This window comes from Apiospora kogelbergensis, assembly GCF_038363985.1.
Source record: "Apiospora kogelbergensis strain CBS 113332 chromosome Unknown utg000002l_segment0_segment0, whole genome shotgun sequence".
NCBI classification, from domain to species: domain Eukaryota; kingdom Fungi; phylum Ascomycota; class Sordariomycetes; order Amphisphaeriales; family Apiosporaceae; genus Apiospora; species Apiospora kogelbergensis.
Genome location: NW_027117419.1, coordinates 1,476,187 through 1,928,830, shown reverse-complemented (window position 1 = coordinate 1,928,830; position 452,644 = coordinate 1,476,187). Strand labels below are relative to the sequence as shown.

At 53.9% G+C, this 452,644-nt stretch overlaps 163 protein-coding genes across 163 annotated transcripts; 81 read left to right on the top strand and 82 right to left on the bottom strand.

Annotated features, from left to right (window-relative positions):
• Positions 1-819: 819 nt before the first annotated feature.
• Positions 820-3,452, top strand: PG998_003496 (uncharacterized protein; the record flags this gene model as incomplete). Its single annotated transcript, XM_066870314.1, has 2 exons — positions 820-1,911; positions 2,001-3,452. 2 exons carry the CDS (start codon positions 820-822, stop codon positions 3,450-3,452), a joined length of 2,544 nt encoding a protein of 847 aa, XP_066734064.1.
• Positions 3,453-3,805: 353 nt separating this feature from the next.
• PG998_003495 (uncharacterized protein) lies at positions 3,806-4,291 on the bottom strand (the record flags this gene model as incomplete). The annotated part of the gene is made up of 2 exons (XM_066870313.1): positions 3,806-4,097; positions 4,173-4,291. 2 exons carry the CDS (start codon positions 4,289-4,291, stop codon positions 3,806-3,808), a joined length of 411 nt encoding a protein of 136 aa, XP_066734063.1.
• A 1,122-nt stretch (positions 4,292-5,413) lies between these two features.
• On the top strand, positions 5,414-10,176 carry PG998_003494 (uncharacterized protein; the record flags this gene model as incomplete). The annotated part of the gene is made up of 2 exons (XM_066870312.1): positions 5,414-7,688; positions 7,745-10,176. 2 exons carry the CDS (start codon positions 5,414-5,416, stop codon positions 10,174-10,176), a joined length of 4,707 nt encoding a protein of 1,568 aa, XP_066734062.1.
• Positions 10,177-11,546: 1,370 nt separating this feature from the next.
• On the bottom strand, positions 11,547-13,923 carry PG998_003493 (uncharacterized protein; the record flags this gene model as incomplete). Its single annotated transcript, XM_066870311.1, has 5 exons — positions 11,547-12,833; positions 12,927-13,268; positions 13,324-13,516; positions 13,537-13,733; positions 13,810-13,923. 5 exons carry the CDS (start codon positions 13,921-13,923, stop codon positions 11,547-11,549), a joined length of 2,133 nt encoding a protein of 710 aa, XP_066734061.1.
• A 930-nt stretch (positions 13,924-14,853) lies between these two features.
• On the top strand, positions 14,854-15,765 carry PG998_003492 (uncharacterized protein; the record flags this gene model as incomplete). Its single annotated transcript, XM_066870310.1, has 1 exon — positions 14,854-15,765. The coding sequence occupies one exon, from the start codon at positions 14,854-14,856 to the stop codon at positions 15,763-15,765; it is 912 nt and encodes a 303-aa protein (XP_066734060.1).
• Positions 15,766-16,087: 322 nt separating this feature from the next.
• Positions 16,088-18,957, bottom strand: PG998_003491 (uncharacterized protein; the record flags this gene model as incomplete). The annotated part of the gene is made up of 2 exons (XM_066870309.1): positions 16,088-17,681; positions 17,768-18,957. The coding sequence occupies 2 exons, from the start codon at positions 18,955-18,957 to the stop codon at positions 16,088-16,090; spliced, it is 2,784 nt and encodes a 927-aa protein (XP_066734059.1).
• A 641-nt stretch (positions 18,958-19,598) lies between these two features.
• PG998_003490 (uncharacterized protein) lies at positions 19,599-20,528 on the top strand (the record flags this gene model as incomplete). Its single annotated transcript, XM_066870308.1, has 1 exon — positions 19,599-20,528. The coding sequence occupies one exon, from the start codon at positions 19,599-19,601 to the stop codon at positions 20,526-20,528; it is 930 nt and encodes a 309-aa protein (XP_066734058.1).
• A 311-nt stretch (positions 20,529-20,839) lies between these two features.
• Positions 20,840-21,784, bottom strand: PG998_003489 (mitochondrial fission process protein 1; the record flags this gene model as incomplete). Its single annotated transcript, XM_066870307.1, has 1 exon — positions 20,840-21,784. The coding sequence occupies one exon, from the start codon at positions 21,782-21,784 to the stop codon at positions 20,840-20,842; it is 945 nt and encodes a 314-aa protein (XP_066734057.1).
• Positions 21,785-22,334: 550 nt separating this feature from the next.
• PG998_003488 (uncharacterized protein) lies at positions 22,335-22,771 on the top strand (the record flags this gene model as incomplete). Its single annotated transcript, XM_066870306.1, has 3 exons — positions 22,335-22,382; positions 22,527-22,657; positions 22,726-22,771. The coding sequence occupies 3 exons, from the start codon at positions 22,335-22,337 to the stop codon at positions 22,769-22,771; spliced, it is 225 nt and encodes a 74-aa protein (XP_066734056.1).
• Positions 22,772-23,894: 1,123 nt separating this feature from the next.
• Positions 23,895-25,415, top strand: PG998_003487 (uncharacterized protein; the record flags this gene model as incomplete). The annotated part of the gene is made up of 3 exons (XM_066870305.1): positions 23,895-24,206; positions 24,237-24,427; positions 24,494-25,415. The coding sequence occupies 3 exons, from the start codon at positions 23,895-23,897 to the stop codon at positions 25,413-25,415; spliced, it is 1,425 nt and encodes a 474-aa protein (XP_066734055.1).
• A 281-nt stretch (positions 25,416-25,696) lies between these two features.
• Positions 25,697-26,689, bottom strand: PG998_003486 (Ribokinase; the record flags this gene model as incomplete). The annotated part of the gene is made up of 1 exon (XM_066870304.1): positions 25,697-26,689. The coding sequence occupies one exon, from the start codon at positions 26,687-26,689 to the stop codon at positions 25,697-25,699; it is 993 nt and encodes a 330-aa protein (XP_066734054.1).
• A 781-nt stretch (positions 26,690-27,470) lies between these two features.
• PG998_003485 (uncharacterized protein) lies at positions 27,471-28,769 on the top strand (the record flags this gene model as incomplete). The annotated part of the gene is made up of 1 exon (XM_066870303.1): positions 27,471-28,769. The coding sequence occupies one exon, from the start codon at positions 27,471-27,473 to the stop codon at positions 28,767-28,769; it is 1,299 nt and encodes a 432-aa protein (XP_066734053.1).
• A 452-nt stretch (positions 28,770-29,221) lies between these two features.
• Positions 29,222-29,722, bottom strand: PG998_003484 (uncharacterized protein; the record flags this gene model as incomplete). Its single annotated transcript, XM_066870302.1, has 1 exon — positions 29,222-29,722. The coding sequence occupies one exon, from the start codon at positions 29,720-29,722 to the stop codon at positions 29,222-29,224; it is 501 nt and encodes a 166-aa protein (XP_066734052.1).
• Positions 29,723-31,705: 1,983 nt separating this feature from the next.
• PG998_003483 (bacterial bifunctional deaminase-reductase) lies at positions 31,706-32,579 on the top strand (the record flags this gene model as incomplete). The annotated part of the gene is made up of 2 exons (XM_066870301.1): positions 31,706-31,975; positions 32,043-32,579. The coding sequence occupies 2 exons, from the start codon at positions 31,706-31,708 to the stop codon at positions 32,577-32,579; spliced, it is 807 nt and encodes a 268-aa protein (XP_066734051.1).
• A 224-nt stretch (positions 32,580-32,803) lies between these two features.
• On the bottom strand, positions 32,804-35,805 carry PG998_003482 (purine-cytosine permease fcy22 protein; the record flags this gene model as incomplete). Its single annotated transcript, XM_066870300.1, has 4 exons — positions 32,804-33,500; positions 33,559-34,125; positions 34,199-34,499; positions 35,739-35,805. 4 exons carry the CDS (start codon positions 35,803-35,805, stop codon positions 32,804-32,806), a joined length of 1,632 nt encoding a protein of 543 aa, XP_066734050.1.
• Positions 35,806-37,464: 1,659 nt separating this feature from the next.
• PG998_003481 (uncharacterized protein) lies at positions 37,465-38,504 on the bottom strand (the record flags this gene model as incomplete). The annotated part of the gene is made up of 4 exons (XM_066870299.1): positions 37,465-37,662; positions 37,832-38,168; positions 38,220-38,417; positions 38,488-38,504. The coding sequence occupies 4 exons, from the start codon at positions 38,502-38,504 to the stop codon at positions 37,465-37,467; spliced, it is 750 nt and encodes a 249-aa protein (XP_066734049.1).
• Positions 38,505-47,788: 9,284 nt separating this feature from the next.
• PG998_003480 (uncharacterized protein) lies at positions 47,789-49,755 on the top strand (the record flags this gene model as incomplete). The annotated part of the gene is made up of 6 exons (XM_066870298.1): positions 47,789-48,273; positions 48,329-48,387; positions 48,439-48,478; positions 48,535-49,053; positions 49,104-49,360; positions 49,433-49,755. The coding sequence occupies 6 exons, from the start codon at positions 47,789-47,791 to the stop codon at positions 49,753-49,755; spliced, it is 1,683 nt and encodes a 560-aa protein (XP_066734048.1).
• Positions 49,756-52,963: 3,208 nt separating this feature from the next.
• PG998_003479 (uncharacterized protein) lies at positions 52,964-56,261 on the top strand (the record flags this gene model as incomplete). The annotated part of the gene is made up of 4 exons (XM_066870297.1): positions 52,964-53,280; positions 53,389-54,263; positions 54,334-55,244; positions 55,380-56,261. The coding sequence occupies 4 exons, from the start codon at positions 52,964-52,966 to the stop codon at positions 56,259-56,261; spliced, it is 2,985 nt and encodes a 994-aa protein (XP_066734047.1).
• Positions 56,262-56,750: 489 nt separating this feature from the next.
• On the bottom strand, positions 56,751-57,407 carry PG998_003478 (uncharacterized protein; the record flags this gene model as incomplete). Its single annotated transcript, XM_066870296.1, has 1 exon — positions 56,751-57,407. The coding sequence occupies one exon, from the start codon at positions 57,405-57,407 to the stop codon at positions 56,751-56,753; it is 657 nt and encodes a 218-aa protein (XP_066734046.1).
• Positions 57,408-57,458: 51 nt separating this feature from the next.
• PG998_003477 (uncharacterized protein) lies at positions 57,459-58,033 on the bottom strand (the record flags this gene model as incomplete). The annotated part of the gene is made up of 2 exons (XM_066870295.1): positions 57,459-57,847; positions 57,925-58,033. 2 exons carry the CDS (start codon positions 58,031-58,033, stop codon positions 57,459-57,461), a joined length of 498 nt encoding a protein of 165 aa, XP_066734045.1.
• An 836-nt stretch (positions 58,034-58,869) lies between these two features.
• PG998_003476 (uncharacterized protein) lies at positions 58,870-59,652 on the bottom strand (the record flags this gene model as incomplete). Its single annotated transcript, XM_066870294.1, has 1 exon — positions 58,870-59,652. The coding sequence occupies one exon, from the start codon at positions 59,650-59,652 to the stop codon at positions 58,870-58,872; it is 783 nt and encodes a 260-aa protein (XP_066734044.1).
• Positions 59,653-60,507: 855 nt separating this feature from the next.
• Positions 60,508-61,914, top strand: PG998_003475 (uncharacterized protein; the record flags this gene model as incomplete). Its single annotated transcript, XM_066870293.1, has 1 exon — positions 60,508-61,914. The coding sequence occupies one exon, from the start codon at positions 60,508-60,510 to the stop codon at positions 61,912-61,914; it is 1,407 nt and encodes a 468-aa protein (XP_066734043.1).
• A 265-nt stretch (positions 61,915-62,179) lies between these two features.
• Positions 62,180-63,129, top strand: PG998_003474 (uncharacterized protein; the record flags this gene model as incomplete). The annotated part of the gene is made up of 4 exons (XM_066870292.1): positions 62,180-62,304; positions 62,364-62,468; positions 62,619-62,841; positions 62,911-63,129. The coding sequence occupies 4 exons, from the start codon at positions 62,180-62,182 to the stop codon at positions 63,127-63,129; spliced, it is 672 nt and encodes a 223-aa protein (XP_066734042.1).
• Positions 63,130-63,261: 132 nt separating this feature from the next.
• On the bottom strand, positions 63,262-64,691 carry PG998_003473 (GRF zinc finger domain-containing protein; the record flags this gene model as incomplete). Its single annotated transcript, XM_066870291.1, has 2 exons — positions 63,262-64,008; positions 64,098-64,691. 2 exons carry the CDS (start codon positions 64,689-64,691, stop codon positions 63,262-63,264), a joined length of 1,341 nt encoding a protein of 446 aa, XP_066734041.1.
• Positions 64,692-65,179: 488 nt separating this feature from the next.
• Positions 65,180-66,342, top strand: PG998_003472 (uncharacterized protein; the record flags this gene model as incomplete). The annotated part of the gene is made up of 2 exons (XM_066870290.1): positions 65,180-65,578; positions 65,668-66,342. 2 exons carry the CDS (start codon positions 65,180-65,182, stop codon positions 66,340-66,342), a joined length of 1,074 nt encoding a protein of 357 aa, XP_066734040.1.
• A 744-nt stretch (positions 66,343-67,086) lies between these two features.
• Positions 67,087-69,864, bottom strand: PG998_003471 (uncharacterized protein; the record flags this gene model as incomplete). The annotated part of the gene is made up of 10 exons (XM_066870289.1): positions 67,087-67,145; positions 67,204-67,786; positions 67,901-67,946; positions 68,006-68,265; positions 68,319-68,387; positions 68,661-69,039; positions 69,162-69,351; positions 69,412-69,556; positions 69,638-69,686; positions 69,776-69,864. The coding sequence occupies 10 exons, from the start codon at positions 69,862-69,864 to the stop codon at positions 67,087-67,089; spliced, it is 1,869 nt and encodes a 622-aa protein (XP_066734039.1).
• Positions 69,865-70,903: 1,039 nt separating this feature from the next.
• On the bottom strand, positions 70,904-72,037 carry PG998_003470 (uncharacterized protein; the record flags this gene model as incomplete). The annotated part of the gene is made up of 1 exon (XM_066870288.1): positions 70,904-72,037. One exon carries the CDS (start codon positions 72,035-72,037, stop codon positions 70,904-70,906), a length of 1,134 nt encoding a protein of 377 aa, XP_066734038.1.
• Positions 72,038-73,414: 1,377 nt separating this feature from the next.
• Positions 73,415-75,132, top strand: PG998_003469 (AFG1-like ATPase; the record flags this gene model as incomplete). Its single annotated transcript, XM_066870287.1, is given in 3 exon segments — positions 73,415-73,661; positions 73,720-74,543; positions 74,554-75,132. 3 exon segments carry the CDS (start codon positions 73,415-73,417, stop codon positions 75,130-75,132), a joined length of 1,650 nt encoding a protein of 549 aa, XP_066734037.1.
• A 620-nt stretch (positions 75,133-75,752) lies between these two features.
• Positions 75,753-79,505, top strand: PG998_003468 (condensin subunit; the record flags this gene model as incomplete). Its single annotated transcript, XM_066870286.1, has 4 exons — positions 75,753-75,820; positions 75,892-76,012; positions 76,075-79,163; positions 79,241-79,505. 4 exons carry the CDS (start codon positions 75,753-75,755, stop codon positions 79,503-79,505), a joined length of 3,543 nt encoding a protein of 1,180 aa, XP_066734036.1.
• Positions 79,506-80,143: 638 nt separating this feature from the next.
• PG998_003467 (uncharacterized protein) lies at positions 80,144-82,934 on the bottom strand (the record flags this gene model as incomplete). The annotated part of the gene is given in 8 exon segments (XM_066870285.1): positions 80,144-80,203; positions 80,259-80,400; positions 80,459-80,662; positions 80,724-80,989; positions 81,004-81,080; positions 81,142-81,614; positions 82,601-82,745; positions 82,820-82,934. The coding sequence occupies 8 exon segments, from the start codon at positions 82,902-82,904 to the stop codon at positions 80,144-80,146; spliced, it is 1,452 nt and encodes a 483-aa protein (XP_066734035.1). The 5' UTR covers positions 82,905-82,934.
• A 936-nt stretch (positions 82,935-83,870) lies between these two features.
• PG998_003466 (dopamine-responsive protein) lies at positions 83,871-85,087 on the bottom strand (the record flags this gene model as incomplete). The annotated part of the gene is made up of 4 exons (XM_066870284.1): positions 83,871-84,215; positions 84,274-84,772; positions 84,839-84,935; positions 84,994-85,087. Coding segments are annotated over 4 exons (1,035 nt in total), but the record flags the coding sequence as incomplete, so codon positions are not given.
• Positions 85,088-85,852: 765 nt separating this feature from the next.
• PG998_003465 (Mob1/phocein family protein) lies at positions 85,853-87,779 on the top strand (the record flags this gene model as incomplete). The annotated part of the gene is made up of 3 exons (XM_066870283.1): positions 85,853-86,071; positions 86,137-87,219; positions 87,453-87,779. 3 exons carry the CDS (start codon positions 85,853-85,855, stop codon positions 87,777-87,779), a joined length of 1,629 nt encoding a protein of 542 aa, XP_066734033.1.
• Positions 87,780-89,029: 1,250 nt separating this feature from the next.
• PG998_003464 (uncharacterized protein) lies at positions 89,030-91,403 on the bottom strand (the record flags this gene model as incomplete). The annotated part of the gene is made up of 6 exons (XM_066870282.1): positions 89,030-89,300; positions 89,377-90,176; positions 90,237-90,304; positions 90,361-90,963; positions 91,019-91,046; positions 91,098-91,403. 6 exons carry the CDS (start codon positions 91,401-91,403, stop codon positions 89,030-89,032), a joined length of 2,076 nt encoding a protein of 691 aa, XP_066734032.1.
• A 4,751-nt stretch (positions 91,404-96,154) lies between these two features.
• Positions 96,155-96,472, top strand: PG998_003463 (uncharacterized protein; the record flags this gene model as incomplete). Its single annotated transcript, XM_066870281.1, has 1 exon — positions 96,155-96,472. One exon carries the CDS (start codon positions 96,155-96,157, stop codon positions 96,470-96,472), a length of 318 nt encoding a protein of 105 aa, XP_066734031.1.
• A 3,109-nt stretch (positions 96,473-99,581) lies between these two features.
• Positions 99,582-101,027, top strand: PG998_003462 (MOSC domain-containing protein; the record flags this gene model as incomplete). The annotated part of the gene is made up of 3 exons (XM_066870280.1): positions 99,582-100,433; positions 100,497-100,608; positions 100,681-101,027. The coding sequence occupies 3 exons, from the start codon at positions 99,582-99,584 to the stop codon at positions 101,025-101,027; spliced, it is 1,311 nt and encodes a 436-aa protein (XP_066734030.1).
• A 310-nt stretch (positions 101,028-101,337) lies between these two features.
• On the bottom strand, positions 101,338-104,035 carry PG998_003461 (alpha-L-fucosidase 2 precursor; the record flags this gene model as incomplete). Its single annotated transcript, XM_066870279.1, has 8 exons — positions 101,338-101,706; positions 101,738-102,313; positions 102,373-102,573; positions 102,635-102,644; positions 102,709-103,138; positions 103,208-103,434; positions 103,494-103,650; positions 103,708-104,035. 8 exons carry the CDS (start codon positions 104,033-104,035, stop codon positions 101,338-101,340), a joined length of 2,298 nt encoding a protein of 765 aa, XP_066734029.1.
• An 880-nt stretch (positions 104,036-104,915) lies between these two features.
• Positions 104,916-106,891, bottom strand: PG998_003460 (uncharacterized protein; the record flags this gene model as incomplete). Its single annotated transcript, XM_066870278.1, has 6 exons — positions 104,916-105,369; positions 105,428-105,801; positions 105,884-106,285; positions 106,344-106,503; positions 106,556-106,682; positions 106,822-106,891. 6 exons carry the CDS (start codon positions 106,889-106,891, stop codon positions 104,916-104,918), a joined length of 1,587 nt encoding a protein of 528 aa, XP_066734028.1.
• A 965-nt stretch (positions 106,892-107,856) lies between these two features.
• PG998_003459 (uncharacterized protein) lies at positions 107,857-109,147 on the top strand (the record flags this gene model as incomplete). The annotated part of the gene is given in 3 exon segments (XM_066870277.1): positions 107,857-107,971; positions 108,034-108,349; positions 108,364-109,147. The coding sequence occupies 3 exon segments, from the start codon at positions 107,857-107,859 to the stop codon at positions 109,145-109,147; spliced, it is 1,215 nt and encodes a 404-aa protein (XP_066734027.1).
• A 792-nt stretch (positions 109,148-109,939) lies between these two features.
• Positions 109,940-110,620, top strand: PG998_003458 (uncharacterized protein; the record flags this gene model as incomplete). The annotated part of the gene is made up of 1 exon (XM_066870276.1): positions 109,940-110,620. One exon carries the CDS (start codon positions 109,940-109,942, stop codon positions 110,618-110,620), a length of 681 nt encoding a protein of 226 aa, XP_066734026.1.
• Positions 110,621-110,894: 274 nt separating this feature from the next.
• Positions 110,895-112,078, bottom strand: PG998_003457 (S1/P1 Nuclease; the record flags this gene model as incomplete). The annotated part of the gene is made up of 4 exons (XM_066870275.1): positions 110,895-111,163; positions 111,233-111,431; positions 111,509-111,565; positions 111,710-112,078. The coding sequence occupies 4 exons, from the start codon at positions 112,076-112,078 to the stop codon at positions 110,895-110,897; spliced, it is 894 nt and encodes a 297-aa protein (XP_066734025.1).
• Positions 112,079-113,569: 1,491 nt separating this feature from the next.
• On the bottom strand, positions 113,570-114,715 carry PG998_003456 (ATPase synthesis protein 25; the record flags this gene model as incomplete). The annotated part of the gene is made up of 1 exon (XM_066870274.1): positions 113,570-114,715. The coding sequence occupies one exon, from the start codon at positions 114,713-114,715 to the stop codon at positions 113,570-113,572; it is 1,146 nt and encodes a 381-aa protein (XP_066734024.1).
• Positions 114,716-115,375: 660 nt separating this feature from the next.
• On the top strand, positions 115,376-119,539 carry PG998_003455 (uncharacterized protein; the record flags this gene model as incomplete). The annotated part of the gene is made up of 1 exon (XM_066870273.1): positions 115,376-119,539. The coding sequence occupies one exon, from the start codon at positions 115,376-115,378 to the stop codon at positions 119,537-119,539; it is 4,164 nt and encodes a 1,387-aa protein (XP_066734023.1).
• Positions 119,540-120,293: 754 nt separating this feature from the next.
• PG998_003454 (ATP synthase subunit C-domain-containing protein) lies at positions 120,294-121,116 on the bottom strand (the record flags this gene model as incomplete). The annotated part of the gene is made up of 4 exons (XM_066870272.1): positions 120,294-120,714; positions 120,792-120,882; positions 120,944-120,982; positions 121,050-121,116. 4 exons carry the CDS (start codon positions 121,114-121,116, stop codon positions 120,294-120,296), a joined length of 618 nt encoding a protein of 205 aa, XP_066734022.1.
• A 612-nt stretch (positions 121,117-121,728) lies between these two features.
• PG998_003453 (methionyl-tRNA synthetase) lies at positions 121,729-122,934 on the top strand (the record flags this gene model as incomplete). The annotated part of the gene is made up of 1 exon (XM_066870271.1): positions 121,729-122,934. One exon carries the CDS (start codon positions 121,729-121,731, stop codon positions 122,932-122,934), a length of 1,206 nt encoding a protein of 401 aa, XP_066734021.1.
• Positions 122,935-123,169: 235 nt separating this feature from the next.
• Positions 123,170-123,641, bottom strand: PG998_003452 (uncharacterized protein; the record flags this gene model as incomplete). Its single annotated transcript, XM_066870270.1, has 2 exons — positions 123,170-123,411; positions 123,482-123,641. 2 exons carry the CDS (start codon positions 123,639-123,641, stop codon positions 123,170-123,172), a joined length of 402 nt encoding a protein of 133 aa, XP_066734020.1.
• Positions 123,642-125,730: 2,089 nt separating this feature from the next.
• On the top strand, positions 125,731-126,990 carry PG998_003451 (phosphoribosylaminoimidazole-succinocarboxamide synthase; the record flags this gene model as incomplete). The annotated part of the gene is made up of 4 exons (XM_066870269.1): positions 125,731-126,082; positions 126,228-126,615; positions 126,675-126,722; positions 126,861-126,990. The coding sequence occupies 4 exons, from the start codon at positions 125,731-125,733 to the stop codon at positions 126,988-126,990; spliced, it is 918 nt and encodes a 305-aa protein (XP_066734019.1).
• A 942-nt stretch (positions 126,991-127,932) lies between these two features.
• On the top strand, positions 127,933-129,816 carry PG998_003450 (uncharacterized protein; the record flags this gene model as incomplete). Its single annotated transcript, XM_066870268.1, has 6 exons — positions 127,933-128,447; positions 128,542-128,619; positions 128,705-129,235; positions 129,319-129,416; positions 129,492-129,584; positions 129,653-129,816. 6 exons carry the CDS (start codon positions 127,933-127,935, stop codon positions 129,814-129,816), a joined length of 1,479 nt encoding a protein of 492 aa, XP_066734018.1.
• Positions 129,817-130,414: 598 nt separating this feature from the next.
• PG998_003449 (uncharacterized protein) lies at positions 130,415-134,625 on the top strand (the record flags this gene model as incomplete). Its single annotated transcript, XM_066870267.1, is given in 5 exon segments — positions 130,415-130,634; positions 130,701-130,791; positions 130,849-130,980; positions 131,015-132,052; positions 132,067-134,625. The coding sequence occupies 5 exon segments, from the start codon at positions 130,459-130,461 to the stop codon at positions 134,623-134,625; spliced, it is 3,996 nt and encodes a 1,331-aa protein (XP_066734017.1). The 5' UTR covers positions 130,415-130,458.
• Positions 134,626-137,203: 2,578 nt separating this feature from the next.
• On the top strand, positions 137,204-138,286 carry PG998_003448 (uncharacterized protein; the record flags this gene model as incomplete). Its single annotated transcript, XM_066870266.1, has 2 exons — positions 137,204-137,300; positions 137,532-138,286. The coding sequence occupies 2 exons, from the start codon at positions 137,204-137,206 to the stop codon at positions 138,284-138,286; spliced, it is 852 nt and encodes a 283-aa protein (XP_066734016.1).
• A 70-nt stretch (positions 138,287-138,356) lies between these two features.
• On the top strand, positions 138,357-139,969 carry PG998_003447 (uncharacterized protein; the record flags this gene model as incomplete). The annotated part of the gene is made up of 4 exons (XM_066870265.1): positions 138,357-138,483; positions 138,541-138,574; positions 138,662-139,242; positions 139,425-139,969. The coding sequence occupies 4 exons, from the start codon at positions 138,357-138,359 to the stop codon at positions 139,967-139,969; spliced, it is 1,287 nt and encodes a 428-aa protein (XP_066734015.1).
• Positions 139,970-141,273: 1,304 nt separating this feature from the next.
• On the top strand, positions 141,274-142,236 carry PG998_003446 (uncharacterized protein; the record flags this gene model as incomplete). The annotated part of the gene is made up of 1 exon (XM_066870264.1): positions 141,274-142,236. The coding sequence occupies one exon, from the start codon at positions 141,274-141,276 to the stop codon at positions 142,234-142,236; it is 963 nt and encodes a 320-aa protein (XP_066734014.1).
• Positions 142,237-142,536: 300 nt separating this feature from the next.
• On the bottom strand, positions 142,537-144,950 carry PG998_003445 (uncharacterized protein; the record flags this gene model as incomplete). Its single annotated transcript, XM_066870263.1, has 2 exons — positions 142,537-144,776; positions 144,851-144,950. The coding sequence occupies 2 exons, from the start codon at positions 144,948-144,950 to the stop codon at positions 142,537-142,539; spliced, it is 2,340 nt and encodes a 779-aa protein (XP_066734013.1).
• A 1,388-nt stretch (positions 144,951-146,338) lies between these two features.
• PG998_003444 (uncharacterized protein) lies at positions 146,339-148,888 on the bottom strand (the record flags this gene model as incomplete). The annotated part of the gene is made up of 4 exons (XM_066870262.1): positions 146,339-147,835; positions 147,894-148,030; positions 148,088-148,380; positions 148,614-148,888. 4 exons carry the CDS (start codon positions 148,886-148,888, stop codon positions 146,339-146,341), a joined length of 2,202 nt encoding a protein of 733 aa, XP_066734012.1.
• Positions 148,889-149,660: 772 nt separating this feature from the next.
• PG998_003443 (uncharacterized protein) lies at positions 149,661-151,189 on the bottom strand (the record flags this gene model as incomplete). The annotated part of the gene is made up of 2 exons (XM_066870261.1): positions 149,661-150,824; positions 150,935-151,189. 2 exons carry the CDS (start codon positions 151,187-151,189, stop codon positions 149,661-149,663), a joined length of 1,419 nt encoding a protein of 472 aa, XP_066734011.1.
• A 642-nt stretch (positions 151,190-151,831) lies between these two features.
• Positions 151,832-152,474, top strand: PG998_003442 (V-type proton ATPase subunit F; the record flags this gene model as incomplete). The annotated part of the gene is made up of 4 exons (XM_066870260.1): positions 151,832-151,888; positions 151,979-152,014; positions 152,104-152,241; positions 152,334-152,474. The coding sequence occupies 4 exons, from the start codon at positions 151,832-151,834 to the stop codon at positions 152,472-152,474; spliced, it is 372 nt and encodes a 123-aa protein (XP_066734010.1).
• Positions 152,475-152,950: 476 nt separating this feature from the next.
• PG998_003441 (ML domain-containing protein) lies at positions 152,951-153,677 on the bottom strand (the record flags this gene model as incomplete). The annotated part of the gene is made up of 3 exons (XM_066870259.1): positions 152,951-153,055; positions 153,130-153,349; positions 153,475-153,677. The coding sequence occupies 3 exons, from the start codon at positions 153,675-153,677 to the stop codon at positions 152,951-152,953; spliced, it is 528 nt and encodes a 175-aa protein (XP_066734009.1).
• Positions 153,678-154,661: 984 nt separating this feature from the next.
• On the bottom strand, positions 154,662-157,608 carry PG998_003440 (uncharacterized protein; the record flags this gene model as incomplete). The annotated part of the gene is made up of 7 exons (XM_066870258.1): positions 154,662-154,787; positions 154,844-155,226; positions 155,313-155,546; positions 155,613-155,690; positions 155,760-156,080; positions 156,130-157,364; positions 157,430-157,608. 7 exons carry the CDS (start codon positions 157,606-157,608, stop codon positions 154,662-154,664), a joined length of 2,556 nt encoding a protein of 851 aa, XP_066734008.1.
• A 2,527-nt stretch (positions 157,609-160,135) lies between these two features.
• PG998_003439 (uncharacterized protein) lies at positions 160,136-161,795 on the top strand (the record flags this gene model as incomplete). The annotated part of the gene is made up of 2 exons (XM_066870257.1): positions 160,136-160,831; positions 160,878-161,795. The coding sequence occupies 2 exons, from the start codon at positions 160,136-160,138 to the stop codon at positions 161,793-161,795; spliced, it is 1,614 nt and encodes a 537-aa protein (XP_066734007.1).
• A 1,152-nt stretch (positions 161,796-162,947) lies between these two features.
• On the top strand, positions 162,948-166,295 carry PG998_003438 (uncharacterized protein; the record flags this gene model as incomplete). The annotated part of the gene is made up of 1 exon (XM_066870256.1): positions 162,948-166,295. One exon carries the CDS (start codon positions 162,948-162,950, stop codon positions 166,293-166,295), a length of 3,348 nt encoding a protein of 1,115 aa, XP_066734006.1.
• Positions 166,296-172,908: 6,613 nt separating this feature from the next.
• PG998_003437 (uncharacterized protein) lies at positions 172,909-174,388 on the top strand (the record flags this gene model as incomplete). Its single annotated transcript, XM_066870255.1, has 3 exons — positions 172,909-173,038; positions 173,096-173,364; positions 173,777-174,388. The coding sequence occupies 3 exons, from the start codon at positions 172,909-172,911 to the stop codon at positions 174,386-174,388; spliced, it is 1,011 nt and encodes a 336-aa protein (XP_066734005.1).
• Positions 174,389-178,018: 3,630 nt separating this feature from the next.
• PG998_003436 (Transmembrane protein) lies at positions 178,019-179,978 on the top strand (the record flags this gene model as incomplete). Its single annotated transcript, XM_066870254.1, has 3 exons — positions 178,019-178,058; positions 178,255-178,832; positions 178,896-179,978. The coding sequence occupies 3 exons, from the start codon at positions 178,019-178,021 to the stop codon at positions 179,976-179,978; spliced, it is 1,701 nt and encodes a 566-aa protein (XP_066734004.1).
• A 1,416-nt stretch (positions 179,979-181,394) lies between these two features.
• On the bottom strand, positions 181,395-188,793 carry PG998_003435 (THO complex subunit 2; the record flags this gene model as incomplete). The annotated part of the gene is made up of 5 exons (XM_066870253.1): positions 181,395-183,942; positions 184,001-184,089; positions 184,141-184,290; positions 184,331-186,850; positions 186,994-188,793. 5 exons carry the CDS (start codon positions 188,791-188,793, stop codon positions 181,395-181,397), a joined length of 7,107 nt encoding a protein of 2,368 aa, XP_066734003.1.
• Positions 188,794-189,755: 962 nt separating this feature from the next.
• Positions 189,756-191,415, top strand: PG998_003434 (uncharacterized protein; the record flags this gene model as incomplete). The annotated part of the gene is made up of 3 exons (XM_066870252.1): positions 189,756-189,801; positions 189,903-190,293; positions 190,347-191,415. 3 exons carry the CDS (start codon positions 189,756-189,758, stop codon positions 191,413-191,415), a joined length of 1,506 nt encoding a protein of 501 aa, XP_066734002.1.
• Positions 191,416-193,431: 2,016 nt separating this feature from the next.
• Positions 193,432-195,850, top strand: PG998_003433 (Repressible high-affinity phosphate permease; the record flags this gene model as incomplete). The annotated part of the gene is made up of 6 exons (XM_066870251.1): positions 193,432-193,947; positions 194,015-194,108; positions 194,171-194,640; positions 194,701-195,301; positions 195,379-195,411; positions 195,471-195,850. The coding sequence occupies 6 exons, from the start codon at positions 193,432-193,434 to the stop codon at positions 195,848-195,850; spliced, it is 2,094 nt and encodes a 697-aa protein (XP_066734001.1).
• A 228-nt stretch (positions 195,851-196,078) lies between these two features.
• On the bottom strand, positions 196,079-197,695 carry PG998_003432 (glycosyl hydrolase family 43; the record flags this gene model as incomplete). Its single annotated transcript, XM_066870250.1, has 1 exon — positions 196,079-197,695. The coding sequence occupies one exon, from the start codon at positions 197,693-197,695 to the stop codon at positions 196,079-196,081; it is 1,617 nt and encodes a 538-aa protein (XP_066734000.1).
• A 593-nt stretch (positions 197,696-198,288) lies between these two features.
• PG998_003431 (elongation factor G) lies at positions 198,289-200,855 on the bottom strand (the record flags this gene model as incomplete). Its single annotated transcript, XM_066870249.1, has 4 exons — positions 198,289-200,522; positions 200,607-200,667; positions 200,727-200,810; positions 200,847-200,855. 4 exons carry the CDS (start codon positions 200,853-200,855, stop codon positions 198,289-198,291), a joined length of 2,388 nt encoding a protein of 795 aa, XP_066733999.1.
• An 859-nt stretch (positions 200,856-201,714) lies between these two features.
• On the top strand, positions 201,715-203,678 carry PG998_003430 (Vacuolar protein sorting-associated protein 17; the record flags this gene model as incomplete). The annotated part of the gene is made up of 3 exons (XM_066870248.1): positions 201,715-202,218; positions 202,279-202,732; positions 202,789-203,678. 3 exons carry the CDS (start codon positions 201,715-201,717, stop codon positions 203,676-203,678), a joined length of 1,848 nt encoding a protein of 615 aa, XP_066733998.1.
• A 5,129-nt stretch (positions 203,679-208,807) lies between these two features.
• On the top strand, positions 208,808-210,207 carry PG998_003429 (alcohol dehydrogenase GroES-like domain-containing protein; the record flags this gene model as incomplete). Its single annotated transcript, XM_066870247.1, has 4 exons — positions 208,808-208,845; positions 208,899-209,321; positions 209,374-209,720; positions 209,765-210,207. The coding sequence occupies 4 exons, from the start codon at positions 208,808-208,810 to the stop codon at positions 210,205-210,207; spliced, it is 1,251 nt and encodes a 416-aa protein (XP_066733997.1).
• A 714-nt stretch (positions 210,208-210,921) lies between these two features.
• PG998_003428 (COP9 signalosome complex subunit 6) lies at positions 210,922-212,219 on the bottom strand (the record flags this gene model as incomplete). Its single annotated transcript, XM_066870246.1, has 2 exons — positions 210,922-211,892; positions 211,958-212,219. The coding sequence occupies 2 exons, from the start codon at positions 212,217-212,219 to the stop codon at positions 210,922-210,924; spliced, it is 1,233 nt and encodes a 410-aa protein (XP_066733996.1).
• A 741-nt stretch (positions 212,220-212,960) lies between these two features.
• On the top strand, positions 212,961-213,632 carry PG998_003427 (uncharacterized protein; the record flags this gene model as incomplete). The annotated part of the gene is made up of 1 exon (XM_066870245.1): positions 212,961-213,632. The coding sequence occupies one exon, from the start codon at positions 212,961-212,963 to the stop codon at positions 213,630-213,632; it is 672 nt and encodes a 223-aa protein (XP_066733995.1).
• A 402-nt stretch (positions 213,633-214,034) lies between these two features.
• Positions 214,035-214,724, top strand: PG998_003426 (uncharacterized protein; the record flags this gene model as incomplete). Its single annotated transcript, XM_066870244.1, has 1 exon — positions 214,035-214,724. One exon carries the CDS (start codon positions 214,035-214,037, stop codon positions 214,722-214,724), a length of 690 nt encoding a protein of 229 aa, XP_066733994.1.
• A 336-nt stretch (positions 214,725-215,060) lies between these two features.
• On the bottom strand, positions 215,061-216,176 carry PG998_003425 (uncharacterized protein; the record flags this gene model as incomplete). The annotated part of the gene is made up of 1 exon (XM_066870243.1): positions 215,061-216,176. The coding sequence occupies one exon, from the start codon at positions 216,174-216,176 to the stop codon at positions 215,061-215,063; it is 1,116 nt and encodes a 371-aa protein (XP_066733993.1).
• An 868-nt stretch (positions 216,177-217,044) lies between these two features.
• PG998_003424 (cyclin domain-containing protein) lies at positions 217,045-218,103 on the bottom strand (the record flags this gene model as incomplete). The annotated part of the gene is made up of 2 exons (XM_066870242.1): positions 217,045-217,806; positions 217,876-218,103. 2 exons carry the CDS (start codon positions 218,101-218,103, stop codon positions 217,045-217,047), a joined length of 990 nt encoding a protein of 329 aa, XP_066733992.1.
• A 409-nt stretch (positions 218,104-218,512) lies between these two features.
• PG998_003423 (uncharacterized protein) lies at positions 218,513-220,139 on the bottom strand (the record flags this gene model as incomplete). Its single annotated transcript, XM_066870241.1, has 2 exons — positions 218,513-220,060; positions 220,116-220,139. The coding sequence occupies 2 exons, from the start codon at positions 220,137-220,139 to the stop codon at positions 218,513-218,515; spliced, it is 1,572 nt and encodes a 523-aa protein (XP_066733991.1).
• A 1,033-nt stretch (positions 220,140-221,172) lies between these two features.
• Positions 221,173-225,810, top strand: PG998_003422 (uncharacterized protein; the record flags this gene model as incomplete). The annotated part of the gene is made up of 4 exons (XM_066870240.1): positions 221,173-221,492; positions 222,408-223,631; positions 223,667-224,994; positions 225,053-225,810. 4 exons carry the CDS (start codon positions 221,173-221,175, stop codon positions 225,808-225,810), a joined length of 3,630 nt encoding a protein of 1,209 aa, XP_066733990.1.
• Positions 225,811-226,845: 1,035 nt separating this feature from the next.
• PG998_003421 (uncharacterized protein) lies at positions 226,846-228,525 on the bottom strand (the record flags this gene model as incomplete). Its single annotated transcript, XM_066870239.1, has 7 exons — positions 226,846-227,356; positions 227,447-227,678; positions 227,742-227,929; positions 227,982-228,024; positions 228,082-228,197; positions 228,264-228,336; positions 228,402-228,525. 7 exons carry the CDS (start codon positions 228,523-228,525, stop codon positions 226,846-226,848), a joined length of 1,287 nt encoding a protein of 428 aa, XP_066733989.1.
• Positions 228,526-230,500: 1,975 nt separating this feature from the next.
• Positions 230,501-232,843, top strand: PG998_003420 (pre-mRNA-splicing factor cef-1; the record flags this gene model as incomplete). The annotated part of the gene is made up of 1 exon (XM_066870238.1): positions 230,501-232,843. The coding sequence occupies one exon, from the start codon at positions 230,501-230,503 to the stop codon at positions 232,841-232,843; it is 2,343 nt and encodes a 780-aa protein (XP_066733988.1).
• Positions 232,844-233,425: 582 nt separating this feature from the next.
• PG998_003419 (major facilitator superfamily domain-containing protein) lies at positions 233,426-235,663 on the top strand (the record flags this gene model as incomplete). The annotated part of the gene is made up of 4 exons (XM_066870237.1): positions 233,426-234,231; positions 234,373-234,655; positions 234,726-234,750; positions 234,816-235,663. 4 exons carry the CDS (start codon positions 233,426-233,428, stop codon positions 235,661-235,663), a joined length of 1,962 nt encoding a protein of 653 aa, XP_066733987.1.
• A 430-nt stretch (positions 235,664-236,093) lies between these two features.
• On the bottom strand, positions 236,094-237,890 carry PG998_003418 (uncharacterized protein; the record flags this gene model as incomplete). Its single annotated transcript, XM_066870236.1, has 4 exons — positions 236,094-236,246; positions 236,535-236,783; positions 236,864-237,507; positions 237,887-237,890. 4 exons carry the CDS (start codon positions 237,888-237,890, stop codon positions 236,094-236,096), a joined length of 1,050 nt encoding a protein of 349 aa, XP_066733986.1.
• A 542-nt stretch (positions 237,891-238,432) lies between these two features.
• Positions 238,433-239,575, top strand: PG998_003417 (uncharacterized protein; the record flags this gene model as incomplete). Its single annotated transcript, XM_066870235.1, has 1 exon — positions 238,433-239,575. One exon carries the CDS (start codon positions 238,433-238,435, stop codon positions 239,573-239,575), a length of 1,143 nt encoding a protein of 380 aa, XP_066733985.1.
• Positions 239,576-240,118: 543 nt separating this feature from the next.
• Positions 240,119-241,888, bottom strand: PG998_003416 (uncharacterized protein; the record flags this gene model as incomplete). Its single annotated transcript, XM_066870234.1, has 2 exons — positions 240,119-241,517; positions 241,707-241,888. 2 exons carry the CDS (start codon positions 241,886-241,888, stop codon positions 240,119-240,121), a joined length of 1,581 nt encoding a protein of 526 aa, XP_066733984.1.
• A 946-nt stretch (positions 241,889-242,834) lies between these two features.
• Positions 242,835-243,703, top strand: PG998_003415 (uncharacterized protein; the record flags this gene model as incomplete). Its single annotated transcript, XM_066870233.1, has 2 exons — positions 242,835-243,488; positions 243,560-243,703. 2 exons carry the CDS (start codon positions 242,835-242,837, stop codon positions 243,701-243,703), a joined length of 798 nt encoding a protein of 265 aa, XP_066733983.1.
• Positions 243,669-244,743, bottom strand: PG998_003414 (mrna decapping protein; the record flags this gene model as incomplete). Its single annotated transcript, XM_066870232.1, has 2 exons — positions 243,669-244,594; positions 244,668-244,743. 2 exons carry the CDS (start codon positions 244,741-244,743, stop codon positions 243,669-243,671), a joined length of 1,002 nt encoding a protein of 333 aa, XP_066733982.1.
• Positions 244,744-245,224: 481 nt separating this feature from the next.
• Positions 245,225-246,431, top strand: PG998_003413 (uncharacterized protein; the record flags this gene model as incomplete). The annotated part of the gene is made up of 2 exons (XM_066870231.1): positions 245,225-245,737; positions 245,799-246,431. The coding sequence occupies 2 exons, from the start codon at positions 245,225-245,227 to the stop codon at positions 246,429-246,431; spliced, it is 1,146 nt and encodes a 381-aa protein (XP_066733981.1).
• Positions 246,432-246,583: 152 nt separating this feature from the next.
• Positions 246,584-247,458, bottom strand: PG998_003412 (uncharacterized protein; the record flags this gene model as incomplete). The annotated part of the gene is made up of 2 exons (XM_066870230.1): positions 246,584-246,916; positions 247,018-247,458. The coding sequence occupies 2 exons, from the start codon at positions 247,456-247,458 to the stop codon at positions 246,584-246,586; spliced, it is 774 nt and encodes a 257-aa protein (XP_066733980.1).
• Positions 247,459-248,997: 1,539 nt separating this feature from the next.
• Positions 248,998-252,982, top strand: PG998_003411 (uncharacterized protein; the record flags this gene model as incomplete). Its single annotated transcript, XM_066870229.1, has 3 exons — positions 248,998-249,053; positions 249,142-252,174; positions 252,253-252,982. The coding sequence occupies 3 exons, from the start codon at positions 248,998-249,000 to the stop codon at positions 252,980-252,982; spliced, it is 3,819 nt and encodes a 1,272-aa protein (XP_066733979.1).
• A 1,019-nt stretch (positions 252,983-254,001) lies between these two features.
• PG998_003410 (uncharacterized protein) lies at positions 254,002-255,388 on the top strand (the record flags this gene model as incomplete). The annotated part of the gene is made up of 2 exons (XM_066870228.1): positions 254,002-254,358; positions 254,426-255,388. 2 exons carry the CDS (start codon positions 254,002-254,004, stop codon positions 255,386-255,388), a joined length of 1,320 nt encoding a protein of 439 aa, XP_066733978.1.
• Positions 255,389-256,765: 1,377 nt separating this feature from the next.
• Positions 256,766-257,298, top strand: PG998_003409 (uncharacterized protein; the record flags this gene model as incomplete). The annotated part of the gene is made up of 2 exons (XM_066870227.1): positions 256,766-257,141; positions 257,228-257,298. The coding sequence occupies 2 exons, from the start codon at positions 256,766-256,768 to the stop codon at positions 257,296-257,298; spliced, it is 447 nt and encodes a 148-aa protein (XP_066733977.1).
• A 361-nt stretch (positions 257,299-257,659) lies between these two features.
• PG998_003408 (carbon-nitrogen hydrolase) lies at positions 257,660-258,795 on the bottom strand (the record flags this gene model as incomplete). The annotated part of the gene is made up of 2 exons (XM_066870226.1): positions 257,660-258,537; positions 258,576-258,795. 2 exons carry the CDS (start codon positions 258,793-258,795, stop codon positions 257,660-257,662), a joined length of 1,098 nt encoding a protein of 365 aa, XP_066733976.1.
• A 559-nt stretch (positions 258,796-259,354) lies between these two features.
• Positions 259,355-260,575, bottom strand: PG998_003407 (uncharacterized protein; the record flags this gene model as incomplete). Its single annotated transcript, XM_066870225.1, has 1 exon — positions 259,355-260,575. The coding sequence occupies one exon, from the start codon at positions 260,573-260,575 to the stop codon at positions 259,355-259,357; it is 1,221 nt and encodes a 406-aa protein (XP_066733975.1).
• A 1,653-nt stretch (positions 260,576-262,228) lies between these two features.
• On the bottom strand, positions 262,229-263,374 carry PG998_003406 (uncharacterized protein; the record flags this gene model as incomplete). The annotated part of the gene is made up of 1 exon (XM_066870224.1): positions 262,229-263,374. The coding sequence occupies one exon, from the start codon at positions 263,372-263,374 to the stop codon at positions 262,229-262,231; it is 1,146 nt and encodes a 381-aa protein (XP_066733974.1).
• A 3,163-nt stretch (positions 263,375-266,537) lies between these two features.
• On the top strand, positions 266,538-267,775 carry PG998_003405 (GEgh16 protein; the record flags this gene model as incomplete). Its single annotated transcript, XM_066870223.1, has 3 exons — positions 266,538-266,640; positions 266,710-267,311; positions 267,377-267,775. 3 exons carry the CDS (start codon positions 266,538-266,540, stop codon positions 267,773-267,775), a joined length of 1,104 nt encoding a protein of 367 aa, XP_066733973.1.
• A 1,288-nt stretch (positions 267,776-269,063) lies between these two features.
• Positions 269,064-270,637, bottom strand: PG998_003404 (aldehyde dehydrogenase; the record flags this gene model as incomplete). Its single annotated transcript, XM_066870222.1, has 3 exons — positions 269,064-269,986; positions 270,036-270,439; positions 270,510-270,637. The coding sequence occupies 3 exons, from the start codon at positions 270,635-270,637 to the stop codon at positions 269,064-269,066; spliced, it is 1,455 nt and encodes a 484-aa protein (XP_066733972.1).
• A 1,402-nt stretch (positions 270,638-272,039) lies between these two features.
• On the bottom strand, positions 272,040-273,262 carry PG998_003403 (uncharacterized protein; the record flags this gene model as incomplete). Its single annotated transcript, XM_066870221.1, has 3 exons — positions 272,040-272,114; positions 272,233-272,586; positions 272,669-273,262. The coding sequence occupies 3 exons, from the start codon at positions 273,260-273,262 to the stop codon at positions 272,040-272,042; spliced, it is 1,023 nt and encodes a 340-aa protein (XP_066733971.1).
• An 826-nt stretch (positions 273,263-274,088) lies between these two features.
• Positions 274,089-275,039, top strand: PG998_003402 (uncharacterized protein; the record flags this gene model as incomplete). Its single annotated transcript, XM_066870220.1, has 1 exon — positions 274,089-275,039. The coding sequence occupies one exon, from the start codon at positions 274,089-274,091 to the stop codon at positions 275,037-275,039; it is 951 nt and encodes a 316-aa protein (XP_066733970.1).
• Positions 275,040-275,485: 446 nt separating this feature from the next.
• On the bottom strand, positions 275,486-277,234 carry PG998_003401 (uncharacterized protein; the record flags this gene model as incomplete). Its single annotated transcript, XM_066870219.1, has 1 exon — positions 275,486-277,234. One exon carries the CDS (start codon positions 277,232-277,234, stop codon positions 275,486-275,488), a length of 1,749 nt encoding a protein of 582 aa, XP_066733969.1.
• A 1,280-nt stretch (positions 277,235-278,514) lies between these two features.
• On the bottom strand, positions 278,515-279,734 carry PG998_003400 (malate dehydrogenase; the record flags this gene model as incomplete). The annotated part of the gene is made up of 3 exons (XM_066870218.1): positions 278,515-279,353; positions 279,441-279,558; positions 279,663-279,734. The coding sequence occupies 3 exons, from the start codon at positions 279,732-279,734 to the stop codon at positions 278,515-278,517; spliced, it is 1,029 nt and encodes a 342-aa protein (XP_066733968.1).
• Positions 279,735-280,120: 386 nt separating this feature from the next.
• PG998_003399 (uncharacterized protein) lies at positions 280,121-281,767 on the bottom strand (the record flags this gene model as incomplete). Its single annotated transcript, XM_066870217.1, has 4 exons — positions 280,121-281,063; positions 281,136-281,421; positions 281,504-281,521; positions 281,587-281,767. The coding sequence occupies 4 exons, from the start codon at positions 281,765-281,767 to the stop codon at positions 280,121-280,123; spliced, it is 1,428 nt and encodes a 475-aa protein (XP_066733967.1).
• Positions 281,768-282,413: 646 nt separating this feature from the next.
• Positions 282,414-286,552, bottom strand: PG998_003398 (cation-transporting atpase 4; the record flags this gene model as incomplete). The annotated part of the gene is made up of 3 exons (XM_066870216.1): positions 282,414-282,984; positions 283,039-286,109; positions 286,196-286,552. 3 exons carry the CDS (start codon positions 286,550-286,552, stop codon positions 282,414-282,416), a joined length of 3,999 nt encoding a protein of 1,332 aa, XP_066733966.1.
• A 775-nt stretch (positions 286,553-287,327) lies between these two features.
• Positions 287,328-289,643, bottom strand: PG998_003397 (uncharacterized protein; the record flags this gene model as incomplete). The annotated part of the gene is made up of 3 exons (XM_066870215.1): positions 287,328-287,771; positions 287,804-289,447; positions 289,530-289,643. 3 exons carry the CDS (start codon positions 289,641-289,643, stop codon positions 287,328-287,330), a joined length of 2,202 nt encoding a protein of 733 aa, XP_066733965.1.
• A 942-nt stretch (positions 289,644-290,585) lies between these two features.
• PG998_003396 (uncharacterized protein) lies at positions 290,586-291,830 on the top strand (the record flags this gene model as incomplete). Its single annotated transcript, XM_066870214.1, has 1 exon — positions 290,586-291,830. The coding sequence occupies one exon, from the start codon at positions 290,586-290,588 to the stop codon at positions 291,828-291,830; it is 1,245 nt and encodes a 414-aa protein (XP_066733964.1).
• A 585-nt stretch (positions 291,831-292,415) lies between these two features.
• On the bottom strand, positions 292,416-292,778 carry PG998_003395 (uncharacterized protein; the record flags this gene model as incomplete). Its single annotated transcript, XM_066870213.1, has 1 exon — positions 292,416-292,778. One exon carries the CDS (start codon positions 292,776-292,778, stop codon positions 292,416-292,418), a length of 363 nt encoding a protein of 120 aa, XP_066733963.1.
• Positions 292,779-293,455: 677 nt separating this feature from the next.
• PG998_003394 (uncharacterized protein) lies at positions 293,456-293,635 on the top strand (the record flags this gene model as incomplete). The annotated part of the gene is made up of 1 exon (XM_066870212.1): positions 293,456-293,635. One exon carries the CDS (start codon positions 293,456-293,458, stop codon positions 293,633-293,635), a length of 180 nt encoding a protein of 59 aa, XP_066733962.1.
• Positions 293,636-293,973: 338 nt separating this feature from the next.
• On the top strand, positions 293,974-295,924 carry PG998_003393 (uncharacterized protein; the record flags this gene model as incomplete). The annotated part of the gene is made up of 6 exons (XM_066870211.1): positions 293,974-294,156; positions 294,206-294,820; positions 294,883-294,956; positions 295,016-295,133; positions 295,204-295,868; positions 295,918-295,924. 6 exons carry the CDS (start codon positions 293,974-293,976, stop codon positions 295,922-295,924), a joined length of 1,662 nt encoding a protein of 553 aa, XP_066733961.1.
• A 1,632-nt stretch (positions 295,925-297,556) lies between these two features.
• PG998_003392 (uncharacterized protein) lies at positions 297,557-297,855 on the top strand (the record flags this gene model as incomplete). The annotated part of the gene is made up of 2 exons (XM_066870210.1): positions 297,557-297,652; positions 297,721-297,855. The coding sequence occupies 2 exons, from the start codon at positions 297,557-297,559 to the stop codon at positions 297,853-297,855; spliced, it is 231 nt and encodes a 76-aa protein (XP_066733960.1).
• Positions 297,856-298,273: 418 nt separating this feature from the next.
• PG998_003391 (uncharacterized protein) lies at positions 298,274-299,263 on the bottom strand (the record flags this gene model as incomplete). Its single annotated transcript, XM_066870209.1, has 1 exon — positions 298,274-299,263. One exon carries the CDS (start codon positions 299,261-299,263, stop codon positions 298,274-298,276), a length of 990 nt encoding a protein of 329 aa, XP_066733959.1.
• A 1,386-nt stretch (positions 299,264-300,649) lies between these two features.
• PG998_003390 (uncharacterized protein) lies at positions 300,650-301,061 on the bottom strand (the record flags this gene model as incomplete). Its single annotated transcript, XM_066870208.1, has 2 exons — positions 300,650-300,690; positions 300,758-301,061. 2 exons carry the CDS (start codon positions 301,059-301,061, stop codon positions 300,650-300,652), a joined length of 345 nt encoding a protein of 114 aa, XP_066733958.1.
• A 1,828-nt stretch (positions 301,062-302,889) lies between these two features.
• Positions 302,890-303,592, top strand: PG998_003389 (uncharacterized protein; the record flags this gene model as incomplete). Its single annotated transcript, XM_066870207.1, has 2 exons — positions 302,890-303,430; positions 303,510-303,592. The coding sequence occupies 2 exons, from the start codon at positions 302,890-302,892 to the stop codon at positions 303,590-303,592; spliced, it is 624 nt and encodes a 207-aa protein (XP_066733957.1).
• Positions 303,593-304,041: 449 nt separating this feature from the next.
• PG998_003388 (uncharacterized protein) lies at positions 304,042-304,428 on the top strand (the record flags this gene model as incomplete). The annotated part of the gene is made up of 1 exon (XM_066870206.1): positions 304,042-304,428. The coding sequence occupies one exon, from the start codon at positions 304,042-304,044 to the stop codon at positions 304,426-304,428; it is 387 nt and encodes a 128-aa protein (XP_066733956.1).
• Positions 304,429-304,837: 409 nt separating this feature from the next.
• Positions 304,838-306,026, bottom strand: PG998_003387 (uncharacterized protein; the record flags this gene model as incomplete). Its single annotated transcript, XM_066870205.1, has 3 exons — positions 304,838-305,284; positions 305,370-305,645; positions 305,730-306,026. The coding sequence occupies 3 exons, from the start codon at positions 306,024-306,026 to the stop codon at positions 304,838-304,840; spliced, it is 1,020 nt and encodes a 339-aa protein (XP_066733955.1).
• Positions 306,027-306,739: 713 nt separating this feature from the next.
• PG998_003386 (uncharacterized protein) lies at positions 306,740-307,510 on the top strand (the record flags this gene model as incomplete). Its single annotated transcript, XM_066870204.1, has 1 exon — positions 306,740-307,510. The coding sequence occupies one exon, from the start codon at positions 306,740-306,742 to the stop codon at positions 307,508-307,510; it is 771 nt and encodes a 256-aa protein (XP_066733954.1).
• A 108-nt stretch (positions 307,511-307,618) lies between these two features.
• Positions 307,619-308,366, bottom strand: PG998_003385 (protein fmp52-2- mitochondrial; the record flags this gene model as incomplete). Its single annotated transcript, XM_066870203.1, has 2 exons — positions 307,619-307,755; positions 307,817-308,366. 2 exons carry the CDS (start codon positions 308,364-308,366, stop codon positions 307,619-307,621), a joined length of 687 nt encoding a protein of 228 aa, XP_066733953.1.
• A 324-nt stretch (positions 308,367-308,690) lies between these two features.
• Positions 308,691-309,950, bottom strand: PG998_003384 (Sterol uptake control protein 2; the record flags this gene model as incomplete). Its single annotated transcript, XM_066870202.1, has 4 exons — positions 308,691-308,830; positions 308,923-309,360; positions 309,439-309,796; positions 309,858-309,950. The coding sequence occupies 4 exons, from the start codon at positions 309,948-309,950 to the stop codon at positions 308,691-308,693; spliced, it is 1,029 nt and encodes a 342-aa protein (XP_066733952.1).
• Positions 309,951-310,395: 445 nt separating this feature from the next.
• Positions 310,396-311,394, top strand: PG998_003383 (RTA1 domain-containing protein; the record flags this gene model as incomplete). The annotated part of the gene is made up of 3 exons (XM_066870201.1): positions 310,396-310,597; positions 310,681-311,171; positions 311,227-311,394. The coding sequence occupies 3 exons, from the start codon at positions 310,396-310,398 to the stop codon at positions 311,392-311,394; spliced, it is 861 nt and encodes a 286-aa protein (XP_066733951.1).
• A 1,856-nt stretch (positions 311,395-313,250) lies between these two features.
• PG998_003382 (uncharacterized protein) lies at positions 313,251-313,463 on the top strand (the record flags this gene model as incomplete). The annotated part of the gene is made up of 1 exon (XM_066870200.1): positions 313,251-313,463. The coding sequence occupies one exon, from the start codon at positions 313,251-313,253 to the stop codon at positions 313,461-313,463; it is 213 nt and encodes a 70-aa protein (XP_066733950.1).
• Positions 313,464-315,532: 2,069 nt separating this feature from the next.
• Positions 315,533-317,003, bottom strand: PG998_003381 (phosphatidate cytidylyltransferase; the record flags this gene model as incomplete). Its single annotated transcript, XM_066870199.1, has 2 exons — positions 315,533-315,574; positions 315,630-317,003. The coding sequence occupies 2 exons, from the start codon at positions 317,001-317,003 to the stop codon at positions 315,533-315,535; spliced, it is 1,416 nt and encodes a 471-aa protein (XP_066733949.1).
• Positions 317,004-318,374: 1,371 nt separating this feature from the next.
• Positions 318,375-320,813, bottom strand: PG998_003380 (DNA repair protein Rad26; the record flags this gene model as incomplete). Its single annotated transcript, XM_066870198.1, is given in 4 exon segments — positions 318,375-319,391; positions 319,441-319,662; positions 319,732-319,922; positions 319,937-320,813. 4 exon segments carry the CDS (start codon positions 320,811-320,813, stop codon positions 318,375-318,377), a joined length of 2,307 nt encoding a protein of 768 aa, XP_066733948.1.
• Positions 320,814-321,508: 695 nt separating this feature from the next.
• Positions 321,509-322,453, top strand: PG998_003379 (uncharacterized protein; the record flags this gene model as incomplete). The annotated part of the gene is made up of 4 exons (XM_066870197.1): positions 321,509-321,707; positions 321,803-322,283; positions 322,335-322,350; positions 322,403-322,453. 4 exons carry the CDS (start codon positions 321,509-321,511, stop codon positions 322,451-322,453), a joined length of 747 nt encoding a protein of 248 aa, XP_066733947.1.
• A 650-nt stretch (positions 322,454-323,103) lies between these two features.
• PG998_003378 (uncharacterized protein) lies at positions 323,104-324,406 on the top strand (the record flags this gene model as incomplete). Its single annotated transcript, XM_066870196.1, has 3 exons — positions 323,104-323,330; positions 323,382-323,917; positions 323,991-324,406. 3 exons carry the CDS (start codon positions 323,104-323,106, stop codon positions 324,404-324,406), a joined length of 1,179 nt encoding a protein of 392 aa, XP_066733946.1.
• Positions 324,407-326,315: 1,909 nt separating this feature from the next.
• Positions 326,316-329,126, top strand: PG998_003377 (glycoside hydrolase family 63 protein; the record flags this gene model as incomplete). The annotated part of the gene is made up of 5 exons (XM_066870195.1): positions 326,316-326,538; positions 326,588-327,058; positions 327,115-327,215; positions 327,268-327,307; positions 327,367-329,126. 5 exons carry the CDS (start codon positions 326,316-326,318, stop codon positions 329,124-329,126), a joined length of 2,595 nt encoding a protein of 864 aa, XP_066733945.1.
• A 119-nt stretch (positions 329,127-329,245) lies between these two features.
• Positions 329,246-331,011, bottom strand: PG998_003376 (uncharacterized protein; the record flags this gene model as incomplete). The annotated part of the gene is made up of 5 exons (XM_066870194.1): positions 329,246-329,262; positions 329,336-329,376; positions 329,450-330,358; positions 330,439-330,797; positions 330,871-331,011. The coding sequence occupies 5 exons, from the start codon at positions 331,009-331,011 to the stop codon at positions 329,246-329,248; spliced, it is 1,467 nt and encodes a 488-aa protein (XP_066733944.1).
• Positions 331,012-332,140: 1,129 nt separating this feature from the next.
• On the bottom strand, positions 332,141-332,936 carry PG998_003375 (cell wall protein; the record flags this gene model as incomplete). The annotated part of the gene is made up of 2 exons (XM_066870193.1): positions 332,141-332,421; positions 332,522-332,936. 2 exons carry the CDS (start codon positions 332,934-332,936, stop codon positions 332,141-332,143), a joined length of 696 nt encoding a protein of 231 aa, XP_066733943.1.
• Positions 332,937-335,059: 2,123 nt separating this feature from the next.
• On the top strand, positions 335,060-337,402 carry PG998_003374 (uncharacterized protein; the record flags this gene model as incomplete). The annotated part of the gene is made up of 1 exon (XM_066870192.1): positions 335,060-337,402. One exon carries the CDS (start codon positions 335,060-335,062, stop codon positions 337,400-337,402), a length of 2,343 nt encoding a protein of 780 aa, XP_066733942.1.
• Positions 337,403-339,242: 1,840 nt separating this feature from the next.
• PG998_003373 (uncharacterized protein) lies at positions 339,243-341,905 on the top strand (the record flags this gene model as incomplete). The annotated part of the gene is made up of 3 exons (XM_066870191.1): positions 339,243-339,405; positions 339,472-339,912; positions 339,969-341,905. 3 exons carry the CDS (start codon positions 339,243-339,245, stop codon positions 341,903-341,905), a joined length of 2,541 nt encoding a protein of 846 aa, XP_066733941.1.
• A 665-nt stretch (positions 341,906-342,570) lies between these two features.
• PG998_003372 (uncharacterized protein) lies at positions 342,571-343,498 on the bottom strand (the record flags this gene model as incomplete). The annotated part of the gene is given in 4 exon segments (XM_066870190.1): positions 342,571-342,677; positions 342,813-343,240; positions 343,260-343,329; positions 343,408-343,498. The coding sequence occupies 4 exon segments, from the start codon at positions 343,496-343,498 to the stop codon at positions 342,571-342,573; spliced, it is 696 nt and encodes a 231-aa protein (XP_066733940.1).
• A 651-nt stretch (positions 343,499-344,149) lies between these two features.
• On the bottom strand, positions 344,150-345,064 carry PG998_003371 (demethylrebeccamycin-D-glucose O-methyltransferase; the record flags this gene model as incomplete). The annotated part of the gene is made up of 1 exon (XM_066870189.1): positions 344,150-345,064. One exon carries the CDS (start codon positions 345,062-345,064, stop codon positions 344,150-344,152), a length of 915 nt encoding a protein of 304 aa, XP_066733939.1.
• A 366-nt stretch (positions 345,065-345,430) lies between these two features.
• Positions 345,431-348,317, bottom strand: PG998_003370 (uncharacterized protein; the record flags this gene model as incomplete). Its single annotated transcript, XM_066870188.1, has 2 exons — positions 345,431-346,568; positions 346,696-348,317. 2 exons carry the CDS (start codon positions 348,315-348,317, stop codon positions 345,431-345,433), a joined length of 2,760 nt encoding a protein of 919 aa, XP_066733938.1.
• Positions 348,318-349,141: 824 nt separating this feature from the next.
• Positions 349,142-350,497, bottom strand: PG998_003369 (uncharacterized protein; the record flags this gene model as incomplete). The annotated part of the gene is made up of 4 exons (XM_066870187.1): positions 349,142-349,175; positions 349,241-349,674; positions 349,829-349,878; positions 350,419-350,497. The coding sequence occupies 4 exons, from the start codon at positions 350,495-350,497 to the stop codon at positions 349,142-349,144; spliced, it is 597 nt and encodes a 198-aa protein (XP_066733937.1).
• Positions 350,498-351,319: 822 nt separating this feature from the next.
• On the top strand, positions 351,320-353,076 carry PG998_003368 (uncharacterized protein; the record flags this gene model as incomplete). Its single annotated transcript, XM_066870186.1, has 2 exons — positions 351,320-351,652; positions 351,712-353,076. The coding sequence occupies 2 exons, from the start codon at positions 351,320-351,322 to the stop codon at positions 353,074-353,076; spliced, it is 1,698 nt and encodes a 565-aa protein (XP_066733936.1).
• Positions 353,077-354,203: 1,127 nt separating this feature from the next.
• PG998_003367 (uncharacterized protein) lies at positions 354,204-354,386 on the bottom strand (the record flags this gene model as incomplete). Its single annotated transcript, XM_066870185.1, has 1 exon — positions 354,204-354,386. One exon carries the CDS (start codon positions 354,384-354,386, stop codon positions 354,204-354,206), a length of 183 nt encoding a protein of 60 aa, XP_066733935.1.
• Positions 354,387-355,953: 1,567 nt separating this feature from the next.
• Positions 355,954-357,404, top strand: PG998_003366 (uncharacterized protein; the record flags this gene model as incomplete). Its single annotated transcript, XM_066870184.1, has 2 exons — positions 355,954-356,606; positions 356,642-357,404. 2 exons carry the CDS (start codon positions 355,954-355,956, stop codon positions 357,402-357,404), a joined length of 1,416 nt encoding a protein of 471 aa, XP_066733934.1.
• A 708-nt stretch (positions 357,405-358,112) lies between these two features.
• On the bottom strand, positions 358,113-359,165 carry PG998_003365 (uncharacterized protein; the record flags this gene model as incomplete). Its single annotated transcript, XM_066870183.1, has 1 exon — positions 358,113-359,165. The coding sequence occupies one exon, from the start codon at positions 359,163-359,165 to the stop codon at positions 358,113-358,115; it is 1,053 nt and encodes a 350-aa protein (XP_066733933.1).
• Positions 359,166-359,651: 486 nt separating this feature from the next.
• Positions 359,652-361,214, bottom strand: PG998_003364 (uncharacterized protein; the record flags this gene model as incomplete). The annotated part of the gene is made up of 1 exon (XM_066870182.1): positions 359,652-361,214. The coding sequence occupies one exon, from the start codon at positions 361,212-361,214 to the stop codon at positions 359,652-359,654; it is 1,563 nt and encodes a 520-aa protein (XP_066733932.1).
• Positions 361,215-361,717: 503 nt separating this feature from the next.
• On the bottom strand, positions 361,718-363,584 carry PG998_003363 (F-box domain-containing protein; the record flags this gene model as incomplete). Its single annotated transcript, XM_066870181.1, has 5 exons — positions 361,718-361,778; positions 361,842-362,036; positions 362,141-362,294; positions 362,339-363,251; positions 363,330-363,584. 5 exons carry the CDS (start codon positions 363,582-363,584, stop codon positions 361,718-361,720), a joined length of 1,578 nt encoding a protein of 525 aa, XP_066733931.1.
• A 620-nt stretch (positions 363,585-364,204) lies between these two features.
• Positions 364,205-365,206, top strand: PG998_003362 (uncharacterized protein; the record flags this gene model as incomplete). Its single annotated transcript, XM_066870180.1, has 1 exon — positions 364,205-365,206. One exon carries the CDS (start codon positions 364,205-364,207, stop codon positions 365,204-365,206), a length of 1,002 nt encoding a protein of 333 aa, XP_066733930.1.
• Positions 365,207-366,451: 1,245 nt separating this feature from the next.
• Positions 366,452-369,558, bottom strand: PG998_003361 (Vacuolar protein-sorting protein BRO1; the record flags this gene model as incomplete). The annotated part of the gene is made up of 3 exons (XM_066870179.1): positions 366,452-367,597; positions 367,646-368,797; positions 368,851-369,558. The coding sequence occupies 3 exons, from the start codon at positions 369,556-369,558 to the stop codon at positions 366,452-366,454; spliced, it is 3,006 nt and encodes a 1,001-aa protein (XP_066733929.1).
• A 2,658-nt stretch (positions 369,559-372,216) lies between these two features.
• On the bottom strand, positions 372,217-372,493 carry PG998_003360 (uncharacterized protein; the record flags this gene model as incomplete). The annotated part of the gene is made up of 2 exons (XM_066870178.1): positions 372,217-372,412; positions 372,480-372,493. The coding sequence occupies 2 exons, from the start codon at positions 372,491-372,493 to the stop codon at positions 372,217-372,219; spliced, it is 210 nt and encodes a 69-aa protein (XP_066733928.1).
• Positions 372,494-374,862: 2,369 nt separating this feature from the next.
• Positions 374,863-377,335, bottom strand: PG998_003359 (Sec1 family protein; the record flags this gene model as incomplete). Its single annotated transcript, XM_066870177.1, has 6 exons — positions 374,863-375,177; positions 375,264-376,547; positions 376,604-376,953; positions 377,013-377,100; positions 377,163-377,191; positions 377,302-377,335. 6 exons carry the CDS (start codon positions 377,333-377,335, stop codon positions 374,863-374,865), a joined length of 2,100 nt encoding a protein of 699 aa, XP_066733927.1.
• A 2,643-nt stretch (positions 377,336-379,978) lies between these two features.
• Positions 379,979-380,449, bottom strand: PG998_003358 (uncharacterized protein; the record flags this gene model as incomplete). Its single annotated transcript, XM_066870176.1, has 1 exon — positions 379,979-380,449. The coding sequence occupies one exon, from the start codon at positions 380,447-380,449 to the stop codon at positions 379,979-379,981; it is 471 nt and encodes a 156-aa protein (XP_066733926.1).
• A 1,367-nt stretch (positions 380,450-381,816) lies between these two features.
• On the bottom strand, positions 381,817-382,494 carry PG998_003357 (uncharacterized protein; the record flags this gene model as incomplete). Its single annotated transcript, XM_066870175.1, has 1 exon — positions 381,817-382,494. The coding sequence occupies one exon, from the start codon at positions 382,492-382,494 to the stop codon at positions 381,817-381,819; it is 678 nt and encodes a 225-aa protein (XP_066733925.1).
• A 434-nt stretch (positions 382,495-382,928) lies between these two features.
• PG998_003356 (retinol dehydrogenase 13) lies at positions 382,929-384,182 on the top strand (the record flags this gene model as incomplete). The annotated part of the gene is made up of 1 exon (XM_066870174.1): positions 382,929-384,182. The coding sequence occupies one exon, from the start codon at positions 382,929-382,931 to the stop codon at positions 384,180-384,182; it is 1,254 nt and encodes a 417-aa protein (XP_066733924.1).
• A 574-nt stretch (positions 384,183-384,756) lies between these two features.
• PG998_003355 (uncharacterized protein) lies at positions 384,757-385,095 on the top strand (the record flags this gene model as incomplete). Its single annotated transcript, XM_066870173.1, has 1 exon — positions 384,757-385,095. One exon carries the CDS (start codon positions 384,757-384,759, stop codon positions 385,093-385,095), a length of 339 nt encoding a protein of 112 aa, XP_066733923.1.
• An 809-nt stretch (positions 385,096-385,904) lies between these two features.
• PG998_003354 (uncharacterized protein) lies at positions 385,905-386,701 on the bottom strand (the record flags this gene model as incomplete). The annotated part of the gene is made up of 2 exons (XM_066870172.1): positions 385,905-386,586; positions 386,664-386,701. The coding sequence occupies 2 exons, from the start codon at positions 386,699-386,701 to the stop codon at positions 385,905-385,907; spliced, it is 720 nt and encodes a 239-aa protein (XP_066733922.1).
• An 890-nt stretch (positions 386,702-387,591) lies between these two features.
• On the top strand, positions 387,592-389,700 carry PG998_003353 (mitochondrial ATP-dependent RNA helicase; the record flags this gene model as incomplete). Its single annotated transcript, XM_066870171.1, has 1 exon — positions 387,592-389,700. The coding sequence occupies one exon, from the start codon at positions 387,592-387,594 to the stop codon at positions 389,698-389,700; it is 2,109 nt and encodes a 702-aa protein (XP_066733921.1).
• A 623-nt stretch (positions 389,701-390,323) lies between these two features.
• PG998_003352 (uncharacterized protein) lies at positions 390,324-390,590 on the top strand (the record flags this gene model as incomplete). Its single annotated transcript, XM_066870170.1, has 1 exon — positions 390,324-390,590. One exon carries the CDS (start codon positions 390,324-390,326, stop codon positions 390,588-390,590), a length of 267 nt encoding a protein of 88 aa, XP_066733920.1.
• A 99-nt stretch (positions 390,591-390,689) lies between these two features.
• On the top strand, positions 390,690-392,213 carry PG998_003351 (uncharacterized protein; the record flags this gene model as incomplete). Its single annotated transcript, XM_066870169.1, has 3 exons — positions 390,690-391,172; positions 391,246-391,593; positions 391,674-392,213. The coding sequence occupies 3 exons, from the start codon at positions 390,690-390,692 to the stop codon at positions 392,211-392,213; spliced, it is 1,371 nt and encodes a 456-aa protein (XP_066733919.1).
• Positions 392,214-392,622: 409 nt separating this feature from the next.
• PG998_003350 (uncharacterized protein) lies at positions 392,623-393,344 on the top strand (the record flags this gene model as incomplete). The annotated part of the gene is made up of 3 exons (XM_066870168.1): positions 392,623-392,680; positions 392,828-392,895; positions 392,967-393,344. The coding sequence occupies 3 exons, from the start codon at positions 392,623-392,625 to the stop codon at positions 393,342-393,344; spliced, it is 504 nt and encodes a 167-aa protein (XP_066733918.1).
• A 973-nt stretch (positions 393,345-394,317) lies between these two features.
• On the top strand, positions 394,318-397,849 carry PG998_003349 (pre-mrna-splicing factor atp-dependent rna helicase prp22 protein; the record flags this gene model as incomplete). The annotated part of the gene is made up of 2 exons (XM_066870167.1): positions 394,318-394,654; positions 394,695-397,849. The coding sequence occupies 2 exons, from the start codon at positions 394,318-394,320 to the stop codon at positions 397,847-397,849; spliced, it is 3,492 nt and encodes a 1,163-aa protein (XP_066733917.1).
• Positions 397,850-398,130: 281 nt separating this feature from the next.
• Positions 398,131-399,639, bottom strand: PG998_003348 (uncharacterized protein; the record flags this gene model as incomplete). Its single annotated transcript, XM_066870166.1, has 1 exon — positions 398,131-399,639. One exon carries the CDS (start codon positions 399,637-399,639, stop codon positions 398,131-398,133), a length of 1,509 nt encoding a protein of 502 aa, XP_066733916.1.
• A 902-nt stretch (positions 399,640-400,541) lies between these two features.
• PG998_003347 (uncharacterized protein) lies at positions 400,542-401,654 on the top strand (the record flags this gene model as incomplete). Its single annotated transcript, XM_066870165.1, has 1 exon — positions 400,542-401,654. The coding sequence occupies one exon, from the start codon at positions 400,542-400,544 to the stop codon at positions 401,652-401,654; it is 1,113 nt and encodes a 370-aa protein (XP_066733915.1).
• A 563-nt stretch (positions 401,655-402,217) lies between these two features.
• On the bottom strand, positions 402,218-407,017 carry PG998_003346 (patatin-like phospholipase; the record flags this gene model as incomplete). Its single annotated transcript, XM_066870164.1, has 5 exons — positions 402,218-402,767; positions 402,821-403,586; positions 403,766-406,706; positions 406,755-406,834; positions 406,921-407,017. The coding sequence occupies 5 exons, from the start codon at positions 407,015-407,017 to the stop codon at positions 402,218-402,220; spliced, it is 4,434 nt and encodes a 1,477-aa protein (XP_066733914.1).
• Positions 407,018-408,272: 1,255 nt separating this feature from the next.
• PG998_003345 (uncharacterized protein) lies at positions 408,273-409,270 on the top strand (the record flags this gene model as incomplete). The annotated part of the gene is made up of 2 exons (XM_066870163.1): positions 408,273-408,721; positions 408,787-409,270. 2 exons carry the CDS (start codon positions 408,273-408,275, stop codon positions 409,268-409,270), a joined length of 933 nt encoding a protein of 310 aa, XP_066733913.1.
• Positions 409,271-409,849: 579 nt separating this feature from the next.
• Positions 409,850-410,642, bottom strand: PG998_003344 (uncharacterized protein; the record flags this gene model as incomplete). The annotated part of the gene is made up of 2 exons (XM_066870162.1): positions 409,850-410,092; positions 410,253-410,642. The coding sequence occupies 2 exons, from the start codon at positions 410,640-410,642 to the stop codon at positions 409,850-409,852; spliced, it is 633 nt and encodes a 210-aa protein (XP_066733912.1).
• A 1,375-nt stretch (positions 410,643-412,017) lies between these two features.
• Positions 412,018-412,665, bottom strand: PG998_003343 (uncharacterized protein; the record flags this gene model as incomplete). The annotated part of the gene is made up of 1 exon (XM_066870161.1): positions 412,018-412,665. One exon carries the CDS (start codon positions 412,663-412,665, stop codon positions 412,018-412,020), a length of 648 nt encoding a protein of 215 aa, XP_066733911.1.
• Positions 412,666-413,171: 506 nt separating this feature from the next.
• Positions 413,172-414,614, bottom strand: PG998_003342 (uncharacterized protein; the record flags this gene model as incomplete). The annotated part of the gene is made up of 2 exons (XM_066870160.1): positions 413,172-414,246; positions 414,325-414,614. 2 exons carry the CDS (start codon positions 414,612-414,614, stop codon positions 413,172-413,174), a joined length of 1,365 nt encoding a protein of 454 aa, XP_066733910.1.
• A 725-nt stretch (positions 414,615-415,339) lies between these two features.
• On the bottom strand, positions 415,340-418,522 carry PG998_003341 (uncharacterized protein; the record flags this gene model as incomplete). Its single annotated transcript, XM_066870159.1, has 3 exons — positions 415,340-417,251; positions 417,414-418,028; positions 418,245-418,522. 3 exons carry the CDS (start codon positions 418,520-418,522, stop codon positions 415,340-415,342), a joined length of 2,805 nt encoding a protein of 934 aa, XP_066733909.1.
• Positions 418,523-425,898: 7,376 nt separating this feature from the next.
• PG998_003340 (uncharacterized protein) lies at positions 425,899-426,536 on the top strand (the record flags this gene model as incomplete). Its single annotated transcript, XM_066870158.1, has 2 exons — positions 425,899-426,141; positions 426,210-426,536. The coding sequence occupies 2 exons, from the start codon at positions 425,899-425,901 to the stop codon at positions 426,534-426,536; spliced, it is 570 nt and encodes a 189-aa protein (XP_066733908.1).
• Positions 426,537-427,499: 963 nt separating this feature from the next.
• Positions 427,500-429,275, top strand: PG998_003339 (Chaperone DnaJ; the record flags this gene model as incomplete). Its single annotated transcript, XM_066870157.1, has 3 exons — positions 427,500-427,688; positions 427,762-429,020; positions 429,074-429,275. 3 exons carry the CDS (start codon positions 427,500-427,502, stop codon positions 429,273-429,275), a joined length of 1,650 nt encoding a protein of 549 aa, XP_066733907.1.
• A 627-nt stretch (positions 429,276-429,902) lies between these two features.
• Positions 429,903-431,306, top strand: PG998_003338 (Pex2/Pex12 amino terminal region; the record flags this gene model as incomplete). Its single annotated transcript, XM_066870156.1, has 1 exon — positions 429,903-431,306. One exon carries the CDS (start codon positions 429,903-429,905, stop codon positions 431,304-431,306), a length of 1,404 nt encoding a protein of 467 aa, XP_066733906.1.
• An 832-nt stretch (positions 431,307-432,138) lies between these two features.
• Positions 432,139-433,193, bottom strand: PG998_003337 (uncharacterized protein; the record flags this gene model as incomplete). Its single annotated transcript, XM_066870155.1, has 2 exons — positions 432,139-432,398; positions 432,506-433,193. 2 exons carry the CDS (start codon positions 433,191-433,193, stop codon positions 432,139-432,141), a joined length of 948 nt encoding a protein of 315 aa, XP_066733905.1.
• Positions 433,194-434,339: 1,146 nt separating this feature from the next.
• PG998_003336 (uncharacterized protein) lies at positions 434,340-435,355 on the bottom strand (the record flags this gene model as incomplete). Its single annotated transcript, XM_066870154.1, has 2 exons — positions 434,340-435,058; positions 435,121-435,355. The coding sequence occupies 2 exons, from the start codon at positions 435,353-435,355 to the stop codon at positions 434,340-434,342; spliced, it is 954 nt and encodes a 317-aa protein (XP_066733904.1).
• A 5,838-nt stretch (positions 435,356-441,193) lies between these two features.
• On the top strand, positions 441,194-442,544 carry PG998_003335 (guanine nucleotide-binding protein alpha-3 subunit; the record flags this gene model as incomplete). Its single annotated transcript, XM_066870153.1, has 6 exons — positions 441,194-441,311; positions 441,375-441,720; positions 441,779-441,907; positions 441,967-442,096; positions 442,150-442,388; positions 442,445-442,544. The coding sequence occupies 6 exons, from the start codon at positions 441,194-441,196 to the stop codon at positions 442,542-442,544; spliced, it is 1,062 nt and encodes a 353-aa protein (XP_066733903.1).
• Positions 442,545-444,558: 2,014 nt separating this feature from the next.
• On the top strand, positions 444,559-447,781 carry PG998_003334 (carbohydrate phosphorylase domain-containing protein; the record flags this gene model as incomplete). Its single annotated transcript, XM_066870152.1, has 10 exons — positions 444,559-444,607; positions 444,681-444,840; positions 444,887-444,897; positions 444,981-445,301; positions 445,364-445,629; positions 445,695-446,204; positions 446,266-446,904; positions 446,963-447,183; positions 447,244-447,316; positions 447,377-447,781. 10 exons carry the CDS (start codon positions 444,559-444,561, stop codon positions 447,779-447,781), a joined length of 2,655 nt encoding a protein of 884 aa, XP_066733902.1.
• Between the last annotated feature and the right edge of the window lie 4,863 nt (positions 447,782-452,644).

Here is a 452,644-nt window from a genome sequence, read left to right as displayed (position 1 = left end):
ACCCACGGTTAGCGTTTTCTTTGCATTTACTCCCCTAAAAGCGGCCACAAGCTTAGAGCCTCGACAGCATATACTGTTCTATCAAATATGACTATGAAATAGACAATGAACGTCGAGCACAGGTACACTGACATAGACGAGTCGAGGTCCGACATGGACGGGTGCACATGCGTGGGCTTGGACGTTTCTGCATCTGGAAGAAGCCGATCTGTACCTGAACAGCTTTCACGTCCATCGTCGAAGGGGAAGGTGGAAGGCGGATATATCCCGTCGACCCCGCATATAGTCCTCTCCGCATATAGGCCTCTCCGCATGTTCCATAGCCCCTCCAATCGTCTTCCATCAGCTCCGCTTATAGAAGTCTATTCTGCATATACTGAAGGCAGCATCCGAACAGGTGATGATCGAGAGGTATACCTTCCTTGTTTCCATGATCGTGTTGTCATACATCCGCCCCTCGCTCCCCACACATCACATGCTCGGTCCGCAACGGGCCATTCAGTGTCGCTCTTTAGCATCGATATATGTTCTACAGCCACCGAATCGACTCCTGCGCGTGATTCGCTTGGTTCTTGGCTCACGTCTCTCCCCTCTGTGATGTTGCATCCATTGGTAAGGTAATACTTTGGCCCCTGCATCTCGGTGTAGCGCATTCCGCGAATGATCTTCCGCCTCGGCAAAAGGCTGTAGAATTCAATCGATTATAAAGTAGATAAAATGGACTCCACATCTCCCCCGAGTCCTCGTTGCCGCATACCTGTTTAGACTGCAACAGGCTCGCGGAAGTGAGTGTGTAACACCTGCGCTTTCCATTGCAACATGGCCAGATTCTCCCATTCGACGTCTGGTGGAGGTGTTGCCTACGGGCTTGCCCTGCTGTCGCTGCTATTACTGACGGTCGGCGTGGTTGAGGCAGAGAGGACGCGCCTCAGTCTCAACCAGGGCTGGCGTTTCTCGCGATTCGAAACGGCTCCGGACGGTCTCTCCTACGACACATTAAAACCGTGGATCCTCCCTTCAGCCAACGACTTTCTCGTCAATGGTGGACAGCACAAGCGCCCTGACGGAGAAGCCCCAGGGAAAGATGTCGAGTACACGAACCCCTCTTTCGACGACAGCGCTTGGGAGGCGGTCGACGTTCCTCACGATTGGGCTATCAAGGGGCCCTTCGGTGCGCCCGGCATCAGTGGCGGTATGGGTCGTCTGCCCTCCAACGGCATCGGGTGGTACCGGCGGACGGTGTCACTGGAGGAAGCCGATGTTGGCAAGTCCATCTTCCTGGACATCGACGGCGCCATGTCGCATTCGGCAGTTTGGCTGAATGGCGAGCTCGTCGGAGGGTGGCCATTTGGCTACGCCTCGTTCCGTCTTGACTTGACACCCCATTTGAAAGTCGGAGACGGCAATTCACTAGCGATCCGCTTGGAGAACAAGGTCGATTCGTCCCGTTGGTACCCCGGCGCGGGAATCCACCGCAACGTCTGGCTCGTCAAAGTCGACCCGGTCCACGTGGCTCAGTTTGGCACCTACGCTACGACTCCAGCTGTCTCTGCTGAGGCGGCCACGGTTCACCTTGCCGTCGAGATCGAAAATAAGGGGAACTCTAGCCAAGAGGTGGAAGTCGCTAGCGAAGTTTTCGTCTTTGACGCTGCTAGCGGAAAACCTATGGGAGAAGCCGTGGCCACGTTCCCGAAATCCACCATACAAGTTGCTGCTGGTGCGAGGCAGTCGGTGAATGAAACGACCGAGGTCAAGAATCCTGCGCTGTGGGGACCTCTACCAAACCAGAAGCCCAATCAGTACGTGGCCGTGACGAGCGTATCGAAAGGAAACGGCACCGTGGTCGACAAATACCAGACCCCTTTCGGGATCCGCACCCTGACCTATAGCGCAGACCAAGGGGGCATCCTGGTTAACGGGGAGAAAGCCTACATTCAGGGGTGTGCAACCACCACGATCTCGGCGCCCTCGGGGCTGCATTCAACAACCGCGCGGCGCAGCGACAGCTGGAGATGATGCAAGACATGGGCGTCAACGCGTTGCGCACGTCGCACAACCCTCCCGCGCCCGAGCTCATGGAGATGGCGGATTCCATGGGCATCCTCGTCTTCGACGAGCTGTTCGACGCCTGGGCGCAGGCCAAGGTGAAGAACGACTACAGCACCCTCTTCGCCGACTGGCACGAGCCCGATCTGCGGGCCTTTGTGCGTCGCGACCGCAACCACCCCTCCGTCGTCGTCTGGAGCATTGGCAACGAGATCCCCGAGCAGACCAGCGCCGCGGGCGGCCGCATCGCGGCCGAGCTCATGGCGCTCATGCATGAGGAGGACCCCACGCGGCCCGCCACGTCGGCCATGAACAACGCAGGACCCAACACGGAGTTTGCTAACCTCTTGGATGTTGTCAGTCTGAATTACCAGGGCGAAGGCCATGGCAACTCGTGGTCGAGCACTTTCCCTGGGTTCCACAGCGCGTACCCGAACAAGATGATCTGGACCAGCGAGAGCTCGTCAGTGCTGAGCACGCGGGGCACCTACATTTACCCCGTGGCAGCCAACAGCAGCGCCGTTGTCGGCAAGACCAACGCGGGCGCCGACTACAACACCCTTGAAGTAAGCGCCTACGAGCTTTATGGACCCTCATGGGGTGCGTCGCCCGATAAGGTCTTCGCCATGCAGGACCGCCACCCCTACGTCGCGGGCGAGTTCGTCTGGACCGGCTTCGACTACATCGGCGAGCCGACGCCCTACGACGAGGAAGCCAAGGCCCGCAGCTCTTATTTCGGCATCATCGACCTCGCTGGTTTCCGCAAGGACCGGTTCTACTTGTACCAAGCGCGCTGGCGGCCCGACGTCGCCCAGGCGCACATCCTGCCCCACTGGAGCTGGGGCGCCGAGCGCGAGGGCAAAGTCACGCCCGTCCACGTTTTCTCGTCGGGCGATGAGGCCGAGCTCTTTGTCAACGGCAAGTCGGCGGGCCGCATTTCCCGTAACCCCAAGGAGGAGTACCGTTTCCGCTGGGACGACGTCGTCTACGCGCCCGGCGACCTTCGCGTCGTCGCGTACAAGGACGGCAAGGCCTGGGCCGAGGACACCAAGCGCACAGTGGGCGCCGCGGCGAAGCTGAACGTCACGGTGGACCGCTCGTCTATCGCAGCTACAGGCGAGGACCTGGCTTTCGTCTCGGTGGCCGTCGTGGACGCCAAGGGGGATGTCGTGCCCGAGGCGGCGAACGAGATCACCTTTTCAACGGGCAGCGCGGCGGGGGAGATCGTGGCGACGGATAATGGACAGCCGACGGATCAGACGCCGTTCCCTTCCAAGACGCGGAAGGCGTTCAGTGGACTCGCTTTGGCTATTGTTAAGGGGAAGGCTGGGCAGGCGGGCGAGGTTGTGGTTGAGGCTAAAGCAGAGGGGTTGGAAGGGGGAAGTGTTGTGATCCAGGTTGGTTAGTGGAATCCCGCGAGCACTTTCAATAATCATCGAGTAGAATAGATATGCTTTATTCTATCACGGACAAGGGACCGAAGTCGACCAGCCCAAACAACATCCTATCTCAAAAGATTAACACGAGTTTCGATGCTATCTTTTCAGTGCCCCGGACCATCGTATATGAATGATATCTCACGGCAGCGACATGCTACCTCCCATTGATTAGACGGAGCATCTCGCGAGGCCTTGCTAATCACCTCGGTGAGGATGGCAAACCCCTATGTTTGGTGTCGGGATGAGGGTAGCAGCTTGGGCGCTAACCATCAGCTCTCTCATGCGTTACATGTAGTGAGATGAGACAGCAGCACAGGCACTCATCTCCCACTAGCAAACTTCTCGTGCCACTTTCCTCTCGCAGCTGGCTTTGCTGTCTCTCCCGTAGTGTCGAGCACAAGTTCGACACTCTCGTGGATAGTGGAGATGGCCTTCAGCTCCGTTGCCCCGGGGTAAGCATGCGAGCCCGGGGCGTCCCCCGTTTTTGTTGACGATGATGTTGGAGCGGGCGTCAGGAGAATCAGAGCGTTGGACGTGTTCTTCTGGCGAAGACCCCAGGTTTGGCCGCCGTGCTTGATCACAGCTGACACGGCCGAGGACTCGAGCTTCAAGCTTTGTTTGCACCGAGGTCAATTGAGGGGGACAAGGTAGCGCGAAGACCAGACGCTCCGGGACCGGCTGACTTACACGGGTGGATCGTCTGATTCTAGCAGCGCCAGCAGCTCCGGCGGCAGTTCCAGGAGTTTGTAGCCTACTCCGTCCGGGGCGTGGGTGAGCGGTATACCTGCGTCGTTTTGGCTGGACATGGCTGCCAATAGTTGCTTCCCTTCCGTATGCTTGAGAGGGTTCTTTTCTCGAACAGCTGTCGTGTGGTGTGGACTGGCCTAACTCGGCTTTCATTCCCGCTGCTAAAAAGAGTAGCCCGCCCAGAACGACGACAAGCTCGATGGCTGGGGGAAGACAGGACCCACAAGGTACATGCGCCGATGTACCTCGAGATGAGGGGTGACGGGTGAAGCTGAAGCTCGACGGATCGAGTTCATTCGTTGCTTTTTCTTCTTTGGCACGGTAACAATCGCCCGAGTCAAGTTCGTCGTTGCAAACATTTGTCTTGAATTGGGCTTTCTCTTTCATCTTGTCTCTCTCCATCTCTCTATCGTCCGTGGCCATGCACCTCCTGCCCGGCTCCCGAGCGTGTTTCCGAACCATCTCGAGGCTTGGAAGAAGCTGCTCAAGCCGGCCGGATGCTATGTGAGCACGAACCTAGCCGTACAGGTAGCTCTGCCCGTCTGCCTGTGTATCAATTGATCAATCTACATCCATCTTCTCCCAGCCTGCAGGATTATTTCATGCAGTAAGGCGAAGACGGTCCACAAAAACCATGTAAACAATTCGATGCATCCCACATGCAGCTCTGGGCATGGGCAAGTCAGCGGGCAGACCCCCCGATAGCAGCAACACGAAAAAGCGGGCTTCTGTCCGACGGGCGGGCATGACTGCATGTCTTTTTGTTTATTGGAGGCTGGTACCGCCCAATCGCTAAGGTACATGTACCCAACCAATCCAGGCCCCCCCGTGTGAAATCCAGGCCCGTGCAAATAGAACCAAAGAGCTCATCTTTTTGGCAAACACAATAGGCGCGACGTCAACTGCCGAATCCCTGCAGCTTGAACTGTCTTGTCTCTTCTTGTCCTGCCCTGTCGTCGTCTGTTTCACTGCATCTGCCAGGGCAAGAAGCTGCTGCTTGCTGTTGTTGTTTTTGTTCAGGCCGCTCGCTGCCGCGTGTAAACACCGCCTTTTCTCGGGACCACACCAGCCCACCACCGGCCACGCATCGCATCGTTTACTGCAAAAGGGTTGATTGCTGATCTTCAGCACCTTCCGACATCCCATACCGGCCAGCATGAACGAGGCCTGCTGAAGCGGCCATGGTTCGCGTCACCGAAGAGCTGGCCTTGTCGCCAGAACATGTCACTCTTTATCGTACAACCGACCCTCTGCTTGGCCATCTCCCGATCCTGATCTTCCACGGCCCCTCCACGACCGCCAATTATACCTTCAACAGCTCTCGCGTCCAAGTTCATATATACACTCTAGCAGGCTTCCAGTCCTACCCGAGAGTGACAATATCGCCCAACTCGCCTTTCTACAATGTTGTCAACCATCTCCCGCGCGAATTCCAGGTCGACGAGATCTACCGCGCCCTCGCCTTTGGTCTTTATAAATATTTCCACGAACTGCCCGAGGCGGTTAAGAGCCACATCAGACAACAGTTTCCCACCACCAAAGGCCGCCGCCCAGGTTCGTCGCCGGCGTTGTTTGGAGAGCAGCATGCCGCAGACATCGCCCAGAGCATGGTCAAGTCCGACGCTTCGGTCGACGTCGTCCAAAAACTTCACATGGCACTGCAGACGCAACATATCAGCAATGTCGACATTGACTTGGTCCTGCCGCCAGGCTCCATCATACCAATGCAGCCTGGCGACGAGCTGGAGGAGTATCCCGAGGATGAAGACGAATTCATGGATCCCACTTTGCGCCAGTACGGCATGTACACGCCCTTGATTAAGCTATTCGGGGAACCAATGTTTCTGCCTACTTCGAGGCTAAAACGTGCGCCTTCGAAGCCGACGGCACTCAACAGATCCAAGTCGTTCACGAAAGACCAGAAGTTCGAGCTGCGGAGGAAACTGGCCGAGCTGATGGATACTGAGGAGCGCTATGTCTTCAAGATGAACGAACTGGTCAAGCATATTGCCGACGAGTATAGGCAGAAGGCCAAGACGAAGACCATTGGCAGTTTCAGCCCAACTATCGAGGACGTGGAGAAGCTCTTTCCTAGGTCGTCCGACCGTATCCTCCAGGTCAACACCGCCTTCATGCAGGAGCTGCGCAAGGTGATGGATGACACCGAGGAGGAGGCTGTGAAAGACATAGAGTCTGGGACGACCACCAGAGTAGGCGTTTCGGCCAGTATCTTGGGCAAATCCAAAGATCCTAGCGGCGCCATGGCCATGGCCAAGGTCATGATAGAGTGGTTCCCTCAATTTACAGACTGCTACCAAGACTACATTCGCGCGAGCCAGAATTTCCCACAGCTCATTACGGCGTTCGTCGACAATCAGTCAAGCTTTTCCCAGCGAGTGGCGACTACAGGCGAGCAACACCTCCGCTCGATTCTCATCGAGCCGGTCCAGCGACTTCCACGATACAGCCTTGTTATAGACCAGATTGTCAATTGTCTACCAATGACGCATCCAGCTCTGCAGCCCATGCTGAAAGCCCGAGACATCATCGCAAATATTTGCTCCATGGACGAACCGCTTGCGGACAAGCCTCAAATTACCACTCGGCTGCGGAACATGATAGAGAGCTGGCCAAACGATCTCGAGCCCAAAGGAAGGCTGATACTTGCGGTTGATTTCACTGAATTGCCAGCCCCGTATCAAGCCGATGCACCCATTGACATTGAGACCGGTGAACGAGCCGGGATCTTTCTGCTGTTCTCCGACTGTATCGTTATGGTCAAAAAGCTGTATGGGGGGAACATGCATTCACGAGACTTGCTACGGGAAATCGACAAACCTTCGGCACAGGGATTGCTCATGTCCATGACGAATGCTGCAGGTGGCCAGGCTTCGTACGAGTTGGCATTCGCAGGATGGCACGGCCTTTCGAATGTTCGTTTTACGGAGTCGGCTGACGGCCGGCTTGTCTGGATGACTTCCCACAAAGAGATGAACGGAGCCCATGCCGGAGAACACGTCTCCAACACCTCGATAACGTCGCGCTGTTTCCTCCTCCAGGAGGCATACGAAGGCAGGGCCACCAAATGGCTCGAGGACATCGTCAAAGCCCGCGTAGAGGGCCGTTTCGGCGAAGCGGAAAGGGAAAATCCCAGCTGGACTCTCAGATCTGTACGGATGCCGGACACTGGGCTAGGTATCTTTGCTGCTGTGTTTCAGGAAGGGCTGGATCAACTGATTGAGGGGCGGAAGGAGCCTGCCCCTATCCGGATTGTAGTGGATCACGAGAAGGGGACGAAGCAGTCACCCATTGGACATTATGGCGTGGAGGTTGTCTCCGACGTGAAAACCGGTGATATGCAACGCAAGGTTGTGATCATCACGGTAGGACTAAGCGGCAAAAAGTCTACAGATGATGTTGCTCTCGATGACTTTTTGCCGACTCTTGCGAGGAGAGGTGAGTACTTCCGTTTTCCTCGGGGACCACCATACATGGAAACTGACAATCCTTAGCCATCCAACTGCTGAGTACACAGCACAACGCGTCCAATCCCGGACTTGCACCCGCCCTTGTCAACTTTCACACCAAAGTGCTTCGAGGCTTGAACCTCACTAACCGGGTCGAGAAGACCCGCTCTTTCCTGGCAACTTCACCTGTCAAGATGCTTACCAGTTTCTTGGGCGGTGGCAGCAGTACGGAAAACCTCAACTCTCCCAAATACCCGCCGCGGACGCCTGTAACACCGCTCTATCCTCCGCCTCCTCTTAGCAGATCCAGCAGCTCGGTCAAGGATTCAGGTTCCCTATACGGGTCAGCTAGAAGTCGGGACAACATTAAACTGGGTACAGAGGACGACAGACCTGAGAACCCTCTTGTTCGACTTGAGCAGACATTTACTGGCTATATGGCTAGTCTCCATAGCCGGAAGGGCAACTTCATTGGTCGGTTAATTCTCAACAGAGGTGCCGTTGATGAGCTCTATGTCAACGACCTATACAACAAGCTCATCGAGAGTCCATTTGACATCGATACGAACTCGGACCTCACCACTGACATAGTGTTTGTGGCTTTTGAGAAGTTCGTAAAATTCGCGTGGCGGGAGCAGATGGGGCCGATCATGTCCATGAAGGCCCTCGATGCGCTTCAGGCGCGGGCGGCGAAGAGACTTCCGGGCGATTTCGCCGACTTTGTGCACTTTCTATTCTCCGATATGGCTCCTCAAAACCGGCGGGCTTTCACTGCACTGATCAAGCTCCTGGCGGACCTACTCGATGGATGTGGCAACGATGGCGACCGCGGTGCTCTTACACTCGCGTTTGCGGAGCTTCTTGTGGACGACGGCTCTGCCCACGAGTACATAAATCTACTGGATTTGCTTGTAGATGATTGCGACCGAATTTTCGATACGGGGCCTACAGATTTTGGACCTCTCCTTTTGCAGAGTGCTTCGGCCTATGAGTCAATGAACTCGACTCGTAGTATGAAGTCGCACAGTGGCTCAATCACTTCGAATGCTTCCTCCCTGCGCAGAAAGTTGGGATTCGACACGTTATTACGGCAGAATTCCAAGACGGAAGCAGACTCGCGGTCATCCGTGTGGCGAAGCTTGAGCAAACATGGTGGTAGCAACGGCAGGCATCCTGCCACAGGTGAGAGCTCAAGCCTGAGTAGGGCCTCTGTAGCCCGGGCCAAGTCGATTGATATGGGAATGCCAACTATGCCGAACAAGTTGCGGCGTCCTGGCTCAAGAGACAGGCCGCCCATTGCGGGTGCATTCGATGACGCCTTCTCGCGACCACCCAGCTCCCAGAGACTCGAGACCATCGGGGAGCCGGAGAACGAGGATACGGCTGGGAAGACGCCCAAGAAGAAGCGTCGAAGTTCGTTGTCAGATCTCAAATCTCTGATGGCGGCAACGACACTGGAAGACGATGATGATGACCCCGAACCAGAACTACCGCCAGCTCTGCAACCAGCCTTGCAGCCTTTATCACGTATGAGAGAGACATCTCAGAAGTTCAATTCAGGACCCCGGGTTCCTACACCATCCAAGATCCCTATAAGCCCCTCGACGCCGAAACAAATACCACCTATGAGCCCCTTGCTGTCGCCTACTAAGATGCCCATGAGCCCCGCGACAAACGGTCGCCCGAGCCCAAGGCCACAGAAGGAAAACCTTTCCGAATCGCTTCTACAGACGTCTCTGCAAGCCTCTAGAAGATTCTCGCCACCGGTCTCGGGAAAGAAGGGGCACGGGCGCGGTTTATCTACATCACAAATTCCGATGCTCAAATCATCACGGAGTGCACCACCGAATGTCGACACGCCTCTTTCACCTGCCCGTCCCACTTCGAGTCCGATCAAAGGCAATTCGGGGAAACTGCGGCTTCAGTCGCCACAGAAGCTCCGGGAGCGCCTCCAAACAGAGAAACAAGCTGTGCAGGCGGTGGATGCGAACTTGCAGTCGGAACTGCAGAGGATCACTGCGGATATGGCCCGCATGAACTCGTCAGATCCTCGGTGTGCAAGCCCAGATGCCAAATCCTTGTCGGCCAGCATGGCGGCGCTAGAATGCACGATACCTAGTATGGTGCAAGAACTTACGAAGCAACACGAGAAACTACAGCGGGACATGGACAACACGCTTCGAGCGACGGAAGCCAAAGTAAAAGAGATCGACCAGCTCTACAAGGAGAGCACGGCGGAGAACGAACTTTTGTACGAGAAGTTCAACACGGAGCTCGGCCGAATTGTGCGGGCTCTCAAGGGCAAAAGCGGCGAAAAGGAGGAGATCATGACCAAGATGAGAGACGCGGCGGAAGAGACGGCACGGGTCAAGAAGGAGAACGCCAGGCTAAAGCGTGAGATGGCGAGCCTGCGCAGCATGATCAAGGGGCGACGGCGGACGCCGCCTAGAAGGCCGGGTCACTGTTTAGGAGGTTGATTAAGCGGATGGCGTTCTGGTTGCTTTGGAGAATGGACAGCGCCATCAGGACGGCACAGGAGGCGTTGGGTGGCGAGGCGTATTGATTAGAAGCTGTTCAAAAGGTGGTTGGCCTCGGCCGTGAGCGCGTAATGGAGGGATAGGGGACGGAATGACCAGTATCATGACTAGGAATGAGTATGACCAGCCATGAAGAAATGAACAACTATTGCACATACTTGCCTGTCGGGATTTGAGCAGCAAACGAGAAGGAATAGATGAAACAGGCTGGACTTGCGCTTGTCTACTGCAGATGCTACTGGTTGCTGCTAGGTGGGCAGCACTAGGCGGCGGATGTACTGTAGGCAGGTGACGTACGATAATGATGATGGCTGAACTTACTTCGGAGCCGTCTGGCAGTCTGGCCTTCTGATGGCACCTCACACCAAACACCTCATTCTCATCCCATGTGCCATGCGCCATGCGCCATGCTTTGACCGAGTGATGGCAGTGGGGACGCCTCGCTGACATGGGCACAGCGTCATCGATTCCCCATGTGGTGTTTCATGCGAGGTGCGAGGGGAGGGAAGAAGCTGCCAGATCAGACGGATGGACATGACGTTCCCTATATAAGTCCGTCCCCGAGTCGCACGCCGACGGTTTCTCTTTCCACTCCAACCCAATCAAAACTTGCTCATCATCAACTATAATCTATCCCATCGCCAATCCCAGCACTATTCGCTGCTTAGCTCCTCCATCACACCTTTCACGATTCGACATGGGCTGCTCTTGCACTACTTCCGGCGGCTGCTCCTGCGCCAGCTCCGGACAATGCCAGTGCGGCAAGGAATGCTCGTGCTCCGACTGCCCTGTAAGTCTTGTTGCTATGATTGGAGGAAAGCGTCGTGTTAACCCTGCCGATGTAGAAGCACTAAACCAACGACTCCATCCCATCGACTGAGAGCAACTCGGGGATAAACTTGCTTAGTTCAGTTGTTCGGGAAAGGCTGGGTTTGCCCATGCATGGATGGCAGTCTTGGGAGAATGGAAATTGTCTGTTACCTAGCACGACGTACCTATTTCTGTTATGAAATCCTCACTGAAGATTTGCCTGTCCCAACGGTACCTAGATGTGATCCATGAACAACAGCGCACATGATTGTGTAGAATAAGTTTTTAAACCATGAGCCCTCCCGTGTCAAAAAGTACAAACCTGGCCTATTAGCCAAAGCAACACCAACTAGCCAATTCCAAACGTTTTCCCGCAATGACTCCAGAATAGAATATTTTCATGAACCGCTGACCTGGTATACCTTACTCGTTCCTTTGCCAATGCATAATCGTACAATCAAAATCTCACGGCGAACAGATGGAAGATCGACCGCCCTGATTCAATGGCCCTCGCGTTGTAACACCAAGCTGATGACGCGAGGTTGCGAGTCTCGCGACCCCGGCGAAGGCGAGATCACCGGCCTCGGCACCTGCGGCCCGCTGTTCAGCAGCAACTGATCCCGGGGGCTATGCGTCGCGATGCGGACCGGGAGCCGTCGCCCGCCCGCCGCGAAGTAGTACGACACGGCGGGCGCCTGCTCGATGTTGACGTTGCGCACGACGGGCATGGTCTTGCCACTGCGCCGGTCGCTGACGCGCGAGTCGAGCCCCGTGCGGTCGTCGAAGCCCGCGTTGTGCACCGGCTCCAGCGGCACCACGTCGCTGTAGACGGACGCCGTGTAGAACGAGGACGTGTGGGCGGCGTGGCTGGGGCGTAGACCGCGGGAGGAGGCCGAGTCCCCGTTGGTGTTGAGCTGGCTGACGTCCATGGCGCTCACGCCCCGGCCCCCGCCCCCGAAGTGCTGCGACAGGGCCAGGGTGCTGCGGTGCCGGCTGTAGCGGTCGATGGGCGCCGAGGCGATGGACATGAGGTTCTGGCTGACGCGCTTGGACATGTCGGCCAGCCGCTTCTCCAGGACGTCGAGGTTCTCGCGCAGCTCGGCGCCGTCGCCGCCGTCGAGCACGAAGCGCGACTCGAGGATCCGGTCCATGCTGTGGTGCTGGATGAGCAGGCTAGCGAGGAAGCCGACGCAGGCCATGGCCGTCATGATCCAGAAGACGCCGCGGAAGCCGTGGATGTAGGCCTGGACGGCGCCCAGGCGCGTGGGGCTCGCGGGCGGCATGCCGTCGAGCTCGGCCACGAAGGCCTCGGCGTTCTTGGCGATGCTCTCGGGCAGGCCCAGGTCGTCGAGCTTCGCCGTCATGAAGTTCTGGAAGACGGTGCCGCCCACGGCGACGCCGATGGACATGCCCAGCGTGCGCATGAAGGCGTACATGGCAGCCGCGCGCCCGCAGTCTTCGGGCGTCGAGATGGCCTGGATGGCCACGTTGACGCTCGTCAGCATCATGCCGTTGCCGATGCCGAAGAGAGCGAAGATGGCCGCCCACACCGCCGTGTCCGTGTTCTCGTCCAAGTCCTGCAGCAGCCCGCAGCCGGCGGCCGTCAGGATCAGGCCGGACCAGACAGCCCAGCGGAAGCGCCCCAAGCGCGAGGCGAGGATAGACACCACGATGCTGCCCGGCACGAGGCAGCACGAGACGGGGAGCAGGTTTATACCCGACTGGGTCGGGGTTGTCGCGCGGACCGCCATGAAGTAGAACGGGACATAGTATAAGGCGCAAAATAGCTACAGCAGAAAAAGATGGAGAGTTGTAAAAGTCAGTGGCGGTCTTCCAAGGGCATGTGCACGTGTTTTGCGGTTGTAGGAGAGACGGCATACCAGAAACCCTTGCGAAAAAGCACACGCGTACGCGGCAATAGCAGACCTGGACCCGAAGATCGACGGCCGCAGAAAGGGTTCGCGTGCGCAATGCACCTCCCACATGATGGTCAGGAATATGGCAGCCGTGCCCATGGCCATGGGGACAATGACCTGGTTGCTCGACCAGCCGTACTCGATTCCGGCCCAGGAGAGGCCGATCAGGAAGCTGGTCATGCCACCGATGAACAAGAAGCCGCCGACCCAGTCGACACGCTGCATTTTGGACTTGAAGGTGGTCTTCTCGCCGTTGAGTTTGACGAAGATGGGCACAGTGATAAGGCCGATGAGGCAGAATGGGAACTATAGGCGGTAGGTAAGTCAGGGGACTGGTTGAGTCTCTTTGGCACCCGCTTACATTTACGTAGAAGCACCACTTCCACGTGAGTCTATCGACAAAAACACCGCCGATCAGAGGCCCGATGACGCTCCCGATGGCCCAGGCGGCCAGCACAATGGAAAAGTACTTTGGGCGCTGCCGCAGCGGGACTATATCGGCGTAGATGACCTGGCCCATGGTGATGATGCCGCCGCCCCCGATCCCTTGTAGACTTCGGCCGGCAAAGAAGACAGTAAAGTTCTTGGCGAGGGGGCGCAGAGGGCAGTCCCCGCCGTGAAGAAGACGACCGAGGAGAAGAGCATCTCCTTGCGGCCGAAGATGTCGGACAGCGCGGCTATGAAGGGCTGGAAGACGGCGCAGGCCAACAGATACGAGGTGCCAGCCCAGAATGCATCTATGGTTGAGCCGTCCAGTTCCAGTGCTAGATTCTACATAAGCAACCAGAAGAGGCGTGTCGTCAGTGATAGCCAGTCAGTCAGTCAAGCATCGCTTTCCGTCACATACCGGCAGCACGGGCACGAGAACCGTGGCATCGAGAGCGACCATGACCGAGACCAGAGCAATTGAAATCATGCAACACCACTCCTGCCTCCGGGGCGTCCATTCGGGGGCGGCCATCGCGGCGCCCCGTTCTTGAGATGATAACGACAGCTTCCCCATATTGATCCCTGGAGAAAGGAAGGAAAAGAACAAAACAGAAAGTCGCTACTGGAGTAGAGGAGCAACAAGAGGGAACCACAGGGAAAAGGAAAGAGCAGGTTGAAGAAAGAAAAGGCGGGCAAGACTTGCTTGACACGGCAGCCGAGAGAAGTGGCAGTTTTAGTGACAGATAAGGGCCAGACTTGGCGACATGGTAGCTCTCCTATCACCAGATAGAGCCCAAGCGGCGCCATGTTGGTGGCAGATGGCAGATTCCCACGGCCGTCCGTAAATGCCCTGGGCAGCCTAAGGGAAGGTGGCGTCGATGGTGATGTCTCTAAACCGCCCGCTGCAATCTCTGCCGTATTGCACGGTAGATGACACCTCGCCAAAGGTCCGAGTGTAGGCATTGCTCGGCTTTCCGGCTTCTAGATGTTCCCGCGGGCTGCTTCCCCCTATATTCGATTGAATGAGGAGAGCATCGCGATGGCTTGGCGAAGCTTCAACCGCCGCCGACATAGCCAAGTAAGCCTCCCCTTGAGCGCCGCCTCCGTTTCAGTTCCAAGCCCAAGCCCGGGCAGACAGGATTGGCTGAGCACGTCCAAGTCTCGACTAGGCCATGCCATATACTTCGGGAACGTCTTCCAGGAACCGCACAGGCTAGGAAGCTGCCCCTAGATGGTGTGGAAATAGGCCGTAATAAGCCAGGATGCACCCTATCGTCGGACAAGCTTCACACGGACGTGCCTCCTTTTCTCCTCGCCCATGCGTTCACCACCATATCTTCTCGTGTCTGGCACGGGATCCTCTCTCTGCCCAGATTTCCAGAACCTCTTGGCTTTGCTTTTCGTCCTTCACGACTGCATCTCCCGCCTCTCCCACCTCTCGGCGCATTCACCACTCGTCATAATGGGCCACCCGTCCGAACAGAAATTCATTCCCGGATTCACATGGCTCGCCCCCTCCATCTGGGTCCAGGACCGGCACATGCCCGTCTTTCCCATCAAGGACGCCTTCTCAGGCCCCAACTTCCCCTTCGGCCGACAGGGGACGCCGGCCATGATCCTGATCACGTCGTGGACGGGGGCCCACCCCAAGCACATAGCCAAGTACACCGAGGCCTACAACGACATGTACCCGTACACGCCCATCATGGTGGTGACGACATCGGTCGACGACCTGCTGCTCTGGTCCACCGAAAAAGAAAGTCAGGGCGCTGACGGCGGCCGTGGGTTACATCCAGGGCCGCACCAGCAGCTGTGGCGGTGTGACGCGCCTGGAAGAGGGGGTTTGGGCGGCCCGCAACCCAGTCTGCTGCTGCACGCCTTCTCCGAGGGCGGCTCCAACAAGGCCGTGTGCGTGGCGCGGGCGTACCTGGCGGCGACGCGGCGGCAGCTGCCCGTGGGCGCCTTCGTCTTCGATAGCACCCCCGGCACGGCGCACTTCATGAGCAACGTGAACGCCTTCAAGCGGTCGCTGCCCCAGAACGTGCTGGTGCGGGCCCTGGGGATCCCCATCGGCTTCGTGCTGCTGGTGGTGGCCTGGGCCCTCATCGCCATGTGCGTGGGCTACGAGAACAACACCATCAGCAAGACGCGCCGCGCCCTCAACGACGAGGGGCTCTGGCCCTGCGTCGGCGTGCCCCGGTCTTACGTCTTCTCCGAGGCCGACGACCTCGTCCGCTGGAAGGACGTCGAGGACCACGCCGAGGAGAGCGCCCGCCGCTTCAAGATCCCCAGCCTCGTCGTCCGGTACAAGAAGACGGCCCACTGCAACCACGCCCGCGAGGACCCCACTACTACTGGAGCATCATTAGGATGACCTGGGAATCGAGAGACGTGGAGCGCCTTGGATCCATGTGAAGAGGGGAGGCTCCCGCAGGCAATCCAATGATACCCCTATTACTGAGGCGTTATGGCGAAGGTTGATTTGTTATCTCATGTATGACCGGGCTATACAGCAGAGGGTGCTCAGGCGTTAGTGCTTAATGGCCGCGAGATGTCTCTGAAACATTGTTTTCACTTATACCATCGTATAGATTTCGAAGTAGCAGTAGCCTTTATAATTATTACATCAGATGTCCTCGCTATAGCGAACTAACATACCTGAGAGCACAATACCTATAGCAAGGTATTGGGCTGCATTATTCTATCTCAAACGGGTCGGCCCCATCATCGTCATCGTCGTCCTCATGGCCCATGGGGAAATAACTCGAAGAATGGGTTTGCTTCGGCTCGTAGTCGTCATTGTCATCGTCTTCCTCGTGACCTTCAGGCAAGAACCCGCCACCCATATCCTCGTCTTTCTCCCTCATAGCGCGCAAATCGGCATCATCATCGCCATCTGGACCGGCTCCTTGGCCCTGAAGACCCTTGCCGCTGCGATGAGAGACCTCGATATCCTCGACGTCAGCGTATTCTTGCTTGAGCCGGTCTGCCACGCGCAATCCCATGATGAACTTGCGCCAGCCGCCTAGAGCCGCCTTGCGCCGCTTCTCATCTTCTTTCCGCTTCCTTTCCGCCTCGTCCTTCTCCAACTCCTCGAGCACCCGATGCTGATGCTCCTCGGCGATGACGACACCTTGAATGACGGGCACGGCCATGCGATGGCCAAACTCAAACCCGACGACAGCCTCGGCGTAGTCGATCCCCATGCGCTTGCAGACCTTTACCGTGCCACGATACGGCAAGTGAACCGCGCCCTCTGGACACATGTGCTCGGCAAACATGTCGATGTTGCCGTAATCGTTTTTGGGTATGACGCCGTCTTTGATGGGGTCTGGGATGATCCAGTCGGTCTGGTCGATGCTGTACAGCGGCTGCAGCACCTTCTCGCCCGTCCGCGCCTCCATCTCGGCGATCTCACGCCGCCGGTTGGTGGTGGCAGCACGGTAGGGCGCGTGCTTTAGGGGTTCTGCGTCTGGCAGTGGCGCGCGGCCTTGCTTGTGCCACGTTTCGGCGCTCTTGACTTCAACTACATCTTTGCGTAGGAACACATCCTCTTCATCGACTTTGTTGCCTTTACCTTTGTTTCGAAAGACCTTGACGGGGACGGCTGAGGGGAGCAACGCCTCTTCCCGCTTCAGGTGCCTGGCAAGTGCATATTCTTTCGACTGCTTATAGTATTGCAGAGTTTCCTCACCCTCCTTGACTTCCTTCTTCTCAGGGACGGCCGGTTTCAGGTCTGTTGACTCTTCGAGTTCGTCAATTTCCGTGACAGGCTGCTTCCTACCACCGCGAGCATAGCCGCTCATAATCGTCTTGAACCAATCGAATTGCTCATACCTCCTGACTTTCCCATGCCTGTTATAGATGGGCACTTTCTCCACTGGCATCCGAAAGCCTTTGGTTCGCCCAGGATACAGTTGCTTCTTGAGATACCGCACAGTAACGTCCTTGGCTGTCCCATCTTGCGAAAAGCCAACCACATAAGCCATGATCTGTTTGGCTTTATCTGCTTTGCCTCCTCGAGGCTCGAGCGACTCAACGAGTTCTCGGCTTGTGCCAATGGCGGACTTGACAATTGCATCAACGGGCAGATACTTGTTGGTGACGGGTGAGAGCACTTCAGTCCAGTAGTGCGGAAATTCCAAATCCTTGTCGAACAACTTGATCGGCCCCTTAGGCTTTGTGCGCTCGAAGGTGATTTCCACCACCGATTCGTCATCACTTTCGTCGCTTAGGGGATCGGCAAACTCGTCCGATTCATCCAGATCCATCGTCAAAGCATGTGCGTCGCTTTTGCGAGTACGACGTCGTGTTGGCCGGGCGGCGGGTTTCTTCTTTTGTTTGTCGTGGGGGTTGCCTTGCCGCTTGTATTGGACTCTTCTGCCCGTTCGGTGTTCGTCTCCTTGGCAGGCTTGTCGTCGCCGGCCTCCTCCGCCTTGCTCCAACCGAAACCCAGGCATTGTAGGTTCGCCACCATGCGGGCCTCCAGGCCCAGCCCACGAAGAAGTGCCGTGAACAATTGAGCTCCGACGTCCCGACTGCCGTTGCATTCTTGCGCGCAGATCCGGAATTCCTCTAAGCTTTTTATGCGTTCGCCATACTTCTCTGGATCGTGTTCTTCGTTCTCATGTCCTCCCCGGATCTTGGCCAACCTCCTCATATCCATATATCCGATCTTTCTCAGCCCTGGTTGCGTAATTCGAAACCTTTGCTTCCACCACGCATTCAACGACTTCATAAGCTTGAAGAGTGGATCGCCATGGCTCATATCAGGAACGCCTTTCTCAAGTCTCTCTGCCGCTTTTCCCCAGTCCCTCGCCGGGTTTTGGGCTGGTTGCTTTCCCTTCCCTTTCGACTTTGGTTGGAGCTTTCCCTTGACACTTATCTTGTCCTTAGGGATTTCTTCTTGGGCCACATCAAGCCCGCTACTTCGCCTCCATCGCTCGACGTCTTCCCATAACCGCGGCGGCAACTGTGAAATCATAAAAGCTTGAACTTCCTGATCACACAGCCACGAATTTCTAACGGCATTATGCCAGAGGAGAAACTGTACGTGCATACAATGAGTGAGGACCCGGGCTTGCTTCTCCTGTTTGGTAGGCCCCTTTTTCCCCAAGTTCGTGGACAGGGGTATTTTCTCTTGGTAAAGAGTCAGCTCGAGATCTCCTGAAAGCACCGGCTCTGATTGCTGCCCGTGATCTGGGACATCCTCAAATTCCATATCATCGTCTTCTTCTGCTTCGTCAGCAGCTTCCTCGTCTACCTTTTGTCTCTTGGCAGCCGGGACATCTTCAAATTCGGCGTCTGAATGGGAGCTGAGCGAGCTGCTATCATCGTCTTCATCTTCATGCATCTGCTGCAGAGCGGACTTTGTTTTCTCAGCAGAACGTTGCTTTGCGCCTGCATGCAGATCATCATACAAAGTAGATTTACGCGGTACGGGCTTCTTCTTCGGTGTGACCTGTGCCTTCGCGCTTGCTTTCCCTTTAGCGGACGCCTTTTCGACGCGCGCGCCGTTCACAGGTGACCTGGAGCGCAAACGTTTGCGTGAAACATGAGGTGGCATTTCGACGCTGCATAAGGAGCGAATAGAAGGGGCAAAATGTGTTCAGGTGAGGGAATGTGCATGGAGATATATCAAGTCCGTTCTGGCGACACGATAAAAAGGCAGTGATAGTATAATGTTCAAAACCAGAAACTAAACCGCAGCATCGTCATTGAAATTGCATGCGCGAGAGACATGCGTGAGTGAGTGACCTCATTGAATCTGCCCCGGATTCAGCACTAACACAGGGCCCGATCAGCTGGAATGGAGCCTAAGGGATTGTATCTTTAGCGCCAAACCCCACCATCGGGACAGCCCAGCCTCACCTAACACGCTAAAGGCTAGGGGATTAATGACAAATGAAAGACAGTTCGAGACCCTTCTTCTGACACTATCCCATTCCAGCTTGCGCAATCGCAGTAGCAGCCTTACAATACACATCTTGCCTCTGGCAAGGACGACGTTGCCGAGGCTGCTCTCTTTTTGCCTCGCCATCATTTCCCGTGGACACTGTTACCTCCCAAACCAGTACCTACCGCTGAACAAAGCAGGTCGCACATTGGCTGACACACCTGTTTGGCCACCTGGAATATTCTATACGTCTTGATCTTCTCGCATACTTATATATATCTTATAACCGCGCCTGTGTGCCCAGTCTCAAGATGGCTCCCTCATCCGAGAACCCCGACACGTCCTACGTCGAGATGGACACCGCCGACGCCACCCTGATCGGCAAGCACTGCGAATATGAATACTGTAACCAGCTCGACTTCCTCCCCTTCGCCTGCCAGTCCTGCAAGCACACCTTCTGTCTCGACCACCGGACCGAGACCGCTCACAAATGTGCCAATGAGGGGGCCTGGGCCCGACGACGGCGCGAGGCCCAGCTCGCCAAGCCCAGCGCGGGCGAGGGGAAGCAGATGCGCGACCTCGTGGCGCAGAAGCCGTGCGCCGGCCCCGACTGCAAGACGACGGTGGGCACGTCGCTGACGCCAGGCGTGCACTGTGACCGCTGCAATCGAGACTACTGCCTGAAGCACCGGCTCCAGGAGGACCACGACTGCAAGAACCTAGCCCCCCTGGGCGCGCGCCCCGCCCAACAAAAGATCGACGCCGGCAAGGAGGCGGCGCGCAGCGCCTTCGCCCGCTTCAAGGCCTGGGGCACGCAGAAGCGCGAGCAGGCGACGCGGGCCCTGCCCAAGCCGAAGCCGACCAGCGCAAGCGCCCGGCTCGTCGCCGTCAACAACCTCAAGAAAACGGCCAAGGGCGACGCCAAGCTGCCTGCGGAGAAGCGGGTCTACCTGTACGTGGAAGCCGAGGCTGAAACGACAACCGCCAAGTTCCCCAAGGGCGAGTTTTTCTTCAGCAAGGATTGGGTGGTGGGACGTCTCCTAGACGTAGCGGCCAAGGGGCTGCAAATCGAGAACGTGAACAACTCCTCGGCCGAGGAGAAAGACAAGCTAAGGGTGTTCCACGTGGAGGGAGGCCGCATCCTCGAGTACAACGAGAAGATTGGCGTCTCATTGACGAGCGGGAATACAGTAGTTCTGCTGAGAGGAGTGGGAGCCCCTGAGGACTTGATCCAGTTGTAGCGTGCTCAGCATATTGACGAGTCGATGACTTTGCATTAACGGCGTTCTGGCGGGTATAGATATCTTCGCAGCGGGTAGAATTTGACATTTATTCACCAATGAGCCACACTTGGTCTTCTTCCATTGCGATGTGTTATTTGTTGTTTTGTTTAATCAAAGAACGATGCTTAGGGACCAGAACCTTCGGCATCTTATGTATGTTTTATATGCATGGATGGATTCCCGTCTCATAAAAACACGAGCTGAGATAAACCCCCAAACGCCAAACCTGATATTTACATGCCAGAGCGCCATTCTCGTTCACCCCATCGTTACAATTCCTTTTCCTTAGGTTTTCCAGATACGGGCTTATGGGACAGTGCATCCTCGCGGCCAGTAGAGGGCAAATCTCCCACGTAATGCTCTCCGCCATAGAGTGAAAAGCCCTTATGGAAGAGCCATTCCACTGCTTCCTCGACGGGTTTGTCGAATAGCGAAGGCAGCGCCGGTACAACCGCCAGACCCAGACCGATGGGGCCATATGTGCGCAGCTTCGCGTTCTTCACATTCTTCATGGCTCGTCCCGAGTATCGCACGACGCTGTGGATCGTGAAGGCCGGCAGACCCATACTGGCGAGACTCTGGAAGATACCACGCTGCACCATGACGGTCCGGTAGTCCTCAAGCGGCGCTATTACAGCGGGCGGAGTAACCATGGCTGCAGCCGCTGCGGCCGCCGTCTCAGGGGCCGTGGTCGAGTGGTTGGTCAGGCCCGTAGCCTTCTGGGCACGCTCGCTGAGCTGGACCTGAGGGTCGATCTTGCGCTGGTTCTGCCAGTAGGCCTTGTAGCCCTCGTAGCTGACGTCGCCGAGGATGTAGGCCCAACTGACACCGTAGGCACCGCGGACGATCCAGGGGTGGGCGACGGGGCGGAAGGACTCGCCAATGTCGGAGGTGTAGGCGACATAGCGGTGGGCCGACAGCATGATGGTGCGCAGGCGGGTGGCGTAGGCGGCGTAGCGCACGTTGGACTCGGTGCTGTCGGGCACGTAGCCGTCTACCAGCTCGTCGTAGAAGTTCTCATCGCGGTCCGACTTGTCGACGAGGCGGCGCATGCCCCGCGGGAGCTGCTTACGCTCCGGCAGGCGGTTGGGGTCGAAGTCGGTGGCATCTTTGCGCGGGTCGGTCGTCGTCGACGTGGGTGCGACGTCCCGGGGCGATGGCGATTGCTGCTCTGATTTATCGGGGCCTTTTCCTTTTCCCCACAGCCAAGACATGATGAATGCAGACTTCGTTGGACAGCAGACGAGATATGAGCAACAAATTTGCCAATGCAGAGAGGGCAGTCAAATGCTAACCAGGGGCTCAGGCCTAGAGGGCTATGCAAGACGTATTGAGTGGTTGTGGGAGTTGGGACGAGGCAAGATCGGTCCCTACTCGATGCAAAAGGGACTTCTTCTACATAAGCTACCTCATTCTTCGACCCGGGTGACGTCGCGACCGCATCTTCCAATTGGGTGGCGGGTGGCTCCTTAACTCCAGCTCTACATACTACAGGGTAGGAGCTCTCGGTAAGCTGTATTCCTTTGCTGACGGGTCTCTCGGAGCCTGCTTATTCCGATCAATTGGAGGTACTCGACTTCTTGTATCTCCCACGTACAGGCCGATGGTCCGTGCGTCGGCAGAGGCAGCAAATTGAAGCTCAGTCTACCCAAGATTCAATTGCTGCGCAGTTTTGGCAATTGGAACATATCCGAACTCCCATCAACCTCTCACTATCCACCCACCACCCACCCGCAGCAGGTCAATCGCTCCAATACCGCCAACATGGTTCAGATGTACAGCATTGCCGGCCAGAAAGTTGGCTCCCACTACGTTAGTCGCCCCTGAGGTCCCTGAGGTCCCCGAGATATCCATCGATATCCACGTCGAATCCGAGCCCGGACGTCTACGTCCACGTCTACGACAGCCTCTACCAGCCAATTGCGCTTCTACTGCTGACTCTTGCCCTTACAACAGCTTGCCATGGGTGTCCTCTCCATGCTCTTCGGTGGTACCTACATGGCCGTCAGCGGGCCCAGCCCTGCTAAGAAGGCCGCCCAGATTCCTCCCATCAACGCCTCAAGCCCCGACGAGGAGGATTTCATCAAGTACGAACTCCGAGCCCTCCCAGAGCCCCCTCCACTCCGGACACGATGGCTAATCTTTCTGACTCTAGGAAATTCTTGGACTCGGCGGACAAGGACGAGAAGTCGAAGCACTAGAGCGGTGGCATGTGTATGAGGCAGTCTTCGGTCGACTGGCGCGGCATGCGGGATCCGACCAATTGTACATCTATAGACACGGTAAACACCGGAATGAGATAATTGGACTTACGAGCCGATCGCCCAAAACTCACCAGATGATCCCCATGGGTCTCATGCGATGTGACCTGCAAATGCCACCCGCTTGGGGAAGGGCTTGCTTGTTTCTAGGCGTTGAACTCCAAAAATTAGACGCATATAATGTGGCTTCGGAAAGTCGGAGGTGGTTTGCTCGCAAAGAGCCACTGCAGCTTCCGCTGTGAGTGCGTATACTCGCAAGTGACAAAGTCGGAACTGGTGCTGCCTGTGTTTGGGTCTCTCTCGGCACGGTTACGCTGGTAGATCTATCAGTCATATAATATAGTTGTGGAAGCAGCTAAAACTATTGGACTTTGCAGGGCGTCATAGAGTCATACGTAATCAAGATGCTTCTCCTTGGTAAAGCGCGAGCGCGAATGGAGGAAGTCGCTGTCCACTTGCGAGTGCTGCTCTGTGACTTGGGAGTTTAACCTGACCGCAATTCAATTTCCGATTCAGAAACACCAATGCATTTGAATACGTCCATGATGGCGATCAACAACCTGGAAGCATTACTGACTCCGCCGGCTCTGCGTATTGCCAAGGAAAAGGAGCAGACATCATCGTATCATTATTGCAGTCCCACGAGAAATTCTAGCACCAGTACCACTGCAAGTATGAATAGAAACCGTTGGGGGATGCGGCCTCAGTCTTTGACGGTGATCAAGAAGCGACGGGATGCTAATGGCCAGTCCCGTGACAGTCATAACAGCGAGAGCAGTTCCAGTGAGCCGGCGATGAACCTGGACTCTCCAGAGCAGAGTGAGTTCGAATCGCCTAGTCGCTTATTCGGTGCTCCTCACCCCCTGAACTAATCAAACATATTGTAATGTTCGCAGATTCGATCACCCCCAGACCTAAAGCCTCGATGCTCTCTCGGAGAGCATCAAGTTATCAGATACTACGGAGTACGCCTAAGTTGTTGACCAAGCTCAGGTCGTTTTCGAATGGTCGTGCATTATCCTCGAAGGCCACTTGCCGCCACTATGATTTAAGAGAACGCAATATGAGTGGCTCTTCATACGGCTCACCACTGGCAACCCGGGTTTCTTCGCAGTCTGATCCTCTAGGGTCATATAGTTGCAGCAGCACCGATGCCTCTTACGACCCTGAGCCGTTCATGCCCCTTGGCTATGACGGAGGATTCTATGGACGGAGTAGTAACAACACGCGACAACCCAGCCGCGGCTCTCTCTCGTCCGTACAAGTGTCCAACGGGTCGTCGTCGTCGTCGTCTACTATACAAGACCCCTACCTCCTGGTTCCAAACGTGGCCATCACGCCCGAAGCCAAAACGCTCGAGGACGGCCGCACTATGGTCTAGGCGGCTATCGAGGTCTCCGGCCAGCTCTGCCGCCCGTATTCGGTCGACTGCTCCCGCGGCTTCGCGAATGCGATGCACAGCAACCAGTGCTTTCTCCCCGTGCACCATTGTGAAGAGGGCCTTTCGCGATACGGGCATTTATACGACATTGAGGTCCAGGTCCACCCCACCTCGGAGAGTGTCATCATTGACGTAGTGAACGAGCCCGTTAGCAGGTCAGTTGCAGTCACTTTGGCTGATTCGTCGAGATAGAGATAGGGGTGCTAAACAAAACATTTCAGGGTGCTTGGCCCCGGCTCCAGCTTGCTCACGCTCGTCCAAGTCCACATCAACGCTTCACAGCCTCCCCGTATTAACGACGGGAAGGCGCACGGTAACGATCCGGATAATCTGATGGCGGACCTCGAGTACCACCTCGGCGATGTGCAGACTGAGTACATTGAAGTGCGTCTGTCGTACTCGCACTCCGGCTTCCCGACGTCTTCCAGCGATGGCGACGGCGGCGTGTCACGCTCCCGCACGCGACTCGAGACCCGGGTCACGGGAGTCATCACCCGAAACAACCCTATGTCGGACTGGTCGCCGCGGCCCACGCCCTGCGCGCCCGTGTCCAACACCCTGTTCACCGTCATCGCGGCGCACTGGGGCCCAATCCGCGCCAACGACATCATGCATCGGATCATCACCAGCCGGTCCACGCCACGCAAGGTTGCCGTGACGGCTGCGACAACCACGACAACCCCAACGAGCCCTCGCCATAGACGAACAGGTACAGACGTTCAGAGCAGCGAAGAGACGGTCCGGGCGGCAACGACTGTTCCGGAACGCACGGCTACCGCACCGCCCCTACAAGTGCCGAGGCGACAGACCAGTCTACTACGAATGGAGACCGTAAGCCCCGAATCCAGCGGAGAAGGCGGCGTGTCCCGCAAGATCTGGACGGAGATGCGGCGCACCTCTTCGGGTAGTCAGCCTAGCTACTACGTAAGTAGCGTCAAGCGGGTGCCTTCGACAGACTCTGTGCTACCGATGGGCTTCTCGGAAAACTTGAGGGCAGCGGTAGACGAGAGGGTGAGCAGACAGCGATTGTTACGCGACATGGCTATGCATGATATTGCTGAGTCGCCAATGGTCCTTCGCAGTATCATCCCAACTCCCGAGGAGTATTATCTTGGAGGTAAGAAGACACAACAATCAAAATAAGAAGGCGGCCGACGAGAGGAGAAATAGGGGGCAGTCAATGTACAGCAATAACGGGGGCATTATTATGATGTTAACCATCAAAAAAGCAGTTACCGCCCCCTTGAAGAACTATAGTACATGGCGTCACCGCGTAACGATACAGCATGGGGGAGTGTTGCTTTGATTCCATGAATCTTTTACTGTTTTCTACAATAGTAGAAGTAGCTCGCATTACAACTGAGTACAAGGCATTGAAGTCCCTGCTGGCCACTTCTCCTCTAGCACTTTTAGTAGTCATGTGCCTACAGCTCATCGCGCCAGGGTATCGAGTCCTGCGCCCCTAGCTTCTCGACCGTCTTGGCCGCCGCCTTGTTGGCGCTGCGCACGGCGGCTCCAATGTCGAAGGGCTTGCCCTGCGCCTTGGCAGTAACGAAGGCGAGCGCGTACGAGCCGGCGAAGGTGTCGCCCGCAGCCGTCGTGTCGACGACCTTGGCCTTCTCGGCGGGCACGAGCCCTTGCTGCGCGCCATCGGCACTGCGGTAGAAGACGCCGCGGCCGCCGAGCGTGATGATGACGGTCTGCACGCCGCGGGCCTGGAATTTCTGGGCCAAAGCCGCGAGTCCGGCCTCGTTCTCGATCTCGTCTTCGCGCACGCCGCCCAGGGTCGCAGCCTCGGTCTCGTTGACCAGCAGGTGTGCCAGTCCCTGGTAGGCCTCCTCGGCCAGGTCGGCCACGGCGGGCGCCGGGTTGAAGAGCACATCGACGCCGGCTTCGCGCGCGGCCCGCAGCGCGGCCAGCACCGTCGGGTGCGGAATCTCGAGCTGCATGATCAGCAGGTCCGGCTTGGGCCCCGGGAGCGTGGCGAAGTCGGCGGGCTGCAGCGAGTGATTGGCCTCGGGCGACAGGATGATGCGGTTCTCGCCTGTGGGCTCGTCGACGACAATCAGGGCGATGCCCGTCTTGGCCGGGTCCGGGCGCACAGACACGCCCGAGGCGTCGACGCCGTGCGCGCTCAGGTTCTTCAGCAGGAGGTCGCCGTAAGTGTCGGAGCCCACGGCGCCGAGCATGCGGATGTGCGCTGTCTCGCTCCCATCTTTGACGGATGCCCGGGTCCGGGACAGCTTGGCGCAGGCGACGGCTTGATTGGCCCCCTTGCCGCCGGGAGACACGGAGAAGGATGTCGAGGTTAGTGTCTCGCCGGGGAGGGGGTGGTGTGGCACATAGGAGACTAGGTCGATGTTGAGGGACCCCAGGACCGTGATGAGGGGTACTTGGGCACTGGTGGTTGCAGCCATGGTTGCTTAGTTGACTGCAGATGGATGTCAGGGGTGGTGGTTTCGTTCCCAGTCGTCCCAATTCGCCCTCCCATTGGCCTACTTACAGTTTATCAAATCAAATCTAGATGCAACGGGTGTCTCAATAAACGTCGGGTCTGAATGTGTGGCCGAGTTGTCTGGTTTGGGGAAGCGAGCTGACTCGGGGGCCCAGGCGGGACTGGAAGACGGTAGCATGAAAACGCTTCTCGGCCAAGTGCGCAGGTGTCGGTCGTATTAAATCGCCGGCTTGATGTGTGGTGGTCAAGTTCCCAGTCTACGTGAGAATGATTACCCGGTCAGAGGCAGATGCAACTTCGTGGACATGCCGACAACCCCACGACTTCCACTACCCCACATCGACCCGGGTGCAGAAGTGCCCAGAAAGTGCACGTCGTATTACCCCACACCACTGTTTTTCGTCGGTGCAATCTTATACGATGCGATGCCCTGCATGAACCCGTGATAAGCAAGCAACATGCTGTCAAGCCCAGTCAAGCCCATCCCTGGCCTCGAGGGCCACGTCTACTTAGTTTCCATCGGACCCTTCGAGATATAATATACCCTCCCCGTTCCACACAGCTTCGTAAACCCGCCGACCTTCTGAAGCGTGTTTGTCTCCCAGATCTACGTGTGAGCCATGGCGGACTACAGGGATCTTCGGGTCTCGGTGATAGGCGCAGGTGAGATCATCCTCTATGGCTCCAGGCCTGTCTTTCTCGGAAACACGAGTGGCCACTAACACTCCCTCCCTCCTCAAGGCATGGGCGGCTTGGCCAGCGCGCTTTGCTTCGCGAGAAAGGGTTTCAAGCACATTGACGTCTACGAGACCGCATCCAACCTGGGCTTCGTGGGCGCCGGCATCCAGCTGGCCCCCAACATGCTGCGCATTCTGGACCGTCTGGGTCTCTGGGAAGGCTCGCAGCTTCAGCGTGAAGCCACCACGGTGCTCGAGACCAAGATTGTGGACGGCCCCACTAACACTGAGCTCGTCCAAGTCGACCTCTCCGACGTAAATGACAAGTACGGCTATCCGCACTGCACGGGTCATCGCGCCTCGCTCGCCGGTGGCCTGTACGAGGCGTGCCAGAAGGAGGCGGCCGTGACGTTTCACTTTGCCACGTCGCTCGTGCGGGTCGACTCTTTCGGCCCTGGGAAGCCGAGAATCACGGTAAAGGTCCGCGGCGGTGACGAGAAGACCCTAGAGACCGATGTGTTGATCGGCGCCGACGGTATCAAGTCGGTATCGCGCTACGCCATGCTTCGCGAGCTCAAGATCGATGCCGAGGTTGAGGACACGGGACAGGCGTCCTACCGAATTATGCTGCCCCGCGACAAGATGGAGCCCTTCCCAGAACTCCTGGCGCTTCTGGACGCCAAGTGCGCCATGCGCTGGATCGGCGAAAAGCGCCATATAGTAGCCTACCCCATCAGCGGGCACACCATCTACAACCTCTCTACGTGCCAGCCAGACTCCAACTTTGCGGCCGCCACCAATGCCACGTACACCACCAAAGGGGACAAGAGCGCCATGAAGAAGGTCTACGATGACTTCTGCCCCTTGGTCCAACAGATGCTCGAGATGGTCCCGGATGGCGAGGTCTGCGAATGGCGACTACGCAGCCATAAGCCCCTATCCCAATGGACGCTGGGCTCCGTCGCTCTCCTGGGCGATGCCTGTCACCCCACGCTGCCGCACATGGCTCAGGGCGCCGCCATGGCCATCGAGGATGCCGCCGTGCTGGCCGAGGTGGTGACCCTGACGCCCGGGGCCGGCACCGACCCAGAGGCTCTGGCGAAGTCGCTCCGGGTCTACGAGCTTCTTCGGAAAGAGACGACCTGGTTGCGTGTCGAGATGGCGGCCTATTCTGGCCGGACGCTGCATCTGGGCGAGGGCAAGGCCAAGGAAGAGCGCGACAGGCAGTTCGCTATGGCGAGAGAAAAGGGGGCGCCAGTGCCAGACAAGTGGGCCAGCCCAGAGGTCCAACAGGCCATCTACAGCCACGACTGTATGAAGGAGGCTGTACAGAAATTCCCGGAGTTGTACAACAGCCTCACATGACGTGGATAGATGATCATAAATTATCGGGAGTATATTGCTGTAACCTGCCCCTGAGTTGGCCATACATGTGCGATTGGGTTTCCGGAATCTGATCCTTGACTTGAAAAGAGTGATGTTGGATTAGAAAAGGACTAACTATATATGATAGTAATCGTATAGACGTCGAGGCAATGTTACAGAGCCAGCGTTCCAGACGTTGCAATACGCCCCTTATTCAGAATCCCCCCAATACGCCATGCTCCTGATGCTGAAATGATAAAAACATATGTAGTCGATGGCCTCGACCAAGGCATAGGAAAGACAACTCGCGACAGCCGAGCACGGGCTTCTCCAGGCATACAGATTACACCCGGCCTGTACCACGCCCGTGTAGCGTTCTATAGGATCGTAGAATCGAAGCCGTACTCGTTCCATGGTATCACTCAACCCTCGGCAGCGCGGCCCCAGTGTTTCTAAGTGTCCCGTAGTCCTAATAGCGCTCCATAGCGCATCTCTGATGTGCCCTCGTGCCCTTCATCCGTAAACGTTCCTTCGCTTCTCTCTTTTACTTCCTCGTGTTTTCCTCCAACCCTAGAACAACAGACAGTCCAGGCAGCAGCAACAGGCCAGACTGGCCAGGAGTGCCTCGGCGAAACTGGGACCGCTCGACCGCTGGTTTTGGTACTGGCCCTGGGGGTAGTAGCCAGGCTGGCCGTAATAACCTTGCTGCGGCGGGTAGCCCCCGGGACCGTAGCCCGGTTGCTGTTCGTAGTAGCCCATCTGGGGTCCCGGTTGGTAGTAGCCCCCTTGCGGCGGCATCCCGTATCCATATTGGCCGTCTGGGGGTGGCCCGTAATAGCCACCGGGTTGTTGTTGCTGCTGCGATGGATGGGGAGGTTGTTGTTGGTAGGCGGGCTGGGGTTGTTGAGGGCCGCCAGGGTAGGCAGGGGTTCGTCGCCGTTGATCTTCGACATGTTGTTGGTATTGGTTGTTATACACGGCTATAAGTCTTGTTCGCTAGAGGTTTCGGGCGCACTGGACGTGATCCGAATGGGCCGAGAATGCGGATTTGCACGATGTGTGCGAGTACGACGGTATTGATGGTATTAGATATGTAAGACGACGATGAGTAAGTTGCCAGTTGTAGAGCGAAAAGCTTTAGGTCAGCAGGCCGGCTACTTCGGTTGCGGGAGGGCGAGAGAGACACGGAGTCCGAATGTGGTGGTGGCACTAAAAGGCGGTTGGCGGTTGTGGCGAAGCGAGACAGCTGAACAACGCACGACGCAAGCCCAATAGTCCCCAACGGATAATTGCGCTTTCGGGGGATGGATTATCAAAATGAACGAGGCTTGGCGATGAACAGAATGGAATTGTATATTTCACAATGGCTCTTGGCCAAGAAACAAGGAGAGCTTGGCGAGTAAATGAGGCAACTGAGAGAGACAATCGCAAGAAAGCAAGGGAAAGGGGATCTAGGACATGGGGGAAGACACTTTTCCGTTTCACGATCACGAGAACGAACATGTGATTGATTGAGACCAGCGGCTTGTATCAAGAGATGCACGGGGGTGTTCGCGAGTCGCAAACAACCTCACGGCGCAGGTACGTAACCTTCCTTCTGGGGTGTCCAGAAACCAAAGACGTCTCAGGATTGCGCAGCCAACCGGAAGACCGGATCGCTGGATGCTTCTTGGTCTGGCGTGGTTCTTCAGCTGGAACTTGACGGCTAACGGGGCCCTAAAGCCCCGAACCCAGCTGGAAGCAATGACGGGCCCATTTGCATCGCCACACAAGACAGCCATAACGGGACAGATGCAATCGTCCCGTTCTGGTCCCGTACAGCTAACAGGTGAGTATGATTGCTTCTCTCCGCGTACGATATCCATCGTGTCCAGAATCCATTAGCCATGCCGTCTTTGCCGTCCCAGACCGGATGGGTCTTGCACCCTCACCGGATGCAAGCAATGTGATGTGTCGAGACAAATCTAGAGATAGGCTCGACACGAATACTTGCTTTTTTGGTTGTTTGATCGTGGTAGATGTATGGCGCATCCAGGGCCGCCATAACCGCCTATTTTCTTGGTGGTCGCTTCATGTTGATAATGGACGTTGCTTTCCCACCTGCCACCAACTTAGTCATACCAATACACAATCGGACGTGGTATGCATGCACGTTGGAGGTGCATATGATGTATCGTGCTGGGCCCTAACCTAGGTGCAGATGCCAACGTGGTGCGTGGGTGACGTGAAGGAAGTCGTTGGGATTAGTTAGTATACTTACTATACTGACAGGCCAGCAGACTGGAGATAGCGGGGTACATGTGTCTCTCTACTAGTACGGCTGTATCGTTTCTTTTCCTGCGAACTCTGATTGGGTGGGCGGGCCTACTATTCCAGCAAAAGCATGCACCCTCCATACGCCGACATCTCTCGAACTATACACGTCACATCGCAGCCAGGGTCCGTCAAGGGCTTCTCTTTTCTATTCCCTGCAGCAGGAAGCACACCGGTCGTAAAAAAAAAAACTAAGGAGCGCGTGCCGTTGGTTACTACTCTTTGTGGTTAAATCCTGATCTCCCCACACCAACGTCGTTCGAACAAGACCATCACCCTCAGTCAGCAGCTCTAGTAACATACCGCTGCAAAAGAACGCAGCTGTGACGAACCTGTGGCTGGCGACCGGCGGGTATCGGATGGTTCCTGGTCAATATCTCGGCCCGGGCCTATCGCATGATATTGACGGAGCATCCCCGCCACAGATCAGCATCGGGGTGTGGGAGATTTCGTAGGTCCGGCCAGCCACGGAACATACGTGGCTGTTAAGCTTATACGAGGCGTGGCTTTGGTTTTGGTTTCTCGATACCCGAGTCCTTACGGGACAGTTATTGCCCGAGGCTGTAAGACAGCCACCCGTCCGTTCAGATAAGAAATAGGGGGTTCCGGTTGCCGTCATCGAAATGAGCGAATCAACCCTAACTTTCCCAGAGGCTGACGTCCGCAAGCTCGAGCCTCACCTGCCCCCAAAGCCCGCAGCCCGGACAGCCTCGCCGTCCTCCAGCGCCCAGCGCGTTGACGCAGAACCACTGCCTTTCGTGACCCTGACCTATGCGACCTCCCTGGACTCGGCCCTGGCCCTCGCCCCCGGCACCCGGACCACCCTGTCCGGCCCGCAGTCCAAGGCCATGACACACTACCTGCGCAGCCGGCACGCCGCCATCTGCGTCGGCGTAGGCACGGCCCTGGCCGACGACCCAGGACTGAACTGTCGGATCGCCCCCCGGTGGCGACAACGAGGCGACCCCGCAGCCGCGCCCCATCATCATCGACCCGCGCCAGCGCTGGGCCTTCACGAGCCGGAGCAAGGTCATGCAGCTCGCGCGCGCTGGCCGCGGTCTCGCGCCCTACATCCTCATCGCCGCGGCGGGGCCCGAGCCGCCCGCGGAGCGCCGACGGCTTCTCGAGGAGCTGGGAGGCAAGTACATCCCTCTTGGAGACCCCTCCTCCTCTTCTTTCTTCATGGGGTGGCGTGCCATTCTTCGCGCCGTCAAGGCCGAGGGCCTGGACAGCATCATGGTGGAGGGCGGTGGACAGGTCATCAGCTCGCTGCTGGGCGCGTCCAACGCCGACCTGATCGACTCCGTCATCATCACCATCGCGCCGACGTGGCTTGGGGGCGGTAGCGTCTTTGTCGCACCAGCCCGGAGGTTAGACGGTGAGGGTCAGCCTGCGGCGGCAGGGAGGCTCGTGAATACTGCCTGGATACCGCTGGGGAGGATGTCGTCCTATGCGGCAAGATCGCAAAGGCCGGTGTTTGATTCGGTGGCTAAATAGACATTGCCGAGTCAATGTTCTCTAAAGTTATGGTGCCGATAGGGGCCATGAAAAACAAAATTCTACCAATTCAATGTATTATGGGTACGCATAGGCACAACAGTTGAATGTTGTCTTGTCTATCTCACTCTCGACATACCCATCTAACGTGGTGAACATTATCTCGTAATCAACATCTGCCCATCAAGCTACGCCATTCTCTTTTATCCAACATATGTAAATAACTATAGATGGCCCCTCCACCTGATCTCGAGCCATCGGAACGGCAGGTAGAATATCCCCGTAACGAAGAAGGCCATCTCAAACCCGATATCGCCCGTCTTCTCCGCAATGGGGCCAGTGTACCAAGCCTCGGCCATGCCAGGGATGACCAAGCCCATGGATAGCAGCGACGCCGCCAGGGCCGCGGCGCCGCTCGGGAGCTTGCTCCCGACGTTCCAGATGGCATGGTCGTAGGTCGCGTAGTCTCGGCGGCGGAAGACCAGGAACTCTTCGAGCAGGACGGCGTCGAAGCATCCGGCCCAGTAGCCGATGAGGGCCAGGAAGTTCTCGAGGGACGTCTCCCACTGCTCGGCCACCTTGATGCCGATAGGGATCATGACGACGCTCACGACGATGATGAAGGCGTATCGCGGCACCTTGGTGAAGATGGGTACCAGCATCTGCAGGTTCAGCGCGATCGAGTACATGGAGATGGCTAGCTGGCCTAGCACACTGAGCGCCAACAAGACCAGGACAAACTTGCCGAACCCGTGGGCGGGCTCGAGCATCGCAGCCAGCACACCGCCTGCGCCGTAGGAGCTGTATGCATCGGCCCAGCCTGGAACCACGGGTACGGCGCCGCCCATAGCCGCTCCAAGAACAAGCAACGGGACCGAAGGGGTGAGGAGACCCATGTAGATGTAGCTAAAGATTTTAACTCTGCATCGAAATTAGCAATAGGCTTTGTGTGGGCGATCGAAGCTGGCCAATCACTCACCTGGATGCATTCGGGTTGTAGTAAACGGAATAGTCGGACGCAGTGCCACCGAATGTGATGAAGTATCCCGCGATCAAGCCAGCATAGGAAACGACTTGTGGTGCAGTGACGGGCTCAGTCTCGGCCTGGTTGAAGAGAAACTTGCCACCGCAACCGACCGTGATGACCAAGGCGATCAGGTTGGGGATCCAACTCCATCGCTCCCACGCGTGCAGGGCTCGGAAGCCCAAGAAAGACACGCCGAAGCCGATGAGAATGGTGATGATGATGCCGACGTCGACGCTCACATGACCCGGGTTGATGGCGGCGATGGTCTGGCCTCCGACGATGGCGGAAATGAGGGTAAAGCCGGTCACGGTTGCCGCATTCAGGAGAAGGGGGAGGGTCACGATGTATAGACCCCACGAGTACCTGGCTTGCACCAGCTGTCTCATGCCGGTCTTGTAACCACCACAGCCCATGTAGGCGGGTGGGATCGAGCAAAGCAGTGAGAAGAACAGGATGGTCAAGGACGCATCCCGCAAACTCATGCCGAATGCCGTGGTGCCTAGCATGCCGGTAGGAATACTATTTTCAGGTTAGGTCAGCACTTACGTAGCCAAGATAGAAGGGGGAGGCAAGGGGCGCCGCAGCAACATACGGCAAAACACAGAGTAGAGCCGTCGAGAAGACCGTGAAGAGGTTGTGGTATCTTGTGTCGGTCCGGCTTTCGACAGGCACGGGCTTGACGCCGTTGTCCTCGACCCCAGCATCCAGAAGCCTCTGGTACCAGCGCGGGTTGCTCTCGAGCCCCGGTTTGTACACGACGCCGTCTTCCACGGCGAGGAACGACGCAAAACCGCCATGCTTGCGGCTGCCGGCCCCGGCCTCCACATCATCGTGGAGGCGGGTGCCCTTCTCGGGGGTATTTCGGAAGCCATCGGGCTCACGTGACGCAATTCCTGCGTGAGACGGAGGTCGCGGTATCCTCGGCGGAGCTTTGCGACAGAGCCAGGAGAATCCCGAGGACACGGGCTTCCGTTGACGGCGGGAAGGAATGAAGAGAGCCGCCCCGTAAAGACTAGAATTCTCCACAGCACGCAATCCAAAAAAAAAAGCCCAAAAAGCGCCACTCGAAGCTACAGTACAGTGTCTCCGCCGAATATGCCTCGATACGCTGCTGTCGTTACACAGATTCGTAAGAATGGTTAGGCAAGATGAGCCGAGCGGCGTACATATAATCAATCATTACTACTGGCTCCGGACTCGGCTCAGACCTTTGACTACATGAGGCACGGCAGGCGGGTGGGAAAAAAACTAGATTAAACCAGTCATCGATCCAAATCCAAAGGCCGAGACGGATCGTTCTCGCCACTTAAAAGCGGATCTTGGATTCGCGATTTGCTTAGTTGGGAAAGCGCCCTGGGTCGTCGCGTGGGTTCCCCGGGTATCTAGTTTGTCACGGGGTCCGCCCTGGACACCACGACATGGCCGAATAATGGAAGTGCCTCTGCTCTCTGCTGTTCGACCGGGCATACATGTACAGTCTGGTGTCGCGGCAGGCACGCAGGGAATCATGATAGAAATGATAGAAAACATGACAGAAAACCTGAGCTCGCCCGGTTGATTGTGTGTGGTGTGGACCCTTACAAGGCAGGTGGCAGGTTGGATGCAGCCGCTTTGATGCGGCTCTAGCTCGGCTTAGACTTTGGCGTGGTGAGCGAGCGTCGAAGTGGTAAGATATGTCCAATGTCATTAGGTAAGAGCCGTATGCTACTTTCAACGACATGGAGACAAGACAGGAGGAAGTGACTTGTCAACCCAGGCCGGAATGTAACAGCGAGTTGCACGAGTATATCCATCCGTGCCAACCACCGCAGAGTCCGACGCTGCGGACGCAAGGGAAGATGGGTAGCATGGCTGACGTCAATTGCTGCTGCCCGGAAGCAACGGCCGCAGCGCCGGCGGCTCACCAATATGTCCTCTACACATGGAGGAAAACAAGATGGCATGTCGTTCTGCCGGGACAGTTGAGTAATCCACTGACTCGGCGTGGGGTTTCGCATATGCTCAAGCGGCTGGTGGATCAGGGTTCCAGGGTTTCCTGCCGCATATTAGCTTGACAGCAAGTCGGGTGCCACGACCGGCTCGGAATGTGGCCGTGGTTTCGCTGCTTTGTTTGCCCTGCCTAGCCTGCGTACTGCGCGCGAGCAGGCAGGCTCCTGTAGCCCTATCGCTCTCGCTTCCCACGTCTCGCTCATGCCGCATGTTGACGTCTCGCTAGACAGTACTTGGGCAGTTGTCAGCAAGGGCGCTGCAAGGCAATTGGCAATAGTCCCTCGCGCACATGTCCGCGTCAGACTGACACGTCGATTTGCGATACCAGGTCGGCCCTTGCCGTGGGGGTAGCCTGATATGCGCAGCAATATGCGGGCGCGCCCCCTTTCACGTTTGCAATGTTTGCCTGCCTGCCGTGCTACAGAAGGCAGAAAAGCGGGGAAGCGCCCGAGGCGACCAGCTTGTGCCACCAATCCCATCGGGCGGAACGCCGGCTACGTTCCCAGGTGGTGGTCAGCCAGTATACCGCCTACCAACATGCCGCCGCCCTCCGCTCGTTCGCCCTTGAGACTTCTCAGGCCTTACATCCATCCACCGCAAAGAGGCAACCAAGCCATTGCGCCGGACATGCGAGAAAGCTATCTCAGTGACAGCACATACCTGCTTCTCATCTCGACCAGTCTTCCGTGGCTTGCCCAAGAAGAAACGAGTCTACGAGCTCCCTGGGCGGTACTTCGGTTGGTCCAATCCCAATCAAGTATAATAGCCATGCGGCAATTCTCCCTAGTGGCCCGATATCTTACCGCCACATAATGCAGTGTTTCTGTGCTGTTGGTCACATAAGGTTGATCCCACTCTGTCGGGTCCTTGAACGACGCCAATGTACCTTCTGGAAACGAGTACAAAGGGGATCAGCCCTGGAGAGGCTTTGTTTAGCGCTGTCGATATATAAAAAAATGCATTGAAGAGAATATCTGTAGGTGCCGTCTTGGTGAGAACCGATTCGGGCGTGCGGGGTGAGTCACGTCAATTATTTATCTTTCGTTTCGTGTTGCTTCTGGTGGTGTAGCGAGAGCAACTGTTGTTCGAGGGCGTGCTTACATACCGAAAATATAGCTCATCGCATGGTGACGTCTATCGTTTTAGCAGGAAACCCGTGTGGTTCTGGAGCACCTGAATCCATCTTTCAAACCTCCCGACACAGCACACCAGCCTTTTCGGATGCGCCGGTCAACAAATGAGGGGTTACAGGCGTTGGAATGCTATATGTCTGCGTCGGACGCACGGCTTTTCCACCAAAAGGCAAAGTTGCCCATGTCCTAGTCGTCCAAGCATCATGCTTAGAAACACACGTAGTAGCAGGGCGGAATGGAAGGGCTACGTTTCTCCCGGGGGTGCACTTCGCGAACTGCTGCATGATACTAAAACAGATTCGTCCAGGACTAACATTCAATGCTACATGCTTTCCTCCTCTTCTCATCCCCGACACCACTCGATATTAGCAGGGGGTGGGCGGACAATGAAATTAGGTGATCATATGACTTCTCACACTGCCCTCTCCCTAGAATAGCAAGGCCGTGGGGCAATATTGACGTTGTCAGCGACGTCTGCATGGGATGCTCAGCCTACATGAGGCAGTCACGCCAGCAGACTGGCGGAGGCCGCAGATATCATGAGGGTTGATTGTACACCATCCAGTCCATGATCCAAATGCATGGATCGCCCCTCAAAATCTGCTGTACCAGGACGGCACAGGTACTTCTGCCTGGTGCGCGACTGGTATGAGCCTTCTCCTACCGTCCAATGGCATCTCGGTCCACCGCTTGATAAAAGAGAACAAAAATCGCTCAGCCATACGGGGGTTTCTACCTAGTCTGAGAGCATCCAAAGTGAGGCATGACTGCAGCGGTGTGATGCAGCTTTTCCTCCGGTAGGAATAGGCCATTCGTCAGTGACTTGGCTACAGCCCAGGTCAAGGACGTTGTGGCTGATCTGCTGCTGGGGGCGGAGCCCCCCGAATTTGAGCTCCTGTCCAGTGGTCCCCCCGGGGCAGGCCAATGTGCCTGCCTAGGAAGGACCAAGCCCTCCAGTGAGGGACCATGGCAGGAGGTTGACATTGGCTTGGCGTTATTAGCTTCCAAGAGAAGGATATCCTCCTGGCAGCCCTAGGTGACACACCTAGTTTGGATCGCTAAGCGCAACTAGTTCCAGGGGATCTATCTTCCCGTCCGCATACCTCATAAGGCTTAGGTCCTGGAAGACACCCTCTTCGAGCTAGCTGGCTGCCCGGGGAGGAGGAGCCAGGCCTTGCAAGATCCATATTGCCTGATCGAGTAAGATATGCTCCTGCTGAAAATCGGGTTTCCCTAATCTTAAACAGCGAGCGTGGAACATGGAGGGGGGGCATGGTCTGTGCCATAGCCCAAGTAGCCCTGCGGTGGCCGGGGTCTGGATATGTTAGTAGAGCCTCCGATGCGACGGTACCGCACTCTGCCAAGGCTTGGGAACCGCTAGATCCGGGGCCGACCGGTACGGGCGAATTGTCTCTTTGGGTGCTGGCACCTTCAGGTCGTCTTGTTCGTTAGCAATGAATGACGGCCATCTCACACGCGGGGGGCACATACTTGGTTTGGTCAGCAGGCTGGCCGGGGTTGCATCCCGTGGGCTGGCTGATATGACCACCGCTCTGCGATGCTGCTCTTGTTGTTCTTGCTGTTGTTGTCCAGCCACGGCATGAAGTTCCAAGGTTGGCTGGCGCCTTTCCCTCCACCGTACTCGTCTGTACAGTACTTTCACCATCGACCACAACCTGAGACATGGTACTGCGGTGGTGAGCCGAGCATGACATGACATTCGACCGCTCCTGTGGCGGCCAACACACAAAACACACACGGGGCGATATCTCCCATGGTGCAATGCGCCGGGGTTAGTTGTAATCCCAGGAGTCGGTTGTCAGCGTCGTCTCGGCCGTCACGACTTGATCCACAAGTCCACCCATACAGTGTAAGTGTAAGCTGGAGGGAAAGAGAGGAGCGGGGTCGTTCACCGGATCGTGAAGGCCCCAGCTGGCACTCCCTCTTATCAATAGCCCACGCCTTCTTATAAAGGGCTCCTTACAAGGTCACGATCCAATTAAATCGGCTTCTCAGTCACGGGCTCGGTGAGTCAACTGCAATGTCGTCTCTCTGGTGCAATCCACCCTGGAACAGAACTCATGTATGTGTGAAACGTCAGATTGTCGTCAGAAATCATTAACCCTAGTCAAAGACCCATGCTGATTTCTTGTCTTGTCTATGGCCCAGCTGCCAGCCTCGCCAGCCTCGAAAAGGGTCAGATGACATTTGTTGTATACACACCGTCAGTCGAAGCCATGTCACTTACGTGTCTTTCATTGGCCTTAAAAGTGACCGGTGTCCTCATCTCAAGAGTAAGCCTATCTTGGCCGAATACCTATACGGGGAGCAAAACTTCTGATTTGTGCAAATGTGGGCGTACCTGATCGCCGTTGTTGAAGCTAACCGTGCCGCTTGAGGTGAGATATGTGGCCTACGAGGGCGCTGCTGCGCCTTATCCATCTCGGATATAATCAATATAAATCAATCACTGGCCTTGGAGACCGTAATAGGAAATGTGCCATGCTTGCAGAGTCTATTTGTGACATGTCAGGCCTGGATCCAATTGGTCACCATGCAGTGCAGTGCACGACGTGGTAGCATGAAGTTGTGGTCAAGGAAGTGACGGGCCGACACGTCCCTCCCGTGGCCCGGGGACATGGCGGTGCGAGTGTGGCCTGAGGACATAATGGTAATAATAATCTTGTCTGCGCTAGGTTTGCGCTCGTCTAGTTGGCCAGCACACCACCAAGGAGACCGGTGAAGAACTGTCATGCAAATCTTACGTGTTTTCTGATTCAATGCCCATACTCTGCCGCTAATATACCCTACAGATCCGTCGCCGACGACATGGGTATGCAACCTCTCTGATCCCCAACCCACGAAACTGGCTTACCCTAGGCCCAGATTGGCACGGGTCTTGAATTCACGTCAGGCCATGATAATAGCGCTGCCTTTCTTACACCCGAACAACACAGTAACGCCTACGTGCATGTAGCCAGACTACTTTGGAATAGATTGTCAGTTGACACGGACCACCGGATTGCGACACAGGACCGTTAGAACAATAAAGTGCCCAGCATCACACCATGTCGGGCTTCACCCCTGGCGGAGCGCAGCTTGAAAGCCTCACATCCGAAGGTGGCCGTGAGCTTGACAACCACGCCGGGTTGACGTATCAAGTCCTGGGATTGAGTTTGACTGGATGTTTGGATACCATCATGAATATCACCAATGAAAGAAGGTTTGCCGGCGTTTCTCGAACCCGTTTTGTGACATGTCAAGGCAATCTCAGCCAACAGAAAAGCATGCCCCAAAATACCTCGTTCGGCCGCGTTCAGCCGAGATAGCCCCCTTCCACATCTGAGAGCTGCTCGCCATAGGTATTCATCGTAGACGAGTTGACAACTTTGTCGGATACGAAAAGTCAGAACCCGAAATAAAACCTGCTGGACTGGCAGCTTAAGTTCACCGGTGAGCGGGACTGGACTGTCGGGCATCAACGACGACGAAGCGCCTGTGCCATCAATATAAAGCCGTACTTGTTGGACATGACGAGGGTGCAAGAAAGGTGCCGATGTCGCCGACCTCCAATTTGGGGTGGACGGTTGATTGGCACTGCCCAGTCACTCACATCTTCAACCTCCACCGGCATCCCACCGACTTGAAAGGGGTGGCCCATATCATTGTCGGCCAAGATTTTTGATTGGCGCAGGCAGGACCGGGTGAGTATGCTTGGGTAGAGCGGGTATGCTAGTTAGTATGCCAACTCATAGATGCCAGACGCAGCTGTCTCTTCCACCTGTGACCTGGTGTCGCTCAGATCATCGTGGATGCAACCTGCCTCGCACCAGGAAGCTGTCGCAGTATTCCCCGACGGCATGAGACTGGAGAATGGGCACAGAGATCGTCTCACCAGTGCGCTACAGTCTCTGTCAGGCGGGAAGCTGTGTAACCCAGGCGAGGTTGCCTTAACGGAACTCCAAAGTCAGGCAACCAAGATTAAAGAAAATAGGCTGGCAGTGTAGTGGACACAAGGTTGACCGCCGCTGGGCTCAGTGTGTTTTCCGTTTGTTGCGAGCGCCCAGCTTTTTGCTTTTTGGGGTCCTTCCCCCTTACCTGCATGAGACCCCAAGTCGAGACCCTTTCAAACGTCATCGCAAGCACGCCCTGGTTATCTTCCGAGACTGCATGCAAGGCTTCGACTCGGATGCACGTATGGGCAGGTAGCTTTCGATCGGGTGGTGTGAGAGGCCGCAGCCTTATAGAAGAACCCCGCCATCACACACCACCCATAGCGAGCTGTTTTGGTTTGGACACATCAAGCCCAAGACAGTATCCGAGATATCAAATTGCGGTCCCGATTAGACCAACCCCGTCGGTCATGGATCTTCTCTCGACCATGACGAAACAATCGGCCGTTGGGCATGTATACCTTCCCGGTGGTGGTAGTTTTTGGATCGCACGTATGCGAATTCTCACCGCCTTGACAGGAAACGTGTCTCATCCCTCGCTAAGTGGTGATGTGGTGTGTCTGTGTTAGGATAGATGTGTGCGCGTGAGTGTTGTGTGCGTGAGTGAGTGAGTGCGTGTGCTTGCTTGCTTGAACAGACCGCACACACACACACACACACAGAACCATGCAAACCAAAGCCTGTCTTATTCTGGCAATCCGCTCGAACACGGAGAGAAGGGAGGCCCCAGCCTAGCATGGAAGGTTTTTATGGATCCCCTCATGGCGCTGCAGCAGGGGGAGAAGCAGGACGGCAGGCTTCGAGAAGTTGGGAGGGGCTGGCTTGAAGTGTGTCTGGGCAGGCTAGGCATGTGAGAGCCCCGGGGAGCCGGGTAAGTCTTCCCATGAACCCGAGCGCGGTTTGTGTGACGAGCTAGGTTAGCGGATCGGATGCGAGTCTGCACATTTTTTCCATCCAGAAGAGCGTTGCACAAATCTGGACAGCCACACTCGGGCCCCTTTTTTCATTTGTGCTCGCTCGCGCTAGCAGAAGCTTCTTATTAATCTATGCAGCAGTGACGAGCGCAGCGAAAAGAGACAGATCCAACGGCGGACTGAACCCGTCCATTCGGGACGCTGCCGGCTTCCCAGAACGGAGCCCACGCTATTTCAGACGAAACTTACGCACCAACGCGACAAGTCGATTGTGAAAAGTGATTGGCCAATGACTATTGCTCTCCTTTATTTTCCAGAGTTCCTCGTAGCGTCAGGTACCCGCCCCAGGAGCAGCTCTAGTTCTGTTTCTTCGGGCTTGCCGGTGCCGCGTCTAAGAGTCTCTGAGAACGGCAACCCGCCGGGCGAGCCGCGGATCCAGTCAAGAGGCCAGTCCAGTCGTTGGTAGGTTGGGCAGCCAAAGCCAAAGCCAAGCCAAAATGAGGGCTTCGCTCGTGGACAAGCCAACCCTGGTTGCCATCTTTCTCTTGTCACAGCTAAGCGCCACTCAATCAAATAGACCCAGCAAGAATGGTGCGCTTCTCCTCCGCTTTCGAACACTAAATGTGTACGCAGTGGTGACCTTGTTCGCAATTGAATGGACATCTGTCTCAGATCCCTCGTCCGCACTTCGGCTGCTTCCATTGCTGTTCCCGTGCTGCAAATTGAATATTTCATATCCAGGGAATCAGGGAGAGTAAAAATAGAACGCGATTAAGCTTTGGAGCAATCTGGTCAAAAGCCTCAAATCATGGCTGAATGGTGAGGATGTCATGGCAGTGCGCATTGAATCTCGACAAGTGCGGGGGCCTACGTTGGCTCTCGGCCCCTCTCTGTGTCTTTTTCTCTTTCGATAAAACTTAATTCTCCTCAGTCAGTCAGTCGATACGGAGTAAGGAGTAAGGAGTTGATGGGATTGATTGACCACCTTGGCAGGCAAACAGGGTTCAGGGACAAGGAAAGAAGCGAGTGAGCCTCTCCCCGGATGCTGGTTCGATATAGCTCTCCGAGTGTGCATCTCAAAGCTGCATGACATGCATGCGTGAGGAGGAACAGATGAACGCATGCAGGTGGGTTGGCATTTGCTTGCTCGACTGCAATTGGTGCTGCGCTTTTGGTTAGGCCACCCTGCCTCACCTGACAACACCCGACAGCCAACAGGCACCGTTTCTTCAGCGCGATCGACCAACTGTGACATCTCATGATCTGCATTCTTCTTGCATCTTTTCTTCCTGCCACCTGCCTTGCTGTGGCTTCGTTCCGTCCTGGCTGCCCGCCATGATACGTCTCCAATCCCCAGGGACCCTGGTGGCCAACCTAAGTATCTCATCAAGGCCAGACAAGGCTTCCCTTACCTGGAATCCTCGCCAGTCAGATGATCACTAAGCTATGCGAGGAAAAGACGGGTCCGCAAAAAGGGGCGACTAAGACAAGCAAGCTCAGACAGCCTGCGCTGAAACGGATCTTTTAGATTGTTGGTTGGCCCCAAGTCAGGATCCGGCGATCGTATCGTGTTTAAGAAGGACAATGACAACATGCGTAAAGATGGTCGATATTGGCAATCAACCCGACAACTACTCGCATATGCACGCTATATACATACAGTGGGGAGGATACGAAGACACGTACAGTAGCGAGCAATTGATCGACAGGCACACATACATACATACATACATACATACATACATGCTGCATGGTGGTGTTTTCTATATATTCCCCCATTCCGCCTTCCGACTTAGTAATAACGGTCAATGCTGCAAATATCGCCATACATGATGCAAGAGACCCTGAAGCGCGTTGAACGAACTTGCGACAGCCTGGTCGTTCGGCTTTCCGGGGATGAACCCAGCTGCCCTCAAACGCCAATGGATACGATATTGGAAGAAATGAACATGAGCAGAAAATGGAAATGAGGTGCGCAGGGCTCCAGTCGCTAGCTCCACTGATAGAATCATTCTAGAACGGAGCTATTACCGAGCCCCTTGGAAAATTGAATCATAGTTCTCTCCTCCTGGCCCGCCGTGTTTCGTCACAGTTGCTCCAGTCTGCTGCGGTGCAGTCGGTACAATGCACAGGGACTCCAGCGTGCACAGGGCGCCTTTTGCTTTTCATGCTCTATGCTCGTGCTATCGGCGCATTGCTGTACATCTGTACTGTATGCATGTATGTATGCATGTATGTAGATGTGTACGTACATACCTGCTGTATGTACTCTCTACTCTGTATGGAAGCTGTCGAAGGAAAAGAACGGGAGGCCGAATCTCCACCAAACACGAAACCCCAGTTATTCCAAAGATGGTGGCTTGAACTTGGGTGTGACCCCGTTGAGCTGTTCCTGTCACACAATGAGCAGGGGATAGCTGGCTGCTGGTGTGGCAGTACTGTACGTACCCTCCTGCCTACCTTCCTGCTTCTACCTACATCCTGACTGCCTGCTCGGTGGTCGGTCGGGCTGCCACTGCGTTGATAGCGTTGCATTAAAATAACTCCCTCCTGCACGCAGCAACGTGGCGATCACTGCCGGCACTTCAGCGACGCTTCCCCGGGCTCTCTGGGCATGCTTCGATGCTGATTCGCCGCAGCTCTGTGAGTGTACACTCAGTACAGTACATGCAACCTCACGACCAAGCATTGCACGCTAGGGGCTCTTCTCGAAAGAAGCTTATCAGGTTTTTGTTTTGAAACTCGTTTACCGATGCGAAAATTTGATGAGGCGCCCAAATCATCCGACAATCAAGCGAGGAAATCTGCCAGATCATTTGGCTTTTCGTTTCTTCTGCTTCCCCGGTTCAAAAGACGGCCGGGAGTTGCAGTAGTAGGTCTCCTCCCTCGTAGAAGCGGGCTATCCGTACCGGGATTCGCATACAGAACCCATACTAGTACATACGCAGCCGTAGATTTACCAAGAATGACCTAACCCCGGAGGAAACAACCTTGGCTGGGTTGCTGAGATCCCGCGGGATATGCCTGGCTACCGACAAGACGGCAGTGAATATGGTGGATTGAGTATGCGAAGGGCTGGCAGTGGTGGTCAATGTAGAACCAATACTTCATCTTACCCAGCAAGCCACGGTGGTTATCGGCCATGCCTTTCATATTACAACCCCAACAGGGCCACGCGAGTTCAGCTAATGGGCAAGGGTTTGAGAGCTGAAGACGGCTGTTAGGTACATCAGTATGTACGATGTAGATCAGGTACACCAATACTCTACGCGTCGCGAACCCGTCAAAAGACAAAACATGGTAACGAGCACGAGACCGGACTTTGGATGCAACTCGCCGTTCAAATACTCGGGGTCAAGAGATCAATGGTAGTATCGAATTGCGGCACTGGTTGCACAATACTAAGAATACTGCCTGGCCACCTCAGTGTCTCGGCCCGAGATCAATTGAACACATCCTCTGTGACATCTCAGCTGTTCACAATAGCTATTCATCGGATGCCAGAGGGACAATGCAGGGCTGGCAGAAGAGAGGCGGCAACTGGGTATGGGTTTCTCTACACTCACAAATCCGTCCTAAGTCGTTTGTTAGTGCCAGATAAGACATCAAACCCATGCGGGATGTATGTGGTGGTGCAGCCTGGGGTAAAGTAAGCTCAAATCCCCCGAAAGGGCATACCAAGGGTGGGATTTCTCTACCCGACGATAGCAGTTGGAGGGACGCTCCAGTCGCGAGGCGGAAGCGAAGAAAGAGGTACATATAGTCTGGTATGCAGTTGCTATACACCCTATATCTATCTATATTTACTCATGTATACCTCAAATACAGAATCGCAGGAGCGAAACCTCTCCAGACCTGACTTTTTTTTTCTTTCGTTCTTTCTTTCCGTCTCCTCACACCGAAGTTATATGAGCTAAATTAAGGTTCGTCGATGATCTCCCAATTTGAGGAAGAAATAAAACAAAAACCGGCCGACAGATTATTGCCGGCAGACCGCCATGACAAGACCAGGTGCATCATGAAATCTTGTGCGACATGATACTTCAAACCAGCAACCCAACCACCGAATCGGAGAGCTTGGATATCATGGCATGCTTGCTCGCTCCTCGCTGCTCGCTCGTAATTGCTGGCCAACCCAGATATTCCAGTCCGATGCGTCAGAGTCTGTTGGCAGCTGCGCCACTTCAGGCCACTTCAGGGACTGGAGCTCCCTAAAGTCCCGACGCTACCTGAGGGTACTGGATGGGGGGATGGGGGGAGGCAGAGCGGTCGGTGTCGGTAGCTGCCAGCTCACATCAAATCAGTCCAGTCAGCTTTTATTTTATTTTCAGCCAACCAACAGGCGATGTTCATGGGCTTCTGGTACCAGTACCCAAGAAAGTCCCGTCTGGCAGCGAAAAGAAAACCCTACCTAACATACCGTATTTTCAATGTTACATGCGCGCACATCGAATACCTGTTGTTTCCCTGGCTATGCAAAGCATGGCGGGCCATTTTTCGGCTGGTACGGCAGCCCACGCACCACGGCCTGTTACGTCAATGATCCTTGGGATTGGTGCCGACTCCCTTCCACAAGCCACGACACGACTAACGGAAGCTATTAGTCGGGCATGCTACACGAATTGATGGCAAGATCTCTCGCTCCCTCCCGGGCTCGTACAGCTACGGCAGCAGCACGTGCAGGACAGGCGCGCGCCCTCGGTCACTGATCCGAAGCTGCTCTGATCTGCTAAAGTCCAACTTCCCGATGGACAGGCTGCCACGACATACGGCGTGGTCCCGTGAGGATGACTGCATCCGAGCCCAGCATCGTTGCGATTACTTCCCTCACCGCCTGGACTTCTGGGACAGTAAAGGACAGGTCAGGACAGAAAGACAGAGTTGCTGTACTGTAGGTAGTCCGCTCTCAGATCCTCCACCCCGTATGGTGATCCACCATGGACGCACTGGATGTGCCGGGATGTGACTGACTGGGCTGCCCAATGAGATTCCCTCCTGATCGATGTGATTACCAAGTCCAGGTTGCATGGAAGGGGTGCTGCCCCTTTAGGGAAAGCGCGGGGCTGGCGGGTTTATTCCTCTTGTATTCCTCGTTTCTTTTTTAGCATGCAGGTTAGGGGGAACTCTTAATTTGTGTCTCCATCTTTGTTAATCGTCCGAGGTTTGGCGCATACTTTTTTTTCTTCCTCACCCCGGTGCTGGCAGCGAGCCAACCCCTGGTCAAAAGCAAGTCGAAGCCCATCGGCCACGGTCTACAGGGATCACCCTCAACGTCCTGAGGTCCAACCCACTTATCCAATCCATGTGGTTAAGACGATGTTTCCACCGGCCGCCCTGTCATTCTTGACCGGGGATTCTCATTCTATAGCCGGATCCCAGCATGGCTTGTTAGGAGAAGATGACTCCTACGTCAGCTTGGTGCTAGCACCGGCATACACCCATCCATAATAACTTGTACCTCGCTGTCCACAAGTAATACATGCAAACGAGCTATGGGCTCCACAGCGAAACCAGTGGTACGGAACCAGTTCCAGAGGCTCCTCGCTCCCATGCCACTCTAGAGACTATCGCCTCACTCACCGGGGACACCCAGCAGTACCCGGCACCTCTGTACCTGGGGGAGGATCGTCTATTCAAGTCTCACATTCGCTTGCTTTTCTGGATCCTGTCACCGCCGGTTCAATCTTACAGGAAAACCAATTTATTATCCGCATGGTACCTCACACTCCTTGTTTGACTGACATGTAGCTCTGCCCTACGGACTCCACTCCCCACGACCGACTACTTATACATATTATCCCGTCTTTCTCGATCCGTCGTAGTCTGTTGGCCTTCCTTTCCATCTTTCCAAAGATTCCGATATATTCTCACCTAGTTGTTGCCTTGCATCCTCCACCCCGTTCTTGCTTGGAGGCCGCCATCGCTGCTCACCTATTTCATACTAGCAAGCAGCCAGTCGTCAACTTCAAACCGCCTGTTACTCCCGCCGCCCTCCACTGGACGTCGATGATATCCCAGCCCGGCGCCTACACACCAGAAGAACCGTAGGACAACCACATCAGCCATCCCGTGCACAGCTCCAAGGCCTGTGGCCTAAACAACACCTCCGCGTGGACCTTCAGGCTGTTGTTTTTCTCCAGCTTGAACCTTCTATGCTGCCCGTACACAAACAAAATCAGCCTCCATCGCCATCATGACTACACCTGAAGCTCGGGGTCTCCCGAAAGGGTCCCTTCTTCCCGTACAGACCCTAACGCCTCCTTTCCCGAGGAAACAGATGCTTGTGTTAGGTATGTTGCGCGGTTCAGCACGACTGACCCGACTCATTGCGGATCTCTTCAGCGGGCCCAAAGCTAATATCTTGCCAGCCATCTGCCGTATTTGCGAGCCCATCGCATTCATGGGAATCTTTCCCTATGTGTACTACATGGTCAAGGACTTCCACATTACGGAAGATCACAACAAAATCTCGTTCTATGCAGGCTTGGTGACATCAGCATTCACCTTTGCCGAGTTCTCAACGGGCTTCCTCTGGGGTCGCTTGAGCGACAGAGTTGGCCGCAAACCCGTTTTACTCACTGGCCTCATTGGTACCGCTATCAGCGTCTTGATCTTTGGATTCGCGCAGAACCTTTGGGTAGCACTGGCAGCGCGTGCTGTCGGAGGCCTGCTCAATGGGTCAGTACAAACATTCATTTCAATCTCGAGGAAGGCCATGCTAACACCGGCATAGCAACATGGGAGTCCTCCAGTCTACTGTGACCGAACTAGTAACTGCCAAAGAGCATCGACGTGAGTGTTTCCCCGCAGAAGTGCCGGTTCAAAGTGACTAACAGCCCATAGCGCGTGCCTTCACCATGATGCCAATTGTCTGGTGTATCGGGTTAGTCATTTCCACCCCGAATCCACGATGGACTACTCACTGACTGCTTTCAAAAGATCGATTATCGGCCCTATGATCGGTGGAGCTCTTGCAAAGCCTTGTGAAACTTACCCTAATGTGTTTGCCAAAGGATCGATCTGGGAGGTTTACCCATACCTCCTCCCCAATTTGTTCAGCGCCTTCGTTGTATTGGTCGGAGTGGTCACTGGATTCCTCTTCCTCGAGGAGACTCACTACGAAAAGAAACGACAACAGGATCGTGGAGTGGAACTCGGCAACTGGATCACCGCCAAGGCCTCGGGTCTTTTATCGTGGAAGACTGGTTCTGAACGTGACTCGGAATTCTCCTCAGCGTCCGAGTACCAGCCTCTCCTGGCTCCCGAAGAGCAGCTACCCGGATACCGAACTACCGAGAACTCGCCGGCGAATTCACCGCGCATCAATACCGTCCGACCGATTGCTGAGCAACCCGAGACCCTCAGCCTCGATGAGACGACCTCGGCAGATGCAACAAGCTCGAAGAAATTCACCCGCCCTGTGATACTCAACGTAGCTGCTTTCGGAATCCTTGCATTGTAGGTTTATGAAACCGAGCAAATAGGTTCTCTTGCTAACTATTCTATAGCCACACAATGACATTTGATTCCCTGTTGCCAACTTTCCTTGCCACCGAAGCGCCAAACCCGCCCAAGCCCATGGCGCTGCCCTTCAAATTCGTGGGCGGATTCGGATTCAGCACAGCGGAAACTGGCGTCCTCATGAGCGGCCAGGGCATTTACTCGATGCTGATTAACGCCTTCCCTCGTCCCTTTCGCTATTGGGCGCCTGGGTCACCTCCGTGTATTCCAACTCGTGGCTGTGGCCTACTTCGCGCTTTACCTAGTAACGCCATACCTTGTCTTGTTGCCCGATAACCTACGCATGGTCGGTATCTGCTTCATCATTGTCTGGAAGTCGACTTTCTCGAGCCTCGCGTACCCCAGCAACGCCATGCTCACTGCCGATGCCGCGCCCAGCCAACGAGCTCCGGAACAATCAACGGCGTTGCTGCGTCTACGGCGAGTTTGTGCCGCGCCCTCGCGCCCGCAGTTTCGGGCATGCTTTACGCCTTCGGCCTTGATACGGGCTACTCGGGCCTTGCCTGGTGGTTCAGTGCCCTTGTTACTATTGCAGGAGCATTCCTGGCCCTCCGCATCCCCACACAGAAGACATACGATGAGAAATCGCAAGGTGATCTCGAAGCTGCGACTTCCTCCGAACAAGTACCTCTTAATTAGAGCATACTTGGTGTTGAGTTCATTGAACACACCACGCAGCGACATACTTTTACGTATCAACGATTGAAAGGGGTTATCTCTTAACTGCGAGAGTATAGAGAAACTATCGGTTTCTTGTCGATTCACGAATTACGACCCTTCTCACAAACTGTTTTTATGGCCAAACGGCCTTTTCTTGTCAACACAGCATTAGGACACTTCAGGGAGGAACAGGGCGAAACACAGCAACAACAACACGGATATAGAAGGAACAGGGCCTCGGACGGCACAGGGCCACGGTACGGCATACGGAATCAGGGATTTGGGACTAGGGGGTGTTTTTGTTTTAAGCTCTGCTTTTCTTGACAGCGTGCTACTTGGCGGCATGCACGAATGGGACAATGCATAGACTCGAGATGACCTCGAGGGGCGTTGGCTTTTGATCACTTTTTGGGGGGCTTTTTGGGGGGGAAAAGAAAGACAATGCCCAGTGGAGGTGTCGGGCGCGAGAAGCCTGGCATCGACCAATCCGGGCTAGAGAGGCAACTCTCGATTGTTACTGTTCAAGTCTTTTATTTGGGAACCAACACTTGGTTGGCGGGGATATACCACTGGTCTTGTTTCTGGAGTGCGCGCGCGCACGGTTTCAATTTGGTTTTTCCTATGGGTTTGCTTTTTTTTCGAGGGCCTGATGAGAGAGATAAGGGGCATCATATTTTCGTGCCGGGACTAGTTTACAGCAAGAGATACCTACAGTTTGATTTGGTCATTTGTATCTCATATTGCATAGATGGGTATGGAGTTTGGCCACCTATCTAGCTGCATCAGGGACGCGCTCAGAGACAGCGGAAATGAGAGAGAAGCAACTTCTCACGTCTACTTTTATTTATTCATCCACATACCAAATGCTCTATCCTTTCCCTGCCGTGATGATCTGAGCCCGGGTTTCGTCCCGGCCAGCAGGACGGCAGGTAGTTGACGCTGCTCAACCCAATGTGAAGCACTAATAACCGATCTGTCATTTGGATTCTTAGTACATGTCTGACAGAGGCCCAGTTCTGCGCAGCCTAATATGAACTCAATGCGGGCTGCATCTTGTACTAAAGGTGGTGATGGCCATTAGCGACTTCAATCGTCTCTCTCCACCCCACCCTTCATACTTTGACGATGCGAGACACCGACCGTTGTGAAGTAATTCCTTATTCTTTCTCGTTATATGTCTAGGGAGGGGGATGTCTGGGAGCTAGACCCTCCCCCTGCAGGTCTGCCCATCATATGCAGTCAAAATGGTCGTCCGAGCGCTGTCTCAGCAAGCGAGCGCTTTCTTCTATCCATCTAGGCCATGGCACAAAGGGCGGTAAGAAGGGGAGGAGGGAGCTGGGACATGATTGATGGAGGTCTCGCCGGTGTGCGGTTGTTAGTAGCGTGCCCGGTGCCCGGCCTGGGATTCATAGCTTGGCTTGTTCTCAACACGTAAAACCATTACCTAAAGTAGGGATGTGAGTGGCATTATCCCTCAAGGGGGGATGTATCCAAGCGTAGAGTGAAGAAAAAGCAAATACCGGGCGTATATGTATTATAGAAGGAATTGGATAATAGAGGCTCAACTAGGAGTCGCGCGTTATGGATCCTTATCCGTTTCCCCATGCATCTTTAGCAGGGTAAGCTCGTCTTGATTTGGTAGGCCTGCCGGAAGGAAACAAATAGGCAAAAGAAGGAAAGAAAGAAAGAAAGAAAGAAAGAACGGTGTGCGCGTTTTGATCAGTGTCTACATGTATGCAGTCAAGATCTCGTGCTACCATGGATCTGCAGAATAGGTACGATGGTAAACTCTAATGGCGTTTTCGCGTGGGCCAAGTGTTGGCGGCCACCGACCGCACCGTATGATGCATGTCCCGACTCCGTATTGCACGATGTGTCGTGAAGACCAGCTGCCTCGTATCAGCCATTTCCAATTTGTCATGTTGACTGTCGTCACTGGACGTGGGTGGGCCCGCGTCTTTCCCCTCCCCCGACCGACCACATCCACCTTCATGTGGCCGGCTCGCCGGCTATCATCCAGGCCTTTGGCATTTGTCAAGCGTTTGGCAGTTTGGCATCTGGCATCTGGCATCTGGGAGAGTGGGAGAGTGGGAGAGTGGGCGGTGTCAAGTGTGGGGGTTTCCACGTTCCCAGCAGCCCAGCCCAGCCCAGTCCTCCAAGAAGTTCGGGCAGAGCGGAGCGGAGTGTGGAGAGTCCATGGGGCGTCTAGGGCGTCAAGTGTGTAGATCATTCTCAACCATGGTTTTGTCTCTCTCTGTCCCTCTCTCTCTCTCTCTCCAGACCCTTTGGATATGTACATAAAGCCCAATCGCAGAGGCTTCTCGGCTTTCACTCTTCAGGGCAGATTCTTCCCGGTCTGTGACTCTACTATATTGGGTACATGTGCTGGAGAGGGCCAGAGGGCACTGGATACCTGGGACTGGGGACTGGCTGGAGCAGGATTGTTCATTTGACCCCATGCAGCTTGCTTATCCTTGGTGTTCGGCTCCAATGTGTTATCTCGAAGCTTTCGTATCAATCAATAATCCCGTCTTCACACCTCCCACCACTTCTGATGTTACCTGACTTGACGTGGCAATTGTACAAATCTTGCTGAATGGCCCAATGATGGTTACATGAAGCATCGTCAGTTTGATATCCCCATACATCGTCTATAAACGTAATTGACTTTGCACTTCCCCCATCCTACCCGGCCTGCAGCTCAACCCGTCAATTCGTTTTCACCTTGCGACCACCCAACAGCCACCCGCAGGCCTACTTAGCTACCCTGCGAGCTTCCTCAAGGTCACGGCCGAATCTCACCATTTATAACATCGCATTGATAAGCAAAAGATACTGCTGCTGTTACTAGAGACTTTTATCGCAGCGAAGCCTCTCTTTGCGGTTCGCAACAAGCTCTTTCTTTCTCGTGTCTCTCAAGAGCTTCGTTCCCGCACTATAGAGCTCACTATCCCGGAAACGAACCTCTTACGAGTCCTCGATTCCCCCCCAAACACATAGAGAGAAGGGCGAAAAACGCGAAATGGGGGGTTAAGCGCTGCAAAAATTGGGTTTCGACAGTCGACAAACGCCGCAGCAACTGTTACACCTTGCGCGCCAGCTTCCGCGCCCGAACTCGAGCTCGAATCTCTGCCGTGGGCAGCTACCATTGTCTGTGTGTGCGCCAGCCCGAGCTGCGATTGTGCAAATGTCGACACACTCACCGCCCACTCCGGACACCCATCCGTCCAAACGACCCAGACGGTCCTCGCCCGAGAGAGGCTCCCCGAACTCCGCCGCGCCAGCCGTCCCAACCTCGCCTACCACAGATCAGTCGCCGACCGATGCGGCGACGGGTGCGAAGACTGGACAGAGCAGCAACTTTCGCAATGTCAGCGCCTGCAATCGCTGCCGCCTCCGCAAGAACCGCTGCGACCAAAAGCTTCCGAGCTGTGCTAGTTGCGAGAAAGCTCGAGTGCCCTGCGTAGGCTACGATCCCATCACGAAGCGAGAAATCCCCCGGAGGTTAGTCAATGGCTCCTTTCTTTTTCCTACCCGCCTCCCGCAGCCAAACATTGCGCGAGTTCCGGGCTTCCAGTCGGTGTGAGGCGGTACGCTGACGTAATCATTTAGCTACGTCTACTACCTCGAAACGCGCGTGGAACAGCTAGAGACACTACTTCGCGCCAACAGCATCCAGTTCCCGCCCTCGGAGGACCTCGACCATTGCTCTCGGGTTGGACTGGATGGTGGCGCTGCCACCTCACCGACCGATGGCAATCAACCAGGTCCGCACGACTCCGCAGACCGCCACGCACCACTACGCCAAGACGGCAATGCCAATGGCAACGGCAATGGTAGGCACAGCCATCACGCGAATCGCAATACCGCGCCGTCTAAGAGGCAGCTCGGGTCTGCCAACGGCGTCTCGTTCGCGCGAGTGGTGTTTGCCGCAGTCCAGTCCTCTGTGGGCGACCAGCGCTCGAGTTCCGACAAGGCCGGGGGTGTGCGTCCGTATAAGCCGATAGCTGGCAATGGAGCCGTTGCGTCTGGTACTTCAATGCGAGACTCATTCTTTGGCTTGCATACCAAGCCCACCATCAGCCAGGCTGAGTTCCCTAACAAGGAATTGGCCATGAAATTGGTGAACTTGTACTTTGAACACGCCAACCCTCAGATACCCGTCCTACATCGCATCAATTTTATGGAAATGTTTGAACGGGCCTACGCCGGTGAAAGCCGAATAAGGGGCCCGAGGGAGCTGTATATACTCAACATGGTTTTCGCTATTGGTGGCGGCATTATTATGGACGGGCCGGCTTCCAAACCCACAGAAGGTGACAGTGAAGCCAAGGGGTCAAGGCAGGCTCAGCCTGAAGAGTACCATGCTAGTGCCATTGTACATCTGGAGGCGTGTCTAAGCAACAGCGGAGGCGGCTTGGAGGAGCTGCAAGCCGTGCTGTTGCTTGCCAACTTTGCCTTGCTTCGCCCAGTCCCCCTGGCTTGTGGTGAGTTTTTCTGTATGTCTCCGCGTTCCAGACTGTCACTAACATGCCCGCAGGTATATTGTCGGTGTAGCTGTGCGCCTAGCAGTCGATCTTGGTCTTCATTATGAGGACGGCAAAGGCGTACAAGCCGGTTTACCTAATGGCAACCCTGCACCACCCACAGATACCGAAAACCCTCGTGAGGCGCACTGGAAGGAGAAGGGAAGACGCGAGTATGTGCGAGATATGCGAAGAAGACTCTGGTGGTGCACATATTCTTTGGATCGACTCGTCAGCGCTTGCGTCGGTCGGCCTTTTGGGGTTTCGGACCAAGTCGTCACCACTGAGTTCCCTTCGCTCCTAGACGACAAGTACATAACAATCGCAGGCCTCAGTCCACCATCTGGAACTGAAAGCTCTTACAAGATTGTAGCCTACCACTACTTTCGGCTTCGCTTGCTACAGTCGGAAATCCTCCAAGTGCTTCAGTACCAGCAAGCCCTTATTGCGAGGAAAACGGGCCAGAACAGTGGTAACATATATATGCACACGCACCTGCCTTCTCCGTTCCTTGCCCAGTTTGAATCGTTCCGGTCTTGGAGGAAAGACATCGACAGACGTCTCTTAGAGTGGAAAAACAGCTCCCCGAAAAGGGAAGACTCAGGTGTGGCCTTCTCAACTGAGTTCCTTGATCTCAACTACTGGCAAGCCATCATTATGCTGTACAGACAGAGCCTTAGCGTCCCTGCTATGTTCGAGGGCGAATACAACACTTCGAGAGAGATGGATAGCCCTTCGATCTACCCGGCGGAGCAAGGGGAAGACGTGGAGAGAGTTTACCTCAAAGTTGCGGAGGCGGGCCAGAAGATCATTCGCCTCTACCGACAGCTACACGTCATGGGTCTCGTCAACTACACTTACCTAGCAACGCACCATTTGTTTATGGCGGGCATTTCGTATCTCTATGCTATCTGGCACTCGCGGATAGTACGGAGTCGTCTGGTGAGTTTAAATGACCGTTCTTCGGCCTTCGAACATGACTAACAACAACCAACAGAGCAACGACGAGGTCGACTTCACCATACTTGCAGCTACGTCAGTCTTCACTGATCTCATCGAAAAGTGCCCCCTGCAGAGGCCTGTCGGGATGCATTCGATCGCACGTCAAAAGCCACGATCAAGATGGCTTCCTCTAAAGGTGGTTTTGGGCAGATTATCAGTCGGCCGTCCAAGCACAGCTCGAAAGGGAGTTATGACCGAGACTACATTTCGGCACGGGATGCGACAGCAAACCGCCAAAAGCAACAGCAACAGCAACAGCAGCAACAGCAGCAGCAGTATCGAGCTTCGATGGAGCAAGCCAGCTTCCGACCAACGCCGCAGTCCCAATTTGACATGGCCTCCACCCCTTCGACTGATGGATTTGCCATGAACAGTTACCCCAACCAAGCGCGCCCCATGCAGCCAGCGAGCCAGCAATTCAGCCTCTCGATTCCGACTATCAAGCCAGACCCCGACGCGTTCATGATGATGCGTGGCATGCCGACCACGAACTTGAGCACCAGTGCCAGCCCCGCCGACACGAATACGGGCCTAGATAACTCGGCCATCGACCCGGTTCTGTTGCCGTCCCCGTCGGGCCAGCAGGTGCATTCCCCGCTCTCCGTGGCGAGCCTCACCACACCCGTCTCGGCCGGAGGCGTAGGGAGCTCATCGGCCCCTGGAACCGCCATGGCCAACATGCCGAATACCACGTCGCCGGCGTCGTCAGCTTTTACGCCAGGCGGGCAGCAGCTCAACTACTCGGACCTTCAGGGCATGGACTTCCTGCAGGGCCTGGCCAATATGGGAGGTCCCGGCGGTGACGGCTTCAATGGCGACATGGGCGGCGAGCAGATGGACCTTGGGTTCGGCCTTGGTTGGGAGGGAATACATCACGACTTCAGCGACGGGCAGCAACTCGACTTGTTTGATGGCTTCTTTTTCGGTGGCCAAACCGGCGGTGGGGGAGGCGGATGACAAGGGGGATGCAGAAGACTAGAATTGGTTGAAAGATATTTGGTTTGGGACTCGAAAAAAGGATATGGGATTTATTTGCTTGATTCCTACTCATTTGGGTCGTTCGATTTCTTAGCTTGAATTGGTTTGGCCAGGTCGGATGCGGCTTGTTTCTGGGATATCAATTGATCGAACTGTCACGCATTCTGCAACGATAATACCCTATGATGGTTATTTCATTCCATCTTCTCGTTTCTGCCTATCTTCGGTTATAATAGAGAAGCTGTATACGAGTATTACACGACCGAGCCCACCCCCTAACGCCTGTGTGATATCTCTTATTGACAACAACAGGGTTCGTTCCTCTGTTTGAATATGATGTGTGACAACACAAACCCCCATTAAGCCACCTTCCAATAGCTCCGGCATTTGAGCCAGGACAGAAGTAGATATACTGTTCACTCATCAACTTGGATCCCGTAGTATATGATTCCATTAGCCTATGCACCATCAAAACCCATCGATCCGGTCCAGCAGTTTCGAGTCCAATATCTTTGGGTCCAACTTCTCCGAGTCCACTGCTTTGTTCTCCTTTGAACACCTTATCAAGCCGCAAGCTTCGTAGCCATCTTGATGGCATCCGGCAGTGTCTTTGGGATGGTCTTCATGTCCCGCATCACTATTGTAACCAGATCGAGCGCAATCGCCAGGAGAGCCTTCAACGCCGTTCTTTTTGGTCCCAGGTACAGGTATACTGCGTTTGTGTGCGGAGACCGACTCGACGTCGTGCACAGATGGGACGTTAAAACAGCCCTCGTCCTTGTTCGTCTCCGGATTATACTCTGCCATTCTAGCATCACACCCCGAATCGTCATACTCTTCGCCTGTGTAAGAACACGATCGGCCATTCAGGTTGATGTCGAAACGATCATCTTGGTAGCAACGCTCGTCTAGGCAGCAACGCTCGTTTATGCAGCAACGCTTCTCTAGGTAGTTACGATCGTCTGGGCAGGGACCATACTCCAGGCAGGAACGACCCTTTAGGTCAACGTTGTGCTGCGACGCCTGTGTACATATCGACTGTTCCCATACTCGCAGCAAGGCAGCAAGCAGGAATTTCTCCAGCTTCAATGCTATCAGGATCAGAATAGTCAAGAGTTTGTACATGATGACAGCATGAATGATCCAGAACCGGAACGGCAGGGCAATGAGAAACTTCTAGTGTTTCGACCGCTTCAAGCCGTTCGGCCCAAGGAAGGTCAGCGGCCAGAACAGCATGGCGCAAAAGCTGCAGATGAGAGTTGACACAAGCTGGCCGGCGTACCAGAGGATATGGCCGCCCCAGGGAGCAATAAACTTCAACCATTCGGTCATCTGGTAGTTGTCCTCCTGGCCTCTGATGAAGTAGCGGTAGCGCGTCCTCTTGTCGTCGGGGGGAATGACGGTGCCATCATCAGACAGTTGGCCGTCCTCGTCAACGGGCAGGTAGACGAGCTCAAGAACGGTGACGAGCTTGACTTTGGCTTGCCACAGGCTGAAGGGAACGAACCAGAGCGTAAAGACCTGGTGTATGGTAAGATACAACAAGTTATGTTGTTGGTCGAACACTTGATACGGATGTCTGCGTCAGTAAAAGCTGGCCTAAAGGAAGACTCCAATGCCGAGAAGAGCTGACAAAACCAACCTTTGGAGTTGATGGCAATCTGAATCTTGGGGCTGAGAATACGGTACCACTCGTAGATGAAGCGGACAAAGGTGCGGGACTCGAGTTTGCCGCCGAACGGCAGCGTCATGTTTGAGAAGGACGGCACCCGGCACAGAGGGTGGACGAAGTAGGCATCCGGGACAAAGTATTCATTCAGGACAGCCTGCTGGTCGTCGGCCGAGCCATGGCAGAGCGTGGTGACGACGCCGTCGATTTCGCGAACTGCGAGACAAATTAGAAAACAGCCAGCCAGTTGTGGGAGCTGAGCAACTTGCCTGGGTGTTCCATTGCAGCGACTTCAGCTTGGGGGAGTGGTTTGGAAGAGGAGAGAAATGGAACGGACGAGTTGGTTTGGAGTATGGACGTATTTCTAATGAACAGGGAGCACCTCGCCCGGGCGGATGATGTCATTCCAATAATCGGGTGGTCGCTGCTAGCGCATCTGAAAGATCAGGGGAAATGGAAATCGCGAATCGAACAGGGCCTGGAACCCGCCGGAAGCAGACACCTTCCTGGACCATAGCGGTGCTTTCTTTTCTGTCACCCAGGTGCATTCATTTTGTCACCCAGGTGCATTCATTTTTTCGTTTTCCGCGCGGTACTTCGAACAAGAAAGACGCCGGGTTTGCGTGCATATGAGAAGAATTATCTATGTGCATTTGTCATAAAATCCAGATGGCTGGTGCCCAAATCATATCGCCTGCCCGCATAGCAGAACAATAGAGTGAGTTGGAGAGGGTAGAATACGCATTACAGAACGTCCGGTCCGAAGCAAGTGTGCATTGGCGTGTCCGCCCCCTCCATGCATGTCCTCTGAACTCTTCTCGTAACTCAGCAATCATACATCATAACTCCTGGGGCCTGGTATCCGCTAGTTGCTTCCTGTTACAACGTGATCGACAAAAGTAGCATGCACGCCATTCTCTATCCGTATCGACTGCGCGACTCGCTGCGGCGGCGACTCATACTACGCATCGGTTCGTCGCCGCCCGCATAGCGGTACGGGTCGACGTCCCGGTAGCCGCTGCTGCGCCGCTCCGTGCTGCGTCGCTCGCTGCTCCGCCTCCGGTGGCGCCTGCTTTCGCGCCTCCGGGGTGGCGTGTGCTCCTCGATTACGACAACCTCGTCGTCCTCCGAGTCGCTCATGGGAGGCGGTTGCTGACGCGGCGGCGGAGGGCCCGGCACGGGCATGCGCGGCGGTGGCGGCCCGCGGCTGCGCGTCGCCTCCTCGACGACGATGCGCTCGGGCACGTGGACGCGCTGCTCGCGGATCTCGATGGTCTCGCGCCGGCCCACGGAGCGCGAGCGCGAGTGGTTCCGATGGCTGCGCCTGTGCTTCCGCGACTTGCGGGTCACGACCGAGTCCGACACCATGGAGCCCTCGCGCTCGACGATGATGTTGGTGCGGCGGCCGTTGCCCAGGTTGACGCACGTGTAGACGAGCCAAAGGACCAGCAGGAATCCGGCTATGGAGCCCAACACGATGCCCACCACGACGCCGGGATCGGGACCCGAAGGCGCGTTGCCGTAACCCTGGGGCACGGTCGAGACGTTCGTCGCGAGTCGTGGGATTAATCTCGATATCCTGGATGCGAGGCTTATAGTCCGCGTGGGCGTAGTGCTGGCGGGCGACTCGGTCGGGAGATGGGAGGTCAGGTCGTGCGCGAGACTGCGAACAGCTCTGACTAAAGGCGGCGGCGGCGGCATTGCGACTCAAAGGCTTGGCTTCTTCAGACCGCGGGTTGCAAGATGCGACGGAGGAACGGATGGCATGAGAAAAGTAGAATTTCTAGAGACGACAATAACCAAGCAGAGCGCAGTTCAAGAAAGCACAAATGTCAAAGCAGACAAACACAGCGTTGGCATGGTGGGAGGGGCGCGTCAGTTCGGGCAAGGGACGAAACGAGGACGTCGTCAGGCTGCGAAAGCGAAAGGCGAAAGAACAAAATAACGAATGGCGCTGGTGTGCTGGTGTGCTGGTGCTGACAACAGATGCAGATTGGAGATTGGGGGGCGGCGCCGCAGCAACCGGCAGATCAGTTGGGGCCAGTGGATAGTACGGAGTGGTGGCAGGGTGGTGGCCTACAATAGTGGCCTCCAGTAATGGCCTACAGTAGTGGCCTAGAGTGAGTGGCCTAGAGCCTAGAGTGGCCTAACGTAACGCGGGCCAATCAATCCAGCAGCAAGAAAATGCTGTGCGCTCTCCTGCGTAACGCAATCCACGAGTAACAGTTCTCGTGTTGTAACGTAGCTGTGCCAATCGGAAGGAAAGACCAAAGGGGAAGAGAAAGAAACGCGCTCAGCCCGCTGGCTCAGCTCGATGGGATACTCGACAGGCTGATTTGGAGCACGTTAAGCCTCTGCTGCATCCGGGGAAACAATGCAGCGTTCGCTACGGATCGAGGGTCCTTTGTCAGCAATGGGAACGAGCGTGCCTCGACGGTCGAGATGCTACGGCTCGCGTTTATCTTCCTGATATAATATGTTACTGGACTTCTTGCATTCACAAAAGCATAAAACTTAGCCGTGTGCCGCAATTACCGCTATAGCCCAGAAAACACGATGCAACCCGGGCATATAAGGCCAAAAACCCGGAGTCAGGAAAGAGAGGACAGGAGACGGGCCAAAGAGGCCGTCCGGGGCGGAAAGGGGCGGAAACCGAACGGAAAGCTGGCTTCTGGCCGACCAGCCGATGGTCAATCGTCCGCCGCGCTCCGGACGTCGGTGCCGTGGGGTGGTCCATACTACCAAGGCAAGGATGTGTCCGTCGTCAACCTGGCGCCGCAGTACAAGCGGGCGCGCATCGGCGCCGACCGAGACGCCAGTTGGGTGGACGACCACCACCCGGACCTGCGCAACCGAGGCTGCCCAAGGCCCAACAACTTCATCATACCCATCAACTCGATGAACCGGCTGCAGGAGAACCGCCAGGACCAAATCACGCCGCGCAGCCTGGTGTCGGCCATGTTGTGGGACCAGGCCCAGCTGCCGCAGCCGGACATTGCGACCGTCGTCAACTTCGACGAAGTACCCCTTTTCCAATCCTCCGAACTCTCCCTCGACGACTTCAAGCAGCTCATGGACGATGAATGGCAGCCTAACGAAGGGAAGATCAATTCCACCGTACGGATTCACTACAAGGAGCTCCTGATGTACATGCGACAGGCCGAGTACGTTTTCTGGCCCTACCAGTTCCGTTACCCGCAAGATGCCAACGGAGACGGCGAATCCAAGGGGTCCTGGGTGTTGATCGTGATACGCATCGAGGCCATCGAGCTGCCCAGTGGCCGCCAGGACCGTTACGCCTCCGAGATTGCCATCTTCGACCCGCAGGAAGCGGACCGCGAATTCCGCCGCCGACAGATCAAGTCCCGGCTGATGTATTTTCTATCGAGAGGCGACATTTTTTCGGACCGTGAATCTTGGGTAGCCGACACCGACACGCGGACAGGACCGGCGAGGCTTCAACCTGGCAAGGACTGGGCCACAGGCCATGCGTGCTACCAGATCGCGCACGAGCTGTTCCGCCGGCTGCGGTGCATCCTCGCGGCGGGCCGGCGGGGCCGCTACGACGCGTCCTTCTGGCGGCCCTTAGAGGAGGACTTCAACAGCGACATGGCCCGCAAGCTGATGCTGTCCGCGTGCGCGCAACGCGCCATAGAGAAGTCCGAGTACTACGGGCGGCTCGCCATCGAGTTCCCCGGGTTCGCCAATTCGAAGGACGCGTACAATTACCAGCCCTCAGACCTGGATCCTCGCACCGAGCACCAGAAGCTGGTGGAGCAGACGGACGATGGGGTGACACCCATAACCATGATCCTCAGGAGGCCGGAAGACATCGGGCTGTGGTCTGTGCATCTGGATGCCGACCAGTGGCTTGAGGGCAAGTGGGCATACCTCCAAGCTCCAGGCGAGCCGACTACCACCAGAGACGACCGTCGATACGCTCTTTCTAGGCAAGGAAAGTAGGGTTCATCCTCTGGTTCACCGGGGATTCGGATCCAGTTGTATAAGCGGCGATTGCTGCATCATTTGGGAATAATGGAGGAGGTTTGATTGGATAGGGAAGGCGGGAATTTGTGATTGTCATATATTCCATCCTGGCGAATGGTATGTCAGACGTGGCTTCCTATAAGACAGGACCAGATGCTACTTCAGCAGAGCAATTACATTCGAGAAGCCCATCTTTCCACATCCTGATTGCTGGATGTATCCCTATTCGAGCAACAAGTCAATGGATGCAACTGTAGTATATGCACCAAGAAAGGGGCTCTTTGGGCATTTTCCGCGAAAGACTCCTTTCATTGGATCAAGGGCAACGAAGATGATCTCACCAATTATACATTCGGGAGGGGGCTGGTGAGCTATAAGGTGAAACTGTATTTCATCCTATTCGAAAGAATCGTCTGAGCTGACAGTTTGGTGGAATGGCTCAGTTCTGTCCCACCTGTGGCACGTCGCTCCTCGCCAGCGGTTTCCTGTATGATCCCCAACCGGGCGACGAGCCTCTATTCGCACTCAATGTAAGCAGCCTTTCCTTTTTGGGGGAAAAGAAGACAATCTGCCACTGACAATGCTTTAGGCAAGAGCGATCCAAGATTTGATTATCTATCATCTTGAGCGCCGCCCGTAAGTCGGCAGTAATTTTCTCATATGCTGCACCGCCGGAACAGGATTGAACTGACGCCGACTTCCAGCTTTGACGGCGCCTCATTGCCACCCGCATACGACCCGCCCCCATTTATTGGACCTGAACCTGAAGCCAACATAGGAGGAGGCAAGATCTACCACGGAAGCTGTCATTGCGGGGCCGTCACGTTCGCATTAAAGAGCCAGCCGTTGAACAGTAGCTATTCCTCCGGCATGGCTGAATGCAACTGCAGCATCTGCAGCAGGGTATGACCCACGCCTAGAAAGTTGGAGTTGCACTTGGTAATATACCGGGAAGCTCATGTGCCAGAACAGCTCGGTGTGGCTTGGCTGTATCCCAGGGCGAACCAGACCGTCATGAACGGGCAAGACCACCTAACATACTATATTATGGGCAGCGGGATGCTAGCCAAAGGCTTCTGTGAGATTTGTGGTGTGCCCATCGATAACAAATTTCAAGAGCTCAACAGCAGCGAGACGTCCCGCCTGTCGTCTCGAAACCAGAGCTTCTATGCCACGTCCAAAGATGGCTGATTTCTGAACGCGAAGGTCTTGAACGATATCGACTTCTCTCAGATGAAGGTTCGGTATCTGGATGGGCGGAATGACTTCAAGCCAGCTTATGTGAACCCCTGATTATGAATGGGGGTGCAAATATTGCGAATGTTATGAAGATGAAGCGCCCGAGGCTCTGGTCGGATGCCTCTTTTTATATCGAGTTTTGTCCCAAGTCGGATTCCCATCGTCATCAAACTCGGCCCATTGAAAGAACGAACAGTTCTCCTTTTCGGGAACATAACCTCGGTGACACATCCAGAAATACTTGCCCCAATTTTCCTTTCTTTTCTGCACTACCTTGAGAACGGCGGGAATGTTACACTTGCAACGCGGAGTAAATTTCGGATGGAGACTTGGCTTGTAGTCTCTGTAAGTGATATTAATCCTCCTGCTGCCCGCAATGGGATGGGGATCGATTGCTTGAGCAGGCGCTATCGAGTGCTTCCACTCCTCTTGCATCTCTGCATGCATCACCAGGAGAGAGTTGTGCGGCAAATGAATAGCAATCTGCCCCTCGGCGTCGGCATTCTCTTTTTCTTTATTGTTGCCGTCGGTAGCTTCTTTAGGAACTACCCGCCTCACTCGAAACTCCCGGGCAACTCCAAGGGACAGGGAGCCGATGACAGCCCGAGGCCCCAGGTATGTCAGCTGGTCGCTGTGATAGCCTACGTTCTCCTGAGGCCCGGTGTAGCAGTTGACAAAGGCGGCGTTGGGTTTCCATGGATCCGGTGACTGGAACTTCAGTTTTTGACTGCCAGGATACTTGGTCTCGATGCGATTCTCGATCTCCCTGTTTACTCCTTCTTGAACAAGCGGTTTGACCCGAAGCAACTGAGGGGTGATTTTACGCACATCCTACCCACGTCAGTTTCAAGTGCCGAGGATAAGGTGTTTAAGGCCAATGTCATCGACCCCGAACATGGTATTGGGGTTTAATTACTTACCGTAAGCTTGGCTCCATTGTAGAAGTACTCATATTTCTGGTTGTGCAACTCGAGGTCTGTTTCGACGTAGAATGTCGAGGTATGTGGGCTCGAGACAACGTTGTCAAACAGCTTGAAGGTGATCTTCTCAAAAGACTTGGACTCCTGCAGCATCTCTCTGAGCAGGTCGTTGGCTAGCTCGGAAGGGAGGAAGTTATGAACGATGCTGCATGGCGTGTGCTCAGCAATATCATCGGGATCGTACAGATGTAGCGTAGCCCCTTTCTTGGACAAAAGCTTGGCCTTCTTCGGGGACGTAGTTTGCTCGGTGGCACGCGATGCATATAACTTCAGAGACGTCTGGGAACCAACAACGCCCCCGAACCGATGTTTCTTTGCCGGCGATGGCACTGCGTCCGCCAGGGAGGCTGCCGCTGCATTTACCGAGCCATCATGAGCAAGTAAAGCCTCTAGCAAGGCTTCTTGGCCGAAGTCAGGGTGGAGGGATGATAGCATAGCAAGCTTCATATCAGTTGACTCTTCGTCTCCTTCACCCTGTGCCGGTGCTGAGCTTGTGTCTAGTTTCCGCTTCCTTCCCTTCAGAAAAGCTTCCATGATGGGGGATGAAACACCAAAGAGTTTTCCGTGGTGTCGAGTGCGGAATACTTCATCGTGAAAGGGTGAAGTCGAGTAGTGAAGATAGACCCCGAAAGATCTGTAGACGACTGTAGTGTGCGGGTTTGGGGTTCTCTACCATAGAACGATGCGTCACGGTATGATTGATCTGGAGTGCTTAGGAAACCTCTGATTGCAGGTTGAATCCAGCGGGACGGGCTGGCTTCTGGCTGATGTTAACCACTAACACCACCTAAGTCACTAGCGAAGGCGGGGGCCTCGGCACAATGCCTTTGGTGGGGGTACCAACCATCATCGTCACGAGCTTTGAGCTGTCCAGGGTCTCCAACTGCTCAATCAAGCACCTTTTGTTGCCCGAACTGCCGTCCCTTTATGTAGTTTCTTTATATACTTATATACTCATGAGCCGAATTCCATTCGCTGTTCCGGACGAGTAAAACGAAAGAGAGAGAAGAAGAGGACGAACCATGGCGTCTATGCTGGAGTTCCGGACGCCTGGCTTCAACCCGTACGCCGTCAAATACTCACCCTACTTCGACTCGCGCATCGCCGTCGCATCCGCCGCCAACTACGGGATCGTGGGCAATGGGCGCCTCTTCTGTCTGGGCCTGGGGCCCCAGGGCATCCAGGTCGAAAAGACGTTCGACACCAACGACGCGCAGTACGACCTGGCCTGGTCCGAGATCAACGAGAACCAGCTGCTCGCGGCGTGCGGCGACGGCTCCATCAAGCTCTACGACGTCAACGTCCCGCAGTTCCCCGTCATGAACTTCCACGAACACAAGCGCGAGACCTTCTCCGTAGCTTGGAGCCCGGTCACTAAAGACACCTTCGCCTCAAGTTCGTGGGATGGGACTATCAAGATTGTGCGTTCCTGCCGCCGCGCCTGTGCCGGGCTGACTCCCCGGTCACTCAATACTGATATGAAAGACACTCAGCTGACAGATTTTCGCAGTGGTCGCCAGCGAGGCAAGAGTCGATAAAAACGCTGCCGGTGGGCAACTGTACCTATAGCACCTCGTACTGCCCGTCGAATCCGAACATCATCTCGGCCGTGTCAACCGACTCACACCTGCGCATCTTCGACCTGCGCACACCCGTGAACGCGCAGTACCACCTGACGACCAAGATCCCCGTGCACGCGATGCCGGCCGTTCCCCTGCCCCCGGGAATAACCCCGCCGCCCGCCATGCCCGCGGAGATCCTGACGCACGACTGGAACAAGTACAGCGACACGGTCATTGCCACGGGCGGCGTCGATCGCGTGATTCGCACCTTCGACATCCGGAACCCGTCGGCGGGGCCCGCGTCGCTCATGACGGGCCACGGCTACGCCGTGCGCCGGCTGGCCTGGAGCCCCCACGCCCGCGACATCCTCATCAGTGCCAGCTACGACATGACGGTGCGCCTGTGGACGGACGGCTCGACCATGGCGCCGCCGCCGCAGCCGCAGCAAGTCCCGTCGCCCGTCAAGTCAGGGGTCCAACTCGGCGTCATGAACCGGCATACCGAGTTCGTCACCGGTGTGGACTGGTGTCTCTTTGGCGTAGGGGGCTGGGTCGCTACGGTGGGCTGGGACGAGCGCGTGCTATTATGGGATGCGAATGCGCTCCTCCAGGGTCGTGGATAGCCACGCCCGCACACGAATAACGAAAAGATGATGAAAGAGAGAAGACGGCGCATTTCGATCTAGTTAGCCTGGGACTGCATGTATGGCGTTCAAGGGGGTGATTATACAAGGTCCATCGTATTCACACTATAAGGGGAGTGGCGCACTTTCAACAGCACGGTTGTATTACGATTGCATGCACTTTACGTATGTACAATTAGGTGTTCGAAATTACTCGTTGAGCTGGTAAACAATAATCGGTGCTGCCTTTTACCCAAGAGTCGGTGGCTGTTGTATAACGACCCATAGGCGCCAAGGTATAAGAGGAATGCCCCTTGCCGAGTCAGCAGCAGGCGCGGTAGGTACCGCACGCCAATGCAATTCACACCGCGCAGTTTGTGGCCTTCTTGCATGTGGTATGCTGCTCGGCAAGGGGAATGCCACATGGAATTGGAGTTAGAACCGGTCCATGATCCGACCCGGGCCACTTAACCCAACTTGTCGGATGCTCATATCTGCAACTCGGTATGATACAAAGGGTCAGCTGGGCAACCATAGCCAAAGAACCGGGCCACCCGTTTAAGAGGAAAGCAGGGAATAACGTTGAAGCAAGGAAGGACAAGGGTAAACTTTTGCGTACTTGTGAGTGCGATCCAAAGCAAGGTATACCAACAGGCATATACTATTATTACATAAATCCTCTATGACTCCATACCTAAGAATTGAATACTGCCAGGCCTATAAGTAGCACTATGTTACCTTGCCTCATGCGTCGAAATTCACCGACGAGTATACCTTATCTCGGATTTGGTCTAGACGTATATCTGGTTAACATTGAACAGTCTACAAATGTAACGTGAACCAAATTATATGCTTGCTTACCTCTCATTCCGCCCAAAGCTTCGAAAGCAGTCCCATAATTCTCGAGTGTCGCTAGTATAGACAGCATGCCCTGCTGAAGACGCCCCACGAGATCATTGACAAGTACGTCTTTGCTAGCAGTACCCTGGGGATATGTCGCTTGCGTTTTATCGTAGACCGATAGGAGCACATAGGCGCATTGCATAGCGCAGCATGCGAACGACGGCATGGTCCGGGGCGCGATAACGTTCGATCGAAGCCCCAAGTAGCATGGAGGGTCGCATAGCTGAGAAGATGGGTTGGGGTACGGCAAAGAATCAAACGATTGCGCAATATTCAGGGAGGACTTCAGGCAGATCTTGGCTGACTGGTGACTGCTAAAGGGGAAAATTAAAGCTAAAGATGACTGGTGTGCTCGTCCTGGCTGGGTATGGTTGATGGAGCTGTTCGACCTTGTCGGGGACGAGCTTGCTCCTGTGTGATGGGACGATGCCGGAGAACTGGGCGACCTCTTATCACAGCATGAAGGCCAAAGCATCAGTTCAGGCGTAGCCTTATCTTTGTCCAAAATGGACCTTAGATCGCAATGTTTTCCCGAAAATATCTGTTGAATATGATATTAGCGAACACAAACACTTATAACCGAGCGATAGCAACCCAACGGTCGATATCGACAGTCGAATGTCCAGTATGCAAAGCTAGGGGCAGTAACACTTACCGGAGCATCGAAGAAAGCGCAGTATCGATGGACCTTGATGCGCGCGCTGTGATATACTTAGTCCAAGCTACAAAACTAACAACAATATTGTGAGATGTGACTAACCTGTTCAATTTTATACGAGCCATGCATCGTAGTGAGTGAGCCACTACTGCCTCATCATTGTCCACAGGTTGTGTCATGGGACAGTTTAGCACCCATTGCTCACTCTCGGTGATGAGTGGCTCTAAGAATGTTTCCAGCTCCATCATACGCTGATAAGAGGGGGTCATGTCAGCTTCGGAAGCCACCGCCTTGTTCAAATCAATGACAAACTCCGTCGCAGCCAGGATCGCTTGCTGTGATTTCATGAACCAATACCACGCCTTGAATAGTTTATTAGTAAGCCAAAGGTTTGTAGGTTTGAGAAGAGACGAACCTGAGGATCGGACTTGAGAGTCGGAGCGTGGGCTGTAAAGCTCGGTGTGAATATTGCAAGGCTCGGGTGCTAAAGTGCATTATGTTAGACAATGGATCCAAGCAAGTGATAGTTGGGTTTCCCTTACCGTGTTGCTAACGATGCAACTTTGACAGTAGCAAATATAGGTCATCCACCAGACTCTCCGCCGGCAATCCGAGTATCCGTCCTCAAGATCCCCCTGGAGGTGGAGAGAGAGATCCAAAGCATACATCATGGCCATGCTGGCGCGGTTCTTGGTTTTCTTTAGGTTTCCCCTTTGGGCATACTCATAGACACTTAATATGTCAAGAGCAATTATACTCTCGAGATCCAGGGAACATCGGAGCAAAAGGCGGGTCGACGCGGTACATCATCGGGGTCCTCGAGAGCTTTGCGGGGCTCAACAGATGATTCTGGTCTCTCCGAGTCGAGCTCTATGCTCTCAATAGCTGCCTGTGCAACGAACTGAGCGTACTTGCGGCGGAAGATAACCGAGTCCTCTGCGAGCGAGTTGCGGTCTTGTGGACAAGGAATGAGGGCCAGCAGGGCTGAAATAGCCAGACCAAGGGGCGACGAAGATTCATCTATATCGTTTGGCCGGTTCTGGAAGAACGCTGTTGGCTCATCAGGCCCTGGGGGATAATGAGGCGCGGGTAGAATAGGGAAGAACGGGTGTATCCATATATAATACGCGTTCAGACTGCCGCCCTTGTTAGTCATGGGGGGTATGTCAATAGGCTACAAGCCTGCGCTCTTTTTCTTGGGAAACTTGGAGCCGGCAATGGAGCAGACACGGAAAGGGGGCACATTGCAGTCACTCACACGTCTGCATCAGAGGCATAAACCCTGACCATAGGGTCGTTCATCTCGCCCTCATTAGGCGAAGTGTTGGCTTGTGAAACATCAGAGTGGCTGGTCATGAACAAACTATCGAACAAGGCATCACTGTCATTGAGTGTATCCCCGAGGTTCTTCAACCCAGCCCCAGGGTCAATGTAATGCTCAATCGATACTGCTTTCTCGAATCAGTTTCCAACAGAGGCGAGAATGCGCTGGGGTTCAAGGGTCATACGGGCAATATCATTTCCCTCGCGCTCTCGGGGATGCGGGCTGTCATGCTCCTGGCTGTTCTCCTCTAGCGGCTGCGTCTTCTTGCGAAAACGAGGCCCGCCTCGTCTGCTGGGTTTGTAGATGCATTGACGTTCTTTGGCAACACACTACATGCACACTTCAGCCTCAGTCACGATACTGCATAGGTTCCCGGGGATCTCGGGAGGGGATATATTTCCGACACTTACACTCGCGCACGAAGGCCGCTCCCCGTTACACCTGGTCCGGGACGCACGACTACGACGATAGACATCAGCATCATCGCAGTGAGAGAACGAACAGCAAGAAGCAAAAAGGGTGCAGTAGGTGGTGGGATCTAGGCTTACCAAGCTAAGCAGGCGACCTTGACCGGTGGGACGGCGAATTTTCTCCTCGGCTGCGGCGCCGATTGGGGAGCAGTGTCGATTTCAGCCATTTTCGGCCGTCCCGCAGTTTGCCGGGCCAGACGGACAATTTGCCCGGGAAGTTTTGGGGGTGTGTCTGTTCTAACAGGTCGTGGGCGGCGGGCGGCGGGCAGCGGGTAGCGGGAATCCCGGCAGAGCACAAGTGGGGACAACTGGCAGGGCGTTCACCGATGATGGCAGTTTTGGTAGTTAGCGAATGTGGTGGGAAGGGTTGGGCAGGCCAGTTCGCCGAGGGTATGTATTTGGGGAGTCGATATGAGATTTGGATTAGTAGTAGCAAAATGGGGTGTTTCGAGTGTGGAAAGTGGGGTAGGAGAAGGAAAGAAACCACCTTCCGCCCCTCGCCCCTCGCATCACACATCGCTCTTCTAGTCCTCCAGCTGCACCCGCTTGCTTCTGCCGCGCCCTCGTCAATCATACAGGTGTGCAATGGGCAGCGGTCGGCCCCGGGAATAGTTAGTCGGTGACCTCAGGATTGCGGACGTACGCAGCTGGCTGCTACTAGTTAGTAGCAGCAATTGCGGACATCTCGATAAAACGCATACATACAAGAAGAAGGCATCGCTTCCTTGGAGACGTAAGCTGTGGAGTGTTGCTGGGGCAGACAAACAAACCTTGCCGGTCTCATGGATGATGATAGATGATTGCGATTGGCCAGACCACTGATAACGGCAGGCAAATCCAAATAGATCTATGGAGATCCTCTACTGGGTACAGACCGGTTGCTTCATCCATCCATGGATAATGTCAGTTTAGACCTTTTCAGCTGGCCAGCAACGCCCGTTACACAACGTCAACACATTTCATACAGCAGCTGTAGCAGACTCATTGCATCGATTCAGCTTGCTCTCAAGGTCTGGGCCCAGACCCTGAAACGACAAACCCCAAACACAGAGCAGGATCATATTTGGGTATTGCAAAACAAAATGCATTTACTGATTGTCAAATGAGAGGCTCCATGTGTAGAACCGCAGAAAGCATGCTGCTAATCGTTACTGGAGGGTATAGTATGAATGAATGATAAACATGAAGCCAGTTCACAATAGGTAATTATATAAACCCGTGTGGCCTCCGCGTCTCTCGTCTCGTCATAGCAGCGTCTGGCTTGGACGGCTTTCGTAAATGGCTGGCTCTGCCGGCGAATTCTCTAAATCTGCGGCCGGGGTTCCTCTGTGGTATTGGCGGCTTCGAGTCGGTGTTGCCCATGTTAGCATATGTGCCAATGATCTCGGACAACACCGATATCCCGGTCATCCGGCCCTTCACTGGACGCCTCTGGTTGATGGGTGGTTCGGGCATGAGCAAAGGGCCTTTGGCTTCCCTCATGTTCGTTTCTGCAGGTATGGCGGCAACTTCTTCCGGTATCCTGGCCGTAGTAGGGCGGCTCAGGCCAGCTATCTGAGATCCTGCCCGTGATGAAAGATGCTGGTCTCCTGTCAATTGCCGGTGAAGCTTCGGGGCCGAAAATATCATGCTTTCGGTGGGAAGGCGACCGCCAGAGGGCTGGAAGCTATCGTCGGGATTTGAGACTACGCTGTCTCGGTTGGTCTGTAGTATACTTAGTATGTACTTTACTGGAAGTAGGTCTGGAAGGCTATTACTCACATTGTTCTTTGACGGTAAGCCGTAATAGTGAGGGTAACGTTTCCTCATGTAATAAGGAATGCCGTGAAGTCCCAAGACGATAGCACCGACTAGGGCGCTGGCTGCAGAGGCCCACGAAGCCAGGCTCATGGTGGTACCAAGTTGGTTGTCGAAATCGGCAAACCTTCCAACCAGGTACAGGACCAGCCAGGCCACCACGACGCCGGCATCTACCCCCACGATCCACCATGACCATATGTGTCTTAGAAAGATGGCAACCACTACCCAGATCAAGGAAAGGCCCGAGACGGCAACCACGGATATGTCGAAAGGGCGAAGCGTTTTAATCATGAGTAAAGGTATCGCAACATGCACAGCGCAAGCTAAGCCGACGGGCAGGAACTGGAAGGCCCGGAAGATGGCCACGATGATGTCGCCATTGCTCCCAAGCGATCCCGGCTTGGGAGCAGCAAGGGGTTCCTTAGTCTTGCCGAGTTTGACTGGAAGCTTCAGGTTGCGCTCTGGGTCGCCAAGATCAGAAGATGTGGTGGACCAATGGCTCTGCTCAGATTTAACGAGCGTGATGTGAGTCGACGACATACTCAGGAGCAAGACGTCACGGTTGGAAGAAGAGCAGTATCCTGACCGCTAGCCGTGACCGATCCATAAGGGGATGGCGAGACTGAATGAAGGAAAGTCGTGCATCTCCAAGAAGATGTTGGAAACCCGAAGGGCGGGCTGGACGTGGGCAGTGCTGGTTTTCTAGCTTTTGGACGCCTTACAAGATCGGCCCTGATCCGAGCTGTCAAGCGAGGATTTGGCAAGGGGCTCGCTGTCCAACATCATGCGTGAGTCGCACTATAGTATAGTTTAATATGGCCATCGACTAAATGAGAGGATGCCATATCAAAGGTCATATGCAGTTTCAGGCGTAATATGCAAGCGCGCGCCCCCTAAGGTCGGCAAGGAAGGGGCCCCACCCGCATGAAGCAGCGGACCACGGTCGGTGGCGGTGATGCCGCCGTGCTGGACGCTGGGCCGTTGTGAGTGGCAGCACGCCCTCGCAACCTTGCCAGACAAACCCAGATAAGCTTCGAGGCTATGCCCGATCCTACGAATGAAAGCAGCTGGGCGGGACCTATGGGCTGTGACGGGAGGTGGGTTTGCTGGTTTGCAACTTGTGATATACGAACGAGCTGTTGGCTGGAATATGACGACCGGTGGCTGGACGCGTACGCAGCGCCAGGTACGGAGCAGATCGCTTGCATGCATTTGCATCTGGTTTCCCTCTTCCCACTCCGGCACATCATCTGCACATGGAAAACTCCGAAGCACGTCCCAATCGTGGTTGGTTATTGGGACCCTAAAATCTGCGATGCTACAATATCAGACGAACGGGCACGGCAGGACGGTATGACGGCAGAGAATACCACCTATAATCTCGAGCTTTAAACATTTCACTGTCTCTTCGGAGTTTTTTCCAAGGCACGTTCCGGTTTCAGTCAATTAGGCCAGCCGCTGCCCCCACGGCAAGATCAAATCGACCAAACCATCCCCCACAAACCCGGCACTCTGATAACCTCGATGCCGTCTGTATAACCGTCCGGTTAATGACTCGTTAACGAAACAATTGACTCGTCTAGGCCTATCTCGGTGTATGCTTTATCGCTGCTGGCCTCGGCAAAACACTTGACTGAACTCTCGGCGGTCTTTTGTCGGCATTGGCCCTGGACCGACTTCTTCGGATGATTGGCCTTGTTTCCTATCCTTGGCCTCTGACGCCATTGCTCCCAGTACATTGGCACCGCTAATCACCCTTTGACAGGCCTGAAGTCATCTGATCGGAGAATTGCGACGATAGCTTCACGCTTGAAGTCAAACCCTTCTTGGAATATCTGTCGCATACTTTCATTTCTTTTGCCTGGCTATGTTTCTGCGTGTTTTGTTCACTCCTTATATCACCCTGTAGCAGAAATCATGAAGAAAATGCCCCTCCGACTGTCTTCGGCCCCTCCCTCTCGGCTTGTCTCGACTAAATCTGTCGCGCGGATAGCAACGAAGCGGACGACATGTGCTCAATGTTCACAGAAGGTTGGCCATCGGCCGCTATCTGCTCTGACTTTACCCACTGCCAATTTGCGGGCGCATACGCCACAGTCAACCAGTGTTCGGCCTCTTGGCCTTAGGCGACTTGCGACGGTGGCAGATGTCGCAACAGAAAAGCGTACGTCAAAGCGCGCGGATTTCATCGTACATCACAGAGAAACTAATATCCCCAACAGCTACGGCGGCTGACAGCCACGGCCCTATACAAGAGTACGATCGGCGCGTCGCCGAAGGCCGATTGCGTGAAGACGAGCACCAGCGGGGCATCATCCAGAGCCTGCAGCATTTACACGACGATCTTGTCCACTACCAAGCGCGCCCCGTCGAACATCCTACCCTCGAGTCACTGAAGCCTCAAAAGTCATTGCTCAATTGGTTCGGCGGGAAGCAGAGCAGCAAGAGCCCGATACAAGATATACCGGCAGATTTGCCGCACGGCCTCTATCTATATGGCGACGTTGGAAGTGGGAAGACTATGTTGATGGACCTCTTTTACGACACACTGCCCAGATCTGTCCAGTCCAAGACGAGAATACACTTCCATAACTTCATGCAGGACGTGCACAAGCGATTGCACAAAATGAAGATGGAGCATGGCAACGACATCGACGCCGTACCCTTCATCGCAGCCGATATCGCAGAGCAAGCAAACGTGCTCTGCTTTGATGAGTTCCAATGCACCGACGTCGCCGACGCCATGATTTTGCGCAGGTTGCTTGAGTCGCTCATGTCGCATGGGGTGGTCTTGGTGACAACGTCCAACCGACATCCCGATGAGCTGTACAAGAACGGCATTCAACGCGAATCGTTCGTCCCGGCCATCAACCTGCTCAAAGCCCGCTTGCATGTCATCAATCTTGATTCGCCGACAGACTACCGGAAAATCCCACGGCCAGCGTCTGGTGTTTACCACTGCACCCTCGACAGCCATGCCGCTTCGCATGCCGAAAAGTGGTTCCGCTTTCTCGGCGACCGGGACTCGCCCGAGGCTCACTCGGAAGTGCAGAAAGTATGGGGTCGAGAGATCTATGTCCCACGTGTCAGTGGGCGGTGTGCTTGGTTTTACCTTTGATGAGCTGATTAGAAAGGCAACTGGCGCGGCTGATTACATTGAGCTTATGCGCAGCTACGATGCGTTTGTTGTAACCGAGGTGCCGGGGATGACTTTCCGGGAGCGTGATCTTGCCCGCCGCTTCATTACGTTCATCGATGCAGTTTATGAATCCCATGCCAAGCTCGTGTTGACTACGGCAGTACCGCTGACGGAACTGTTTATTTCAGCGCAAGAGATGAAGGAGTCCATGAAGAAGGACAACAAGGAGCCGGGAGAAGATGATGGCGATGATGCGATGGACGCAATGCATCATATGCTGGAGGACCTGGACAGCAACATCGATCAGCTGAAGAGCTCCAGCCTGTTTTCTGGCGACGAGGAGCGATTCGCTTTTGCGAGAGCTCTGTCTAGGCTGAGCGAGATGGGAAGCAAGGAATGGGTGGAGCGCGGCATGGGCTTAGAGCATCTCGGCGGGAAGAAAGAGAAGGACGACTGGGCAAAGGTTCGCAGCCACCAGATGGAAGACAGTATGTAACAGACGCTTTATGTGGTGTCTTTACTTGCGTTCATTTTTAGGAAGCATCGCCATGGAGTTAGGGATACCAAGCAGCTTTATCGATTATCTGTCACTGCCTCGGGCGTGGCTCTACTTGTAGACTGGTGACTGCCGTCAGCTTACGACAGCCAAGGTCTCACGTTTGAAAGATCGATCGAGTCTAGATCGCATCCGAAGTGCTGTCTGTGGGTTGACAGGGACAAACGGCCGAAGCTTAACCAAGCCGCGCAGTTCGTTCGTTCGTTCTATGGACAAGCCCACAGGTGAAGCAGCCCGCCGTAAGGAGAATTCACAATGAATCAAACATAAAAACAATATGATCCCAGCGCATGGGAGGACATCGATACCTACAAGTAAGGCGGCTTCAATGCTGCACTGGATGATACTACCAGCTGATTACATAATCCCGTAAGGCGGACAGCTGGACAACTACACTAAGCCCGATTCGGGTGTTGAATCAACAAAACAGCCATGTGTTTTTGGAGGGGAAAAGTAAGTCGCGACCCTTGAATGGAAATGGGGAAGGAGGACATGTCCAGAGATCAACAACGAACATCGCAACACAGCCCAGAGTGCCATTACGACGCACATAGACCACGATGAGGGTGACAGAGGTGATCATAGACGGCTTCAAGTCGTACGCCGTGAGGACGGTCATCTCAGGATGGTAAGTGCATCTGCAATTGGTTTGTTCCCATTTGCGACAGCGCAGCACCACTGACTGCCATCGCACCACAGGGACGAGTCCTTCAACTCCATCACCGGTCTGAACGGTAGTGGAAAGTCCAACATTCTAGATGCCATATGCTTTGTCCTGGGTATTACGAACATGACGACAGTGCGAGCGCAGAATTTGCAGGTACGGGGATCGCCAAACCAGAACCAGTTCGTGTTGGATCATGGCGCTGACTTCTGCTCCAGGATCTTATTTACAAGAGAGGTCAAGCCGGTGTTACGAAAGCGAGTGTGACGATAGTCTTCGACAATAGGGACAAGAACAAGTCCCCCATCGGGTTCGAAGAATATGCGACGATCAGTGTGACGAGGCAAATTGTCCTGGGCGGCACCTCCAAATACCTCATCAACGGCCACCGAGCGCAACAACAAACGGTACAGAACCTGTTCCAGTCGGTCCAGTTGAACATCAACAACCCCAATTTCCTAATTATGCAAGGTCGGATCACCAAGGTGTTAAACATGAAGGCGGTGGAAATTCTGGCCATGATTGAAGAAGCAGCCGGCACACGCATGTTCGAAGACCGAAGGGACAAGGCCATAAAGACCATGTCAAAAAAGGAGATGAAACTGCAAGAGATTACCGAGCTTTTACGTGACGAAATCGAACCGAAACTAGAGAAGTTAAGGACAGAGAAGCGCGCCTTTCTGGATTTCCAACAGACACAAAACGACCTCGAGCGGTTGACGAGAGTGGTTGTGGCACACGACTATGTCAAGTACCAGGAAAAGCTCGAACAGTCAGGGAATGACCTTGGAAATAAGAAGCAACGGCAAAAGGACCTCGAGGAGTCGGCAGCTCGACTCAAGAGTGAAATATCGCATCTTGAGGAGGATGTGAAGAAGGTGAAATCGCAAAGAGACAAAGAGCTAAGGAAGGGCGGCAAGGCTCAAGCCCTTGAGGAGGAGGTCAAAAAGCATTCCAACGAGTTGGTGCGACTTGCGACCGTCATGGAATTGAAGAACTCCAGCAAGACCGAGGAAGAGGAGCGCTTAACTTCGGTTCAGAAGAATGTGGCCGAGCTTGAAGCGACGCTCAAGGAGAAGACTGAAGCTTTCGAGGAGGTGAAGGCGAGACACGACGCGGCGAAGGAAGAGAGCGTGAGGCAGAGCCAGGACGCCGAGTCCAAGGAAGAGCTTCTGCAAACCCTTCAAACCGGTGTTGCCTCCAAAGAAGGCCAAGAGAGCGGCTACCAAGGTCAACTCCAGGACGCCAGGAATCGGGCTGCCAACGCGGCAACAGAACAAGAACAAGCGAAGCTGAAGATAACACATTTCGAAAAGCGCATCAAGGAGGAAGAGCCGCGAGCCAAGAAGGCCAAGGAGCAAAATGCAGGCCTGCTAAAAGATATCGAGGGCTTGAAGGTACAGTCACAGAAGCTCGAGGCTCACCTTGCCAAGCTTGGTTTCCAGCCTGGGCAAGAAGAGGAGATGTACAAGCAGGAATCAGCTTTGCAACAATCCATTCGCAACCTGCGACAAGAAGCCGATGCTCTCAAGCGCAAAGTGGCCAACATCGATTTCAACTACACCAACCCAACGCCAAACTTTGACCGATCCAAGGTGAAAGGTCTTGTCGCACAACTTTTCACCCTAGACAAAAACCATACGCGAGCTGGAACGGCCCTGGAGATCTGTGCCGGTGGGCGCCTGTACAATGTGGTCGTCGACAATGAAGTCACCGGCACGCAACTGTTGCAGGGCGGTAAACTTCGGAAGCGAGTCACCATCATTCCCTTGAACAAGATCAGCTCTTTCAAGGCTTCGGCGCAGACTATTGCTACTGCACAAAAGATTGCGCCGGGCAAGGTCGACCTAGCTCTTGAGCTCGTTGGATACGACGACGAGGTTTCTGCAGCCATGGGTTACGTATTCGGCAACACTCTGATCTGCGAGGACGCCGAGACGGCGAAGAGAGTCACATTCGATCCCAACGTTCGCATGAGAAGCATCACTTTAGACGGCGACTCGTATGACCCGTCTGGTACTCTCTCTGGCGGAAGTGCACCTAACTCGAGTGGTGTCCTTATCACACTGCAGAAGCTCAATGACCTCAACCGCCAGCTGAGCGAAGCCCAGACGTCACTGGGTCAATTACAACACCACATCTCACAAGAGAAGTCTAAGCTGGACCAGGCACGCAAGATCAAGCAAGACCTCGACCTCAAGTCTCACGAAATCAAGCTTGCAGAGGAACAGATCAGTGGCAACTCTTCGTCGTCCATTATCCAAGAAGTCGCGAACATGAAGGAGAGCATCATTCAGCTCAAAGCAGATAGCGAAACTGCCAAGAAGCGGCAGGTCGAGGCCAGTGCCGATGTCAAACGAATCGAGAAGGATATGAAGGACTTCGAGAACAACAAAGATTCCAAACTTGTCGAGCTACAGTCTTCTCTTGACAACCTGCGAGCCACGTTGTCCAAGAACTCGGCGGCCCTCAAGACTCTGCAAAAGGAGGTGCAGAATGCACAGCTAGATGCAGAGCAAGTCTCGGGTGATCTTGCAGCAGCACGCGAACAGCTGCAGGAAGTCGAGCTGGCCATCAAGTCACAGCAGCAGGAGATCGAGGAGCTCGTCAGGAAACAATCGAAGCTCCAGGAAACTCACGATGAAGTCCAAGCCGCGTTAGATGACGAGCGCGCGAAGCTTACTCTCTTCGACGACGAGCTCCGTGCGTTGGAGGATGCCATGAGATCCAAAAACAGCCGTGTGGCCGAGGAAGGCCTCGAGATGCAGAAACTTGGCCACACGGTCGAGAAGTTCCACAAGGAGCAGCAGAACGCAGTCCAAGCCGTGGCGCACATGGAGAAGGAGCACGATTGGATTGCCGACGAGAAGGACAACTTCGGGCGCACGGGCACGCCGTACGACTTCAAGGGCCAGAACATTGCCGAGTGCAAGGCCACGCTCAAGACCCTGACGGACCGGTTCCAGGGCATGAAGAAGAAGATCAACCCCAAGGTCATGAACATGATCGACAGTGTCGAGAAGAAGGAGGTCTCGCTCAAGCACATGATGAAGACGGTCATCCGCGACAAGCGGAAGATCGAGGAGACCATCCTCAGTCTTGACGACTACAAGAAGAAGGCCCTCCTCCAGACGTGGGAGAAGGTCAATGGAGACTTTGGAAACATCTTCTCCGAGCTGCTGCCGGGAGGCAGTTTCGCCAAGCTCGACCCGCCCGAGGGCAAGACGATCAACGAAGGCCTCGAAGTCAAGGTTTGTCTTGGTAAAGTGTGGAAGCAGAGTCTGACGGAACTGAGTGGTGGTCAAAGGTATGCTCTCATCCCCCAACATCGCCGACCGCCAAGGTCCCAGCAAGTAGTACAGATGACTAACACGGCTTACGCAGATCCCTGGTTGCCCTATCCCTCATCATGGCCCTGCTGCAGTTCAAGCCCGCCCCCATGTACATCTTGGACGAAGTCGACGCCGCGCTGGACTTGTCGCACACGCAGAACATCGGCCGCCTGATCAAGACTCGCTTCAAGGGCTCCCAGTTCATCGTTGTCAGTCTGAAGGACGGCATGTTCCAGAACGCCAACCGCATTTTCCGCACTCGCTTCTCCGAGGGTACCAGCATGGTACAGGCGCTTACGGCTGCCGATTTCAAGTAGTCCGTCTGTCGGCATGTGTGTTTCTTTCTTGCTCGTTGGACTGAGTTGTTGCTTTTTCGGTATTGGGTTTATACCTGCTCGGGGTTACGGCTGTGACGATTGAACGAGTATATGATGATTGGTAGGACATTGAAGAAGGCTTAGGTATATATCCAGGTCTGGGCAATTCTAGGTGGTTTCCACGGTGGGATTTTGTTTCGATCCCCGAATGCAATTAAATGAATCAATCATCCAACCTCCATATCTCATGCCCCTTGTGGGTGCGGAGGCAGTCAACTGACACCAAGAGAGTGGCATCAAAAACCATGTTCGGCATGCACTACTGCTACAATCACGCGAATACGGGCTAAGACGAGTTGTCGAGGGGTGAGGCTACAAAAGCTCTCTATTGGTTCGAGCTCCAGTTGCTCGAAAAAATGAAGCCTAGCCTTTTGTTGGAGGTCTGGGAAAACGCCTTGCCAGCCGATACCGAGCAGCCTGGCGTCCTTAAAACAACGCGTCCAGTGCCTAATGATGCCGTGGTCCCTGGCTCTGCATACGCCCATAGCAAAACGTCACATCCTTTGTTCGTGGAAACTCCTCACTCGGAGCCTAGCATACAAATGCCGCCTGTGATATGCGGCAATGACCTCTTTGGTTTATGACGAAGCGGCCCCGTTAGCCGTGTCCAGGTCGGCATAGTACAATACCAGTTCTCGCTATGTTGCTGTTAGTTATCCTGTCACAACTCTCGAGCTCCCGTTGAAAACATACCCTAGTCTTCTGCCAGGTTGTTGTGTCCCAGATGATGTAGTAGCCTTGCTCGTGTTGATGGCTCAAAAGGCGCGGCGTCATGATCTCATCCTTGGTCAACCACAGTTGGTGCTTCTTGTGCCATCTCCAGTTACGGTTATTCCTTGGGGACGGTCAGCACAAGGTATTGTACACGGACATGCGTCTTGGCCAGCACTTACAGTTCATTCGCTGCCTGTTGCTGCTTGATATCACCAGGGAAGGAGTAGAAAATCATCATTAAAGTCTCCTCGTTGAAGCTTGATATCTTGTTATCCAGAGGCTGCACGTTGCTGACACTGTAGCAATCTGGAAGGCGGTAATTGGGGATCGCAGGCTGCGGTGGGGTGTCATTTACCACTGACACCATCTGCTCGGTGAAGCGCCTAGAATGCTTTGTTAATCGCGACTTTCTGCACCAAACGGAGGGGACCAGCTTCAGCTTACTCGGTAGACTGGAGGTTCAGGCCGAATTGCTGAGGGTCCATGCCGGTGATAGCAGCTTGGTAATCCGGATAGTTGTTCATCAACGTTCGTAGGCCCTTGATGCCCCACTTGTCTATGGGTGCCATGCCAGCCAACGGGTCGTTCACCGAAGAAGACTGTGTGTCCTTCTCGTCCTTTGCCTTCGTTCCCAAAGGTACATCGTTACCGATGGCACCGAGCGGGTTCCGGCCTTCTGAAGACTGAGCTGCAGCTTCCTGTGTCGAAGACTGGGATGCCAAACTGTCGTCTCGAAAGCCCGGGGTTTTTGGCGTTGCTCCTCGCCAATAGCGCCCCGAGAATCTTGAGGGCGTCCAGAACCTGGGAAATGACGAATTAGCTGAAACGCAGTCCAAAGGCGCAGAACGTATGCGTGACTTACCGGGGGCATTAGAAACGTCGGGTGATCGCACTTGGCCCGATCGAGAATTCTCAGAGAGGGCATTGAGCAAGCCATTCCCAGCTCTGCTGCCTTGCATCCCGGGGGCAGGACTTGTTGTAGCTCCAAAGCCCAACGTTGACATCAGGTTGGAACCGCGCTCCTGGCCGATATCACCATTGCCATTTCTGAACCCGCTGTTGTTGTTGTTGTTCAAAGGAGGGAAGTCGTCAATGCTGCTAGGCTGAGGCTGCTGGGATGGCTGGCCTACGCTGCCTTGCGAGCCGCCAAAACGGAAGGATCCCTGATTGGAACCGAGTCGCGAAGATGAGAAGATATCTTCTTGTCCTTGTTGAGACAAGGGAGTGCCTTGGTTCCGCTGTATGGGAGGCATGGTCCTGTTACCGGCGGATGACCATAAAGAAGATTGACTCGTTGAAGGGAGCTGAGCGTTATTCGACAACGACGGGAATTCCCTGGGGAGAGAGGTTAGTCAGCATGAATAAGAATGAAGAGAAATATGCCCAGTGCGCGTGTGGAGAAGAGATGAGTGTTTTGTGAAAGGGGATAATCAGACGGCCAAGTGCAAACGCAATGGGGTGGTGGACAGGTGGGCTGCTCAGCTTTGAGTACCGTTTGTAGACCTCGGAAGCACTCAGGTCAGGGCTTCCTGCAAGCGAAGAATGAGTAGCACTGTTAGGCTCGCCAACAACATGCTCTTCATGCTTGTCCTGGGCTTCGTGGTCGTTTTGCTTGATCGGCTCAGCGGCGGGCTCCGCTTGCTTGTCCTGCGGATCATCGTCCGTCTCCCGGTTGACCTGTGCTTCGTGGTCCTCTTGCTCGACTGGTATAGCGTGCACAGCAGCAGCCTCGGCTTGCTGAGCCTGTACATTGTCCTGATCTTGCTCGGTTTGCACAGCTTGCTCATCTTGCTCGACTTGCGCAGCTTGCTCAGCCTGCTCGATTTGCTCAGCTTGCTCAGCCTGCTCGATTTGCTCAGCTTGCTCAGCCTGCTCGATTTGCTCAGCTTGCTCATGTTGCTTGCCGTGCGTATTGTTCTCGTCTTGTTTTCCAGGCACATCACTCTCCTCTTTTATGTCCTGCACATCCTGCGGATCAGGATCGGTCTTCTTCTGCCTCCTCTTAGCAGCGCGCTGCTGCTTCTTGGAGAGGAAACTGGACGCGACCTCGAAGTCCTTGTTTATCAAGCTACCCATGATGAAAAGGATGCAATGGGATGTTACTCGCTCGCTCAACTTTAGCTACCAAAACAAAGGCGTAAAGATGTCGAAGCTATACATGCAAACAAAGCAGAACATGCAAGAAACTGGAAGTGAAGATAACACTTTTGTGCTAGGGGTTGCTGGGGAAGGTAGCTCGGGAAGCGATTGTGGTATGGCGTAATAGAAAGCTCCCAAAGCATGAGGCGTCCAGTGAAGAACAATAGAAGGCAGGCACCTACGATAAGTCCAATGGCGTAGCTGGTGACGAGCCGCTAAGGCTTTGCGCAAAACTGATGTTTCCGCCTAATTGCCTCGACGCGTTCTGAAGTCCTGCACCGCTCATTGGCATCCCAGCGCCGAAGGCCCAGCCGCCGCCGTTGTTCGCTTTATTCGCAAGCAGCAAATGTCAGCTCCCTTGTCCAAAGCACATCAGCACAGTCGCGCACCTTGTCCCATACCTATCTTGCCATTCGGTAACCGATTCGATACCCCTCGTCCAGGTTGCTGGGGTTGTTGTTGGCCACCACCGAATCCTGTCGGCATCCCTCGTAGGGTTTGCGGTACCGCGCCTGGGGAGATGGACTATTAGCCAATGCCAAAGACCACCAACGGGCATCCTTCGATTCATTCCCTTGTGGGATAAGGTGTGTATCGAGGTGATATGCTGGACCCCCTCTTGAATGCGTCCCATCCCACCGGGGGCCGGGGGTCCCCATGCCCTTCATGCACCCTAGACGGCTGCTGGGTGGTGTTTGTAGCCTCGTCGTATTGGGCTGTAGGGCCCAGTTGGCCAGAGCTGCTGCTGCGACATGCCAGGCCTCAATGAGCTGCTGCGATAGTCGCACAGCCCTGTCCTGCATATGGGATCCCTAAAAAGCAGCGGAATGGCGAGGATGGGATGGGCGCGCATGGGAACACACAAGTCGTCGAGGTTTCGTGGAAGGCAAACAGCGGGGCACGAGGCTTGGGGGACAAGAAGGGCTGGCTCTACCTGGTCTGTTCATGTCTGCTCTTGAGGGCGTCGGGCCTCTCGATCGTTGTCTTCTGATTCTCGTCGGGTCGGGGTCTCGTGCGGTGTCGTTGGGTCGTCGCAGAAAATGGGGAAGAGTATATGCTGCAAGAAAGTGGCATATGTTCGTTCCAGAGGTCGCCAGCCTGTAGGTTAACGAAATTCCCATATTAGCTCACTGATGGCCCGAGCGTTTGTCGCCTATGTATTTACACATGTAGACTTCAGACTTGTAGGTACTCCGTACTTCTCTCAACATGGGGTTGGGCAAATGGGGGGCTTGTTGGCACGCTAGTCATCAGCCTTGGCGGCTATCCCTATCGCCTCCCCACACTCTACGATATGCATATACGTACATACATACATTGCGTCGGGAGCTGCAACAAGTCAAGGCTAGCTGGGGATATCGATTAGGTATAGTCCTAGTGGAATCGATCCTATTTGCGCAGCAGCCAACAGCCTCATTGCTGCTCGAGGCAACTGGCAACAGCAGCTCGTGGCTATTTGAGAGCATCGAGGAAGCTGCGTTCCAAATCAGTGGTTTGCAGCTGCCTCCCGATTACGACCACTTTTCCCAGCAATGGAGTGCCCACCCCATTTTCAGGGGCAGACTGGGACGGTGCGTCGAAGATCTCGAAGACCTCTCGGACACCCTGAATCATTTTCACCTGCCCATCCTGAAATACCAGACGCGCCTTCAACCGATGGACCTCCAGTCCTTCGCTCTGCTTCTCGTCAACACCCGGCACTTCGCTTTCCCACAGGACAGACCTCAGCCAGCTGTCGACCTTGGTAAGCTGCTCGGGCAACAAAGCTGGCACATTGATTGCAACAGTAGAAATTGTCTGCACGTAACGTTTTAGTAAAACCGAACGTGTCTTCCAGGGGTTTCTCTCTACTGACCGGGTCCAAGTGGCTATGCCCCTTTGCCGCGGTATCCAAGTTCTCAACGTTGTCGTAGGCATGGAGATCGAGTAGAAATCCTTCTAGCTCTGGGATGACGCCCTGCTTCGTGACGTGGATTTTGGCGAGGCCATTAATGGCTTGGATACGCTCTTTAACTTTGTCGAGGCCAGCATCATCTACAAGATCAGACTTGTTGATGACGATGACATCGGCATGTGATATTTGAACATGCGCAGTAGTCATGAGGGGTCCATGTGCTTTGTGGCCATCGTGCCCCTCTACCTTCCCGGTCGGATCGTCCAGGCTTTTCAAAATATTCTTGGCGTCGACCAGGGTGACGATACCGTCCAGATAGATTGTGCTGCCTAGGCCATCGTCGACCCAGAATAGCGGTGCTAGGTTTCCGGGGTCAGCCAAGCCGGTGGTTTCCAGTAGGATGTAGTCGAAAGCGCCCTTCTTTTCCATCAAGGACTCAATGGCATTTACGCCAGAATCTCTGCGAAGGCATTAGCCCTTACAAGTCCGTGTAAGCCGGAGAGGAGAGCTTTTTGCTTCTTTTTACTTTACTGAACAGCAGATGCAGCCATTGCCAACTTCAAGCCACTCTTCGACCTTCTCCCCGCCCTTATTCACGGTGAGGGACTTCTCGATATCAATGGCTGTTGCGCCGTCAGTTCCCGTAACCCAGGCCAGACTACATGATGTCAGGCAACCCACAATCACCGAATTCGTTCATAATGACCGCAATCTTCTTGCCATGTTGGGCGGTTAATATGTAATTCAGTAAAGTCGTCTTTCCTGCTCCAAGGTAGCCTGCAGTGTGGTGTTAGTACGACTACAGAACACAGAAGTCCCAGCTGCACTATACCGGTCACTATAGTAATGGGCACCTTGACTGTTTTCTCAGACGGCTCTTCTGGTTCAACAACCCCGCTAGCCGTGGCCTCAACCAGCTCGGGGGGAAATCGTCATCGGCCTCCATTTTGGAAGTTAGTCTGACCAGAAAACAGAACCGGTGGGTGTTTGGGTGCCTGGATTCAGGTCTTAGTTTCGCTGTTTGATTGTGGGAATTCCACGCCGTTCAAGCTGTTCTTTAGTTAATTGGTATATAAATATGAATGGTGCTTCGGCTTTGCAGGGAAGCAAGCAGCGCACGAAAAGAGAAGCAAATATGGGGGGGTAATGAATAAATACGTATTTATGCTGGTTCAAATCCCAGCGTGCGGGTTATGCAAACACAGCAGGGATTAGCTCAGCAGCTCAGCAGCTCAAGCTCGCTCATTTGCCTGGCGACTGACACGCCCTCGTCAACTTCCACCGAATTGATTTGTTGCGTCGCACCGCGTCTCGGGACCAGCTAGCCGCCCAAACCTGCAAGCCTGCACGTCTTTTTGCCAACTATCACCTCTGTGGCAGTACGGGCCACGTCTGCAAGTCCAACAGGATCCCACGACTCTGCGAAAGCGCATTTCCTTTCTCCGCCCAGAATCCATAACGGCAAACAACTACTAAAAGAGCCCGTGTGTCCATTCGAGGCCTGGGCCTCTCTTACTTCTGTCTCCTCCCCTCCTTCATCATGTCGACTCTGCCCCCGAGTTCCCCGCGGCTACCCAGTCCGCCTCCCCCGGCCGAGATCCAACTCGGCCCCAAGTCCCCCGGTCTAGGAACCACCGCCAGCCGTCAAGCCCAGGAGATGGAGCAGACCATCGCAGACGCCAATGCGAAGCGGCGCATACATCCGGGCACCAAGGCCGAGGACATGGCTGCCGGTCCTCCCTTAATACCATTGTCTGAAGTAGGTCAATCGAGAATGCGCACGATCCCCTCTCCCAGCCCGTCTTAGCTGACCTTTGGCTCCAGCTCGAGTCCGCTTTCCAGCTCCAGGAGCACCTCGCAGCTCTGCACTATCACCACAGCGCATCCAACACCCAACCCATCACCAGACAAACCGCCGAGAAGCTTGCGACGCCCCCGCCGGGCATCGATCGCACTTTGTGGCTGTACGAGCTTTGTCGTTTCCTCATCGCCCAGTGCAACAGCCTTATCGTGGGCTTCCTTTTCGACAACCCGCCCTGCTCACAGGCCACCTGTCCTGAAATGCGGGCATCCGAATGGCAGTTTCTCTGCGCCGTGCACGACCAGCCTAAGAGCTGCTGCGCCATTGACTACTGCTGCCATACCCTGGACTGGGCCGCCAACGTCGTCACCAACCCCAAGATCTTTCCCTCGCGCTTTGTCGTTGCGGCCGAGGGCCACGACAAGGGTGCCGTGCTGAAGAACCTGGTTAACGTCTTCCGTCGCCTGCATCGCATCTTCGCGCACGCCTGGTTTCAGCACCGCGGCGTGTTCTGGACCGTGGAGGCCCAGACCGGGCTCTACGTCTTCTTCAAGACGGTGTGCGACCTGTACGACTTGCTGCCCGCCGAGAACTACAAGCTTCCGCCCGAGGCCGAGGGGCTGGAGCCGGCACAGCCCGAAAAGGAGGAGAGCCAGCCTAGGGTCACGGCCATAGCGAGACCACCGTCCCGGGAGAAGGACGAGAACGCCCATGATGATGATCAGCCTCTTCACGCCCGGCGTAGCAACACTGCGCGTCATTCGAGCCGCCCATCCATCAGCACCACCGTGACTACGGTCATTGAAGAGCACGAGGACGAGAATCCAAACGACGTAGCGAACAAATTAAGGAACATGCATCTTGGCGCGCGCCCAGAGATCGTGGAAGAGGAGTCAGAGGTTGAAGTGCCCGTTATCGTCGAGGGCGAAATGTTTGATCGGCAATCGGCGGAAACATCGAGCTCACCCGAACGAAACCCCAAGGAGACCACCGAGGTGTCTGGGGGCGAGGAGGGAGAGGCGCCTACGCTTGGTCACGAGAAACCACTTAACGTGGAGGCAAAAGGAACCCCGAGAAGCAAGATGCAGCGCCTGAAGCAGAAACAGGTGCCGAGAAGACGTCTGATTCCAAAGATGAATCAACAGAGCAGCCCACCGATCCAAGTATTAAAGACTTCGCACCGTCCGTGCCTTCAGCGGAGGGATCAGAGGAAGGCTCCACAATAACAACCACAGAAGTTGCCAATTCTGATGAAACATCGACCGAGGACTCTGAAGCCGCACCTGGTGATGAGAAGACAGAGAAGACGCCATCCTCCACATCGTCCGACGGCACCTAGGAGGGCCCAGGGCCCGCGAAGGGATCGCAGCAAGTTCCGGCACGCGACGAGAACGACGGAGCTACTACGCCTCGCCAGGCGACGACGCCAAGCAATAACGGGCGCATCGGTAGCATTGTATCCTCCTTCGCCTGGCGTCACGGCAGGAAAAAGAGCAAGGACAAAGACAACAACGACCATGACGGCAAGAAAGACGCAAACGAAGACTTCGAAGACGACGTCGAGGAGGTCAAGGCCATCATCGACCAAAGCCGTAGACGTTCAGCTACTGTCATTACGAAAGGACAGCAGCAACAGCAGCAGAGAAGTACCGAGTCTACGAACTAGATGAGGGTAACTCTACTCAGGGAGAAATGATGATGACTTGGAGTAGGCAGGGGCTGGGAGGAGGGTGGCGTATGAGTTGTCTTAAAGTACGCGCGCCCGCCGCATAGTAAGCGCATATTAAAAGAAGTTTGTTAATCATGAAGGAACGAGGTGTCACGAATAGTAGTACATTACTTACATACATCCGGTGTAATACGCAGAAAGGGGTGGGAGGTGAGGGGCCTGTATGATATCGTGCGGGATGGCGAGGTGTCATCGGGGGCACGCTGATAGCACCTGTACATTAGACGAGAGAACTGTCATAACTATCAAACGCCCGAATTCCAAAGAAGGCCGACCATATTAGCATTCACAGTCGCCACATGGCAACGTTGCAAAGCCAGATACAAATACTGCCTGCAAATTGTGCGGTCATGGGACGCCTAGCTGCACTCAAAAAGTCGAATGAAGAACTCGACGGCGGAATTTTCGAGAACATCCAGGACTGTATGTACTTGTTAAACATTAAATAGCTGCAAATTATGTGGTATCTATATGAAATGTAGTACCTAAGCCCCTTTGTCCACCATCTTGTCCTCCTGTAATCCTCGACTCATCCCCGTTTTGTGTTCCAAACGCCTTTTTCCGAAAATGTTCAATTGCCATGCTGGAAACCGGTAACAAGTAACATAGTAGATGTATAAATAGCATCATGTTACTTCGCTCCGCGGATGGATGGGCGTTGAGGCAACACAGGCGGCAGGGGCTCAGACCCCTGTACGTGCATAGGGGCTGCATCGAAGTGTCGCACCCGCCTGGATCTTGTTTCCTACCACCATAACCTGTAAGGCAGATCGTGCTCTAGTATCCTTGTCTATTTCCCGAACTCCCAATGTAACCTGGAGTTATTCTTGTGCCTTTCTGGTCGAAGACAGGGAATTCTTCTTGCAGAGCCTCTTGAACGTAAGGGGCAAGTGTTGCTTGCCTTGAATGGCATTGCATCGTCAGATTCCCTCTCCTTCGTTTCGCTAGAATTCATTTTGTAGCTGCACATCGCATGTACTAATAGTCTCCAGGGCACAGCAATCTACGGTGGACTGTTTCCGTTGGTTGCTTGCGTAGATTGATACTTCTTCGACAGTATTCAGGATTCTGACATATGACCCATATAGTTGTAGAGCAAAAGTGATGGTGCTTTCGAGACAGCCTTTAGCATGTTTTGCGAGAAACTGGAATATTATCTCCATCATGTGGCATTTCAACGTCGGCTTTCAGTTTCCGCCAGATGGGCCGGAACTGGGCTGCATTGTTGGTGATGGCGTTCCTTCGTAATCTAAACGCATTTTGGCAAAGACCGAGGCCATATCGCGTACGTCTTCGCTTTGTTTAGAAACAGGCACGCCGTTGCGCTCATCTGCAAAAGCTCGTGTTTCTTGCAAGATTGGGGTGAAGCCGTCATCATTGGGAATCCACCAACGAATGCATGAAGGATCCCGGAAGATTAAAGCCATGCGACTACGGATGGTGAATGGCGCAAGATACCTAAAAACACACTGTCAGTACAAAATCTGGGGAAGCAATTCGAAGCAGGTAGCAATGGGAAAAGTCAGGTACTTACCCAGATCTCTCGATCAAGGCGAACTTGCGTCTCATCCACATGTGATGCTTCAGGTCCCTGGGTACAAAGATAGCTGCAATAACTAGACACGCCTGGAGCATTGCCAACGTCCCTGATGGCCTCGGAGGCCACTTCTCGACATTATCGAAAATCTGGCAGATCGCCATCGAAAGATCAACCAGTTCTTGGGTAGGTTCCTGCTGTAGCATTCCCGGCTGTTGACTCATGTGCATGACAAGAACCGAATGCCATTCAGCTAAAAGCAGCGTCGTCGGGAACAAGCGACCACTGTAGAGTTGACCCGGCGCATACGAATCGACTATGTCGTCGTCTGCAAGGGGCTGCTTCCACTTGAATTCGGTTTCGAGATAAGTTGAGTCGACCATGCTGGGATCAAGGTTATTGCGCCACGTATGCAGTTGCGCCGTCAGGCTATTATACTCGGTCGCAAATGCCTCCCCAGATACCTCGCCGCGTTTAGCCTTCGCATATAGAAAAGACATGTCGACCGAAATCAGACGCAGTAGGGCCGAGGCTGCTTCTTGCTTCCAAAGTATGCCCTTCGGATCAGCGTGTTGCTGGCTCTCATGATATTCCACAGTTGCCGAAAACCATTCCCGGGGAAGCCGTGTCTCATAGCCCCCTAACATACCAACAAAGACGTCGAATCGAACGTACCAGGTCAGTATGGTCCGCGAGATGAACGATTGCATAGCTGACTGCGGCGTATATAGTTGTGTCACAATCTGGAGTGCAGCCTTTTGATGGCCGCTGAGATTGACCCAGTCACCTAGGTATTCCTGAGCAGTCAAGTCAGCACCACTGCTTCGGGGGTCTTTTGTTAGTGAATTTGTGCTTACCTCGATTGTAGCTAGTTGCAATATGGTGAGCAGCGTCGCTGTGTTTTGCTTGCCCCCCTTTTGAAAGCCTCAAGTAACAGGGTTACGCTTTTGTTATAGTACTGAAGAAATTCGGAGATATTACCGCTCGGGTTCTGGATGGTGCGGTGGTATGCTGCAAAGCCCACGAGAGCATATAGCAAGGCTTCATTGCCACTCTGCACAGCGACACTGGGGAGAAACTTCATGAAGAAGGCGTCGGTATCGAACACCACGCAGTAACTGTAGTGCGTCATATTGTCGCAGAAGTACTGAAGATAGAATTGCAAATCTGGAGGCAGATGTGACCACTCCGACGGCCCTGCTTGAATCGAAGGATCCGGTGGGAGACTTGGTGTAGCAAAGCTGACACTTGTTCCCGTAGAGACAGATGGCGACGCGCTTTTCGTGCCTTCCAGGGATGGTGTCTCGGAACTGTGTCGGGTGCCAGATCTTGGAAGGTTCATAGTCGAGGCTGTGCTTCTCCTTCGGAGCGACGAAAACGATTGCTGTGGCCGTAATCCATTCTCAGATGGTTCTTCTTCGTCCGCGATGGTGTCGAGCCTAGCATCCCTTTCGCCATCATCTTCTACCTCATCGGAAGCTGTACCAGGGCTATCCCCTTGCCCTGAGCCATCCCTAGAGTTTGACTGCCCTTTCCCTGATGTCTGCTCAGGATATGTACACTCTCTCTTGCCCTTGCGGCACCCTGCGCGCCATGATCAGTCCTTGTACTTCCTCGTCGATAATATGGGGGAACTCACTATCGCAGATGGGGTGAGTTTCGTCACACTAATCCTCGGTCAGCAGGGGTATGCTTGTTTGATCAACGCTTTGTCTTACCTTGACTCTTCTATTACGGCATGTATAACATCCCGATCTGGTTCGGCGATGCTTGACGTGTTCCAGTCCTGGCGTCGACTTCTTCCGACCGCGGTTGCTAGGAGGCTTGGGAGCTTGAAACATGATCGGGTCCGGGAACCCAGTGTAATATCCCAGGTTTTGATATGAACTGGTCATAGGTGCTCCGCTACTTGCCATTGGGACAGTCGGGAGTTGAGACTGTGGGATGCCATCGGAAGTGTAGCTATGTGAAGAACCTTCTTCTGTCCCTGGTTGAGGTGGAATAAACTGATTATAATCATCCATTGCGGATTGTTTTTGGTCCCGAGGCTTGACAAGCGCACGTCGAATAGTGTAATCTAAACAAAGGTTGATGTCCCGGCTATCCTTGTAGTTTCCGGTGGCAGGAAGTTCAGCAAAACGTGGAGAGTGGTAGTTGGTCGAGCAGCGCGCCCGAAAAACTCTTTGAGATGGACTGTCCGAATAGTGTCGATATAGCCTAAAAGACGTCGTGGCAATGCGATTTGGACCAGTTTTTAGCTGACTAGCTGATCGAAGCTTGAAGGATGGTTCGGCCAAAGGGATGAACGGTGCCGGCGTATTAGCACTGGATTTGAATAATGCAGAATATCCAGAGTAGCTGGTGATAGGTCATTAGAAGTCGGGCCAACGAGATTATGGTGGCTTGGGTCGTCTCTTGAAAATCGAGTAGGAACGGAAGGTTATGGCAAGGGCCGGAAAGATGGGTTTCGAGGCGGAATGCCTATTAGGTCAATAGACGAGTTGCCAACAATGCTACAAGATCAAATTCATGCGAATCTATTCGCCAAGAACAGGATCTCATGGGCGAATGATGACTGGTAGCGAAGCTGTCAAGGGACCTCAGATCTTTTACTTGAATGCCTGCTCTCTCGTGGGAACCAGAACCCGCATCTGGCGAACAATTTCCACAGGATCTACCGTCAGGGTAGGCTATAACGGCGCTGCTACCTTGAACAAGGTCACCAAGGAAACACCAACCCCTGGAAGTGTCAGAGTCACCAAGCTGGCCCTGGCAAGCCTGAACTCTGTTAAACGTGCGCCGAGAAGGTTCCTTAGTTACAGATGGAGATAAGAGGAGCCCAAGATGCCGTGCACACGGGGCAGTGGGACCCAATGCGTTATGGGCGGATGCTTATGATGCGTGCGGCCTCCGCTTGGTGGTCAAGGGGAGGGGGGTAGACAACCAAATATATAGCGCCTCTCACGAAACCACGTTGCGGCCGGGCCCGTTGATGTCTTGCACGAAATGGGTCGTGCTTGGGAGGGCAGAACGTCAGGCCGTGCCCTAGAAGTGGTGTATGTAGGCAGAGTTGAAGGTCAGCAATGGTAAATATGCTCGAAGGTAGGTGGTTGTGCCTCAACCCTCCCTCCTGGTCTGTAAAGGAAACGATGATGATGAGATAGATAGGCGTGGATGTGGGTGAAAGGTGTGTCCAAGTAGGCCGTTGTACACGGGCAGAATATCGTCAGAGGACTGGTGATGGTAAAGTTAATGAACTTGGCCAAACAGAACGGCTGCCCGGTAACTGACTGACTTGAGCGAGTGGCAGGGTACAAGGGATGCTGGGGTATACCTTGTCTGATATAGGGTGCTTGCAACGTAGAATAAACAGACACCGAGTTACCGGCTCTGAAGCTTGACTAGAAGCGGAACTCTGCGTTATGCGTCAAATCAAAAAAACGGAAACAAGAAATTCCCAACGGTGGGAATGGACTATGCACCAGACGAGGTCCAGCAGCTTAATGGCGTGGGACAGCGCAATAAGAGTTGTTCCGTCAGTGTGATTCCCTTCGTTCGTTCGTTCTTGAGTGTTATTGCTGCTGCAGGGAGGCACGGCCTACATGGACGGAATGACAGGGTATGTTTTTTTTCCTTCTCCTTTGGATAGCCCTGGCCGCTAGTTGAACGCCCTTGCTATGTGATGTGGGTTGATGCAATATTGTGGTTCTCCTTGGCCAGTCCAGTCAAGCAGCCTGCGCCGAAGCCTACGATGGGGGAATGAATCCCCTGGGAGCTACGGCGGCGCACGAACAGGTCCTGCTGCCGCCACCCGTGCCAGGCAGGCAAGCCCAGCAAGCAGCACTGAGATAAGATCGCGGCGGCAGAGACCGGGGGTCTTCATCCCAGGCCCGGGCATCCACAAGTTCTTTTGGCCTACATTAGTAGTGGTGGGGAGGTTTTGGGGTGGTGTTACTGACAGGGATCTCGAAGACTGTCTTGCTGTTCATGCGGTTTGATCAACAGTCAGCCAGTCCGTAGCTTGGGAGAGAAATAAAAAAAAAAAAAAAGAAATAAAAGAACAAAAGCAGCCGAGGACCTGCGGAAGAAGCCGTGAGGCATGATAGGGCTGTGGGTATTCAGATGAGACGTTTCGCCGTCAACCACGATGGATATCTCGATAGTGGCAGGTAGTGCAGAGTAGCAGCAGGCCATGTTTGCAGGTCGTCGTTCAATGATGGGGTGGAAATCCTTGCAGCCGGTCAAAGTCTCGGCGGATAGCTGCCCGGCCGTCCAATTAGTTCCAAGGTTCGGGGGTCAAGGGTCTATCAAGTCTGGATGTACAAGCAGTAGGCAGACAAGAAAGTCTCCAGTGTTCAGCAATTCAGAAGAGTAATGCTTAGGATGTTATAATACTAATACAGCTAATTGCATACCTTGTCCCCAGTTGTTGCTTCCTGCGCCGTGTTGCAGCTGGTTCGAACCCACTTGGGTTATCGCCATGTACATACACGTGTGTACGTACAAGTGTCTGTAATATAATTCCGTGTAGTACACGCATGGTGAGGCGTGCAACCTACAAGCCTGCACTTTCATCCGTGCACCACTCCAAGAGACTAACACATGCATTCGCGGCTGCTGAATGAGATCTTACTAAAGACGATTATGAGAAGAAAATCCCATCATCTCAGAGCACGAAAACGCCTGTTTTGGTGACCAGCTCTGGACCCACGCCAGGACGCCAGGGCGATGAACAGTGGGTGAATAGCACAACGTGCTGTAGATCAAACCTTTCGCAAGGGTTCGCAGGTAGGGTACCACTGGGATAGAAAAAGGAAGAACTAGTTATAAACTTATAGCAGGAGCTTGATGAAGGACCTTGCCCAGTACAACGTATAGAAACGTACATATGTGAATAAAGAGTATATATGTGATGCATGCCGAAACTCGTTTTCCCAGAATAGACGGGTGTTAAAGGACTCATCCGATACATCAGACGAACGGCTCACAGGCCGATTTGGTGGACTGTCCCCTGTATGTACAGTATCACCCAATTTATTTTAGTGCTTGCTTTTCCCCAACGGTGCCCAGTCGACAACTACCTAGTGCCTAGCTTTGTGTGAGCACCGAGATCCGTCATCCATGTCAGGTAGCGGGGGAGCTGAGTTTGCAGACCCGGATAGCGTCTTGTCCGTCTCGTGAGTTGACAGGTTTCTTTGTGCGCCCCGGCAATGTACTTCTGTACATGAGAGGGGGTTGAAAACCTCCCTTCTCCCACGGCGGCATGGATGGTGCTGTGGGTTTCGAGAGCCCAAAACTCCTGCAAACCCTGGCGGCAGCTGCATCGGCTTCTCGCAGTGACGCAGCCGGTTGGTGCACAAAAAGGATGGATACTGAAAACATACATACATATACTGCAAATGCGGACGTCATAGCTCCTGGCTGAAGTGCCCCAGAAAAAGAGAATGAGCAAAGAAGAACGAGTGTTGGCGCCAAAGCCAAAGCGCTGGAACACCCAACTCCACTGCATCATGGATGAACATCAGCCGCTTCCTCCACACGTGGGACTTGTCACCCCTCAAATGTCTTGGCTCTCCCTGTCGTTATTTTAATGCCTTTAGAGGCACGCGATTGTTTCGCGTCAGAATGCTCATCATGAACCAGACAGACGTTGATGCGTGTCTCAGGTCGCACATCCATACCGATTATATTTTCATTCGCGGCACATCACTAGTAAGTAGCCAGGCAAAGAAGAAAGTGGTGTCCAGCCTGTGGCTGCGGACACTTTCCTCTAGAAATCTTGGTTTTCATCGGATCGTCTCCTGAGTCGAGTCGTTGTTCTAGACTCCGGTCGAGGACCGGCCACATAAATTAGCCGGTTGATGATATGAAAACGGTTGCTGGCCTGATTGTCCATCTTTTTTCTGATTGCGGACATGACATCTATGCGTTGTCGTACGATAGCTGCTTGAAGTTTCAGTGACAGGCAATCATCAAAAATCTCAGCTTCCTTCATGCGGCCATGCAAAGAAGGACGAAACGGCATATAGGCAGCCCTAGAGATATGTCCCTGACGAGCGTTTCTGGCTATATCTCAGCTTGTATGTGCAGAGCTAGCATTTTAGTGTCGTCGTTCAACACGGCGAATGCCGTTTCTGGTTCTCTGGTTCTCTGCGGCTCTTACCGACCGAATTAACCACCGTGGGTTACATCCACATACTACGCTGTCTGCGGATCATGACGAGCTACTAGACAGCTTTGGGGCACACGTACCTGCACCCATCTTACTGTTTTCGAACATGCCAATATCTCATTTTGCTCCCTACGTCCTCGGCCAGGTAAACTTTCCAGGGCAATAGATGTATGCATGTGATGTGACGGCAGATACATGCAAGTAGGGAAGAATTGGGAAGACCACAGGCTACATCTAGGCAGCAGGTATAGCCGCTGCACGATACGCTGATACGGGCATGGGTTGCCAACAACAGCTAGCAAAACAAAGTCCAAGAGCGGAACAAATTCCCGGGCATATGGATCCGTACGCACATCTCAGGTGAAGGTGTGGCTTACATACATACCAGACCTACCTACATGCTGTATATGTATGTGGGAGTAGGAAGGAGTGCGACCCTAATGATACTACTCTGTGCAATGCCCATGCATGCAGACGTGGTGAGTGTGGGGTTCATCAACTCCGACTGCTCGAACTGGTGCATTGGAACCTACAGTAGTGTGTGCCTTCAGCTTACTGCCTCTGCCTCCCCCCTCCAATCAACGGCGGGGGGTACATCTCTTCATGCCAGGTGTTCTGGTTTGCTTCGGTCCCATTCTGACGGGCGACCGCCGTGTTGCCGTCGTTTTGGCCGAGTCAAGATCGCCGACCGTCCTCCCTGAAGCCGATAATGCCTGCGCGTCCAAGAGGCTTGCGAAATTGCTGGCTACCCTCCATGCTGGTCGTTCCGACGGGCTACTGCACGTCCTAGCAGGATATGCTCAGGCCGATCTCCAGATTTTGACAGCTGGGTTCTCGAGCTGGGGAGACAAAACGAGAAACGGAGAAAAGAGAGGGGCTTCTGTTCGGCCCTCTCCCTGTCCCCTGCCCCCTGCCCGATGATCCCAGGGCGTGTCTAGCGCTATCCCCGGGGACTAGGCCGCTCGTCACACACATCTTCCCGCTCTGTAACCCCCGATATCTGAAACATATCTGAGGTGAAAATGTCAGCAAAAGATCAGCAAGCGTGGATAGGGGCTGCACTCAGACTGCTCTGAACCAAAGGTACGACATGCAGACATAGTCAGGCAACTGTGTGGTCGAAAGTTCAAGCACTGCATGAAGTGATTTCCCACATCGAGATTTCCTGTCGCTGGTGGTGAAGGCGCTGTTTCATGCCTGTTGTAAGCCCTATTGTTTTGTCCTTGGAATTTGTTGGAGGTGTGGATTTTGGGCATGCAGCTCCTCAACCAATGCTCTCAAGAAAAGGAATATGGCTAGAACGAGACCTGCAGGCCCCGAACCACCCAACCCAATGCAGTGTACTGAGTGAGTACAGAACAGGGAAGGAGAAAGGTGCATGCTTCGAGCACTTCACTCCTCTCACTCCCTGCCTGCTACAGTTCTAGGCAGGTCAGAAAACACCTCTGCACTGGAACGGGACCGACAGCATAGCATGTCTATTATTAGCGTTGTCTAGACCAGGTCACGCAGTTCACGGCCGAGACATAGCAACGCTACCCCCATGGCAGCCTTTGGTTCAGCCTGTGGCCTTTGAACTTGATGCCATCACGTGAAAATGGGCAAGCAAACTAGACCCTTATATGGTAACTGCTTTTGCCGGATATACACAAGAAGCTGGGCAGGTCGGGGTGGGCCAGCCCAGTCCTTGCATATATGTAGTCTTTTCTTCTTCAGCTAGTAAGTCCCATGTCACAAAGAAGGCCCTATGGATGGGCTACGAGGAAACGGCGCCGAGCTAGACTTCGGAAGCAGCAAAGTGCCGAAGGACAACTGGGTATCTGCCGGGATAGCGGCCAAATTCCGCCGCCGCCGACGGCTCCAGCATTACTCGTATTGTTTCGTACTCGTACTGTATGCATATGAATAGGTTGGGCAGGAGGAGTTAGGTGTTCACTTCGCCATACTGCACAGTAGGTAGGGTGGGCTATAATACTGTCATTATTGATGATCTTGGTAGCACGGGAAGAGTGAGACTCCGGGGGCAGCTAATTAGGACCTGCAGGCTGTGGTTATGACGATTGGGTATCGCGCTCGTGGGAGTCTCTGGTTCCGTCGAAGCATTGCAACACCACCCATATGTACTACGGAGAGGTCAAAGCTCACTTTCCAGGTAAGTTTTCCGGTCTATGCAGAGACCTGGCATTAGTTCGGGGTGACATTCGCGCCGATATGTCCGTCAGGAAACAAGCATCATCATCCAGTCGGAAGATACACATGCATGAAAACTCATCCTCGCCTTCTTACCCTGTGTCTCTCTCACTCTCGCTGGGTGTTTAAGTGAGCGTGTGTGTGTGTGAGGCCATGTCTGTCACGTTGCTTTGGTTACATCCGGAAAATAACTGTTAACAGCCAGCCCATGAGTATGCTACCTTCTGCATTCTCCCCTGACCCACGACAACCATACGACCTACTCCACCACTGCTCTCTGTCTACCTGCTACCTTGGGCACAGCGTCTTGGATTGCATCTACCATCAATTGATATAACCACCGACGCCTTCAACTTCCATGTTGCCATTCACCGTCGCCGTTCTCTCAGCCAGGGTAACAACGGGGTTCCGGCCATGGCTGTCGCGCTGCATGAGCAAAGTATGCATGCGTCTAGTATTCGGGATATGCTGGATCTTCATCTAGTTGAGACGCGGGCTGGTGGCCGTCAAGATACTCGATGGACTTCGTTCAATTGCTGCATGCAGATCGAGACGATCCAATGCAACCTATCACTAGCTGCGACGGGCGGCGGCAGGCAGGCTAGGTTACCAGAAGTAATTTACTGAAATACCACGCAAACACGTATGCCCCGGATGCTATCCCCCCCCATCTTGGGCCTTTCTGCGCTCGAAAAGGTAGTTAACATGGCCGCTCAACTGGTCGCCCTGACTAATTGGTTCTAGATACCCCGTAGGGTACCACTGATATGCTCATATGGCTGTCAGACGTCGCATCCAGGGCCGGATTAGGAAATGACAACATACATTGCCGCCCATGTTTCCCAAGTTGCAGGCGGGCTGCCGACCGGCTGCTTTCCCCTCGGTCGAAATGGGACAGGCTGCAACCCCCAAGAATCTCCCCAAAACCGGCGGTCAGTTTACCAAGCTAGCGGATGGCAATGTGCACTCCCACGAGTCTACCGGCTCAGGCTGAACGGGTTGCGGCACCGCGGGTCACCTTGCCCATAAACAATACCCGGCGGGACAGGCCGAATCCAGAAATAATATCAGATCGAGTCTGTCGTGTCCGGGCCATGGCAAACTACCAATCTGACCTATTTTCTTTCGGGCGCCCCGTATTTTGCCATTGATCGAACACGCAGGGAAACGTGAATCTCGAAGATGTCAACGCCGAGATGCGCCCCAATCATGATATTGCTTCTAATTCCTTTTCCGCAACTAACACCCAAATAAGAATCTAGTGGCCTTTAGTGCCTTCAGGGACCAGCACTGCCTGCGTGAGCTGGCTTTGACTTTGACTAAAGAAAAGAAAGCCCGAGGAGACGACCGGTATCGCTGCGTTGCGTCGCGCCTTGCCCAGTGTTCCCAACAAACCAAACAGTCAACCCCCTTGTGGCCGGGCCTTTTCCTGTTTCTGACATGGGAAGACAGGCGTGAGCATCACGTGACCAGTCTTTGTCAAACGTGGTCGGACGACGGTGTTCAGGTTCAAGGCCGTTAAGTGGAGCAAACCTCTGCCTCCTGTGTGGAAGGGGCGTTTCAGAGTCTCGACCTCGCGCCTTCCCTACTGAGTCGTGCCATTGGGCGTCGGAGCAGAATTGAATGGTAGAAACACATATAATCTAGAATATTTCTATATACGTGTCAGTCTATGATGATCGCACCAGCTGCCTGCCAGATCCCGTAATTTTCAACCAAATTTTCTTTCCCGCAACCAACATCCCGAGAATCCCGGGCCAGCAAAAAGTCACGGGGAATATCCGACTATGGCAGGACTAGTAGATCTCAAGGGTCTCAACCTGGATGCCAATGGCGTTTCATGCTGGGAATGACAATACTGGCTTTTCTCATTCCCATCGTGCTCGTCCTGCCGCCAGGAGTGCTACAGAAGAGCGATGCCCTGTTACAGACGCACTCGCTGGCGGGCGTCGGCGCCGGCAAGAGCAACCTGAAGAAGCAACACGATACGACGGCGCACGCGGCACGTGACGGACAGCAAGCCACCGTCCAGAGCCTGGTTATCTACCCAGTCAAGTCGTGCAAGGGCATCGAGGTGACCAGGAGCAAGGTGCTCCCGTACGGTCTGCAGCACGACCGCATCTACACATTCGCACAGCTGCGGAGTCCGTTCCCCGCCCCGGTGGCCGATGTGGACGGCGGCAAGGGAAAGAACAGCGAAGAGTACTGGGACTTCATCACGCAGCGCCAGTTCGCCCGCCTCGCCACCCTCGTCGTCGAGCTCTGGCTGCCCGACGAGATGAAGCTGCGTCGCCAAGGCCTCAACGACCGCGCCGGCCGCGAGGCCTGGATGATCATTCGCTTCCCCTGGCGCGAGCGCGGCCTGCGCGGCCTGCTCGAGGCGGTGGCCGCCAAAATCGCCGGCGGCTGGCGCGCGGAGCCCCAGCGCGAGGTCTTGCTGCCCGTCGACTTCCCCTCGGTGGACGAGGTCGAGGAGCGCGGCTACTCGTACGAGAACGTCCGCATCTTCAAAGAGACCGTCCGCGCGCTCAACGTCGAGAAGGACTTGCCCGAGGAGCTGCGCCTCTACCTGGGTGTTAGCAATAAGCTGGGCCTGTTCCGCCTTGACCCCGCGGCCTTGAGGGAGGTCCATGAGTGCGTCCCTAGCGAGGAGAGCGCTGGCTATCAGCCAGTCACTGGTTTCCAAGATGCCGTAAGTTTTCACCGGGACGCATTGCTTTCTGATAAATTTCAAAGCTAACATGCAAACCGGTAGTACCCCGTGAACATTCAGAATATCAGCAGCGTCCAACAGTTCGGTACTGAGATCCCCAAAGACGCCGGCATCAAGAAGCTGGATGTCTTGAGGTTCAGGCCCAACATAATCCGTAAGTATTCGCCGCCAGTGAAACGGGAGGGGCCGCTCTGCAATCATGATAACTAACTCTTGAATGTAATAGTTTCTGGCGCTCCTGCATATGAAGAAGAAACCTGGAAGAAAATCTGCCTCAGCTCCGGCACCTCCGGGCTCTACAACCCGGTGCGTTTCCACATTGCCTGTCGCACGACGCGCTGCAAGCTGCCCAACGTTGATCCCGCCGACGGCACGCGCCATGCCTCGGAGCCAGACCGGACACTGCGCAAAGTGCGCAATGTCGACGAGGGCGCCCCACTCAAAGGGTGCCTGGGCATGCAGTCGATCCCCCTGTTCGATAAGGGACTGAGCGGCGACGACCTCGAGACTTGGATAGGGGTAGGAATGAAGCTAGAGGTAGAAGAGACGGGCAAGCATGTAGCTCCCAAATAGACGGTTGCTAGTCAAAAGAGGCGCTTATATACAAAGAAACGGGCTCGAGCCCAGTTGTATAATAATATACCAACAATCACCAAGTTCTGTGTCAATAGATGGCCAGGTTGTTAAGCGACTGCAAAAAGGGCGTTCATTGACTAATCCGTGGCAGTCTAGACAGATAGGCGTCCCGCGGTACCACATATACAGACATTCATTACGGCCATTATTGAGATTCTTCCACTAGCATATTGTTAAACCCTCTAGGCCATCGGATGGAAACGAGTTCATTTTGGTCCCAGCTGCGTTGCTCCTAGGCTGGACTGCACTATGGGGTAATCTGGAAGACTTGACCCGCCGTCGTCGAAAGGGGTCCGCTGTACGCAGCGCCATTGACTGAGAACGGAGTCCCGCCCGCCAAGCGCAGTGCCAGCGAACCACCAACGCGTGAGGTCACCGTGGCGCGCGTCAGCTTGCCACCGGACCAAGCCATATCGACGACGAAGCCGCCGCGAGCCACGAGGCCCGTCACGGACCCGGTACCGACGGCCGAAGGCAGCGCGGGCAGGAGGTGGACGACGCTGTGGCTCTGCAGGAGCATCTCGGCGATGGCCGAGGTGAAGCCGAAGTTGCCGTCAATCTGGAAGGGGGACCCGGGCCCGCTGTCGGTATTCCAGAGGTTGGGCGAGGGGTAGCGCTGCAGGAAGGCCACGGCGCTCTCCCCACACCTTGCCGCCGTCCAGCAGGCGCGCGTACAGGTTCATGACCCACGTCCGGCTCCATCCCGTGCTGCCCGACCCGGCCTGCATACGGTGGTCGACGAGCTTGCGCGACGCATCCGCCCAGGCCGACGAGTTGAGCGGTGCGAACTGCGAGCCCGGGTACAGGCCCCAGATGGCCGACATGTGGCGGTGGCCCGGCTCCCCCTCGCCGTACTCGCGGCGCCACTCGAGCATCTGGCCGTAGGAGCCCACGGAGGGCGGGCGGATTTTGGACAGGTACGATTGGGCGTTGGAGCAGTCGGTCCCCGTCAGCCCCAGGGCCTGGCAGGTCTGGATGACGGCCGTGAAGAGCTCCGTCAGCAGCGAGTTGTCCATCTGCACGCTGATGTCGACGCCCTCGGTGCGGCCGCTGGTGCGCATGTCGCCGGGGACCACGAAGGGGTTCTCGGGCGAGAGGGTCGGGCCGGTCGTCTTGTAGTTGTTCCAGTCGAACATGTAGCAGTAGTAGAACTGGGCCGCGCTCTGCAGGATGGGCCAGGCCTCGTCCCGCAGGAATGCCCGGTCGCCCGTGAAGCGGTAGTGCTCCATGGTGTGCAGCGCGAGCCAGGCCGAGCCCATCGGCCACATGGTGTAGGGCGTGCCGTAGTCGACGGGCGCCGCATCCCCCAGAGGTCGATGTTGTGGTGCAGCACGAAGCCACCGTTGTTGCAGCCGTACATGACGTTGGCCATGGCCTGGCCACGCGTCTTGGCCACCTTGATGAGGTCGAAAAGGGGCTTGTGCGTCTCCTGGAGGTTAGTCACCTCGGCTGGCCAGTAGTTCATCTCGGTGTTGATATTAATCTGCAATAGGATCAGTCAGTAAGTGGTCTTCACACGTTACCCCTTGGAGCTTGTGACTTACTGTGTACTTGCTAATGGTCGTTCAGAGTCAGTGATTGGCTTTAACTCAGGGCGGAGGGGGGACCGTAAACTCACCTTCCCCAGGATGGGGAGAAGTCCTTGTTCCAAAGACCTTGAAGATTGGCTGGTAGCGATAGGGCCCCTGTGTCCCTCGACGAAGCCACCAGGAGATGGCGTCCGAAATTAAACATCAGTGTAGCCAGTTGAGGATCGGCATTGGCATTGCGCTTGTAGTTGGAAAGACGAGTCTTGGTGTCTGCGTTGCCAGCAGAACCAGAGGAGCCCAAGTCCAGGCTCACCCTTCCGGTCAAGGCGGTATTGTCCTTAATGGAGGCGTCACGGACGGCAACATATCCAGCCTTGGTGGCTGCGTCTAGGCTAGTCTTTAAGGCAGATTCCCACGCGCTCTGGCTGGAATAGCGGTAGGACGTTCGAGCGTCGACGAAGATGTCCACCGTTGTGGCTCCGGTGACCGAGATAGATCTACCGTCGCTGCTGACGCTTCCTAGTAAAGAGGAGCTCACACGTCAGTATATGTGGATGGTCTCCAGAGAAAACGGAGCGGCACACATACCTCCCGTGTTAACAATCCGTGCCTCGGACGAGAAAGTGATTGCCCCGGAGGACTGGCCGCTATTGCCGCTCAACTTCACCGAGTTCACACCGTTTGAGGTCGAAGCCGTCTGAGATACTGTGCGTTGACTTCGAGACATTGCGACCTTGACATTCAGCTGCCCGGCCTGGCCAGCATTCATTCTCATCGCTATGACACCGTGGGGATAGCTCCCGATATATTCGCGACTATTTCGAAGACTCAGTGTCATGGAGAATCACACGAATGATGCAAGAGGGAATCTCACGTGTAGTTAACGTTGTTGTAGTTGTACGTGACGAATGCGGTACCTTGGTATGTATCAAGATACCGGACTAGGTTGTTCCTTCCATTGCCGTGGCCAAAGGAGATTGTCATATCGCCCAGAGGGTTGTATTGCTGACACGAGTTAGGATTGCCAGCCACTACACACACTCGTCAGTAGTTGGTTTGTAGGGGCTTTCTCGAAGAGTCAAGCGTACTGTTCTGGAGTACGGCTTGGCCAGCGCCGGTGATGTCGCCGCTCATGAGCTGAGAGCGGATGTTGTTCAAGGCATTCTTGGAGTTTCGGTTGGCACGATCTAGCCACGGTCCGCTCCAGATGGAGTTCTCGTTGAGGGTGATCTTTTCGTCACCCGTACCATAAATGGCGGCACCGAGCCTTCCATTGCCAATGGGGACGGCAGATGCGAAGTCGTTGCCGGCATCACTGCTGTACCAGGCGAACCGTGAAGCATCCCACTGTGCTTGTGCAACCGGGGCCAGGGCCAACAAGGTGGCAATGGTGACTTTGACCAGAGTGGAAGACATTCTAGTTGCCAATCCGTGATGAGTCGGCATAACATACAATTGCACACGGCGTGTGTTTGATTCTTATACCCACCATATCTACAAAGAATCAAGGAGCGCCTAAGCTACACCAAAGCGGGCACGCTATAGTCGGTTTATGTTCACGTAGCGTATGATCCCCTCAAGGGTAGGATCAGCTTATTCGCGGGGAAATGCAGGCAGTGGTCTTGGCAGGAACGGCTCAATACCGTCCGTTATCCTTTACAGTGGCTACGGGGGCGAGCCGACTGCTACGCTGGGGTAAGCGGTGGCCTTCTCGTGTTGCGATCAGGGCGGAGTCATTCAAGAGTTGAGGTCATGTCGAGGTGGACAGTTGGCGCTGTATGGGGTATTGACCAAGCTGTAGGGGGAGGGTTCTAAGGAGGGGTGACTTAGTCGCACCAATAGGGGGACTTGCTTGCCGTCGCGATGCACTATATCGATTTATTTGGGTCGCATTCTCCTCTGCAACGCTATGGTGGAGTCCTCCGAGTCGAGATCGAGCAACGAATGCTTTCGTATGCCTGGTCTAGATTACCGAGCAGCGCGAGATAGGTTCTCTGGAAATCGAAGCCAATGGGACAGTGTTTCTTGCTCGCTTAAGGTCGAGGGGGACTGCTGTGTGACTCGCGATGGTGCTTCGACCGGGCAAGTTGTTATTGGGGTCAGGCACCTTGTCCAATGTCTTTATTGCGTCTCCTTCATGCCAGATGTACCGTATATATATGTGTGTGTGCCTTTCAAATATAGCAACGTACTTATTGCCTAAATACTAATACACCGAATGCTAACAGAAGCCATCAATAGTCAATTTGGCCTGGGAACAATCCAGGTAGAAAGCATCGCAATTTACTTTTACTCATCATTCCCTAGCATAAGTTGAGAACTTCATCCCCTTGGGGACTTCTTTCCACTGCTGGTTGATATCGAGCAGTGTTTCGCAATGCTTCCACTCCTCTCGGATAGTCTGAGTATGCTCTGCACTCCGCGCGGTCAGCTTCGTGGGAAAGGCAACGGGGTGAACCAAGAATCCCTGTGTCAAGTTTGAAGGGTCCGGCGTGATTTCGCTGCCGTCAGGGGCGACCGCCTTCTCGATGCGCAGCCCCCAGAGAATCATGGACATGGAAAGGAACAAGGAGCGCTCCGCAATGTGCATCCCGACGCAGATACGGCGACCAGCCCCAAATACGAAATGGTCTCTCTTGGACACGTCTGGATTAGCGGCGGCCTCGGCGGCATTCTGGTCGTCGCCCAGGAAGCGCGTCGGGTCGAAGACGTCGGGGTGAGCGTAGCGCTTGGGGTCTCGGTGAATGCCCCTGCGGAATGTCATGTCAGTTGATGACTCGAAAGCAAGCAAACCAGGGGCATACTCACCAGACGTTTGTCACAATAGAAGAGCCTTTCGGTATGCTGTAACCCATGTATTCGTCGTCCTTCATAGCGCAATGCGGCACCCCTAAGATAGCCGTGGGCATCCATCGCAAGGTCTCCTTGACGATGGCACGAATGTATGGCAGATTCGGCGCATCATCAATCGTAGGCATTTTCTCACCACATACCCGATCAAGCTCTTCTTGGGCTGCCTTTTGCGTGTCTGGATACAGGATCATTGCCTGCATGAAACCCATTATCGTATTGGCCGTGGTATCGTATCCTGCCTCAAGCAGAGTGGCGGCAACGTAAGCAGCTTCATCGTCGGAGAAGTCACCCAGTTTTTGGGCGTTGAAGACGTCGATGCCGAAACATGGCTATAACACAAGGTGAGTAATTCAGTGTATGAATGCGAGCGAGTTCATACCATTGCGGTTTTGTTATTTATTCTCTGCTTACACTCGGTCCAGTGACCAAGGAACAAGTCCCTCTCGTTGGCATGTTGGATCTTGGCCTTTCTTTTGCCGGAAGCATCGAATCCGGCAGTTTCCTCAAGATCGGATAGAGATCGAGTAAAGCAGACCCGGATGAACCCACAGTCGGCACAAAATCGTCAATGACATCATATAGATGCTTCAACTTGGGATCCTCGATACTGGCTGTCCGGACGCCATATACCAGTTGCGTCACGATAGAAGTGGTAAAGCGGCGAACGTGATCAACCCATAGCTCTGGCTCGTCTAGAAATCCTCCTAGCAACCTCTTGGCCTCGAGGCCCTGGTATGGCACATAGCTGGAGGCGGCGCGGACATTTAATATGACATGAAAGAGTTTGTGGATGACTCTCCACCGATCTCCATGCTGGTCGCAGAGTGAGTGAGTCGCTTTTTGCTGGTTTTAGAGGGACAGGACGACACACCATGAAGAGCATTCGATGGTTATTGCTGACAAGCCTCGCAATATACAGGTCCGGTCGCGAGTTGTAAATGCTTCCTCGTTTGTCGAGCAAGTCTTTAATAGCTTGGTCCGAACTGAGTACAATCGTGGTCGAGGTACCGAGCATCAAGGAGAAAACCGGCCTGTCAAGCGTTAGCCAAGTTTGTTAACCAGCAGCACGTATCCTGGCCTAACCCATATTCCTCTGCCCATTTCTTCATTTGCAAATGCGGATTCTCCTTGGGCATCAGGTGTAAATTGCCGAGCAACGGCACGGTAGGAGGCCCGGGAGGGTAGCCAGGAGGCCTGCGGCCTAACGATTCTCGACGTTAGCATGTGCTGTTCTCCCAGGATGTAAAGCTCAAGCATCAAGAGGCTGTATGAGCAACTCTACAGTGAACCAGGGACCCCAACATCCGGAGGCATCGGGGTTAAAAGAAAGGAGGCAAGAAGTTGCTTACCGATCCGCAACAATTTCCTGAGTGCGTAACCCAGTGCTACTAGCACGGGAAGATACCACAAATGCATCATTCTTGGAGTATAGAACCCACAACCTGCGGCGGTAGTTTGAGTATCAGAGACGAGTCTTCGAGAATCTCCTGATGGCCACAACTCTCCGATTTAAATAGGGCGAAGTGGGTAGGTATATGACCCCAAGACATAAGACACACGAACTCCGCACACTCGGCTCGGGGAAGTGCATACGGTACCACAGAAGGACCAGTCATTGCCGTATGGGGTAACTTAGAGGTATGGCCGGTGAAACACACGCATGGCTTGGGTGAGCATGATTGGATGGGGTCCCCATGGAGGTTGCATTATATACGCAACCGCCAATGCTTCCTTTCTGACTGTCCCCGACTCCTCACGCCAGTCATCCTGGTAACACCGCAAATCAGAATACCCGAATACGGGGACAGTGATAGCCGTTCATCCATCTATGGTCTGAGTTCAATCGAGTATATCTAGTGACTGGGCCTTGGTCAGCAACGATGTGTTGTAGATTGTGCCAAGACCAAGACGGTTGCAAAGTATTCCTGGGCTACCAGAGCATGATCACAATGACGAAGGACAGGAAGTATTCCCATTGGCAGGTGGAAGGCATCGGCTCAGGCATCAGAAGCTCTGCTCTAAGCACTAAGATCCGGCATGCGGCGACGTGAGGGGATAAACGGCGAATGATTTATATCCGTCCCGCCGGCTCGTATGGAGATGGTAACATGCGTCATTCGTAGAAGGCGGCTCGAAGATTGATGGAGTCCAGCGACATCCCCAATTCCCCTTTGGAGAGCACCACGTATGGACCTATTTGCACGTGAATATTGACACGGGTGGTGGGGCATGCAAATCTTGGGGATTTGGCAACTAGTGAGGCGAGTGGACTGGAGTTACTCCAGTTGAGTATACCTCAAAACATCTGCTTTTGTGGCCTCAAACCCTCTATTTTTGTGCTCCAGGCTGCCAGGCCTCAAAAGACAAGACGCAACAAGTACGCAATGACATCCCGAGCATCCGTCAAAACCTTCCTGGCCACGGCCCGTACAGCTCTGGCCGCCCCGCCATCAAAACGGCAGACGCCTCTCACTTTTGTCGTGGGCAACGAGTCGGCTGGTAAGTCCATTGCCGTATTATGATTGCATCGATACCACCGAGACTGACATTTCCGCTTTGAGATCTTGACTCTTTGTGCTCGGCTATACTCCTGGCCTACCTCCGCACCTATGCGCCACCCCACACATTGCACATCCCTCTCTGTCACATCCCACGGGATGACCTCTCCCTGCGGCCCGAGTTCACTTCGGTGCTGCGCCGCGCCGGAACCTCACCCGAGGATGTAGTTACACTCTCCGAGCTGCCAGGCCCCGAGAGTCTGAGCCCTGCGGATACGCACTGGTTGCTCGTGGACCACAACGCGCTGACAGGCCAGCTGGCCCGGCTCTACAGCGCTCAGGTCGAGTCGTGCATCGATCACCACGCAGACGAGGGAAAGTGCCCCGGGACAGCCCATTGCGCGTGATTGAGAAGACTGGGAGCTGCGCAAGTCTAGTCGTCGAGCAATGCCGCGACGCCTGGGACGCGCTGTCTACCTCTTCATCGTCTTCCTCCTCCGCCGACGAGATACGCGCAATCGATACTAATTTGGCCTACCTTGGCCTTGGACCCATATTGATCGATACCTCTAATCTGCAGAATGCGGATAAGACGACCAAGTCCGACACTGACGCAGCGGCGTACCTGGAGTCCAAGCTGAAAGGCGGCGCTGGGTCTGTTGCTAACGCAAGTGCCTCGTCAGAATCCTACGAGAGGAGGTCGTTCCACGACGAGATTGCGCACCTAAAGGAAGACATCACATCACTTTCATTGCGTGACAACCTGCGCAAGGACTACAAGGAGTGGGAGGGCGCCGGTGTCCGTCTGGGCACCTCATCAGTACCACAGGATTTTGCATTCTTGGCCAAGCAAGCCGGGGGCGAGGACAAGCTGGCCGAAGCGATACGCGAATGGGCCAAAGAGAAAAAATTGGGGCTCATGGCAGTGCTGACGACATCAGCACAAGATGGAAAGTTTAAGAGAGAGGTGTTGGTATGGGCACAATCAGAGAAGGCCGTCGAGGCGGCCAAGACCTTTGAGAAGCAACACAGCGAAGAGCTGGGCTTGAGTCCATGGAACGACGGAAGACTTGACCTCGACGAAGCGGGTTTTTGGAGAAGATGCTGGACTCAGGCAAATTTGAAAAACAGCCGAAAGCAAATTGCGCCTATGCTGCGAGAGGCATTGGATGCGTAAGTAGACCATTTGCGAATACCGTATTTGAGTAAGTATTCATACTTTCTTGGTGAACATGGCCGAGTATTCTTTCCCGTTTAGTTTGCCTTGATACACATTGCGCTATCTGCAAAACAAGACCTTTGTTTCAGGACTTGTCAATGGTAGAATGACATGAATGAGTGTTGCATTGTCAGCTCCTACCTCTAGGCCATTGTTGCCAAACAGCCTGCTTTGTACTTACGTTAGCAACTGTCTATATAAAGCAGCGGCTCAGGTCACAAACGTCCTCGGATCCAGAAACCCACAACAAAGAAAACGCTTGGGGTTCTTACGCACAAACTTCACAGCTCTGCAACGATGGCAACCAATATCCGAGGCGCAAGCGAACCTTCTCTTCATATACGGGGCTATAGGCGAATCGCACCTGCGCCTCCGCCTCCATCAGTACCGTCTCCTTCAGCTCTTCTCCACACTCCTTCTCATGCGACAGTCGTTGCCAGTGTTCCAGAGTTGCAATCTGCCCCTCCAAGTGAGCTGGCCCCTATTCCTACAATTGAGTTGTCTTCTCACGAAGAACCCCCTGCAAGAACTTTCCCTGAGCTACGTCCGTCGCCTCCGCAAGAGTCGGTCCCTTCTCAAGAGCTCGCCGCTGTTTCCATGGTAGAGCTGGCATCGATTCCTTCTCGCGAAACATCAGGTGCAGGGACTCTCCCTGCCCCTTCGCAAGAAGCACCCAGCTCGGCCTCTGGGGTACGAGGTAACAATCCCTTTGAGGCACCGCCATGGCGGCAACCCACACGGTTGCCTGCGATGTATGTGCCGCCGCCATCGACCCTACCCGATGACTTGAAGCAGCTGTACATACAATGGCAAGGGACGTCCTGCAAACAAGCGCGGATCATCAGCGACGCCACGCAATTTGTTGATATCGCGCCATACATCGACACCGGCGTGGACCCGGTGTCCTTTCAGCCCGTACTGCTGGACCTGAAGTGCCCATGCTGCGGGTATCACCTCGACGTACCCGCCCGGGTCTCGCCCAATTTGTATCCGGACGCGTCGCTTGAGCCTATGACGGTGCTGCCTTGCGGGCACATGATCGGGTCCCACTGTATGGACAACTGGATACGCAGCCGAGACGCGGAGAAGGAACCGCCCAACTGCCCTGTCTGCCGCTTCGAGCTGGCCTACAAGCACTGTGGGTGCCTGATCCGGACTCCTGGGTACAATACTCTCCTGTCCCGCGCCGCGCAGCTGCCCCTCACCTTCGTAGAGGGCGGCGCCGTGGATCACAACTGCGGGCCTTGCCGAGACCGACGCGCTGACTGGGCCCTCCGTACCTGGATAGAGGAGCACCTGCCGTCTGACCGGACAGCGAGCTCGACGGATGCATCGCTGACGCGGGCACAGCAACGGCGGCTCCAGGCTTGTGTCGGCGATGTTGCGCGGAGCGCCAGGAATTGGCATCGGGAACACTCACCCAGGTGGTAGGTAAGGTGAGTAGTAGATCGCTTCGTTGGGTATGTATTATAGCGTCAGCATTTGTGTCTTTGGTCTAAGCCAGCATTGAATCCTTGACCGTTCTTGACACTCTACTCTGAACATAGTATAGATTCCACTGGTGGTAGATTATGATATGGAATTGAGGCATCAAATTCTTCTACAATGAAGTGCTGGGTATTTGTTAATACGATTGCTCCGTAATAATTGTAATAACATACCCCCTTTTACTCATTGCATAGGCCATTGAGATGTGAATGAACGGCTAAACAGCTGTAGCAATCGCATCAAGCCACTTAGCCAGACGATAGCCTTGCTTCGCAATTTGCAGGGAAACAACTGGCTGTGCTGTCGTAGTGTAATCGCCGCTGAGATCCTTGTTTTCCACGGCATCGATGCCCCCTACGAGCACAACCGAGCAGACGTAAGCGTTGGACTCGGTGGCCCAATCTATAGTGGTGTTCTGCGCGTCCGCAATGCTCAGCCCGCTCACCCAGCCACCAGCTTGAGACTTGTAAGTGCCAGAATTGATTGCTATGTGAATGAAATGGAGTCAGCACATGAAAAAACAAGCCCTTGAACAAGGGAGAATGTGACACGCACCGGTGGTCAAGGAGGTCGCCCAGGACCGGGCCGAACTCAATGACGAACCGCCCGACACTGACTCGGGGATTTCAGAGTCCCAGATGTGGTGTAGGTTGGTCTCGTCACCGCTATACTCGACATGGATGTCGTTACCTCCTACATCGAGGTTCTCGTTGTGGAGCGGCTGGCCTATATCTCCGAGAAAATGGATGACCATCTTTGGCGATAGTATTAGCCTGCCGAAAGCCATACCGCATATTACTTATATACCTACGCAAGGTGGGACATACATACCTTGGCAGCTATCTGGCGATCCGACGAGCTCAAGTCCGTATCCAGCAAGCGACTTGTCTGACATTGCAAAGAATGAAACATTAGCTTTCTATCTTGTTGTATCCTCACCCACGGCTCAGCCTGACCCCCTTTCTCCCTCTCTAGTAAGGCAACGCGAATGTACCGAGAACGACAGGGGACCAACCCTCAGCTTCAACTTACATAGTTGGAGATAGCGCTCACGATGCACCCGCCGGCGCCGCAGTCGCGCGAGAAGTCGACTCCACAGCTCGCGGGCGGGTCGTCGTGGGCGTCGATGTAGTGGAATCCGGCGGAGAACTTGCCGGCCTTGGTGTAGCGGTACGAGTCGGCCCAGCTCGCGACCGAGGCCAGATAGTCGGCCGAGGCATCCCCCAGCAGGCTCTGGAAGTACGTGCGAGTGCCCGCGGCGACGAAGTCGGTGGCGACGTACGCCACCGTCTCATGGCCCATTGCGCCCCAAGCCTGGACGCCGGGGGCGGCTAGCAGCAAGAGGAACGTGGCTGCGGTGGGGAGAAGCATAGTGCTGCTGCTGGGCATGAGACCGATCATGGCGACGATGGGATTAAACCAAAATTTGTGAAGAGGATGGTTAGGCGGCGCATTCGATGAGTATAATGTGCCAAGAGATCGGGAAAGCTTGGCCTGCAGTTCCAGAAGACTTTATAGTCCAACAGGAGCCCTCCCAGCGTCGTACACGTACTCAATCCATGCTCGCATGATATGCTATCAACGTTGGCTGCATCGGCAAGCCAAAGACAATCCGGTTACCAATGGTAACCGGCGTGAAACTAGGCCAATCAAGCAATATATACGCCATTCTCCTGTATTACACATTACTACCTGCCACAATAGGCAGGTCAGGGCCATGCGCGGACAGCCAATCACTAGTCGCACGTTGCCAAGCTTCACGGGCATCGGCTCGCTAGGCTCGCTACATCGCCCCGGCACTGTGAGATGCAACTAGCAATGGGCTACCAGTCAGCGTGTCGGGCAACAAACTTCATTAGCTGTGTCACAACACACATCACATAATGGAGCCGAACATCAGTGCTCACACTTAACAGTCCCTAGAGATATCATACACCCGGATACACGTGAACGTCCGGACTAATTAATAACCATTGTAAAAAGCCGCCACCTAAGCTAGAGACTTGATACTTCTAACGAAACGGACAAACTCCCGGTTTGCGAATGCTTGCATTGCGGCATTGTCCGACTCCTCCGGAAGTTGTGTGGCATGCTGCAGCGCTTTGGAATCGGCAAAATTGACACATCCAAGGATCGCCTCACGCACACGAGGGTTATGATGGACCGGGGATTCTCCTTCAGCATCTCGGGGACGCAACGACGCAGTGCAGCGGCGCAGAGATGAGCCGACTTCGTGCTCATCATCAGACGATACAAGTACAAATACAGATCTTGAGACCGCGGCTGCATATATGGGGCGGCATACGCCATACCTCCCAGAAGCGTTCCCAGTTACGCTGCCTTGAGTAGGCGCCGAGAAGCTTGATCAGCAGATCCTCGCCCATGTAAGGCAATCGAGCATGTAGTAGGAGTGTCTCGAGTCGGGTCTGCAGTGCCCAGGTTGCTGCGCCGGCGTCACGATCTGTTGAGATAGCCTCGATGATGGCGACAATGACGTCGTTCGTGATTACATTCTGGCTGCGGAGTTGCAAGGAGTCGAGAAGATCCAAAGCTGCGGCATTCTTCTCTGGTAAGGCGGCGCCGGACGACGTGTATATGCAAGAGAGAATGTCAAGGCATTGCTCTCGTGTGGCTAATATAGCATCTGTGCGGTATTGCGAAATCAAGGTTTTGATGTTGTTGATTCCGGAGTAAGGTGAGAAATTGAGCTGCCGCCCCCTACATTCTAGATCCAATCGCAGACTCCATGTATGTTGTGATGGCACATCCTGGATAGCCAATGTCAGCAACCGATCGAACGCTGAAGATGCCAACATTTCCCTCATCTCCTGCAGAGACGCTTGATGTATATGGGTATGGAGGAGCTCAAGAGTACGAAGCTTCTCCTTTCCGTCATACTGAAGTTGCTCCGATAGCTCCTTGAAGTTGATGCCATAGGCTACTTCGGAAGGGGGTCGAAGCTACTCGGTTGCCGTCAACGGCAGATGACGTAGACATCGACCTGGACTGTGTTGCGACAAGGCCACTGGCACCAGGCGTTTGATGGGACGGTAAATGCGGTCGTGTCGGAGGATGTGTTATGGAAGACTGTCCTGGGGCGGCAGTGCCCTCAGCTGGATTTGCTGAATCGCTTGAAGCATTTCGAGCCTGTCTCTCCAGCGACCTCCGCCATAGGGTTTCCAGGTCGAGCTCTGCTCTCCGGGCCTCTGTCATGACTTGTACCACGATCGTAGAGCCCTTCTGTGAGACACCGAACCCAGCGACGCGGCCGTCTTCCGCGACAACAGTAGACGCCTCGGCGCCTCGGTTGAGGGTGCCAAGATTAACACAGATCCAACCGGTGGAGATGCCGTCATCGGCATCGTCGGTGCCCATGGTCCCCAGGAGCTTCGCCCTCCTAGCTTTTCTCCGGAGCTTGGTCTTGCGCTCGTTGGGACCCAGCAAACCATCTGCGTCGGCATGGACTTTGTGCTCATAGCGTAGCCAGCGGACCAAGCGACTTGCTGAAACATGGAGATGGCGTTCGCTCCGCGCATTACCAAACAACATGAATAAATTGGACCCCAAGGCGGCGGGTGGGTTGAGCTTGCGCAAGTCCAGCAGGGAGAGCTCCTCTAGACCCATCTCCTCGGACGCATATTCCAGCAGCGACTGAAGGATAGCAGGTGAATCTGCCGGCACCTCTGGCAACGGGGGCGGTTCGGCCACTGGCGCATGCGTGGGTGGCTCTACCTGGAGATACCATGGAACCTCTGCTTCCTGCGAGTCCGCCACTTGGCCATCTTCAGCACTCTCGGTGTCGGGATCCGTTTCTTGTGGAGACTGGGGTTTGCCAGATTCGCTTGGAAAGGAACGGACTGCTGCTGAAGAGAAGCGGCGCAAAGCTGGAGCTGAGAAGGCCAGGCGCCTGGTAGTGACAGCGTGTGCTTGAGGCGCGATGTACGGGGTGGCGGGCGTGAGGAACAGCTTGAACACGGAGGCACGGCAATGAGAGCAGCCTGCTGAAGCAGCTGCTTCCAATACACGTCTAGCAGCCATTATCGCATGCCGTAGAAGAAAGTTATTGCGGTGTTTTCCTGGTTTTCATAGATCTACGACTCTTGTTTCGTCCGGGCCCCTCTGATGACGATGACGATGAATGAGATCAGTTGACGCCGTCGGAAAATCCTATTAAAGCTCTCCAAGCACCAAGCTTGTCCTCCCCTCTGCACTCTGCTTCCAGGATGTCAAGAAGGTACCGTCCCCGAGCAGAGGTAGCTGGACTCGAGGTGGAGCGACTCTTTCCTAGATTTCAGCCAATAGGGGGCTTGAATTTGTAGCCCCACAACCAAGCTCAGGCTGTCGGGCTTATCAATCGGAAAAAATGATAAAAATTGAAATCGGAAAATTAAACCGGGCCCCAAAGCCCGATTGCAAGTCGCCGTTTTGCCTCCCGTCCTGATGAAACTATTCTTTCACCGGAATTCCTCTTCCACGAATGTTATGTTCCTCGGTTGATTTGGTTCGAGGTCGAGTATAGACACCATTGGATGTCTGTCGACTTGTACTTTACCTCTTTTCTTCGACTGTAGGGCTCTTTAATGTTTGTCGAGGCCTGCGTGCGTGCCAACCAATCTGTTCGCAGTTAACTTGGTCTGCCGTCACTTCTTTCGCCTACTGTATATATTCAGCACCTTTTGATCAGCACGCTCCGTCGCGATGTTTGTGCGGCCTTCGGCTCGAAAGAGCCTCTCAATGCCGAGGATGCACACCTTGAGACGACCTCAGCTATCCTCAAGATGTCCTTCGCTCCAGACCTTCGTTACCACACCGAGCCGACGACCTATAGTCACCCGACCAGATATCCTGCCATGGAGACGGAGAACCAATGCGCCTGTCACTCCAGGCTCACCTCACGACAACAGACTGTTAGCTACGGCCATGGATAATTCTCGAACCCATTCGTTGGCTTCCTCCTACCCTCCACCACCCTCGCCGCCCCGTTCCCTCTACGAACTGCGCCCATTCGATCCCTCAAACCCGCTACTCGTGTCGGAGCCCGAAGATCCTTTACCACGATCGCGCATGTCTCCCAATGGTGTTCCCGGTGAGGCCGACTCCATGCTGTCCGTCTTCAACGCTTGTATCCAAGTCAGCCATATAGATCGCGCTGAGACTGTCCTCAAGCGGTTTGGCGATGCCAATTTTTTATCTGGGGAGGAATTGATTCGACTTCACAATATTTTCCTTCGCGCCAACATAGAGCAGTTTTACAACCGCCCAGATCTCAAGTGGGCTGAGTCCATGCGGGCGTGGTACGAAACTCGAATTCGGGCCATGGATCTCCCCCAGAACGCCGAGACGATTGCCTGCATGTTGAAGATCTCGCTACTTTCCAATTATCCGCCTGACAATCTCGAGCGTCTAATCAACCGTTACATGGGAATGATGCCTGGCGATGCTGGTCTCGAAGTCTTCACTTTTTCCAGTATCTTATCCGACCAGGACCTGGCCACAATTACGGGCTTGTGCACTACGCACAACATAGATCCCGATGCATTCATGGATGTACCCATGGAGGAAGAGTCAGATATGTCCGAATTGACACACGATGCGGTGGCAGCTGAGTCGACCACTACCAGCAACTCTACATTACCCCACCATGGTGAGTTCGAAGTACTTGCTGTGCCTCAAAAGGGTCTTGGTCTGAAGTCATTGCGGGAAGTACTATCGTTCTTCTCTGATATCAAAGGACGAGACATCTCAGGACTTTCTTACAACGAACGACGAGAGATTCAGTCCAGGCTGGAGCGTGACTGTGTTGATTCTGCAATCCGTCGTTGGAGGGAAGAGAACGAGGCTTTGAAAAAAATTGGTCGGAATTCATCATTATCAACCAATGCCTTGAATTCTCAGCTTTACGACTGGCAGGTGGCTCTCGAGGCCAGAATCGAGGAGGAATTCGCCGGGTTCGAGGAGTCGGAGAACCGCAAGCACAAGAATCAGGAGGATATGGGACGATGTGTCTATGGACCTTTTTTGAGACAGTCCAATCCAACCCGGTTGGCTGCCGTCACAATTCTAAGCATTCTCAATACCATTGCTCAACAGGGAGCCGATAACGGAGCCATGATAGCCAACACCATTCAAATGCTTGGCAAGGCTGTTGAAGAGGATATACGATCGCAAAAACGAGATGCTGAACGCACTGCTGAACGCAAGGCGAAGAATGCCGAATACGCCCGGAAGCGCGTGCTTAAACAAAACCTGACCGAAGTGGAATCGTCTTCATCACCAGAGTCCTTGGAAGTGGAGCCTGCCACCCAACAAGCAAACATCGTTCAAGCCCCCAAATTCGACACTACCAGCTGGCCCGTCTATGTCAGAACACAAGTCGGATCTATTTTGATCTCAGCCCTGATCGATACTGCCAAAGTGACGGTTGAGCGTGAGCACCCGGAGACGAAGAAGATGCTGAGCCAAGTCCAACCAGCTTTTGCTCATACAACTGTCTTTAAGAAAGGAAAGAGGGTCGGCATGATTGCGCCAAATAAATTCCTTTCGGAACTTCTGAAGAGCGAACCTCGTGCTGATTTCCTCGCACGCCATTTGCCCATGTTGGTAGAACCTGAGCCATGGACGAAATTCGACAAAGGCGGTTTTATCAACTCTCCTTCTACGGTCATCCGCGTCAAGCACGGCGAGATCGATCAGAAGATTTACGCCGAGGCAGCTATCAAGCGCGGTGACATGGAGCAGGTCTGCAAAGGACTAGATGTTCTCGGCAAGACTGGGTGGAGGATCAACCGGCCGGTCTATGATGTTATGCTCCAGGCATGGAACAGCGGGAAAGCGGTTGCAGGTATCCCAGCGCTCACCCCGGACATCCCAATCCCAGAAGAGCCCGAGACCTCCGACGACCCGATGGAACGACGAAAGTGGATTCGTGCTGTCAAAATCGCCGAGAACCTGAAATCAGGTCTCCATTCGGAGCGGTGCTTCATGAATTTCCAGCTTGAGATCGCCAGCGCTTTCAAAGAGCAAACTTTCTATTTTCCCCACAACGTGGACTTCCGTGGCCGTGCCTATCCACTTCCGACCTACCTGAATCATATGGGCGCCGACAACACACGTGGTCTTCTACGATTTGCTGAAGGCAAGAAACTCGGCGAGAGTGGTCTGAGGTGGTTAAAGGTTCACCTGGCCAATGTTTTCGGCTTTGACAAGGCGAGCATCTCTGAGCGCGAACAATTCGCGATGGACAACCTCGAAAACATCCGCGACTCTGTTAAGGACCCATTGAACGGAAATGGTTGGTGGCTGAAGGCCGAGGATGAATGGCAATGCCTGGCGACTTGTTTCGAACTCAAGGCTGCAATGGATTTGCCTGATCCAACCCAATATGTGTCACACCTTCCCGTTCACCAGGATGGCACGTGTAACGGCCTTCAGCATTATGCTGCATTAGGTGGCGACCTTTGGGGTGCCCAGCAAGTCAATCTTGTTCCTGGGGATCGCCCCGCTGATGTGTATTCGGCCGTGGCGAATCTTGTCAAGGAGAGTGTAGCCGAGGATGTCAAGGTGGATAATTTTCTCGCCAAAGCCGTCGATGGGAAAATCACCCGAAAGGTCGTCAAGCAAACTGTCATGACTAATGTCTACGGAGTTACCTTCATTGGAGCTCGAGCGCAAGTCCAGAAACAGATAGAATCGCTGTATCCCAATATCCAGGAAGAGACTGGCACGCCTCCTATGCTGCTGGCCTCTTACCTTGCGGTCAAGATTTTTAAGGCTCTTGGTTCTATGTTTCGTGGAGCTCACGACATCCAATACTGGCTCGGAGAGTGCGCTGGCCGCGTATGCAGAGCCCTGACTCCCGAGCAGATGGACAGGATCGAACAGGACCGCGGGAAAACTGGGAAGGAAAAGAAGGCTGGAGTGAAAAAGCTGTCGGCGACAGACGAGCTATTGAGTCAATTCAGATCGACAATCGTTTGGACGACGCCGCTACGTCTTCCTGTCGTCCAACCCTACCGCAAGACTGCTACTCGAGTCATCTCCACATCACTGCAAGACCTCAATCTCCAGATTCCTGACCGAGCGGATCCCGTCAATCGACGGAAACAACTTCAAGCCTTCCCACCAAACTTTATCCATTCACTGGATGCTACACACATGCTTCTCTCGGCTCTCGAGTGCCATGAGGCGGGACTCACCTTTGCTGCTGTTCACGACTCGTTTTGGACCCATGCGGGAGACGTCGACGTGATGAACCGTGTACTCCGCGATTCTTTCATCCGCATCCACAGCGAAAAGGTCATTGAACGGCTGGCTGCTGAATTCGAAGCGCGCTACAAGGGCTCGCTTTATCTTGCCAAAGTGCCTCAGGGCAGCGAAGTGGAGAAAGAGATCGGGGCATATAGAAGAGCAACCAAGCTCAATCTGAAAGAAGAATTGATTCTGGAAAGAGAACGACTCCGGCTTCTTAGTTCTCATGATCCTGCCGATAATGAAAAGGGACGGGATATGAAGACTCCTGCGAGCATCTTTGCAGCCTACAGTACAGCAAGCGAATCAGCCGCTGCCGATGAAATGGAGGAAGTAGGTCTCGGAAATGTGCCGTCCGTTGATGCCATTGTCAAGGAGGCGCAGGGCATTCAGGAGGGTGAGGAGAAGACGGAGGCTTTTGGTGAAAACCCAGAGTACGCCAAGTCGTTGATGCAAGCTGGACACTTCGAATTGACGGTCGCTGCTGAAACGCCGAAATCCCAATCAAAGGGTAAAGTCGTGACTGTTTGGATGCCCTTTGCTATTCCCAAGATTCCCGAGAAGGGAAATTTTGATGTCTCCGAGTTGAAGACAAGTCAATACTTCTTCTCCTGATCCTAGAAAATCGCGCACTGCTTGCACGATCCTCAGGTCAACAATTGGAAAGAAACCACGCAGCTACGGACTAAACGATTAGATGGGAAGGTCGTCATTTACTAGCGATCGCATTTGGTGGCGTTTAACAGTTTTGTGAAGGGCGTTTCAGGGCAATGGAAAAGGCATTGCAAGTTGAAGGGAATTATGATTTCAACCCGTGTAATATACCAACGGAAGAAATGAAGGCTAGAGGCTCATGGACAGTCCGGAGATGTATTATGGGCAGGATGTCCGATTACGATTACACCGATGTATGAGCAGCCGTCCTCAGGGAGTCCGACCTTTTGTACACAACATAGAAAACTCGAAATGAAACAACATCATGATATTTAACTCTTATATGCCTACCTGCTATGATGTGACATGTACCTTTTACTCGAACGACTTACTGTCAATTCTCGGTTCTTTGGCCTATTACAGTGCGCGCAGTTTCCAATATCTAGTCCAATCGGGTACAAGAATCCAAAGACCATATGACGCTCAAGTGCGATGCTTCCATTTCTAATACTGGTACATTGTTAGAGCGGTCATAGATACTACACACCATGCACTGTCTGGCTTGCATTCATTCCTCCCCAAAACGCCAGAGGCCCCGAGCTAGGTCCTAAATGCATGTGGCGAGTCCCTGCAAGGCTCGCGATACCCCTTGTATCTCCATCTATACTGTTTTCCACCTTCGTAGGTCCATCCTCATCTTCATTCGAATACGGCACTATGCTTTGAAACCAAAGTCGTTGGCCTTGCCCTGGACCAACAGACCGACAATCAGGCCGAATAGACCAAGAACAGAGCTGAAGATTTCAATGACGAGGATCTTGACGAATAGCGAAGCATCGGCAGCATCGGCCAGGGCAGCGCCGGAACCGTTCATGCCGACCGCGACACCGCACACCAGGTTGCAGCCGCCGACGGTCAGGCCGGCCCAGAATAGAGCGAAGCCCGTGTAGTAGGCGTTGGCGTCGGCCAGCATGTCCTCGCTAACGGAGCCAACCTTGGAGGAGAAGACGATGGCCATGATGACACCGTAGATTGCGACGACCTCGCAAAAGATGATGGAGATCAGGTTCTTGGTTCGAATTCGGGGAGCCTTGACGCCGGCGCCGAGGATGGAGGATCCAGTGATGAAAATGCCCCTTTAATGCCGCGAGATTAGAAAATAAAGGCGAAAACCTCAAGCAGGGCGACGAGAAGAGGAAGGATAGTTCCTTACCATGCTGCTCCCACAACCGAAAGCCCAATGCAAAGCGCTATTCCGAGGAGGCCCAGGCGTAAGGCGATACTGATTCCAGGAATGCTCCGACCTATAATGCAGCCATCATGTTAAACTCGGACATAGATCGATGGATTCGTGCAGATGATTACATACGTTGAATGCCTCGCCGCTGCCAGTAAATAGCATGTCTGTTGGTTCGCGACCAGGTTAGTTGGATCTGGCGAATGGATCATGATGCCGCGGGTGTTTACTCACAAGCTCCAATGACGAGGAGGGCGGTGGTCAGACTGCCGACGCCATAACTGTAGCCGTAACCAGCCATCGTGATATCTAAAATGGGGTTGCCGTGTTGCAGGTCGGTTCGGATGGGGGAGGAGAGAGATAGAAGAGATGGGGTTTCGTCGGCAAACAGCTCTCTTTCTCGATGAGGTAGCTTGAGTCTCCTGCAACTCAAATCTCGCGACGGGACTGGATGGACTCTCTGGGATTGGGACGGGCCAGGCAAGCCGTTTTCGAGCTCCACTGCAGGTCAAGGCAAGGACGACTAAGACGACTCGGGTACCTTCGTCGGTACGTACCTCGTTCCTGTCGGAGCACGGCGATTCCAAACTTCCGTTCTGGGATGGATGGCCCCGTCATCGCATTGATCTAAGCAGACTGGCAGACCTATGCATTTATAAAGGACATGACTGCAATCCTTGCTTATGCATCCAACCGAAATTGTCACCAAAGTAAATAAATCGCGGGGTCGAGCCAAAGAAGCTTCCCAAATTCAAATCTGGATCCCCGCCAACCCATCACCATCCCACCAAAATACAAATTATATTGCCTGCTTGTGAGGGTAGGCGATACGGACAATCTTGACAAGCTGTCACTCTTCCAGAGACTCTCCCGTCCTGCTCTCAGGAGTATACACCCGCTTCGCTCCTTCACAATGGCTGCCTTTTCCACTCAGAAGTACAGCCCCGCTGAGGAGACTGAGATTCAGCAATGGACCACCACCGCGGACCGACTGAAGTCTTCCCCTAACGATGCCTCCATCCTCGAGTCTCTGAACACCCACCTCTCAACCCGCACCACCCTGCTTGGTACCAAGCCGTCAAAGGCTGACGTGTCCATCTACGAGACTCTTGCCCCAGCCGTCTCTGCTTGGACTCCCGAACAGCGAACCGGCGAGAAGGGCTACCACAACATCGTCCGCCACATCGACTTCGTTCAGAACTCCCCCGTCTTCGGTCTCGAGGTCAAGGACTCGGATAAGATCAACATCGACCCGGATGACGTTCTTTACGTCAAGCCTCCTCATGATGCCAAGGCCGAGAAGGAGCGCCTGAAGAAGGAGAAGGCTGCTGCCGCCGCCGCCGCCGGTGGCGCTCAAGCTACCATTGCCGATCGCACGAAGGCCGCCGCCGAGACGGTTGTCCAGAAGGCTACCGAGGCTAAGGATGCCGTTGCAGCTGCTGTTGGTGCTAGTGGCGAAGCCAAGCCCAAGAAGGAAAAGAAGGAAAAAGCCCCTAAGCAGCAGAAGGCCCCTGCTGCTGTCGCACCTCCTACTCCTGCCCTCATCGACCTCCGAGTCGGACATATCCTCAAGGCCATCAAGCACCCTGAAGCCGACAGCTTGTTTGTCTCGACTATCGCCATGGGCGACAAGGAGGCGACAGAAGACTACACTGAGTACGAGGGCCAGATCTGCCGGACGGTCTGCTCCGGTCTTAACGGACTGGTTCCCCTGGAGGAGATGCAAGGGCGCAAGGTTGTCGTGGTTGCCAACCTGAAGCCCGTCAAGATGCGAGGCATCAAGTCATGCGCTATGGTCCTGGCAGCGTCGCCCAAGCTGAAGGAAGGCGAGGTCGATGACCACAAGGGCCCGGTTGAGCTGGTCAGCCCGCCCGCAGATGCCAAGGCAGGCGAGCGTGTCAACTTCCAGGGTTGGGAGGGCGAGCCGGAAGGCGTGCTCAACCCCAAGAAGAAGGTTTGGGAGATGTTCCAGCCCGGCTTCACGACTACCGATGACCTAGAGGTCGCGTTTGATGCTGGCTTGGTGAAGGAGACCGGCAAGGATGGTTTGGGTAAGCTGTTCACTGCCAGCGGAGGCAAATGTACAGTGAAGAGCCTGAAGGGAGCCACAGTGCGATAAGTGTTTGTATTAAAATAAATACTAAGCTTTGATGAACGGATGCATGAATGAATGACTGCACGCTGAATCAAAGCAAGATCTCGACACAACCTCATTTTCATAATCTGATTCCCATGTTTTGAACTCCGTGCCCTTTTCTGATATTGCCACACGGTCTTCAAATGGCGGAGGCCACACTCCTTTGCGCCCACATTAATCCGTAGCCCCCTACCGCTGGCTCATCAACTCCAATAGCCTACCAAACCGTTGGCTTGGCGGTGACCAGCGGCTTCTGGGCAGTTTCCGCACATCCCATCGTTTGCGTGATGGTCTCGGTAGGGAAGACGCAACCGGTTGGGCTCGTGGGGCATGGGGCGTCAACGTAGACTGTCGGCGTCTCAACACAGCAGTCCGTTGCGCAGGGGACCTCCAGGTTTTCGACTGCCACGGTCATCAGACACATGATATCAGTCGGGGCGTTGTACGTTGGGCAGGGCCCTGGTTTTTATCGTGTTAGTTGGTTGGTCTTTCGCGGTATCGACGAAGATGGGGTGAAGACGAATCATACCTGCTGGGCGGGTCTTGGAGTAGGTATAGCACTCATGGGTCTTGACGCCCGCGGTGGTGTGCTCCCAGTCGTCCCACGTCGTGGAGCAATGGGCGGGCTGATTGGCGGCTGACACGGCGGACAGCATCGCCAACAGACTGATAGCTAGGGAGGAGAGCATTCTGGATGGTGGGTTGTATGTTGGTGTTTGATAGAGGGAAATAGCTTAGGGCGATGTTCTTGGTATGAGGTGGTTCTGGTTGATGACTCTGGACTGATGTCTTATCATCAAGTCATTCTTTGACCTCGGACAGAGAGATGGCTTATATATACAGAAGATCCCAGAGTTGCCAAGTGATATGATCCCAAAGTAAACATGCCGGTAGGATAGCGGTGCGATCTTGGCCCTCTGCTCGTTTACCGTAGAGCACCTCCCCCAATAGTTGATCCCTCCAAAAACGATGTGATCCTTAAGCCGCCATTCCGACGTGAGGTTGGGCCGGAACTCGAGGTACAATTTGTTGGAGGCGAGCCGCCAACCAATGGGAGGCGGGCGGGTGCGGTAACAGGAACGCAAGACATCAAAACGTTACTTTGCGGTTCCTACCGGGCTGGCCTCCACATAACGAACTGTAGCCGGGCTGCATGCCAAGAGGAGGATGTGACGGACTGCGACCGAAGAAGATTCTTTCGAAGCCGACAGCCCATCCCCCTCATCACGTTGTTTGTCGCCGGGCCGCACTGCTCGTACGTATGCGTATAGTGCTCACTGCAGAAGCGAGATTATGGGCCGCCAACGGCCGAGGCCTGGCCCCGGAAGGAGGTCTGCCCACCATTGACTGTCTTCCCCGGATGCCGATTTGCACAGCCTAGCCAGGCACCAGGAACGTGAACGGGGAACGGCTGGCAATTGCCAAGCCAATCATCGAAAATTCTTCAAATTGAGGCTCTGAGCTCGGGGAGGAGTCCACACGAATCCGAGCTGCCTACTTTTGCATTGCGGTTGAAAATATTCCGTCTTCAAATCAGCATCCGTCTACTTCTCCCTACCATACATAATCGCAGTTGGGCTTGTCGACTGGAGAGAAGGCTCTTGTACAGCAAACCACGAGAGCTCGGTCTTGGCCTTGCGTTGGTCTTCCTAGCTGATACTACAAAGCCGTGCGACATCATGCGATTTGCCATGCTGTGTGCACTCAGGTGCCAATCCGAGATTTCGCATTGCCCACATGCAAATACTGATTTTTCTCGTTGCCTGACTACTGTCTGCAGATATGCACTCTATGCGTCTTGGCTCTTGATGAACCAGGATGGAGAGCCGTAAGATCCGGATGCAGGGCTGCCTTCCTCTGAATGGGCCGAGCCGTATGGTCCCGCGCCCAGATCTCCCGTGAGCCTCAAAATCTGGACACGCTGCCGAGTCTAAATGATACTGCCAACTGGTTAAGCCCTACCAACTGTATTAAGAGCTAGCACGGGTCATCTCACTCTAGCCTCAATTTATGCAATCTTATAGATCGGTTCGTAATAGAGGCTACACTTGTTGATATGGCTTCCACTCTTCTTGCATTTGGCGTACCTGCATGGTAGAACCGGGTTCTTCCTCTCGCATTAGGTAATGAGTTGCTTCAAAGTCATGTCTTTCGAATGAATGTCACTGGGAAGAGAGCTGTAGAGAAAAGCCTCACCTTCCCACCTTGATATTCCGCACCGCGGGAGGTTGCATTGCATGTCCCAAGGATTCAGAAAAGCGCAGGAACGCGCTCGATAAAAAAATCGGTTACCCATCTTATGTTACGGTGATGGCAAGGCACGGCGGCTATCCATGGCTATTCATGGCTGTCTGGGGTTTCGCATGAGGATCAGCGTACTCACGATGCATACGACCGCACGAATCTAGCCCCGGGAGTCGGCGAAGGCTGCGGCATGTTCAGGTCAGTGACCGGGTGATGGTGGGTCCATCTGCTACCGGCTATTCCCGGGCTACAGTCTTCGCCAGAGAGCTCCTACGAAGTAGAGTAGAGCTCCTAGAGTAGAGCTCCTAGAGTAGAGCTCCTAGAGTAGAGCTCTTAGAGCTCCGTCGTCGGCACCGGTCCCACTTCCGTCATTTAGAATTTTGAGTTGTGCTTGGCCAATTTGGACTGCAGTCATTTTCTTCTTTGCTCGGTTTCTTGAGCCGAGATCACCTCTTTGTTGAGATCGAACGATCAATTCCCGTTTTATTGAATATACCCCTCGTCCAAAAAACCCCCCAAAAACGCATACCCATCATGTCACCTCCCGTGGTCACGTCCATAAACGTCACCTCGCTGCAAAAGCTTGCGGAGGGCAAGGTCAGAGACCTGTACGTAGTCGATGACTCCACGCTGCTCTTCGCCACGACCGACCGCATCTCCGCCTACGATGTGGTTATGGAGAACGGCATCCCCTACAAGGGCGCCGTTCTGACCCAGTTGACCGCGCACTGGTTTTCTGTGCTCAAGGAGAAGATCCCGGGCCTCAAGACTCACTTCATCACTCTGGACCCGCCCGCCGGCCTGACCCCTGCCGAGGGAGACCTGGTCCGCGGCCGGAGCATGCAGGTCCGCAAATACCATGTCTTCCCTATTGAGGCCATTGTTCGTACGTGCCAACCCCAAGGCTTATGAAACTAATTACCTCCAAGTACACCAATGTGCCCACTGCCGCCCGCCCGTGGCGAACATGATGGCCAGAAATCCTCGTCGCACTGAACTTACTTACTAATGCACTGACGGGCACGAAACAGGCGGCTACATTACCGGCTCGGCCTGGAAGGAGTACGAGACCAAGGGCACCGTCCACGGCATCCCGCAGCCCGCCGGCCTGAAGCAATGCGCCGCGTTCCCGGGAGGGCCACTGTACACGCCGAGCACCAAGGCCGAGATGGGCGCGCACGACGAGAACATCTCGCCCGAGCAGGCGGCCAAGATCGTCGGCGACAAGTACGCTGGCCGCATCGAGAAGCTGGCGCTCGACCTGTATCGGGCCGGCGCCGAGTATGCGCGCGAGCGCGGCATCATCATTGCCGACGTCAAGTTCGAGTTCGGCCTTGACAAGGCCACGGACGAGATCGTCTTGATCGACGAAGTCTTGACGCCCGACTCGTCGCGGTTCTGGCCCGCTGACAAATACGAGTGAGTAGCATCGTCCACGGACTGTTTATTGGCACCATCTTAAACTCACGCGTTTGCAGGGTTGGTCGCGACCAGGAGAGCTTCGACAAGCAATACCTGCGAAACTGGTAAGAATCATTGACTATGATACACGACGTTTTCCCGTTCCTACGGTGCAATGGCTTTGACGCAGCACGCTCGTCAACAGCGGACGTCGAGCTTCTCGTCTTTCCTCTAAGCATAGCAGAAACTAACCTAGATTTTAGGTTGACGAAGGAGGGCCTGAAAGCCAAAGATGGCGTCGAGGTGCCCCAGGACATTGCGGATGCCACAAGCGCCAAGTACAAAGAGGCGTTCCGGATGTTGACAGGAAAGTCTCTCGAGGAGGTGCTATGAGCGCTGGAGTTGGTCAGAGTTGCACCCGGCGGTAAACCACCTCTTTCGGAGCACATCCCGCACGTCGTCAAGGTTTCCTCCAAAGGAGGTAGGCCATAATCATATACACGCCATAGCATGCTTATACGAGGTAGGATCACTGCCATGGTGTTTTTCTTTGGGGGTTTCGGTATCTTTGATCACAATTTCGCCGTTCGGGTGGTCTCGTCCCGTCGTCTCTATCATTTCGTTGTCGTCATCCCGCATCCCTCCATAGGCTTTTGTCCACATGAGCAATCCGGCCGGCACAAAACACAGAGTCTCTCTGTAATCATTTCTCCTTTGACTGTATTTCCCCTATCATGCGTCGTACCTGGGCCACACGGCGGAAACCCCCGTTCGACAGCCCATGCTCGATCCCCTGGACACTGTCAGTATCGGTTTCAAACCCGCTAAAACTCGGCCGAACGCTGAGGGGTCTGCCGGACTTTGGCCTGGGGAAAATAGATGACCGATACATACGGCAGAAGAGTACTGGTTTCGGTAATTTGCTTGACCGCCGCCCCCGGGCCTTTCCGGTTACGGCATCTAACCCCATAGTGGGGTGGGGTTAAGAAAGGAATCCCCACACAACCCCATACTTACTCCTCGGCATTGGGATTGTTGACAGCGAGCTGGCCCTTGGATCTGGCACGTCTGTGAACGTTGATTGCCGTTTTCAGTGCTACGATCTTGTATTCAGTCGGACCGATAACCAAAATAGCGCATGGGTGGGCAGATACAGGCCCAATTGCCGCAGTTTTGCCAGGTTTGGCTACGATGGTAATGGGGAATGCATATATACTAGTATAGAGTATATATAGAGAGTGTGTAAATACGTATATACCGGCCCTAGATTCCCGCTCTTTCCTCCGATCTTCTAGCTCGGTACTACTCGTGCTGCTCCCGACGGAAGTGCCTGCCATGTTCGTCCTTTCAGCTTTCGCCGGTAGCCTGCTGGTCGCCGCTGCGCGCGGTGCCGACCTCACCGTCCCCATCGCCAGTGGTGAGGAGGTCCGAGGAACCATCAACGCAACCTCCCCGCACGTTCGGCAGTTTCTAGGCATCCCCTTTGCCGAACCGCCGGTCTCCAAGCTGCGGTTCCAGCCGCCGGTCAAGTACGTGGCCAAGGATGGCGCAACCATCATCGACGCCACGGCATTTGCCCCATCGTGCATGCAGCCGCTTACCACGCCCGAGTCGGACGCCAAAGATGTCTACCACGTCTACATGCCGGGTTTTTTGCCCGGCAGCCCCAACCAGAGCGAAGATTGTCTGTATCTGAACGTGTATGCGCCGCTGGAACCCACGGCACCTAAGCTGCCGGTCTTTGTGTGGATCGCCGGCGGTGGCTTCGCCTCCAATGGAGGCAACGTGCCCTACCAGGTCCCCGACCCCTGGGTCGAGCGCACGCAGGGCCATGTTGTCGTGACAATCAAGTGAGTGAGATACCTAGCCTGTCTGTTGGGGATGGCGTGCGCGCCACCCATGAAGATAAATCTGCGTTTGCCTGACCGCGGTTGTGTGCGATAGTTACCGACTCAATTTCTTCGGATACCCCAACGCAGCTGCACAGTCAACCAACGTGGGCTTGCTGGACCAGAGAGTAGCGTGAGTCTCAACCCTCCCCTTCCCCTATGTCTCTGGACGACAATAGAAAAATTAGCTGAGTTTGGGATCTCTTTGGCCGCATAAGGGTTGAATGGGTTCGCGACAACATTGCCGCATTCGGAGGCGACGCTGAACGCATCGTCCTCATGGGCCAATCGGCTGGAGCATGGTCGGTTAACTACTTTGGCTACGCTTACCCGGAGGACCCCATCGTCAAGGGGCTTATCGCCGACTCCGGCGGTTCCACCGTCTTTGCGGCGGGCGACGACGAGCACAAGGGCTTCTCCGCCGTCGCTGCGAACGCCGGGTGTGGTGATTCAAAGGATGCGGCAGCCGAGATGGCGTGCATGCAAGCGGTCGACGCCAAGACGCTGCAGAAGGTCTTTGCGGACACCAAGGGGTTCATGTTCGGGCCCGTCGCCGACAACCTCACGGTCTTCGCGGATCCCAAGGACCGGGCCCAGAAGGGGCTGGTGGCAAAGCTCCCGGCGATTATGGGGGTGAACAGCCGGGAGGGCTCGGCGTTTGCGCCTTGGACGGTCGAGGAAGGCGTAAAAGAGACAGACATGATCGCCGGCTCCAAGATCATCGTCTGTCCCACTGTTGAGGAGATGCAGTAAGTACATCAGTTGCAGCAAACATATCATTATGCGGTTTAGGGGAGTTTATGAGAGTTTCGGGGCTAACACGAGTATTCAGGAATCGTGTTGACAATGGATTGACAACCTACCGGTACTTCTACAGTGGCAACTTCTCCAATGTCACGCCGGCTCCTTGGCTGGGGGCTACTCACAGCAGTAAGTGCAATGAAGCTCATGTCCCTTTTATACTGCTCGTCGACAAAACTAATTCACGTCTTCCACCATTACTAGGCGAGCTGCCCCTGATTTTCGGAACTCATGACCAGTACAACGGTAACTCGACCGAGTTTGAGTGGAACGTTAGCCACGTTATGCAAGGCAAGTGTTTCTTCATTTCGAATACTACGTATTCACGACGGACGAACGATCACCAGACTAATCTCTACCCGTAGACCTGTGGTTGTCCTTTGCTTCCAACCCCGACGTGGCGCCGGGCTCTGGTTCGTTTGTGTGGCCCAAGTACGACCCGGCTGCTGACACCGTTGCCTCCTTCGCTGGCGCCGACGATGTTGCCGCCCGGCTTGGTGGGCATAGCATTGATGATATCTGTGCTTAAGGAGCCAACTGATGTTTTGGGCAAACGTATCGAGTTGCCCCTTTCAAATAAATTAGGACACACGCTCGAGCCCAAGCCGCCCTATGTGGTGAAGACCCAGTGAGTGCACAGACCAGACTTGTCGATGCTGCTCTCCGCATGATTCCAGTGTAGTGGCTTCAGGCCATGTCGCAATCGTGTACATCGATTATTTTCATTTCTTTTATTCGCAAATGCAAGTTTGATTCGTGTTTTGCCGATGTTGTACGTAGTCTTTCTGTGTGTCTACCACTTGCCGAAAAGGTGGAGCTCTGCGAGTAGCTTTTTGGCGCTCCTGCCTTTGTTTACTCACAGAGCTGCTCCACCAATCAGACGCGAATTGCGGGCTATCTCAACCAAATCGGGCCTTGCCCACACTGACGAATCGCCCTTGACCTCCAATCCCGCACTCAATCATCAAATTCCACATCGACAACCTACGCCTTTGGTTTTTCTGTTCCTATTTCATTCGAGAACCATGCTTACTTGATCTTTACACATTGCCCCCCTATCGACTCCCAGTTTCTGTACCTGCCATTTTCTGGCCATAAAACGCGTTCAGCTCCTCGCTGACACGTTCACGAGCCTTTGCCCGCACCGCGTTCAAATTCACAAAACGTCGCCATGGCTGGCCCACGAGCAACGCGTCTGCAGGTCGGCTCTGCGCCCTGGGTCGCGGAAGAGAGGTCTTCGGCTCTCCAGATCGCCCACGATGAGGTCGAGGAGTTTTCCTATTCGGCGCGCAACGACTTCGACTGGCTCAACGAGCACATGGCCGACATCTTCAGCGAAAACCAGATGTGAGTCCCATTTCACGCGTTATTGTGACGTTTACCCTGCGCGCATTCCAACTGACACTGCCATAGCAACGTCGCCGAGATATTCAAGACACCGGGAAAGTTACGTGGCAAAACACCTAGGACTGCACGCAAAGCGAACCCAGGAGAGGCCCGAGTGGTATGTTTCACTGTCCGCGAAAGTATAATGAAATTGCTATGGCTAACAAGACTACAGCCGCTGTCCAACATCTTCTCGGCTACACCCAAGGGAGCGCCCAATCCATTTGTCCTTTCCAAAGCCGAACGGAATCACACGCCGAAGGTCAAAATCGCTGCCGATCCCCAGCCTGCTCCTCAGCCGAGTCCTGTGCGGATAGAAAAACCCCGCCAGCCCTGTAAAGTCTGCCAACGTTGTTCAGTCTGTTGTAGACTCGGGCTACCACGGAAGCCAATCACAAGACGTTATGGATGTGGACTACAACGATGCCGAGTCTGCTTTTGAGGAGGAAGCTACACAGCCGTTCAGCATTGCGGTTGACGAACAATCTGACCACGAGGAGCCCGAACCATCGTCGCCTGCCAAGGAACAGCAGCAAAGCCCTACCCAACATCATTCCGAGCGCGCAGACGAGTCCGTAGTTGACGAGATGGACATTCACTACTCCATAGGCCAAGACGTCAATACCACTTCACCACCTGCCAAAGCAACACATCACCACGAGAGTACCACGCCAGCTGGCTCACCCATCCAAACTCAAGAGGAAGAAGTGGGAGAAGAGGAAGAGAATGAACAGGTGGAAGGACAGGAACAAGAAGGCCCAGCCCAGACATCACCCGTCGCATCATCACCAGATAAGGCGGTTCTTCCCTCTGCCGAGGAGCCGGCGCCTGCCGAAGAAGACCAGCCGGATGTCGCGGACGAAGACATGGATGATGCTCCTCCATCAGACGGATCAAGTCCGATCCGGCCGATCGTTCGCAAGAGTAGTCTAAACTTTGCATCTCTACCGGCCCGAGAGCCCATAACTCACAAGAGCACTGGAAACCGGATATCAAGAACGAGTCATCTTGACCAAACCCGAACAAGCTACTACAACCGACCGACTGGTGGCAAATCTCTAGGCAACGCCAGGCATGAGGCTACAGACGACGAGAATGACACGGATCTTGATGAGCATGATGAGGATGAAGTCGACGAAGTCACTGTCACAAAACCCGTTGACACTGACGACGCCACTGCCCACAACAAAACTTACACACAGCGGCTGCAGGACCAGATAAGCAAACTCGGCCAATTACAACCTCAAACGTCCCGGTCATCGAAATCTATTGCCAGTGCTGTGCCGGCTATACAACCGAGTTTGCCAGCTGCAGTGACACCCGCTCCGCAACCGACGCCAAAACAGAAGATTCCATCCCCCAAACCCACGCAACGCCAGGTGCATTCCCTGAGGATGAAGCAGGAATGGAAGACGACGACGAAGATGAGTGGATCAAACCTTTGGGTACCCCCGACAACGCGTCAAACATGTTCAGTCCTCGCCCAGAAATGCCTAAGAGTTATTCGGCGGATGTGATGGAAGGAGTTTCTGGCAAAGGGACAATCGGTGCTGCAGACTTTGTGTTCCCCAAGACCCGGCAACCATCTCCTCAAAAGCCTACTAGTCTTCAGAGAGCGGCAACCACCTACAGCCACCAAAAGTCATCTTCTGTCCCTGTATTCCCGAGAATGGATCATGTGGAAGATGACGGAGGAGAGCTGAAGACGACCATCTCGGTCTCCAACCCGTCACTTGCAACTGTCTCCGAGTCAGAGGCAGATATGCCAGGCAGCCCCAAGTCTCCATTGCGCACACAGCGTGATAGTCCTCTGAAGCATGTCAAGAACAAACTCTCCTCCATTTTGGGGAGATCAAAGGGTCTCTTGGCCAGCAGCGCCGCCTCCAGTGCTGAAGGAAAAGCATCGTTGCTTTCTCCTTCGACGCCGCGGTTGGGCTTCCATGCTGGACCGTCGACTATGTCTATTGACCAGCATAACGGCCGAGATGCCCAACCACTTTACCCAGACCTGAGCAAGCACGTTTCAGCCGCATCGAGCGCAGCTCCTCCTGCTAGCCCAACACGCACTGAGGGTCGTAAAACGAGGGCGTCTATCGAGCGAGACAAGGCCGAAGAAAAGCGCAAACAGAAGGAAGCGAAGGAGTCAAAACGGCAAGCCGACCAAATGGACAAGCTCGAGAAGGAGAGAGCCAAGGAAAGAGAAAAGGCTCGAGTCTTCAGCAAGGAACAGGAGAGGATTGCCGCCATGGAGAAACAAGTTGCAGCACAGAAGGAAAAGGAGAAGAAGGTTCCGGCACCCCCGCCAACCCCGACCCAGGCAACGCGAACAAGCCCTCGCAGACCAAAGGACCAAGCTGACGACGAGGACGACATTGATATGTTGGACGCGCCAACAACTACCACAAACATGCCCCCTCCACCTTCAGTTTCACGACCTCTAGCGCCGCCCCCGTCAGCCACTAAAGGCCGCGAAATCAAGAGACCCATTAGACCAACCCGAGAACTGGCAGGGAAGACTGCGCAACCGCGGACTATGATCCGCGTCAACTTGGGTTCTCAGCATCCCCAGTTTCATCCATCTAGCAGCACTGCGACGCCCAATGCGAACGAGCCCTCCATCTCATCTGGGTCACAGTCACAGCTGAAGCTCAAGCAAAGCCAGTCAAGTTTGCACTCCAAATCCTCGACTCAGAACCTCAATAGTTCGATCTCCTCGTCTGGACGACCCAAGGCGCTGGAGATGGCAGAGCGTAAGAAGGAACGGGATGAGCGGGAAGCCCAGCGCAAGCAGGAGGCCAAGCTTGAGTTGGAGCGCAAGAAGGCGGCTACGCAGGAAGAAAAGAAGCGCCAAGAGCAGCAGAAACGACTAGAGGCTGAAAGGCAAAAGGACGAGGAACGCAAACAAGCCTCTGCCCAAGCCGAAGCAAAGAAGAACGCACAGAGACAGGCTATGCTGGAGAAAGCCAAGCAAACAAGAGCACCTCCTCCCGCCGCTCGATCAGTCAATGGCCAGCCGGAGTTCAAGAGTCTTGGCCAGACTGAACCCAATCGGCCCCCTTCACGAATGGCTTCTCACCGGTCGCAAGAGGAGCTCGGTCGTTCGGTGCTTCAGAATCCTGCCAAGCCTGCCCCTAAGCGCACGCTACAACAAGATAGCAAGGAGGCCAAGCGAATGCGCATGACCAGCGAGTTCGACGACCTTGAAATGGAGAGCCAGCCCAGCTTGCAAGGGCCGCCGGTTCGCCCATCCAATGGCCTTAAGAAGGTGACTGCTGCGACGATGCTCCCGCAGAGCCAAAAGCCCTCCAAGCCTCGGGAGTTGCCAGCCAAGTCCATGTTCCCTGCCGGCTATGCCAACATTCCGCAGGGTGGTGCCAACAGGGACTTGTATAAGACCAGTGTTACTGGACAACCAGTACAAAGCAAGACGGCGCACCCGTTGGATATGGCCCAAGTCTCCAAGGGAGCTATCCCATTCGCATCCAACCCTAACCCAGCTGGTCCATCGTCGCACAAGACCCCTGCCCGACCTATGGGGGTTATGGGCGCTAAATCTGTCGCCAAGTCAGCAACCCGATCGTCGCCTCGCTTCCAGAACGGCGACGAAATTGAACTGCAGGAGATCGACACAGACGAAGACGACTCTGATAATGAGGATCGCAAGGAGATATTCGCTTCTTGGACAGATTCTCCGGCTCTTCGCGAGGCACTGGCAGGTCAGGAGAAGGTAGACCCGATGACCATTTTTGGTGCTCCGGCACCGCTCAACATGGAGGCTGTGTTCAGCAAGAGCAAGGAGCGTTTCCACAAGTTCCGGGCGAGAACATCCAGTGCCAACTGGAGTGGTCCAGATGGACTCACAGAGGAGGAAATCCGAAAAGATCTGGCGGCGAGGGAGAAGCTGAGGCGAGACGGCGCTTGGTCGTACGACATGGGCAAGGAGCTTGTGTAGAATTACCGATTGGATTGTTTGTTTCTAATGAGTGGGAAGGTGTCGATGTAGGCATCGCTATAGGCTGGAGTTGTTGAGCTCATCCATGTTCATATGGGAGTGTCATGATTGGCGTTCATTGGTTTATCACGATCAGTCCAACCGTATATACACATACGAAGGCGATGCGCCCTCATAGAGCAGGCAAGCAGAGCAATGTTTATATCCTCTAATTGGATAGCTTGGCGTATTGGTCACTTTCATCATCATCATCCGTACTGCAACACCGCCAGTCAATATTGTGAAAACGCCGTTACTGGACAAGGGGGGTCCATGCATGATAACATGACATATTATGTATTGCTTGCTTGCCATGTATGGGCAGTAATACATGGCACTGCACCATCTTTCGCAAGTTACAGCTCCTACGGACCTGAGTTCCAATTCGCTACGGCAGCTTAGTAAGCTTCATATCCATTTCCAGTTCGTTGACATGTTCTCGTGACGGCTAACACGGGAAGACGGTTTCTGGAGCCCGGGGTTACTCTGCAAAGAGGTTCCAGAGCCTTTGAACTGTCCTGGGTTCTAGTGATACAAAGCGCAAATATGCACTCATTCGACTCGCATGGCAGCTAGTGAGCCGGTGTTGTACCAGACGTAACGAGGTCCACGAATCACTTACACGGGGCGGCTTATTCCGATGGGTGGTGTCAGCGGGTATCTGCGATAAAATGGCCCTCTGCATGTGATGTTGCGCTACATACATGCAAGAGCATACATACAAGTCGCTGCTGAGCAACTGCGGCCCTTTTCTAATAGAGCGGCGCCGTAGGACACACACAAGGTTGATTCCCCCGATGTGAGGGCTGCATAGTCGATACGACCAAGAGATGCCCGAACTAGCAGACGGTTCGCTCGGGGGCCAGCCATGCCGCGGCCTGATCCAAAAGAGAGATTGGCTTTCTGGTTATTAGCCGCATGCATGCTGACGCCGATTATCGGCCGGCCCGTTGCCTTGTTTTATTGCAGCAGCGCGGTTAGAGAGCGAAAGGAGGCTGACCTGCATAGAGTTTCTGCGCAAAGGACGGGTTGACGTCATGGCCCAACGACGTGGCCGCGTTCTGGGGAGTGGCTGACTTGCTCTGCTTGCTGCCCCACGGTTCGTTTTGTTTGCAAAATGAAGTGTGGAGGAGATGGAGACATGGAGACATGGAGACGGACGGGACCAGGACTGGTAGATGGAATGGATGGAGTTCAACTGCATGACATCTGTGCGAAATGTCGAAGAGCCATCCGGCGTGGGCAGGGGATACACAGCACCACCACTATTTGCCTACGAGGGGATTGATATAGCTCAGGGCTAGTATACCCACGCAGTGAGCTGAAAGTAAACAACACCAAGCGATACGTGGTATGTATGATGATGTGAAGCTCGCTCATGCCCAAGGTCGGTCGGGCCATCAGCAAGCCTGGTTACCTGTTCCTGTCGACGGCTGGCGTCATTTCCTGCAATAATGACTGCAGTATAGAGAGAGGCCTCAGCGTGAGGGTGGTGAGGTGGGGGTGAGAATGATGTCTCTTGTTCTTGTGAGGCGGTCTGGGACATGTCTGTACATAGAAAGGGCCAGTCATCCATCGTTCAGCATCATATTTGTTTCCATTGACGTCTGGAGCCTAGAGCGTACATCTGTTCCACTAATCCATCCCACTAAAGAAAACGGGAACAGGCCCTGTGCTGCGCGCGTGCTGCTGCTTTTCTAGTGTTGCTGCCCCGCCCCGCCCCAGGAAACGCGGCTGCTCAGCCTCTATCTACGTTATCACAAGTCCCTCCTGCTAAGAACCCTACATTCAATAGCTGCTGACTTTCTGTACCCTGGGCAACCCAACGTCGTATCGGAGTAGGTAATTGACCAGGTTCCTCTCTTCGCCAACTTCGCCCAAGGCTGCTGCTTCTTGTTGCCTTCTTTTGTATTGTTGCGAAGAAAAGGAAAGATCTGCCCTGGTACTTGGTCTACGGCTGGCTGAATAAAGTCTTTGGCAAACTGCACACTTGTGAGTATTTACTGGCCTTGTATTATTCACTTCACTGCTGGCGCTGCCCCCGTTCACAAACCAAACCACATTGTACTCACCTCTGACCCCGGAACAGCTTCTCATATACCATCATTATTTCTCATAGAACCAAACCCCCACGCTCGCCGAGTTTACAACAAACAAACGACCTTGGATCTTCCATCTGTTGTGTGGCCTTGGCCAGCTCTTGCTCTGGTCGCAACGTCCCTCGCCACTGCTACCACTGCCGCCGTGCGCTTCTCGTTACCCACGCCATACAACAATCGCCGACTTCAACGGGGAATTCCACGAGCCGAACCACCCCCACGCACTCTCACACACTTTGGAGAGAATTTGCCCTCGCCTTTAAAAAGATCCCGGCAAGAAAATTGCGCCCGGTACGCGCTTGTGGCTTCGACGACGCGGGCGGAGTGTGGAAGGAAAAAACCTACAATCTTGGAGTTCGGCATGCTAGTTTCCCTACTACATCGCCGAGTATTATTATCTACAAGCCCTCCGGGCCCGGCATACCCGACACGCTGCCAGGATGCCCAAGCTTGACCCGACCCGCAACTACTATGCGGACCTCGAGGTCTCGCCCACTGCATCGGTCGATGAGATCAAGAAGCAGTTTCGAAAACTTGGTAAGTGCAGCAGGCTTCTTCGCGCCAGTTCACGGAACGATGGCGAGATCGCAGTGTACTACAGCAGGCCACTAATCGTCGCAACTTTCCCACAGCACTCAAATATCATCCGGACCGCAACCCTGGTAGGGAAGCTGAAGTAAATTCCAAATTCCAAATTATCCAATCGGCACATGAGATTCTCACAGATGAGACGCAACGGAGGAAATATGACGAAACCCTACGCAGTAGTAAATCGAGATACCCAGGCGCTTCTGGAGTACGAGGAAATCCATGGCAAGATGCGGCCAAAGCCTACCCTCCACCCCCTCGGCGGACCCCTGCAACCAACAATGCGCAAACCCGCCCAACTTCGGGGGCTCATCGCTACTCAAACTTCGCGGGTAGTGCCCCGCGAGGCGGCAAATCCACCCCTCAGAAGGACGGCGCTGATGCCAGGAGCCATTATCAAGCCTGGGAGAGCATGCGACCAAACTCTCGCGGCAGACCGGTCCCCCTCCCCTCCCCCAGGTCGGGCACCGACATCTGCCACACGCGAAAGCAAGGCTTCCGAACCAGAGCCCAGTATTCCTAGGGCGGCTTCTCAGAAGCAAAAAGCGCAAGCCTCGTTTGGGAACAGCGCCAGACGGGCTGGGTACACCCCGCGCTCTCCTGGCTTAGGCGACGAGCCGCCCGTCACGAACAAGAACTACTTTACCGATCGCACTCACACAAACATCTTCAATGAAATGTCGGCAAGCGCTGCACGAAAGGCCCGTAACTCCGGGACAGTCCCGCCAGATCCATTAGCTCAGTTTAGGGAGAACTACATGGAAGGGCACCGGAGCACGCCTTACCACACCCCCGGCGGAGAAAAGACCAGTCTGTTTGACGAGGGATCTGGGCTGGGCCGAGCCAAGAGCACTCGAGAGCCGGGTTCGCGAAAGGAAGGCGGGGGAAGGCCTAGGCACCGACACGTTCCCTTTCCCGACACAGCGGCCGCGTAGCTCGAGTACACCCAAGAGTTCTAGTAATGATGGAGGATCTGAGGACTCCGGCAAAGCGAACGCGGCGAACATGGGCAGCAGAAGAACTGCAAACAACGGCAACACGTTCCCTTCACGAGCCAGTGACCGCTACAAGCCGCGGCCCAGCGCGACAAATGAGACTGCTGACGCCGCTCCCGGGCAGCCTACTACTGAACGTGAGTGAATCCTGTCTGCCCCTGCCCTTTATTAAATGTTATACTAATGGAATTCAGCTTCGACAACCAACGCAGGCGCCAGCCCATCAGTGTATGTACCTCCCACTCCGTGATGTTTCATTCCTTCCCTCACACTACTTGGCGATCACATAGGACGCAAGGCTAACCCTTCTACTAGTTTCACATTCTCTAGTGAACCAGCCGCGTCCGCTCAATCCCCAAGTCAAGCCTACTTCAGCGCCAACGGCAGCTCGGAAAATATCAACACCAGATTTGTTGACAATCAGGACGAAGAGGGATGGGAGTTCAAAGCCGGTGGACCTGCGGCAGGGTCACCAACACCCTCTCGAAAGGGCTCTCGCTCTGGCAGTCGCATTGGACGGTCGCCTGCCAGACCCTTGCCGCGACGTCAAGCCACTAACACAATGCCCACGACCCAGGAGAGCGAAGAAGAGGTCGCTAAGGCAGGGTTTTTCGCGGGAGAATGGAATGAGAAGATAGGACCTCAGCACTTTGTCCCTCAGCCAAACAAGAGTGCCCCAGGATCGCCCACCCGCCGCGCACCCTCGAGGAAGAATTCCAAACCAGTGAAGATGACTATGGGTACCGCTGGGCTGGTTGAAGATGAAGAGAGTAGCTCGAGTGATGGGTGGCGAGAGGTGCCCCCGACCCCAAGCGGCACCGACAGCCCGAATGCTATGGATATTGACCCTCCCGAGACGGGCGAGGCCACGCCCAAAGCACCGGCCAAGGGGGTGCGTAATATTCACGTGGAACCCAGTCGACCCGAATGGCGAGCTGGGAATGTGGAAGGGCTCCCCCTCCTGTGCCTCCGCGTCCAACCTCGACGATTGAGGCAGCCAACGGACTCGTTACCGGACAGAGCGAAATGCAGTCATCTTCTGCCCCCGCGAGCGCGAACCCCTTTGCGGCTCCTGTAGGCGGGTCTGAAGACTCGGAGGAGTTTAGAACGACTTTTGCCGACTTCAAAAAATGCGAACCGTTTGCTGAGGCACCCCCCACGGGATTGAAGTCCTTCGCTGATCTCAAGTCGACACTGCCGTTCGACAGCCGACCCTCCGAGACCATCCCCCTCGAACGAGAGCAGCCTGTGGGCGGGTCGCTCGACTTCCCTACACCGCCAGTGGCGCCACGATTGCCTCCCACGATGGCCGTCCCGTCTATTAGACCTAGCGTGACGCAGTTCAGAAAATACGCCCAAGACTTCGGCAACTACATGGACAAATGGGAAATCTTCAACCAGAAGGTGCTAGATCATTTCATTGCTCGACAGGAGCAGTACAAGCTGCGACGTCAGCACCTCGGCCTGGCATGGCTGGACTCGAACCAGGGCGGAGACAACGCTCGTCTCTACCAGAACGAGGTCGAGCAGGACCACGAGGTTCGCAAGAAATGGGCCCAGTGGTGCGATGAACACCAGAGTCGTATGCGCGAGTATGTGACATTCCGAGATAGGGTGAAGTAGGACTATTGCCCTCACCCCTGGTTGCGTCAGGTTGGCGGGCAAGGTCTTGTGGGTAGCCACCACGCAACACCCAAATCCTGGATCCGACGCTGAACTACTCGACCCTGAGATTCCTGGTTCACAAACACCACACTCTGGCCTATAGAGTCTCGATAGACTTGATGGGATTGTCTTTACGACTTTTTACGATGGATAGATACGAAAGATACCCCGGATTATGCAGCATTTCCCGGGCGTGTGCTGCCTCTCATCCGACTGGCAACCTGGATAACGGTTGCGTGGCAATTACTATTAGTACATTAGGGGGTGGTTAGCATGGAACAGAAGAGCTGCATGCGGTGTTTGGGAGGCTTATTGTATGATTAAGAAAGGAGAGGGTGAGGGTGTGAGTCAAGGCACGGGTATTTATCTCGACGGACACGACAGGAAGAAGAAACACGCGGCAAGAGCTGATACTGCCGAGTACGGGGAGTCGCCATATGCAGACGGCCTTGGATCGTCCTTAAAGAGCTCGCTCGCGCTGGGCTTTTGCTGATTGGGGCATCACTATCGCGACTCAGCTCAAGTGTGCCTTGGTCAACCCGAAGTTTGCCAGGAAATGGAGGGGAAAGGGCAGGACCAGTCGGCTGGGAAGACTCTGCCTTACCCTACCCGTCTGCGAGCTTTATGGATATTAGCCATGGCTCGAGAGGAATCAATCTAGTACAATGCTTTCACCAAGGACTCCTTCTTGTCTTTCATGCTGTGTTGACTGAGCAATGGCCGTCCCACGTCAGCTTTCGCGTGTTGGGGAGTGCAGCCGTCACGATTGGGCCGGGTTCCGGGCAAGTCGTTACAGTAAGCTCATATGGCAATCCGCTCCGCCGGGCCTGGATTAGTAACGACCAAACGATAAGTTCTGTTTTTCGTGTCAATACACTCTTCTCGCGACGCTAACCCGGTCTCGCCACTTGAGTAGCTCTGCTAGTATTACCTTATAGCGCGCCTCCTTTTCATCCAACAGCAAGCATGATGACCAATCCAAGAAGGCACCCGGCATTCTTCGGATTTCCGAAATATCATGAAATGGGCGAGAAGAGAAAGTATCATGTTTGCGGAAGCCTAAAGGGGAAGGCGTAGATATGCATACATCGTATAAGTAATGACTTTCCATTGGCGGCTGAGACAGAATGATCTTTTGGTCATCGGCCTTCAAGTTACTAGACATAAGTCAGACGCATCCGCCACACACAAATACACGGCAGTGACCGAACTCCTCCGTCAATCCTTCCTCTCAACCATTGCAAAACCTCTATCAAACCATCATGTCTCCCACCTTCCCCAAGCAGCCCCGCAACATCACCCTCGTCGGCGCTACCGGCAACATCGGCTCCGCCATCCTCGCGGCCCTGCTCGCCGAGAAGATCCACAACGTCTCCGTCGTCACGCGGCCAGACTCCAAGTCGACCAAAGAGAACCTCCTGGCGGCCGCCGGCGTAGCCCATGTCCACCGGGGCGCCTATGACGACTCTGCGTTTCTCGAGGGCGCCCTGAAGAACCAAGACGTGCTCATCCTCGCCGTGGGCCACGGTGGCTACGAGGCCCAGGAGCCCCTGATGCGCGCCGCGGCCAAAGCGGGCGTGACCTGGGTCGTCCCCTGCGAGTTCGGCTCGGACCGGTCGAACGAGAAGCTGTACGCCGACGTCGGCGAGATGCTGATGGCGGCCAAGGAGCGGTACCGCGCCCTCGCCGAGGAGCTCGGCCTGCGCTGGCTGGGCGTCGTCAACAACCCCTGGCTCGACTTCTGCATGCGCGGCGGCTATTTCGGCATCGACGCGGGCCAAAAGACGGCCACGCTCTGGAGCGACTGCACCGCGCGCGCCAACCTCGCGACCCTCGACCGCACGGGACAGAGTCTTGCTGCCTTACTGGGCTTGCCACAGGACGAGCTCGCGGCGCGCTACGGGAACAGCTGGGTGTACTTCAGCTCGTTCCGGGCGTCGCAGCGCGACATCTTCGACAGCGTGCTCCGGGCCACGGGGACGATGGAGAAGGAGTGGAGTGTGACGCACCAGACCCTCGAGCAGGACGTCCGGCGCGCCGTCGCTGCTCAGGAGGCCAGCGGGAACCCCTTCGCCAGGGCCATGCTGCTGTTCCCTCTGACCTTCGCTGAGGGATACGGCGGGGACTACAACGACAAGGTGGTGGATTATGAGCTGTTGGGCTTGGAGAAGGAGGAAAACATGGACGAGGTTGTCAGGAAAACAGTTGCCGGGAGCAGTGCCTGAGAGAAAAGGCTACGATAACGAAGCACATTTCCATGCGTAGAATTACAAACGCCGTATAGAAGTAACTTCAAGTAGAGATGAAGAATATATCGCCGCATCTGGATCAATTGCCACCTACAAAATATGTCACCAAGATGTCACATATGGTGAGAACGAGGCGGTGAGATGGAAAACCAAGGCTTGACTTTGCTTTGGGCAAACCATATTAACGAGGCCTGCTCTAACGAGGTCCTTAAAATAACTTTTGTTGCGCGTTTGAACGTGATAATCGTAATAAGTAATGATGAAATCCGCCCTGGATTACCAATCAATGGGGTTCTTAATCTCCTCTCCTCGGTTCGTCTTGGGAACCGGTACGGCCTTGGCCGCCAGCTTGCCACCCTGGCCCTTCCTCCTCAAGTACGAAGAACCATCGATCCACGGGGTTTCTTGAGTGACCTTCTTCTCATGCGCGACAATCTTATCGTCGAGCTGCATGGTCAGGCCAATGTCATCCAGTCCGTTGGTCAAGCAGTGCTTGCGGAACTCCTCGACATCGAACTTGCAGAGTTCGTTGCCCTTCTCGTCACGTACAACCTGGTTCGGCAGGTCGACCTCGATCTCCTTTCCAGCACGAGCCTCGGCGGCCACCTTCTCCAGGTCGGCCGCGTTCGTAATGCGGATGGGCAGCATGCCGTTCTTGAATGTGTTGTTGAAGAAGATATCGGCGAACGAGGGCGCAATGACACACTTGATACCGAAGTCAAGCAGGGCCCAAGGAGCGTGCTCTCGGGAGCTACCGCATCCAAAATTGACACCGGTGGATACCAGGATCTTGGCGTTTGTGTAGGGCTCCTGGTTGAGAACAAAGTCGGGGTTTGGCGATCCGTCCTGGAGGTAGCGCCAGTCGTTGAAGAGCGCGGAGCCAAGACCGGTTCGCTTAATGGTCTTGAGGAACTGCTTAGGGATGATGGCGTCTGTGTCAATGTTGTTGTTGTCCATCGGTGCAGCGATGCCCCGGTGTATCAGGAATTTGGGAAGTCCTTGGGAACCCTTGGCATCTGATACAATGTGGTTGGTGGTCGGTGAGCTGTCCAGAGGCTGGTCGGTAAGCTCTTCCCGGGATATATCGTCAGTAGCAACCCGGTCGTCCACCTTGCCATGTGTTGACGTCGAGTGTGGCTGGAAAGCCTCGATATGGGGGCTAGCCTTGTACTGGGTGAGGGCTCGTACGTCCGTAAGCTTGCCAACGATGCCCGCTGCCGCCGCCATCACAGGCGACATCAGATGAGTACGGCCCTGGGCACCCTGGCGACCTTCGAAGTTGCGGTTACTCGTGCTGGCACATCGCTCCTTGGGGGAGAGAATATCGGGGTTCATGCCAAGACACATGCTGCAGCCGGCTTCTCTCCAGTCAAATCCTGCATCAATGAAGATCTTGTCCAAGCCCTCAGCCTCGGCTTGATCTTTAACCAAACCAGAACCCGGGACAACCATGGCAGTGATGACATTGTCAGCCTTCTTCCTGCCCTTTACTACCTGGGCAGCGGCCCGAAGGTCCTCAATGCGAGAGTTGGTGCACGATCCAATAAAGACCTTATCGATGGCGATATCTTGCATGGGCGTACCCGCAGTAAGTCCCATGTATTCCAACATTCGGCGGCCAGCCTTCTTCTTGGATTCGTTGCTGAAGGTTTCGGGGTCGGGGACGACACCAGTGATAGGAACGACATCCTCGGGGCTAGTTCCCCAGGTGATGGTGGGAATAATCTCGCTGCCGTCGATCTGAACATCAATATCGTACTTGGCGCCAGGGTCCGACTGGAGAGTCTTCCAATACGCGACAGCCTGGTCCCACTCGACAGAGGGGAAAGAGGGGGCCAGGGGCTTGCCTTTGAGATACTCAAAGGTAACGTCGTCAGGGGCAACCATGCCAGCACGAGCACCACCCTCGATCGCCATGTTGCAAATAGACATACGAGCTTCCATGCTCAGACTGCGGATGACGGAGCCGCAGAACTCAATGACACAGCCGGTGCCTCCGGCGGTGCCGATCTTGCCAATAGCATGCAAAACGACATCCTTGGAGCTGACACCAGGAGCCAACTCGCCATCGACCTGTATCCTCATGTTCTTGCTCCTCTTTGTGATGAGACATTGCGTGGCCAGCACGTGCTCGACCTCGGATGTGCCAATGCCCGTGGCGAAGGCGCCGAAGGCGCCGTGTGTCGAGGTATGGCTGTCACCGCAGACAAGGGTGGTGCCGGGCAGAGTGAAACCCTGCTCGGGTCCGATGACGTGGACGATGCCCTGGCGCTTGTCGCCGAGGCCGAAGTATGTGAGGCCGAAGTCTTTCACGTTCTCTTCGAGGGTGACGCACTGCAGGCGGGAATCGTCCTCCTCGATGAAGGTGGCAATATCCTTGATGCCCTTTCGGGACTTGGTAGGGACATTGTGGTCCGTGGTTGCGAGGGTGCAGTCAGGCCTCCGAACCTTCCGGCCGGCGTTCTTCAGCCCTTCAAAGGCTTGTGGGGATGTGACCTCGTGGACCAGATGACGGTCTGGTTGCAACGTGGTAGGTTAGGGCTTTGGCCAGCCAATTAGGAACAAGGGGATTGGGGCGTTGTCAGCTTACCGATATACAACAGAACAGTGCCGTCCAGCTTCTCATCGACAACATGAGAGCTGAAGACCTTATCATACAGAGACGCAGGTGCGCTGTCCGTAGCAGGCATCTTGAAGAACGCTTTCTTGTTGGTGGCTTCTTTGCTATTCGTAGGTGGTATAATAGGAAGGAGCGGGTTGTAAATGGAGGGTAAAATAGGGAAGTGGTATAGAAGGATTGCCTCGAGTGGAAAGACCCAAGAAATTGGATTGGTGGGAGGGAGAGGAAGGAGGGAGAGAATGTCTTCAAACTGAAATTGACAGGCTGGCCGGGCAAGACAGAGCCGTAAGCTTCATACTAAAATAGAGATATCAGCTTCAAAGATTTGAGGCTCCAGAGGGCCGCAATCGGCCACCATTCCAGTGGCTCCGACGTCGGGAGGGGCGGGTTTCTGAGATGGATTTTGCGACGGCGACAAGTTCTAAGTTCATGGAGATCCGGGCAACGTCATTGGCAATGCAGGCCTGTTCATTGGCCAACCCCACCCGCTGCCTGTTCCGAAATCTCCAAATTCTCCATACTTTCACGTCGCCTTGGCCCCTTAGCGCAGATGGCAGATGGGGAGAGCATGTTGCATGTTGCATGTATCTCTCGCCTTCACATGCCGTGTCATGCTGGGCCATGCCGGGCCATGCTGCTGCCCCGTTGAGGAAGAACATGTCAGGTCAAATACTTACTACCGAACCTTCTCAATCCGCGTCTAGCCGTTTACCGACTGGCTGGCATGGCATTGACGAACTCGGCCATGATTGGCTTCGGCGATAGATGAAGCCGACACGAACAGATGGGTCGGCGGCCATGGCAGCTTGTTAGATGCGATCCACTTGATGTAAGATGGATGGATACAACTATAGCAATGGGCATCGCTCGGAAAGAAAGTCGGTAAGGGAAGCAAGCAGTGGCCACGACTTCTAAGTTCTGCACGACGAGAGCATCACGCGACCGGGAGCCAGAGCTGTCCAAATAAAAACATGACATTAAGTCTACTGTATAACGCAACAGGGCCCTGGATAACTAGCTACCTTCCCCTCCCAGCCGCTTTGCTTCCGATCCCCCAAACTCCCGTTGATCCGATCTGCTGCCCGATCCCGTCAAAGCCGCCCCCACTGTACCCGGAGGCTGGGCGCCGATATCCGGTACCGGCGATGCACCTCGACCTCCTTTAACTTACTTGCATGTACACTTTGTGCTATACCGCGTCTTCACAGGAGACTTCGTACAGCCCCAAGTATATGCACGCCCAGGCTCAACCCGATGACCAACGAAACCCCCGTGAAAACGAAGGCTCCTACATCGAGCCACGTGCTCTCCTCTTGATGGCGTCTTTTCCATAGTTCACTGCCGCCATCAAATACGGGGCGCATGATTGCCCACCACATCTCCATAGTCGATCATACCCAACTAATCATAGCCAACCCTATCGTATACAGAGTGCTCATAGCATCGCGTTTTGGGTACTTATGGGGCGTGGACAAACCGACGACGGTGTCGTTGTTTTTCCCCTTGACCTCGGTCTTGCTTTCGATTTTCTTCTTCTCCTCCGCGCTCTTCTCCCTTTTGTTGGACGCCTTGGCTGGGCTTTCCCTTGGAAGAGCGACCTGGGACTGCAGCATTGCTGTACGTGCAGCTCCGTGGACCGTGGCCTCGCGATGTTTCTCGCTTGACTGTGTGTCGGCGGCATGGTGTTTTGTCATCGATGCGGCTGTTTGGGCTGGCTTGCTCTCTTCGCTCTTCTTTCTCAAAGTCCCGCGGGCCAGCAGAGACCGTCTGCCTTCTGACGAGTTGGGACGGCGTATCTCCACCATCCTGGCCGACGCAGTACCGCAAATGGGAACTGAGCGGCTGTATCCGTGTCTCGGCCAGGCGCTCTGCATTGTAGTGGGACGGGGAAGGTGCCGTGCCGTCTCCCGCTTGGTTGGTCCACCTGCCCAATGACCGGGGTGGTTTGCCGTTGAGGCGTTGGGTTACTGGAGCGTCTGTTAAGCCCGCCGTGGGCCTGTCCACCTGTCCTAGTATAGCTCCCGGCATAGTTTGGATCAGCAGAGCGCGAGCGCAGCCAATAGTGGTGATGGTGGGTGTGTAGACAGAGTCTTTGTTCTGGTGTGTCTCGCCGCTGCTTGTGATGGTCTCGATAATCTCGTTCAACAATTCGGGTGTGCGCTCGCCCTCTACTCCTCGTGGGATTTCGTCTGATCGGTGTATTTCTCGCGGTGTAATATCTTTCTTCCTGTCTAACTCGACGTCTGCTTTTCTCGCCGTGTCCCTGCCTTGGCGAGACCGCTCCTGGTCGCAATCTGTCGCCAAAGAGTCCGATAGAAGCGTCTCGGTCTGCTTTCCTGCGTCCTGTGATCGAGACGGGGTTTCTTCTGAGGTTTTCACCTTCCTGACGTCCACTTGGCTGTATGTCTTGTGGCGGAACATGCCGCCCTCGCCTGAGTGCCGGACTGGTTGGTGAGGTTGGCTGGTGTTTGTCACCAGATCTGTAGCCGACCGGCTTCGGTCCAATTTCCGGCGGGCGGCGAAGGGATTCTTCATGTGCTCTTTCAACGTCGACTGGGATGAGATCACTGTAGCTACGGCGTTGGGCTGGTCTCGGTCCTTGGAACTGCGCCTGTCTATCTGGCTGGATAGCTGCGGAAACTGGTCCCCATCTTCTATCATGCCGAGGCTGCCCGACCGCTGTGGGGAGCGTACGTTGTTTTCTTCTGGTAGCTGCTCTCCTGTCTGCGCTGTGGGAAACTCTAGACAAGAATCCGGGATTATTAGCCCGTTGAAATGATCCTTCTGTTCTGTCATCAACAATGAGGTCACTGTAGCTTCGTTTGTGTCGAGCCCCCCTGGATCCGTAGCTCGGCGTCGACGCATCCATAAAAAAGGCTTCCCCCGCTCGGAGAGGGTTTGGATCTTGAGCGTCTGCTTTTGTATCCCCGTTTTCTTGGCCTTGATTAGGAGACACTGGGCGGCTACGTTGGCGAGACGGCGTGTGGATTATCGTGTCTGTCGATAGATTTACATTTCGTCGTCGCTTTTGAAGCTTGTTCACTTTGCCCGAACGATTCCGGCTGGCAGGCAACGCTCTCGTCATGCCTTTGCCCTTGCTCTCGGTATAGCTTACAGGAAGCGCGTCTTCGATTATAGGCTCTTGCGGCTCTGGACCTTGTTGTCAGCTTCCACTTGTCAGGCGTGAAACATACCAACCAAACTCACGATCATCAAGCTCAGCGTTCATGAACGATTGGGCAATCGGGCTCAGCTGAGGTTCCTGGGCAGACGACCACTCCCTCCGATTCTGCCTCCACGCCAATGGGCCATGCTGCTGATATATCTCCGCCTTGGTCTGCTCGATCCTTGCCAGCGTCGCCTGTGCCTTCTCCGCCATGCGGTTCTCCCCTACCACATCCTCTGTTCGCTTTGCCTTTTCGTATTCGTCCTCAGCATGTCGCACGGTTTTAGTGAGCTTAGTCATCTTCGACTTGGTCGATGATCGCGGAGTGTCCGAACTTAGGAGGTCGTCAGGAGTCAATACGTTATATTCACCTGTGTGCGGATTTGCCCCCCCGTGACCCCTAGCCAGTCTCCACTGCCTTGGAGCTCACGACGGTGTTGCCTACTGCGCTTCTTGGATTTCAAGAGGCTTTGTGCCTCGGCAGCAGACAAACGAGGCTTCGTCCACAGACAAGGAGTATCTGGACGTCTTGGGGATGGACTAGTCCTTGGACGTGTAGGCACCGACCTGTGGGAATATCTGGTGTGATCGTCATCCAACCCTAGACGCTTGCCGGCGGGTAGGTCCTGTGCTATATTCCAATCTTTCAATTCCTCGGGGTTGATGTTGAGGTCACGGTAGGCCGACTCGGTGCTCGTGTTGACCAAGCTGCGAAGAGTACCTCCTTGTTCAGGGCGATGCGTGGGGATAATCTTGCCCAGAAACCCGCATAGAGACAATGTCCTCTTGCGACTCCAGGGGTTGTTGTTTTGGGGAGAGTGTGCGTTCCCAGAATGGTCCATGGTTAGCGAGATAGAAGAGACCTACCAGTCGAGACGGAAAAGTGAAGTTTGCTCGAAAGCTTCGGCACAATGAACGATGGAATTTGTTACTAACGCGTGCGGCGACGCAGGGTCAGGGAAGGTAACGGATTGGGGGAAAGTTTGCGATCACGAGGAGAATTCTTGAAATGATATACTCGGATTAGTAAAGGATACACGAAACAAGGAGCTGCTCGGTGAGCTTGAAGCCAACCTCCAAAGCTAAAGCCGGATCCCCAAGCAAGCATTGTTCCTTCTGGTGCAACGAACAACCTACACAGCACTTGCCTACCTTGCCCAGAACCCCAAAGTACCTCGAGGACTGTACCACGCTTGCTCCTGCCACCTGATCAATCGGCTGTAAGCGACACGGGTTTGTGGCTCTACGAAGTTTATGGGTATGGCTCGGTGTTTACGTGTGTAAGCATAAAGGACAGGTATATGAACAATTCATGTAACGAATGGCCAGAGATTCGAGCCTGAAGGGGTGGAGGATGGCATGTTGGCTAGGTGATTGGCAGCTTCTCCTTTGGATGATATTAACTCGTCGCCGACATGCGCCTCATATAGGACTCACAATAAATCACGACTCAGCACGGAGTTCAGAAAACAGAGATCCATGCCATTAACAGATTAAGGGTGCTTAATTCACCCCATATTGGTATAGAATACAACCACACAACGCCGACGAATGCTGACCTATGTAATCCTGTACCGCCGTGTAAATCTCGAGTCTCTTGCGATCTTGTGTGATCTAGTAGTTATTAAACATGGAGGGATATCTCTCGTAGCTCCGCTGCTGCGGCTTAGCCCACGGAGCTTGGTTCAACGCTGATGCAGTTCCCGTACTCTTCCGAACACTCTTAAGCGGGCTACCGCTACGGTCTCGTGCCTTATAAGCCTGTAATTGTTCAAGCTTGGCCATCTCGCTGTTGTTCCGAGGCGATCTGAACCCTAGATCACCTAAGCTAGGGGCTTTCTTCAGGGGTGAGCTAGGATGCGTGTTGATACCGAGGTATCCTCCATTCCCCTGGGTCTGAGTTTGGGTGGTAGAGGTCGTTGACATGGAGTGCGAAGGGGTGGCGTTCATTGGTGTGGGAAATCCAGGAGTACTTCGCCGAATGGTTGATGGCCGGGTGTTAACACTTGATGCGAAGGCGTCGGTCTGTTTCGAGGCCAGTTGAGGGGTGAACAAGCCCTGACCTGGAACGCCTCTTGTACTCGACCGAGTTGGCGGCGTAGCTCCGTCGGGATCAAAGTGCTTGGAATAGTTGGGGTTGGGGTTCGTACGGAAGCCACGGCGCAGGACTGTGCTGGGAGTTCCAACTTCACAGATTTCCTGTTCGTTGCCAATATCATCCTGGGATATCTGGGTTGAAGCATCTCTCACTGTAGGATAGAGCCGAGGGTGCACGAATTTTGTGTCGTATTCGTGCATAACCTCCTTCTGGATGATTGAAGTATCCTTATTCTGCTGAGAGAATCTGGACTGCAGGAGCCACATCTGAGCCGAGAGGATGACCTGTAGGAACAGGCATTTGACGACGGTAACGCTAGGTCTGGCGTCGAGAGTCTCCAAAGGCAGGAAAATCCAATAGACTAGCACATGTCCTGGGCTGAACAGGCTGAACAGGCGCAGGCAAATGGGCAACGGATCCCACACAGCAATCTCCCAGACATCTCTAGTACGGTCTGGGTGGGCTCTCGACTCGGCGCTCTCGGAGCTCACCATGTGTGCCAAGAGGCGCATCGGTGATGAGGACACCGGAGAAGACTGTACGCGTACGCGGTGCGCCGACGGAGTGTTTTGTTCCTTTTCAACATCGGCTTCGAACATTCGGTATTTTCGAGTACGGTTCATAGTGTAGAATGCATTCAGTGTCGAGAAGCCCACGAGGAACCAGACGATCGTCCCGACCTGTGTAGCGCATTAGCCATCTCATGCCACATTCTCCCTTGGACATGCCTCCATCTGCCGTTTTCTCTTCTTCTTTTTTCCAATTTCCTCTTTCTTTCTTTTTTACTTACCAGGAAGACCACCCATCCTGACTCAGTCTCGTCGCTGAACACATCATCGACAGCGGTTTTTCGGCCGGAATTCGCTCGAGCAATCAGGAAGGCAAAGTTGAAAGCAAGTCCCAGCTGCGTGCCCACGACGTTGGAACTCCAGTCGCGTGTCTCGATCTCCTCGGAAAGCCAGAGCAACAGGTCCATGATATTCAAAGAAGCCTTGACGCGCTCCATGAGCGGTGCTTTGCGCACCAGTCGTCGAGCGGGCGGCATCTTGAATGTCGAGCTGTGAAATAGTCCTGGGCGGTCGAAGACGGATGGTGATGGAATGCCTGCGAAAAAGGAGTTGCACAAACTCACAGGTCGAATCGAAGGAGCCAGCCAACTTCAGTCCATCGAGCCAGATAGAATCTGTTAGTGCAACCGCTTTGGCGATGAGTGATCGGCCCAATGTGATGTGGAATAAACAGGCGTCGTCAGGATGTTCTTTGTTTTCGTAAAAACCATGGCCTAAATTATTGTTAATGACCTACTTATTACCTACTTAGGCACGCGCTTCTGACCGAATGCGGTTGCTTAGGGAATTTCATTTTCGGGGTGGGCTGCTAGGCTGCACCTGCAGTCTGGATCCGCTCCCTGTCTTAGGCTCTATTTGCAGCGACTCAGGGAGCTTTGGTGGGGCAGGTGGGATGGGAGACCACTAAAACAGCCCCTTGAGAAGGCCCTTAGGTAAGCTCGCCTGCTGCGAGAGCCAATTCCTGAGCTATTCCTCGGCGATTGGATGGATAAGATACAGCGCCTGCGCTCACCCTAACATCCATAACAACAACCTCCAATACCGACACCACCACGAAAAGAAGACGAGGTTGTCCCAGCTATATCCTGCGGCTCCTCCATACTTCTTAAGTCAGCATCATGGCTTCCACAGCAGACTACAAGGACAGGCAGTTCCTGGCCGTCATCGGCGACGAGGTACGGGGACGAGAACGAGCGACGTCATGCACTGCCGCGTCTTGAGAGCCTCGCACGCATCCAATGCTAACTAAACTCCCTCCCAAAAAGGATTCGGTCACTGGTCTCCTGTTGGCAGGTATCGGCGTAAGTACAGCTCGTCTTGTCATTCATCAAGACAACGCTTCTTCCGACTGCAGCTAGCTGATTGACGTGTGTATCGACCCGATGTTTAGCATGTCACCGACCCGCCCGACTCGCAGAAGAACTTCCTCGTCGTGGACAACAAGACGGAGACGGCTGCCATCGAGGCCGCGTTCGAGTCCTTCACCGAGCAGCGCAAGGACATCGGCATCGTCCTGATCAACCAACATGTCAGTCCACTGCGGTTCTTGGAGGGATGAGCCTGAGAGGGCGCACCTGGAGAAAAGGAAGACTGCTGACCAACTGCGCTACTTTTTCACAGATCGCCGACAAGATCAGACATCGAATCGATACCTACACGGCCGCTTTCCCTACAGTTCTGGAGATCCCCAGCAAAGAGCACCCATACGATCCTGAGAAGGATAGCGTGCTGAGAAGAGTGCGGAGACTGTTTGGAGAGTAGGCTGGATTGTCTCACTCGAACGATGCACGATGTACTTGTATTAGTGGCATGACTGAGTGACTGGGAGGCAATACTGCTCAACACTGCGCTTGGTTCCAGCATTCAGCTACTCAGTGACGCATGAAATTCAACTTGGTATAGGGCGCACAGGGGATGGCTTCATGTCTATTTTGCCTTGAGACGAGCTGCGACTCTTCTAGGATATCAATATGCGCATATTTCTTGTACATCTCTGCCCTGGTCAAACGCACTCCATCAACACAAACATCAATAACAGTGTCGAAAAGCAAAAGGAACTCGCATCGGGTCACTTCCAACGTCAATACAGAACAGCAACATGATTCCATTATTCCCGTGCAAACATTGCCAAAAAATCAAATATGCTTGAATGCCAAAACTTCATTGACTTCGTCGAGTCATGCTAAAACACCACAGTGCTCGCCAAGTAGGTGGATTGCTACTACTGTCTTATCAATCTACAACTCGTTGCTCTTGCTTCCGCCGAACTGCACAGTAGCTTCGAGGCAGGTGATGGGCTTGCTATCGTTGTTGACGACCTCGGCATGGACGGTGTATTTTCCCTGTGGTACAGTCAGTTACGATTACATACGAAGCAATAGGCGGGAGAGCGATATATAAAGGGGTGGGCCAAAACGTACGGGGGCACTTCTTTGGGGATCTCAACCGACTTGGTGATGCTGAGGACGCCCTTCTCGATGGGGCACTTGAGATCGGCCTTCTCGGTTTGCTCGCAGAGGTCGACCTCCTGGTTGATGAGACGAATCAGTCCGTACTTGACGACGAGGTTGATGTAAGCACCCTCCACGATGGGCTCGAAGACGGTTCCGGTCGCCTTGATCTCCAAAGTTGAACCTCTGCATTAGCGGGACAGAAAAGTTAGCATCAAGGTTTACGTAGAGTGCATCATCGCATTTTGCATGACAATACGCGATAATGGATTGCTAGGGGATTGAATGAGCTAGCTGATGGGATCACATACGCCTCGGGAGGGTTGGGCGACAGATCAACGGAGGTGATGGAGACGATATCGTCGTTGTGCTCGGCGTTGCAGTAGACCAGCGGGTTGGAGCCGGGGACGCTGGGCTTATCGTCGGAGGTCATGACATCCTGCGAGAAGAAGCCGGGCAGGGCAGAGGCAGCCGAGGCACAAGCGGCCAGGCAGGTGGCGGTAGTGAATCTCATGATGAACTACGGCCGATGAGTATGAATGTATGTATGTGTGTGTGTGTGTATTCCGAGCCAATGATGGAACTGGGTAGTGTCTCGGAGGAGCAGTTATAATAAACAGACGATGGAAGGTGAATCAGTCGTCCCCAGATCTTGCAGTGGACCGCGAGATAGTGAGAAATGATAGCGGAGCATGCACTGTAAGTAGGCCCTGTAGCTGTAGCAGTCACTGGCTGGGCTGACTGACCGCTGCTGCACGTGGATTGGATGGTGGATGGATGGAGGCGAGGACCAGGCAGTGGACGTCATCTGACTGCAATAAAGAACATGCGAAGCTTGGCTTCCGTTGGGGGAATGGGCGCTAAGCCCGCTTGGGCTTGTTTCGCCTGGAATTCGGTGGTTGGGGCTGGTTGGGGCTGGTTGGGGGCCTCCGGTTCAGAATCCAGCTGTGCTCCAGGCGCGGGGGCGCTTAGACTGGCAACCAGACTCGCTCTCATCCTTTGTCTTCTTTATTTTCGACTGGAAAGTGATACAACCCACCTATTGCATACTGCAGTGAAACAAGGTCGAGATGCACAGTTGTACAAGCCCCAGCATGACATCCATAATGAAGATGCGCCTGGGAGGTGATACATGCTGTAAACGCTTGTTTGCAGCAGCTGACGTACATTTACAGAGCCATCCACTTATACCTTCCCCAATTACACTAAGCCACCACTCAGAACAGTTTTGGTCCAGTGTTATATTCTTGAAATACTAATAAATCCGTACACTACTTAAACAGACAGAAGCGAATAATGACCAAATTGCCATCGATTGAAACGGGTATCAAACAATAAGTCATTCCATACTGCCAAAAACCTGTGTTCCCTGCCGTCACACGTATCACAAAAACCGCCTCCGCATTACAGTTCGTTACCCAGTGGCAACCATATCTCCGTATCTCTTCTACTGTTGACGGCAGCACCGAATGTGAATTTCATCCTCACCGGTGACCCTCTAATAGTAAATCTTCTCCTCCCACAGAGGTGGACGCACGGCCTCAGTGTCCCACTCAAGCTTGTTCTTGTCATTCAGAGTGCAGCCTTCATCGGTGATAGGGATGACCTTGCCACTGTCTCGGACCTCTTGTTTCGAGATACCTGCGGCATCCGAAGGGATCCACAGCAATGGGGTCGCACTGTTGACCTCAGGGGGTAATACGCATTGCGTGCGACCTCGTCACTGTAGAGGTTATCGAAGTCAAGCACGTGATCGGGCACAACTTTGCGCAACGTCGCGTAGTCGCAATGAGTCCATGGCTTGAAGAACTTGGTGAAGAGGCCAGGCTTCTTTCCGCTGGTGGTGGCGCCGGTGGTGGCTGGGCCATCCAACTCGCGCTTCGGCTTGTTGTGGCCATTTTTGTACTCGGTGCTGGCCCCAGAGATGCCAGAAGCTGTTTGCGATTCCAGCCTCAACGAGCTCTCCTGATGCTCGAGACTTCGAGGCAAGTTGTAAAGCAACGGGTCGAGGGCACTGTTGATAGTGATATGGAAGAGAGCAGTGAAGATTGTGAAAACAATCACTAGAGATGTGTTAGCATGGCGCAGAGAGCCACATGGGTACGATTCCAACGCGTTGGCCGAGTTGAAGGATGTGTAAGATACTTACTAAGGATGAGAGGACCAATAGCAACCGAAGCGCCAAACAATCCAATCATGCAAAGCTCGGCAATGTAAATGCCAGCAAAGAGTTGCTTCAAGGCACGAGGATAGATCAAACCACGTGTGTCGATCGTCGTGTCTGTCACGAACAAGATGTTGTAGCGCCATGCGAGATAGAACAATCCCAGGCCGACAGTCGCAAAGCCCACTACTAAGGGAGCAATCGCGGCATAGCAGAGGCCTGGTCATGGTTAGCAGAGAAAGAAAGAGTGGCGGAATTACCAAGTATTGGTAGCTGGGCACTCACTGATAACCACTATGTTTGTGTAAACAGGCATGACACTTCCCCATGAGATAGCAGTCAAGTTGGCCCACTTCGTATACACTAAGTAGAATGTTTGTTAGCAAGCATCCCTTTCAAGTAAGAATGTAGTCAGGAGCAGATGCGACTTACTGGCACGGGGAGTTCCTGTGAGGAACTTGTACATCAATGTAAAGATGACAAATCCAACAACCTGAGAAAGGATACCTGACGCAATACCGAGACCTTGAACGATGAAGTATGGGATGAAGAAGTTGGAGGCCTTCGGAAGGTTCTCAGCCAAAACTGTCGTGACGCTTCCGGGGTTGTCGGCAATCTGCTTTGCGACAGCTGTGGCGGCGGAAGTCATAGTCGTGATCAAAAAGACCTGGATCACTTGGAAAGCGAAGTAGGCATTTTGCGTGAACAACTCGACCCTCGACAGAGATGGTTCGCCGGCCGCGCGTGCGCACACTATAATCGTTAGCCGGTGGCATACAGTACGTGAGACGCATGTACTTACTTCGCATGATGACGGGCACGAGAGACATCAGGATCGACAGCGCAACCGAGGGTAGAAGACCAGAGACAACACCCATGATAACCTGTGGGATTTTGTCGAGCCACGTGAGGAAGAAGATGGTCTTGAGGTAGTTCACGTTGGAAATAATGCCAACGACACCCACGGGAATTGCCCAGAAGATGATCAAGACGGCGATGAAAGCAATGACGGCGAAGCGACGAATGACGCGTTGCCACCAAGATACTCTCAGTGCCTTCCAGACGACCTCACCAGGGGTAATGCCAATATACTTGGGCGACATTTGAAGAGCTTGGTGATGGGCAAGAACCTGGTTAGCCGACTCTGCCTGGGACTGGGTGAAGAACTCGACGAAGACCGATGGGATTTTCTTCGCCGATCCGGCCCGGTAACTGGTTTGAGCGGCATCAACTTCGGGGATGAGGCGCTCCAACTCGGATCGGCACCAGTTGATGGTGTCGACCTTCTTACCGATGAGACCGAGGGCACCAGTGCGATGGGTTGGCCTCTTCTTGGTAGGCACCCATCGAGCTGACAAGCTTCCTGGCTCGGCATCGTGTGAGGCCTCGGTTCGCTCATCCGCGCCGCCCTTCTTGATAGACTTCAGGCGCGCGCCGTTGGCAAGTTTAAGCAGCTTCACTTCGGCCTTTTCAAGCTTCATTGCGACCTTGTCACGCTCCTTAACCAACTCTTCCAACTTGCTCGTATCGCCTGTAATCCAAATGTTCTTCACCGTGTCTTCTCCAAAAACCTTGCGCAGTCTCGACTCGTCCAAGTAGGCTGCTGGGACAGAGACGAAGAGAACAGTACGAGAGGAGATACGATTTGCGTAGAATGGCGACAGAAGAAATGCTTGTCGCAGGTTGATGTAATAGATGCACTCTCGCAGGACCATGTACATGACAAATCCGTAGAAGAGCCATGCTGCGAAACAATGGGCGTAGAACCGGTTCTTGCCTCCTTCTACTTGGGTGTTGATATTGGAGTAGGACAGAATGCTGAGCTGCTTCTGTCCACCGCCGCCTGTAGCGTTGACGGGGAAGAGGATGGGCCAGAGGATACAGCAACCAACGAAGCAGATGGTCGTTACAATGCGCATGAAGCGCAAGAAGAGGAAGGCATCCAAAGACTGGTGCTGTAGAGCGTATTCGTCTGGGATTTTCCAGAAAGCGCCAACCCAATTGAACAAACCAGTTGGCAAGGCAGGAGATCGCTCACTATAGCGGACATGTGGTTAATAGGGCGCTCAGGCGATGTTAGGAATACCATACATGATACACACCTCTCTCGGATGCTCCCCAGATACGTTCGGGGTGCATAGTAGCGTCTCTGGCTTTTCCTCAGGATCAAGAAGATGATGAGGTAGATACCAGAAACCACTGCAACTGGGACCAGAGTCGATACCAGACTGGAGAGGGAGGTATCCTCTGTCCTAGCAGATCCAATGTTAGGATCGCTCATACTGCCGGATGATTGTCGAGTTTGGCCGTGATTCGGCGGTTGTTGTGAGGAAACAAACAGTCCCAATAGTGGGCAAAGTATGCGTGCAGTTGCGTCCTAGCAGCACCGGAAGGGGTCGACTATTATTCCTTCCACTTTTCTGTCCCGGCGGCGATTCCACAGTTTTGTCTCTCGGGACCTGTCGACAGTCCAAATCTGGCAGCCTACTTCTTGTATAAGTAGGGTCAGTATAAGTCGCACAACTCCACGCGGGGTAGGACTCTGGTCTGAACCCAACTCCTCAGAATGCCGTTGAGCCCTCTCGTTTGGGAGGGAGACGATGGAAAGAATGAAGCATTCGGGGAGCTGAAACTGCGCCCCGGGTCGTCTAGACTGGTCCTTTTTGAACCTGGCTCAAATTGTGTCTGCAAGCTGGGAAAAGGAAAAGCAGAGGGTGGGTGGGTAATGACGAACGATGTCCAAGATCTTGCGCGCCCAGATCCTGGTCTGACAGGGAGGCCGGGTGGTGCCCCTAAATGATGTGTGCAGGGGTAGCTTCAGTCTGGGTTAGCCCGCCTAGTTCGTGCGTGGACCTGGATCTCAGCCGGTATTGTTGGCCAATGACGAACTTAACATGCAATGCGGACTGGGGACTCTCGATAGAAGGTAGCAGTGCAGGCAGGGCAAATCAAGGCGTCGCAGAGAGGAGGAGGAGGGGGAAACTTGCTGGAAGACTCCTCGACTATGCCTTCATGCGTTGGACTGCCCTTGACTCTTTTATCCGGCTCGTCTTCCCGAGCATTGTGGTATCTGGGCCAAAACTTGCCCATGGAAACGCCAGCAATGATATCACTCGAGCTTGGGCGCATATGTGGACAGCTAGGTCTGATGGCATGTATCTTAGAGTTTTAGCGCTCTGCCTCTATCCACTCCCCCAAATTAAGCAGCATGTCTGCCAGCCAGTGGCATTTGCACAATTGGCAGAGCCATGTCCATGTCTCTGATCTGATAGGCCGTGCAAATTGCATATGATACCATGGACACGCTATTTGACTCCCGCATCGGCTTCAGCGCTGGTCGCACAGGCTAATGGAGCCAATCACGGTCGAAAAGGGCAAAGATATCCCACCAAGTGCCAATAACTCAGACTACCAGTTGCACCGTGTAGATCAGATCGTCTCCCGCGACATACATACAAGATACCTAATCCTCGTTTGCGACCACTTGCTGCTCTGTCTTTACACAAGCACGACGACGACTCCGTACATGTACTGCATCTGTGAGACCCCAGCAGTAAGCTTTGTGCTTTGTACTGGCATAGCTCGCTGCATGGCACCTTGTGGACATATTGCTTGCCGCTCGCCGGGCTGGCGGTAGCTGGCGGCCTCTACCAGCAGGAGGCCGATGCAAGACCACCAGACACAAGCTTACCGCGAAAGCGTCCTACACGATCAGCCTCCCCGATTCGGGGACAAAACATTGGAAAACATACTCCTCGGTCTCTCATCCGAGTTTGTATAGTACCATTTGGAGCAGTTGTGAGGTGGGTTTTCTCTTCTGCTCGACCCTCCTTGGTCATTTTCAGGACTGCCCAAGTGGGTTTCGTCGAAAATATGCGTGGAGGGTTTTCACCAGGAATGGCAGAACGGGTCTAGAACCCCCAAGTCAAACCCGCAGGGGCCCTGCAGTGCCTGCTCACATACAAGTATAAGTGTGTGGCACCTGAAGTAGGTACAAGCAAATTTAAATCCATTCCACACCATTGGACAATGGGTACAGAGTATAGGTAGGTAGTATTAACAAATCGCCAATCGCTAACCGCTACATATGCTTGTGTGGACTGCAACGCAAATGAATGCGGCCGCATCTCGGATAGAGAACGGGATGTGATCAGCAGCGACTTGTACGTCCCACAGCCGTCTGGTTTGCCATCTAGTTTTAGGTAGACATGCGAACGGAAACGTGCATCGCAAAGCAAGAATTCCGACAACGCGTTCGGCAACTCTCATTCGACATTCCAAGAGCACCCACACGTCAACAGTCACCGAGATTGCATATGACACGTGAAACCTGCGGCATCGAAGCCTCGCACGCTGCAACCTGTGGATTACGCAACCAATACAGCATTCGATAACGTCTATGCAACATCATACTGTTGTGATGGCAGACGAGCCCGGAGGCCTCATTAAGACGGTCTTCTCAGCCGACAGCATACTTTGCAACGAAGACTAAAAGCAAAGCGTGGATAGCTTCAGCCAGGAGTTGTCACCTGGAATAGCGCAGGCTTTCATCCATGACACTTGCGCTTTGTTAACTGAAATGGCATCTTTCTGCTGTTTCTGGAATGGTGTGTTTTAGTGAGGCATTCCTGTTACGAGAGCGGCAGCTCATCCCTTGATAAAAACTGACAAAGGGCAATCTAAGTATGTTTATGTTCATGTAATTGTTTTCCCATGTCGATCGTGTCGTTGTTTTGCTTTATCCTCTGTATCACACTGTGTCGCCCCCGATAGAATTCGATTTGCCTCGCCATACCAAGGTAGCCAACATGTCGTCGCAGGTTATTGACCCGTACAAGACGCAAAATGAGTACGTGGAAGGCAACGACTACGCCTTGCCCTACATCTCCAGCCACCTGCAGGAGAACAACACAAAGGTCGACCCAGAACTCTTCAAGCATGTCAACTGCAGCTACTTGTCTACCCCGGGGAGGCCGCCTACCCTGGAGGCGCTGAAGCAACACGCGCAATCTCTTGCCGTCCTGATCTCCAACCTCGCGCCGGCCCAGGCCGCCGGGGAGATCGACAATAAGAACAGTGGCACTGCAGATGCGCAGTCCTTCAAGTCAGAGGAAGCCTTCGATTGGCTCAATGACCTCTCCACCCATTACAAGAGCGATGACCCGGATCACCACAGACCCCTGAACAGCCTGGTCAATCTTGTTCAGAGTAACAGTGACACAAAAGGCGTAGAGTTTCACTGTGCTTTGCACTCCAATGGTGCCGTCGCAAGAGTCGAGGATCTCCAAGACCAATACAAGCGCGAAATCGCCAGAAGACCGTATCAGCGACACGTAAACCTTCTGCGTCACGCGAATGAATGCCTCGAGATCCTCGATCACGAGTATTCCGCTACTGGTGGACTTTTATCTATCTTGCCGGCGGACTTTGAGCCTGAGGAAAAGGAGTTCGAAGCCATCAAGAAAACGTTCATCGGCCAATGGCTTGTCTACACTCAGCGGCTAGTTAGCCGGACGCACGAGTTGGAAATTCAACTGGCACAGGCGTTAGATATGCTCAAAAAATGATGCCGTGGTTCCAATGCAACACATTAGCGCCCATGGCCCAGACGGGCGAAGTGGACGCACTGTGGTTTACCCGCAAGACCGCTGGGTGCTGGCCAACGCAGGAGACGACGTATTGGAGTATCTGCACAATGCTATGGATAAGAAGGAATACACCTTGGATGGCGATTCCTCCTACGCAAGGGCCGAAGGTGTCAATGGCGAAGCTCTCATGGCTGGAGAGAAGGAGCGCGGCATCGTCACACTCGACTTGAACACTAGATACTACCGTCTCAGGGGTCATGGTCGTGGTCCGATTTTTGTGCTCCCTGCGTACGCTGACCGCCCCGGCACCGTCTACACACGCGAGCTTGAGGACCGGCCGACAGCCGCGAGAATGCGTGCTCCCGAGTTCCCCGAGCGCGTCAGCAACTTGCAGGATCAGAATCAAGTCTACAAGACCGAGCGCGATACCTACTACAGTGAGAACGCGCAGCTCAAGCAGAAACTGGCCAAGGCCGAGTCGCAGATCGAGAGCCACGTCAAGGATAGCGAGCAAGCCCGTCGCAAACTGGCTGCTTTCACCCGGTCCACCAACAGCGACAAACATGCTCTTGACACGGAGCTGGAGGCGTACCTGCAGAAGATCGACGAAGCCGAGACGCGGCTTAGCGAGCTGGAGAAGCAGGAGACTTCTCTCCAGAGCATCCAGCAAAAGCTGGCCTCTAACGAGTATTCCTGGACCGAGGTTGGGCGGGTGGTCCCTCGTGATGTCGATGGCAATGTGACAGAGGCGGCCATGCAGGCCTTGGCAGACATTCTGAAGAAGGTGAACGAGGAGAATGCCGAGTTAAGGAAGCGCATGAGCGAGCAGAGGCGCGAGAAGATCATTAGTGGCCCGCCAGGTCAGCCCCCCTCATCGTAATTTTGCGTTCCTGGCAATCCGGCAGGGTAAAGAAGGATTGGGCAAGAGATAATATAAAGGGTGATTCGGAGCTGAGTGCCCAAGGTGGAGCGGGATCAGGATGACTCAAGGGGGCGGTGGTGGTCTTGTATTGTATCCATTGCTCGCTGTTTTTATCTGTAGTGCGTTATCATACAGAGTTAGTCTTACAGTTGGCGCGATGTGACCCGAAACTTGAAATGGCATCAACAACAGATCCGAATAAGGCTGACGATGTTGACTCTTTAAGCGAGGGGTGCAATCTAGACAGCCTAGAAATCACTGATCTCGACATGGGTGTGCCCGGGATAGTAGCTATTATCAGACGAACGTTGGCGTCAAAAAGCGGGCGGGTGTTATGCGCATTCATGTGCGCGTCTTTGGGTGCCATCCGGGGTTTCCCCTGTTGCTCCGCCAACCACCGCCCGCAAACACCGCAACCCTGCAAGCCACGCTTCCTTGATTCCCCCTCTATCTCCAAGAGAGATGGCTGGGGGCACTGTCAGACATTGGAAGGACCAAATGCCTGGGGACTCGGGGTTGCTTTCTGAAATTTCTTCAGTCTGTCTGCTCTCTGAAGATCTCACCCGTCCATCCTGGATGATATAGCACTGGATCTAAGACAACTGCGGTTCACTGCAGTCTTTTGTATTGACTTTTCTTCTTCTTTATTCCCAGCTGGACGTGTTGACTCTCGATCGGCCTGTCTGTGTCACTCACGATCGATCCACAACGGTAGATTTTTTATCTGGGGGACTCTTGTCAATCTGTCTGGGCCGCCCACACAGGTCGACCCTCTAGTCAGTTGTCAGTCCCAGCTGCTGCTCTGTGCTCAAGATAGTCCCGGTTCACTCTCAACGACAACGCAGGGCGAAGACAACTCATATTCAGCCCCGCCATCCATATCTGAGGGTCCTGGTTGTTTGCCGATGATCCCGGCATTTAGGTATTTGACTATTTGGCTCTGACCTATAGTCCTGCTGAGGCACCCATTGATGATTCCTCTGTCTTGTCTCTTCCGGGGTTTCGACACGATAGATGATGCATTGGAGCTGAATGCCTAGGATGCTACGCCCCGGTGGGATGGTGTCGTCGTCGTGTTTTGGTTTCTGCGACCTCTCATTGTCCAATATCATGTCGTCGCAGATCGCAGCAGCTATCCGCTGTTCAACTTTGCTCATCACCTGGTCGCTTCTGAGCGTCGCCCAGGCCCAGGCACTCCCCTACGTCCCCACGACCATCTTAATACCGTCGTCCTCGATAGATGGACAGAGCCCGAGCGCAGATATCGCCTACATCTTCGCGCCTCGTGATGATACCGTGGATCTTCTTTCTCTAAACGTGTCAAGTACCGTGAAAGCGGCAGACAAGACGATACAGACTGTCAGCTCTGGATTGCCCTTCTTGGCCAGCAATAATACAGCCTTCGCTCCTACCACGGCCGACAATGGTTCTCTCATCGTCTACACAGGAGACTGTGCCGCGTCCAGCAGCGGTGCCTTATGGATCCTCAACGGCCCGGCAAGCTGGACGGAGATTCCAGTACCCCTCGAAGATAGCTCGATTTACACGGGACCAGGCATGCTTGGAGCAAGCATGGGATTTTCTACGACGCTCCAACCTACGATATCACCAGCAACCATCTATGCATATGGTGGCATGTGCCCGACAGGAAAGTCCCGCGCCAGTGGGAGTCAAGCTAGCGGGAGGTACTCGAACCAGATGGTAAAGATTTCACCCCCAGGGATAAGCGGTAGTGGGTATTCGGTAGAGACCGTGACCAACAAAGGAGCACCTATACCTGAAGCCGGTTTCACACTCACCGAATTGTCGCCATCAATTTCTAATCGGTCTGGCGTGGTGACGCAGCAAGTCAACCATGTCCTCTTGGGAGGCCACACGAAAACGGCATTTGTCAACATGAGCACAGCCGCCATATGGAGTCTCCCGGAGGAGAGTTGGGGCTACGTGCACATCGAAGTGGCTACACAATCCAGTTCCAGGGCCCAGTTTGCGACCAAGGGCACCAGCGATGATATTAATCCGAGATCTGGGCACACGGCTATCCTCAATGAAGATGGAACTGCCATTGTGGTATTCGGAGGCTGGGTAGGGGATACAGCTACAGCTGCTACGCCACAACTCCTTGTCCTAGAACTCGGCGCTGGCTACGGTGGCAAGGGGGCATGGCAATGGTCAGTCCCTGACAGTCAACCGCCTGGGCCTGCAATCTACGGACATGGCACAACATTGCTGCCCGGAAACGTCATGATGGTCTACGGCGGATATGCCATCTCCTCCCCGACAAGTAGAGTGAAAAGGCAGACAGAAGACTTCGTCGCAAACGAACCCAAGTTCCTCAATCTCACCACCATGTCATGGTCGGACGTCTACAACAATCCAACTTACATCGCTGCAGGTGGAGTACCTGCTTCAAGTTCCGATGCTGACGCCAAAAGAAATCTGGGTATCGGCCTAGGCGTAGGACTTGGACTCGCCGCAGTGTTCGGCGCCTTACTAGTCAACTATTGTTATCGCCGGCGTGAACGTCGCCAATACGCCGCACGAGAGGAAACCATTCGCTCGTTGGCTCAAGACAACGCTCGCTTTCTCAGCGATGGAGATGACGATCCGATGATGGAACAAAACAACCACCCGAGAGCTTGGTATGCCGGTGGACACGACCCGTATCACGCTGGCAGGCAGTCACTAAGCTACGAGGGCATGCGCGCCGACCGGGGCAGCATGGATGGTCACCAAGGCCTTATGATAGCTGCACCAATCATGAGAAAGCCGGTGGCCCCTCGAGCAGCCAAGGGACAGTATCAACCAACCTCGGCGGGTGCCTATGACCCTTTTCTTGATCACCGAACCCGTGGGGCCGGCGCTATTCACCCGATCTACGAGGACGATGAGGATGATGAGGCGCGTGACGCTGATGGTCCCATGAGTCCCTCCACGCCAATTGAAGACTCTAAGCGCTTCTCCAACCCCTTCTCGACACCGACGCAAGAACGACAAGAACGACCTCTGTCATTTCCTCCTCCCGCCCAAGGACCTGGGTCACCTAACCCAGAATTAACGCAGAGGAGGCAATCTGTGACTGACCCTGAGGTCCAAGACTGGATGTCAGATGTTGATGCCGCCGATGCGCTACTCACATCCCGTATGGCGACCACACCCAAAGGAAACGCCGGAAGGACATCGCCTGTCCGGCGCAATAAGTCAACCCGTTCCACACATGGGCCGGACGAAGAGCCACGGACAGGAAGTGGACTTTCCGACGCAAACCGCAGCAATATCTCTCGATCGAATTCCATCCGCCTCGGTGGCCCGCCCGGCTTCGGTGTTGGCCCCGGCACCGCCGCCGCCGATGGCCGACAAGGCACCAGCGGAAGCGGAAGCAGCAACAGCACCACCAGCATACCATCTGGTAGTACCTACAACACGGCGAGATCGAGCTTCCCTGCCCTGCAGGCTGAAGGCCCGGCCCTACTGATGGGTCGAAGCAGCCTGGCCTACGAGGAAGACGACGAACCTGGAAGCCCTAGCAAATTCAAACCTCGCCGCGGGTGGCTGGGCAGTCTACGCCGCGTTTTTAGTGGCGCGACGCCCTCTCCCTCGCCCCCTGACAGCGGAAGCCCGAGGCGCGACAGCATGGCCGAGGCGTCGGATTACGATCCGCGGTACGGCGGGCTAGGCAGTATTGCCGCCGGAGGGCTTCTACGTCGAAAGGCCGGACGGGATGCCTGGGAGGCTTCTGACCGACATTCTGCCGACACATCGGCAGCCGGCGGGGCGACAGCCGGCAAGGAAAGGGTATCGCGTGACGACGAGTCGGACGAGTGGGATATCGAGAAGGCGATCGAGAGGAGGCTCGTCCAGGTTATGTTCACGGTGCCTAGAGAGCCCCTGAGGATAACCAACGGCGAACCCGATCTCGAGAGCGGGGAGGACGTGGTGCTGGTCGATCCCGAGGTGGAAGCGGACATCGGAGACGGGTACCATGCCATCACTACGGATGACGTGGAGGGCGCACCAGCGACGCTGGCGATCGCGCGGCTGTCGAGTAAGGGCTCTAATAAGGAGAAGGATCAGCAGCAGCAGCAGCAGCAGCAGCACAGCATACTAAGAATTCCCAGCATCAGCGGCAGCAGACATGTCCGGGATACGGTCGACTCGGCGCTCGGTACCGAAATCGGTTCGCCGACGAGCGAGGCGGGGCGGCCGCTGTCGCGCGACTCGCACGACTTGCTAGCGGTCCCAGAAGAGCGTTACGACTCCATGACCACCTCGTCGCAGAAGTCTCTTGATGTCAGCAGCGGCAGCGACATAGAGCTGCACCCGTCCCACAGCGAAGGGGAAGTCTTGTCTGCCGAGGTCGTGACCATGGAGAGGCCACGCACGCGCGTTCTAGCCATGGTGGAACAGTTCGAAACTAAAAGTCGGTCCCCCAGCCCTGACAGACCAGACAGACCTTGAGGTAACCGGCCTGGCTTGGTTTCTGCACACCTCCTTGGGGTGCTGCAGAAGTAATTTTCCATGCCCTTATTTTCTTTCTCTCACTTTCACTCATCTCAAGGGCGTTTCGGACACACTGGATAAGGGGCTTGGGAGTATCACGGCGCGATTGGGACTGCGCTACATGGGAAATGGGTTAGGATGAGGGTCTTCGGTGATCCAGGGGTGCATTCGTTGCGCAAAATTCGGGAGGCAAACTTGTTTTTACCAGGCGTTTTACTGGGTTTTCTGTACTACGGGAAGGACGACGGCATCATTTTCCTGCCTGGTTGTTGTCTGACAACGTCAGGCAGATACTTTAAACAACCGCGTATGCTGTTGTCTGTGTACGTTTAGATCTATCAAAACACCAGACAGCTCCAGTTTGCTTAGCAGTAGGCAGCAGGGACTGCTCGCGTTGAACAACCGACATGACCTTGTCTTATCTTATGTATTATTATGCATAATGTGTGAGATCGGATCGTACTGGCCGGGACTAATCATCTATCATGTACGACATGCCCTTATGCCCTGCCCTGGGTCGGCTCCGAAGTGGAGGATGGATGACCCGACGGCCCCTTTCCGCGACAGGCGAACGCGCAAGGCGTGACTGATAGCGAATAGTTCGCGTTGCTTCCTTTTCCACGTAGGGTGAAATTGGCAGAGTAGTCTCGCTTCAATGGGTCAAGGTGGCAAAATGGGGATGTGCGCGGCGATCTACATTTGGGCGTTTGGGGCTGGAAGTCGATCTTCATATTACCTGCTTTTCAGCTTCTTTGGGAGGGTTCCGCCCAGAATTCCGCCCAAGAAGTTCCGCAATTGTTTTGTTTGCAAGGCAGACAAACGAAACTAAACACCCAGCAAAGACTGCAGCGTGAACCCTAAATCGCGATCCAATCAATCTGTGACCCGGATAGCTGCCGATGACACGCGCTACCGTACATACCGGTATCGCGCATTGGTGTTGTTCATGTATATGATGTCAGATATGAGGGACTCGGGCAGCTAGCAGCTGGTCGAGCAACTATCAGCTGCGAATACGCGAGGCTGTGACTCTGTGACTTCGAAGGCCAGGACTGGGGTGAGGATTCCAGCAATTGACGAAGTGAGTCTCAAAGTGCAATCCTTGGCTCCGCAGATTGTGTGGTCGGTGTCGCGATTTCCGTTTGCTGCCATGCCATGACAGCCAGCGCTTGACGGGACACACTAACATCTCCATCCAGCTGCATGGCATTTGCCAGGGCCGGCCCCCGCATCCTCATTGGTATCCCCGAGCCGGCGCTTAAGGTGTCGAGTAGCTCACAAGGACCACTGTTCGCTGTAAGCCTCATTCACCCATATGCTAGGAAAGCTTGTCCAAAAAGGAAGGAGAAGTAAGTCGTAGTCCAGGACCACCTGGAATGATGACATGGAACAGCTGCCATCCAGTGTTTAATGGCGAGGCGGCCAAGGCGGAAAGGGGAAAGGGGAAATCGACGAAGCTAACGTGGCATGCTGCAATGGGGGTAGAAACAACTAAAGAAATATCTTTTGCGTATAGGCGAGTCACTACGTGTGCGAGAATAAACATAGAGCCAAGACCGAGTCTGGTGGACCATACTCTCGGCGATGAAGTGCCTAGGGGCGGTCCCGCAGGCCGAGATCTTGGGTATACCGAGCGTCCCATGCAACATAGAACGGCGGCAGAGTCGGAGCACCGGCTGGAAAACGGACGTGGTTGGCTGCGAGCCCACAATGTTGATTGCATAGCTGACGTGAGATGCTGTTTGTTAGGTGCTTCTATTGATTATCTGCATGAGCCTTTTCCCCAAATGATTCGAAGTTGCGTCGGCAGACGGAGAGAGCGACTCTGGTACGGAGTAGGATATGGCGAGATTCCGTTCATAGGAGGCCCCGGGCATCGTCACCTTGCGTTGGCCGCTCGCCGGAGGGCTTGGTGTGGGCTACAGCTACACCCTCCCGTCGGAGGCGCGACCTACAAAAAGTGTCTGAGCCTGCATGCAGCAGGCCTGATTCGACAATTCAAGAGGTTGGCGTTGGTAGAGAAAAGGGCATAGATGAGGGGAAGCTAGGTATGTTGGAGATACTGTACAGTAGGCAGGTAGGGTAGGGGTTTCTCGTGTCTTGGTGAGTTCATGCAAGAGGTCATGCAAGCCAAATCAGCTAAGCATGCATCTACCACACCCTCTCCAGGTGCGAAGTGGTGGGGTTCTCAACAACAATCAACGCACTGCTGAGTGTCGATGCAAAATCACAAGACTCTCGCCTAGCCATCGTCGAATATGGTATCATCGTCGCCGTGGATGGCAAGAGAGAAAAAGCTGGAATCTTTCTTGGTGGGTCGTAAAGTCAATTGAGATACCCCGGAGCATCCCGCCCTCCGCCCGTCTGAGTTTCCTTGGAAAGTTCGGAGCCATCCAGTAGGTATGTACATACATACGATAATCATGGCCAGGTGGGCTCTGGAAGCGCTTCCCTCGTCTTCTGTGCGGCATCACGCGATTGCAGCACATGCTATGATAGCTTCACGAGAACACTGCCGCACAGCGGCCCCCCTCTTCCTCCAAGAGTCTTCGTGAGGTACGCTTGCGTCGGCAGAGGCGGCAGTTTTGGGTTTCGTTTAATCAACCAACCCACTCCGGCCAACCAGTTGCGAGCCGACGTGCGCCGCAGCCAAATTAGTACGGCTAGGCAACTGCAGGCTGTGCGATAGGGCCTAGATGCTCTGCGAGATAAGAAAGAGTAAACAACGGACAAGTGCTGCTGGCTCTATATCGTAACGATGTACGTGCTTCCTGGTCATACATCTCGCTGCCAGCGCCACCATTCGTATTCTCTCACGGGTGGTATGGAGCCGCACACTCTTGACAATACGAGCGGCAGGCAAATCAGAGGGCCTGCGGAATTAAGACCGGGATTGATGCCCTACCAATCATACGACTGGTCCAGTCTCCGTATACCAACAACCTCTTGACAGTCCTGGGCCTCTCGTGACGAAAATATACGGGTTCACTTCGCGTGTGTAAGTGCTATTCTTGGGGATGGAGCTGATCCGTCTAGCGGTTTTCTTCGCGGCCGGCGGAAGAGGCGTTTGATGAAGCTTTCGATGTCGAGCGAGCAGGGACACCCTTGGGGAAGAGTTCGTGGCCAATCAGGGATATCCAGACGACCACATGCACTCACTTTCTTCAATTGAAGCAACGTTGAATGCCAATACACCAAGACTTGAAATTTACTAAGTGTGTGCTTCACTGATGAGAGGCAGGCGGTTGACAAAAATAAAATTACCGCAAAGAGATCTAAGATGTTTAAAAGGCTGTAGTATAACTATAAGAACTCTTAAAAATAAAAATAAAATAAATTATTACTCTTGTAAAGAAGGAATATATTGTCCTATTTTTCGTTTATTTTTTATATCTTTTTAAAAGGTTATATATAAGTTTTAAAATAAAGGGTTGTTTTAAGAGTACTTTGACTTTGGCGTGTTAGCGGTAATTTTATTATTGTCAACCGCCTGAGAGGATCTCAGCTTCAAAGATTTGCAGGGCCCAAGGCTAAATAGCTCTACAATAACTGGGACAATCTTCCTGTCGTCCCGGATACGGGGTGGATTGGCACGAAGTGTCTGCTAGATTGCCGCATCTCCTCCCTGTCTCATCTCGGGCCCGTAGCTTTCCGACCGAGTAAGTGCTGAAAGATAGGCAGATAGGGCAGAATTGGTGGTAGATCCTTCAATAGAAAGATTAATCTAACCTAGGTATACCTCGTACACACGAGGGGATATACGGGTAGCACTTGTATCGCCGAATTACCTCGTTGTTGTTTCGCCAACATGTCCAGTTTCCCAGGTGCCAGGGGCATTTCTCTTAGCGAGGATGGACGGAACAGGAGCGACAGCTAAAGGAACAGCTTGTCGTTGTCAGGCATCCTTCGCTTTGGATGATCGTCTCGTGGATCGCGAATCGTCAATAGGCGCATTGCCAATCTCAAACAGTAGTGTATGTACATACATATCATCGCATACATATACAGCAGATGGATGCGACAGCTAAAGCTGAACAGACTCATAGTAACCGCCGCAACGGATCCACGATGGAGCCTCTCTCCGCCGACGGGGTTTTCCTCTTTCTCGTGTGTAATTGAAGAAAGACGGGGTGGTGACGACATATGCCCACTTGGCTGTGTCTACAGGCTTGCAGGTCCGTGTCGACGGTCCTTGGCTGCGGAGCTATAATCCCCCCTTGTATTGGGATTGGGACGTCAAGGTTCATGGGGGTTGGGCAAACGAATCGACGGCGGACGGCTATCCGTGCTGGTGCTCGAGCGTCTCTTGTCTTATCCATCATGCAAAAAAGTGATTTATTGTAATTTACTATGTTGCGCCACGTCCAGCGTCAGTCAACAACAACAACCTGCCAAAGGCCAAAGAAGTATCACCTCTCACCCCCATATTACACACACACACACTATGGCAATGACTATTGATGCAGGTGTGTGGTGATATATGTATGCAGACAGGCATCAGAAGCGAGTGATAGCAGCCATCCTTTCGCATCATCGGAAAATAGCACTGTCGAGATTACTTCGCAGGGAGGGGGATTGCAGACATGAAGGTGTCTGTCTGCTCACCCAAGGCTCCGTGCATCTGATACGCTTAGCCCGAAGCGTACCGTAGCAGGCGATCAATTTCAGAGCAAGGTTCTTGGTGTAGTGCCTCCCAATCTGGCCCAAAGCCTCCCTCTACTTATCACTAGTACGGTGGTAGCATCGATTTCACCATCCAACTGTCTTTGTCCTCTAAATCCATTGATTGACTGAAGGTCTAACTCGGTATGGATCACGGAGCGACGAAGAGAGGGAGGAAGACAAGGGGGGACATGAAAACAGTGTAGGCAGCTAGCTAGACACCTACATATATGCACATAAACAGACACGATGATTGATATATCTACCAGGTACAGCAGAAGAAGCACCACCACCAGGTCACTAGTGCGTATCAGCAATGATGAGTAATTTAAGCGGGAACCGTGGGGGATGACGGTACGAACGACTGAAATGCGTGGGTGGTCGATGTGGATGGGAAGGAAGAGCTGGCAGAAGGAGCTGGCAACTGACCAGAAACTGACGGGCTATTATTACGATTTTCCCATTCTTCGACGTTCAAATTCTCCAAATTCCCGTACTTCGTTTCTTGTTGATTGTTGCTTTCGCTCTTCTTTCCCACCTTCTACCCCTGTTGAGACGCATGCCTGCTTTCGTTCGTTGTTCTTTTCACCCCCTCCCCATGTTGTATTGTCTCTCGCTTCAAACAACAATTGTTCACTAAAGTAAAGTCACCCCCAATAAACAACAGGCTTGCCTGCTGCTTATCGTTCGTTCGTTCGCTTTCGCTTCCTTGGTAAATCACTTTTCCCAGCCCAGCCTCGGTCTCTTCTTTTTGCTCCATTGCTGTCACCCTTGCTTCTTCTTCTCTTCTTCGCCAGACCCCAGCCAGCCAGAGGGAAGACAGACAGACAGTCAGCGTGCGTGCACACAACACACACATACGCACCACACGCACACGCACAAGCACAAGTAACCCAGCTGCTAGTACATCGCGACCAAATCGGGAAGCAGGTTAGGTACTTGTTTCGCGTACGACGACCTCAATTTAGGTGCCTACCACCACCACCCAGCCCGCTCTGAGTCTGTGCTAGCTTTTTGTCTCTCTCTCCTCTCCACCCCTGGTCGACTACTGCAGGCCAAAGGATTAAAAAAAAAAAAAAAAACCACATCACCCACACCACAACAAGGACAAGGCAGGTCAAGGATACTATCCGGGACCATTTCTTGGTCTCTGAACCCACCCGTCACCGATCGTTCTTGGCGCTTGCACCAGCAACTCGTCTCCAATACTTCCCGGCTTTTCCACATCGCCTCTACCCAACTCAGGCCCAATCACGTCCTGCCTGCTTAGCATTTTCGAGACCCGGGTCTCAGTCGGCGGCACTCTTTTCTGCTAGCCCTCCGATTTCTCTTTTCCCCTTCCCTACTAGTAGCTAACACCTCCCTTCCTCTCCCTCCCATCCTCTCCCTCCCATCCACAGACCTCATAATCTGTGTGTCGAAAGCTTGACCGTCCATCTGTTCTTTCTCCCTCGTTTAACAGAAGGACATCGCCCGACAGTCAGGTCTCCGGCCTCCTCATCCAGCTCACGGGCCCAGCAACCGTACTGGACGACGCCAGCTCCATCGTTCGAGGAGCTGTTCGTGGTGCATTTCAATCCTCCGCCACAGAACAGACACGTTGTCATGGACAGGGACAGCAGCACTTTCCACCTGTGAAATATACGTGTTACAGCACGACTGCCTCTCCCATCCCGACACTTGGTTGGCGATACCAGATTGTGAGTAAGGCGTGAGTTGGGCAGCTTGGCCCATGCACATGTTTCCCCAGTTGGCCCGGACCTGGTCGATTATCGATATCCAATGCTCGTTACGCATCGACAACACAATTCTTATGCCCATTATTGAAAAATGGGGGGTTTTATTCATACAACTTGTGGATTCCTGCTAACCACTGTTGTAGCAGATTGAATCTTTCTAACAACCAATCATGGTTTACTCTAAATCGACTGGGTCTTTACTGACTCTGGTCACCTTGCTGACCCTGGGGAAGATGTCCATGGGGGCTTCAATCCCCATGACATACTGCGCCAGTATCAATACTGGCTCGGGCAGTGGAAGTAAGTTCTACCATATTCCAGTACATCCTCACCTGTTAGTACTGACACACTCTGAAGCCAGCAGCATCTACATGTCTGATGGCCTATGCCGCGATTCATGCTCGGGCTCTGCCTACGCTGTTATACAAGGCCAGAATTGCTGGTGTAGTGACATCTCACCTGCCAAATCCGTCACGGTCTCAACATCAAAATGCAATAAGAAATGCTCCGGTTATCCCGATGATACTTGCGGAGGAGATGGCGTCTGGGGCTACATGGCGCTCGGCAAAGACCCTACTGGTACCAAAGGAGGCGACAATCCGTCGCCGCCTGTAACAACTGCTCAGGTGAGTTCTCCCAGTTGACATTCGTGTATTATGCTGGTTTCTCTTTATGCTTTTCTCGGGGGTCATGTCCAGTTTTCTTGGTGTATCAAGCGTAGGCAGGTGTGGCGCCATTGTGTCTTATGCTGCTTTTTCGATTGCATTGTGTGCATTCCTGGCGACATTGACCGTATGGGGGATCTCTTACTTAACAAGCGTGAGATGTCAGGGCACCGTAACTGAGACCATACAGAATACTGTTACCCTCAGTCCTACTACTCATGATAATCCACCTGTCTTAACCACTGTTGTTACTACTAAGCCGGCTGTATGCAACCAACTATATTTCCTTATGACCCGCCCCGGGGTCACTTCAATTTCTTTTGTCATGAGATAGGTAGAATCTCTACGTCGACCATCTTACTAACTGATACAGCCCCGGCCTACATCTGATCCTACATCTGATCCTTCACCAGAGCCTACGTCAGACCCAAGCACCGAAGAGCCATTACCGAAACCATCGCCAAGCATGCTCGTCTCTACAGTAACGAAGGATGGTAGTGTTAGCGTGGCAACTGTTACTGTGTATCCGCCACCAGTATCGTCCGGTGCCAATACCAAGGAACCCCCTGAGGTTGAATCCGGGTCCAAAGGGTTGTCGACTGGTGCAGCAGTTGGTGTGGCAGTTGGTGTCCTAGGATGCCTCATTATTATGGGTGCCATCGCGGGTTTCTTCTTGCTTAGGAGGAAACGACGCCAGCAGAACCAGGCCTTGCTTGACCGCCAGAATAGCGTGCGAGGTAGCTCAGCTGGTATGATGAGTACACCGAGAACCGAGATGGCTTCAACATGGGACGGCGATTCGATGGGCCGAAGAAACAGTCGACTTATGCCTCATGATCCACGCATGGACCCGTACGCAACCAACATCTATGGCCGCTTCGACAACAAGAGTCACGAAAGCATCAATACCCTGCGGGACGACAGAGACTACTCCAGAAGAGTACTCCGCACAACGAACCCCGACCCCGACGGCGATCATCCGTAAAAAATATATGATTTGTCCCAGGCAAGTCCAGGGTCCGTAAGATGGGATTTTGATGACGCACACGACACACGCGGAAGGGTCCAAATTTGGTTCACCTGCATTTTTTTGAGATACCAGGACGGCGTTCTAAGGAGAGTTGGGAATTCTAGGACAGAGAAGGGAGTTCAGACACAATTATGGCAAACAATGGCCGGCAAAATATACGACGGAGAAGCGAGGCTCTCAGGTGGGGGACTGTACGAAACGCTGAAATCTAATATCTACACCACCGCCATGCCGGGGACTAGTTCCCAGAATCGCTAATAAGATGACGACGGCAACGTCCTCAGTCACTTGGTCTTGGTGCGCGAGAAAATCGAGAAAGCTGACGAACTGTTCGAGTATCCGAGATCAGGCACCGCTTGCTTGCGGGCATGAGCGAAATCACGAGCGGACTTAGTAGGGCAGACCGTTACGGCGTTTAGGTTTCTCGCAGGTTATGTAGCATGTACATACGGGCGTGTAGCACCCTTGCGGACATAAGGTTGAGTTGATTATGTCCCTTGACATGATCTTCGCGCTCTATTCTGGAGTATTATAATCATAAAGCAAGGTAGTCACAATAATCGACTAGCCTACAACATCTGGCAGCATAAATGGATATACTGGATCGCCCAATGCTAAACACAAGTGACTACGGTTCTCTAGGCGGACATGATTATCCAGGTCAGGATTCTAGGGCAACGTGTGGTTCGCCAATCCTATGTCAAAAGATATCAAGACAATGAGGACACTAATTCGGGGTTTAAGATGAGGATGTTCATAAAGAATTCATTGTGGCTATTCTTTCTAACAGCGGCGTTTACCCTACCGGCGTACGATGATCCGTACTTAGCAAGCAGTTCTGCATTTGAATATAGCTAGACTGGATGGAGCGAGCCAAATTGCTCTGGACAAGCGTCGATGCCCGCACATGGTAGGTTTAAAATAAAGGGGCGATTTCCTGGAGATTAGCTACGGAGACCAAGCTCAACTACTAGAGATCTAGCGCAGCTAGGAGAAACAAAAAATTGGCCGGGAAAGACCCTCTCGGCGGCTCGGCGAGCAAGGCACCAGGCACCAGACACCAGGCCTCCCACCTACTACTACTGCGACTACTGCGACTACTGCTGGACTAGCACGGCTTGTGTCGATGGACGATGACTTGCATGTGTTGAGCGGGTTTCCTTCTCGGTCGACTGCGGGGGCTCATCACCGACGACCCGGACGTTCGGGCTTTTGGTTTCGTTAGGTGATTTTGCGGCAAGCCGGTCATGGATGGCAAGCAGGTAATTGGTAGGTATTGCAGCAGCCATGTACCCCCCACCTGTAGATGTCAACTGAAAGGACTTCACATGTTTTTCGTTCGTGTACCATCAGGTGCAGCTGATGTTCCACCGAGCATTTTCTTTTTCTTGGACCATAGCCAATGCGTCATAGAAGTGCCGGGCGTGATGCGGTGGCTGACATATGCCGGCTGGTCTTTTCTTTTTCTTCTTGTTTCTTCATTTGACAGTCATTGCTTGAGGTGGCCGCTTTGGTGTTACCATGTGGCAAGGCTGACCTTGTTGGTCGTGATTTGACGGCGTGGACCCAGCTTCCATGGATGCTGTTGGGCTGACTATTATCGCTGGCTTGAGAAGTCCGCGATGCCGTCAAGCTCCCGGAGACGGCACGCCCCGTGACGGTGCCCGCGTCTCCTACCGAAATTCTAATGTGGCAGAGTAAGGTTTGTGACATGCTCCGTGGCACCCCCCTCATTCCTCATCCCGACCAGCCTATCTATCCCCCTTCCCGAATAAGGGGCTTTCGCCCTCAACCCTTTCTTGGCTGATAGGCAAGTAAGTGACCGATCGGATGATAGTTTTGCTTTTGGTAGTTCATGCAGAGTCGCCTGCACTGTATCCCCCTGCTTGTATGAGAAGAAAGTCAAGATCGGCTGCAGCTGGAAACGTCTTGTTTCTGTACCCCTGACCGCATTCTGACTCGGCTGTCTTACTCACCCATCCCCATCGTCAATCCTGCATGAAGATGCCCCCGGATGCCCGGCTTCCATCGTTTGTCTTGGGCAATTGTGCTGTGGAATAGGCGCCCCCAACAAACATATGCAGTGCTGACATGCGATAGCATCCCTCGGCTCGACTCGAACTGGCACACGACTGCATCGCTTCGCTGATATGTGAGCGACTGTACGTCTCAAACCCCGCGATGGCCTTGCGTCAATCAGTGCCCCTGCGAGCATCATGAGAAGCGTGAACGGTGCCAGCAGTCCCTTGAGAAGGGGATGGATGCCCAAGAGATTGGTAGGGTTCGTAGATGCCGAAGAGCTAAGAATTGCTTGGCCGCCTTTTCGATTTCGTGTGTAGACGATGCTGTCCGTCGTGTCTGCCTTGCGGTGACGGAGAGGAGATTGATGTTGTTGTCCGATACTATTTATTCTTTTTACCTCGGTGCACACTTCTATGGGTCGTTCTATTTCCTCTTGGGCCGTCGTCCGAACGTCCGACCGCCCGTCCCATACTTCAGCTTTGACGGAAGGAGATGGCCAACATGGTGGGCGGGTGATGTGCCAATCTAAGGTTAAAGGTTGATGGGACGGGATGGACGAAGGCGACCGGTTTAGGTTTATAGGTCAGATCAGACGGACAGATGATGCATTGATGGATTGACACGATGGATATGATATGATGCGATGCTGGCCGACATGGATAGGAAGATAGGCTCGAGCTGCTAGTCAGGGCCAGCCTTAAGGGTAAGGGTCGGGCTTCGTGTCACTTCATAGGGATCCCCCTCTCGGCCCCTCAGCCCCTCTGCCGCCCCTCTAGCCCTCCAGCCCTCCAACCCTGTCAACCGCTGTTGCCCACTGTCGCAGGAGCAACCCTGCAATCTCGGCCTGATTCCTTGGTGGGCTCGTCGCACAACAACGCTGCGCCTCTGCGCCGCTTGCGTCTTTTGCGTCTCTTGCGTCTCTCTGAAGCGCTGCTGTCTCGCCCGTTGCGCTACCTGCACCTGCACCTGACATGGTGATGCAAAGAGCGCCTACACCACACCGTCATTCCAGCACTGCCACTTCTTTGTGTGAGCAGCGACTTAGTGTGTAGTGTGATCTTTGCATGGCAAACCCGTTGCTGTATTCTCTGCCCAACATCTCCTTAATGCCGTCACATATATAGCATCCATCCATCGCCCAACTAGTCTGTTTCTGTCTCTTGGCACAATCTGTTTTATGAGGACGCTCCTTCGTTTCGCAACGTCGCAACACAGCCAACTTTTCTGCTTCCCTCTTGCACCTGGCACCCGCCGCTCCCAACTATTAATTAGTAGAACAAGTGCCCGTTTGCGCCCATCAGCACTTTCCTGTGCTCGTGCCGAACTCACGTATTCCGACCTCCGAAAAACGGCACCGCATTGTCATAGACTGAGAGGGATCCGTGGCAAGCGCGAGCGCTGCCGTCTAGTGCCGAGCCCTCAGGGACCGTCGCCCTCGACACGATAAGACAGGAAAGGGATACGGAATAGTAGACGCGACTGGCTTCGAATGGTTTACTTGGGGGAGAGCGCGAAGAGAACAAGCGGCCGAATGACGGCCACACGACACAACAAGCGCCCATGATGAATTTAACATGTAATACCACGCTGGAGGAGATGCGAGGTAAGTTCTTGGCTTTCCAGCTATCAACCGTCTTGCCTCCAAAAACATCTTGGCTCCAAATAAGCCTCGATCATCCCGTCTCGTCCTGCATGCGCCCCCCGATCGCCAAGATAGCCCGTCAGAAGTGATGGGAAGAAAATGGAAACGAACAAACATGATTGATGCTGACCACCGTATTGGCGTTTCTCCCGTACAGTCACTTCTGAAGTAGACCTCATCCCCGGCTTCACTTTCCACCGGCTGGCCACCTTTATCGGAGGCGCCTGCGCCATCATAGCCATCATCACGAGCCTCTTCTTGGTATGGCAGCATGCCCTCAACTACACCAAGCCCCGCGAGCAGAAGCACATCATTCGCATCCTGTTCATGATCCCCATCTACTCCGTCTCGGCCTGGCTGTGCCTCTGGAAGTACTGGCATGCCGTCTATTATCAGGTCGTCAGCGACTGCTATGAAGCATTTGCCATTTCCTCCTTCTTTGCCCTTATGTGCCATTATGTCGCCCCCGACTTGCACGACCAAAAGGATTACTTCCGCTACATGCAACCCGTGGTACCCTGGGTGTGGCCCATCAACTGGTTTGCCAAATGCTGCGGCGGCGACCGCGGCGCCTGGAGGACCCCGAAGAGCGGCTTGACGTGGTTCAACATCGTCTGGATCGGCGTATATCACTACTGTTTTATCCGAGTGGCCATGACCATCACCGCTGTGGTCACCGAGTATTTTGACCGTTACTGCGAAACCTCGAACAATCCCGTTTTTGCCCACATCTGGGTAAGTTTGCGTGTCCTCCAATCTCCATGAGCAGGCGCCCTCTAACCCTACTGTTTACTACAGGTTCTCGTCGTTGAGTCGCTAGCTGTGACTATTGCTATGTACTGCCTCATTCAATTCTACATCCAGATGAAGGAGCCTCTGGCCGAGCACAAGCCCTTCCTGAAGGTCTTGGCCATCAAACTGGTCATTTTCCTGTCTTTCTGGCAGACCACTGCCATCTCGGTGGGTACATCTACGTTGGGCATTATTCAGCCCAATGAAGTTCTGGCCTACCCTGACCTCAAGGTTGGCATCCCCTCTCTGCTTCTCTGTTTCGAGATGGCCATCTTTGCCATCCTGCATCTGTGGGCTTTCCCCTATCAGCCGTATGTCCCGGGCGCCAAGGCATCATATTACCCACCTTCTGACCCAGCCCTGGGGTTGGGGAGTCGGGAAAACGAACACGGCAAGCCACAGGGAGGCTTCATGGGCCTCATGGCCATACTCGACGCCTTGAATCTTTGGGATGTAATCAAATCCTTTGGTCGCGGTATCCGTTGGCTCTTTGTTGGTGTTAAGAAGCGCCACAACGACGTCAGCTACTCAACCAAGGTCAACTCAGAGGGTGTCGACACGAGTTATCCTATGAGGCCTTATGGAAGTGACTCGGGCACCAAAAGCACCGACCACTTGCCCATAGCCAGCGAGTTCCGCCGAAGTCAATTCGGGATACCCGGCGAACAGATCTTGACGAGGATCCCTGAGGAGAATGCCGCCTTGATCGACAACGCCCAAGGCATCTCCGGGTCTCCAACTGGACGAGGGAGGAACGACAGTATCCCCCCTTATCGGGACCCGCGTACGGGCGAGTACTTTGATGGAATTAATCCACACGATGGACAGCCATCAGCACCGCCCAACTCGGCTTTCAAGCCATACCAGCCGTATCCAGGTGATAACGGCGATTTGGGCGAAGCCATGCGCCCGCAGCAGAGTGGCACTCCTTACATGGAGAGCGAACGGCAGTATTACCAACGCAAGGACCGCAACGGCAGCTTCAGCAGGCCGAACCGGACATCCACCCAGGTGAAAGTCGGGAACGCCTTATGGGGTGACAGGGGGCCGCAACCGCCAATGCCGCCGCCATCGGGCGGCGCTTTTTAACTAATAAGACGAAAAAGAGGCGAAGAAACAAATATATAAGCATACCCGCCATATCTTTTTGACGAAGCTGTAACGATACCAATGTAGCCCCTATACATTCACACGTTGTTGAAGTAATTTGGCTTTTACTTCTTTTCTTTGTTTTATTTATCGCATCGAGATACCACCCAATGATCCATAATCTGGCTGGCTGATTTGGATCTCTTCAGTTCGGCGTCCAGGACAGCATTAAAAGCTATATACCATCACTATTTTACCATTCACTGTACTTAACCAATGCTACACTCGTATAAGCTGTATTTTTCGTGACTGAGCAATCAAAATTTATCAGTTGACGCAACGCGGCTTGGCCCAATTGAATAATGCGAGAGGTTGTAGATATTCCCACGGGGATTCCCAATCTCACGCCTTCTGAAGCTACGACGTGGATACTAATAAACGAGCCTGCGTGCGCCCTTCTGAAGTTTGCCTGAAGGATTAAGGGGGAAACACGTTCACTACCTCAGTACATATCACAACCAAGTCCGTTCATCTCCCTATTGCTCCAAACATTTCCATGCCCCCCCTGCTGGGCACATACAAAGCGCTCAGCTCATGAGACGCCGTCGAAGAACGCATTCCATTAGCCCCCCATATATCTCACAGTCTACCTTCCTGCCTCCCCCTTTCCTTGTTTGTGCGGCTCATCTCATCTACCCCCGTCACCACCAAACTCATTTGGGTTGTCGATAGTGCCTATGTATACAATGCCGATGCAGGAATTACGAAATTCGGAAGTCTAAGAACATAAAATCGCCGCCTTAATAAAGGCGTGGGGTATCACAATGCGTCTTCGAGTCTCTCTCTCTCTCTCTCTGTCTTTCTTGCGTCAGATTCGTTGGGGTATCTCGATCGAGTAAAAGACGAAAGTGCGAAAGCGCCTCCGCTAGTAGTAGGCAGCAGAAGTGATAAGTAAAGGATTATCATTCGTCAATAGTGCTTGATGGCTGCTGGATCCTGATGCTGCTGCTCCGGAACCTGTCTGCCTGGCCGGTTCGATAATGCTGAAATATCATGTGCGGAAATTCACTCCCAGAAGCCTCCTGAATACGCCGGCCGGGTACTTTCTTGTTCTCCCTGTAGTGTTCCTTGCCTTTCCCCTTGAACGCCATAGCAATGTCTTCATCGCGGAAGAAAATGAAAAGGAAATAACAGGACCAATGCGGATGAAGTAAATGATGCGATTTGTTTTATAGGAAATTCCAATTGCTGAAGAGTAGCGACCGGTTGTTTTGCTCTGACTGTAAAATGCTGCCGCCTCTCTTGCTTGCTTGCCCGCATATCTTCTTTCTCGATCTCTTTCGCATGATGTACAATGTGTGATACATGGGTCGACAGTGGACTTCTTCAAGACGTGGGGTAAAACCTCGTACGCTGCTAGCGCTGTCTCTGTCTCTTGTGGCTGTCGGGGGTCGGCGCCGTATAGCCTCCCTCATCGCTGCGGCGCTTTCGGCCGCTCCGCCCGCCGTCCTCGCCTCCTCCTCTTGACTCTCTGGGCCTATGGTCCTCGCCCCGCGGGGTTCCGCCAATTCCGCCCCCATGGCCGCCGCCTCTTCCGCCTCCACCACTACGCGAATGCTCTTCGTGGCGGCCGCCTCCGTCGCCGCCACGGTGGCGAGACTCACGTCCTCCGTCACCACGTCCATTACCCACCACTTCAGCACGACCACCGAATTGAGAGTCACGGGCATTACTCGAAGACTCCCGACCAGACCGCCGCGAAGAAAACTCTCTGCCGCCACCGCCTTCTTTGGCTCCACTGCCTGGCACGCTAGCACCCAACTCACGCTCATGGTAATCGCGATGCTCCTTCAACCTCGAGTCACGGCTCGGGCTCTGATCACGACTGCGGGTAACGCGCTCCGACTGGTCATGGTGACGCCGGCTTCGCTCGCGATCGCCACCACGGCTTGAGCGCTCGTCACCATTTGCGCCACCACGAGACGAGCCACCTTGCTCTACGCGATCTGCGAAAGGCTCAGGCCCCCGCTCATGCACAGGAGTTGATATGGGCGAGGCCCCTGTAAGTACCTGAGCATCAGAGCCAGCAAGATTGCTGCGTGAACTGCGCCCCCGCAGGCTGCTGCCACGCCCAGCTGGATCAGTGCCAGAAAGGAGATTGTTAATGCCAGCAAGCTGTCTTCGGCTCCCACCCTTCGCCCGATCAGTGGACCCCGAAGGACCAGTTGGCACAGACGGGCTGTTGTTTCTATCTGGGCCCGGGGTGATAGGCAGCGGCCCCGAAGACTGACGAGAGCCTCCGAGGCCGGAAGGCATAGAAACCCTGTCCGGAGTTTGTAATGGTGGCAGAGACCTGCCGTGCTGAGACGGACCGCTGGGTGGCTGCTGGTTTGCACCAATCTGATTCATACGATCAGGATGAACACCGACAGAGTTGGGCCCGGAACCGGGGAATGTCGGTTGTGGAGAAGACGGCTGTGCTGAACTACTGCCCAATTGCCTGAGGCGATCTGGATGGATACCTGGGCCTGAACCAGGGGGCGCCGCTGGGGAGTTCGCGGGCGCATTTCCGGATGTGGCAGCAGTTGGCGGGCCGCGACGTGGTCTAGACGACGCAGGCCCGGTAGGAGGAAGGTGCCTCTCGGGAGATGCTCCCCGTTGGGGCGCATCCATGTTCGGGTATCTGCTATCACCACTACGAACAGGCTGTTGCTGGTTCTGCGGCGGCGGACGCGGCATGTTACGACCTCGTCCACGTGGACCCTCAGGAGCGTGCGTTGGCATATCTGTCACCGATGGGATGGCGTTCAGTCGCCCATAATTGGGGTCCTGCTGGCTTGCTCTAGGACGATCCGTTTCTCCACGGGCGCTCGATGGAGCTGACTGGAAAAGAGTGCCCATGTCGCGTGGCTTTTCCGGGTGTGTACGATCACCTTCGCGATCCGCCCGGTGGCCAGAAGAAGGCAAAACTTCGTTTCGGTCATCTCTGGAAGGCGTTGAATGGTCCCCACGATACGGACGAGATGGGCGATCTTCCCGAATTTGCTCTCCGGATCGTGTTTCAGGACGCTCCGCCTTTCGCGCGGGAGAATGGTGGCGGCTACCACGATCGCGACTTTCCTCTCTCGATGGACGGCCTGTCGTCCTTGAATCGGCCATTAGGGCGGCGCGAGCGGGATTGACTAGCGGATCCGGTGTATCGGCCCCGATAAGACGCGCTCTTTCAGGGTTGACTGTTGGACCAGGGATTTCGCCTTGGGCAGGAGGGGGCATCGATTTCGTATCTGGTTGCACATCCCTTGGGCCACGGGACGACTCTGTGGGGCGTGCGGCAGTCGCAGAAGCTGCACGTTCCCTGGATGGACGCGTTTCTCTGTCATGGGCAGCCGGTGGTTCCCAGCGAGGTGGACCCTCAGTTCGTGGCGTGGTCCGGTCTCGGTCAGAACGTGAGACTTCCCTGGGGAGGCTATCCGCTGGACGTCTATCATTGCTGAAGGAGTCTCTTGTTGGACGGCTAGGTCTCGCGCCTTCGTTGGCTCTTGGCTCTCGAGCTTCGCGTGGATCCCGAGGTTCTCTAACATCCCTACGTTCTCTGGTATCCCGGTGTTCACGCGCATGGCCGCCTTCAGCCACAGCGCGGACTTGGGCGAATTCATCCTGCCTAAAATGACCAGGAAGTGGCACATCAGGTCGGCTCGGCAACCCAGGGGGAAGGCTGGGTAAAGTCGAAGACTTCAACGGTTCTCGCCTGGCATTAGGAGCTGGGCTCTGGGTTGACAGACGTGTGGTTGGTGTGCTTGGGCGACCTGGTCTAGCAAGCTCCGCCTTCTGTGGGAGTGTACTTGGCTTAGGCAACGTTTCATTGTCTTTCCTTTGGGTGTTTGCCGAAGCTGCCGAACCAGGCCTGATATCCTTCACCTCGCCATCTTCGTCCTCGGCGGCTGTCTTTGATCGTCCGACACCGCTATGGCAAGGTTAATAATCTGTATAAAAAAAACTGTTCAATTGTACATCCGACTTACCTCGTAGGCTTGAATTCCGGCGCACTGGGCCGGAGGCTTGGTGGCTTGCTTGAATCCACTGCTCTCTTGTCTTCAGATGTGTCGCCGGTCTGGCTAGAATTAGAATCTGATTGCAAAACCATTGGCCGAGAACTACTTACAACGTTGGATCGGAACGCCTGCACCATGACCCATCTGGATTCGTGCTTTTTCAGAGCCGAAGCAGCTGTGTTAGCCGTGACAGACAAGTCCACACGGTGGCCCTGGCCGTCTTCGTCATTCTTGGTAGCTGCTTCACGCTCTGCGATCTTCTGCAAAAAGTTGCATAAACTGTCTGCCCATGAAGTCGACTGCGGGGAAGTAATCGAGGACTGCTTTAAGGATGGTAATGGCGTTGCGGATGTGCATCCACTCAGTTCCCTGGAGGCAAGATCGTAATGCCGCGCATAAATTTCTATGCCATGCCCAAAGCTGATCCCGGAAGTGATCATGCTCCAACATAGATGAAGGCTTGCCCTCCTCGTCAACTGCGGTAGCAAACCCAGCGTGCTTGCCGTTTCTGGTTGCTTCCTTCTCGTAAGCATCCTTGCTCTTGTGCCACTTCGCAAGGTCCCCAAGGGAAAGCTTGATGAAGCGTCCCAAGAACTCAGCCTCGCGAATACTACAGCCAAAGAGCATAGTCCGGAGCCTGTTGACGTTGAAGAAGCGCTCATATAGAGTTGTGATTTTGAAGTTGGCCACCTGGTTGTCGTGCAAGAATCGGATCATCTTATGGCAAAAGTCTGCGTCGCCTGGGGAGAGCATCACTCTTGGGACAATGCACTCCTCGATCAAGACATCGGCAATCGCATTCGACCTGTCCTTACCACCTGAAATCCATGCTGGAGCAGACTTTAAAAGCATAACCTTCGTCTTGCCTACTCTCTCCTTAACGTGGTTGACTTCTGTGGTCAGCTTCGAGGCAATCTGTGTGAGTTCGTCACGTCTGCGTCTGTTTTTGTCTTGGCCATTTTTGGTCATATCGCTGCGGTCCTTTTTGAGGAAGTCCAACTCCCTTGATATCCGTACAGTCTCGGCGTTGTAGCTGCTGGCTGGAATGCTGAGGTCACTCGTCTGTAATGCCCAGAACAGGACATAGAATTCAGGACTGATCGAGCTCCATAAATCAGGTGGCAGTTGAGCTTGAACAGCTTGGATAATGGGATAAAGGACTTCGAGGAAATGATCTGGCTTCTGAGAAATCGCGCTCGGAGTCGGAGGACCCTCCACAGATGGTATTTTGTTGTCTTGGCCATCAATCGCCATTTGATCCTCGGATGACTGTTGCGCTGCCAAACTGTTATTGACATCATCTTTGCTCTCCATAGTAATATCGCCTTCCACATCTGCAGCGGATTCAGCAGGTGTGCTTGATGAGAGTCTTTGACCCTTGAAACCAACTGCACCTGGGCCGGTGAGATAATGGGCAAGGCTAACACGACCAATCAAAAAGGCCAGGTCTGCATCGAGCCCGTATTCGGTCATAAGCTCCGCAATGCTAGGAACGAGGGTATCAAACTCTTCTGGCTGAAGGTTGCTTCGCAGCAACTCGACATATTGGACAAGGGCTTGTTGAGAGTCGTCAATAAGAGTCGCTATGTACTTGATGTGCGTGTCACTCTCCGAAAGGTGGTAGATGGCGGACTGTCTATACTGTGCCATATTTGTCAAAAGCCGCGGGGCAAGTCCGGTTTGGACTAAAGCTTTCATAAAGCGAGAGCCACTTTTGGTGGATTCGAAGCGCTTGTCCCCTAGATTGATGAACGTCTGGCGCCTGAGCTCCTCGCCACCACTGAGAGCGGCCAGTTGCGCATCAGTGAAGTCGATATCCGAGACGATGCCACCCATGGATGTGACCAGCTCGCGCAGAATGACGAGGTCGGTCGAGTTGCCGCGAGAGAGCTGGTCATTGACGTACTGGATGAGGGGGGTCGGATTCATGTTGCCATAACGGCGGAAAACCTTTCCTGAGAATTTGGAAAGCGCTTGCAGCCATTTGCTTGTCAGAAGGACGGAACCTTCTTGGGTCCTGCTGCGCTGCTTGCCACCGAGTGAGCTCATGAGCGACCACACCAGAACATCGTGGCCAAGATCGGTGAAATACTTTGCACATTCAACGAATGCTTCAATCAGGTTACTGTAGGCTTCGATCTGATCAAGTGCAACCTTACAGACGATGCCTGGTGAAAATAAGGCAACCTTGGCGAGGTGTTTGGCTGAGCTGGAGATATTCTGTAACGACAGGCGCTTCAGAATCGCCAAAGTGTCCAGGCGAGCGTACTTGAAAGCTTTTGTCATGGCTGGGACTCTGGAAATCTGACCTTCGTAGCATTCGGCGTATATATTATACCGCACCTGGCTCGGGTAGTGCTTCAGGAGATTCCAGACAGCGTCAACAACATCGACGTTAGAGTTGGCTAGGTTCAAGGCTGGGACAATGATTCGCTTCAATAACTCTTGCCACCTGTCGGTGTTCGACTTCGAAGCGTCTAGATGCAAACTTCTAGCGCCAATGGCTGTGAGTTTCTTCAACAAGGCAGGTGACCTTCCGATATTCACGCCGGAGACATTGAGTAGAGTGCCGCAGAGCGTGAATACGTCATCAACCGTGTGGCAGATCGGGACATTATCCGACCACTCCTTAAGGTAATATTCGTAAGGAAGGCCCCTGTTGAAGCCATTGGCGTGAGGCCACTTGAGGGGTTTTGGTGGTTCCCGTTCAGTCAGCTTCACGCTACCCTTGGAGACCCCAGATTGATCCGCGGCCAACTCCCGTTTGCAGGCGTTGGATTTGATAGGCGTCGTTTCTTTTGGCCGCGTGTCTCGGAACACCTTCTCAATCGAATAAAGCAGAATTCGATTGATGGGTGAAATGATCTCATCAGGATAGGCATCCGTCAACCAGGGAAGCGCCCCAGCATAAAAAGGGCTTCGGGAATGGCGCCAATCAGCAGGAGGTGCTGAACCAGGTCTACTTTGAGGACCTCTTTTGGTTCAGGGAGGCTCTCATCCTGGGTGGCCTTTGCGCTGGCATCTTTAGAATCTGTTTCAGATTTCGCAGCCTGGGAATCGCGAGTACGGGTGGGCAACGAGGGAAGAGTATCGTCAGGCAACGCGCCAGCCCTTAGCAAGGCATTGGGCTCCGCTCCTTGTCTGTCTCTCTTCTCTTTCTCTTCAAGCTCCTGAGCACGTCTCTCCCTGACTGCGTCCATCTTCTCGTCCTCTGGCCACAGATGGGGATATAAATCAGGAAGGGAGAAGAACCCAACTTTAATCAGATAAGCTGCGAGGTAAAACAGATTGGCCGGGATGATCTCGTCCTTATCTCGTGCTTGTGAGGTATAGAAACGTAGCTTGAACCCGAAAAGCTGGGCTACTGTCTGATTGCCACTTGGAGGCAGAGTCTTGGTTGCTTTAATCCATTCTAGTTCGAGCTCGGTCTTCGCTCGTGAACTTGGTGCGGCATTCAGGAAAGACTCGATGTCCGCATCGGTGGCTCGTCTACCTCCGAGCTCAAAGAAGGCGTCCAGGTGAGCCTGTCGAGCTCGATCCCAGAAAGCGGCATCGCGCTGCACTCGTTTGAGATCCATGTCGGCTTGTTCGTCAGGTGTCAATTGAAATGAGGCGCCTGGCAAAGCCCATCTGGGAAGACCGCCGGTGAGGATAGGGTCGTAGTTTTCGATTTGGCTCGATGGCCACCATGAACTGACCCTGAGGAACATAGTGAAGTAGCGGAAAGTTCGCATCATTGTCGAGGCAAAGACGTCAATGACAATATCTAGGACACGGCCGACATCCATGTCAAATGTGCCGATCAAGCCTTTGATACGCTCAAATCCAGCCTCAACACCTGCTCTGGTCAGCTGCTCTTGGTTTAAGCTATGCGGTGTCCAGTACAGCTCTGTGATAAGCTTGGCGAAGCCCTCCGATTCCTCTCGAAGAAGGTTATAGTTGTTCTGGCGATACAGTATATTCGTACCATAGCGAATACCCATCCTTGCGAAGGTATTTCGGACCAGGCCTAGCTTATCTGCCACCGAAACGTCGAGCGCCTGTCTGAGAAGATCGGGTGACACTTCAGAAGCAACAATGAAGTCACGGAAACGAGGTTTGGAGGCCTCATCCTCAGTGTCGAAGAACATCGAGATTGTGTCAACAAAGAGGTCATGCGCATTAAAGGTGAAATCCATCACCTGGCTGTCGTCAGTCTCAGGCTGTGGACCGAGTATTTCCTTGATGCATGAGCCAGCCTCGTTAGGGTCGAGTCTATTCTCCATGACGGCGCGAGTGAATTCTTGAGATATTGTAGCGATTTCTTCGACATCTTCGTCGTTCCTCGAGGCAATACCATGGTCAATAACCTCTTGGCGGCCAGTTTGCTTCCACGCCGACAAGCGAGGGCTTGTCAGCACCGCGAATGCATAGTTTGACGACATGGCCGGAGACGGAGGAGGAGCCATGGACGCGGTGGGTGTTGCGAGCGGCGGAATGTTCATCGGCTGCAGCGCCTTTTGTGATGCTGAACTGGTGGGTCGTGCGACAGGAGAAGTGACGGAGCCGGGGTTGTTGGTAGCCTGGCCATTCGAAGTAGTTGAATCGCGTCGCTCGGCATTTCTTGATCGGGTGGTCCTACCACCCGTGTTACCAGACCGGCGGCGATTTCCTCCTTCGTACCCGTCGCGATCATGTTGAGCTAGATTTGTATGTGAGGGCCGATGGGGGGACGGTCGAGGAGCATCTGAAGCTGGCTCGTTTCTCTTGCGCTTCGGAGGCATTTTGATCGTCGCGCAGGTTCTGTTTCAGGATCGTCAGTCAGCAGGAGCCCGGAGAAAGATGCATACAGAAATGAAGACGCAATGCGAGTTTCGCGATAGCAAACAGAGACATACTTAGGCTGCAAGGGACAAACGGGAGCTCTGAGAAAGCTGCATCAACCCCTTCCAGACCTATAACTAAGCTGTGGGTGTTGCGCTCGCTGAGCTGAGTACCATTCGGTGGTGTGTCGAAAGAATCGCGCGTCAATCGATGGTTTGGGAGGGAAAAAAGAGCCTTGGCCTAAATGCAGAGAGAGAACAAAGAAAACGGGTATGGAGACAGTGCTGGCGACAAGCTATTCTTGTCTTGAATAAAAGAGTGCACCATGCATGGATGATTTGCCGGTCAAGCAGTCGTCCAGAACAAATTATGGCCGAACAGCACTGAGCACTGCTGGGGGGAAGATGCTCTCAAGTCGCGACTGGCCGGAAGTTGAGGTTGAGGCTGAGAGGTTGAGGTTGAAGCCGGATGGAGCTGGACGCGGCTCGCGTGGAGAATTAGAACGAAGAAGCTGCGATTGTATGTAACCAGGCAGGCAGGCTGTACGGAGTACAGTAGGCACGGTAAGCAGGAAAACAGGTAAGGTGCAAATTCTTGGTCAGCCTCGCTGTCCTTCAAGGGTCAATCAATCGCTCCATTCCCACGGTACCTGCCGTATGTATTCTGTGGGGTTATGTGCCCCACGGGGGGGTGTGGCTTTAAAAGACATGGTGGGCTTGACTCATTGCGTGCTTTTACCTCGACGTTTAGTAGGCAATACATAAGGTGCTGCGATCGTCCTCCGGTTTTTCCAACCCAGATCGATACCTGACGTGTTCATGTGTGTGTCTACAGGGCCATCTACAGAATCTCGCTTTTCGGTTGCAAACACAAAAACACTCACAACGTGATCGAGACTGGTGTCCGAGCTGTGCATTTCAATATGGCACTCGACAGCAACGTCTCGAATGGCTCTGCGCCACGATTTGGTGAGTTACTGCCGTTGGGTGAAGCACTCTCTCTTCCAAATCATCTCTATCCCGAGTTTCGTCTTGCGCCTGCAAAAGTGTGGTGACTGAATACTTCCAAGAAAGAACTCGGCAGCAACCTGAGAATCCGTATGCTGCCATGATTCCGGACCAGGAGATCGCCATTGTCCCCTCCTTCACACTGGAATCGGGAGTCACCCTGAAAAATGTGCCTCTGGCATATACCACCCGCGGCAAGCTGTCCGATAATCGAGACAACGCCATGGTCATCTGCCATGCCCTGACCGGGAGTGCTGATGTCAGTGACTGGTGGGGCCCCCTGCTTGGTGGCCCTGGCCGTGCCTTTGACACCTCGAGATTCTTCGTCATTTGCCTGAATAGCTTGGGTAGTCCGTATGGCACGGCCAGTCCAGTTACCGCCAAAGACGGTGACCCAAGCCAAGGCAGATATGGCCCTGAGTTTCCTCTTACTACGGTTCGGGACGATGTCAAGTAAGTCACTGCGTCGAGGGCGCCGACTAGTATTGAACTGACTTTCGTTATAGGCTACACAAGATACTACTGGACGACCTAGGCGTCCGCCAAGTGGCGGCTGTCATCGGTGGTTCCATGGGAGGTATGCTTGTTTTGGAGTGGGCATATTTCGGCAAAGATTATGTCCGCTGCATTGTACCCATCGCCACTTCTAGCAGGCACAGTGCCTGGGGGATCAGCTGGGGTGAAGCGCAGCGGCAGAGCATCTATGCTGACCCCAAGTACGACGACGGGTATTACACTTTTGAGGATCCCCCGGTGACCGGACTCGGCGCTGCACGCATGTCGGCACTGTTGATGTACCGCAGCAGAAACTCTTTCGAGGCAAGGTTTGGCCGCAACATCCCGGACCCGGCAAGGCACCAAACTATTCGTGAGAGGCCACGCCCCAGCACCCCCTCGGAGGCTCACTTCAACATTCACAACGATGGGCACACGGTTACGCGTACGAATCTATCGCGCACTAGCAGTGGATCGCTCCAGCAAGTTAAAGTAACGAAGGAAGCCGAGGATTCATCCAATAACCCATCGGCCAAGGTGGAAGTCAGCTCGCTCGACCCGCAATTCTCGGGACCCAAGGAGCCCGTTGAGAGCCTCACGGGCGGCGACTCGGTTCCCACGACAACTTACTTCTCTGCCCAGTCCTACCTGCGTTATCAAGGCCAGAAGTTCGTCAAGCGTTTCGATGGCAACTGCTACATTGCCATCACGCGGAAGTTGGACACCCACGACGTTTCTCGCTACCGGGCGGACACCATCGCGGAGGCGCTCGCGCTCATTGAGCAGCCGACCCTTGTGCTTGGAATCGAGAGCGATGGACTCTTCACGTTTGCTGAGCAGCAGGAGCTTGCCCAACACATCAAGAATTCCAAACTTAGCGAGATTGTCAGCCAGGAGGGCCACGACGCGTTTTTGCTGCAGTTCGAGCAAGTTAATCGCTACATCTTGGACTTCCTTACCGAAGTTTTACCCGATATCATGCTGAAGGAGGGCGAGGTGGTAGCAGAATCTGGTGTTGGGGAGATAACCAAGTCTAGCGTATTTGGCGAAGCAGAAGTAGAAGACATTACTGCATGGTAGAAAGTATACAGGATCTCTAGATTAGAACATTGTCCTCCCCCGCATGCTCCTGCACCAACATACTTGTGCGTAATGGCTGCGGTTATAAACAACCTGCTCACGTACCATTTTGTCAAGGCCTTTGAGACATGATGTTCTTGTGTTTTCCCGTGGCCTACGTGGTGTTCAGATACTCCTATTGAATTTCCAATTTCAAGTGGACGGTTTGCTCCGACCTGAGACGAAGGCCTTGATGCCAGTGACTGCAACCCATCCAATCACTACCACCGTCACTGCCAGTCGGATCTCCCTTGCAACGCCTGCTGCTGATTGGCCGAGGTGGATGGCGTGGACATGGTTTATAGTGCCCGAGTGCTGGGCCGCCAGGGCAAACGATTCCATTGTCGATCAGAGAGGGGACCCTGTCCAATACGGAGCCTTGATTAGGCGAAAATGAATGGCGTAATATGCACGCTGGAGAAAATGATAGGAGTTGGTGGTGTCTGAAACGGGGATGATTATTAGTAACCTCGACAAATACGTCAGTAGTTTCGTTGTAGGAGTTTTGCTAGTGTCGGCAGATATCTGCTGACAAAGTACCTTATCCGATGTTATCTGTACAATAATAGAAACATCTATAGTATGAGTCGAGAGCGCATACTGTGCGAAATCGCAGTCCTAATCGCCGACGCGTACTCTACTTGCATGTTCTGCTTGTTGTCTTGCGTGAGCACACCCAACGAGACGGCCATGGTCAGCCAGATTTGTAGTTGTATTGGGGTGTGCCTGAGCGGCCAAGCCTTACGAAATGATACATAGCAAATTAGGAGAACGGTCAAGACTGAAATCCGACTTGCAGCCAACAGCTTCATCCGTCGTCGCCAGAGGGCCGAAGCCGAGGGCACGTTTTCGTTTGTGCGGTTCTCATTGGTAGCAGAGTAGTGCCGAAGCAGGGGGACGTACCGCCTTTCGGTGCAGATACCCGATTGATCCATGTGTGCTGCGCTTGCTGGTCAGCCGCAGTGGGATGTATGGGATGGGATGTAGAGGCTTCGATCTCTCTCGGCGTCACCATCCAGGCAAGCAGTGGCCTTTTCCCAGGAGTAAGTCGGGAAGCATGTTCTCAATTGACATGGTAGGCCGAGAACCCAAGCTTCAAGGGGTCCCAGACTCCGAGATGCAGCGGCGTTCGGGGTTCATCCGTGTGCATTGATTTGGCAGGTGGCAGGTCCAGATTTAGACCTCCGACCATCTAAAGGAATTCATCAACGACGACGCCAGAATGATGCGCCACGCAGGGGTTCCGCGTGTTCACCTTGAGTAAGGTACCCCCGGCCAGCGTCACTTCTCTTCATGCCTCGGCGAAGATTCCATCCATCCCATCCATACCCAAAACCCAGTCATATGTATATATCCCCTTGCCTCCCCGCCGTTGGTTTCTTACAAGTCACTTTATCATACAATGGGACGGCTGCCTCGCTACCCTGACTCCCCCTGAGCGCCATCTTGTAAGAGACCCTTGCCTACCGCCTTGCCCAGTCCAGTGGCACGAGTCTTACGGATCCATCCTACCCATGAGGTCTGCCCACAGCCAGGATTGGACGGCGGCGATGCGGGCTACTCCAGCCCACCGAATACCCCTGCCTGTCTACCTGCCTACATACATTGGGGCTCGCCCACATGGCCGGCCATGCGAGACTGTACACCCTCGACTTGTAAAGCCTAAGGATCTACATCTCCACGCCATCCTGCTTCTTCTCTGATCCCATAGCCTTATATGTTTTCCTCAATTACATCTTTCCATGCCCCAAGCATTACTGGACCTATCGTCGAACCCTATTATCTTGCAACGCCCAACAGTCTCGAGAGCTGACACGCCCTCTTCCCCCCATATCAGTGACCTCTCGACGCCGGCATGTGCACTGCGTAAGGCTCGTGCCTGGCGCAACGAGCCAGGGCCAGATAAAGGGTTCGTCTTCTCGACTAATAGTCGGTAGGTAACCTGCGACAGCGGTTACAGTACACCCAGTAGACGCCATGGATATGCTACCGGAGCCCGCTGCGTCGACTTCTCATGGTCGGACGTTTGGCGGGAACCGCGCGTTCCACAACTTCTTCAACGATTTCAGCCACATCCAAGATCCCAACCTCCGGCGGCGGCTGGCGCTGTCTGAGATCGACAAAGTCCCGTTCGGCGCCTACCACGTCAGGGCGGTACTAGTTGCCGGTATCGGCTTCTTCCTCGACTCCTACGACATCTTCGCCATCAACATGATCACGACGCTGCTGGGCGTAGTATTCTGGAACGGCCCGCCGGAAAAAGCCGTGAATGGATACGGTGGGAACTACGGCACATTGCCGACCCCCGTCAGCCAGACCCTGAAAGCGTCGACTAGCGCCGGTATCGTCATTGGTCAGGTCTTGTTCGGATGGCTGGCCGATGTGTTTGGTAGGCGACGAATGTATGGCGTCGAGCTGGCCATTATCGTGGTGGCTACGTTTGGCTGTACGCTGGTGGCGCCGTCCCAGGCCATGAGCTTTACGGGACTGATGGTTAGAACCAACCCATTCTTGACTATGACTTGCCGGGACTCTGCTAACGTCAGAAATTGATATTAAGGCCTTCTGGAGAGTAATTATGGGCGTTGGAATCGGCGGGGACTACCCCCTGAGTTCGGTGATCACCTCGGAGTTTGCGCCGACGAGATGGAGAGGTAAGCCAAATATCGCTTGACCGCATGTGCGCAGGCGCAAACACTTGGCGCTGACTTCCTAGGTGCGATGATGTCGGCCGTTTTTTCCATGCAGGGCATCGGTCAGCTGGTGGCAGCACTGGTGGCGCTTATAGTCACGGCATCCTTCAAAGACGCTTATCACGGTGCGATCAACGTCGGGTCCTGCGATGTGGTGTGCCAAACGGCTGCGGATCGGTCCTGGCGTTTGATCGTCGGCGCTGGTGCCCTACCGGCTTGCTTCGCCCTATACTACCGAATCACGATTCCCGAAACACCCAGATACACGTTCGAGGTGGCAAGAGATGTTGAAAAAGCCGATGCGGACATCAAGGCCTACATGGCAAGCAAAGCAGAAGGAGATGTCGACGAGGTGAAACAGGCGAGGATGAAGAAAGTTGCATCACCGGCTTTGAATACTCCGACGGCATCGTGGCCAGATTTATACAACTATTTCAAGCAGTGGAAGAACACGAAGATGCTCATTGGTACTACGATGAGCTGGTTCTTTCTGGTACGGAACACTCCATTGCATGGATAACTACTCATCGATTGCAAAGCTGACCAGGTCTAGGACCTCGCCTTCTATGGTCTAGGGTTGAATAATACGATCGTGCTCCATGCCATTGGTTATGCCACCGGCGATACTCTCTACGAACAGCTGCTCAACAACGCCATTGGCACGATTATTCTGACCGTTGCCGGGTCGCTTCCCGGCTACTGGATGGCCATCTTCACGATCGATACCATTGGCCGAAAACCGCTACAGATATTTGGCTTTGTCGCCCTCACTATCATATTCTCCATCTTAGGTTTCTACTACCAGCACCTAAACCAAGGTGCCATGCTCGCATTCTATGTGATTGCGCAGTTCTTCTTCAACTGGGGCCCAAATACCACGACCTTCATCGTCCCGGCCGAGTGCTTCCCAACCCGCTATCGGTCTTCCGGCCATGGGGTTTCGGCGGCAATGGGCAAGATCGGCGCCATCATCGCCCAAGTAATATCGCTCCCTCTCCTTAGTAAAAACTCTCCCGTGGATTGTAAGGGAAGCCAGTGCTCGCCATGGCTTGACAAACTGATGCAGATATTTGCCCTTTTCATGTTGTGTGGCACCTTCGTATCATTCTTAATCCCAGAGACTAAGGGGCTCACGCTCGAGGAGCTAGCAGGAGGTACGTATCCCAATGATAATCTCAGCACACGCGGGAAGTGAAACCAGGGCTATATGGCTGACTATCATATCCCACAGAGCAACCAACCTCATACAATGCAGGCCGCAACGGTAGTTTCATCATACCTCCGCCAAGATGGTGGAATCCGTTTAAGGGGGACAGCCAGCAGGCTTTTTCTACCCCCTCAATAAGGGCACCGCACGAAACCCGCGGGTCGGCATCATGACATCACCTGAGATCGCGGCCCAGCAGCAAGCCCACGACTACCATTCGAGGAGGGCCGGCAGCAGAAGCCACGGCAGCAAGTGGTCGCGGCACAGGGGCGGCAGCGGCGACACGGCAGGAGGGTACGAGATGAGCAGCACCAGTTCCACAACGGGCATCGTGCCGCCGTCGGGTACGGCGGCGCGAGAAGATGGCGACACGAGCGGGGCCCATGGCGGATTGCTGCCTGGTTGGGGCGCCGGCTGGGGCAGGATAGACCGTGGAGGTCACCCGACCTCGATTGAGAACATCAATTTGCAGGACGTGGGCCATCTGTTACGGTAGTGTAGGTAGACAACCAATAGCCGACACGCGTTGACCGATACGAGCGAGTGGAGTGTATGGTCTGTATGGAGGCCTTGTGATTCGCCAGTGCCCCTTTCCACCCCGACCAGCCAGTACCGGTCTTTTACATAAGGTAGAAGAACAGTCCACTACTATTGATGCCCTATCTACACACGAGCACCTCGGGGGGTTTTCCTACTAATTGCATAGAGCCACCCGCTTCTCCTATCAGACCACATACCGATCCGATTTATCTTGCACCGGACGATACACAAAATAGTCGAACTTGGCCTGCTTTGCTGTTCCATTCACATCCGAGCACGCCATGCCCACAAACGCTCCAGTGAAGCTGCCATGCGCCTGGTGGCCGCCGCACTCATCGGAGAGCACGGTCGCATCTAGCACCGGACCGATCTCCTTGAGCTCCTCGCCCTCCATGGCGTAGTAGAACTGGAGCTTGTCACTGCGGGTCTTGAGGGCCAGCTTCACCTTGCCCTCGGCGGGGATCGACACGGGCTCCGGGAACGGCATCGTCAGCTTGCCGTCGGGCCACGACGCCTCGGAGCACATGACCAGCAGCTCCCGCGCCCCGTCTGAGTGCGCCGTCACCGCCAGATAGAAGAAGTTGTACCGGCAGTAGTAGGCCGTCAGCCCCGCAAATTGCCGCTCGTCCTCCGGGATGAAGTCGATCATCGTCTCGGCGTCGTACGAAAAGTGCTGCTGCCGCCGGGCCACCAGCGATTGCTCGAACCAGGAACCGATCGATTCGCGGCCCGTTAGAACGAGCTGGCCGTGCTCGAGGGCCAGGATCCGCTCCGGCTCCGGCGTGCGGAGCCACTGGAAGTCATGGTGCAGCTCGGCCTTCTCGAACGTGTAGCGCTGTTCCGCCCAGTAGCGGCTCTCGTCGGGCGCGCCGGGCACCTCGACGTGGAGCGACGGGACAGGGCCGTCCTTGACGTACAGCCAATCGTCGTCGGCCCAGTACGCCTCCTGGATGGCCGTCTCGCGGCCCAGCACGCATCGACGCTTCTGAGTCATGGGACGGCCGCATAGGTGCACGAGATACGTTTTGCCATCGGGCGTGTCGACGATGTCGCCGTGGCCAGCCCTCTGTAGCGCAGTGAAGGGCGCATCCGCTGAAGACAGGATGGGATTCTGCGGGTGAACCTCGTAGGGGCCCCATATGTCGCGGGACCTCGCCAGAGTGCAGGCGTGCTCATAGGCCGTCCCGGCCTCGGCAGTCAAGAGGTAGTACCACCCGTTGCGCTTGTACAGATGCGGACCCTCGACGAGGTCCAGCTCCGTGCCGGGGAAGATGGTCTTCATGGGCCCCACGAGCTTGCCCTCGGATGGGCTGAACTCCTGCAGCCGGATCCCCGCGAAGTACCTGGGACGGCGCCGGTGGTCTTGGATCATGTTGGCGAACCACTTGCGCCCGTCCTCGTCGTGGAACAGCGACGGGTCAAAACCGGACGAGTTGGCGTAGATGGGGTCCGACCAGGGCCCCTCGATGGCGGGGGCGTGGACGATGAAGTTGTGGGCGTCCTTCATAGAGCCGTCCTTGCGCTTCACGTCGGTGTAGACGAGCCAGAACCGGTCGCCGTCGTGCGTGAGGCAGGGCGCCCAGACGCCGCAGCTGTCCGGGTCGCCACGCATGTCCAGCTGGCTCTTGCGTGTCAAGGGCCGCACCGCGAGCTCCCAGTTCGCCAGGTCCCGCGAGTGGTGGATCTGCACGCCCGGGAACCATTCGAAGGTGGAGGTCGCGATGTAGTAGTCGTCGCCGACCCGGAGGATCGACGGGTCCGGGTTGAAGCCGGGAAGAATGGGGTTGCGCACTTGAGGCATTGTTGTAAACGTACTATTGGTTGGCTATCGGTTCATGTATCTCGACAGTCCATCTAGGCTTTAACACCAAATCAGCTGTAGAGAAGAAGAAAATGGAAGGAGGTCGCTTAGCTTTCTCCGAGCGTCTATATCAGAGATTCGATACTTCAAATGCAGCACTTAAGTAACTCGCCCGAACGCGGAGTAGAGTGATTTAGCCTGATTCCAACAGTATGCCCAGCGAACCCCCCCCACAGATTCCCCAATATTCAGCGGGTAATGGGGGTATAGAGGAGTTGGGGTAAATGAATCTTTACCCACTGCTGCCCTCCACTGTTATTCGTCCCACCTCGGACATCGCGCCGTTCTCTCCTTCGTATCCCGCGTCTTCGTTATAATGATCGGGAGTACAATCTAGCTATTGTGCGCTTCTGGCTGCTTCCTATACAGGAACCACTGGCGATGGAGTGCAATAAAAAGTAAAACATACAGACTTGTACTGAACCATTAATCCAGGGGTATTATAGCAGGGCGCAGTTCCATCAGGGGATATGCTTCGCACCAGATGTGGAAATAGACCTAAAGGAGATACCCCCTTGTTATTCTTACATCCGTCAAAGGGCCTTTTCTCTTGCGCCCGTGACTCGCACAAACGTGTCTAGCGCCATGGTTAGAGAATGTCTGCCGGCTGTCTTGCTTCGTAGCACGTTGTCGTAGTCGAGCATCTCCTTAAGCGGGACCTGGGCGACGATTTCGAGCATCCGGAGACTACCCTGCCTCGTTTCGCGCAGCGAGGTCTGAAACTCGTAAGGGTCTGGCGGCGCGTATATGTCCGAGAGCTCTATACGACTGCCTTCTCGAATCGCGGTGTTGTCCTGCATGTCCCGCACTTCGAGGACCAGGCCTCCTCGAGCAGAGTGCAGGTCATGCTGGATGGCTTTCGCTGCTGACTCCGGACAGGTGATCGTCACACTCATGACAGGCTCAAGAATTCCGATGTTCTCCTCCCTCTTCTTGAACGATTCGGTCAAGGCCGACTTCACCGCCCTCTGAGCCGCACCGACATAGTGTCCAGCAGTGGCAGACCCGAAGTAATCAGTCGTGGCATCAAGGGTGATGGTAACCAGACATTGATTGAATGGTGCCCGTTTTCGTGGGCCAGCTGCCAATGCAGCAATTGCTCCATTCACCAGCAGTGGCTTAATCTCCGCTGGATCTAACTCGCTCATCTCGGCACCAGGGAACAACACTCTAATGATGTTGCCATCCCTTTCGGTCTCCGAATGACTTAGTGCTTCGAGCTCGTTAGTATCCAGTGGCTCCACCATGGCACTGCACGCGGCTTTTCCAGGTTTACCCGCCATAGGCTTGTCGAAGACAGCTCTTTGGATGCCTGTAGGAACGGTTACGCATTCCTTGTATTCAACTTGGATGCCTCCCCAGTGAGCGTCAACACTATAGTGATTTTCCAGCCGGTCTCGAGCAATCTCCAAATGCAAAGACCCCATGCCCGAGAGAGTGAACTCGTCCGACTTTTCGTTGTAGGACCACCTGACACTGGGGTCTTCTCGGGAAAGATTTTCCAACGACTCTTCCACATGCTTCAGACCAGTGGGAGTCAAAGGCTCTAATACCAGGAAAGCCACAGCCGGTGGTATGTCTGGAGGCCGGACCTTCACTTGGCCAATATTAGATGTTGGCTTTTTGTTCCCAGTCAAGGCCATGAGCGTGTCGCCTGTCCGCGCTTTCTTGAGTCCCGTCAAGGCGCCGATCTGGCCCGGTGATAAGAGAGGGATCTCCATGTGGTTTTTGCCCGAGATTTGCATAATGTTCCGCGGCTTTTCGAAGTCTTGCAGATTAGAATTCCACAGAGGCGCGTTCTTCCTCAGAAGTCCCTGGTAGTTTCGTACCCAGGTTAGCATACCCCTATCAGGATCGTTGACAACCTTGAAGACAGAAGCCACGGCCTCGACCTGCGTCTGTTCCTTCTTCGGGACCTTGGCATGACGGGTTGCCTCGATGATTTTGCTCAATGGCTGAGTATCTGATCCAATTTGCACATTCAACTCGGGGCGGTCTTGCGGACTAGGCAAGTAGTCAATGACAGCATCTAACAGTGGTTTGACTCCGATGTTCTTCAGGCTTGAACCGGCAAATACTGGAATAAGGGATCCTTCGCCGTTGCTGATGACTCGGCGGATAGCACCTTTGATTTCCTCCATTGGGAGATCGCTCCCTTGCTCCGTCCATAAGTCCAAAAGCCTCTCATCTTGGTCGCAGAGCTGTTCGATGAGTCTATCCCTTGCCCGCTCGATTTCTTCGATAAAGGGCGGGATCTTTCCCGCCAGTTCTTTAGGACTGTTGTCATCCCTCGCACCATGCGACCAGCTCACAACTGAACGCGATGCTACATCCACGATACCCTTGACTGTGTCGTTCTCCCACCAAGGAATCTGGCAGACTAGAGGCATCCCATTAAGCTTCATTCCGATATCCTGAACCGACTTTTTGAACGAGGCTCCTTCTCTGTCAAGCTTGTTGACCATGACAATTCGCGGTACCTTGAACTCCTGAGCGGAGGACCATACTCGCTCGGTGTGAGCTTCGACTCCCTCAACCCCATCAATGACGCATACGGCGCCATCGAGAATTGGAATGCAGCGCTCAACCTCGAACCTGAAGTCTACATGCCCAGGCGTGTCAATGAGGTTAATAAAGTGCTGATGGGCTCCAGGCTTCAAGCGTTCAGGAGGAGGCCACTTGAAGGTGATGGCAGCAGACTGAATGGTGATGCCTCTCTTCATCTCCATAGGTAGAAAGTCGGTCACGGTGTTTCCGTGATCAACGTCTGCAAAAGCGTCAGTAGGGACGACATAGACTTGTATGAACCCCAGAGGGTTTCGGCATGCGAGCCCGTAACAATAGAACTTACTACCTAAATGTCTGGTAGCGCCACTGTTATACAACATAGCCTCGGTAGTTGTTGTTTTCCCCTTGGAACATGTCAGAACACCTCCCGAGTTTCATGCGAGGCTGTGGCGGTTGGACTTACGGCATCGACGTGAGCAACGATACCTATGTTGCGGATATACTCTGGGTCGGAGTCGGGTCGTGTCCCTGACAAAAAGAGATGGGCCTACGGACAGGCAGAGCACCGGTCCCCTTCACACACGCCGGCCATTGTGAGACCAGGCCTGGGCGTCGAAGAGCGGCCCTGGCAGATGTGCACAAGCCCATCCCTCCGAGTCGGCGTGGATAGAGCGGTATATGCATGCCATTGAACGCCTCGATGCACGGATCCTTGTAGGTCTGCGTCGACTCTCTAGGGACCTCCTGAGCGAGCAAACAACGGGAACTATATCTGGGAAAACAGCATCTGTCAAGGTCCTGTTCTGTATCTGATCCCTGACCCAGCCAAGACACGAAGAGGCGTCTGCTGCGTGTTGCTTGCAAGTTGGTCTGGTACATGAAATGTCTTCTGTTATCACTGGATCAATTTCTTCCAACCACTCACAGGGTCGATTGATCGATTGATCGATTGAAGGCAGGTACACCAGGAGGTGAAAAGCCACTTGTACGGACTGGGTCTAGCTCGGGCTGCCCCGCCTTCCCAAGGGAGTTCGCGTGCTTTGATTGGCCGTGATGTACGCAACTGCCCACAAGACCTCTTCTTCTCGAGGTACTAACGAGGAGGTACCTGGACGAAGAGGAGGCGCAAGCTGCCACTGTTCAATTCGTTTGTTGATCGTCACCGAAAGGGAGCCTGCGTAAGGCTACAATACACTCCAAAGACGCGCGAATTCTGGTCCTCTCCCATTTGCTCCTGTCTTGCGAAGAGGTCTCGGGACCGTAGTATGCATGGCTTGAACATTTAAGGTCCCTCGTTTCTCTTATCCAAGGCCCACCAAGATAGGTCTCCCCAAGGACCCAAGGAGTTCTGGACTGCAAGCCGGGCCGCGCTGCCAACGTCATAATACTTTACGCCCTTAGCCATTGTCGCCGACTTCCGCTTCTTACCGTCACGACACCGCACCATCGCCATGGACTACCGCTCGACCATGACCGACGAGGAGAACCCTGCCGGTGCTTCACCTTGGGGCTCGTCACCACCTGCATCCCCGAGGCGCAATCCTCCCGCCAATTATAGCTCCTTAGGCAACGAAGCCACCTATGGCGGGTACGAATCCCAGGACCCTAGCAATGGACTGCACCACGACGACTTGACTACCAATGCTTTCGCGAGACCCAACACTGCTAGCAGTACAGCATCTACCCACGAGTACAACCCATCACAGCAGGGCGACTCGGCGCAACAGCCAGAAGCCGGCGGCCCCTCGGAGCAGGAGCAGCATGGCGATGATACCGGAGCGGCGCAGCCGGCTGGCCAGGAGCAGGAGCAGCCTCAGGGGCAATCCGGTGCGCCGATCGGACAGGGACAGCAGCAAGGCCGAAAATCGACCTATCCCCAGTACAAGCTGCAGGCTAAGATTACTGGGTTGGAACGCACAGGCAGGAAAGATCCCATCATGAGATTCGATGTTCACGTACGTGTCGCGAACCGAAGTGGTATTCTGGCGACAAGCCGAGCTAACAACAACATCTAGACAAACATACCCAGATTCCGTACCACACAGTTCCGCGATGTCCGTCGCCTCCATTCCGAATTTGTAAAGCTCGCCGATCATCTGATATCCGCCAATCCCGAAGCCCTCGTACCCGCGGTACCGCCGGCATTGACATCTGCCGGAGCTGGAACAGACGAGGACGAGGTGCGGGTCAAGGCATTGTTGCAACGATGGTTGAACTACGTCTGCAGCAATGAGGTCTTGATGAGGGACGAGGAGATGGTTCTCTTTGTAGAAAGCGATTTCGGTTACAGTCCTATGGTGAAAAGAAAGCAACCTGCCACCGGGGTGCGAAGGAAGCTTTTGAAGCAGTTTGCCCCGCCGCCAGATGACACCCCGGAGCTTTCGGATGCTCGTCCCATTGTAAAGCTTTTCTACCTTGGCTCCATGGATGCTGGTCACAAGGTCGACAAATTAGTCAAGGCTCGAAGAGGTACGGATAACACCCATTCGTGGACCTACGGAAGAACGTCTACTGACTTTACACAGGACTCGGTCTTGCGGAATCAGACTATGGTGTTAAGCTCGGCGGAATGAATGTACAGGAGCCTCACCAAGGCCTGGCTAGCGCCTACCGCAAACTTGGGAAGGTAGTTCAGACGGTTGGGGATTGCCATGCTGCTCAGGCGACTGCGGAAGCCACGACCATTGGAGATCCGTTCCAATACCATTCACAAGATGCCTTCATTGTCAAGGAGACTCTAACCAACCGGCAACTCCTTATTCGGGAGTTCCTACAGGCCCAGGAGAGCACACGTAGCCGATTGAATGCAGCAGATCGTCTCAAGGCTAGCTCGAACGTTCGCCGCGACAAGGTTGACGAGGCCATCACCGCTCTTGATGACGCGCGCAATAACGAGTTAGAGCTTATGAGGAAAACCTCGCGTGTTACGCAGAACCTGGTTTACGAGAAGCGCAAGTGGTTTACGCGCACCGCAACCGACTTGCGCTTGAGCATCCGCGAGTTCGTTCTGCGCGAAATCGAGGCGGAGCGGCGCACGCTGGCCTTACTCGAGAGCGTGCGTCCCGATATCCGGGCCATCGACAACTCGGGCGGTCTGAGCAGGCTGGGTCGCGAGGCGCACCCCACTGTCCGGAGAGCCAGCATGGCCGCCAGTCAGGGCCCCAAGGGCGACGCCTGGAGCGGTGTGCCGCGGCGCACGGATAACCTCAACCGCAGCATCTCAGGCAGTATCATGACATCCAACGTGGCCGAGGGCGCGGAGGATGGTGAGGACGCTGCTGCTGCCGCCGCCGGAGGGGCGTCTGGCAAGGCGCCTGGCAGCGGCACCAGGGGCCTAAGCGGGCTTGCCGAGGATGACGATGACAGAGTGGATGCCCGAAATGCGGCAAGCCGATTGGCAACGAGCACGTTTTAGAGAGGAAAAGTGGCACTGATGATGATTGGGATGGCATGGGAAAGGATGGAATGGGGCGTCGAGAAGATAGGGAATGAAAGAACATGGTGGCTCGGCAAAGTGAGTACGAAGAAGAATCACAGAGGCAGGAGGTGGAAGGCTTGTAGGAGATGATAGCAGTTGAACGCCGTCAAAAGAACCAGCTTCAGTTCCAAAGAGCGATAGCATTGCATTCCAGTTAAGCTACACCGGTGTGATTCCCGTATTTTCTGCATGTTTCACTCGCTGTTCGCGTCACGCCACCCCTGGAGTGATGCCATGTATATTTCATGTTCAAGTACTTGTTCTAAGCGGTTATTTAGATGGGGGAATCGGTTGTTGAACATTCAGCCTTTGACACAAGGTTGTTTGCTATCTTGAAGCAGCTATGCACCTATGTCCAACTCCGCCGAGGCTTTCCGCTTCTTCGGGAGGACTTAGTATGTAGGTGTATGCAGGTGTAGTAGATAAGCTAGGTAGCAGCGCACACTAGGCATTTCATACGTATTTTAGGCCAATATAGAGAGTGGATTGAGACCCAGGTACGGTGATATATATATTATACCTCCTGGTTACATCCCTCATACAGCCTGCTACTATTGATACTACCACAGATCTCACCGCTACTATGTCGTCTTCTCTTAGTGGAGCATATTGCGTGCTTGGCCGAGACAGAAAAGGGAGGGTTGGCCGTACATAGATCTCTCATTTTATATTTTCCCTTGCCGCGGTCAATATCCAGTTCCGCAGCCGGCAGGCTTCCCCATCCATCAATGCGCATGCAAAGTGCCGGCCATTCCATCCTCAACGTGGCTTCCCTGTCAAACATATGCGAGCAATATCGCACGTGCGGGACACAGTATCGATCGCGTATAAGTTCAGATAGACAATGATGTGACTAATGAGTGACGCGGTGTAACTAACCCCCAGGCCAAGGGCCATGTATATTCACATACCTATGCTGTTATACACTTACCTCAGACATAAGTGAACCTCCAAGACCAATTTTTGGCACCACATGAGCAATGTGATCTTGTCCACATGCCATTTCTACCTCTCGTGTGAGATCTCCCGAAATCTTTCATTCTTGTTGGTCTCCCTAATTGCCAATGGCTTTCGCATCTGGGCGGGGCCGCTTGAGTGGGGGAGATGAGAGATAGAAGGGGATACAAGAAGGATACATGGAGTGAGATACATAAGCGGGTGAAGTATTTCGGTGTGTGGAAAGACAAATCAAGACGATAACCACATCATCACTCAGGCTCTGACTGGCTTCCGAAGAACTCTGGACACACCGTGGGCTGACACTCCAACCCGATTGATCGAGGAATGAAGAAAGTAACCGTGATAGCCATCCACATGTCAAACCGAATTCAAAGCCAAAATCTCCAGTATTCAGGGCTGTGGCATTTTAGAAATGCATGTCTGTATGCAGCTTGTCAGTCCTCCGATGGTTTCCTGCAGCTAGCCTGCCTTATCTCTCAACTAGTCGATGCCGAATACTGGCGCTGGCTGATTGGGCTGAGATGTGGTCGTGCTTGGCTAGCAAACATTCGACATGTGCTTTCTCATGTCGAATGTTTGCTATCATCATGAGAAGAACGGGCATAGCCAAGGGTACTGCTTTCCTGTGTGTTTAGCCGGTATTGGAGTTTTACCTCGAATCCCAGTATACCGTGCAATAATAGTACTGGACATATGAACACAAAACGTCCGCCTTAGAGACAAAAGTAAATGAGTATACAGTATTAAAAAGAAAACAACTTTCTCTGGCCAGGGGGTGCTGCTTCTGCATTGCATGTGTGATTGTCATTTGTCGAGCCGCCATCGTGGAATCACGGCGCCAGGGGCCGGCGTGGTGGGCCAAATTGGCCCATTTTTAGACAGGGTGATTTGGAAGCCTAGGCCTCTACACCAGACCCTGTCTCTCTAGAAGTTACCCTTCGAACATCGTCTTCCCTAATTCCTACTTGATGGCTGCGCAGGGCAGGTCTGCGGTCCAAGGCTCGAAGCGGCACAGATTGATTCGATTGGTTTTCTGTAGATGATTTAGATTATGGCAAGGAAGAAATGACCGGGAGGGTTTTAGTTGGAGTAGACAAGATCTGCGTAGTCGTGATATCACAAAAAGACGTGGCAAGGTGTGAGAAGGGAGCCCAACATCTTGACGCCTGCAAGTATGTCCATATAAGGTTGCCGAACATTGACCAATACGTGGTCAATGTCATAAAGTCAATTGGGGAACCAGCAGGGCGGCAGGCAGGGCGGATTTCTTCCCCGCAACTTCACTTAACCAAAAGTGATATCAGATAACGGCTTCCGTTGGTGACAAAACAGGTAGCTTTGACCTGCAGCACCCGATCAGCGCTCGAAAGGCTTCACACTGTGTGCACTTCAAGTGCAGATGTGACAGTATAGAACCCAGGCCATCGATCATCAGCTTCAGGCCATTGGCCAGAGTGCAACCTTCAACAAAGTGATGAGCGTTCAAGTGTTCTCCAACTTCCCCAACTTACCGATCAGAAAGCCATCCCCACGTTGGCCAAGTAATTGGACACGAAATACAAGATACCCAGAATCCGGCGCTGGCTATCTCTCCAAACGGATGCATCCTTCTTTGAGAGATCAGATACTGCAGGTATCGAGATAGTCTCTCCCCCTGTGGCAACATGGTAGCCAATGAAGAATGTCCTGATGCGAAAGCGGGCGTATTTGATAAGCCGATCAGCTCTGACTGGGCTGAAAGTAGCCAATATTTCTTAAGAGGTCAATATGATCGAAGATGAAGCTGAATGCTTTGCCATGCTGGAGTCCTATGAGCTCCTCGTTTGCCGAAAATTGGAATGGGGTGGGCCGATTGGTTGAAGATGCTGGATCAATAATTTGCAACCCAGGGGAAGACGATTCTGAGAGGAAAGGAAGCATGCTTGCGGGCAAATGGAGGGTTCGCCTGGGATAGCTTCGAGGCAGCATGGGGATTTCCGTGCCTGTTGCCTGTGCCAATCTCTGGCTAAGTTGCCCATGCTGGGATATCCGGACCGATTGACCCAAGCAGCGAGAATTGGCAGAGCCTTGAGAGGATAGGAAGCTAGGAAAGCGTCCCAAACATGCCGACGACCTCTGCTGTCTGCGGTCAAAAGAGGGATGGATGGCACTGGTGTTGGCAGGTTTATTGGAAGTGACGATCCACTGTAGCTTGGCTGGCACGCCTTGGCCCCCAGGGCTATCGTCGACTCGCATGAACGCGGGACGTGACATCTGTTCCGTGTCTTAATGCCTACCTGCTTATACAGTGGACCATCTGCCAGTCGTTCGTTGGGAAGGTTCATGTTTGTTCGTCAGTCCATAGCTTGGTCGTCTCGGGAAAGACACGACCATCTGATTTGAAGCGGCGGGTAATCTAGGAGGGGATCGTGAACTTGGCGTCGTTGGTGTAAGTCACAAAGTGCAACTGTTCGACGGCCTGGGGATAAAGCAGAGTGGGCCGCGGCTTCCAATTGGGGCAGCTCTGGGCGGGATAATAGGTGGAATTACTCCGTACACTGGTGACTGGCTTCAACCGGGGCACCGAAACTCTTCGAGCTGGCGAGATTCTGTAGTTTGTCGTATCTACGTCATGTTCGAATCAAATCAGTAACACGCCTCCCTTCCACAAATATCACTTGTCACCAGGCACTGCCGATTTCTCGCCAAACCACAGATCTTCGTCTAATAACGATGGGGTTGCCGGGCATGATTGGCAATAGGGAGGTTTGTATCTACCGACCAAACAGCACAGAAGCTGGCGATCGGATGTGCAAAAGTTGCATAAATCGGATGCAGCTTGCTTCCCTATGGTGTCGTGCATTATCTTTATAGGAATCTGAGTCATGGTCTCCCAGACAGAGCTGCCATCCCAAAGACCCTCCCCGATCTTTACACGCTCCAATCGTCGAACTTGAGATCATACATTGTCACTCCTGTCCGAGTGGCAAACCTCACAAAAGACTCGATGGTTTTCCAGCTTTTGTTTTAGTTTTAACGCATTTGCATGCCTTTCGGAACCATCTCCGTATCCCGCAACCGATGTGTTGCCAGACCGACGTGGTCTTGATTGGCTGACGTTGCCGATCTTCAATATCTCCTTCTACATGGATGTATTCCAGTCGACATTCGAATCCTCTCCTCGGAACGGCCCATCGATCAACCCTGTTTGCCCACTAATAACATGGTGTCAAGTAATAGTTGACTGGCTACGTCGCAAAGTTGATTCTTCCCGCCGTAATGGCTTCCCATCCGAGTGGAGGGTGGGTGTGCAGGGGCGGGAGACACGAGGAAGCAGGGTCCCGGCTATACCATGCTGCTCGACTATACCTACAACATGCAACGTCCCGGGGCAGACAGCTCATCCTCGGTACCTGGATGACACTATCCGGCAGCACCTCTGCAGGCATAGAGTACATCAGCCGTCTGTGGACGCACGGGTCCTTACGTTCCAAGGCCTACGGAATGATGCGTTTGCTGCATCGTCGCTAGCTGCTTGCATATCACCCCCGAGATTGTGAAGTGGCCCTCGTCCCTCTTTGCGTGTTGAGATAACTCGTTGCTATCTGACTGGACCTGATAAAACTGGCATAATGCTTCACAAGCCTCAGATACATTGGATCAGCCCGGGCCCACAGAGACCTCCTTCACGCTCCCTGTGCAATTGACCTACTGAAATCGACATATACATGGAGTACTCCTTAACAGAGCGGCCCATGTCATCACCTCCACCCCGTGTACATAAGGGGTGAGGGCTTCTCTCTGATTTTATTTTGCTACCTACAACCAGGCTCAGACACCGACTCCCTGATCTTCTACCTACAAGTTTACTGTCTTCAGGAAACCCACAGTCCATCGAGGCGTACGTTAGAACATTGATCACTTTTCGATATCGAGCTGCCTTTTCAGGTCCTGATCCTAGACCCTGAACCAACCCACAGTCGTGGACTGCACCTATCACTGGTTGCGACACCCAATACATCCCACGCCCATCCCACGCTTCTAATATCCGTCAATGGCTCCGTCAGCCATGATTGAGGAGATGGCGCCAATGCATCTACCCGTTCATTCAAAGTTAAACTCCGTCAATGCATCAGTCTTACATGGGCCAAGAGATCTACGATTGGTGAGCCGATAGATTTCTCAGCTTACTGTTACACGGAACTGCCCTCCGTATAGCCATCCCTTACCAATCTACATGCCGCGTACTGACGAACTCATCTATGTGCAGGAGGTCAGATCCATCGAAGATCCTGGCATCGGAGAGCTCCAGATTGCAATCAAGTCGACAGGAATCTGCGGGTCCGACGTGTCATATTACAAAAAGTTCGCGAATGGCGACCTTTGTGCTTGTGCACCTTTGTCACTTGGCCATGAATCGTCCGGAGTCGTTGTATCCATTGGACCGCAGGTACGGGGCTTCCGAGTCGGCGACAGAGTCGCCCTAGAAGTCGGCATACCCTGTGGACAATGTACTATCTGCCGCAAGGGCAGATACAACCTCTGTAAGCGAATGCGGTTCAGGAGTAGCGCAAAGAGTGTCCCCCACTTTCAGGGGACCTTGCAAGAGAAGATCAACCATCCGGCTGTATGGTGCTATAAGTAAGCTTTTATAGGAATGCTGGAATATGCCCACCTGGCTAACTAAATACAGGCTTCCGGAGCATGTGTCCTTTGATGCGGCGGCCTTACTCGAACCGCTATCCGTGGCCATACATGCGGTGAATCGTGCCTCGCCGTCTCCCGGTTCATCTGCCCTCGTGATGGGCGCCGGTACAGTTGGTCTCCTCACTGCAGCCATGGCGCGACGTTCTGGGTGTACTAATGTCACTATCTGCGATCTTGATGCGGGCCGAGTAGAGTATGCTATCAGCAAGGGCTTCGCCACCCATGGCCACGTTATTCAACGTCCTCTGCATACCTCATCGAGTAGCTCCTCCTTCGGCACGGATGTTTCGGGGGCTTCCACGCCCCCGGAACTTGGCGCCATAACCCCTACCAGTATATTTTCTGACTCGATCCATGGGAAGCTGGAGGGCGCCAAGGGCTCGCCGCTGAGCTCCTGGCAGTGACGAACACCGGTTTTGACCTCCAAGATGAAGATGAAGACGATGGCGTGGATTACGCCTTTGAGTGCACTGGAAAGGAGGTATGTATGCACACCAGTATTTATGCAACGAGGCCAGGCGGCAAGGTCATCATGGTCGGCATGGGTACCCCTATCCAGACACTACCTCTGTCTGCTGCCCACCTTCGAGAAGTCGATATCCTTGGCATCTTCCGCTACGCCAACACGTATTCGACGGGTGTCCGCTTGCTCTGCGGCCAGCAGAACGGTGGCTACGGAGGCTACCAGTTCCCCAATCTAGACGACATGGTTACGCATCGCTTCAAGGGCCTCGGCGCTGCCAGCAAGGCGTTCGAGCTTGCGAGTCGGACCATTGACGACAAGGGTAGCTTGGTATTGAAGGTCGTCATCGAAGCTTGACGAGTCAGGGCAGAAGAAGGGAAAATGAATGCTGGCCGGGTTGGCTAATACTGGTGTAATGGCGAAATGGTTCAGTTTCTAACGACGCATACGATTAATCTTGGCGATAAACATGGTGGCGGCTTTGCTTGGGTTTGAAGGATGGTCGGATTAGAGTGGGTGGTGGTATGATTTGTTTTGCTAGTTTCTATCTTATTTTTTGGACTTTGTTTTCTACATAATCTATCATGTGCAAACGAACTGGCCTAAGATTCTCGACATCAGTTGATTTTATCCGGGGGATCACTGGCGGTTGACTGCTTTCTCCTTTCCTCAAATAAGTGTTCCTAACAGGGATTCATACGTCCTATATTTAATTAACCACTTCATGCTTTTTATCATAGGTTGTGATTTTAGGCAGAAACATATTATAGTTGTCTCAATCACACTTAAAAGTCAGTGAAAAGTACATTAAAATCAGCCCTATTTAATTTTCAACCAAGGCTGCAAGTCTCCATGCTGTTCAGTCTTGGGCTGGTCAATATTCCTATGGAAACCTACTGCCTCCCATTCTAGACTCTTCCCCCTAACAGTTCAACTCACTTAAGTCATACTGCTGTCAAAGCCACTTTAGTTACGCCTCCTTCGCCATGCCAATGCAAGTAAAGCAGAATTCGTGTCGTGCATCTCCTGTATCATCAGTTACAAACCTATTCCAAGCCATGGATCAACCCCCTAATGTACAAGATCTCCTGGACCTGGAATGTTGTAGCTGCCTGACACTTCAATGTTCTTACCCCGGCTGTTAGCCCTGGCAGCCTCGACTGCGCCCTGCTTCTTGCCAATATTGCGGGCGTCAATAGAGCTGGCCAGGACCTCATTCAGTAGGGACATGAGCTGGACATCATTGCGTTCGCTGAGCATCTCTTGCTCGAAGGCGCCAGTTGACGAAGGCACAATGAGCGCCAGGCGGTTGGCCAGGGCTTGAATTGACCGCAGAATTGTGTGCGACGGAGTAGAATGAGGCCTCGCGCCTTGGCCGGGCTGCGTAGAAATGGACGCGGCAGTGGTGTCGCCTTCGGCGAAGGAAGGTTGGAGCTGCTCCAAATATGTGACAAGAAGCTGTATCCGGGATTGGAGCATCTTGATAGCGTTGGCCTTCCCGGTCAAGGACATGATGAGCTCCTCGTCTTCGGGGGACAGCACGTGCTCCTCGGCCGCAGCAGCTGGTTCGTTGTCGGCATTGTCAGGACTCACTATGCGCCGCTTGCCTTTGGGATCCGTGTCGACCGCCACCATCTGCGGTTTCTTCTGCTCCTTGGCCTCAACCGCCGTGGCGTTTCCAGCTCCGCGGACAACGAAGTCCATGCTAACCATCTCGGCCTCGCCCGTTTCCACTGAGTGTGGAAGCTCTCTGAACTTGAGCTTGAGGGGCGCATCACCGTCTCTCATCTCCTTGTCCTCGCCTTGATCAGCCTTGGGCTCATCGACCTCAAAGTTGCTCTCGTATATCGTCAAAGGCAGCTTGCTGCCGGCTGAATGGTCGACAGCTTCCTCAGGGTGAAAGGCCAATAGCAACGACGACTCGTTGTGTTCGGATAGGAGCCAGTTGTGGATGGGCAAGACGGAGGGCATCGGGCCGGTCTTGGGGGTGACGGTGTACCATCCAACAAGATCGAGTTGAGGTGCTTTGTGGATGGTTTTCACTGAAGGCTTGCCATTAGTATTTGCCCTTTGGATTGCGTCGTGTATGCCTGCTTTGGCTACCTACTTTGATCCAGTCTGGTTGCGAACCAATCAGGCTCCAGCGCCACAGTGCCATCCTTCACGACGGTAGCACACTCAAAGGCGTGCTCAATGGTGATCTCGCGACCATTCTGTTGGCCCAACAAAGCTCCCACTATCGGGCCCTTCTGCTCGCGCAAAGAGTGTCGTGTGATGTAGTCGGAGATGGTCAAGAGGACGAGAGGGTGCAGCACCGCTTGAAGCCCCGAGTCGGAGGACTTCTGCGTCGAGATCAGCGGGTTCTCCATGATGCCCGGCCTGGGTTGCCTTGTCGTGACAAGGGTCCGGAGGCGTGGAAGGGTGAGGGTGGGTGAGTAAGGGCTCTGTTGTTGTTTTGATCTGGCTGTCTAGAATTAAAAGGCACACCAAGAAAGAGGGTGGAGGATGGAGGGTGGAGGGTGGAGGGTGGCACGTAAGGCTGCTGTCGATATGCAGTTCAATGGTGAACAAACCGCTGGAACTGTAGGCAGCTATTGAATGCACTCACTGCAGGAAATACCCCGCCATCCCCTAAACAAGAGCTAAGAGCTACCTGAATTACATAATGGGAGCTGGAGGGAAAAAGGTGGGGGCTCATAAATACAGGGCACATTTAGAAGACCAGGGCGTTCGTTGGTGGGCCACAGCTCGCTGAGTGCATGCATGCTTTCCTTTCACCCAGGGGCTTTGCCATCATCTTGCCCTGCCAAGCCTGTCGAACCTCGTGAGTCTGTGAGCATTGGATGGGCTGTCCTTTCTTTAAGCACTTTACGTGAATGCTTGATTGTTCGCGCCATGTGACGTGGTTGGCTGTTTTATAGCTTGGTCTCAGCTGTCTTTCAGCAGGCCCCGATATAGCACTTCCATCGGCCTGTTTGAGTAAGTATATGAAGCCAAATGGCTGTCTTCAGCCATCCGTTTACATCCCATCGATGTCCTATAGCCTCTTATTCATGTGATATGTTCTTCCTCCACCCTGGAAACAATCACTACCAACTTCAGAGAGCGTCATGTCCTCGAATCCGTTCCCTACACCTAACGAGAGCGGTTTGGTGCATGCTAACCATGAAACACATCGTGGAAACGCTATCCAGCAGGCGATGGGCACTCCTACATCAGTGACCCCTGCCAAGAGGCCTGACACGGATACGGACGATGTTCAGTTCATCTCCTCCAAGCCCGTCAAGAGGCAGAAAGTCGACCATCCGACTAACAACCCAGCAGTTCAGCTCCTGCCACAGCCCGAATTGCGGCCAGTTTCCCAATACCAGCAGGTCCCACAGATGGACTATGGCAACACTCTCACCACATCGATAACTGCTGCCCCTATTATCCATGGTGGTGACGTGAGCTGGCCAGACAGCGAGGTTAACCAGCCACATGACAGGCGCACTACTACTGGTATGGTTGGGCTCCCATCAGGGTTTTCGGACTGGGAGTCCATCTTCGGGTTTCGTGGCTGCTCACTCCCCGAGCTTGAGAGTTACGATATAAATGCACACCGTCTCAAACCACCTGTCATAAGCTCGCCTGCAATCTCCCCGAAGCAGATACCCAAGACAGTTACTGCAACAGCCCTGAAGCCAATTATGACACCAGATGAAAGCAATGAGACATCCCGGGACGAACATATGCCTTGCCCTATCCCGAATCCCCTTCGACAGATATCATGGGGACGATAGTCGGTCACGAAACAGTTAGGCCCAGTGCTGCGCAACCAACCAAGACCCAGCATAATGAAGCCGTTGGTGAATCTGAAGCCGGCCCAGAGAAGAGAGCTGGAAATAGGCCACCAACACCTCACCACTCTCCTGCTCCTTGTAATAACAGGGCTGACCGTTGGCAACAGCCGACCCCTTCGCCATACGGGGATCTTCCGGCCTCTACCTCTAACGAGGCTAGCCAGTCTCATGCGAGCAAGCAATCATGCAAAGCATGTTTTCAGGTGCTGCAACAGCGTGCAGCTCTTGCTAGAGCACAGGGCCTCCCCTTTTTTCAACCCGAATATGCCACTCCACATGCTACCTTCGGGACCTTATCACCCAGCCTTCGGCCCTCAAGCGCATCCACATTTCATGTCAGCAATGCAGGCAGGTGTACACCAGTTGGGACCTGGATCCAGCCCCATGGTGCTGCCAATGAATATGCAAAACTACAACGGTGTTATGTCTTCACCCCTGCTACCTCAACAATACCAACAGCATGCTATCCAACCCATGCCCCAAAAGCCGACGACAACAACAGAACAAACGCCCGAGACAGGCTACGACAGGACCGTGGGTACCGGAGGAAACCGAAGCCCGCAACCGACTGATACCGTTGCTGCCGGCCCAGGGAGTCCCGCCAAGCGATCACCAGGACCACCGTCGCCGCACCCATCACTCCTACGGTCAAACTACCGGAAACACTCGCCGAATCTGATCGTCGACGTGGCCGAGACGTGCCAGGAGAAGTTCCCATTCGAGGAGGTGGCGAAGCGGCATGGCACGACGGTCGAGAAAGTGGCCGATGTCTTCGGGGCCATAATCCAGGTACCCCTCCTGCGCTGCCCCAAGGATCGACGCCGGGCCGGTCGTTTGGCGCACGAGCGCGTCAAGGAATATAACAAGACTAAGCGGGAGCTTCAGGATACGGCGGCGACCTCGGAGGCAGCCTATAGACAAGGTGGTGGCAACAGTAGTGCGGCTTACGAGGCCGGTCAGGGGATGATGCTTCAGCCTCCGGCTGTGGTGAGGCCGTTTGATATTGCAAATGCTTTGGGGCCGACTGAGTGAGTATTACTTATCTATCAAAACGAGTTCTGGGTCCCAGGTAGCGAAGTTTTGTAACTTATGTTTATTTACATGTTGAGCAGATCTGGCAGTATCAATTCTGTACATAATAACAGAGCAACGGTGTAGATTTGACGTTCTGTTAGTTTGCGGAGAAAAGCTTTATCACCTACCAATGTTGTAGACCAATTGAAGATTCAAAAAGGAAAATGTACATAGAGCAAATACATACCCAAATTCATCCCTATACAAAACCTAAAACTTAACCAAAATGAGCGAACGCGAAGAGGAGGAGAGGACAGACAAATGAATATACAAGAGACGAAAAGGTATTTCACCTCACCGGATCTGGTGCTGAGATGGTATGAACGGCTTCAGATCATACTTCTTCGATCCCCGGACAGCTTGCGCAGAGGCTCTCTTGCTCTGGTTTGCAGCAGCACGTGTGACGTCCGGCGTCCACTGCGACACTCTGCGCGAGTACTTCGGAAAGGAATCGGTGGTTGACGTTTCGCCGTCGCGGGGTTGTGTTGAGCCTGCCCTGAACCAGATGTCATCGTCGGCATCGTTATCGATGTGGTACGATTCATCGCGGTCATCTTGCGGGTCGTGTTCTAGGTTAGAAAAGGAGAAGAACTCGGTATCACCCAGCATTTCCCGGCGCCTTCGCTTGCGCAGCTGGCGTGGACGGTCGAGAGACGAGTGACTAGACTGGGAGTTTGTACCGAGCTGCCGATCTTGGTTCTCGAACTCGTCTGAAGAGATGTGGTAGCCCGTTCTTGTCTCTGTGGAGTAGTAGGAGTATCGCGAACGGTCGTCATCCTCCTCGTCCACTTCCACTTCCACTTCCTCTACCTCATCATCCAAATCTTCCCCCTCCTCTTCCTCTTCTCGGCGTTTCTTCTCCTCGTACTTCTTGTATCGATACCGCAGCTCATTCAGGCTCTCCTCATCGGCCCAGACGAGCTCACCCCCGAACCACGCGGCGCTCAGCTTCTTGTCGTCATGCACCGTCCAGCTGGACCGGGGAAAGGCAGGCTCCATCGCGGGGACGACGCTCCAGTCGATGGTGGCGATCTGTTCTTGCGCGCGGCGATCAAGTTCGAACCGCGTATTCCGCATAGCGGCGGCGGCGAGCCGGTCGCCGTTTGCCCGGCGCTCCCAGGCTTGCTCGCTAACCCGGTCAGCCATATGGCTTTTATGGGCGTCCACCTTCCAGTGGTGCACGCGGGGCATGCAGTGGGCGCAGCTGTCGTCCAGCCGCACCACGACAGCGGGTTCGTTGTTGTTGCTCCCCTTTATATGCGGGCAAGGATCATCATATGGCTCAGGGATTAGGAGATTTGTGCTAGGCTCTGTCGGCGGGTGGGCGTCAAGGTAGAGGCGGCAGTGGGAGGTGTAGTGCACGATGCAGTGTCTGCATCGGATCATGTCGTAGATAGTCCCGGTACACATCTTGCAAGCGGCCCCTCTCCCCCTTTTTGAGCTATAGACTCTGAGGCTTAGTCTAGTACGATGTACGAAGAGTTTTGAGATCGGCCGCTTTCAGAGCGGAAATTCTGTGCGAGCGAGATAAATAGTGTAAAGTGTAGATAATATTTTTAACAAGAAACCAATATGTTCGGGACGTCTCTCGTCTTCAAAGTTTTGCGACTTGAATATCAACTCCTGTGCTCTAGTGTGGCTGCTTCTTAAATGATATAGAGGCTGGGATCCGATGAGTACAATCTATTGTCGCCTTTGAAGCTGGCCGCGCTTTATGAACTTGCCATTGTCTAAGCGATGACACGTTTTGTTAGGAGACAATAACCAGGCCGAACCATGGACCTTCTATCCGGTTACCCACCAAAGAAGTGTCTTGTTCCTCCACTGAGAGCTTTGTCATTCTTTCAGGGCAGAGCGAATACTCATGACTTGTTACCTGTCCTGCATTGCCATGGGGGCTAAGAAATTTGTAAGTGAGCTCACCACCCTACTCTTCGGCCTTTCTGACCATGCCCATACTTGGAATCCAAGGACTCGAATACGCAGGCCCAGGTACGCATGTTAGCAAAACAGGCCTGGTTATAAAACCGAAAAACACTGCTGCTGGAAAGCGGAAGGGCTGGAATGAGGTGCTTTCGTCAAGTCGCTCTTCCTCAGACTCGAGACCATAGGAAGACACGCTTATCATTTCCAAGGAAACTTTCCTGGCGTCGTGAGGCTTACTCTTCAATTTGTTGGCTGCGAACCCATGGCTTTTCTTCCCAAAACATATTGATGTGGCATTCGATCGATAAGAAGCTGGAGCCATGCCAACAAGATGATGTATTGGGTTTCGGGCTCAGCTGTCCATCTGGTCAGCTCTTTCATCCAGACTCCTCATTAACATATCCTCCTCTGTCAATGGGGCAGCATTTTCGCTGCTCCCAGATGTGTTAACACCATTTCCTAAGACCATGCCGCGCTTGCGCATCTCCGTCTCGATCCCAGCCCTTGTGATCATGTTCCCCTCGTGCAGTTCCGCGGAGATGTCCTTCTCGCGTCCGGCCCGGACGGCGCCCTCAACGCTCCGCATGCCCACGACCAGGAACCCGAGCTCCTCACGGTCGACGTCGAATACCTCCCACCAGGCGCACTCGGGCATCTTGGCGCCTAGGTCCTTTGCCGCGTTATATATGGCCGCGACGGCAAGCGCGGACGGCTGGTGGGTCAGGTAGAGCAGCTGCGGCGACAACAACGCCGTGTTCAAGTACCCGACAACGCGCTGCGCGAGGGGCGCCGGGGGGCTCACGCCTAGGAAGTCCAGCGCCTTGAGGTAGGTGACCGCGAGGCCGTGCGGGAGCGCGACATGGGTGTCGAAGGACAGGGCGCAGAGGACCCGCGACTCGAGCGCCAGGATCCGGGCGTGGGCTTCGCTGTAGCCGGGCTCGGAAAGGTAGTAGAGCGTCTTGTCGGGCGTGGTGGACGGCGGATCCGCGGCCGAGGGGCGGAAGAGCGGCGAGAGCGGCGAGAGCAGGTACGCGTATACGTTGCAGAGGTCGCGAGGTGTTGTTGGATGCGAGCTGAGCTTTGCGACGAGGAAGAGCGACGCTGCTGAGATGTCCTGTGAACAAAGTTGGGTTAGTCTAAAGTTTTGGTGGCTGGATTCAGGGCGGCCACGGAAAGAACCTACACTGAATTCGTCGATGAAGGGCCAGGAGATGGTAACCCAATACCGCGCAAGCACTACATTGGCTTGTGCCGTAACCGACTGTGGCAATCGTAAGAGCAAGCCCGCAGCTTGCGTGAGGCTTTGCATGGAGAGGAATATGACATCTTGGAGGTCCTGGGGCAAGGCATTGAGGGTTGAGCGACTGTACAGCTGCTCAACCGTTGCTAGAGGGTTGGTTATGTGCGACATGGTCGAGATAGATAGGTTGTAGCCCACGGGCTTTGCCAATTGTTAATATTGATGCGGTCAGTTGCCCGACTTGTTTGCATGCCGGACGATGATGATGCACTTCGGGATGTTTGATTGGACAAAGCTGAAGCTCAAAGCCCAAAGCTTGGATCTGGTTGATAAGGATCGATAAGCTATAGAAGCGCCTACGCTCGCAACTACTTTCAGCAACCATCTTCAGATACAGTCCGAATGATATCATGGTCTAGATCTCTACCAAGTTAATCTACAAGCGATGTAACAACACAATACCCTTTGTAATACGTGAAATCTTTAATACTGCACTTTCGGATGGCGAACCTGAAGGATCTGTTGGAGGCTGGATTTCCTTAGCAAGACTGACACAGCTACATTCACTTGCTGGCTCTACTTAAGTGAAGTTCATAGACTTCGCCGCATCGTCCGTTGTGACCTCCGAACTCCCTTGGGCTCCGCCGGCCCGCCGAGCCTTTGCTCCGGCCTTGAGCTGATCCCACTTCTCTCTGTAGCGGATGAGGTTGGCACGGGCCTTGTTATAGTCTCTTTGCAACTCTTCCATCTGTTTGGTATAGAGTAGCAGTTGTTCCTCCAGCTCCAGATTCCTCTTCTTCAGTATGTCATCACCTGACCCGGATCTGCTTGCTGAGACTCCCGGGGGTGAGCCCGGACGCATGAGTCGCATACTTTCGGCGAGTCGCATTCCTGAATTCTGGGACATCAATTCAAACGCGTGGAGACGCTTGCTTTGCTGGTCAAGTGCATCCTTCAGGCTCTTGTTCTCCAAGTAGAGCTCTTCTACCACGTTGCTCAGCTCTCTCTCGGATGCCGTCTTCCCTGTCTTCCTGCGGAGGCCTGGTGATGACGGTGCCTGGGACTCTTTTGCGTCAACAAAGTCATCTTCGTCTAATTCTTCGGCTACTCTCCCAAGCTCATGAGCCGAGGCGCCCATGCGCCGCTTCTCCTTGCCAGCGAATGTAAGTATGTTGGCATAAGAGACTGTGTGGCCGCTAGTAGGTACAACGTAGAAGGAATCGTTTGGGCCTTGACCGTCTCTCGCAATCGCTTTGAGTGCGGCCTTTGAGTAGAACTTGCTAAGGTCCGGCTCCGTCACGGCGGATGTTGAGGGCTTTGATCTGGTTTTCTTCTGCACCGAGATCTCGGGTGCCTGGACTGGCTCCTCGATCATATCTTCGCTGATAAGCGGAAGGCCTGCAAATGCCAAAGGGGCAGAAATTCTATTGATAATACTGCCAAAGGCATTATAGAACCGGGAGAAACCCTCTTCGCTGCTTGAGGTCGGACTCCCCGGAGATCGAAGCGATTGCGTGGGTGGTGTCACCTTCCGATATTCTGAGCTATTCTGCCTCGAAAGCTTGTCGGGCCGTTCGGCATTGTCAAGCATGTTCTGCATCTTGGATTTGGAAGCCGAATCGCTCCGGCGCGGAGACGGCGCAACATTGCCTGGGGCCTCCATGTTGGAAACACTTGGGCTAAGCGGCTGCGAGCGGTATCTGGAAGTCTTGATTCCACGGGCAGATGCCAAGTTACTTGCAATAGTCGACCCAAGCTCACGCGAAGGATAGCTCTTCTGTCTAGACAATGTTGGCATAGGCTGCGACTGTTTCTCGCCAGAAGCAGGCTCCGCCTTGGGAGACTGTATCTCGCCATCTGCGGCTGCAGGGGTCAGTTCCTTTTCATCCGTTTCCGTAGCATTTTCCGCTGTAGCCTGAGAGACAGGGCGCTGTCGAGGAACCTTGAGAAGTTCGGACAATCTCTGGTGATGCTGTTCGAGGAGATTCAGGGTCCGGAGAGCCTCTACGCTTGTGGTACTCTTGGCGGCATTGGCGAACTCGCCGGCGGCTCTCGTATGCTCATTAATGGCAACAGTCGAGTTGGCCGCGTGGGTTGCCTCGGCCGCAGCCTTGGCATGATCGTGTGCCTAGACCCCGCATGGTCATTATATGTCGTGATAATACAGTCAGTGTGCGCCTCACCTTGATCAGAGGTGCTGCCTCCATGCTGTCTACAATCGGTAGGGCTTGGCCGTCATCAAGGTCAGTCGGGTGGGTTCACAGTACGTCGCACGTGTTGGGCTAACAGAGGAGGGATATTTCGTCGCGAGCGCGAGCTTCGTAGAGCGGGCGATTGCTGTTGCAAGACTGCGGTCGGGATTGGCGAGAGGTTGGCGGGTTTGGATTGATGTTCTTTATCAATCAACCATGACATCAAAAAATGGACCGATTGCTGAGGACATGGGTTCAGCGGGGTTAGGCTTACAGAATTAGGGGATAATTCCTGGGATGGTTACTGGATGGTGGCTTTGATTCCCCAGTTGGCTCACTAGTACATGCCACTTAGCCGGTCTTGAGCTCCCCTTCCGTCCCCTTCTCCCCCAAGGGCCCCAAACCAGCCAACTTCGACAACGAGAGCGCCAGAACTGACTGGAGCGGACTCATTCCTCCGCCAACCTGCTTCATGCAGGTTAGTCACAGACTACGAACATATCCGATCTGCTACCCACACAAGCGATGATGATGCATCGTCTCCAGGCCGTTCGTTATCCGTGTTGCTGATTCTAGGCGTGAGAGCACGTTGCAAGTTGCAAGGGGGATACGGCCGGATTGACGAATGATGACGGTTCGGTTATTCGTTCAAGTATGTATGTATGTATTCAGACAGACGCTCCGAGGTTCTTCGCAGCCAAGTATCTAGCGTAGCCAAACATCATTCTCCCATCTCCCATCTTGCAGTCTTGTTCCAGTTGTGCCCGGAGTATTGAAGCATAGCATGTACAACACGGCAATCTCGCACACCTGCAGGTCTCACCAGACACCACAATCGAAGCCAGACGTCCACCTTCAATCATGACGACACAAAGCGCACCTCGGATTTGAACGTGCTGTGCTCTTTCGCGCAACGTCATACAACTCTGCCCGCCATCATCAACATCGCGCCCAAGTGTGACCCGGCTCAATTTGTCGCGGCATCTACCGCTAAACATATCTGCCTTATTGACCTGCCCAGCTCCGGGCATTGCCCTGAAACTGCAATATGGACATTATCCATAACACCGGTAGCAAAGTCGAGCAACAGGTTGAGAGGCTACTACCCAAGAAACTTGCCCAACGTCGCTGGAAGAAGCAAGCGTCCCGAGAAAGTTTGGGCTCATCAGCAAGTATCAAGGAACAATCCCGTGGCCGCAGCCCGCACAATCGCGGACCACACGAGCACGAGTACGCCGACGACCAGCGAAGCAGCGAGAGCAACGACGAGAGTACGCAGTCGCGGTCACGGTCGCGGTCCAGGGACGATTTGGGCCACCTGGACGAAGCAGATGTTTTGGAGACGCTCGAGGAATACTCGCTCGACTCGTAAGTCTGATTATATACCTCCTTCTCATTACCCGGACCAGACGGTGGAAAACACCGGACAGGCGCTTGAACGTTAGTTTCAAGTTTCTTTTGCTTCCCCTTACCACCACCCCACGATTGATATTACCGTTGGCCTCGCTATATCAGCTCCCCTGGGTTCAAGGGGCATCAGCCTTGGTTTTTAGCTGCATCCATGCAACAGCCACGCGGCCAATCAATCCAGACTCAGAGGTCTTCTGCACTCCAGAGCGCCGGCCAGTGCTGAGAAGAGCCCGCCTGGAACGGTAGAGAGCCACCTTTTTCGTTGCTTAACTCCCCATATTATTGACGATCCCGATACGAGCGTGTCGTCTGAAATCTTGCAGCACTGCTCGCAACCAAAGCAGCAAAGGAGCAAGCGACAAGCGACAAGGCCAGTGCCCATGCTGCATGTATTGCACTTGTACATTTTACTGTACCTGAAGTGACTGCATGTGCTTATATGGTTACCTGGACGTGGGTTCCATTCCATCGCATCCTTTCCCCCAAAATAAGCCCCCCAGGCCCCTTACCGTGCAGGCTGCAGCTTTGCAATCTAATAGACATCTGGGATCTCGGGCACTTCCAGGCCTAGCCCTCCACCCTAGATGTTTGGTTACGTCCCGTTTTCAAGCCTGCCCCCTCATATCGTCAGCCCGTCGCAATTTAGCATTTTTGGCACCACCCTAACCGTCATTAAGCTGTTCTGCTTCTCCTTGTTCCATTTGTCACTGAGCATATATTCACCGGGATATGCTGGCCTGTTTTCTTTGTTCTCCAAGCGCTTCTACCCAGCTCGTCACCTTACTTGATTTACTTTCCTCTTTGTATCCGAACCACCACAGCTCACACCAACGAGTGATTTCATTTTAAAGTCTAACTTGCGAGGACCCCTAGCCGATCGCCAGGCCGAGACCGACGGCCCTCCGTCCCTTCGACGCACCCGTCCCAAATCGGCCATTTAACCACATCGTCGCCTCTCATCCAAGCAGAACACGCACCTGAAGTGCAAAGTCTCGACACGCTGGCGACCGAAACGACTTCCGATAACACCCTTTCCAGATCTGCAACTTACTCCGTATCCGTCTCCTCAGACAACTCTTCTGTAGAGCCGATCCGTAAGCTATCCGTCAGCAAGACCGGCTTGCAGCCTCCGCAGGACCAGACCTCGAGGCGATCGAGGTCACCTGCCGGAAGGATCAAGAACGTCTTCAGGAGTAAAAGGAACTCTAGTGCCACTCCCAGTTTCGACAGCCAGACCTCAGACAAGACCGACAGATCGAACTCGGGGAGTCTTGATCCCGGAGCTTCAGCGGAGTCCCTTCATGAGTCTATCGCTGCAGCATCCCCTCAAAAGCCGCCACGACGCACAGGTCGAGGTTCCGACGCGTCTCTGGTCCCTCCCCGAACGCCCCCATCTGCTGAGCCAGCTGCGCCTGTTATAGTTAACACGCCACCTACACCGCCGCTTGGGGCTAACCAGTCAAGAGAAGAGAGGGCAAGGGGTCGGGCCAATAGCATCGAGCGGCCACATACCTCCAGCAACGTCCCGTATGCGGGTTTATCAACACACCGGCGTATGAGATCTGGATCTGGGACTAGTATTGGACCAAGCAAGCTCTCAAACATTACGCTCGCCCCGCTCACGCCCACACCCGAAAACGGCCCCCTTACACCTGGAGGAGGAGGCTTCTTCTCGTCTATGCTTTCTGCTGCGCAGAACGCTGCCACGACACTAAGTAGTACTGTGACCAACACCAACATTGGTATTGGAAATAATAGACCGAAAACCCCCATCCCAGCTATATCACAAGAAGGAGACGGCGACACAACAGAGGTAGAATCATCAGCGGGCCAGACAGGAGAGATCAAGATGGGCGAACCGGCCGTAAAAACATTGGGCATGGGAGACCTAAGTCTCGACCAGCTGGGCATACAGGAGTCCAGCAGCGGTGCGCCCACTCCACAAGGATCGAAATTCCCGGAACATCTATCCGAGTCTCGTACACGATCCGAGTCGGCTCCTGCAGAGCCTGCCACCCTCGGCTTGGAGAATCCGGATTCACGGCCCCGGTCGCTATACGATTCGGCGGCTATGAGCGACCGCAGCCCCCGACTTCTGTTTTCGAAGGGAAGGCTGGCGTTCAAAGGAGTAGCAGCATTCGAAGTGCCATTGGCCGGAGACGGAAGCGCGGTAGCACCGGCGGGACCGCCAACACCAGTGGAACCTCGGCAACCATCGGGGCAGCTATTGCTGCAGCAAACGCATCTGTCGCTCATCCGAATGCCGCCGGAAGCACTCCAAAGCTTACGGGCTTTGCCGTGGCGAGCAAGAAGCGCAATCGAGACTTCCATAACTTGTTCAAAAGTGTACCGGATGACGACTATCTTATCGAGGATTACAGTTGTGCTATTCAGAGGGAGATCCTCGCCCATGGAAGATTGTACGTATCAGAAGGGCATCTATGTTTCAGCAGTAATATCTTCGGATGGGTGACTACGCTGGTTATGAGCTTCGACGAGATAGTATCTGTCGAGAAGAGGAGCACAGCATTGCTATTCAAGAACGGTTTGATGATCTCGACGTTGCATGCGAAGCATGTTTTCGCCAGTTTTACCAGTCGAGATTCCACTTATGACCTCATTGTGAACATATGGAAGCTTGGTCATCCGACCCTGAAAAGTTCATTGAACGGTGTGTCTATAGACGAGACTGGTGGTGACAAGACCGAGAAAGTCGACGACATGGATGCATCGGCATACCAAAGTGGCTCCGGCTCCGATGTTATGGACGAAGACGCTGGCAGCGACTCGGGCGAGGATGTTTATGACGAGGATGAGGAGGATGCTGAAAATAACGAGGTCACCCAACCGACAGAACCCAGCCCTACCGGTACCGACGCAGAAAAGAGCGGTGGTCGTAAGGTCTCAGGGGCACTTGGTGCAAATGTTCCTTCCGCCAAAACGCAAGATGGAGGAGCAGCGGCACCAGGTGGTGACGATTTCCCAGGTCCAGCGACCCATGGTCCTACCGATTGCGGAGATTCAGAAGCGCATTACGAGCGGCCCTTGGCCGACGAAGTCATTGCAGCGCCAATGGGGAAGGTTTATAATCTCCTTTTCGGCCCAGCATCTGTGAAGTTTATGCAAAACTGGTTGGCGGGCGACCAGAAATGCACTGATTTCCAGGGGGAGGACAAGACTGGTCTGACCCAAGACAACAAAACTCGAGGGTACTCTTACATCAAGCCTCTGAACGCGCCTATTGGGCCGAAACAGACAAAGTGTATCACGACAGAAACCCTCGAGCAGCTCGATCTGGAGAAGTCTGTCAACGTACTGTGTGTTACGCAGAATCCAGACGTACCTAGCGGCAATGTGTTCAGCGTGAAGACCAAATATTGCCTCAGTTGGGCCGAGAACAATTCTACGCGTGTCCAAGTAACTTGTACTATCGAGTGGACTGGCAAGAGTTGGCTGAAAGGTTAGTGATTGCTCTTATCTAACAGGCACATGGAAATGTACTAATCAGCCCGGAACAGGACCGATCGAGAAGGGTGCCAACGATGGTCAAATACAGTACTGCAAAGACTTGACAGCTGCGATCAGAGCAGCAGTAACTACCCAGCCGCGTGCTGCAACTGCCAACAATGGCCCAGGTGGCAAGGGCAAGAAGAAGGGCCGCAAGGGCAAGCCGGCTGAGGCATCCAAAGAGTCTCAAGGCGGTGTCAGTTCCTCAGCCGCAGCTAAGACCCCGGATTGGGGTCTATTTGAGCCTCTTCGTGGCATTTTAGGTCCCGTATTCGACATCATCAAGCCCATCCTTACAGGCAACGTGGTGTACGGGCTTCTCGTCGGGCTCCTGGTAGCATCATGGTTCGGCTTTGGCTTCAACCCGCGGCAAGCAGGCCCCGGCTACGGGCAGGGGCTCGGGTTTGCCAACCACGCGGACCGGATAGTGGCCTATGAAGAGATTTGGCGCCGGGAGGAGAGCGACCTTTGGGACTGGCTCGAGGAGCGAGTCGGCCTTCACCGGATGAACGAGGGCGCGGTGCCGATTCGCAAACGCGTAGTCGAGCCGCGCTCCGTCGAGGAGAAGATGCGCGAGGAGCGCATGAATGACCGCGAGGTCGAAGAGGCCATCCGAGTTACGGAGGAGAAGCTTGAGATGCTCAAGGAAGTACACTGGAAAAAGAGGGGCGTCAATGGCGGGCGCCCGGCCGCTGCTGCTGCCAATGGAGGGTCGGCGTCGGGAGGAGAAAAGATGGGCAAAGCTGCACCGACGCCCGCAGAGCTATGAAATACCTACAAACAGAACACAAAGTTGACCAGATGCATTTAAGGGATGGCGGAGGAGTCAGGAGATGGGAGGTGGATGGTGGATGGTGGGTGGTAAAATACACGACGACGACCATGGCGACGCACTTGTAGCTGCGTTGCCGAGTCGTCCTCGATTCAGCGAATACAAATTAGAGTTTACTTTGTAGTATTTTATACTTGTACATCAATTATTCTTGGGCCCCTCCTGTTGCATGCTGTCGTCCTTACGTATTTGAGTCTGACCTTTTCCTTCGCATCGAACAGCCCTTCGCCAGCGTCGCATGCCGAGGCGGGGGTTAGGGGAACATGGAGAACGAGTTTCCTCGCCACGCGCGACGAGTCAAGACACAATCAGCAAACACTAGCTACTCAGGTATTCCTCTATTTGTTGAAGAGAGATTCCGGCAAAGCTTTCGGCAGCCTGGCGATCTAGAGCAACAGACTGTCCTGGATGCCCGAAATGAAGTGCGGTGGGCTTGGCTTAGTTCGCTCAAGTCTAGTCCAAGCCTATGCACATTATGGTTCGATCGGATACTGCTCCTGTGGGTAGCTCCCGCAACTCGCGGCGCTTGTGGTGCTTGTTTCTAGCAGATGGCCAGAGAACTAGCGAATGTTAGACTGTGCTCTAGTGTCCACCGCGTCTTCTATCCCAAATACGGCAAATGACACGCAGAATGATCATGAGGGAAAGTCATGGCTGCCAACGGTAGATGGCGTGAAAAGCGTGTTTGGCCGTGGTCGGCGCGGAATGCCGGGGACTGCCGTAGACTACAACAATCTATTGATGTTGGCGGGCCTTCCGGATAGTGTATGTATAGCCAGCATAAAGGGGCCGACTTCGTCTAGAATAAGCAAAGTCGGGGGTGGCATTATCGAGGTCGGGAAGAATGCTGAAAGCACTTGGCGTTGTGAAGAAAATTAATTCCCATTTTCATGTGGCCCATCATGGTTTTGTGACATATACTTTATACGTGAAATCAAATGTGATACATTGCTCGCTGCTCCAGGGTCATCTCTAAACCCTGCTCCCGGCACTGGTGATAGTAGTAGTAGTAGTATTCCGACCCTTTGGAATGCTCCTTTCGGACTCCGAATCCGAATCATGCATATCAAGATACGTACTCCTCGGCGCGCGTAGGTTATCTAACTGCAAGTCGCTGTCCACTGTCACGGCATCGACGCCCTTGGAGAGCTTGAAGCTCGTGCTCCGCTGCTTGGCTGCCGAGGCTCGCGAAGAGTACTGCGAGTGCGGCTGTGGCGCCCAATTGCGGGCGTTACTATTATCCCTCCCCTTCCCCTTCGCCTGAAACCATCTGGGCACGAAGGTACGGTACATCCTCTCCCGGAAGGGGCGTGTGGTGCCGAAGACGACAAAGGCGAGCAAGCTGGCCGTAACACCCGGGATGTTGAAGAGCATCATCGATACTGCGCGTTCGGCGCTTGTGTCTGGCACTTTCGCCGCCGCGTCGCGGTTGTTGTTCTTTTGGGCAGTGATCTGGAATACGATATTCGTGACTTCGAATATGCTAGCAGTTGTGATAAATGGTCAGAACAACGAAACATAGATAAGAGGTGAAGGATATATGAGACCAGCCAAGAGTTGGATTAGATCTTACGCTAGGAAGATGAAAGCTATGGTGAATCGGATGAGAAGCCATCTATCATATATGCCTTGCGACCGAGGCTTGTGCCCACCGCTGCTGGAATGGGGGCCGTTCGAGGTGGTTCCGTTTGTCGATGACTTCTTGCCGTACCCGTGGGACCAAGTCTTGAGCATGCGTCGTGTGTGGATGTACCTGCTGAGAATCATAATGAGGAACACACAGCCCCCGAAGCAACTGAGGGCGACTGGATTGCCTTGTCAGTTTGTTTGTTTACAGTGATGTGATGCAGGCATAGCTCGAAGCTTACACTCTATGTCGGCCAAGACGATGAACCCAACGAAGGTAGACTGGACCGTCGGGACTTGGAGCAGGCAGATTGTGAGAAGGGGAAGCGCAGCGGATATGATCTTGCCAGCGGCATTGATCTTCTTGAAGGTACGTCTCCAACGTGGCTTGTCAGCCCACCCGTAAACGGATTGAGTGAGAGAGAACGCCCTAAGTTTGCCATCAGACACTGTGATGCACGCATGTAGTGGGGATCTCTTACCAGAACAAGACGAAGGTCGCCTCGACCGTATAACAATAGAACTCTAGCAGCGTGAGGTTAGGGCCTGGGTTCACGATCGTGTCTTACTCGGAGTACTCACGGATATAGAAGAGAACCAAGTCGAGCCCTACCGAGCCGTTGGCCAAGGTCAGTTGTGGGTTTCCCGCATGCTCGTTCTTGTTTTCAAACTGAGCCTTCACAACATCTTCCCAGAAGCTAGTACAGTCAGTAGATATCCAATATCTGCTGGTTTCGTGTTCTCTTGGACTGGTCGGCTCTTACATGTAATCGTGGAACTGCTGAATGATGCTGCAAGTCGTCGATAGAAGAGTGAAGTACGAGATGCAAGCAACGTCTGCATGCACGTCGGTTAGCCCAAGGAGACCCCTGTGAGGTCGGTTTAGAGAAGAAAGCACTTACAGCTGAGCCCTTCTTCATGCACCAAAAGGAGCCATACCATTATTATGTTGCAGATTTCGCAGAAGAGAGAATACAACAGAACTCCCACGGCAGTGCCGACTGCTGCCCCCGGAAGCTGAGACATGCCTGCTGCGAGTTCGCTGGTCACTTACCAGTCTTTTCCAGCTAATGGGCGAAGACGGGGTTCAAGATGCAGGAGGGCTTGAGTGCAACGTGGATGGATGCTAGAAAGGGGATCAGGCATTCTTGTATTGTGCTACGCTCTGTAGCCAAGAACTGGACAGCGAACTCGTGGGTCAAATCACCCGCCAATGTCGCATCAGGGTTATAAAGCACACATATCTGGACCCGGGCGCTCGGTAGATGTCCTAGTTGGCCACGACCGAAAGATGAGACGATGTGTGGAAGAGGACTGACCCTAGGCAGCCCGAGGCATAAGATCGGACCAGGGGTGACCCCAGTAGTGGAAGCAGACTATATTCCGACCATCTAACTAACGCCGTATACACATTGATTGCCAGACGCACCGCGAATGCCTGCCCACTTGGCTGCAAGAGTAAATCGTATCCCCGGGTGTCGGTCCCAAAGTAGAATAGTAGGCCATGATATATAGTTCTAGTGATAGCTTACTATTATAGAGGCGCAAAAATGTCAGCTCGAAATCCGTCGGCCTTCTCATGCACTTGAACGGGAAGCTGAAGGGATCACTCAGATAAAGTTTTTTTACTAGTCATTGCAGGTCGGTTCGCATAATTGGGACCGGCTTCTATCCCGGGTACTGCCCGGGGTATTCGTCAACCGCAGTACAGGGGAGTATGTGTGTAGGTCACTCTGGTGTTCCATGTTGGGATTGTTTAAGATCGCCTTGGATCGCGGGGTCTGCGACTATTTTTCAATCACCATTGTGGTCGTCCAAGATCAACGAGACGTGTGAGATGTTCGAGTTCACACACCCTATTTGCAGAAGCTGGTAACCATTTGGGGAATCGGCAACGGCCGTCGCTATTTTGGAGATGGCTGAGGAAGGTAGTGGGCTCAAATCGGTCTTTCTGGCTGTATACGTCTTTGAAGCCACTCACTCCAAGGACTGGAGTGATGAATTTGTTGCACGCAACTGCCATACTGGATATGTAGGACCTTTCGGTGTCAAGGCAGCTGGTGTACTCTTACCAAGATGTCGCCGGCACGGCTAAACAGCAGATTATCCCGCTCCAAAGGTATGCGTGGCTTGCGTCAATGTCTCGGGGGGTTCCTTGTTACCAGATTCTTTCCTGGCGAGAAGCTATTGCCGCTCAGGCTTCCTTGAAACGGAGATTGATCCACAGCGGTATTTGCATACATAGTCAGCCGAGTGGGCCATGATCTGAGCAAGGGACAAACGTGGAAGAGGCCCCACGGGTTATGCAGCCGTGAGCTGTCTAGCCCGAGATGGTGAAGGCTGCGGATATGTATTTTGTAGTCGTACAACGTACATAGCAGGCGTCTCTCATCTCGCCTCAAGGCCCGGCTTACCGTCCGGGCTACCGGCCGAATGTCCAATTCAGGGAAGCTCTCCCTTCCATACTAAGTGCCGAGTTTTCAAGCCTAGAAGAATAGTGTGTAACAATGTCCGTCACTAGTAAGAGTCGAAACGACATTTAACGCCACCAACATGGGACGAGGAGCTGCAGCTTGGCAAGTTGACGCGAGAGCCGATATGTTGGTGGTCTGCCTGGAAAGTGACCAACACGACGGAACGGAACATGATCGTACATGTAGTGAGGGAGAGCACCGAGAAGCTGTGCCGGGCAAGAATAGCATCAAACTATACTCCGTATGTACTAGTCTTAACATATTTGTAACTTCGAAGAAGGACAATGGCCCCACTGAGGCTTATCGATTGGGGGCAGACTCCAGCCACAAACAAGCTTGGCCAGTGCACTGCCACAGCGGATTACTGAACGTGAGCTGCTGGTAACTTTTGCGCTTCTAAACCGCGACCAGACCAGGCGACCAACTTTTTGATAGCAGGAAGTCGGCGTCACGCCGCGGTCTTTCACATCTTTTCTCACAACACCCGACTTCGCATTTTGATCCCAGTTTTTCTTCTTTTTAACAAGATGCCAGTCGTCAAAGGTGGCGTTTGGACCAACGCCGAGGATGAGATCCTCAAGGCGTCGGTTTCCAAATACGGTTTGAATCAATGGGCACGCGTATCGTCCTTGTTGCAACGCAAAACAGCGAAGCAGTGCAAGGCAAGATGGAGCGAGTGGCTGGATCCGAGCATCAAGAAGATTGAATGGAGCAAAGAGGAGGATGAGAAGCTGTTGCATCTGGCCAAATTGATGCCAACACAATGGCGCACCATCGCACCCCTCGTCGGCCGCACCGCAAACCAATGCCTCGAACGATACCAAAAACTACTAGATGAAGCCGAAGCCCGGGAGTCGGGCTCCCTTGGACTGACGGGTCCGGAAGGCGGCGAAACACAAGCTCCTACTGCCGATGATGTTCGAAGACTACGACCTGGCGAAGTCGATCCGAATCCCGAGAGCAAGCCTGCCAAACCTGACACTATTGACCTCGACGAGGATGAGAAGGAGATGCTTAGCGAGGCGCGAGCCCGTCTTGCCAACACGCAAGGTAAAAAGGCCAAGCGGAAAGAGCGTGAGCGTCAGCAGGAGGAGTCACGTCGCGTCGCCGCTTTACAGAAGCGCAGGGAGTTGAAAACCGCTGGCATCAACATCAAGGTCGTCACGCGGAAGCCGGGCCAGATGGATTACAATGCCGACATTCCTTTCGAGAAGGCTCCCTCCCGAGGGTTCTACGACACTAGCGAAGAACAGCACCTCAACGAGCGAGAGCGTGCTCTGTTCAACCCCCAAAAGCAACAGCTCGCGAACAAGCGCAAGGGTGAACAGGATGAAGACGGCGAGAGGAAGAAGCGCAAGAATGACAAAGAAGGCCCGTCGGCGTCTATGCAAGCGGCCTTGAAGGCCGGACAGATGCAGAAGATCCGGGAGGCAGAGCAGAGCAGCAAACGCCGAGCCTTGAACTTGCCGGCTCCCCAGGTCGGCGAAGGCGAGCTCGAGGAAATTGTAAAGATGGGAATGATGGGCGAACGAGCGAGCTCCCTGGCTCAGTCCAGTGAGAATGATGCTACCAGAGGCCTTGTCAACACGTACTCGACCATTACCTCACAAACTCCTATCCGGACACCCATGGCCCCCGCTCAGGAGGATCATATCGCAAACGAGATCCGGAACATCAAAGCTCTGACAAATAACCAATCGGCTCTTTTGGGTGGAGAGAATGCTGACTTGGAGGAGGGTGCCGGCTCAACTGGTTTTGAAAGCGCCACACCTCGCAAGCAGGTATTGTCGACACCGAACCCATTAGCCACACCTCTTCGTAATGGTGCCAATGGTGTCGGAGCTACTCCTGGGAGAGTCGGTCAGACCCCTTTGCGGACGCCTCGTGATAGCTTTGCGCTCAACGCCGGAAACGAAATGGCTTTGGTTGGGGGATCGGCGCGTGCACGAGAGATGGCAGTCAAGCGTCAACTGAAGCAAGGTCTCGCCTCCCTGCCTAAACCGAAGGAGTCGGAGTGGGAGCTTGAGGCACCGGAGGATCAGATGGAGGTAGTCGTTGCCGAAGAGTCAGTGGAGGATGCTGCCATCCGAGACCGACGCGAACGTGAGATCCGCGAGGCTCAAGAAGCCCTGGAGCGCAAGCGACGCACACAGGTTTTGCAGAAAGAGCTACCACGACCAGACTCGGTTGATTTTGATTCACTGATGAAGGAGGCAACGGCAATCCAAGACCCGGCGAGAGCACTGATAGCTCGAGAGGCGGCCGCCCTACTTACAAATGACGCGGCCAAATACCCCATACCTGGCTCCAGGGCCAAGGCGAGCCATGTCAAGGTCGACCTGGCTCAAATCGACGATAACGACTTGGCCGAGGCACGACTACAAATACTTCTCGAGGTCAAAGACCAGCTGGAACCGGGCGCGGTTGCTTCTGTTTTTGAGCACGAACACCTCAATTCTTTAATGCTTGGGCTTGGCTGTTACGAGGACGATGAGGAGGAAGTCCAGACACAGACGATGAAGATGGCGTTCGACAATGTACAGATTACGACGGTAGAGATTGCCGAGAAATGCTCCAAGGTCGAAAAGAAGCTTGGGCTTCATCTAGGCGGCTATCAAAACAGAGCCAAAATACTGCGGCAAAAAATGGGCCAAGCTGCTGAAGAACTCGAAAAGGCCCAATTTGCACTCAGTGGCTTCACCACTTTGAATATCTCGGAGGAGATAGCTATCACGAGTCGGTTAGAGACTCTGCGAGACGAGGTAGCATACATCAGCCGGAGAGAGCGCGAAGCCCAGGAACAGTACAGGGAGGCGAAGGAAGCACTGGATGCTGTTGGTGGTGCATCTAACATCAATGGGTATAATTAGGGGGGAAGGCGCTTCATCTCGCATTGTACATTAATAGCAGGTTGCAGACAGCGAACTCGGAGCGGCCTACCTAAAACGGATGTGAGGGGCACAACAGAGACTATGTATGGATAGCTTACACATTACTAAGAAATATCATCTTGGTTTCGGACCGAACACCTCACAGGTTGGACCTCAATAAGCGACACCAGCATCCAAACACCGAATCCAGTGATGTCGGAGTCAAAAGGAAGCACATGACCCTTGGCTGTCCCGAAGCCGAGTCCCGCCCCGAAAATAGTCGTCGGATCCACCCCGGTTGACTTGACGGGCTAAGATTCTGGTCTTTGCTTTTACACACGATCACGCGATCTTTCTTCACTCTTTGTTTTTCTCTGCCCAGAACACTGAACTGGGTCTTGGCCAGGTAATCCTATATTAAATTATACTCAGGAACGTGCATTGCTGAGTAACTGCACTGGTTTGCTCTCGGTTTCGTCCCCTCACGGCCATATTTCTATAAGCGACGAGAATAAGCTGCTCAAATCAGTATCCCAGACCGAAGCTACCATAGCTTTGCACCGCTCTCACCTAAACCAAGATATGACGGGTTCACACTCCAACGGCAGCAGCCACCGCCCGACTCCACGGTCCGGACATGGTGGCACGGGTCAACCTTCTGATGAACATACTTCTCTCCTCGCAGGTGACGGCTCGTATGCCACTCGCCACATAAACAGTAGCAATGCTATAACGGGCGAGCAAAGTCATCCTCATCACCACCACCTGGATGCGAACGCGTCGGATCTACTCCTGGCTCGCACAACTTCCGCTTCCGGTGCATCGGCCCTTACACCGGAACTGCTCGAGTCCACGATGCTCCGGGGGCGCCAGTTTTCGCATAGCTCCGCAAAACGACCGCTTCTCTCGCCAGCACCGGAGGAGGGGAACGCAGATGTAGTGGTAGATGAGGAGTCCACATCCTCCACTACGACGGCGAGCTTGTCGTCGAGGGAGTTTCTGATCGACACGGACCCGGTACTGTTCCGAATCATCTTCGGGGGCGTCCTGCTCGTCTACTTCATCGCCAACTTCGACGGCACCATCATGGCCTCGTCGCACCCCGTCATTACCTCTTATTTCCACAGCTCCAACCAGGCCTCGTGGCTGTCCACCGCCTTCCTGCTGACCAGCACCGCCGTCCAGCCCGTCGTCGGTCGCCTCAGCGACACCATCGGCCGCAAGCCGCCCTACCTGTTCGCCATGGCCGTCTTCACCCTCGCCACGGTCTGGTGCGCCCTCGCGGGCAGCATGATGAGCTTCATCATTGCGCGTGCCGTTTGCGGGCTTGGGGCCGGCGGCATGGTGAGTATGGGGAGCATCTTGATCAGCGATATGGTCAACATCGAGTGAGTTAGATTCTGATTAAAGGGGTTGCCGCGGTTTTCTCCACAGCACGCACTGTGTAGCCCCATGCGCTGGGAGGATGTGAGTATAGGTGGTATAGTATGGGTAGCTAATGTCTCACCTTTGCCCCCCTTGGCGCATAGACGTCGTGGCACGTATCAGAGCTTCATCAACATCACCTACGGTTTGGCTGCTGCTTCCGGCGCCGCGCTTGGCGGACTCATGGCCGATACTCTCGGCTGGCGTTGGGAATTTGGCGTCCAGGTATTCCCCCTGGCCGGGTGCTTTGCCCTGACGGCCTGGACGTTGCCGCTGGACTTGGGTCTCTACGTCGAACGGGAAACCTTTGTCGAGGCCGTCAAGGCATTCGATTGGACGGGTACTATTCTCCTTACGAGCTCAACAACTTTTCTGATTTTAGGCTTGGTAAGTCCTTTCTTTCTTCATTCTCTGAAAGTCATCTTCCGTGGAAACCTTGTTGACGCAAGCACCCTAGAACCTTGGAGGCAATGTACTACCATGTAAGTCCCAATCAGACGAACCCAATGCAGCGTATGCAAATCAACGCAGGCTAACACCCAAACAGGGTCTCACCCGTTCATCATTGCCTCATTGGTGATCTTTGCCGTGTTGTTTCCTGCTTGCCTATATGCCGAATCCAGAGCACAGAGGCCTATCATGCCGCTAGAACTCTTGCGCTCGAGTCCCCGCGCTAATTTGGTGTTTGCAAACTTCATTGCCTGTTTCCTTCTGAATGCCATTCTATTCAACGTGCCGCTCTACTTCCAAGCCGTCCTACTCACCACTGCCACTACTTCGGGTCTGCGCCTCATCGTCCCCGTCGGCGTAGCCGCCACCGTGGGAACCCTGACCGGCTTTCTTATCACACGCACACAGCGCCTGAAATGGCCCCTCACACTCGGCGCCACGGCCTACGTGGCCGGCACGGTGTCCCTCGCCGCTCTGGGCCGCGGCTGGCCGTGGTGGGCATACCTGCTCGTCCTGGTCCCCTCGGCCGTGGGCCAGGGCTTCCAGTTCCCCGGCACCTTCATGGCAGTGCTCCGTGCGAGCGCCCAGGCCGAGCAGGCCGTCGTCACCGGCACCCTGATGCTCTGGCGCGCCCTGGGCAACGTCATGGGCGTCGCGGGCAGCAGCCTCATCCTGCAGAACGCCCTGCTGCGCCGCCTGCACGAGTACGTGGCCTCGGACGGCACCCCGGAGGGCGACGAGGCCAAGCGCCGGCTCATCGCCAAGGTCCGCGAGAGCGTCGAGGCCGTCGCAGCGCTGGAGGACGAGGTCGTGCGCGAGCAGGTCGTGCGCAGCTACGAGGCGGCGTTGCGGTTGACGTTCGTCTGCTGCATCGGGCTGGCGGTCGCCAATATGGCGCTGCTTTTGCCGGTCAAGCTGCCACGGTTGGGAACGCGCAAGCAATAGATTGGTCTCAGCTGCTCAATCTGCTCAGGGGTAGGTCAACTGTCAGGGGTTATATCTTAGGGGCTCTGTGAAGTTGGCGTCATTTATACCTAATTACATATCCTTGCCTATCCTCGACGAATGACATATTAAACAACCAAGTGTCAGATATGGAAGGCTCAATATAAAAGGCCTCTACTTTGGGACAGTCATAAAAACCAAACGTCGTATATCGAACATTTCTTATAAGTATTCAGTCGCCAACTCTCTAACATACAGCCCAGCCTCGCTATGTTATGCCTACTCATTGAGGATACTGCCTGGCGGCGTGTAAAATGAGTACCAAGTCTCATCGTTGTCGAGGTCGACATAGAGATCAAGATCGAACGTTCCGATATTTATCTTCATACAGTCCTCGCCGTGACTGGCCTCGGTATCCTCGGTCGTCACCTCAACCGCCCCGTCGTCCTCCCAGCCCCGCACGCGACGCGCCTTCGAGGCGAGCCCGGTCCTCGATGAACACCCAATCCATCTTTTCAACAATCTCAGGCGCGTCCGACGTTGCGGCGCGCTGCCGCGCCTTCTCCTCCGTAGCGGATGTCCCCTATAGCATCCAGTCGGCACCACTTCCTCCATCTTGTATCCTATGTCATGAAAGCTCTGCTACTTGGCATCACCTAATGTGACAGGTATAACTGTTTTTTGTTTGGTCAGCCCGCCGTATCTCTCAAGTCAAAATAGAAGTTCGGGCACTGGAATAAGGTTTCAGGGGTAGCTCACCATCAGACCGTATGTAATTCCCTGTTTGTAGATCTGTCTGAATCAATTTGATCTTTTCTTAGACCATCGCTTATTATGTGCTCCTCGATCCGTTTGCAAAGTCGCCGCTCACGAACACAACGAGCACCGCAGCGTAAGCCGCGCAGGCACCAAATATCTCTGTCCGCCTCGCCTTTGTCATGATTACAATGGCACCCGCGAAGACGAAAGTAAATAGTACGATTAAGCCCAAGGTCAACGCCGGGTCGGATGGCGCCGTGCGGTAAAGAGTATATATGGGCAGGATTAGAAGGCCGGCAGCTGTGAGCGTCGTGATGAAAGATGCCACCAGTTGGACACGGTGATTCGAGTAATGCTTGATCTGGTTTTTGGGAAGGTGTGAAATGGTGTCGACCGGGGATTGGTACTGAGGTAGAACTGTCCTTTTTCAATTCGGAATACCCGCGAACAATACTTTTTGAGAAGATCTGTCAGGGGCTCTGATCCATTGCTAGGACGTAAAGCCACACAATCCGATGCCTGGAGATGAGATGTGTTCATACCCAGAGGGTAAAGCCCCGAGCTGGCTCCAGTCAACATCGGTTGAGTCTCGTAGGGGTATGCCGGATTGTTGACAGGTTGGTGGAAATAGTTTGAGACGGCTTTCATAGACTGCGTTGAGGGGTGTTCGTAAGAAAGTAGGGTCGATTCCTGTATGAGAGTTTCTCTATACTCTTTTAACGTCTTCCGTATCTCCATGGCGAGCTCCATCCGTTTTCGAGTTCTCATTTCGAGGTCGGTCTGTGGTGCCTTGGTAAGAGACTCTCGAAGAGTATCCCAATCACGGGCACTTGTGAGGATACCGCGCCATGACTCTGTCTGTTCGACTTGGTTCCTGTCTTCGATATCGAACGCATCCTGACATGCCTGTAGCCTGGATAATTCGCTCTGGAAGTAAAGCAAATTACGCGCCGAGAGCTTATCGAATCGTTTGTATACGGCAGTTGAATGGTCATGGTCGCTCGAAATGAAATCGGCCAGGTCCCCGAAACCTGGCACATAATGATGTTGGTCATCACTCTTTTCCTTAGCTGAAGCCATCCGGACTAGAAGCCAAGTTTTAGTGTTTTTCTTCTCGAGTATTACTTCAAGGATGATCACTCCTGCGCAAGTTGATTCCTATCTATCGGGAGAGTCGCCGTGGAAAATCGCCCAGAGTAGAGCCTGCTGAGGGGCAAAAGACGTGGCGTTATGGATTGCCTCGTTTATTGGTTATACAGCCTGGGTCTCAGCCCCCCTCACCCAAGACGGGCGAGACTGTCTGTTTCTGCCTCACCTCCTCTTTGCCAAACTAATCCAGAGATCCCATAAACATATTTCATCGATGGTTGCCAAGTGCTCTCTTTCACAAATTGCCCCAATCACCCATTATCTACCAAAACACACGTCCAGGTTTCCAGCTTTCTCGTTGTTCTAGATACTTACTCATTATGTGAGCTAATATACGTCTTGGCCATTCATCACTTTCTTCATCTAAACTCTCCATCAGAGCCTCACCAGGCTAGCCAGCACATAGCCATGCCCGACCAACGCGTACTCGGTGAGAATTCAATCGTTCACTATCCCCATTACTTAGGGGTACGGGATACCCGACTTCCAAAGCAAGCCGTTCCCAGGGAGCCACCTGCGCAACCTTTCGTCCTAAAAGAAAAAGGTACATCGGGCAAGTCGGGTGGAAGAAACTCCATCCCTACCCAACGAGCTGTGAAGCCTAGACACGATGCCGACTTCAACAGGACGCCGCAAGTCGGGAAGCTCTGGACCCCTCATAACCCAGCTCCTAGCTCACCACGTACACGTGGAAAGAAGAAAGCCCAGCTACAAAGCCCCGTTAGTCCGAGGCTGGCGCTTGTTGAATACAACGAGGTTTCTGACGAGAATGACCCTTATGTCCCACAACTCAAAACCCGTCCGATCGATCACCTGCAATTAGTTGCTGAAGTGAAGGGAATCTATGCTGGGCTGGTTATGATGGAATCGAAGTGTATCGAAGCGGATAATGCACAGCGTACCCAAACAAATGGCAAGTTGAGCAATGAGCAATGGCAGGCGCTTATAGCTCTGCATCCAACCTTGCTCCATGAACATCACGACTTCTTTAACGCCCCGAGAACCGAACGCTTGTGTGGCAAATACACAGCCGTGCCCGATCGAGGCTATCTTACCAAGGAGCGGAACGTCCTTGAGTTATTTGCCAATGGGTGTCCGGTAATTGCGCTTCCGGATACAGGAGTCACTGGCAACGTCATGACGGAAGAATACGCCAGATCACTTGGAGTCGACATCGATCGAGATCCGAAGAAGCGGTACATTTTCGAGAATGCCGTTGGGACACCATTTCAATCGATCGGTCATGTCATACTTGACTTGGCTTTACCAGGTGATTCCATAATCTGGAAATGCGGCTTTGCCGTTGTCAAGAGATGTGCAGCGTCGATTGTTCTCGGAAAAGATTTCCTCAAGAAAGCAGAGGTCTTCACCACGTATAGTCATCATCTCCGCAAGATGGCATTGGGACTCACAAGAACATTAGGAGGCCAACTCAAGAAGACCTGGAGGCTCATGCTGATGGAATCTTCGCGGCAGCAGATGCGTTGTTCCGTGGACGGGCAGTCTACCCTGGCGGTCGCAGATAGCGGCGCTGATATCAATCTGGTTTCGTTGGCATATGCGCAGATGCGTGGGTGGGACATCACTCGACTGCCTTTGGATGAAGGCTTTGTCATTTTGGCCAATGGCGATGCTCGCAAGGTCTTCGGCTATGTCGACATGGACCTGAAGATCCAGGGAAAGTCAAAGAGCGAACGTTTCTATGTCCTTGACGGCCTCGAGAGCAGTGTGATACTGGGAGATGATACGATTGATGAGTTTAAGGTCTTTGGACTTGATGATGTCTTCGTGGACATGAGTGACTTCGACGTCAACGAGGCGTTTTGTTTGATACAATGGGTAGAGCGGTATGACGAAATGGAGAGAGAAGTCGATGAGCTGTTGAATGGTCATCAAGGACATAGCCAGAGCCCGGTAGCCCACTGGGCCAAGAAGTATTGGTCAATCCCTAAGAGGAAGGCGCCGAAACCAACCCCTAAAGGTATGGAGCTCACGATTGTTTGAGACAGGGCTGACAATGACGCTCATAGATCTCAAAATGGCACTGAGAAGCCGACTGGACTATCTCGATACAATGGACTTAAACAACGAAGACCATGCTAAAAGGCAGCAAGAATCATTAAAAGGCGAAGCCCTGGTCACAGCGAACAGCGACAACCGGAAACGCAGAGAAAAGCACGACCAACTGCGGCGAAAGATCTTGTCTGAAATTACGAAGCTTGAATCACCATCAAATGCCTGCTAACGACCTGCAAAACGGCGATGTCGAAACCATACGCATTGGTATCTTACTGTTCGCGGAACTGGAAGGTGTTGAATGGGTCGAGTTAAAAGAGATGATATGATGGCTTCTTTATCACTCCATATTATTGGAACATCAAATCTATCAGAGTATATACAGTCTTCTCTTAAATCACAAGTCCATGATATATAAATCGACGTTATATCGTAATCTAGATGTATGTGCACTTGGTGCCCGCCTGGTAAGATACGCTCACGCTACGCTAATGCTATGAAAAAAGATCCCAGTGATGAACAAATGCCAAGTTATCGCCCCTTCGTCAACTCGTATTGAGCCTGGGCAGCTCCGCAAAGCACGCCTGCGCCCGTGATGCCTCCGTCGTGGCAAGGACTTAAGATAACACGGACAGGAGGCCCGGGGCCGAACTCTTGCCGAAGAATGCCCTCCAAGAAGCCTTGACAGTCCACCAAGTAGTCTTGGAAGTGTGCTATACAGCCTCCAGTGTATCCGACTACCAGATCGGTCGGTGCTGCTGCTGTAGATGACCCATTGGCCCCTGAGCGGTGTTCCGTATTCTCATGCTCTCGAAACTCCTCCGTCAATTGAACATCGCCTGCGCATGCCAACAGACCGATAGTGGCAGCCGCGACTATACCGGCAGCTCTAATCTCGATGGCTTTTGCGATCTTGTAGATCTTGATCGCCAAATCCTCTGTCCACACAAAATCTGACTTCGTTCCACTGACGGGGAACTCTGACTCAAGTTTTCCCAGGAGAACAGAAGGGTGCGGAGGCTTAAAGTGACTCAAGAAAGTCGTCGTAAGCCCGAACCTCTGCTGCAACTTTGCTGGTAAAGCATCCACAGTGTAACCCTGGCAGTTCTTTAGGTAATCGAGTAGAACGAGGCGACCCAGCTCCCCCAGATAGCGCCCAGCTGTCATATATTCAAGGGGTTGAAAGCCGGGGACTTCGCCGGCTGCATCCAACTCCTCGTCCCACTTACTGATAAGTCCTAACGCCCTTAGCGCCGGCGCAGTTCCGTTGATAGACCACTCGGTGTTGACGGCAATTCTCTGATCGTCCGGGTTGTGTCCGTTTAGAACCTCGACCTTGTTGGGCAGCTTGCTGGGGTCCATCATATTCTGCCTCAGTGGGATCGTGGCGTTCGAACCAGTCCCACAGATCAAACCCATTGCTGCTTTCCGCGATTGGCTTTCTTGAGACTGGTACACGAACGATACCAATGTTGAGACGGCATCATTGGCTATCGCTGCGATCCGGATAGGAGGCAGTTCCGATGACCGCGAGGCTTCATATCCTTTCAACAAATGGGAGCCCAAATCGGCCTTGGAAGTGATGGCAAAGCCCTTGCCCATGGACATGAGTTCCGCCTGAGATAAGGTATGCTGAACCATGGGGAAACTGAACGTCACACCCAACGGCTGTGTAACATCTCGAGGCAGGGCGAAAGACTGGCAGCCGTCCGCTATTACCTCGGCGATGCATTTGCCTATCCAGGAGAATAACTCGTCGGGATGCTCATTTTTGAGATGGTCAAGGATGGGCCATGATTTCTCCAGCTGTCGTCGTAGTCGCACTGGCTGCTGCCCATTGCTGCCATTCTGCAAACCAAGCTTGGCCTGGGAAGTGTTTTCCTCTTTGCCCAGCAGCTCGACAAATCCCACCCTCAGGTTAGTCCCGCCGCTAGAATCAAGAGGTCAGCCGTGAGCTTTTGTGTCTGAATTGCTAACGGGCATCGGGGTTTGCTTTACATGTCAATTGCGAGGTACCTAAACGACAAGTCAGCAGGAATCCATTTTCTCTCATGCATGTATAAATTGCCAAGACACCCCCTTTATATGAGCGGGCCTATCAGATCGGATCATGACGTACCTCCCCTTCTCACTCCCCTTGGGCGGTCTTAGTATGGACTCGGAAACAGGTGTTGGCAGGAACTGGACGGATGACTCTGCAGCTAGTTGCTTGAAGGTACAGCACAGCGCCCGGGCCAGTTGGTGGGCAGTCTCGGCATTGATATCAAGTGGCCGCAGGTAGTCATCAAAGTCTGGCTCCATGGTGTATCGGATGTTCTCCGAGTCGAGCGTGGTGGTGGTGGTGGTGGTTGGTGATGAGTGGGGTAAGTATGCAATCAGGTCACCGGCTACAGCAGCCTCTCAAGTAAGTGTATGAGTGTATGTGATTGGGGGTGGGAGGGTGTATTCAAAAGAGCACTGAATGGAGTTGAAGGTTTGAAAACAACCAGTAGATCTGGAAGTTGGAGAATCCGAGGCGATGTCTTCGTTTAAAAAGTACTCTGCAGAATACGAGGTTCTACACGTATGCAGGCACCAAAGATTGGAAGTGCCGAACCGACGGGTGGTATTGGTGGTATTGGCCGTCTGTCCCAGATATAGGAATAAGGAACGTTGCAATTGTCGCCTACCTGCCTAGCGACTAGCGACTATGGAGACAATGGATACGCCATACGCCATACGCCGCATCGAGACGGATATTGATTAATGTAGGCTCAAGTAGGGAGGGTTGCAGGCGAGGTACACACCAGCACACCAGCACCGGGCTTGAATCTATCTATAGTACAGCACGGTACAGCCACAATACCTAGTCACTCGTGACTCTTCCGCTATTGCAGCCATTTACTCGTAATCGATCATAGATCACATCTACCCCAATTTGGTGCTCACAGGGAGGCGCCAGTCTCCTCATCAATCCAGCCACATTACAGCGCCACATGAGCATCTACAGTGATGGGTCGGCCTATCACAAGCAAGCCGAAGGTAGAGTATCTGTGTCGCGTGCATTGTATCAAATGCGCCTGAAGTCACATAGTAATCTGTAAACCTACCTCATCATCAATCTTCCACATTCTTCCGTTGCCTTATTTTGGTATTCAATACGTCCCGTGCTACTACCTCACTGTATTGCGCCTGTTATGATTTGTGCCATCACTGATTAACTCGAACACCGACTACTGTTTACGCCCTCGAATACGGAACAACAATCATGACATCCCACATCAGTCTTCCCTCGCGGGACGAGAAGCGACCGAGCAGAACCCGTAGCGCTCGAAGAGCCCGCTCCTGGATCGTGATTCCCATTGCACTTATCGTGCTTTACACCGTCTACAGCATCCAAAATGCCTCTGCGATGCCCGCCACTAGATGGACATCATCTGCCCCGAAGAAGCCAACCACCACCGCCGTAGCCCCCGCGGCATCTACGCACAAGGCGCACGAGGCCGGCGCCCTCGTGCCGCTGGAGGCGCACATCATGAGCAAATGCCCCGACGCCAAGGACTGTCTCAAGGAGATGATCCTGCCCGCCATGATGCGCGTCTACGAGAAGGTCAACTTCACCCTGTCCTACATCGGGAAAACGACCGAGAACGACGGCGTGGAATGCAAGCACGGCCCGGAAGAATGCATGGGCAACATCATCGAACTTTGCGCCACGCATCTCTACCCCGATCCCAAAATCAGCCTCGGCTTCACCATGTGCCTGACCCGCGACTATAAAGATATTCCCCAGCGGGAGCTAGTGGAGGACTGCGCGCTCGAGCATGGCATCGACTTCGAAAAGCTGAACAACTGCGCCGCCCAAGATGACGGAGCGTTTGGCATGCACATGCTTAGGAACAGTGTGAGCCGGAGTGCCCAGGTATGCCCATTCTGTTTTACTCAAATCTTGCTATTCTATTGCAACATGCTAACAATCTGCTCCCCTACCAGGCTAGTGTCACGAAGAGCTGCACCGTCCGACTGAACGAGGAAATCTACTGTATCAGAGATGGCGGGGAGTGGGCGGACTGCCCGGGCGGCTCGGGCGTCAGTGACCTTGTTATTGCTGTGGAGAAGCTTTACGGTCGTTCTTGAGAGGTTCGAATATTTCTGTCCATAAATCCGACTGCTCGCCCACCGTGTAGCACAATGGAACCCTGTCCATACCCGCCTCGTCGTCTCCTGCCATCCTTTCCAGCTGGTCGATCACACTATCAAGTGCGATCGCTTTGCCCACTGATTGCGTCGACGTCGCCTCCAAATTAGCATGGACGATGTGGATGTGTAGATGGTAGTATGTAGGGTGGTAGTGGAAGAAGAGCTTCAGCTGATCTTCCTCGATCTGCGGGTAGGTCGCGACCGTCGCGTCAATCGTCTTTGCCTTCATGTGCTTCAGCCAGGGAATGTGTCTCTTCTTGAGGTCTCGCAGACTCCACAGGTCCCGTCTCTCGCAGATGGCCAGCAGGTGTAGCGACTCGATGGTCTTGCGGTCCCAGTGCAGGTTCGGCAGCAGCAGGAAGCCCTCGTCCCCGTCCCGCCCCAGCGGTGTCCTGTAAATCACGTCCTCGACCTCCTTGCGCCCCTCGATGATGTTGTAGACCCAGTTCAGGCGGCCCTCCTCCCGGCCTACCTGCATGAACGGGCGGACCTTGTCGCGGTAGATCTCGGGCGTCTCGGTCACGTAGCGGGAGCCTTGCTTGCTGTGCTTTCGGATGTGCTTCTCGGTGCAGGGGCAGATCACGTCGATCTTGAAATCAGCGTATTTGTCTTTGTTCTTATCGTCGCCGCCGTCCGTAAATACTGGGCTGCCACTGCCGAGGAACCACGAGTAGATGTCATTGTTGCCCAGGTTCGTCAGGCTGCGCAAGTTGGCCGGGAGCGCAGACAGGTATTCGGGGGCATCGGGGAATGGCGCGCGTTCGAGGACGAGGAGAGCGGGCTGGGTGTCGATCTGGCCGTAGAGGGCGATACGCCTACCTCCCTCATCTAGTAAAAGTGGTATTTGGTATCAGTCGAGGTTCAACCCAATGGTCTGGACCCTACTGGAAACGCTATTTACCTTGGCTGAGCACGCGATCGAACTGAAACTTGGGCACCAGGGCCTCGGCCTTCCTCTTTGACTCGTCTGCGGCCATGACGGGGGGTTATGCTGGCTTGGGGTTTTGACTTCTCCTCTGCGTGCATTCATACACAACTTTGTGGTTGGGACTTGCTGCCCCTCGTTACAGCCCCGCCGACCCCACTATGTAGACATCTTACATTAAGGGGTCCCAGTCTTGCCCGCAAGCTAGGAGCACGAAGGAGCAGGGATGGTGGGGTCCTGGGGTCCTAGAGGAAGAGCATGCATCGCCAGCAATACAGAGCCAATGGTGGCGATGAGAGATTATATGAGTCTTGATAACAGCGTTGGCTGCCTGCTGTCACGCCCATGGCGAACACCCCACCTCAGCCAATTGCCGTCTAGGTAACGTGGGTACTACTGTTGCTGCCTACGCCTGCCAACGCTTGTGCGAGTAGCATATATTCAGAGGCGGTTTCCTAGAATCTGGTGGCACACACAGCCCAGCCAGGAGACCATTGCAACAGCACAGTTCCTGCTCCATCTACGACATCACAATGGCAACCTCATCCGGGTTTCCGCAGCAGAGCCCAACATTGGTAGAACGCCTCCAGACTCAGGACATCAATCAGCAAAAAGCATCACCAATATTCGATAAGTTCGTTCCATTGGAGGTGAGGACCTTGATCTATGAGTACGCACTTACGGAGGAGCCGGCGGACGCGGAACAATGCCACCAATTTGCTGTTCGCTACGATCACAATGATGAGCGGCTCACGCCGCTGCCGACATCTGGTAACCCTCCTGCGACCCGCAACATCGCGGGCTTCGACTGGGTTCGACCTGAGAACCCATCACGGATGGTAATCTCCGTGGCTTTATTGCAAACCTGCAAGCGTGTCTATCTAGAATCTGTCAGCATCCCGTGGACGCAGAAGGAACACAAACTCTACTTCTATCGCGGCCTTCCGAGACGGGAGGATCGCGTAGCTCAGGCTCGGTTCGAGCATTTTTTCTCCCAGACGTTGCTTGAATGGTCGCCTGTGCCAAATCGAAGACATTGGGATCTGGTAAGCTAAGAGAAACCCGTGAGAATCACTTACATGAAACGTATTAACGAATATATCTTAGATCCGCACTATCAGAATATTCCCTCAGCTTTATTGGCTGGAAGACAACCATCACAAAAACCTTACCTGGGTTGCCTCGAATACCAACTGGTTTTCCAATGTAGAGACTATTCGGATAACTTTCAGACGAGGTGACTGGTGGTATTGGGAACGCAACCAGGCCCTGGCGATTAATCCGTATCGCAACGGGGGCTCGCGCCACCAGATGCTTGAAGATATGCAGACGACGCATGAAGGCGGTCAGGTGCCATTCGTGGAAGGCACGTGGGGTCTCGCTTTTGGAAAGCTGCCCAAACTCAGAAATATCATTATCGACTTCGAGACGAGTAAGGACAAGAAAGGGGAGATGGAGGAGATAGTTCAGTGGGCGCAGAAATGGAAGTTCCCTGCGGCTTCCGCCCCTGGAGAACCTGCCAGGATATTCAGTGCCAACGGCAACCCGGTCGAGACAATGAGTTGGCAGGGTCTTGTGTATCACTGGAGTGATAACTGTGTTGGATGTCATAAATCTCGTTGGGGGCAGATCAACCCAGAATGTGCAAGCTGTAAGGAAGAAATGAGCCTGAAGGGTTGGGGCTATGGGCCACGGCTATTGGTGTGGACAGTTTCCTGGTCTTCAGTTCGTAAGGATTAAGGACGTGTCACTTCGCCGTTTATCATGAAGAACGGTTCCGTGTCAGGGACGTCAAGGAGAGTTTGCATTAAGAGATACTGGCACTCCATATCCCGTCTAGGATAGCTTCATTGTCGCAGACAATTTGGAAGTCATTATTATATACAATGCGTTCAAGACTGAGTAATGCTCGTGATAACTTGAAGTAACTGTCTCTTCGGGCCGTCGCTCCAAAACGGGCTGTGGTCACTTTCGATCTCGACAATCTTGCAGCCCGATGCCTGAGCTAAGGCCCTCTGCGCGGGAAGGGGGAAGACCTTGTCCTTGGTACAGACGACGTATGTTTTGGGCACCGTAACGTCGCCTGCTACGAAATGTGCTGGCGCGTTGTTGCTTGCCCTGCTCTGGTGCACCAGCCAACGTGCCATCTCATCCCTCTTCGCCTTGGGTAGAAAGTTATAAAACATTTCTGCTGCGCTCTCAGTGACAAGCTTATAGTGCGGTCCCTATTTGCGCCATGAAGATCACGAGACAATTAACACAACCAATAATTTTGATCTTAAGGCCCGTGGGCATAGGGGGCGAAGTGAGCATATACTTCACTCACCTCGGGATAGTAGATACCCTTCACCTTCTCCTCCCCGCCAATGAAGCGCATTATGCTCATGCCTTTCTCGGGGAACGCAAAGGATGAGATGTAGACGACGGCCTTCACGCCGCCCGGCAGCCCACGCGCGGCGCGGTCCGCCACCGTCTGGTCCTCGACGGCAGCGCTGCCGGCGACGCCGCCGTGCGAGTGGCAGACAAGGACGGCCTCGCGGCCCGCGTCCAGCAGCGGCAGCAGAGCGGCATGTATGTGCTGCACGTCGTCGACGTATGTCTTCCCCGCGACGCTGTCGTCGGACCCTGTCGTGGGCAGCGGCGGCGCCAGCACCGTGTAGTCGTGGGGCGGGGCCCGGAGAGCGCTGACCAGGGGCTGGTAGAAGACGGGCGGGTGGAAGGCGCCGTGCACGATGACGATGACGGGGGAGGAGGCAGGGGCTGCCATGGTGGCTATTGTGAAGATGGGAAGGATCTATAGACGCCAGGTAAATTCCTAGTGTTTGGTAAGGACTTGCGGATGTAAGTACGTTTGCCTTTTCCTCTTCCTCTCAGTCCTTTTGGGCGACAAGGCGAAACTATTCTGAGAGCACACAGCTCGGAAGCACAACAATCAAGACATCTCCCCGGGTCTAAGCGAAGGTGACATGTCCTAATATCTGACAGTCGCAAGGGTTGTCGGGCACGTCGCAATACTAGGAGATAGAGTTCCGTGGTGGGCCAAATAAGTTTAGACGAAGATCACCACGGCGCGCGCCGATAGCTTGCTCGCCTGTCGCCTGTCGCCTGTCGCCTGTCGCCTAGGGATCTTCCGACTTAGGCAAGAACAAGGTATACCATCAATTCAAGCAACTGTTCAGCCCCTTATTTCTAGGGAATGCCCCCTGTAAAGAGTAATCTAGAGGTTGGAGCTCGATTGTGGTAGTCAAGTATGCAATTCGAGAGCGCGGTGTGCTATCTGACGTCATACACTTGCATGGGGAATTATTTGCGCATGTTCAACCGCGCTTGGCAATCGGGCTTGCGTAGATGGGCAACACAGATTGCCCATTGGCACTTGGATCAGACGAGAATGGCCGGCATACGAGTCGAGCAAGCTTTGGTATCTCCCCTTTTTACGTGACTACAAGCTATCTTGGACTTTCCTTCTCCTGCTTTTCCGCGCTTGGGAGTTGAGACCTCTGCCGAAAAGATGGAAAAGACATGGTGCAGCCAATTAGCACCAACAACCCCGACATGGAATTTTGAATTCCGGGTGCTTGCCAAGCCTCCGAGAAATACAGTGTTTTTACTCCCCTAGAGCGCCCTTAGACAGGCCAGATCATGCCCAATACTACCTAACCCCATCCAGCAGAAGCATCTAGTACGGGCTATCGAGATCCTACTACTGGGCGTATGTGCAAGATGGCGATTTGGCGCACTAGAGAAAGAAGTTGCCCGCAGCTAGCATGGGTTTTACATCCGCCCGCACCACAGCTTTAGCAATTTACTTGCTGAAACCTGCTTGCCCTCTGCCCTGCATGAAATCCTGTTGCCTGTCTTCTGTGTCTGCGCTGCGGCTGCGGCTGCCGAGCGTGCACCACCCCGACCCTCTGTTGTCTTGCCACTTCACTTGCCAGGTGCAGATTATGATTTCATGGACGAAATGATCCGCTGTAGTTGTGCCTTCTTGCCGGATGCATGTAATCCCCGATTTTCCGCCACCTGCTTTGGTACCATCCTTTTTCGCAAGTCCTGGACGGATCTACCGTGCATACGTCCATACTTACTGTCCTGTCGACTCTAGACTCTACGTAGCATCCGCCGAGGGCTCAGACGGCTGAATCCTTCTAAGTTGTTGATTTCTTGATTCTACCCACGGATGCATACTCTGCCCTGCCCTGACAGTTGTGGGTTCCTGTTCATCTTAGAAAAACGCGAACAACAAACTCCGGTCGCTCATAACCACCCGCCATCAGCCCTTCGGTATAACCTTGGTGCTGTTGTTATGACGGCAGCCAGGGCCAGGGTCACGGAAGCCGCCCGAGAGCGAGAGACATTCAGGTCAGATACCAACTTCGGTCTTTGCTGGCCTCTCGCACACTTGCTGCCTTAGATGGTCTCGACCTGTTAGCTGACGCGTGTTAGACAGATATGAGCCGAACCTACGGTTGCATAGTGTCCCAAATGATTCGGGCAATCATTTTCCAAATTCACAGCTACGCACATCTGAGGATGCTGTCCTGACAACTTTCGCCCAGCTGGTGGCTTGTCGTGTCAATGCGACCCGCGTCTTTGTGTCGCTGTTTGATCAGCACCGCCAGTACATTCTTGCTGAAGCCACGGCGACACTGCCATTATCGCCTGGTCTTGATCATACCCATCGAGAGGATGAGCTTTTTCTTTGCGGGACCTCAATTCCCAGAGACGAAGGCATCTGTTGCCGTGTTCTTGATGCCGGGGAAGCAACGGATGAGCACGGAAATAGTATCCTGCCGGTCGTCGTGATTCCTGATATCCATTGCGAAACAGGCCTTGCTTCCAAACATTTCACTAGTTCAGGCAAGCTTGGCCGTACTTATGCAGGGGTTCCAATTCGAACTCGCAATGGAGTCAACATAGGGGTCTTGAGTCTATTCAAAGAGTCGCCCATTCCAGAGGGCGGCTGGGATCTCGTTCATTCATCGATCCTACGCGACATATCGCGCTGCATTGTGGAACACCTACGCTCAAAACGGGCACGCATTATGAGCGCGCGTGCACAGAGAATGGCCCGCGCGATAGGGTCTTTCGTGGAGAGCAGGTCGACACTGCCATATTGGGAGTTCGGAGGCGATGTAGAGTATCCCGATGAAGAGACTGGAGAAGGGGCACTGAATGCGCACCAACAGGCCATGGACCGCCACACTCCCTTGGACGACAGCCAGGTTTTTCATGATGGGTTCTTCCCGGATACAATAACCCAAGTGCCAGGCCAGTTGCCAAACAAGATGAGCTCAAACTCGGATGATATGAAAATTCGACAGGAAGAGTCGGTAAACTCGTCCGGATCAAGGCAAGCGAGTGGCGCGCAGAGTCCCAAGTCAGACACGTCGGCATCTCCCGAAGAAAGGAACACAGTCAACCTAATCTTCTCGCGGGCTGCTAATATCATTCGGGAGGCCATCGAGACGGAGGGCGTGGTGTTTCTCGATGCCGTGCCGAAAGCTTTTGGTAGTCTGACAAAGGAGCCCGAGCCTCGAGAGAAACTGTCGTCATCGTCCGTCAACCTGGAGACATCTAGTAGCGACGATATAAGGTCCGATAATACAACGAATGTCGCGCCCGATTCTCAGGCGGACGTTTTAGCATTTTCGACATCTGATATATCCAGCATTAACAGGGATCGGCTTCCATCACGCACTCCTAAATTGTCAGCCAAGCTGCTAAAGGCTATTGTGCAAAAGTATCCTACAGGCGTAATCTTAAATTTCGATGAGGATGGGGCTATTCAAACGAACGATCCATCAACCGACGACCAAGTCAGTACATCAAATGAACAGCAGCCCGATAACGCACCTCCTACGTCCCGACGTTCACGAGGCCAGTCACGCGCTCGACATGGCTCGCAACACAAGGAAACCCCCGAAGAAGGGCTACCCAAGATTTTCCTCGGAGCCCGCAGCATAGCTTTTGTGCCAGTATGGGACCAGAAAAAGGAGAAGTGCATTGCGGGAGGGTTCGCTTATAGTTGTACACCTACGAGAGTCCTTACACGCACTGGTGAACTCAGCTACTTCCGAGCGTTCTCGATGATAATCATGGCGGAAATTCACCGACTGGAGACATCTCTATCGAACCAAGCACAGTCTGACGTTCTGAGTTCACTATCTCATGAACTGCGATCACCGCTCCATGGACTGGTTCTTGGCGTTGAGCTCCTGACGGACACATCCCTGGATGCGTTTCAGGGCAATGTTCTACACACAATGGAGACTTGTGGGCGTACACTCGCAGATACAATCGACCATCTACTTTACTTCTCCAAAATCAACAACTACGTCGGGGCCGACAAGCGCCCGGATCAAGGAGCACGAGGTCTACGTTTAGGGGCTTGGCCCAATCTGGAGGCCGGAATGAAGAGTATTTATACGAACGTGCAACTAGACTCCCTGGTAGAAGAGGTGGTTGAGAGCGTCTTTGCTGGTTTCAACTTCTTCATGCTCTCTGCCGGGCAGATTCGACGCGACGACCAACAAGCCGGACAAGATGTCGAATTGGTGCGCCGCAGTGATAGGAGACAGGCAATGGAAGAAATGGAGCACACCGACAGGGGCCTCGAGGGAAACCCCAACGATCTGCCCCCTGGCCAAGTCCCACCGCTTCTTCTCGACCTGGATATTGATCCTGCAGTGTCTCACTACTTCCGAACCATCTCCGGTGGAGTTCGAAGAATCATCATGAATTTACTTGGGAACGCACTCAAGTACACCAGCTCAGGATCTATAAGAGTTACGCTCTCACAAGAATGGGGACGTACCAAACGAATGCGCTGCAGTGGCGAACTCGTTAAGCTGGTGGTGACAGATACGGGAAAAGGTATCTCGAAAGAGTTCCTTCGTGAGAATTTGTATCGAGCATTTGCACAGGAGGACCGGTTGGCACCAGGGCTTGGGCTCGGTCTTAACGTAGTCAAGAGGGTTGCGAGCTCGCTGGGCGGTAGAGTTATGGTGGAAAGTGAAGAAGGATCAGGCACATCAGTCACAGTGCTGATGCCTCTGCAGTCGGTCAATCCTTCTGACTCAACCAACACGACAGAGGAAGAAGAGGCTGAACTAGTCTTCTTCGCCAATCAAAGAAGGGAGCTGAAGGGGTTGCGCATATGCCTTGTCGGCTTTGATACACCGATGCGCCTTCCCCTGCGCAGCAAAGGCTCATTTGAGGTTAAGGCCTCACCACAGTCAATCTTCAAAATTTGTCGCAACTGGCTGCGTATGGAGGTGGTATCGACAGAGGAAGCTACAGACCTTGCGCCGGACGTGATCCTCTGTGCGGATTCGGCGACTTCTGATGCTTATATGTCAAGCCCAGAATCATTGAAGTCACCCGTCGTTGTGGTGTGCGCTGATTCGCCAACTGCGCTCCGTCGATCTTCCGAAGCCAAACTGAACTCTGGTTCTCGTATCATGGATTTCGTCTCCCAGCCGTATGTGGTTCCCCCTTGTAGATATACAAGACACTCCACGCAAGCCACGTTTGAGATACTGACATTGCGACTTTATAGCCTCGGGCCTCGCAAGATGGCGAACCTCATGCTGGCGTCAGTGAAGCGCTGGGTTGAGCACCAAGATTCTGTGACACCACCACCTCGGGAGGTAAATACGCTTACCTTGGATTTGCCTCCGTCGCGGCATAACCTTAGCTCTAGAGGCGCCTCGCCTTCCCGGACCACTCCCAGCAGGAGCTCAGTCAGCTCCAAAGCCACCCGAAGATCCCAAGTGACATTGGACAAGGGCCAGCACTCTCCTACGAATGGCGAGGGGTCCCGTTCGGCATCTCCTCGGCCCGAAGCGCATACTGAAAAAGATGTGCGGCCACCTGATGATTCTTCCAACTCGGTCGAGGTTGAGCCACCACCCAAATTCATGCTCGTCGACGACAACCCGATAAACCTGAAGATTCTGGCTGCTTACCTGAAGAAACTAAAATTGACCTTCGCTCTAGCGCATGATGGGCAAGAAGCCGTGGACAAAGTCAAAGAGCTTCCTGGGCAATTTGCATGCATCTTCATGGACATTAACATGCCTCGGCTGGACGGTCTGCAGGCGACACGCCAAATTCGCAACTTTGAGCAGACCCATGGACACGCACAGTCGACCATTATCGCGTTATCAGGGCTTGCCTCGGCTAGCGTGCAGCAGGAAGCCTTCCAAAGCGGCATCGAGCTGTTCCTTACCAAGCCGGTCAAGTTGAAGGAAATCAGCGAAATACTTGGAGCTCGGAGTTTATTGTAATGATGAGTGGTTTCGGTGGTTATAGAGCAACGTGTTTTCGAAGCAGCGGGAGTCTTTCTAGACCTGAGCGCACACGCATCATGGCCTTTGCTTTCTTGAGATTTCCCACGATATCACTTAGAAGGGTTTTTTCTTTTCCTTTTTTTACTAGCAAAGCACGCGAACGTACATGAGATGGAAATTTAATGAACGCCGAACATTCATCAGCGTCAGCAATGTCCAGGTGCATGCCCAGTTACATAGCCTGTCCGTCCATCATCAGTGCTCCCAGCCTCCCTAACGATTGCGATTGCGGGGGAGAGCCGCCTAAAGAGGCCTAAGAGGCGCCTAATTGGTGCGCACCTTGCAGTGGTGAACTGTATAGTGGGCTCTGCCAAGAGTGGGGCATGCAAGGCCGACCAGAATCTTTTGCGATTTTACGGCTTTACCACTTTTTAGCTCGAGAGCTCCCCACTTATTATCCAAAAAGAATATTTTGTTCGCGACGGGCTGGCGACTGGCAACCTTCTCTGCATTCACCTCAACTCAACTCGCTCAACGGAGATACGACGACATTTTGTTCCATTCGAAGGCCAGAGAACCCAGATCAGGCAGAGACTATCTCCATCCACATCACCTCAGAGTTGTGCGAACAAGTTTCTGGTAAGTACCAACAGAACTCCCCTACCTGCTTGCTTCTGTCAGTACGGACGAGTCACACCGTGGATGAGTCGAATGCCCCGCGCAACCACCCATTTCTGTTCTTGTCCTTGCCTGCCTTTCAATTGAACCGAGTCTCGAGAAGACTTGGACGGCCCTGTTTTCTACCCAGAATCAGGTTGCGCGTTTTGCACCATTCACCTCCTTTCAATTCTCTCGAGTTGCTGGTGCAAAGATCAGCTTTTCATCGCAACTCCCCCACACCCCACTGCCTTGCCTTGCTTCGATTGCTACAACTACACTCGGGACTGCTGTCATTTATTGGAGAGACTGCACACTAAAACTCCCCAACTATAGTCGAAATCACCAAGGTCGACACCATGTCTGACCAGGACACCAAGCCTCTTGAGGGCAGCGCTGTTGCTGCTCCTGTAGAGTCTACCGAGGCTGCTCCTGCCCCTGTGGCCGAGGATGTTGCTATGACCGAAGAGACGAACGTCCAGGTTGAAGACGCCAAGCCTGAGGCTACCGCGGAAGAAGCCAGTGCCTCGACCCAGGGCGATAAAACCGCAGAGACAAATGACAACGAAACGAGGGAGATCTCGGTTCTCAACCCTCCCAAGAACATGTTGAGGATCCAGCGCGATCTGGTTGAGCAGGACGGCAAGAACAAGGCGAACAAGTTCGACCCAACTGTCTTGGAGGAAAGCTCGGATCCCGTTCAGATACGGTCGCAAGTACGTTCCCAATACCATTCTGCTCCCTCAAAAACCTGGTACAGACACTAATAATACCCCCACTCAGGTTCATTTCTACTTCAGCGACACCAACCTGGCATCAGACAAGTTCATGAAGGAGCAGACCGGAGGTACTGAAAACAAGGCTATTCCATTGGCCACCATCACTTCCTTCAAGCGCATGCGCCGGTTCCAACCTCATTCGGCTGTTATCACGGCTCTGAAGGAGAGTAACTTCGTCGTCATTGAAGGAGAGGAGGGCAAGGAGACTATCCGCCGACAGAAGGCCTGGGATCCTACCAAGATCACGAAACTCGAGGAGCGAAGTGTCTACGTGAAGGGGTTTGGTAACGAGATCCCCTCGACTCAGTTCGACATCGAGGCGTTCTTCACCCAGTACGGAGAGATCCACTCGGTTCGTCTTCGACGCGGCGAGAACGGTGGCTTCAAGGGCTCCGTTTTTGTTGAATGGGCTGACCAGGAAACGGCCGAGAAATTTATGGCTCTCGACCCTAAGCCTACCTGGAAGGAGCACGATCTGTTGATCCTGTGGAAGGCCGACTACACAAAGCAGAAGAACGAGGCCATCAGGGAGGGAAAGATTCAACCAAAGAACTACCATGGCAAGCCCTTCCAGCGTGGTCGGGGCCGGGGAGGCTTCCGTGGCACCCAGAGAGAGGCCACCGACTCCAACGACTGGAAGAAACGCCGCGACGAAGATCAGAAGCGCGGCAATGGTGGTGACCGCCGTGGTAGCCGTGACCAGCGCGGGCGCGGTCGTGGACGCGGACGGGGTGGCCGAGGCCGGGGTGATCACCGAGGCGGACGCGGTAGGGACCAGGCCGATGAGCCGCAGGAGAAGAAGGAGCCTGTCAAGGCAACCAACGAGAATGGTGAGCTTCCTGCTCCCAAGATCAACATCGGCCCTGGCGCTGCCACCGCCAACAGCAAGCGCGCCCGAGACGACGATGCCCAGGACCGCCCAGCAAAGAAAGTTGATAACAAGGAAGCTGTCGCCAAGACTTCGTGAGTCTGGTCTACCATGCTGCGATAATTCTCCAGGAATCGTATCTCGCTAGACGGCGGCGGCGGTAGTGGTCTCTCATCACTCCGCCCTATGTGTTTCGTCCCCAGACGTGGGTCGATTTGTGTGATTATAACAAGGGAGGCTACGTCTTATGATACCACCAAAAAAAAAATCCCCATCTTCGGATCATACTTCCGATGCCTGCACGATGGGAATCTCTGGCTCTCTGTGCCAGTAGGGACAATCAGCGGTCACTGGCGTTTTTTGGGCTGTTTGCTTTCCCTTGATCAATAGAAGAATGCCACGAACAAGGCAATGTGTCAAATTTAGAATACACTGCAATCATGCGTGACGATTCGTGTCATAAATAACCTAAGTTGTTAAGATTGGCGTCACAAAAAGCCTTTCTTTTCGTGGGTTACATCAATCGACGGCCCCCATCAAAGACCTGGAAGCTGGCGCCGGCCTTCCTCGGAACGAGATGGAGGATTAGTCTGCCCTGCCGTGCTTCCATCTGTTCGCGAAGTTGTCTTGGTTTCGGCTCCTGGTACATGGCGACCCTGGAAGGGCTCGAGAACCCAGAGTTGACGGTACATATTTCCCAACGAGCCACATAGATGTCAAATATAAAGCTCAACTGGAAACTGATGTTTTGCTGTCGGCGCATAAAGTAGCTGCACCGTCAAGTAGCTGCACCATCAAGTATCGGGGTACAGCATGCCTTTTCTTTATGAATATTTACCAGCTACGTCTCATTGCCGTAGGTCCATTCGGTTAACGCGATGAACCGCGATGGCTCTAAAGCAGAAGCGATTTAGGAGCGACCATCGAACACGACCGAGAGAATATCCAGCTCATCCTCATAGACCAGATTAAGTTTCAATGAAGACCATACTTGAGCCAACACCAAGGCGAGCATACGGAAACTTGCATATCTTCAGGCATCTCGAGTTTGGTTTTCATACATATCTATCGTGTCAGGCGCTATGATGCGGTGTCAATCTGAGTGCTTTCGTATCTTTGCAATGGAATTCCATACACCACGAATCCCTTTCCTGTGATGATTTTCACACCATGCTTGACGATTGTCGCGTCAACTGTGCCGATAATGGTTAGGGGTGAACACATCGGGCATCATGTGCATGTCTGTTTACTAACCAGCCTACACCCCTCCTTCTGTCTATATGTAGCCAGATCTTTCTCTTTTCTTTTCTTCATTCTTTCTTTCCCATCAGGGAATGTAATCCTACTTCTCACACGGCTCAATCAATCAATCCTGGAGCCCGCAACCTCACGCTCCCTATTGGGTCCAATACAACTAACTGCCTCCTCGCGCGTTCACCACCCAGAGACGGACTTTGGCACACTTCCTCTCGGAACATGGCCACTATGGGTTTCCTGGTTGCCGTTATCATCACTCTCTTCACCTCTTTTCTGGGCAATACGCTTCCGGGTGGTTTGGCCATGGCCCTGCCCACTTCTCCCTCTTCTTCGCGTCCTCCCACCCCACGTGACAGCGCGGGCAACGGCTGGTTCACGATCTATTATGGCGAGGAGACAAACGACAACAATAATCTTCGGTATAGCTTCGTCCCGGACGGTGCACTCGGCGATGTCTGCAATCAAATCATGTACCACCCGATCCTGAGCGTCAAGGACGACGTCAGTGGCGACAAGTACGGCGTGCGTATCTCAGGAGGTTCTCGTGTGCAGCCAGATGTCCTCGAATGGAGCTCTCTCGAAACCGGACATTGGAGTAAGCAAACAACTTCCTTTCCGCCCTGTCCTTGTCGCCGCCCATGAAGGAGAATATAAGTGCAGAGGGGACTAGTTTACTAACAGCCATGGGTGTTTTCCCCCTTGAAAAGCCGTCTACAAAGATCGAGGGTGGGGCGTGTATCCCGTCGGGGTAGGTTACCTAGGGAGCTGCAGCGTTGATCAGAGCGTTACATACAGTTGCCTGTGGCTGAACTATCCTGGTTATGTCCTGAGAGGTAGCAGCTCGTTCCGATGTTATATCTTCGAGCTGAATATTTGGCCCACTGTCAACTCCCCCTGGAAGAAATTGGTGTCGCATGGAAACGAAACCGGAACAGGAGGTCACGAGGTAGGAGAGGGGGTCAACAGGACGAGCCTCTCGTGGGCTGCGTAGATAATCACCTGCTTCGGAGTTGACTATCCATTCATTGTCTCTCTTTAGCCAAGAGAACAAGTAACAAGGTAGTGATTACAAGCGGTTTTCGCTTGGAGGTATATCAATTCTCGGACCCCTTGTCAAGTTTCTCTCTCTCCCCCTCCCCCTGTGCCCGCCCTCTCCTCTTCCAGCCTTGGCTCGAAGCTCCTACCTACCTCGTCAGCCCAGTGTGGGCGCGAGTCGAAAGAGAACTGCAAGATCTCGGGTCGTTGATAATGTCCGGCTGCGTCAATCCAGACCTTAACAGCCCCCAGTTGCGCAAAGTCGACCTCAGCCTGGACCAGCTTCTCCTCGGCGCCCGTGTGCGGCCCCGCCAAGTACGAGCAGAATGGGTGCAGGATGGCCGACCAGCCGCCTCCGGGCTTGATGAAGTCCTGCTTGCCGCCGAGGTTCGCTTCCATCCAATCGATACAGGCCTCGTCGATGTAGTTGGACGCCGTCACCACGAAGACCTGCGCCGTGAGGGCGTGTGTCTTCATGAGCGCCTCGATCTGCGCGTCGGCCACGGCTTCGAACCCAGCCATCGTCGACAGGGCCGGCCAGGCACCCGCGTGGATGTGCTGGTGCTGCGTGATCAGGGCCTGGCGCGCGCCGTTCATCGTGTGCTCCCAGCACGCGAGCCCGCCGAGGTTGCGCCCGCCCAATGCCGACAAGGGCCAGTTCCGCAGCGTGCTGCCGTCGCCCTGGGCCCAAACCACACGCTCGACATACGTCGGCTGTAGTTTGCGGTGTACGCCCAGGATCGTGCCGTCGCCGTCGACGGTCACTTGCGAGTTGAACAGGCTATAGCCCCGCGCCATGCGCTCCGAGATGCCGAGGTTGATGGCCACGCCCGTGCGCCGGCATGCGGCTTGGATGGGGCCCATGTCCTCGTTGTTGCTCTCGGCCACCACGCTCTCTTCGGCGTACTTGGCAAGTGCGCCCACTTGCGCGAGCGGGGGTAGCATTCGATCCAATACTAGTACAACGTATCAATAAGTAGCTCGGGTTTCGAACAGTCAGCCCCTGCTATGGCGCAGAAGCAGCTGGAAGAAGAAGAAGCGGAACTGACTGGATAGCCAGGCACAAACGTCTCAGGGAAGACGAGCAACTTGATTTCGTCCAGTGCGGCTTGTTCGATAAGACCTATCACCTTCTTGATGGTAGCCGCTTTGTCCATGAAAATAGGGGCTGCGTGGGCTGCCGCCACTCTGAACTTGGTCGTGCTTGGCGCCATTATATCCAGTAGGATGTAAAATGCGGTAATATTTAAATATAAAGGCGTCGCAGAGGAAAATAGAACTAGATAAGAGAGTTGTAGCAGCGGGTAGCAAAATGGCGGAGATTTGGAGTTGTCAGGGTTCAAAAAGCCCAGACAATGTCGAATCTTTCTACGGGGTGTGCGGGGTACGAAAGAGCGTCAGCATACGGTTCAGGCCATTGGAGGAGGCCAATGGAGGGTGACATTCACTACAGCGAGCCGATCTTTGTCTTTGGTAGATACGCCGGATGGATTACTTGTTCCACGCCTCCACCAGAAGAAAATAGGGGTAATACGGACCGGACCAGAAGGGGTGAGTGATAATTGTGATTTTCAGAACTGAAACAAAAGTTCAAATACAGGACATTATATACAAAAATAGTGCGCCATCACTTCCCTCAACATCGTCTATAATAAGGAATCGAGCTCCAGCGTTACTGTCATCGTATATATATATATATTTCCACGTCGATTGGCCCCTGGTTACCAGTACCCCTTTCACATTTACTCAACAACTTCTTCCTCCTCCTCACCGTCATCGTCTCCATCTTCGGCCGACGGCTGATGTCGAGTTCTCGTCATCGTCATCATCATCATCTTCAACCAGCGGCGGCTGACGTCGACGCGGAAATCGACGCCGGAGAGGCCGCTGCTGTTGCTGCTGCTGCTGCTCCTGCTCCTGTTGCTGTTGCTGTTGTAGTTGCTCTCGCAGTTGCTGTTGCAGTTGCAGCTGCTGTTGCAGTTGCAGTTGCTGTTCCTGTTCCTGTTGCAGTTGCTGTCGCAGTTGCTGTTGCAGTTGCTGCTGAGCACCCAAAAAGATACCTGGATGTTGTGGTTGGGGCACTGCGCCGTTGTAGATCAGCCCCTGGGGTGTCTGCGTGAGCCCAGTATTAGCCGTCGGGAACAGGGGCTGGGGCTGAGGCGGTTGGACCGGTGGTTGGAACGGGGACTGTGCCTGTGGTTGTTGGGGTTGAACCTGGGGTTGGGGCTGAGGCAGTTGGACCGGTGGTTGGAACGGGGACAGTGCCTGCGGTTGGAATGGCAGGGCCTGGGGTTGAGGCTGAGGTGGTGGGACTTGGGGCCAGATCCGCGGATCTATAAGATTCCAGAGGGGACCGCTCCCTTGGTAGCCGGGTTGTATACCGTTGCCCAGCTGGCGCAAGAACTGGTCGCCACCCCCCGGTGAATTCAAACCGGCGGGGAAACCGCCCTGAGCTGGCCCTTGATACGGCTGCTGGAAAGCGGGATTTTGAGCAGGCATCCCGCGACCAGCAGGAGTGGGAGTGCCCTCGAACCCAGCCGCTGGTCCCGGGGTGCCCTGCGCGTTGCCCCTACCGTAAGATGCGAAGGGGTTCCCGTTACCGGGCGAGCCGTTGAGTCCCGGTGTGCCAAAGTACTGCTCGGGTGGTGATGGCGGTGGTTGATATTGTGGCATTTGCTGAAATGGGGGATTTTGCGTCAGTGGTGCATATTGCCGATATTGTGCCAGCTGCTGTATATATTGAGCTTGGGAAGCTTGCTGTGGCGTCTGCGGGTTCATGTAGGCCATCTGTTGTGCGAGCTGCTGTTGCATATCCATCTGGTTTTGCGCTGGCATCGGACCTAAGGGCTGGTATAACTGCGCTGGCTGGTACGCCGGGTTCACGGGGATCATAACAGGCGCCGCCGCCGCTTGCTGGGCCAGTTGGCGAGCGGCTTCCATCCCGGCTTGCATTTGTGGTTGCTGGGCGGCTAAGGGCGAGCCTGGCTGGGCCATTGGCTGGGCCACGGGTTGTATGGGCTGTATGGGCTGGACGGGCTGGACGGGCTGAACAGGTTGAACCGGCTGGATAGGCTGTTGCCCGGCTGGCTGGACGGGTTGCCCGGGTGGTGGTGCATTTATATGAACCGGAGGCCGCGCCCCTTGAGCCGGGGGCCAATGTGGCAAAGGTATATTCTGTGCTATTTGCCAAGCTCGGTTGTCCTGTTGGTGCTGCACAGGATCTACCCAGTCCCTTTGGCCATTGTAGATAGTGGCTTAAGGCTCCGGTAATCAGTATAACAATAATCAGAGGCGTTGTGCTTCGGACTTACCCATGATTTCACCGGGCGGCGGGTTGTTATTATTCAACTTGTCTCCTGTGTCAGCACACTGTTCTGGCTTCAGGTGTTGGTCAAGAAAGCCAGACGTACCCCGTCCACACTCAGATTTCGTACTCGTGCTATCCTCCAAGCCAAAGAGGAGTTGGGAGGGAATGGACCATTGTCACGTTCCCAATTCCTCATGTCCATCAAAAGATCGCTCCTGATATTTCGGAATCGCGTCCTTCAAGTGACAGTCAGCAAGGCCTTGTCTCCAAAAACGCGAGTGGGAATGCTCAGAGAGAGAAAGAGAGGTCGACTGACGTAGCTTGCCCTTGGCAGATCGTGTGGCCGCGAAGGGCGAATTCGGACCGGATATACTGCCAATTATTCCGGTTTTGCAATTGCCCATCGGCCGCTAGCTCGATCCCGCCTCGTAGGAGAATACATAGGAGGAAGGTGTTGATTTGTTGGTTCGTCCATCCAGACCCGGACTTCTTCATAATTCTTGGAGTGTTCCACCCATCGTCGGGAGGGCCGCCCCCAGGGGGACCAGGCGGTGGTGGCCCGCCGGCACCTCCTGCGCCCGCAACTGCTGCCATCGTGTGAGAGCTTTGTATGTAAGTGTCCTGGTTTTTTTATACTAGTACTAGGGTTGCAGATTCTGAGCCAACTAGCAAACACTTCTACTAGAGAATCACAATTAATAGCTATAACCAGTATTAGAAATATCTTGAAAAGAGAATCAGAGAAATCCGTCCCATTCACAGAAAGAGGACATATTGCTGAACATATCGAAAATACACACTATGTTCAATGAACTCGGTCGATATCCGTTTGCAGGCAACCTGTCGACTATCTTTTCTTCAGTCTATACAATAAAGATAAGTAAATCCTTTCAGTCTACGAAAGCACGTATTTAACGTGGAAAATGGTTAAAGAACACGGGACAATGGAAATTCCTAAACCAGAACTCGGAACTACCAACAATGAAAGTCTGGTAATTTGGGCCAGGTTTGCTTTTTTTAGAACGTATTGTAGTCTTCGTAATCAACGACGTGCTTGGAGAGGGCCATGTGCAGGCATAGACCTGTGAAAGAGACGGAAATTGTATTTCTAGACTTCGAATCGAAAATCAAGGAGTTCTACTGGAGTAAGGATGTCCTAACATTAGTCATATACGACTTTGAGAGCATACTAAGGACACTGGAGGGTAGACAATCCTTATATATATGGTCGATCACTTGATGTATCACAGTCTGTAATATGAATAATACTGAATGATAAACCTGGATTACTTAGTCTTAAATCCGACCGTCTCCTTTCACTTGGTCTTAAGAATAGCTAACTACTCATAACAGAAACCGTGGCAGCATAGTCCCACGATCTCAAATGGCAGATTACTCGGAAACCCGGCGGCGTGCATCTGGATCCCGCGAATCCAGAGAAGAACATCCATCTGCAAGTCCTCGCCGAAGCGCACGGGGTCCCGGGCGTGCTGGTACTGGAAGCTAAGCTTGCCGGGGTCTAGGAGCTTGCCGACTCTCATAGCCACATCATGATCACCGTTACTTGTTATAGATGAGCCTTTGATATCCGGTGGCAAATCCAACACCTGCAAGATACAATAGGAACCGCGGCGATGGAAGCGAGAATTTGTAAGGAGAGGCATTGCCGCAGGGAACTGCCACTCTACCACCTTCAGCGCCACGGGATTTGGCCCCTCCGTGTTATTATCATCCCGGCATTCATCGGCGCACCCGCCGTGAAACCACGGGAAGAAGGCAGCGCCGTATTCCCCAACCACCTCGGAAACTGATCGCCCCGGGGTCAAGTAAGCAACCCTGCCTCGAGTCGGGGTCTCACCCAACCGGAACCGCACCCGCCGCCCGTCCGACGGGTTGGCTGCGATCAGGTCTAGCCGCTCGAGGGGCTGCGTCACGTCGAGGCACGCGAGGGCGAGCACCTCGAGCTGCGTGGCGATGGCAGGCGCGTACTCGACGACAACGTGGCGCACCGCCAGCGACGCCGCGAGGAACAGCGGATTCGCCGGCGAGCGCGCCGACAGGCCCCAGCGGCTTGTGCCCGCCCAGCGTAGCGTGTCGTTGTCGCGATGAAAGCGCGTGACGCGGGCCGCGCTGTAGTCCTCGGCCGGGGTTGCGTCCCGCTCCCAGGCCGCGTCGCCGCCCAGGCTGCGCTTGAGGAGGGACTGATCCAGGGCTATGGGCCGGTAGTGCCGGCCGAGCTCATGGTAGGCCTCGTAACACGTCAGGAGGACAGAGGGCAGAGAGGATGGTGATAAAGACTTCTCGTCAGAATTGTCGTCGTGGTCTAGGACGTAATGCAGCCACCAATCTCCAGGCGGCACCCAGTTCCTTATGTCGATGTTCGGCTTGAGTCTCATATCAACAACACGATGCGGGAGGGTATACTGCCATATCTTATAGCGGATTTCCGGAGGAAGAAGGACGAACTGATGAAACTCGGAGGGCATGGTTGCTCTTGGAGAATATTAAGACATAAAGCAGAAACGGGTGGTATTTGACACTGGGAAACGAGCTAATGCTCGACGTCGCAACATCACGTATTTACATCCCGAAGATGAAGTCATTATATTGCATCAATGGCCATCAAGGTTGGTTGATGTGCTACGCGGCGATAGATTTGATTGGCTTTTGGCAAACCCAGTCTATCGAAATGGCCATCAAGGTAGCCAGGGTATAGGAGATTGCCTAAATAGGCAATCCACCAAAGCACCTGTTAGGAAACGGTGCTAGCAAGTGGTACACCGTACTTCTGGGAGTTGACAAGTAGAAAAGAAAGGAAAGGAAGGGAGAAGAGTTGATCGCTATGTTGTGCATATGCCCATGTCGGGCCTCAAGCCACACTTCATGACTTGTGACGTGCATCGTTGCCATTCGGATTGAATGTGGCTTGCTGATCGTCGACGACTTACCGGGGTTTGAAGTCTTCGGGCCTGGCCACCAACCTGAGGCTGACTCCGTGTTCACGAGTCATCAACAACAGGCTGCGCGGCGAAGGGCATCTTGCCGTTGACCGCCCAAGAAGGCTGGCTGGCTGCTACTACCGGCACAGCCCCTGGCCGGAGGCACAGCTTGCCCTTCCGCGTCTCGGTGTCGTAGCCTCTGCTGTTGGTGTCAACGGCTTTGGAAGGCGTCAGGGGCCTGATGGCGTCATGTCGTCTTGGCAGCAGTCGCGAAAACCAAACGTCCCCCAACGAGCTCCAAGGCCAGTCCTGTGCGCAAATGGGGAGAAGTCTTGAGTTGGCCGCAGAGAATCGCGAACCATAGGGAGGGCAGGCAATTATATTGCCAAAGACGTTTTCGTTCCAGATCCATAGGGCCGAATCCGACACCAAGCATCCATCATCAAATCGTGATGAATGGCCATGACGCACTAACCGGTGGGTTGCGACCGTTTACCCTCTCCGTCTTGATTTGATTGAAACTTGGTTTCATCGAACAGCATCTTTCCAAGACACAGCAGGTCAGATAGCCGAGGAAGGGACACTGCTCTCGGGCCAAAGGCAGCACAGCGGCTGCGACAAGCGTCAGTCCGGCCATGATTCGAGTGCCTTTGTTGTGCGTTGGCGTCTCGACTTGCCGTTGAAACTCAATTAATCAGCTGCCCAATCGCTTGGGTTCCACCAGCCCAGGGGCTAATATGCGCCAGGTTCTGGCCAGGCAGCCAGGGGTGCGAGTTCTGGTGCGAGGCTCAGCGCCTTTTTGAGATTTTGAGACCCTGGCCCCCGACCAGTGCCCGACCCCCTGCGTGTTTGAGAAGTCGAAGGAATCCCACCTAAACACCCTGCCCTGCCTGTCTGTCCTGCCCGGAACCTTGCCCTTTCTTGCCTTCTTTGCCAGTTAACCTACCTGCCACGGCGGGAAGGGATCGTGCTCGGCAACACGGCAATGGCCTGATTTTTTCGTCCGATCATTTGGAGCGTCTTGGCGCTTTCGATCCAGGACATGGCAAATTGCTTAATAAGAGGACGCGTGTCTCGGGAAGGCGGGCTCCAAGCTTAAATCGAGGTAGGGGGTAGGGGGGCTTGGGGGTTGAGGAAGAGGAAAAAAATACTGAAGAGAGTACGAAACAATTGGCAGCGACGTTTCGATGCGGTAGAGCCTCATATCGCAGATTGAAAATGCACCCGTAGTAAATTGGCCGTGGGAGCAGTAGTGGAAGGACCCCGGAGGAGGGTGGGATTCAAGCGGTCCTAAATGGTTCGTGTTTGGTTTAATTAGGGCGACGGCGTTAATGGACGTCAATGGAGGGGGGCCCGGAACTGGTCGTCAAGAATTACCGGATAGATGCCTTGGTAGTCAATGATCAACGCCGTTCGAACAACTGATGAACGGGTTGGTGTGCAGAGCCTCAAACGGCAAACGGGCAGACTAAGCCAGCCACTACTGCAGCACAGCACAGCACAGCGGTAGGGCTGCGCGACAAGACTCGCGACGAACTAAACGTCGTCAACGTCCAATATAGGGCCATCGGGCTCCGTGGATTCAACGATTCCTAGCTCCGTCCCAGCAAGACCCGGAGAGCCCGCTTCTTTCAGATTTACCAAAGTTCTTTTTCTTTCGCCAATGGGCCCATGGGGATGGTTCTCTTGTTCTAGCTGTTTGAAGCGTGTCTGGATGGAACCGGTCTGCGCCTCACGAGTTGCCGGCGGGATCTGGCTGGCAGCCTAGCAGCCTGGCATCTGCGCCAGCATCTGCACTTCTGGACGAGAGTCTCCATCACGATGAAATTCGGATGATGAAGTTTCCTGACGGCGACCCCCACACACACCGTCCTGCTGCAACACGACTTTCGAAACAACCCTTTCTCCTGCAATAAGCTTAAGTCGCCTGCCCTGCCTGGCGCCTTGGCGGGTTCCCGTTATAGTGGGATGGATGCGAAAACCGGGCCCGGACTGTCATGGCGGCGGGTCCGAATCCGCTCAGAAAACCGGGCTTCCTGTTACACCTTCAGTGGACTGCCCATTGCCGCCTCCTATCACAGCCGCTTGAAGTGCCATAGGCTCTGATCTGCATTAGCCCAGGAAAGCGCACATTGCACCCTTTGTTACAGGACCTTCCGGAATAGGACCGATCATCAACCACCACCAGAGACTCGCCCTCTGTCTCTGAGCTCGAGTCCTGGTAGGCCTTTCGCCGAGCGTCTTCCGAAGGTAACCTCAGCCGTACCCAAGATGCGCCCAGATGTCCATCTTGGGTCATTGGTGCGAAACGGCCAAGTCGAGGCGACCCGTATGGGATGTACCCTAGGTTTTGTGCCGTTGTTTGTTGCTGAGGCTCTGTCGCTGGCCGCCCTGTTCGCACCCATCAGCCTCCGTTAGCTTCTTCTCCCCCCTGGCCATCGTCACCGGGGTTTCAGATCCATGCCATGAGTGATAGATAAATACAGAATGTCAGACCAGTTTTTGATGATTCTCTCTCCTCTTGCCTATCACTTCACTTCTGCATCCCATCTTTCGCCCTCTCTTTGCTGACTTTCGCTTCGTCCTTCCCTTCAGCTGGCCTGTTTGACATACTTACTCACAGTATCTTTTTCAATCGTTTCTCTATACCAGACAAATTTGGTCCTAATATTACCGTCCAACCCTCTTTCTCCTCCCACAGATCATCAAGATGCGTTCCACAACCGCTGTTCTCTCCGCCCTCGTGGCCATGGCCAACGGCCAGAACATCCTCAGTGCCAAGGGTAACTTGGGCACTAGCAGGGGTCTCCAAGGTATGTCATACCAAATACACTCACGCCACTTGGCAAGGGAAACAACGCAAGACTAATCACGCCATACAGTGGACCCCAATGATCCTTTTGACATGAACATCATCAAGACTGCGGAGATCGGTGCCAACGTCGTCAACGAGTGCGGCCGGACCCTGGTGGGCAACATGGACGTTGGTGCCAACACCGAGAAGGCCCTCTCCGCCGGTGAGGTCACCAAGGTTACCAAGGGCAGCAAGGTCCAGGTCCAGATCAGCCAGGACAACGCCCAGATGAGCGGCGGTCCCTACACTTGCGATCTCGACGATCAGAGCAACGCCAAGGGTGCCACTGGCCAGATCAAGCTCCAGCAGGCCAACGGCAATGGCGGTGGCAACGGCGGCAACGGCGGCGGCAACAACGGCGGCAACGGCGGCAACGGAGGCAACAAGTTCGGCGGCAACGGCGGTGGCAACCCCTTCGGCGGCCAGGGTGGTGGCAACAAGTTCGGCGGCCAGCGCAACCGACGCCAGCTCGAGGTCCGCCACGAGTTCTCCTCGCGCATCAGCGCCCGCGCCAACGCCATGACGCTGACCGTCACCATGCCCAACGACCTCAAGTGTGTTGGTTCGTCGGCCGGCAACGTCTGCACGGTGCGCTGCATCAACAAGCAGGAGGTCGGCGGCTGCTTCGCCGTCCAGCAGACCGACACCAAGGCCCTGCCCGGCAGCAACGCCCCCAGAACATCAAGACGGCCCAGACCAAGGACGGCATCGAGACCCAGGTCCTCCAGAACAAGCAGGACTTCAAGGCCGCCGAGGCCGCCATCGCCGATGCCTCGCGCGGTGGCTCCGACGACCAGCAGGACCAGAACCAGGCCGCCGCCGTCGCCAAGGCCGTCCTCGAGCAGCAGAAGAAGACCGGTATCGTCAAGAGCAACGCCGGCAACCAGGCCAACAACGGAAACAACAACAACAACAACGCTGGAAACAACAACAACAACAACGCTGGAAACAACAACAACAACAACGGAGGTAACAACGGTGCTAACCGCGGCGGTGCCGCTGCTGGCGGTAACCGCAACGGTGCTGCTGCCGGTGGCAACCGTGGCGGTGCTGGTGGCTTCGGCGGTGGCAACCGTGGTAACGGCCGCAACTAATTGTACAACACCATTCTTTCAGTTCGCTATTAAAAAAAGATGGTTTTTGTTATTAGTTTCATCAGCTAGCCACATACAGGGCCAGGTATAGCTGATGGTACCAGTTAGCTGTGTCTATAATACCCTCCTGTATCCTTTATTCTCCTTGTCTGTTATAGAGTTACAATTTTTTTCACGTGTCCGCTGCTTTTGGCTCTCTTTTCTCATTTGAATGTGCTCGTAAAATAACCCTTAGTTTCTGTTTGACTTTGAGCAAGTTAGATATTTTAAGTGTAATACTCAGCAATGAAGATGACTCCATACTTATTTCTTGACTGGTTGTTTCATGTGAGTGACATTATTGCGTAGCCATCCCCTGAAACAGAGACAGGAGCCTGGTGGTGGAAAGTAGGACGCGATGCTCTGAGTGCCCGAGCCCGATATTCAGGACAAGGAGGCGGTGGAATCTCGAGCGTAGTTTGAGAAGCTTGACGTTGGTTTGCCGTTGCTATGTATAGTTCTAATCAGATAAACAGCCAGGGGCCCCTGCTTCTGGTGTTCAATCAGGTAATACCAGAAACTTCCGTCATCCTTATGTTATTGGATACATTGTTTATAATGAAGTCTCGTCTAGTGGGATGGCCATGGAATGTGTACCGTCATCCCTAAAATTTGTCCCATCTCCTGAATGTGACGAATCTACCCCTGAACGCTGGCTTGGCAAGGTGAGTGCTTTTTAACTTTACTTTGTCTTCTTCTCCTCCCATAGCAGTGACTATCAAGTGAGCGTTTCGTTTCTGTTGGGTTCATACCTTGGCATTGAACCGAAGAGCAAAAAAGGACTATCAAATGAGCAAATGAGAAATATCCAGTTACCGCAATCAATCATTATTTGAGATAACTTAATCCTCTTCTTATAGTCCTGTGATCCCTTGGCAACATGAGTTTGTATTACTTTATTTGTGCAATCACGACGTCGGACTGGACGATCAAGGTTAGAAGTAAGTAGCAGAAGCAGAGATTCATCAAACATGAAAGAGAGAGCCGATGCTTTACAAGGCCTAGCCAGGCTACACCCACGCAGCAGTAATATATATGCCTAGATCATGGCGCTTATCTCTAACAGAACCCGGAATACCATAATCAGAGGCAAAAATAGTATGCAGTAATATTTGCTGTATTATAACAAGACGCTACCCGAACGATACAAAACCTCTTACCTATCACTCCCTAACGGTTTCCCTTCATCGGCTATAACTTTCCTAAAGGACAAACTCCTGGTATACTACTTTAATATGGAGTGGATATTTTACAGTCTGGTGCCCAAGTTGACATGAATGGACTTCTCTGACGTGTAAGCGGCCAGACCGGCCTCGCCGAGCTCGCGGCCAATACCGCTCTGCTTCACGCCGCCGAACGGCACCCGCGGGTCTGAATCCTGGGACGAATTAATCCAGCACATGCCGCTCTCAATGCGGTCGGCCACGCGGTGGGCACGTGCAATGTTCTGGGTGAACACTGCCGACGCCAGACCATAGGTGCTGTCGTTAGCCATGGCGACGGCTTCATCCTCCGTCTTGAAGGAGGAGATAGCCACGAAGGGGCCGAAAATCTCCTCGCGGTAGATGGTCATGTCGCTCTTAACGTTGGTGAAGACGGTCGGCTCAATGAAGTAGCCCTTGCCCTGGCCGACGCCCTTGTAGGGAACGCCACCGGCGGCCAAGGTCGCGCCCTCGGACTTGGCGACGTCGACGTACGAGAGAATCTTGTCGTACTGGGCCTTGGTGACCTGCGGGCCCTGGAATGTGCCCTCCTCGAAGGGATCACCGACCTTGTTCAGCATCTTGATAGCTTCCTTGAACAACTCGACAAACTTGTCGTAGACAGACTCGTGTACCAGCACGCGCGAGGTTGACGTGCAGATTTGACCACTGTTGCCGAAAATACCAAACTGAGACCACTTTGCGGCCTGCTCCAGATCGGCATCCTCGAAGACTAATAAGGGAGACTTGCCTCCAGTCTCCAGCGTAATGTTCTTCATGTTGACGCTGGCAGTCTTCATGATGAGCTTGCCTGTGGCGGTTGAACCAGTGAAGGCGACCTTGTCAATGTCAAGATGGGCAGCAATGGCGTGGCCAGCATCCTTTCCATGGCCATTGAGGATGTTAATCACTCCAGGGGGAAACCAGCCTTGACGATCAGGCTGGCGAGATACAGGATAGATAAAGGCGTCTGTTCGGCAGGCTTCATCACCACTGTGTTGCCACCGGCTAGGCAGGACCGAGCTTCCAGGCAGCCATGGCCAGAGGGAAGTTCCAAGGAATGATCTGGCCGCAGACACCAATGGGATGGCGAACGGTGTAGGCAAACTTCTTGGGGTTTGTGGGAATGGTGTGGCCATGAATCTTGTCGGCCCAGCCAGCGTAGTAGCGGAGTGTGGTAGTGACCTCGTTAATATCAAAGAGGGAGTCGCCGTACGGCTTTCCATTGTCCCATGTCTCGATGGTAGCCAGAGTGTCCTTCTCAGCTTCCACTAGGTCTGCAAGTTTGTGCATCAAAGCGCCCTTATCAGTGCCAGAGAGGTCGCGCCACGACTCATGGTTCAGAGCGGCGCGGGCTGCCTTGACAGCCTTGTCGACATCATCAGCAGATGCTGCCTCGACATCGCAGATGGCCTCTTCATTCCTGGGGGTATCTTAGCGGGGCTGTGAGGTGGTGGCAAGATGGGCAGTGACGGAAGATGAATCAGTCTTACGTTGGGTTGATGCTGGTAATCTTCTCGCCAGATGTGGCCTTCACGAACTCATTGTTGATAAAAAGCCCAGTAGGTAAAGTGATCTTCCTGCCATTGGGGGCAGTGAGATCAACCTTGAGGTCGGCCATGTTGTTTAGAGAAGTTGTCGTGGAGAAGGGATGAGTTCCTATGCAACGTATGTTTCTCTGTAAAATGGGATGAGATAAGGGAGAGGGGGGGAGGAGAAATGAGCTTGGAGAAGGAACGAGCAGCGAAGGGGGTTGAAAGCGAAGGGGAAGGCGAAGGCGATGCATATGTACTCCGCGACGACCTGAGGTGCAGACGCGGGGTCCGCAGGCCCGGGGTGCGACCTGAGAGTCTCATTTGACAATTCTTGATAGAGAGGGTGGTGGTGGTGGTAGTGGTGGTAGACGGACGGAAGTGACGAATGCCGTGCATTGCTATCTCCTAGCCACTTCTTTCTTTCTTTTCCTACGGGGACCCTACCTCAAATAAGTAAGATATGCTGAAGCTCAAAGTCCATTTTTAGCCAACGATAACAATAGCTTATCGTGCTACTAATGTCAGGTCCGGGGTCAACGACTGCCCGTTCGAACGGGACACGAACCGAGTCGTCGATCCGGGCCAAATGATGTAACACCATCCAGCCGATGACGGGCGCCAGAAACTGCACTGCGTGTGGGGGCTGATATCGTCTGTTTGGCCGAGCCGGCGGGGGTATCCCCCAATCCCTCGGGCGACAGGGCAATGCATATTTGGAACGATGGAAAAGGTGGCTGGCCAGCAGCGGTTATCGCTGTGCTGCTGTGCTGCTGTGCTGCTGTGCTGCTGTGCGGCCTGCCTGCGACTCTGGCCGCCCCCGCCATGAATCCCCGCACAGGAGCCCCGCGCTGTCATTTCGTTGAATGGTTCGCTAATGAAACGTTTGGAGAATTTGGAGTCCTGGATGTGGGAACGAGTCAATTGATAGCCAACATCCAATCCACTCTCCTGCTGAGCAGAGATTGACAATGGCAATGAATCATTCTTGGCAACAAACCATTCACCATTGCCCAGCGTTTTACTCTGCGTTTGGGCATCGGACTTATGCACCGCACCACGCTGCTTCCCACGTCTTTCTTCGGGCTTTACAAGTCTTCATCGGGCTTTACAGGCCTGGGCTGTTTGCGGTCCAGGCACGTACGGCAGGTGCCGAGGAGAAGAGAGGGGCATGGCCAGTACGTAGACCTGGACGTTTGTAAGTGGCACAAAGAAGAAGCAACGAATCAGCCGGCTCCCTACGACGAAACAGGCAAAAGAATACGGAGTCAAGAGCTGGTTATTCTGAAGCCAATCCCCGCGGCACCCAACCCAGATTTTGATGACATACGGTCGTCTCGCATGTTGATTCAAATAGACCTGGTCATACGTTGAGGCCCGGAGTGCCCAAGCCGCCCATCGCCCCCAAAGCTGCCACTATCTGCGAAGTCCAGGGGCGTCGAGGAGAAAACAATACGACCCGACATCCGGATCCATTATCGATGGCGGCAGCTATGCAGCTTTCCGCGCGACGACATTACTGCTGAGCACGGCGCACCAATCGTGTCTCGAGGCCCAATCCCCCAACTGGTCATGGGACAGTCGATGCCCGCCTTGCAAAATGCCACTCGGTCAGCTCCACTCTCCCAACATGGTCTATCGCGGCACAGTCATGAAACCCAACAGCCGGCAAAACCTTACTTACTGTTCTGAGGTCCTCCGCCCTGAGAAGCTCCATTCCCCCGTCGTACCCAGGGTCCGACGAGTACGCAAACATGGCCGCCACCTCATGACCGAGGTCGTCGTAGCTGGCACAGCCTGTCGCCATGGTCTCCTGTGGGACCTGCTCGTACGTCGCCTGTCGCACCCCGGTCGCCTCGCGCCACGTCTCGAGGAATTCGGGCCATGTGCAAGTCGTACCCTCGGCCATGTACGAATGGCCCGGCGGCATCTGGTGCACAGCGTGGACGAATTGCCCCATGTCTCCGTTGACGTCGAGGTGCGGTTGCGGCTTGGCTGGGTCCGTAGGAAACCGCATCTTGAAGCTGCCATCGTGCTGCTGTGTGGCCACTGTCAATTAGGCATAAGGCGGTCTATACCAGAACTTCCGATACTTTACTTCATGTTGGCAGCCAGCTTACCTTCGTGAAGTATGAGTCGGGCAGGATTTTGTAGCTTGTAAAGAAGTATCCTGTCTGTATGCAGGACATCTTCTTCGCCAGCTCCGGGTACCTTTTTTCGACGTAGTCGGGGAAGATGTCCGCCTTGGCATCGAAGTGGTAAAGATCGGTGTGCCGCCCGCCGCTACAGCGCGTCGCGTGGCTCAGTGTCGAGACCAGAAAGCCGTTGTTGTCGAGCGAGTCCAGTGCGGCGGCGGCGGCGGCATCGGCAATGTTCCGCCCGCACCGATACTCGACGTCGTAGGCCAGCTTGCGGATCGACACGCCTTGCTCCTTGGCCGCCACCACGCAGTCGGGTCGGAAGAATGGCTCCCAGTACTGGGTCACGCTGAAGATAAGGTTGGCACCCCGAAAGCCAGCTTCCAGGCTCGCCGGGTCCTCGACGTCGGCCTGCACCATCTCGACGCCAAGTTTGATTAGCTCTTGAGCTTTCTCGGAACCAGTGTCCCGCGTTAGTCCCCGGACCCGAAAACCAGAATCGCGGAGGAATCGTCGGGCAACTGAGCCCCCCTGGTTTCCCGTGGCACCACATACGACTACGAGTTTTTGTTCCATCTTGAATATGGACTACTCCGTAGTCAGGGGAGTAAGGTTACGGTTGGCCGAGATCTGCGGCTTTGTCTTAGCAATCGAGTCGAAAATTGTCCGACCAAGTGATAGATGACATCCGGTCTCGACGTGCGGGGTCTCATGGCCCTTATAGGTTCTTGGTAGGTTCCACTCCATCAAGACCCTGGAGCAGTATTGGATACTCGGCAATGTTCCTCTGATAGACATACCAAGCCGCATTACTCCCGAACTAGACGAAACATTGGCTCTCAAGTACAACTGCTGCCATAGTTCACTGAAGGCTAAGCATACGTAGGAAATCTACCATGCACCGACATCTGAGCCTACTGGTCATTCGATTGGTCAAGTTTACCCGTCTTGGCCAAAGAACATTAGCTGGACAATGGTTTATCCAATGCCAAACTATGAAAGGTGATGCCGTGCTCTAGACTGTACGGTCTACTCCTACCTCAGCAAGCATGGCTTATAGGGGATAACAAAGATCTCCTTGTTTGTACTACCTTCCACAAAGTGGCATTGTAAGGGTGATAATGGCCCCTTTATCGGCCTAAGAACTTGGAATACAATGTGCACCAAGCTTACATATACCATGAACAGACCTCTGAACACTTACTGTCAGACACACACCAACCAAAATACACTTTTCTTCATTCCTATCTGATGCAGTATACTTTCCCCTGTTTTCAGTAGGATTAAGCCTGTTTTTCCCACTGTTACCGTTCTCACTTTTCTTGCTTCAAACAAGCATTCATTGCAAGCAGGCTTGCTTCATCTTTGCATTTACTTACGCATTTAGTTTTATCCATTCAAAATGGCTTTCAACCCCGACGCCCGCCCTTTCCTCCCCAAAATGGTTTCCAATCCCATTGCCACCAGAATGGGTTACAATCCCATTGCCCGTCCTTTCCTGCCCTTTAGGAGCATGAGTGGCATGGATTCTCCTCTGACTCCCCTTCCTGCGACCCCCACCACCCCAACCACCAATGACACCGTGGCGCCCTGCAAAGCTCTCATCAACTACCACAGCTGCCTCTGCCGCGAGCGTGAGCCCTTATGGTCTTGCTCCAAAAGGCCCTGCGACCACACCAGATCCACAATCACCATCATGGTCTCGTCCATGCCCTACGCGTGCCGCGCGAAAACGAACGCCGGCTCTCGCTCCTTCAAAAAACACGAGGACGGCGGCCGGCACGGGGCGTGTCACGCTGAAGATCCGGCCAACAAGCGCTCGACAGGGCTGGATGTGGACGCGGCCGGCGGACTGAAGACACTGATACTCCCGGGGCTGGACGTAAAGATGATCGATGAAGTGGTCCCAGCCTTCATAGAAGACGGTAAGTGCTGGCACCAGGAGGTTCAGGCGCGGTATGAGAAATTGCTATCCTCGCTTGCCGCGAAAGATGACGACAAAAAAGACGAGAGCGATTCCGATGGTTTCAACTCGGACGACGACTCGAGTGTCGGCTTTAACTCGGACTCGGACACAGACGATGATGACGACGACGATACTGTCTCCCCTTTCGACCCAGTCATGATGGCGTGGCTGCAGAAGGCCGTCACCCAAGGAAGGCCTACTCCCCCCGCACCGATTCCTGCTCCCATTGCTCGCCGACCATCGAGCAGCACCACAGACGTTAACGACGATGATAATGACGACGCTGATGACGAGGACGAGGACGATGATTTAGGTGAGCAGAAGAGCAAGAAGGGCTCGTTGAGCAACCTCGTGGCGGAGTCGGATCCTCTCACGTCGAAGAAGTAAGAGTCAAATATCTCGGTTAGGCTACTTCCTGGGTAAGTCGTAGGAGATGAAGACCTGTTTGAATATACAGAAAGAGGGGGTATTGTGGATATTGTTTGTTGTTCTTTGATTTGGGCCTGGCGTTTGGTTGAGGAAGGTACGTATTGATACGTTTCGGAGGGATTAGAGGAAACTTGCACCTATCACCAAATAGAACAGTGGGTGGTTTTATCCATTAAAAATCGTCTGATTCCACAGTATTGTGATTGTGATCTAAACTCTTGGGAGTGCTCTGCTTGCCATGGTTTTGGTATCAAACCAAGTTGGAAATTGCGTGATATCGCGCCGTTCAGTCCATCGCGAGTAAACTGGGTTGCGATACATTTGCTTGTTCGAAAAAAAAGTCTCCAATCTCTACTTTCTCTCATCAGAGAAAGCCCCTGTTCAAATCTCACACCACCATCCTCCTACGTGCGTTCATTATGACCCGCCGGCGCCTTTCGACCCCTAGCAATTCTTCTTTCCAAACTCCAAACCCCCAAATCCCTCTTCTTCATTTCGCCGTTCCCTCCTTCCCATCCTTTGTCGTCCCGAGGTGCTGCTTTCACCGCCTTCTCGACCGCACCGATCCATGCCTCCACGACGTCGAGCATTAGGGGGTCGTCGCAGTACTGCACGGCCGTCTCGAAGTCCCGCTTGAGGCCGTTGTGCTTGTAGAACATGTGCCAGCCGAGCGAGTGGTCCTTCATGGTTCGCTCGAAGTGTCGCCGCAGCGTCGTGAGCTCCCACTCTCGGTACGCCAGCCAGTACGCGGGCGTGGGCCCGGCTTGCGGGCGTTGGCGATGTCTCGACCGTCCGCGTTGCTCCTCCTCTTCGTCAGCATCGTCGTACTCGTGTTCGTTTCCGCTTTCTGGTGATAGAGAGGGGGTGCGGGTGGGAGGCGGGATGGTGTCGGAAAAGGTCCAGTAGTCCTTGACGTGTGGCTCTCGCTTTCGGTCGTGGCCCTCGAGGAGAAAGGCGGGGAGTTGGCATGCGACGGAACGCGGGATCGCTGCGATGCACTCCCAGTTAAGGATGCCCGTGATAATACCGGTCTCGTCAACGAAGATGTTGTCCAGGGAGAGGTTGGTGTGCCACATCATGGTTTTCTCTTCGCAATCAAAGGGCTTAGCCTCATCATTGTTAATATCATCATTTTCGTCATTGGTGTCATTAATAAAGCCTTCATTGGCACCACTGTTGGCGCCGTTCTCCTCATCCTCGCTGTCACTCAATAGGTTGATAGGTTCGTCCGCCGTGCCGCCTTTGAGTAGCTCCTCCTTCTTAGCCCCTATCATATCTATGACAGGGCCCGCGAGGGAAGGATTGCGAGGGGATGGAAAGAGTTCGTCATGAAGCTCCTTGAGCTTCGCTATGACCCCCATGATGCGCCATGGGATCCGTCGAACGAGCTGGCTCTGGATCCTGGGTAGGACACTCTGGGCGTCCGCCTCGGCCAGATCAAGTCGGTCGAACGCCCAATCCCGGTAGGTCTCGTAAGGCCCGTACTGCTTCCTTTGGGCTTTGTCGTACCGCCCGTTCCAGAAGAAGGGCATGGTGGCCATGGCGCCGTACTCGGGGCGCTGGTCCGGATCTTCGCGGCGGGCCGGGTAGACGCTGGCGATGCCGTCTAGCCCATGGTCAAAGACGCGGATCGTGTACTCGGCCAGCTGCTCGACGATGCGCCGCTTACGCGAAATGTGCATCTCACGCCAGCACTCGAACAGAGGGCGGCCGGACACCCGGCGCATGAGGATCCACTCGCAGCCGGTTGGGTTGTTGGCCGAGGCGCTGTAGAGGTTCTGGACCACGTCCGGCAGCGGGAGCGGCGTCATGGCTTTGGCCCAGTGCATGGTGGCCACTTCGCTCGTCGTCTTACGCGCCGGGCAGACGGGGAGGGTGAGCTTGACGACGTAGCTCTCGCTCTCGTCCGTTCGGTCCTCGTTGTTCTCGCCCCGCTCGACTGCGAAATAGCGGTTGAAAGAGCTTCGGTGGAGGAGGCGGACGCAGTACTCCTCCAGGGGGCTGATGACCTGCTTCAGCAGCTCGGCAACTTCTTGGGCTTCGGGCTCGCAGCTCCAGGCCGGGTAGGGTTTGAAGTAGTCGAATTCGGCCGTGGTCCACTCAACTCCGATCTGTGCGTACGTTTGCGTTGAACTGACGCTGTTGACGCTCATGGCGTCGATTGCTTCTTCTTCCATACTGGGGGCTCATCAGCTGGCGACTGATCATCGTTACTGAGTGGCCCACCGAAGAGTGATATATCGGTCACAACCGAACGAGATCTCTTTGGTATCTCATTTTGAGGTTCTGTCTCGGCAGTCTCGACAGTCTCGATAGTCTCGATAATCTCGATAGACTCGATAGTCTCAATAGCCTCATCATCTGTTGCATTTGGTTTTGCTTCAGGAGCAGGAGCAGGAGCAGGCGGGGGCGAGGGTGAAGCGAGGAACGGGTCTTGCTGGGTACCATGACGAGCTTTCTTGGCTACCAAAGATGGGAAGAAATCGGGGAGTCTTTTCAAGGGATTCTTCCACCCAAAGATGTTTCCACTACTGGAAGCATTGGCAGCAGCAGTGGCAGCAGCAGCAGAGAAAGCACTCTGGGGAGGTGGCAGTGATGGCGGCGGCGATGGTGAATCACTCGCAAAAGGATTCCGTGCCTTTCCGGGTGCCATGACGATGTTGAATGTTTGTGAATTACTGATTGTGAATTACTGATTGTGAAAAAAACGCCGAGATGTGTCCTAGAAACGGTCCATGAAGCCTGCGATTGTCAGGGTAGGAAGTTGGTCTATTGTCTAAACATTTGTGTTATGTGAATCTGATATTGAACGGGCAGGTTTGAAGAGATGACAATCTTCTTTGGAGGGCTCATGGAAAGGAGCAGCTACTGGTTACAACAATCAAAAGTACTCAGAAATCACACGATCGTGAACCTCACCAGCTCAGCCATTTATGATCTCCTATTAAGCCTATGAATACGAAAATCGCGGAAGTAGGCCATAAACGTGCGGCAGATACCAACGGCAGTTCGTGTGAAACTGCCTACCCTCGAAATAATCACATGAGGACGAAGAAGTTAAGGTCTTGTAGGAAAGCAGTTGAACACTAACTGTAATTAATAACGCGATACCGACTATTAGCAAGCTTAGGTGGCAGTTTGGAAACGAGGGCTTACACGGATAACGTAAATCTAATTTGGAGTCACGAAGTGAGAATTTATGGGAAAGGCAAGTGGTATCATTTGTATTGCTCTCTTAATTATACACCTCGCCAACTTAAAGACATAAGTCTATAATAAATTCCCCTTGGGGAGACAAGCAAGAAAAGGTCGAACCCCAATCCTAGCCTGACCGGGGACCAAAGGTAGTGGGGAAAACCATTCCAACCCCTTCCGCGATTCACACTTGAACGCCAGCCTTTCTTTCCCTAGGAAATTATGAGAATTGATGCACTTATTTGCCGGGGTTGGACTCGACGAAGCTGACACCCTTGGCGATGTTCTTCTTCAGGTCAGCCAGGCAGGCCTCGATGAGCTTCTCCTCGGCAGCGTTGACCTCGCCGACGGGCAGGATCTTCTCGACACCATTGGGGCCGAGCTCAACCTTGGAGGCGAAGAAGTCGATGCCCTGGTCCTTGTACAGGGGGCTGTCGACGAAGGTGGGCTCAACAATGCCCTTCTCTCCCTGGGCGGCGCGCAGGACGGACTCGGCCATGCGGGCACCGGCCATGGCCATGGACAGGGTAGCGGAACCGGCACCGTCCTTGGCCTTGACGACCTCGTCACCACCGAACTGGACGCGGTTGATGATCTCGGCGTTGGAGCTCAGCTCGGGGTGCTTGCTCTGGCTGAAGAGGGGGACGATGGTAACACCAGAGTGACCACCGACGACGGTGATGTTCTCGTCCTTGGGGTCGGTGCTCTTGACCTCGGAGACGAAGCGGGAGGCACGGACAACGTCGAGGGTGGTAACACCGAAGAGGCGCTTGGGGTTGTAGACGCCACGGGCCTTGTAGACCTCGGCGCAGATGGGGACGGTGGAGTTGACGGGGTTGGCGATGATGAGGAGGTTGGCCTCGGGGGCGGACTCGGCGCAAGCCTTGGCCAGGTCGCGGACGATAGAGGCGTTGGTGTTGAACAGGTCGTCACGGGTCATGCCGGGCTTGCGGGGGACACCGGCGGGGATGAGAATGACATCGGCACCCTTGACAGCGCTGGCCAGGCCGGAGGGAGTCGCCTCGTAGCCGGTGACCTTGGACTTGGTGTTGACGTGGGAGATATCGGCAGCAACGCCTGTAGGAGACAATCGAGACACATGTCAGCACGTTGGCCTTGCTCAAGTGTGTGACGAAGAGGGGGGTGGCTTGTTGAGCGACTTACCGGGTCCACCGCGGATATCGTACAGAGCAAGCTCAGTGACTCTGGGGTTCAGCTTGAGGAGCAGCGAGAGAGGCTGGCCAATGCCACCGGCAGCACCGAGGACAGCGACCTTGGAGAGCTGTTCCGAGATCCTGGTTAGCAATTGAAGGCAGTGGCTCGCCCAATTGAAGCCATTGGCGGCTCCAAGAGGCGGTGGGATGAACTGGGACAGGCTTCACTTACGTCTCTGGCCGAGGCGGAAAAGGCGCGGCGCTGGAGAGCGCCAAAGGCCATGCGGGAAACGGCAGGAAGCATCTTGAACTGCTGTGTCTGTCGATTATCTAAAGACGAAAACGGAACAGAGTGAGTGTAGTGTGAAGGAATCGAAGGCTGGAGATGGGGGAGAAGAAAATGAAGTAGCGTAGCTCCAATTGAGGCAATGACGGGCTAAAATACCTTGAGAGCTTTTTGGTCCCAGCAAAGTCCCAGTTGTCCGGAATTCTCCCTCCAGCCGGGGGGTGTTTGCATGTTTGCAACGCTTGGCTCGTTTGGGCATAGCGTCCGGATCGATCGGTGCTCGGGGAAACTACGGCATCCGCGAGACCCTCGTTGCAGACATGGCTGGATGGGAGACAATTGCTTCACTGGACGGGAGGGGTGGGCTGCTGGACATGTCTATTGCAGAAACAGCCTAGGGAGAATCATTGCTTGGTGTTCCTCCGACTCCTGCCCATCGTCTCACGCCCCGTCCCAATGACGGCCTCAATGGCCCTGACCAGCCCGCCCTCGTCGTACCGCAGCATGCCATCCACTCTGCGCCCGTAGACACGGACGGGCTCCACCCCGAGACTAGCCAGCTCGTCCCTATCCACCTTCGGCGTGCCCTCGCCGTCGAGGTGAATAAGATGCGTGACGTACTTGCGCACCTCGTCGGCCCTCATACTGTTGCCGTCTTCCTCTCCCCCCCTTTCCTGCCGCACATCCCCCGCCTCCTGGCTCTCCTGCAACGCCCGCACGATCGCCCGCACGAACCCCACCGCCGAGAACGGGTTGCTGCTGGGCCCCGTCTCGCGGTCCAGGCTCGAGTTGAGGATGAGCACCTTGACCACGCCCCGCGGCCTCGCCGCGACGGCAGCCCCGACGCCCCGCAGGATCAGGCTGGGCACGAGCGACGTGTAGAGCGAGCCGATGGAGTAGATGACGGCGCCCGCGCCCGCGACAGCATCGAGCACTTTCGGGTTGGCGCGGGGCCGAATCTCGTGGCCGTAGGGGTTGATGTACCAAACGCGCTCGATGCGGGAGGGGAGGTCCTCCTCGCCGGACTTGGAAAACTCGATGTACTGTTTCCGCAGCGTGGGCAGGGAACCCGGTAGGTTAGCGTCCTCGATGAGGTCGTGGTCATCCGTCTCCTCGGCTTGTTGGTTGGCCGCTGTTAATAATGCGTTGTCTGGCAGCGAGGTCGGCGCACTGGGGTGCGAGATGGCATTCTGGCCCGTGATGACGGTCTTGTCGGCCAAGCCTGCCGAGATGTGGTGGGTGAAGCTTGTGTTGATAGCTGGAAGGACCAGTGTCTGGGGAGGAATGGCGCAGATCTGGCTAAGAAGATAGATGGCAGACTCCAAGGACCCCAAGAAGATCCGGGCACTATGCGTGTTTGAGGATCAGCACCGGCCACGTGCCAATGGATATAACATTTGCCTCAACAGATTTACTTACCCCGTCAGAAACAAATTCCCCACCGCAGCCCTTCCGAAATTGAACGTGCTGCTCGGCCGCGCCCGCTTGACGATCTCCATGTTGACATGGTTGAAGAAGGGGCGGATGAGCTCCTTCTTCTCGCTCGAGACGTCGGTCCAGATGGCATGGCGGCCCTCCACAATGTCCAGCCACTCGGACCGCGCCGCGTTGGGCTCGGAGCTGAGCCGGTAGTTGAACAGGGCTTTGGTCGCCGCCAGGTCCGCGTTGCCTTCGGGGCCGGCGGGGATGAGACGCACGAGACGACCTGGGTCACAATGAAAGCGCAATGATTAGATCACCGTGCGCTGATGGTGTCTTTGGTACGTATCTAGAAGAAAAGGACTCACTCCGTATATCACCAATACCTATCGTGATGTTAGAATGCGACCACTCTTGATTATTTTATGGGATGGACTAGACCCCGTCTTACCTGGACCGCCAAAAACACGAATCAGCTCAGAAGAGCTTCCGCCATTGTCGCTGATGGGAATGACGTAACTGAGGGTGCAGGCCCGACTCTCGCGGAGATCATTGAAAATGTCCACGAGACTATTCGTCGCGGTACCGCCTCCAAAGATCACGACCCCTTTCCCTTTCGCAGCAGCGTCCATGTGGGGTAGGTGGTCGCACAGTAGTGAGTAGTAAGGGAGGTCAATGTCACGGATACGGTAGAAAACCCTGGAAAACAAAACTCGATGGCCTCAAGGTTGTCTATTGCAATACATGTCTCTAGTGAGCCTATCCGTCTTTCTCATAATCAAGTGAGGAATTGCCGGATGGGGCATCTTCGGTTTTGGGGGGAAACCGCGACGTGGTCTTTGACAAATGAGGTTTAAGTTAACGACCACTTGTGACTCAGTCATGGCGTCAGCCTTCCTGGTCGGGGACGTGCTGCGCGCTGCTGATTTTTGTATGGGGTTCGACTACGGGGATAGGCAAGTCCCAAGCTTAAGTCAGGTGGCACCCGAAGTTTGACCGTGTGCGGGCTCTGGGGATTTGGATGCTGCGCCCCCATGGCCTCGTATCATGGTAGACAACCTTTTGAGATCTGGCCAGAGGTGACGCGTTGCCTTCACAGTAGACGAGATAAGGTTCCATTTCAGTAATTCATATGTACCAGGCTTGATTCAATCAGCAAAATCCATGACTACAGATAAAAGTACATCGTCTATAATGGCAATCTGTTAGGATTGCACCACTCTAATAACGTGTCCTCGGCTACATCTAATACATTCCCCCTTTTTTTCATTCCCCAGATTAACGGGCTGCAGCTCGAGAAGCCTGAGGTTGAGCCGCAGGGTTGCGTCCCTCGGCCCATTCCCGGATTTTCCTTTGCTTCTCCTCCACCTTGCGCTCGAACTCTGCAACCTTGGCGAGGCGGGCCTCTTCCTCTCTGGCATCCTTCGCGGCCCGTTCAATAGCTTTGCGGTCTTGCTCCCGCTTGTCCTGTTCCGGCCGTCGGAGAGCGATGTCGCGAGGCCTGAAGTCGCTGAAAATCGCCTTGAGGACAATCTCAATCAAATAGCAGCCCACGAAGTCGAGGATCATGACGGTAGTTAATGTCGTCTTGAATTCGCTCTTGAACGGAACCAGCTTCATTTGCTCGTTCAGCTCGGGGATGAACTCAGTGGAGCACGAGAATGCGATGGCAGTTACACCAATGATGCCGTAGAACATGCCCTTGTTTTCTGACAACGACTCGCGGAAGGGTCGGCCTTGGTAGTTGACGGCGAAGGTAGAGATCTGCTGAATGAGTTGGAGCAAGTAGACCGCACTGTTGAGAAGGCTTGGCTTGAATTCGGCCTCTAAGTCGACGTTTGGCTCTTTCCTGTGAGGGTGTTAGCCGATGAAAGGGGTACGAATGGTCAGGCAATGAACTTACTCCTCAAAATTCTCTACGAACCGGGCCATGTAGATCAAGGTGACGATATGGACGGCGAACTGTCCGAGGATAGAACCAATGATGTAAAAGTTGAAGATGTTCGGCTGCGGCCGTTCCTTGGACAGGCCCTCGACAGATTTCGCGCGAGAAATGGACAAGAAGCAGACAGACATGAGCATACCACTGATGGTTATTTGACCGTCACCGAACTTGATGCCTTCCAGGTAGAGAACACTCAGACTGTAGGCGCTAATCAGACAGTTGAGTGCAAGAATCTTGTACATCTGGATGGTGGCGACAAGAGTGCACCGGCCTTGGCGAATGATGTTGGGGATAGCAACGACGTTTCGCAGTTTACTGGTGAAGGGAGCGGCAACAGAGGCATCGCCGAGCTTCAAGCTTGGTGGCTCGTCGTCACCCATTTCCTGCTCCATCATGCCAGACGTCAGCTTATCAGCGAGGCTCGAAGCCTTCTTCATAGCCTCCTGTTGCTTTGCGCCCCTAGGGTCGTTGTTGATGAGCTGCTGAGCCGCGGGGGTCGTGATAGTCTCAATATCTTGTCCGTTCTGCTTGGCGTACTCCTCGGCAGTGATGCCCTTCCTCTGGGCTTCTCTTTCAATGGCCTTCTGCCAGTTCGGGTTCGAGGGTCCGGGAGGGTATAAATGAGCAATGAGAACAGGAACAGGCGGTGCAGGTTGGTTAAAGCGCTTCATTAGGTCGACTTGCTTCTGATAAAGCTCCTTCATCTTGGTGTTGCGAGAGTGCTCTGCGATACGAGTCAAATCCTGAGGTGTTCCGTTGAGCAATGCGACACCGATGTGGGCTTGCTTCAAAGCACCGACATCGTTTGTTCCATCGCCAGCCATCAGAGTGTAGTAACCCATATCCTTAAGACCCAAGAGAATTTCTTCCTTTTGCTTAGGCGACACGCGAGCATAGACCCAAGTATAACGCAGAATGGAGAGCCAGGCAGAGGTATTGCCCTTGAGCTGGTTCAGAGCGTATCCTGTAACGCAGATATCTTTTTCCTTGAGAATGCTTGGGTCAATCGGCTTCGACGGGTCAACGCTGATCACAACCTTATCATCAGCGCTTCGCCAAACCAAACTATCGCCGCGGTCGCTATGCTCAGGAGCATCCAGGATCAACACATCACGATCAACGATTTCTACCTCGCGAGCGACATGAACAGCAGTGAGCGGGTTGTCTCCAGTGATCATGACCACACGGTGACTGCTCTCGTTGAGCATGCGCACGGCCTCTTTCGCATCGTCCTTCAGGGGGCACTGCAATACCAAAAACCCAGCAAAAATGAGATCAGCCTCTACCTTCTCGCGCTTCAGGTCGTTGATTCTGCCAGATTTGAGCTCCTCATCGGTTGTCAACTGTTTGTAGGCGAGAGCCAAAACTCGGGAACCACGACGGGTGAAGTATTTGTAGGTTTCTTCGTAATCAGCAGGGACAGTCGTAAGCATCTTCATGATGGTCTCAGGCGCTCCCTTGACAGCGACAAAAGTGCCCCTCATCTTGTTGCCAGTCTTGGGATCGGTGGCGTGCACAGTAGCAACAGAGCTTTGGCGCTTCAGAGCAGACGAAAATTGGAATCGGCGTTTGACTTGAACTGACCCAGTGGTACCGCCGGCGGCGGCGATAGCAGGCTTGGTAGTGAGAGAGTCGTTCTTGCCAAGTTGCCATCCAAGAGCGGATATTGTAGCCTTCTCCATGGGGTCACCGACAACATCGCCTTCCTCCAGCTTGACGAGAGCATGAGCGGTGGCCAAGACTAAGGTGGTCTCGATGCCGACGTCGTGGACAGGCGTCATATGGCTATGAGCACCATCTGATTCCTTAGGTGTATCGGTACCTGAGTGACTAAGGCCAAGACCAGCAATACCTTCCACAACGAGATCCTCGCCGGTCAAGGTGCCGGTCTTGTCGAAGCAGGCGATATCAATGCGACCAGCAAATGGGATACGGAAAGGTTCAGTACAGAAGATGGCATATTTCGCAAGAGCAGCAAGACTGGTGTTGACGGCCAGACTGAGCTCCATGGGCAGCTCAGGGGGGACAACGCTGGTGACAATCAAGATACAGTCGAGAAGAAGCTTAGATCGCTTGCGATCCTTCTTCACACCCTCGTCCCAGACGTACCAAGAGGCAGCAATCGCGAAGATAAGCAGGAATAGGATGAAGAACAGGGCCTCGGCGTTGTTGGCCGAGACACGCTCAGTCGAGTAAATCATGGTTCGAACCAAGCTACCCTGGGAAGTTTCGAAGCCCGTCTTCAGTACGATAGCCATAGCTCCGTTATCTGGCGGAGGGCGAACACCAGAGGCCAGTTTCGGCTTCTCCTCATCGGGATTTCCGTGGGTGATTTGGAGAACCTTGGTACCACCCCAGAGGAACGAGTTCTTGTCCAAACCCTCAGTGTCGATAGTAGCATCGCCCGGTCGAAGTTGCACAGAGTCTTTCAGGAGAGGGGTACTCTCGCCGGAGAGCATGGCCTCATTGACGATCGCAGTGCCCTCAACAAGGAGCAAATCGCAGGCGACACCACTGTCCTCTTTGGTTCTACCAACAGAGACCAGATCACCAGGGAGCAGCTTGTCGCTCTGGACCTCGGTCCATTTACCCAAACGGTAAACCCACATGTCGTAAGGCTTGATGCTCATGCCGCGGAATTCATTGAGTGTGCGCTGTCGCTGCCAAACCACAGTGCTCTCGAACATGACAAGCATAAACAAGGTGAAAAGCGAGTAGTACCAGTACTCATCCAACATCCATAGACCGACACAGAAGATCTGGAAGACGAAGAAAGGGGCCACGGCATGCTCGCGGAAGAGCTCGGTGAAGGTCGGAACAGGAATGTCGAAAGTATTGGAGCCATAGTATTGTTCCAGGCGAGTCAACTCGGCCTGAGTGCTGATACCATTGGACTTTTGGTAAGTCTCCAGGGTAGGCTTCGGGTCGGCATCGATGCTGTAGACGAGGGGGCTGAAGGATCGGGTCTCTTCGTTGAAGAGGAAGCGACGCTTCTGGAAAAGGAATGAAGTGTTGGCCTTGCCAGCAACCTGAGAGCAGCAAACAAGTCAGCATGAGCACGATGCTAGCAGTGGAGCATGAAGCAGTATGGGGTACGGTGGAGGGGGAAACATACCTGGATGCGCTCGAGCTTACAGATCTCGGCCGTGCCCGCGTTTGCGATGGGAATGACCTTGATCAACTGGGCCTCTTCGACCTTCTTCGCCTTGGTGGCAGTGAATTTGCCCTTCAGGTTGACGCTCCAGTTTGTGCTAAGCCAGACCAGGCTCTGGCATGTGATGATGGCGGCGCACCACACAAAGGTCCATTCCTGGGAGGCGATGTGCTTCTCATAAAGCTCGGGGGTGTAGTAATAGCGGGCAAAGATGGGCCATATTATCGCGAATGGCCAAACGTAAAGATGCAGATAGGTCGGCAGTGGTGAGAGCAGCTCCGAGCTCTGGATCTGGTTATTGTCGACAAGAGGCGCCATTATTGAGGAAGGGGATGCGAGATGACCTCACATACCATTCTTCTATTTGGCGTCTTCTCTAAATGTTGTCGGGAGGGAAAGGATGGGGTTTGTGAAAGAATCGAGAGGGCCCCCCCAAATTGATATTGAATTCTGGGTACAGCTAAACGTACAATCTGTACTTTTCCGAACCAAACGCCACTAACCACCAACCCAGCAGCCAGCAGCCGCAGCAGCAATTGGACCCGGAGGGGCGGACGACAGTGGATGAAAGTCGCCGCATCCGCGGTTACTTCGTTATTCCGGCCCCGATTCCAATTTAATCTAGGGATTCCGTCACCTTCTACAGGCACTTACAGGGGCCTTCTTCCACTACATGGATTAGCGACACCCCTAAGACAACGGCTAGCTTAATAAACGTGACGGACGTTACGCCGCATTCAGACTGAGCAAGGGGGGCAGTGGGCAGCGGCGTTCGAAGACCTCACGACGAGTTGAGTAATTGGTACCTTTTTTATTATGCTCAATTTGTATGTCATTTCGAAATAATACACTCATAAATCCCAAGAAACGCCTACCATACACCACCATGGTGTGTCCTGACGTCAATCAATCCCTCGCTAGTGGCGGCTACCTGCCAGAATAACAACAATATGGCATACACATGCTAGAGAACCAAATTCGCCATTTCTCCTAGCATGACATTCCCAATGCCGGTACCATTCCTCCATTCAAACCCAACATAACATAACAAAACACCCTGTCATTCCCGAAACCATAGAACTCCACGCTCTACTTACCCAAAAATCGTGCGTAAGTTCGAATCCTCCATCACGTCGATCCAATGCGTGTAGTTGGACCCGGGCTTTTCCGAGTCGTACCCGGCCCAGATGGCCTTCACCAGTTCCTTGGCGACGGTCACGGGCGCCGGCGGTAGGTTGTGCTCGTAGGCGCTGAGGCGCTCCATGATGAAGCGCCGGGCATAGCTGACCTCGACCGAAAGCCGCGTGATGGACATCTCCTCGTCTTCCTGGTCGTCCATGTTCATCGTGAAGGCGATATTGTCAGCACCTCCTCCGCCCTTGTTGCTGCTGTTGTTGCTGCCGCCATTGCTGTTGTTGGCAATTGATGTTCCGTCGGCACCCACCCCAGGCACGCCGCCACCGTCCTGCACCGCGTCGCCAAGCGACACCTCAGGTGGCAGTTGAACTTGGGCTGTTTGTTGCAACTGCTTCTGCTGCTGCGCAATGGTTTCGGCGTCGAATCGCAAACCCGTGCTGGCAGATAGATACAAAAGAGGGGTAATACACCGCGTCCCCGAGTTAGGGGTACTTTCTTCAGGGTATTGACCAGCCTCAGGCTCAGCGGCACAATCCAACGATCCCATGGAACGTGACCGGCGGCTTCAGTGGTGTCTTCTGGCAGACGCCGAGCAACCAAATCTGGGAAGGTTTGATAGAGCTGTAGCAATGACGCCAGTCTATACCCTTCATTGACATGGACAAAATGAGAACGGGGTGTCATCCGGTCGCCTGTGTCTGTCACATCATGAAGTTGGTATGTCTCAAGGCCCAAGATCTCCTCTTCGATCTCTTGAGCTTCCTTGATATCCCTCATCGCCGTCTGCAAGCTCTTCAGAGTCGATATGGTCTCTCGTCGCAGGTTTCGTCGGAACCGGCGGCAAAGGCGAATTGCTTGTGCAAAAAGTCTCTGCGTCGTTGCCGAGATCCCTGTCCAAGGATGGGGCATCACGGGCCCTGTCATCTCGCCGTTCAAAGGCTCTTTAACTTTTGGGATGCCAAGGTCGTCGATCTCGTCTGAGACCACGGCCACCAGCATATTCCAGTAAATGAGGTTGTTGTTGAAGAAAGACAGTGTGTGACGGTCTTGGATTGATAGAGTATCCGACTCCCTATTGATTCGCTTGAGAAGTGCCTTGGTCTCTCTCAAGAATTGGCTCCCAAGCTCCTTTGTGTCGATCCAGCACGCTGCTGTGCCAACACAACACAGAGCCAGAAGTAGATCAGATGGGAACTTTCCCACGGTCGCCCCTTGCGTCTTGAGATCCCTCTGGATGGCCTTGATGGCACTTTTGAGGTAGGACACCGCGACCTGTTTCATGTAGGGCAGTTGGGGTGCTAGGCAGGTAGCGGACATGCTCTGGAGGCAGTTCATCACCGCCTCGGAGCTGGACCAGGTCTCGGAAGCCAGCTTGCGGTTGAGGTTCACTTCGGAGTCGAAGCTAGACCACATAGAGCACACATGGCGAAACCACTCTTCCACCAATAGCGAAGAACGATCATGGATCATACGGGGTATTTGGGGATACACTACCCGGGCGGGTGGGCAGAACGATGCGCCGCTATCCCACAAGTTGAAGGGCATTCTATCTTCGGCTGACGGAGGCGGAGTGAGTGCAAGTGGCTGATCGGCAAAGATCCGATCATTATTGACGAAACTGTCCATTACGGACGTGCATGCCAACATGTCCCCTTCCCAGAAGTCGTGGGGCAGGTCTTCCAGCCCGTAGCCATATCCCGGCCACACGAGATTGTCAAAGATAGGAGAAAAGGGTCCCGGTCCATCCGAGGACGGAAACGGGCCACCGATGGCATCGTCCCCAGGAGGTTGACACGTCAAAACTGGGTGTTCTAGATCCTCCAGGTTCTCCAGAGTCTCTAAGTTATCCACGATAATGGGTTCCGCTTCCAAGGTCTCATGGCCAGCAGCCAGATCTTGAGTGATGGTCTTGGAGGTCTCGGTGACGAGGTCCTTCATGTTAGGAGGCCCCTTGGCCTGGTCCGAGAGACTCTTCTCATGCTTGGTAGACCAGCGGAACGACTGGTTATAACCTGGGCACTTGCGCCCATTCTTCTGGCACATACGACATTCCGGTTTGGTCTCATCGCATTTCAGCTGTTTCCGACTTGAGTTTAGCCCAAGAATCGAGTAAGGAAAGTGGACTTTCTTTTGGTTACTAAGAGAGAGCTACACTTACACGTTTGGCTTTGCACAGTGGACAGCCATTGCGCGACCTGGTCTTGGTCTTGGAGCCGGCTTTGCTGTTCTCGGCCGATTGATCACTACCCTTCCTGGAGGCTACTTGTGACATATCGGCTCCGAGACAAAGTGCTCTAGGGGTGAAGGGATTGACAACGGATGATGAGATGGTTCGAGGGTTCGGGACAAATAACCGTTTTGGGAACACGTAAGGAAGGCGTAATCGACTGATAGTCCCCGCGCGGGTGCCCCGTATCGGCCGGTTGCGCCTGGATGCATCTAACAGCGATAGATTGATTGGGGGTCCCCCAGGACTTCCCGGGGGGAAGGATGGAAGGGGATAAAGTTGCTGATTTAATAAATGTTGGAGAAGCTGGCGAGAGGGCGAAAAGTGGGTGCGCAATGCGTCGGCTTGCCGGGCTTGCAACGACGCTTCACGTGTGCTGCCAACCTTGGTGACACTCCGGCCTTTTGGCTCTACATCGTTCAGCAACGGAACGTCAACGGCCTCTTGTCTGATAGGATGGCGTGGTGTTGCTATCTCCAGCTATCTCCAATCACCCCGGGAATGTGGAGCGTTGGGCGGAACTAACATGCACTACGATAACACAACAGTGACATAAGTCCCAAGGCCGATGAGGCCCGAGTGGCTCAAATGAGGGGAACCAAGGAGGGGATCTACCCAGCTGCATATGATTCTGAGCATTGCCCGATCGGGCAATTTGATGCTGCAGCGGGTAACACTGATAAGCCCTATCAGTCCCGTGCCTCCAGAGTCGCCGGCGGCTGCTCGACGTCGGGACATGCAACCATCAACACTTGACCCGAAGGGGAGATAACATCACGTGGAGCAGTCCAACGGAACGTGGTATTCTTTGTCGCATTTCGTAAGCATCCCACGTCGATATGGCAACTCGCTTACTATGACTATCTTGCGTGCAATAGGATTGCAGCCAGTATATATCGATAGCTTCGGACGGGCTGGCCCAGACGATATGCTACGACTAGATACATCTTTGACCATCTTCTCGCGCCAACTCTATCAGACGTCAACATGATTGGATCACTATTTGCACAGTTATCTCCTGGCTCCTTTGAGCCTCGTAATGGCATACTTCTTGTTGCATGTGTTCTTAGTATTGCTGTCGTGGCCGCTTTCACCATCTCCGGTCGTCTGAAACGAGACCGTCGGTCGGTCTTCCAGTCAAAGGCCGAGAAGGGAGATGCGGGAAAGTTAGAACGGGTCCCGGGTCGTTGGATTCCCAGCGATTTCAAGACCCCTGCGATAGCCCCTTACCCCGACTGGGATGTGACCACGACCAAGCCGCTCCCTTATCGCGCCTTCCGATACGGACCCAAGTACAATGTTACCATGGGCCTGCGATCCATCAACTTCCATGACTGGATCCAGCTCGACAATCAATACCCCAAGTACTACCATGACAAGAGGGATCGCATCACCGAACGGGTCGACAAGTGCTGTAGAACCGCGCCCGAGGCTTACCCTGCTGCGCTCGAGCTGCTGCAGGAGCTCGTGGAGTATATGCCGGCCCGCTACCCTTCACTTTACCAGCGCACGAGCACCGGCATTTTGAACCTGTGGTCGGGTGAATCCATCAACATCACGGAGCGGCCGCTCAAGGAGGACCCCATGACCATGTGCGGCCGGCTGACGCAAGACGACCTGGCGCTGATGATCGAGAAGCCCGACGGCATGTACTACCTGTTGGCGGGCTCGATCCTTTTGCCCGGGTTCTGGCGCCTGAGCGACAAGTACGGTATGTCGCTGCCGATGCTGCACTACTCGGGCGACGTGCCGCATTACAAGGAGAAGCTCGAGGCGGGCATGCTCAAGTTCTTCGCGCGCCTGCGGTGCGAGGAGATCTACAGCCGCAACAACTACTTCGTGCAGGTCGATGACTCGCTGCCGTGGAGCTGGAGCATCGGCGACGAGGACAGCGAGGGCCTCAGCTGGTCCACGGCCGAGAAGAACCGCGCCATCGAGCACCACTTCCTCCGCTCCGAGCGCCAGACGCTGCGGCGCCTGCCCAAGACGGGCGCCGTCTGCTTCACCATCCGCACCTACTTCCACCCCATCACCGAGATCGCCCAGGAGGACTACGTGCCCGGCCGCCTGGCCAGCGCGGTCCGCAGCTGGGGCGACGACGTGAGCCGATACAAGGGCAGAGAGCGGTACGGTGATGTCTTGCTGGCGTACCTGGACGGCGAGCACCAGAAGCAGTTGGATAGAGGACTTGACCTCGGTAAGGAAGGAGATGAGAGACAATACCCCTGGTAATAGTAGGCATGGCTGAGGGTTTTCTTTACATATCAAGCACGCCTCCATGGTGTCCTGACCTCTTGTTGCCATGCATATACATCTCCATAGAAGAAACGTTATAACTGCCTCTTCATGTATATACACTTATCATGGTTCATATTACCCAGATTCCGCGTATTTCCCCGTAATACATACTATTTGGTTCATGATGTAGCCACCCTGTGAGGCCGAGCTGATGTTCATGTTTAGAACATGGCCTTCTTTCTCGACTTTAGGTTTCCCTATCAGATATAACTCCATGGTCGGTAAGTAGCAGTCGCGGAATTCGGAGTCATTGCTGTCTTATCTTCCTTGCCTGTTTGATTGAGTTTCTCCACTGGATTTAATGCTATGTCAAAGACGGCAGTCACAATTCCATTTCTGTAGCAGCCATGGTGTCATTGTATTTATGTGATTTCCTGTACTCTACTGAACAGTCCGGAGGCCAGACCCAGTCCTTTGCCCATGTTCTCCCTCCAAGCACCTTCCCCAGATCGATGAAATGGGCGTTTCAACAAGGCTGCCCTCCAATGCCAACCCTCCGGGTTTCCCCCGAATCTAGATCTAGATCTTCTTGCGCTGCCCGCAGAAGAAAGCCAAGCCGTAGTTCTCCGTCGTGAAGGTGATGGTGGCGCCGTCGGGGAAGAAAAAGACATCGCCGGGCTTGGCCTTGACCTCCTGGCCCGTGCCGTCGCTGATGGTGAAATCGCCCTCGACTATGATCTTCATCTCGTCGTAGGTGTAGGTGTAAACGAGCGGCTTGCCCTTCTCCAGCCGGTAGAAGCCTGCCGACATGGGCTTCTCGGCGTTCACCTGGTCCGACGAGAAGACGTCTCCCAGGAAGGCGTTGTCATTCTCGGCCGAAAGCACCGGTGGCTTGAAGGTGCTCTGCGCGCCGGCCTGGTAGGAGAATGCTACGGGCGCCATTTCTTGAGAGGTGGTGACGTGCGGCGGGGGTGGTGGGAGAGGGATGGCAATAACGGTCTGTAGAGGAAGGTTAAGATGTTTCAGTGTGGCTGTGTGAGGCTTGAGTCGTAATGGGCTTGTTATATGATGGTGGTGATCGTAAAACATTCAATAAGCTGTTGACCCCGTTGTTAAATACACGATCGCAGATGCATCCTCCTTCACGCAGGATATGTTTCTCCTCACTTGACCTCCTCTCTCCGAAGTCCGAGATCGTCGCGAATCGGTATCGCCCAGCGCCTCCGTCCTCACGGCTACTAAATGCCACATGAGTGCAACAGTGTCCGATTGCTGTACTGAGTAGATGGTAGCATGAAGTCGGCGTGCAAGTCTAAGCCGGGTTGGGAGTCCTTTGCCATGTCTTGGCCCAAGAGGTTGCACAGGGATATTTTTGCTTTTCCGGGGATAGTCTGTCGATGCTTGCTGCTTACTGCTTACTGCTTACTGCTTATCTGACAGTCTGGGATGCCCCATAGCGGGACACTGAAGACTGGACCGCCCGCTAGTGGTTTGGGGCGTTCTAGGTGCTGGGTTTGTCCACTGATAGGGCAAGAGGGCCTACGGGACTGCTATGGGACTGCTATGGGACTGCTATGGGCCCGCCCCTCTTTCCCCCGCAGTCCCTGGACAACCTTATCATGACCGTCGTCGGCCAATGGTATCCCGTCAACGGCGGCTTTGCTCCAATGACGTGGCCAGCGACAACGGCCAAGGTTAGGTTCAACGACAATAGCTGTATGCACGTCGTACATAGCATCAGGTCTGGTCGGCGCATCGAACGCCTGCGCTACACTGTACGTCGTAACTGGAAGTGCTGACGTAGTCGTGCGCGCAAGCAGGGGTTGTCTCTGTGCGAATATCGACCCGACCACCCCGAATGCGACATTGCCCGAATAAGGTTTTCAGCTCGGCAAATGATAGATAGGCGGACAAAAAGAAATACACAGAGAGATTGCAACTTCGAATGGAATGCGGGATACAGATGGAGCTATGTAGCAGCCCCTGTATGCTGGCGCCGGGCTTTTCCCTTACTTGTTGTACTTAAGAGCACTGTCTTGTCAGTCGCGTACGTACACTGTTCGTGCTTCCAGCCCGGGTTTCTGGATATGTCCGATTGCTGAAATAATTGGTGACACGTCCCGATATTTATCTCATCATGGGTCAACTCGAGAAGACGAGCTCTCCGCCCACCGACGCCCGATCCGACATCAAGCGTGGCCAGATCGAGGAACATGGCACTCATGACCAGTTCAACCTCAACACACTCGGCTACCAGCCTGAGTTGCGTCGCAATAGGTCCATGTTCACACTGCTGTTTCAATCCCTTGCGATAGCTGCCGTAAGATAGATACCCTGAAATATGACTCCCTGTTTAGAAGTCTATCTAGTCTGAATACTTACCGAATACCGATATGAGCAGATTCCATATGGATTCGGCGCACCCCTTTATCAGTGCTGTCTACGGAGGCGGTAGGTTCTACCCACTCATATCGTACCTGCGATCCGGCTTTCTGACCGGGGCGTTCGTCTATTCAGGTCAATTGGCAATGTTCCTCGGATGGGTCATGATCTTGATCGTTGACGAGTGCATTGCTATCTCGTTGGGCGAGCTTGCGTCCAGGTATCCGACCTCTGCTGGCCCCTATTACTGGTCCTTTCAAGTCGCCTCCCCGCGATACCGCACCCTGCTTTCCTTCATCACGGGGTGGACTTGGCTCGTGGGCAACTGGACCATCACCTTGTCCGTCAACTTCGGCTTCGCCTCCCTGCTCGCCGCCACCGTGGCCTTGTACTACCCCGAGTATGAATGGAAGTCGTGGCACTTGCTCTTGATCTTTTACGCCATTTGCTTCATTACCTTCTTCATCGTGGCCTTTGGAAACCGTTTCTTGCCGGCGGTGGACACCTTTTGTGCCGCGTTCACGGCGGTTACAATCTTCATCACTCTCGTCTGCCTATCTACCAAGGCGGACTCGGGCAGGCACTCTCCGGCAGATACACTTGTCAGTCCATAACCCTGCCGACTCCTAGTGAGGAGTGTGGTCTAATCATCCGTCCGGCTCAGGGGTATTATGATCCTACCCTCTCTGGGTGGGGTGACTTCTCCTTTTTGATCGGGACCCTGCCTTCAGCATATACGTGAGTACCGAAACAAAATTCGCAGCCTCGGACTACACATACTAAAGAGTAGCAACCAGGTTCTCGGCTCTTGGTATGATCACCTCGATGGCGGAGGAATGCGGCGACCCGACCACCAAGCTTCCAAAGGCCCTTGCGCTCTGTGTGCCGGTAGGAGGCATAGCTGGCTTGTTCTTTGTAAGTCATTGCGACTCTGGACCCGCCAATGAAAGACTCCAAGACACTGACTGATGGCCGCGACTATCAGATCATACCGATATGCGCAACGTTGCCGGCACTCGCAGATATCTTGGATGCGCCACTGGGGCAAGCACTGCCGTATATCTTCCTGCGGGTGATGGGATCGCAAGGCGGTGCGCTAGCACTTACTGTGCTCGTCCTGGTCATTACTCTGTTCTGCTCGATATCCATCACCGTGGCCGCGTCGAGGTGTACTTGGGCCTTTGCTCGCGACAAGGCCATCCCCTTGTCTCGTGTTTGGTCCATCATTGATCCACGCCACGAGACGCCTATCTGGGCCCTCGTCCTAACCACAGTGGTACAGATGCTACTGGGGCTAATCTATCTTGGCTCGTCCACCGCGTTCAACGCCTTCGTGTCCGTCGGCGTCATGGCGCTGGCGGTGTCCTACGGGATTCCGATCTTCCTATCCATGATCAACGGCCGCAGCGGTGTCAACACCGCGACTTGGACAGTGGGCAGTACTTTCGGGTGGGTCGTCAACTGTATCGCCCTGGCCTGGATCTGTTTCGAAGTCATCCTTTTCTCGATGCCTACCGCAATCCCCGTCGACGGCGCAACTATGAATTACGCCATCGTCGTGTTTGTTGGTTTCATGACGATTAGCGCAGCGTGGTATCTGGTGCATGCACGGAAAGGCAAGCAACCCACTCCATTAGATCAGAGTTCTTGGTTTGCTCAGCTCAGAGTTCCTTTGCTAACAAATCGGCCCTGTTTGCAGTATATAACGGTCCACCGGAGTCTGACGGTCTGGCAGCCGAATCTTGAGGCAGCCGTACTTGGCGGTTTGATGGGCAGATCGGAAACTTCTAGTCGTTTATGAAAAGACTGGACGCCTGCCAATGCCAGTCTCTTCCCCAGTGATGTAGCATCGCGTCATCATTATGCCAATAACAAACGACAAGCCTTGCTACTTATACTCATCGAGGCAGATTTCAGACAAAACCAGCCATACATTACGAATTGCCCAGTTGCTTACTTGTCCCTCTTCTCCTGCATGCTTAGGAGACTAGGCGTGACTTCCTCCATCGTGGCTCAGGCGCATTGTTACGTCCACATCCTATATGTATGTGAGTATTCAAGACAAATTGGACTCGAAACTAGGTCTTTAGAACTTTTCCATGAAGGTAGTAAAAGAGGCAGATAGATGAGTGAACCATTGAGTACCTCAATGCTTTGCAATAATCCCCTAAATTCCACTCGGCATCATCACACACCTGAGTTGATCCAGGATATGGCTTGGACTTGAATGATAGTCGAGAAGGGTATTTAGTACGATGTTAGCAATTTATCAAGAACCGGTAAATGCATTGATGGAGTTTTGGGCATGCAATACAGGACTTATCTAACACCAGCGATCGGTGATGGCTAACGGAAAGTACTGGCTTTGCATTGATACACCATTGAGTCTATATTGCCATTGGCATGCTGTCAGATGTGATTTCCTTACTGCGGCTCAAAGTTGCTCTCCACTGTCCACGTCTTAGCTAAACTTTGCGAAGAGATTCCAGGAACTATCTTCTCTAAGCTTCTCAGACATTCAGAGGTGGACCAGTTTTGAAATCACATGGTGTGATATTGACATAATACCAAGAAAGAAGTTTTTAGGACCTTATATAGATTCAAATGTCTTAAAGACTTGAACATATTCTGCATGACTTAAATGGTCGCATTCGCCCTCACCAGACTTGGGGATTTGACGTCTATCGGACCTCATCCCAAGATGATGAGCTTTAGCGTCGCTCTCTGGAATATATCCGGCAATCCGTAACCAGAGCCTCTAGTAACGACGGAGATGGGCAAGTTGCTGACCACAACAAGTCAAACAATATAACCACAAAGAAAGGGGCGTGATGCCCCAGGCTTACTGCCCTCGAGAATCTTCTTCACACCAATTGCCTTCACAGAAATAGATGTCATATAGCTATTATACTATGTTCTTGGAATATACAATTAATAAAGCAGAAAAGTCGAATTGACGTAATTAGTATGCTCGATTCAGCTCCTCAATAGCGCAGGAGGGCACTGACCACAGCGGCACTCCTCGACGGAGCAAACTCTCCGGTTCCATTCTAGCATTCTGCCAATCGCTCTATTATGGCTTGCATATATTGACGTGGCTGCGTGGTTCATGTCGGCTACCAAGTACACGTTAGTTCATCTATGAGGTCAGCTGCCTAGGCGCAAGCGGCAATGCTGTAGATCGATCGTGTTTATGACGTCAGGGATCAAAATCGACGACCTGTCGAGAACTCAATACAAAACCCATCGAAGCGAACCCTTTGCTAACTTTCCTCCCTCCTCTTTCATGAAAATTACACACCGGAACCAAAACCAAAACCAAATTAAACTCATTCACCATGCCTAGAGACGGAAGTGGCCGCGCCGACAACGCCCAGGACCTCAGCCCTGAGACCGATCACAACATTGTGCACGGCGCCGGGAAGGACCCTATGGTAAGTTCCTTTTTCTGGCGAAGCGGCTAAGACAACTTGAGCGTTCGGCACACTGACAGGAAATACAGGGCGACCACGTGGCTCGCGCAGACAAGACGGCGCCCATGCCCGAGCACGAGAAGGGTGAGGGTATCGAGGGTATGAATGCCTCGGGTGGAACATCAAAGGGCGAGCATCAGGGTGGACGGTCGTCAACGAATTAAAGTAATTGATATGTGAATGGATCCCGTCAGCTTCAAGAAACCATGGCTGCTCTGTACAAACTGACGTTTGTGAAAACCTGTTGTGACGTAATCATAACCATAGGAGTGTAGATGCTCACAAGGGAGCTGGCCTGAAAGACATGAGGGGTGCAAATATGCTGCTACACATCTCGAATCGTGAGTGTACATCAACAGCAGCAGATGATGCCAGTTGAACCCTTACCGATGTGACAGTATGTGGGGATCGTGGTGTGCGAGAAAAGGAAATCCACTTAGAGGCTGCCAACAAGATCATTATCATCATGATTATAAAACTACTAAAAAGCAATACATTCGTCAGGACTTTGGCATGTTATCAACCAGTATCAGACCACTGTGGTTTATCTCGCGCAACACTTTATTTGACGCGAGTCTTTGTTTAATCACTGCATCTGGTATTAAGCGCTATATAATTCTCAAGCTCTACCTCAGTCCATTGCCACAGCTTCTCCGCCAGTAGATCATCCCGCGCCAGCTTGTTCATTCTGCCCCGGACGCCGACGTGGCTGTAGTACTCCCCGCTCACGACGTCCTGCGACGTGGCCGCCCACAGCTGGTTCTTGATGTTGTCCTCGACGGACGCCATGCACGCGCGCGACAGGGGCCGGCCGAAGCGGCCGAGGACCCCGCCTTCGTGCCGCGCGAGGACGCCCATGATGTTGCTCCGCACGACGCCCGGGTGCACGGCGGCGACGACGAGCTGCGGGTACTCGCGCGCCAGCCGCCGCGCGAACAGCGTGTTGGCCAGCTTGCTCTGCGCGTACGGCCGCAGCGTGAGCCGGCTGTACTTGGACGGCGGCGCCTTCAGCTTGTCGAACTGGATGCCCCGGCGGGGCGCGTGGTTCATCAGCACGGAGCTGACGACAACGACGTGGACGTCGGCCACGTGGCCGCCGCTGCGATTTTTCCGCACCGTGCGCAGCAGCAGAGGCATGAGCAGCTTGGTCAGGAGGGCGTGGCCCATGTGATTGACCCCGAAGGAGGCCTCATAGCCGTCGCGGGTCATGCAGGGCGCGCTGCAGCTGCCGCTGCTGGCGCGCGCGTTGAGGAGCAGGACGTCCAGGCGGCTCGCGAAGGACAGGAAGGTCTCGGCGGCGTCATAGACAGAGTCGAGTGAGGCGAGGTCGAGCTCTAGGACCTTAAAGTCGGTATGGGGGAAATCCTTGTATATCTCGTCGATGACTCTGTTCGCGCGGTAGGTGTCGCGGGCGGCCAGCCATATCTCCGAGGGCTCGTGCTTTGCGAACTCTATGATGGACTGCTTGCCCCATCCCGAGTTCCCTCCTGTGACCATAATCACCTTGTTGGTCAGAGAAGGCATCCGAGTTTCGGAGCGGACCGAAGCGGGTTTGCGGGAGAAGATGCCCATTTTCTCTCTGCGTGCTGGGGATAGAAAGTAGTAGTTGTCCGAATAGGTAGTTTGTGAGACCCTATATACGCCCTAGAAGATTGGGGAACGTAGTATACAGCCTGCGTGGCGGAAAGATCCGGGACATCAGACGTTTCATGCGCGGGAAAGAAGGTCATGCACTGAAGCCAAGTCACTTGATCAGGTATGCGTTTGGTGAGAAGGGTCGAGACTGTTTGATTGCTGCCACTGGAATAGATGTTGTCGGGTCTGGTCGCCCTATATAACCTTTGTTCCTCCAAGAGGCGCTTGGCTTTCAAGGTGGTAGTTTGGGGGTCGGCGCTCCCTCGACCCCCCACGACGTCCACGATGTCCACGATGCCCACGATGTGGAGTCCCCTGAACCCCTATTGCTACGCAGCCCCACCCAATCAAGTGTCAAACACACTATCAAGTACGTACATCATGCCTTTAAATAACATCGACAGACTCCTCGAAACGTATATTGCACTTGATCATGCTCCCAGAAACTGGCCACACCGACAATACACGGCAGCATCGACTGTTTCAAAGCAGCGCTTCCACCCGGCCAGTCTAAAACATCACCGTGCCCGTGCTCCTCTTGATCGTTAGACTTGATCTGCAAATCAATCGACTAGCTCAGCCCGGCCGACTCCATCATGCCCATGTCCCGCATGATTAGAGTATATCCACAGACTCATCCCGCCCCCAGAATTGGTTGCCAGCTCGTCGTAATCGTCGAGAGTCCGTTGGGATGCCTGAATGAAAATGCCTAAAGGCATAGGAAGAGGTCATCAGTTGTCTTTTATGCCATGACCCGCTAGTAATCAGTCACAGGTGTTGCCTTATGGAGCACAGAGGAGTGGCTTCGCATTGCGTGGATGCGTATTTTTGTTTGTTTTGCCACTGCAGAAATGCAAGTTTATCTGCTGTGCTGCGCTGAGTTAGATGTGAGTCACCAACGCTGCTCTGTGTCTCTATGATACCCTGTCTTGCCTGTCGGGCAGGTGAACAAAATAACCTGTCAACGTACTGAGCGAGTTGATGCAGGGGGTTCCCCGTGCATCTTCAACGGGCCACTAGGGGGAGGCGATGTCTGTTAGGAAGCAGGATGCAAACTGAAGAAACGGTCTAAATTGGCCTTGTCGAACGAAACGTTCTGGTATACCATGCCGAGACGCCGCTCGCATATATCACTCGCAATAGCACGCAAAAGAAACCGGTTTTAACTGTCGAGGAGAAGCATCCAAGGACCAAGCACTTGACTGGGTTGACCAAAAAAGTGATTACCCCTAGCTGAATTTGTGCGATCTTCTCTTGTGTATACTGATAAGTATTTATATTATTGATGGCTATCCGAGTTGTCTCGAACCGGCAGAGTTGGTGTTAAATGGTATACACAGATACAAATCCGCCCTTTCCTCCGCCTAATGGTGGATTGGTCAGCTTTTACGCAATATCATCGATGGCTATTAGCCAGTGGAGCCAACTTACATTTCTCGGAAGCGAATCCGGGACAGGGAGTATCGCAATGTGCAGCGTCGACTTCGTGCTCGGCTCCAGGAACATTATCCAACTGAGCACACCCGCAGCTTGTGCCGTTGAGGGCAAAGGCGGGGAAGCCAGCCGTTTCGCACTCGCTATGGCACAGGCCGACGGATTGGAACACATTCGGCCCCTGATCGACAAAACCCTGCACGTCCGGGGACGGAAAGCAGCCGATGGACCTCTCGGCGGCGAATGCAAGGGTTGCCGAGCCGATGGCGGCGAGGGCGATGAGGGCTTGGCTTTTGAACATTGTGTTGGTTGAATGTTACGTTTGGGAGATAGCGAAATAAGATCTGGCAGACATCGGAGTGCGATCATGCCTTGTCTTATACGTGGGAGTTGTGTTGTTCTGTCAGGTCCTTAGCGCCCGACGAGATGACGTCGGGTGGATCGGAAAGGCTGAATCCTTCTGTCAATGCTTACTGTTGAGATATTCGGTCATTGCTGATTTGGGCCCTATTGCCGATATACCCGTGAATCTTTACGATAGGCTATTTTTGGTATCAAATACATACAGTTGGTGCCCCTGAGCTGACGGCTATCCCTAAAACCGTTTAGCCTGCACCAATAATGCAAAAGCGCGACGCCTACCAGGCTAGCAGCATCCGTCAATCGACAAAGCCTCTAGTGACGTCAATCTACACATATGTAGGGGCTGTTATGCCATAAGTAATTCTTCTCGATCATGAAGAGGCTCCGAGTCATGATGATATATATATGTGGCATACATAGAATCCAGGATCGTGTAGTAACATACTCCCCTCGAGGCGATAATTGTCACAAGCGCCTTCTCCGATACGATTGCGGATAAGAAAAGTTTTCCTGTCTCTTGCTGAGATGACGTCCACGCAGCCGGGGCGTTAGATCAGGTCGTTGCGCAGTATATATGCTTTGGTCCCTTGGCATCTTCCAGACGAAACATGTCCTTAAGCTCTGATACTGGCCAACAACTGCCATTAGCCTTGTAACGGAAACTACTTTCCAAGTGTTATATACAGGCTTCAAGAAATGATGAATACTTGAAACAATATTCGTAAATGGGAATGTTAGGTTTTCTAGATGCTTGAGTGCCGTTTCATTGTGGTTTCCATCCCTCACCGTAAGTAATATATAAGCTGAATGAATGACAGTACGCATGACTACCTCCTAGCAAAAGAGCCACAATAAGACATTCAGACACCTTCGAAAAATTTAACAATTATCGTACAATATACCCATAGTTTCAACATGGCCGATGGGACACCAAATCCAACAGCCCCTCATCAGAACACTCAACAAAAGTAGGTGCCGAGCTTATCGCCATGATGAACATTCCCAGATGCAGTCAAACTGACTCCTTGGGCTGTAGGAAGAAGCACGGAAGCCTCAATCCGGTGAAGCGATCGATAGGTCTGGCCGGTGCGATAACGGGCGATGTAGCCGACTTCCTGGGAGGAAACAGCAACCCGGTTGGTGGAAGCGTCAAGGCTGTTTCCAAGGGGCTGAATAAGGGTGCGGGCAGCGGAGCCAAGGAGTGAACGGCGTGGTATTGTGGGTGTGTCTATGTGGCCTACTATTGGTGGTGTGGTACTTGGGAGATGAAGCCTGTATAAGAACCATGTAAATCATCGAGTAAGCAATAAACGGACCATGATCCACATGAACTAATCATGGAGATGGTTAGATCATCTTGGCGTGAACACCGCCACCCACACCGGAAAGACCCCCGCTGAATGCCCGGTCAGGCACCGATGCCGCCACGTTGCGCCGATGGATGTCTGGGCTGACGCCAATATGTACAAATCAAGCCCCTCTCCTCCACATTGAGGCTTCATTTGACTTCCTCGACCTTTTTTTACTCGCTAATTATTACAAGCCATACCTAAACTAACGACGCCCGCCCTGCCTAAGCAAGGGGTCTGACACACGATGTCTTCTGCCAACGGATCAGACGACCTTCCCCCGCATACGACATTGAGAATGACGGGCCTTGGCCGCCGACCATATTGGTGCTTGTCGGACAGTCCATCCACGCCGAGTCGGCCGCGTCGGCGCCCCTGTTCCAGCTCAGCCGCGGCATTGACAATGTGGGATCGGCGATGACCGAGGTGGAGCTGAGCCGCGTGCAATACGGCGTGAAGACGGGAGGCGGTCCAGACGCAGAAGAGACGCCAGCCATGAAGAAGCCGCGCCCCCGCCACGTCTACACCCTAAAGTCCATGAGCAGGGCCCCAGGCGGCATGGAGTCCCTCCCGTCGACTTCACCACACTACTACATCCAGGCCACCTCGAGGCAGCAGCAGACGCTCGGCCACCTCGGTCTGCGGAAGTCGCGCCTGCGGTCCCGTTACTCGGCGCTGCCACTGGACATGTCAGTGAAGGGCGACTATGGCATTCCGCAATTCGCCAAGGACGCCAAGGCGCTCTTCCAGACGCAGAAGAAGGGCGATCAGTGGGCGTGGACCGACGGGGAGGACAAGGTGGTCGCCCTCCAGGAAGAGTCGGATGGCCAGCACAAACTGCTCGTGTCGGCGGAGATGCGCTCGGATGCCATGGCCTCGCTCGTGGCGCTGTGGTGCTGTCGCATCTGGGAGGTTTCAGCCGAGAACGCTCCCAAGGTTGGCGGGGGCATTGACGGTGGTGAGTTCTTGATATATTTCTTTCGTTCGCGCAAGAGGGATTCCTCACTTTCCTGAGATCATAACTAACCAATCTGCAGTACGACAGCAGTTCAAGTCGGCCAAGGGAACACCGAGTCAAGCCACGGTAAACAGGCTGCTGTTTGGCGGAACAGGCGCATAGTGTCCAATCAAAGACTAATAACCATGTGAATATAAGCATTGTCTTTTTTGTCTTGGACTATATACAGTCTACAAAGTGCGTGCTAATAATTTGACTCACTTGGAATTCATCTATTGGTGGATGCCGAACCCGTGTCTCAAGAGTTGGCGACTCGGCCAAGCCCTGATTCCAGACAATGAAGCCCCTAACCCCCTTTTGGCGGAGAACAATGAAAATGTTCGAGTTTATACAACGAGCAGGGCTGAGTATTTATAGGATTGAAAGGCTCCTTATCGCCGAAAGAGAAGCCTCAAACACCATCTTGCGCCACCGGCAATTTTCTACTCTTTCTGGACCCACCAACACGAACAATAAAGAGAGGGAACAAGATGTGTTACTTTGAGGTGACGTATTTTGCATGTGGGTGCGCATGGGTACCTGGCAGCTCGTACAGGCTCTGTCTGGATCGTATGAAAGGCTGCGAAAAGGAGCTGAAGCTGGTCGAGTGGAAGTCATGGTGCCCTCGGGCCCGCAAGGCGTGCGAGGCTAAGTCGTTACGTAAAGATCTACCCCGTTGCTGCGATAAGGCCACGGACAAGCAGGTCTTTGACGAGTGGTGTAGAGTGTGCAACTCCGAGACCGTCGACAAGATGGGTAGGCCCACGAGGTGTGGACGCCCGGAGTGCTTTGTCGTGGAGCCTGAGAAGGGGACGCTGGACCCGCAGGACGAGTGGGAGGCGATCCTCATTCACTGGCCCGCCAGGTACCGGCACCGATACGAGCGGCATAGAGATGTGAAGGAGCCTTCAGAGATCAAGGAGGTTTCCCAGTGGGCGAGTAGTTTCCCTGAACACTAAGTGCTGGGGTTATGAGTTTTGTGGTGGTGATGGTGGTTTCTGATACGGCGTAGACACATAGCTATGAGTGATTTCATTTGTACTTATGATAATGGTTTTGATTTACCGTTAGTTTTACTTCAATACAAGGTCCTTTTAGTGTCTCTATCATCTCTTTGTGCCTGCTACCCCTTTGTTAGGTTAGCCTATAGTCTTCGGGTTGTTGCGTAAAAGGGTATGCTCGTTGTCGTATCATATAATTTTGCACCTACTATTAATTAAAAGCCCAAGTCAGATCAGTATAAAGAAATGAACATTGACTTCAGTAATACCGAGCCGCGCCCTCTAGCCATGTCCCTGCCAGAGGACACTTAGTCGTACTCTCTCTAATAATGAGACTCCCAACCATGTGCAAATCAATATCTCAGGGCTAAGCTTCCAGCAGCGCCAAGGTTCCATGGTCGACCATAGCCGCCGTGTACCTCTCCACCATAGCAAATACAACGTCATTAGGCTGCATGCGGGGGTCGGTCAGCGCCCACATGAACCCGTGCATCGCGTGTTTCCGATACTCGTCCCAGACCTCGCCCCGCGCAAACCGGGGGCCGCCCAGCGCGGCCAGGGTGCTGAGGTAGTGCTCCACGAGGCCGACTTCGTGCTCGCGCCGGTCCGCAACCGTTAGCGCCCCCACGATGAAGTACGGCACGTCGTCAAACGCTGAGCCCACGGCCAGGCCCTGCCAGTCGAGAAATCCCGGCTCGCCCTCGGCCGTGATATACGTGTTGGCCAAATGCGCGTCGCCGTGCACGAGACAGTGGTAGCGCGGGTCCGAGCCGGCCCAGAGCTTCTGGAACGCGGCCCGCATACGTTCCCGGTCCTGCATGTCGTCAGGCACAGAGGGGGGGCCGCTCGCCCTCGGCGAAGCGCCGACCCCAGGGCTCCGGCTCCAGCAGTGTCAGGACCATGGCGGGGAAGGTGCTGCCGCCCGCCAGCCAGGGGAAACAGTTTTTCTCCTCCCCCGCCGTCGTCTTGGGCGCCCAAGTCCCCGCGTGCAGCGCGGCGAGTTGCTCGACGCCCGCCCGTACCCGCGCGACGGGCCAAGGCTCCAGCGGGTTGCCAAAGGTGCAGCCCATGGACCCCAGGTCATCCATGACGACAATGCCCTGCCCGTTGGCGATGTCCGAGCCGCAATACCACGCCCTGGGTAGACGCACGACGGTGATCAGCGGCGCGACATACTGTTTTGTCGAGTTGCAAATCAGTTGCAATGGCCGAGGGAATCCACAAAGATGTCATAAACAGAGGAGCTGGCCTGTACTTACATAGTAGAATTCGGCTTCTCGCCTGTACAAGGTGGTAAGACCAGGGAACATAGCGAGGATATTTGGGTCGAATCCACCTTTGACACAGACTCGATCGGGCAGTGTGAATTCTTGGCCAGTGGTGTCGGCGTAGATTAATTCAAGAATGATCTTGCTCGCAGTGCCGTGGATAGTCTTAATCACTTTCAAGTCCTTGACGACACAACCCAAGACGTCCGAGCACCACTCCGCCGTCACCTGGTCTGGCGTTACCGGCAGAGCCTCACTGGAGTTCAGATGCCCCCTGACTATCGCCATTGCGCGTGGTAATTCAACGTGGTATTTGATGATGTGTAGGAGAGTAAAAATTACATCGTCCGGAGGGAGGGGAGCAAGGGCAGTTTATTGACACGCTTGAGGATGTAAGATCATGACTGCCTGTGAGCGCAAGCTCACTATGCTAGGTCTGGCAAAAGTACGGCGTATTGTCTGCTGCGTTGTATGTAATACTGCGCTTCCTGCGCTTGTTGGCTAGAGTCCTCGGGTGGGGCGGGCGGACGCTCATTCCGTCCACGGCTGACATCAGCCATCTCGTCAATTCGACTCGACCTGCCTTTCCGGTGGGAAATTCCCCCTTCCGACACCAATTCTGGGCGAAACCCATCACGAAAAGGGCCAAGTCAAAGAAGACATGAGTCCCACTACTGTTGCTGCTGCTGCTGCAAAGCCGCCGAAGCGGAAGCCCCCAGTTCGCCGAGACCCAGAACGGAGGCGACAGCAAAACATTGAAGCGCAAAAAAGATACCGTAAGCGTCATACTCCTTGGGTGCCGGTGGAGGGAAAAGGCCCGACACTAACTGCTATCTTAGGGGGAGAAGCTGCGTCGAAGGTTGGGGAACTTGGAGGCAATTGCTGCTTCGGTATCGCAAAGCCGCGACGCACTGGAAGTGGGAGCACACGAGTCACAAGTCTCTGCGCCAGTCTCGCCTGCCACAACGTGCCCGGAAGTGCCCGAAGAAAGCCCATGGGTAATGATCCCACAGCCCAACGAGAGCTTACCGTCGCTATGCACATGGGAATCAACCGTGTATCTCGATCCCGTCCTTTTAGTCGGCCGCAGTTCTGTCCGGGAGCCCGGTCTTAGCTGGATGCCCGCGAATGGCTGTGGATGCACCGGCACGAACGATGGCCTACAGCGGATAATAAGTCACCGCGGTGGAGCGGCCAAATTGCTCAGCGACCCCTACGCCAACCACCTCCGCCTCGAGACCGTCTGCACGCTGGACGCCATGTTCAGTCTAGGCACATTGCTTGGGATTCCTAGCGATAGAATGTGCCCTAGAGAAACACCGTCCCCGTTCTTCCGGCCGGGCATAGAATCGGCCGACGCCATCGGGATGGTGCAGAAGATCTTCCAGACACTCAAACCCGACCTGCGGCCCGGCCGCGAGCAGGTGACCGTCGCGCACCATCCGTTCATAGACTGTCTGCCGTTCCCGACATTGCGGAAGAACCTGCTTGTCCACGGATCGCACGTCGACGCGGAGCAGCTGCAATTGGACGCGATTGAGGGCTTGGTGTGCTGGGGTGGTGCCGGCCTCAGCAAGCGCGACAGTAAAGAGTCTACGGGAAACGCATCGACAGGCACACCCTGGGACGTCCGTAGCTGGGAGGCGAAAGAGTGCTTCCTGCAGAAGTATTGGACGATGCTCGGAGGAGAAGAGGGGGAACTCATTCGACAAAGCGATTGGTGGCGCAGTATTCGAGGCGAAGAGCCTCTTCGCGTTGAACTACTAAGCTAAAACCCCTACAAAGAGCAGATGCGCTCAATGTACAAAAGTGGCCTCTCTACTGATACAAGCGTGGAGTTAATGACAGGACAGGTTCGTGTGTACATGTCGATTGCATGTTTACTTCTGCCACTCATCTCGGCCCATCTTGATGATGTCGGCCATTCCTACCTCCCAGTACTTCGAGGGCGCTTTTCCTTCTTCTACCATCTGGGCAGCCACGACAGCTGCGCGGCCAATGACAGACGCCTCCTGGCCTATGATTGTTGAGTTGTTAGGAAAGGGACACAAAGGGGAATGAGAACGGGTACAACATACCAAGTCTGTCGCGGGCAAACTGCGGCATGGTCTCTACCGTCTTCTCGGCCAACCACGCCTTCGCCTTCTCCCGCGCGAGGATCATACCGGGCTTCAAAATGACGGCGTGTTCGAACCCAAGCTCTTTGATGGCGTCCTCGACGCCGTTCTTCATCTTGCAGTAGGGGGCCATGGAGCTGGGGAAGCCGCGGGTGCCGGCGCTCGAGACGAAGACGTACGTCTTGACGCCGGCGGCCTTGGCGGCCTTCGCGTTCTCGACGCACAGGTCGTGGTCGATCTTCCACTGCTCGGCGATGCCGCCCGCGGCGGCCCGGGTCGTGCCGACGGCGTTGAAGACGACGGACGGCGGCGGTGCGAGCGTGCTGATCAGGCCGCCCCATTTCGACGTGTCGGCCTCCTGGATCGCCTGCAGCTTGGGCGACGTTGCCTCCGGGACGCGGCGCGAGATGGTCTTGACGGACGCGAAGGCGCTGCTGGTGCTGACGAGCAGGGCTGCGAGGATTTCGGCGCCCACGGCGCCCGTGGGACCGAAGATTGCGGCGGTAGCCATGGTGCTGTGCAACTTTAAACTGATTTGATAGGCGACGGAAGCGGCAGAAGATGTTCCAAGTTACACCAATACAATGGGTTGGAATGTGATGAAGGTGAGTTTCAAGATTTGGTTCATTAATGACGCCAGTCTCTGGAACAGTCCGTCGGTCCGCCCCTAGAAGCCCAGAAGCCCAGAAGCCTAGAAGTACATGCATATGCTGCCTCCACAACTGAGTAGTAGGACAACCACGTTTTTCCTAGCGGGTCGCCAGTTGCTCCGCACCGATCCTAAGTCTCCGATCCCACTAAAACCAGTGCTGCTACGTACTACTTGCTACGTACATTAGCGAACCCATCCCATTTCCTCCAATGGCCACTGGATCCAGACACGATGTTCCTCGTCGAGCAACATGTAGCACTTGTCAATCAAATGGCCAGCCCAACCGTGCAAGCACCACGAAGAGCCGGCCTTGCTCAGGAACACTGCGAAGAAGGCAAATATGGCCACCGCTTCCTGAGTCGCGTCGCGCAGCAGCGGGAGGAAGTCCGCTGCCACCTCGAAGATCCAGACAAACGCATCCGTGATACTACACCGGCCGCCTGGGTTGGCCTCGAGGAGGAGAAGGACTTTTTCAGCTCCTCGATCGCGTGTGCATAAGTTCCACGCAGTTCTTCGTCGGGCTGGCGTAACTGGATAAGATCATTGATGCTGTCAAGGCGCTGGTTGACCTTGGAGTCGGGCCTGTCCAGATGGCCAGCCGCTCTTGCCAACCACCGGTCGGCGCCGTCGTTCAGCAAGGGGGCCAATATCGTATCTTTCTGTGCGCCTGCTATGACGCTGGTCAAGGCCTTTGTCCCTTGGAGCAGAAACATCCAGTTGGGGAAGCCGCTCTCGCCAACCAAGAGGAACTTGTCATCTCTGCGCGGACATCCGAGGGCGAAGATGATTGTCAGCACGGAAAATAGAAACAACCCTTCCGCCTGCGATGGTGTCGGGTTCGCCATCAGGTCCACTACGTATACATCAGAGGGCCATTGGCCACTTGCTCGTAACTACGGGAATGGGAGTGTGGCAGCTGGTGGTTGCTTACTGGCCGACTTCGTCGCAATCTGGTGGTGGGACATGGCGAGCGCTTGGTAGTGTCGCTGCATTTCAGGTCGATGATAAGCCATGTGAGATGCGGAAACGGACAATAACGTCCTCATGATGTACTCGTTCTCGAGACCGTATTGAACAGCCGTTGTTCGATAGAAGTCGCGCAGAATCAAGCTATCGGAGAGCGTGGCATAGGTTCTGGTGGTATAGTTGTGAAGCAGTTCGAGGTCCTGCATATGTAGCCCCTGGGGCTGAGTAGGCACCGAGACTGGGAGCCCCTTTGTCGAACTGAGAAACCCACACACGACGTTGTGTTTGATGCAGTTCCCACATGCCGGCGTCCTCTCGTCGCACTGCCATGCAACGTCAGCCGTGAGTGTCGTTGTAGTGAACTACGTAGACTGTCTAACTTACTTTGACCTTCCGCGACTTGCAGTTGCTGCACCCGGTGCGGGTTTTGGGGTGGTGTCTTCTACTGGCCACTCCACGTGGCTTTGGATCGGTCATGGTCTCGGTTGGCGGACCGCTCTCGAAAGGTTGAAGCCGAAGCACATTGGCTCGGGAAAGCTCTCGAGATATACGAGGGATTTCGCATTTTTCGGGTTAGGGGACGAAGCGCGGGTGGTCCGGCTACGTTAAATAGGGCGTGTATGCCGGATCCCGACAGCCTATCGGGCTAGGGGGCAAGTCCGGCTTGGGTTAGTCTCCACTGTAAGCGTCGTATACTTCGTATACTTCGTATTATTCGTACATATCGTACAGCTTATACCAAAACGCATGGAGATGATTTACATTTAATTCAATGTCGCCAGGCGCTGAAGACAGTTTTAGCTTCCATTCTGACTCTCTTCCACATTCTCTCGCTCCCCGGTTACTGTTATAACTTCCAATCCTTCTACGACAGTGGGTTTCTGCTCCCTCCACTTGTCTATCCATCCAGCCTAGCAAAGCCATGGCCAGCACTGTCGGAGCAGGATACGATGCTTCTGCCGCAGCGAGCGCAGCCTTTGATTTTAAGCTCTACCGGTACACGCCCTCCCTTCCCGCTGCCGTCGTTTTCGCCGTCTTCTTTGCCGTGCTGGCAGCGCTACACACATGGCGTCTGTTACGCCACAGGGCCTATTACTTTACCACGTTCACCGTTGGCGGCTATTGTAAGAAAACCTTCGATCTGTTTCACATATACCATACGTTCATACTTGAGCAAAACATAGTGGCTAACCTCAAAGCATCGCAGTCCAGCTCATCGGGTATTGTGGACGCATCTGGTCGCATTTCGACCCCCTCAGCATCGGAGGCTTCGTGATGCAAGCCATTCTCATCCTCGTTGCCCCAGCCCTCTATGCCGCCTCAATTTACATGATCCTCGGTCGTCTGATCCGAACTCTGCAAGCCGACAGTTTTTCGCTCCTCCCGATAGCCTGGGCGACGAAGATATTCGTTCTCAGCGACATTGTTTCCTTCACGCTCCAAGCGGGAGGAGGCGGGATCCAAGCGGCAGGGACGTTGGACTTGTACGAGATTGGAGAGAAGATCATCATCGCCGGCCTGTTTGTCCAGATCGCCATGTTCGGCTTCTTCATCGCGACGGCGGTGCTGTTTCACGTGCGCTATGCGCGTGGGCAGTGGAGATCAGCAGCCGATGACGACGACAGCAACGGCAACTGCGGTCTGGCATGCAACAAGACAACGGTACAGTGGCGGCGCCACCTGTGGGTTCTCTACACCGTGAGCGCCCTCATCCTCATCCGGAGCATTTTTTCGCGTTGTCGAATATCTTCAGGGCAACAGGGGCTATTTAATCGCGCACGAGGTGTTCCTCTATGTATTTGATGCTGCTCTGATGGCGCTGGTCATGGCTACCTTCCTTGTGTGTTATGTGGACGACCTTGATGCGGCACAAGGGCATCGTGGAGGTTCGGATTGTACCCTCAGCGAAATTCAAGGCTAGGTACATGAATAACAACAAGAACTCGACCTGCGTTCTTCAAACATCTGATGAAATGCTGCCATCAGTACTATGATGACAATTGTTATCATGTCAGCCCTGCATAAGTATGGTAGCGAGCCTATTATTTTATTTCCTAGAGAATATATATAACTATACTTGTATAACTCCTATAAGCAGACTACAGCTTAAACATGTGGCAAATTACTTACGGTTATGACAATACGCAGAGCCCCGTCCAGTTTGGATCTGCATGTGAAAATGCACCATGTATACAATCTTAGCGGGTGGTCTTACTCAAACCAGGCCCCAGGATGCAGATTCTCTGGGCCCAAGACATATACTCTCGATAAGAGCTAAAGTTGGGGTATCTTATCCACCTGGAGCCGCTGAATATATTAAACAAGGTATGAACCATATATTAAACTCTGCTGTACCATGAGCTTGTTTATAGAAGGGAACGAAGATTAAAGACCCCTTTTCCTGGTTTAATATACATAGTGCCCAGCATATACTTAATCATATCATAACTATAGCTACCTTTTGACCTTTGCAAGAAATTGGGAAGAGTCCACATGTTCAGTACGCTGAACCCAAACCTTTCCCGCCGCACATCCCAGAATGCAAAGATGAAGGCCTCCAGCATGGCTACCAACCCCTTTTTCCAATCCACCGCAAAGATAAGAAAGATCCATGGACATGTTAAATATAGCTGCGGACCTAGTTGCTTCAGTGCCTGGGTGTCGGAACTGCTGCCTGTCCATCCGCAAACAAAACAGGTGGATACAGCTTCACTTTCGAGACCTCGACTACTACGATGTCTATACTTAGCATCGATACCCTTACCTTACCTAATCCTGAAGCAAACCTTCCTCGATCCATGTCGCCGAGGTAGGATGGAATTGGTGCAGAAGCCCGTCTTGGCGCTGCGGCAATTATGTGCTTGTTTCGAAACTGGGCACGGCGTTTCGCCAAGCCTTGACCAAGACCTCCCAAGACCCTACCAAGGCCGGGGCTACCTCCTTGGCTTGGTCTATCTACGGTGGGACGGGGGGATCAGCACGAACTGCGCTCGGCACTGCGGACAAGTCGAAGCTTCCTTTTCCGTCTTGGGGAGATCGCTGTCGTCGCCAAGCCCCCGATTGCGCTAATTTACCAATCTGCATGTGTGACTTGGCTGCACTGGCTTCATTGCGCCCGCGGCCCAGTACCGGCCGAGCGACGACTACGGCGCAATCTATATTTGTTGTGACGTACCCATTGCGAGCTAAAATTACCAAGTACTTCTTTGAACGAGGAGAGCGAAGAGAAGAAGAACGCCCGGGCTGGCGCAGACTTGGCATAGATAAGAGTGAGGCGGTGACAGAAAGGGGCAATATGCAGCAGTATAACCTAGGTACGTGTAGCTGTGTCCATCTGACATGTCTTACTATGAAGAAAAAGGAAGCATTCCCATCCCTGCGCTTTTCCTCGCCCCCAGGTTGTCCCGTCGTGCGAGTATAAGTAATCGAGTCCGGGCCTCCCGTCTTCTCAAACCTTCCCCGAGTCAGTCATGATACTTCTCTGAACCACTACGCCATTACACATACTAATACTTGATATCACTTCGGCTTCCAAACCCGACGCTTCCACCGAAAGTTCAAGCTTATTAACCATAGCACCTTCCCCAGATTGTTTATTACCATCCTTCTTTTCTCGGTCCATCATCCGAACAAACCCAAATCTTCGTCTTCTTCCTTCTTTCAACAACTTGACAGCTACTCCCTTGTTATACCCCACTCCTCGACCATCCATCATCCCTACCACCCGCAGCGACTATGCATATCAGTTCTGCCATCTCGGTCGTCCTTCTGGCAGCCATGCCGTCCCTCGTCTTCGCCGCGCCGAAGATTGGCGAAGTTGACCTGGCGGCCAGCGACCTTGTGGCCAGACAGGGAGGTTACAACGGCCCGTGCGACGACAACAACTGCGGCGCCGAGGGCAAAGACTGCACCAAGACCTCTCAGCGGTGGTGTACACCCTACCCCAGCGTGAAGAAGCCTTGGCAAGGATGCACCTGCAGCAATCTATAATTTACTGCTGGAGAGTTCAAGTTCGGGCGGGTACTCGAAAATCACAATGATATAATTATATTATTCTTTGAGTGGTTCGTGCCGGGGCATTGGGCTTCCATTGGGTCATGATTCCTATGTGGTAAGATGATGCTACAGACAGAATGATACGATCAGGATATTTGACAGACTAACACCTATACCAGCCCCAAATCATACACAGTGTTACGAAGTTACGGAACCGGAATGCGGTTAGGAGTTGAATTTGCGCTGAGCGTCTTCAGTCGTTTGCTTTCCCGTCTATCTGTCTTATAGAATAGGAAGGAGTTGGTCGGGCTACACAACTCCGAATGGCAGGAAGGGCGATCTAGCTTGTGCGAAAATGGCTCGGATACGAGAGAACGATATCTCCTATAAGCCCCTAGACTTACTTCTATATATATATACATTCACATGCAACAAATTCTATGCGTCTTTACATCTCCTACATCTCTCAAGAACCGCCAGTACAAATTTATGTCTGTTTCCCTCATGAAGACGAGGTGATTTTATCGTGTCTTTAATCAACGACCCTCCCGCTGCCCCGTTTGTGATACATGTAGCTGGAGTTTACCTCACCACGGTTAATGTTTGTACGCCCTTCTCAAGAATGGACACGTCACTATGTCTAGCCCCGATTCAATGCTTAGTTAACACAAGACTCAAAAAGGTAGGTGTGAGGCATACTGCATACTCATACCCTGACTCGTGAAGAGCATGATGATTCCTCATCCCGCCCGTCGTCTGATCAACAGCTTTTGCCTAAAAGCCTCTTTCAGGGGCAAAAACAAGGCACAAAGGCGGCGATTATTAGTCAGAAGGCGTCCACTCCCAGATATTTCGTCTGCAGGCCAAATTGAGTCCACATTAAACAGCGTTCCAGGCCCTCGATTCTGACCGCATGGCGGACAACATGCAGAACCCAATCCAGAACTGTTCTGTTACCACTCCTGGTGCCTGGTATAGGCATGCCATCTCTTTTTGACCTACTATGTGATATCGTTATGATGCCAACAGAAATCATGTCACATGATGGCCTGCAAGAGACCCCCTGGAACGCGGCGATGTAGCATTGCATTTGCTTTCAAGGCAATGGCGACACGATGTATGGACTCTGACATGTATATATGCTGAATATCTCGTTGCCAGCCTCGAAGCACCGTCGCCTCAATCTAGTCTTGACTTGGAAGGAGCATGCCACCTTGACACTTCAGACAGCTAAGTCTGGACAAGCCGATTTGAGGTCAAAAGACGTGCAAATTGGCACTTGGTGAAGTTCTTCGACTAGACGAGCCTGGAACATTGTCATTCGATTGCGCGAGTCGCTAGCCCTCGGATTGCGTCTCTATCCATTAGCTGACCAAGAATATTGAGATAGGGGGACAAAGCTGACTGCTGTTTAGCTGTGGGAGCACCAAATGCGCAAGACCCCAGTGGTGGACATTTCACTGTCTATATCGAGGATAAGCCCTGAATGTTAATGCAGGTTGATATGTATAACTAAAACGTTTTGGGTGAATGTAATGCTGGTTGGATTGCGACATCTTCTAATCTAGATGAACCCCACAACTCCAATCGCAGATTATCTACCCGTAGACTAGTGGTGCGCAAAAGCTGGGACTGAAGCGAAGCAAGGCATGCAAGGCAGTTGCCGCTATCGGAGTTGCAATGCGTTGAAGCAGAGACTTTATAAATAACGCTAGAATATAATACACAAATAGGGAAGCCCGGCCGTAGTCGTTGGAGCCTTTCTCATAAGCTTCTCTACCCTATCACACCGAAGCCGTTCACTGATGAACCGTGGATTCTTCGGTAGCCTGGATGTTGTGTTTCGCAGTGGACTCAAGGACAACGCATGCGAGTGATGTTGATTGTGGGTATCTTGTGATGTAGGCTGAGCCTTCGGCGGAGGTATTAAGCTGGTATTAAAAAATCCAATCCAGGAGCCGAGTTTGGTGATATAGTCATCAATCGTGAAACCTCCCGTAGTCCTTTTCCCCATCTCATTCCAAACATTGTTGGGTTTCTCTTCATAATACCGAAATGCCTTCTCACCTCTTAGCAGGTAGAGCGGCATCAAGGCAAGTCATCACCTATGATACGATTAGCAAAACTCGTTAAATTGGCGAGTTGGAGTATTGGACATACCGAATGGCTCCATGTACCCTGGTTCTCAAGGTAATGGGCCATGCCACGCATGAGTTCTATCTGTTCCGCAGTGGACAGGCCTGTAATAGCCAGTTCCATCACTTGACCGTAGTTGATGTTGTTCAGAGCAATGAAAGTATGGTAGTAGATGTATGCGAAGAATCCCATGATAAACTGGCAATCCATACGATCGGTCATGCCGCCGTGTCCTGGGATGGAGTGGCCAAAGTCCTTGATCTTGAAGGTTCGCTTCAGCCCAGACGCGAAGAAACCTCCGAAGGGCGCGATGAGCGAAGCGAAGGAAGCGATGATAATAGCGTGGATCTGCATGGGTTCCATGGTGAACGTGAAAAACTGTTGGTAGCCATCAGGGAGGAAGAAGAGGTCTGTGGAGGGCTTGAACGTGTGAGGCTTGAAGACAGGGTTCGGTTCGCACTCGAGGCCGGTGAAAATGTTGGCCCCAAGATCGGTAACGGGGCAGATGAAGTACTTGGAGCGCATGAGGAGGTTGGTCAAGCCGAAGGCGAAAATGACCGTCATGACCCAGGCGCCGACAAAACCCTCCACCGTCTTCTTAGGCGACAGTTTGATCAGCTGCGTGCGACCGAAAGTGATACCGCAGATGTAGGCGAAGATATCGTTGGTGATGACGAGAGACGCGGGGAGGAAGAACCAGATCATGCCCTCGAAGACGTTGTTCATGACGAAGTGGGCCTGGACAACAATGAGGTACAGAGCCATGTGCGTCCACGCAAAGTTGGTGAACTGGAACTTGAGGTGGCCGGCCTTGAGACTTGCGACGAAGAAGACGAAGCCAATGACGTAGAGAACAAAGCTGATGAAGCGGTGGTGGGTCGCAAGCGGCAGCAGGACTCGGTCGACCAGAACGATATGCTTGAAGTAGTAAATGACGCTCTCGCCATAGAGGAAGTACATGGTAGTCGCCAGCCAGTACCAGTTGAGTGTCTTGGTGGCCATGATGTTGCGTGCCCGCGAGGGCATCGAGGCAATGGCGATGACCTCCTTGAAGGACACGATCTGGACCGCCGTGATACAAGCAATGATGTAGATGTGGCCCATGAACAGGGCACCGAAGAAGCCGCCGATCATGACAAAGGTCCAGAACGTCCGCACCAGGAAGTTGGCCTTCTTCTTTTCGTAGTCCGTGGGTTGAAGCGGCTGCTGGGCCTGGTCTTGCGGTTGGGCTCCGGCTTTCGTTTCGTCAATCTCTCCGAGCTGCGACTGCGAGGCCGTCATCCGTTTCCGGATGGGCGAGCCCGAGCCGTCCTCGCTGCCTTCGCCGAAGCTCGAGCGGCGGCCGTCTGCATTGCCATTGCGATGGGGGAACTTGACCCCTCGACGCGGTTTCGACATGGTGATTTTTCGGTGTGGGGGAAAGTCGCACCTCGCAGAGGCAGGATTAGATTGGCGGGGGTAATGCCGAGCTTGTCGTGTCTTTTCAATCGCACTGGAGGTTGCGGTTGGTGCCGGCGGCTGCGTTCACTTGCTGAGAGGTCTCGATCAAGGGCAGCGAGACAAGCAGGAGGGCAGACAGAATCGTCAAGATGGACGGGAATGCAAAGATGCGCAATGCAATGCTGGCCCCAAGAAGCTGTGGTCCCGTTTCGAACAGGCGAGATTTGGGGTATGGGGTGGATCCGGTTCTTTGTCTTTTGTCCTGTCCTTGGCGGATTTCAGGCCTATTGGGTCCCCAGTAAAAGTAAAGCAAGGTGACCTAAGATGTTGCGATCAAGATTTAATAACCCTGGGCTGCCACGTTCTCAAATGATATGCGACGGGGGTGTCCAAGATATTAACAATACCGAGCAGGTGAGGAGCTCTCTCACAGAGGGGATTGTTTGGAACGTCGACAGAAAAGAGAAGGGGAAGGAAAGGCCTGGATGACGGATCTCTTGGCTTTTTTCCCCCGTGTGTGAGCGTGTGAGTGTGTGTTTTTCTTTAGAGCAGACTACTACATCATCCTGCTTTTTCTGCGTGTATCGTCTTGTCACTACTCACATCCTGCCTGCTTGTTAGGCTGGCAGGCCCTGACGTAGACGTCAATGCTTGTAGCTTAGGCTGGCTTGGCGTTGAAAAAAACGCTTGCGGCGGTGGTTTAGTCAGCCTAGGCGTGGGCGCGTCATCAATCCGACTGGCCGAGCTGGCGACTGGTTTAATTAGTGAATTTCACATGTTCCGTCGCTGCCGCTCCACTGTATATGCACTATGTATGCCTACATTTGTTGTATTGCTGTACCTCCCAGCAGTGCTGGCCGCTGACTACCATGTAGGCTGGACAATGGGCTTCTTGACCTGATGCTTCTTTTGTTACCCTTGTATGTCAATTGAGGAGGCAGACGATAATGGCATTCTTCGCACTTGATTGCATTCATATTATCCACAATCCACAATAAACAGATGAGCTTGTTGCAACAAATGACATATGGGGGTTTGATTTGACTCCGCGGCTTCCGCGACCCTAAGGACCTCAAGCGTCGGCAGCTGAAAATGTACACATACAAGCTGGTGCCCAATTTTGATGGATTTCCTCCTGATTCTGATCATGACCCTCTTCGCCTGACCTGCAACCATATGATGCTGTCTAAATCCAGACATATATAGATGCCAGTGTGATGCCGTTCCGTTCCGCCCATAGTAAACTCCATGGTATCATCAACTTATAAAGCACAACCGACGGTTTATGAAAATGCGACTACAAGAGGAAGCCCCCTTAAAACATCCAACTCACCCACCAAAGAACTCCCCGAGCTCGGCGCCCTGCTCTTCCGTCACGATCATCTCGAGCAGCTCCCGCGCCAGATCTGCCGTCTCCTCGCTGACGCCCTCCTCGGCGAAATTGAGCCGAGCCAAGCTGAGAAGGTATTTCTGGGACCCTCCCGTAAAGCCAGCCACCTTGGCCGACACATCGAGAATCTCTTTGTTTGCCTTGTCCGTGACAATGGTGTGCAGCAAAAGCATGGTTTGTGCAATCAACGTCTGGATCTCGCTAGAATGATCGGGAGCCCGGATCAGACTCGCAAACAGTGCGTCGTCCTCCTCAGTCAAGGGCGGCGAGGGAGGAGGTAGTCGGTAAGCATTGTAGGTCTTCTCCCCGTCGTAGAGCTCGTCGATCGACCAGCTCAAGAAGATGACAATACGCGGAATGGCCAGCTTGTGTTTGGCCAGCTCGCGCATGCCGAAGGGGGAGGTTGCAAAGGAAGCCAGCGTCTGCAAAGCGGTATGCCGAATTGTCCATAGCTTGTGGTCATCAACGCCCGGTGCTTGGGCATTCATGAGGTAGAACGAAACGCGATCAATGATGGCGCTTGCGATCTCTTCATTAGAGCGTGTGGCATGCAATGTAGGCCCGATGGACCCCTCAAACGCCGAAGTGCATAGCAGTTTCATCACCACCAATGCATCGTTCAGCGCCTGTTTGTTGCTCAGCATAGTGAGGACAAACTCCACCACGATGGAGTCCCAGAACTCGGCGATGGAATCAGAGCCGCAGATTTGACATCCCAAAGCAGTGGCGTATAATAGCGAAAGAATATCACTGACTGGAATCGTTGCCCTGAACCTTACAAAAGTAGCTTCTGTAGGATCACCAGGTCCAGTGTGGTGAAGTCGCGGTATCGCAATCTCCGAGCAGCACTCTACACTGATCCTGATGAGCGACTCGAGGATATGAGGCGCGACACCTCCAGGGCTGAGCTGAAGTGTGAAGGACAGCAGAGACACGAGTTCGGCAATTGGGTCATACTAAAAGGGGTAAGCGATGAACCAAGCAGGTCTTTTGCGGTTTACTCACAATACCCTCGTGAAAACTCCGCGACCACAGATCAACAAGCAGCTGACACAGTTCAATTGGGAGACGCATGGGGTCAGTAGGATCACCCATAGCAGCGAGCTTCTGGAGGATGATTGATGCCAAGCTCTCTGACGGACTGGACGGTAGACTGTAGCCAGCGAGGACATCGAATGTCAAGGGGCGACCATAAGCAGAGCAATGGTTTAAAACAACCTTAAGCAGCTGTACAGCATGATTAGCACCAATCCATCAAGGGCGAATTAATAGCAGCTTAGGCATTGATTTGCTTACATCGAACGAGTGACTGTCCGTCGGGACATGGGCGGGCTCACGGACATTAGCAAAAGAGCCAGCCGAAGCCTCGTTGCTTTCATCAGCCATGATAACGTCCTCCGTCGTCTCCAAGGCCATAACCGGGCTATCGACAGGAGGCGGTCGTTTCCTCTTCCATTTAGTGGGAGTCCTAGTCAGTCTGGCCGGGGCTCTGCCACCACACTTGCGACAGCTCCTGGGTTCCTGCCTCTCGTGCCTTTACTGGGGCTGCCTGCCATTTCGACATCGTCAAAGCCGTCAGCGATGCCCCACGTCTTAGCAGCGTTATTCTTCTTGGGAGTCCCGCCATCCTTATCTTTCCTCTTCGCTCGGCCAACCTCTTCTCTCAGATCTCTCTTCGTGAACTCGAGCTCTGTAGTGGCGGTCTTCTCGGCGGCCTTGGCCGCCTCTACAGCTCGCTCCTGCTTGGCGACCTGCTCGGCCGTTTGTTTCTTCAAGGCCTGAAGTTCCCGGTCGTGATCCTGCCGAGACTTCTCCAGTCGGGTGCGCACAATGCCGATCTCGCCGTCCTTGCTTTGAAGCTTCAGCTGCAACTCCTTAATCTGGGCTTGTAGGGCCAGCTCCTGGGGCGTTGGGCCCGCCTGGTGCGGTGCCTGGCTGGCTTGGTATCGAGAAGGGATCGTGGGAGCTGGTCGCGGCAGCACATTCGGTCCTCGCAATTGGGAATAGGTCGGGGCTTGCGAAGACCGAGAGCCCACGTTGACGGACTGATTTGGCCTTGAGTAGGGCTGATTCCGAAGGTGGCTCGCCGGTACAGGCACAGGTCCACCCCATGCGTCCTGCTGCACAGTCTGCTGTGGTACTATTCTGGATGCCGTCGACCCAACAAACGACTTGTTGACAGGCAAAACAGGGGCCTTGTTGCGGGGCGCATCGTCGATGACGACGACATCATCGTCGAGGTCGTCGTCGTCGAAATCATACTCGGCTTGCTGGTCCTGGGTGGGCTCGATTCTCTTGGCCTGCGTGAATTGGATGGCATTGTTCTCCAGCTCATCCAGGTTGAGCTCATCGAAGCCATCGTCGGAAAAGTCGTCCATGTCGACTCGGTGAGCCAGTAGCTCCTATATACCAGCCCATCGGCACGGCAATTGACTTTGCCCCAGCTGCGTACTCGGGGTTTTGTTTCAGCGTTGTTGTTTGCATGATACAACGGCTTAGAGACGAAATTGGAGGTAGCGCGCGCTGGGCAGACACGCTTGTCCCACCAAAAACAGCGCCCCCACCCTCCAATCAATTAAAGTACGCGAACACCAACACCACGGCCTGCCAGTTTGCCATCGATCATGATATTTCGTACCTCTTCTTCGGTCTTACCGTGTGTGTAGAATCCATCTCTGTAACGCAAAATTACAACCGGCTGGGCACACCAACGACTAGTGCGTGTAAGCCCATAGTTACAGTGCTGAACGCCGGTGTCATGCATCTGCCACCAGCCCTTCATGGTTTCTGCGTAACGCCTGCGTTACTTGTTGCGTCTGACAGGTCAATCATGTGCGCCGTCGATGATACTCCCTTATAACTGATAAAACGATGCTGTACTGCTTTGGGTTGCACCCTCTTGGGTGTACGCGTCACACAATGCCGTGGTTTCGTGAACGTATACCTGTCCGAGACCTAGGTTATAGGCAGGACATATCCTCCATCGCTCTAAACCCTTTCAATCTTCCTTGGTGTCCTGCTTTTTCATGATTCCTTTGATACCCTTGCTTATGAGAGATTCTTGTGCCTTGTCATGCCGCTTCGGGTCTTCTCGTCGCTCGACAAGGGTCAGGGTAACACACTGAAGTCGACACGCCAGAGCCATCGGGTGTTGGATATTCCGTTCGCCATGGACATATTATACAACGAAGATCGGCCAGACCAGCGTGATCTATCCCGAGTCAAATCACAGATGAGGGATGGGCCATCTACAAATCAAACTTTGGCATCTGGTAATATAGAACCCCTATAAGAAGCCGAATCACCCTCATAGAAGCTCGTACTGACGGCCTTTCATTGTAAGACACCCCATCCACCACTTCGTTAGCGCCCTCCGAGTCCATAAAGGAGGCAACGCCGGCTCCAACTTCTTCCAACTCCTCTAGCCACCCATCGCCAGTTCCTCAGTCCTCAGCGAGCAATGGGCCATCACCCAACGTCGTTGTTGGAAGCATCATCGGATGCATCGCTGTCCCGATTTTGGCCCTGCTAGCTATTGTGTGGTGGCGTCGCCGCCGACGTTGGCGCTTGAGCATGGGGTACGACACAAGATTCGGAAACTTGCCGTACGCTCCTCTCCGCTCGCCTCCCGGCAGCAGCGGGCATGGGTATCGCGATGCTCGGTCACCCCCCTACACGGATGGGATCCCCCTGCGGCCCTTTAAAGCAGGAGGGGGTAAGACACGAGCTCATCCCAAAGCTGTACCGCCGGTCTCGCCGTTCAGCCCTGATTATAACAGTGAGCATGGCCAACCTCCGGCCGCTGTTGATAACCCCCCGGCACGACCTGGACCTACAATGAACAGGTGGTGAGACGCTTCGGGGGTCGTTTAAAATGAGTTATGTGCACGCGTTTGGAGGTTTATGCTGGCATTGGTATGATTGGTTGGGAAGATGGAATCGTTAATGTCAATGTCAATGTCAACAGTACTTTTTCCAGATTGATATTTCACCCACGCTCGCCGCAGAGAACTGGTGACCATAAAACACCTTCGATGTCCTAATCCGTTACCGAGCTGCATGGTATCTACCACGTCTAAGCTGGCTTGGAAAAGAAACATTTAGCTGTAGGCGATCGCGGTAAAAGCATCTGCCTATCATGCGATAGTGCATCATCACGTGGGGACGGAGCTGATGTTAGACAGCCAACCCGTGTTTCCGGAGGTGCTCAAATCAGGGGGCGGCTTTCGAAGTTAATAACCCAAAGTGGCAGGTCATCATGGCCGGGCGGCCACTTAGCGGCCAGGGACGGGACCTCAGCCAGACTCAGCGCTGAAGTGGCGATCCACCCTGATCAACCTCATACACACGTGGGGTTCGTCTCATCCAGTCAACTGCCATCGTTCCATCAGACTGCCATCAGGCCCGAATTCAGTGCAACCTGGCGCTGAGGCATGCGCGCCCTGCTGATTGGCCGCTCAGCCTCAAACACGGCAAATGAGGCTAATCGTAGTAATCGCCAGGATGTGTCCGTTGGTGCCGATCCTCCAAACGGCCCCACCCGCGACTGCTGGCCGGACATCGCTACTTAAGCTTACTCGCGCCCCCCAAGGTCATCCATGATGGCAATCCCTCCCACAGACAGTCCGTCTTCTAGTCCCTCTTTTTGGTCTTCTTTTCGTCGTGATCATGTTCTCGCGATACCTTCTCGTCGAGGCCTCTCTGGCCGTCGGCGCCGCCATGGCTGCTGGCTCCAAGTCCTGCCCCGTCGATTCGCCCCTGAGCTGCCACAACTCTACCGCCGTCGCCGACACGTGCTGCTTCAACGCCCCCGGAGGCCAGATGCTCATGACGCAATTCTGGGATACACACCCAGTGACGGGCCCTGAGGACTCATGGACCATGCATGGGCTTTGGTGAGACATTTGATGTTGGGCTGGGGACTGGTTGACTAACGAGATATAAAGGCCCGATAACTGCGATGGCAGCTTTGAGAGCAACTGCGACAAGAACAGGGCCTACAAGAACATCACTCAGATCCTGCAGGGGTCAGCACCAGACACTCTGAAGTACATGCAGGAGTTCTGGAAGGACTACAAGGGTGACGACGAAACCTTCTGGGAGCACGAGTTCGGCAAGCACGGCACTTGCATCAGCACCCTGGAGCCGACCTGCTATGCGGATTACAAGCCCACGCAGGAGGTCGGTGACTACTTCACCCGAGCTGTCACCCTGTTTAAGGCGCTTCCCAGCCACGAGTGGCTCTCGGAGGCGGGCATCGTCCCCTCCACCAGCGCCACCTACACCCTGGAGGCCATCCAAGCCGCCCTGAGCGCCAAGCATGGCAAGCCCGTCGTTATCAACTGCAAGAACAAGGAGCTTAATGAGCTCTGGTACCAGTACAACATCCAAGGATCGGTTCAGGACGGCAAGTTCACCGCTGCCGACCCCGTCGGTTCGGGCTCCACCTGCCCCAAGACCGGCATCAAGTACCTGCCCAAGGGTTCCGGAGGAGGAAGCTCCCCCGCGCCCGCGCCCACCACCATGACTACCTCGACCGGGTCTGCCCCCACCAGCACCACCGCGACCGCCGGCCCCGCACCCACAGGCGGTGCCGCCCCTTTCAGGCAAGGGCCGCGTTTCCGTGAGCACCTCCGCGTCCCAGGACGGCGGCTTCCTGATCAGCAGCGGCGCCTGGTACCGCTCGAAGGGCGCCACGCCCGCCACGTACACCGCCACGCCTGGTAGCGACGGTGCTACCTTCACGCTCAGCACCAGCAAGGGCAAGTGCGCCGTCCAGGAGAAGGACGCGTCCTTCACTTGCGGTTCCGGCGTGTCCGCGGCCAGCACCTTTGGCTACGACGGGACCCACCTGACCTACGACAGCAAGGACACCTTCTACGCGGACAAGTTGCCCGAGAACAACGACCAGGGTGTCGTGTATGCGACGCAGAAGGCGGTGTCGTTCCAGGCTAGCTGGACCGCTGTGTGAGATGGATATACGCGCAAGAGCTTTGGCGAAGACATGTATATTTCTAAATGAGCTCGATTTATTCAGCATATATTATATATATTCAGGCTATATCTGTGGCATTTAACTCCTGCATTTGTACCTCTCAAATACCGTTGTCGACGCACTGGCCCGGCTACAATATTCACAGACAGATCCCAACCTTTTGGATGGATCTGACTCTTATTCATTATACGCCTTCCGAAGTCCTTCTATATCTTTAGGAACTGTAGTGTTCCGCAGTATTTGTGGCGCTTCCATTCAGGGGTACTATTGACTTAAATGGGCCTCCAGGCTAATAATTGCAAGGCAACATAGCAATTGTGCTAAACCAATAAGGGTACTCACACAAAGCACTCAACCAGTCTGAGTCCATCTAAAAACCAACAGAGATATCAATACCTGGAGAAGACATGTGGCAACCCCTGTTGTCACTCCCGCTGGCATTGCCGCCCCTTGGAGGTCCTCAAGATGATCACGCAGCCACACTGGCACGAACCACAACGATACGCCCAGTGTGACTGACACAAGGACACACACTGGAAGAAATATGGCCCAAAGCGAGTATTGCTCTCCGATGTGTATCCCAAAGGCCCTAGCCAGTGGCTCGGGCATTCCCCCTTTGTGTGGGCTGGCAGACTTCTCGTGAGATGGGTCGACGTGCCGCAAGCCGTTGGATGCGAGAAGAAGTACCAGAGCTCATTTCTCGGAAACTCGCGCATGTCTAGAGGCCATGGATTTGGAGCGTAGACGTAATCGTTATACTCGGGGTCAGATTCGAGTGGGTAACGCTGTTTGTCTTTGTGGATGGAGACAAAGTGTAGCTTCATTTCTTGATTAAAATGAAATATCTGCAACTATTATATTCTTATTAGTGGCTAAATATAATGACGGTGGATAAACGATAAGCTCACGCGGTAGAATCGTGTACCAGATGGTTGCTTCCATCTATACCATCTATTACATGTCTTCTTGTAGGCTTCTCGTATGTTGGTTATGGTTCGTTCGTCGTCGATACCAAGGCCAAGCGTTCGAGCAATGAAAGAGTTGTGCGCAAGATCTTTACTAAGGAACAAAGCTGGCTCAGGGTTTAAATTCCTTTGTCCGGAGTCCCCCTGAGGTGCTGTCAGCGAGACATTTGCCTCTGACGGGGAATTTCTTTTCAGCCATGGAGGTTGAACGTTTTGGGCATTTGAGTTGAAAGTCATTGTATGCGAGGTGGGAGGCTGTCTCTGATCCGGTATCAGGTCAGATTTTGCAGTTCCTGGATGAGCTGCCAAAAAAGCATCAAAGATGTCGTTGACTTGAGGCGGATAGCATATCTAGAGACTGTCTTTTTGAACGCGGTGCTATCGCTGAGATACTGCTGAGCGATCTTGGGAAATATCACCGCCACTGAAGGCCACCAAGACAATTTGCATCCGGCATCAAACTCGGTATTCCTCTTGATTCAAGATGTGCTCGGAAGACGATGAGGATAGGAGGACAAGAAGGCAACAATGAGCTGTTCCCCATGCAGTATGCAGTGACTCCATCCCAACTGGGCTGCGTGACATGTGGGGCACTCAATTATTGGAATGCGGCATCTGCATTAAACAAACAAACATTTCATTCAACAATAGACCGGTGGGTTGTGACGAAATCAAAACGGCACAAAAGATTTTAGCACCCAAGAACGTGTCCATGTGATAGCAGGTGGGATTCTCCTTGATATGTATATGCTGAACTTGGGAACTACAATTGAGCGTCAATGCCCCCTACCTAATAAGCTGACCCCACTCCCGCGCGACAGCCAAGAAAGAGCCATGGAAATGCTGGACACGGTCAATCCGTCAGCCCGTTCGTGGGTGAATCAACAAACTGTCGCTGACTTACATCTCCACCCTTCGTTATGTTCTCTGTAAATCGTCTGGCATCGTTCTGGTCTATCCTTATCTTTTACACCGCCGTCGCCTCAGCGGCATCAGATGGTCGAACGACCGCCAAAACCAATTGGCGAACATGGGCGCCATACCGGCCGAACCTGTACTTTGGGGTTCGCCTCCCCGTGCCCGACTCCCTACTCATGGGCTTGATGTGGGCCCGCGGCGATGACGAGAATAGCATAGTGCGATGTAAGTCTCGCCCCTCTCCTTTAAATCGACGGCGAAGGAAGGCTCAAAGGCGCTGATAATCAAAACGAAGCGCTTCGCGACACGTGCGAGCAGGACGAGGGAATGTCCGGCTATGGCTGGACCAAGTATGATGTCCGGTCCGGTGGCACCCAGCTCATCCACGACCAGGAGCTCCAGCTTGATGTACAGACGGATTTCACCAAGACGCCAGGCGGTGAGGCCTGGGCTGTCCGCGTGAGCGGTACTCCAAGGGCCCTTGTCCCTAACTCTGTCAAGACGATGGTCGCTTTTCATCTGGCGGAAGAGAGTCTCAACTCGAATGAAGGCAAAACACTGGGGTGCTATGTAGACTCAGAAGCTTTGAGTGCCGACCAGTCGGTGTATGTTGCGTGCCAGGGCGACTTTCCCCATATGGGACACTTCGAGTTCTGGGCATCCGGTAGGGCTACCAACAAGCTCGTTGGAAAGCCAACGGTGCGCCGAGCTACTGTACCCAAGAACAAGATATGGAAAGCCAAAGGTAAGTCTCCTTTCAGTAGATCTACGGAAATCAAGCTTACTTGGACCCAATGGAAGCTGCTCTCGTGGATAATATCAAAGCCGGCGACGATACTGTTTCCGACGATCTCGGCGGGAACATGCAATTTCTTCAAATGACCTTCGAAGGCCCGTTCCAGGTAGGGTTCCCCCAATTTCCAGCTTACATGGCGTGAAGCTCATTTCTTACAGGTTGACTTCATCTACAGCCCAAGGGGATCCCATCTAGAATGTAAGTTTACATATATTGAGTGGGAAGAGGTAACATCGAATGCACTAACCCCCTCGCAGCTACTAATATCACCACACTGCTCAGCCTCTCCGAATCTCAGTTCGACGATAGATTACGGAAGGTGTTCCCTGTTAGCAATGCTTTCAAGAGTGAGGCGTATACCAAGTTCTCGTCAAGTCTCCTCTCGAACCTACTCGGCGGGCTAGGATACTTCTATGGCGATAGTAAAGTCGACAACACCCGAGCCCCGGAGTATGCAGAAGTGGACATGGATTTCTGGACCAAGGCCGAACACGCCATGTCGCGGGCTGAGATTACGACTACGCCACCAGCCCAGCTTTTGTCCTTCACCCCTTCTCGGCCGTTTTTCCCACGGGGCTTTCTCTGGGACGAGGGTTTTCACCTACTTCCCATCATTGAGTGGGACCTCGATCTCGCCATTTCGGTTATACAAACATGGTTAGAGCTCATGGACGACGATGGCTGGATAGCACGCGAGCAGATTCTAGGGCCCGAGGCTCGCAGCAAAGTCCCCGAGAAGTTCCAGGTACAATACCCACACTACGCTAACCCACCTACGCTCTCACTCCTGCTTCCCCTTATCATGGCCAAGGTCACCAAAATCTCTCCGTATATTGGCCACCCGTCACAATACGTAACCATTCCTTCTTCTGGTGATGAGGAGAACTCGGACCTGCTTGGGCTCGAGAAGCTATACCCTCTCTTTGACAAGCATTATGAGTGGTTCCGTCGCACTCAGGCGGGCAACTTCAGCGCCAATTACCCGCGACCCAAAGGGGTTGCATCTGGGGAAGGCTATCGATGGCGCGGTCGCACCCCGACCCACACCTTGACGAGCGGACTCGACGACTACCCGCGTGCGAACCCACCTCACCCAGGTGAGCTGCACCTCGATGCCCTTGCCTGGGTCGGTGCCTCCGCCAAAGCACTTCTCCAGCTTGGTCGCCATCTTGGTCTTGACTCTGCTGTGGCCAAGTACTCGAAGCATTTCGAAGATATCAAGCGCAACCTGGATGTCTTGCATTGGGACGAGCACTCGGGTGCTTACTGTGACGCTACAGTTAGCTCCAGCGGAAAGTATGCGCGGGTTTGCCACCTGGGCTACGTGTCACTCATGCCGTTCCTCTTGGGTCTGATGGATCCAGACCACCCGCACCTCCCCGCCTTGCTGGATCTCCTTTCCGATCCCGACAAGCTATGGTCACCGCACGGCCTGCGTAGTCTGAGCCTCGCGGACGAGTTCTACGGTAAGGATGAAGACTACTGGCGCGGTGCCGTCTGGATGAATATGAACGTTCTAGCCGTGCAGCAACTGCATACTATCGCTGTGGCCGCCGAAGGCCCCGAGAAGAGCCGCGCTGCTAGGATCGGTGCTGAGCTTCGACGAAACGTGGTGCAGACAGTCTACGACAGCTGGGCGAATACCGGGTTTGTCTGGGAACAATACAGCGACAAGACGGGTGAGGGGAAGGGGAGCAGAGCCTTCACTGGATGGACATCATGTACCATTCTACTCCTGGGCTTGGAGTTCCCCGGTTTCGGGGCCGAGGACAGCGGGCAAGGTACTGGAACATCTGCTAAGCCTGGTGCCGCAACTACAATAGTCAAGGTTCTTGCTGTTTTTATCTTGGTCTTGGCTATTGCAGTCCTAGTGTTGGTTACTCTGTTGCATGGGCCTCGCATCAAAGGAATGTGGGAGCACTGCAGGACCCGACTCGAAATGGCGACGGGTCGTGATAGGGTCACATATGAAGAGATCATCAACTTGGATGATCATGATCTATCGCATACCAACTAAGAATCTTCAAGCGAGTCTCCAGATCTCACTACAACCAATCAGGGGAACCCATTAATGATATTTTACAATCGCCGCACAGCAAGGCCGTTCCAGTATGCATCGCACCTGGGCCTATCTATTCACTTCCGAGTACGAACTGTGTCTCGCGTGAACTGGTAGCCCATCTTTGGGTTTCGACAATCCACCAATACGTAATCCTCTGTACATACGGTCGCCCCGCAGACGGTCGATGTTGGCTTCCGTGTAGCCCCTGTGTCCGATATTAGTACATGGAGCTTTGAGCGTATTTGCCAAAGAGACGCGCTTGGATTCCAGTAACTTACTGTATCTTGTCCCACTCCTCCCAGGCCGTTTCGAAATCATATCGCCGCGCAACATGCACTAGAACAAGGCGAATCTCCAACAAGGCCAGATCTTTGCCGATGCAATTCATGGGCCCATGCTCAAACGCCCGCCAGGAGTACGGCACGGGGAACAGGGGGTCCTCTTCACCCACCAGCCAACGTTGGGGTAGAAAATCGTATGGCCGCGGCCATAAATCCGGCCGGTAGTGAAGCTCCCAAACGCCGTCAATCAGGTCGAACCCTGCGGTCGAGACAGGGGCGCCTCCCTCCTCGGCGTGCAGGACGGTCTCGTCGCTGCCCTCGCGAAACGTGCCGGCCAACGGATACATCCGCAACGTCTCTTTGATGACAGCGAGCGTGTACGGCGTCTCGTTGATCTTGTGTGGATGTTCAAGCAAAAGGGCGGGCGCAGCGAGGGGGTCGGCGCCGAACACGGCGTCGTGCTCCTCGCGGACCTTGGCGAGAAACTCGGGATGCTTCGATAGCTGGTACAGAGAGAAGCAGATGGTGCTACTGGTCGTGTCGTGGCCGGCAAAGATGAAAACCTTCAGATTCGAAATGATGGTGTCGACAAAAGCCTTATCGGGCTTTAGGGGCTCTCCCTTTCGCTCGCAGTTCTCCTGATACCGCTTGAAGACGAGGTCGATCACTGTCTTGTCGTCGTAAGTCGTACCTTTACTGCCCATGGCCGCGATGCGGGCTTGCACTTTCGGCATCAGTAGCTCGCTCATCGTGTTGTGATTTCTCCAAGCACGGTAAATTAAGATAGGACTACAGGATCGAAGTCTATTCCACGGAGTTCTTGGCCTCATCTCGAGGATCTGCGTTTGCAAAGCATCGCGGAACGGCCCTGGTCCGTCTACGAGCTGTTCGCCGAGCTTCACATCTCTGCGGCGGGGCATTAATACAACACAATAGTAACCGCTCCTCGTCCGCATCATGGATGGGGTGCGGGGGCTTGCACTTACACTGCCACCCTGGCAATTACATCGAAGGTCAGACTCGTCGCCCAATCCTCCAGTTGAAACACCTTGCCCCAACCGGGCTTGCCGGTTTGCCGTTCGACCTTGGCCGTAAAGATGCCAATCTCCTCGAGCAGTGCCGGCATATGCGTCAGCAGGTTTCGCGGGAGGAAGCCGGGCGCGAAACGCGACCGCCAGACGCGGTGCGTCGGGAGGTCCGTCGAGAGTAGATCGAGACCGAGCGAGACGGGCGTCATAAATTGCCGCGAGGTCTGTCCGCGCGTCACCGCCTTTACCGTCGTGAACTGCTGGCTCAACCTCGGGTCGCTTACGCGCAGCATAGCCTTGCGCATCGGCCACAAGTCCTATGGACTCTCGGCGTCAGTGTTGCTCTTCTGCGGGACTTAATGGTGTGTCTCAGGGGCGAAAATCGCTTACCAGAGCCACGAAGGGCGGGCACTGCTTGGCGCCTGGGAAGTAATCACGCCAGTGCTCGAGTATCTCGATTACAGGCTCGCTGTGGTGCGCATCCTTGGGGAACGTCTTCCGAATTTTCGCCAGAAGGGGAGGTGACCCCATAGTAGCGAGTGTGGCTGGGCTATCGGCTATGAAGATTGCAGAGTAAGTAAATACCACTCACAACCTCCAAGGAGGGGGCTCTGATGGGCGCCTAGTTTCGGCGTCTTTTTCTTTAAGATAACTCATCGGCCTGCTGTGTTCTCGTAGGATTACTGGTGTTACACTTACCACTCCCTGGCGGATGAATTTGCGAAATTTGAGACGCTCGCGTATGCCAAATCCGATAGACTGGAGAAATATAAATACCGCAAGGAGTAGTAGCGACTGCAGAACCACCCGAAGACTGCCTTGCGGCAAGCTGGGGATATCAAACTCCATCGGATGCGATAGAGATCAAGCTAACAGGAGGCCCTGCTAAAAGACAAGACCAAACTGACAGCACCGACTCGGCTTTATATCCAAAGTCTATTGCCACGCGTCCACGAATCTCGATTACTCGAGTGCGGAGTGAATGAGGGGTTGATACCCACACCGTCCGAAAAGGCCGGCGGCGACTTCGGATTTCGTCAAGAGCCGAATTGAAACGCAAGGCAGTGCGCAAGGGGGCTTTATTGGTGATACCCCCTTATCAGGCGACTCTAAAATATTACTTCTCACCACCCCAGCGAGACGGAGTAATTGGCCGGAGCAACTGTCTCGGTCTTTCGGTCATCAACACTATCCCTAGAAAGTCCTTGTTGCACCGCATGCTACGTTTCACCGAGTGACAGGCCTCATTTAGAATCAGTCGAAGCATTGCCATACATCCGTCATGTACTTGGTCATGAGGTCAACACGTCACTGCCAGAAATAGATACAAGGGAATCAACTGAAAAGGTTCTATCTACTGTCTATCTATACAAAATCTATAAACTTGAAGCATAACAAAAACCCGAAGAGACGAGTCACAGGTTACCTCCGCCAGATCCAACCCTAATGAATGAATCACTTCACAAAAGAAAAGTGGGTGTTGAGAGAAGTCTCTGTACAGGCGGCCTTTGTTGAGGCGCAGTGGTAGGCGGTGTCGGATGATCTGCGTCGAGCAGGTCAACAGGACGCCAATCCATTCCTTCCCCCCTGATTGTCGAGCCTTTCCAGCAGGCAGGACTGGGCTATGTTCTGGGGATGAAAATGAACCCTGTGTATATGTTTACAACAGCATGGTGGCGGCGGCGGCGGCTAACGCGAGGACACCGAACGAGGCACTCATGGTGCTGGCACCGCTCTGGGTCACCTCCTGGGCCTTGTGGGTGGTTTCGGCACCGCTAGGGTTGGCGGAGACGGCGGTTGCGTTTCCAGAGCAGGCCTTGAGCTTGTCGTCGAGGACGCCGAACTTGGTCTTATAGGCTGCGGCCTGGGCCGTCTCAGTGGCGGTACCGTTGTTGGGCATCTTGGACGCCACAGTCTTCATGAGCACACCGACGTTCTTGCCTGTTGATGTAACGGGGTTAGCCAAACGCTGATATTATGCAGGTCGTATATTTGGAGGGATTGGTAATGCCAAAAGTAAGAAAGGGGTTGAATGGCTTACCAAGGCCGCCGAACCAGCCCAGAACGGGACCGCAGATATGGTTCTTCTCGAAAAGGGGCACCTTGCTGTCAAGGATGCTGATGAGTTTCTCGCCGGACTCGCCAAGCTTCTCCGCGGTGGGCTTGAAGCCCTCGGCCTCACCCGCGGGGATGGGACCCATTTTCTGGCAGGTCTCGGTTGCAGTCTTGACCGTGGTCAAGGACATGTCCATGCCGCTCTTGATGTCGCCGCCCGGGCCACCGGAGTACTGCTGGCAGACCTGGTTGAGGCTGGTCAGCCCCTCGAGAACCTGGCCCAGAACGGTGTTCATGGTGCTGAGGTCGCGCTTCTGAGTAGCAGAGTGGGGGAGAGCATTCAGCTGCGCTTCAACGAGGGCAGTGGCAGAGAGAACGATGATGGGGGTGGAGAACTTCATTTTGTCGATGGGTAATGAAATTTAGTACAGAGAGAAGAAAATGATCGAATTTACAGAAAGCTAATGGAGGATATCGAAGAGAAGACGAAGAATATGAATGATGAAGGAAATATGCTGTGTTTGTGTAAGCGAACGTTGATGGAGTGTGAGAGTGAGTGGTTGTTGTCCAGTACCGCGGATACGATAGCCGACTATATACCCACGATCGGTTACTGAGCACATGTATAAACATGGCGTTAGACTGAAGCAGGATTGTGAAGAAAGACGCCGTGGCTGTGGTAAAGATGTGTAAGTTTCTAAGGATCGGTGGATATGACGAGGCGTCAACGTGGCCGAAGTTACTTTCACTCCAGGACTGGTCAACACACAAACACAGCCATGTTTGTATGCAAACACAGCGGAGAGGCTAGCCACTACTCTCATTGCTATGAATTGAAGTCAGCAGAATATGGCTGGGCACTCTCGTCGTTGGGCTCGGTTCGGGAACGCATTCCAGCGCCCTTCACAACCATGTCTGTTCTCTTACTTGGACCTGGATCGATACCAAAGACGCTTGGGTAATAGAGAATTTCTACAACATGAAAGCGCAGGTCAACGGTCCATGTGCTTGGGTAAAACGAACACTAGAGGATGAGGACTATGGGATCCTGCTCGACATTGCTAATCTAAACCTGAGGGTTACGGCAGTTAGGGTTTGAGCACCTGGGAGTTTTCTGTACAATACCTTGGAATAAGATAATCTTCGGTCTTCCACGTGAGCCTCATTCGATGGAAAACGCAGAACATTCTAGAGTGGCCCGGCATGCACTACTTCAGGAACCAGTCAAGCTTGGTCGAGCTCAGCCCAGCCCCTGAGCCCTGGCAGCTGCGACAGAAAGCTTCGCGCATCTTCGCAATCCCTCGGAGGAGCAATCATGTTCCTGTACCGACTTAGGTTCCCTCTATATTCCCCCAAAGCTCCGGATCGCCGGAAAGGCACCGACCAACTGCGAATGCAACATTGGTGATTTGGAGAGATTGTGCTTGAACCCAAAGTGCTTAGACCCGGCAAATGCTCTGAGCTACTTATCGTGGGTTGATGCCGAGATGAATATAAAAATGACGAGTAGACCTTTCAATAATTCAGGCTGTTGCTCAACCACAGCACTTCCAAAGGGAGTGGAATCGATACACCGGATTCGCCGGTAGTGTCGAGACGAACGTCGCCAAGATTTGCTGTTCAGGCTCTTGATGGCCATACACTCCACGCCGCCAGTGGTGATACTCTGGACTCGCTTCCGGCGACAGCTTTTCTTCGACGTTATTTACCTTTGGCCCTTTACTTACATACCGATTCCTTCTAGAAGCTGTTCCAGCGTCTGGCGCCCAATGATAGAAACCTCAGACTAGGTGTTGATGGAAATAGGGTTCAACTATGCCAAACCCCGTTCACATAGAACCAAGCTGGAGCTAGGCTTTGGCGCCCTATACGGATCTTTCGCCGACGACACATGCCTTGACAAATATTGGAAGAAATGCCAAATCCCGGTGCGTGGGAAGATTGCCATTGAATGGCAGGTGCCCGTTTCCCGGGCGCGACAAGATGCTCTGCTTAGATTTGCTGCCGGCGATTACATTTCCGCTGTTTTTCTGATCATTGTGAAGGAAGTAGCAGCGACGTCTGCTTCATTCGAACGTAGAGCATGTTGAGATGTTGAAATATATCCTCGGAGGTTTACGGTCCCGGTTTCCGACGCTTAAACCGGCACCCAAGCGTCTGCCTGCACCACCTAAATTTAGGTAATCTTCAGTGACAGCGCAGCAATGGAATTAGTGGCATATCGATAACAGTGATGATCCCCAGCTTCGACGCCCAAACGGAATTATCGATTTGAGTGTGAGGCCGAGCCATTCACTCCGAAACTCAGACGCATCTGCAACTCTGCATTGTGGTGTTTTTGCTCATTTTTGTCGCGTTCGTGCCTCTGCCAGCAAGCCCGACCTCGACAACGACCATTGCCTGCTGCCCCTCTGGCCTGGCATTTCAGGATACGTCACGGCAATTACGGCTGGATGCAGATGTCACGGCTACTTTGCGGCCATTGAACCCTATCTCGTACGCTTCCAGTGCCAACCGCGACTTCATGCCGTCCTCTCACCATGACTCGCCCTTCGAGTCAATACCATCACCTCCCATGGCCGCATCTGCCTTCAAGGCCCAGAAGGGCAGATATTCCCTAGCCGAGGGCACGCCCCTGGCGCAATCCGAGATCACATTGCCTTATCGAAGATCGGCCCCGTCCGCCGCATCACTCTACGCTTCGACCCTATCCCCGCCCGGCTCGCGCTCGTCTTCGCCCATAGGCCGCCCAGCCTCTCGCATCGCATCTGGCTCTATATTCGGCGGGCATGGCAACAATGCTCTCGCTCTCGTGGACGGCGCCGGCGACAGCCCGGGCGATCCGCTCAACATTATCCTCAAGGCTTTTGTCCCCAACGTTGCGGTCTACGCTTCTGAAGATACCAACCTTCTCCTCCGAGAAAAGGGTTTCGAGCATGGGTTGTGGGAAATACTACGTCCGTTTGGCGACCGTGTGGCAGGCAAGGTTATCATTAGGGATAGTAACGGCTTGAGTCGCACATACGAGGACTACTCGGTACACTTTGTTCGCTATGGTGAGGGCATAGAGCATCCCGAGCCCATGAACAGCAACCTCAAGTCTTCAGTACAAGCAGAAAAGACAGGCGGCGCATCAGAAAAGAATTCTGGATCGGAACGAAACCGGAGAAGAGGCGGTAACGATGCAGATGTCGAGGCCGTCGTGGAACGACATCTGTCATATGCCGAAGAGTCCTTCGGCATTTCTCCTCAACTCATGGACCCCAAACAGGGCTTGGACACCGAGACGCCTTCGCCCTACTATTCCTTGTACCTACGCCGCCTACTTTCCGGCTTACCACTTGTACCGTACGAAACGTTCGCGCATCCTGTAGCTTGCGTGATAGCCATAAGCTCTCGAAATCCATCCCCCATAGAAACACTTCGGCGTCTTTACAATGATACAAGCGCTGGCGAGAAGCGACTGCCTAGCTGGGTGGACTCGGAGTATCTGCGGTATTACGTGCTGGTGCACGACGAGGAGAAGGATGACATCACGAAATCCATGTCGTTATTTGAGCAGATGAAGCGCAATCTAGGGTTACACTGTCATTTGCTAAGGATCAGGGGGACGCAAAGCGCTGCGACTGACGATGACAGCATACCGCTTCCCACAAGTGAATGGATGTCTGCGGCCGAGGAGTTGGCAAACCTTCGAAAACACGACAACCAAGAAGACTTTGAAGATCCCACACGCTACATATACGAGTCCGACGCAACTGCGATCCGCACGTTCATCCGTGAGATGGTGACGCAGTCTATTGTCCCGACAATGGAGCGTCACGTCTCAGTGTGGAATGACCAAGTGGCCTCGAAGCGCAAGGGTGTAACTGGGCGAATAATGGGTCTCACCAGGCGTTGGGGATTCGGCAATACGTCCAAATCATCCAGCGGCGGCCCGGGATCGGGAACCAATTACGACATGCTGGGATTCTATCAACAAGACTCGCCCGAAGCCATTATGAGGAAGTTGGCTGACTACTCCTTTATGCTGCGGGACTTCAAGCTGGCATACTCGACCTACGATATCCTCCGGAATGACTTCCATGGCGATAAAGCATGGAAGTACCACGCGGCTACCAACGAGATGGCTGCAATCAGTCTGCTGATAATGCCCCAAAGCATTTCGTCCAAGACGCGCACCGAGGCGACGGACACCTTATTCGAAGCTGCATTCTACTCGTACCTCACCCGTTGTACGGCCCCGTACGGAGCAATCCGGTGTCTTACGCTTGGTCTTGAACTGCTCCGTCTCCGGGGAGGTTCCGGTATTGATGAGGCAGCGAAATGGGGCACACGTCTACTGGAAAGTAGGATCGCAGGTCCAATCGGCGATGCGCTCATCAAGGAGCGGCTTGCTGTTTGCTACGCGTCGAAGAAGGGCATGGGCACTCACGCCTGGGGCTCTCGACGGCGGAAGTCGGCAATGTGGAGCATCCTTAGTGCAGAAACATGGTTGGTTCAGGCGAAATACATACAGGCGCAACGGTGCCTTAACGAGGCACGGAAGATGTATGGCGACTTGCCAAATGACCAGGGGCAGGGGATCGACCACTTTGCCGAGGCAAGCGCGTTCATGCTCGAGATCGGTCGCCAGCTGAACCACCATCTCGAGTCCAACGACCAAAGAGACGATTCCAGCGACGATGAGGCGTCGGAGCCTGTGGATGAGGAGAGCGAGGTTATGAACGAAAGAGGCAGGCGGATCAGCACCTTGGGCCTGCCTGGGGCGACGGCAGCAACCCTCGAGGCTGCTCCTCTCCGGAGCCAAACGACTGATGAAGACGACGATGTAGATTCCGGCAAACCCAATGACGACTTCGGTTAAGACACACATTCAATCTGGGATTAGAATAGAGCGGGCATGCATCCATTGGGAAGGCGGTCTTTTTTATTGGCGACTATAATTATAATGCATTAGGAGATTTCTCCTAGACGAGTCTTCAGACTACTCACGATCAGATTCATCACTACACCTGTGCAATGCCACGCTTCTTCAGTCTTCCTGCCCACACGCCCTCATGCGCCTAAACCACCAAATAGGATGGCAATGCTTTACGAGGTGTAGAGTACTGTAATACTCTGCAACTTCGCTTATAGCTAATGCAACCTTCCCCAGATTTCCCGAAATATTGGCAATATTTATTGAATAAGTACCCGGCACCCCTCTCGATCTGGCACCCGAGAAATTCTCCAAGATTTCCCATCAATCTGTGGGTTGGGTTGCGGTTCAGGCGAATTCAGCCGCGTAATCTGCCGGTGCATGGTCGCCTGCATTGCGAGTCTAGACAGCGGCAAATACGATAGGCCATCGCTTAGTCTAGCCACCACTCTCAGAGCGACCATTGGGCAACAAAAGCAATGCTGGGGTTGACGCGGGTCACTCGGTCGCCAAGTCGGCGCCCCTGGCCGCAATAACGGGGTTATTCGAAGCTTCGAAGCCCAGCACACTGCGAGCCGGTGAGGCAGTGAATTTTGCCCAGGCGAAAGCAAGCTTCTTCCCGCTTCTTCAAGCATTAATTGAAGCATGCGACAGAATTCCAGGTGTAGCAGTACACAGTCAAATTCTCCGAAACAAGCTTTTGGCTATTGTTCTTTCCAACGTCCGATTCGACGTGTATTTGCACTATGGGTGCAATCATTTCTGTCATCCTGCCGATCTTATTTGTCCTGCCTGTATGGCGTTTACTTTGATACAACCAACTAAATCTGCAAAGTCAATGCTAGGTCACAACATTCCATGTCGTTCGATGGCTGCAGGACAGTCGCCCGGCAAACAGCCTTACATCTTAGCGATTCTGCATGCAATAGCGACACAATACCTTATGGACCATGGCTTCCGTTGTACAGTCCTTCTTTGGCAACATCTAAATAGTCCATCAATCGCGTGGACTTTGGGGCCAGCCAACATACTACCGTCATTGTGGGCTTGCTGGTGCATCCTCATCTCCAACCAGGAACGCTTCGGTTGGGCGTATACGGAGAGTAATGCCGGTGTCATTTGCCAAGACGGGACCCTGTGGAGGATTAATATACGGTTGAAGCAAGGAGGATAATAATGCAGCACGCAGAAGCGAAGGTGGGCAGGGCAAATCTGGTTCCGTCCAATCACAAGCTGGGCAGCTCAGCGTGTTCCTGGAGACACAGGGGAATCAAAGGAGTGATTTCGCTCCCTCGGCATATCGTTTCCACGATCTGAGCTGTCAATGTGACAAGTGAAGGACACCGCGACGACCGCATGACCCCTACTGCCGAACATCCCATCACTTTCGCCATGGTCGACTGGACATGCAATACTCAAAAGACTACCTTACGCCGCGGACCGGAGCTGCCGTACCCTGCATGCGTGTTCTAGCCATGGCCAGAAGAGTGAAGAGTTGGTCTATACTGCTGCAATGCAATAGTAACACCCAAGTTCTGCATTCAGCATCCAGATCATCGAGAATCGGCTTCCCTGCTTGGGTTTCTATGCTCATTTATCCACAAAGATCTGCGTCTTACTTGCAGGCTGAGCTCAGAGGATTTCTCGTATTCAGATCTGGAATGGAACTGCGCTGTATATAGAAGACGCTTGCTGCACCCATGGCGATCGCTCTCTTCTTGTTCTCACCGTGCAGTTCAGTCAGCTCGATTTCAGCTACTCAGCTACGAGGCATACAACAGCCATCATGCTGGCAGGCGTAGTCATTAGCAGCGTTTTTCTCCTCGGCAGCGCGATCGCAACCTTTGCCCCTGGCAAGAGGCAAGGTCAAGCATGCACAGCAGCTCTGGTCATTGATGACTTCAGCCATTGGAACGAGAGCTTGAACAGCCTCGAAGGCGCTACCAGTGGTAAGTTCTCTTGTGGTCACCAAGTTCGATAACTTACTTGAAGCACATATTGACTGCGTGGTACAGATGATGGCACCATGAACAGCACAAGTGTTGATGGGGGCTTGCTGACCTTCTCGCCTTCTGAGACGGTTGAGTCATACCTATATGAGCAATTCGGGTGCACCGCTGCGCTTGACCAGGGCTACAACATCTTGTCCTTTGACATAAAGGGACCTGCGGCTGCCTCGGTCTCACTGGAGATACAAACCCAGCCCAACTGCGATCCGGCAACAACCGAGTACAACAGCACTTATTTCACCATCAATGGTCTTACCGGTACCCTGGAAACCATCCAAGTTCCCCTGAGCTCGTGGTCTGGTGCCAACCTGAATGGTGTCATCGGGTTCCTGTGGTACGGCTTCTCCAAGGGGCTGACTGGATCCGACAATGTCTGGCAACTAGACAATGTCCAGCTTCTGTGCGGTGGTGCGGCGCCTCCTCCGCCACCTCCGACCACCACACCAGGTATGTAACCAAAACTGCTGTGATTAAACTGCAAGTTGGCTCACGATTTTTCTCAGTCCCAACTACTACCACTACAACGGCGCTGCCACCGCCAACTGTCACAGTCACAGTAACAGTTTCGCCTCCCCAACCGCCCACTACAACGCGCAAGACTACAACACGTTGTCGCTGGTGGGATCCTAACTGTGAAGATGATGACGATGACTGGGGCAGGGAGTCCAGGCCTACTGCTCCTCCAGGGCCCCCGGCTGTCCAGAAAAGGGAGATTGAGGAGCTGGAAAAGCGCGAGTTGGAGCTTGTTTCCCGACAGGACGATTGCAGCCTCGTGGCCATCGACGACTTCGAGTCGCAGTCGCGCTTGACCTTCTTGTTCTACAACGCGTTGCTCAAGTCTTCCAGTGACGACGGAACCATGAAGTCAGTCGTGGTTCGAGACAATAAGGTGACATTCACACCCAAAAACACGGACTCCTACTGGTACTCGCAAGTCGGTTGCATGGATGCCCGGGCCTATGGGGGCATATCGCTGAGGATCAATGCACCGGCGGGCTCGCAATTCGACGTCCAGCTTGCTTCCACTAAAGGGGCTTGTGGGACAGACGACACCAACAGTGTGACCGTGTCGACCAAGCAGCTTGGCTGGACGTTTGACGGCACGGAGAAGCTTTACAGCATTCCATTCTCCAAGTTCTCAGGCGTCGACCTGTCTAAACTTGAGACGTTCTACATCGGAAACTTGAAGAAGCCTGTGACGTTTGGCCCTATTGCGTTGTATTGTGGCACTACCGTTCGGGAGTTCGTCGTCAAGCCCCCTGTCCAGCCCTCTGAGCCGACGGCCACTGTAGGAGCACCGCCCAGCAAGGCGACCAACCTAGTCGTCGACGAGTTCAAGAATGCCAACTCGAATTCTCTCGGCGAATGGCATGGAGGCGACGAGGGGTTGGGCTTGACTTTCCGCAACAACAAGATGACACTCAAGACCAACGACTCAGATCTTATGTGGAACACGCAGCTGACGGAGAAGTGCCGCGACATGCGGGCCTGGCAGGACGCCTACCTGCACATCGCCTACAGCGGCAGCAACAAGTTCAGCATCGCTCTGCAACAGCACAACGAGAAATGCGACGACAGCATCATGCCGTTCCCGGAGACGTGGGACTCGCTCGAAGCGGCGCGGTACAGCGACAGCGCCGACATCTACATCCCGATGAGCCACTTCAACGTCAACTTCACGCGTCTCGTCGGCTTCGCCCTCAAGGGCTTCTACACGACCGACGCCACTGTCTTCTCCAAGCTCGAGATCGTCAACAAGGTGCCCAGCGGCTGGACGGTGCCCGAGAAGCTGCCCTCGGGTCAGTTCGTCTTCGCCTGTAAGCGGCCCAACTCGTTCGCCTTCGCCATTGACGACGGCGACCCGGCCCTTGCGCGCCAGGTCATGGACACGATCAAAGAGGAGAACATCAAGGTCACCTTCTTCACCGTCGGCGCGGCGCTGCAGGACCCCACGACCAACCTGAGCAGCCTGTACAATGACATGGCGGCCCGCGGCCACCAGGTCGCCATGCACAGCTACACGCACCCGCCGCTCGAGGGCCTGCCGGACGAGGCCTCGATCGACTGGGAGTACAGCAACATGATCCGGGCCGTGGCGTCGACGTTCAACGGCATGCACACGCCGTACTTCCGGGCGCCGTTCGGGACCGAGGGGGCGCGCATGCGGCAACGCCTCGCCGCCGTCATCGACGACCCCTACATCGTCCAGTGGAGCGTCGACGTCGAGGACTGGATGTGGGCCGAGTCGGACACGCCCGAGAAGCAGCTCGACGCCTTCAAGCGCGACGTCCAGAAGGGCGGCAACCTCGTCGTCATGCACTACCTCTACCCCTCCACCGTCGGCTACCTCAAGCAGTTCATCCAGATCGCCAAGGCCACGGGCAAGCAGCTCATGCGCGTCGATCAGTGCATGATGGACCCGAACGCGCCGCCGCTGTAAGGGAGAGAGCTGTCCTGTTTGTGGGCACTCGAACGATTAAAAAGGGGGGGGCGACAGGTAGGGTGATAGCGGCAAGTTGAGATGTGATGTAGTCAACTAGTTAGTGGATCGCCATTTCGTCAGGACTTACATCTTCGAAATCGATCACGGGGTTGGTGCCTGCTGGAGTCATCTGGCAGATTATTAGGCCAATGAAATAACTTGATCTATTATCTTAGTTTCCCTAGTTTTAGTTTCGAGTAGCCAAATTGCCCTGAGACCTTCTAGGCTATATTAAACGTATGACCATAAGTGTGTTTCTTCAAGGCTGGTGAGACTGCGGTGTGAATTGTCACTGCCAATGCCTCCCCCAGCAGACTAGGAACTCGTCGTGGCCAGTAGAAAGACAGTAGAGACTCACCACGGCAATTTCGGGCCTAACCAGGTTCAATCCAGGTGATGCCTGACCAGTGGGAATGAGTGGCATTCAGCAGCAGCAGATGTAGATTAAAAGGTAGTAGGGGAAACCAAAACTTTACTTGTAAAGTCATCGTGAAAGCACGTCACTCGTTGTATTGATATCTGGAACTGCTGCATAAAACGACACATGCGCGTGGGTTGGCGTGTATGAAGACAAGCCGCACCGTTAGGTACGCCTTCATTGTACCACCTCCCGCAGACTCGCTTTAGACAGCGACTGCGAGAAGCTTCTTGGAAAGATTCTGAATACCCGAGATCACGATGCGCTCCTTGGGCTTGGTCCAACCCTCCTCGAACGGCAAACGCTCCTGTTCTGAAAACACATATGTCAGCCGTTGTGCGGTTTCTCGGATACAAGAGTGATGCGAAAGGGGGCGTGGGATAGTGGAACGAAATGCTCGCTCTGGTCCTAGAAGTCAGGGAAGAACGGGAGAAAAAAAATACATACCGAAGAGAGTCCGGACTTGCTTGGTGTTGGCATTGCCGTCCGTCATGTCACCAAAGACGCCCAGGATCAGGCTGCACTCGAGCGTGCTGCCCTGGAGCTGCGCAGCGCCGAAGTTGAAGGCAGGGTTGGTGGCGTTGGCGCGGGCAACGGCGGCGGCGCGGGCCTTGGCCATGTCCTCGATGGAGATGGTGTCGCCAGTGAAGTGGGCGGCCGTGTTGGTCCAGATGGCGGCGTCGAATTTGTGGTTGTCACCCTTGCCGTCGAGCCAGTCGCCGCGGCTGAGGCTGGCGTCGTGCTCGATGATGCCGTGCTTGTCGAGGTCGTCGAGGTTCAGCGTGTCGGCGTAGCCCGTTGTCGACGCCTTGATGGCCACGGCGCCCACGAGGGCCGTCACCGCCGGGTCCAGGTTGACGACGTTGAGCAGCGCTCTCGATGGAGGACATGGACACGTTGAGGCCGTCTCGGTTGATGTAGCCCGAGTTGGCCAAGGAGTTCATCATGGGGCAGGGGCTTCGTCCTAGTCAACCCGCGGCTGTTAGTTATCTCCATGCCGGGGCCGCTCCCGGTCGCTCCCAAGTATGGAGAGGGTACTTACGGTCTGAGACCGTAGGGGCGATCCAGGTGTTGTCGCTGACAGCGGCGACGCAGGCCGCGACGGAAGCGATGAGTGCTGTGGTGTAAAGCATGATTGCGGATTGTAAAAGATAGACTGGTAGTTGGATTTGCAGGTCGCGAAAGAGAGACGATGGTTAGAGCTGGATGCTGCAGAACGCTTGCTGATGGCCAGATGTTCTTCTACGAAACTAATCACGTCCTGCATCGATATATATAGGCATGGCAAGCACACGGGGTTTTCGGGACAGGCGACATGATCCACGTCCCCATCCCGGCGGACATCTCGGTGAGTTTGCATGGTGCAGGATGCCACCAGGCCCAGATGCCGGCATCCTACACGGCGAGTCAGCGGTTTTGGCAGGCTCGACCGAAATAGGTCGCACACTCCGTGCGTCGACGGGGAAATCCAGAAGCGCCCCCTGCTTGACGCATTCGTGCACTGCCTGTGCGCATTGAAGAAGAGCGCCAAGACACATGGATGGTGCAGCTTGTCAAAGGGGTGAAACCTGATTTCCGCACCTGCGGACGCTATGCGAGCTCTGTCAGTACTCTGTCCGGGAGGCAACAATTGTTGACGTCGCATTGGTGACGGGGAATCCCGCCTGGCTGCAGTCCACCGCCTCATGCGACTCCGCCCTCTCCATTCCCTTTGTGGGCGACGTCCGAGACGGGAAGACAGCAGATCGCCAATGGCAAAGGCCGAATTAGTCAACTCGCCAGCCTTACCCGCTAAAAGGCACCTGCGGCTCCCCAGGCTTCGTAGCCGAAATAGCCACATAGCGCCAATGATGGCGGCCACGGTACGATTCAACGCCGGCGACCGTGTTGATGAAGCGTCGCTCCAGCCCGAACAGCCACACGAAGAAGTACGGCACAATGGCCACCAGGAAGAAGGCGCGCGTCATGGGCCGGATGTTTTGCGAGTAGTCGCGCACAGCGACGTCCTCGAAGCCGGCCTCCTCGAGCATCTTCTTGAAGACGCCCGCGTGCGAGACGGCGTTGGTGGGCATCGCCGAGTACTGGTTGATCTTGACCATGGAGTCGGCCAGGCCCTTCTGGTTGGCCTCCTGGACGAGGTCGTGCTCATACTCGAACTGCACGAGACGACCGCCCGGCTTGAGCAATCGGCGGAACCCCGCGAGGACCGCTTGAGGGTCGGCCGCGTGCACGAAGGTCTCCATTGTGTAGATGCCGTCAAAAGACGCGTCCGCAAATGTCTCTAGATGGTGGTAGTCCATCCTCTGTGCGCTGACAACGTCGTCCGATAGCCCGGAGCGCTTGATGTTGTGCTGTGCCTTGACGACGTGGTGTTCCGTCACATCGATGGCTTTGACGTGCAGTCCGTGAGCCTTCGCCATGCGCAGAGCAACGTGGCCAACGCCGCAGCCAGCATCGAGAACCCTCGACCCGGCGGGGAGTGCCAGTGCTTCGGCCATCCTATCCTCCATGTTGCGTAGCCCTTTGGAGAGGGGAAATGGCCAGTAAGTGTCATGATCCCAGTACCCAAAGTGGCGTGTGCCGCCGAGCATGAGCCTGTATCCCACTCTTGATTCCAATGACTGATAATACGACTGCAGTTGAGGATTCGAGTTGATCTTGGGCTCCTCCATGCCCGTCTTGCTCGCCGCGGTTGCCATATTTCAACTATGGAATCTGCATACGCCGTTCTTGGATGCAATAGTAGTTTTTATCGAATGCCAGTGTTCGACGCCGTTGTAATTGAATAAATGAAGGCTCAAGCAAAAAGCAACAGCTGATGAGAGCGTGACGAGGTGCCAGTCAGATTGATGACTGATTAGGAATCGGCAGTCACGGCGCTTGCATGCACCGCAGCCACACATTCCGTCATCGTCGTTCATGGTCTTGAATGCACTGACGAAACAGGCAGTCGGCATAATAAACTACTCTAATACGCGAATATGTACAAGAATTATCGATTCAAAGAAAACAAGCACCGCTGACCCAGGTACGCCAACATTCAAAAACCAAAGGATGAATCAAAACTACACTTGGTTCGGCCGATCGACAGCGCCAGCCGGTAGATTGGCCCAAGGGTTTATCCGCGGTTGGGATAGCATCTGGGTCTGGATATCCTGGGCGGTGCGCGGCATGGCGATGTCGACGAGGAGGTCGAAGGCGTCGTACCAGGCCGGCTCGGCCTCGGCCTTGGCGCAGACATGCACCAGCCGCGAGAACTCGTCCGGCCGCGAGTACACCGCCACGCACGAAAGGTTCACCACGATGCGGATCCAGGCTATGACCGAGTCGGCGTCGAGCGTCGCCGCCGCCTGGCGGAACTCGACCGTCCGAGCTTCCATTGCGCCGTCGCTGCTGCTGCTACTACTACTGCTGCTGCTGCTGCTGCTGTCTCTGTCGGCGGTTGCATCTTTGCGTGCGTAGCGCGCGAAGTTGTACGCGTAGTATCGGTTATTGGAGTCTTGACACATGTCCACAAGGTCGATGGGGCCAGGGGCCCGCCACATCTCATTGATGGCTTCCACGATGCCGCGCGGCTCATCCTCGGCGTCGGGTTCGAAGTTGACATTCCTGTAACTGAACGTTTTCAGCTGCTGCCTAACGAAGTAGGGTTTGCGACTCTCTCGGGGTAGGCCGCCGCGCTCGATGAACCGCTGGAACAGGGGCGTGTCGGCGGGGCGTTGGCGGGACTCGGCTGTCGGCGGGCCCAGGCGCGGGGTGTTGAGCCCGATCATGCGGAAGCTGCCCCGGATGTCGACGGACTGGTCCATGGTTAACCCGAAGGCGGCGTGGGAGTAGAGACGGTTGCTCAGCGAGAACTCGTTCCCGTGGCGCGAGAGCGGGTGGAGCTGCGACAGCAAGGGGCCCGCGGCATAGCACAGGCCCGCCAGCCGCTTGAGCTCGCCGAGGTCGAACTCGGATCCGCCCCGGCCGACGTGCACGTGCATGCCCGCCGTCTCGGGCGTTATGAAGCGCAGCTTTCTGCGGCGCGAGAGCCCGCCCACGACGCGCCGGATCTCGCCGAGGCTCGCGGGCGTGGCCCAGTAGGCGGGCGAGCGCAGCTCAAGGCTGACCCATTGGATTCGACTGCTCTTGTACGCAGCAAACACCGCCCGCGTGTGCCTCACCGACATGTCGTCGCCGATGTCCCATCCCCCAGAATGCCTGGTCGTCCGAGACGTGCTCGGCCTTCGGGTCCAGATTGACCACCTTCTCGTCCTTGTCGATGACGGCCACGCCGAGGTCAAGTAGGGTGTCGCGGAATTTCTGTTCAACCCACCTACGAACATACGCTCTTTCGTTGTCGCGGAACTTCCGAACGTCCTCTTCCGGTCGAGGAGGTATGATGTTCATATCCGGGAGCAGCACCTCGTCTATATCCTTCCCGTCGCGATTTCTTTGATGTACCACGGGGATCATGAACTCCAGCTCGATACCGAAGGAGAAGGCGTTACTTTTCCCATGCAGCTCTCCTGTCTGGGGCTCATTGGCTTTACCACTACTGTCCTTACTCTTGGTCTTGGGAGGTGGTTGAGGTGGTTTGACGGCGTTCGAGTTCACCGGTTCAACTTGAGTTTCAACCACTGGGTTCCTGAATGTAGGCGCCACTATGCTGGTACCGATTTCCTCGAGCTTCCGGCGCGCTTCTCTCTCCGCTTTGGCTCGCGCCTCTGCTGCAGCTCTGATTCGCTCCTCCTTGGCCTTCCTTTCCTCTTCAAGCTTATCTTGCGCCCTTTTCTCTGCTTGGGCAGCCTGCTCTGCTTTGGCGGCAGCCTTTGCTTTGGCGGCAGCCTCTGCCTCCTTGGCCCTTTTTTCCTCTTTAAGCTTATCTTGCGCCCTTTGCTTTGCTTGGGCAACAGCCTCTGCTTGGGCAACAGCCTCTACTAGCTCCTTCTCGGCCTTCTTTTCCTCCTCGAGTATCTCTTGCATCCTTTGTTTTTCTTTGGAAATTGCCTCTGCTGTGGCTTTAGTCCGCTCCTCTTGGGCTTTGATTAATGCTTCAAGGGAACTTTGTGCGTCTCTCTTTGGTACGGCAAGAGCCTCGGCGCCTTCAGCAGTGGGAGCAACAGGGGGGGCAGTCGGCACCGGTACGTCCTGGTCGACCTTGGTTTCAGTTTCCGGGGTTACTGAGGCCTCTACGGCATGTGACCCTGAATCTCCCATGTTTCCTCCAGCGATTCGCAGATAAGGCCCGTACCGAGACATATATCCCTCAAGCTGTGACAACGGCTCCCCTTCCAATCCGCTGGTCGCGCCGAGGTGCTTTCGTAGGACCTCAATCTCGCCATCATCGTTAATGGAGACCGGGTTGCGCTCCCGAAAGGCGTCGAGGATGGACGGGTAGAACCGGTTGTCCTTGCCCAGCACCACGGGCTTGCCGTGCCGCCCCACGGTCCAGGTGCCTGGGTGAATGTTGGGGTATTGGCGGTTCCCCGTGTCCCACTGCAGGCGGCAGACCGGCAGGATCGAGTACCACTTCAACAGCTTGCCGTCGTCGGCCCGGAAGCACTTGAAGCGGTCGTACTCGACCCACCCGCCGTACACGGGCACCGTGATGTATTGGCGACCGTTGTCGTAGCAGTACCCGTTCTGAAAGATGTACGCAACGCCCAACGATTTGGACCGCATCCAGTGGCCCACCTGGACATCCGAGTCCCAGCGATCGCGCGGGAGGGCGCGGCGCGCCCAGCGCTCAACAGCGTCAAAGGGGTCGCCTAGGTCCCCAACTTGCCTCTCGTGGAGGTGGCAGAGCTTGTTTAAACCGCAGAAGTCGACATTAAGGAGGTCAGCCACTGGGATTTCCCTGCGCTCGGGTTCAGTGCGCGCGCGCTTGTCGTCGCCATTGCTAAGATCGTCACTTGCGGTTCTCTTCCTCCCTGCCGTTCCCGCTCCGTCGCTAGACGGATCGACCATGACGCAATGATGCAAATGACCTGAAGTACATATATATTTCCTTCCTGCAGTTATATTGCCAGAAGAACCTCGCAACTCTCGCCAGGGGCAAGTCTGTTGTATGTAACAGCCGGTTGTTACTAGTTATTAGGACAAAACTCAGGTATCAGCTACAATATCCTTTGACTGCTTTCAGTATAGTAATCGCATTCCTAACCATGTATCATTGTGTCGTAGACGATTTGGAAAGTTGAGGGCCAGTTATGGCTTTGTTCGTTATATAGGTACAGAGACAATGCATGTCACTCTAGACTTGACTAGGGGTGATGCAACCGAAACCAGTCTATAGTCTCGTACTTTGAAGGCGTACATGACTACATGCTGTAGACCAACTCGAGATTTTGGGCCTGTAATCATTCAGTCGGCAAAGCTTATATACAGGCATAGTTGGCAATTGTCCGTCAAGCGGCGAAATTTGGCCAAAGACAGAACCCTCCAAATACTGAACATACCCTGCTTACTAAAGGCGATCGCGTGTGTGAAACCTCTTGCAGGTTTGCAGGTTTTACTTGCTGGTATGTGTGTTTAAATCTGGAATGACACATAGGTCCTATTAGAGGTTGTCACTGAAGGCTGCGCAATCCGCGGTTCAAGCTGAATCCATGAATTCCGTATGGAGGGTTTGCAGAAACGACTACAGCGCAGGGGGGACTAATGCAGATCGAAATGCAGAGAGTAGAGACTCCAAATAACCCCAAGAAAACTCCTAAACGGGCACAGTCCTGTTCCGGGGAAGGACGCAGAACCGGCAATCAGAATTTAACTGAGTGATGCAACATGGCCTCCTAAGACTGGCTCTTCTTGCCCTTGTACAAGTATCTGTGGGGTCCATGTCAGTAAAACTGTACGCATATATACGGGGTACCGATCCGAAGTCAACTTACCGTCCGAAAACTCCTTCCACAGCACCAACAGCGCCCATGATACCCAGGCCCAGGCCAACGCTCTGCCAGCTGAGGCGGTCTCGTGCGTGCAGGTCCCAGGCCTTGTAACCCAAGAAACCACTCAAGCCAACGACACCGACGAGGTTGCTGATAACAAGCGCAGTGCTAGCGCCGTCGTTCATCTCCCCGAACCACTTAGTCAAGAAGCTGTCGGCCTTGCGGGCCTTGTTGGAAGCCTTCTTCTTGGCGAGATCGGCTTCGGCGCGGAGCTGCTCTTCCTCACGGTCGCGGCGGGCGGCTTGCGTCTCGGTCTGGATGTCTTGCTCGGCGTAGTCCGAAGGGACGGTGCGGACTGAAGGAGTGTCGACATCGACTAATGACGAAGTGCTGGCCGATGCGGTCGACTCAAGCTGAGGGGGCTGAGGGGCGGCAGCCTGGACGACAATTAGAACGAATCAATGGAGGAAAGCCCGTACACAGCGTGGTTCAAATCGCCCAGAAGTACACCAGCCTCGACGGCAATCAGCTAGCCATAGCTCCAGCCGTCGCCCAAGTAGATGACAAGATAATTGTGGAAAACGCTCATACCTCTTCGGGGGTCTGCTTGGGGCCAGACGCTGCAATGTCTGCGTACGACACTGATTGGCAAGTCAGCTAAGTTCAGATGATGGATTGACCCGACTGGACAGTACTATTATGCGCACTCACTGCTGTAGTATGTTGTTTGGAGTTGTGGATGTTCGAGGTGGCGGACCGGTGGTCTTCAGGACGGATTCCAGAAAAAACTGGATGTCGGGAAGATTGTATTCGGGGTGTAGAATGGAGATTGAAAGTCGATGCACATGCGAGAACCAAGAATGAATTGGGATTGGGCGGTGGGAAAAAACCGGGAGGTTGCGTCGTCTCCAAGTGGTTGATCGAGTTAAAGCGTTCGAAAGCGTTAGAGCTCCCACCCTAGCTCCTCCTGCTTCCTGCTTCCTCTCTCTCCTCTGTGCCAGTCAATCTCCCAATGCCCGTCAATGCCCCTCCTGCTGCCTCTTCACGATGGCATGACGCAATGACGTAACAGCGGCGGCTCCCACCATGCTTTCTTACCCGCCCATGCTTATGCATCTTCTCCATACCTTATGCCCACGGAAGGCGTGTCCGATCCTCAATGGTCCCTGGCAGACACTTACATAATATCGTCTCCATCGATGCCAAGTCATCTCTCTCAGTCACATCGCTATTGTCGTGGATAGCTGCATTGCCCCTCATTCCGAAGAAATATGTAAAGCGCAGCGCTGCCTCTTGTGCTTTTCAGCCGCTCCCACATCGAGAGACTGACGAACACAAGTCATACCGCGGAAAAAGTGTAAGAAAGAACGAGACGGTATGTACGTATTCTGTAATCCTCGCAGACAGACATGTCGAGCGCAAACACTCACCTCAAGCACAAACCTGCAAAGCTGGGGGGTTTGTGCCCACACAGCGTTCGATGGAAAACCGACCACAGGACACATAACAGGTCACAAAGGAAGGGAAATATAATCTAGACAAGATCCAAAACTATAAATATCGACATGCTACTATTGCCGCTTACATCAGCCGGATTTTGGACATTTCGAGCAATCGTACGGAGTACGTACTCGACCGGGGGCGGGACTTCAACAAGCCCGAATATACCGTGATGACGGAGACATATCTCTTAAATCCGCTCAGCCCGCGTGCAGGGGTCACCATCGTGCATGAGCTTGACTTCCTTCTCCCCCACGGCCAATCTACAAGGCGATCTGATGAACGAACCCGCTAACAACACGCTTGCCGCTTATCGCCGCTGCCTGCTACCTGTCGCAAACATCTCACTCATCTCGCACTCGGCTTAACTCAACTCGACTCAGCCTACCCGCCCCCCTTCCTCATTGTCCCCTGCATGCGCGCACGCCGTACTCTGCGTCGACGTAACTGACTTGCCTAGCGCCCTCGTTTCATCCCGGCTCGGAACACTGATTTTCTCCAGGGGTCACCCGGAGTTTGGACATTCTTTAAGTAGGCGGTGCTGTCCCCACCACCGCCTACGTCTTTTGCCACTTGTCCGGTATGATCAAGAACTCCAATACCTCCATCGTCTTCCAGTCCTCGAGAAAAGCCATCGCCGCCGTTGCCAGACTCCAGAAAGACCCCGTACACATCGTCCAGTCCTCGAAGAAGATCATCGCCGCCGTGCAGAGATTCCAAAACGATCCCAACACCACACTCCTGACTAACATGTCGGAAGCCGCCGCAGCGTCTGACCAAAAGTCCGGGAGAGGGCAGCAGCCTGTCCTGGCGTCGCAAAGGGCGAAAGACGAACAAGCCCAGTCCATATCGAAGCAAACAGCTTCGCGGATGGGCTACTTCCCTCTCGGGTATAAGGACGCTATTCACCAATGGGTATGTATTTCGATCGTTCCCTTTATTACGGTTCTGCGTGGGTGCTAAGTAGCCAGTAGTGGACCAGCGTCACCCCGCCAATCGCCGAACGAAACGTTGTATCATGTATTCCCTACCTTCGAGAGGCTGTCGCGCAGAGCGTGGCGCCCCTGGATGCGCTTCCGTCCGCCGAGCATCCCGGTTCTCAAGAAACCTCGGCTAAGGTCGACCCCTTCGGCCCCAGAGTATGGAGGTCGCAAATGGTCCAACTACCCGGCAAGAACCGCGCCCTGAACGAATTCTCCGTCGAACATGTCGACGAATCGCACGATGACACGCTCGTGATGCTTCATGGCTACGGCGCCGGCCTGGGCTTCTACTACAAAAACTTCGAGCCCCTGACTCGTGCCAAAGGCTGGAAGCTGTATGCGCTGGACATGCTAGGGATGGGCAATTCCACGCGCCCGCCCTTCCGAGTAAATGCGAAGGATCAGGAGGGCAAAATCACGGAAGCCGAGAACTGGTTCATCGACGCGCTGGAAGACTGGCGCAAAGCCCGGAAGCTTGAGAAGTTTACCCTGCTAGGCCACTCGCTCGGTGGTTACCTGGCAGTGTCGTACGCCCTGAAGTACCCTGGCCACCTGAACAAGCTCATTCTGGCCTCTCCCGTTGGAATTCCCGAAGATCCATATGCAGTCAATTCCGAAATGCCCGAGCCGAAGGAATCCACCTTCCAGGACGAGTTCACCCAGGATCAACAAGCAACAACCCAGTCACACGATCAAAACAGCCTCGGGAACTCGAAGATCAAGCCCAGCGGCGCTGAAACGCCAAAGAAAAGACCATACCCCGGCTGGCTGGTCTGGTTGTGGGATGCCAATGTGTCGCCTTTCAGCATCGTCCGCTTATCTGGACCCCTGGGTCCTCGATTCGTATCGGGCTGGACCTCGCGCAGATTTGATCATTTGCCAACAGACGAGGCGCAAACGCTCCACGACTATGCCTACTCGTTGTTCCGTCAAAAGGGAAGTGGAGAATATGCCTTGCCTTATCTTCTCGCACCCGGCGCATTCGCCCGAAGGCCCGTCATCAACCGCATCCAGGGTGTTGGCCGCCAAGTCATCACTCCCGCGTCGGAATCGTCTCCGGCAGTGAAGGAAACGGGCTTTCCCATCGTCTTCATGTACGGAGAGAATGACTGGATGGACAAAAAGGGAGGCCAAGCAGCCGAAGAAAAGTTGAAGCAGGCGAAGGTCAAGGCGCTCCTCGACGGCACCGACGAAGAAAAGCGCAAGGAGAACGGAGCGGCAAAGGTAGTTATCATTAAGAAGGCGGGCCACCACCTTTATTTGGATAACGCAGACGACTTTAACGAGGTGATGAGGAAAGAAATGGAAGACACAAGGAAGAAGACACTCCGCGATCGGGAATCCACATCGACATAGAGACGTGAAAGAGCTACGCGGGGCACGAGGGCGTTCAGACGGCGTTTTCAGGACTGGGAGAGATAAGGTATCCTCTCATTAGCATTTGACTTTGGAAACGTTTCTGCAGTCTTCGGCGAGCAGTGTTGCTGGGTAATAGATGGATAGATGCACCCACCACCGGCGTCATTGGACCATATTGGAGTGTGTATAGTTATATTATTGAGAAGACGCATCTTCCTGCAATGACAAAATACAACAGCTAGGGAAGCTATGTATTAATGTCGGGACAGTGGGCGTTTTACCATGTTTTCAGCATCACCCACTGAACATGTCAGGTAAGCGGAGGGGGCAAAGGGACACCTGAGGCAGCTGGATACATACGGCTACAGTTAACCATTGGTTATGAACATATAAGTTAGATATAATAATAGGAAACCTCAACAACACGAACAAGAATCCTCTGGTTAGACGGCAAGCGCGCAAAAAGTTGAATATGAAATTAAAAGAAAAGAAACAAGCTAACATCTCATTATCTGGGTCATTACCTAAGTAGCTTGAAGATATAGGATAGCAGCAGAGGCAAAGAGCAAGGAAGTTTTTGAGACAAGCAACATTTTCCATCGCATATGTGTTGTTCTTGGCTTGATACCAAGGACACGGCACTCACGATTTATCACTTACCCTCACTGTCATTAGGTGCAAGTACTTCTTCGGTTATCACGCTCATATATCGCCCTTCCCTCACATGTGCGACTAAGACCATGACTTTCCAATTTCTTTCGAGTCCCCCTTTACAACATTTCCAATCACTACGAAATTTGAAGTAAAAATATCCGTCATATAGTTTCATTGTTTGCTTTTTCTAACTCGGCATATAACCATCTCTCAGCATGAAAATTGACTGGCCTTTATCCCAATAGCTAAATACCGGAAACCCCAGTGACAGTCGCCAGGGTATCTAAGTCACATAATAAATACAGACTGTACTCTCCTTACAGATGTTTCCCATTCCCATGTCCATCAGTTGTGTACATAAGAGTGGATCGTCCTTATCTTCGTACGAGGCAGCTGTAGTCAATGACCTCTGTTCCGATCTTACCAGTGCCTTTTGCGTGTGCTTTCTGGTATCATGGCCAGCGAGGCCGCTAGAGGCCGGTTCTCTTGCCCGGGTGGAAGGCTGTAGGCAGACGTTCTCTATACAGTGTGGGAGATCGAGGCATTGCCACGAAGGCTGCGGGCGGAGAGCTGCCGGGGCATGAGGAAGTCTTGAAGTTGCTTCCTGGCTTCTCAGAGGTAAGAATCTCGCCGACTTCTTTGACAGGAGGCATGGTGGATTGTGTATTGCGAAATGTTGTTGAATGAGCTTGAGATTGTTTGGAAAGGGGCTGCTGTTGGGGTTGAGGTTGGTTTTCTTTTAGAGATTCTTCCGGATGTTTGCTATTCATCGAGGGCATTTGAGAAAACCATTTGTTGTTCACTATCTTCGTACGCAAACGATTCTATATATACATATCTTCGGACGAAACCATGACTTCACCATCCCGGGGAAACTTGACAAGCCGCACACCGATTGCGCCCAATCAGAAGACGTTGCGATGTGAGCATGCTTCATCTCCTTCTTGCCTTGTTACTGCAATACAGATACATAGCTACATGCAGTGTAGTCCAACGTCACGTAACACGACTTCGGTGTCTAATATACGCAAGTCACTTGCATAATTCTGGTGCTCTGGTTACGCCTCCATCACCAGCGGTCGCTGCTGTGGTACGTAAGCTGATTCATGGCCCGCTCCCGGTAGGACAGCATACCTTCCCTATACGGCGTGTAGGGCTGGCTGCGGCAGGCAAGCAGCGGAGCGGCACGAGCGAGGTGGGCAGAGGCGATAAGTCCACCCGCCTTGCTGTACGTGATGGTATTGCTTGCATCGCCATGTGGTTGTAGAGGCGAAGGCGGAAACCGAGAGTGTGTACGGAGCAATATGTATATTCTAGGGACTGGCCAAGACGCAAGGGTAGCTTGAGCTAGGGCCTGTTATCCGCTAAAAAGTTGAGCTCGGCCGGGGGTTGGTGGCAGGTGGGCATTTTGGGGGGTCTTTTGGTCTTTTGGTGGTGCTCTGCCGCGTGGGTGGCAGTTACTGGCTGGGTGTGGCAGGGGCGCACAGGCGGACAGGCGGACACCACAGCACGCGGGTGGGTTGGGGGTTTTTGGTGGTGCGGTTCGTCCGTCTTGGGGGGGCCCGACCAGTAGCCAGTAGACCGACCACGAACTACTGGACCAGGACGGTTCAATGAATTCGCATCCCGCCTTTTCCCTTTCGCTGCTGCTCCATTTTCCTCTGGCATCGTGTTGAACGTATGACCAACGAGGCGCCTCCACTCACCGCGACTTTGGAACCAAGAGATAGTTCGTTCGGCCCTTGGCAGGCTCGGAACGACTGAACGAATAGCGGCCGCAGCTTCGAGATTTTCGCCCATGCCATACCGAAACCGATACAATATAGAGCCATAATCAGCACAACCCCCTCACCAAGTCACACGAATGCGTTGTCGGGAGTAGAAGCATTTCGGTGAATCGCCGCCGACGTGGACGGTCGAATACTTCTTCTCGTTTTCTTGCCTCTTCGATCCCGATCCCACTCGACTCCTCTCGACTCGCACCGTCCGCTTCTCCGCCTGTCTGCCTGGGAGGAGGCACATTCATGCATATCACATACACATAACATCACATTATCGGGAAGAAACATTATTGGAGGGTCGAGCCAGCGAGCCAGCGAGCGTGCGTGCCATACTTTGCTGCTGCCTTACGCAACACAATAACGCGGCAACAAGTTTGCCTGCCTTACGAGGGCCATTATCGACGTCTACACCGAAAACCACTCCACATACACACAAACCATGGCCGACTCAGTCGACTCCATCGTCAAAGGCGCCCCGTCGCCCGCGGGTGAGGCCATGTCGAAATCGCCCCCGACAGGCACGAGCCCCATCGCCAGCAGTCTGGGGGGCGGCATTAGCAACAACACAAAGCCGGGCGACCCGCTGCACCACACCCCGTCTTCGCCGTCTATGATCTATCTCAATATGCTGATCCTCGAGGCCTCGCTCCGGGCCCAGTACCTCGAGCTGCGGACGCGGCGGCGCAAGCACACCTTCTTCTTGGGCCTGCTAAGCATTTGGGTGAGCGGCTTCGGGTACGCCCTGTTCTTCGCGCCGCGCGAAGACGGCATTGGCGTCGGCGGTAGCGTCTACTGGGTCGTCGACATGACTGAGAAGGTCTGCTTCATGGCGGGCATCGTGACGGCGCTGCTGGTCTGGGCCACGGGCATCTGGGACCGGGGTGTCCGCTGGCCGCGGCGCTGGTTCTCCATCTCGAACCGCGGCCTCAGGGGCTTCAACTGCAAGCTCGTCGTCTCCAAGCGGTCCTGGCTCGTCGAGGCCATGTCCGCGCTGGGCTTCTTCATCACCTACGGCGCCTTCTCCAAGAACGCGGGCCAGTACCGCTTCGTCGAGCCTTCGATCCTACGCGAGGTCGAGAAGGAGCTCAAGCTGTCCCACCAAGATCACCCCCTCTGCCCTTCACCAGTGGCGACGAAGAGAAGGGCGGGCACGAAGAGGACCTGGCACCCGGAGGCGACTATGTGAAGCTACTGTTGCTGCCCAAGCCCTTTTCGCCCAACTTCCGTGAGAACTGGGAGCTGTACCGCGCCGAGTACTGGGAGCGCGAGAACGAGCGCCGCGCCCTGCTCCGCCACAAGCTGCAGCAGCGCGATAAGGAATTTGCTAAGCAACAGAGCCGCTGGTTCTGGTGGCTGCCCGGCCGTCAGCAAAAGCTGGAGGAGCGAATGCGCCAAGGAACACCCCTAGCGTCTGAAAACGAAAAGACATCCCTGCACCACCGACAGCACTCTACCGTCATGAAGGAGCACAGGCGCACGAGGAGCGGCAGCGTACGCCGGACCTCGACGTCAGCCGGCTCCACGTCGCGCGGCTCTACCCCTACCATCGGTGTCGAAGCCGCTGCCGACGGACCCGAGGCCAGCAGCGCCTCTGGTGCCCCGAGCAGCCGGCGCGGCAGCAACGCCTCGACTGCGTCGACCAAGGGCCGCGCCAAGCGTCAACAGCAAGGGAACCTGTCCTCAGGCGGCTCGTTGCGGTCTAAGCGTCCCTCCTCTATGGCTGACAACCGGTCTCTGACCCCCGACTACCCGTCGCCGCTCGCGCGGGAGAGCAGCGTCACGGGCGACGACGACGACAATAAGTCCGTGTCGGGCCATCACGAAGGGGGCGGCGGAACGGGCCGCAACTTGAGGAAAAAGGCGTCTCGGTCCAGTGTTGCGTCGCATTAGAGAGCATAGACTTGTCCGTGTTTTTCCAGCGCCATAGAGACGATATTACGGTAGCAAATATGGAATATTATGATAAAACCAACCTCTCCCAGCCACTCGCTCGTGGTTACTGTGTTCTGTGAGATTTCCCTACTCTCCTTGTGCTTCCGTGATGAGATGTGTGCTGCCCTAGGCGTTTCAGCTGAAAGAAACGTAGACCAAAACTCCGGATTGAATTCTTCTCGCCGTATGATAACGCTCTCCTGTATTGAAGGTCTATTGACCCCTCAGCCGAGCAGACTAATAGTCTATCTCCGTCAAAACATGTTGAAAGCCCTTCGGGCGGCAGGCGGTGGACAGAAAGAAAGTACCGCAAAGGAAGTTAGTTATAACATTCTTTACAAAATCTTAAGATATCCAATCGTTATTTTTAAGAATTTTTTTTCAAACTTCCTGAGTACGCCTTGATCTTACCGTATGAGCGGTATTTTCTTTTTCGTTACCAGCCTAGCTAGAGTGTGATACTGGCGTGGGATGGCAGCTGGAGTGAGCTGGGAGCCGCGATGCGGCGATGTATTGCTAGTCTGATATATTCTGTACAACACTGGAATCAATGGGTATATGCCTTTCCTGAACTCCTATAACAATGCAAAAGCAATACCAGGTTCTCGTACCAACGACTGGTCGCGTACCAACAGCGGGGTAAAAAACCCCTGCAACTCGCGACTTCTATGCGGCCATTTCCATATCCTTATTACCATCCATGTCCACATCATCCTGCTCGGCAAAGGGGGCTTGGCCGGGGCGTGGAGTGTCGTTGTCTTGTTCATCATCTTTGTCCATCTCATCAGCAGTACGCCTCAGCCTTCGCTGGGTGCTACTGTCAATTGCAGGCGCCGCTGCCCGATGTTGGTTGACAGTCCGTCGGGCATCAAGCAAACCCTCGTAGGTCTGCAGCAAAAACTTCATTTCTTCACTAAGGTTGATGCAGAAGCGGCGGTAGTGAATGAACTGGCATGCTCTGACCATGTTCATGCCCAGGACGGCCATCATGTAGGCAACCACCACGATGGGGGAGCGGTCGTTTCCCGTCTCGCAAAAGACCAGGACCTTGCCTCGCTTGAAGTCTTGTCGGTTGATAAACATACTGCCCTCGGTGGCCTGGCCGCCAGACGCGGCAGGGACGGCCTGGCGGTGGTAGACGTCCAAGAAGTGATTGTTTATCTTGCGTACGGCATCGGGGAGCGAGCGGATCATACCCATTTGATTCTCTATATCAATATAGTCTGCCTGGATCCCTAGCTCCTGCGCAATGGCATCGGCAAACATGAGGCGGGCACTGGCGAAGCGTGAGTCGCGGACGGCCAGCAGCATGGTGATTCCATTCGCCGTCAGCCACTCCCGATCACGGGCCACATTGGAGGGACCTAGGTAAAGGCAGTCGAGGATGGCCTGCGCCTGGCGCCGCTCGCTGTAGTTCCACGAGCCGGTCGAGTCACGCGCCGTCTGCTCTCTCAATCCGCCAGTGATAATGTCGAGCTGCTCCGGGCTCAGATCGGCGGGGTCAACGTTCGCGTACGACGGGACAACCTTAATAGGACCGCCGTTCTCCGCAATGGTAGGCGTCGGGATGGTGATGCTGGGCGGACTGGGCGGTCGCGAGCTGTAAGGGACGGTTGGTATGGCATACCCATATATCAGATCCTGATCTTCTGGGCAAGGGTGACGTGGGTGTTGGCCTGGAGGCGCCAGCGACTTGGGTTCAAGCTCGGAGCCTTCCATGTTGCCCTTGCCTTCTTCCATCAGCGGGTCAAATCTCGAATGATACTGCTCTGCTATATGCCGATGGTACGAGATGGAAAACCCGAATTGATATTGCCACACACAAGAGGAGAGGGGTGGTCTGGTGCGTAGTCCTACAGTTGAATAAAAGGCTTGGTGGTTTACTGCTTGGAGCTGTTGGTTGTCACTGAGGACTGAGAAGGAAAGTGTTTATTGGTGGATGGGGATTTACACAAGAGAAGTCGCGACGCGCTCAGCTTCCTTCCTATTCCAAGCAATTCAATTAGGACAATTGCGGGGTCCTCAGTCCCCTAAATAGGTACTTGTCTATTCCAATTTCAGGCAGCCACTGCTCTGTTACCTCCGAACCTTCGCTACACTACATTTCAAGAAATTCAATTCCGTTTGGACTAGCTACCATCATTGCATTCAATTGAACAAGTGTAGGCAAGTAATGATCAATAGTATTTACGTTCAGAGCACCATCTACCGCCAACTATGTGTACTGCCGGCATCCACGACCGGTAACCGGTAACTTGGTCTCACATCGAAAAACGAGGTCAAGTCGGTCACCCTCTCCATGGCCTCCTGCTGCTCCGGGGTGATCCCCGCTAGGAGGAAGTAAAAGTAGACCTTCAGCTTCAGGCTCGGCGACGGCTCCCCTAGCGCGCGCAGCCGCCGGCGTGCCCGCGCCAGGTCGTCCTGGACCTCGTGGACCGGGATGCTGTGGATGAAGGCGCCCACCATCAGGACGTACTCGAGGACCGCCTCGGCTGCCTCGATGTCCCGCTCCAGCTCCTTGGCGTGCCCGCCGCTCCGCGAGTGGCGCAGCCACGCCGCCCACGATGATGTCTGGTTCATCATGGCGCTTAGCTCGCGCTGCCGGATCTGCTTGCTCTGGGTCACCCGCTTGACCGCGGACTTGAGCTGCCGCGCCACCCCCGAGATGTCGCGCCGCATTTGACCCGCGTCGTCGATCAGGCTATCCAGCCGGCTCTGGAGCGTGAGGGTCCCGCCGAGCAGCCCCTGCCGAACCTCCTCCTCCGTGGGCGACTTCATGCCGCCTAGTCGCTTGTGCCAGCTGGACCAGGGCAGATCGGGACGTCGGCGCAGGTCGAACAGGGCGTTGTCGTATGCCTGGTGGATTTCCATGCCCGCGATCTCGACCTTGAGGCTGAACTCGTCCATGTGGCCGGCCAGCGAATTCATCAGTTTCTGGGCCTCGGCCAAGTGGCCCGCCAAATTCGCCCAGTCGTCCAATCTGCTGTTCATGAGGCGTACCTTCACCGGCTCTAGTTTGTTGGCTTTCACTTCCAGCAGGCGCGGGCGCATCTCCCGCACACTGACGTTGCGGAGAATGGAGGCCGCCTCGTGGTTAATGGCGGTCGATCGGTCGAGCAGAGCGTCCGGAACAGACCAGGCGGCGTGAAGGCTCAGCGTCAACAACAGAACCAAGACGCCAATGATCCCGATGAGTTTCCTCGAGTGTCGTGAGAGGCTGGCGGCAAAGAAAACGTAGATCGTCGCCGCGTCTTCGCTCATGTTGTCGAAGAAGAAACGGATGAGCAGCCAAGCCTTCCTGACCCAGACACGGCAGATTTTCGTGGGATGCGCAAAGACGTTGCCCGCAGGAGAGAATCCAGTATCCTTGTACTGCTCCAGGTCATGCTGCTGTAACATTTTCCACTCGGGAACGGCGAACTCGGTCTTCTTCTCGAGGTGGTATTTAGTATCATTCCACACCCTGTACATGTGCGTGGTTATGATACATTGCGGGTACCCAGCATCGCCCCTGATAAAGTCAGGGGCGAGCGACTGTGGTAGGAGCTCGTGGTTAAACGGGACGACTTCTTCTATGATTTCTTTCCTCGTGGATTGTGCTACCTCCTTTTCCATTCTCACTATCCAGACGTCGCTTGGCGGGGACTCCTCGAAGTCGGTCACATAGTCAGACTCCTCGGTGAAAGCTCCCTTGTGCCCGGCCAACTCAGGGCTAGTATTCTCAAAGAAGTCTTCCTCCATAATCGTAGTCAAAGTGCCGTCTAGCATGATGGCGAAGATGGAAGAAACCCGCATAATTTCAGTATTGCCGACCACAATTGCAAACAATGAACCCTGAACGCCGCGTCTTCGCTTTTGCCGGTTTGAGGAGAAAAATACTACATTGTGAGCTGGATATCCAAAACGAAAGGCGAAAGCAGCATCTAAAAAAATAATAATAAGGGCGATTCTAAGCACGGAGTTGGCTTTCTCTTCGCCTCACTCTTGAGGCGGCGCTACGACTACTTAGCCCAATTTCACCGCTTCTCTAGACCATTGACCTCAGCAACCTGCCAGCGAGATCAACAAGCGGTGCTAGCCTAACACAACTCCCCTTTGGGTTCTTTGGGTATTGTAGCTTAATGCCTCGATGGCTTTAGGCGATCTCTTGCGCCCCCGAATCGATTTAGTGCTTCCTTCACGATATGGCAGACGAAACTAAAACGCATTGATTGACTAGAGCTGCCGCCAGCAACGAACTGATTACCCACTGGATTGTTGAACTCTCATGATCATGGTCGAGCGTGTGCAACTTCAATCTCTCCTCCTCCAATTAGGATCTCGATATCGATACTGATGGATTTCGCTTAGCGCTGCGAAACCATGAGGCCATTGAGAGTGTGTTGGAGAACTCACTTCATCTCAGCGCCTTCTTCCCCTTCCACATCTTCATCGTAATCGTCCTCGGAGCCAACATCTAGGTCGTCGGCAGAATCATAGTCGGGGTCATAGTTAGGATTGTGAGTAAAGGCGCCATCTGGGTAGGGCAAATCGCGGTGGCTCCCGTTTTGACCTGAACTTTTTCGGATATCTTCCAGAATGCGGTCGGGCCTGTCGGGCCTCGTGGGTCAAAATCCCTATATCGCCTCGCATTAACAGTCGTCTCCAATCGATGTGACGAAGGACCGGGCGGACGCATAAGAAAAGGGACTCACTTATCAAACCAGTTGCCGAGTACGCCTTTGGCACTCTTGACTCCCCCAAGCTGTACACTCTCGCTGCGCCAGCGTTCTTGGCCATTGAATATGGAAAAGGTCGTCCACCTGACTTCGCCCTCTGGAGTGAGCCTGACAGTTCCTGTCTCGGCCACTTTTATTAGTAAGTCCGGATCTGATTTTAGGTGCAAAAAATACCTTTGGCGTTGAGCTCACCTGTCAGGTCGCTGTTTGTGTTTTCGTCCCAGCTGTCGTCCAAGGAACGGGAGACGCCCTTGAAATGAACGACTGGCAGATCTTGTCCATCCTCGGGGCCCGGCGGCTCGATTCTGTCGACAGTGATCCTCATCAGGATAAGACGGGTGGCCTCTCCATAGTCGATAGCGCGACGGGGAACGCTCGCCGGCAGCTCCTGCTCCACCGAGAAATTAAAGTCGTAAAAGTCTGTGTAATCGAGGAAACAGACGACTCTCAGCCAGGTGCCTGTGACACCGTAGGGGTCCTGTAGGTCCAGAGGGTTCTGTTCGGCCGTCTCTTCGTCGTCCAATGGCAGGGGCAGATAGCTGCCAGGCCAGACACCAGAGAACGGGGTTTCCCAGAAGTTCTTGCAGATGGGGAACGAGTTCAAGCCCAAGTCTTTCAAGTTGGCGCCAATGACTAGCAGGATGGCCTCGACCTTTTCCCAGTCGACCCTATCGGAACCGTCGTCCATAAAGGGTCCCCACCTGGTCCGGGGCGTGTACTGCCGGATATCGTAAACTTTGGAGCAGGCGAAGGGAGACATCTTGCCCTGCCGGGTCTCGTGCGCACTGCGCTGGGCATAGAGCAGGGGCACGCCATACAAGCAATGTAGCTTGGCGCTCATCTGGTGCTCTTTCTTGGGGGGCGAGGCGAATATGCCGGCCTGGGGAAGCTCGGCACGTGCCCTCTCGTACAGAAAGGACCTCGCGAGAAACGCATACTGGTTCTCGTGGGCACTAAACAGGTCCGAAAGCAAGGTGGCGTTGCGGGAGACAGGGTGTGTAGTCGAGAGATTGAGCCGTTCGCCGTCAACGCATGCATTCTTCAGCGCTTCGGTGACAGTGTCGTGAACGAAGGCCAGCTCGGATCTCTGACATGGAAGTCAGTGACGTAGTCCCTCATTGTAAGCAGTAGCTTGCTTGTAGTTTGCTGCGCAAGACAGGCATACCTTAGCCTCCATGTCAGACTGCTGACAAACAACTTGCAGCCTCACGAGGTCTTTCAGGTTCTGTTCCCAATTGACGTTGGCCCGGGCAGGCTTGTCAAAGTGTGCTAGATAAACATGCTTGAATAGCATGGCATTGTCCCGGACGGTGTTGTTGAGGGACTGGCAGACTCGGGGCACAAACGCCAAGTCGCTCGGGTCGACGTATTGCAGTACATTGTGGATGACCTCCGGGGGGAGTTCTGTTAGCGATACCATGTCAACGGGCGCTGTATTGCACCGTGTTCGATGGAGGGCCAAGCAGACTGATGATTTGTATAGTCGCAGTCGCGAAGCTGAAGATGGAAAAGACAACGAACTAGGCCATATCTGCAGCTTGGTGAGCAGTAGGGAGGTGCCTAAAGCAATGCGTGCATGCACCTACTGCCGACTACGTCTTATAAACAGCCCGTCGGATCTAAGGTTCATATCGGCGGAGGCGGGGTCGTCGTGCCTCCAAGTGCTGCATGGCGGGGCAGACGGAGATAAGCATCCCAAAAGGCGACGATACTTCTTTCCCATGACCAAGCTAACAACATCTCAAATTTCGGAGATAAAGAAGTTCTATGTAGGCCGTCAGCCAGTTGATATCTTTGCAACGTCAGATCTATGCCCGCACGTCACCGACGAGCAGTGCGACGATGGCCAGTATCGACAAGCCAAGGTCTCGGCGCCCGACCCGATCGGCAACACGGGTAAGGTAACAATGATTGTGGGGGACTTTATTTATGGGGAGCAAATAGCGCCCGCCTCCATGTCGTCCAGAACTTGACAACGTTGGCGTCCGTCGCCAGAGTTGGTTGAGTATGTACTGCTACTTCGAGAGCTATAGCACAAAGATGAGGGCCTGGACCTATACTCGCGGCGGTCATCCCGCTGCACTCCAAATGACGACCATCCCCGCCTACGCGACACCACTGAAGCCGGGCCAGCTGCGCATCCGCGTCAAAGCCGCCTCCCTCAACCCCGTTGACGCGCAGCTCATGGGAAACCCGCTGTGGCCCTACATCCCCGAGGTCATCGTGCGGGCCCGCAAGGGGGTCGGCGAGGACTTCTCGGGCGTAGTGGAAGAAGCCGGGACCGATTCCGGGTTCAAGGTCGGCGACGAGGTGTTCGGCATCGCCCCGTTCCTGCCCGAGGGCACGCTGCAGGAGGTCATCCAGCTCGACACCAAGAAGTCGTCGTCGTCGGTGGTGCTGCCCAAGCCGGCAGCTTGGTCCTGGGAGCAGGCCGCCGCCGTGCCGCTGGTCTGGATCACGGCACAGACCTGCATCGCCAAGGCCGAGCCCTGGGTCGCGAATGGGCGGATCGCCATCCTGGGCGGCAGCTCCAGTTGCGGCATCTATGCCGCGTACATTGCGAAGCAGCGCGGCTGGGAAGTGGCAGCGACTTGCTCGGGCAAAAACGCAGAACACGTTCGCGGCATGGGCGTGGACACGATTATCGACTACACCGCAACGGAGGTATCTGGTCAAGTCCAGGCATTTGCCCCCGATGCTATCCTCGATTTCGTGGGCGGGATCGAGTGTCTTGGGCTGGCCAAGAGATACGTGACCGTCGTCGGCGACAAAATCAGTCGCTCCGCGATAGGGGGCAAGGTCATTTACTTGTGGAACCCCCAGATGGTCCTTCGTGCTCTTCTGGGGAGAATAGGTCTCGGTCCTTCGTACACCTGCATCAACCTTGAAGTTGAGCACTCCAATCTGGAAGGGGTCCTGCGCTTGCCCACGGACAAAATCTTTATCGACAGTACTTATGACTTCGACCAGGTCAGGGAAGCGTTCGACAGGCTGAACTCCTCGCGGGCGAGGGGTAAAATCATTGTGAGAATTTCATCATGACGCTATGTACCAGAGTTCAATTTCATGATGCGCTCCAGCACAATGGCGGTGTTATTGACGATTCCATGATGTGAGGGAAAAGGAAGCCACAGTGGCGTGAGTTATTACCCAGGGCTCCTAGGAGACGTCCCAGCATGTAGCACGCCGCAAAAATTGAAGCGGCATTTTGAAAAACAAGTAGGGTTGTAGAGAAATGTGACGTGTTTGTTTCCAGGTTGGGTTGTTGCCGCTCAATGGCAGTTGGGGGTTCAGTTCAAGAGGGGAGGGAGTGTGTGGGATGGTGGCAACATCGAGGTCCTGGGAGAAAGGCAGGTGCTAGAAAGGCATCGCGAGAGCTGCTGAAAACCCTCAAGTGCTTATTTGAGAGCCCTGCCACCGGTGTAGATAGTAAGGAGGCATGCTGTTCACTACAGGTGCGCGGCTGGGTGTAGGTGGTCAGGAGGAGGAGGAGGGGGGGGAGGAGGGTTGTCACCCACCGCCACCACCACCACTCACCACCAAAACATATAGAATCAAAGACAGATATGTACCAACAACAGGACAGCTTTCCAACAGCAAGTCAAGTCGAAGTACCACGGCCTGATGGTCGAGTGGTAAAGAAAGCAGAACAGAAATCAACCACTCTTTCCAAGAACGTAAGCTCCCCCTGAACGGAACAACTAACCACCAATCCCAGAACAGAATCACAGAACAACAACCACGACCGACTTGACTCACTAGACCGGAATGGTAACCCGTAAACAACTAAATACCCGGAAGACAGATCACCATGAATGGTGGCATGGCCTGTCTAAGAACCCGCAAGGTTCAGAAGGGGGCGCGACCGTCTAGTACGCTGGGGTCGGGCCTGAGGGGACTTGTTCCGACGTTTCCCTTTTTGCTTCTAGATTTTTTTATTCTGTCTTCTAGAATTGAACCCATGCTTCTGTTAACCTCAAGTGACAACGTGACCCGTTGCCTGGTAAGTGAACTTCACAAGTATGGTATTCATAAGTTTCATTGCCATTCGTCAGCATCTAATGACCGCCTGCCCCGTCTATCTAGTAAACTATGTACTTGGTCCTCGATCAATCCTACCGGACGATTGCGTCCATCGCTTTATCTCGCCAATCCCGATTGCTCGGGCTTCGGGGCGCAACAAATAAACAGACCAAAACCCCGAAATTGACTTCACAACACACGCAGAAGCGATCCAGTCCAATCGAAGTCAACCTTCTTCCGTTGCAAGTAGAGAGAGCTCTTTCATCACTTCCATTGACTGAGGCCTGCCCAAGGGTCACTTTGGCCTTGCTGAGGCTGCGAATTCCTGGGCTGTTGGTTTCCATATCCATATTCATGAGGCGGCTGCTGCTGCTGCTGTTGTTGCTGAGCATAGTGAAGAGTCTGCTGCGGGCCCAGTGGAGGAGGTCCAGGAGGCGGTGGTGGCGGCACAAAACCTGGCAGCATGTGATGTTGACCCTGTTGGTGTTGGTTGTTTTGAGGAGGCTGCTGCTGCTGCGCCTGTGGGTTGCCGTATGTGCTGTACTGGTTGTGCTGGAAGGAGGTCTGGTTGGGTGGAGGCGAGGCCGGTCCTCTTCCCATACCAAAGCTCGTCTGCGTAGGAGGTGGAGAGGTCGGCCCAGGATTGCGACCCCAGCTTCCCGGGTTGTACGCCTGCTGGCCATACCCTTGGTTTTGCGGCTGAGGAGTTGGAGAAAAGGAAGATGCTGGCGGTGGGCTGGAAAAGGAAGGGTATTGGGTTTGCGCTGGAGGAGGCGAGGTGGGAACCTGGTACTGGCCGGTGAACCCAGGTTGCGGGTATCGAGGAGTGCTGCTTTGCGTAAAGTTTAGGGGCGTCGGTGTCGGCCTCTGCGAGGTAGGCTTAGGCGACGTAGATGCCGAAGGGTCCATAGACATGCGCTCCATCAAGCCACGCAGGCGCTCACGCTCAACCTCGGCTTGTTGGCTCTTGTTCGACGCCTGGTCCTGCTCAATCTGGCTCAAGAGCTGACCGCCTTCGGAGCGTCGGTTGTTAACAAACGTCTCGACGTTCTTCTCTAGACTGTCGACTGTTTCCTTCATCTCAGTGTACCATCGCTTAGCACTTTGAAGACCCGCTTCGAGGTCAAGGAATTCTTGATAAGCTCGCTTATACTTGTTCACGACAGAGCCTCGCTGGCGCTGTATCGACTCGTACTTGCTCTGTTCTGCCCGTACGCGTTTGTCCTGAAGGAGACTGTTGAAGGTCGCTGTGAGTTCCTTCATCAGAGATGCCTGCTTGTGGTTTGCTTGCAGGAGTCTGCTTTGGTGTGGCCGGAACTTCTCCAATTCTGTCTGGAAGAGCTGCTGCTCATAATTCGAGATGGACTTTTTGTTAAGAATGAGAATCTGTGAGATATCATCGTTGTGAACCTAGATATGTCAGCTCGGCCATTCAGATAAAATTCAATCGAAGCATACCTTTTCTTTGAGATCCTTCAGCACCTGGTTGCGCTCTCTCTTGATCAGGTTCAGCTTCTTCAGAATCTCCTCAACTCTGTTGATCTGCTCCATTACGCTGAGGCTTCCATCTTCGAAGTCGTCATCAAGCAGATTTGGCGCGATACCTGACGGGCTCGTAGCACTGCTCGACTTGGCTTTTACTTTAGCCACGGCTCGTTGGAAAAGTGCATCAACGTCGCCAGTTTGTGCAGCTGTGCGCATCTCCTCGAAGTCCGTCTCGTTTTGGCGGAATTTGGCATAGAGTTGTCCATCGCTCCTACCCGCCTCGTCAAGAGCTTCCCTGTAATTCCGGATATTGCCCCTAAGGGTTGTGGTCAAGCGTGTGCTCGGTTGCTGCGTCCACTCGCCCTCGTACTTGGATCGCATTTTCTCACAAACACTCTCTTCCATGTCCAGCTGCTTCGTACTCCTGTCCAGCACGGTCACGATAGAGTCCTTATCTATCCGTAACGTGTCAAAGATAGATATGGGGTTCTCGTGACCTGCAACATCATCGCACCACGTTCTGAAGTCCTCGTCGGGCATAATATCTTGATCGAAACCCCCTTTCAGAACTTGCAGCGCGCCGGGCAGCCTCAAGTAATCCAGACTGGCGGCCATTTCGCTATTGGCGAGGTCGACTCGTTCCGTTTCGGCGCGCACCAGCTTCGCTTTCTCCTCGTCGTAGAGACTCGCCGATTCAGTCACAGCCAAAGGAACTATCTTCGCAAACAAATCCGGACCGGTAATTCTCTGGATGTCCTGCCCAGCATATAGTTCACTGACCGGAATCGGCTTGGCGGCTGGGAGTTTCGAAAGGGGCGGGAGACTAGCTTCGACGGGAACTGGCTGATGGTAGATGAAATCGTTGTCCTTTGACAATTCCCGGAGTTTACTCTGTACGATACTGAGATTCCGCTTGGTGATATCAACGAGAAGACTGCCAGTATCCGGGCCTAGATTCGCGCTAGGCGGCATAGAACTAGGGAAGTTGGTGGCAACCTTGTTGGCCTCCTTGGCAAAACCCTCCGCCGCAGCAAGGCGGCCTACCGCAACGCCATGCTGGTTTGCCTCCGTATCGGCCATGGCCTGGAAATATTGCGCTTGTGAGCTCAGGAGGTTATATTTGATCTGCAGAAGTCAGCATCTCTGTTTGTGCAGATTGGTCCACCTCTCCAACTTACCTGCACAAACAACATCCAAACTTTCTCAAAAATGGCCTTGTTCACGTTCTCCTGAATGCCCTCGAGGGCCTGGGAGTATAGATATGCTGCCTGGCCCGCGAGCTTGGCAAGCAGTGCAACCTTCTTCTGGTCGCCAATCTGCTTCTCGAGAAAGATCTCCTGCGCTTGAGCTAGCGTGATGCTGATCAGGGTCTTGACAGTATCTCGGCTAAGATCGGAGGATGGCGCATGCAGAAAATTCTCGTTTATATAGGTGAACATGCCAGCGGAGGCCTGGAAGGAATGGTAGGCGGCCTTGAGGCCCGACTCCTCGAACCTCGTCTGATTCGCGGCATGGCAGGACAGTACGGCGGAGATGTTGAAGATTATCGAAGCCTTTTCAAAGGCGAGGGAGTATTGCGACGTCGGTTTGTGGGTGAAGGCATCGTACCAGGTGAAGGAGATCTTGATGTGCTGCTCATCGACGGGGAAGCGCAGGTCCAACAGCTCGAGCTGTCCGTAGTATCGGTATAGTAGGTCTCGACCGGCGGTGCTGTCCTTGCCAGCCCCCCGCATGTCCTGCCGCAAGCGGTGCAGGCTCTGGCATTCTTCGGCATATCGTTCGGGGTCGTCGCCATATGTGTCCCGGATGTAGGCCTTCAGCGGGGATACCCAGTCGATTTCGTTGGTGGCCTTGAGCGGCACCGAGAGCATGGGCGTTTGCGTCATGGCGGGCGTGCGACGGGCGATCAAATGTCCAATAGCAGCTACTCGCCCCCAAGTGTATGAAGCAAGGACTAGAGAGCAGACCTTTCCGTCCCTTCCACGAGCGTTAGGCGTTTTCAGTATTGAGGATCCATGCACTATGGCAGACTTGCTTTTCGAGCTCAATGCGAGGTTAGGAGCTGGATTATATCGTGGGGCAATGCAGGGTGGGGATTCGATTCGGAGGCGTCGCCTAGAGGCTAGAGGCTGGAGGGTTGCCGGTACGGGGACAGGTACCTATACGGACTGGCTGACCTCGACGTCGGTGCTTGGCCTGGATGCTCTGTATGAGGAAAAGAGCAACGCAAAAAGCACGCGGGGGCAGCAACAGGTTATTCGCTTCTGTGGAGGCAATCGGAAGAGCATGCAAATCCAGAAACCATGTTGTCCTGTGTCGTGTTCTGGCCTGACCTGACTTGTGTGCTAAGGTTAGTGGTTGGAGCAACAGCAGTGAGCAGTGGCAGCTGGGATGACGGCAGCGCTGCCAGGGTCCAGAAGTTACTTTAGGCGGCCTAGGGAACGGTTTCCTGATCAATTAAACTGATATCTGGGCTTCCTGAAAGATGTATCCAGGTATTTGTATTTATTTATCCTAGACGCAGCGGGTTACACCACCAGCTACTCATGCCGCTGAAGAATCATAAGAGGGTGTGATAATCCAGGGATGGTCAGCAATCTGGAAGACAGTGGACGAGATGACTGACGCATCGCCTGACGCGGCGCGTCTAGAAGTCCAGGTATTGAAGAATCCCAGAGTCTGAGGCAGCGATTTGAAGAAGCAGCAAAGAGGGGGGTTAGCCCAGTGGCTCGGGTCCCAGGTCGAAGAGCAAGTGGGCGACGGGATGGGATGGGATGGGATAGAGATCAATGGGTGGGTGGCCGTACACGATCTCAACAGGGAAAATAGCCGCTGTCCACTGGCTTCTGCACTGGGGGGGCAGTAGCGGGGTCTTCCCTGTAAGCCCAGGGTAGCAGTGGATGGCTGCTTCTCCTCCCGCCCTTCTGTCATCCGTTGAATCACATCTGCCCAACCTGGCAAACACACCCTCACCGACTCCAGATTGCATCGTGACATTGGGCATCTCACAGTCAGATCTTTCAGGCAGCAGTGTTATAGCACCACGGCAAGAAACCGACCAGGTTACGTACGAGACCCAAGCTACTGGACAATTTGCATGTGGCTGCATCTTGTCCATCGTGTGCATGTCGAGAGGACTAGCTTCAGACACTTATGCGCAGTGACAACCCCAGCTAAGGACCGTTATATGGCATCTCTGCAGCCCGATTGGTCGGGACCCAATCGACTTGTTTCTGGGTATTAACCGCCCGTTGTCGACCCATCAGCAAGCGAGGGGCATCGAGCATTGATCAAAAGAGGAGAGAAGGACGACGGAGAGCACGGGGAAATTCTTTAAGCGCGCGCATCAGTTGCCCGTTGGCGTTGGCCATCCTCATTGCTACCGTTACCTTTGCCTATGTTGGTCGGTATCGCTACACCATTCGCTGCACGATGCGGATGCGATGCAATGCGCGGCACTGGGCGGGAAAAGCGGGAACGGGACGTGTTAAGAGGAGCGCATGAGCGCAGGAGATCGCTGGCGGCGGCCGTTTCTGCGGCCGCGGCTATCAGATCCTGGGATCAGCCACTGTATACTCTGTGTATTGTCTATAGACACTCTAGTCGTAGAGCTCTGCCCCTGAAGTGTACAAGCTACCCCTATTTTCGTATATTTCAAGGCTGCCTCTTAGCTATGCGGCGCCTTTCTCCGCATCTTCGCTCGGGGGTCTCTGGGCAAAAGCCTATGGTATGCAGTAGGCAAAGGTGTCGGCATGATCTCCAAGCTCCCCCGTCGAATAGGCCTTCTTCCATCAGGCAACTGCGGTGAAGACGGCGCAAGAACTATGGAGGGAGGTAAGCTAGCTCGCCTGCCAGCTTTTCTTCTTCCTCCTCCGGGCGCGAACGCCACTGGACCCATGGGAGTGGCACCGGCATTGGTCTGAGTGTAGCCAGTGTAGTCGCCTCGAGTCGCCGTAGCCGTGTCCCCCGCGTGTGGTAGGTTATCGTCAATGTTGGTGATCCAGTATAGAACCACCGCGCAAACGAGCACTAACGTAAGCCTGTTTGTCAGTGTGCCATCTCGCAAAACCCCGTGGTCAATAGACGTCAGAACTGCTCAAGAAGGTTTGTTGTTGAACTCACCGTCCGCTTTGCATGAAAGGAGACATAGCCACGCAGGCTCTCCTTCTAGTACCATAAGTGATATGAGGTTCCTATACACATGATAAGATTAGCATTTACAAGGTTTCCCACATATACATTTTCACCATTGGGGAGAGAAAGAAACAAAAACGATACGTACGTCGACGTGCTGAGTAGGATGAGGACGGACCCAAGAAGAGCTCTTCCAGCCAGCTTTTTCAGCCGACTATTGATCTCTCGGTTTCCCACATTCGTACTTTCAAGGCCTATCATCCCATCATTCCATTTGAACTTAAAGGAGCAGGATTCTGGAGGGCATATATCATAAGTATGACCATTTATTGCCTGGACAATCAGTCCTGACAGGAGATCTTAACTCATTACTGGGACGAGAAATGTGCTCGTGAGGTAGAACTATATTGTCAAGTAAGTCCGGTGATGTTCTTCTTGTTGTCTGGGGGTGCCTTGATATCGCCTGGCTGGCATGGGATGAGATATCTAAGCTCGTAGCCGCTAATGATACTCACATTAATGACAACGTCGAGGATAATCGCCGGGAATACTGCACCCCTTTGGATCCCGATCACGCAGGCCCCTTTATCGAGAAAGTTTACCCGGCTTCAGATCCTGTCAGTAAGATCGTGTTGAAGTGCAAGGAAGGAGAGTGGTGGGCGATAATACTTACTGGACGAGGAACATTGTGGCGACTACAATGTAACCTCCTTAGATTTCCGAGGCGTATTTATGAGTACACATGTGAAGCATCTTCGATGAAGGGAGCATAAGTGGCGAGCATACCTATAAGGGAGATCGTATTAAAGATGTAAAGTCGAGACTTGAAGCGACCTTTTACCTCACCCCTGGCGATGTGCTATGAGGCCGCAAAGATGACCCTGGGTAAGCGGAAGCCGATGGCAAGGTGTGTGGAAAGGCAAGAGACTGACTGATCGGTCAACCAAGAATAAATAAAGCAACTAGAAGTTGGGCGACGAGTTAGAATGGCCTATTTGCCTGGCCTCCCTGAATATTTGTACTTGATGTGGCTCACATGGCCACTTACCATCTGAGAACAACAGAAAGAGTCAGCGGCTGCAGTAACGAGAAGATGAACTCCACGCAAGCAAACAAGCACTCGTGTCTTACCTTAGTAGATACGTAGAAGCATATACACATGACGGTAGCAACCCTGCAAGCCGTGATGTTCGTGCTGAGGGGGAAGCTGAACTGCAGCATCGTAGAACCGAGTATAAACATGAAGCAATCGCCGTAGAGAGCAAGCAAAACTGTGGTATTAAAGATGTTAATAATCAAGTTTCAATGAAGATTGCGTGTAGGTCTGTAGGGGCTGGGAGATCTGGAACTCGTGGTGAACGTACGCCATACGATATAGGGCAGCTTCCGGAAGCCTCGAATGGTGGTGTACCGCATTACTGTACCTCTCGGGTGGTTAGGTTCATCGCACCGTACACAGACGTATTTATACAAGTTGCTCTTGTACCCGAAGGGTAGAGAAGCAGACTAACCGAAGAATACCAAGCATAGGCTAGCCGCGATGATATCAACGGCCACACTAATCATCCTCGCCGGAATTGGCTCCGGCTCTTCGAAGTGAGAAAGATCACGGTAAAATACCACTGTTCCGCCCGGGGGTTCGGGCCCTGCTCTCTGCAGAGCGGCCGGAGCGCCATGGAAATGGAAGCCGCTGCGTCGAAGGAACATCGCAGCAAACCGCTGTACTCCAGATCAAGAGGAAGGACTGCTGCTATCTTCACCTTGAGACGGTATTCATGATTTGGAGTTTGGAGAGGGTGGTCGATAGGATTCGGCAGGTCTATGGCATTATTAGCTACCAACAAACCGACAGACTTGCGGAACATAAAGTGCCATACATGTGTACGAGCGAGTCAGTCTTGTTCGTACAAAGGAGTGGCAAACGGTATTAAGCACTGATTGTATGTCTATGATCGATCTGGACGCATCAACCTTAGTAAGACCTTACTGATCACATCTGTCACTATATGCCTTGCTTTGTGGAAAGCTTATCGTCGCCTGGAGTGGTTGCAATCGGTTGAGAAGTACTTGCGACTAGTACAGTAGTAGTGGTATTCACCCCAGAAGGGATATAATGTCTCCAGGTATCTTAGCAACGGAACCTAGAGCTGGAGGCTATAGAGTTTGTAACGTATTCTCAGTGGTACTGCCACATATCTCATTGTAAGAGATAAAGGGCACGGGCTTGTGAATCACATACATATATCCAATGTCTGGGGCGACACTACACGTGGAAATTGGCGACAGACGACTGAGCGTGGGTAGAGAGTTGCCGGACTCAATTATAAAGAAGAAAAGGTTCATCCCATACCTCAACAACGCGCACGTCGTATTGCGGTTGGCCACGGCTCTGCGGCCGAGCCTTTTCTCCTCGTGGCTTGAAAGGATAAATGTCAGGGGCGTTGGATCAAACAGAAATCATGACACGCAGTTGAGCCTGGATTGGTCTATACTCAGCAATGGCACATCAAAGGCTAACCTCAGGGAGGCAGCCCATATGATCGAAGATCACCCATGGTTCCAGAGAACTGCTTCAGATTGGCGGGATTGTTTGAATGTGCATTAAATATCTATCAAGTTTGGGCTAGCCCCCATCTCTGGAGTTTGTCCTTCGCTCAGGCCCGAGACGCTGCTCAGTCCTTAAGATGACAATTGATCCTACTGTGCATATGGTTTCCAGCCATCTTTCTTACTTTGCTACACTTTATTTGGAGATGTTTCAGGTCATCCAACTGAGCACATCCAGGAGAATATGTTCGTTGCCGTCTATTCCTAGAGTGGCCATCACGTTGAAGGTGAGAGCACTACTCAGTTGGAGTCGGGGGCCCCTTCGTTCCTCGCTCCTCATCTTTGATATGTTTGCTATAGTTGAGCTGCGCCGCATTGTCCAACAACGGACGGGAAATCGGATGGACCCCATCAAGTTCTCGTCATGTCAGCCCCGCAATCCCCTTCCATGCTTCCAAGGGGGTTGAGAGTATGATTTGATAAGTTCCAATTTGTACAACGGATAGCATTCAACCATGGCTCTTCTTCTTCATACCGAATAAGTTGCGCTTCTTCTTCTCTTTCTCCGCATGGTGTTTATCACCAGGGGGTGGCGTAGAACTTCCATTGGCAGGAGATGCCCGGCCCGGCCCGGCCGGTCCCAGGTTCATGTTAGACATAGCCTGGGTAGGGGGTGCCGGAGCACGAGGAGCACCACCAGGGGCACCGGGCAAACCACCGGCACCGGGGGGCATGGGCCTGCGGGCGGGCAAGCCTTGTCCACCCCCTGGTGGTCTTCCTGGAGCCCCAGGGGAGGAGGCGCAGCCATTTGGGGCGGAGGAGGCCTTTCAAAGAGGTGTGCAGGCGCGCGTCTTTGAGGACGGTCCATAGGGAGATCAAGGCGTCGCTTGTCAACACTGAGATCACCTACTTGTTTAATAAACAGCTGCGGCGTCAACATGTGACTTGTTGTCAGGATCACATCGCGATTGAGCGAGTTGCCGACCTCGTAGCAGATGCGGCTCTCAGAGAATGTAGCACCACCTGCCATGAAGACAATGATGCGTTGTCGGTTCTCGGGCACACGTCGACCTGCGCCTGCCCAGCTGGGTTTCGCAGCGCGCAACGAACCTTGACCAACAATCATATCTTCATTAGGATCCAGTGGAGGCTTCACGTACGGAAACGCTGTTTGATCCAAAGCACCCCTGCACAGGTTCTCGAGGAGGGCCTTAAGGACAGGTTGGAAACGCGAGAGCGCATATTCCTCATTAGGGACCATGCTCTTAACGTCAATGGGGAATAGAGGCGTAGTGTCACGCTTCGGGTCTTTCAACGCGATTGTGGTGCGACCTCCGAGAAGCTCCAAATTTGCCACAACTTCGGTTTCCTGTGGAGGGAGGGATGCGTGTGCAAGAAGCCGTTTGATGTCTTCTAACACCACGCCGTCTCGATAGAGAACATACATAATGACAAGTCGTAGACGGTCTGACGAGGTAATCGCATCATCATCAAGCAATCTCACAACGGCTTGTAAAACCTCCTTTGGCTTGCGGTAGTCCTCATCAAGACCCGTGGCCATGGTCTGCTCGGAGGAGGCAATATCGGGGAGTTTTCGGCTCGCAAAGATATTCATACACTCCTGTGCCATGGTAAGATGAAGCGAATAAATCTCTTTCATCTCCTGAAATTGTGGCAGACCCGCCAACATATCCTTAATGGTGTTGAGATTGGTGGTGTCCGCATTCTCGTCCGTAAAGCTAGCGTTTTGGTCAAGGAACTTCTGGAAGTCTCCCATCAGTTTATCGATGGTATCTTTCATGTGTCTGTGACGGTTGTCCACCCAGACCTTGTCCTTGTCGGTGAGCTCCATGTCCTTCTCTTCAGCATCCGGCGCACCCTCGTTGACCGTCATGTGGAATGTTGTTTTGTCGCCCTCTTTAATCGGCAGGAGGTCATGAGCCATGGCCTGATACGTGAACTCGTGGACCAAGGGAGCCATGATATCCATCGATCTATCGGCCACCAACAGAATGCCCTGAGGTCGTGAACTCGGCGGTGGGAAATTGGGGTTCCATTGCGCATATTCGTCGAGCTCATCGGAAACGAACCGCGCCAGATGGGCGCTGAGCACGCTTGCTTCGTGCAAAGGGGCTTTAGGGCGGTAATATCTAACCTTGGGGTATTCACCCAGTGTTATGCAGACACCTGCAATCTTGCGAGCTAGTTAGCTGGGATGTAGGCGGCAATTACTTGCCAGGGTTAACGAACCTTTTGGGCCAGATCTCGCATGTGCTTCGCTACGAGCCCGTTGCACGCTGGGTGATACAACACCGGGAAACTCCAAGGGTCCCTGAATGTAACGAGATGCGACTCGCGAGGGAAGAAGTCTATCGACAGAGTCTCGAAGCCTCCTATCAACTGTTTGGCGAGAGGCGAGCCATCTATCCGCCTCCGTAGCTGCGGATCGAGCACACCAGTCCAGACCAGGAAGCTTTTCTGGTAGCGCCTTGCCTCCAAGTCGGCGATGAGGCAATCGACGATGTATGGTTCTGGTGTAAGGATGTAGATAGCATCCATAGTCGGGTTTCTCTCCCTGCGCTCCTCGATGCGCTCGATGTCTGTTACACTGCAGTTCAGCCAAAGTTGCATCTCAAGTCGACGATGTGGCCTTGCATACTTGCGATATTCTGGCTGAGGATATCATCTTCTTTTACCACGGTATCCAGAATCTTTTTTGAATGCTCGTCGATGACCAGGACCTTCCACTGATTTTACAGGATTATGTCAGTCAGGCCATGGTGTACGGTGTATCGGAATGATGGCTTACGTCGTTTTGGGTTATGTTCTTGATCGTATCTATAATGACTGCAGGACAGAACAACAATTGTCAGTAAGTTGAGACCCTCCGTTCGAGCTGTTGCCGCCCAAAGATAAAGCCATCAAGAAAAGGATGGTTTGTGACTTACTCTCCCGCTGCTCGTGCATCACAGAGACCCCCATCTTGGCTATTGCCAGCCCCTGTTTTTCGGGCGGAACCTGGGCAAGAAGCTCACGTCGACTCTGTCAGTGTAGCAAGATGCGGCCTCGTAAAACTGTTGCGACACCCGCACCGAGCAGAAACTGATATACGGCCGTGGCAGCAGATTGAAATCGATCGAGGAATGTGCCAGGACCCGGGGAATTCGACGTCGCGGAGGGAATGCGGTAAGCTGCTATTATCTTGCTGGGAGGCCAATGACGTCTGTCCAGCAGGTCGAGCTTGGGATTGAATCAGGAGGCCAGTAGTGCTATGTTGTCGAGGTCGGCCTGTCAAGAGCCACTAGAAATAGTCGGGTTCCTTTTCCCGCAGGCACAGCAAATGCAAGTAGGTAAATGGAGTAAAAGCCGGCAGTGTCAAGAAAAACAATCAAGTGACGATGCAGCGCTTCCAAGGACAGAACAGAAGTTCGTGCTCCTCCTTAGCAAAGAGCGGGACGCTTCTTTCAAAGTGAATCAATGCTTTGCCTTGCTTGACCCTCGGCGGGGTTTCAGTGCCCAAAACGCCAAAACAAAACGACCTGACGACTCAATGCGATGCGACCGTTCTTTGACTTTGGGCGTGTAGGACAGGGTCGGGCCACCCGCTCGAGCTGGTCAGGCCAATCAGAAGCCGCATACGCTGTAGGAACCAGCCGCCCGCTGTGGCTGATGACCCAGGGTTCGGCCAGGGGTTCCTTGGAGACTTAACTGCGTCCGGCTTCTACATTCTACACATGTACAACGCATATATACCCTCTGGTATACCTGCCAAACGACCAGTCTGACTTCAGCCCTTCTCTTCACAGGCATGAAGTATGTGTGCCAGCCACACTGTCGACGGTCTTCGATGCATGGTCCCAGCTGCCGGCCGCGTACATAGACGAGACAAAACACCTGCACCACTAGCCATTAGGGGTTGATGGGACGGTATCTCCATCCAATTGTGGAACTTCCAGTGTTCGGATCTGCTAGGTCCTCGAGGTGCAGTAGTAGCATCAGGTAACCCAAGTAACCTTAAATAATTCGAGTTAAAGATAGATCAGCATTTGACTACATATTGCATGCGCGTGACTGCATATACTATGTGTGACAATCAGTCATTTATTTGCATTTTGCATTCTATCATGACGGGAAAGCATACCCCTTCGCTTCTCTTCAGTTCGTGCGGCTCCCACGCGCAGTGGGATGACATGCATATCTGAATAATCCCCCCTGTCCATGGGCACCATCCCGCTATTCCATGAAAAGCAACCAAACACCGATTCGCAACGATAGGAACCGCATATCAGCCGCTGTTCTACACTTGCTGCAATCAGTGCAATCATAGTTAGTCAATTGCTGGTGCTAAGCTCGAACGATGACCGGATCGATCATACCATCGTGAATTTGGACGGGTGTCGGCAGACAGGCCAGTATGCGCAGAGGAGAAGGGATGCGCCGCATAGCAGCGGCGTCTTCCGACTACGATACTGAAAATAACGAAACATCTGTCGGGTCCGAGTCCGGGAGCGAAGTAGGTACCAATGAGCTCGCGGACTCGCCGTGATCAAGGCATGACGGAAGGTCCTACCGATCTTGGCGCTGCTCCGCGCGTAAAGCGCTCGGTAGTACTCGGGTATCTTGGGTATCATATTTGCGACACGCTTCGAGCTAGCGTTCGGTGTCGGTTGGGTTTCGCAGTGGCTTGAGAAAATAAAGAGATAGAAACCGAAAAGATCGCTTGTCGTTGTCGTTGCTGGACACAGAGCTCTATGGCGGAGAGCTTAGTATCCGAACAGGGGCTTGATCAAGTAGAATATTTCCCGAAAGAAGAGAGCGATAATCAAGTTGAACGCCCCACAGAGCAAGAAGAATGCAATGTAGGAGAGGAGTTGGCGAAGTTCGTTCATGGCCGTCATTTGTTACGGTGGGAAAGATTCGGATGCTTTTTTGTTGGATGAATTTCTGAAATATATCGAAGAGTCTTGAGTTGCAGACAGGCGTGCTTGTACCATCCAATGATTTATGTGAGAAGAACCAGACGACGATTGCCTAGCGATACGGCTGCAATTAACTCATGTTGTCACATGCTGATATGACTGGTCCAAGTGAACCTGGTCTATCTGAGCCGGGTTGAATCCGAACCCAAAGGGCGAAGTGGTTCATTTCGAAGCCGCCACCCTTCAGGGACCATATCTTTAGTGAGTTTAAACGGTGGGCAGAGGGAAGACGTAGCATATAAACGAGACTAGGTTCGCTTCCTGGCAGCGCTAAGTGGTGACTCGGTTTTTGGCCTCGCTTCCTGGCAGTAGCTCCTTGTTGGTATTTGGGTCATTGGTCTTTCTGCTCAAGAAGAGGAACAGTTCGCTTAATCATTTACGAGAGTAGGAGTCGTAAGCGGCATGCACATGAGACGAGAACAATATTGGTTGAGGGGCGGTAAATGTGGTATAGATTATGTTGGTAAATTATTATTTTTCCTCGTAGCATGTACAAGGTGATCCATACGAACAAGAGTGATGCTGCTAACTCCTCCGACCTGTAAGGTCATCAAGGCCGTCCTTCTTGTCGTCCGTTAATAGATTACCCAGACACTCCAGAAACATCGAGGTTCCCAGCAAGACAGTTGTACACTGTGCTGCTGCTTTACTGGATGCTGACGACGGCGCAGGATCCGAATCCATCCTTGCCGCTGAGGACCTGGCGGACTTGCATGACACACTTGTTGCACTTGGTGGCGGGGACCTTGAAGCTGAGAACGTGGTTGCCGCGGGGGAAGCTGTTGGGGACGCCGCCGTTCAGGCCATCCATGTTCTTGACCATCTCGGCCTTGACGCTGAAGGCGGTGCCCTTGCCGGTGGGGTCAAAGAAGACACCGAAGGGGCCGGCGCCGTCGCCGTTGTCCACGGTCCAGGTGATCTCCTGGGTCGCGCCGGCCTTGAACGTGGCCACGGCGTTGCCGCCGACGGTGACGCCCTGGCCGCAGCCGTTGGCGGGCACGCGGATGTCCTGGAGAGGACCGCTGTTGGGCAGTCCAGGAGGGTTGATGAGGCGGCCGTGGGCGCTGACGGAGGCGGCCAGGGCCAGGAGAGAAAGGACGGCGCTGAAGGTCTGCATCTTGTATGTATGTAGGTGAGGTATGTTAAAAGGGTTAAAAAGGAGCACAGCTCTTAATGAAAGATGAAAGTTTGTTGGTGTGGTGAAGAAGTGAAAGTAAAAGTTGGTAAAGAAGCGAAAGACCGGACTGAGCTGGATTGTGTGGATGAGCAAGCAGAAGCAGATTCTAACACAACCGTCGATTCGAGACTTCTTATACACGGAGAGCAGAGGATGAAGCGTCTCTGTAATGTCCCTATCTGGGTGGACAAGCGACCTGCCAAGCCCTTCTCGTTGGAAGCGCCATGCAGTATCTGAAGCTGTCACGATGCTCACCCTGGGTGACAAGGATAGGACATGTCAAGTCTGGATCTCTCGGATCAGCTGAAACCCAGCAGGTAACCCCTTCAACGAATGGAAAAAGATTGCCATGGCCATGGGGGATCCTCTTGATGTGCAGTAGTGTCTATGACCCCGGTGCCGATCCCGACACCATTGCAAAATCGGGATCTTCCGCCGAGTCTGGCGGGTGTGTCGTATGGCTTTTTTTGACCATGTTACTGTTTGTTTGCAGGGCATTCCTTCGTGTAGCCAGCCAACCGGGAGCCCGTCAACTTTGAGTTACCACAACTATTCGCAATGCGGTAGCATGGTAACCCAGATGCATGTTCGCACGGAATACCAATCTCATCGTACCAAACCAAGATAGTCAGTCATCAACTGGAAGAATAGTGAGCGAATGATCTCTTGTCAGACCCCAAGGTGATCAACAGTCCGCCAACGATATGATCAGCGGGATATCAGTAAGATTGAGCGATCAGTGAAATACTACCGTTACCTTGATTACCCATGGTGGCATTCCTCACGGTCGGAGCCGAGAAGTGGATTCTGCAGAACATGAGACGACCCACAAACTGTCTTTCTCGTCTCAAGTTGCCTCAGGGGGCTTTGTTTTGTCCGGGATTACATTTTTGGCACATGCCCACCGCACACCCAACACCAGCGGCTCGCGACGATTCTACTATTTGAGGCCTAGCGCTTCATGTCGAAAACTTGAACGTGCAGCTCCTTTCGTGGCGGACATAGGGGCTTGGGGTTCGTCGAGACGTAGAGGGAACCCCTACCAGTAAACAATATGTGTTTCATATAAGATCAAGCAACCTCGACGTGATCCATGCCGTGAGGCCGTGATGGCATAGCCCAATAATGCGGTGGCGATTTCTGGGCTGCCATCATATCTCGTGCATTGCTGGTCTTCGAGGCTTTGGGATGGGACGCGATACGTACATCTTCTCATAAGAAGCAGAAGCAACTCGCGCTCACTTTGAAATGTCCTATTGGGTATCATGCTAGAAATCTCGCTCTAAATTCATTGTCCTGGGGGACGCTCAGATTTCACCCCAAGTACTTCTCGATGTCTGGGTTGCCCGTAAAACTGCCGTTGAAGTTTTTCCCTTCGCTTCTTGTCCTCGGCGACTTTCTTGCGAACTTTGGCAGCATCGAGTTTTTTGGGGCTTCTCCTTCTTCCACTTCTCCAAGTCCTTGGGCACTTCCACGCCGATGCCAAGCGTGTCTTCTTTTTGCTTTGCCTTGATCGGGTACTGTACGCCTTGCTGCGAAGCGCCGAGTCCCTTTCGTGCGTCTGGATCCCACCCTTGTGATTGGAGGACGGCCAAACCCATGCGTGACCTGTCGAGAGCCGAAGGAGGGTGAGAATGCTCCAGACAGACTTGATGTGCTATCGATATTTCGTGTTTGGCAATTTCACCTTCGCCAAGTGGTAACTGGCACAGCTCACATAGGCTGTGCGGTTCTGGGCTCTCTGGGGGTGCGGAGGCTGTATCCCGCGGCGGCATGACTATGTTCAGGTAGATGTCTTGTATGGACTTGGCAGGTGTGCTGGCCGGCCGGCTTTGCTCCGTAGAGGATATTTCCTCAGTGGACGCCGGAACAAACTGGATGAGCTTGCGCCGGAGTCCTGCACTGAAAGGCTTTTTGTGCTCCAGCCGAATGTCATCCTCGTCGTCGTCGTCATATTTCACTGGCGAGGCAACATTGGAAGCCATCTGAACCGATCACTTTCGATGGCAGGTGTTCCAGGGCACTTGATAAGTTGAAATGGAAGCAGCTGAGTCACAGTGGTTGTAGTCGACAAGGTACATGCAAGTTTGAGCCGCAAGCCGCAAGGTTGCGCTGATCCCTCGCTATTAGTACTGAGTGCTGCACTAATAATCGTGGTACGTGGTGCAGCTGACGCCACATCCGATGAGCTTGTCTGCTTGTGTGGAACCCCTGCGACAATTGCCTAAAACCTACTTGTTTAGCTTCTGGCCTTATTGAGATTGCCAGATATTAACAATCTGTTCCCAGCGACGACGATAACCACACATTCACTCCTTTTGGCACCGTTGACCAACTAAAAGCCCCTCTCTTGAGATGGCACGGTAGTCCTATTCTAACTCACCCCGAACCATCTTTGTACAAGTGAGCCACTGTCACAATGCTCGAACTCCTTGGCTATCTCTTTTACGATGGCTGGCCAACTTATTTGCCAAACCCATGGTTGCTGGCCACCATCATATCAGTCACCGTTGTCCTATACGTGATCAAGACGTATAGTGATGGCGTCACTAATCCCATCGAGGCCAAGATGCACGGCAAAGTCGTTATGATCACGGGCGGAACATCCGGAATCGGCGCCGCGGTGACGAGAAGCTTGGCCGAACGAGGAGCCCAGATCTGTCTTCTGACCCGCCTTCCGCCTTCCGACGCATATTTGGCCGACTATCTCGGCGAGCTGCGCAAGTCCACCGGCAACGAGATGATCTACGCCGAGCAAGTCGACCTGACCGACCTCTTCAGCATCCGAAAATTCGCCACGAAATGGGTCGACAACGCCCCGCCCCGCCGTCTCGACCAGATCATCCTGTGCGCCGCGACGCTGACGCCCCCGGGCTGCAAAAGAAAGGAGACGGAGCTGGGCGTCGAAGAGACGTGGATGGTCAACTACGTCGCCAACTTCCACCTGCTGGGCATACTCAGTCCCGCTCTGCGCGCGCAACCCCTCGATCGCGACGTTCGCGTTATCATACCTACCTGCGCCTCCTACATATCGTCGCCCTTCCTTGCCGAGGACTTGGATGAGAAGATGTGGACTCCGGGCAAAGCATATGCGCGCAGCAAGCTGGCGCTCATGGTGTTTGGGCAGTCCTACCAGAAGCACCTGGACGCCTACAAGCGCCCTGACGGGTTCCCCATGAACGCCAGAGTGACCTTCGTGGACCCTGGCCTTTCGCGGACGCCGGGCTTCCTGCGCTGGGTCACCCGGGGAACCTTCTGGGGCCTGGCTTTCTACATGGCTACATATCCTCTACACTGGTTGCTTCTGAAAGGGCCTGGACGGGGTGCCCAAGCCATCCTCTACGCCGCCATGGAGCCCAGTTTGGGTCGCGGCTACGGTGGCAAACTGATCAAGGAATGCCAGGAAGTCGATTTTGCTAGGAAAGATGTCAAGGACGAGGCGGTTGCTAAGAAGCTGTGGGAGTCGACTGACAAGTTGATCGAGAAGACTGAAGCAGAACTGGCGGCCCTAAGGGTTCTAGAGAAGAAGCAAAAGGACATAGAGGAAGAGGAGAAGAAAAAAGCCGAGCAGGTTGCGGATATCGAGGCTTTGGTCGGTTCAATCAAGAAGGGCAAAGAGGCCGAAAAGGCCAAGTCTTCGTCTAGAAGGAGGAACAAGAAGGCGGCATCTTGAGCCAAACACTCTTGGATCCGTTTCTGAATACAGCAAATAAAAACCCCAGGTGTTATTGCCTTGAGCCGTAGACGGGGCAAGTCACGTTAGAGTTAGAAGACAGAGACAGCCTCGCTTGCACTATGGATTGGACAAGTAGTCTATACATCCAACGGCGGATATGGACGTTCCCCAGCAAGAGCCTCGGGCCAATCCCGAGCCCAAGTCTGGAGTCCATTTCCCCGGAAGCCGAGATCCATCCTACGTTCCCAAGAAGACGGCTGGAGCCGAAAGGGGGCTGGGGATTGTCCGAGAGAAGCCTAAAAGGGAGTCTAAGAGACAAGCCGTTGCGGGGAAGTGGGTGTAATCAGAACAAATACGGCAAGTACAGCAGCTGGTCATGGCTGGTCATGGACTTGGCTGCTTGGAGACATGCGGTATTTGCAGTCTCAAAAGTCAAAAAGCCTAATAATGCATTGAATGCACTAAGATGCAGTCGGCGTGCCTTGCGGGTTCTCTCTGTGATTTCTTAAACACTTCTTGACCTTATTTTCCTGACTACACAAGCATATCTCTAAGGTTGCCCGGACCAAATATGCAACTCAGGCGTTCGGTGTCCCAAACATTCGGCAGCGCCCACCCAGCGCTCCTCCACACGGCGGTACCGCCAACGGCGACACGTGAAGATGACGAAAAGCGCCGCCAGATCTGGCGGGGTCTGGGGTTAGGCGTGAACGATTCCCGAAGTAGTAGCAGCCATGTCGGAGAGACTGGACTGCTCCTACAACAACAACAACAACAAATCCCCAGCTCAGCAACATCCACAGCTGCTTCTCGTGCCGAGCTTCAATTGAGGCTCCAAGATCAACTTCAACGACTCAAGCAACACACAGCGGCCCACAATACCCAACTCGGTGCTGCGGGAAACCCGTAGGGTCCTGTAGGCACTGCATCACCGTCCCGTTTCTCGGAGCACAATCAGCAGCGATCGGTCTCCCTTTGATTCATTGACCCATCCCGCCCCTGAAGACGACGAATCAATGCTGCCGGTTAAGCTCCTCACTTCAACGGCTCCTACAGACTTTGGCCATTTTCTTACTTCTCCCTACTGCGACCTAGCAATCCTCTCATTGCAAGATCCTGACAATCAGCCCCTGGACTAATCTGGCCATCGCGTCCTATTTCCCATGCCTTCTTCAGCAACCCTTTTGTCTTCATCGTTGCCATTTGCAACTCAGCAACAACCGCCACTTCAGCGTGTCATGGCACCTTCAATAGTAGGGGCATCCCGCGACGCCTCTTCAGTACACCCCGTGTTCTTCTCAGATACATTACGGCGTGTTCCGTTCATTTTCGATGCTGCTTGTGCGAGTCCGGTAGCATTAGGATATGCTGTTCCCGAGGTGAAGAGGGTGGGTGCGCGGTTATGATCGAAGTATACAATGGACACGATTTACACAACGATAGTGGCTAACCTGCTCGTGGCTGGCATGACACGACGCATGGGATATCTTGTTCTTGTTGTAGTAGCAATGGCTCGATTGCAGTGCTCAAGTTCAGAAGCAAAGGGGGAATAGCTATACTATGTACATCAAATAATACATTGGAAAACCTGACACCTGCTTTGCCCATTTAATTTGATAACCTCCTGATGCTCTTGGGTAACGACCGCAGTAAAACAATTTCTTAACGTTGGGCCTGGAGAGCAAAACAGCCTTCCTTCACACTCACGCGAAAACCCCCCTAACTCGCAGCATTCTTGACGGCAATGACGATAGCCGCGATGATCAACACGACCACCAACGTCAAGAGCGCCATCAGCTTGACATTCTTCCACCACATCTGCCGCTTCAGGCCCCGGCTGCGCACCCGGAACTCCCGCGCGCTGCCGCCCAGGCGGTCCGTCTTGTCGACCAAGAGGTCGATGCGCTCGCCGCGTTCGAGCAGGCCCTCGATGTTCTTGGTCATGATGCCGCGGACGTCATCGATTTCGCGCTGGACGTTGGTGATGGCGTCCTCGCGGCCGCCCGACGTGGTGCCGAAGTCGACCATGAGCTTGCGCAGCTCGCCGTTGAAGGAGCCGGCGCCGTAGTTGGGCATGTCGGCGAAGTCGGTGGTGCCGGCGCCGTCAAAGTCTTCAAAGAAGCGCTTGCGGATCTCGAACAGGTAGCCGAATGGCACGCGGCGGCCGAGCGACGAGTCGGCGATGACGAGGAAGGTCAGGCCGCCCGCCGACGGGTTACCGGCGTGCTCCGAGGGGGCCTCGGACATGTAGTGGATGTGGTTGTTGCCATGGGTGTATGTCAGCTTCTGCGGCGTGTCGTGGGTGATTTTCGGCAGGATCAGGGAGGCCAGCGACGATGTCTGCGAGGAGGCCGACGTGGTACATTCTGAGAGGATGGTCGAGTTGTGTGCAATGCAGGAACTTGGCAAGTGCGCACCGTTAGTGACAGGCCACCTCGTAGTGCAGTGGGGATGGATTTGCTTCTTGGTCGCACATACTAGAGTAGAGGGGTTTTGGGAGTCGATGAGGAAGCCATCGTGACAGTATTGCGCCTCAGTCTTCGGTCTCAAATCCCGGTGAGTTGAGTAGATGATGTCTTTAGGCTGTGCTATCCAAAGGGGCTGGAAGGAGTGAAGTATGGCAGGTAGGTAGGTAGCCAGCTGTCTGTGTCGATGATGTGCAGGATTCTAGAATCCGGGGTAAGGTCCTCCAAGGGTGTGGAATTGGATCGACTGGTGGATTGTTCAATGGCAGCCCGCATACAATGATGGGGACGATGGGCAGATGGGGTTTCTGCGACGGGAACGGGTTATGGCTGGCACGCTGACCATGAACGAGTCGGAGCCTGCAGCATGACGCCGTAGCGCACTGGCCCTCTAACATTGGTGTAACTTCAATGCGCTTGATGCTTTGGATCGGAGCACTAGCCACTAGCCACTAGCATATGTATGCACAAACGGAGGGACTAACGCTGTAACGGTTGGGTCCCTGTCCCCACAGCTCAATGATGCCCTATCGATAACAAAAATAGCGAGGTAGTTCCCTAGGCTGCTAGGGTCGCGAATCTCGAAAGTCATGATCGCGATAAGTGGTGGCACAAGTGGGACGGCCCAGTCAGATACTGTCCTCCTACCATTCCGACTGTTGGCTCAACACCGACCTCCAAGTACTCCTGGGGGCTGCTTCCTAACATGATCATTTACATGTCAACCCTTTGCTATGTTCACATTACGCAGGACCGGTCTGGCTAGGAAAAGCTGTATCGTTCAAGCCGCCTATAGCCATGCCTTTTCGACGTCCATCCGGCAAGCGAGAGTGGTCTCGCCCACCAAGTTGAATATAACCAGATACGGCAGCGGGCCGTCCATGCGTGATTCCTTCAAGTCTTCAACAGCCTCGCCCCAAACCCACGGTCGGACTCACGCCATGTTCCGCAAGCTAACACTCAACACATTCAATCGGCTCGTACAGAATGATTTCAGTTGGGAAGCCAGGAAAGAGGAGTACGCCTCCCTTGGAATCACGTCCGTGACAGATCTCCAAAAGAGCATTCGCACCTTCGGGGTTGCCATTGACAGGTGCTGCGACCTGGCGAGTAAGAAAAATGTCATCAGCAAGAGCGGAAACCCTCTCTTCGCTGCCCTCCGCCAGGCTTTCATCGAGGGGGAAATCCCACAGCTCGCCAAGGAGCTGAGGTACTCATTCCAAAATTACTTGATGCGCTTGCGCTTCTCCAAGAGCATCGCGGACACGCACAAAAAGATCGCCGACATTCGTTTCCCATACGAATGGTTTCCTGCCACACGAGCTATGAAGAGGACGATACATCTACACGTCGGGCCTACAAATTCTGGGAAAACATACCATGCTCTGAAAGCTCTGGAGAACGCGAAGACGGGTATATACGCCGGGCCGTTACGACTGCTAGCCCACGAAGTCTACTCACGATTCACTGCCAAAGGCAAGCCTTGTGCCTTGATCACAGGAGAGGAGCAGCGCATACCCGAAAACGAGGATACTTATTTCCGGAGTTGCACGGTGGAGATGACGCCGCTGAATCATAAGGTCGACGTTGCCGTCATTGACGAGATTCAAATGATTGGCGACAGCGAGAGAGGCTGGGCGTGGACCCAAGCCTTCCTTGGTGTACAGGCAAAAGAAGTACATCTCTGCGGCGAGGAGCGTGCCGTTGATCTGATCAAATCTCTGTGCGACACTGTTGGCGATGACTACGTCGTCCATCGCTACACACGCCTGAATCCGCTGCAAACAATGAACACCAGTCTTAAGAACGATTTTGGGAATCTGCAGAAAGGAGACTGCATTGTATCCTTCTCCCGGGTTGGGCTCCACGCTCTCAAGCAGGCCGTGGAAAAGGCGACTGGCCGCCGTTGCGCCATAGTTTACGGCTCTTTGCCGCCGGAAACACGTGCGCAGCAGGCTGCATTATTTAACGATCCTGACAGTGAGTACGACTTTCTCGTGGCGAGCGACGCCATCGGAATGGGTCTGAATCTTGAGATCAAGCGTGTGATCTTTGAGCAAACGCATAAGCGTGATAGAAGCGGATATCGTGCAATAAGTACGTCGGAAGCCAAGCAGATCGGTGGCCGAGCAGGGCGATTCAGGACTGCTTCTCAAGCGATCAAGACCGGCGAGAAGGATGGCTCTGCCGCCGAGACTACAGTGCCATCGACGCCCACGAAGGGCTCGATCGGCCTCGTAACAACATTGGACGAGGCTGATTTGGCTGATGTTCAGGCGTCTTTCAATCGGGAACCCGAACCGCTTGAGACGGCGGGGATCCAGATTCCACCGTCTGTTCTGGAGCGTTTCTCGTCTTACTTCCCTCCTGTCACGCCTTTCAGTTATATCCTCCTACGCCTTCGCGACATTGCAAGCCTTTCGCATCGTTTCCACATGTGCGGCCTGGGGGAAATGGTTGATATTGCTGACCTCATCCAGCCATACCCAATGTCGGTCTACGATCGTTGTGTGTTTCTCAATGCCCCTGTCGCCCTGAGGGAAAAGGCTGGCCCGGGAGTATTACAGGCCATGGCAAGATGCGTGTCAAACATGGACGGAGGGCATGTACTGGACATCCCTGAACTTGATCTGGAGATTCTAGAATTTCAAAGGGAAACGTACCCTTCGGGCCCGGCCGCATACCTCCGCGACTTGGAGCAACTTCACAAAGGCATAACGCTGTACCTCTGGCTGAGTTATCGCTACTCGGGCGTCTTCCGCAGTCAAAGTCTTGCATTTCACATCAAGGCATTGGTGGAAGAGAAGATTGATGGCCAGCTGGCGGAAGCTGTCTTCACGGACGCGGCGCGGCGCGCGAGGATTTCGAAGGCTCGTAAGCAATCCGCAAAACGCGAGCGTAAGATGGAGGAGTTCCTTGGAGATGCAGCGGAAGACAACACCCAGCATGAAAGTGTAGGCGGCGATTGGGGCGAGGAAGGCCACCAAGAGCCTCTCTTTAAAGACCCCGCAGAACTCGATGCCATCGACAAACCATCAAAGTCTACTTAACTGGATATGCCCTGGTACAATACAGTCAAGGTCGAGGACCATGTAAGATGATCACATTGAAACTGCGGCGTTATGACATATTCCAACAGCGATGTGACATGTTTGACCAAGTAGGAAGTATATAGAGATATACATGCAGGTGTCCAGCCCTTCCTATACTGTACACTAGTGTCAGAACGCTGAACCGAATACTGATCATTTGGGAAAGTGGTGTCAGTTGGTCCTCTGCTCCTGCCTTTCGCATTGGATGCATGACTTTGCTCAACTCGAAATACTCATTGACGACATCCACCTTGAAGCGTAGACAGACACGTACTCAACATACTTACCTAAGGCCTACTTTCACATCTTGGACATGAGCGGCGTTCCTTTGCCATGTTGAATGGCAAATGACGCCTTAGTTCCACCTGCTGCCAAACATTCGCATATCCTGCCTGCATATTGTACCAAACCTACATCACTCAATGCTGCCTTTGTTTCTGTCCCATCCCATAAACGCCAGTAGAAGGCCCAGAGAACGCGACAACCTAGCAAACTACCTGCGATCTAACCAGCTTTTTCCCTTTTCCTGGGCAAGGCCTGATGATCATGGGCTCGGAGGAACGCATCAGTCCGAAGACAGCATGCCCGTTCTCTACCGACGAAGAGTTGACAAGCCGTTAGCGGCGACGGTCTCTGACGCGAAGCATCTCCGCTATGGACGGGCCCACGAGCAGGCTACCTTCCTCAGTCGCGACCTCTTCCACCCCCGGCACCATACGAAACCTGCCCACAACACAAAGCTTGCGGGATCTGCACAGCTCGGTGTCGTTCAGTTCCCCATTCAGCTCCCCATTCAACGCCCCACCCACGCCGCCCACCGACGGGGTCGATCCGCCCCGGCCGGCTAAAGAAGGACACGAATGGGTGTGGTTCCCTGGCGGCTACTGGGCCGAGCGGGAGCGTGTGGGGATGCCTCGTCAGAGTATCCAAAGCGCCCGGCATTTCAGATGGAGGAAAAGTCGGGAAGGGCCAGCTCCAGCCGAGAAACCGTGTCCAGTTTCCATGCCAGTGCCCCCGTCATCGAAAGCATGGAAGCTGCAAGCAAGGCTCCCCTCGCGAGCCCTTGGCTGTCCGAGGAGGCCCACGTTGCGTCTCTGCAGCAACCAGAGCTTGGAGGTCGCGATCAGATCGATGCTAGCCCGAAATCTTTCCCGTGGGCCAAGACTGCCCTCATGGGAAATGGCACTCACTCCTCAACCCCATCGCCTTCTCCGTTCAGCCCCATCATGGAGGCCCACGTCTCTCAGCCAGCGTACCATGGCGGTGGCAGTGGCAGTGAGAGCGGGACTTTAACGGCCATGCCCACACCACCCAGTATCCAGACCAGGTCTCCTCTCAAGTCTCCCCTCAAATCCCCATTCAGGGCGTTTAAAGTGCCTCATCTCAAGCCGATGAGATCTTGGAAGAGTATTCTTCCCAGACCAAACCATGTACGGTTCTTGTAACATGTCCTTGAAGCCCACGTATTCATATAACCAGTTCACTGACTACCTTGATATACAGAAGTCGCCGGGCAAGAAGGAGTTAAAGAATGACGAAGATTATACTCAAAATACCCTAGATGGCGCCAAACAGCGCTTGGAGCATCCTGGAAACCACACTAGCCCGATGTCTCGTATCTCGACGCTACTTCGCGAGGAGCACAACAAGAGCCCGGGCAGCAGAACGCGGCAGCGCAAGCTCTTCGGGAAAAGCCCCTGGCACCGCAAAGGCTCAGCTGGATCCGACGCCAGCGCCACCAGCTCTATCCTAGACCTTCTTAGAGGTCACACTCCCCTGAGCACTCCGGTGTCCGAAAAACCGGCCTTCGTCACAAGCACGAACGAGTGGAGCGAACAGTTTCCCGGAGGCGTGAGTATCCAACCTCTCCCTCTTTTCAATCTTGCAAATACATGACTCGGTGGTTCTCACGAAGGCGAGCATGTGTATAGGAAGCGAGACGGGTTGAGACGCCCCCTCTCCGTGAGGGCACCGAAGATCGTCCGGGCCGGAGCTTCTTTTTCGACATCAGCCAGTATCCCCCTCCGGGCAAAAACCCGCGCTCACCTCTGCGGCAACAACAAACGGCGGTCCCTGACCCTTCACCACGACGACGCGGCCCGACGGTTCACGGAGCTAGGGACCAACCCAAGAACTCGACAGGCAGCGGCGGGAGCAACCATGTCGGCAGCAATAAACACTCGGGAGGCTCAAACAAACCCACAACAAAAGAATGGTGGGAGGTTCCCATCTCGGTGCCTCGCTGGGAGGAGATGCGCTCGAGCCGGACCTTCGAGTTCGACCTGCCCGAGCACCTGCCGAACAGCCCCATGTGCCCGGCCAACAAGAAGCACAAGTCAGGCGGCACGGGGGTTTGCGTTTACCACGGCCGGAGGAAGCGGAGCATGCCCAAAACTTGGGGCGACATGATGGATCAGAGTTCGGACGAGGCGTGGGAAGCGAGGAACATGCAAAGGGAGTCTGAAGGCTAGAAGGGCAGCCAGGCAGCACTTCTTCGAGAAAGCCGAAAGGTAGACGGCAACGAATCATAGATGCTTACATAACACGACAATGCATGCACTACCTAGACTACCTGCTACCCCAGCCTCGATCCCGCCCCGCCTGCCCGCCACTAGCTTCTACTAATATGTATGTACATTCATTCATACATACATATTCATGTGAGCCCCACAGGTCGTCATGTACGCGCAGGCAACGCAATTCGACAAGCAGAGAGAGGTTTCTGAGAGGTCTCCAACCTCGACCCGCCTCCATCTGATGTTCATCCCTCCAAGATACTCCCTACACCAAATCTACATCGTCGCACTACTGCTGGCGTCTGCAACCTCACTTTATTTACTTCCTGCCATTCGCAAGTAGACAAGACGACATTCAACAACCATGTGTTCTGCTGATTGCTTCCTCGCCATCTTGGCCATTCTATTCCCACCGCTCGCAGGTACGTCATTCTGGAACCCCCCACCATCGATCGCATTGTCCGACTGTCCCCGGGGGCGCGCATCTCCGGTCGCAAGGCATACTGTCGCTCAAGTGAAACCAGAATGGTATGAGGAAGGAACCTCTTTTTGCTAATACGGTGATCTAGTCTGGGTAAAGCGCGGACTCTGTTCCGCTGACTCGCTGATCAACATCCTGCTCTGCGTGCTCGGTTTCGTACGTCAAACCACTTCCCATCTCCCTGCGGGCCACCACGGCCAACTAATTGAATCTCTGCCAAAACACAGATCCCAGGATTACTCCACGCCTGGTATATTATTGCCAAGTTCCCCGAAGAGTCGTACGACTACCAGCGCGTGCCCCAGGACAGCGAGGGCGGCCGGGTGACGTACGTGTTCGTCCATGGCCAGCAAGCCAACGGCGGTCATGGCGGGCCTCAGCGACAGCAGCAGATCGGCCAACCCAAGCCGCAAGACCAGGGCGTCATGAACTACGGCGCAACAACGACTAACAACAGCAACAGCCACGGCGGCCACCGCACTGCGCAGGGCGGCTCCTCGTCCGCGGCGGCGCAAGCGGGTAGCAGCTCGGCCGGCGGCGACAACGCGCCGCCGACGTATGCCGAGGCTGTCAAGGGAGACAACAAGATTCAGACGCAGGACTAAAGCAAAGAGCCGGCGTCTTGCAAGCGAGAAGGGTCATGTTGCAAAGCAAGTATCAAAGTGTTTTGGGGCATTAGAGAAGTTTCTTCAAGAAGCAAAGCGCTCGCCCGATCGAAACAGTAGGAGTTTTGTCATGGGAGTCGGTTCTGTTTATTTGTCTTCAACGAGCTGGTTTGATTGTATGATTATAATGTTTGCGAGAATCGTTGGTTGGCTGTATGGTTATATTCACCAATGCATTATGTCTATTGCTTCTCCTACACATTCTATCTCTATGACGACCACTCCAATAAATATAGATCCGAGAGCTATACATACACCCGCCAGCTATTTTACTACGACAGCCTTGTTATCAACAAACTGGGCCAGTACCGAATTTGAATGATATCCACGCATCCTACTTCAACCAGCACCACGAACGTAAGCGCGACCTACTTGTAGTGGGGCCGCAATTGTGGTAGCAGCTTAGGCTCTTTCCTCTGGAAGTGCTTTCCTTCGTCATCCCTGGTGCAAGAAGTAGCCTATATCAGCTTTTCAAGAATTCATATCCGGCGTGAATCATCAGGTTGTATTCCGTGGCGTGAGCCAACAGGTAATGGGCGTTACGTAATCCGGGGCAACCGTGGTGGTAGCGCGATGGGAGAACGGGCGACTGATAGATGCCTGGATATCACTATCCCAAATAGCATTATAATTTCGGCAGTCACCGGTAACTTGCAAGATACTTCTACTACAAATATTGAATAAAAATGTCCAAGTTCTAAAAAGAAGAAAAGAAGAAGAAATACTCAACGTTCTTGTTTTTCCCGGTACGTATAGAACTATCTTTTACTGCCTAATATGTGTAAGTGCCCACTGGCTGTAGGCATGTGCATGTGCATGTGTATTTGGATCTAAACAAACGTCGAAAACAATTTTCCCTTTTTTCCCTTCGCATCCATCCACATCCATTTACGCCAAAACCAGCCAGCCAGCCATGGATGACCTTGATCGGCTAGAGATCCTTTCCTTGGTAAGCAAGGTCTTCAACGAATTGAAAAGCCATCTCGGCATCGAAGAGAAGACCCTGTCAGAATTCATCATCGCGCAACGGCTGGAAAGCAAAGACCGCCATGAATTCCAGAAGAAGCTGGCTGCCATGGGCGGCGCGAAATGGCCCGACAGTCTGTTCGACAGTATCGACCATCTGGTGCGGACCATGCACCCGAAGATGAAGAACCAGAGCGGCGCCAACGGCGCAGCAGCAGAAACCCACCGGACGCTCGACGAGAAGAAGTCCCTTTTTGCCCGGGCTTGCGATCCCCGACAAGCCAGTACCCCACGACGAAATCGACGACACCCTCGCATTATTAGAAGACCTTGCACCCAAGCCGACAACAACGAGGCGCAGATCGACAGAGAGGGCGTCGAGGAAGCGCACGAGGAGCCCTGACGCCCGCGGCAGGAGGCATCACTCACGCGAACGAGACTACGAAGACGACGACGACCGCCACACAAGCAAACGCAAGAGCAGGAGGCGAGAATACGATGATGGGTTTAAGCGGCCACCAGTGCCTGAAGTGGACAATGAGCCCATCATACACAAGGTCTACGAAGGTCACGTCACGGGGATCAAGGATTTTGGCGCGTTCGTGAACCTGCACGGCGTCCGAGGGAAGGTGGATGGCATGGTTCACATATCACAACTGGTCGAAGGCCAACGAGTGAACCACCCATCAGACCTGCTCACCAAGGGCCAGGACGTCAAGGTCAAGGTCACCAAGATTGAGGGCAGCCGCATAGGTCTCTCTATGAAGGAAGTGGACCAAGTGACAGGTCAGGACCTTGTACCGGAGTCTCGGATTCAATCAGGTGCGGCCAGAGAAGCATTCGGTGCTGGATCCGGTGCGAATTCGATGGCGCTCGGAGGCGGTAGAAACGGCTATGTGGACACCCAGACTGCAGCTCTGTCAGAGTATGCAGCCCAGCCTCGTCATCAAAAGAAGCGGATGACATCTCCAGAAAGGTGGGAGATACGGCAACTGATCGCGTCCGGCGTGGCCAAGGCTTCAGACTATCCTGACCTGGAGGAAGACTATCACGCTACGCTAAGAGGCGAGAGCGCCATGGAGCTTGAACAGGATATTGATATCGAGGTTCGTGACGAAGAACCACCTTTCTTGGTTGGGCAGACGAAACAATCCCTTGAGCTCTCCCCGATTCGAGTGGTGAAGGCTCCCGATGGGTCACTGAACCGTGCTGCTATGTCGGGCACAAATCTGGCGAAGGAAAGGAAGGAGCTTCGTAGGAACGAGGTTGAAGCTGAGGAAGCAGCTTCGAAGGGTGTTGACCTGTCAACACAATGGAACGATCCGATGGCAAATCCGGACCAGAAGAAGTTCGCCAGCGACCTTAGAAGTGCATCCAAAGCAATTGCTCCCAAGGCCGAAGCCGAACCGGAATGGAAGCGAGTTGCCAAGAGCGAGCCTCTGGGCAAACGGACAAATATGACCATCAAACAACAGAGGGAAACACTGCCCGTCTACGCGTTCCGGAATCAGCTGATCAAGGCCGTCCACGAGAACCAATTCCTTATTGTTGTCGGAGAGACCGGTTCGGGAAAGACGACCCAACTCACACAATACCTGGCGGAGGCTGGCTTTGCCAACAATGGTATGATTGGCTGTACCCAGCCCAGACGCGTGGCTGCCATGTCTGTCGCAAAGCGTGTCGCCGAAGAGGTTGGATGCCAGCTTGGTGAAGAAGTTGGTTATACCATCCGTTTCGAAGACGTGACCAGTCCTTCCACCAAGATCAAGTACATGACGGATGGTATGCTGCAGAGAGAGATCTTGGTTGATCCCGATCTGAAGCGTTATTCGGTAATCATGCTTGACGAGGCCCACGAGAGGACCATCGCCACTGATGTCCTGTTCGGGTTGCTTAAGAAAACCGTCAAGAAGAGACCCGACCTCAAGGTTATTGCGACCTCGGCCACACTGGATGCTGATCGCTTCTCTTCCTACTTCCTCGAATGTCCTATCTTCACCATCCCGGGCCGTACGTTTCCAGTGGAGATTCTATATTCGAAAGAGCCCGAGTCGGACTACCTCGACTCTGCTCTTGTGACGGTTATGCAAATCCACCTGACGGAACCCCCAGGAGACATTCTGGTATTCTTGACGGGCCAGGAGGAAATCGACACTGCTTGCGAAATTCTACACGAGCGTATGAAAGCTCTACCGAACGTGCCGCATCTACATATTTTGCCTGTATACTCGGCCTTGCCCAACGAGCAGCAAAGCCGCATTTTCGACCCAGCACCCCCTGGCGAACGCAAGGTTGTCATTGCCACGAATATCGCCGAGACATCCATCACCATCGACCACATCTATTACGTTATTGACCCTGGTTTTGTCAAGCAAAACGCTTACGATCCCAAACTCGGCATGGATGCGCTCATCGTCACCCCTATTTCGCAAGCACAGGCCAATCAGAGAGCTGGTCGTGCTGGACGTACCGGTCCTGGCAAGTGTTTCCGTCTCTATACCGAGCAGGCGTTCTCGACAGAGATGTCTCCAGTCACTATACCGGAAATCCAACGACAGAATCTGGCATCCACGATTCTCTTGTTGAAGGCCATGGGCATCAACGACCTTCTCAACTTCGACTTCATGGATCCTCCACCTACTAACACGATGTTGTCGGCCCTGGAGGAGTTGTACGCCTTGGGCTGCCTGGACAACGAAGGGCTGCTCACAAGGCAAGGGAGAAGGATGGCCGACCTGCCCATGGAGCCGTCGCTTGCCAAGGTGCTGGTGGCCTCGGTGGACCTGGGCTGCACGGACGAGGTGCTCAGCATCATCGCCATGCTTAGCATCCCAACCATCTTTTACCGGCCAAAGGAGAAGCAGCAGGTGGCGGACCAGAAGAAGGCCAAGTTCCACGACCCTTCGGGCGACCACCTGACGCTGCTTAACGTGTACAACAGCTGGAAGAGAAACGGCATGCAGAACACGTGGTGCTACGAGAACTTCATCCAGGCCCGATCCATGCTCCGCGCTCAAAAGGTCCGCGACCAGATCGTCAAGATCATGGAGAGCCACAAACACCGCATCGTCAGCTGCGACCGTGACACCGCCAAGGTGCGTCGGGCCCTCTGCGCCGGCTTCTTCAGGAACTCGGCCCGCAAGGACCCCCAAGAGGGCTACAAGACGCTCATCGAGGGGACGCCCGTCTACCTGCATCCCTCGTCGGCTCTGTTCGGCAAGCAGGCCGAGTGGGTCATCTACCACACCCTGGTTCTCACGACCAAGGAGTACATGCAGACCACCACCACGATCGAGTCACGCTGGCTCGTCGATGCGGCCCCGACCTTCTTCAAGGTGGCGCCTACGGATCGACTGTCCAAGCGGAAGCAGGCTGAACGTATCCAGCCTCTGTATAATAAGTACGCGGCCGAGGACGACTGGAGGCTTAGTGCCCAGCGGAGGGGTGGCCGTTCTGGTGGTGGTGGCACGTGGGGTTAAGCATTACGTGGGAGGAAGAATATTGGTCGATAGTTACTCGAGAAAGGTCTACAGGCTATAGGTAGATTATACAATGGATGGTTCCCTTGCTTAACTGGTTTTTCCGTTGCTCGTTTGATGCTTCCAATGTACTGGGGCCATTAGCGATTCCATGTTCAGCCCGTTGGTCACGTCTTGTGCATTATGTATGTCGGAAACACCGTCGATCATGGCTTCTGAGATGTGGATGCTGGGGTAGCCCATAATTAGTTGTATATTACTCGGTAGATTGTTACGAATGTCTAATTCCACCAAAAGCTGACGCTGAAGCTCACACTCAAGCCTCGAACGTAATGCCACCACCCTATCGGGATATACAAGGTATCACCGGGGTGCAGAATGCAGTCAACAAAGGGCACATCCTTGAACGCCTGGCGTACACGTTCCTCGGAGCCCTGCTTGTACGGGTTGGGTTGCTGTTGATCCTGGTCCGCTGGCTGGTCCCAGCCCTCGAGGGCGCCGACATCCAGTGAACTGGTGTTCCCCATCTCAACGCCATCTTCCTTTCCGCGTGCTTGCATCTGCTCCGTATGCAGTGGCGAATAGAGACGTACGTACTTGGACCCGACAACCTGCACCAGAAGGTTATGGTAGGGGTCATTGTGAAGAGGCGTGATGGTGCCAGGTGGACCAAACCACGCGTTTAGCATTGGTTCGTCCACTTCAGGCTGGTCCTTGCCAGGGTCGGTAGGATGCGGTGGCGGTGATGTATAGCACAGGTCAGGCACGCGGATGTCATCTCGGAGTGCGGGAAGCTGTGATAACAAGGGATGCTGGGCCAAGTAGCCTATCTGCCTCTCGGCTGGAGCCTGGTCGGGCGACAAAGAAGGATCGATATAGTCTCGCAGGAGTGTGCCAAAGGTGATGAGCTTTTGGCCCCATCCCTCGTCGACGTAACTCCGCCCGATCTCTACAGGGACCAGGCGGTGACCGCCGAAGGTCTTAGACAACAAGTAGGAAGGGTTGTGCCAAGGGTGTGTGGTCCTGGCGGGCCATTCGTCGACAAGATCTGTGAAAATCAGCGGTTCGGGTCCCAGAGTCAAGTCAGTCGGGCTGTCCATATAAGCCTGGAAAGCTTCAACAGACAGAGCAGGACAACGTGGTATAGGGCTTTTAACAGGGGGTGTAAACGGCTGGAAGTCGGAAAAGGATATGGCAGAGAAGCGCAGATCCTCCAACGGACTTGGATCATCTCCCTTTGCATCGATCTTGGCCGTTTTTGCTGATATACGTAGATCGCCAGCTTGTTCTGGCTGGGCTGAAGTCCAAACATCACGTAGCAGGTCTAAAGCCCTGCCGATCCAAAGACGGCCTCTCTGCTCACCGGCTGCCCCTGCCAATATCAGAGCCAAGTCTAGAGTCCTGACAAGCTCGGAAATCACGGCCTCGTCCAGCAATATTGTGGATTGGCCCGGGTCAGCAGCAGTGGCTGCCCGCAGAAGCAGCACATGGAACTTGAGGATGCTGGCATCGGTGTACAGCTGGCGCCAATGCACGGGCAGGTCTTTGAAGAGGAAGCAGTAGAACTTGGAGTAAGAGATGGATAGGATGTCTTCCAGTCTCTTCATCACCAAGTCGCCGGAAGAGGCGTCTGAAGAATCCAGACGCATCAAGACAGAAGCCTGTCGAGACAGGAGACTCACCAAGGCAGGGCCGCAGCCAAGTAGGCTGCTGGTTTGCAGGTCATCACACTCTTCCCGGATGTGATGTGCTGCGTCTCGGCCAAGCTGCAGGAGTTGCTGGCAGGCCATCTCGACGACGGACGGGAAGGAGGACCCTTGGATCCCTGGATGCATGAGCAGGCGCGGAGGCTAGGAGGGAGGGAGGGAAGGAAGGAAGGAAGGAGGACCCTGGATGGGATGCTCCGAACGCACGGACTCCACCCCAAGTCTTTTTGGGGCTTGAGTTCGCTTAGTCACCTCGAATCAAGTCGGCGGTCTTCTGGGTGGTGTGGCAGCCACAAGACACGGCGACGGTGCCTGCCCCGATAACATCACCAAGCGAGCCACTCACCGCCGCGAAGACGCTTCCCTTGACCCTGACCACCATCCGCATTGGGCAGTCAATATCGAGCGCCTGGAGACAGCCACATGGGAGGCCTGGACTTCCTTTTTCCGGGGTTCTAGATCGCTCCTCAATGCATGCATGTCGGTTTGCATATTGCTGGTGCAACTGTTTGGTCTCCCATGGCGAATGGAACGCTGCCGTTTGAGTCCCCCACGCCCGCATGATACAGGCGGGGTCTGACAGATCTCGAGGAATCCCACCAGCTATCGCGCTGATAAGCCATCGCCTTTCTTTTCTCTCCCGGGCTGGGGGGATGGCGCGGTCGTCTGACCACAGATCATGTTGTTCATGACCCTGTCCACCACCTAAGGGCATTTCGGTCCCGGCTGCCCGGAACAGCATCTTGGGATTCGAGATGATCCAGCATCCAAACCTGCAATCCCACGTGCCTGGCTGGCGAGGTATGACGCCCGAGCTTTCCAGCACGTCGCCAGCCACGCTCCAACTGAGACCTAATCTGCCAGAACGGGAGATATGTCTCTGACTTAACTTCCTGGGGTCCACCCATCTCCTAATGCCGTGTGTCCATTTGGTATTCCCATTCCCAAACTTTCCGCGCACAAACATTGAGGTGTTGTAGGCAACAATGGACCATCACTACTTGGACAGCAAGCCTCCCAAAGAGTGCTGCGTGTCAGTCAGCGGCGGGGAGGTCATCGCCGACTTCTACGAGTACACCTTCTGTGCTCCCCGTCCAGGCCTATTTGTCGGCGACTGGCGGACGCCTAACGGAGAAATCAACCCAGTCAGGCTCTTTCAGTCACACGAGAGAGCTCTCCGTGGTCGCCCGCCATGGCCTTTAGATCTCGGCGCCCTGGGCGTCTTGCCCCTGGAGATTCTCCAGCAGATTCTACTTGATCTGGACATGTGCTCTCTCCTCACTTTCATCTCGTCTAGCAAGTCCTGCGGTCGCATAGCGACGACCCTCCAAGACTTCGAAACAGTGGTCTCGTGTCCCCAGTTGGCGGGCGCCGTCTTCCAGCTCCGCTGCCGCAGCTTCGGCCTGCGCCAGCTGGCCGCGAGCATCCGAAGCCCCGAGTGCAAGCACTGCGGCCAGTTCGGGGACCTCTTCTACCTGATCACGGCCGAGCGCTTGTGCTACCACTGCTGGCGCGAGGACCGTTACCGCAAGGCCATCTTCTTAGACGGCGGCGGAAGGAGCCGGAGAAGTCCTAGAGCCCAGAGCGCGGAAAGCTTGCAGCGAGAAGCCATCGCAGCCGGGCTCCCCCATGTCTCTGTGCCGCCGGGCAGCTACGGGCCCATGGGCGAGGGCGTCATGAGCAAGCGGTGTGTCGCTTTCGACCGCACAGCCTTCTTCGCGGCGGCAAAATCCGACGCGCGGCGACGGAGCGGCGACGACACCATCCTCGAATACCGGAGCGCCGAGCCCGACGTCCTGAGCTACGTCGCCGTAATCCGGGCGCCCTACTTGGATAAGAGATCGCAAACATGGGAGGAGGGCTTCTTCTGCCGAGCCTGCGCGTCCCGGGGCGAGGAACACACTGGTGCTGGTGCCAGGGAGGTCTCCCATCCTTCCGCTCCAGCAACGACAGCGACAACAAACACCTATCCGCGCAACTATTATCCGGCGTGGGACCTCTCTTACCGGCGGTATACGCGCGATGGGATGAAACAGCATCTTGAGGACCATGGAAAAGTCTACAAGCTAAGGAGTCAGGCAGGAGGGTGTGTCCAGTAGTAAGTTATCATTCAACATTTGTTGTTGTTGTAGTTGCGTGTTGGTATTAACTTGCTCTCACCAGTGCTCATGAGAAGCCGTTCGGCCGTTGGTTCTCCTGGGACGACGAAGCAAACGAGCTGATACGGATCAGTGAGCTCTTGCGGGCTTGCCGCGAGAAGAAGATCCAGCTGGCACCACTCCAGGTCTTTCTTCCGAGTTGGTACTCGGTTCCCACCAGGCCTCCTTTGCTACGCCATCACTCGTACCCTTGATAAAATGTTTATTTTACCATACATATATTCTTTGCGAGGCGTGCCTTTTGTTACATTCCACATGGCCCTGAAATCGGCATGCTGCGTACGGGCCTCTCTATTTAGCCAAGGGGCTGAGAATCCATCAGGCCCTTATGGACATATGCTAAGTGATTGACGGAAATAATCTGCTGTTTAGGAGGTCACAGCCATGGGAGTTGCGAATATTGGCGTTTGTTGGTCTCGTATGGATTTGTAATTCTGACATAGCATTTCTGTTATAGTGGGTATTGCATGAATTCATCGCTATTCTTTCTATGCATCTATTATCTAAATACTCGCTCTTCGTGGTGCCATCGTTCTTCGGAGGGCAGCCTTGGCTGCCGTCTCCTCGACAACGGCGGGGAGGACGCCATCTTCACGTAGTTTGTCGAGGAACTCCTGGCCAAACTTGTGTCCCATCGCGTAAATCTCATCAAACTTTCCAAAATCCAGCGTGCCGTAGTCATCAATAGGGGGTCGCATGTAAATGCAGCCAGGCATTGTCTTCGCTCTCTCGAGAGCGTCGACGCTTGAGACATATGCCAATCTTCCTTGGATCTCAGCTAGGGTGGGAGGATTGGGCGTTGTGGAAAAGGGGTTCCATCGGTTGAAGAAAGCCCAAGCCCCCGAGAGTGAATCGCCATAAGTTTGAGGAGTATCGTTATCCAAGGCGCCAACATCAATGGCAAAGATGACATCTGCACCAATGGACTTCATGTGGGATACCGTCAGATTATCAATATAGCCACCGTCAAGCAGCATGCTTCCCTCGTCGCAGAGAGGTGGTATCAGGCCAGCTAACGACATGGATGCACGCACATATCGCCAGGCGTATCCACTGGTATGAATCTCCCCCGACTCTTGCTAATATTGGTAGTATTGCAATAATACTCCAGCCAGAAGTCTTCTATCTGGTGATTGCCAAAGGTCTTGAAGATGCCCCGATTAAACTCATGTCCGGTGGTGTAGGAAGCCGATGGGTAAGTCAAGTCGAGTGCGAAACGCCACATGCTTGCCATTCTGCCCGAGAACTTCTTCGACAGGCCAAACATTGGAACGACGTCGGCATGTCGCGCGTAAAGAGCACCAATGAAGGAACCGATCGAAGTTCCTCCAACAATGTCAATCGGTATCCCCGCCTCCTCCATAGCGCGAATAATTCCAACTTGGGCAATACCTCGAGCCCCTCCGCCACCAAGGACGAGGCCAATCGATTTGCCGCACAAACGCCTCGCAAGACGGTGGAAGTCGCCTTTCTGGGTCGCCTCAGGCGAATAGTAAGGCTCGTGCTGCATCTTTCGGCTTGTGTATTTGGATATTTCGGCCTGCAAGATTTGAACACGAGCCTTCAAGGTTGCTCCAATGCGCCGTTGAGATGGGGGGTGAACAGGTACAGCGTTCGTCCTGTAGGCCATCTGCACATGGTAATGACCGCCATTTATCCAAACACGGTTCCTAAGCCATGATCGGGTGAGGCCCGGCGGTGAGAATTTATCAGCATGTAGCAAGACGAGAATCTTGCGGGCCGTCGACTTCTGGCCCAACATAAACCGCTCGTATTCCCCAATCTCCGGTGAGCCTTCTGCAAGACCAACAAGGAGGATACAGTCCGCTTGCGTGATGCAAGTCTGCGTCCACGGGGAATTGACATTGGTATCTGCGTTGCTAAGTTAGCGACGAACAAAAGCAGGTATTGTAGGTCAAAGCAAGGGTAGTTGTATCAACAATCAGGAAAAAATTAGAGTATTATTGTGCCATCATAGACATGCTCCGCAATGAGTTTTCTCATCATGTAGTTGAAAGGGTAGATAAAAGGAGGAATTCAAAGTTTCTTACCTGCGATATAGACCACAAGCCCATATTTCTCCTCAAGATCGGCAAGGTAATGAGCAAGCTTGAGCTTGCCCATTTTGTTGAATGCATGCTTGCCAAGATGATTGAGGATAGCCGATTGGTTCAAACTTGTGGCCCCGTTAGACGGTCCTACTTGGGATAACGCATTCATCAGACGACTTCCGAACTCGACAACGGGCACCCCGGTGGTAACGGGGAGAATGGCGACAGTTCGCAGGTTCAAAGTTGACGAGATCTTGTTGATCGACGTGCCGCTAGCAGGGTCCTTCCCCATTGCCTGCGACGGATCGTCCACAAGAGTCCGCATGCGAGACGCAATGATCTTGGAAATCTTGATCGTAATGTTGGGATGCTCTTGAGCAAGACTGTTGAATAGGGTCCGGGGGAACTTAACGAGTTCCGTGTCGCGAATAGAGTGAAGAGTGCCAGTGCGAGCCGACTCTGTAAGGACCTCGAGCTCTCCCACACTGTCACCTTGCCCAAACTCGGCGCGCACACTCATCCCCCCATCTTTCTTGTCCTCTATGAGACGTAATCTCCCATTAAGTACGAGATAGATGGCTTCACTCTCTTCATCCTTATGAAAGAGAACTTGACCAGCGCTGACTTGAACCCATTCAAGGGCAAAGTCGATGTGCAGTATAAGTCGAGGCAAGAGATTGGTCAGCCTCTTGGCCATGGTCAAAAGTACGATCGGGTACCGTTCAACAATCCGCTCTAGCAACGCACGAGGCACAAAGCCGACGTAGACGTCAGTCTTTGCTACCACGTCAATGAATGATCGATATGAAGCCACAGTGCCGATGTATCCAGCAAGACCACCTGGCTTTACCAAACCCACGGAACGGCGGCTTGCTTTGAAATCCGTCTTGGACTGAGATCTGGTGCGGTTGGGGGCTGTGCCCTCCTTCCCGGCACCGACAACCAAGGAAGTCCGAGTTGTGCTGGCTGAATCAGCTCTCTGCATTGCCGAAAGGGATGTTTTGCTGGACGAGCCGAGTATCTCGCTGCCAGTATCCTCGGAGGGAACACAAATATCCAGAAATCCATCGATCACGTAATAGATCCCTGGACTGCGTTCACCCTGCTCAACCAAAACAGAGCCCTGAGGAAAGTGTACGATCTCGACTTCATGCTTCAACTCTGCAGCCAACAGTTGTGCATTGGGGCTGCCAGTCACAGAGATGCCACCCGAAGTCATCGATTCGGCATCCCAATCAGTTCCTCCATCAACTGAGTCCATGAAGCCAAAGGCGTTGTTGGAGAATAATGGTTTTTGCCTTCTAGAGTCCATTGACATCATCCGTGGAGAGTTTTCCACCGAGTCCATCCCTCGGGAGGACGAACCGCCCGAGTTCATACCGATTGCCTTAAAGACACAATCAAGGATGGATAGTCTGAATAGGTTGTCCTCGTCAACGGACTCCCTGGGGTCGATAGATATCCGTGCCCGTTTTTGGGTAGCAAAGGGATTGAAGGAGGGGCCTCCAAGAGGCGTTTCATCAGGACCTGAAGAAGTCTCCGTGTGTTGCCAATGCTGCATCACGGGTATCTCCAAAGTTCCGCGAGAACCACCCGCGCGGGCCGATTGAAGATTCGCAAGCAAGTCGCCGGGCCCTGATGTATGGATCGATGAGCGCTCCTGGGGCGGGGCGACCGAGGAGGCAACCACTGATGTTTGTCGTAGTTTGCTCATAGACTGTAGCGCGACGTCTCGTCTCAAACCTGTCCCTGACCGTGTTCGACGTGTATGAGCTGTCGCATTGTGTAAAGCAATGCCCTTGCCAACATCTTGCTCGCTTGTCCTCTCCTTTTCTTTCAGGAACTTCTCCTTCAGCCGTTCCAACGGATCACCCCTCAGATGGTTTGGCAACTGGCATGTTGTGTAATTTAACATATGTCTCTCGGTATGAAGCACCTCGTTCGTAAGACCCAGGTAGTTGTATGCCGTCGCGAGGGTCACACGCTGGAAACGAGAGAGAATCACATGGACAATGTGAGCAGTGGCTTTGGGGTAGATCTTGATCAGGCGTCGGAATGCACTCGCCGGAATGATCGCGATGGTGGTGTCTACAGTTGCCCTGGCTACCAGGTCGGGGTGTGCGGAGTTGGTGGCAATTCTCTTGGGGGTAGGGCGTTTCGGTTGCCGGGGCACCGGTCTCTCATCCAATGACATATGGGGGATATTGTAGTATGCAGCGCTGTTCGGGGACCCAGGGCTGATTCGTTCGGGTTCTTGAACCACCACTGTCCGCTTTGCGCCGTTTTCAGACAACGGGGTGGAAGGGAAATCTTCCGAGGCATAACGAGTAGGTTGCAGGTCAGCACTCGATGTGAATCGTTGGTTGCCAGGCACAATATCCGGCGTCGGTGTCTCGTCTGCTGGCAAGCGAAGCTGCACGTCTTCGGTGAACAACGACATGATGGAAAACAGGGAGGACATGGGTGCTCCATTGCGCACTTCAGTCAACAGCTGATATCGTTGTTTTCCGGGTATAGGGTGCTCCTCGTCTTCACCAGACAAACAGTCGAACACCGTGTCAGTATCGGAACGTTGGCCACGACCTGAAGACTTGACAAAAATCTCCACCAGGCCGTCTACAACCAGACAGAAACCCTTCTCTTCTTCCAGATTCAGAGTCTCGCCGGCTATGAGCTTTCTGGTCTGCATGCTCCGGGTAAGCTCATGGAAGACAGGTCGTTCCAAATATCCGAAGATCTTGATGGCGCTCAGGAACTCGTCCAGGTAGTTGGTCAGACCAGGCTTGCTGTCCTCGTCGTGCGAGTCTGGCGGCAAATCCAAGTCTGGCTCCTTGCGTTGAGGCTCGTGAGGCAGCCGAGAATACATATTCAGATAGCGATATCTCACAACCCAAGTAACGCCGGAGATTACTAATGACAGAATCAATAAGCTATAAACCAGCTAGCGGTTAGTAAAGAAGCAGTATATGGGTGGGATGGCAAGCCTTACAGGGTCGTGGCGTTCATAGTAACCGTCAAGCTTGTTGAAAACAGCTGAAACAGCAGGGTTGGGAAGGATATCGTCGTAAGCTTAAGACTCCAATACAATATTGTCGACAGCACGTGGATGATGAACAATATGATCCTCCCAATCAGTCCCAGCCAAGAAAACGAACTGTTTTCACTCGCCACGCGGTCTATATGAACAGCTGCAGTGTTCAAGGCCTTGGCGGCCATCTGCGAAGCAGAAGTGATGGACTGCGAGGAAGCCATGATAGCGACCGAGGCTATCCTCCGACTGCCAGGCGTAGGTTCGAATACGAGCACACGTGATGCGACGCTTCTTTCACTTCATGGCGTAGAGATAGTGAATGTCTAGTTGGTAGGTATGATTAATCCCAAGAGGGAGCAATGAATAGCCAGCTATGTCTTCAAAGAATGTGTGTAGAATAAAAGCGCCGAGACTGGAAGGCCAGTACGCGACACGACGCGAAGGTAGCCTGCAGACATTGGGAGGGCAACGTCTTTCTGTGATGGCAAGGCTTTCCTCCTCGTAGAGTTTACGAGTGAGGAAAGAAAGAGAGCAAGCTCGGCACAGGAGCTTTGCAATTGAGGAAGCTTCAGGGCGGGTTGCGAGCTTTGGCAACGACAAAGCTTGGGTTGGTGTCCGTTCGGTCCGCAATTTTCCGTTGATGGGCCCACTACCAGTATCCAAGGGGCCAAACGGGTATGTAAATGGAAGAGGTTGGTGCTGTCATGTGAAAGTCCAGGTCACTGGAGCTGATGTATGTCGCTAGCATCATTGGGAAAATGAAGAAATGGGTTGTCTCTCAAGCCTGCCTGGCCTGGGTGATAGGCGAGAGAGGTGTCGTTGGGGGCCCCTACATGCCTTATCTCTTATCAGGTATACACAACGGAGGTGCAAATCAGAGCTTAGTGTGGCTGAGGAACGTGGCTCGCCACCATTGCCTGGTGACCAAATTGTTCTTTATTCAGACTTGGCTGCTTGGCCTCAGGAATCAATTGCCTTTGTCTGGAGAGCCTCTGAGGTACGTGTATATATGTACACGGATCGGTTCGTCGAGAAGTGATGTGAATAGCCACAAAATCTTATGTAAGTCATCTGCTAGTGTGGCGTAGTAATTGCTTGAGTCACAGCCAGTGGGCAGTGGGAGGATTTTAACCCCGCTGCCACTTCTGCCCGCCGATTTCGAAGGTTTCGGGCTGGACACACACGCACCAACTACCATCTACCCCACCAAACCATCTGGGCTGAGTTCACTTTGGTACGAAATCAATTTTCGCCAACTTTAACCACGACGCCTTGCAGCAAATCAACCAACCCAGTAGCTATCCCCGAGTCTGGTCTATCGCGTCTGCTGCCGCTCCCACTCCCCCCCAGGCCACCCTTTTCCCCCCCTCCGCATATTCTTACCTCGATCCGATCTCGATTTCGATACGAGAGACAACAGCAAAAGAACAACACACCCGCCTCGTTGATTCGAACGCCCGCCAAACATCCGACAAGATGTCGCTCACACAATGTCGCTTCTACGAGGAGAAGTACCCGGAGATTGACAGCTTTGTCATGGTCAACGTCAAGCAGATCGCCGACATGGGTGCCTACGTCAAGCTCCTCGAATACGACAACATTGACGGCATGATCCTGCTCTCCGAGCTGTCCCGCAGACGTATCCGCAGTATCCAGAAGCTCATCCGAGTCGGTCGCAACGAGGTCGTCGTCGTGCTGCGTGTGGACAAGGAGAAGGGTTATATCGATTTGTCCAAGCGTCGTGTGTCGCCTGAGGACATTGTCAAGTGTGAGGAGCGCTACAACAAGTCCAAGATGGTCCACTCCATTATGCGCCACGTCGCCGAGAAGACACAGGTCCCGATCGAGACCCTCTACGAGAACATCACATGGCCTCTGAACAAGAAGTTCGGCCACGCTATCGACGCTTTCAAGCTGTCCATCACGTAAGTCGATATCTGCCCCCCCTACTACGTTGCTTGTTGCGCAATGCTAATACCCCGCGCGATAGGAATCCCGAAGTGTGGAATGATATCACCTTCACCAGCGACGCCGTCGCCGAAGAGCTCAAGTTGTACATTGGCAAGCGCCTGACACCCCAGCCCACCAAGGTGCGAGCCGACGTGGAGGTCACATGTTTCGGATACGAGGGTATCGACGCTGTGAAGACGGCCCTGCGCACTGCCGAGGCCCGCAACACCGAGGACAACCTGGTCAAGGTCAAGCTGGTGTCGCCGCCCCTGTACGTCCTTACCAACACATGCCTGGACAAGAACGCCGGTATTGCCCGGTTAGAAGAGGCCATCAACGACATCCGCACCAACATCACTGCGGCCGGTGGTTCGCTCACCGTCAAGATGGAGCCCAAGGCTGTCACCGAGTCGGATGATGCCGAGCTCCAAGCTCTTATGGAGAAGAGGGAGCGCGAGAACGCCGAGGTCAGCGGTGACGAGAGTGTCAGCGAGAGCGACGACAACGTTCCTGAGACTATGTGAGAGGCTGTCGTGCACACCAATCGCAGAATACTCTGATTGTGGGGAGGAAGAGATGGTCGGCAGCGCCGGATCGCCCTGCAGAATCTGGATGATCTGATGACGATACGAAAAATTAGAGGCCACACACACAGCGCTGTTTTTGGCCATTGGGGTCTTCGTGGTGTATCGGGGTGTCCAAAAGTAATCAGATGCAGCATAGGGCGTTAATCGGCGAAATGCATGACTACTAGCTATAGCGAATCGCAACCGTGACCGTGAGCGGACGCGAGCCGCTTGTTAAAACAGACTATTAGAAGTATATTATGCTACTGTCGACCACGGTAACCACGAAATCAGGATACTGCACTAGAAAAAATCACAAGGTGTATTATGTCTGGAAAATTTGCAAACGATCAAGGCGCTCGGCCAAATATTCACCAGGGTATTCTCGCTACATATCATGTGAAATCTACTCCTATTTGGTCAAATCTGTCATGAAGGTCTCCAAGACATTTGGATATTCTTCTCCCACAAGTGACTCTGGACTCGACTGCTCTTTTTTCTTCTTCTCCGTCTTCGACTTTGCGAGATACTTCTTGTTCAGCATCGTCGCCAGACGTAGTCCCAACTCTCTACAGCGCTGTCACTGCCCTTGCCCCCGAAGGACCCGTACCCGCTGCCCTGCAGCGCGGTCCGGAAGTTGACGTTGAGAATGCCGATGTCGCCCGACGACCCCGTGCAGGGGCCCCAGGCGATGCGGTCCCCCGGGATCGAGCCGTGGGCCGTAGCGATCTGGTCTGAGCGAGAGCCACCCGTGTTCTTGAGGTTGCCGCGGACGGTGACCTGGGATGGGGGAACAAGCCGCGTTAGCTAACCGACATAAAGACGTGCAGGTCGCAAAAAGGAGAGAGGTCAAAAGGGGGGGTTGGAAAGAAAGAAAGGATGTCCAGGATAAAAAAGGCAGAGACTAGTTTTAAAGCGAAAAGAAAGGGGAAAGACTCACGGTATTTGCCGCACTCTGGCTCCAGAACGTAGTAACGTAGAAGTCCATCTGCGCGCCCGGGTCGAGGACGAGGCGCCCGCGGACGTAGACGTCACTGACGCCGACCTGCCAGCCGGCGCTGGCGCCGCTGGCCTGGACGTGGACCTCGCAGTTGGCGGTCGAGGAGTAGACGTCGGCGTTGGAGACGGAGAAGGCGTTGAGCCGGAAGGACGCGTCGTCGAAGCCGCCCGACTTGTCGACGGCGGGCGCGCTCGACGGGCAGCCGACGCCGCTGTACTGCACCGACGTGATGTGCGGCAGGGACGAGGGCCCGTCCCGGGCCGCGAGCTTCACGGCGGCTCCCGACACGGCGGCGGGAAGGAGGAATTGCAAAAGACTGCTGGTATGCATGGCTGGTGTCGTGGAGTACTCTTCCGTGTGGGCTGACTACAGGAATAGGGGTGTATGTGGAGTATGGGGTATATGAGAACGGCGTATAGTGAGGCAGATAGGATGCAATATAGTATTGTTGAAAGTCGGAACGGGTCAATTCAGGGGTTACGTATAAGATATTCGCTTGATCTTGTTTGGATACTATGTCTAAATAAAGTGCCATGAGCAGGATACTGACTTTATATAGACATAGCATCATGAATCCAAGCAAGGAAAATTCTCCCCTCTATCTGAATGTTATCAAGTAGCCACTCATGACACCACCTTCTTTCCGTACGAGCGGCGGACACCCTTACAAGAGGAACGCAGCAGGAAATCCGACAAGCCTGTTGAAGGTGTGTGAATATCGCCGCCCAGAGACGTCACCGTCCCAATCAGAAAACCGAAGGGGTCTGGCGGCGGCGTCTTCTCGTTTGCCACCGAGTTGATTGAGCAATGTGGTGTACGCAGTTTGCAAATGTACGGGGTTCGCCAAACGGACGACATCGATGGTTTGGGCAAGGGGGCCATCTTCAATTTACCCATATTAATTATCTATCGCACTGTTTTTACGCGAGTCCTCGAGTAAGAACAGCTAGTCTCTTCAGCTACGGTGCTTCCCTGGCGAAGATAGGCGAATGGTATAGAGCCCAGGCTTTTATTGATTGGCCAGACCCCTAAAAGCCCAATGTCCTGTCCAACATAGTCCTCCCTTCCCAATCTCTGATGAACCCTGAGGGTTACATCGCCCGCATCTGGCCGAGTCTCCTGCGTTGGCCGCGCTATCGCTGCATGGGATCCAAATCAGCATCTCCCTCCGCATTCCGGGATCCCGTCAAATATACCCTTCATTATCCGGCACCCCCGCCGTCGCTGGGCCAGAGCCACCCAAAGTCGCACGATGTGAACAGGCTGGCCCAGGTCTCTTGACCTGTAGCCCAGTGATCCAGAATCCCAAGATAGATTGCTCGTGCATCGTGATGGCCAAGTCGTATCATCAAGACAGATTTTCAGTCCTGTCGACTTCCACAACAGATCAAAATCAAATTTAAGCTTATTTCCTCCGCCTGTTCTGGAACGTGTTCGTAATCCTATTTTTGGATCTTGCGTGGTCCTGGCAGTCGATATCAGGGGCGTCGATTCCCGAGTCACCAAACAGGTAGATGTTCTATGTTTAGATCATGCACGCATGATCTTGACTCTTTCCGGATGGGGATTTTCAACGGGGCCGTACATCCGGCGGCGTCTTGTTGTCTGTCGGTCGAGTATTGATGTTGCGTGTTGTTCTGGTATTGAGAGTGTCATGGGGGAGTATGACTCCACGACGTGGTTCTCGAGAAGTTTGACCAACTCCTCAAGTCGTGATCGCTTCCTCCAGCATATCCATCAGCTCCTCTGCGCAGCCTTGAAGCTGCTCCAACTCGCTCTCGGGCAACTGTCCCAGCACGAAATTCGCCACATCTTCCTTTCTCCTCGTCCCTCCGTGTGGTCTCCCGATGCCAAACCCAACCTTCAAGAATTTGCCATTCTTCGACGTCAATCGGCCCATGAGCCCCGCCGAATTCAAGCTCTGATGGACTGACTTCAACCCGTTGTGTCCCTTGGCACTTGACGAGCCTGGGCTGACCTTGAGCAGCCCGGGCGTGAGCTCCATCTCGTCGTAGAGGACGACCAGCGTCGGCCATTCGTCATTCGAGATTCCCTGTGACGACGACGATGCGAACTGCCGGTAAGCCTTTGCCACCGAGGCACCCGAGTCGTTCATGGATCCGGGACACTGCCACAGCGTAATGTCCACATTATCCGCGGCTTGGCCCGCCGAGATCAGGCCGTTGGCGAACTGCTTTGATTTCTTAAATGCCGGGAACTCGAGATGAGATTGCAGCGCCTTGAGCAGAATGTGCCCAGCAGAATGTCGGCTCTGGTGGTGAGGCGGTGGGTTGCCCAGAGAGACTATGAAGACAGATGTAATCTCATTCCCTCCAAGGGCGTCTGCTGTCATGGTGTCTATCGTCATATTGCCTGTGTCGAGTGTGAATTTTGGTGTATTGGAGTCGAGTAGTCCCTTCAAAATGAATGAATGAGTGTGTGTGGATGATAAGATGACAAAGATTTGTTAACATGGCGTTCTAGGCACTTATATGTGAACTTGGACTTGGGCATAGCCACCTTTCTCCGGTGTGTGAGTCAACCCGGCGAGCCCTTTAAGGATCTTACCAAAGAAACAAAGAAGCAAAAATCCAACCACGTTAATTTTTTGCCAAGTGGATTAGGTCACTAATGAGATTGCGATGGTGATTAATGGAGATGACCAGCCCGAACCAGCTGTGTAAGACAATAATAACACCAGCATCGTGACCCAACATAATGATTTGAGCAAGTTACTATTCGCACTAATACTTCACGGGGTTCAAATTGAATTAAATAATGGATCGCTAACCACTCTACTCTAATGTATAACCCCCATGCAATCATACACACCACCCCCTTACTTCCTCTACTGCCTCCTCAAAACTCCCGCGTCTCGCCCGGATCGCACGTATCAAAGACCCCCACCTCCTCGATCCCCTTCCGCTTGAGCGCCTCCTTGAGCATCAGGGGCGGCTCCTTGACGTCCTCGGCGGTGAGGGCCCACGTGCCATGGTGGATCGCCATGGCCCGCCTGCACTGGGTATCCTTGAAGATCTCGACCGCATCGTACGGGTTGCAGTGCATGTGCGAGAAGATGTGGCGGGGCGCGTAGGCGCCGATGGGGATGAGGCCCAGGTCGAACGGCCCCCGCAGCTTCCCGATCTGCGCGAACTGCGGCGACACGGGCAGGTGGCTGTACTCGGAGCCCCAATCGTCCGCGCCCGCGGGGACCTTGGGCACCGACCGGTAGCCCGTGTCGCCGCCGAACCAAACCGACTTGGTCGTCTCGGGCGTGGGGCCGGGAGACGACACGGCCCACGAGCACCAGAGGGTGCTCATCTGGTCCAAGATGCCGCGGCCGGAGCGGTGCTGGCACGGCAGACAGGAGAAGCGGGCTGTGATGGGCTGTTGTGACGGTATAGTCGAGGACGCAGCCACACTCTTACCGGTCTCTCCGTTGGTTTCAGACGGCGAGGACGGGGCGGGTGACTTAGGGGTCAAGGTGAGCTCGACATCCTCCCACCAGTCCATCTCAGTCACGTTGGGGATGCCGCTCTGGTGGAACCACTTGGCAAGGCCGAGCCCGACGAAGAAGTGCGCGTCGGGGTGACTCTGCTGGATGCTCTTGACGGTCGGGTAAGACAGATGGTCGTAGTGGCTGTGGGAGACGACGACGGCGTCGATGTGCGGCAGCGCGGCCACGTCACACGGCGGCGGCGTGAAGCGCTTTGGCGGCAGCCACTGGAACGGCGTGCAGCAGTCCTCGAAGACCGGGTCGAACAGCACGCGGAGGCCCGACGGGAACTCGACGTAGTAGCAGGCGTGGCCCAGCCAGGTGGCGCGCAGCTTGTCCGGCGAGCCCGTGCGCGATGCAAGGAACTCGGGTTCCACGACATTCAACTGCATCCCGGCGGTATCCGGCAACATGCGGCCGCCCGCCAGCCGATGCTCGCTGTGTGTTTCTCGGTTAGCATCTGCCGGCATTGCCAAGAGAAGACAAACAAGGGTATTTCAGAGGCAAGGGACTCACATCATCCATCGGAACATTTGAATGGGACCAGGTTCGTTACATGAAGCGTGCGGGTTGGTGAACTTGGTCGTCTCACCACGTCGGTTTTTGACGTGGTGCGCCTTGGCCTCGACATCATCTGGAGTGGGCGCCAGGCTCGACGGCTTCGTCACTGTAGTTGAGTAGGCAGCCATGGGAATGGCGGCAGCGGCAGCAAAGGCTACAGATGCCCGTTGAGTGGTGGTATTTTTCGGATCTCTAGGAAGAGCTCGAAAGCCTGGGCGAGGGAGATAGCGAAGTAGAAAACGCATGGGTAGAGAGATGGAGGGTGTCAATAATAACAACCTGAACAATTTCCCGGCGAGATTTGGTCAGACAGGGAACCAAAAGGCCAAAGATGCAGGTGTGGTGTGACATTCACTGTGCCCCTTTCGGAGTACCACAAGCATGAGAATTCCAACGATGGCAGCTCTGTCACGCACGCATGCACTTCGCTGACAGACAAACAGACAAACAGACAGACAGCGAGACAGAAGACAGGCAGCCCAGGTTATTATTAGCGGTCCAACCAAGGTCGACTGTAAGACAGACAGACAAATCGATGGTCCTAACACCTAAGCGAGTGCGACTTGCCAATACTGACAGTACCACTGCTTCAACTCGGACCGGGCCTCTGAGTTAGGCCGACTGAACTTATCGGATCCGAGCCCCATAAAACCAAAAAGAGGCGCGTCACTATTGCGGACTTTGCGGAGATAGCGTCATCCTCCCCAGATCTCGGTTTTAGTGACGCTCTTGTTCATAAAAAAGGCTTCATATATCGTGTAAATATTGACAGCATCCACACCTCGCCGTATCAACACAAGTGTGTCGAAGGGGTATATAGCAGGAAGTGATCTCGTGATAAGAAACGCGCCATGGTAATAAGTAATCACAAATAGCAATCCGTCATTTCGTGTCCCATTTTATGTGCCACCCAGGGATTCCGTCCAGTACTCCCCCGGTCCTTTCCAAATTACTATGCCATCAACCGTGTTCAGGAGACGCTTAGACCGCTGTTAAGCTGAATGCAGTTGTTCAGTAACGTAGCACCCTCGTGCAGCAGCTCCCAACGCGTAAGTTCAAAGGCCTCCTTCAAAATCATGAGCATGGCGCTGTTTTTGTTGACGCCCTTGGTCAGCTTGAGATCCTCGGGAGACGACACTGAGCGTAGCCGTTGCAAGTATTCCCTCATCTGGTCCAATCTCTCCTGTGGTGACGATGGCATCGGCGCGCCCGTACATGGCCCTTCCAGGGCGTAGCCATAGCACCACACTACAAGACTAGCGAAGTACAGTACCCAAGGTCTGTTCAGGAGAACGTCGTCCCTCGCAGAGTAAGGCAGATAGTTTCGGTCATGATCGGTGGAGGCTGGTGAACCTGCATTGTTGGCCAGAAGCACCGAGCACAGAAACTTCATAGCATAGAAGGTAGCATCGCGAGCTTTTGCCGAAGGTGCCCAGTTATCCTTCATCCTTCGTTGGGCACTGTTCAAGTCTTGGGTGCCAATGGTTCGACCCAGGAGACGCTTTGCCCGGGCGAAAATCTGGCAGTCGACGACATCCACATGCATAGCCATGTGCGCCAGATGATGCATGACAGTCCGACTTTCAAACACCACATTGGCCTCGTTTCGCTTTTCGTAACTATACGGATCAGACTGGGCTTCGTTCCGCTGGAGGGACTTATCAAAGTCTGTGTTCCAAGAATCGAAAGCCCGGGTGAGTGTCGACCGCCACTTATCACGACCGCCCAGAGCCTGTGGTAGGTTTCCTCCTAGTATCGTGACTTGTAGATCGCGTTGGTTCATGTGCCAGCTTACACTCAATAAACCAGCCATGAGAATCTGCCTTCCAAACGAGTTGGTCTGCACCTCGTGTCCACCCAGGGTCCGTTTCAGCCCCTCAAGGAACGAGAGAGGCTTGAATCCATTGGACATGAGGTTCGCTTCAATGCGGTTGACTTCTAGGCCGCTTGTGGCTCTCCACAGCTGTTCATCGCATGGCAAAGGAAGCCTCATCTCATGCGCTACCATAACAGTTGAGTGGCCGAACATGGTTGCGTGCGTCGAATCAATAAGAAACGCAGCAAAGGCTGCTCTTCTTGTTGCTTCGTTCGTGATCCAGTGGTTCCACCACTCATCGGGAGTGTGTGCCATTCCAGACGTGGAAGAATGCCTCGAGCCGTTAAGTCCCTGTTTGTCGTCTCGGGGGTTTGGCGGTGAGTCTAGTGCCGATTTGCCTATCAACGATCTGCCCCTTCGCATCAGCGTAATCGTGGTGGCATGATGTATATGGGCTCTCTCATGCAGTTCCCTTGTTGAGTACATCTTCTCGTAGAGTTCAAGCAGGATGAGCGTCTGAAACACAAATAGCTTGGCCGGAGGACGGAAGTTGGCGTTCATGAAAATCTCCCACCGGAGGTGCCACGCCAGGAAGTTAGAGAGTTCGGCCCCTGCTCTAGTCACACTCTGGCTATGAGATCTGTCTAGGCAAGAGGCACCAATTGCCATGACCGCGATCAATAACAAGATATCTGTTTTATCTGGAGAAAAGCTTGGCTTGTGGAGGATGGGGATTTGGTCACTAAAATGGAGCCAGTATGAGCCGATATAAGCCTGCATCATCTTGCGGCTTAGCATATGACGTTCATTGCTTCGGTCGCCTTCGAGTATGTTGTCTCTCTGCCGCTCAACAGGAGCATGGTGGTTCTCATGGAAACGATCTTTAATGAAATCGAAGATCTCTTGGCTCTTTTCTTCAGACAAGAGCGATTCCGGCAAGTTCTGGTCGAGCAGGTTGGTTACAGACATGATTTGCTGTGGCTGGTGTGATGGCGGGAAATAACCAAGTGGGCCACCATCATTTCCATAGTATGACATGCCATATGGTGTTTGGTAGTTGCTGTAACTACATGACAGTCAGTATAAAGATATTGAGTGTGGGTATAGCATAACTTGCCTTCCATGTTGCCCCTGAGACACCACCGGGCTCATCGAAGGAGATCCTTCAGCCCCCATCGTCTGAGTGTTGAACAGATAGGATATGAAGTCTTCAGTCATTGAGATGTACGGAGACTTGTTCGATACGCCGTCACTCCCAAAGACTGGAATCGTTGTTTGATTCGTCATCTGATCCAGTAGCACCATTTCCCCTGAAGTGTGTGGTGGATGGTCGCTGTATTCACCTGATGTGGTCGGTACATAGGGTTGGCCTGCTTCCCGAGAGCCGTTTGCTGGGGATGCAGACGCGAAATCAGACGGGGGTAGGGAAAAAGGCGGGAAGTTTTGTTGGTTAACGTATGGCATGGCGGACGACGACTGGGGAGTGTTGGCATGGTGGCTAGAGTAGCTACCGTGTTGGGTCGAAACAGGCGAGAGAACCCCATAAGGCCCTACATTCGTCTGCACCGTGGGCCGTATTGGGCCAGGTGATGTGTGGTAGCTGTGTCGCTGTCCGTTCGCATAGCTGGCGTCTTGTTGCATGTAGCCATCCAACCCCTGGGGAGGTGGATTGTGAGGATAGGCATTTGGAGGCGTGGCCGAGATTGGGGTATACTGCGCGTCCCTTTGCGAGGGATGGTACGGCATATGGTTACTTCGATTTTGCTGGTAGCCAGTTCCTGGCCGATTGGACTCGGGGGAATCTGGATGTGAAGAGAAGGGCTGTCTGTTGTTGTCTGCCGGACTAGAAAATTTATTCAACGAGTCTTTCCGGCTAAGAGCTGACCCTTTCGCCGTATGTCGGTCTCTATGTCTATTGCAAAGATCCAACCGGACGAATTCGCGATTGCAGTCCGGAAAGTCGCACCTGTATATCATCTTGGGCGTATGATTAAGTTGGTGGCGATAGCTTCAGCTTTGTTAATACTCTCTCTGTGACAATGATGTTGGGGGCGCCTACAGATGCTCGGCTCTCGAGTAGCTCTTTCCGCACCCTTCATGGGGGCACTCGAATTTTTTGTCCAGGCCTTTTCGGCTCCGCCGCCGTTTCCTCGAAGGTCCGCCATCTGTGGATGAGTTCTCATGCTTGGTGTCGGCATCTCCGTCGGCATCTTGGTCGTGGTCATCAATGGTATTCTTCATGTCTTGCTCGGGCGAGCGTGTCTGAAGTCTGCCCAAGTCTGCTTTTTCCTCCCTCTTGACGCACCTCGGCGGTGATAATCTTTGCGCCTGCGTCATGATCGAAGGACGCTGCGAGATAGCTATGGAAGGTTTAATGTCGCCTGCCTGTACTGCGAGTACCGTGGTCATGATCCAATTGTAGGGGACACAGCCGCTGTTAATCCTGAGAGATCTGGAGTGGTAGTACCTATTTGGTACGTAGGGCGCAAGCCGTTATATGCGCAAACAGAGCGGCCGACTGACCGGCAGCGCGACCAGGTCCACGATGATATCGGGGTCTTTGGATCGGAGGTTTATTGTGTGCAGAGGAACACAATATTTGGGTTGCTACGGAAGCACTGGCGAGCGTTTGGTTACACAGCAGTCCAGGGGGTTGTTGGTTGTGAACCGCCACCGCAGAGAATGACTGAGCTTACGGTGGTTAAGCTGCTATAGTCGCCCAAGGCGCCAATTGTTGTCGAATAACCGAACCTTGAAACGGCCTCACCCGAGCACAAAGCCGGGTCTCATGAACGCATGGCCGGCAAAGAGAGAGAGAGAACGCGCCCAAAGATGGTGATGGGAGTTGGCGGTTAGTTTACGGGAAAACCACCGGGTGGAGGAGATTCTGAGCAAAACCACGACAAAGTGGCCCACAACAGGACGGTTTCGATCGGGGATTTTCTGGATTAAGATTTGTTAGATGGATGTTGTCGTGACGCCTGACCTTGACTATGAGGTGGTTCATCAAATAGATGGAAATGTGGACTTGGGAGGAGTATAAAAGAGATCCATGGGTATTATCGGCATCAGCCTACACATCGCACAGGTAATTACATGCGAACAAGCGGGGGCGTGTGTGATGCATATCATGAGAAGACTCAAGAAAAGAGCGTGACACTGGGATAGTACAGCCATGCTCGGCTTCTTACAACTCCTCCTTGGTCATTGGCCCTTGGGGGAAGGGAAGGACGGCATGCATTGGATGGATATCGATAGTGGTAAGTTGAGCCGGGCCATTATGCAAAATGACAAGATACGCAATACGGGGGCCTGTCGTACGCAAGGGTTTTGCAGAGGATATGCCTGGCTCCAGGCTGGGCAATTGATGCACACTTGGGTCCCAGAAGCCACGGCTTTTGAGGACTCGATTTGGATGTGGGTGTGAGTGTGGATGAAGGAATGTTGGTGTAAGCACTGGCTGGAGCGGGAACTTTTTTTCTTGTTCAGAACGCAGATAAACAAGTAGAATAACCGTGCGATTCAGTCTATACTGTACACACTCGATGTTGCAACCCGTGTGTCCGTAATGAGTAGAGTAGAAACGCTCGTACGTACCTCGCCGCGACAGGTTAAATATAGCAGGGCCGACCCCAGCGATAGTTGGATCTAAGAAAGTAGCAGATCTATCTACTCGCGCAATAGAGAGCCTTTCGGGTACACAACCAAAACACAGCCCAAGCTAAGGAAGTAGTAGGTTGCTGTTGATGATTCGAAGCTAGTGATGATTTGGCTGTGCTGTGCTGTGTGTAAAACGTTCCAAGCAAGACGACTGCACATCAAGGCGTGGAGGTGGGCGACGGTCCGAGTAGTATTATTGCGCGTATGTAGGTTCCCGGATGGGATTGTTGTTGTTGTTTGCAGTAGCCGGTCGGCAAATGCCCTTTTTGCGCGCGGATGGGTGTTTTTTTTATTTGGCTGGGTCTGGAAGTATTAAGATACGGGGACTGAATCTGGGGATGGCGGGCCAGACGGACGTGGGGGAGTTTGGGATCTTAAGTATTATGGCGCGGGCAACCACGGTCAAATTTGGCGGAGCCCCCTCCTGCCCTCCACACGACAGACGAGCCGATGGGGGATGGGTTGGGGTCCAGGGTTTAGAAGTTTGGCTAGGAAGGACGTAGGGGGTAGATGGTAGGGGGTAGGGGGTGCGGCAAGGAAAGAAGAGGTGGGTGGGAGGTCAGAGGCGGGCTTGGACGCATGTGCAGTACATACAGCATTGAGAACGGGGGCTTTGATTTTAGGACCGACATCCCATTGACCAAATACAGGTCTGCATGTTTGTAAGTGTGTGGATGTGCTGTATGTATTTGGTAAGATATATCGAAGCTGGGCAACTGGCTACCTGCTACCTCTCCGGTTGACCACTTCCACAGCAGACGATGTTCGACTGTGGCTGTTTCTAGCGCCCGGAAGGATCATCTTGGGCGTGGTGCATAGCTGCTGGACAGTGGACGGCTTACTGGCTACTAGACAGTTAACTGGCCTCGTCGCCCTCGTTGCCAGGCGTTGCGTTGATTACCTAGGTCAAGTACCTACCTACCCTGAGCAGATCGTCTCTCGTCAAAGTACTAGACCGACACTAGTCGCGCGTTTTGCTGCCACACAAAACCTCCCATATCCGCCCCCTAGGTTGATTTATAATTTCCTTGTACATGCGAAGTATAGATGCCCCAGTTCCACTCCAATGCATTGCGAAAAGCCTCTGGCAGCTGCGCAGTAGAGAGAATGCAGCATAGTTTCTGGTTTGGACCTTGTGTGTTCCATTGGGTATATTAATAGCTCAAGTTGCAAAAGAAGAAGAAAAAAGGACGCGAGGATTCGTGCACACCTCTTTGTCCATTCCGTGGGGTTGAATCTTAAACCTTCTTTGGAGAATGGTTGACTGCGGGGAGACGATCAGGAACTAGCACCTCCACGGTTAACTACGACGAGCGAATCGCAGCAGAGCAGAGCCCAGTCTAGCAGTCTGGCAGCAGGAAGCCTAGCAAGGGTGTTGGATGCTAGCAAATGCCCCCATCAAGCTGTTGGCGTTGGAAGACGGCAGACGGGAGCCCAAGCCAGGTGCAAGTCGTCCCCTGGCCTTGCGGCGCATTGAGTTCCGGCTGCTCAATGGTTGCGTAGTGATACAGTAAGAGTGCATACTCGCTTAGGAGTGGGAGGGGAGGATACTTTCGTTGAGACCTGACACTGGCCAAGCATCCATGAATGAATGGATGATGTTCCCTCGGGTTAGATGCTGGACGTACAGGACTAAACTGGATGGGATTCCGCACCCCCTACGCTCCCTGCCCCACCCAAGCAGCAGCAAGCTGACGGGCGACTTGCATGCTGCTTCAGGCGTGTGATCATGGCGGACGGTGGAATGACGGTGGACACAGAGCATCGTTGTTCTCGATGCAGCACTCGACGTGGTTCACTGGCATCAGGTCGAATTTGGCTGTGATATACACTGGGATGCAGGTACTAAGTCTGCGTGGGCCATGGGCCGTGGGCCGTGGGTGGTGGTAGCTTCGTCGCCGAGACATATTCATTTCACCGTATTCTGATTGATGCGCATCGGAGGCAGTCAGCAGCAGCAGCAGCAGCAGCAGCAGCAGCAGCAACTAGTTGCATCTGCACAGCACGTACCTACACAACCAGATGGATGATTGCTCCGGGCACGATTGCAACATGTATACAAGTACGTCTCGACCGCGGATGCCCTGGTCTTTCTGGGTCGCGCAGCGTTCCTGTACAATATGTAGCTGTAGCTGTAGCTTTCGCCCATCATTCCCATTGGCTTTCGGGTGTGTAGCATGAGGACTGTGAGCCATTCATGACCAGTATTGTCTCGGCAATTGTGTCCTGCCAAAGATCGGGTGTAAGTAATTGTTCTTCAAGAAATGCAGGTGGATCGCCGTCAACCTTTACAAAGAGGCAAGCTTTTGCCTCACGATACGTATTTGTCGGCAATACATACAGGTAGCGATCAGCAAAGAAGCAATGTCCACTGGCACCCAGCAAGCTGGTTTACCCCGGGGCCCAGTCCGTGTGAGAAGCCTCTCCCTGTTCCAATGACTTGGGACACTAGTGAAGCTGGTCCCGTAGGTATTGGGGGTTCTCTGGGCGGTATGCTTTGGGGGGCGTGTGGTATAATACGGCAAGAAGCTAATATATGTGCCCGCCACATTTTGTCTAGCTTCAGGTAGCCGTTCCTTCTTTTTATCTGAGCGCAAGGGTTTCCCGGTGAATCCGTCAATGCCGCACAAATTCACTCGCCAGGTTGATTCTAGGTAGATTGGCCCCAATAGCCATGATATGACTGACAGGCCTGCCGTGTCACCATACTAAGGATTAGGCGAGCTCCTTCGGTAGCTACTTTTCGTAGCGGCTTGATGTCTCTATGGTAAGCACACAACCTACTGCCAGATTGTATATCCGGCAAAAGCGATTCGATGCTGTACCATGGAGCTTTCCTTCTTCAGCGAATAGCTAACCGCGAAGAAAAAAGATAAGAGGATGAGTAATGTATGTCTTCATGGCAAGGCATACCTACCATGCCTCTCGGATATCTCTATTTACACGACGTTGACCATCGCGAGGCTTTCTTCAGCAGACTCTGTCGAAGCATACTATCCATTTGCATACTATTTATGTACTTACTGCAGGTTCTCGGTACTCAGAAAAGAACGATCAATAGGAGGAAAAGACGAAAAAAGAAAACATGGGAGAAAAGAAACTCGTACGCAGATGCTATGCCGGGACCGATCAAGTTGGCTGCTGATGTCGTCAAGACGCAGCAACTCCTCCTAGAAAGAACCAACAGAAATTGCCCCGTCTCCTGACCCATGATTGTTCGAAGCCTTTATGTACATTGATTTGTTGGAGGGGTCAAAAAGACCCGGCGAGACAGAAAAAGCAATCGCGATACAAGTAGTAGATAGCCACCACGCCATGACACCCTCGGTACAGCAGCTGCACAATGGTATGCAAGTGGATGGGAAAGACAAAAACCCCGGGCTTCTTGACCACTTCCTTGTCCAGGAGCCAGTACACGCAAACCCCCATCAGGAGAGGAGCCCCCATGCCGCAAAACTGGAGGGCATAAGGAACAGCTCAGCACACCATACCATTCCCCAGACTAGACCGAGAATAGCCAGATATGCGGCTGTGACGATCGAGAAGGGAGGTAGTATCAATGCCGCCCTATTGTCTACCCAGAAGGTCTGCCTAGCCCATCTCACCTTGGGACTGGAAAGGGGATTTTTGCTTGGCTGGGAACCCAACCTATATCAGAACCAACAATTCCGAGGTAGGCACGGGTGGGTGTGTACGTATATGTATGAGGTACATTCATCGATATACAAGGCCGGCATCGATGTGAGTGGGGCCCAGCTTCGAGTAAGTAGACAAAGATCACTTAGAAGAGTCCGGAACAGCGCTATGAGTTTCCAAGCGAGTCAAATTTGACACACATAATAAGGTCAACGAGTCGATGTAGGGCTGGGAAGTTGTCGGACACGCTTCATTTCGCCTGAATCACTAGCGACCTAGTTCCCAGCTGGATGGTTGAGTGTGGGGTGTTAGAAAGCCTATGCCTGGGACACTACCCACGCTCTTGTAGAACGACTGCTCCTCCCATTCTCTATCGTGGCGGTTGGCCGCACGTGGGGGAGGAAAGCAATCCATCTAGCAAACTCCATACGTAAGAGGTGTTGAGGCTGAACGATGAGCACACGAAGAAATACTCGTTCAAGTGTCTCGGTTGCTGACGGTGGGCAGACCAGGCACTGGTTAGGGCGGGGGCGCGCGGAGAAGGCTCCTTCTCGTGTCGCAGTGGCGGAAACTTGTCAGCATGCCAAGAAACGCTTCTGCAGGGCGTTCCTATTGGGGAATAGAATCACACCTTGTGGCTTGAGGGGGGCCTATAGGACTGGATTCTTTGGTTGTTGGCTGCCTCTACAGCAAGTGTTAGCCACTACCCCGGCTTCTTAGCTGCATTTTACAGAACCCATGCGTTCACCCACTTCTCCTCACACCCTATCTAACAGTGTTTACACATTTCCGACCCGGGCCAAGAAGCAAACATCGATTTGCTCCGACGCACCCATCGTCCCATCGCAGGGTTTGGTCTCAACCGGTCAGCTTGCAAACTAGCTGTGTCGTCAGAAGACCAGGTCCAGCCAAGAAGAAGGTGGGGGTGCTCCGAACCGGAGCCGATCTTTTGCTCGCCCTGCAAAGCCACTTCATGCTAGATCAAGCCTATATTCGCCTGGAATCTGGTGCGTGTATAACACATATTCATGGAATGGATTACCTATACGTTTTTGTCACTTGCGGAAGGGATGCCAACACCTGTGTCAAGTCAATAACCAAGTCATAACGTCACACCATTTGGGTGGTCTGGGAGCTGTTCTCCATGGTTGACTGAGTCTTGGCTGCTCCCCACGTAGAATCCAAGAGTAATCCCGTAGTCCACGATAGGGATCAACAGTATGCAGCCCGGGTCAAACTAAGCCTGGCAACCATCCCGAGTGCCTATGCCTTACCTTCCCCCCACCTCACAGCTCAAGTACGAGTATGTACGACATATATATGTATATATAGATATACATATATACTGGTTGGACCGCCTTGATAATGGAATCTTGACGACGTGTTCCTCAATTGGACCCCCTTCTCCTCTTCCAGTCCCGGCCTTCAAACAAAGGGGGAATAAGTGTCTATCAGATCAGAGGAAACACACGCCGTCCAAGGGTTGGCTAATCTGTTGCCCCGTACCAAGCACCTTTCAACTGGCGTGGGTATAAGTGTATTAAGCTTTCGATGCGCGCAACACGGGGACTGGCTTTTAAGCTTCTTTGTGTCGAGCACGCAAAAAAAAACCATATTCGGCCATGGTGGGGGCTTTCGAGACCCTGGATTGCCTATTCCAGCGATGCCGACTGATGAGCTAATGACGAATGGGGGCTAAGGCAGGCACATGGGCCACGAGAAATCGAGAGGAGTCTTGGAGTCTTGGAGTCTTGGTGCTTGGGCTCTTGGACTCTTGGAGTGCGTGCAGCCAAGTGGGACAAAAACCGAATGAGGTCATTGGTCACCTGTGGCTGTAAACTCATTCCCCCTTCTTTTTTTCCCTCTGTCTCTCCAAGCTCGCTCTGTCGCTGTCATTGCGCCTGCGCCAGGAGCCGCCGCCCTCTCAGATCCGATGCGACAAGGATGGACCCTTCCGAGAAATTCCCTTTTCCCTGGGCTGGAAATGGCAGGAACCTGACGAGCCTAGCAGCCCCAGCGCGCGTACAGAAAACCCCGATTTTTCTTCTGCACTTGCGCCCGCAAGGTCAACAGACAGGTCTGGACGGCTTACAGGGACCCTCAACTGCTCACACTGACACACAGAAAAGGGTCTGGTGTGTCTGGAGGAGGCACTTGCTTTTACCTAACCACACCATGTCGATTGTGCCATGCTGATCATCCTCGACCTTCCCTGTCTGCCCTCCTCCTCCTCCAACTCTTCTTTCCACCCTACGGAAGCAGACACACTCCCCAATGATGCACTTTTCCGACGTTCGATTTTTGCATCATTACTTTTCGAGGAGTTGAGACCACCAATGCTTGACCTGAACCTCCTCTTTTCTTGCAACCCCCAGTTACCGCAGTGTGTTGAACGACCGAATCGCCTGACATCACCAATGCCGCCCGCAAAATCCAAGACGGCCAACCACGACGACTCCAAGTCGGAGACGCCGAGCGTCAAAGAGCGCAACGGCCATGGCCCCAACTCCAAAGATCACGGCCACCAAACGAACGGCAAACTTCGCCGTGTCGCCAGTTCGACGGGGTCGACGCTGCGAGACGCAACCAAGGCGGCCACCAACGGCCACCCGCCTGTGACGGTGGAGGCTCCTGCTGCACAACCAGCTGCCACTCCTGCGGTATGGATCACTCATGTTTCCCTCTGGGGTGGTTCAAGACAACTAACGACTGTTTCCCCTCAATGCAGCTGCACTGGCCTACCTTTGACCGCGAAGTCCTCCACGAGTACCGCCGCGAACACCATCTCGACACTCCTACCGCCTTTACCGATAGCTACCGCCGGCTTGTCCTGGGCAGGCCCGGAATCGGACTTCACTCTCCTACCATGGCACGAAAGTCGGAATTCAGACGACAGACCAAAGAAGATCTCGCGAAAGTAGTGAGAAAACACTTCAACGGACAGGGCATCCAGGAGAACGAAATCGTGGTCGGTTTCCTTCACCGGGTGCGGAATCCTGCCATTACGAGGCCCAAGAGAAACAAACTGGCGCCGCATGCGTCTCCAATGCCCTAATGCACCCATTAATGAATCATTGGCCATTCTTCATACATCACATCACGTTGGGCGGCATACAGTACGGTGTTTAACGAGGCCCAGAGACAGTGCCTTGTGTGTTTTTAGGCATCATGGCATTTTGCAAGGCGTTTTCTCTTTTTTATGTTTTTTTAGGCGTTTGAAAACCGAGGCATAATGTCGTTTGCATTATCCATCATGAAAGGAAATTATGGTCTGACACGGGTGGAAAAGGTCAGACCCGGCTCGCCTAATCTAGCATTTGTGCATTTTTGGCGCGCATTCATATAATCGAAATATATATGCTGCTCTTCCCAAAATTATAGCTGTGTGCCTTCTATAACTATATCATTAGGACAACAACTGCCAATGCCTCTTGGCAATGTTTTGGTGGAAGCATGAGCGAGCATGACAACAATCTTCTAATCGTTATCACGACTGGGCTAGCGTCAATCCGTGTCAAGGTTTGAATTACTTGAGGGATTCGGGGTTTGCGGTTAACGGGGACCGGTTTCTGACCCACCAATGCGGGTACAGAAACTGACGGGCAGTGAAAGCGCATGGCGACAGACATGCAGTTGATGTTGATAGGAAGCCAAAAAAAAAAAAAAAAGCAGTACGTACTCTGCCGCTTCTTGCCGAAAAGTTGGAAGTTGCTGCCTGAGGCAACAAGCACCGATTGCGGCACATCGTCATGTACCCGATAATAGATAATAGATTTGGCGGGCGGTAGCTTGGAGCGCGGCAGCTCGCGGGTCTTTAATAGAAAAAAAGTTTAGATGATTCCAGTGGCTTCAGAGAGCTTCGTGACTAATTTTACACTGGATGCGATCGCATTCTCGTTCAATTCACCCAATCTCGTTTTTGCTGTACACCTCGTGTGACAACGGCATCCGGCCAAGGCCTGCCATGATATTTCTCTCTTCTATATTGTATATTTGAATCCGCTGTTTGTAACTCACCATGAATGCAAGCGTTGTAGCCAAGGCCGCCATCCCATCGCGGCTGTTGGCCCCAACTCATGTCTATAGCCGGCAAAGACTACGAGAGTGCCTTCGCAAGAATGCGCCTGCTCGACAGATTGTCACTGCCGCCCGGAGATCAGCCACCGGCGAGCCGACATCTTCACTACACAGCTCAACTCAGCGACGAGTAAGTAATCACTCCACGGGGATTCCCCGCCATTGCCCTTTTGCTCGGCACTGACATGTGTGTGTTTCCGTAGTCTTTCCACGCAACCGCGAGGTCTCTCGCCGTCAAAGATCCCTACAAGGCCCTGGGAGTTGACAAGTCGTCATCGGCAGGAGAGATTAAAAAGGCCTACTATGGCTTAGCCAAGAAATACCACCCCGATACCAACAAGGACGCTGGGGCCAAGGACAAGTTTGCCGATATCCAAGCTGCCTACGAAATACTATCCGATCCAAAGAAGAAGGAGCAATTCGACCAATTCGGAGCCGCAGGCTTCGATCCCAGTGGGCAGCCGCAACCCGGAGCTGGCGGCCATCCCTTTGGCGGTGGCCACCCTTTCTCTGGATTTGGCGGGTTTGGGGGTCAGGCCGGTGGCTTCGGAGCAAACATCAACTTTGATGACATCTTTTCGGCGTTCACCGGCGGTGCGTCAGGCGGGAATCCTTTTGGCGGTGGTGCAAGCCAACGCAGAAGTCCTTTTGGATCCGGCGGTCTCCTCGTAGGAGAAAACATCGAAGTACATACCACCATTTCCTTCATGGAAGCGGCCAAGGGCACCAGGAAGTCGATCACGATACACCCAACTGTCGAATGCGACACCTGCACTGGCAGTGGCCTGAAGCCAGGAACGAAACGGGTCGAGTGCAAGCAATGCGGTGGCACAGGTACTGCAGTGCACTTCATGACGGGCGGCTTTCAAATGGCATCAACGTGCCCGAGTTGTAAGGGCTCGGGCTCGACGGCGCCGCGTGGATCTGACTGCCGATCGTGCGCCGGGCACGGCGTGGTTCGGGATCGGAAGGACATTTCGGTGGACATTCCCGGTGGTATCGAGGATGGCATGAAGCTGAGGATGGACGGCGAGGGAGATGTCCCTATCACTGGTCACGGTGTTGACCCCAACACCCGGACCACTCGGGGAGACCTGTTCATACATGTCAAGGTGGAAGAGGATACCAAGTTCAAGCGCTCCGGCTCCGACATTCTTTACACGGCCAACATCCCTCTGACCACGGCCATGCTGGGTGGCGAGGCTAAGATCCCTACGCTTGATGGTGAGGTTAAGGTCAAGGTAGCCACCGGAACCAATACAGGAGATAAGACGACACTTGGGGGCATGGGTATGAAGAAGCTCGGAAACCGAAGAGGTGGAACTGGTGACCTGAAGGTTGAGTTCCGAGTGCAGATGCCCAAGTACCTCTCGGCAAATCAGAGGACGATCCTAGAGATGCTGGCGGATGAAATGGGCGACAAAAGCGCGCGGCGGATCATGAATGTCAAGAATATGTCTGGGTAGGTACAGGTTCTGTCGGATGGCTGGGTCGGCTACTAACAACGGCCTTTAGCTCTGAATCATCCGGGCCCGCGACCAAGGACGACGACCCCGCCACACATAGAAACGAGGGCTTCCTGAGATCCATGTGGCATAACCTCACCAACCACCCGATGCACCAAAATCCTCCATCAAACGAGGGAGACGCAGGCCATTCTTCTGGGAAGAAGCAAGATGAACCGCCCAAGAAGCAGTCCGGATCCGGATCGGGTTGATTCAATGCCCTCCATGTGTTGGACGATAACGAGGCAAATGACGTATAATTTGTACAATATCAGCGTCGAGGCATTTCCCTGGACGTTTTCTCAACTGTACACTACCTACCTAGAGATATAGATTCCCTGGTTTTTGTCTGGGTCACCGGAACCTAAGAGCTGGAAGGAGGTGGACAACCGCACCAAAAGCCGGGAAGCAAACAACCAAGATGTACAACTGGATGATGTCTTGGTTGCTTAGGGGACGAAGGTGGCTCGAAGGCAACTTGTATCATACCTACCCAAACTCTGATTACAAGTACGTAGTTCGGAGAGGCCACTCACCTCATATTGGAAAGCAGAACAAAATAAAACAAAATGAAGTTTTAATCGCATTTATGTATGATGTATAACATGAACTTGCTGGTGGCTGGTGGCTTGCTCCCGTCGGTATTTCAGAAGACGGGTTGGCCGGGCCTTGGTTTTGGTCTAAGCTCCCGGTGTGACCTGCTGAACCTCGGCATCATTTTCCAGATTCTCGGCACGTACCGTTCGTTGCCATCAACAGCCCCCCACGGCGCTGCACGTCGACCTCTCCCGACAACGATGAATTGAAATCCTCCGCATGCAACTACCAGCCCTTCCAACATGGAGTTCGTCACGGCCCTGCGGGGCACCTTCGACGACCAGAAGCCTTCGCTGTTCGAGCTGCTCTCGGAGCAGCAGCTTAACGCCCTCCTGCCCCCGACCCTGCGCTACCTCCTGACCGTCGCGACCCAGCGGTACCCGCGTTACCTGCTGCGCGCCCTGAACTCCTTCGATGAGCTCTACGCCCTGTTCATGCTCCTGGTCGAGCGCCACTACCTGCGCACCCGCGGGGGCAGCTTCACCGAGCACTTCTACGGCCTCAAACGCGAGGCATCGGCAGGCGGCGGCGGCGAGATCCCCCGCGCGTCACACGGCGCCGCGTCTCTCGTGCGCGAGACCCTCCAGCTGCGGTCCTCGGATATCTGGCGCAATCTGTTGGTCTCGGTCGGGGCGCCCTACCTCAAGCGCCGCCTCGACGAGGCCCACGAGATCGAGGCGCCCCGCGCCCTCCTTGGCGCCAACTACACGCGCCTCCCCGCCAACCCGACGTGGAAACAGCGGTTCCTGTGGTACTACCGCTGGTTCCTGCGGCGCGTCTACCCGTCCGTCCATGCCGCCTGCGGCTTCGCCGTCATCGCCTTCAACCTGGCCTACCTGTTCGACAACTCCAAGTACCACCACCCGCTCCTGTGGCTCATCGGCACGCGCGTGCGCCGCATGGGCCAGGCCGACTACCAGGCACTCGACGAGCTGGAGAACCAACCGAAGCTGGGGGGCGGCGGCCGGATGGGACAAAACGCGAATGCGGCGGCGGCGGCGGGCACGAGTTCGAGCTTCTTCTCGCCGCGCACCCTGGGGCCCAAGATCCTAGGGAGCCTGTCGGTTCTGTTGCCGACCAGCATCTTCGCGCTCAAGTTCCTCGAGTGGTGGTACGCCTCCGACTTCGCCAAGCAGCTCAGCCGCAAGGCTGCCGAGAACCTGGAGCTGCCGCCTCCGGTCGCGACCGGGCTGCTCAACAACAAGAAGAAACAGCAAAACAGCAAAGACAGCAAAAAGAGTCAACAAGGTGCACAGAACGGTGGTAGCGATCATGACGAGGATGAGGATGACGAGAAGAAGCAGCAACAACAACAGTCCAAGAAGACCCCACAAGAGGAGGACATCGAGCGCGCCGCCCACGCGCCCATCGCCACGCCGTCCATGCTGCCCATCCATGTGGTCCCGGCCCCGGCTGACTCGCAGGACTGCCCCATCTGCGAAGGCGAGATCGTAACGCCGACGGCGTGCCAGACGGGCGTCGTCTACTGTTACACGTGCATCCACCGCTGGGTCGAGGGCACGCACCAGCGCCAGGAGGACTTCATGACCGGCGGCGCCGGCGTCGACCGCCTGGGCCGCTGGGAAAGCGGCGAGGGACGGTGCGCCGTCACGGGGCGGCGGATTCTGGGGGTACTGAGGGATTGAGGAGAATCATGGTGTAGTTTAGTTAATTGAGTTAGGGAGGGGGACTATGCGGTGTCTTAATGAGTGTACTGCTTATGCTGAAGAGCCAAGCAGCACGGGAGGGTGTTGGCCGGTATTTGGAGGAGTGTATGATCCATCACCTTGACTACGGTTGGTGTTTTACTAGCTTTGCATTGCGAGGGGGTGTTGGGGCGTCATATTCAGGATTCCCATATGGGATTTGCCTTTCTACTTCATAGAGGCACGGCATGAAAAGAGTGTTCTATTCTCTATCTCATTCTTCACACATCCCTTCACGTGCATCCTCCCATCCATCAAATGATTTACTAAGTCGGTGAAGTTTGATCGACGCATACTGGTCAAGATTCTGGCGGGTTGAATCGCCCTGGTTGGTCAGCTTTCTTTCCTTTAATGAATGCAGTATCCGTCATCATATGGAGTTAAAGGACAATGAACTAGATAGAGGCCATAGTGCCGTACGATGTTTCGGAAGTTGTTTTTTATAACCGTCATACAAAAAGGGGTATATGTATACGTATATCAAGGAATCAACACCAGTAGCCCGTAGAATCATCATCGCGTAATCTCCCTCATATAAACGCACATGCCGAACCACACCCTGTGTCAACCAATGGCTCCCCTCATAAGAAACTCCAAAATCGTCAATATCAAGAAGTACCCAGCAACCACTGAATCTTTGCTGCAGTCCCTTCACGCTGGGCGGGCGTCCGAGCAGCCAAAGCCGCGCCATCCTCAAAGGGCACTCGGGGAGAACGAGTAGATGGGGAGAAAGGTGTCGAGTCTATAAACCAAAAGTCGAGCCAGCACCTCTTTAGTCAATAACCAATCTGGGCCCAGAGGGGTCACTGCCGGCGCGGCTGAACAACTTACGATCGGCAGTGGTGTTTTTCCGCATCGAGAAGATGGACGCCATTGTGCTCTTCCTCTCGCCGCTCGCGATGCTGTTGCTGTCCCGGGAGCCGCCGCCGGACGGCAGCTCCTGGACGCTGTTGGGATCGATATGCGTCTGAGGAAAGATGCCCCAGTGCTTCGAAGACGTGCCGGACCAACACCAATGATCCGTGTAAGCCCCTGTGTCCATTCAGTTAGACAAAGGCAAGGGTCCGTCTGGCTTGGGGAAAGTCATGTGTATATATATAATGGAAACGAGCTGGATGAGGAAGAGAATGAACACTTACATCCGATGTTCTCGATCACATCGCCCTTGTTAAGCTTAAGCCAATTACCCTCGCCACCCGTCTGGCGAAACTTCCACTGAGCCACGGCTTGCATGTTGCTGGTTCCCTGCATCCGCACCTCGCTCCTGGGCGGCGGTTCGAGCCTCACGGTGTCGGACTCGAAGACGCCCCGGATGCCATCGTGCCAACCGATCGCCCACTTCCCCTCGTACCTCGGCGGGAACTCGACGCCCACGATCCGGGCACCCACAGCGTACTCCAGCACCGGCGCGCGATCCGGAGGGCTGCGCAAGATGCCGTGGGTCATCTTCCTGGTCTCCACCGCGACGGCGGTGGGGAGCCGGCTGACCTCGGGTGCGATCGCTGGCATGACCGACGTCGTCGGTGGGTTCGGAAACAACAGGTCGAAGTTGTCCTTCAGATGCGGGGGGATCACGTCCCCCTCGATCACGGTGAACCCGGATACCAACGGTAGAGGGCGTGGGTGGCGTGAAATATGGGCGAACAGCTGCTTCTGGTTGAAGAAGACCGTCGAGTCGCTCTCCTCGAGGGTGCGGCCGAGTCGGATGCAGAAAATGCAGGCGTAGAACTGATCGTCGATGTGTCTGTTTGACAGGTGGCTCTTTTGCAGTACTCGTAGCCGAAACCCAATGCTGTTCGAAGTATAATTACCGGTCGCTTCGGGCATAATTAGTACAACCATATGGAGTTATTTGAAAGGAGGAAAACATGCAGTCATTCTTCAAGTCTTGTTCGACAGATTTGTAATCGAGTTCGAATAAGCAGTGTGTGCATTTCGCAACTACCATCGTAGAGAAGCCCTTGATGAGTTGTTAGCAAGAAGTTGGCTTTTCAGGGGATATGAAGACGCCATAAGAAGATGTATTTCGACTGACTCCTACCGGTCTCTTGATCTTTTTGAAACCTAGTCCACCCGCGACGGCTTCTTCAGCACCCTTACAAAACCCTTTCAGCTGGTAGAATGAGCTGTGCGGACCGATATTGCAATCGGGTTTTCTAGACGGCGTTGGTCCTGTCTCTTCATTTGTCTCGGTCTCTACGGGTATTATCCCTGGGTCGTCCCGGCGTTGGACTGGTACGCTAGCTGTTTCTAGCCCTGCTTCTGCTTGCTGGTGTTGCTGAGGTTGTTGCTGCTCGGGGGCCCGATGCTGCTGATGCTGTTCTCGGAATGACGTAGACCTTGTTGGCCTTGAACTTGGCTGGGGTGGCAGAGGTCCGAGGGGGAGGTGGGACCAAAGAGGTCAATGTAGATGTATCAGGCAGCACAGTTATTGGACGCACATTAGGCGCACTTGGGTGTTGATATTTAGGTGCGACAGTGGCATAGGAGGGTGGTCTGTTGCCATTGTACTCGTAGTGGCCCCGTTGACTCATTGGTGATTTCTGGGACTCGTCTCCCGGGCTTGGGAGGTCGTCGTATGGGACACAGTCGAATATAGAGCTACTTATAGAGTCTGCAGAGGGTTGGCGCATGGAATGGCCCTTAGGCTCGGCAAGTGATGTAATTCTTGGCGGGTAACCCGTACCTACGTATGCGACCCGCGAGTGTTCGGTTATCATAGGTGGTTTGGTATAATGCACCGAGTTGGAAGATGGTGGTCGACTACTCCACGACGAAGACCCAGAAGACTGAACTGACGCTCTGTGGCCTTCGTTGCGGCCAGGGCCACCTTGCCCAGCCGAGTTAGCTCTTATCCGGTGTCCCGCAGTAGACGCACTTCTCATCGGCATGATCTGCCCATAGCCTGACTCTGAATCAACTGGGCTAGATAGGGGCTGGGCCGCCAAAGGTGAGAGCATTTGAGCTGCCTCATCACCCCCTCTGGGAAGCATCGTGGTTCTCATCAGAATAGTGAGATTTTTGGGATTGATGGGACTGGTGGGACTGATGACGGAGAAGAGTTTCCTGTTGAGTCCGAGGTGATGCAACTGGGACCGCAGCCGGTAAAGTTGGCGAATCATCTGCCGATACCATCGGTCGCCTCTCAAAATTACGTCCATTCTCCTGATCATCGGATGTAAAGGTCGGTGGTAATTGGCCCAGTTGCCAGGGGTTAGCCGAGGGCGGTCGAGGAGGTGGCTCCGAAGGTGCCGTGGAAACATCAGAACGATGCGAGTTACTTCGGTCGAGCTCACTAGCAGAGCCAGATGCTTGTAAATCCCCAGTAGTAGCTGGCATGGCCTGTGGCCTCATCATGAGGCTGAGCTGTTGTTCTACCTCATCCATGGACCTGTCATTTGGCGATATTGCTGGCGGCGCGGCTGTAACTTGAGGTTCTTCTCCCGAGGCGAAGGCGCCTCCGTTAAGGGAGAAGGGGTTTCCGAATGAAGGGCTAGTTGGCGATCGGACCGACGGTGTTGCTGGCTCCACGAGCTTCATACGCTTCAAGATGTCCATCAACCTGGGCGCGGCCTTTCTGGAAGTCTTCTGTAGCTCTTCGAACTTGTCCGCTTCGAACTCATCCGCTTCCAAGTAGTCGTCAAAGTCCCATAACAGGTCTTCCAGTTCTGCCCGGTACTGCGCAATCTCGTCTGGGTACCTTCAGTATCTGCTATCCTGTCCTATTTTTCAAACCAATGGCTTGTTTACTTACCGTGCTCTTTCACAGCATCCACAAAGTTGGTTCCATATTGCTCATGGTTCTTGGCGCAGAGCGGCTCGATTCTCTTGAGCGCTCGCTCGCCTTCCTTGGCAAGACTTTGAGCTGCCTTGAGCATTGACGTCGCTACATCGTCATCTGCGCCGCTTGCGTTGGTTATAGCAACATTGGCCTTTTCCACGATCTCTTTGAAGGGCGCAAGAATGAGACGCTCGACCTCGTCGGCCATGGCGAAAAGAGGCGTTGTTTGTGGAAACCCACTGCTCCGAAGTTGTTGGGCGCAAGGCAGGGTTGCGGGACGACGGACGGGTGTGTCGTAGCCGAAAGTTTGCCTGGATGACGACAATGCCTACTTGCTGACTCTTGCGACGAAAACGACCATTGCGACCAAATGGCAAGGCGCTTTTCCTTGACGGGGTCGGAAGCTGGAATCAAGCAAACTACGAAGTGTTTCCAGACAAGAAGTTGAAGATTCCAAGAAAACACAGAACTACAAGTCAAGCATGCGGCCAGGACTTGGCCGAGTCAAAGAGGCTGAAGGCCGGAGAGCGGTAGGCCATCCATCCGCCAATCTGACGCATGTTGCTGAGGGAGGTGGGAGGATAAGATGAGCCCCTCTTGATAGACTATTGACAAGTGAGGGCCCCTCTACTCCCGCAGCTCTGGGATCCAGGGAGCCAGGGAGCAGGGAGCAGGGAGCAGGGAGCAGGGAGCAGGGGCCGATGGCTGGGGCGGGCAGGATGTCCCCCAGTGCTGCCCAGGTGCTGCGATTGGCCCGGTGGTGAGTGCTAGTCTCGCTCAGCCCCAGGATACTGCCTACCGTTGAGGGGTGCTTAGATGGCTGCAAAGTGCTTTGCTGTGTGGTGATTCCAACCCAACCCGTCCCATCTGCCTGTTAGCCTTGGAGCATCGTGTTGCACAACCTACCCTCCAGGAAGGCAGGAAGGGTAGGACCGCAGGACTTGACCGCGTGTTGATTGGAGCTTCTGTCAAATCCGTCATCAAATGTGCTGGTGATCGGCCCCTCTTTCAGTGCGTGATGATCCGGGCTTCCGCAGATAATATGTAGAGAATATCCATCGACTACGTCCGTTCTAAGCCGAGATACAAAGTGGGGGCGTTGATCAAGATATGCTTCGCTCCGTTCTAGCGATTTCAACACCCCATTACTAACTAATTCATGTTATTTCATGTCACTTCCTGTTTAATCAGTGGTATCTAGAGCCAACCTAGTGCACAGAAGACTCAGTAGCCGCTGTCAGGCCAGGTGTGTGCAAGATGGACAGACCTGGCTACTGGACCCTGTAGAATACTTACCTCAGCGGCCCATGCATTCCGCACAACTCCGGGTAAATGCAGCTTGCAAGTATAGGCATGCCTACATAGCGACGTCCAGTCGTGGAAAGCCAAGCGAGAGATACGGTCAGGTGGGTGTCCTGACTTGACTACTTTAGCTGACCGAATGACCCCGGACTATCTAAGATGTAAATATGCCTTGTTGGGCTACCTATGTTCACCGGCTTCAGTCTCGACTGTTCCGGAAGAACTATGCGACTCCGTCCAGTCACCGGACAGTTGGCTAGTTCAGCCTCGCCTGGCCTCTAGATATGACTGTAGGGGCATTTCTCTAGGCATGCAGAGATGCAGATAAGCAATTTCCACTTTTCGCGATACAATTCCGCCTTCGAGGCCAGCAAACATCACCTCGAAGGGGAAAGGGATGTCAGATAGCCCTGCACTCGACAGCGCTTGGGTAATATCATTCTTTTTACGTTGCGTGTTAGAACCGGCTGCTTCATTTCTCCATGGTTGGGGTAACCCATGGAAGTGGCCCGGGGAACCTGGCTCACTCCGAAATTTCCAAAGCGTGTTGGAAGGCGAAGAACCCACCACCTATAAGACCTGACCCCCATACCACAGCATCGGAGGAGGCGGCAAAAGCTTACTGCCTACTGCTTACCCTCCAGTTGACGACGTACTTGTCTGACATGGCTCGGGGTTCATCCCTGGCGTCTGTGGAGCTTGATCGGTTTTCTTTTCTGATTCTTTCGTGGTGTCCGGAAGAGGCGGGCGCCACCTCAGGACTGCATGGTCTTCACTTATTATAGCTCAGCCTTGTGAGAAGGGCTCTACTTTGGTCAAGCTAGGATACATCATACGAACGCAGGTCCAATGCTTGGTGAAAGCAACTAGAATCATCCCATTGGTATGCAGCTTGAAGACAATCCCAGATACATTGCTTCTGGTTGTCGAGACCACCAAGTCCTTCTTTCCTTGCGGGCATGTGTGAACAGCGTGCCAGGGGTGCTACCATAGGGAGATATACCACCCGTAAAGAGGATGGGCGTCCCCGATAGTCACGTCCGTTTAGACTTTTCATCTTCGAACGTGGGAACAATATTCTCTAATTGCCTGCCTCTTTCGTGGAGAGCTTGCAAGGGCAACCTGGCACTGTAGCTAGCCCAGAAGTATAATAAAATCAAAATCGAAGGCAATATTGAATTGGGGGCGGACTTTGTATTGCCATAAGCAAAACACTTACATCCTAATTCATAACACCCTGTCCTGCCCCTGCCATGCGACATACCGGAAATTTCAGCTGCAGGATAAACTGCTTGCTTTTTGGGACAGACTTCGCTGTCCTTCCGTACTTGATAAAATAGCACTGTGGCTTGCATCTCGCGTCATGAACCAACTGTTCTTTTGGGATGACACATTAATATCTACCGGCTGGACCCCAGGTTATTGATTCCACGTGTTTTGACGAGATGCTCGGGTCGCTCAGTTTTGTTGGGCCGGAAGGTCAGGACGATATACGCGAGCGGCCGAATTATTTCTTTTTTCCATTTTCCGATTAAGCCTTGCCATGGCGTTTTGCTTTTGGAAGAATGCTGGCACATGACCCTGGCATCAGGGTCTTGAGCGGCGCTGCTGGCCCCGGCTTTACCGGATTGGTAGTCTAGTATTTTCCAAGACTAAGAAGGATGCGATACACTGTCGTACACATCTGCATTTGTCACATCAAGATTTACTGTCTGCTCGGCGGCTGCTTGGGTGGCCCGTCTATACATGCCCGAGTGCAGCAACAATGGTGAAAAGCCTAGCAGGCTATGTCTTGGATTGTGCTGATTTGTGCCCAGCTTCGGTCTCGGAGAGCCGATGGGGCGTGACAGAACTTGGGGTCAGCGATATGACAACCGCATCTTAACCGTCTCAAAAGAAAAGAAACCATGCAAGAAACCGTGCGGCTGGTGAGCATGCCACGTGGAGATCGTCGATCAATATTATGTCAGTTGTAACACAGGTTATGTAGCGTCGTAAGGCCGAGACATTAATAATAAACTAGGAAATCCCGAGAAAATCTCCTCGTGGAAAGGCATACTTCATTCCAGATCACGTATAAATAAGTATTGGGGTCCAGCTTTTGCTCACCCTGGATTTCATACGAAAGCAACCCACACTAAGCCACGATGTAGAACGTAGGGTCCGGTCCTCCTTCGCAGGACACCCGTGCAAGAAAGGCTGCCCAGCTGGATACTGTGATCCTTACATTAGCCGGCAGACAAACAAAGAACATACCATCCTCAGCAGATGCAGCTTACACCTACTTTCTTCGCCAACCCTTTCTAGTGTGTGACCCACCACCACGAGTGTCACGCTCTGCTGGTGTTCTACCTACTGTACCGAGGGCGGCGCCTAAGCTGCTTCAGAACCTGGGAGGGAGATCATCAATGCCAACTTTCTTCTACTCGTTCTAGAACAAAAGAACTGAGAATCAACTACCGGGCCATGGGTATGAAAACGGCATCTAAAGCCTATCAACTGAAACACAGCAGAGGAAATTATGGGGACCCAGGGTTTAGGGAGCCAAAGCGGATCGCGCGCCATAAAACATGGCGGTGGCCTCCTGGCCTCTCTGGTGTGCTGGTGCAATGTCGTTCGTAATGGCCAATACTCGCTAAGTATTGATTCCTTCGCACCGTGGTTGGTCAGGAGCAGTGGATGCATAGGTGCTAGACTTTGTAAGACGTGTTTGGGACAGTCCAACAATATGTGACATAAATTATGATCATGGATTATGTAGTCGACAGCCTGACCCGACGCGGAGTATTGGGGGGATTTGGCGGCGCCGTCTATCGATCGAACCCATAAATAGAAATCGAGCCAGGCTGTTATTACGTTTGTCACGCTCTGGCAACCAGCCTTACCAGCAACAATGGCGGCAAAGTTTTGGATGAGGCATTCTGTAACTAGACAAATAGTGGGCAGATCATGTGCCTGGACAAACTTGCCATGCGAAGGAGGACTTGGCCCAGGGAGCAAAGAGGCCGTGACTCTCTCATCTACAGAGCCAAGGTGCTTGCCCAACTCTAACTCGGTAGGTGTGGTGAAATGGCAGCATCATCTGGGGGTAGCAGCAAGGAATATAAAAGTAATCCTGCGCACATCGCCTTCCTTGCAGGCCATTGTTAGTCATCCAACTCAAATCCGTCTTCCAATTTGCTCTTCCTATTTCATTGGCATCGCCTGTATATCCCCCAAGACCCCCAGACTCCCTCCATGGTCCTGTCTTAGGTTTGATCTTCAATTGAGCTTTACCGAGCAAGGCAGGCGACCCGTCATATGGATTAACGGAGACAGGCCGACTGAGAAGCTGCCCAATTAGATGTGCCCAACTCTGACCTGCCTGCCCGAAAGACCCCCATTTCCTGCTGGTCCCATCGGATTCTCGGTCTAAGTCGACCTAAAGAAAGAGACCGACCGAACATCACCATCCTTCTTTCTTTATTCGTTTCCAGCATCACCCAACCGAGCTGGAAGAGATCGCCATCATTCGCCCGTCCGACGTTTCAATTGCACCCCGAGGTGCTCTGGTCTGGTCTGGTCTGACTGATCTATCCCATACTTCCCTCTTTCGAGGTTGCACAGAACGGCTGGACACGGCCGGGCCGCCTCTCGAGTTTCTTGCCTGTTCAGGGTCCAATTTGATAGTACCCGACGCCCCAATTTACCACGCGCAACGAGTTCGGCCTGTAAGTCAATTGTCCTGTTTGCTTCACTTGTTCGAGGCATAGTGGCCTCTCCTCCCGTGCTGTGGTCCTTTCTTTATCCCCCATTCAAACATTCCTTTCAACCTCCGTGTTTGGCGCTCCCTCAGCCCAGACCGGACTGGGGTCAGTGTACAATGCATCGGATGCGAATGGCAGGCCTGAAAATGGACCCATTAGCATCTACAGTAAGCTGCATGCTATCTGGCGAAGGTGGATCTCGTCTTCTGCTCGTCCAGCAGTTTGACCTACTGTTTCTGCCGGAGCGCTGCGCTGCTGCTGCTGCTGCTACTGTAGTACTGCCGTACTGCTCTCCCCAAAACTTCTGATGTTCCTGCGCTTCACCTTCCCACACAGTCCAGTCCACCCGAGTCGATCGGCAGTCCTCAAAAAAATACCCCGACTAAGGCCTCTCTTAGCTAGACGGGTGAAAGACGGCGGCGGCTACACTCGCACTACATACTCTTTGCCTTTGCACACTGCTCCTCTTCCTTCTCTTCTTCTATCGCCTGCTTTATCAACCCATCAAAACCCTTTCGCGAGATTTCGTTATCACATGCAACGTCCTGGAGACAAGATCCTTCGGGATTCATAGGCTTTCTTTCCTGGGCCATTAATTGACTGTAATAGAAGCTCGAGAAACAACCGCCCTCGCTAGCTCCAACCTGCTGCGTTGCCAGCCATTGCTACCACCTGCCGCGCAGTGACGTTTGCCAAAGAGCTCAGCCCAGGTCCTTTTAAGCTTTACGCCGCTGCTTCCTAGCGACTCAGTCAATTGCTTGCTCCGTCGCAAGCTTGACCGACATTGTCACAGCGCACTTTCGACAACCGCACCTCTCGGCAGCTCCTGCGGCAGAGTGCAACCTGCGAAGACATCTTTTCCCTTGCGCCGTGCAATGAGCTTATAGTCGTCGCCGCCTGCTTCAGCGCCTCGGTTGTCAGCGCAAGCTTCGGCACGCTTTGCGGGTGATTTGTGGATGACGCCAAAGACTGGCTTTTCGATTCGACACGCCGCAGCCATGGGATCTTGTATGAGCACCAATAATGAGGAGGAAGAACAAAAAAGAGAAGCCAGGCAATCGACAGAGTCCTCGATGAGGATTCCAAGCGGTTACGGCGAGAATGCAAGATTCTCTTGTTGGGTAAGAGGCCCCCGATGCTTCCGAAAGTCCGATTGATAGCACCGCTGACCGAGAGCAGGCTCTGGCGAGAGCGGGAAATCGACAATTGTGAAGCAAATGAAGATCATCCATCTGAAGGGCTATTCCGAAGATGAGCTCTACAACTACCGAGCGACCGTGTTCAAGAACCTGATCGAATGCGCCAAAGCCGTAATCAACGCCATGGACCAGTTCAACATCAAACCCAGCACCGAAGGGAATAAGGAAAACTGCGAGTACCTATTAAAATATACTGTAGAGTCGGGGCCCTCGGCGCACATCGAGCCTAAGGTCGGTGCAGCGGTACAAGCCATCTGGAGCGATCCTTGCATCGAAGGTCTGATGGAACACCAAACGGAATTCTACTTGATGGATTCGGCAGGATAGTGAGTATCTGTTTGCCAGAAGAAGTTGCCCTCACTATAGCTAACAACTCGCGACCAGTTTCTTCGATGAGGTATCCCGAATATGCGCCCCGGATTACCTTCCTAACGAGATGGATGTCCTTCGAGCTCGTACGAAGACGACAGGTATCTACGAAACCCGCTTTCAAATGGGAGCTCTCAGCATCCAGTAGGAATCCATCACCCACCTCCGTAAGACCATGCGACACGGGCTAACCGACTATATAGTATGTTTGATGTTGGTGGCCAGAGGAGCGAGAGGAAGAAATGGATACACTGTTTTGAGAATGTCACTTCGATAATATTCTGCGTGGCACTCAGTGAATATGACCAAGTCCTCCTTGAGGAGAGCAGCCAGGTATGTTGTATCGCCACAAACCTCGTTGCTTCAGCAAACTGACATGGCTCCAGAATCGAATGATGGAGAGCTTACTGCTGTTCGATTCAGTCGTGAACTCGAGGTGGTTCATGCGGACGAGCATCATCCTGTTCCTTAACAAAGTCGACATCTTCAAAGTCAAACTCCCCAGATCGCCCCTGGGCAACTATTTCCCCGATTACTCGGGAGGCAATGATGTCAACAAGGCCGCCAAATACCTGTTGTGGAGGTTCAACCAGGTTAACAGAGCGCATCTAAACCTCTATCCGCAGTAGGTGCTCTCTTCCGTGTATCGCATTGGTGAATTATACTGACTTGATTGGGTAGTCTGACTCAAGCGACGGATACATCAAATATTCGACTCGTGTTTGCCGCTGTTAAGGAGACTATCCTCAACAACGCGCTCAAAGACTCTGGAATATTGTGATTAGTGGCCTCGGTTACTTCCCTAAAAGGTCGACGAAAACTGCCAATCTCAAATTACTGGGTGGCTATGACTATGAAGCATTGGGCTGGCGTTGTTCTCAGATGGTAATATGCTTTGTTCTGTTTTTTTTTTCTGTTGGTTTTTATGTGTGAACTTTTCTTGGCGAGGCGTTCCGGGTCCAGCGCTATTGGAATGTACGATCTTCATTACACTTTCTCACGGTATAGAGGATGGGTAACGGATTGGACCGGAGCAGGGATGGCGACGATGACATGCCTAACAACCTGGAAACCTACATGTAGGATGGGTTGTGTGAGCACATGGTGCTCGCAGCCCGCAGCTAGTTTGGCGTCGTAGTAGCACGACGAAGCAGCTCGGAGTGTTCGCGGCAGCTCGCGGGCGGCGCTTTGGTGGATGGTACTCTCCTTTTTCGGGGATGCAGTGTGGGACAAGGATAGAAAGAAAACAAGGTGGAAGAAAAGGGCCTGACAAAAAGTCACGATGTCTGGTAATACTATTCCTGTCCCTATACCATACCAGCAGCAGTATATCAGAAAGCCACTGGAATACTAATGGGCCATGTGCCACTTGAATACTACGCACGGCGGCATGCTTTACGAGCAATTCTGACTGGATCCGTCACACGATAAATACATACATGTATATGAGCACCATGCTGTGTGTGTGTGTATGTTGTTCTCTCTTACATATACGAATCGTGATCCCCAATGTCGTATCCCAGACTCGCAGACTGCCAGACTCCCAGACTCCCAGACTCCCAGACTCCCAGACTCCCAGACTCCCAGACTCCCCCGGGGGTGGAGCCGCTATGGGTCAATCACCAGCTACCCCGCACGCCTCCAGTCGCCTGCCTGCCCGTGCCAGGATTCCTCCACCTGCCACCCCCTCCACCCCTCTAAACATGGACGCCCCACGAGCTGCCAGGCCGTGGAAATACATAGCGCAATGTCTCGCTCGTACATGGACAGACGCCAATCCAACCCAATGCAAATGATCAGGTGTGCTTCTTCTTCTTTGTTTGTATAGTCCCCCCGTACCTAGCCCGTATGTGATGTCCAGGTCAGGTAGGCAGTCGGGAAGCGGGAGCGCCTCTTGTGGAAGGCTAGTGCCATGTGCGAGGCTTTCTGGCTCTCCCTCTCGCTTCGCATCGCATCGTTCGACACTGGCACCGCATAGTGGGTTGCAGCTTACCATGTTGGGGAGAGCAGGCTTGCTTCCAGACAGACAACTGCCAGTACAGGGATAACAAAGGCATCAGCAACGAACGAGTAGCCGCCATGGCTGTCGGTATTGCAGGATGGCGTGACTGGCCCTGGTAGACCTTCCGTTGCATCTGATTCCTCTGTCGTGTCGTCGTCATTGTGCTTCTGCCCGGCCCAGCAGCCCACCACAGCTGCTATATGTTTCCCCAGTAACTCGCGGAGAGTCCCAAGCCCAAGAACCCAAGAGCGGTAGCCATCCACATCGATCCCCTCCTCCACCCATTGTCGAGACCAGTCGGTGGCCAGACACGAGCAGGGGAGAGAGCTATCTCCAAACCTACTCTGTCGTTTGCACTCTGTCCTCCCTCGCATAAGTAGCCCGCTTCGTTCTCTCTCGAGTTTCCCCTCCTGCTTCCAACCTCTACTCTAGTCGAGGCTTTGTCGCGACATACCCTGCTCTGTCCTGTTGTCCGGTCTACCTCCTTTCGAGTACCCCGAGTACCCCGCGGTGATCCTCGCTTCCAGTCGGACGACTGCCTAGCAACAATCCCTTTGCTTTACCCCACCTCATTCCTACCCAGCTATCTTGGTCGCCGTAAGTGCTCTCCTCGAAAGACGACAAGCTGCTGTCGGGTTGTATACGACCAACACCAGTACGCTGGTCTCGAACCGAGTCACACCACTGACACGGCTTCTCAACATAGACTCTCAACGTGACTATCGTACCGCTGTCCGCCCATTTAACCACCCACGTGCCCTTCGATTGAGCTTTCCAAAGCTTCCCGCCCAGCATGGCCACCGAACAGCGCCTGCCCACGCGAGAGCGTCGTCCTTCTATGGGTTCGTGATACTTGCTGCATATACTGCTAGTACACTCTTAACCAGTAACATGATGACTAACCCATGGTAACAGGGGCTCCCATCGTCGACATCGTCGGATCCGTTGGGCCTGCCGGTATCTCTCGGCCCAAACACAAGCGCACCTACACTGGGTTTGGAGCTGGTGAGGTGAAGAGTGTCGAAGGCAAGTCACTAGCCTGCTTCTACCCCTACCCGTCATTGCATATACAGACGTATATCAGGGCTCCACCTCCGGTCTAAGAGGATCATGTCCCCTAGACACATGATTTGTTACCCCGTCACACCCAAGCTCAGAGAAGCTACTTACACCCCCAACCAATCACGGCTTGCTGACTGACGGCCGGTTTGATAGCTTCCATCCCCGAACCTCAACGCGAAGCTTGGAAGAAGCACCAAGTCGAAGGCTTCACCGACAAGGATGGGTTCGAAAAGGAGGTGGTTCGCCATGTCGAGACAACCCTCGCCCGAAGCTTGTTCAACTGCGACGAAGGCGCGGCCTACTCGGCCACCAGCTTGGCTTTCCGTGACCGCCTCATTACCCAGTGGAACAAAACACAGCAGCGCCAGACTACGGCCGATACCAAGCGTGTCTACTACCTTAGTCTTGAGTTTCTCATGGGCCGGGCTTTGGATAACGCTATGCTGAATGTCGGCTTGAAGGATGTGGCAAGAGGTGTGTTTACCCAAACGCCACCGCACTGATTGCTTGAACTTTGAGCTAATGATGACTTCCAGGTGGCATTGACGATCTCGGTTTCCGTATCGAGGACATTATTGAACAGGAGCACGATGCTGCTCTGGGTAACGGTGGTCTCGGGCGGCTTGCTGCTTGTTTCCTTGACAGTCTTGCCTCTCTGAACTACCCTGCTTGGGGCTATGGTCTACGTTACAGATATGGTATCTTCAAGCAGGAGATCATCAATGGCTACCAGGTTGAAGTTCCTGACTACTGGCTCGACTTCAACCCTTGGGAGTTCCCCCGCCACGACGTTACGGTCGATGTAAGTTTGGCTTCACTCCTGTTACCAGCCCGGCAAAATACGGCCCATCTCTGACTGCTTCACAGATCCAATTCTACGGAAATGTTCGCAAGTCGCAAGACGACAATGGCAAAACGGTTGCCCACTGGGAAGGCGGCGAGATCGTGACTGCTGTCGCCTATGATATGCCGATCCCAGGCTATGCCACCCCTTCGACCAACAACCTCAGGCTCTGGTCCAGCAAGGCGTCCAGTGGCGAGTTTGACTTCCAGAAGTTCAACAACGGTGACTACGAAAGCTCCGTCGCCGATCAGCAGCGAGCTGAGACCATCAGCGCTGTGCTATACCCCAATGACAACCTCGATCGAGGAAAGGAGCTGCGCTTGAAGCAGCAATACTTCTGGGTGGCTGCCTCCCTCTACGACATTGTCCGCCGATTCAAGAAGAGCAAGCGCGCGTGGAGGGAATTCCCCGACCAGGTTGCTATTCAGCTCAATGACACCCACCCTACGCTTGCTGTGGTTGAGCTGCAGCGTATCCTGATTGATATCGAAGGGCTCGAGTGGGATGAGGCGTGGAACATTGTCACGTCTACTGTAAGCTAAGCATTCTCTTATCATAGCCCCTATGTCTGTCCTCTTACTGACGACCCTATAGTTCGGTTATACCAACCACACAGTTCTTCCGGAGGCTCTGGAGAAGTGGCCCGTTGGTTTGATGCAGCATCTCTTACCGCGACACTTACAGATTATCTACGATATCAACTTGTTCTTCCTTCAGTCTGTGGAGAAGAAATTCCCCAATGATCGCGAGATGCTTACGAATGTCTCGATCATCGAGGAGTCTCAGCCCAAGATGGTTCGGATGGCCTTCCTTGCCATTGTTGGGTCTCACAAGGTCAATGGCGTTGCCGAGCTGCATTCGGATCTGATCCAAACAACCATCTTCAAGGACTTCGTCAAGATCTTCGGCGCTGACAAATTCACCAACGTCACCAACGGCATCACGCCCCGTAGATGGCTGCACCAGGCCAACCCGCGCCTTTCGGAGTTGATCGCATCCAAGACTGGTGGTCACGAATTCCTCAAGGATCTCACGCAGCTCAACAAGCTTGAGCTGTCGATAGACAATGAAGCCTTCAGAAAGGAGTGGGCCGAGATCAAGTACGCCAACAAGGTGCGACTGACTAAGTACATTAAAAAGACCCTGGATGTCACTGTCAACCCGGCCGCGCTGTTCGACGTCCAAGTCAAGAGAATCCACGAGTATAAGCGACAGCAACTCAACATCTTCGGTGTCATCCACCGTTACCTGGCGCTGAAGGCCATGAGCCCTGAAGAAAGAAAAGAAACAGCTACCGCGCGTGTCCATCTTCGGTGGCAAGGCGGCGCCCGGCTACTGGATGGCCAAGCAGATAATCCATCTCATCAACAATGTCGGCGCTGTTGTCAACAAAGATCCCGATATTGGCGACCTGCTCAAGGTTATCTACTTGGAAGACTACAACGTCAGCAAGGCTGAGATGATCGTTCCCGCATCGGATCTCAGCGAGCATATCTCCACGGCTGGTACCGAGTAAGTGCCACTTTCAGAGCATGTCAATGTTTAATGATTGCCTTACTAACAGCACAAAAGGGCTTCTGGCACGAGCAACATGAAGTTCGTCTTGAACGGTGGTCTCATCATCGGCACCTGTGATGGAGCCAACGTAAGTAAATCTTTATGCATGTTGCTTTCTGTTGGATTCCCTTGCTGACCTTATCATAAGATCGAAATTACCCGCGAAATTGGCCAGGAGAACATCTTCCTTTTCGGTACTCTTTCCGAAGATGTTGAGGACCTGCGCCATGCACACACCTACGGATCGCACACTATCGACTCGGACCTTAACAAGGTGTTCGAAGCGATCCAGAGCGGCATGTTCGGGGAGCCCAACGATTTCGGTGCCATGGTGTCCGCGGTCCGCGACCACGGCGACTTCTACCTGGTATCGGACGACTTCCAGAGCTACATCGACACACAGAAGATGGTGGACAACGAGTACCGCAACCAGGACGAGTGGGTGCGCAAGTGCATCCGTAGCGTCGCCCGCATGGGCTTCTTTAGCTCGGATCGGTGCATCAACGAGTACGCTGAGGGCATCTGGAACGTTGAGCCGCTTGTCGTCAAATAGACAAGACAATGAGCAGGCGGATCCCAACATAGACGAGACAAGATAAGCTTGGGATGTATCCGGTCAGAGCAAGAAGGAGTAAGTAAAGTGAAGGCCGATGCTATGACCGTACCTACGATAGATTAGGTAGAGTAGATCTGTCAGTGTCTCTGACACGATGGGTGGTGGCGAACAAGGCTGGTATAGTAACGAGTAGTTCCTATAATGAATCGAGTAATGAGATATTATATCAACAGTCAGATCACTGCTCGTTCTGGTTGGGACTTGAGACTTTTCTCTGTTTTGCCGTCGTTGTCGTCGTTGTCGTCTTCATCTTCGGTGGACAAGATTACGGTTTATGACAACACATGGGTTGCAACCACCGTCGAAACGCCTGGCCGTGACGTCGTGACATGATGAGAAGCTAACTCAGTGGTGTTGATCTTGACGATGTTTGGCTAGTTATATGCGTGCCAAATCTCGCATGTGTACAGATTGGTAGACTGCTTCGTGGGGTTGTTGAGGCGGAAATACCAGACGGTGACGTGATATGACAGGAGCCAGCCACGCGGTGTTGATCCTGGCGATGTTTGGCTAGTATACAGCAAGTCAAGATTCACACCTGCATGGCAGACAGGCGGCTGCTTCGTTGGTATTGAGTCAGGTCTGGACCCCTGTTTTTGATCCGGCAAGGAACGGCCCATGTATGCGAGTCGTTGACTTCCTGGGATGCTCTCTCCCTCTCTTCATGCCTCGGTTGTGATGTTTTTGACAGTTGACTCCTTCCCTGTGCCTGATGTCATATGTGCCATTGACGGCCACGCTGTCGTCCCTACCTGACTGGTGATGCTTTACTCATCTTGGACAACTTACATATATGTAAACCGGAACAGCCGTGCTGTCTTAGAAGATGGGGGGCGCGGCTTGTGCCGTGGGCTATATATAACTTGGGATGGGTACGCGACGATACAAACGGTTGGCTCTCCTTTTCTTCTTTCTGGCACGGACCCGGGTTGTCTATAAGTATCGTTCAAGGGTGTTCGTTGGCGTTGTTACCGCTACATATGAAGACGGAAAGAAGCAAAGAACAAACCACTACTGATTTTATGTACATGTGAATTAGACATGCCCAGATGTGCGCCTTTGTATGTGGAACAGATGGCTTTTTCTCCACACCTCTTCATTGCAAAGGACATCATTACCACACGCAGTCTAGAAGGGTATCATTTGGTGCCTAGTTCTCATCGCCCACACATCCACGGCTAATTTTTAAGCGCACTGGACTGGATGAGGGGATGGGGTAGGGGGTCGGTCTCGACTCGCTCCAGCCTGCCCGCCATGATAGACGCGATAGGGGGTAACTGTAACGAGCCCACGTTTGGCACCGTTGCTTGTTGGGGGTACTGACAGCAAACCCTGGCCGGTACATGACGGCTGACTACTAAGGTACTACTCCCCCTAAAGACGAGAGAACTGCCCCCATCTATGTATGTAGCAGGTAGGCTCCCCGTGGTGAAGGGAAAAAAGGATTCGAGGCCTTGGATACGTATGTAAGTAGATCAGCTTGCAGACAGTACCCCATAGGGCATGCAAAGATCGCCAGGGACCAACGGTCACCAGCCAGATCGCAAGATCAACGGAGAGCTTAATTGCTAGATTGCTCCCGCCCACGGAGCCCCCGGGTGTGAAGCCTAGCAGCAGGGATCTTGCCAGGCCTCAGCTGGTTTGCAGAATGCACCGGCAGGTTCGAACTCTATATTCGCCGGCACTCGCTCCAGGAGCCGGAGCTGAAGTTGCAGCGTGAAGTCCCGATACGACACGGTAAGAAGCGTTACAGATAAGAAAAACCAAAGTAAAAGAGTCATGGTTTGGTGCGGTGGTCGTGGCCAGGCTGGCGCGGGGACATGAGGATCCCCCATACGCAAGCATTGTGAGGGATGACGTCACGGAAGCCAAAGTAACAAGATTTTGGGAGTGGAAATCTCCGTCGTCAAGCGTGGCCGGCTGGAGTTTGCTGGAGTTTGCTGGACTTGGGTGGGGCTGTTCTGGCCTGTCCTGGTCCTGGTCCTGGCCTTGCTGTCGGGGAGAAATCTGGGATAGGCTGTTGCACTTGTCATTGTGTGCCTGACGCGCCACTCGTTCCCGCGAAATGCAAGATTCCAAGTCTTCCAATTAGCAAGATTTCCTCGCCAGCAGCTCCCGCAACCCGTTTCCCCCTCCTTCCCAGGAGCTAAAGCTCCGGGTCGGGCTGACATGACCTTGACACACACACACACACACCTACACACACACACATACTGCGCTTGTCGTGGTTCATGGGTGCGTATGCACGCATTATGCCTCTTCGGCAAACACCGAACATGGCCAAACCATGGGAAGCACCTGAGGGTGCCAGTAGGTCAATGCTATGGCATTTGCGTCTCTTTAGGGCTTTGGTAGTGAGACAGTGCGCGCAAATGGTCAGATGGGGGGGCCGAGCCTCCAAGACTTTGTGACTAGCATCGAAATGTCGTTATTGCCCGAGGGAATATCGATGCGACAAGCCTACCAGCGATCGTGGGATTGCCCGAATCCCCATGACCGTGGCCAAAGACGGTGGGCATGGGTGTGCAGTGCATGGGCGGCAGGCGGGCATGGGTGTGTAATCGGTGTAGTCAGCGTAGTCAGCCGACATTTCCGAGAGAAAACCACGTTGCGCAGAAACGGTGATTGATTCCAGACCGCCAGGCAGGAGGGGTCTTGGGCGACTTCTGGGGTGACGGGCAATAGGGGGAGGCATACCGTCTGGGAAAATCTCTGTCACAAGTTGGCAGAATCGGTCGATGAAGCGCCGTTTGCTCGATGATCGGATAACATAGAGGAGACGCTGCTGGTGCGTTTGGCTTTTGTTAGCACTGGCTGACTGGTAGCTGGTACCTACCCTGCTGCCTACTGCCTGCTACCTTCCTGCCTCCCTAGCCAGCTACCAGCTACTGCCCAGCTACCCAGCAGCTAGCTGTTAGTCCGGAATCGACCCAGGCCGTCATGCCAGGCCCCAGGCCCCAGGCCTAACCCTTTCCAGCCGGATAGATCCCCATTCGGGGTGGACAGGCGCTCCTTGGCGCCCCCCAGGTTTTTCCCTCTGCCTCATTTCTCTTTCTCGGAAGAAATACTGTGACGTCACACCAACTTGTACCTTTCTGATTGGGCCGTCCCGTCGCCGCATCATGTTTTCCGACCAGTCAGGAGAGAGCCATGCGCCGGAGTCTCTAAATCACATCTCAGCTCCCATTGTTGACTGCTGGTGGGCGGTATCGAATATGGTTTAGCCAGAGTATCTGCCGTATATTTCTCACCAATACCGTATTATCGTGGTCGGCGCGCGCGAGAGGGGGAAACCGTACGAGAGCCCCAGCCGAGTCGCATTGCGCCGAAGCGCACCCCAGACCAGGACCGTACATACCTCGTCCCGAATAAGTTAGGAATCGTACTACACATGCGCTTCTGCTATGGGCGTCTCTAGGACCGGTGTTACGAGTTACGAATGCGCAGGGTCGTTCACCCCTTGGCTCATCAAACGTGGACCGATGGTCATGCACTTTAAACCGTACAGTGACCGTTGGCTATACTGTAGCATGCCACTATGTAGCCGATATCGTGGGTGGGCTGGCTGGACTGGGACAACGAGGGATTCCGACCACAACATATCCATGTCACCGTCTGTTGCAAACCGGTTTCTGAGGTAAAATAAGATAAAATAGAGCTATTCCCATGCGTGTTTGCGGCCGAGCACCTACCTCTCTCTCTCTCTCTCTCTTCCTACCAATTCCCTCGCAACGTTTCTGCGATCCCCATCTCTCGAAGACTAATCGCCGAAGCGCCCCGAACACGACGACGAAGACGACAACGACTGACGGCCGCCTCGCCTACGAAAAGGAAAAAAAACCCCTCAATTGGTGGAATTGTCGCCTAGTACAAGCCTTATCTTGCACGACGTCTCGGGACGAGCCTTGTCGCCATCTAGATCTCCCGGCTTGTTTCTATGCAGCTTTGAAAGGCGGGTTGAAGCAGAACGATCGACATTCTGAAAGGTGTGGCCGCAGCGCAGATCCGATCCGATACCACAGCGACATACCTAGCATCTACCTCGCCGTGAGTTAGCCCTTTGAATTCACATTTGTTTCTTTGCCCCGGATGCCACCAATTGCAACCCGATCCGCGATGGGAGGAGGTGGGGAGAACCGGGAGAGGAAAGAGATGGTGCTGTTGCCGCCGACTTGTTTCCTGTCCTGCTGGGGCTGCGGGCAGTCGACACGCAGTTCAGCTCCGTCCCCCCCTCCTTTGTCGCAGCCCAGCAGAACGGCCGGTACCCCGCGATCGAGCTGGGACTGAGATTGGCCATCGTGACTGAGGTGGCGGCGACGGCGGCCCTCGCAGGCAAATGCGGCTGGACTACATGGTTGTGATGATAGGACAAGACAAGAGACTCAGCGAGCCCGCAATCGTGTCGCATCGCATCGCATCGCATCGCATCGCATGAGGCTCACTCGTTACCCACCACCCATCTTCTTCTACCTCCGTGTGCTTCCAGGGCTAAACAGTTGGTGCTTTTTCCAGTTCTGCAGGCCAGGCCCAGCGCATAGTCACTACCGACCCGAAGCGACCTTGGTGCGTCGAATTACGGTCCCAGCCTACGGCGCATTAGACGGGCAGGACAGCGACGCAAAACAGCAGAAGCGAGAGAACAGCATCGTGCCGGACAGCAGATTCGTTTTATCAACTGCGCAGCCCCCTAGCCCCCGAGCAAAGTAAGTGATACTTAGTGATAGTGGGGTTGGTTTCCCCTCTACCCTCTACGGGACTATTGCTTATTATCCATCCCCCCTCGTAGCCTGCGCGGCGCAT